Raw genomic sequence first — 576716 nt, 5'->3', positions numbered from 1 at the left:
TAACTTGAAAATTTTCGCGATGACCTATACATCTTAGGGTACCAAAAGTTGCGTATTTCAATTACAAAAATTTTGGTACCCTAATATGTATAGGTCATCGCTGAAATTTTCAAGTTATCGCAGTTTTAGTGAAAAACGTCGATTTTTTCCAGTTTTCATCATATTCCCATTTTTTGCGTGGCGCGTCGAAAAACCCAGTTTTTATTTTCAAAAAATCGTATCTCAGAGTATTGAAAACATAACTTCACCATTTTTTGATATATTATGTGACATTTTCTGAGGAATCCGATAAAAATATTTTCAGCCATAGGCCCTTTGGTCCCGAGACCTTCAAAACAGCATTTTAAGTTTTCATACGAACTTTTCAAATGTTAAGCTAGATTTTTGAAACTTTTTACTATTTTCCCCAAATAGCCAAACTAATCACCTTTTTTTGCGTCTAGGACAGCTAAAATCGGATGAAACGGCACGGAGATATATTTTTTTTTTGAAAAAGTGGTTTTTGCGAAAAACGACGAAAATTGCTATTTTTCGGACCACCCTAACATGGCGTAGGTCACCCTAATGGCCAAACAAAAAAATACGGGTCGAATTATTTCGGCCAAGGAACCCCCAGCCTTTCAATTCATATCTGTATTTTTTGCTTAAAATAACTGAATATAAATAATGGTTTTACTCAAGCTTAACTGTCTCAAATCAATACAAGTACTCAAAAAAACAGGAAACTTCAATTTGCTATTCAAAACAGTAAATATAACAGAGAAAACAGCAAAAATCAAGTTCATATTTTCTATAATTTTAAAAATTTTCTCAAATCAATTTTCCAGCGAGAAACATTGCAATTTTACGAACTGGTCATCATTTTTAAGAATATAAATTATTTCAATGCGTAACACTTGAACAAAGTTTTCGTATACCAAGCTTTTACAATTCAGTTTTATTTGACAATGTAGGTACTATAAACATAGGCAATCTTTCTTTAAAAAAAAAATGTAGAATTGTAAGTTACTAGTTCTTCCCAAATTTACTCATACCAGTCTCTATACAATTTGCATCTTTTGAAGGAATTTTATGATCGATTTGATTTCCTCGGCAAAATTTTAGGTATTGATGCAGAAAAAATAGGTAAACCAATAAAAATTATTTTTTATTAAAAGCAAAATTTTACAAAAATATATTCCTAGCTATTTTTTAAATTTTTTAAGGGAAAAAACACATTTCAAATAAAATTTTGAGCTATGTTTATCTTTTTATTTTGACTTAATTTTTTAAATGTATAATCGAATTAGCATTTGAAAAAAAACATTAAAATTTGTTATACTAAAATGCATAATTACCAAGCTATTATCATTTAATGCTAAATTATGGTAAAAATAGGAATATTTTTGATTTTTTTTTAAGTTGTGTGCAAAAATAATTATTCCGGATCAATAAGAAAATTCTCTATGAATAATCATTTTGGGCATTCAAAATCGGACAATTAGTTGCTAACATACGTCTTGCAAAGAATAAAAATTGACAAAATTAGTTTTTGCCAACTGTCATCCAATTAGAGTTTATTTTTTTAAAGAAAATAGGTTGGCAACCATTAGTCGGATATTCAAATTAAAAAATAAGAATCTCCTGCGAAGTTTTTCGATCTCTCCGAAAAAAATATTTTTCAAATTTGTATTATCCAACTCAAATATTGAAAAGGTTGAAAACTCCAACTTCAAACAAATCGCTCGATTTTATTAGAATTTCTCCAACTGAAAAAATCATCACCGGGATTATTCGGCGTGACATCGATTTCTCTACTACATTGACAGGTGTAATTCCACAGTCCACACGTCAAAAAATGAACTGTCACTGTTCGTAGATAAACAATGTTTGTAAACAAAACGAAATAAATTGATTTAAGTGGTGCTTACAATAAGAATCACAAAAAAATCTTCTACTGAGTGATTTTTTTGAAAAATTCGGGAGCTATTTTTTGCGTGTTTCGTCTGCAGTCTGTTTTGCGGGTGAAGAAAGTTCGCAAGCGAAAATGATTTTTTTTGCGATAATTCCATCCCTGCTAGAGTTTTATTTTCTCGTCTTTTCCAAAATTTGTACAGTTCAGACTCGATTATCCGAAGTTTGATTATCCGAAGGTTTGCATTGGACTTCGGATAATCGAATTATTCAATCTCTGTCAAAGTAGTTGGTTATCATAAGAACTATTAATAATTAAATAAGTTAACTCTCAACAGAATTTTAATTATTTTAAATGAGATTTTTATCACAAAAACTCAATTTTGAAAACCATCGTTCTGGGTGGCAAAATGAAATAAAATTATAAAAATTTTAAGCAGTTATTGGATATTTTTATCATTGAAATCTTTCGCATAGCATAAAAATGCATTCTTGTTCATCTCTGCTAAATGTTTTTTTATTGTATATAGCTATGAAAATTGTTTACAGTTTTCCTTTGTTTGATATTGCTGATTCAATTTGAGAAGTGACCTTAAAAAAAAACGACTCACGTTAGAAAAGTGCCCAATAATGAGACGAAAGGATAGTCATGATTTCAAAGTTTTCGAATTTTATTTTCAAAAGATAAGAAAAGAATTGGAATAAGAAAGTTAACCCTCTACTGCCCAAATTTTTTTTTCGGAATTTTTTTTCCCCGTGTTCAGGATGTCATTTTGAGCAACTTTTGTTCTACGAAAAACTTTACTTCTCTAGTTTTATGTTTTTCTTGTTTCATTTGTAATATTTTAATTTGCATTTATCTTGTTTAGTTTATGTTTCTTTTTGGTAGTTTTAGGCCTATTCTACCACCTCCTGTCATTACATTTTGCCTATCTAATTTTTTCCAGTTTTTACAGTCACTTTTTCATTTTTTTGCTTGTTTTTCACTTTTTCTGCTATAAAATGGCACCATTATCATTTAAGTTGTAAAAAAATGCGTAGAAGCATAGTCTGGAACAGTAGAAAAATTACTGCATACTTCTTTTTACTAAAAATAAAGAAAATGTTAGTAAAAAACACAGCCAAAGTTGACCCCTAAAAAAATACATTTTTTTAAACATTGGTTAAGTCACATAAAACAAGTAAAACCTCCAACCCATAAATTTTATAAAATTTTAAAAGTTCTTCTTTACAATGCTTTTTAAAGATCAAAAATGGGTTGAAAATTTGATTTTCAGCGATTTTTTAAATCGAAGCCCGTCTAAAGGCGGGGTTGGGTTGTAGAGGGTTAAAAACAGAAAATTGTTGAAATTTTTTAAGCTTCGCAGCATATTAAGTGCAAATCTCATGATTTTTGTAACCGCACCATAAATAATACCACTCTACCAGATGATCCAAAAATGTGGCATCCGTCTAGCAGAGGGCTTCGAGAAAATTCAACCACATGACGTAGTATTTCCAATTGGCGCGAAAAAACGGTCCCTGTCAACAAGTTTTGCCACTTCACGCCAACACACTGAACTCTCAGCGTGTCAAAAAAATCTTTTGCAAATTAAATGCGGAACTTTTGAGGACGATTTGAGCAGGGGCTTGATTTCGGTAGTTATTAATTTTAATTTGAAGGTTTATTGTTGATTATTGTATGAGCTTTAGAGCTTCAAAAACAAAACAAAACCGCAATCATCATATTCATTATGATTAAAATACCATGCAAACATTAGTCAACAACTTCTGATTTTTATTTAAAGTGTCGTCTGTTGAATGGAAAAATCAGCAAGAATAAATTGTCCTCCAAACCGACGACAAACACTCACTTATCTCCCAGCTGGGAACGCTACGAATGCACCGAGCTGGAAAAACTTTATCCCTGCGTTTTCTGTCACCATCGCCTGTTTTGGCCAAAAAAAAAACGCAACCCTCATCCAAATCCAAAACACGTTTCTCACACAAGTGGCAGGCAAAAGCCCTCTTTCACACTAATACCAGAGTGGTGTAACCGCGGAAAACCCTTCCCATTCGTTGGTCGCTTGAAAAAGGGAGCTTATCCAGAACAGTCCCATCTCGGCGAATGAGGGACGATGTTTCAATTTGAGATTTCTTTTTTATTTTTGTTTAAGAAAAGTACAGAAAAGTATTTTACAAGTATGTTCTTTCGAAATTTTTATTGAAATTTAATTTTAATATTTTTCGAAATTGTCTTTTGGAACACCGTCCCCCGCTGATGCAACAAAGCTCCGATCCGATACAAATGCGATGATATTTTTTTATGCACTTCACCTTGGAGATGGATGGGTCCGGAAAAAAACGCTGGGAAATTCTGCTCACGATGCAGAATTTTCACTTCTTTTTTTGTCGGTGGTGGTCTACTGCTGCAAATCTAACCAAATGCCAAATGTTCATCTTGTTGTCAACCGGAATGAAGTGGATTTGGCAAATATCGCAGCGGATGTGATAAAATATTGTGGCGTAGGAGGAAACTGCATCACCACAACATAAGTGACAAGTGCAGACTGAGTTGGTGGTGTCTTCGTGAGTGACACAATAAGGTTGTGTCACTGCAGTTATTTTTTAAATTTTGAAATATGTTCAAAATGGAATCTCTTTACTCTTTACTCTTTACACTTTACTCTTTACTCTTTACTCTTTGCTCTTTACTCTTTACTCTTTACTCTTTACTCTTTACTCTTTACTCTTTACTCTTTACTCTTTACTCTTTACTCTTTACTCTTTACTCTTTACTCTTTACTCTTTACTCTTTACTCTTTACTCTTTACTCTTTACTCTTTACTCTTTACTCTTTACTCTTTACTCTTTACTCTTTACTCTTTACTCTTTACTCTTTACTCTTTACTCTTTACTCTTTACTCTTTACTCTTTACTCTTTACTCTTTACTCTATACTCTTTACTCTTTACTCTTTACTCTTTACTCTTTACTCTTTACTCTTTACTCTTTACTCTTTACTCTTTACTCTTTACTCTTTACTCTTTACTCTTTACTCTTTACTCTTTACTCTTTACTCTTTACTCTTTACTCTTTACTCTTTACTCTTTACTCTTTACTCTTTACTCTTTACTCTTTACTCTTTACTCTTTACTCTTTACTCTTTACTCTTTACTCTTTACTCTTTACTCTTTACTCTTTACTCTTTACTCTTTACTCTTTACTCTTTACTCTTTACTCTTTACTCTTTACTCTTTACTCTTTACTCTTTACTCTTTACTCTTTACTCTTTACTCTTTACTCTTTACTCTTTACTCTTTACTCTTTACTCTTTACTCTTTACTCTTTATTCTTTACTCTTTACTCTTTACTCCTTTTGTTTTTTGTTTTTTGTTTTTTGTTTTTTGTTTTTTGTTTTTTGTTTTTTGTTTTTTGTTTTTTGTTTTTTGTTTTTTGTTTTTTGTTTTTTGTTTTTTGTTTTTTGTTTTTTGTTTTTTGTTTTTTGTTTTTTGTTTTTTGTTTTTTGTTTTTTGTTTTTTGTTTTTTGTTTTTTGTTTTTCGTTTTTTGTTTTTTGTTTTTTGTTTTTCGTTTTTTGGTTTTTATTTACACTTCCGTGTGGAATTGAAGACGACTTTCGAGCCTCATCAAAAAAGTGTAATTTCATGAAAAGCTCGACTTGTCCTTCTGTTATGGACCGAACCTCATTTGAAAAGCTATCTAACTCTAACTCTCGAGCCAATCTGAGCACTTGAACATTTCCAGGGAAATTTCAAAAAGTCAATTCTTGAGCAAAAAATTTGCTCAAAATAGCAAAATGTTGATCATCAAAGGGTTAATTGACATCTGGCCATCACCGTCATTTGGACTTACAAGCCCCAAAAACAGAGTGCGAGTAGGCGAAAGTAATTTTACCACTTCAGTCAGGAATCTCTAATGATGGGCTAAACAACTAGAGCCAACCCAGGAGACTCCAATTTGCAAAGGAAGCATGGTTCAGCTACCGAAAGCCTGTGAATTCAGGCATGAAATAAGAGCTTTTCCGGGAAGGTACCTTTTTGCAGCGCCTAAGTGTGTTGTGTAACAGGTGAATCCTTCAAAGAATGCATTTCAATTGGTGCTAATGAAGTTTAAACCTGAGGAACTTATTTTTGTCCAGCTATTTACGTAGAATCACTTTGTTGATGAGCTTTTTAAGAGAAGTTGACAAAGTTATTGTTTAACTGGCTTTCCAGAAAAAAATCAATGTAAATTTTAAGTATTATTCGTAATATTGAAACAGATCAATTTGAATACAAAACGTAAATAATTATTTTTATTAATTTACATTCTCAAGAAAACTATAATCCATCGCTCTTTAAACGAAACCTTCCCTCAATTATGACGTCACCATTTCACTCTGCACCAGCAAAATCTTCTTCCAACCTTGCTCAAATTGCATCACTCCTCGAAAGCTCAACATCGGTTTTGCCTGTATTGGTGCTGGAAACGCTTTTCACCCTGCTTCGCGTCTTCACTTGAAGGGGAAATTCGGCTTTCCAAATGGGAGGGGAAAGCATTTCCCCTACACAGCACGACGCTAAACCATGTGATTTTGACGTTTCTCTTTGCCGATTTTCCCATCTTTATTGATTTTCCTCTCAGCGATGAAAGCGCCACGGTGGAAAATTGTGGGAAACGAGGGAACTAATTTTGAAGTTTTGCCACGAGTTCATCCGTTGTCTGCTTTTTTGAGTGGTTGACGTTTGTGCTGCCGAGATACAAAAGAATGAATCAGTTGCTCGGTGACTGCAGTGGAAAACGTTTCGAGAGCTTGATCGTTTGATTTTTGCCGTAAGAATTGGACAATGCTTGCCGATTTTGTGAGACGCTAAGCAATATTTGTGGAAATTCTAACACTCTTTTCAGACGTAAATCCTCCAATTTCTGGGTTTTCCAGGTGTGCAAGTTCTGATCCATTTCAGAAAAGATTTTTTTTTTCAAAAAAAGCATTGTCAAGGCAAGGTAAAGTGTATCAGAAAAACAGGGTTTTTTGTCTTTCTGTGCATTGTAAGCTATGTCAGTCCAAGCTACAGAATGTCCAGAATGTTGGTTAATGTGGGACGTATTTAAACGCACAGGACACTAAACGCCTTTTGATTTAAATTGCATTGGCCAGAAATTATCTCAAAATTTGTTTTATGAGCAAATCAGAGTGAAATTTATCAGAAAATATAGTTTTTGCGTTTTGCCTTTCTTACTTTACTGAGGCTATAAAATCACTCGAAAAATGAACTTCTTAATTTTCTCTCGTAGACCCACCTTCACGTATACATATCGCCTCAGAATCATGTTTTGAGGAAATGGCTAATTCTCGGGTGAGTTTTCAAAAAGCCGTAAGAGCCACCGTGGCCTCCGGCATTAATTCTAATTTTTCTCTTAATCGGAACAAAATTTCATTTATTTTTTATTTATTGCTACTGGAGGACATGTAGATGAACAACCTCAAACATTTTTGAAATTGATGTTTTGTAAATAGGTCGAATACCGATGCAAAAAGAGCTTTGTTTACCAATGGATCTTTCGTCCTTTTGAAAACTAATCCGAGAATTGTGGGTAGGGATGATAATCGAAAAATTGTCACTCGACTATCTCCGTACTCGCTGAACGGATTTTGTTCGTGATGGGGTCTCATTCGATCCGTCTTGGGGTCCCATAAGTCTCTATCTAAAAAATCATGATATTTAGTTAAGTAATTCAAATGTTATGCTGAAAAACACCTTTTGTAAAAAAGATCCAAAGCAAAGTAATCCTTTTTAACGACCCGATAGAAGGCCAGGAGGATAAGGCAGGAATCGAACCCGCGCCCCATAGCTACTTAGGGATCGGCAGCCGAAGCTGCTAACCACCGCGCTACGAGGCCCTTCGTAAAAAAAAAGATTCATAATGTTATATATTTAAAAAAAGGTTTTATAAAACTTTCTAACGAGCCCAAAAGATTCATGATCTAATAACCCTATCAAAAGTTATGAGCACTTAAGTGATATTTTAGTACTTTTCAGATGCCGAATCTCAGATTTTTTTGAAAACGTTGTTTTAGCTTGCAACCCATCATTAGATAGGTAATCAAAAGACCTTTTGATAGCATAGCATAAAAAATGAAGATCTGACAACCCTGTCACAAAAAAAAATTAATAATGAGGCTTAATTTGTCAAACATGTTAAGAGGAAATGATGCTTCTTTGACTGAATGTACTTACTTTATTTGTGAAAAAAGCACAAACCACCTAAAGGTGGATTAAGAAACGTTTTTCAGCGAAAGTTTAAACCAAACAAACGACGATTTTTGTTTTCGGATTAGACTCACTAGGCAAAGTTAGAATTATTCAAAATGCAACTTCAAAACTCAAACATAAGACAAAAATGCGGTCTATATTTTATGATTAGGGTTGCACTTTAGTTCATGGTTATTGCACTTTTGCAGAATCATCATCAAAAAATACACTAAAATAAAAATGTTGATATTTTAATACTGGCTTTATTTCGTAATTGCGAACATGAAATGAACTTTTCTTTATAGAGTTGATTAAGTAGAAAAAAATACATTTCAAATTTCAAGCAATGCTTTTAAATGTTGAGAAAAAGCTTCATATCTAATATTCTAAAAACAACAAAAGGCAGAAATGTAAAAAATAAGAAAATAACTATTATCAATTTATTTTTTGTTGATTGGTGATGTTCTTTAAGGAAAAATCGAAGACATTCGAATTGTGATTATAAAGCTGGTACACAATTTATTGCAAGTTTTTGTCCCTAAGATCTAGTCATACAATATAAAAACCCGATTTAATCCCACCTGGGGTGAGATAGAGCCTTTCATACTAAAGATTATACCAGTGGTAGAACTTTTTTCAATTCATAACATCGACTTTGTTTATTTATAACGTCAGCACAAATGGAAGTCTTATGATGAAAGCAATGTATTATAAATGATATGATTTCCAAAAGAAATAAAAAAACGCAATTTTCACCAAAAGAATATTTTCAATCGTACAATATGTTTGTACGTTTGTAATCAAACAAGCGTTTATGACAAACGCGATCATAGCAAGCTTCCCATGCGCCAGTGACAACGCACACCATGGTTTTGGTTTTTTAGCTTCGGTACGAGCCCTTTTGTGTTGTTTCAGCGTTCCAGAGCACCAAGCCAAGCAAAACCGAGGTACAAGTGAACAGCGTGTGCCGCACGATGCAGGGAAGCTAGCCATTCAGCTTCTACGAAAGTGACAGAGTCAGAGATAGCTATTTTTAACAACCGCACCACTACACACTCAATCGCGAGAACCTTAGGTGGCGTCGCCAGCATTGAAAACTTTGAAAACGATATAAACGATGAAAAGCTTAGAAAGCTCCTATTGGAATCCAATGCACCCTGTTAAATAAACTTACAAAAATGAAGTCTACATTTAGGCGATTTTAGGAGCGCACGGGAAACAAATTGATTGTTGCCGGATGACTGTCCTATGTCACAAAAGTTTATGCATAAACATTGGACAGTTATGCAAAAACGGACAGGGCAAAAGAAACCGAAAAGCTACGATATCTTACATGTTGTAGGAAACATCGGTAGACAAGCTACTACAAAACGAGTATAAGTCGAGCCACAAAATTTATGAGCAATTCTCGCTGAAACCGTCCCACTAGATGCACATGTTCTCAAATCGTTACGGCAATGTTCTCATTCGATTCAGCGCACCAAAAAACCATAAAAACAACCTTCGAACCAATGAAAATGTCAGCCGTTAGCCGCCTGTAAATAAAAACTTGTTTTGAACAATGGATTTTTTCGAAAAAATGCAAAAAATTGAAGAAATGATATCTCCCAAAATACAATACCAAACATGAAAAACTTATATATCGTTAGAAAGGTAATCGCGAGGGCTTTCTATCGCACTTTGATAAACATTTTAAAAATTATTTTTTCTAGGGTAATTTTCAGGATTTTTGAGAAACTTACTCTTAATTTTGAGTTTTGACCGTGTTCGCAACCACTTATCGTTACGTAACCATTTTCATTCGAAAGATTGGACGATTTTGCATAAAATTAACTTGAGAAAAGTAGTGTAATGAAATAGTTTTCGCATAGTTATTAGCGGATGAAAGAAATTGGTAAAATTTCAGTTAAAAATTACCAAAGCTGAGACTTCAGAAATCAGCCTTATTTACAGTCGAAACAAAGCAGGATTGTATTTGAGCCGAATGTACAGTCATCTGAGGCAAATATGGACATATAGGATGAATAGGGACAGTTATTTCAACTATGCTTTCACTCATTAGATCATATTTTTAATTTGTTTATGTAAAAGCATACATAAACAAACAAGTTTCTAAATTTTAAGCTTTTAAGTACTCTGAAAACTAATGTCCTTACTTAGACTGTAATCTAGATTCGCCACATTTCACTGAAGTAATATTTTATGTACAGAGTTTATTTTAGGAAGGTCTGCTTTATTTGTAATCGTGCACATAAAAGTGCAAAGTTGAAATCAATATTTTTCAATCAAGTTAAAATTTGGTGGGACTGTTTATACCATTATCTTTGCAATGAATTTTTTTTCGAAAAAATCCATTGTTTAAAACAAGTTTTTATTTACAGGTGGCTAACGGCTGACATTTTCATTGGTTCGAAGGTTGTTTTTATGGTTTTTTGGTGCGCTGAATCGAATGAGAACATTGCCGTAACGATTTGAGAACATGTGCATCTAGTGGGAGGGTTTCAGCGAGAATTGCTCATATGCGCCAGCATTCTCGCGCCAGTATTCGAAGCTCAACTTGACAACTTGTCGACTTGGTGACGAAGCGTCGAATATCGATGCAGTGTGATTTTTTGACGATTTTTCCGATTAAAATTCATGCTGAATCGACATATTTACGAAGATGGAAATGACGTCCAGCCTTAAAGTAAAACCTATACCTTTCTTTAGTTAGAAAGGCAACAAAACCTAAATTTCAAATTTCATGCCTGATTTCCGAAATTTTTGATCTGGCGTAAAAAAAAACGCAAAATATCAATATTTTTAAGTATTCCTTTTTTGTTGCGTTATGTAATGATTGGTGAGCTTTAAATTTAAAATTTGTTAAAAGATTAAAATGTCTTTATTTGATTCAAAATTATATTCTGAATTGGTAACAGTTGATTTCACAAGTTTTTCAACGATAATTTAATTTTCAGTTATTTTTTGTGCCCTTATTTACTACGGTGACTATGAAACATGCCATAAATTTTACAATGGCTTGATTGATCCGAATGAATGGTTAATAGTTTTTAAATTCAATAAATTAAATGAAACATGATTTAAAAAACTTCAAGGCTTTAGTTTTTGAAAAAAGGTTGTCATAGGGCTTACAACTTTAAAAGTCAACCCATAGAAAATTAAAGTTCAGTGTTTTAATTTTAAGGTGAATTTTTCAAAATTGTGGTCCCAAAAAACAACAAATCTAAGATCATATTTTTTTATCAAGAAAAGCCATAAAATTTATTTAGATTAAGTTTTCTGAGCCATTTTAAGTGATTTTATATCAAGATGAAATGCAGTATGTTTTGAAATCAAGTATATTTATTAAGTTGTTTAGAAAACTACGGGAGCTATCCATATAATTGTTGATTCAACCCTTATGAACCGATAAAAAAATATGTACAGCAAAGTTCGACGTTATTTAAATGAGATTGTTGCTGATTTGGGATAATAGTTTTATGGATGTCGTGCACCTTTTGAATCAAAATCGATGTTTTGTGAATTTGTGAAAAGTTAGAATACTGACGAAAAACACTTACCTACAAAAATTGACAAAATGACTGCACATGCTCAACTTGAGGGGAAGCATAAACTTTGGAGGCCCCAGAAACATGTGCACTTAGAAATTTTCAAAAATATTTAGTCAGGGCGGAATGGTTTTTCTCCAAAGTTTGTATGGAGAATTAGAGCGGTTCGTCGCTCTTGCATACAATCCAGAAATTGCATGCAATATGTGGGAGTAGCGAACTCTCCATACAAGCTTTGGAGAAAAACCTTTTGGCCCTGACTATTTTTTTTTAATTCAAAATGCACGTGTTTCTGGGGACCTTAAAGTTCATGCTTCCCCTCGAGTTGAGCCTGCGTAGAAATTTTGTTGGCCGGTGAAATTTGTTTCATGAAATTTTATTTTCTATGTGCGTAATTTTGAAATGTTCTGCAATATTTTAAGCATGTTGTTTCTTATTTCACCCTAAGAACTTGCATGATTTTTAGTTTGTCAGTATGATTTTTTTTCAATATTTTGGAAGCAATTTTAATTTAAAGGAGCATAAGCTTTTTGTTGACGGCAAGCTTCGAACCGTTGTGTACCGTTTAATAATTAAACCATTTAATAAACATAATTAAAAGTCACCTTTTCCCACGTCGATTCCAAACACTTTTCCTAACGAACCAGCTCTAATGAAAGCCCTTCTGAAAAATAATACACGCAAATGGCTTGTTTCACAAGTATACACGACACGGGTATTGTCAATATATTCCACTTAATCGACTTTACCAGGAGAGCCACCTTCTGCCCTCTTTTTGCATATGATCAAAACATGCTTTTAATTTTCATCACACAACATACGAGGAAAATGAACCACCCTCTTCCCCCTCGTTCTAATGTCACCTATCGCCAATTCAAAATCTCAAAGTCATTTAATTTCATACCAGCACCATACTTCGACATTTACCTGGAACCGCAGATTAAATTTCGACGAAACCGGCAGTTCTGAAAAGGACCTCCGCTTCCCCTTTTCCGATTGGAGGTTCCTCTATTTGGGATAATTCAAATATTACGTGACGCAAAATTTTACAGGAAAGAGACATTATTTCTTTGCTATTTTTATTTTCTTTTTTCGAAGTAAATCCGATTGTTTCGAACCGTAACGTAATACTTGAAAGATCCCTTCCATGCATGCAGCCAAGGTACATGTTGTTGACTCTATAATTATCCGCTCAACAGCGAACAACGTGCTCGCCTGGCAGCTCATTTCAATATCGAGTAGTGTCCCCTTTTACCCCATTAAACCTTGCCCCCTCCCCCTCCGTTTGTCTAGATTTCCCCGCCATTTTAATGGAAAACTTTGTCGAACAAGTCCCTGGTCCCTGAGTGGAAGGAAAATCTTAGCAACAGCGCTTTTGTACTTGTTAAAACACTTATTAACACGAAAATAACAGATGCTTGCCTAACCTCCACCTCTCGTTTTAAAACCCCTTACACTATACTAGTAAAACTCGAGTTAGTTGGGCCCACGCACGTAAACCAACATTAACTTTTCCCGAAGGATTTTGTGTACAGGGAAAATCACGAAAGGCTGTGGTTCGGAGAAAGTTGAACAAGCCTCGGTTGCCTCGGTAGAAGTGTGGTGGTGCCACATAATAGTCATATTAACTGCCCTGTAAAGTGCCGACGTTTTGAAGCACTTTTCGACCGTGAATGGCCAACCCTCGACACGCTTCACCGGGCAGGAGCAAGCGGAGGTTCAAATTGAACCTTTTCTTTGCGCTAACTATTCTTGTTTAGTTTTTGTTTTTATTGTTTCTGTTTATTTCAAATATCTTCGCTTGTGCTATCTTGTGAAATCGACCGTTTTGGTAAAAAACGAGTTGATTTGTGAAAATTTGTGACACGTCACAGAAAAATGTTCTGCGAAAATATTTTTCTAGCCACTGGCCACTCCGGAACCGGTTCCGGATTTCACCCCAGGTAACCTATAAAGTGGCCAATATCATATCAGAGCAAAACCCATCAATATGGGTATCAAAATTCTTCATTTTGTCAGAAAATTTCAAAAATGGTCATCCAAAATATGTTTCTGGCCACTGGCCACTCCGGGACCTGTTCCGGATTCCCCCCCGGGGAAATCTTTGAAGTGGCCAATATCATATCCAGAGCAAGATCGTAAAAGTTGATGAATAACAATCATTTCAAACCAGATTGCAAAAAAAAAACGTCTTCTTTAAATCGCCTATAACTCGGATACTTATGCAGTCTTCGAAAAAGTTGTTTGTCATACAATTTTACATAAGCATCTCATACATAATCCAATGATTTAACGTCACCTTTTACTGGAATATTGAATTTTAGGAGAACTTTAAGAGAATTTAAAAAAAATAATAAACCTTAAAAGGATTTAAAAAGAAAATAAAAAGAATTTTCAAAGAATTTTTCAAAGAATTTTAAAAAAATTTAAAAGAATTTAAAAAGAAAATAAAAAGAATTTTAAAAGAATTTTAAAAGAATTTTAAAAGAATTTTAAAAGAATTTTAAAAGAATTTTAAAAGAATTTTAAAAGAATTTTAAAAGAATTTTAAAAGAATTTTAAAAGAATTTTAAAAGAATTTTAAAAGAATTTTAAAAGAATTTTACAAGAATTTAAAAGAATTTTAAAAGAATTTTAAAAGAATTTTAGAAGAATTTTAAAAGAATTTTAAAAGAATTTTAAAAGAATTTTAAAAGAATTTTTAAAGAATTTTAAAAGAATTTTAAAAGAATTTTAAAAGAATTTTAAAAGAATTTTAAAAGAATTTTAAAAGAATTTTTAAAGAATTTTAAAAGAATTTTAAAAGAATTTTAAAAGAATTTTAAAAGAATTTTAAAAGAATTTTAAAAGAATTTTAAAAGAATTTTAAAAGAATTTTAAAAGAATTTTAAAAGAATTTTAAAAGAATTTTAAAGAATTTTAAAAGAATTTTAAAAGAATTTTAAAAGAATTTTAAAAGAATTTTAAAAGAATTTTAAAAGAATTTTAAAAGAATTTTAAAATAATTTTAAAAGAATTTTAAAAGAATTTTAAAAGAATTTTAAAAGAATTTTAAAAGAATTTTAAAATAATTTTAAAAGAATTTTAAAAGTATTTCAAAGAATTTTAAAAGAATTTTAAAAGAATTTTAAAAGAATTTTAAAAGAATTTTAAAAGAATTTTAAAAGAATTTTAAAAGAATTTTAAAAGAATTTTAAAAGAATTTTACAAGAATTTAAAAGAATTTTAAAAGAATTTTAAAAGAATTTTAGAAGAATTTTAAAAGAATTTTAAAAGAATTTTAAAAGAATTTTAAAAGAATTTTAAAAGAATTTTAAAAGAATTTTAAAAGAATTTTAAAAGAATTTTAAAAGAATTTTAAAGAATTTTAAAAGAATTTTAAAAGAATTTTAAAAGAATTTTAAAAGAATTTTAAAAGAATTTTAAAAGAATTTTAAAAGAATTTTAAAAGAATTTTAAAAGAATTTTAAAAGAATTTTAAAAGAATTTTAAAAGAATTTTAAAAGAATTTTAAAAGAATTTTAAAAGAATTTTAAAAGAATTTTAAAAGAATTTTAAAAGAATTTTAAAAGAATTTTAAAAGAATTTTAAAAGAATTTTAAAAGAATTTTAAAAGAATTTTAAAAGAATTTTAAAAGAATTTTAAAAGAATTTTAAAAGAATTTTAAAAGAATTTTAAAAGAATTTTAAAAGAATTTTAAAAGAATTTTAAAAGAATTTTAAAAGAATTTTAAAAGAATTTTAAAAGAATTTTAAAAGAATTTTAAAAGAATTTTAAAAGAATTTTAAAAGAATTTTAAAAGAATTTTAAAAGAATTTTAAAAGAATTTTAAAAGAATTTTAAAAGAATTTTAAAAGAATTTTAAAAGAATTTTAAAAGAATTTTAAAAGAATTTTAAAAGAATTTTAAAAGAATTTTAAAAGAATTTTAAAAGATTTTTAAAGAATTTTAAAAGAATTTTAAAAGAATTTTAAAAGAATTTTAAAAGAATTTTAAAAGAATTTTAAAAGAATTTTAAAAGAATTTTAAAAGAATTTTAAAAGAATTTTAAAAAAAATTTAAAAGAATTTTAAATGAATTTTAAATGAATTTTAAAAGAATTTTAAAAGAATTTTAAAAGGATTTTAAAAGGATTTTAAAAGAATTTTAAAAGAATTTTAAAAGAATTTTAAAAGAATTTTAAAAGAATTTTAAAAGAATTTTAAAAGAATTTTAAAAGAATTTTAAAAGAATTTTAAAAGAATTTTAAAAGAATTTTAAAAGAATTTTAAAAGAATTTTAAAAGAATTTTAAAAGAATTTTAAAAGAATTTTAAAAGAATTTTAAAAGAATTTTAAAAGAATTTTAAAAGAATTTTAAAAGAATTTTAAAATAATTTTAAAAGAATTTTAAAAGAATTTTAAAAGAATTTTAAAAGAATTTTAAAAGAATTTTAAAATAATTTTAAAAGAATTTTAAAAGTATTTCAAAGAATTTTAAAAGAATTTTAAAAGAATTTTAAAAGAATTTTAAAAGAATTTTAAAAGAATTTTAAAAGAATTTTAAAAGAATTTTAAAAGAATTTTAAAAGAATTTTAAAAGAATTTTAAAAGAATTTTAAAAGAATTTTAAAAGAATTTTAAAAGAATTTTAAAAGAATTTTAAAAGAATTTCAAAGAATTTTAAAAGAATTTTAAAAGAATTTTAAAAGAATTTTAAAAGAATTTTAAAAGAATTTTAAAAGAATTTTAAAAGAATTTTAAAAGAATTTTAAAAGAATTTTAAAAGAATTTTAAAAGAATTTTAAAAGAATTTTAAAAGAATTTTAAAAGAATTTTAAAAGAATTTTAAAAGAATTTTAAAAGAATTTTAAAATAATTTTAAAAGAATTTTAAAAGAATTTTAAAAGAATTTTAAAAGAATTTTAAAAGAATTTTAAAATAATTTTAAAAGAATTTTAAAAGTATTTCAAAGAATTTTAAAAGAATTTTAAAAGAATTTTAAAAGAATTTTAAAAGAATTTTAAAAGAATTTTAAAAGAATTTTAAAAGAATTTTAAAAGAATTTTACAAGAATTTAAAAGAATTTTAAAAGAATTTTAAAAGAATTTTAGAAGAATTTTAAAAGAATTTTAAAAGAATTTTAAAAGAATTTTAAAAGAATTTTAAAAGAATTTTAAAAGAATTTTAAAAGAATTTTAAAAGAATTTTAAAAGAATTTTAAAAGAATTTTTAAAGAATTTTAAAAGAATTTTAAAAGAATTTTAAAAGAATTTTAAAAGAATTTTAAAAGAATTTTAAAAGAATTTTAAAAGAATTTTAAAAGAATTTTAAAAGAATTTTAAAAGAATTTTAAAAGAATTTTAAAAGAATTTTAAAAGAATTTTAAAAGAATTTTAAAAGAATTTTAAAGAATTTTAAAAGAATTTTAAAAGAATTTTAAAGAATTTTAACAGAATTTTAAAAGAATTTTAAAAGAATTTTAAAAGAATTTTAAAAGAATTTTAAAAGAATTTTAAAAGAATTTTAAAAGAATTTTAAAAGAATTTTAAAAGAATTTTAAAAGAATTTTAAAAGAATTTTAAAAGAATTTTAAAAGAATTATAAAAGAATTTTAAAAGAATTTTAAAAGAATTTTAAAAGAATTTTAAAAGAATTTTAAAAGAATTTTAAAAGAATTTTAAAAGAATTTTAAAAGAATTTTAAAAGAATTTTAAAAGAATTTTAAAAGAATTTTAAAAGAATTTTAAAAGAATTTTAAAAGAATTTTAAAAGAATTTTAAAAGAATTTTAAAAGAATTTTAAAAGAATTTTAAAAGAATTTTAAAAGAATTTTAAAAGAATTTTAAAAGAATTTTAAAAGAATTTTAAAAGAATTTTAAAAGAATTTTAAAAAAAATTTAAAAGAATTTTAAATGAATTTTAAATGAATTTTAAAAGAATTTTAAAAGAATTTTAAAAGGATTTTAAAAGGATTTTAAAAGAATTTTAAAAGAATTTTAAAAGAATTTTAAAAGAATTTTAAAAGAATTTTAAAAGAATTTTAAAAGAATTTTAAAAGAATTTTAAAAGAATTTTAAAAGAATTTTAAAAGAATTTTAAAAGAATTTTAAAAGAATTTTAAAAGAATTTTAAAAGAATTTTAAAAGAATTTTAAAAGAATTTTAAAAGAATTTTAATAGAATTAAAAAAGAATTTTCAAAGAATTTTTCAAAGAATTTTAAAAAAATTTAAAAGAATTTAAAAAGAAAATAAAAAGAATTTAAAAAGAATTTTCAAAGAATTTTTCAAAGAATTTTAAAAAAATTTAAAAGAATTTAAAAGAATTTTAAAAGAATTTTAAAAGAATTTTAAAAGAATTTTAAAAGAATTTTAAAAGAATTTTAAAAGAATTTTAAAAGAATTTTAAAAGAATTTTAAAAGAATTTTAAAAGAATTTTAAAAGAATTTTAAAAGAATTTTAAAAGAATTTTACAAGAATTTAAAAGAATTTTAAAAGAATTTTAAAAGAATTTTAAAAGAATTTTAAAAGAATTTTAAAAGAATTTTAAAAGAATTTAAAAGAATTTTAAAAGAATTTTAAAAGAATTTTAAAAGAATTTTAAAAGAATTTCAAAAGAATTTTAAAAGAATTTTAAAAGAATTTTAAAAGAATTTTAAAAGAATTTTAAAAGAATTTTAAAAGAATTTTAAAGGAATTTTAAAAAAATTTTAAAAGAATTTTAAAAGAATTTTAATAGAATTTTAAAAGAATTTTAAAAGAATTTTAAAAGAATTTTAAAAGAATTTTAAAAGAATTTTAAAAGAATTTTAAAAGAATTTTAAAAGAATTTTAAAAGAATTTTAAAAGAATTTTAAAAGAATTTTAAAAGAATTTTAAAAGAATTTTAAAAGAATTTTAAAAGAATTTTAAAAGAATTTTAAAAGAATTTTAAAAGAATTTTAAAAGAATTTTAAAAGAATTTTAAAAGAATTTTAAAAGAATTTTAAAAGAATTTTTAAAGAATTTTAAAAGAATTTTAAAAGAATTTTAAAAGAATTTTAAAAGAATTTTAAAAGAATTTTAAAAGAATTTTAAAAGAATTTTAAAAGAATTTTAAAAGAATTTTAAAAGAATTTTAAAAGAATTTTAAAAGAATTTTAAAAGAATTTTAAAAGAATTTTAAAAGAATTTTAAAAGAATTTTAAAAGAATTTTAAAAGAATTTCAAAAGAATTTTAAAAGAATTTTAAAAGAATTTTAAAGGAATTTTAAAAAAAATTTAAAAGAATTTTAAAAAAATTTTAAAAGAATTTTAAAAGAATTTTAATAGAATTTTAAAAGAATTTTAAAAGAATTTTAAAAGAATTTTAAAAGAATTTTAAAAGAATTTTAAAAGAATTTTAAAAGAATTTTAAAAGAATTTTAAAAGAATTTTAAAAGAATTTTAAAAGAATTTTAAAAGAATTTTAAAAGAATTTTAAAAGAATTTTAAAAGAATTTTAAAAGAATTTTAAAAGAATTTTAAAAGAATTTTAAAAGAATTTTAAAAGAATTTTAAAAGAATTTTAAAGAATTTTAAAAGAATTTTAAAAGAATTTTAAAAGAATTTTAAAAGAATTTTAAAAGAATTTTAAAAGAATTTTAAAAGAATTTTAAAAGAATTTTAAAAGAATTTTAAAAGAATTTTAAAAGAATTTTAAAAGAATTTTAAAAGAATTTTAAAAGAATTTTAAAAGAATTTTAAAAGAATTTTAAAAGAATTTAAAAAGAATTTGAAAAGAATTTTAAAAGAATTTTAAAAGAATTTTAAAAGAATTTTAAAAGAATTTTAAAAGAATTTTAAAAGAATTTTAAAAGAATTTTAAAAGAATTTTAAAAGAATTTCAAAGAATTTTAAAAGAATTTTAAAAGAATTTTAAAAGAATTTTAAAAGAATTTTAAAAGAATTTTAAAAGAATTTTAAAAGAATTTTAAAAGAATTTTAAAAGAATTTTAAAAGAATTTTAAAAGAATTTTAAAAGAATTTTAAAAGAATTTTAAAAGAATTTTAAAATAATTTTAAAAGAATTTTAAAAGAATTTTAAAAGAATTTTAAAAGAATTTTAAAAGAATTTTAAAAGAATTTTAAAAGAATTTTAATAGAATTTTAAAAGAATTTTAAAAGAATTTTAAAAGAATTTTAAAAGAATTTTAAAAGAATTTTAAAAGAATTTTAAAAGAATTTTAAAAGAATTTTAAAAGAATTTTAAAAGAATTTTAAAAGAATTTTAAAAGAATTTTAAAAGAATTTTAAAAGAATTTTAAAAGAATTTTAAAAGAATTTTAAAAGAATTTTAAAAGAATTTTAAAAGAATTTTAAAAGAATTTTAAAAGAATTTAAAAAGAATTTTAAAAGAATTTTAAAAGAATTTTAAAAGAATTTAAAAAGAATTTGAAAAGAATTTAAAAAGAATTTTAAAAGAATTTTAAAAGAATTTTAAAAGAATTTTAAAAGAATTTTAAAAGAATTTTAAAAGAATTTTAAAAGAATTTTAAAAGAATTTTAAAAGAATTTTAAAAGAACTTTAAAAGAATTTTAAAAGAATTTTAAAAGAATTTTAAAAGAATTTTAAAAGAATTTTAAAAGAATTTTAAAAGAATTTTAAAAGAATTTTAATAGAATTTTAAAAGAATTTTAAAAGAATTTTAAAAGAATTTTAAAAGAATTTTAAAAGAATCAATTCTTTTAAAATTCTTTTAAAATTCTTTTAAATTTCTTTTAAAATTCTTTTGAAATTCTTTTAAAATTCTTTTAAAATTCTTTTAAAATTCTTTTAAAATTCTTTTAAAATTCTTTTAAAATTCTTTTAAAATTCTTTTCAAATTCTTTTCAAATTCTTTTCAAATTCTTTTCAAATTCTTTTCAAATTCTTTTAAAATTCTTTTAAAATTCTTTTAAAATTCTTTTAAAATTCTTTTAAAATTCTTTTAAAATTCTTTTAAAATTCTTTTAAAATTCTTTTAAAATTCTTTTAAAATTCTTTTAAAATTCTTTTAAAATTCTTTTAAAATTCTTTTAAAATTCTTATAAAATTCTTTTAAAATTCTTTTAAAATTCTTTTAAAATTCTTTTAAAATTCTTTTAAAAAACTTTTAAAATTCTCTTAAAATTCTTTTAAAATTCTTTTAAAATTCTTTTAAAATTCTTTTAAAATTCTTTAAAAATTCTTTTAAAATTCTTTTAAAATTCTTTTAAAATTCTTTTAAAATCCTTTTAAAATTCTTTTAAAATTCTTTAAAAATTCTCTTAAAATATTTTTAAAATTCTTTTAAAATTCCTTTAAAATTCTTTTAAAATTCTTTTAAAATTCTTTTAAAATTCTTTTAAAATTCTTTTAAAATTCTTTTAAAATTCTTTTAAAATTCTTTTAAAATTCTTTTAAAATTCTTTTAAAACTTTTTTAAAATTCCTTTAAAATTCTATAAAAAAAATCATTTAAAATTGCTATAAAATTTCTTTTAATCTTCTCTCATAATGCTTTTAAAATTCATTTAAATTCTTTAAAATTCAAGCAAAGAGCCTAAACAGTATAAAAATGTGATAATTTGGAATGTGTTAAATTGTAAGATTTATTATTATCTGGCTTTTTTATCTCGCGCACGAATTATTGGTACAAGAAATCTTTTAAAAAAGATCATTACAAAGTGGAACCGAAGGTATTAAAAAATAGTCAAATTCTTAGAGTGTTGATTTTACATGAAAGTTATTATCCCATAACTTTCGTTGAAATTAAACGTCAAAAGCGGCAGTAAACTATTTCAAAGCTCACGATATCACTTAACCATTCCATGTATTATTCATCACAGCTAAATAGTCCATTCTGTGCCCGCTATCGTGCACCGGTAGAAGAAGCCCAAGGCTAACCGTGCCCAGCTAAGGACCCCATTATCTTGGCCAGTTTGGTCCTCTTCAGTGTCCGTGGAAAACGGGTTGGCAACGGAGCTTATCTGCTCAACTTTGTTCACTTTTCACCACCACACACCGCTTCGGGTCCAAGCTCAAGCCCACCACCAGCAACCATATGCTTTTCATTCTATTCTAGGAAAATCTTGCGGCGAAAATGGTGTGAAAGGGGTTTTTCCCCGAGCCAGGGTCGTGTATCGGTGCTCGAGCTGGCGTGTGACCATAAGTAAGGCTGAATCTTGGCCAGAAGTTGAGAGGTGAAATTGAAAAAGAAAGCAAGTATTTATAGCTGTCGCACTTTGTTGCATCCCCACCACCAATGCTACTACGGCTATGGGTTTGGAGGGAGGAAAAAATGATGCTGGCAAGCCAAGACCAACCGCCGAGAAAGGTGACCCATAAAAAGGATCAAAAGGATACCTCGAAGGAGTTACTTTTTTTGTGACTGAAAGTGTTGATTTTTTTACCGGGGCACAGTTACAGGTGACTTTAAAAGGTTGCCAAAGAAATTAAGTTCTGAAAATTTATTGATGGAATGATACAAAGTTAAAACCAATTTCTTTGTTTCTTTGTTTCTTTGTTTCTTTGTTTCTTTGTTTCTTTGTTTCTTTGTTTCTTTGTTTCTTTGTTTCTTTGTTTCTTTGTTTCTTTGTTTCTTTGTTTCTTTGTTTCTTTGTTTCTTTGTTTCTTTGTTTCTTTGTTTCTTTGTTTCTTTGTTTCTTTGTTTCTTTGTTTCTTTGTTTCTTTGTTTCTTTGTTTCTTTGTTTCTTTGTTTCTTTGTTTCTTTGTTTCTTTGTTTCTTTGTTTCTTTGTTTTTTTTTGTTTTTTTTTCGCAGTCGTCGCTTGAAATTTTAATACCAAACAATTTCAGCTAAGTCGGTTACTTTTACTTGACAAATAACTAGAAATTAGACGATTTCTCTGCTCAAATTGATTCATACAATTAAAACATAACCATTCAAGAACGAAGTCCTCTCCCCGGAAACCATTCATTAACCAGCAAACCCTTTATCACTGATTAAGTTGTTAGCAGGTAACGGTACCGGCTCATATAAATCCCGAAACAGAATCCTCAATAAACAGCGACCCGAGTCAACATCATTCGAGCTTCCAGCAGCCTGACTGCTTCCATCATCCTGCAATACAAATAGCAATTATTCCAGCCATTGTACCGCGCGCGCGAGAGACCTACCAGGCAAAGTTTGCCATCGTCGTCGTTTCCGAATATCATCATCGTCCTTTTCATGTTGCTCATCATTGACTCATTGCGCTGAGGACTTCCTCATCCTCCGACGACGATGTCAACCTTTGATTCCGAGCGCCAAAAGGATGGCCGCGCGCGGCTTTCGTCAGGACATGATGGTGATGGCAAGGACGATTACGATGATGACGACGGCGACGTAATTCAAAGATTCCAGATTTAATTTCAGATAGTGCGCCGTGATGGGAAGGAAGTTCAACGACATGCTGGCCCCGGTTGGAGGTCCCGCGCTGTCAAAGGGGAATGTTAGGAGGGATCATTTCTGTAATATTTTTTCTGTTTCTCAATGTTCACAGTTCATTGTTCAATGTTCAATTTTCAATGTTCACAGTTTTATGTTCAATGTTCAATGTTCAATGTTCAATGTTGAATGTTGAATGTTGAATGTTCAATGTTCAATGTTCAATGTTCAATGTTCAATGTTCAATGTTCAATGTTCAATGTTCAATGTTCAATGTTCTTACTACTCTTATCTCGTGTCTTTATTTTTTCTATTCTTTCAAATTTTCATATAATTTCCATAATTTCTTAATCTTAATCTTGATCCACTCTAACTTGTTTTACCGAGGAAAACTTGCTGATGATTGTTGCTTTCAAAAGAAGAAAAGTGGTCTAACATTTTCCCACCACCACCAACAGTACAGAGAGGGGCCTGTTTCGCCAAATGTTTTCCCACCAAAGTGGAACGGGAAGGAAGTACGGCTGAGCACATTCAACTGGCGATGAATGAGCGGAGGAAGTTGTTTAGATCAAACGGTTTCGCGAGGAAAATTGCAGGAGACCTCTCTGTTGGAGAATTTAATGTGAAGTTTGTGTGTTTATGTCAAGAAATTGTCTACATTTTGTTGAACAATTAATGCAAAGTCGTTCAGGATTTGGAAACATAATCTTTGCGATTAATTAAGCTAAGAGTAAAGAGTAAAGAGTAAAGAGTAAAGAGTAAAGAGTAAAGAGTAAAGAGTAAAGAGTAAAGAGTAAAGAGTAAAGAGTAAAGAGTAAAGAGTAAAGAGTAAAGAGTAAAGAGTAAAGAGTAAAGAGTAAAGAGTAAAGAGTAAAGAGTAAAGAGTAAAGAGTAAAGAGTAAAGAGTAAAGAGTAAAGAGTAAAGAGTAAAGAGTAAAGAGTAAAGAGTAAAGAGTAAAGAGTAAAGAGTAAAGAGTAAAGAGTAAAGAGTAAAGAGTAAAGAGTAAAGAGTAAAGAGTAAAGAGTAAAGAGTAAAGAGTAAAGAGTAAAGAGTAAAGAGTAAAGAGTAAAGAGTAAAGAGTAAAGAGTAAAGAGTAAAGAGTAAAGAGTAAAGAGTAAAGAGTAAAGAGTAAAGAGTAAAGAGTAAAGAGTAAAGAGTAAAGAGTAAAGAGTAAAGAGTAAAGAGTAAAGAGTAAAGAGTAAAGAGTAAAGAGTAAAGAGTAAAGAGTAAAGAGTAAAGAGTAAAGAGTAAAGAGTAAAGAGTAAAGAGTAAAGAGTAAAGAGTAAAGAGTAAAGAGTAAAGAGTAAAGAGTAAAGAGTAAAGAGTAAAGAGTAAAGAGTAAAGAGTAAAGAGTAAAGAGTAAAGAGTAAAGAGTAAAGAGTAAAGAGTAAAGAGTAAAGAGTAAAGAGTAAAGAGTAAAGAGTAAAGAGTAAAGAGTAAAGAGTAAAGAGTAAAGAGTAAAGAGTAAAGAGTAAAGAGTAAAGAGTAAAGAGTAAAGAGTAAAGAGTAAAGAGTAAAGAGTAAAGAGTAAAGAGTGAAGAGCAACAAGGTTACAATATAACAAGTTTGTTGCAAAAATTACAAATTTCCGCCCAAAGCAGGTTCACACAACATGTTTTCGTCTACAGACTCTCGTTTCAAGGGTGTTTAATCCCAAATGACCGTAAAACATAAATAATAACGATAAAATCTTTCATCTTGCTCGCTTCTTTTGATGGTCCCATATCAGACGTCATACTTGGGAGTTACTGGTTGGCCAAACGGCTATGTTTACTCGAGTATTTATGTCCACAGAGATGTATCTGCTGGGCGGCCTCGAATGAGGGTGAGTCGTCGTATATGGGCCGTGAAATGGTTTACTCCCCTCCCTGGAGACCAAGAGTCCTGGGTGACTTCCAGGAAGCTTTCTTGATGTGTTTGGACAAACCTTAAAGCAGGTGAGTTTTCCCTGAAGGTCATTCCCGATAACGCCAATCAAACGTCACCGATGCTGACTCGGGTTGGGAGATGATGATGGTGACATAGAAAGTTGACAAGATGTCTCCCATTAAGTTAATGGGTCCTGTGGCCTTCCAGAAAACAAACTGAACCGTTCAAACGTAATGCGACAGTTCGGTGAACCGTGTCGAAACGCGTTAATTACTTAGAAGATAGTTTGAGCAAACTCTCCGATACGAGCAAGAAACTGAAGGTTGTCTTGTTGAGCACAGATTTTCACGAATCTTAAGCAAATTGTAATCATTTAACCATTTTATTTACTAATACATTTCAATGTTAACCTTGATTTTGTTTTCTGCTGCGTGAGTTTGATCTCTATGACTGAAGTTATTTATCATCATAAGATTGTTAAAACAAGTTTAACAATTTAACCATTCTGAAACCCTTTTTTCCTTCCTCACTATAGTAAGGCTACAATTCTACTCTAAAAATGAACTTTTTATTAAAAGCTCGTAGACCCACCTTCATGTATACAGCAATTCCCCACGAAAACAGCATGGTTCGAAAAAAAAGTTCTCCGATCGGGCTCAAAATTTTTCTGGGGTTTCCTTGGCCGAAATAATTAGACCTTTATTTTTTCGTTTGGCCATTAGGGTGACCTACGCCGTGTTAGGGTGGTCCGAAAAATGGCAATTTTCGTCGATTTTCGCAAAAACCACTTTTAAAAAAAAAATATATCTCCGCGCCATTTCATCCGATTTTAGCTCTCTTAGATGCAAAAGAAAGGTGATTAGTTTGACTATTTAAGAAAAATAGTAAGAAGTTTCAAAAATCTAGCTTAACATATGAAAAGGTCGTATGAAAACTTAAAATGCTGTTTTGAAGGTCTCGGGACCAAAGAGCCTATGTCTGAAAATATTTTTATCGGATTCCTCGGAAAATTTCACATAACATATCAAAAAATAGTGAAGTTATGTTTTCGATACTCTGAGATATGATTTTTTGAAAATAAAAACTGAGTTTTTCGACGCGGCACGCGCAAAAATGGAAAATGACGAAAACGGGAAAAAATCGACTTTTTTTACTAAAACTGCGATAACTTGAAAATTTTTAGCGATGACCGTATTTCAATCACAAAAATTTTGGTATCCTAACATGTATAGGTCATCGCTGAAATTTTTAAGTTATCGCCGTTTTAGTGAAAAAAGTCGATTTTTTCCCGTTTTCGTCATTTTCCCATTTTTGCGCGTGGCGCGTCGAAAAACCAGTTTTTATCTTCAAAAAATCGTATCTCAGAGTATCGAAAACATTACTTTACGACTTTTTGATATGTTATGTGAAATTTTCCGAGGAATCCGATAGAAATATTTTCAGACATAGGCTCTTTGGTCCCGAGACCTTCAAAACAGCATATTAAGTTTTCATACGACCTTTTCAAATGTTAAGCTAGATTTTTGAAACTTCTAACTATTTTTCCTAAATAGTCTAACTAATCACCTTTCTTTTGCATCTAAGAGAGCTAAAATCGGATGAAATGGCGCGGAGATATATATTTTTTTAAAAGTGGTTTTTGCGAAAATCGACAAAAATTGCCATTTGTCGGATGACCCTAACACGGCGTAGGTCGCCCTAATGGTCAAACAAAAAAATACGGGTCTAATTATTTTGGCCAAGGAACCCCTAGAAAAATTTTGAGCCCGATCGGAGAACTTTTTTTTCGAATCATGCTGTTTTCGTGGGGAATTGTTGTATACATCGACTCAGAATCGAAAACTGAACAAATGTCTGTGTGTGTGTATGTGTGTATATATGTGTGTGTAAGTATGTATGTGACCAAAATTCTCACTGCGTTTTCTCAGCACTGGCTGAAGCGATTTTGACCAAACCAGTTGCAATCGACTTGGTTTAGGGTCCCATACATCGCTATTGTTTTTTTTTAAGTTTCGATAACTAGTTCAAAAGTTATGTATACAAATGTGTTTTCACATATATCCGGATCTCAATTATATGCATGTAAACGATGTCCAGATCCATCATTCGACCCATCGTTTGTTAGGTAATCGAAAAACCTTACCAACGAGTCCACAATATTGAAAATCTGGCAACCCTGTCTCGAGTTATGACCACTTAAATGATATTTAGTGATAAATATTTTTGAAGCCGGATCTCGATTAAATGTATGCAAACGATGTCCGGATCCATCATCCGACCCATCGTTGATTAGGTAATCGAAAACCCTTTCCAAAGAGTCCACAACATTGATAATCTGGCAACCCTGTCTCGAGTTACTTAAGTTATATCTGTGTACTTATTTTTCTGGATCTAAAAAAATAGCTGAAATATGTTTCCAAACCACTCATATTACCCATTGTTGGTAAAAAATGAGGAAGGTATCAACCACATAGGTGGATTCAGTTAGTTTTTTCAATCAATTTGATGTTTTTGGCAAATTTTAGTGTGAGAACTTAAATGATCTATGCACTCTATAAATTCAAATTTTAATATAAATTCAAAATTCGCCCGTGTTGATCAATCGAACCGCGCACTGGACTCACAATCCAGAGGTTGCTGGTTCGAATCCCGCGGCGGGCGCTCTAAAATTTGCCGTCGCTCCGTGCCGTACTCAAACACTTAGGAGCCCAGGGCGGCGAAGTCCTTGTAGTTAAAAGGAAGACACTAGTGGTTGGTACTAGCAATGGTGGCCGACAGCTATAAAGTCAACTTCGTTTTCGTTTCGTAAAATTTTAAGATAAATTCAAATTTTAAGATAAATTCAAATTTTAAGATAAATTCAAATTTTAAGATAAATTCAAAGTTTAAGATAAATTCAAATTTTAAGATAAATTCAAATTTTAAGATTAATTCAAATTTTAAGATAAATTCAAATTTTATTTAAAGTTATTGTAATGCCTGAACTTTTCAAAATTTGCTCCAAAACTCAGGGGGGCAAAATATACCGTTTCTCTAAAATAGAAAAAAAAATCAGTAACAAAACTGTTGTAATGTTAAATCATTTTGTGATACTTTAAGTTTCATAACTTCATAACGGCAATAAAAATATAAAAAAAATATAAAAATTTAAATAACAAGCCATGGTCTGAACATTTGTGAAAATGAAAAAAAGTGTTTTAAAGTGCTTTTTGCACCTGCTCAAGTGTTTTGCAATCAATAGTTTTCAAAATATCCAAGTATCGAAGAGATTTCTTTTTCCACCGAAAAAAAAAACTTTTTGCGGTTCTGGACATTGGAATTCAACAAACGCAGGAAAATGCATTTTTAATTGTTTTCAGTTGATTAGACTTCTATTTCCTTTAAAAATTTTAAGTTTTTAGAACAAATTTTTTTTTGCCCGTGATCTTTCCAATTTTTTTATTGAAAAAAAAATAGCAATTGAAAGTAGTTGACATAAAATTCATGAAAAAATCGAAACCTTACAAAAAAATCGAACCTTTTCCATATGTCAAAACGAAATTGTAATCGTAGTACTTGGTATAACTTACAAAAAAAAACACTGTTCTTAAGATACAGCCACTTAATTTTGAAGAAAACTGACCGATAATCTCTGATAATATTTATTCTGAAGCTGAAATTCTAATTTTGTCTATGAATCAGTGAAGACTAGTCGTTGAGTTCCTGAGTTAATGTTTATGTTTTTTTTTCCAATTAACACTGACAAATGCTGATGAACTTTCATTCATAAATTTATTGATATTTTACAAATTTTTAATAGAAGTATAATTGTATTGATTTATAAACCATTGTATGTTACTATTTGTTTCGAAATTGTGAAAATTAGGTTTGGAATTCAGTTTTTTTTTTAATTTTTTTTCGTTCTTCCCTCTCGACCACGACCAGAACTGAGAGACAAAAACTATAAATATAAAATATACCAGCCTTATCCTAATCGTTAACCCAACTGAAAATATTCAATAGGATAACCTTGCCTGTTTTTCCTAAGGTTACGCCCTATTGAAAAAATAACATGTAAATTAAACAAACTTTGTTTAAGATTCTTTGTTAAATAAATTTAATAATTGTTCGGGATTTTTTTTTCAAATTTTCTGGTTACAATTTAAGAATCTACGACTCTGTCCAACCTTAAAGGTATAAAATTCTCTAAAAGAACCTAAAAACCTCCTTCGAAAGAATGTCACACTTTATGCGCAACACTCTAGCTGCGAGTCCTACTGACCTTTCGTTGTCTTTTTCAGTTGTCCTACAATGTTTGGACATCTAGTTCCTTTCCCGTACAGTTAGAAAAAAGCAAAAATGTGCTCTCAAAAAGCACTATAACTTCCATACAAATATAAAAAAAAATTAAAAAAAATCGTTATCGTAAGTATTATTATAGATTTGAAAACAAATTTTACAAAAAACAACTAGTTTTGTTAATTTTTATTGGTATATTTAAAAAAAAATACATTTTTTTCTGTGTACTCCAAGCCTTTCACCGCCGACATGAGTTTCGAGAACAATCTGCGGAGACATTTATTCCGATGGCTTGTACTGATGTTCATTGCCATGTTTCGTCCCATTTCGTATAATGTGCATTGCATATGTTTGTTTGGTCGTCAGCAAACCTTATTTTTCTCCCCGACCCCTTCAGTGCTGCCGTCTGAAACTGATTCGAGGACTCTTCAAAAGAAAACGTTCCTTGAATCCTTCCTCAGGACTTTCTCTCTTCTGAACGAAATCAACAGTTTTTTTCTGGTGGGTTGTCGCCTGTTCGAGATGGAAATGAGTGGGAGGACGGCAGAGTGAAATGTTGAGGGTACCCATCAGTGAGAGGTCCATCCCCTTCTAGATACACACACAGAAGAAACGTAGTGCGATGATGTTCTGACTCTCTGGGAAACGTTTTTCCACCCCCAAAAAGCTCGGGAGAATGACACACGTAAGACGCAATTTACCAAATTGAACAAGCTATAAGAAACATCAACAGAGTCAAATGGGGGAGGCAGGCAGAAGCAACAATCGACTAGAGAAGGGTTGTGAGGACTACATAGAGTTTTTGAAATTTGCTCGGAAAACAGTTATTAATTTTCAAACAATTTAAAATTCAATTCACGAATGAAACAGAACCTGTCCTAAAAGCTTCGAAAAGCCTCCTTAAACAATCCCAGTTCAATCCTGATTAAGAGTCCTCGAAAGTAAAAGCTCTTCGGCGTCATATTTTACGATCCTATAATCATAAATAACGTGCGTACAATAATGTAAGAGTGTTTGTGCGTCTGCGGTATAAATTTTATATTACTTGCTTGATTAAGTGTCCAAGTGGGCTTCGTTGGGTTTATTATTTTTCAAGGGCATGGTTTTATTTTCGTTTGAAATTTCACTTCCGTCGTCGTCGTTAACGTGTGCTGTCCACGATGTGAGGACATAAAAATGGAACAACGGCTGAGCATGTCCCGGTGTTTTGCACAGGTTGGAGGATATTGTTTTATTGAGGCTCTCGGCATTGAGCAAAGGTGATTTAGTGGAAAGCATTTCCTGGACTATGGAAGCGGGCAATCAATTTTACTTGACAAATGGCTTTCATTAATGAGTGGCGAGGTACCCGCTGGATGGTTTATGGGTGTTTTGAGAAAAATATTTAAAATTGAAGTATAGAAACTTCAACGTATAAATTCAAATTAAATGTCAAAATAGAAAGTTTAACAATACCAAAATGAATGTTAGGTGTATTACATGATACGTTTGTTTTTTTTTTCAGAATGATAACCAAAACATTTGGAAAACCAATGTTTAAACATTTAATAAATTTATTTCCTAGAATTTGCTAAGTATGGCCAAAAAATCCAGTCTACTTTTGATGACAGAATTTTTGTGTTAGAAAAACCGTTGCTCTCGCAATTGTATTTGCACAGTAAGTCCAGATCGCAAAATTAAGTAGAAAATGGATTTTCCGAAAAAATGTTAAGTTTTGGAGCTTTGATGTCCTTAGAAGAGTTGTTGCAAATAAGGAGAGGCAACTTTTGGTTTAATTGAAAATAAGGGTGGTTCACTATCAGGGTGATTTCGAAAATCTAACTATAAAGCAACTTTGTCGAAGACACCATATTTTTATCTCGTAATCTACGCCTTCTACGACCAAATTTAGAGAAAGCATCCAAGCAAACCTTCAAAAATTAGTTTTTGATCGTAGCAATTCAAGGTTATGTATTAGAGGAAAGTGACATTAGGAGAACTTTTAAACACCCAAAATTCAGAGTCGAGATAATCGTTCTCTCAAAATTTATTGAGGGCTCAGTGCCAAAATCGATAGAATAATGGTACCAACTCACACCATCATAACAAATGAGTTCATTCGTTAGTTGAATCAATAAATCTCCAACAAGTGTCATACATCGACTTCTGACTTTTCCTTGGTCACCAAGCTGTGGTGGCCGAGGCAGCTAAGTCATTGGATTGGTTTGTCAAAGGTCTCTGGTTCGATTCCCGTTGTCGACACTTTTGGTTTTTTGTTTGACGGATGAACTTTTTTTGCAAATGAACCTCGAGAGAATAGTTCTATCGCCCATCTCGAGCTGTGTTCTCTGCGTCCGTGAATGGTACCACTATTCTCTCGACTCGAGACCATCATTCTCTCGGACTAGCGCTGCCAGTTTTGGGTGAAGCTTTGGGAAACGAACATTTTTATTTTTTGACAAGTCAATTTGGACTTAAGGTGGTAGATGGTGTCTTTCACTTTTGAATTCAGGGTCCAGCAATAGTAAATTGGAATGAAAAAAATAAAAAAATCACTATGTAAAATGCTTAGAAAACATTCTTGAAACATTCTAAATCAAGATTTGAATGTTTTTCTAAAACAAACATGCACAGTAAAAAATAATGTAAATTCGGAAGCTGTCATTTTGGAAGGTTAAATATTGCCACTTTTATGATGTAATTTTACCTCAATTTAGACTGAAAAAGTGACATTACACCAGAAAATTGGTAAAATTACACATTTCCAGAAGTAAAATTACACATTTTTTCTGACATAAAAGATGTACCCCTTCCCAGATGTAATATTACCATGATTTTTTTTTCTGTGTGGCCGCCAAATGGCCGATTGGGAATAATGCCTTTAAGAGCCTTAAGAGTCAAAAGTTATTAGATCTAGGGTTTTTTCTCAAAATTTATTTTCCTAAAAGAGCACTCAGCTAGCAAAATCTAAACTTAGAAACATGTACCCTCCCTGTAAAGGCTTTTGAATTGATCTCAGTTGAAAGGTTCTCCAAATCTCTGAATTGCAAATGTAACATCCTGGAGCAGAACTGTATAATTCTAATAAACACTAATTGAATTGAATTCAGTCAAAAGTTACAGCCATTTTAAGGTCAAAAAGATGCAAATTTAAAACAAAAATTTCGCTCCGGGGTGTTTTTCTGTAAACTCGAGATATCATCGAGATAATCGGTTAAACAATGGTGAAGATAGAAACAGTTTATATTTGAAGATGAGTAGCTCCCTATTCGCTATTTTTTCAAAAACTTGGCAAAAGTGAACATAACACCCCCCCCCCCCCCCCTCTTCAAAATCGACCTGAATAATCAGGGAGGGATTTTTTTTTTTTGAAAAACTTCAAATGTTAATGAAAATTAAAGTTTAATCAATCGAAAACCAGTAAATATATGCATTTTTCTGCGTTTATAATCATATTAAGCATGTTTGAACTCCTTTGAAGACATTTTTAATTTTCATGAACCAATGTACAGTTCCACGACAAGCTTTTTTTCGCGAAAAAACAAAATCCGTCGATACATCAATATTTTGAAAACTAATGATTGGAAAGCAACTGGACGCGTGTTAAATGCATTTTAAAACACTTTTCTTATCCAAATGTTGAAACCAAGGGATTTTTTTTATTTTCAATCGAATTTGCAGCAAAAAGTACATTTATTTGATGAAAAGTACCGCTCTTAAGCCATAATCACTTTTGGGTACTTTTCTCATTGTTTTTCGTTTACCTATATAAATAAAAAATTTCGACGGTTTTGTTCGAACGCGAATCAATTCAACACGGAACGTCGGATCGAGGTGCTCTTTGTTGCGTTGGGTTCGTATAAGTCCATGGAAGGTTTATACGCTAACTAATTGACACTTTGGCCACTCTGGAACCGATTCCGGAGCATCGACAAATTGTATGGAGAAAGTTACGTAAAATCTAATTTTGATCACAGGAGGCTGAATAAGCAAAAAAAGCAAAAAAACGTCAACAAACGAAAAAAAAAAGACAGAAAAAAGTTTGTCGGGCAAGGCTTGTTTGTATTAAAAAATACTCCTTGAAAGAAAAACATACTCCCCCCCCCCCCTTTCAGCAAAGTCGACAGTTCGGTTTGGGCGCGATGGACGGTGTGAAATATGAAATATTTAAATATGGAAAGAATGAAAATATAACAAAAAAAACAAAAATTGGAGTATACAGAACTATAAGGAATTAAAGAAAATACAATTCAAATGTTAAAAAAGTCCGAAAACCACAAATTCTGAAATTCATAAATTCTTCAAGTCTAAAATTTTTAAATTCTATTATTAAAATTTTGAACAAAAAAACATATTATTTTTATTAAATAATTTTTCAAATCCTAAGATTTTACAATTTCTTTTTTCTTAGATTTTCAAATTAGGAAATTCTAAACATTCTGAATTCAAGAAGACTTGAATTCCGAAATTCCTTAATTATTAAATTATTACATTTTGAAATTATTTCATCACAACATATTTAAATTGTTAAATTCTTAAATGACAGAAACTCAGACATTTTTAGAGTCATATTAAGGTTAGACACAAATTCGCTGATTTTCATGAATTCGTCGCTTGTGTGCTATCTACACGTCCAATCTTTTTACTGCCAACATGTCACAAGATAGCACACAAGCGATGAAATACCAATGTACTGTCCCCCGAAAAAGTATTTTTTTCGAGAAAAAAGAAATTCCCTCGATACATGGATATTTTGAATACCTATGATTGGAAAACAACTGGACTGTTGTAAATTGCATTTTTGAACACTTTTTTCAATTCAAATCTTGAAACTTTGGTTTGAAATGTCAATTTTTATATCTTGTTTTAATGCATTGATTTATTGATAATTTAATAAATTATAATTTCTTTTTGGTGTTTTGAATTTTCCACTTTTTCAATTTTTAAATGCTTAAATTTTGAAATTTTAAATTTCTGTGTTTCAAAATTTTGTTTAGTTTTTTTTAAATCTCAATATTTGAGATGATTAATTTAATTGATCGATTAATTTCATTACTATATTTTTTAAATGGGTAATTCTCTACCAACTCACACGAAATCGGGAAAAGTTGCCCCGACCCCTCTTCGATTTGCGTGAAACTTTGTCCTAAGGGGTAACTTTTGTCCCTGATCACGAATCCGAGGTCCATTTTTTTATATCTCGTGACGGAGGGGCGGTACGACCCCTTCCATTTTTGAACATGCGAAAAAAGAGGTGTTTTTCAATAATTTGTAGCCTGATACGGTGATGAGATAGAAATTTTGTGTCAAAGGGACTTTTATGTAAAATTAGACGCCCGATTTGATGGCGTACTCAGAATTCCGAAAAAACGTATTTTTCATCGAAAAAAACACTAAAAAAGTTTCAAAAATTCTCCCATTTTCCGTTACTCGACTGTAAAAATTTTTGGAACATGTCATTTTATGGGAAATTTAATGTACTTTTCGAATATACATTGACCCAGAAGGGTCATTTTTCATTTAGAACAAAAATTTTCAATTTAAAATTTCGTGTTTTTTCTAACTTTGCAGGGTTATTTTTTAGAGTGTAACAATGCTCTACAAAGTTGTAGAGCAGACAATTACAAAAATTTTGATATATAGACATAAGTGGTTTGCTTATAAACATCACGAGTTATCGCGATTTTACGAAAAAAAGTTTTGAAAAAGTTACTTTTTGCATTTCTCTTTGTTTCGTCGTCCGTGTCTGTCGCGGGTGACGATGAACGGCCATGATCGATGACGACCAACTTTTTCAAAACTACAACAACTTTGTAAAACATTGTTACACTCTAAAAAATAACCCTGCAAAGTTAGAAAAAACACGAAACTTTAAAATGAAAAATTTTGTTTAAATGAAAAAATGACCCTTCTGGGTCAATGTATATTCGAAAAGTACATTATATTTCCCATAAAATGACATGTTCCAAAAAATTTTACAGTCGTTTAACAGAAAATGGGAGAATTTTGAAAACTTTTTTAGTGATTTTTTCGATGAAAAATACGTTTTTTCGTAATTCTGAGTACGCCATCAAATCGGGCGTCTAATTTTACATAAAAGTCCCTTTGACACCAAATTTCTATCTCATCACCGTTTCAGGCTGCAAATTATTGAAAAACACCTCTTTTTTCGCATGTTCAAAAATGGAAGGGGTCGTACCGCCCCTCCGTCACGAGATATCAAAAAACGGACCTCGGATTCGTGATCAGGGACAAAAGTTACCCCTAAGGACAAAGTTTCACGCAAATTGAAGAGGGGTCGGGGCAACTGCTGTGTGAGTTGGCGGAGAATTACCCAAATATTTTTTGAATTTTAGATCTGTTGAATGTTCCAAGTTTTGAATTTATTGATTTCCAGACTCGATTATCCGAAGCCTCGATTATCCGAAGTTCGTTTATCCGGAGGTTTGCATGAGACTTCGGATAATCGAATCACGTATTCAAGAACAAAGTCTCCTCTCCCCGGAAACCTTTCATTAACCAGCAAACCCTTTATCACTGATTAAGTTGTTAGCAGGTAACGGTACCAGCTCATATAAATCCCGAAACAGAATCCTCAATAAACAGCGACCCGAGTCAACATCATTCGAGCTTCCAGCAGCCTGACTGCTTCCATCATCCTGCAATACAAATAGCAATTATTCCAGCCATTGTACAGAGCGCGCGCGAGACCTACCAGGCAAAGTTTGCCATCGTCGTCGTTTCCGAATATCATCATCGTCCTTTTCATGTTGCTCATCATTGACTCATTGCGCTGAGGACTTCCTTATCCTCCGAAGACGATGTCAACCTTTGATTTCGAGTCCCTAAAGGATGGCCGCGCGCGACGACGTTAGTCAGGACATGATGGTGATGGCAAGGACGATTACGATGATGACGACGGCGACGTAATTCAAAGATTCCAGATTCAATTTCAGATAGTGCGCCGTGATGGCAACGAGCGCGAATCTCCAAGGAAGTTCAACGACATGCTGGTCCCGGTTGGAGTTCCCGCGCTGTCAAAGGGGAATGTTAGGAGGGATCAATTGTGAAATATTTTTTTTTTCTGTTTTCAATGTTCACAGTTTATTGTTCAATGTTCAATTTTCAATGTTCACAGTTTTATGTTCAATGTTCAATGTTCAATGTTCAATGTTGAATGTTGAATGTTGAATGTTCAATGTTCAATGTTCAATGTTCAATGTTCAATGTTCAATGTTCAATGTTCAATGTTCAATGTTCAATGTTCTTACTACTCTTATCTCGTGTCTTTATTTTTTCTATTCTTTCAAATTTTCATATAATTTCCATAATTTCTTAATCTTAATCTTGATCCACTCTAACTTGTTTTACCGAGGAAAACTTGCTGATGATTGTTGCTTTCAAAAGAAGAAAAGTGGTCTAACATTTTCCCACCACCACCAACAGTACAGAGAGGGGCCTGTTTCGCCAAATGTTTTCCCACCAAAGTGGAACGGGAAGGAAGTACGGCTGAGCACATTCAACTGGCGATGAATGAGCGGAGGAAGTTGTTTAGATCAAACGGTTTCGCGAGGAAAATTGCAGGAGACCTCTCTGTTGGAGAATTTAATGTGAAGTTTGTGTGTTTATGTCAAGAAATTGTCTACATTTTGTTGAACAATTAATGCAAAGTCGTTCAGGATTTGGAAACATAATCTTTGCGATTAATTAAGCTAAGAGTAAAGAGTAAAGAGTAAAGAGTAAAGAGTAAAGAGTAAAGAGTAAAGAGTAAAGAGTAAAGAGTAAAGAGTAAAGAGTAAAGAGTAAAGAGTAAAGAGTAAAGAGTAAAGAGTAAAGAGTAAAGAGTAAAGAGTAAAGAGTAAAGAGTAAAGAGTAAAGAGTAAAGAGTAAAGAGTAAAGAGTAAAGAGTAAAGAGTAAAGAGTAAAGAGTAAAGAGTAAAGAGTAAAGAGTAAAGAGTAAAGAGTAAAGAGTAAAGAGTAAAGAGTAAAGAGTAAAGAGTAAAGAGTAAAGAGTAAAGAGTAAAGAGTAAAGAGTAAAGAGTAAAGAGTAAAGAGTAAAGAGTAAAGAGTAAAGAGTAAAGAGTAAAGAGTAAAGAGTAAAGAGTAAAGAGTAAAGAGTAAAGAGTAAAGAGTAAAGAGTAAAGAGTAAAGAGTAAAGAGTAAAGAGTAAAGAGTAAAGAGTAAAGAGTAAAGAGTAAAGAGTAAAGAGTAAAGAGTAAAGAGTAAAGAGTAAAGAGTAAAGAGTAAAGAGTAAAGAGTAAAGAGTAAAGAGTAAAGAGTAAAGAGTAAAGAGTAAAGAGTAAAGAGTAAAGAGTAAAGAGTAAAGAGTAAAGAGTAAAGAGTAAAGAGTAAAGAGTAAAGAGTAAAGAGTAAAGAGTAAAGAGTAAAGAGTAAAGAGTAAAGAGTAAAGAGTAAAGAGTAAAGAGTAAAGAGTAAAGAGTAAAGAGTAAAGAGTAAAGAGTAAAGAGTAAAGAGTAAAGAGTAAAGAGTAAAGAGTAAAGAGTAAAGAGTAAAGAGTAAAGAGTGAAGAGCAACAAGGTTACAATATAACAAGTTTGTTGCAAAAATTACAAATTTCCGCCCAAAGCAGGTTCACACAACATGTTTTCGTCTACAGACTCTCGTTTCAAGGGTGTTTAATCCCAAATGACCGTAAAACATAAATAATAACGATAAAATCTTTCATCTTGCTCGCTTCTTTTGATGGTCCCATATCAGACGTCATACTTGGGAGTTACTGGTTGGCCAAACGGCTATGTTTACTCGAGTATTTATGTCCACAGAGATGTATCTGCTGGGCGGCCTCGAATGAGGGTGAGTCGTCGTATATGGGCCGTGAAATGGTTTACTCCCCTCCCTGGAGACCAAGAGTCCTGGGTGACTTCCAGGAAGCTTTCTTGATGTGTTTGGACAAACCTTAAAGCAGGTGAGTTTTCCCTGAAGGTCATTCCCGATAACGCCAATCAAACGTCACCGATGCTGACTCGGGTTGGGAGATGATGATGGTGACATAGAAAGTTGACAAGATGTCTCCCATTAAGTTAATGGGTCCTGTGGCCTTCCAGAAAACAAACTGAACCGTTCAAACGTAATGCGACAGTTCGGTGAACCGTGTCGAAACGCGTTAATTACTTAGAAGATAGTTTGAGCAAACTCTCCGATACGAGCAAGAAACTGAAGGTTGTCTTGTTGAGCACAGATTTTCACGAATCTTAAGCAAATTGTAATCATTTAACCATTTTATTTACTAATACATTTCAATGTTAACCTTGATTTTGTTTTCTGCTGCGTGAGTTTGATCTCTATGACTGAAGTTATTTATCATCATAAGATTGTTAAAACAAGTTTAACAATTTAACCATTCTGAAACCCTTTTTTCCTTCCTCACTATAGTAAGGCTACAATTCTACTCTAAAAATGAACTTTTTATTAAAAGCTCGTAGACCCACCTTCATGTATACAGCAATTCCCCACGAAAACAGCATGGTTCGAAAAAAAAGTTCTCCGATCGGGCTCAAAATTTTTCTGGGGTTTCCTTGGCCGAAATAATTAGACCTTTATTTTTTCGTTTGGCCATTAGGGTGACCTACGCCGTGTTAGGGTGGTCCGAAAAATGGCAATTTTCGTCGATTTTCGCAAAAACCACTTTTAAAAAAAAAATATATCTCCGCGCCATTTCATCCGATTTTAGCTCTCTTAGATGCAAAAGAAAGGTGATTAGTTTGACTATTTAAGAAAAATAGTAAGAAGTTTCAAAAATCTAGCTTAACATATGAAAAGGTCGTATGAAAACTTAAAATGCTGTTTTGAAGGTCTCGGGACCAAAGAGCCTATGTCTGAAAATATTTTTATCGGATTCCTCGGAAAATTTCACATAACATATCAAAAAATAGTGAAGTTATGTTTTCGATACTCTGAGATATGATTTTTTGAAAATAAAAACTGAGTTTTTCGACGCGGCACGCGCAAAAATGGAAAATGACGAAAACGGGAAAAAATCGACTTTTTTTACTAAAACTGCGATAACTTGAAAATTTTTAGCGATGACCGTATTTCAATCACAAAAATTTTGGTATCCTAACATGTATAGGTCATCGCTGAAATTTTTAAGTTATCGCCGTTTTAGTGAAAAAAGTCGATTTTTTCCCGTTTTCGTCATTTTCCCATTTTTGCGCGTGGCGCGTCGAAAAACCAGTTTTTATCTTCAAAAAATCGTATCTCAGAGTATCGAAAACATTACTTTACGACTTTTTGATATGTTATGTGAAATTTTCCGAGGAATCCGATAGAAATATTTTCAGACATAGGCTCTTTGGTCCCGAGACCTTCAAAACAGCATATTAAGTTTTCATACGACCTTTTCAAATGTTAAGCTAGATTTTTGAAACTTCTAACTATTTTTCCTAAATAGTCTAACTAATCACCTTTCTTTTGCATCTAAGAGAGCTAAAATCGGATGAAATGGCGCGGAGATATATATTTTTTTAAAAGTGGTTTTTGCGAAAATCGACAAAAATTGCCATTTGTCGGATGACCCTAACACGGCGTAGGTCGCCCTAATGGTCAAACAAAAAAATACGGGTCTAATTATTTTGGCCAAGGAACCCCTAGAAAAATTTTGAGCCCGATCGGAGAACTTTTTTTTCGAATCATGCTGTTTTCGTGGGGAATTGTTGTATACATCGACTCAGAATCGAAAACTGAACAAATGTCTGTGTGTGTGTATGTGTGTATATATGTGTGTGTAAGTATGTATGTGACCAAAATTCTCACTGCGTTTTCTCAGCACTGGCTGAAGCGATTTTGACCAAACCAGTTGCAATCGACTTGGTTTAGGGTCCCATACATCGCTATTGTTTTTTTTTAAGTTTCGATAACTAGTTCAAAAGTTATGTATACAAATGTGTTTTCACATATATCCGGATCTCAATTATATGCATGTAAACGATGTCCAGATCCATCATTCGACCCATCGTTTGTTAGGTAATCGAAAAACCTTACCAACGAGTCCACAATATTGAAAATCTGGCAACCCTGTCTCGAGTTATGACCACTTAAATGATATTTAGTGATAAATATTTTTGAAGCCGGATCTCGATTAAATGTATGCAAACGATGTCCGGATCCATCATCCGACCCATCGTTGATTAGGTAATCGAAAACCCTTTCCAAAGAGTCCACAACATTGATAATCTGGCAACCCTGTCTCGAGTTACTTAAGTTATATCTGTGTACTTATTTTTCTGGATCTAAAAAAATAGCTGAAATATGTTTCCAAACCACTCATATTACCCATTGTTGGTAAAAAATGAGGAAGGTATCAACCACATAGGTGGATTCAGTTAGTTTTTTCAATCAATTTGATGTTTTTGGCAAATTTTAGTGTGAGAACTTAAATGATCTATGCACTCTATAAATTCAAATTTTAATATAAATTCAAAATTCGCCCGTGTTGATCAATCGAACCGCGCACTGGACTCACAATCCAGAGGTTGCTGGTTCGAATCCCGCGGCGGGCGCTCTAAAATTTGCCGTCGCTCCGTGCCGTACTCAAACACTTAGGAGCCCAGGGCGGCGAAGTCCTTGTAGTTAAAAGGAAGACACTAGTGGTTGGTACTAGCAATGGTGGCCGACAGCTATAAAGTCAACTTCGTTTTCGTTTCGTAAAATTTTAAGATAAATTCAAATTTTAAGATAAATTCAAATTTTAAGATAAATTCAAATTTTAAGATAAATTCAAAGTTTAAGATAAATTCAAATTTTAAGATAAATTCAAATTTTAAGATTAATTCAAATTTTAAGATAAATTCAAATTTTATTTAAAGTTATTGTAATGCCTGAACTTTTCAAAATTTGCTCCAAAACTCAGGGGGGCAAAATATACCGTTTCTCTAAAATAGAAAAAAAAATCAGTAACAAAACTGTTGTAATGTTAAATCATTTTGTGATACTTTAAGTTTCATAACTTCATAACGGCAATAAAAATATAAAAAAAATATAAAAATTTAAATAACAAGCCATGGTCTGAACATTTGTGAAAATGAAAAAAAGTGTTTTAAAGTGCTTTTTGCACCTGCTCAAGTGTTTTGCAATCAATAGTTTTCAAAATATCCAAGTATCGAAGAGATTTCTTTTTCCACCGAAAAAAAAAACTTTTTGCGGTTCTGGACATTGGAATTCAACAAACGCAGGAAAATGCATTTTTAATTGTTTTCAGTTGATTAGACTTCTATTTCCTTTAAAAATTTTAAGTTTTTAGAACAAATTTTTTTTTGCCCGTGATCTTTCCAATTTTTTTATTGAAAAAAAAATAGCAATTGAAAGTAGTTGACATAAAATTCATGAAAAAATCGAAACCTTACAAAAAAATCGAACCTTTTCCATATGTCAAAACGAAATTGTAATCGTAGTACTTGGTATAACTTACAAAAAAAAACACTGTTCTTAAGATACAGCCACTTAATTTTGAAGAAAACTGACCGATAATCTCTGATAATATTTATTCTGAAGCTGAAATTCTAATTTTGTCTATGAATCAGTGAAGACTAGTCGTTGAGTTCCTGAGTTAATGTTTATGTTTTTTTTTCCAATTAACACTGACAAATGCTGATGAACTTTCATTCATAAATTTATTGATATTTTACAAATTTTTAATAGAAGTATAATTGTATTGATTTATAAACCATTGTATGTTACTATTTGTTTCGAAATTGTGAAAATTAGGTTTGGAATTCAGTTTTTTTTTTAATTTTTTTTCGTTCTTCCCTCTCGACCACGACCAGAACTGAGAGACAAAAACTATAAATATAAAATATACCAGCCTTATCCTAATCGTTAACCCAACTGAAAATATTCAATAGGATAACCTTGCCTGTTTTTCCTAAGGTTACGCCCTATTGAAAAAATAACATGTAAATTAAACAAACTTTGTTTAAGATTCTTTGTTAAATAAATTTAATAATTGTTCGGGATTTTTTTTTCAAATTTTCTGGTTACAATTTAAGAATCTACGACTCTGTCCAACCTTAAAGGTATAAAATTCTCTAAAAGAACCTAAAAACCTCCTTCGAAAGAATGTCACACTTTATGCGCAACACTCTAGCTGCGAGTCCTACTGACCTTTCGTTGTCTTTTTCAGTTGTCCTACAATGTTTGGACATCTAGTTCCTTTCCCGTACAGTTAGAAAAAAGCAAAAATGTGCTCTCAAAAAGCACTATAACTTCCATACAAATATAAAAAAAAATTAAAAAAAATCGTTATCGTAAGTATTATTATAGATTTGAAAACAAATTTTACAAAAAACAACTAGTTTTGTTAATTTTTATTGGTATATTTAAAAAAAAATACATTTTTTTCTGTGTACTCCAAGCCTTTCACCGCCGACATGAGTTTCGAGAACAATCTGCGGAGACATTTATTCCGATGGCTTGTACTGATGTTCATTGCCATGTTTCGTCCCATTTCGTATAATGTGCATTGCATATGTTTGTTTGGTCGTCAGCAAACCTTATTTTTCTCCCCGACCCCTTCAGTGCTGCCGTCTGAAACTGATTCGAGGACTCTTCAAAAGAAAACGTTCCTTGAATCCTTCCTCAGGACTTTCTCTCTTCTGAACGAAATCAACAGTTTTTTTCTGGTGGGTTGTCGCCTGTTCGAGATGGAAATGAGTGGGAGGACGGCAGAGTGAAATGTTGAGGGTACCCATCAGTGAGAGGTCCATCCCCTTCTAGATACACACACAGAAGAAACGTAGTGCGATGATGTTCTGACTCTCTGGGAAACGTTTTTCCACCCCCAAAAAGCTCGGGAGAATGACACACGTAAGACGCAATTTACCAAATTGAACAAGCTATAAGAAACATCAACAGAGTCAAATGGGGGAGGCAGGCAGAAGCAACAATCGACTAGAGAAGGGTTGTGAGGACTACATAGAGTTTTTGAAATTTGCTCGGAAAACAGTTATTAATTTTCAAACAATTTAAAATTCAATTCACGAATGAAACAAAACCTGTCTTAAAAGCTTCGAAAAGCCTTCTCAAACAATCCCAGTTCAATCCTGATTAAGAGTCCTCGAAAGTAAAAGCTCTTCGGCGTCATATTTTACGATCCTATAATCATAAATAACGTGCGTACAATAATGTAAGAGTGTTTGTGCGTCTGCGGTATAAATTTTATATTACTTGCTTGATTAAGTGTCCAAGTGGGCTTCGTTTGGATTATTATTTTTCAAGGGCATGGTTTTATTTTCGTTTGAAATTTCACTTCCGTCGTCGTCGTTATCGTGTGCTGTCCACGATGTGAGGACATAAAAATGGAACAACGGCTGAGCATGTTCCGGTGTTTTGCACAGGTTGGAGGATATTGTTTTATTGAGGCTCTCGGCATTGAGCAAAGGTGATTTAGTGGAAAGCATTTCCTGGACTATGGAAGCGGGCAATCAATTTTACTTGACAAATGGCTTTCATTAACGAGTGGCGTGGTGCCCGCTGGATGATTTATGGGTGTTTTGAGAAAAATATTTAAAATTGAAATATAGAAACTTCAACGTATAAATTCAAATTAAATGTCAAAATAGAAAGTTTAACAATACCAAAATGAATGTTAGGTGTATTACATGATACGTTTGTTTTTTTTTTCAGAATGATAACCAAAACATTTGGAAAACCAATGTTTAAACATTTAATAAATTTATTTCCTAGAATTTGCTAAGTATGGCCAAAAAATCCAGTCTACTTTTGATGACAGAATTTTTGTGTTAGAAAAACCGTTGCTCTCGCAATTGTATTTGCACAGTAAGTCCAGATCGCAAAATTAAGTAGAAAATGGATTTTCCGAAAAAATGTTAAGTTTTGGAGCTTTGATGTCCTTAGAAGAGTTGTTGCAAATAAGGAGAGGCAACTTTTGGTTTAATTGAAAATAAGGGTGGTTCACTATCAGGGTGATTTCGAAAATCTAACTATAAAGCAACTTTGTCGAAGACACCATATTTTTATCTCGTAATCTACGCCTTCTACGACCAAATTTAGAGAAAGCATCCAAGCAAACCTTCAAAAATTAGTTTTTGATCGTAGCAATTCAAGGTTATGTATTAGAGGAAAGTGACATTAGGAGAACTTTTAAACACCCAAAATTCAGAGTCGAGATAATCGTTCTCTCAAAATTTATTGAGGGCTCAGTGCCAAAATCGATAGAATAATGGTACCAACTCACACCATCATAACAAATGAGTTCATTCGTTAGTTGAATCAATAAATCTCCAACAAGTGTCATACATCGACTTCTGACTTTTCCTTGGTCACCAAGCTGTGGTGGCCGAGGCAGCTAAGTCATTGGATTGGTTTGTCAAAGGTCTCTGGTTCGATTCCCGTTGTCGACACTTTTGGTTTTTTGTTTGACGGATGAACTTTTTTTGCAAATGAACCTCGAGAGAATAGTTCTATCGCCCATCTCGAGCTGTGTTCTCTGCGTCCGTGAATGGTACCACTATTCTCTCGACTCGAGACCATCATTCTCTCGGACTAGCGCTGCCAGTTTTGGGTGAAGCTTTGGGAAACGAACATTTTTATTTTTTGACAAGTCAATTTGGACTTAAGGTGGTAGATGGTGTCTTTCACTTTTGAATTCAGGGTCCAGCAATAGTAAATTGGAATGAAAAAAATAAAAAAATCACTATGTAAAATGCTTAGAAAACATTCTTGAAACATTCTAAATCAAGATTTGAATGTTTTTCTAAAACAAACATGCACAGTAAAAAATAATGTAAATTCGGAAGCTGTCATTTTGGAAGGTTAAATATTGCCACTTTTATGATGTAATTTTACCTCAATTTAGACTGAAAAAGTGACATTACACCAGAAAATTGGTAAAATTACACATTTCCAGAAGTAAAATTACACATTTTTTCTGACATAAAAGATGTACCCCTTCCCAGATGTAATATTACCATGATTTTTTTTTCTGTGTGGCCGCCAAATGGCCGATTGGGAATAATGCCTTTAAGAGCCTTAAGAGTCAAAAGTTATTAGATCTAGGGTTTTTTCTCAAAATTTATTTTCCTAAAAGAGCACTCAGCTAGCAAAATCTAAACTTAGAAACATGTACCCTCCCTGTAAAGGCTTTTGAATTGATCTCAGTTGAAAGGTTCTCCAAATCTCTGAATTGCAAATGTAACATCCTGGAGCAGAACTGTATAATTCTAATAAACACTAATTGAATTGAATTCAGTCAAAAGTTACAGCCATTTTAAGGTCAAAAAGATGCAAATTTAAAACAAAAATTTCGCTCCGGGGTGTTTTTCTGTAAACTCGAGATATCATCGAGATAATCGGTTAAACAATGGTGAAGATAGAAACAGTTTATATTTGAAGATGAGTAGCTCCCTATTCGCTATTTTTTCAAAAACTTGGCAAAAGTGAACATAACACCCCCCCCCCCCCCCCTCTTCAAAATCGACCTGAATAATCAGGGAGGGATTTTTTTTTTTTGAAAAACTTCAAATGTTAATGAAAATTAAAGTTTAATCAATCGAAAACCAGTAAATATATGCATTTTTCTGCGTTTATAATCATATTAAGCATGTTTGAACTCCTTTGAAGACATTTTTAATTTTCATGAACCAATGTACAGTTCCACGACAAGCTTTTTTTCGCGAAAAAACAAAATCCGTCGATACATCAATATTTTGAAAACTAATGATTGGAAAGCAACTGGACGCGTGTTAAATGCATTTTAAAACACTTTTCTTATCCAAATGTTGAAACCAAGGGATTTTTTTTATTTTCAATCGAATTTGCAGCAAAAAGTACATTTATTTGATGAAAAGTACCGCTCTTAAGCCATAATCACTTTTGGGTACTTTTCTCATTGTTTTTCGTTTACCTATATAAATAAAAAATTTCGACGGTTTTGTTCGAACGCGAATCAATTCAACACGGAACGTCGGATCGAGGTGCTCTTTGTTGCGTTGGGTTCGTATAAGTCCATGGAAGGTTTATACGCTAACTAATTGACACTTTGGCCACTCTGGAACCGATTCCGGAGCATCGACAAATTGTATGGAGAAAGTTACGTAAAATCTAATTTTGATCACAGGAGGCTGAATAAGCAAAAAAAGCAAAAAAACGTCAACAAACGAAAAAAAAAAGACAGAAAAAAGTTTGTCGGGCAAGGCTTGTTTGTATTAAAAAATACTCCTTGAAAGAAAAACATACTCCCCCCCCCCCCTTTCAGCAAAGTCGACAGTTCGGTTTGGGCGCGATGGACGGTGTGAAATATGAAATATTTAAATATGGAAAGAATGAAAATATAACAAAAAAAACAAAAATTGGAGTATACAGAACTATAAGGAATTAAAGAAAATACAATTCAAATGTTAAAAAAGTCCGAAAACCACAAATTCTGAAATTCATAAATTCTTCAAGTCTAAAATTTTTAAATTCTATTATTAAAATTTTGAACAAAAAAACATATTATTTTTATTAAATAATTTTTCAAATCCTAAGATTTTACAATTTCTTTTTTCTTAGATTTTCAAATTAGGAAATTCTAAACATTCTGAATTCAAGAAGACTTGAATTCCGAAATTCCTTAATTATTAAATTATTACATTTTGAAATTATTTCATCACAACATATTTAAATTGTTAAATTCTTAAATGACAGAAACTCAGACATTTTTAGAGTCATATTAAGGTTAGACACAAATTCGCTGATTTTCATGAATTCGTCGCTTGTGTGCTATCTACACGTCCAATCTTTTTACTGCCAACATGTCACAAGATAGCACACAAGCGATGAAATACCAATGTACTGTCCCCCGAAAAAGTATTTTTTTCGAGAAAAAAGAAATTCCCTCGATACATGGATATTTTGAATACCTATGATTGGAAAACAACTGGACTGTTGTAAATTGCATTTTTGAACACTTTTTTCAATTCAAATCTTGAAACTTTGGTTTGAAATGTCAATTTTTATATCTTGTTTTAATGCATTGATTTATTGATAATTTAATAAATTATAATTTCTTTTTGGTGTTTTGAATTTTCCACTTTTTCAATTTTTAAATGCTTAAATTTTGAAATTTTAAATTTCTGTGTTTCAAAATTTTGTTTAGTTTTTTTTAAATCTCAATATTTGAGATGATTAATTTAATTGATCGATTAATTTCATTACTATATTTTTTAAATGGGTAATTCTCTACCAACTCACACGAAATCGGGAAAAGTTGCCCCGACCCCTCTTCGATTTGCGTGAAACTTTGTCCTAAGGGGTAACTTTTGTCCCTGATCACGAATCCGAGGTCCATTTTTTTATATCTCGTGACGGAGGGGCGGTACGACCCCTTCCATTTTTGAACATGCGAAAAAAGAGGTGTTTTTCAATAATTTGTAGCCTGATACGGTGATGAGATAGAAATTTTGTGTCAAAGGGACTTTTATGTAAAATTAGACGCCCGATTTGATGGCGTACTCAGAATTCCGAAAAAACGTATTTTTCATCGAAAAAAACACTAAAAAAGTTTCAAAAATTCTCCCATTTTCCGTTACTCGACTGTAAAAATTTTTGGAACATGTCATTTTATGGGAAATTTAATGTACTTTTCGAATATACATTGACCCAGAAGGGTCATTTTTCATTTAGAACAAAAATTTTCAATTTAAAATTTCGTGTTTTTTCTAACTTTGCAGGGTTATTTTTTAGAGTGTAACAATGCTCTACAAAGTTGTAGAGCAGACAATTACAAAAATTTTGATATATAGACATAAGTGGTTTGCTTATAAACATCACGAGTTATCGCGATTTTACGAAAAAAAGTTTTGAAAAAGTTACTTTTTGCATTTCTCTTTGTTTCGTCGTCCGTGTCTGTCGCGGGTGACGATGAACGGCCATGATCGATGACGACCAACTTTTTCAAAACTACAACAACTTTGTAAAACATTGTTACACTCTAAAAAATAACCCTGCAAAGTTAGAAAAAACACGAAACTTTAAAATGAAAAATTTTGTTTAAATGAAAAAATGACCCTTCTGGGTCAATGTATATTCGAAAAGTACATTATATTTCCCATAAAATGACATGTTCCAAAAAATTTTACAGTCGTTTAACAGAAAATGGGAGAATTTTGAAAACTTTTTTAGTGATTTTTTCGATGAAAAATACGTTTTTTCGTAATTCTGAGTACGCCATCAAATCGGGCGTCTAATTTTACATAAAAGTCCCTTTGACACCAAATTTCTATCTCATCACCGTTTCAGGCTGCAAATTATTGAAAAACACCTCTTTTTTCGCATGTTCAAAAATGGAAGGGGTCGTACCGCCCCTCCGTCACGAGATATCAAAAAACGGACCTCGGATTCGTGATCAGGGACAAAAGTTACCCCTAAGGACAAAGTTTCACGCAAATTGAAGAGGGGTCGGGGCAACTGCTGTGTGAGTTGGCGGAGAATTACCCAAATATTTTTTGAATTTTAGATCTGTTGAATGTTCCAAGTTTTGAATTTATTGATTTCCAGACTCGATTATCCGAAGCCTCGATTATCCGAAGTTCGTTTATCCGGAGGTTTGCATGAGACTTCGGATAATCGAATCACGTACAAAACATTTTTTTGTATTTTTTTTATTTCTTTTAACATCAAATTAGAGTTCAGCGACACCATTTTAGTCAAATTTTAATGGTTGATTGTCTGTAAAATTGAAAAATGCATTTTTTGCATATTTTATCAACGCCATTTTGGCTGCCATCTTGGATTGGAAAATTCTAAATAACTTTAGAGTAGTTTAAGGGTCATACTAAAGCTCAACGATCAAAAATAAGACAACAAAAAAAAAATTCGTGATTCGATTAGGCCGATGCAAATATTTGAAAAAGTTTTTGTCCCTCGGCCCTGGCCGAGGTCAAGGGGGGGGGGGGGCAAAAAAAAATAAAAAATATAAAAATTTAAATAACAAGCCATAGTCTTCACATTTAAATGAAAAAAGTGTTTTAAAATGCATTTTACACTAGTTCAGTTGTTTTGCAATCATTAGTTTTCAAAAAATCAAAGATCTGACAAAAACAAAAATTGTATCGAAAAAAATATTTTGCATCGAAAATTTTCAAAAAATCATAAGATTTTTCAATAAACCCAAACATGCTAAAAATGATTTTGAACGCAGGAGAATGTATTTTAATTTGATTTCAGTTGGTTGCACTTGAATTTTCATTGAAATTTTGAAGTTTATTGTATAAATATTTTTTTTGCCCCCTGATTTTTCGGGCCAATTTTGAAGGGGGGGACAAAAACTTTTTAAAATATTTGTACCAGCCTTATCCGAAGTGAAATTTTGCCAAGGCCTTCGGATAATGGAGCTTGGACTGTATTAGTATTTGGGAAATTCTCCGCCAACTCACACGAAATTGGAAAAAGTTAACCCGACCCATCTTCGATTTGTATGAAGCTTTGTCCTAAGGGGTAATTTTTGTCCTGATTACAAATCCGAGCTCCATTTTTCGATATCTCGTTACAGAGAGGCGGTACGAGCCCTTCCGTTTTGAACATTCGAAAAAAGAAGTGTTTTTCAATATTTTTTAGCCTAAAATTGTGATGGTTAGGAAATTTGGTGTCAAAGGGACTTTTATGTAAAATTTTACACCCGATTTGAAGGCGAAAACAAATTTGTTCTAATTCAAAAAATGACCCTTCTGGGTTCATTTTTTGAGTACATTAAATTTCCCATAAAATAACATGTTTCAAAAAATTTCACAGTCTGGTATCGAAAGATGGCACAATTTTTCGATGAATTTTACATGAAGTCCCTTTGTCACAAAATGTCTATCTCATCACCATTTCCGACTGCTAATTATTGAAAAACATGTCTTTTTCGTATGTTTAAAAATGGATCAGGAACAAAAATTAAACCTTAGGACAAGTTTTCACGAAAATCGAAGAGGGGACGGGGCAACTGCTGTGTGAGTTGGTGGAGAATTGCCCACCTGAATAGGCAACACTTCGTTTTCAAGATGCTATTTTTTGTAATATTGTCAAAATGGTTAGGATCATGTATGTACGAACTGGATTTAAACTTGAAATTCTAAACAATCCAGGAAAACACAATTTCAACTATCAACTTCCAAAACACCAACAAGGAGACCTCCTCGTCTAACTCTACGCAGTGCTGGCAGCCCACATGATCTCAGCACGTTCCGGATGTGTGTGTGCGTGTGTGTCATACCAGCTAGAAATCATGGGAAGGAAGCAATCTTTGCCTACATGCGGAGACCAGATAGAAAATGCTCGTCACACAAACACACACACACACAACTCCGGATGGGAAAAAGTTGTTTTCCCCAACTCTGGGACGAGAGTCTCGTGCAGTTTTCTATTTGCTCAGCCCATTATTTCGAGCCACATCCCTCGGGTGCAATTTGTTTTGTTAAACAAATTAGACATTTTGTGATTACTTGTATTAGTTGTATCACTCTTTTGCCAGGGCTGCAAGGCTGCCGTTCTGTGTGTTCGGGTCGATCCTGTCGACTGACCCCCAGGTTGACACAGCCTGATGCCTGATGCTGGCTGTCTTGCTCTGGAGACCACACCAGCAAACGAGCAGGAGTTTGACACTGTTGTGCTTTCTATGAATATGGTTTAACAGTTTGTGGGTTTTATAAAAAAATATTATAATTTTGAAATACAAAACAGAAATTTTCAAAAAGGAATATTTTTTTCAAAAGTTTTGGCATTACGGAGTTTTTCCTCTCAAAACATTGCCTAAGATAGCACAACGGCAACAAAGTGTTGCATTTATGCATAGTTGGCAAACTGGGAAAGCCTATTCTTTTCCTGTGGTCCCACTCTGGTGACTTTTCCAATTGGGCGAAAAACTAGAATCCCCTCTCCTCTCCAGCCACAAAAAAAAAACTAGAGTTGTGTTCATACATCAGCCTTATTTATGGGGGTAATACGAAATTTCGTCCCGTGTCTGAGTGTTTGCACGTGTGGGCGTTGGGTTAAAGTGTCACCATAATAAAGACGACGCCCACTCCACATACGTGGTTCTACCGGCCATCAGGTCATACAAAGTACCTCATTAACCTGATTGTTATTCGGGCGATGTGTGAGACGGCGTTCGGTTTGGACCAGTTTTTGGGGATGCTGGGGGGCGAGTTTTAGCAGGAGTTTGGGGTAATTTGCCCCTCTCTCTAGGGAAAATGGGCCGTGAAATGGAATGAACAGTGTTTTGGCAGTAGAATTATTTGGGGTTTTAGTAGATTGACTGGCCGAAATTGACCGTGTAATAACGTTGTTGTTTTTGTTTCATCCTTTTGAGGGTTGGGAACAAATTAATTTCTATAAATTTAAGACAACAACATACTCAGTGATTACTCACTGTTACTATTTTTGGCTCATAACACCACCTTTTATAATGCCTACATTGATTTTTGCAGGAAATTTTCCAATATTAAAGCTGTTTAATACTTTTTTTTGCAGACTTTTGCAGACCAACGAGTTGGATAAATACGACGAGTGCTGAAAAAATCAAGTTTTGCAACGAGTTCCATACAACATTTATTGCAATTTCGAAAAACACCCATTGAGTGAAATTTTAAGTCGAATTTTCATGTATTTTGTCAATAAATCGTTTAAATCAAAAAAATGTTGAAAAAAGTTACTTTTCGAAACAAGTGCTGAAAAGTTCAACTTTTCAGCACCCATTTCAGTGCTGAAAAGTAGAACTTTTCAGCATTTATTTTGAAAAGTGTTGCTATTCGATTCTGTTATTTTTGGTACAGAAAAGTAGGCTATTTCGTCGTTCAAGAATGACAGGAAAAGTAAGTAGTTTCACGACGGAATTGCAAAAAAATATTTTTTCTTGTCAATACTTAGGTATTTTGGAAACTAATGATTGCAAAACAATTGGGTAGGTGTAAAATGCATTTTTATTTTTTAAAGATTGAGACATCTACGTTTATTTATGATTTAAAATTTTGAAAAAAAAAAATCAAATAAAAAAAAATGTCATCAAACACTGGCATGTGGGGCAAATCAGCACTAATGAAACGAATTGAGACGGCTTTTTAGCAGTTTTTTTGGATGATATTTTTAATAATTTACAATAATTTACATAATAATTTACAGAACACCGTTTTTTAAATTTATTGTTCTAAAATCTCTTTACCTATTCAGACTGTATTCATGTTTTTTCCTAGTTGGCGGTAGTAACTTTAAGAAAATTGTAAAATATGTTTTTTGCAAAAGTTTTTTTTTGTGAAAGTTGAACTTTTCAGCACTAGTATCAATATGTATTTTGTTTAATTTTTTACGGTGAATTTATTTAACACATGGGTAATTTTCCGCCAACTCACACAGCAGTTGCCCCGACCCCTCTTCGATTTGCGTGAAACTTTGTCCTAAGTGGTAACTTTTGTCCCTGATCACGAATCCGAGGTCCGTTTTTTGATATCTCGTGACGGAGGGGCGGTACGACCCCTTCCATTTTTGAACATGCGAAAAAAGAGGTGTTTTTCAATAATTTGTAGCCTGAAACGGTGATGAGATAGAAATTTGGTGTTAAAGGGACTTTTATGTAAAATTAGACGCCCGATTTGATGGCGTACTCAGAATTCCGAAAAAACGTATTTTCATCGAAAAAAACACTAAAAAAGTTTTAAAAATTCTCCCATTTTCCGTTACTCGACTGTAAAACATTTTGGAACATGTCATTTTATGGGAAATTTAATGTATTTTTCGAATCTACATTGACCCAGAAGGGTCATTTTTTCATTTAAAACAAAATTTTTCATTTTAAAATTTCGTGTTTTTTCTAACTTTGCAGGGTTATTTTTTAGAGTGTAACAATGTTCTACAAAGTTGTAGAGCAGACAATTACAAAAACTTTGATATATAGACATAAGGGGTTTGCTTATAAACATCACGAGTTATCGCGATTTTACGAAAAAAAGTTTTGAAAAAGTTACTTTTTGCGTTTCTCTTTGTTTCGTCGTCCGTGTCTGTCGCGGGTGACCATGAACGGCCATGATCGATGACGACCAACTTTTTCAAAACTTTTTTTCGTAAAATCGCGATAACTCGTGATGTTTATAAGCAAACCCCTTATGTCTATATATCAAAGTTTTTGTAATTGTCTGCTCTACAACTTTGTAGAACATTGTTACACTCTAAAAAATAACCCTGCAAAGTTAGAAAAAACACGAAATTTTAAAATGAAAAATTTTGTTTTAAATGAAAAAATGACCCTTCTGGGTCAATGTAGATTCGAAAAATACATTAAATTTCCCATAAAATGACATGTTCCAAAATGTTTTACAGTCAAGTAACGGAAAATGGGAGAATTTTTAAAACTTTTTTAGTGTTTTTTTCGATGAAAAATAAGTTTTGCCTTTCTTACTAAAGAAAGGTATAGGTTTTACTTTAAGGCTGGACGTCATTTTCATCTTCGTAAATATGTCGATTCAGCATGAATTTTAATCGGAAAATTCGTCAAAAAATCACACTGCATCGATATTCGACGCTTCGTCGCCAAGTTGTCAAGTTGAGCTTCAAACACTGGCGCAAGAATGCTGGCGCATCTATTTTGTGGCTCGACTTATACTCGTTTTGTAGTAGCTTGTCTACCGATGTTTCATACAACGTGTAAGATATCGTAGCTTTTCGTTTTCTTTTGCCCTATGCGTTTTTGCATAACTGTCCAATGTTTATGCAAAAACTTTTGTGACATAGGACATTCATCCGGCTACAATCAATTTGTTTCCCGTGCGCTCCTAAAATCGCCTAAATGTAGACTTCATTTGTCGTAAGTTTATTTAACAGGGTTCATTGGATTCCAATAGGAGCTTTCTAAGCTTTTCATCGTTTATATCGTTTTCAAAGTTTTCAATGCTGGTGACGCCAATGGCTTTCTACTTAAGGTAGTCGCGATTTAGTGTGTAGAAGCTGAATGGCGAGCTTCTCTGCACCGTGCGGCACACGCGGTTCACTTGTAGGGGAAATATACCCATTTTAATTACTCTAAGCCGTTCGACCAATTATCATCACTTTTGCCGTTTTCCGCTATTAAATCAACTTTTTCAAGTGTATCAACAATGGAGAGTTGTTTGCTCACTTTTATTTGAGCTATTTATTACTTTGGACCAGTCATGAGCAAAGTGCTGATAGGCCGATAATAGAAATAGGCTGAAAAAGGGTATAGTTCCCCTACCTCGGTTTTTCTTTACGCCTGCTTTGTTCGGTACGATGGTACGATGAACCAACATACCAACACACAAAAGGGCTCGACCGAAGCTAGAAAACCAAAACCGCGGTGTGCGTTGTCACTGACGCATGGGAAGTTTGCTATGCTCGCGTTTGTCATAAACTCTTGTTTGATTAAGAATATGTACGATTACAAATATTCTTTGCTTTCATCATTAGACTTTCTTTTTTTCTGACGTTATAAATAAACAAAGTCGTTGTTATGAATTTAAAGAAGAAGTTCTACTATTGTTATATTCTTTAGTAAGAAAGGCTCTATCTCACCCCAGGTGGGATTAAATCGGGTTTTTTCGAAATTCTGAGTACAAAAAACGGATTCGTTATCAGGGACAAAAGTTACCCCTTAGGACAAATTTTCACGCAAATCGAAGAGGGGTCGGGGCAACTTTTCCCGATTTCGTGTGAGTTGGTAGAGAATTACCCACATGGATGTTTGCAAAAATTCCATTCAAAAGGCCTTTATTCGGGATTGTATAAAATGTTGTACGCAACTTGCTGTAAAACTTGTTTTTTCAAAGCCCTTGCCGTATTTCTAGATTATTTAAAAAAAAAAAACCGATGCGCCAAGAGTTTCCTATGTACATAGGAAATTTTGAAAAAGTAATCGATAAATGTAAAAAAAATTTACCACTTGTTGAATAAATTATTATTATATAAAACATGAAATTCAAAACTTATTTAAAATTTTACATTTAAATACATGTGTCATTTTATATGTTGTCGCCTCTTGTACTTTATAAATATTTACAAGAAATTTTTCAAGCTTTCTGGTCACGTCATATTAAAAAGAAATATATTTTTTTTCATAAAATTATTTTTATTAGGTCCTTTTCGGTGCTGGGACCTGGTTAGGACCGAGTCGGCTTTTGTAATTACATTTTACTTAAAGCTAAGAGTAATTACAGAGGATCTTGTGTGTAAATGTTAGTGGGAGGGGAGCCGATTACCCGCGGCCTACTCGGGGTCAGTAGGGAAGGGATTGATGTTAAAAGACAAGGCGTGGGAAGGGAAGGGGGATTGTGTAGGGGTCTTGGTTGGCTCTGCTGGCCTTTGCTTTTGTCCTCAGCCGCAAGAAAAAGAAATATATTTATATAAATTTATTTAATTTGAATCACATTTAAGTTCATTTTAAATCCAAAGCACAACAAAAAGCAAAGAAAAAAACTTATTTTAATTTCATTTAAGCTATTTAAAAACTGTCGTCCTTGTTTAGATTGAAGTGTAGATTATCACCAATTAATATGATTGAGGTTATTCTATGATTTTACGCTTGAACAACACAACAAATATAATGAAAACATAGATTTAATGACTGTTTCAAAAAATTACCGGCATCCCGGGAATTCCCGGGATTCCACATAACTCGTGATGCAAACCCTTTATGTTTTTATATATAAAAAAAATGTCTCTACAACTGTGTAGAACATTGTAACACTCTAAAAAATAACCCTTGCAGGGTTACAAAAAATACAAAATTTTAAATTGATTTTCTTTTTCTAAATGAAAAATTGACCCTTCTCGATTAATGCAGATTTGAAAAGTACATTAAATTTCCTTCAAAATGACATGTTCCAAAAAAAAACTACAGTGTTTTTTTTTCGGTGTGTTTTTTTTCGGGTGTTTTTTTTGGTGTTTTTTTTTCGGGCGTCCAATTTTACATAAAAGTCTCTTTGACACCAAATTTCTATCTCATCACTGTTAAAGGCTGCAAATTATTGAAAAACACCTCTTTTTTCGCATGTTCCAAAATGGAATGAGTCGTACCGCCCCTCCGTCACGAGATATTAAAAAACGGACCTCGGATTCGTGATCAGGGACAAAAGTTATCCCTTAGGACAAAGTTTCACGCGAAGAGGGGTCGGGGCAACTTTTCCCGATTTTGTGTTAGTTGGTAGAGAATTACCCCATTAGGGTGTAATATCAAAATCGATTTTCCAGCACAGCATTTTTTCAGTTCCTTTTGGGGTCCTAAATAACTCCCCAAAGTTTGGGAACGATTGATTTAGTCCTCACTTTGCGCAAAGCGATTAAATTTTCCATATAAATTTGTACGGGAAAAATATTCTTTTTGAATTTTAATATTTTAAAAATCCAAGTTTCCCGCAGAACTAAAACCGGATTCATATTCGGATGCTCTGGAAGGTGCTCTACAACTTTCCCGAAGAGAGTATGGTGCTAACTTGCTCCTGAAAGAAGATACAGCGTCCTCAAAACTCGTCTAAAACGTGATTTTCGAGCAAAAAACACGTTTTAGACGAGTTTTGAACACGCTGTATCTTTTTATAGGAGCAAGTTAGCACCAAACTCTCTCCGGAAAAGTTGTAGAGCATCTTTCAGAGTATTGGAATATGAATCCGGTTTAAGTACAGCGTGATGCGTGAAATTTATAAATATCAAAATCCAAAAAAAATTGTTTTCCCCATACAAATTCCCATAGAAAATTGAATCGCTTTGCGCAAAGTGAGGACTAAACCAATCGTTCCCAAACTTTGGGGAGTTGTTTAGGACCCCAAAAGGAACTAAAAAGTTGCTGTGCTCATTAGACTTGGACAATTTTATTTTTTTTCATGCAACCATATTACACCCTTTTACCCCATACTAACTTCAACAATCAAAAGCGACCCCTAAACCTTAACCGATTTGGCTCAAAATTGGCACAGTTACTTGTTTTGGTATCCCTAATAACGTTTTTTTTTGTTTTCATCCTAAGGGACAATGGAGTACAAAAAAAAGCAATTCCAAGAATCCGCGACGCAGAGCTTTTTTTGAAAAGCATTACTCTTCCAGACAAATGCCATGACATTGAGACTCTCGGCCGTCTGCTCTTGATGTATAATTTTATGAAACAAACTCGGAGTTCTTTCGGTTTCAGGATAACATAACAAAATGAGCTAAACCTCTAAACAAAATCCCCTATGCTCGAACATTTTAAGTACCTGATGAGATCATCGATACAGCATTTATTACATATTTAGCGTTTTAAACACAACACCAGGCACAGCTCAACTGATAATTGCCCAAAGCAAACGCCTGGTTCGACAGTCAGTGCAGCAGACCAGGGCTCTAAAGGGCTATTCAGGGGTCGTTCGGTGGAAAATCAGCTACTGCAGGCCCTTTTTCCCGATGTAATTCCCGCCAACGTTAGTGCGTTGCCCGAAGGTCTGTTTTTGGCAATCGATGTTGGCCAGCTCTGAAACCAGTTGGCGGGGATTCGCAGGGGCCAACTTGGGGGATAATGTAATGAAATTAGTAATCCCGAGCCCATGCTGGCGCGAATGGCTGCTATTAATCAATATACGATGGGGTTTTTGGGGGCAGGGAAGGGCTTTCGCTTGCTGCAGGAAATGTGTGAAATAGCAGCAGCTTTCCCAGCGTTTTATTGGGGAATGAAATGGAAAATTGGATGGGCGGTAAAACCATTAGCAAATCATCTGGACTAAGAGGGGGATTTGGTGTTTATGATTACTGCAGTGTTCAACGCTTTTTGCAGTCCTTGGTATGGAGTTTTCAATCGATTAGCTATCTGATTTAGAAGCTGAATCATTTTTTGACTGACAAAAATGATCGTATTCCAAAGTTACGACCTCCTCTACGCAATTGTGATGAGCAGTACAAGACTGCGGCAGCTGCTGTTTGCCTTTCGGAAGTCAGTTTGATTACTAATTGACTTGTTGTTTGCTTTTGGGTTTACCTTCCGGTTGCCGAATTAGACCTACCCGGAACAACAAAAAAAAACGAAGTCTTTCCGAAACGCAAACGCGGGAAAAGCTAATTAGAGATTCACAGCCGGGTCTAAATTTCAAATTTTCCACCAAAATGAGCTTATTTTTATTCATAGAATGTTCACGGTACGTGAAAGCGCAAGATTTGCGAGAAGTCTACAACGGGCTTGAACGCAACTGTTGGGTTGGTCGGATTCTGAATAGAATCAGAATGTAATTAAAGTGGGCACGTAATTTTGGGTACCGTAATCTGGGGTGAATCGGGACTACAGTCTGAATAGGGACAGCAGATTTTAATGCACTTAAAGCTTTTAAATTTGGAAATGGATATACACATTTTGTTGGCCTGAGTCTGTTCTAACCGAAACCAACCAGAAAAATCAATATATTGTGCTCCAACATGGTTCAAACTGCTGTCCCAATTCGCCCCATGTGTCCCGATTGACCCCAGTTTACGGTACTTCTAGACCGGATGTTTGGTACTGCGGAGAGATTTATCATGTTTATGCTAGAACGAATTTTGCGAAGTTCGGTTTTGTTCCCTTGTTGGTGTAATTTTGACGATATTGGATCTACGAAAGAATCGGCTTTCAGTTTCAAAATCAATGAAAACAAAGGAAATCACTCAATTTCTTTGAAACTTTCCCCCAAAACATCTGCAACGATTAATCATTAGTTTGAAAAATTCCCGCCAGTCTACTAACGATCACAATCATCATCGCGGCACCATCGTCCAACCGTGGACCAGACCAGCAGCGGCAGCGCAGGAGGTGACTTTCCGAAGTGGGCACTTAATTTAATGTGTCCCAATGTCGCCGTTCCGGATTGACACGTTCTTGCAGGCCGCCCATTTTGGCCATCAACTCCACGTGGCGGCGAGCTTCGCAAACTTTGACTGCGACTTTTCTTCCACCACGCAATTTATGGCCGTTTTAAAGGAAATAAACTTTATTGGCACTTTTCTTTCGCGTTATGGCGACCACCAGAAAACTTGGAGTTGGAAAGTAATTGGAGGTTAACGGTTTTAATGCGATGAAAAGTGAATCGATTGAAACGTTTGAACCATGCTGGATTAAATTACGTTTCGAGTCTGGCACTGAAAGCTTTTCAAAGTTGCCTTCTATAGCCGCTGGTAATTGAATTCTTCCGACAAAGGATAAAATATGGGAAAATTCCTCAACACAATTTTCCTCCATCAGCAAGCCATCTCAACAATTGAGCTTAATCAAGCAAATACTGATCGCATGGCTTGGGAAACTTTAACTTTTTTGCATTGAAGGCCGGCCATGATGAAAAATTGCTCATCTAGTGGATACTCTTTTCCAGAAACATAATTTCCTTCCCCCTCAAACCCCTCGGAGGAGCTTTTACAGCGAACCACCAGAGGGCAACATATCGGCCTGCCAGTACACCACTCTCACAACACAACAGAAATTGATTTTTAATCCTTTTTGAAAACTCAATTAAACTTGGGCTTCCACGAGGGCCGTGTCCTGGCCGCAGTCAAGTCTTTTTTCTTCTGTTCAGCCACCCTCTTACTCCACCCTTTGAAGGATGTCAGTTTATTTAGATTAAACTTGCAAGTAGGTTAGCTCCGTGCTGTAATGGGTTTTGGCTTTAAGGAATTTAACATTTTGAAACTTTAACTTTGTTTGTGCATACTTTACTGTTTGTCACAAGCAGTCATATGTTGTTGAAAAGTTTTTCCAATCGAAAAATGCAGGCTTTGGTAAGATTTTTGAAAATCAATTACAGTCCAGACTCAATTGTTCGAAGGTCATGAAAAAAATATCACTTCGGATAACCAAATTCTCGAACAACGATTTTTATTTTCACTTTTATATTTCTGATTGTCGAGCTGAAGTGTAACCTCTTACCTGCTATAAATTATTTATAAAAATAGATCCAAGATGGTGGTGATTAAATGTTGAGAAAATTTATTTAAATTTGACTGTCACAAAATAAAAATTTGGATACTAAAAACTTCTGATAACCGATGCTTGAAATAAATTATGGCTGACCGAAAATATCAAACTAAACCAACAAAAAAAACCAACTTTTGAGATGTGGTGACATAGCACATGATGTAGCTATTACTTTAAGCAGAGACCTAGACTGCCTTTGTACAGCTGACAGCAGGGTTGCGAATGAGCGAGCGAGCCAGAAGCCGTGCTCGCTCATTCATGAGCATGAGGACTTAACAGGTAGCTCGTGCTCGCTCATGCTCATCGCATGCGCTCGCGCTCAATGAGCGCTCATCAGCAAATCAGGTAGATTTTTAGTATTGTTGATGAATCTGGCACAGGCCAATTGGATTGCCACTTTTGAAGATAATTTCATCGCGAAAAAGGGACATGAACTCATCAAAGTTGCATTGGTAATTTAATTTTGGTTAACCGCGGTAAATTTTCATGAAATCATTCGTTGGCGTCGAACTATCAAACATTGATCGCGGTGGATTGCGGGGGATACTTTTCTACCACAGTTTTTTGTGTGATCAATGTGGTAATGGTAAATGCTTTGGTGGATTTTTGTTAATTCGAAATATTTCAAGAAAATTTACCGCGGTTAACCAAAATCAAATTAACAATGAAACTTTAATGTTGTCAGCCTTTTCAGAGTTTGATAATTTAGAAAACTAGTTTTGATTAAATTCCCGATAAATGAAAAATGGCTGACTCGCAATTAAGGTGTCTTAATTTGCTAAGAATCCCAGACACTCTTTTTAGCTTATTTCACTTTCAAATTTAGAGTAAACTGTCAAGGAACGGAATTTTTAGGTCTTAAATAAGCTGTAAATAGGATGGTAATCGATTTTTTTTATATTAAAACATGTTTTTACTTGTGAGCACGCTCATTTCTCATTTATTTATTTGGATCGACTCCAGCATATAAATAAGATAATTGATGTGAAAATTATCTAAGACACAGATTTGACATTTATTATGCAAAATTATTTACAAATAATTGACTAAACAAGATTGACTAAACGTATTACCAAGAAAACATATTTGTGTTCCTTAAAAGATACTTTTCAGCTTTATTAAGTAGTTTACATTCACGTGTCACTCTATTATAAACTGTTTTTTTAATCGAATTATTTCTACACATTAAAAATGGGGTACATTTGGATGGTGTAATTTTGTAAGGTTGAATATTACCTCTTGAATGTTATAATTTTACCTCGATTTAGACTGAAAAAGTTGCATTACACAAGAAAAGTGGTAAAATTACACATTTTCAGAAGTAAAATTACGCATTTTTCTAACAAAAAAGACGTACTTCCAAGATGTAATATTTCTATGGTTTTTTACTGTGTACAGATCTTAATGTAACACCTTAGCCCCTTAACTCTGACTCTAAAACAAGTTTCAAAACAAAAAATATGACAAATAACTTCATCCAATATTATTAAGATTAGCCTATTCAAGCCTCCATTAAAAAAAAACAAACTTCGAAGCTCTGCTGAAAAAAAAAGTTATTATCGTTTACCCGTTACAGGTAAAAAAATACCGCTCATTTTGCTCAATGAGCAAAAACGAGCGCGAGTGCGAGCAATGAGCATTTGAGCTCATAAAATAAATGAACAAACACGAGCACGAGCAAACGTGAGCTAGCTCGCGTCGCGCTTCTCCTCATGCTCACGCTCAAATCGCAACACTGGCTGACAGATTCATAGTGGAAGAGATGGTTAGTACGTTATGGGACAAGTCAATCAACCGAAGGAATAAAGTTACATAATACCATTTAAAAAAGAATTGAATCTGAGATTTCGGAAAACGATTTTTTTATCATTTTTTATTTGGATGAAACTTTTTGTGTACTTTTTCTATGACCAGAGAAGTAGTTTGCAACATTAGTTCGTCCTAAAGGGTGACGAGCGGGAAATTGACATTTTTTTAGCCTCTCGATTCCCGGAACATTTGGTTGAGACTCCCGGGATTTTTTCCAATAATTGGAAATTCAATCAGCGATAAAAAAGAGTTAAATCCTCGGTTAAATCCCATTCATAAAAAAACAATCATGAAGCCATTTTTAAGTTCTATCTAGCATTCTTCTTTGATTTGCAAATTCAGCAAGTGTAAAATAAAACTTGTAAGGAAATCCCAAATTTTTTAACTGATAACCACAAAGTTGGTGATCTCAAATTTTCCCTTAAAAACTAGCAGTCTTAGTCCAGAAATTCAAAATCAAGGTAGTTAAAATAAGTAAACATCTTTTCTCAAAGGTTATATCCAAATTTGTAGGCATTTAATTTTGAGTTACAAAAAGGCACCAAAAATCAAACAAACTCAAATTCAGTTCAGTTCAAAAACTACTTTCAAATGTTGCTTAGGCTTCTTATTTGTCTTATAGCAAAAATCCCGATCTTGCAAATTAATATTAATACAATTGCTAAAATGCTACGTTTTGTAAAAAAATAAATCAAATGACAAGTTGATGTCTATCACCACCAACTACGACACAGAGAAATTCATTAAACTTAACCCTCTACAACCTAACCCCGCCTTTAGACGGGCTTCGATCTAAAAAATCGCCAAAAATCCATTTTCCAACCGATTTTTGATCTTTAAAAAGCATTGGAAAGAAGAACTCTTAAAATTTTAGAAAATTTCATGGTTGGAAGTTTAACTTGTTTTATGTGACTTTGCCAATGTTTTTAAAAATGTCATTTTTCTAGGGGTCAACTTTGGCTGTGTTTTTAACTAACATTTCCTATAATTTAAGTAAAAAGAACTATTCAGTAAGTTTTGTAGTGTCCCAGACTATGCCTATACGCATTTTTTTACAATTTAAATGATGATGGTGCCATTCTATAGCAGAAAATATAAAAAACTTGCAAAAAATTAAAAAAGTAACTGTAAAAACGTGAAAAAATTAGATAGGCAAAATGTAATTATATAAGGTGGTAGAATAGGCCAAATACTACCAAAAACAAACATAAAAGAAACAAGATAAATGCAAATTAAAATACTAAAAAATAAAACAAGAAAAACATAAAACAAGAGAAGTAAAGATTTTCATAGAACAAAATTTGCTCAAAATGACCTCCTGAACACGGGAAAAATAAATATTTTCGAAAAAAAAATTTGGGCAGCAGAGGGTTAAGAAAAATCGTTCAGTGAGAATTAAGAATAGAAAAAAAAATCGGTTTGGAATCGGTTAAGAAAAGAAAAAAAACAGTTTGAGTCCCAACAAACCATTGAATTGTACTTGTATTAGCAGATTTGTAAAGCTTTTCCAGACAGAATAAAGTATTCCACAAAGTAACTGAAATTTCGGTATTAAACTTAGATTGTGAAGAATAACCATGACTTAATGATATCAGGGTAATTCTCTACCAACTCACACGAAATCGGGAAAAGTTGCCCCGACCCCTCTTCGATTTGTGTGAAACTTTGTCCTAAGGGGTAACTTTTGTCTCTGATCACGAATCTGAGGTCCGTTTTTTGATATCTCGTGACGGAGGGGCGGTACGACCCCTTCAATTTTTGAACATGCAAAACAAGAGGTGTTTTTCAATAGAGCAATTCTCTACGAAATCGTTCTTTTTTTTAGAATTTTAATTGTTGTATTTTTTAATCCGACTGAAACTTTTTTGGTGCCTTCGGTATGCCCAAAGAAGCCATTTTGCATCATTAGTTTGTCCATGTCTTCGGCAAAGTTGTAGGTATGGATATGGACTACACTGAAAAAAAAATGATACACGGTAAAAAAAATTTGGTGATTTTTAATTTAACTTTTTGTCACTAAAACTTGATTTGCAAAAAAACACTATTTTTAATTTTTTTTATTCTTTGATATGTTTTAGAGGACATCAAATGCCAACTTTTCAGAAATTTCCAGGTTGTGCAAAAAATCTTTGACCGAGTTATGAATTCGAAAAAAAATCGAAATATTGGTCGCGTAATATTGAATGTTTGGCCCTTTTGAAATATCAGTCTTGATTAAATTTTTTTTTAAATATTTTTTTCGAAAAGATCGGAAAATTTCACGAATGTTTCATATTTTAACATTGTAAATCGGACCATTAGTTGCTGAGATATCGACATTAGAAAATGGTGGGTTGTTTGGGTGAGACTTAGAAAACATCAATTTTCCTATTTTTAAACCTTTGCATGGCAATATCTTAGCAACTATGGGTTGTATCAACAAAGTTCAAAAAAGTAAAATATAGAAAATTTTTTCAGCTTTTCAAAAATGTTTTTTTTTTAAAGTGGGCAAATATGTGCACTAATTTAAAAAAATGAAAAACTGTTACCAGGAAACGGTGCACTTTATCAAAATTTCACTAAAATACTTTTTGATTGCAAATTTGATTTTACATAGAAAAATGAAGTTGAAAAATTTTTGCGACCAATATTTAGATTTTTTGAAAAAATCAGTATTGATTAAAAAATTCATAACTCGGTCAAAGATTTTTTGCACAACCTGGAAATTTCTGAAAAGTTGGCATTTGATGTCCTCTAAAACATATCAAAAAATAAAAAAAATAAAAATAGTATTTGTTTGCAAATCAAGTTTAAGTGAAAAAAAGTTAAATAAAAAATCATCAAAATTTGTTTTACCGTGTATCTTTTTTTTCAGTGTAGTTCATATCCATACCTACAACTTTGCCGAAGACACCAAATCGCTCAAAAAATTCCTTCAAAAGATACAGATTTTTGAATTTTCATACATCATTTTTGTATGGACAGCTGCCAAATTTGTATGGAAAATTATATGGACAAACTAATGATGCAAAATGGCTTCTTTGGGCATACCGAAGGCACCAAAAAAGTTTCAGTCGGATTAAAAAATACAAAAAATAAAATTTAAGAAAAATGACCGATTTCGTAGAGAATTGCTCAAGTGTGTTTTGAAAGTAAAATTGTACTACGTGTCACAAGTGTGCACAGAATTCCCATACAAAATGAAATTAGCTCAAATCTATGGTTTAATCGACTTAATCAGTATATTTTCAAAAACTTTGTGACAACATGAAAAATTTTCAACATCTTCCATCAACTTGTATGACGTGTCACAAGTGTGCACGATCATTTTGATAATTAAATGGTCTATGTCACAAGTGTGTTTTGCGATATCCGGGAAACAGAAACGAATTTCCAAAATCGGAATAAAGCATCTTGTAGTGTTTGTTAAGCATAGCAAAACGTCATCATTAACTCATTTTCGACCAAAATAGTCGTTGTCACAAAATAGCACACAACAGACGATTTGTAGTCATGTAAAACAAAACTGAAAATGACAATATTCAAAAATGTATACAAATTCTAAAAAAGAAAGCCTTAATTTTACCATTTTGAATCCATCCGTTCAAACAGCCACTTCACAGCCCACTTCAAAAACCAACGATGATCCTACGCAAACTTGAAAGTGGCCAACTTTTAATGAGCCCTATTAGAGCGGAGCTGGCCCCGCATCATTTTGTGCGAAATCTGTTTAACCAAGGCACCTCCTAAAGTAGAAGCCCTCAAAACTAATCAGGTGGTGTGAGGATGGTGAAAAAGTCTGCCAAGTTTGATCGATATCGAACGAGTTGAAAGCAAAAGTGGGCCTGACATCAGCGACCAGCGAATGTCAAGGATCAATCGGACAGGCCGGCATCATGGCGTGGGTCGAAATCCATCGAGGTTTCAGCCTAATTAACGCGAGAGTTGTGAACCTGTAGCCGCGATGAAGGCTTTCGCGGGAAACCGCGTGAGTGGGTGATGAATTGAACTTGAATTATTAGGAAGGTTGTTTAAAGTTTTGCTGGAATTGATGCTGAAATTGTTCTACAGCTAACATAATTGTGATGGTTTTCATTGGAATTCTAACCCAATTCATTACCCAACCTCACGATGTCAAATAGTCAGTCCCACAGAGCGAAGGACTAAATTAAGGATTCCCACCCACTCCCACACGAAATCGACATATCGTCCAAACGTGCCCGATTATTGCCCGCGACCACCTTCGAGAACTCCAACATTCAGAAGCTTCTTTCCCGCCCAAGATCATCCAGGCCAGAGAATAAAAATAATCGTTAAATTTTACTCTTCGATGAACGAAAAATTGAATTTCTCCCCCCGTTTTACCCGCGGTGATCCTTGAAGAAAGGGCAGCTAAAAATCCAATAGCCAATAATGGGTCACATTTAAAAGCTTTACTTCTTGGGGGTGGCGTGGAAGTCCCCAGAACAAAGTCAAGATTTTTTTCTCTCTTTCCCACGGAGAAGAACCACTTCGGCACATAATATCACGTCCATTCAGAAGAAAAAGCAATAACACTGAGAATTTTCCCATCTTTTTCCGCGTCCAGATTGCTCCATGAACTGTGGGTGGGAAGTGTGTATTGATTTGCCATAACAAAAAGTATGTGTGTGTGTGGGAAAGCAGAGCTTTCATGTCGTCTTGTAGAAAGCTAGAAAAAGAAGAAGAAGTTTGCATTTTTATAGCTGCGAAATTGAATCTGGGATGCATCTGCATTACAAGTGGTCGTCCTCACCTTAAGAGGGGACATGAAAGTGCCGTGTACCAAGGCGCTATGGACAACATGAAAATGCACTCCGCACTTCTCTCGCAGGTGATGTTGGCTTTGATGGCTTCAAAGTCAATTGTCTTTGGCGGATGAGGGAAGTTGAACAAGGTGAAAATAAAATTATGCAAAAAGTTGACAATTTCATTCACTCTATAGTCTCTAGAGCAATTCTCTGAGATTTCGGTTATTCAATTTTTTTTTTGATTTTCTGATCGATTTGGTGTCTTCGGCAAAGTTGTAAGTATGGATTTGGACTACATTGGAAACAAAAAGAAAGACGGTTAAATTTTTTTGTGATTTTTAATTTCACTTTTTGTCACTATAACCTTCTTCGATTTGCGTGAAACTTTGTCCTAAGGGGTAACTAAGGTAATTAGGTCCGTTTTTTGATATCTCGTGACCGAGGGGCGGTACGACCCCTTCCATTTTTGAACATGCGAAAAAAGAGGTGTTTTTCAATAATTTGCAGCTTCAAACGGTGATGTGAACAGCATCATTGGTGCGCTGGAAGTGGGGACGCGAAATCGTGATTATTCAGGTTATTTTTTTTTGTGTGCTTTTGTGTCGCTGTTCGTATGGGGTGAGTGATTGTGGTAATCGAATAATAGCATGACTTACTGAATTATTTGTGTCTTGAGCGTAATTTTCGTTGAGTTATTGGTGTTTTTAATGATTTTTCTTTTGTGATCTTAATTAATTGTTTTGTGATTTTCAAAGCCCTTCCTATATCATTGTTGATTGGAAGGCACGGCGCCGGGTAAATTGTGTATATTTTTTTCGAATAAGGTTTTATTTTTTATGGTGAAAAAGCCATCATCTTCTGTACTTTAAGCGTCTCCATTCATAACCAAATATTGTTTTCAGCAGGGTATCCAGGTAATTTATAAAGCAACTCATTATAAATTGAATATAATTGAATAATTATGTATTACAAGCTCTTCCCGGCAAACTTCGTCGTGCCCTTTTTTGGTTTCCTGACGTTTCTTGCTTTTTTGCTATTTCAGCCTCCTGTGATCAAAATTTGATTTTACGCAGCTTTTCCCATACAATCTGCAGATTTTCCGGAATCGGTTCCAGAGTGGCCAAAGTTGTCACTTTTTGGCGTAAGAACCTTCCTTGGGCTTATACGAACCCAACGCAATAAAAAGCACCTCGATCCGACGCTCCGTATTGAACTGATTCGCGTTCGAACAAAACCGTCGAAATTTTTTATATATATAGATAACACTTAACACACCCTACACAACACCAATGCAATGATAAATCGGAGCGTTTGGTACGGTATGTCCACGCATCCTTTCTCCCCTGTAAATATGTGAAATGTGATCCGTTCTCAGAATCCTCTCTGCGGTAAACACAACGTAGTAGGGCTGGTCGCTTTAATTTTTGCAATTCATTTTCGGGTGTTCTTGGATGTACTGCAATTATTAATAATGACAAGAAAAGTGCTTGGGGCGCAATCTAATCACAAGACTTTCCAGCATGCTTCATCGGACTGGCTGCGTTTGTGTTAGATTAGATTAGAGATTAGATTAGACACGTTTTATCATACAATATTACATGCTTTTGCTCACAAAGGTGATGTGCATGCTTTTGCATGCAATTTTAAACAGATATTTTTTGCTGTGTAGAAATTTGGTGTCAAAGGGACGTTTATGAAAAATTAGACGCCCGATTTAATGACGTACTTAGAATACCGAAAAAAAACGTATTTTTCATCGAAAAAAACACTAAAAAAGTTTTAAAAAAGTTCCCATTTTCCATTACTCGACTGTAGTTTTTTTGGAACATGTATTTTTAAGGGAAATTTAATGTACTTTTCGAATCTAAACTGACCCAGAAGGGTCATTTTTTCATCTGGAACAAAAATTTTCATTTTAAAATTTCGTGTTTTTTCTAACTTTGCACGGTTAATTTTAAGAGTGTCATAATGTTCTACAAAGTTGTACAATTACAACAATTTTGATATATAAACATAAGGGATTTAAACATCACGAGTTATCGCGATTTTACGAAAAAAAGTTTTGAAAAAGTTGGTCGCCATCGATCATGGCCGTTAATGGTCACCGCAACAGACACGGACAACGAAACAAAGAGAAACGCAAAAAGTAACTTTTTCAAAACTTTTTTTCGTAAAATCGCGATAACTCGTGATGTTTAAAATATCGAAATTTTGTTTCTATATCATTTTTTTTTGTATTTATCTGCTCTACAACTTTGTTGAACATCATAACACTCTTAAAAATAACCGTGCGAAGTTAGAAAAAACACGAAATTTTAAAATTAAAAAATTGTTCTAAATGAAAAAAATACCCTTTTGGGTCAATGTAGATTCGAAAAGTACACTAAATTTCCCTTAAAATGACATGTTTCAAAAAAAATTACAGTGGAGTGACGGAAAATGGTAGAATTTTAAAAACTTTTTTAGTGTTTTTCTTCGATGAAAAATACGTTTTTTTTCGGAATTCTGAGTACGCCATCAAATTGGGCGTCTAATTTTACATAAAAGTCCCTTTGACACCAAATTTCTATCTCATCACCGTTTCAGGCTGCAAATTATTGAAAAACACCTCTTTTTTCGCATGTTTAAAAATGAAAGGGGTCGTACCGCCCCTCCGTCACGAGGTATCAAAAAACGGATTTCGGATTCGTGATCAGGGACAAAAGTTACCCCTTAGGACAAAGTTTCACGCAAATCGAAGAGGGGTCGGGGCAACTTTTCCCGATTTCGTGTGAGTTGGTAGAGAATTATCCTACTGCAAAAAAATACACTTTGATGCATTTTTGTAACAGCCTCAGCTCTCTTGGGTCACAAGCAAGGGATTTTTTTTTTGCACTGAGAGCTTATGGCACTAATGGAAATAACAGTGGAAGTTATTTTTTCAGAAATTGTCTCGATTTTTTGGTAGCAAATTATTACACCGTTAATTTTTGCCCTGTAGTTGATCAAGACACATATTTTGGTCTCAATTTTGTTATATGCAGAGAAATTTTCAAATTTTAGTTGGCATTTTTTTTAAATTTTGACTGCTATTTTAGAAAATCGATAAAAATGTGCCAGCAATATTGTATGGTTACTATCATAAAAAAAAAACTTATTATGCATGATGAGTCATTATAAATGACTTACTTTGACATATCAAAATTTGCGAAATTATGGAGGAAAAAAAACGATTAATTGTATAATTTCAAATAAATTACATGAAGGTCTAAACATTTAAAATTCTCTTTTTATACCAACTTGTAGTTCTAAATTGATCTTAATTGACTGATGGCATCAATATCAATTAGCTTGAAAACAAAATCCGCTTTTAGAATTCCTACCTTGTTTCCCTGCGCTTCAAAGATCACGCGGAATCGATTCCCCAATTCCAACGAGTTCGGTCCCTAATTGAGTTGACCTGCCTCCCGAGAACCGCAATTAATTCGACCTTTTCGGCCGTTCCGGACAAATTGGTTTTAAATTTCCCACTGTTTGTTACATAGACCACGTGTGGTTGGGGCTGCTTTTTTCGAAATTGGAGAAAAAGGTCCTTGACCCGCTCAGTTTCAAATAGAACCATCGCCTTTTGTAGGGGGAAACCTCCCGATAGCTGCGTGCAATAAAAGCCGGGATAATTGAGTTGTTCGTTTGCGGTTCGGAATCCCGGATGGGCACGCGTTATAGTCGGACCGCGACGGCCAGAATCTCATCAATCTGGAAACCTAAGAAAATACTTCCCAGGAACCGTGAGGGATCTAGAGAAATAAACGCACAAATTTCTTATCGGCCAATTTGGGTGCTTGAAGCCTCGCGGTACAGTCAAATGGTGTGAATTTGTTTTTTTGTGCTTTATTTACTTTGTTCAAAATGAACATAAAAGATAAGCAATAAAAATTGCCATTTTCTAGTTAAACTTAAATCAATGGTATCGCAGAAATTGCCAAAATAATGTTGAACAATTTCAATTTCTCTCATCAACACGTTGCCAATTTGTACCACAGCATTCAAACGGTTTCCTTCTTTTTTCGCCCGTCAAAAGACGATAACAGTTACAACAGGTAGCCCATCGGAGACTCTCCATACTAACCTTTGCCGGTTTTTAACTTCTTCACGGGTTTAGTGCCGAAAAAAAGGCAATTTTCTCCTCGAAAATCGACCACGCGCACATCCTCGGAAGATTATCGCAGTCCCACCGGGGGGGAAAAGGAAGCATTTCAAATTACATCATTATCCCTGTTCAAAAGGTAGGGCAGCAGAGCTTCGGTCAGAATTTGAGAGCCAAAATTGGGCAAGCTTCCTGAAGAGAACTTGAGATTCTTTCAACGCTCGAAAGCTTTTGTGGTGGGAATCTGGCGAGATGCTGCCACAAATTGGATTGTAGCTTTTCAAATTTTATTTGAGAATGCATAAAAAAGAACAGTAAATAAGATGGTTGCAAATTTGAACATTTTTATTTCTGTTTCTTGACTCTGCGGGCTGATTTTTTTTAAACTGCGTTAAACAAGAACAACAAAACAGCTGGCTGTGAAACACGTGAACAAATTTGTACTACCCAAATCTATGAACAAATTTTGGAAGACACAAGGTCGAATGGAGAAAAGGCCGAATGGATTAAAGGTCAATAGATGAAATTGTCGGGAATAGCCGGACCGAAACCCGTGGTGTAGGGGTAAGCGTGGTTGCCTTTCACCCAGTCGGCCTGGGTTTGATCCCAAAAGGTCCCGGTGGTATTTTTCGAGACGAGATTTGTCTGATCACGTCTTCCGTCGGACGGGAAGTAAATGTCGCTGGTAGGCAGTTGGATTCACAATCCAAAGGTCGTCAGTTCGAATCCCGGGTGGATGGAATCTACACGGAGAAAAAAGAGTTCTTAAAATCGTGAACAAGTGTTCATGAAAATGGGAACCACGAACAAAGCGTTCAAATCCCATGGTACGTTTTTAAAATCGTACCATGGGATTGTAACACATTGTTCGTGGTTCCCATTTTCATAAACGCTTGTTCACGATTTTGGGAACTCCTTTTTCTCCATATAAGGTATAAAAAGAGGTTTGCAATTGCCTCAACGATCAAGCCTTCGGACACCTAGTTTCGAGAAGAAATCTCGCAATTGCGAAAGCCAAGGCAATGCTGTATAGCGAATAATTTCATTTTTTTGATTTAGACAAAATTGTCTAATAGACAAAAGGTTAAAGATGATATTTTTTTCGGTTGAGCTTCAGATTCAGTTTAACTTCATGAACAATGGTTTTAAAACCATCAGCTAGTATGAAAGCGGCGCCGGTTAACAAATCTGGTTGTTTTTAAGAATTGCCAATTTTGTCATGTTTGAGAGAACTGATTAAATAAACATACAAAATTACAACCTTTTTAAAGTAAAAGACAATACTTCACGTTAATTTTAATTCATAAAACGTTACTTAATCCACCCTTAGGTGGTTGGTGCCTTCCTCACATTTAGACGGAAATGCTATCCAAAATAGATACAAAAGGGCGGACCATATAGTTGATTCTTTATTCACTTATGTGCTTACAACTTTTGATAGGGTTGTCAGATCTCCAATCTATTGAACTCGTTGGCAAGGTCTTTCAATAACCTATCCAACGACAGATCGCATGATAGATCCGGAAAACGTTTTTTGTCAAAATATCTGAGATCCGGCCTCTAAAAAGTGCATAAATAACACTTAAGTGCTTATAACTTTTGATAGGGTTGTCAGATCTTCAATCTTTTGAACTCGTTAGAAAGGTCTTTTGAATACCTTTCTAAAAATGTATAACATTCTTACAAAAACCACCCTTTTCACAATCTTCCGGCCTTTTGCTAAAACCATTTTTTTAGCATGGAATTTCGTTTTTCGAGTGATTTTATAGCCTTTCCTCAGTAAGGTGAGGAAGGCAAAAAGCAAAACAAACCACTTTAACGACCCCGGGTGTTTTGTGGTCTCTGTTGCAAGTTTCTGCTCATTTCTAGGCGTCTGAAGGTTATGTGTGGTGAGTCACCCAAAACCTCTTCTACGCAAATGGACCACCGTTTTACTTCCCCACCCAATAGAAGGTCAGGAGGATTAGGCGGGAATCGAACCCGCGCCACATAGCAACATAGGATCGGCAGCCGAAGCTCATTCATACTATTTCTGAAACAAATAATTGAAGAACTGCTAAATAATACGACCATCTCGGGATTTCCCGAGACTGAAATCATGGGAATTTTTACAAATTGGGAATTTTCACATTTTGTCAAATGCATTTTCGTGTACTATTGGACGCCCGCTTTGATGACATACTTAAAATAAAAAAAATAAAAACGGTTTTTACATCGAAAAAATAAATAAAAGAATAGTGTCGAAAATTCTTCCATTTTTCGTTATTCAACTATTTAAAAAAATGGCACGTGCAATTATATGGGAAATTTTATTTTCTTTCTGAATTCGTAATAACCCAGAAAGGTCTATTTTTCATTTAGAACAAACAATTTCATTTTGAATTACGTGTTTTTTAGAGTGTTATGATGTTCAACAAAGTTGTAGAGAAGACAATTACAGAATATTTTATGTATTAACATACGGGTTTTGCTTGTAACACGAATAATCCCGATTTGAAGAAAAAAAAGTTAAAAAAAAGTTGGTTGTGTGGTTCATGGCCATTTTAGTCCACCAGCAATAGATACAGATACTAAGACACGGAAAGGAGTTCCATCTAAAATTTAACAATTCAAATTAGCTGGCTTCAAATTGGTGAAACAGTGATTTTTTCGGTTGAATCAGCTAAACAAAGCAACGTCCTGTGTCGTGTTCGATCCTGTTTGAGCCGCTCAGTTCGCGAAGTTTTTTTTTGATGATTATGTGTGTTGTTTGAGTGCAAGTGCAAGTGCAAGTGCAAGTGCAAAAGGCGATAGAATGTGTTGTGTGAGTGAATAAATTAAAAGCCAGGAAGATTTTCTGCGGATCGGCACCTGAAGGAATGCTTCAGTTGATAAGGTGAGAAGATCTTTGTGTTGAGGGAAAGTGGTTAGAAGTTGAGCCTCTCGTTACTGTTTGGAGGATGCGTAGGTAAAAACATGTACTTAATATAAAGTGGGGGCATCCCTAAACCACGTGAACACTTTGGCAGGGGAAAGGTGAGACTGGCGATTGTCCACACTCTACTTTTTTGTATGGACATCTGTCCACCTGGAGGGGCGGCTGGTACAGAATGTCTAGACATAGATTGGCCGATGTTTGACAAATCCGAACAAATAGGGCACCTAACGCCTTTTAAGCACATCATAAAATAGTGTTAAATATTGTTAGAAATGAAGTTAAATGAAGTTCAATTAAGTTAAATTAAGTGAAATTAAGTTTAATCATTTTAAGTTTTATTAAATTAGTTAATATTAGTTAAATTAAGAAGAGTTTATAAAAATTAGTTAAATTAAGCAAAATTTAGTTGAATTCAGATAAATTTAGTTGAAAATAGTTACTTTTAGTGTAATTTAGTTGAATTTGCCCAAATTTAGTTAAATTAAGTTGTGTTAAGTTAAATTTAGTAAAATAAATAAAATTAAGCAAAAATAAGTAAAATTAAGCAAAATTAAGTAAAATTAAGCAAAATAAAGTAAATTTAAGCAAAATTATGTAAAATTAAGTGAAATTAACTAAAATTAAGTAAAATTAATTAAATTAAGTAAAATTAAGTAAAATTAAGAAAAATTAAGAAAAATTAAGTTTAATTTAGTTGAATTTGCCCAAATTTGGTTAAATTAAGTTGTGTTAAGCTAAATTTTGTAAAATAAAAAAAATTAAGTAAAATTAATAAATTAAAGTAAAATTAAGTAAAATTAAGTAAAATTAAGTAAAATTAAGTAAAATTAAGTAAAATTAAGTAAAATTAAGTAAAATTAAGTAAAATTAAGTAAAATTAAGTAAAATTAATTAAAATTAAGTAAAATTAAGTAAAATTAAGTAAAATTAAGTAAAATTAAGTAAAATTAAGTAAAATTAAGTAAAATTAAGTAAAATTAAGTAAAATTAAGTAAAATTAAGTAAAATTAAGTAAAATTAAGTAAAATTAAGTAAAATTGGGTTAAAATAAGTAAAATTAAGTAAAATTAAGTAAAATTAAGTAAAATTAAGTAAAATTAAGTAAAATTAAGTAAAATTAAGTAAAATTAAGTAAAATTAAGTAAAATTAAGTAAAATTAAGTAAAATTAAGTAAAATTAAGTAAAATTAAGTAAAATTAAGTAAAATTAAGTAAAATTAAGTAAAATTATGTAAAATTAAGTAAAATTAAGTAAAATTAGGTAAAATTTAGTAAAATTAAGTAAAATTAAGTAAAATTAAGTAAAATTAAATAAAATTAAGTAAAATTGAGTAAAATTAAGTAAAATTTAGTAAAATTTAGTAAAATTTAGTAAAATTTAGTAAAATTTAGTAAAATTAAGTAAAATTGAGTAAAATTAAGTAAAATTAAGTTAAATTCAGTAAAATTAATAAAAATTAAGTTAAATTAAGTAAAATTAAGTAAAATTAAGTAAAATTAAGTAAAATTAAGTAAAATTAAGTAAAATTAAGTAAAATTAAGTAAAATTAAGTAAAATTAAGTAAAATTAAGTAAAATTAAGTAAAATTAAGTAAAATTAAGTAAAATTGGGTTAAAATAAGTAAAATTAAGTAAAATTAAGTAAAATTAAGTAAAATTAAGTAAAATTAAGTAAAATTAAGTAAAATTAAGTAAAATTAAGTAAAATTAAGTAAAATTAAGTAAAATTAAGTAAAATTAAGTAAAATTAAGTAAAATTAAGTAAAATTAAGTAAAATTAAGTAAAATTAAGTAAAATTAAGTAAAATTATGTAAAATTAAGTAAAATTAAGTAAAATTAGGTAAAATTTAGTAAAATTAAGTAAAATTAAGTAAAATTAAGTAAAATTAAATAAAATTAAGTAAAATTGAGTAAAATTAAGTAAAATTTAGTAAAATTTAGTAAAATTTAGTAAAATTTAGTAAAATTTAGTAAAATTAAGTTAAAATTGAGTAAAATTAAGTAAAATTAAGTTAAATTCAGTAAAATTAATAAAAATTAAGTTAAATTAAGTAAAATTAAGTAAAATTAAGTAAAATTAAGAAAAATTTAGTAAAATTAAGTAGAATTAAGTTAAATTAAGTAAAATTAAGTAAAATTAAGTAAAATTTAGTAAAATTAAGAAAAATTAAGTAAAATTAAGTAAAATCAAGTAAAATTAAGTAAAATTTAGTAAAATTTAGTAAAATTAAGAAAAATTAAGTAAAATTAAGTAAAATCAAGTAAAATTAAGTAAAATTAAGTAAAATTAAGTGAAATCAAGCAAAATAAAGTGAAATCAAGTAAAATAAAGTTAAAAATGTGTAAAATTCAGTAAATATAAGAAAAAAAAGTAAAATTAAATTAAATAAGTTAAATTGAGCTTAAATTAGTTGAAAATGGTTATATTTAGAAAAATGTAGTTGAATTTAGGTAAATGTAGTTGAATATAGGTAATATGTACATTTATTTAAATGTTATTTCATTTGGTAGAATTCAGTTGAATTAAATGTAATTTGGTAGAATTTTGTTAAATTTAAAATTATTTGATAAAATTCAATTGAAATTAAGTTAAATTTAGTTAAATTAAGTTTAATTAGGTTAAATTAAGTTAAATTAAGTTTAATTAAGTTAAATTAAGTTAAATTAAGTTAAATTAAGTTAAATTAAGTTAAATTAAGTTAAGTTAAGTTATATTAAGTTAAATTAAGTTAAATTAAGTTAAATTAAGTTAAATTAAGTTAAATTAAGTTGAATAAAGTTAAATTAAGTTAAATTAAGTTAAATTAAGTTAAATTAAGTTAAATTAAGTTAAATAAAGTTAAATTAAGTTAAATTTAGTTAAATTAAGTTAAATTAAGTAAAATTTAGTTAAATTAATTTGAAATAAGTTAAATTAAGTTTAAATTAAAGTAATTTGATGTTATATTCAAACTTTGTTAAATGCAAAACGTAGTTTAAATATAACTTCAATTTACTATAATTTAACCAAAATATCTTTTTGTAATTTTTTTTTGTATTTTTATATTTTTGTATTTTTGTATTTTTGTATTTTTGTATATTTGTGTTTTTGTATTTTTGTATTTTTGTATTTTTGTATTTTTGTATTTTTGTATTTTTGTATTTTTGTATTTTTGTATTTTTGTATTTTTGTATTTTTGTATTTTTGTATTTTTGTATTTTTGTATTTTTGTATTTTTGTATTTTTGTATTTTTGTATTTTTGTATTTTTGTATTTTTGTATTTTTGTATTTTTGTATTTTTGTATTTTTGTATTTTTGTATTTTTGTATTTTTGTATTTTTGTATTTTTGTATTTTTGTATTTTTGTATTTTTGTATTTTTGTATTTTTGTATTTTTGTATTTTTGTATTTTTGTATTTTTGTATTTTTGTATTTTTGTATTTTTGTATTTTTGTATTTTTGTATTTTTGTATTTTTGTATTTTTGTATTTTTGTATTTTTGTATTTTTGTATTTTTGTATTTTTGTATTTTTGTATTTTTGTATTTTTGTATTTTTGTATTTTTGTATTTTTGTATTTTTGTATTTTTGTATTTTTGTATTTTTATACATACAATAGAATATCGCAACTAAGCCGTACAATTAGGATGATCAATTATAATATAGTTTAAAAAGCCTGGAAACTATTGAATCATCCAAGAATAGCGGAAAATCATGCTACACCAGCAAAAAGTCTTTTAGAAAATAAAAAACAACTTTAGGCAGTAAGGGATTTTTTTAAATGATTTCGAAATTACTAGTTAAAACAGTCGAAAAATTAGCTGGACTTACCGAAAAACGTAGCAAGAACAAAAAAGAAACGAGCTAAATCAGCCAAAAGGCTGGGTAAATAAAGCGTGCTTTGCAGGCAGCAATGGAGGCTTTCGAAAGAAAACTTGTAGAAATAGTGAAAAAAATTGCTATTTCAACCAAAACACCTACCAAGAATAGCGGAAAAGTTAGTTAAACTAGCTAAAAAGATGTGTGAAAATACCTGGCTTCGCAGCCATCAATGGAAAATTTTGAGAATGATTCCAAAAAAACTAGTTGAAACAGTCTAAAAACTCGCTGGGCTAACCATAAAACTTCCTAGAATACCACAAAAACTAGCTGAAATAGCTTTCAGACCTTCTGAAAACATACAGCTTTTGAGACTGACAGCATTTTTTCAGCTTGCAAATTAGTAAAATTTACTAAAAATTTAGCTGGATTTATCATTTTTAGGACCTGGATCCAGCTGTCAAATCCAGGATTTTTTTTAGGATTTCCAGCTAAAAAAAATCGTGGTTAGAAAAACAACCAATTTTTTTAGGGTTTTTAACCGAAATTTAGTAAGATTCACGATAAACCTTCTTTCCGTGGAGATACTTAGAGAAACAAAAAAAGTAACTTACCCGCTCAGCTCGTGTTTAAAAGACTGGAAAGACTTAAAAAAAATAATGAAAAGCAAACTTCTTCTTCCAATCGGTAGTTCCATAAACCAAAATCTGCTTATGATTATAATTAGAGCTAGTGATTTTTTGCGATTTCCTGGAAGCCGCGTAATCCGCTTACAGAAAGCGGTTCAGTTTACACATGGAATTTCACTTAGTGCACTGAGATAATCTATTTAATGCGAAAAATTGAACAGATCGCTTTGTTCCACTTTTATTTCTACAATTTTATTTTTTGAATGTTTCAGTTAAGTTAAAATAAAAGCAAATCAGCTTGTTTTTCAATAAGGCAAAATGCAAAATTTTATTTATAGTTTTTTTCTTTGCTGACTCTTCCTTCAATATCATTGGGGCAACAAAATGTTTTCAAAAAAATCAGGAAGAAAATTTTTACAATCGATTGTTAACCATAATGAACACATCTATTTAAATTATGTATTTCACATCTATTTAAATTTAGATTTAAAAAAAAATCACGAATTCATAACATTTTGCAAATTTTTGACAGTAGCATAACTGTGGTGATTTATGAAGCATTGCAATTGCGATACTTTTTGTTTCGAGATTGAAGCTTAAATTTTGATTTTTTTTAAATTTTTGAGCAACATTGTAAATTTAGGTTTTTCTGCTAAACTCAATCTAACAAAAGAGCTTTTGTAAAATTTTCTGTCTAGAATAATCTGTGTATATTGTTCCGAACCTTGAAGTACTATAACTTTACAAATAAGTGTTGAAATAATACATTTTTGGGTACTCAGAAAACTGTTTTAAGGGTGCCATGAAAGTGCTTTATTATTTCGATTTTTGTTTTGCCGTGAAAAATCACTAGCCCTTATTACAATGATAGAGAAAAAAACACCAATAAACGTTTCAAACTAAGTTCTTTATTAAACTTTGAACGAATGATTTAGCAATATTGGTTTTGTCCTCTGATTTTTCAGAAAATTTTGAAAGAGGGAGACAGATACTTGATATTAAATTTGCATTGCCTAATTATTTTGTTTATTTTGCAATTTGGTAAAGGGACCATCCACAAACCACGTGGCCACTTTTTTGGAAATCTCAACCCAACCGCCCTCCCCCTCGTGGACAATTGTCCATACCAAAAAAAACCTTTTTTATATGGAGCGTGGACAATCACCTTACCCCCCCCCCCCCACAGTGTCCACGTGGTTTATGAATGGTTAAAAAAAACTTACTATTCCGGCTAAAATTATCACCAAACCCAACATTTCTTAAAAGTTTTTTATAGCCCTCAACCCGACTGAAAAGTTGATCAAACTACAATTTCAATGTTTAATACAATCTAAAATCAAATTCCTCGTGAAAATTTGTGGAAGAAAACTAAACATTGAACATTATTAGTGTTCAAATCAGTGGGCTACTTTTGATCCTTTTCACAATAAGTGTATTTATTGTCAAACTCATAACTTGATATTACACCCAAATAAAGAACGTCCAAAAACAATTTGTACCGACAATCCGGTTGAATCGTGTTTGGCATTATTTTATTTTCCTTCCCTGTAAGCAGCACTTGTGAAAAAGGTGCCGAAGGTATCCTCCTGCCAAATGTCAAGTGGGTCAGCCTCCAGCTGGCGAAGCTGGAATTCTTCCGGAAGAAAGGTCTGACCGGTGGCCATAAAAAACATCTATCATGGCAGAGTGTGGAGCCACTATCTCCAACTTTGTACCGGGGTATTATTGTGTTTTTGGTCCCCTTCGCTTTTGGTGTAGTTTTTAGTTCGAAAGCAACATTCCAGATTTTCCGTATGTCCTTGTGAAATATCTTCTGAAATATGAAGAGGAAGCGATATGAATTTAGCTTTAGCAGCTGTTGTCTTTTCCTTGCACAGAGGAGTGAGAGAGGAAAAAATGAACTCGGAGGGGTTAAAGTTCAATTTTGAAGATGATTTATTTCGTGTGCCACTGCCTGGCAAACCCTTCTTTATGCTTGATGTTATCACGGTGGAATTCTCGGGAAAGAGTTGAGCTTCGACTCGTCAGGTCTCAAGTGGAGGCAATAAAAAAGGAAAGCTTAAGAGTGCCATGCGTTGGCTGACTGAATGAAAGGAACTTATTGAAATCATGACGGAATAAATTGCACTCCATAAGACGATGATGCATCAAAGGCATCTCTTGTAGTGAACTGGATTCTTGGGGCAATCAGTTGCGTGGTTCATTGAAAGGAGTCAATTTGTTGAGATGTCCCTATTTTCAAACGAATATCTTCAATTTGTTTGCATTTTGACTGAACAATCATCAAATCAAATTAAAATATTCCACTTATTTCAAATATCGAACGATTGTTTTCCATCAATCAGGACCTTCCCCAAAACTTATTGGCTTCCCCCGTCGAAACCACCGCCGTTTGATTTCATAAGGTTGCGTTTTCCAATTTTCCCACACATGGGTCTGCGAAAATAAGGCCAAACTTCCTGCTCCGTGTATGGACAACGACGATTGATTGAAATTGTTCGAGCATTTGACTCGCCACGATTGGCTTCCTGAAGTAAGGTCGATCCCAAAAAAAAAGGCAAGAACCAGGAAAAACCAAAAACTTTCTCCGGTTGCACTTTTCCTTCCTGGTAAGCACTTTTCGGCCCCCTTAAGGAAAATCCGATTTGCTTTGATGCCTACCGGCAGATTTCGAAACATTCCGGCAAAGGATGAGGAGCGCCAAGGTTTGGGGAAGGTCGGGGGAGAAACTTTAGTTAACATATTGGAAGCAGTCAAGTTGAATCGATATTCGATTTTCAAACGAATCGACCTTTTTTGGACACGCTAGAAATGTGGTACAACAAAAAAAACGGATCCGATTGGACCCGATTGGTCGAGAGGATGATGTGTATGGTGGCATCCTTTTGTCTCAAAACTGGTGCTTGTTCGGAAAGGCCCAGTGAGATTCACTGTCCTGTGGCAAATTGATAACGAATGTCCAATCTTAAGAGGATGGACTACAGGAATCGATCCGAATCAACGCCATTTCTGTTCATTGGCGCGTGGGAAGATGGTGAGATCTCCAGGAAACATCAAGGACGAATTGCAAATTTTTGAGGAAATGGAAATTGGAAATTTATGCTGATCAAGTTGAACGGGGCAACAATATGACGAACTTGTTTAAAATTGAATAATTTGCTTGGAAATTCTCCTCACACAAAACACTACTTCTGTCACAGTCCAATTTTCAGCCAAATTTGACAAACACATTTACCGCTTCAAACTAGACCCAAAAACTGCTGTTCCGGGGGGCAATATTTCACCCATTATCACCCCAATCCAATAATGGTGTAAAAAGGCCGAGCAAAACTTTTCTGCGCACCTTCACACCAATACCAGCAGCATCCACCCCTCATTAGCACTTGGGTGGGGGAGTAAAACAAGCAAAACTTTTATCCTTTTCTGACAGCATTAGCGTGTGTCCCCACACTAGTAGGAGACCGGAAAGTTTTTCTCTGCTGGCCTAATATGGGACTGTCCGCAGTCAGATCGGACCGGTATGGAGTTTTTCAAATTTGCATAGTTTGCAAATAGTTACCAGGGAAGACCAAGTGGGGTTTGCTAAACAATTGCGATGAAATTTGCTGTAAAGTATGATTTTTTTCTTCACAGCAAAAAAAAGTAGTACAGTCATCCCTCGTATTCCGAAAAGTTTCACTGAATCCGCTTTGTAAATGCCGGCCCCGATACTCTTCACGGGTGTTCCCATCAGGAACAGGGAAAGATTTACCTTTTTTTACAATGTTCAAAAAATCATAGCAAATCGATATGTGAACTTAATGATTCGCTTTTACCTTCATGTGAAAGCTTTTCTTGCGATCTTTCGAATGTTTTATCGAACATCTGCAAATTTTAACTTTTATATAAAGTTTTTGAAGAAAAACTTTGACCATTGAAATCCACAAATTCGGAACACTTTTTTCTTACGGATGAAAACAAACTTTGGTTCTCTCCATGAGTACAAGGGTCCTGATTGTTCAAAACCAACCACTCCATTCGCGAGCACAAATAGCAGGCGACGCGATACTGCCCTGATGAATTCCTACTGTTTGTCACTTTCTCACTATTCGCTCCCGAACACTCTCGCTTCTACTCTCCTTCTCTCTCTGATCGGCTCAGTCTCCGAACGGCTCAGGCAGGCCGAACGTCACCGATCACTCTGAACTGAAAACATTTTTTCTCTGATGCGCTGCGTTATACTCATTCATTTGGGTTGCCTAAAATCAATGTTATCAATTAAATTGTGCATTTATTTTGATTTCATAACATTATAGACACCATTCAAAGAAACTTCCACCAAGAAAAAATCAAATTGATGGCAAACTGAGGGCGTGAAGACAAAAAGACTGCCGCGCTGTTATTTTGTGAGAATGGCTCTTCGCTGAGCATGGTAGTGTGTGAGTGTCGTCGAGCGACGGAGTAGGCAAAAATTTTCACGATGTATTTGTTCGCTGAGTGAACAGTTCGGGCCACTCGCTGGCTGCTTGCGAGTATCATTCGCTCATGAATGCAAGCGGGTTAGAATAGGCGACGACTGGATAGGCGATGAGTGAGTGGTTTCTGTTCATTGAACCGAAAATCAGGACCCTTGCATGAGTACATAATTTTACAAAATAACGACTTCACGCACTGAAACCAACGAAACTCAATTATAGTTATGTTTTATTTGTTCTTATAACTTTTTTTTGTGAAAATATTAGTTAAATTTAGGTGTTCCACAATTGTGGGAGGCACAATAACATCCCACAATTATGGAACAGGCAATTTGGAGGCAGTGTTTTGCTGTTCTGAATTAAATTGTCTTGAAATGCATTTTTTTTTGTTTTAAAAGTACTACTTTTACTAGTAAAATTGCAAGAGAATGTCCAAAAAAAGGATCTAAAAATAGAAGGGTCGACCGAAAAGATGCATTTGGCATGCTATTGACAAATTATCACAAAAGTGTTCCGAATTTGTGGGTGTTCCGAAAATGTGGGATGACTGTATTACAGTTGCGCATAAAAGGTCTTGGTGTAAAAAATATTTTTTGCATTTCTTTATAAAATTCTATGTAATATTACACACTGAAATATGTCGCCCATCAGTATGGGAAAACTACTTGACCGAAATGTCAAGCTCACATTTGCGTTTATCATTTTCATGATGGCCGAGCGGGCTAAGGCGCCAGTCCTTCCTGTTGGTGCTGGGTTTAAATCCCGTCAGTTGCAACTTTTTTTTTGTCTACACAAATTTTACATGCAGTTTGTAATAATAAATGTCTTCTTTCACAAAGATGATGTGCATGATTTTGCATACGATTTTTCCATTGGATATTTTGTTGTGTTTTGTAGATGAGCAATTCTCTACGAAATCGGTCTTTTTTCTTCAATTTTAATTTTTGTATTTTTTAATCCGACTGAAACTTTTTTGGTGCCTTCGGTATGCCCAAAGAAGCCATTTTGCATCATTAGTTTGTCCATATAATTTTCCATACAAATTTGGCAGCTGTCCATACAAAAATGATATGTAAAAATTAAAAAATCTGTACCTTTTGAAGGAATTTTTTGATCGATTTGGTGTCTTCGGCAAAGTTGTAGGTATGGATATGGACTACACTGAAAAAAAATGATACACTGTAAAAAAAATTTGGTGATTTTTTTTTTAACTTTTTGTCACAAAAACTTGATTTGCAAAAAAACACTATTTTTAATTTTTTTTATTTTTTGATATGTTTTAGAGGACATAAAATGCCAACTTTTCAGAAGTTTCCAGAATGGGCAAAAAATCTTTGACCGAGTTATGAATTTTTGAATCAATACAGATTTTTTCAAAAAATCGAAATATTGTTTACAAAAATTTTTCAACTTCATTTTTCGATGTAAAATCGAATTTGCAATCAAAAAGTACTTTAGTGAAATTTTGATAAAATGCACCGTTTTCAAGTTATAACCATTATTAGGTAACTTTTTTAAAAATAGTCGCAGTTTTTAATTTTTTTAAATTAGTGCCCATGTTTGCCCACCTTTGAAAAAAATATTTTTGAAAAGCTGAGAAAATTCTCTATATTTTGCTTTATTGAACTTTGTTGATACGACCCATAGTTGCTGAGATATTGCCATGCAAAGGTTAAAAAACAGGAAAATTGATGTTTTCTAAGTCTCACCCAAACAACCCACCATTTTCTAATGTCGATATCTCAGCAACTACAAATCCGATTCAAAATGTTAAAATATGAAACATTCGTGAAATTTTCCGATCTTTTCGAAAAAAATACTTTCAAAAATTTAAAATCAAGACTAACATTTCAAACGGGCCAAACATTCAATATTACGCCCGTTTGAAATGTTAGTCTTGATTTTAAATTTTTGAAAATATTTTTTTCGAAAAGATCGGAAAATTTCACGAATGTTTCATGTTTTAACATTGTGAATCGGATTTATAGTTGCTGAGATATCGACATTAGAAAATGGTGGGTTGTTTAGGTAAGACTTAGAAAACATCAATTTTCCTGTTTTTTAACCTTTGCATGGCAATATCTCAGCAACTATGGGTCGTATCAACAAAGTTCAATAAAGCAAAATATAGAGAATTTTCTCAGCTTTTCAAAAATATTTTTTTCAAAGGTGGGCAAACATGGGCACTAATTTAAAAAAATGAAAAACTGCGACTATTTTTAAAAAAGTTACCTAAAAATGGTTATAACTTGAAAACGGTGCATTTTATCAAAATTTCACTAAAGTACTTTTTGATTGCAAATTCGATTTTACATCGAAAAATGAAGTTGAAAAATTTTTGCGACCAATATTTCGATTTTTCGAAAAAATCTGTATTGATTCAAAAAATCATAACTCGGTCAAAGATTTTTGCCCATTCTGGAAACTTCTGAAAAGTTGGCATTTTATGTCCTCTAAAACATATCAAAAAATAAAAAAAATTAAAAATAGTGTTTTTTTGCAAATCAAGTTTTTGTGACAAAAAGTTAATTAAAAAATCACCAAAAAATTTTTTACCGTGTATCATTTTTTTTCAGTGTAGTCCATATCCATACCTACAACTTTGCCGAAGACACCAAATCGATCAAAAAATTCCTTCAAAAGATACAGATTTTTGAATTTTCACATATCATTTTTGTATGGACAGCTGCCAAATTTGTATGGAAAATTATATGGACAAACTAATGATGCAAAATGGCTTCTTTGGGCATACCGAAGGCACCAAAAAAATTTCAGCCGGATTAAAAAATACAAAAAAAATCGAATGACCGAAATCTCAGAGAACTGCTCAGATTAAAAATAACTTGGTTTGGGTAGGTTTTTATATATATACTTTTTTCGAAAGGTGTTGACATTTAATTTTTTTCAAATTTGAATAGATAGTGATACTAACATTTTAAAAATATTTGCGTATATCTCAGAAGACATAATTTTTCAACACTTTTTTTTCTTTTAGTGGCTGTTTTTTAAAAAAATGGGCCAGCCTTTATTCTTAAAAAAAAATCGGATCTTCACGACAGGCAAGTTTTAGGAGTACATTCGCCTCGATTCCTGAAATGGATTTTATTTTTATTTTTTTATTTGTTTCAAACATTTTGGAGACCTTTCATATGACTAAAGAAGCCATTTTATCATTATTGGTTCTCCCAAACAAGTCTCCAAACAATTTTGGCAGCTGTCCATACAAAAATAGTACGTAAATTTTCCATTATCTGATTCTTTTCAAAGAATTTTGTGATCGATTTGGTGTCTGCGACAAAATTGGGGACTATTAATAAAAAAATAGGTGCAAGGAAAATTTAAACAAATTTTTTTTTTTTAATTTCACATAATATCCATTTCCAATTATCTTTATTATTGAATTTTTGATTTTTTTAAATATATTTTAGGGGACAATATTTTGCCGACGAGTTGTAATTTTTTCTTCAGTTTTTCTTTGGAAAAATAGAAATCCTGCCCAGACATATTTTTTAGTTTAAAATCAAATTTGCAATCGAAAATTACTTTTTTGCAATTCCGTCGTGAAACTACTTACTTTTCCTGTCATTCTTGAATGACGAAATAGCCTACTTTTCTGTACCAAAAATAACAGAATCGAATAGCAACACTTTTCAAAATAAATGCTGAAAAGTTCTACTTTTCAGCACTGAAATGGGTGCTGAAAAGTTGAACTTTTCAGCACTTGTTTCGAAAAGTAACACTTTTCAACATTTTTTTTGATTTAAACGATTTATTGACAAAACATATATATATATATATAAATATATATATATATATATATATATATATATATATATATATATATATATATATATATATATATATATATATATATATATATATATATATATATATATATATATATATATATATATATATATATATATATATATATTTATGTATAATTTTAAGTCAAATATATATATATATATATATATATATATATATATATATATATATATATATATGAATATATATATATATATATATATATATATATATATATATATGTATATATATATATATATATATATATATATATATATATATATATATATATATATATATATATATATAATATATATATATATATATATATATATATATAATATATATATATATATATATATATATATATATATATATATATATATATATATATATATATATATATATATATATATATAAAAATATATATAAAAATATATATATAAATATATATATATAAAAATATATATATAAGTTACGGCCTGGCTCCTCTAGCCGTATTGCACCAACACTTGCAGACTTGTCATACGAAGCATTCTTTCTGAAATAATAAATCAGTCAGTCAAGTTTCATCCTTCAACCAGTGCAGTGCTGAAGTTAATCGTCCGAACCTCCCCACGGGCCGGGAAGCAGCCAACATGGCCCGCTTCCCGGGAACCCCGTACATAACTGGCGCAGTCGGTCGTCTCGGTGGATTACCGAGACTTAAGGTAAGTAATTATTAAGTTTTAGTACAATAAATGTAGGGCAAAAAGTCTGGTTCACCAGCAATTTCCTGTGTCGATATTGCGAAATCGTAGTCGACACAGGCTATAAGTGTTTAGCATAGGGCAAAATTAGATTTTGCAATAAATTTAGGACAAAAAGTCTGGTTAACCAGCAATTTCCTGTGCCGATATTGCGAAATCGTAGTCGACACAGGCTATAAGGTTTTAGTATAGGGCAAAATTAGATTTTGCCGTAAATTTAAGTGAAGAAAAAAAAACCCCCCGCGTATGAACGAAGACGATATGTGGATGATACGATGGTCAGCAGAAAATGCTTTGAAACGGTCGTCACCGCGTAGGAAAGAAGACGATATTTGAACGATACGATGGTCAGCAGAAAATGCTTTGACATGGTCGTCGCGCTGACGCGATTGCAACGAAATATCCAAAACCAAAAGAGTTCTATAAAAATTAAAAATTAAAAATTAAAAATTAAAAATTAAAAATTAAAAATTAAAAATTAAAAATTAAAAATTAAAAATTAAAAATTAAAAATTAAAAATTAAAAATTAAAAATTAAAAATTAAAAATTAAAAATTAAAAATTAAAAATTAAAAATTAAAAATTAAAAATTAAAAATTAAAAATTAAAAATTAAAAATTAAAAATTAAAAATTAAAAATTAAAAATTAAAAATTAAAAATTAAAAATTAAAAATTAAAAATTAAAAATTAAAAATTAAAAATTAAAAATTAAAAATTAAAAATTAAAAATTAAAAATTAAAAATTAAAAATTAAAAATTAAAAATTAAAAATTAAAAATTAAAAATTAAAAATTAAAAATTAAAAATTAAAAATTAAAAATTAAAAATTAAAAATTAAAAATTAAAAATTAAAAATTAAAAATTAAAAATTAAAAATTAAAAATTAAAAATTAAAAATTAAAAATTAAAAATTAAAAAATTAAAAATTAAAAATTAAAAATTAAAAATTAAAAATTAAAAATTAAAAATTAAAAATTAAAAATTAAAAATTAAAAATTAAAAATTAAAAATTAAAAATTAAAAATTAAAAATTAAAAATTAAAAATTAAAAATTAAAAATTAAAAATTAAAAATTAAAAATTAAAAATTAAAAATTAAAAATTAAAAATTAAAAATTAAAAATTAAAAATTAAAAATTAAAAATTAAAAATTAAAAATTAAAAATTAAAAATTAAAAATTAAAAATTAAAAATTAAAAATTAAAAATTAAAAATTAAAAATTAAAAATTAAAAATTAAAAATTAAAAATTAAAAATTAAAAATTAAAAATTAAAAATTAAAAATTAAAAATTTAAAATTAATAATTAAAATTTAAAATTAAAAATAAAAATTAAATATTAAAAATTAAAAATTAAAAATTAAAAATTAAAAATTAAAAATTAAAAATTAAAAATTAAAAATTAAAAATTAAAAATTAAAAATTAAAAATTAAAAATTAAAAATTAAAAATTAAAAATTAAAAATTAAAAATTAAAAATTAAAAATTAAAAATTAAAAATTAAAAATTAAAAATTAAAAATTAAAAATTAAAAATTAAAAATTAAAAATTAAAAATTAAAAATTAAAAATTAAAAATTAAAAATTAAAAATTAAAAATTAAAAATTAAAAATTAAAAATTAAAAATTAAAAATTAAAAATTAAAAATTAAAAATTAAAAATTAAAAATTAAAAATTAAAAATTAAAAATTAAAAATTAAAAATTAAAAATTAAAAATTAAAAATTAAAAATTAAAAATTAAAAATTAAAAATTAAAAATTAAAAATTAAAAATTAAAAATTAAAAATTAAAAATTAAAAATTAAAATTAAAAATTAAAAATTAAAAATTAAAAATTAAAAATTAAAAATTAAAAATTAAAAATTAAAAATTAAAAATTAAAAATTAAAAATTAAAAATTAAAAATTAAAAATTAAAAATTAAAAATTAAAAATTAAAAATTAAAAATTAAAAATTAAAAATTAAAAATTAAAAATTAAAAATTAAAAATTAAAAATTAAAAATTAAAAATTAAAAATTAAAAATTAAAAATTAAAAATTAAAAATTAAAAATTAAAAATTAAAAATTAAAAATTAAAAATTAAAAATTAAAAATTAAAAATTAAAAATTAAAAATTAAAAATTAAAAATTAAAAATTAAAAATTAAAAATTAAAAATTAAAAATTAAAAATTAAAAATTAAAAATTAAAAATTAAAAATTAAAAATTAAAAATTAAAAATTAAAAATTAAAAATTAAAAATTAAAAATTAAAAATTAAAAATTAAAAATTAAAAATTAAAAATTAAATTTTAAAAACTTTAAAAATTGAGACGTTGTGTAATTTTATTGTAGTCCATTATTACATGGAAATACAAAGGGTACAAGTGAATTGTAATCGAGGATTACGTAATCTTAGATTACATGCAATATAAATATATTTTTTTTTTCATGTTTGTAATTCAGTATTACAAACTTGGAAATTTGTAATTTGAAATTACGAACTAGCTTAACAATTTTTCACCATTGTGTTTTCACATTACTTTTAAAATTCCCTAACCCAAAAAAAAAAGAAAAAAAAAATGGACGGGCAATTGTTACAAAGCATGATGTATTTTTTTTCCTGAAATTAATTCTGTTTTCATCAAATTATCCGAGGTCGATTCGCACAATATTATCATATGGTCGTGTTGCTCAATTGGAGCCCCAATTTGAAGATTTTCATTGGCATTTTTGTTAAACATTTTATTTACTAAATGTAAGCTATTTACTTTACTTTCATCCGCCTTTTACTTTTACAATAAGTATCAAATACACAAAAACAGCATCATGACTACCATAACGCTGAAAGAGAAAATGCACCTTTGTTTGACGATGGAGGAGTCGTTGTATTGGCATTTTCTGTGTAACATTTTGTGTACTTGTTGTAAGTTGTCTATCTCTACTGTTATCTGTCTTTTACTTTCACTATAAACATCGAATATTAATCACGAGCCGAAACCGAGGACTGGCAGGCAAACAGCATCGAAAAAAAAAAAATCAATAGCATCTTCATTTTTTCTTTTATTTGATATTTCTAACGCTTTTTACTTTTAGACTTCCACCATATTCACTCAACACCCGCTTGGTAACCACGTCTAGGGAAAGCAGCAGACGTGCAAAACAACCAGGCTAATTTCTCCCCAATGAACCTAACCAGCGTTGGAGAGGTAGTAATGGATATGAAGAATGAGTTGTAATTGTAAAATTCGTAATCATTGTGGCGTTAACGAAAAGAACAAAAAAAAAAAAGGGTTTTATGCGTGATTGAGGAGAGAGCAGACATAGCTCAACCTCAACCCAAGTGCTTTTGTCCCTTCCAAAAGCCTTAGCCTGCAAAAATTCTGATGGATGCTACTAAGAAACTGTACACCGAATATCGCTGTTAGAATTAAGTTTGGTAGGACAAGTTAGCAAGAAATCGTTTAAATCAAACCAGAAAATTCTCATAATTCTTATGAGCCTGAGCCGCATCAACCAAATGCTAGGAATGTGATATCCTTGATACGTCAGGAATCCTTCCTGTTGCCATCCCGGGGCTCCAGACAACTAGATTTGTGAGGCCCTCGACACGTCAGGACTCCGTCTAGCCTGGAACAGTCATTGGGAATGTGATGTCCTCGATACGTCAGGCATCCGCCCTTGGACGAACTCCGCAGCAACTCGAGCACATCAGTGGAACTCAGAGAAAAAAAAAAAACTAAAACAGTTTTTTAAAGTCGAATCGAGACGATTCGAGTCTAACGATGGGGTAGTTACGGCCTGGCTCCTCTAGCCGTATTGCACCAACACTTGCAGACTTGTCATACGAAGCATTCTTTCTGAAATAATAAATCAGTCAGTCAAGTTTCATCCTTCAACCAGTGCAGTGCTGAAGTTAATCGTCCGAACCTCCCCACGGGCCGGGAAGCAGCCAACATGGCCCGCTTCCCGGGAACCCCGTACATAACTTATATATATATATATATATATATATATATATATATATATATATATATATATATATATATATATATATATATATATATATATATATATATATATATATATATATATATTATATATATATATATATATATATATATATATATATATATATATATATATATATATATATATATTTGACTTAAAATTTCACTCAATGGGTGTTTTTCGGAATTGCAAAAAATGTTGTATGGAACTCGTTGCAAAACTTGATTTTTTCAGCACTCTTCGTATTTATCCAACTCGGTGAACCTCGTTGGATAAATGTACGACTCGTGCTGAAAAAATCCTCTTTTGCAACTTGTTGCATAAACTACTATTACAGACAATTTGATGAAGTACAACGGTTTCGAGATATGGTCACTAAAGTTTTGATTTTAACTAAAAATTTGAAGTTATTTTTTAAAAGTGTCGATTAGTGAGCATTTCAATTTTTTTTAAGAGTTCAGAAAATTTCAAAAAATTGTCAATGAAACATACAAAATTGTACCTCTGAATACTGAGAGATACAGCGGATAAAAGAAAAAAAAGCAGGAATATTGAAGTTTTTAAGTCTCACCCAAATGCCAATATGTTAAAAAATGAAAGATTTGTGAAATTTTCACATCTATTCGAAAAAACATTTTGAAAATTTTGAGATCAAGACTAACATTTCAATGGGCCAAATATTAAATATAACGTCAAATCATGAAAACGGTGCACTTTATTAAAATGTGTTTAAAGTACTATTCGATTTTACATTTGAAACCGTGATGAAAAATTTTTTGGTTTGATTTTAATATTGCATCTAAAAACTGTGTGTCAGAAAAAAATTGAGTATTTTCTTTAAAAATTTGTCCAAACTCACCTTTTTATGTGAATTGCATCTTTTCTCTTAAATTTGTGCTTGAATGCTTGTTATTCAATCACCAAAATTTAAACCTCCCAATATTATTTTTTAAGTCAGGCTTCAAAGTAAAAACAAATTTAAACTGAATAGTAGGGCGTCCAATTTTCCCGGGTTTTGAATTTCCCGGAAAACGGGAAAAATATTTTTGAAATCCCGGGAATTCCCGGGATCCGGGAATTTTTTGAAGCAAACATAAAATGTATGTTTTCATAATATTTGATATGTTTTCAAGCTCAATAATAATAATTGGTGACAATCTACACTTCAATCTAAACAAGGACGACAGTTTTTAAATAACTTAAAAGAAATTAAAATTGTTTTTTTTTATTTAAAAAAAGTTCAAATTTAAATTTTCAATGTCATTCAAATTAAATAAGTGTTTTATAAATAAATTTCTTCTATATATTTTAATATATGCCATAACTAGAAAAGCTAGACAAATTTCTTTGAAAATATCTACAAAAACGAGAAGCGACAACAAAACAAGAGTTTTTTTTTAAAAAAAAGGTCCTATAAGCTATTGTCCTTCATATTTAAAAAAAACAGTCAATGCAAAATTTTAGATAACTTTTGAATGTTTTATTTTATATAAAACATATTTTAATAATTCTCTTTAAGTTACTACCGCCAACTAGGGAAAATCAGGAATACAGGCTGAAAAGGTACAGGAGATTTCAGAGCAATACATTTGGAAATCGGAGTACTAAAATTTTTTTTGTTCCTGTTTTAACCGAAGTTATTCAAAACACGATGCAATTTTTTTTTTCTTAAATAGCTGTCTTATTTCGTCACTTGCCCCAAAATCCGGAGTTTGATGAAAAGTAATTTAAGATGATAATTTTCAATTTTAATATCATAAATATAAATATGATAAATAGTCTTCAAAAATACGTAAAATTAAATAGAAAATATTTAAAGCGCCAGGCATTTTGCAGATCTATGACTAAATTTTAATCAATTTTCCCTTATCAGTCAAATTAAAGCTGATATATTCCGAATACAAATTTTAATGCTTTAAAGTTCGTATCGATTACTATGTATTTTACTGTTCATCTATTTCTACAACAAAATTTGAATTTTCAGACCCAAATTTGTTTTTTTTTTCAATTTCTGGAATTCCCGGGACAAATTATGAAAATTCCCGGGATTCGGGAATTCCCGGTTTTGGAAAAATCCCGGGATTTTTGTCCCGGGAATTCCCGGGATGGACGCACTATTGAATAGTTAGCCCGTTGCAATAATTTTTCGAAGTTTATGTCCCTCGACTATGACAAAAGTTGAGGGGGGGTTAAATAGCAAAAAAAAAAATATAAAAAATGAAATTGCGAGGCATTTGTTACAACATTTGAATGAAAAAGGTGTTTAAAATGCATTTTACAGCAGTGTTGTTTTTATTGCAATCACCAGTATTTAAAATTTCTAAGCATTGACAATTTTTTTCTTCGGAGTTTCACAAAAATTCTGTGCAAATATTTTCAAACAAGCCACAAAAACATGCTAAATATGCAAACAAAAATTCTTCGAAAATGGTAGGAGGTAAAAATGCTGATTTTTGATTTAAACTTTGTTGCTATGGTTTGAATTCCCAATTTTTTTTATTGAGTATTTTTTTGTTTTAAATTATCTAAAAAGGCATCATTTGTTCTAGAGTTTAAGATGTTGCAAAATCATATTATGATTTGATAAAAAAAGGGTTTTGATTTTTCATGCATTGCAGTTGATGCATTTTTAAGGTCAAAATTTTCAACAAATCTGGAACAACATTGAATCTTTAAAAAAAACTTGAAGCTTATTGCTTAGATTCATTTGAGCCATTCTCCAAAATTGTATTTCTTCGATTTGGCTTGTTAAAAAATTCATTTTTCAATAACTTTTTGAAACCAAAAAATGAATTTTCAAAATTCGTATTTTCTTTATTTTCAAAATTTTTATATAAACTGTTTACTTTCTCAAAAGTGCTTCAACAAGCTAGCTAAATCTAAACTTAGATGTATGTATCCTCCCTGCATATACTTATGAATTGATCTCAGTTGAAGGTTTTTCCAAATCTTTGATTTGAAAATGCAATTCATAAGAACGAATCATTTCTAATAAAACATAAATTAAACTGATTTATTTTTTAAATGTTTCAGTGGATCAAAACATATCAAACCGTCATATTTTGAGCCGTAGCGATGTGTGGGCAATAAAATTGTTAATAATACGATTTTTAAATTCAAAAATCAAACACGCCTGAAATTTTATGAACGTTTTCAAAAAATATTAATTATTAGGTTTTTAAAATCAAGACTACCATTAGTAAAAGGCCAAAAATTCCGCATTACATCCGTTTGAGTTGCTTGTTTTGAATTTAAAGAATTGATCAGAAAACTTCACGCAAAATTCATTTGTTGACTTTAAAAACTGGACTGTTAGTTTCTGAAATATTGGCATTTTAAAATCGAGTGCTGCTTGAGTGACATCTTTAAAACTTCATTTAATTGTTTCTTTATATTAAGGTAGATGTATCGCAGGAACGAAAAGAACATCTTTAATGTTTCTGAGACAATTTTTTTCAGAAAATTTTGTAAGATTTTTGAAAATGACCACAAAAAAATCGAAAGCAATGATTTTTCTTAATAATTTTGAAAACGCATTGAGTCAGAAGTGTTCATAAACACCCAAAAAGAAAAAAATGAAAATTCTGTTGATTGAACGTTTAAAAAAAATCAAAATGATCTTTGAGACATATTTCGAAAGTATCGCAGAGAACCCCTACATTCCCAATTTAATCCTCATCCGGGTGGGTACAAAACTAAGCGCAACTAAGGCAACGCGTTTGTTAAATAACTATTTGATGATCCGGCCAACCCGCCTGATGGTGACCGGCGACAGATATCTACAACCCGGGGAAAAGCTGCTGTTTTTCACACTTCCTGCCACCTTTTCCCGCCGACTTTCCAGAAAGGGGTTAAAATCCGTAAGCAAACACACTTGTTCGCACGGGTGTGTGTGTGTGTTAGTGTGTCCTTAATTTATTTAGAGAGAACACACTGGCCTGAGCCCTTATCAGTTAAGGAACAAGTTGCAGGACAGAGACCAATCCATAGGGGTTTAAATATGGTCAAAACTTTGGCATTTGGGTATCCGGGTTATGTTTGAGTTGAGAGAAAACTAATGTGTTAGCATTGTTTCTAGAGCGGAATTGGTTACGAGTCTATTAATCTTCAGATAACATGACTTCACCAATAAAGTCAAAATCTTTGATTAATCAATTTAAATATACTTTAACAATCTAATTAACAATAAATCACACTCATTAAATTTTGTCACTATCAAAGAATGCATTTATTCAATTAATATTTCATAAACGGCACGCTCCAGCACAAACAGGACTAAATGAAATTGTTTTCAAATCAAATCGAATTAATTATATCGTCACAATAGCACTTTTTTCCAGCACGCCACCCATTATACCGCAATGAGGGAGGAAAAAGGCGCGGAAAATTGCCTTTCACCGGAAGCGCAGTCAATGGTGCAGGGGTGTCTGGAAAATATTCCACCAGCGCTAATTATTTATTCAGGAACGTACTGCCACACGGCCCATACTTAAGCGGTCTATAAATATTAAATTTATTCCGATACAGTTTTGAAGTGGGTTGGGTGCGTTTCTAGTTTTGAAAAAGTGCGAGCAATTGATTCAAGCCTTTCATAATGATAACCTTACTGTGAATGGGAGGGGAAATAAAAACTGTGAACACAGCAAAATATAATTTGCACTTATAGTTCTGTTGTTGACACTAATTGGTTGAATGCATTTCAGCTATAAATTATAGTGCCGTGCTATTATTGCTCTCTTACTTCAATTGGCCACTCATGAATGGTAATTGGGAAACTCATTACTGTCAATGCAGCAGGCTACTTAATTTACTTTGATCTTTTGTTATGTGGGCCGATTAAAGTGCCACAATTGGATACTTTTAGGAGTCTTGTCATAGGGAAAATAAGGAAATAAAAAAATATTTACGATCTTTCAGTGTTTTTTATCGGATTTTCTGTGATTTTATTTTTAACTTTAAAAAATGTATCCAAATGTAAATATTGGCTGATTTTTGCTTCACGTACAGTGCTTTCCCGTTTTTGGCAACACGACACTTCGATACACTTCCTTTCACCAAAAATGTTAGACTAACGGGCAGGCTTCACTGGACACCAAGATTTGGTGCGCCGTGGTGCGGTTTTCGTGTCACTCTAGAACCCAAACCGAGCTGTTTATTGTCACACCATAGCAACTGTACCGAAAGCACCTTGGTACACCACCGGTGCACCCAACTGTATACCAAGATGCAACTCAACAGAATGGTTGATCCAAGTAAACCGGAGGCGACATTGTTTTGATTGAGGTTTGTCAGCCATCATTCACATCTTCGGGGTGGCCTGGCGGTTGTTATCTCCGTCTTAAAATCACGAGGTTCCTGGTTCAATCCTGACTAAAATATTTTTGAGGTTTTTTTTTCAATTTTTATTATCAAAATTAGTGATTATATATACATAAAAAAAAACTTCTTCGAACCTGCGACGCTCTAGTCAAAGGGTTAAAAAATTGAATGGATTTTTGTACACTAAAAAAAATGAGTTCGCGTAAACGTGAACAGAGTTCATGCCAACGGGAACCAGGAAGAAAACTGTTCACTTTCATGGTGCAATGCACTATACAAGTTGAACAGTTTTCTTCCTGGTTCCCGGTGGCATGAACTCTGTTCACGTTTACGCGAACTCATTTTTTTGAGTGTAGTGGAATAGAGAAAACGTTCTGTATTATGCAGGCAGGTAAATGAAAATGCCTATTTCAGGATTATATGCACTAGAAGTTAGAGTTTATATTTCATGACACTACGAAATTCTATTCCTAAAGAATTATTCTGAACAAATAAAAAACATTCAAAAAAATAAAATAATAACTGTCGAGATTCGAACCAAGAACCTTTAAAATACTAATGCAGTGCCTTTGACAACCACACCATTAAGCCAGCTGGCTTGCTAGGCATCAAGAGTTCTAAACTTCTCCCGTGTGGTAGGCGCAGAAACCATGTCAGTTTTGTGTACCCGATCCACACCGCCGCCACACCAAACTTTGGGTTCGGTGCACCGATCAAGCTACCGAGCTGTGTCGGGTTTTTTTCGTGACGAAAAATGGTGCGCATAGAAAAACCGGTATCATAGCAAACCGTTGTCGCACCCGTCAAAAGGTAAGTCTGCTAACGGGACTAACTTGATTTTCCAAAAATCTGTATCTTGGGAAGAAATTTTGAAAGAAAATAAATAATTTTGATGCAGGAAAAAAATCTATTTTTTTAATTATTTTTATGTAAAATCAAATTTGCAAACGGAAAGTACTTAGCATTGCCACTTTATGGCCAATTTTGTGAATTTTTCGATATTTTGTGCTCATTTCTGAAAATGATTTATTTTCGAAAAGCTGACAAAATTTCCTAAAAAATTGTCTCAATAATATTAACAGGACCTCCGTGTACGCACGAGTGCAAGCAGCAGTCAAGTGCTCAGTGCTCCATCGTTTTTCGAAATTTTTCGCCGTAATTTACCGTGATTAGCCGCGAGTTTGCTCCAACAGCATGCCAAGGGCCGTCCGTGGCCGTGGCAGTTCGAGTACGGCCTCGAAAACCCCGCGAAGTTCGTCTACCGGCCGTGTGCAAAAAGGTAAACAAACCAACGCCGCGTCGACCGCCATCGCGCCGGGGAGTGTGTGCGCCAAAGGATTCGACCCCAAGTTATTACACCCTAATTACCGTGTCCAGGGCCGCAGCCCTATAAGGCTCCGTTCAGCTACTTCCGGCAATCTGTCGACCGATGGCGCATCAACATCCGCCAACATTCCCACCAGTAACAAGTTCGCGAGACTGAGTGACGAGGAAAGCAGCTACAACAACACCGACGGTAGCACTACCGACGACGACGACGACCATGGTTGTGCACGGAAGAAAGTGATTTCGCCAAAAAAAGTAATTACTCCAAAGGAACGACGACCACCACCAATTTTCGTTTTGGACACGTTGGCGGACGATGTTGACGAGCAGCTGGAAGGCCTCGTGTACTGCCTCAAAATAGGTAAATCGTCAGTGCAAGTGTTCACGTTTGACCAAAAGAACTTCGACCTGGTTGTGGAGAAATTGAAGCGTGAAAGCTTCAAGTTCTACACATTCGACCCCGTGCAGAAGACAGCTGTTAAGGTCGTCTTGCAGGGGTATCAAGACCGCCCGATCTCCGTCCTCAAGGAGCACCTCTCGGGTGTCGGAATAACGCCGCGAGACATAAAAGTCCTCTCGCGGAAGACAACAGTCACAGGTACACACACACTATACCTGTTGTACTTCAACCGCGGCACCGTCAAAATTCAAGACCTGCGGCGGACTAAGGCGTCCAACGGACGCAGCGCAATGCCACCGTTGCCAGAAATTCGGCCACGGCTCGCGGAACTGCAACCTCCCGCCCCGCTGCGTGAAGTGCGGTGAGTCATACCTCTCGGAGGTGTGCGCACTACCACGAAAGGCGGACTTGGGGGAAAACGCAGAACAAACCAAGCCGCGCGTAAAGTGCGCGAACTGCGGCGGTAACCATACCGGTAATTACCGCGGATGCGTCGCCCGCAAGTCCTACCTCGAGGAGCTGGAAAAGAGGAAGAAGAAAGCAGCAGCGTCCCATCCTCCTCAGCGAAGTACGAGCGCAGCCGTTCCTGCAGCTGGCCAGCTTACGGTTCCAGCGGACAACAAAGCGTTCCCTCCTGGATGGGGACGGTCGTTTGCAAGCGTGGTCGCTGCCGGTAGCGGGGATGCGACCCAGCAAGGAGTCACCGGGGAAGATCTCTTCACTCTGCCGGAGTTCTTTGCTCTCGCGGGGGAGATGACGACGCGGTTTCGGAGCTGCCGTAACAAGGCGGAGCAATTTCTAGCCCTCGGGGAATTAATGATTAAGCACATCTATAAAGGATAAAAAACTGTTATCTAGTTTTAAGCTTTCTCTATTTCTATCCCCTTTTCCTAGCAAGTTTAGTAAGTTTTTTTCTTAATTTTCTTACTCTTGGCAACACCTTTATTTACAAGCAATAACTGTTCCAAAATGGATTATGATGTAACACACAGCTGAAAGGAACTCCAAAACTCTGTTTTGTACCTCAAAAGAACTTATTGTATCTGATTATTCACCAATAAAACCGAATTTGAATTTGAAATTTGAATAATATTAACAAAAAATCTTTTCGTTCCTGAGATAAATCTATTTTAATATAAAGTAACAATAAAATGAAGTTTTTAAGGTTTCACTCAAGCAGCACTCGATTTTAAAATGCCAATATTTCAGAAACTATTAGTCCAATTTTCAAAGTCAAAAAATGAATTATGCGTGAAATGTTATGATCACATTTTTAAATTCAAGACTAGCAACTCAAAAGGATGTAATATTGATTTCAGGGGCCTTTTGGAATGTTAGTCTTTATTTAATATAAAACTCCTTTTTTTTGAAGCGTTCAGAAAATTTCAGGCTTGAATAATTGTTTGACTTTGAAAATCGGACTGGCATAAAATATGACGGCCTCGTCCACTAAAACAAATGAAAAAAATATTCCAGTTTAATTTATGTAAAATGTATTTGGGTCATTCTCCGCCAACTAACACAGCAGTTGCCCCGATCCCTCTTCAATTTGCGTGAAACTTTGTCCTAAGGGGTAACTTTTTCCTGATCACGAATCCGAGGTCCGTTTTTTGATATCTCGTGACGGAAGGGCGGTACGACCCCTTCCATTTTTGAACAGGCGAAAAAAGAAGTGTTTTTCAATAATTTGCAGCCTGAAACGGTGATGAGATAGAAATTTGGTGAAAAAGGGATTTTTGTATATAATTGGACGCCCGATTTGATGGCATATTCAAAATAACGAAAACAAAATGTATTTCATTGAAAAAAAAACACTAAAAACACTCTGCCATTTTCCGTGACTCAACTGTAATTTTTTTTGGAACATGTCATTTTAAGGAAAATTTAATGTACTTTTCGAATCTACATTAACCCAGAAGGTTCATTGTTTTCATAACGAACGAAGTTTTTCATTCTAAAATTTCGTGTTTTTTCTAAATTTTCAGGGTTATGTTTTAGAGTGTAACAATATTCTACAAAGTTGTAGAGCAGACAATTTCAAAATTTTTGGTATGCAGCAATTCCATTTGAAAAGAGTCTAAACCGAAAAAAAAGTTCTCCGATCGGGCTCAAAATTTGTCTGGGGGTTCCTTGGCCAAAATAATTAGACCCGTATTTTTTTGTTTGACCATTAGGGTGACTTACATCGTGCTAGAGTGGTTAAAAATAATGGCAATTTTCGTCATTTTTCGCAAAAACCACTTTTTTCAAAAAATCATATCATCGCACCATTTCATCCGATTTTAGCTGTCTTAGACGCAAAAGAAAGGTGATAAGTTTGGCTTTTTGAGAAAAATAAAAAGTAGTTTAAAAAATCTAGCTTTACATTTGAAAAAGTCGTATGAAAACATAAAATGGCGTTTTGACCGTGTCTAGACCAAAGAGCCTATGCCTGAAAATATTTTTATCGGATTCTTCGGAAAATTTCACATTACTTTTCAAAAAATTGGTGACGTTTCCAAGATATGATTTTTTGAAAATTTAAAACTGAGTTTTTCGACGCGCCATGCTCAAAAACAGGAAAATGACGAAACCGGCATAATTGGGTCCTAAAATGAAGTTTAAATTTGTGATTTTATGGCTCATAACCAATGCTTGAAAAGGGATCTATCACTGAACGGGACTGCTCGATATTCGATAGAACTTTCTGTCAGCGATCATTTCCCAAAACGATATTTGATCGCTGACACACAACGCCTATCATGACCGTCATTGCTTGGCGACGGTCGATGAACGTAAGCACGAAGACAAAACGAACGAAAAATGAGCACCACTCAAGCAGCCGCCCGAACGAGACAACGATCTCTTTCTCTTTCTCTCGTTTTTGTCTCTCTCTTCCTAGTGTATGCTGCGTGGTGACAGGAGTCATATGATTGCTATCATTGGAGAGATGATCGGAATACCGGTAGAATGTCAAACGATCGCTCTCTCAGCGATTTTTCTCCTGGAGGGAAGTCAATGATTGTGTGAGTGTCTTTGCGTAGCACTCATTCCTTTGTGTGTGGAACGAACGAAAGCAGAATTTAAAAATCAGGTTGTCGGGGTGAACGCGATTGGAGTGTTCTGTCAGCTATCACAAAGAATGTCGAAATTTCGCAAGCCCTGCTCATAACGATAAAGCTTATTTTTCTGAGTACAATGACCCTTTAAACGACCACAAAGGATTTAAAATGGATTTTTAATTGAATTTTAAAAAATTTACTTCATGGTCCTTCTTGACAGAAAAGGTCCTACTTGACAGCTCGTTCCAAGGGAACATAGTTTATCAATCGAAAAAATGTTGTCTTGTCAATTTTTTTTGCATTTAAATAAAAAAATTAATTAGAAATGGTTTTTAATCGTGTTTTTTACCGTTGTACATAAAAAATTTACATAGGGCTATAGTACCCAATTTTTAAATGTTCAACTATACATGTTAGGGTATCAAAATTTCCGTAATTAGAAGACACAACTTTTGGTACCCAAACATGTATAGGTCATCGCTGAATTTTGAAGTTATCGCAGTTTTAGTGAAAAAGGTTGATTTTTTGCCAATTTCGTCATTTTCTTGTTGTTGCGCGTGGCGCGTCGAAAAACTTAATTTTTATTTTGAAAAAATCATATCTCGGAAACGAACGGTTCGACATTGCCATTTTTTATATACTATGTGAAATTTTCCGAGGAATCCGATAAAAATATTTTCAGGCATAGGCTCTTCGGTCCATTTTAAGTTTTCATACGACTTTTTCAAATGTTAAGCTAGATTTTTAAAACTTCTCACTATTTTTTTCAAATAGCTAAACTCATCACCTTTCTGTTGCGTCTAAGACAGCTAAAATCGAATGAAATGGCGCGAAGGTATGATTTTTTGAAAAAAGTGTTTTTTTCGAAAAATGACGAAAATTGCCATTTTTCGAAACACCCTAGCACGATGTGGGTCGCCATAACGGTCAAACAAAAAATACGGGTCTAATTAGTTTAGGCTCTTTGCAAATGGTATTGCCGTATATCAATTTTTTTGAAATTGTTTGCTCTACTACTTTGTAGAATATTGTTACACTTAAAACATAACCCTGCAAAGTTAGAAAAAACACCAAATTTTAAAATGAAAAATTTTGTTCTAAATGAAAAAATGACCCTTCTGGGTTAATGTAGATTCGAAAAGAACATTAAATTGTTTAAATAATAAAAAAAAAATATTTTTTTAAGTATTATAAATAAAATATCTGAATAAATTAAAAAAAGTGGAAAAATACATAACTTGAAACCAAGTTTATTATTTAATAAAATACAGATTTGATCATGTCCAGTGCAATTTGTGGACAAAACAAACATAACTTTGGACTTCATCGACATTTCGCTGGAAAAGGAAACACCAAATTCGGAGTAGTTGTTAGTACCTTAATGCATGATGCGCATCAAGTTATAATATCAACATAGCCCGTCTCTTCCTTAATGGCAAAGTTGTGTTTGCAGTAGTTGCTGCCGGAAGGGAAATGCGCTGATTTATCTCCGTTTGACAAATTATTCACTTTTCCTGAATAGCTTGAATCGAAACAGAGAAACTTTCATCATTGCGAAAGGCTTCTCTAGTCTAGAGCTATAGAAAATAAAATTTGTTTTAAAAGTTTGCTTGTACAATTAGATTGCTATGATTTGGCACATTAGCAATTGTCCTCTCTTTGAACAAAATATCTAGAGTTTTTTTTTTGATCCTATAAACTATTGTCTTTCATTTGTTTTTAGGACCTTTTTTAAAAAAACAACTCTAGATCTGTTGTATTAAACCGTTTTGGTTTTCATTACACCCACTTGAACGCTCCAACCCAGAGTCAATTTCCGCATGTGGGGGCACCAATCGCAGCTCACGCAATTTCCTCAACCAAGCAACAAAAAAGCTTCTACGCACCCGGCTCTTGTGCTTGAAAATTGCAAAAGTTTCACAATCGAAAACAAAAGTGCGTATGTGTGTGCGAGTGGAAGTGAAGTGAAACCGCAACCCACTTCTCTACACCACCACTCGCTGATTAGCATTGCAAAATTGGCTCTGCTTCTGCACCTGATCTTGAGCGAGCCCGGAGTGTGTGTGTGTGCTAGGAAAAGCGGAAAATCGGGTGGAAAATCAAGTGCTCCTCTCTAAACTGGGTGGAAGTGGGAGAATGCTTCTTTTTTCGTTTTTTTCGAAACTTTTCGAGCTGATTGAGATTTTTGCATTTTTGTGTTTTTTTTTTTCTCCTCTTCTCAAGTATTGAATATCCGGCTCACTTTTGGTTATCATCATTGGTTCTGTTGGTGGAGTGTTGGAGGAGAAAAAGTTTAGGAGGTGCTGAAAAGAGCTTTGGAGAGCTTAAAATTTAAATACAAAACGTGTGGAAAATGGATCTCGTCCAATCGAGAGCTTGCAGTAAGAGTGATAGAAGAGATTGCATGTTGATTCGAAGCAGCTGATGAGTTGATACTGATTGGATGTTTTGACTGAGGAATAAGAGATTAATTTGGAATTTGGCTCTTTTATAATGTTTGGACAAATAATGTGATGCTAAATATAAAGATTCAGTTGCAAAACCAAAAGAAAAATATATTTTGTGTGACTTTCTTTCCTTGTTCCCGAAACATATTTTTCAAACTTGTTAAAGTTTATTCTTATTCCAGCTCGCCAGTAATAAAATACCTCGCAAAGTGCTCGTTGCATTGAAAATTTATCACAATAATCGTCTTAGCGAATTTTCTTCAAGCTTAAGCAAACTGCCATCCTCATCCCGGAGAAAGTTCCCGAGTCAAAGCAATGTGCAGAGCAGCGTGTGTAGGTTATCCCACGACTAGGAGAAGCAGAAGTTTAAAAATCACACTGGCCAAAGCTGAAAAGTGCCAAAGTCCAGCGAAAACGAAGAGAAAAAAGTAAAAAGAGGCCAACTTTCCGTCGGAATTCATGCTTTCATTTTTCCACCGGACTTTTCAACTCCCATCGCTTCGGTAAAATGGCCATAGTAAAACTTTTTCGGGTGACCAAGTTTTCTTGCAAAAGTTGCACGGCTTTCCGCCCTTGCATTTCTGGCACACACACACAGCTTCCTTCCGGTTCCGGCGGCCAGCCAGCGAGTGCCAAGCGGCTTTTATATATGGGTGAGAACATTTTCAACTTGCACAATCTCGCTCTAAATTCGAACTGGGATTGCTTTTCTGGGAAATTTTCGAGCATATTGCAGCAGCATGAAGTGGTTCTAAGGACGGGATAACACTAAGTTTTGATTTTTTTTACTTCAGTTACTTCCTGAAAAGTGGAGTACTTGAAGGCACTCTGGAGTGGATTCCGTCATAAATCATAAATCATAAATCATAAATCATAAATCATAAATCATAAATCATAAATCATAAATCATAAATCATAAATCATAAATCATAAATCATAAATCATAAATCATAAATCATAAATCATAAATCATAAATCATAAATCATAAATCATAAATCATAAATCATAAATCATAAATCATAAATCATAAATCATAAATCATAAATCATAAATCATAAATCATAAATCATAAATCATAAATCATAAATCATAAATCATAAATCATAAATCATAAATCATAAATCATAAATCATAAATCATAAATCATAAATCATAAATCATAAATCATAAATCATAAATCATAAATCATAAATCATAAATAATAAATCATAAATCATAAATCATAAATCATAAATCATAAATCATAAATCATAAATCATAAATCATAAATCATAAATCATAAATCATAAATCATAAATCATAAATCATAATCATAAATCATAAATCATAAATCATAAATCATAAATCATAAATCATAAATCATAAATCATAAATCATAAATCATAAATCATAAATCATAAATCATAAATCATAAATCATAAATCATAAATCATAAATCATAAAATCATAAATCATAAATCATAAATCATAAATCATAAATCATAAATCATAAATCATAAATCATAAATCATAAATCATAAATCATAAATCATAAATCATAAATCATAAATCATAAATCATAAATCATAAATCATAAATCATAAATCATAAATCATAAATCATAAATCATAAATCATAAATCATAAATCATAAATCATAAATCATAAATCATAATCATAAATCATAAATCATAAATCATAAATCATAAATCATAAATCATAAATCATAAATCATAAATCATAAATCATAAATCATAAATCATAAATCATAAATCATAAATCATAAATCATAAATCATAAATCATAAATCATAAAATCATAAATCATAAATCATAAATCATAAATCATAAATCATAAATCATAAATCATAAATCATAAATCATAAATCATAAATCATAAATCATAAATCATAAATCATAAATCATAAAACATAAATCATAAATCATAAATCATAAATCATAAATCATAAATCATAAATCATAAATCATAAATCATAAATCATAAATCATAAATCATAAATCATAAATCATAAATCATAAATCATAAATCATAAATCATAAATCATAAATCATAAATCATAAATCATAAATCATAAATCATAAATCATAAATCATAAATCATAAATCATAAATCATAAATCATAAATCATAAATCATAAATCATAAATCATAAATCATAAATCATAAATCATAAATCATAAATCATAAATCATAAATCATAAATCATAAATCATAAATCATAAATCATAAATCATAAATCATAAATCATAAATCATAAATCATTAATCATAAATGGGTAATTCTCTACCAATTCACCCGAAATAGGGAAAAGTTGCCCCGACCCCTCTTCGATTTGCGTGAAACTTTGTCCTAAGGGCTAACTTTTGTCCCTGATCACGAATCCGAGGTCCGTTTTTTTATATCTCGTGACGGAGGGACGGTACGACCTCTTCCATTTTTGAACAGGCGAAAAAAGTGGTGTTTTTCAATAATTTGCAGCCTGAAACGGTGATGAGATAGAAATTTGGTGTCAAAGGGACTTTTATGTTAAATTAGACGCTCGATGTAATGGCGTTCTCAGAATTCCGAAAAAAACGTATTTTTCATAGAAAAAAACACTAAAAAAGTTTTAAAAATTCTCCCATTTTCCGTTACACGACTGTAAAAAATTTTGGAACATGTCATTTTAAGGGAAATTTAATGTGTTTTTCGAATCTACATTGACCCAGAAGGATCATTTTTTCATTTAGAACAACATTATTCTTTTTTAAATTTCATGTTTTTTCTAACTGTGCAGGGTCATTTTTAGAGTGTAACAATGTTCTACAAAATTGTAGAGCGGACAATAACAAAAATTTTGATATGTAAACATAAGGGGTTTGCTTAAAAACATTACGAGTTATCACAATTTTACGAAAAAAAGTTTTGAAAATGTTGGTCGTCGTCGATCATGCCGTTCATCGTCACCCGCGACAGTCACGGGCGACGAAACAAAGAGAAACGCAAAAATTAACTTTGCAAACTTTTTTTTCGTAAAATCGCGATAACTCGTCATGGTTATAAGCAAACCCCTCATGTATATTTATCATTTTTTTTAAATTGTCTGCTCTACAACTTTGTAGAACATTATTACACTCTAAAAAATAACCCAGCAAAGTTAGAAAAAAAAACGAAATTTTAAAATGAAAATTTTTGTTCTGAATGAAAAAATGACCCTTCTGGGTCAATGTAGATTCGTAAAATACATTAAATTTCCCATAAAATGACATGTTCCAAAATTGTTTACAGTCCAGTAACAGAAAATGGGAGATTTTTTAAAAATTTTTAGTGTTTTTTTTTCGAGTAAAAATACGTTTTTTCGGAATTCTGAGTTTGCCATTAAATCGGGCGTCTAATTTTACATAAAAGTCCCTTTGACACCAAATTTCTATCTCATTATCGTTTCAGGCTGCAAATTATTGAAAAACACCACTTTTTTCGAATGTTGTATTTTTGTATTTTTGTATTTTTGTATTTTTGTATTTTTGTATTTTTGTATTTTTGTATTTTTGTATTTTTGTATTTTTGTATTTTTGTATTTTTGTATTTTTGTATTTTTGTATTTTTGTATTTTTGTATTTTTGTATTTTTGTATTTTTGTATTTTTGTATTTTTGTATTTTTGTATTTTTGTATTTTTGTATTTTTGTATTTTTGTATTTTTGTATTTTTGTATTTTTGTATTTTTGTATTTTTGTATTTTTGTATTTTTGTATTTTTGTATTTTTGTATTTTTGTATTTTTGTATTTTTGTATTTTTGTATTTTTGTATTTTTGTATTTTTGTATTTTTGTATTTTTGTATTTTTGTATTTTTGTATTTTTGTATTTTTTTATTTTTGTATTTTTGTATTTTTGTATTTTTGTATTTTTGTATTTTTGTATTTTTGTATTTTTGTATTTTTGTATTTTTGTATTTTTGTATTTTTGTATTTTTGTATTTTTGTATACTTTTCTATTTCCGAGCTGCTAATCTTTTCTGAGTGTATTCAAAAAGTGCAAAAAAGACCTGCCCAACTTTTCTGCTTATTCAATATTCATTTCAAAATTCTCGCACGTTTCTATCATTCAATATCTTCACTGCTTTGGCATTAAACAAACTATCCAACTTTCAGCTCTCACCCCCACTATCCCTCCCAAAGCGCATAACTTTTCGTCAGTTCCTTCCGAGCAGAAAAAAGCAGGAGAAAATGAAGAAAAGCTTAAGCGGGAGAGAAAAAAGGGCCCCGAGATAAGATGATTGGAGGTGGTGCGCTGCCCAAAGTGGAGCTGCACAAAAGTTTCGGGTGGCTAATTTTCCTGTCGTTAGCTGACAAACTGACCGTGAGGAAGGATTTTCGGTCCCCGGAAGCGAGTACGAAGCTTATTCGGCATGACTTCATGCTGGGTTAAGTACGTGACCTAATGGAATGGAAAAGTTTGGTTGGATTTTCGTGCTGTTTTCCGGTGAAAACTTTGCAAAAACCAAATTGAGTTGCGTGAAACTGTTTTATATTTCTTGGAAATATTGTACGGCATGAATTAAAATTTAGAATTCTTAGAAAATCTTGCATGTTACCTCTTTAAAGATTATTCCCCATTAAAATAAACAAAAATAGAAATCGATTCACGTGTGGGCTTATCCTTAACCGTCACCTTGACAGCTTAACCAACACGACAGGTATGAATTTTTGGTTTCATGTTTATTTTTATAAATTTTCTTCCTTTGGCCTTACCCCATTTAAATTCAACCCACACTCACAGTAGGTACATGTCCTTAAACCTCTTTGGAAGCCGCATTCGGGGAATGTGCCACGTAATACTTCCAGGAAGTGGTACAGTGGCTCGCAACCGCAAAAAGGACGCATGCATGCGTGTCGGGCTGGATGTCAGACGACGAAGACGTTAAGGGGGAAATAAAATAAACATGGCTGCTCGCACACATGTACAAATATGGAGAAAAAAAAGGATCGGCCTAGACGTCGCGACGGCATGCTCAAGAAGGATATACCCTTTAAATGGAACCATATAAAGAAAGTAAAGTCAAGGCTGCGTTGTTGATTCTTTTGAAAGGTGTCGGCTAGAAATTGGAGAGTAATTTAAATAAAGTAAAAATGACGCAAATTATCTTTAAAAAATGTGATTAAACTTTTAATTCAAACGTTGACATTATGCATAAAAAATATAAATTACAAATAAATTAAAATAAGTCATATAGTTTTCAGTTCGTAAAAAAACTAATAATTTTCTTAACAACTTGATCATTACCGCAAGACTCCAACTCGATTAATCATATTTTGTCATAGGAAAAGTTATGCTTGGGTTATGTCGATGACCAAGGCTACAAACTGTACGAGTTGTTAACCCTTTGTGAGAAATTTAATACGGATATTTTAAACACGATAAGGATTTGTACAAAATTTTAAATGAAAACAAATAATATGAAAGGAAAAAATATGTGTTAAAATATGCAGAGCGGGTTTGTTAGTGAAATTTATGTAGTAATTTATTGACGTTGAACTTCACAAGAAATTTTTAACAAAAATCAAGCAGGAAATGTATAACAAAAATCCGTTATGTTTTAATTTGTATCAATTAACCTAGGTCAAAACAATGTTTTTTTGTCAATTTACATCATGAACTATGTGAAAAAAATGATGATTATATTACATCTGCGAATAGTGACAGATTTTTTGTTAAAATAAATGTGTAACTTTACATTCCTGGGCTTTGTCATAATGAGTATCATAGGTTTGATGCTTGTTTGGCAAGGAGTATGATTTGATCCAATGTGGAATTAAAATCGAAGTTTTCAGTAGGATGCGGGTTTTTTTTTTAATTAGTTTTTGTAGAATTTAGGATTAAACTATAAATATCAACTTTTTATACTTTGCATTTAGTTATTTAGGGACAAAATTAGGAATGGTGAATTTAGTAATTCTTTCAAAATCGGTAATTTTCATTCAAGTAGCATAAAAACCATACTGATTTGCAAACTTTCCATAGAGTCTCGATCAATCAAAAGTGAAAGGATATCGGACTAAATTCGTTGATCTGTTGAACTAACGGTTGTCGGATTATGATTGTATCGACCATTGTTGCGAATCGAGGATCTACTGGAATTCTGACGATCAAATGGTCGTCTCTTTTTCAATTAGCGACTTGTAAAATATGAACTGTTAATCTATTTTTTTTGTTTTTTAAAGAAGCCAGACAGGTTTTAAAAGAAACGTACAGGAATTTTTGACTATTAATTAAAATTTCGGGGATTTGAGATAAGAGTAGCTTTCGGACAGGTTACTTTAAATCTTGCATTCAATTCAAGTTTGGTAGTTATCCGCAAAGGAATATTTGGACTTATATGAATAACAAGCATTTCCCGGCAAACTTCGTCCTGCCATTTTTTGGTTTCCTGACATTTCTTGCTTGTTTGCTTATTCAGCCTCCTGTGATCAAAATTTGATTTTACGCAGCTTTTCCCATACAATCTGCAGATATTCCGGAATCGGTTCCAGAGTGGCCAAAGTTGTAACTTTTTGGCGTAAGAACCTTCCTTGGGCTTATACGAACCCAACGCAACAAATAGCTCCTCGATCCGACGCTCCGTATTGAACTGATTCGCGTTCGAACGAAACCATCGAAATTTTTTATACATATAGAAGATTGAAAATATTGGATTATTGAATAACACACAACTGTGCATTTATTCTAGAGTCAGATCCATACAGCGTCAGTGTTTATTCGGTCGAAGTGTACTAATTCATTGGCAGATCTGATTCTAGTTGTAATGCACGACAAGACAACTGACGGACGTGACAGGACGAGGGTTTAAGGTTTCGACATCAACGATGTGCGGCTGGATTACCCTACCAAAAAAAGAAGTGTAACTTTACATCAGAAACTGGTCATGTTTTCATCAGTTTCTGATGAATTTCTTATTTTTGCACATTGTTTAGGTAAAACAACTCAAAATTAGGACTTAAATTGAAATTTTTGAAGATATTTTAAACAAAGAAAGTAAAAAATTCTTGATTCTTTTGTGTTACTGGTTTCGTCTCAGCAAAAAATCCGATGATAAAATCGCATGCAAAAGCATGCACATTACACTTATAATACACACTGTATGTAAATGTATGAAAAAATATATCCGATTTTCAGTTCTTAGCAATGTAATTAAGCTCTGTATCCCCATACTTCCACTTGAAATGAAGTCAAAATTAAACTTATGAGAATTGGACGAGCTTTACGCTAAAAGATAAGAATGGACAAATCCCCATTTTTCAACATTTTTATTTATAAAACCGCTGTATCTTCTCAAGGATTGGAATTAGAACAATTATCGATATTGATACTTTTCTGTAATATTGTCTGGAAAATCGATTCCCACAATCAGTTTAAAAAAATAAGTTTCGACCACATTAAAATAAATGATTTTTCTATTTTTTCAGGAAAGACGTGATATCGGAGTGGGTCGAGTAAAAAGTACCTGAAAATGTCATGTTTAGAGTGGACTTGCTCTAAATTCAAACTTATCTTTTTCCACGATTTTCAAAAATCATAATTTAAAAAAAAATGGCAGCACTTCCAAATGAATTTTGACCAACTCATGAAATGGTTTAAAAGATGTCATTTTTTGTCATCTAAAACATATCCAAAATTGAGATTTCCAGATTCAAGATTGAGATTGTTGTTTTGCGCAATCATTTTTTTTTTTTGGTAAAAAATTGAATTACAAAAACTTACAAAAATCACCCTTTTTACAATCTTCCGAAGTTTAGCTAAAATCGATTTTTTAGAATAACTTTTGAAGTACTTTTCTAAACTTCATAATATTAACTAGGGTCTTACGAGACCCCAAGACGAATCAAATGAGATCAAACCGGTCCAAATCGGTTCAGCCAGTCTGGAGATAATCGAGTGCATTTTTTTGGGTGCACGGACTCACATCCAGACACACGCACAGACATTTGTTCAGAATTTGATTCCAAGTCGATAGGTATACGTGAAGGTGGGTCTACGAGGTCGAATAAAGATGTTCATTTTTCAAGTGATTTTATAGCCTTTCCTCATAGAGATGAGGAAGGCAAAAACAGTTGTCCCAAAGATCAGCGAATTGCTTTATAAACTTTTAAAACTTATCTTTGTCATGAAACCGTCACTAGAAAAAAAACTGTTATAAACCGAAAAACCTTTAAATTTAATACATTCCCTCCTTCAATCCAGTTTTTGCCTTCCTCACAGAGGTTGTGTGTATAAGTACTGTTTGTGTATGTATGAGAGAAACCAATAAACTCAATCAATTTTCTCACTTCTATTTTGTTTAACTCGTTAAGGATCCCATGGATCAAGTTTTAAACTGTTGCCAGTCATGATATTTTTTTTTTAATATTTGATATAGAAATCTGTTTTCCCTTTTATTTGGATGTCAGATAAATTGCCAGAAATCGACTCAAATAGCAATTGAAAGACATTTTCAAAGGTAAAAAAAAATGAAGATATGGCAACTCTGTCTCAATATGAACACTTAAGTGATATTTATGTTCTTTTTTGAAGTCATTATTTCTATGAAAACTAAGTCTGGATCCATCTTCATACAAATCGTTGGACAGATAGTCGAAATCCCTCTCAAGCTAGACTAGATGTTTGACAATCTGGCAACACAGTCTCCACTTATGACTACTTGAAATTTATGTACATTTTGAGGTCGGATTTTATTTGGACTGAGTTTGTTCCATTTCAAAAACCGTTTTTGTTGTGTACCAGATCTTTGTGACATCAATTTTGTTAAGTAGTGGGAAAGTCAAAAACCACATAGGTGGATTTAGTTAGTTGTTTTTCAAATTGTTTTTTTTTTTCAAGTTATAATACTAAATACAAAATGAACAAATTTTCCATTGCCAGTTATAAACCCCCATTATTTCTAATTTTAAACATTTCCAATAACTAATCCCTCTCATGCCTCACAAGGTGAAAAACTGTTCCCCCTTTCCAAAGCTCCGCAATCGTTAAGATTAAATCACTCCAATTAATCCCATCGAACAAAAGGTTTTGTCGGCCAACCTGTCCTGTGCCAAAGGAGACCCCTTCCCACACACAGCTGATCCCAACCTACAGCCAGGCGCGGCAGTGGCCAAATCACACACCACAAACAACAACAACAACAACATGGATAAAAAAAGGCGGCGCAAAACATGGTCCAAAACAGAAAAAACGAGCAGCAGCTCCATGTAAAATTACAGCCTTTTACTCGAGTCTACCCGTTCGCAATAAAAAGAGCGAGTTTCAGGTGGAGTAACTTTTGGAAAGGGTGTAGTGGCACTTGTTTTACTTTTAAAGCAAATTAACTGTAAATTTAAAAAAAATGTATTTTCGAGCTAGGGGCCAAATATTGCCTAAAACTGTGAGTTATGTAAAATCTGTAGTCACATTTAAATGGGCGTAACATCTGCTTTAAATTTTGTAAATTTCAAAATTCAACCTAGTTACTATAAGTTCAATTCAAATTTGAATACGTCTTACTCACAGTTTATACCTGAAACTACACCATCTTGAAATGTAAACAAAACAATCAAGTATCAAAATTCACCTTATCCCTTCCAAAATGTTGCATCCCACTTTCCCGACGAGGACCTCCGTATAGGCACGGACGGGCAGGCCAGGAAGCAGGAAAAAGCTTCGCTTGTAATAAATCAATATAAACGAGCTATTTTTCACCCGGCTCTGACATGGTCCTGTGTGCGGAAGTTTTTGCCTACGGTCCGTTCCGTCGCCAGGCACAGGACAAAGGGTAATGACATTCCCAAGGGGGGAGGACGAACGGGGTATACCGTGTGAATTTTTTCCCAAAAATAGAAGCGACACATTTTCAATTTTCCCGCTAGAGGCGCTGCCATGACACAGTGGCACTCACGCCTGAAGATGGACTTCCCAGTGCGCAGGTTCGTGATCCAGGGGTTCATTCCGCATAACGGAACCGAAGCCGGCTCGAAGTACACGAGGACGTCGAAAGTCGCGGGTCAGTCGCGTGCTACCCCGGCAACCGGACGGACCGTGCTCATGGCCTGCTGCTGCTGCGACTACTCGTGGCCGTCGTGACCTGCATCAAGCGGAAAGTTCTTCTTCGTCGCAGCCCCAAGGAATGACAGCTGGGGGCCGACACAGTGAACCAGAGCGTGGCGAAGCGGTTTTTCCGACGCTCGGAAGGGAAAGCCGGAAGGTCGTTTGTGAGTTTGTGTGTGTTTTGGCTGGGATGGTAGGGCCACTGTCAAGGACTGTGGGTGGCAACTGGTACTGGGAGGTATTGAGCTGTGGGAAAAATTGTGCGCTTGAACGAGAAGAAATCGAAAGATGGAAAAGGGACGAGAGTTTTCCTTGTGGGAAATGTTGTCGGTTTGTTTTCCGGTGCGTTGGCTGTGTGTGGGTGTGTGTGTGTGTTTTGTGTGGTTTTGTGGGAAAAGGAAAAGTTTTTCGAGAGGTGCAATCGATGATGGAGAGTGGTGTCACGTAGAATGACTGTTTCAATGGAGACTTCGTACAATACCAATTATGATAAATATTAAGAAAACATATACAGTCGTTAGTTAAATTATTGCGGCTACCTTGAAAAAATAGGACTTTGCCGGTGGAATATTTCAATTTTTTATCATTAACTACTTTTTTTCAAATACTCAAAACATTAAAAAATTGTGCCGCCCCTCCGTCACTAGATATCGAAAAAAGTAAAAGAGGGATCGGGGCATCTGCTGTGTGAGTGGCCCAGTTATCATTTCCAAACTTGTTCAACAATTCAGGATGCAAATGAGAATTTATTGTTTATTCGTCAAGCTTATGTAGACTATTTACAATTTTCTTACATACTAGATGAAGAAACTTATTTCAGACATATATTTTATTTGCTATTTCGTTGTTAAACTTATTACCATTCCTGGCATTCTCGAATGACGAAAATGCCTACTTTTCTCTAAATAAAATAAAACAATCGAAAAGTAAAACTTATTGATACAAGTGCTGAAAAGTTCTGCTTTTCAGCACTGAAATGAGTGTTGAAAAGTATTAATTTTTAGCACTTGTATCGAAAAGTTATACTTTTCAAAATTGTTATGATTTTATCGGTGAATTGACTATTCACACAGGCAATCGACTTAAAATTTCATTCAATAGGTGTTTTTTGGAATTGCAATTTTTTGTTGTATTCAGCACTCGTCGTATTTATTCAACTTGGTCATCCTCGATCTTGCTGAACAAACTTCTTTTTAGAAATTGCTGCAAAAGCTACTATTTAGAAGATAAAATCCTGAGCTGCTTTTCACCGATTTGATGACGTTTTGAAACGTGATCTTACTTGGTTAAAGTTTCAGGGAAAATCATCACTTGTTAGAGTTGCAGGGAATTTCTGTGATACTTTTTATTTAGGAGAGAGTGGGGAGACTTGATCCCAAGCCTGTATCTCGTCAGCATGTGGGTTTAAAAATTAGCTTTGTTTTATAAAGTTGTGCGAAATTGACTAAAACTCATTGTAGAAAATAAAGAAAAAAATTACAAAAGTGTTTAGATTGTGTTACATATATTAATTATCAATTTTTTTTATTCACGAATTATTTGACAAACTTATCAACTACAAAACCCTCACGTATTTGACGTTAAATTTGTCGTCATATTATTTTAACAATCAATTTTTTAAAATAATGCGTTTGGGGAGAATAGATCCCTGCATTTTTACAGTCACTGGAATCAGCCTCAAACATAATTAATTGGGCTGGGTTTTCGCACATAGTTTCATTTAGTGTAGTTGTACATAACTTACTGCAGTTTGAACCATTTTTCAAATGTTTTGTAAACAAAAGTTACCAGCTTTTGTTAACATGAATATTTTTAGTTTTAAATATTTAACATACTAAACCTGTTATATTTTGAACACAAACGTACAGGTTTTTTACGTGAAATTGATGTGACTTATAGAAATGAAAAGTTTGGATGCATAAGAAACATTTTGCTTAAGATTTCTTAAAAATATTGCAAGGGGGATCAAGTTACCCCTAACATTTTGAAAATGCCGGTTTAAAATATTTTTTTAAAACACTTGGCATGATTCGAAGAGTTCATCTGATGAAATACCCTTATCAGTCAAACATAGTTGAATGTTTATGCTTTCAATTCATGCAAAAAGTTCATAGTTTTGTGAGAAATTGACAGAGTTATGTGCGATACAAAACATGGGGATCAAATCTCCCCACTCTCCCCTAAATATTTTAGAATTTAAATTGAATTTATTTTCACACTGTTTGCCAGCATTTTAAAAAACAACATTATTTTTTACCGGCGTTCAAGCATATATGAGATTGTACAAAAATTAATCAAATTTAACAAAATTTTAAACGAAATGAGTATGCAGTGCCATTCTGTTTTTTGGCAAAACACGATTTTGGCAACAATTTTTTTTAAATTCACGATTCTGGCAACACTCAAATTAATTTGATGTGTTTGGTCTCGTTATACTTTCAAAATATAACTACACCATATTCTTTTTTTAAGTCACTTTTTTTAAACGATTCTCGATTTACACAACTCTTTTTTAAGTCATGACTTAAAATGAGAATAAACATGACTTAAATTGAGAATATGACTTAAATCAAGAATCTTTGGGTAATTTGTCGGAGTATTTTCAAAACCTATCAATTGTATTTTGTTTAGTTATGTTATTAAAACATTTTAGCATGGTTTTGGAACACCTGGGATGTTCTAGTCCATCCGTCCGTTTTGTGCAACTAGCTTGCCAAAGAACCAAGTCGAAACTTCAAAATTTTGACAACGGTTCCTACCCAGACTACTTCAGTGAGTGAGGTAGGCTACAGTACATTGTTGTAACAACTTATTGGGATGTTCTGGGACATCCAAGGACTCCCTGGAGTTAAGATCTGTGGGTCTACCGCCGTAACATTGGTCGGCGATTTTTGACCTCGGAACATATCCGCATAGCTTCAGTGAGTATGGTAGACTAGTTTGCTGATGTTTTGGGATGTTTCGGGACGTCTAAGGACTCCCTGGAGTTAAGATCTGCAAGTCTAGAACCGTAACAAGCAAGAGGTCGACGGTTTATGACCCCGGAACATATCCGCATAACTTCAGTGAGTATGGTAGACTACTTACCAGTTAAGATCTGCAGGTCTACCGCCGTAGCAAGCCAGAAGTCGACGGTTTTTGACCCCGGAACATACCCGCATAGCTTCAGTGAGTATGGTAGACTACTTTCCAGATGTGTTTGGATGACCTGGGTCATCCAAGAACTCCCTGGAGTTAAGATCTGCAGGTCTAGAACCGTAACAAGCAAGAGGTCTACGACTTTTAACCCTGTGACAGCGCAACTAGCGCTGCCCCTCTCTGACGTAATGTCGAAAGACAGTTCCGGGGAGGCTTGAAGGCTTACCGTGATATTAGTGGCGTTTTTTTAGTGAGTCGGATGCAACTCTAACCTCACACTATGTCTGCAGGCAGATTTTTCGTCCTATTGAAACAAGAAAAAAATACCCGCATAGCTTAAGTGTGTATTGTAGACTTCATTCCTTGTATCTTGGGACAAAACACCAAAACCATCCAAAACACATCTGGTAAGTAGTCTACCATACTCACTGAAGCTATGCTGGTATGTTCCGGGGTCAAAAACCGTCGACCTCTGGCGTTGGTAAACATACAGGTCATAACTCCTTGGATGCCCCAGATCATCCCAATAAATTGTAACAACAATGTACTTTAGCCTACCTCACTCACTGAAGTAGTCTGGGTAGGATCTGCTGTGAAAATTTTGAAGTTTCGACTTGTTTCTTTGGCAAACCAGTTTCGCAAAATTTCCGGAAGTTTCGGAATGACTAGAACATCCCAGGTGTTCCAAAACCATGCTAGAATGTTTTAATAACATAACTAAACAATATTTAATCGATACATTTTGAAAATTCTCCGACAAATTACGAAATCCCAAAGATTCTTGATTTAAGTCAGATTCTCAATTTAAGTCATGGACATTCTTTTTTTAAACGATTCTCGATTTAAACACCCCCATTTCGTTGTGTAAATCAAGAATATGGTGTATTTTTGAAGCACCCATTATTACAAAGGGTTAACGATGTTTATTGATGTTTCTCACACAAATATTGTTTCTTTTTTCAAACGAACAAGTGAACAATTCAAGAGAACTAAAATTTGTTCAGTTTGAGCCAAAATAGCCAAATCTGGGGCATGGACGTAAAATTTGAAAAGCCTGAAACTTTTAGGGGTTGCTTGGACATGAACATATAAAACTAGAATTTGAACCAAATTTGAGCACTCTAGGTAAATGGGACAAATAGGAACAAAATGCTTGAAAGTTAAAAAACGTCAAAAGGCTGTAATTAGGGAAACTTTCAATTAAATTTCAAAATCAATAATGCATCTGAAATGGCTTAAAAATGCAACAAAATGAAGGGTTAAATATCCCAATTGGTTGAATCTAAAGGAATTTATTAAAACTTTTGTGAAAAAATTAGCCCAATTTTCAAGCTCAAATAAAGCAGTGCTCCATGCAGATATCAACTGGATTCTACCAGCAGCTTTTAGGGGACATGTGGAACAACCATCTGAGATCCTTTTTTTTTTTTTTTCTTTTTGTTGCCCAATGGGCATTGGGTTAAGTTCACTGCGACCACCTGAGAAGGCTATCTTTTGTGATGTACCCTGGTTACTGTCCATACTACAAATTACTCGTATCCATTGGATCGGAAGACGAGGGGTTATTTTGCAGACATGGTTTATCCCAATTCGGCGCAATACAGTCGATGAACTGTATGACCTTCTTGGGATGGGTGTGGTGCCATACATCGTACGGCGTAAGAAGGTGCGATCCAAAGAACCGCAGCCTTCGAGACACAAGTGCTCCGCAGAAGCAGAGTAAATGCGCCGAGCTTTCCAGCTCAGTTAAACAAAAACGACAGAGGTTGTTAGGCCACCTGCCGATTTTGTGCAGGTGATATCTGGCAGGACAATGTCCTGTTAGAAGCCCTGCGAGTATTCGTAGTTCCCTACGGTTTAAGCCAAGAAGTTTCCTGGCAATTGAAGGACTTGGAGTGATAAAAGTTTTAGCTTGTCTCAATCCTCGCATCTCGCCCCAGATTGAAGCGATTTGCAATTGTCCCCAATTAGTTATTTCTTGCTTCACGGCACTTTTTGAGATTCCAAGGAACGGCTCGGGACCCACGAAGATGTTTGATGAGCCTTGTCTAGCAAGTTCATCAGCCATTTCGTTGCCTTCAATGCCGCAGTGCCCTGGGACCCAAAACAACATGACTCTGTTATGCCGAGAAGCAAGTTCCCTGAGGGAAGCGACGCACTCCCAAACAAGTTTGGATTCGCATTTAGAGGATTTTAATGCCAATAGTGCAGCTTGGCTATCCGAGAAAATACCGATTTTTGCGTGTCTATAATTTCTCATAATACACGTCCTCGCACAGATGTGTATGGCATACACTTCTGCTTGAAAAACGGTAGGCCACTTTCCCATAGATATGGTTTCCCTGGTTCGAGGACCGAAGACTCCAGCTCCAGTAGAAGTGCCCATTTTTGAACCATCCGTAAAGAAACGAATAGTTCCTTCTGGAAGTGTAGGTCCTCCATTACTCCACATTTGGCGATTTGTTTCAATCACCTCATATGGAATGTCCATGTTGGGCCTTACCTCCATGCAGTCCGAGACTGAAGTTGCAAGGGGGGAAATGTTAAAAGCCTTCACGATCCGCGAGTGACCCGTTCCATCTCCTTCCACCCAGTTGTTACACCGTTGTAGTCGTAGAGCGCCAAGCGCAGCCTCCTGCTTCACATGTAAATGTAAAGGCAGAATGCATAGCATGGCTTCCATGGCCGCGGTGGGGGTTGTTTTCATTGCACTCGTTACAGAGAGACATGCCAGTCGTTGGAGCTTGGTCAGCTTCGACTGACATGTCTTCTGTTCAGTCTTCAGCCACCAAACGGTCGACGCATAGGTTACCCTAGGTCGGGCGATGGTGGTGTAAGACCAGAATGCAAGTTTCGGTTTAAGGCCCCAGGTTTTGCCGAGCATTTTGTTGCACGCCCAGATAGCAGTAGTTGCCTTCTTTACCGCATAGTCCAGATGTGCATTCCAGTTCAGCTTTTTGTCAAGGATTACTCCTAAATATTTGACCTCAGAACTGAAGGTCAGTTGGGTTCCTTTCAAGGTAGGCGGCCTAAGGTCGTGTTTCCTCCTGTTAGTAAACGGGATTATCACGGTTTTGTTGGGGTTTATTGTCAGCCCTTCCTGCTCACACCACGACATGGTGCAGTTTAGAGCTGACTGTAGACGGTCCGATAACGTTCCGTCGTACTTCCCCCGGATGATTAAGACTACGTCGTCAGCATATCCAATGACTTCGTAGCCGAGTAGTGTAAGTTTTCTTAGAAGACTATCTACCACCAGCAGCCAAAGCAAAGGAGAGAGTACTCCCCCTTGCGGACAGCCTTTGGCTGCTGTTATTGTGATAGATGTGTCTCCTAGCGATGCTGAAATCTCTCTGCTCGTAAGCATAGCATGAATCCAGCTCGCAGTTGTTCCATCGACGTTCCTCGACCGGAGCGCTTCATTGATGGCTGTGTACGAAGTGTTATCGAAGGCACCCTGAATATCAAGAAAAGCACAAAGTGCAGATTCTTTATATTTCAGTGCGTTCTCGATACGTGACACTAACGCGTGTAGGGCAGTTTCGGTCGATTTGCCCGCTTGGTATGCATATTGGTGTTTATGCAAAGGGAAGTCCTTCAAGAACTCCGCCCGGATGTGGTTATCCGTGATTTTCTCCATAAGCTTGAGCAGCGTCACTGTCAGACTTATGGGTCTGAAGGCTTTTGGCATCGTGGGGTCACTTCTGCCGGCCTTAGGTATGAAGATCACCTTAACTTTGCGCCAGCTTCGAGGGATGTAGCCCAGGGTGAAGCTGGCTCGAAGTAAGTTGATCAACTCAGCCATTATGGTGTCGGCTGCTTTTTGGAGAAAGATTGGAAGGATGCCGTCGGGTCCTGCAGCCTTCAGTGGTTCAAATGTGCCGAGGGCCCATCTGATTGAAGACTGGTTGAACATTCGACGGGCTAGGTGGACTGACTCTCTTGATGGTCGACACCATACGCCATCTGCAGTCCGGGTACTAGCTGCATCCTCCTCTCTTTCAGTTGATTCTGGAAAGTGCGTACTCATGAGTACTTGCAGTGTTTCCTTGTTTGTGACAGTGAGAGTGCCTTGCTCGTCTCTCACCTGTCCTAGACCGTTGGAATGGTCTTTTGACAACGCCTTTTGGAGTCGGGTTGCTTCAGACATCGAGCTTATGTCCTCACAGAAATTAGCCAGGCTAGTTTTTTTGGCTCTCCTCAACTCCGCGTTATACTTCGTTAGGGCTGCTTTGTAGGCATCCCATTCGGAAGTGAGCTTAGCTCTGTTGAAAAGCCTTCTAGCCTCCTTGCGGAGACTGCTCAGGCTTTCGCTCCACCACGGTACGTCCCGACAGATTTCCCTCACCTTCTTAGGGCAGCTTGCCTGGTAGGCTGCCGTGATCCTGCGTTGAAGAGTATTCGCTGCAGTATCCAATTCTTCGGGGGTTCGTATTCGTGAAGGAGCGTCTTGTTTGGACCGGCAAAGGTGACCTCGAAAGGCGTTCCAGTCCGTGTCATTTGGGTCACGAAACGTTTCCCTTTTCAGTTGACTGGCTTCAATGTCAAAGACAATCTGTCTGTGATCAGATAGACTAGCTTCTTCAGAGACATGCCAGTTTTTTATTTTGTCTGCAAAAGCAGCACTACACAGAGTGAGGTCCAAGACCTCCTGTCTTGCGACAGTAACAAAAGTAGGTTCATTGCCCTTATTGCATACATTGACGTTGTTAGACGTCAAGTATTCAAGAAGGCGCTCACCTCTATCGTTAACATCCGTGCTTCCCCATATCGTATGGTGGGCGTTCGCGTCACAACCGATGAGGAACGGTTTATTGACAGCCCTACAGTATCGCACAAGTGCGGCCACTTCTGGCGGTGGAACATCGTCCTGGTCACCAGGAAAGTAAGCAGATGCAACAACCATCTCCTGCTTTCCCTTGGTGGTCGGGACGGTCACCATTGCTGCAACGATGTCTCGTTGGACGAATTCCGTGATTGGAGTACACTTGATGTTTCCGCTCAGCAGAATCGCCGTTCTTGGTGTTGCCTGCGTATTGCTGTAGATCAATCTACTGCTTTGACAGGACAGTCCAAGGATTTTGTTGTGGTTCACCCACGGTTCTTGAACGAGAGCAATCCCCAATTGCTCTTTAGTGAACCTCCGACTAAGGATACTGGAAGCACCCTTAGCATGATGGAGGTTAACCTGGATGCAACGGATATTGTTCATTGTTCAGTTGAACCTGCCGTTTTCTCCAAGATGTTTTGATGATCCGGGAACAGGATGGCAGTGTCCTGCAGCTTGGTCGCTGATGTGTGTTGAGGATGCGGGTTCCTCTTGTATAGTACATGAAGTACTGGAAGGCCACATGAGGTCGGTTTTGGATTGTATATCTGTACCTGAGAGTTTTCTGAGATGCTGTGTTGACGAGTGGTAAAATACCGTGCTCATCGTAGCGGGGGTGCTCAAGCGGTGAGGTTGTTGCGTGAATTTTCAGAATGTTCAGCTGTACCGGTGCTATATTCGCAAAAAAGCGAAAATATGCATGTGGTTGCCTAGTTTTCGTCAAAGACTGTTGCGTAACCTTACCATCTCTCGCAGAATTGCTCCGAAGAACAACAGAAGGTTCTCGTTTGGTACTGGATAACTCTCCTACTTCCTTCCACATGTGAACCTTCCTGTGCATGTCTCTCATGCGTTCCGACACCGCAAACTGCACTCTACAGTTTTCCGCCGACTCTTCTCTTCTAGTGGTGTCCTCTCTTCCGGCGGATTTCATGCTTCTTCTTCCTTCCTTCCGCGTTGGTTCCAGCTGAGGGAAGCAGCTGGCACTTGGGTATTGGTTTTGATCAGTTTCCATGTTGATAAACCTTGTTTTCAGGACTCCTACAAACTTCAACTGTGACTCGGGCCTGCAAAGACACAGAGGAGACTACATACTGCGTGGGGCGTCTTGGTACCACGCAGGCTCCGTTCAGACCTGGATACTTCTTGCTCCCCTCCAGACATACATCCCTTGGCACGGGTCGCTTGACACTGTAGATTGGGGATTGGGATTTGGGAAAGGGATTGGGGATGGGGAATGGGACGTGGTTCTCTGTATGGCTTTTTGCGAGATGAGAGCAGAGGACAACAATCATCTCAACGTTTCCACTTTATCCGGGCTAACGACCGGCAGTTCCAGTTCACGATGATTTCCCTTTATATGTTAAAAAAACCACTTATGATTTTGGCACATATTCCGTTTGTCAGCGTTTCCTGTCATTACTGGCGGGAAAAATCTACGTGGAATCAGCTGTGCAGACCTCATGTGTGACAGGAATGCAGATTGAGCGACTCCCTTAGATCTCATTTTCTGTCGTGTCCCTGAGTAAATTTCACAATACACTAAAACCCCGGCTTACACTCAGGCGTTACGCTTTTCATTTGATTTCTCGAAAACAGTGTAATGATTTTACATTCTTTCGGAAGCAATTTGTAGATCTGCGAAAGAACTATACATTGTTTTAAAAAGATTGCAAAAATGTTGCGTTGTTCACCAGAAACTGATTAAATGAAAAGCGTAACGCCTGAGCGTAAACCGGGGTTTTAGTGTTCAAACATGCTTAAAAATGTATATTTCCACCCATTTACACCCTTTAAAAAAATTTAAAGTTGACCTTCGGGAAGTCGCGTGTTTTCGCCTTTCTTACAAGTGCCCTTACAAACTGTGTACAAATTACACGTACGTGACTGCCGGTGGGTAGAAAAATAAGAAAAAATATTTGAATATTTTTATCATAAATTATGTATTATGTGTTTAACTATGACTAAAATAAACTTATGCTCTAAAAAGCCAAAATATCAGTCAGCAAACAACAAATATGCTCCCAACCCGGGCCCGAACTTTCAAGCTCGAGTGTCCTCCACCAAGTTCAAGAGACGAGCAAACCGTTCGATAGTTTAGTTTTCGATTACCGTGACGAGAGAAAACTCTCGAGCACCGTTGCCTTTTGCCTTGGCACACGCGATTGGTGAACATCCTTCCGAGTGCCTATCAACCGTCAGCCGTCTGGAAGCCAGAACCCGTTGAATTCGGCCGAGTTGAGGCTGTTGAAAGTATCATCGGATTTCGTGCTCACTGAGCTCGCTGGATTGGCATACAGCTTGGCGTGTTCTGTGGTGAAACGGTGCGATTCACTCGATACAAAGCGTGTTGCACAAAGTTGGAATCCATCGGCCGCGGCGTGTTGGTGGAAAATGTGGAAAATGTTTTCCACCTGCAGAGCATTTTACGCGTACTTCACCAGAGAACCGTTAAGCGGCCAAGAATTTTTCTTTTTATAAAATTTATAATTAAAATAAATTTCTTCAAAAAAACATTACAAAAATTCAAATTCAGATTTGGTTGCATCAAAATTGACCTTGAAAAGCTTATAAATCACAAACAACTTGGTCAGTAAAGGGCCATTTCGCAAACCAGAAGCCAATTCCGATAGGCATGACCAACAGTTATTCGAGCCACGCCAGAGTCATTGATGCAACGTTGTAAAAGGATACGCCAATTGAATGACTGGAAACAAAAAAAGAGAACCACGTGATGTCCGCGTGTACAAGCGTGCTGAATGGAAGTGGTTCTCATTCACCGTTTCAGTCGAGAACCATCAGCAGCATTGTTTGACGGAAAAAATGGTCAATTGAATGCTTTCAACTCGTTCCACACTGACTGGGTGTTAAACCTGACTTGTAGTTGAGTGATTTTTGAAATTTCAAAAACCTAGTCAACCATCTGCTGCCAAAATTTTAATTTTGTATTTAAAAAAATTAAATCCAAATTTGATGAATGAAGATGAATAAAATGCTAACCTTGATAAACTAATAAAAAAGCTTCAACTAAAAGCCTTGGAGCCAATTGACAACGATCCTTAGGTAAGATTACGTTTAAAGATTTATTTTTCCCAAATCACTTAAAATACCAACCATATGCTTTTTTGAAATCAATAATCAATTATAAAAATACCTGAGATCCGGCTACGCCTTTGATTTAATTAACGCTTAAGTGATTATAACTTTTGACAGGGTTGTCAGATCTCCATTCTTTTGGATGCATCGGAAAGTTCTTTTGATTTTGCATCTAATAATAAGTCGCATGATTAATCCGGACACAATTTTCATCATGATATATGAGACCAGCATCACAAAGGCATGTAATTAACACTTAAGTGCACAAATTCCAAAATTAATGAACTGCCATATTCCCAATTTTCCTAATTAACAATTCCCATATTCTCAAGTTCTCAAATTCACAGATTCTCATAATCACAAACTCCCAAATTCTCAAAACCCAAAATCCTTTTTTACCAAAGTCCCTGGTTAAAAAATTTCTAATTCTGAAAATCCTAGCTTCCTGAAGTTTCAAATTCCCAAATTTACAGCAGGCTAAATTATTTTAAATTCCATGATTCCCAAAATTTCAGAATACTTTCGTTGATTCTTAGATTCGAAAAATCTCAAATACCAAAGTTTTTAAAATCTCAAATTCCCAAAATCTCATTTTTCCAAATTCCCGGATTCCCAAAATTCCAGTTATCTTGATCCGAAAATTTCCATATTTAAAATAATTCTAAATTTTCAAATTCTTGGTTTGTAGTGTTGTTTGTCTTAATAGCAGGGAGACGGCTCCCACGCCTGGAATGACTTAACGGCCTAACAACAACCGAGGCCGGACCGACATTTTACTTCCCCATCCGATGGAAGGTTGGAGCAGATGGGAATCGAACCCATGATCATCCGCTTACAAAGCGGACAGCGTAACCATTCGGCTAAGCCTGCTACTTTCTTCAAATTCACAAATTCCCAAATTCTAAGATTCTCACATTCCCAAAATCTGAAATTCCGATGTTCCCGAAATTCCCTAATTCACAAATTTCCAGATTCAAAAAATCCCAAAATCCCTCAATTTCAAATTTTCAAATTCCAAAAATCCAAAATACTTGAATCCGAAATCCCAGACCCTCAAATTCCCAGATTATCAAAATCACAAACTTCCAAATTCCCAGATTTCAAAAATTCGAAATCCCAAAATGACAGATTTAAAAACCTTGGTTTCGAAATTACCAACTTCCATAAATCCCACATTTCCAAAAATCTCTACTGCCCAAATTTTTTTTTCGAAAATATTTATTTTTCCCGTGTTCAGGGGTCATTTTGAGCAACTTTTGTTCTACGAAAAACTTTACTTCTCTTGTTTTATGTTTTTCTTGCTTTAATTCTACTATTTCAATTTGCATTTATCTTGTTTAGTTTATGTTTGTTTTTGGTAGTATTTGGCCTATTCTACCACCTAATATAATAACATTTTGCCTATCTAATTTTTTACAGTCACTTTTTCAATTTTTTGCATTTTTTCACATTTTCTGCTATAGAATGGCACCATCATCATTTAAATTGCAAAAAAAAATGCGTAGAGGCATAGTCTGGGACACTACAAAAATTACTGCATACTTCTTTTTACTGAAAATATTGGAAATGTTAGTAAAAAACACAGCCAAAGTTGACCCCTAACAAAATGACATTTTTAAAAACATTGGCAAAGTCACATAAAACAAGTTAAACTTCCAACCCTGAAATTTTCTAATAATTTAAGAGTTCTTCTTTCCAATGCTTTTTAAAGATCAAAAATCGGTTGGAAAATTGATTTTTGGCGATTTTTTAGATCGAAGACCGTCTAAAGGCGGGGTTAGGTTGTAGAGGGTTAAATTCCAGAGTTGCCTGCTCCCAGATTCCAAATTTCCAAACTCCAAAGTCCCTAAAATCTTGAATTATTAAATTCCTTGATTTTAAGATACCCAAATTCTCACAATCTTAGATTCCCGAATACCCAAATTTCCTGATTAGCAGAATATAAAATTCTCAGGTTCTCAAGTTCCCCGATTCTCAGATATCCAAACTACTCGATTACTACATTCCTAAAATCCCAAATTCGACAAATCCTAAATTTCTTTATTTTCAAATTTCCCAATTCCAAAATTCCCTGATTCAAAGGTTGCGAAATTACCAGAATCCCAAATTTCCTAATCAAATTCACACATTCTTATTTACCCCGATTCACAAATTCCAGATTTCCCAAATTTCAAAATTTCCTGATTTCCAAATGCACATATTTCCAAAAATACAAATTCCCAGATTCCAAAAACCACTGATTTACAAGTTCGTGACACAAATTCCCAAATTTCCGATTTTTTTATTCCCAAAATCTCAATTTCTTAAATCCCGAACTCCCAAAGTCTTAAAATCTCAAATTCTGTCATCCCCAAATTACCTAATTTCTCGATTTCCAAATTTCCAAATCTAATTCACAAATTCGCAAATCAAAAATTCCTAAAATTCAAGATTTTCTTAATTCCCAAATTCCAAAAGACTTGAAATCTCAAATTCATCACTTCCCAAATTTGAATTAATGATGTATTTTTTGCTTCAATACAAAAAAAAACGAATAAACTTGAATACTTCAAAAGAACAATGCTTATACTGAACAAAAGATAGGACTGTATTTTGAAAACATGTCCTTTAAACTATTTCTTACATTATAATTATAATCCACATTCACGACCCCTATGTCTTTTGTGGTATCTATTGCTAGAATTTAGGCAAAAGGATTTTAAAATATTTATTTGAAAACTTATGGAGAAATCAGTATTTTTTTTGTAAACTCCGCCATCATCAACAATACAGGCTTGTCCCAGATGATAACCTTCTCTTGGCGTTTAAATAGGGATCAATGTTTTGACTAAGATAACAAAAACATTGTTAAACACACATATTGACACAGGAAGAAAGCAAACCACTGATAAAAGGAAAGTATATGGAAAAACTCAACAAACACCAACACACAAATCCAAACATATCAAAATGCAAACCCCTCTCACACACACGTACTCAGTCTCGAGCACCAAAACCGCACACAATTCCGGATTATTTTGTAATCTTTTTCAACCCGAGAAAATGTTGTGCTGTTTTTAGAGACAAGATTTATTCCCGTCACAGAATCACGGCCACACGGAAAGCACCACCACTTAAATTTTTGTGATTTTTTAATTATTTTTAACAAAAAGTAGTTTATTTTATTGAATGATTTTTTTTTTCAAATATATTTTAACCTTGGGTTTTGTGATATTTTCTTTAATTTAACATTCATCAATTTAAATTTTCATGAAATTTTTATTGGAAAGCTTCAACCAATAAAAATTTCAAAATTTTCTGAAAGGAAATACTGTAAATTACATTTTCCAGGAAAAAAACAAATGCATCCTCCGATTTTTCCGTCACCTTTTGGTATGACCCTTCAGGATTAGTTCAAGTCTGAGCAGTGGAGGTGGTGAAGCTAATTGTTATTCGTGGCGGCCACGTGGACGTGTGGGTGGGGGGGAGCAAGCACACCGTCCACACCGGCCCTTAAGCGCTGGAAAAATTGCGATTCCACAACGCCAACGCCGCCACCGAGATTGGGCACATCTGGACCAGGAAAAAGATGGATATGAATATTAATGGTATTAGCTTTCCCCCTGGTCTGACCTCGGTTGGACGTCACCATCGCCGTCGTCGTTTGTGCTGAATTGGTTTTATTTGTCACGGTTGGATTATCCCGGAAACGGTTAGGAAAGCTTCTTTGACGGACGAATTGTTTTTCCCTCGTTCTTCACTTTCTCTCTCTGTCTCTTAGCTGGGATGGAGGATTATTTGTTGATCGAACGGAAGTTGTTGCAAATTGAGCGGATTAAGTTTGTAATTGTTTATGTCGCGAGATGGTATTAAACGTGGTTTTCATTTTTAAGGTTTGATTCGATCCTGGAGCATTCAATTTAACGAATATTTAAGACGCATGTACTGAGTTAATCATTGCAGTTAATGATGCAGTCAACAAAAACAACAAGAAGTTAGTAATACGTTCTTGAAACTTTGATAAAACTCCATCTACCAGAGGGAGGAAACAATAGGCTTGGGGTGACATTGGGCCAATGTTTTTTTCTTCAAAGTTTTGTCAGTATCTTAAAATACACACAGTAAGAATATCATGATAACAGAGGAAGTTGTGGAGGTACCAAAACTTCTTATCATGGTGCTGTCCAGACGCTTCGTCCTCCCCTGTAGATCTAGAATTGTGTTGTTGTTTGAACACTCTGTGCTCAATCTTAACTCACTTCAATGAATCATCTATGCGTTAAATTTTACGCAGTAGGCCTTGCCGCCGTATCGTTTGTGATGTTTCAATGCATTATATTGTGAGCAAAGTAAATAAATTAAAATTTTGGGCAGATTTCGCAGCTCTTTGAAAAAAAATCAAACATTTACACTATTATTGAAAAAAAAATCTCTCGCCGAAAAAAAACTCATCTCTAAACCATTACAAAGTAACTATTATGTTAGTTGACTTCTTTTGATTTCGGCCATTGTTTTTACTGGTCCAGCCATTTTTAATGCGAACACCAGTTATTTTTTGGTTTTTTAAACGATTGGTATTTAAGACAGGTTATCAAAAAGGGCATAGTTTAGTGACATTTTTTGTAAATTTTGGTGATTTTGCATAAAATCTTATTTACAAATTTACTTTAGTTAAATTGTATACACCATCAAACTATGTTTTGAAATCGTTAGACTGAAATGTTAATTTTTTTTTGGTGCTTCATATCACCATGTATGAACGATACTAAAAGTATAGTGTGTATTTCGAAGGTTATTTTGAGACTTTTTCCATAATTTGATTTTCTCGATTCATTAGGCTCCCATAAACTCTGTTCCCAACTTTGAACTTAGCAGCTGTTGTAAGCTGGTCCAAATCTAAGCTAAAGATAGTAACTGTAGAAGGCTTATGTTTAAACAATGAGTTTTTGAATGGCGGGCCAAATTTGAAGCCTTCATGAGCTTGCGGGCCAAACAAATTTTTTTTTTCAAAAAATATTAAAATATATTAAAATATTATTTTATTGCAATTTTTATGTCTCAACAAACATTGAAATCAGGTTAGACCGCTGCAAATATTTTTGGAACAAGTTCATATACCATGGATTGGTCAAAGTCGAGAGGAACATTTTTTGGCTGAAGACAATCGTGATTTCACAAATATAATGAAATTTAAAGGCTATTCAATTTAATGCACTTGTATTTTCATTTAAATTCTAATTATTATTTGCAAAACATATTTCAAAAGGGGTGACACAAACTTTGAAAAATTGTGTAAAAGGATTTTTCAACAGTCATTCCTCCAATTTCAATACAAATTTATTACATTTTGGTCTGCCAGAATCAGATGTTTGTCGATTAGATTCATAATCCAAATTTCATGAGTTCAAAATCCGATGGGGAAGGTTTCTAAGTGCCTCATAAATTTGAGGCCCAGCCTGTAAGTAAATAGTGAATTATAACTTTTAAACCTCAATTTTAAACTGTCAAAGTGGAACCAATTTACTGTTCGCCAAAAGTAGAGAGTTTTGTGATCAATCATTAAAAATTGTTTTTTATTTATTTATTTATTTTTTGCAAGAATGAAAAATGTGTGGCTTTTGAAGTTGAAGTCAAGAAACTTTAAGAAAGTTGAAGGCGAGATCGTATTTTTTATAATTATGAATGGAAGTTGTTTATGGAGTCAATGCGGTTGTATCCATCCAGAAGCTGTCTTTATTGTTTGATTCCATTTGAAAAACTGGTTTAGTGAAAATCCTGTCTGCTTGTTTGTATCAGCTTCGCTAGAATTAGCGATGTTTTTTTGCTGGATCAGGATGAGCTGCCGGATTCCAAAATCAGCCAGGGATTTTATCTGAAACATCGCAGAATTACACTCTCATCGCAGTTCTTCGTCACCCGTTAAAAAAGAAAAATCTCTTCTAACCGATCGAAACGCGACAATTTTCCAGCATAAAATGTAAAAAGCTAGACAAAATAAAACACATACTACTGATTATAAAACAGCTCATTTACCAGTAAGAAAAAAGTCATGCTTGTGCTTGAACAGCCTCCTACTTTGTAGATTCGCAATTCGCAATTTTCAGTGTAAGAACGGGCCTTGACCGATCTTATGCACCAGGTTCCCGACGAACACGCACTGCCCTTACACCTACATCTCACCCTTGCTCTGAGTCAGTACGAGCAGCATGCTAGAACACGCTTTGAGTGTTCGTGCCAGGCATGCACACCTTCTTTTCCGGTTACGCATTTTAACTCGGCCGGGGGTGGTACATTACGTAGGGTTTGATGTAAGTATAAGCGCGTAACCATTTATAGTGTGCCTATCAACTTTCATTTAAGCAAAAACTGTTTTATTTTTAGTTTGAATTCAGAAACTAATTGTTATTTACTGTATATTGTTTTAGCATTAGCATTAGCATTAGCATTTTAGGACGCCCTATCCACGGATGGCTCCACAACGCTTATCCCTCTGTTTGGTCTGGTTGTGTTAGACCCTCATCCGGAACAATAATCCAACACGGGAGATACCATGTCTTCATCTTTTGATGAGTGTGTAATACAGCCCAGGGCATAAGGGGGTCCTCGCCGGGTCCAAGCTATCCTTTGGGGAACGGAAGGAATGTTAGTAAACACCTATCTAAAGTGCGCAAGGATCCCTGCGTCACCTTAGTGGTATAGATGTTTGTAGGGTGGTTTTGGACTCAATGTTAGTAGGAGAGGTAGAACCCTAGGATATACCCCGAAAGGTATTGCGGGCGAATCAAGTAGAGTTAGTTTTTTTATTGTTAAACATATACTTGTGACTGTATAGTGTAAAAGATGCATGATTTATATTTTTCATATTTTAAACCACGGCAGAAACAACGCGACGAAGCCGTGCACGATTAAATCGACTGTAGTATTACTAAACCAACCATTTTCTCTGGTGAAAGCAATGCTGATCAAACACAGTTTTAACTTGTCTGCTGTTAAACTCAAGCTACCGACTGTAAGAGTAAAGAGAAGTTTATATGTTCTTTTAAATTTTGATATGTTTAAACGAAATACGAGGTTATAAATGATTTATCACATCATTTCAATCTTGATTTTAAACTCTTACAGCGATGCGGAGTAGATCTTGATTATTTATTTGTTTTATTTAAATGTAAGAGTTAGAAGTTAATTTAAACGACCGATTGAAAAAGCATAATTAGTTAACATTTAATTTATTTTGTGTCATGGGATTAATCAGCATATTTATATTTTCAAAAAAATAAATAAATAAATAAAGCAATTTTAATCGAAAGTCCTCACCAAGGATTTTAGCTTCAGCAGTACAGTAAAAACAACCCCCTACTCCATGTGCATTATTTGGGTCGACCACCAAACCCCGAAGCAAATTAAAATCTACGCTTGAAGATTAGAAATAAATTAGAAAGTTAACCGCCGTACAAAAATCCGCGGAGGTAAAATTTTAATAACTACAAACACTTTTAATTCCAAAAAGTCTGCAGCAGTGACCGTATGGCAACCCTTCTGTGGAAATTTCCGGATCCACCTGATCCACAAACGTCATACACTGCAGAAGCTTCTGTCATTCATCCCAATCTCACTCACACACGCGCAAAGCAACCAACATGAAACGAACTCACCAAATTCGGCTTCGGTTGATCTCAGCAGGCAAACGCATCCAGCATTCTGGCCTCCTAGTGGCAACAGATCTCTCGGTGTCCCTTTTTGATTTCCGCCTCTCTGACATAATTTTCACTTTAAAGCGGGCCAGCTACGAGGTCCCACGCACACGCACACAAGTCATCCTTGAACCAAAGCTACGAGCAATTCGCGACGTGCCGGATCCGGTCGCGCGTCACCGCACCACCACCAAAGCAAGCGCGCTGTATGCTGAACCGCACCACAAACAACATCCTGGACTTGCCCGAACTGTGTTTAAAAAACAAATTCTCATTACGATCCATTACATGGAATCATGAGCATGAGCATGAGCATGAGCATGAGCATGGTTGACTGCCAATGAGCTGCTACTCCGTTATTGACGGATCAGCTGAAGTTACACAATGAACCAACAGATGAATAGTGGGAGCTAATCATCCTCACTGTATAACCCCTGAAGATCTCTGCTTTAAGTCAATACCGGCGCCCCCCCAAGGAGATGCAGTTCAACAAAGGTAGGAATGTTAGTCCGATATTTGAAGTTGCAGACTCATCAGACACAGAGTTTGTCACTCTATACCTGTTGACACCGCATGAGACCGTTGAATCCACAGCATCTCCTTCAGGCATCACGGGAAGTGGGGAATTGTGTTAGTAGGGGAAGGAAAGGGAAGGTCAGGATTCATCTTGGTAGATGATATGACCAGAAAGTGAAACAATCGTTGCCTTCCGAGCTACGACGCTATGAGAAGGACTTATCAATCGCGTATTTTTTACTTCTTACCGCCGAGCACCGATGCTATGGGATGGGCTTTCAGAATGAAATGTGAATATAAAACGCGGCGACGCAAATCTCTTTTTCAATGATTTCGAGAATTTTCTACCACTTTCCCGCGGGTTCTCGCGCGCCGATTTACACTCCGATCGATCCAACGAACACCACACGACTGATGGCAAACTTCTCTGGCCACGCCGCGACCCCTTTTTAAATGATTTCGTTTCCACAGGCCACCAGCTAGGTTACACCTTGTCATCATGATGACTAAACCAAGCCAACGTGGAGGTAAGAAAATAGGACACTTGCAAGGAACCAGAGCCATGCTGTTTTGTCCAAACTGCACTACGGATGTAGTTGGGCTCTTTCCGGGATGTTCCTCGCCTAGGTGTGTCAACCGACGAGTATCATCAGTATCATGCACCCTTGGCCTGCAACATCCTCCTACTTTGTAGATGTAAACAAAGTGAGATAATTTGAAAATCACGCTACGCATTCTCTCTATTCATTACCTAGCTTTAAAATAAGTAATGGATACCTATATTATCGCCTATCGCCATTTTTACAATTTTATACTTTAGTCAAATTTGAACGTTTTATTACTTATTTCTAAAAATGTTTGATGAAAATTTAGACGCAATTAAATTATTTCATATTTAAGTTTCAATTGGATAGATTTATCAACAAAATATTCAGGATCGAAACATGGATAAAACATAAGATTTATTACTTTTATAACATAAATTTTGATTTTTTTTAAATCACTTTTGGGTGGTCAAAGGGCCATTTTACATGATATTTCAAAATGGGTCCGCGGGCCACTAAAAATCACCTCGCGAGCCACGTTTGGCCCGCGGGCCATACTTTGGTCACCCCTGATTTATGCCAATGCACACTGTTCGGAATTGCAAAATTAAGTGGAATAAATTGATAACTCCTTTATTTGACGTTCTAGCTAAATGGTGTCTTCGGAAGAGTTGATGTACTTGCTAAGGGCTATCTTTTGAAGTTATTGACATACAGGGTGACGAACTTCCAAGGTGTCAACCAAAAACTAACTTTGTTGGATGACGTTGTAGGGCTTTGGTGTCTTGGGCAAAGTTGTAGAGGAGAAAATTTCATGAAAGTTTGTCGAAGGCGTCAAATTTGTAGCTCTTAATCTACTCGAGATATACGCCATTTTTGCAAAAATGGTCCAAAAAAGCACTTTTTTGGTGATAACTCAAAATGTAAAGCTGATGTAAAGTAAAGCTGAATGATTTTTTAAACAGAATAAAAAACTTTCTATTGCACGAATTTGAGTATTTCAAAACGCTTAAGAGTGCACAGCAAACGAAGGAAGTTGTTGTCTTCTTAAATTGTCTAACGTATGGACCCAATCCTCCAACAACGGAATTGTAAAATTAGTCAAACTTTGTTGTAAATTACTTTGTGGACAGTTTTGAAGATACTAAAAATATGTAACAAAAATATGGGTGCAAAAGCTCTGGTTGATGTGCACCGTTCTTGATAAATTTTGCCAAAAAAACTACAAAATAGACCGTGAGATCTTTGAAAAAAAATCAATCCCCTTGCCTGATTAAAAATTGACATTTATTTCATTAAATAAATCATAATATGAAATGAATATTTTCTGCTCAAAAATAATAAAAAAATCGCAATTCCGTAAAACTTTTAGCAATTATCTCCAAAATTCAAGTTTAAAGCGTCCAATTATTCCATCGTTAAGGTTTTCTAGCGATTCTTCTAGTTTTTTTTTCCAAATTATCTATGAAAGTCGAATTAAAAAAACAAAAGTCATACCATCAAAATTATAAAAAAGAGCAAAAAAACCGTTCAAAAGAACCGCTTATTTTAACGAGTGACCGAAAATAAGCGGCTACTAAAAAAAGCGGTTTTGCCCATCTCTAGTTCTAACCAGATTTTAAAAAAAATGAATAACATACAAAATTACAATTTTATTATATTTTAACACAGTCCAGACTCGATTCTTCCATGGTCGATTATCCGTTATTTTTTTTTAACATCAAATTCAAGTTCTGGAGCCCCATTTTAGTAAAATTCAAATAGTTGATTGCCTATTGAATTGAAAAATCATTTTTCAATATTTCATCACCACCATTTTGGCCGCCATCTTGTATTTTAAAAATCTGAATCACTTTAGAAAAGTCTAGGGGTCATAATAAAGCTCAACAATCAAAAATAAGAAAAGGAAAAAAAATCGTGATTCGATTATCCGAAGTGAATTTTTGCTAAGGCCTTCGGATAAGCGGTAGATCGGGGTTCAAATCCCGGCTCGGACCAACACATCTGATGATCTTTTCCCTTCTGGAATCGATTGCTTAGTAAAGGGAAGGTAGTGTATCGTCACAAACTGGACCTTATCACGACACCTTAGGGAGGCGACCTATGGAATGTTAACATTAATCTTAACATGTTAACATTAAGTTGAGAATGAAACTGCCACTGAATCCGCTTTGTAAATGCCGGCCCCGATACTCTTCAAGGGTGTTCCCCTCAGGAACTGGGAAAGATTTACTTTACTTACTTCGGATAATCGAGTCTGGACTGTAGTTGTGTTTGTACTCTAGATTTTCGGACAAAATAAACAGCAATAAGTCTTGATTATTTTTTCAGAATTTTTATTCATTTTGATTACAGATTCATCGATTTTACATTGCCATTGTTTTGCGTTGTGTTTCTTCAGGATGCTACTCTCAACCAGCGACAGGTGTAAAACCTAGGGATGATTAATAGCTAATTCTGCCTTGTATCCACTATACATTTGTTTTACACACGCTGGGAAATCAACACGCGCAAAATTCAAATGGGATATAGTAAAGTAAATCAAAAGCTAAGTAAAATACAACTACTAAATAGTATACAATCGCTGCTTGTTAAGCTTTTTCGAAAAAGGATTGAATTAAAAAGAAACGGGAAAAAACGGGGTGTTTAAATACCTACTTAAAGGGAAAACTATCTCTACAATACTCAAAACAAAGCAATTTTTGGGGACATTCACAAATCGGGGTGTGGAAATTGGTTCACAATAAATAGTTTTATGATTTTGTTTTAACTAATCTCTAATTGGGGGGCTAAAACATTGGGTTTCTAAGCGCAAATAACATCTTTTTTAAGGTTTCTTCATTCGATTTTGAGTTTCTACATTGCCGACAAGTATGAAAAATGATTGAAAGAAGTGAATTGATTTTGCAATAAGTTAAATAAATTTAGGAGATTTCAATACTAAAATGATGATGTTTAAATTTTGGCAAACTTTCTGGGCATAATTTATATCCAAAAGTACCACAGTTCGTTCAAAGAATCGCCTGTGGGTATGCAACCCTCAGTCTTCTCTCATGAACTGTGACAATTCAACGTTCTTTCTTCTCATCTTCAAATTTCTCTACGGCTAATCCAGAGACATTTTTCACACTCTAATTTTTCAATTTTTCACTCATCATCCTTAGTTTTCTTCTTACAATTAACTACAGCTCTAACTACACAACTACTATCGGCGCTCCAAAGCTAACTAAAAACAAGTTTTGCCGGCGGACACGGCACTACGTTCGCGTCATCATTCCGTTGATCATGATGTTGGCCAGCGCGTTCCGCCGCTTCCGCCAGGTGCCCATGCCCTGGGAGTGGTACTGGAGCTGGCTGTACCACTGCTTCGTCTTGGTGCCATCCTCGGCCTTGAAATAAGAGGAAGTAAAAGGAAGAAAAATGAATATTTTGATAGTAATTTAAAAGTTCTGCTTGCAAACGACAATTGCTCCCACCACACTCACCTTGAAGATGAACGACTCCTTCGAGAGAATCTCCTGCAGCTCAAAGTAGTCCTCCCAGTCGTTCTCGGTGCACACGATGCACCGGTCCAGGTAGAGCGGCTCCCGCAGCAGCGTGTAGCGGCCGTTTTTCTCGCGCACCAGCAGCAGCGACGCCTCGCGGATTCCGGTGTGGCGCGGGAAGTTCAACAGCTCCGTCGAGGCCCGGTCCGGCTTGTAGCTGGGACTTGGCTGGAAAACGAGAAGCGAAAAAGACCCGGTGCAATGCTTGAAATTTTTAGGTTAGGGTTGAGGGGGTCTTACCTTTCCATTGGTCACCAGCAGGGCGTTGATCGAGGTCAGCTTGATGGTGCGGCTCTTCTTCCAGTTTCCGTCGTTGGGTTGCGTGAAGAGGAGACGGCCCTCGATGGCGAACCGGACCTCCTCGGTGTTCCACTCGAGCACGTCGATGGCCATCTTGCGCAGCTTGATGTTGATCATGTCCAGCTCGCAGGAGAGACGCCGACCGGCGGGGCTGCCGGAGGAGATCCGGCGCCACAGCTTGGTGGGCACGTCTTTGGCCTCGCGGTTCATGTGGTTCAGGTGTAGTTCGATCTTTTCTTGGGCTTGTTTGAGTAGCTCGCGACCTTCCAGGTGGGCGGGGGTTACCTTGAAGAGTCGGGCAAGCAGCAGCGGGTACTTGGTGACGCGTTGTACGGGAACCTGTCGGGGGAGATGATTTGGTTAGATTGTGTAGAAGGACTGTTGATTTTGTTATACTTACCATCAAAAACGAGTTCAAGTTCATCCGCCTCAGCACGGCATTCTCCATCTGCGACACGCGCAGGAAGATCCTCAGCAGTTCCTTCTCCTTCTCCAGGTTCGCCAGCAGCAAGCTGGCCGCGCCCTGCCGCACGCAGTAGCTCTCGAACGCGTGCAGCATCGGTGCCGCCTCCAGGAAGATCCGGCCGGCACTGACCGTCAGCAGATCCTCGTCGCCCTGTTCGTTCGCAATGTCCAGCGCGTCCCGCATCCGCTCCGCTAGGAACTGGTTGTTCTCGAGCAATTCTTCCACGTTCAAAAAGATTGCGGAGAGTTGATCCTGGCTCAGCAGACCGGCCACCAGCATGGGTTGGTAGAACTCTTCGAGGATGATCTGCAGGTCGCGGCCGTACTTTTCCTCCGTTTCGACGATTTCGGTTATGATCTCCTTGCGCTCGGCTCGTTTCTTGCCACACTTGCGGCAGACGAGCGGGGCGTACATGACGCCGGACTCGGTGATTTGGGTTTCGACCGGGCCGTCGCAGTCCTCGCACAGGTGGATGGGACTGATCTTGTCCAGGAGGGAGGAGGTCACGGATGGGTTTTGCCACTTGGAGCGGGAGGTTTTGCTCGTCTCCGATCCGACACCGGAGTCGTTCCGTTCGATCTCGGACGCCTTTCGCTGGGCGATGAGCGAAGAAGTGTCCTCGCTAGAGTCGCTGATGTTGGAGATGTGCGACAGGCGACTGCTGATGTCGGAGATTTGTCGCTGGTGGTGTCGCAGGTCGGTGATGTTTTCGTCTTCTTCCTCCTCCAGGATGATGTCGCTGGCGTTGCCAAACTGAAAGTTGTACGCTTCCTCTTGGGCGATCCCGCGTTCCTTTGCGTCCACCAGGTAGGACAGGATGTCGTACTTGGAGGCGCCTTCGAAGATCGATCGTGCGTTTCGCTTTTCCCGGTCAAGATCGTCCACGATCGGCGGAGCTGTAAGCGGGAGCGGTGGTGGAATGTCACTAATCTCTTCGTAGATCGGATCAGCGTTCAACCGGATCGACTCATAGTGATGATCGTCGTCGTTCGCCGTGCTGATTTCGATCTCCGACAGCGTCGCATCCACCAGCATCTGGTAGAACTTGCTCCGTGAACTGTTCGCGTTCTGCTCCTCATCCACCGTCAGATCACTCGAGCAGCTTTGATAGCAATCGCTCAGCTCTCCACTCGCGTCAAACTCCATCAGTTCGTACGCCGCCGAGCCGTAGCTGTTGCCCGAGCTGATACTGCTCCTATTGCTATCCTTCTCACCCCCCTTCTTCCCCTCCAGCTTCTGTCGCTCCTCCTGGATCTTCACCAGCGATTCCTCAATCATCCGCGACACCGCGTCCTCGTCTTTGGTTCCACTCATGTCCAGCTGGGTGCGACTTTCCTTCAACCGCATCAGCGAGTTCTCGATCAGCTTTGCCACCAGCTCGTAGTCCAGCCCCTCCGCCAAATGACCCAGCATCGGGTCCTCCAGCAGCTTCGCGATGAAGCTGTTCCGCTTACTGACGTCTTTGTCCAGCTTCGGACGCCTCACGACAACCGCGTCCGTCGACGCTTCCGCCCGTGCCGCTGCCAACTTGCCGCAAATGTGCGGCACCAGATTTCGCTTGACCGCTTCCACCGGATTGCGCAGAATTACGTCCACGCTCTCATCTTTGGATTGCTTCGCTGCTTCTACGTGTTCGCCACCACTAGGAACTATCGAAATCGGCGCGTCATCGTCGTCGACGCTTGCTTCCGGCTCTTCATCGACGGAAGTCTCCGGAGTGGCGGCAGTAGGCGACTCGTGCAAGCTCGCCGTCACCCGGTCAAAGTCCAGACTGATAAAGGTCTTGCCGGTTGAGGGTGATTTCGGGACAGCTGCCGCTTGCGGTTCGGGTTCGGCCGTAGGAGTTGTTACTGTTACCGAAGTGGTTCCGCCGATCGGGATGATGGACGTTGCACTGTTCAGAAAGTTGTTCTTCTGCTCGTCAAAGTTGGGCGTCGAATCGGCTTTGTGCCGTGGATGTTGCAACGTTGAGGTTGGCGAGTTGACGCTGATCGTTACGGTGTTGAACGAGGTTTGGTGGATTCCGGGCGAGCAAACGACGTCGTCGTTGACGACCACCGAAGACTGGTACAGCGGCGTTTCGTTGTCGTCGTCCACGTTGACCGTCGAGTAGCAATCGTCACCGGTGATCATAATCGAGGTCTTCTTCTGACCCATCGACTCGTAGCTGCTGTCTTCATCCTCGTGGCGAATCTCCAGCCGATGGACGGCCGCGACTTCTTTGCTGAAAGTCGCCGTTGGAGTCGACGCCACCTGAACGACGGTTCGCGAAGCGGTCGAGCTACGCCCGCTGCTTCGCTCCGACCCCGAACTCAAATCGAAGCAAAAATCCTCGTAGATGTTGCTCTCTTCAGGGTCGTTCAACTTCCCCGCCATCATCTCATTCTCATACTTCTTACATCCAACTTCCCCACCCTCCACGGTGCTCGCACTCGTGATCGACTGCTGATCCGGTGAGGACGACCCGGTTGAACTTGCCGGCGGAGGCGGAGGTGGTGGAGGAACTCGTGGTCGCATCTTACCCCCACCGAGCAGCGTTCCACAGCTGGACGAAGACGACGAGGACGTTTCTTCGTCAAACACCGCCCTGGAATCTCGGCGAGCCTGTTTGCCACGCAGCGCCATCGTGTCGATGAAGCGAGGAGTCGGGTGGTGATGCTGGGTTGACGATGGTTGCTGCCCGTTGAACGAGGTCACCCGCGGAGGGGACGAACGCTCGCTGGAGCTGCGACGGACCGGTGGTCCGGAGCGGCGCCGGATGCTCCACGGCGGGGAGTTGTCTGGAAAGAAACGAAATCAAAGTTATTTTAACGTGTCAAATTTGAAACTCGCCACTAAATTTGCTCAATCCACCATGTCTCAATTAGCCCAAGTGCTGACCGGTGCCCTATGGCACCCTTCGCGTCACGTTCGCCGCCAGAATGCACACATTACGCAACGCCAATCCATTCATATCGGCTGCAATTAGGGGCCTTACAAGAGGGCGAGAAGAACGACCGTACGAAAATGACCTGCCATTTGCAACCTGCCAATCAACCTGGCCGCTGGTACGAGTGTACGAACGCCTATCCATCAAAAAGCTCTCCCCAGCAGCTTTGGGGCTCAAACCAACGACGCCGCTACCCGTCTTGTCTCCGAGTGGCGCAATAGGTCATAGCCGTAGAATTTGTTCTTTGCAGAGTGTATTGAGAATTGATTGACAGGTGAAATTACCGGCTAATTGTCACCTGATTTCTTTTTTGCCCGGCTAATTGAACAGAGATTTGTGAGGTAGAGCAAACAAACTAACTGAAGTAGTACTAACCGAGTAATGGCCTATCTACAATAATTTATCTTAGAATAGTTACGTTGTATCGAATAGATGAGTTGCTTAAAAAAATACGTGACTTACTATGGCTATGCAGATGTGGAAGGTCAACTTAACGTAAAGTTTTTTAAATATTCAAAATTTTAAGTCAGATCAAATTTTGTATTTGGAGCAAACTCCATAATTTTGCAAATCGACTTTTATTGTATTTTTTATTTGTATGAAACTTTGTTCATCGATTCTTTATATCCGAATAAGCCATTTTGCACCATTAGTTTTTTTTATACAGGTCTCCACACACATTTGGCGACTGTTTATAAAAAACAGCTATGAAAACATCTGTATTTCGAGAAAGAATTGTCGCATCGATTTGATGTCTTCGGCAATGCTGTAGGTTATTAATAGAAATATTCAGAAAAAAAAACATTTACACTCTATGAAAAATTTACGCATTTAAACCAATCTGTTGACAAACTATACAGTAGAGTGTAACAAAAATGACTTTTTGGCGGGCATTCAAGGGTTTGTTCCGGTGGGCATACTAAGCTCAAATCCAAAATATGAGCTTGATTGGACGTAACAGGAGCTGGCGCTCCGACCTTCAATTTTAAATGGGATTTAACCCGTAAAAAAAGATTTTTTCAAAAATGTCACTTTTTGAGGCATTTTGGCCACTGAAGCGTTTATTTTCAACATCATTGGCGTATAGGCCAGATCCTTGCGCATCTTTTGGTATATATAACATTGAAATTTGGAGCACCCTGGAGCTCGGTACAGACCTTCAAAGTTTGGCATTTTTTCGAAAAATCGGCCCCGGCAAAAAAGATATGCGTCGCGCCTCGCGACGCCCTAGACGCCATTTGATTTTGCTGGGGTCAATTTTTCGAAAAAATGACAAACTTTGAAGGTCTGTACCGAGCTCCAGGGTGCTCCAAATTTCAATGTTATATATACCAAAAGATGCGCAAGGATCTGGCCTATACGCCAATGATGTTGAAAATAAACGCTTCAGTGGCCAAAATGCCTCAAAAAGTGACTTTTTTGAAAAAATCTTTTTTTACGGGTTAAATCCCATTTAAAATTGAAGGGCGGAGCGCCAGCTCCTGTTACGTCCAATCAAGCTCATATTTTGGATTTGAGCTTAGTATGCCCACCGGAACAAACCCTTGAATGCCCGCTAAAAAGTCATTTTTGTTACATCCTACTATACAGCCTTCGATCTCTTTTGATATGTTTTATTACACGGTGTATTTTTCGAGAACATTAAGATAAAAAAATCGGCATGTCTGATATTTGGCACCATAAAACAAGGGCTCTTACCCAACATTTAGCAGGGCGCATTGAAATATTTCATCCGGGGTCTAGAACAACTTTGTTTCAAAGATTTTTCTTTGATTTTATAGGATATTTTTTCAGGAAAGTCGCTATAAATCGATTTAATCATCAACATTATCAAAAAATTATATCGATATTGATTTCACGAAATTTCGCTTATTTCAACTTCTATTGAACAAAATCTGATTTTTTTTTTAAATTTGCAAACTGATTTTTACAATGTGACTTCTTTGATAATGCCATAGTGTAATCGACCCAGAGGATTTAAAAATAAAATTTGGATATCTCATGAAGTATTTAATAGTTTGCTAATTTTACAATTTAAATGTATTTTGTGTTCATTTATGCGCAAAAATTGTTTTTATTTTTAGTTTGGTTTCTAATGTACCGTAAAACGGGTGACTTTGACAAATTAAATACGTACGGAATGCTATGGAATATATGGAGTATTCTAACCATGGTAGAGAAGAGTTCAAAGTACTTTAAGAAGAAGTTTCCATGAAGTTTTGAAATGTTTAAAAAGTCAGTTAACTATTATTAAAAAAATGTTGCTGAGCACCATTATTTCAATATTCTCAAAGGGTCATGATTTTCTCAATGAACATGATTTCGAATCGAAAAACGGAATGCATTTTCGGATTCTTTGGACAATTTTCCATAAGGAGAAGGTAAAATAAGTTTGTTAATAAAAAAATGATGTGCTTTTAAAATATAATTAAAAAAAAATAGGCATTTTCAGTGAAACAAATTTCACTTAAATGTGAAAACTTTTGATTCGTGCTTAGAGGGTGACGATTCTCGAGATTTTCAATTTCCCGGGAATCGAGAGTTGAATTTGGCCATTTCCCGGGAATTCCCGGGACCCGGGAGTTTTTTATACTATGTCAATAGCGGCAAATTTTAAAAAGGAAAGTAATAAATTTGTTTCTTTTCAATGAATTTAGTAACAACGAATTATTTTGAGGAACTTTATAGTTAACTATAGTAGTTTAAATGGTTTACGAATCATAAGTTGCACTGAGTGATTTTTCAAATGTTGCACAAACTTGTTGCATGAACTTCTTATTAGATATTTGTAAAGTAAAATCATAGCTAATATATAATTTCCCAGTATCGAGATTTTTGCAATATGATGGATAAAAACAACAATTTAAGCTTCTCTTATCCTTTTTAAGGTCAACTGTTCACAATTGGCGGATTGCCACTGCCAGAGTTTGTTTTCCAAAATATAAGTTAATATTGAGGTTGACTTGAAACGAAAAATGATTTATTAACATCAAAAAAAGAAATTACCTTTAATCAGCGAAATTAACTAAGGTACTGAGGATTAAAAAAAAAATAAAGATTGCGAGAGAGGATATGGACATTGAACTTATCTTGAAAATGCTTATCCCTCTTAGAAATAATAAATTAAAAATAATGTGAAAAAACTTTAGATTACATATTTGGGGTGTAACAACTACACAGAAAAAAAAAATGATGGTAATATTCATCAGGAAATGGTGACAGATTTTGTGGCAAAATAAATGATAAATTTTACCCCAGAAAATGATAAATTTTCATCAGTTTTTGATGAATATTCATCAGGTTCACATTTTTACACATTTTTTATGTAATATTACACAAATAAAGAGGTAATATTCAACCTACCAAATTTTCAACATTCCAAAATTCAACTTTTTTTTTCTGTGTAAGTATGCCTTAAGGTAATTTTTTTTTCGGCTTCTCTCAATTATAGTTATTGCATTTTTTACAAGTTAAAATTTACAGTTTCTGAATAGGAAGATTAGAGAAGCATTGTTTTATTTGAACTTGAACATTGAACATCCAATGTTCCAAACAATTTTGAATTTTTCAAATAATTTTCTGGTTAATTTAAAAGTTTAAAATTTCCCGGGAGTCTCGACAAAGTTTCCCGGGAATTCCCGCTCGTCACCCTTTATTCGAGCTTCAAATTCAGTATAAAATGCAATAAAAATCAATAATTTTGTATACAAAACTAATTTTAACGAATTTTTGGCAAAATTGCGATTTTTTTAGCATTTTACCTGAATTTTTTACGTGTTTTGTTAAGCTTATAAAGTTAGTTAACTAAATATAAACAATTTTTTTCTTAAAATTTATTTATATTACCATTCTTTGCGATGGTAAATTTGACGTAGAAATAAAATGTGAACACCTTATATATAATTTTAACAAGAAAAACTTTGACTATCAAAGTCACCCGAAATTGAACAGAAGAATTTTCATTTGATCTTTTTTACAAAGCACTATTGAAAAAACTTTTTTTCAAAGATAGTGCACGGACCTAGTGTGGCATACCCCAGTACATGTTTTATTCCAAAAATAAACTAAAACCATATTAATGTCACTCCGGTTTACTAGTACTCTTTGCTTGGTGTCAAAAGTTATTAAAAAGAAGTAAACTGCGGATTTATTGTAATTTTTTTAAACTGCGAGATGATTTTTTATTTCTCATCATGATTATTTTATTGGAGGTTTTTGGCTCCCCCTGCTCCCCAAATCAGGCCGCAAGAAAAAGTTTTGCTTATTTGCTATATTTTTGTTGAAATAACTTGTACGACTTATTTAGTGTAAACATTTGCATTTCCTTCCTCTTTTTTTTTTGTTGGAAAAATTGTTAAATTTGAAAATATTCAATTATTTATTAATAATATAACATTTTTTGGATAGAGAAAACTGGATGGGAAACTTTATCGAAAGAAAAAAAAACTTATTCAACTACATATCGGGGTGGTTTCAATTAAAACATTTCACTATTAAGTTTGCATTTTTGAAGTTGATTATTCATAAATTGAACGAGAATTTATCGTTAAACGGTTTGGTTTACAAATGCGCTTGGGACCTTTTGAAAACGGATTAAATCACTTCCAGAGTGAATCTTGCATCTCACCAGATCCAAGTCGATTTTTGTTCATATTCTATGTTTAGAACAAAAGTCCAATGGAACCGACCGGGATTCAAGCCACGGAGCCGGTCTCCATTTTTTAGGCATAAAGTAACACAAAATGCTCAGCACATAAAAAAATACAAAATAAAAATGAATTTGTGATAGTATTGACTGATGTGGTCCTTAAATTCTCCAAAATATACAGGAAACTCATATAGATGGTGGATCATGGTACTCAGAATCTTATTAATGGATATTCACCATTTTTGGATATGTAACTTAAAACATCCTGAAAACTCATTGACAAATATTTTCTAATGATCCCACAAATCTGCAAACACAGTTTTTGTTTGATCTGTAAGTGTGTTCAGCTATGTACATATGTATGTATTAGTAATATTTACTGAAAACACGTCTAACCACCGTTCTTTTAAAACGTGGCGAGCCAAATTTAGCTAAGACATTCCGGAGATACGACTTTTTTGGAAAAATGTGGTTTTTGCGAATTCGTTCAAAAACGTACCCTTTTTTGGATTGAAACACCCTGATCGCCAAACAAAAAAAAAATGGTTCGAATTATTGTGACCAAAGAACTTCCATGCTAAATTTGAGCCAAATCGGAACATTTTTGATCTGGATCCTGCTGATTTGACACAAGTTAATTTAAACAATTTCAAAATTATTTAAATGTGTTTTTATATAAAGAGCAATGCATGATTCATTGTGATAACGAAGAAATATCGGATTATATTAGAAATTATGATCGTTATATTGAAAATAAGTTTCATTTTCACAAAACAAACAACATTAAGACCCTTGAAATTCCACTCTTAACAAAACTCAAAAGGAAACAATTAATTACCTCCCCTGTTCACAATTATTTTGTTCTGCACGCTAGATTTGCAAACATTATTATCTTTCCAACCCAAAAATGTGAATAAAAAAATAGAAATAATTGATTGCATCGCAAAACAAACCACTTCCCAATTGCTCACTTTGTAGCGTGACTCAATTTTGAAACTCTAGTTTAGAAAATTTTAATTTCCCAACCATAAAGCTTAGTGCTTTTCGCGGGAGAAGCGGGTTGGGGATGGGGACTGGAAAAGTCAACCACCCAATTAGAGGGTTGTGCTTTTCCCGCGAGCCTTGCGAGAGCCCGCGATTGGCCGCGACATAATCACTGTCAATCACGGCTGATTTAGTGGCTTCTGACGGTTTAATTGGAAAAAGTTTGTTGGTGGGGTTGGGGGAGGGAGATTTCCCCGTTTCCCCCGCGCTCTAAAAAGTTTAAAATAATCGTTTAGCGCGCTGATCGCGTGGAAAATTTGTTCCGTTTTTTTTTCGACAAACACTTTAAAGTTGAAACTTGAACAATTCAGAAAGGGCAACAAAAAAACGATTTCTGCGGAATGCTAAAAATTTTCGCAGTTTCCGAGCTCCCCGAGCTCACGAATGAAATCATAATCTTTACGGCAGCCACCGAGTCGAGTTTGGCCCGGGCCCGAGATTCGATTATTTTATAGACTTTATTACGAGAGTCGCTTGTTTGCTGTCCCACTTTGCAGTGACAGTACTTTTTTTCCTTTTCAGGAGAGTGTGGGTGGTTGTCCCAGAATCGCGCAATCGCCAGCCAGTAATCTAATCGGAAAGTTTTGATTCGAATTTCTTCTTCAATTCTTTGCTCGTTTTTATTCAATTTATTTTCCTATTGTATCAGACCTGGAGGTCCGGAGGGCACCTGAGGTTGGACACAAAATCGATGTTGCGGATTTTGCTGCTACTGCTGATGCGCACTTTTGGTGACACACCTGAAGGAGTCAGAATAAAAAGCAAAAATCATCCTGTTACTGGGAGTTACAAACTGGTCGATCAATTTGAAGGTGAGATTACGAGGTTAATTTGGAGGGGAATGCAATTGCTCTGAGATTCGATTTGATCTCTTTTCCCTTCTGTTTTGATTCTATGTTTTTTGTTTTTCTGTTTTTCTGTTTTTCTGTTTTTCTGTTTTTCTGTTTTTCTGTTTTTATGTTTTTCTGTTTTTCTGTTTTTTTGTTTTTCTGTTTTTCTGTTTTTCTGTTTTTCTGTTTTTCTGTTTTTCTGTTTTTCTGTTTTTCTGTTTTTCTGTTTTTCTGTTTTTCTGTTTTTCTGTTTTTCTTTTTTTCTGTTTTTCTGTTTTTTTGTTTTTCTGTTTTTCTGTTTTTCTGTTTTTCTGTTTTTCTGTTTTTCTGTTTTTCTGTTTTTCTGTTTTTCTGTTTTTCTGTTTTTCTGTTTTTCTGTTTTTCTGTTACAGCTCTAACAATACCAATCGAAAGGATTCCTTCCACTGAAAACAATAAATTCCAGCAATCTCTCTTCTTCTAAAATGCAATATCAATCCGTATCGTCCGAGCAATTCCTTCAACAGATATTGCGAGGAATCCCCGTAGAAAGCTATTTCCACCAATGCACACGTGTACCAGGTACCAACGCAACAGGGCATTAAATTGATTGATTTATTATGATGTAAAACGGTTCTCTATCGTTTTCCGTTGGCTTCAACTATTCCACAGCAATTCCGCATCGCACACCCGCCCCGCTGAGACGAAACAAGACACAGGACCCATCCGGTTCCGGGGTCCGGAACCTTTACGTCCAATACAACCGGTCGGCTCTCTCCGGGGTGCGATTCGATATGTCTCAATTTTCAAATTCTAGGTACAATATGGTCCCGAATCATCCCACCTTCTGCACACCGGAAGGGTACGATCCGGATGAAATGGGAAGCCATTGTCGGGAAAACAAGAATTCGGGAGCGCCTGAAGAAGGATGGCAGGACGGATGGACAGACGGATGGAACCTGACAAGATCTCTGCTGGGGATGGTCTTGGGCTGTAGCACCGTCTTCGTGGAAATTGAGAGCAAGATTGCTGGGGGGAAAGCTGATGTTGTGAACGGAAAAGACAATCCTTTAGTGGACGGTGAATGAGCAGGGATTCCCTGTTTTAAAGAATATATAAGAATCGAAAGAACTTTAGATTATTAAATATCAATGTCAAAATTTATTTTTTAACAAGCCTTACCCGAAAAACTTCGTCATGTCATTTTTTCGCTTCTTGATGTTTTTAGCTTGTTTGCTTATTCAGCCTCTTATGATCAAAATTTGATTTTACGCAACTTTTCCCATACAAACTGCAGATCTTCTGGAATCGGTTCCAGATTGGCCAAAGTTGTAACTCTTTAGCGTAAGAACCTTCCTTGGGCTTATACGAACCCAACGCAGCAAAGAGCGCTCCGATCCGACTTTCCGTTATCAACTGATGCGCGTTCGAACAAAACCGTAGAATTTTTTTATATATATAGAAGATTGTCTTCCGGATATGGATTTAAATTTCCACAGTATTTACGTTCACGTGTATTTTTCGAGTATATACCATGAAATAAAAAAAAGCTTATTAAATGCTAAATCGAAATACTTCGTCAAGGGATGAAGAGCAACATTTTTTGAAGATTTTTAATCAATGTCGTAGGATATTTCTTTGAAAAAGTCACTGTAAATTGATTGAAATTCGTTAAAATTCTCATAAATTTGTCAAAAGTAAAACACCATATAATGTTTCAAAACCCAAATAAATTATTATTTTTTAACTTTTTGTTTATTTCACAATAAATTATGCAAATACTCAATAAACCAATTTTTTTAGTGCATACGGCACTTTGTTTAATTATCAGCCTTATTACATAATATGGAGTTGCTTTGGAGAATTTGAACGGTTCGCGTCGCGGTAAACAAGCCGGATTTTCGTTGCCGTTTCCGTCTATGTTTCCCCCCCGATTGTGTGTGTATTTCGACCCGGGTGATTTCGGGATGTTTGACAGTTGCTTTGGAGAATTTGAACGGTGCGCGTCGCGGTCATCTCGCAGGATTTTCGATGCCGTTTCCGTCTTTGTTGTCCCCCCGATTGTGTGTGTATTTCGGTCCGGGTGGTTTCGCGTTTTCGCATTTTAGTTGGTTTTATCTTTCCACAGTCGGCTGTCTAAGATTGAATCATTTATGCTAAACTCAACACCAAATAACCGGGAATAGTCTCATCCACATCCTCCGACTGTTTGCCTTGAGAATGCATAATACATCACATCATTAAACAAAATTTATTGATTATTGGGTCGCATCATCATCTTTTATGATGAATCCTGGCCATTACCCTTTCCCACTAACAAAATCCCAAGTAGAAGTAGTTTTCCGGCACACGTGGGGGTGTGGATATCGTATAGAACCCACCCTTTGTAGCAGCCTGTGCTAACTGACATGGCGGGCGCCGTTGGTGGCCAACGACTGTTACCTATCTACAGCAGCTCTAGTTTTGATGATCTTGATGTTTTATCTTTTCAGCGCATTCATGCATGCTGTTGATAAGGGAAACATCACTAGATCGTTGAAGCGTATGATCGCTTGTGCTGATAGGATATTACGGTCCTGTTCAGCAACGGAGAAGGACAACCATGGGTGGTCTCTCATGCTCATGCTCATGCTCATGCTCTTATTAGCCTTATTACATAATATGCTGTGATCATAATCCATTGTATAATATGCATTTTTTAAACATTTTTTTTTGCGTACCTAATAACATCTATAATCTATTAATTTAATCCGGCGCTTAATACACTTTGTATTACTTCAGCTGTTTCAGTCGAGTAATTGATTTCCAGGATTTTTGAGCTCATAATTTAAGCTGGTTGTTAGATATTTTCCGTTGTAATTAGCGATTTTAAATAAAGTCATCATTTCGCACAGCAAAATACCCAAAAATCACAATTTTCAAACAATTTGTATCTTAGTCCTCAAACAACCATCCTGAAAATGTTTTCCCCTGTTCTCTAAAAACATGCTTCCAAAATACCAAAATTGCCATAAAGTATTCAAAAAAGTAATGGAATATTAACAGTTTTTAAGCCTGGTTGATTAGGTAAATCAAAAGAAATATTTTAACTTTTGCTGGCGTTAAAAAATTGGAAAATATAATATTAGGAGTTTCGAGGCGTAATACGTTCACTATTCGACCAAATTTTAGTTTCTTTTCTAAATAAGTATCCATAAGAATCTAGAAAAATGTCTTTTGCAATTATTTAATTTTCATATAATATAGGCTGAAAAGTTAAACGGATGTAACTTTACATATTATATCCATAAAAAAGCTGTTTGGTGCAAATTGTCAAAAATGTTAAATTAAAAAAGAATAAAAATTCAGAAAAATGCGTTTTGTAAAAACAATGGCTATAGAAATAAAAAAACATCAATTTTGTAAAATTGCAAAACATGGCTTATGAAAAATTAAAGGCAATCCAAGATTTGGATTTCTGTCGATTCCTTTAAGCAAAAAATTAAAACATTTGCTGACGTAGTTTTCGAGATGCAGCCATTTTAAGATGTTATTTCAAACTTTTTCTAAGAAAAACAATAAAATCCATTACTAATATGATAAATAGAGCAATTAAAAAAAACATCATAAATATATAAGAAGCAAATTCCGGCATCATATTGGAATTCATATTTTTTGAAATGATAAATTTGCATTGATTTTATTGATTAAGAATAAGACGCAAATAATATTTTGAAACGGCTGTATCGTTTGTACATCAACAAAACTTCTAAACCCTGCCCCAGAGATACTTGACAGTCATATGAAGCAGAATTTATAATTATCCCGAAATGCATTTTCTTAAAAATGCTTGAATTGTATAGATTTTATAAATTTTCGTACAACATTACAACTTTCATAAAATGAGGCATAGCATAGCATTGGTGTCTACCCGTAGTTGCTACTCTGTTATTGACCAGAACCTCCAAAAATTGCTCCGTGGACCACAGATGAAGAGTAGGAACCAAACCAAATGTCCCTATCATGCTAGTCAATCACAGCGCCGGCCACGACCAGTTGTAAGACACGGGGAAGTGGATGGGAATTTTAGTCCGATACTTCAGTGATGAAGACCGCTAAATCGGCTGCGTCTTCGACAAAGTATCACATGAGGTTTAAAAGTGTTAGTAAGATGGGTGTGAAGCCAAGATTCACGTTGGTAAGTGATGTGACCGGTCAAAGTTATTTATAGTCCTTAATTCTTCGTATGTTCTTAGATTGAAAGCTTTCCAATTCGGTTCACCAAGCTTTTTGTGGTGAATTCTGGTCGTGTTGAAAGTTCAATATTCGCCTAACGAGTATGCAACCAGTAAAGTTCTTGAATTCAACTTTGCCTTCAATATTGTCCTGTTCTTAGGTTCACAGATTCCAATCAACTTTCTTAGATTCTTGTAGCATTCTTAATCCTTCTAGTCAACAAAACCTCGATGGTCTGATGGTTAGCATTTTTGTCTGCTGATCCAAAGGACGTGGGATCGAACCCCGCCACGAGCTAATGAATTTTTCGTTCATATTCAAGTGTTCAGAATTCCTTCTTTCCATAATTTCTCGATAGGAGCCGATGGGAATCGAACCCAGAACCTTCCGCTTGCAAAACGAACAGCGTAACCATTCAGCCACGCCTACCCCTTACAACTTTCATAAAAATGAGGTTTTTTTTTTTTTTTTTTTTTTTTTTTTTTTTTTTTTTTTTTTTTTTTTTTTTTTTTTTTTTTTTTTTTTTGGGTTTTAAAAAACGTTTATTGTTACGGTCATTTTGGTCAAACAATACAGTTTACAGTTTACAATATTTTACTTTCCTAACTCTCTCGTCCTACATCCCTAACCTTAGCAAATGTGTTCCAAAAACTTTATTGAAAATTAATCTGTTATTCCATCTCATTTCACGTATTTCCTTTTTGAAAACAAACAAGCTAGGTCCAGGGTAGCACTTCAAATTAAAAGAAATCGCTAGAATACATAACCACAAAGCGGCTATTTCTGATTTTTTGTTCTCATCGATCTCAAATGACAGAATATCTTCTAGATTCACTAATTTTATCCCACTTATCTTTTCTACTTTATTCTTTGTCCAATTTGAAATAATCCTGGATTGAGGGCATTCCATTATTCTGTGTCCGTTATTATCAATTCCATTACAAATATCACATAAATTATTAGACAATCTTCCGATGTTGTAGGCCATTAGTTTTTCCTTGTTTGGTATTAAATTATTTAAAAAAGCAAAAAGCCTTGACTTTTCATCAGATCCAATGAAATTAAAATTTAAATTTTTCCAAATTATTGTCCATTGAAATTGTGGAAAATCAACTTTAACTTTTGGAATGAAGTTTTCCTGATTCAAAAAATGTTTATAAAAAGCCTTCGAACTGTCCAATAAAGAATCGTTTTTGCAAAGTCTAGCAACTTCGATCCACTGCCTAAAACACAAGGGCAGTTGGTGTTGTTTTGAATATACTAAAATGTAATTTTCAGAAACATTTCCTCCAGGGTAAAGAATGTTTCTTATGAACAAAGCTTTCATTTTAAACTCCGCATTAACCAACCTTATACCTCCTGCATCATAATCTAAATAAAGTTGATCGCGAGCTGTTTTAAAAATAAACCCATTCCACAAAAACTGCCCTACTAGTGAATTTATAATATCAATATGTTTTTTGTACGGTGGGAATATCTGCGCAAGATACCAAAACTTTGATAAGATAAAAGCATTTAATAACCACCCTCGTTCCACTAAATTTAATTTTCTAACACCATGGAGATGGAGCGTATGCTTAACATTTAAAATCACTTTATCATAATTTAAATTAATTGATTCTGATATACTATTTGAAAAATAAATTCCTAAAATTTTAAAACTATTTACTTCCCTGATCATTTGTGGACCAAAGATTGCACGGTTTATTCTCAAGTAAACTGACTTATTAAAATTCATCTTAATTTTTCCAAATGATTCGAAGGAATTAAGAATTTGGATTAACAAATCAAATTCCTCATCATTCCTTATAAAAATATTTATGTCGTCAGCGTAAGCAATGGTTTTTATGAACTTATCATAAATAAGTACACCTGCGATGCCGTCACTAATTTTTCTCAAAAGTGGCTCGATGTACAATACAAACAAAATCATGCTAAGTGGGCACCCTTGCCGCACCGACGATTCAATCTTAATATTATTAGTCAAAAAACCATTAAACAGAACCTTTGACGTTGCAGAATCATATAAATTTCGAATACAACTAATCAAACTATCTGGAAAATTAAATTTTTCCAAAACTTTCCACAAATATGTATGATCTACTTTATCGAAAGCTTTTTGAAGATCAATACTAACTAATGCTCCTTTAAAACGTTTTGAATCATTTGCACGAAGCATAATTCGTCTGATATCTTTTAAATTGTCCGAGCAAGATCGATTTGATTTACATGCAGACTGTTCACAGCCTAGTAAATCATCAAGATGTAACTTTATGCGCATTGCTATAATTTTAGTGAATAATTTATAATCACAGTTAAGTAAACTAATTGGTCTATAATTATTTAAATCATTCTTATCATTACCTTTATGTATAAGAGTAATAATACCAGCAGTAAAATCTCTAGGAGGTTTTTTTGTTCCTGATAAATATTCGTTAAACAATACTACCAAATCATCCTTAATTAAATCAAAATGTTTTAAATAAAATTCGTAATTCAAACCATCAGGCCCTGGTGATTTTTTATGTGCACATAATTTTAAAACGGTAAACATTTCATCAACTGTAATCGGTCTTGTGAGCTCTCTTTGCTGTTCATCTGATAAGCGACTGGTTACACTTTCTAAAGGATCAGTGATCCCATCTAGTGCATTATCCGGAGATTTTTTGAACTGTTCAGAAAAATGATCAAAAATAATTTGTTTCATAATCGAGCAGTCCCCTGTTATCACATTACCATCCTTTAATTTGAGATTGTTTGACGTACTGAATTTCTTAATTTGAGCAGAAACTTGAAAAATATTCATAACCTCCCCTTGTAACAATGAGAAATTATTCAATTTATTACTATAATGTTTAAGTCTATCTAATTCAATTTCCATTAAACGTGACTTAACTAAAAACATATCTTTGGATACCTCTTCACCAAGACATCTTCTACGATGTAAATCGTTTAAAACTCCATGAAAATAACTTTTACGATCTAAAATATATTTATTAATTGCCCAGCTCTCCCCTTTAAAAAATTGTTTGAATTTAACTTTAGCTATCGAGTTCCACCACTGATTTTTATCATTGAAATAAGATGATCTGTTACAGATTGATTGATATTCAACACTAAGTTTATGTGAAATATTTTCATCAAAAAGAAGACTGTTATTAATTTTCCAATAGCCCCTTCCTTTCAAACAAAATGAGTTTGAATCTGTTTTAATTTTTAACACAATAGCACAATGATCAGAAAAAGGAACTGATATTGTTTTAGCTTCTAGAATCAAATCTACAAAACGCGACGGTCCATAAATTCTATCAAGTCGCGAAGCGACTCCAGATCGAAAAAAGGTGAATTCATTTTGCTTCATTTCTGCAAAAATATCTTTCCATTGAAGTGATTCTACGAGTCGTTTGAGGCCCGCAGACACATTTTTAGTTGCCCCTGTAGCATCGGAAGAGTTTAAAATACAATTGAAATCCCCGGCCAGAACGGAATATTCAATACCGGATTTACTCAAATGGACAGTTAAATTGTTCAAAAATAGCTCATCTCTTTCTTTCTTTTTGTTAGTTCCCGAAAACGCGTAAATATTAATATAATTGATGCCATTGATAACTAAAGAAGATATTCTACCATTCGGATCAAGAACAACGTTGTTGAATTCGAACGATTTCCGCAACAGAATGCCAGTTCCCATACCATTTTGATTTAAATTAATAATCGCAAAATGAGAAGGAATAAAAGAAAAATTTTGATAGCAAAGCTCCTGAACAAAAACTAAATCTATATCCTGATTCCAAATAAAATCTCTTAATAAATTTTGATTGATAGTAGTTGTTGTACTGTTTAAATTGACAGACGCTATTTTAAGTGTAAAGTTCATTGTATAAAATTAAAAGAACAAAATAAATCTAACTAATCCTACCATAAAGCTAACCTATTCTAAATTGAATGTAAAATATAGCTACTTATATGACCAAAATCCGAAACAAACCCATAGTGACTAACTCGATTTTCAAAGATTCTCCTCCAGATTGGCATCAACCCCTTCCCCCTCCCCATTCCCCCCCAATTTATCCTTCCCCTTTACATCCCCCTTTCCCCGTGTATCCCCCTTCCCCTTTACATCCCCCTTTCCCCGTGTATCCCCCTTCCCCTCTGTATCCCTGTCCCTCAAACTACGTGATCGGCTTCTCTCTTTGTTGTCCTCTTTCTTCTTTGAACGACCCCGCGTCTCCATGCTCTGCGCTGCACTCAAGTTAGACGGTGGGATAAAAATCATACCTGATCCGGGCTTTGCTGGAGCGTCAGCTGAAAGCGATCGCATTTCCTCCTTCCTCTTTTTCTTACGACCTTGCACTAGCTGGAACTCTTCTTCACCCTGCGCCTCCTTCACCGCACCATCCGTCACGATCGGCACTGCCAACGACGATACGCCGCCGCCGGTAAGAACTCCTTCGGCTGTTGTTGTCTCCTTCATTTCTGCGTCCGGCTCACTCATTGGGAGAACGATCTGCTCAACACTGCTCGAGCCGACTCCGGCCTGAACGATCGGCTTTACAGCCGACGGTACCTCGGGCAACTTCGGCGGCACCAACAAACTCGGTTTCGCCGGCCCGAAAAAATTGTTCAGCACGACCATCTGCCCTTCTCCTCCACTCTCTCCTGCCTTGTGCGTCGATCCTCGACCCAACCAGAGCGGTGGTTTCGCAGTCACCGCACTGTACGACAAGCTTCCGTTTTGTTCCATCCGTTGGTTGACCTTCGACTTCTTTGGGCAGTTGACCTTGACGTGATCTTTGCTGCCGCAAATGAAACACTTGTTCTGAAGTCCATCGTAGTACACACGCGCTTGGAAGTTTCGCACGTGTATGGTGGCCGGAATGTCCTGCTTGATTTCCATATGAACTCCCCGGACTGAGGACCAGATTGGGAAGCCAGTCTCAGGGGCGTACCTTTCCCTGACCATCCGCTGAATGACGCCGAACTTAGACATCACAGTCGAAATCTCCTGGTCGCTGATCTCCGGTGGCAGGTTGAAAATTCGGACATACTTAAAAACCGTCGATGCCGATGAGAAGGTCACCTTTGTCGACTCGTACTTGTTGTACTCGAAGTCCATCGATTCCGGCAGGTCCAGCAAGGTGTTCGTCAGCATTTCCTCCGTCTTGAACTTAATGTACACGCAGTTCTCCTTCGATTCCTTGTACATCGACAAGAGTGAATTTGGGTTCAATCTCATCTTCTGCTTCATGAAATTGAAAATTCCATGATCCAGCGGTTCCTTCTTCCCAGGGCCAAAGTAGATCCTCAACGAGTTGGCACGTGCTTCCTCAAAAGTCGCCATTTTCTGCACTGTTCCGATTTGAAAACTAAAAACTATTGTTCTCGAAGAACAAAACACCCGGGCAGAGTAGCCTGAGCTACAACAAAACGTTGTCTCAACTATTAGACCGCAAAAGACAATATCGACCGTTCGGCTTGAAGTCTGGCCGTCAACTATGAGGTTTTAAAAACTCAATGATTGACATTATTTTTAAATTTAAATTTTAAACGTAAGTTACACATAACATTCAAAAAGGTTTGGCTCATTGGAAAAGTCTTTCAGAAACCCATCAATGGTGAGGCACATGATGATCTGGCCTCAAAAAAGTACATAAATGTCACTTCAGTGGTCATAACTTGAGACAGGGTTGCCAGATCTTCAGTGTTTTGGACTCGTTGGAAAGGTCTTACGATTATCTAACCACCGGTCGGATGATGGATCCGGACAAAGTTTACATACTTTTAAGTGAGATCCGGAGATATGTGAAAACACATTTTTATGCATAACTTTTGAACTGCTTATCAAAACTTTAAAAAAAAGTTAAACTTGATCTATGGGACCTTTAACCGCGTTGAATACGACCAATTTGGCTTAAATCGGTTTATCCATCCAGAACTGGGCATCGGCATACGAGAGGATAAAGAGCACGATTCGGTAGTAAAATGGTACTGTGTGCGGACGGAGAGGATACATCCCGAAATTACCGAGAGTACTTTACTCATGAGTTCATTTTCCAAAAATGTTCACCAATAAAAAAAAAGACCGGTACCAAGACTCGAACCCAAGACCTTCGGCACATTGAACCGCGCCTTTGCCGTTTGGGCCACCATGGTTCGGTGACTAAGTGGCGTTCATTTGTCCATATAAGCCACTCAATAGGATGAACTGTTCCAATGAACGAATGAACACACGAGAGGACTATACTCTCGCAAAATAGCACTTTCTCACGTTTATTTTCGTGAGGACTATCCCATTGTTTTTAACTTTGGGTGCAGTGCTGAGATAATTGAGTGAGTTTATTGGTCACATACATACATACACACACACATACATTTGTTCAGTTTATGATTCTGAGCCGATATGTATACATATAGATGAAAGTGGGTCTTCGAGCTTTTCAATAAGAATTTCATTTTTAGGGCAGGATTATAACATTACCTCAGTGAGGAAGGCAAAAAATAGATTGATGCTCGATGATATTTTTGATAACGCTATGAAATAGTCATGCTTTCTAAATCATTGGGATGCATTCTGCAATTTTTGTATTACAAAACTAAGACTGGAAATAACAATTCAAAGGTATTTTCATTTTTGATAATATTGCGAAAACTAACTAATAAAATTTTATGAAATTCTGAAGACTTCACAGAAGTAAACCTAGAATCCCTGCCCTCACCGATGGCCAACGGGCCAACTTTCCAATACCCAGCTACTCAGCATATAGTTGGCATCCGGAATGTCCCGAGATTCGGAGGTCCTTTCCATGGAAAGGGTCCACCCCAAAATGGACAGACACCGACAAAAGAGAGAGAGAGCGGGTTCGGAGCATTGAAATAAATGATGTTGTTTCAGTTGGTTGCTTTATATTTCTGTTACGGATTTTCCGCTCCGAATCACTTGGCGCTGCTGCGTTGATCCGACGTTGTTAAAATGAGATAGTGCGCCAACCCCCGAAGACGACCGAAAGAGGGTGAAGGGTTGAACCGTTTTGCTATTGGTTTAGTTCCGGTGCTTCAAATGTAGTCTGAATAATTGAAAAAAGTTTTCCGATGTTTGAATTTGCACAAAAGTTGAACGATTTTGACCGGTGTGGATGGGGAGTTGAACCCTGATGTTCTGCCTGGGACTATATTTTTTTTGCTTGTTGAAGGATTGCTCAAGCTGAACAGTCCCAGATTTCTGATGCCTGCTCGCTCCTTTCCAAGACAAATGTTTATTTAGAATATTTCTTATCGCTATCCTTTCGCTTCGTTTGGCCGTATCGAAGTGGGGCGATGTGGAAAGAAAAACTACGTTCTGGTTGTGCTCTATTGGCGTATGAGTAATTTTGAAGCTTTTTTTTTTAATTTTGCAACATTGTATAAGCTTGGAAGTTAATCTAATGTTAAAATATTGATTCTTAAAAAAATGCAATTATGACAAAATAGAAAAACAGTGATAACAAGCAAAAAACCAACAGAAACAGGATAATCAAACAGTTCGAATGTAAATAAGGATTCCTCGACAGTGTCCAGATTGCACCGTATGACGCAACTGTTCCAAAAGCTCTCTGTATCGGGAGGAGTGTTGAAATACTTTTTTTTCCTCATCTCAACGGTAGAGAGAGGTACGTTTCAATTGTTAACGGGAAAATGATGAAGGTGCGCCCCGGATGGCAGATGATTTGATAGGTCTCCTCGAGAGCACATTTTCTGCCTCAATGGGTCACACATTCTAGGGGACTCAGGATTTTTTTTTGCTCTCGATGAAATTTCGATGAGACGGCTGCCGGTCAAGAGGAAAATGGCTTTTTTTTCTTCCCTAGGCAGAAGCAGGAGGTTTACCTTCGTTATGCTGAATTAAGTTCGCTTGGAAAAGGTTTACGAGCAATGCAGTATCGGACCTTCTTTGAATAACTTTATTGGATATCGGATGTGGGACGTGGGTGAGGTACAGATGAATAAATTTCAATTTAGCAGCAAAGTTTATCTCTGATTTTATGAAATTTGCATATTGGAATTGGATTTGTGCATTGAGCAGATTGGAGATTTAAATAAAGACATTGATTTGTGAATGCATCGATGTCTTATAACATACAAACAAAAGGTGTGTAGAATGTTATTGTTTAAATTTTGTTTAAATATTCCATGAGCAATTCTCTACAAAAACTGGAAATGAATTTTATATTTTTTAATTTGGCTAAAACATTGTGCGGGCCTTCCCTATGACCAAAGAAGCTATGTTGGGACATTGGTTCACCCATACAAGTCTCCATACAATTTTGGCAGCTGTCCATACAAAAATGGTACGTAAATATTCAAACAGCTGTAACTTTTGATTGAATTTTCTGATCAATGGTGTCTTCGGCAATGTTGTAGATATTGTGAAGGACTATTGAAAAAAAAAAATTAGATAAACGGAAAAAAACTGACGATTTTTTTTCCTTTTTTTCACAAAAACTCAATTTCCAAAAATAAGTATTTTTTTATATTCGAGATTTTTTCATATGTTTTAGGGGACCAGTGGCACATCAACATCCGCCAACATCCCCATCAGGAACGAGTTCCAGATGCTGAGCGACGACGAAGAAAACAACAACAACAACACCGACGGTAGCAGCACTACCGACGATGACGACGAAGACGATGGTCGTGCACGGAAAAAAGTGCTGACATCAAAAAAGAACAATTCTCCTACGGAACGAAGACCACCTCCAATTTTTGTTTTGGACACGCTGGCGGACGATGTTGACGAGTTGCTGGAAGGCCTCGGATATTGTCTGAAAATCGGTAAGTCGGCAGTGCAAGTGATCACACTGACCAAAAAGAATTTCGACCTGGTGTTTGAAGAATTGAAGCGTAGCAACTTCAACTTCTACACATTCAACCCCGAGAAGCCCCCTGTTAAGGTCGTCTTACAGGGTTACCAAGACCGTCCAGTTTCTGACCTGAAGAAGCACCTTTCGGACGCCGGAATAAAACCGCGAGAGATAAAAGTGCTCTCGCGCAAGACAACGGTAACAGGTACTCACACACTGTACCTGTTGTACTTCGATCGCGGCACCGTCAAGATCCAAGACCTGCGGCGGACTAAGACGTTGGACGGTTTTTGGGTAAACTGGCGGTTTTACACCAAGAACCCGACGGACGTAGCGCAATGCCACCGTTGCCAGAAATTCGGCCACGGCTCGCGGAACTGCAATCTCCGGCCCCGCTGCGTGAAGTGCGGTGAGTCACACCTCTCAGAGGCGTGCGCAATGCCACGAAAGGCGGACTTGGGGGACAAGGCAGAACAAACCAAGCCGCGCGTAAAGTGCGCGAACTTTGACGGCAACCATACCGGCAATTACCGCGGATGCGTCGCGCGCAAGGCCTACCTCGAGGAGCAGGAAAAGAGGAAGAAGAAAGCAGCAGCGTCCCACCCTCCTCAGCGATGTACGAGCGCAGCCGTTCCTGCAGCTGGACAGCTTACGGTTCCAGCGGAAAACTCAGCGTTCTCTCCTGGATGGGGGCGTTCGTTCGCCAGCGTGGTCGCTGCCGGTAGCGGCAGTACGGCCCAGCAAGAAGTCACCGGGGAAGATCTCTCACCCTGCCGGAGTTCTTTGCTCTCGCGGGGGAGATGATGACGCGGTTTCGGAGCTGTCGGAACAAGGCGGAACAATTCCTGGCCCTTGGGGAACTGATGATCAAACACATCTACAAAGGATAAATAACCTGTGATCTAGATATAAGCTTTCTCTTCCTCTATCCCCTTTCCTTTGCAATTTCTGTAAGTTTTTTTTTAATTTTTTCTTACTCTTGCTAGTGCCTTAGTTAAAGAAAAAATTGTTCCAAAATAAATTATAATGCAACACACAGCTGAAAGGAACTCCAAAACTCTGTTATGCACTTCAAAATAACTCATTGTATCTTGATTATTCACCAATAAAACCGAATTGCATTGAATTGAATTGAATTTTAGGGGACCAAAACCCGCAACTTTTCGGCCATGGAGAAGTATGGTCAAAAATTCTGCCATCAAGTTATAAATTTTTGAAAAAAAAAAGATTTTTGGGAAAAATCGAAATTTTATGCAATTTTTTTTTATGTTAACTTGAAATTGCAATCGAACAGTCCTTTACAGATTTTTTGATATAGGGCCTAGATATAGTTACCAAATGTTTAATTTTAGCAAAATATTTGCAGTTTATCGGTTTTCTAAATTAGTGACCATGAGTGACTATTTCTGAAAATATTTTTAAAAAGTTTAGAAAATTTGTTATAAAACTGTCTAAGAGACATTTGAAGATTGGATCTCTGTTGCTGAGATACAGCGTCTTAAAGAAAAAGAAACACGAAAATTGATGTTTTCTAAGTCTCACCCAAACCAACCCTCCATTTTCTAATGTCAATATCTTAGCAACTAATGGTCCGATTTGCAATGTTAAAAAACTGAAACATTCGTGAAATTTTTCGATCTTTTCGAAAACAATATTTTCATTTATTTTTGAATCAATACTAACATTTTAAAAGGGCCAAACATTCGATATTACGCTCTTTTGAAATGTTAGACCTGATTAAAAAGAATCTAAATATTTTTCTAGTTTTCAAAAAGATCGGAAAATTTTACAAAGGTTACCTATTTTAAAATTGAAAATCGGACCATTATTTGCTAAGATATCGAAATTTGAAAATAATGGGTTGTTTGGGTGAGACAATTTTCCTGTTTTTTTTCTATAATAGGAATGGACAATTATGGATACTAAAGGAAATATGCCCATTTTAAGCCTAATAAGCAGACGTATTTGAATGATGCTGGATAATCTGGATTGTTCCTTGAAATTCACTTAAACCAAATACACCAGCGAGTAGAGCAACTTTTTGTGAGCATTTCTGTTTATTTTCACTTTTATTAAAAGTTATGCTATTCCTTTTACAAGCATTTAAAAAAATATTTCAAAAACGCATTCTAATCAGTCGTGTGCATTGGGCCACGCCCATTTTTCAATTTTCAGCTTAGTTCTTTTTTTCTTCCAGCGCTCTTTTGGGTCTGCTTAGTGCTGCCAAAATTGATGAAATTTTAAGCGAACACTCACGAAAAGTAGCATTTATAGAGAAAGTTTCCTGGCAGCACTTGCTCACTCCAACAGGCGCTGCACCAGCATGTTGGTGGTGTTGGTGGCCACCCTTTGTTCTTTATTTGCCGTCGCTCGGTTTTCTTCAGCCTTCGATTGGAATGGGTGGTCAAAATTGAAACGTCAAAAGACTTAGCGCGTTTGTTTTTTTTATGGCGCTTGCTAATTATTTACATGTTTCGGGATTATTTTTCAAGTGAGTGACTAACTAATGTGCAAAAGAACATGTTGCCGGTAGTTGGAAGCAATTTTATATCTTAAGCGCTTTGAAATCGTTAGCGCAAGTGAAAAGATATTGTAGATGTGTATGCCACCAAAATGATGAGAAATGATCTCGGAAAATCGTAATTATGATCAAAAGTGCATTAAATTTGATCTTTTTGGCCAGTAAATGGCATAAATTTGCGTGCTTACCCGAGGCGGTGCTGTTGTTGGTACGTTTATAGCCTAAATAGTATTTTTGGAGCTTTAATCGAGCATCAAACTCTCCATATGACGAAGATAGGTGTTGATTAGAAAGGGTATTTTTCCCCTATTTTAAAAAGTAAAAATTTTACGTTGAATGGCAACAATTTGACCTTCTATCGGATATGGAAGTAAAACGTCGGTTAATTTGCGTAAAAGAGGTTTTGGGTGACTCACCACACATAACCTTCGGACGCCTAGAAATGAGCAGAAACTTGCAACAGAGACCACAAAAGACCCGGGGGTCGTTAAAGTGGATTGCTTTGCTTTTTTTGGCTATAATTTGAAAACGGCGCACCTAATCAAAAAAATTTAAAGAACTTTTCGATTGCAAATTCAATTTTAATACAAATGAGGTCAGAAAGTACAAGCATTAATTTTTTTACAAAAATAACAAATTTAAAAAAAAATTATAACTCGTCGGCAAAATTTTGGTCAATGCATCTTAATGGCTTAAAAGATGTGGGGTTTTTGTCCCTTAAAACACAAAAAAAAAATTAAAAGACACGGATTTAAGGAAATTTAATTTTTGTGAAAAAAAGTTAACAAATTTTTTTTTTTTTCCGTGTACCTATTTTTTATGAATAGTCCTCATCAATACCTTGAACTTTGCCGAAGACACCAAATCAATCATTTTTTTTGGAAAAGTTACAGATTTTCGCATATTTACGAAGGTACCATTTTTGTATGAACAGTTGCCAAAATTGTATGGAGATTTGTATGGGTGATAGTGATAGGGAAGGGACCATCCATAAACCACGTGGACACCTTAGGGGGGGGGGGGTTGCGATTGTCCACGCTCCATTCAAAAAAGATTTGTTTTGTATGTAAATTGTCCACGAGGGGAGGAGGTGGGGGGTCTGAGATTTCAAAAAAGTGATCACGTGGTTTATGGATGGTTCCGAAGGGCCCCACATTGTTTGATCCATATAAAAAGTACAAGAAATAAAAATGGTCGAAATCGGCCGATATCGTAGAGAATTGACAAAATTTTAATTCACTATCATAACTCAATTCCCCCCATAAAGGCCCTTAGCATTCAGAGGTCCAATGTTAAAGTTCCTTCGATTTTTTTAATTCCTGAGCAGACGGAAATAACTTAGGAATAACATTTTTTGATATTTGATACTTGGCCAAAAACATTTTAAGTTATTTATAGCAGAATTTGTTATTCGTCTTTATAATTTTTTGTTATTGGATTGTTATTGTAATAACAGACTAATAACATTTTTAGTCATTCTTTCAACAAATCTTTGTTATTATTTTTTGTTATTTTAACAACTAATCCGATCATCCTAATTACAGTTGCCAGTATTCTTCCATAACAAAAAATGTTATTCCAAAGTTGTTTTGGCTCTCCAATAACCAATAACAAATTTTGTTATGATAACATAAACTGTTATTAAACTATTATGCAAAAATGGTGTTTTCAAGAATATTCCACATTACTTTTTGTTATTTTAACAGTATTTGTTATTGAAATGGCATGAATTTTGTTATTACCGTCTGCCCGGGTTTCCAGAAAATTTCGAAAAAATATTTATAGACTTGCAAGCAATGTAAAAAAAGACTCAAAATTTCACAATTGTCTCAACAATCTAATTAAAAGTGGATTTATCTCAAAATTAAAAAAAAAATAATAATGGTCATATATTTAATTCTAAGAAGGAACATGAGTTTAAGGGCAATGTTTAAATTAAATTCTGAATGTTTAACAAAAATTTATGAAGCACAGGTAATTTATGGACACATGCCAAAATGTGCTCTAATTCAACATCCGACAACTAAACTAGACAAGGTCAACAATCGCCTTCCACGTGACTCCAAACTAGTCCGTTTAGAACCCCCTCATTATAATGAGCTTCCTAACTATAGCACATAGCTCCCGAGGGTCGAAAATCGGGATTTCCACTGATCGGACAAAGCTGAAACCTGCCACCCTTCAGCGAATTAATCTGCTTAGTTCTAGCTAGCAGCAGTGTAACATGAGCTGCCCTTTGGCCGGCATTTGGTTCGAAACTATCGCTAGCCCTTAACCCCATTCATCAATGGTCCAGGGGATTTGATGTTTTGCCGGGTAAGCACCAGCCATTAATTTCGTTTGAATTTATGCAAATTTCGACTCTCTAATTAAAATGATTTACTACTTTTGGGGTTCGTTTCAGGGATTGAACTATGGTGTAGGTCAAAGTTTGCCCAATACTTGTTAAGCTTGTTTCACGATTCTTTTTTCCATCTTTAATTATTTATGAACTTCCAAAACGCTCGTTCATACTCGTTAAACACCTGGAATTCCACCATCTTTGTTCGCAAATGTTGCCCCAACATTGTTTCAAAATTTCAACAAGTAGACACATTGTCACAGAGGCTTTTCTTCTTTTTCCAAAACAATCCCCGGAAACCCCATTCACCAAAAGTCCACCCAAATGTCACTGCTGCTGCTGGTGCTGGCATGCAACAATGACGGGTTTGCTCCTATTTTTTCACCGTACAATCCCGGGATTATTAATTTTTAACCAGCTTAAGCGCTGACCACAACCGAACCTGGAGGTTTTCCACCAAGCCTGAACCAGCCCCCATCCCGCAAAACTGCTGTGAAATATTTTCACGGTGAACATTGTGTGGAATAGTGGGTGTGTGTGTGTTCGTGAGCGCGATTCACAATTAATTTTATAGAGCAAAATAAATCTCATTAGGCCTGGCGCAGACTGGCCGTCAACTCTCTCTCCGTTGAGCATTATTCAAAATATTTGCGGTTTCCTGTTTCCCGGGTGGTTTTGGGGGGAAAATTTACGTGGAATGCGGTACCGTACGGTGAGGAATCACAAATCTTTTGTAATTTGAAAAGGGAAAGAAGCAACAATTCTGATTAAATCTTGGAAGCCTAAATTTTTACAAATTAAAGGAAAGCTTTGAAAACTAATCCAAATTTTATTTAATGTTTTTGTCTCCTGGACAAGGTCGAAAAATATAAAAAATGAGCGAATTAAATGTATTCTGATTAGACTCGAATGTGGCATTACAGTTCTTTAGCCATAATTATAAGACCTGTATTTATTTTGCAATTGGTTCTATCCGAAGTTGGTCGATCCACGAAATTTATTGAATATGGATTTGAAATCGGATTTCTGTTCATTGTTAATCGAACTTAAAATACCATGCTTCTCCACAGAAATGAGTTCCCAGTACATTTTGCCAGAGACGAATGGTGCTTTAATTTTTCGCATTCGCATTCGCATGGAGTTGCCAGAGACGAATGGTGCTTTAATGTACTCAAACAGAACATATTTTAGAAAATAATCATATCTCATAATATGATTTCTTTCTGGATTTGTTAGGAGAAACATTTTTAAAAATCATGAATTTACCCAAAGTCAAAATGGGAATTTTGTTTGCTTTATTTGCTTAGTATTCAACAATGTTTTTGTCTTCCTCACCTCAATAAAAAAATATAAAATCACTAGAAAAATGAACATCTTTATTTGACCTCGTAGACCCACCATCATGTATACCTATCGACTCAGAATCAAATTCTGAACAAATGTCTGTGCGTGTGTATGTCTGTAAGTCCGTGCACCGAAAAATATGCACACGATTATCTCCGACCTGGCTGTACCGATTTGGACCGTTTTGGTCTCATTCGATCCGTCTTGGGGTCGCACAAGACCCTAGTGAATATTATGAAGTTTAGAAAAGCACTTCAAAAGTTATGCTAAAAATCGATTTTGACTTAAGTCCGAAAGATTTCAAAAAGGGTGTTTTTCGTAAGAAACCCCGTCATTTTATACATTTTTAGAAAGGTATTGAAAAGACCTTTCTAACGAGTCCAAAACATTGAAGATCTGACAACCCTATCAAAAGTTATAAGCACTTAAGTGTTATTTATACACTTTTCAGAGGCCGGATCTCAGATATTTTGATGAAAATGTTGTCCGGATCTGTCATGCGATCCATCGTTTGATGGGTAATCAAAAGACCTTTTTAATGAGTCCTAAAGATTGAAGGTCTGACAACCCTATCAAAAGTTATGAGCACTTAAATGTTCATTATACACTTTTTTGAAGCCGAATTTCAGATAATTTGATAAAAATAAGTGTTATTTATACATGTTTTTGAGGCTGTGCAGTGTATTCACTTTTTAAATGTGAGGAAGGCACCAACCACCTAAAGGTGAATTTAGTAACGTTTTTTTATGTTTTCGTATTTTCTATTAATAGCCTTAACAGTTTTCTTTTGCAAAACAGCTTGATAAAAAACGCAGATTTTAAACCAACCCATTCCAAATAGGACCACACTAATCGCTGAACAGATACAGGTCTGATTATTTTAGAAAATGATCTTTCTTGCCAAATTTGACCCAAATCGGAAAACTTTTGTTTTGGATTTTGCTGGATTGACGCGAAATCGCTATAATGTTTATTTAATACAATTGAATTGAAAATTGATATTTCAAAATAAACTTTCAAAATAAATTGAATAAGTTTAACGAAAATTTCTGAAAAATATTTGACTTTAACCTTCTACAACCCAAACCTGGCTTCGATCTTAAAAAATCGCAAAAAATCAATTTTTCAACCAATTTTTGACTTGAAAAAAAAAGCATTGGAAAGAATCACTTTTAAAATTTTAGTAAATTTTATGGTTGGAAGTTGGACTTGTTTTATGTGACTTTGCCAATGCTTTAGGGGACGAATTTGGTTGTATTTTTTACTTACATTTCGAATATTTTTAGTAAAAAGAAATATGCAGTAATGTTCGTAGTGGCCCAGGCTATGCCTCTACGCATTTTTTTTTTTTTTTTTTTACTATTTAAATAATAATGATGCCATTCTATAGCAGAAAATGTGAAAAACAAGCAGAAATTGAAAAAGTGACTTTTAAAACATGAAAAAATAATATAGGCAAAATGTAATAATAGGAGTTGGCAGAATAGGCCAAATACTACTTAATACTAGAAATATTTAGATTTTCGAAAATAATGGGTTCTATCACTTCTTAAACTTTCATGATTTGAGCGAGCTGCAGAAGATTCACAACACTAAATGGACGACATCACAATTATTTGCAGTTTTTCAATAAACTTTATGATATCGTGGAACTTGATGTTTAATCTGTTCAGTTAATTATTTTAATATCGCATTTCACTAGAGGGTGACGTGCGGGATTTCCCGAGAAAAAATCCCGGGAAATTGGCCATCCTGGGAAATTTGGTCTAGACTCCCGGGAATTTTGATACTTATAAATATGGACGCAAAAAAATTAAAAATTCATTCAGTAAAACAGAAAAGTAAAATTCCATACACAAAAAACTAACATAAAGGGCACCAAGGCAGAAAAATCATTCATTGTTTAAGTTGAGTTATTTTTTATAATGTTTAAAAAAGCCTGTTTGTCATATTCGGTTCAGTTTTCCTTGTAACTATAAATGTTTCTTTACTGCAAATTGACAAAACAACTTTGAAATTTAGCTTAAGATTTTTGTTTGTCTTATAGCAAAAATCCCGATCTTGCAGATTAATAACTATTGTTTAAGTTTTGTAAAAAAAAAAACAAATAACAAGTTGAAGTCTAAATCATTCAGTGAGAGTTTAGAATCGAAAAAATGATTCGGTACAGTTTTGATCCCCAACAAAGCATTAAAATTAAATTGAACCAGAAGATTTGGATAGTTTTTTTAAAAAGAAGATAGTATTCCACAAAATAACTGAAATTTTGATATCAAACTTACATTGTGTTGACTGTTTGATAACTATCATTAAGTCAACATCATCAGTGTCTTGTGAACCTTCGTGGTGAACGGACACTAGAGCTGCGGTATTTTTTACTACCTAAGCTCAGAGTTATTTCAAACAAAATTCACAGTCTTTTTAAAGACTACCTGAGTTACTTTCCAAAATTCTAAACAGTCTTTTCAAGACTAACCCCACCTGAAATTTTGTTGTATTTTACAAACGAAGCCATCTTTTTAAGAGAACTTTGATTGCAAAATGCGTCAAAACAAAGGTAAACGCAAATCTTCTGAAGATTTGATCGTTACGTCGGTGAAGCGTTTGAACGCTAAACCGGCTAACGGAAACAGAAAAAGAAAACAGCCTCTTCTGAGGTCTGATTCTGATTCTGAAAGTGAGGTCAATCCTCCAATTCCATTGACAAACAGTTTCGGTGTTTTATCCGAAACTGTTGACAAGGATCCTTCTCCTCGTACTGAGCCTTCTGCCGTCGAGAAACGAGTAAAGGCTCCGCCAATTGTTGTGACTTCCGTCTCCGATTTGGCCAGCTTTCGAACGCAACTGAAAAATTGCAAAGAAACTTGCAATTTGAAGGTTTCGTTCCAGCTTGGTCGAAGAGGAGAATGTCGCTTGTTGACGGAATCTTTACAAGATCACCAAACTTTTGTTGGTTATTTGAAAAACCACAAACACAATTTCTACACGTATGAGACCAAGAATGCTCGTCCATTCAAGGCGGTCCTGAAAGGTTTCTCCAACGACTTGTCGGTGGATGAGATCAAAAATGAACTTAAGGTGTTGCTTGGCTTTACCCCATCCCAAGTAATACCAATGAAGAAAAAATCAAACGGGAATATTTCTCGCTTTGGTTTGACTTCACAATTTTATCTGATTCATTTCAACAGAAATGAAATCAACAATTTGAAACTTTTGGACAAGGTTCAGTTTTTGTTCCATGTACGGGTAAAGTGGGAGCATTTTAAGAAACATGGCGGTAATGGCCAGAATCTGACCCAGTGCCGGCGTTGCCAGGCATTCGGTCACGGTACTGATCATTGCGCCATGGTTCCAAAATGCATGGTTTGCGGGGATTCTTCTCACGACAAGGACAATTGTCCCGTGAAAGAAGTCACCCAATTTAAATGTGCAAATTGTGGTGGAAATCACAAATCAAATTTTTGGGATTGCCCCATCAGAAAAAAGGTTTTGGATTCTCGTGCTAAGCATCAGCCGAAATCCAAACCGAAATTTTCTCAAAGTCAGGTTGTACCTGCATCTTTAAATCAAACGTTCGTGCTGTCTCACTCGAACAATGCTAGAAATACCCCTACCGTGGAAAAGTTAGGTAACACTAATGATATTTCTTATGCCAACGTCGTTTCGGGTTCGGGTTCATCCACGAATTTTAAATCCTCTACCAATATTCCTGAAATTGGTCAGGTACCTCAAATCTCATTTGAAAATGTTTCTGCTGGCAACGCTATGGGATCTTCTGATCTCGGCGATGTTACGTTTGAAAAAATGACTTTTTTGCAAAACTCACTGTTTGGTTTGATTCAAACAATGAGTAATGCTACATCCATGATGGAAGCAATCCAGATTGGATTAAAATTTGCGAATGATGTTGTTCTTACCTTGAAGTTTAATCATGGATCTAAGTAATTCCATCAATATTATGAATTTTAATGCTCGCTCTTTAAAAGCGAAAGAAAATGAATTTTTCAACTTTTTACGAGTTCATAACGTGCATGTTGCTGTTATAACCGAAACATTTTTAAAAACTGGCACTTATTTGAAAAGTGATCCAGATTATAAAGTTATAACCAATAACAGAATGAATCGAAATGGCGGTGGAGTTGCAATAGTTATCCACCGTAGTATGACTTATAGCACTTTACGTGACTTTAAGTTGAAAGTTATTGAAAGTTTGGGCATTGAACTTGAAACTTCTTTTGGGAAAATTATGATTGCAGCTGCATATTTGCCATTCCAATGCACTGGGGAAAATAAAAATTATTTCAAAGGGGATTTGAATAAACTTACTCGGCATAGATCTCGATTTTTGATCATCGGTGATTTTAATGCCAAACACCAATCTTGGAATAATTCAAAAGTAAATTCCAATGGTAAAATTCTATTCAGAGATTGCACTTCTGGTCTTTATTCGGTTTTATACCCGAATGGGCCAACTTGCTTTTCTTCTGTTAGAAATCCATCAACAATTGATTTGGTTTTGACAAATCAAAGTCAGTATTGTGGTCCTTTAGTGACTCATGCTGATTTTGATTCTGATCATCTTCCAGTAACTTTTTCAATTTCTCATGAAGCAGTTACCAGACCCAATAGTTCTGTGTTTAATTACCACAAAGCTAATTGGGACAGGTATCAGCATCATATTGAGAATAATTTAAATCATGATTTTGTTTTAGAAACCAAAGCTGATATTGATTCAGCCTTGGAATCTTTAACTAATGCAATTTTGGATGCTAGGAATATTGCTATTCCTAAAGTCCAAGTCAAATTTGATTCTCCCATTATTGATGACGATCTTCAGCTTTTGATTCGTCTGAAAAATGTTCGCCGAAGACAGTATCAACGTTCTCGTGATCCTGCACTGAAGCGAATTCAAAAAGATTTGCAAAAGGTTATTGACCACAGATTCACTCTCCTCCGAAATGAAAAGTTCGCAAGAGATGTCGAACAAATTAAACCTTATTCCAAACCTTTTTGGAAACTTTCAAAGGTTCTTAAGAAACCTCAAAAACCAATCCCTTCTTTAAAAGATGGTGATAATATTCTATTAACAAATGGGGAGAAAGCTCAAAAACTTGCCCAGCAGTTTGAGAGTGCTCATAATTTCAACTTAAATGTTTTGAGTCCTATTGAAGATCAAATTTCAATAGAATTTCAGAATATAACTGAACAAGAATTTTCATCAGATGAAGTTTTTAATACGGATCTGAATGAAATAAAATCTATTATCAAAAAATTTAAAAATATGAAAGCCCCTGGTGAGGATGGCATTTTTTACATTTTAATTAAAAAATTACCTGAAGCAACTTTAAGTAGCTTGGTCAAAATTTGCAACAAATGTTTTGATTTGGCATATTTTCCCAGTAGTTGGAAAAATGCTAAAGTAGTTCCGATTTTGAAACCGGATAAAAATCCTGCTGAAGCCTCAAGCTATCGGCCCATTAGTTTGCTTTCATCTATTAGTAAATTATTCGAAAGAATAATTCTTAATAGAATGATGACGCACATTAATGAAAATTCAATTTTCGCTGATGAGCAGTTTGGATTTCGCCTTGGGCATTCAACTACTCATCAGCTGTTGAGAGTTTCAAATTTGATTCGAAGCAACAAATCTGAGGGCTATTCTACTGGCGCTGCTCTTCTAGACATAGAAAAAGCATTTGACAGTGTTTGGCATAAAGGTTTGATTGCGAAATTAAAAAGGTTTAATTTTCCGATTTATATCGTGAAAATTATCCAAAATTATTTGACGGATCGTACTCTGCAGGTATGTTATCAGAACAGCAAATCTGATCAACTACCTGTACGTGCCGGCGTCCCTCAAGGAAGCATTTTGGGTCCAATTTTATACAATATTTTTACTTCTGACTTGCCTGATTTGCCCCCAGGATGTCAGAAATCACTATTTGCTGATGATACAAGCATCTCCGCCAAAGGTAGAAGCCTTCGTGTCATCACAAGAAGATTACAAAAAAGCTTGGATATTTTCAATTCTTATTTGAAAGAATGGAAAATTACTCCAAATGCTGCAAAAACTCAACTTATTATTTTCCCTCACAAACCAAGGGCTGATTTTCTTAAACCAAAAAGTCATCACATTATAAAGATGAATGAGGTAAATTTAAAGTGGGAGGATAAAGTGAAATATCTTGGACTTGCTTTTGACAAAAACCTTACTTACAAGGATCACATTGAAAGTATCCAGGTTAAATGTAACAAATATATTAAATGTTTGTATCCACTTATAAACAGGAATTCTAGACTTTGTCTCAAGAATAAACTGTTAATTTATAAACAAATTTTCAGACCTGCCATGCTTTATGCTGTGCCGATCTGGACAAGCTGTTGCTTAACCAGGAAGAAAAAACTTCAGAGGATTCAGAACAAAATTCTGAAAATGATTCTGAAACTTCCTCCTTGGTTCAGCACCAGTGAACTTCATCAATTAGCCGAAGTTGACACTTTGGATGTTATGTCCAATAAGATAATTGATGCATTTCGACAAAAATCATTGCAGTCTTCAGCTGCATTGATCCGCTCTTTATATAGTTTATAAGTTAGTTTTAAGGTATCCCTTTTCCCTTTTGTACATGTAGGACCTCCTACATTTGAAATCACTGAATAGCGAAAGCTACAATATTTCATGAATAAATGAAAGTTGCTAGTATTTAAAATTGAGGTGAAAAGTCATCGATTGTGATTGGACACTCAATAATATTTTAACTGAATGAATGTACATGGAAGAGAAAATCTAAATAAATATAAATAAAAAAAAAAAAAAAAAAGTCAACATCATATTAAATTTATTCAAGTGTTATAAATTTGTTATAATTCTTCTAAATTTTTAATGATTTTGCAAAAAAAAATGCAACTCTCGATTCCCGGGAAATTTAAAATCTCGAGAATCGTCTCGCTCTACATTTCACCCTATTTAAATTTTTGGCAGTTGAAAATTAATATTTAACTGCCGTCAAAAAAGATTCTTAATACATTCAAATAGAAACTCATACTATCTCATAGAAATTGAAACAATTTTTCCTAAAGCTGACATTCACAATCTACGTGGAGAGTTTTAGGATACCCCCTCCACATTGGGAGTATAAAATGTTTGTCTTGACACTCAAAATTTTCAAAATATTTTTTTTTCGAGGAGATCAGACAATTTTAAAAATGTTTCATTTAAAATGTTTGTTTAACTAAGTTTACTCACTTTTAATAAAATGTATATTAATTTGAGATTGAGTAAACTAAAAGTTCCAGGCTTGATAAAATTCATTAGTCATTGATTTTTCCATAAAATAAAAACTTTGGAATCCACCAAAATCATTTATATACAACATTTTTGAATTATAATTTAATAACACATAAAACTTGTATTTAAAAAACTTATCTTAATTGTTCTAAAATTTTCAACAGAACCCGATAATGCGGTTCGTTTTCCGATATCAATTCATTTTCTTTGAGACAAATCATGACACTTTGAGCGTTGTGAAATTAGCTTACTTATCAATGTTTTCTAACTAACTATTGATAATTTCAAATTTGGTTGGAAACCACTTCATGGGGTACTTTGAGCACTTCTTTACGAAGCTCGGGATTGTTCCATACCATACCGTTTGTATTTAATTCGTAATTTTCATTTTGCTGAAAAATCTTCAACCTATCAATCTGACCCCAGCTATCAAAGTTACCACGGTTTCCCGAGCAGATGGAAAATAACTTGGGAATAACGTTTTTTTACATTTGAAAATACTAGGCCAATAACATTTTATGTTATTTATAACAAGATTTGTTATTCGTCGGTATGATTTTTTTTTATTATTGGATTGTTATTGTAATTACAGACTAATAACAATTACAGTTATTCTTCGAACAAATCTTTGTTATTATTTTTATTATTTTAACAACTAATCCGATCATCCCAATAACAGTTGGAGGTATTCTTCCATATCAACAAATGTTATTCCAAAGTTGTTTTGGCTGTTATTAAACTCTTATGCAAAAATGGATTTTTCAAGAAGATTCCATAACATTTTCTGTTATTTTAACAGTATTTGATATTGAAATGGCATGAATTGTGTTATCACCGTCTGCCCGGGTAGTCCGCAAAACAAATTTGTCCCGCCCATAAGGCTACGTGTTAGAATGTCAGAAAAAAGTGAAATTTGCTACGGTTTTCTGGAATAAACTACTAAATTTTATTGGTTTTTCTGATAGTTCACATGATTTTGAACCAAACTGCATCAATAACTCAAAATTGACGAAATTACATATGGGACGGACTTGATTTGAGCGGACAGAAGGCTCCCACATAGTTTGAGCCAAATAACAAAATATAAAAATATATAGCCGGCCGATTTTGTAGAGGATTGCTCTCTTAGATCTGCCTTGAATGTTGGGATTTTAGAAATCATTTGTTGTATTCCTTTTTGTGTTTTACAATATTCCTAACATAACTTGAGAACTCAAAACCTCTCCACCACACGGTAATCACAACTATGAAAAGGCGCCAATCGGGATCCCAAAACCACAACTCCTCTGATCCATCTCCCGCACAACTCCACCCCCATACTCCATATGCTCCCTCTCCCCAAACCCAACCGTCCCAAACAACAAAGCTTTTGCGAGCCAAACGAGATTAGCGGGACACACACAAGCTCGCTTCCGCGCAGAAAAGCTCCCAAACGCCGTGGCGCTGTCGAGGCCTCTTTATTGTTCCAACGAACGTTCGGCTTGGTTTGGAAAGCTTCCCCCGAGCGCGTGCGATGCTGGCTAATTATTTAGAATTAATGTGTATGCTAATCTTTGCTGCCGTCCACCATCGAGTGGGTGTGTGTGTATGTGAGGGGGTCGATCTCACCCCATCATTATGCGAATGACCCCTCCTACCCTTGAGCCTGGCGCTCCCGGGACGTACATGAATATGCGATTTTCGGAAAATGGCTTGTTCAAACCCTTATTGTTTTGCTCTGTTTAGTTGTTGCCTCCAACCTAACCCAATGGCGATTAATTTGGGATCCTTTGGTGGGATTATAATCGATAATTTCGTTGCTGCTGCTGCTGTGACATCATCCCCCCGCTTTTGGCGATTAAATACCAAGAGAACACGGGAGTTGCCAGCCGGGATTGGTACAACAAAAGGATTATTAGCGCCGACTTTGAAAGGACTGCGTTGTTGGTGGGCGACCTCTTGTTATTGCTTTGGCTTTTATGGTCATGGCCCGTACTTTGCACATTTATTGGAGCTTTTGATGGGTTGGGGAAAACTGTTGGAAGCGGGCTTTGAACTAGAAGTTTGTTCGTGTAAACTAAAACTTCTGTCGTTGAATAATGATGAGTTGAGTACGAAATTTGAGGAAATTTTTTTTTCGTGATTCAAAAGTGTTTTTATCTACCCATGAATGTTGATTCAGTTTTTCTTTAATAATGTTTTTGAATTTTACTGAAAAATATGCATGTAAAATACTGCTTCAACAAAATATGATTTTTTCAAGTTAGATAACATTGTTTTGGATGATTCATAGGCATATCACTTTATTTTTGGAAACATTTCAAATACAGTCCAGACTCGATTATCCGAAGGCCTCGCCAAATTTCACTACGGATAATCGTAACTCCGGATAATCGAATCACGAAAAAAAAAACTACCCTTAAACTACTCTAAAGTGATTTAGAATTATTAAATCCAAGATGGCGGCCAAAATGGTGAGGATGAAATATTGAAAAAAATGCATTTTGCAATTTTACAGACAATTAAACATTTAAATTTGACTAAAATGGGGTCGTCGAACTCGAATTTTAAGTTTAAAGTAAGAAAATAAAAAAAAAATACGAGAATTTTGTTTTTTTGTTCGTGATTCGATTATCTGAAGCCCCATAAAAACCTTCGGATAATCGAACTTTAGATATTAAAAACTTCAGATAATCGAGGCTTCGGATAATCGAGTCTGGACTGTACCGTAAAAAAGGATTAGATTGACACAATTTAATTTATATTTCAAATATTATTAAACGGTAAGACGTGTTTCAAGATTAATTCTTTTAAATCATCAAAATTTGGGAGCGTTTGGTTGCGTCCACACTTTGCACATTGCATTTCAATTTTGTATGGGAATTTGTATAGAAAAACCTTTTTTTACATTTAGATTTTTATCATTTTTATTTTGCACTAAATTTTTCAAACCAATATCGTTAAAATTGAGAAAATTCTCTAAAATTTTCCCCAAGAAAGTATTGTGCTATCTTGCCTCTGTCAATAGATACAGCGTGCTAAAAGCTGGTCTAAAACGTGATTTCCGAGCAAAAAAAACAGTTTTGAGGACGCTGTATCTTTTGACAGGAGCAAGATAGCACAATACTTTCTTCGGGAAAATTTTAGAGAATTTTGTCAGGTTTAACGCTATTGTGTTGGTTTGAAAAAATTAGTGAAAAAATAAAATGATAAAAATCATAATGTAAAAAAGAAGGTTTTTGCATACAAATTCCCATACAAAATTGAAATGCAATGGGCAAGGTGTTGACGCTCCCAAATTTCTGAAGGTTGTTTTGAGACCCAAAAGGCATCCACAAAACTTTGTTCTGTTTTGGTTTGATCATTTTTTAAATTTTCCATAAAACGTTTTTTTAATAGTTTTTTTTTTTCAAAGGTGCTTTAAAAATTCGTTTAATAAAAAGTTGTAATTTAAAATCCAGGGTGACTTTGAAAGTCACTGTGTTTCATACATTTCTTTTTCCTAAGAGAATGCAAATTGAATTGTTTAAGTCAAATCGTTTAGTGAGGATACACAGTAAAAATTCAGAAAATTTGGAAGGTGAAATTTTAAAGGTTGAATATTAACTAAGTTCATAACAATTCAAAAATAAATAAGCCCTAAGTTTTATCAAAACTCATCAGAAAATTAAACAGGCTACACAAATAAATAAAATAAATCAAAATTTTCTCAGAACATGTTATACTAAAATGCCATAACATCTAAACACATTTTTGAATTATGATTCAGTAACAGTTAAAACTTGTAACTAAGAAACCAATTTTAACAGTTGTAAGTGTAATGTACTGTCCAAAGAATTTGTTCATGCAGTCCGTTTTCTGATTTGAATTTATACATTAATAGAGGAAAAAATTACACTTTAAGAGTATTCAAATAAAACTAATTGTCAATGTTTTCGTATTTATAGTTAGCTAACTATCAAACCTATCCAAATTTCTTGAAAAATACTGCTTGCGGTACTTTGATAAGCTTGGTGTTGTTCCAAACCATTTCGTTTTTATTCAATTCGTATATTTATTTGGCATAATAAAAATATCAAAATATCATTGTCGCCCCGGTATTTTTGAAATAATCAATTACAAAAAAGGACTTTAAAAATATTTAAATTCCAGAGTTGAAATGTCAACGGAAGTAAACTCATTTATATCTACATTATCAAATGAAAAACTTGAAATACCGTTTTCAATTAAAAAATTACAGAAAATTTCACAATATTCCCATTTGCGACATTGAAAATAGAACCAGTGCATTTCGACGCTTTCGTGCTATCTTGTCGTACCCGCCATTTTGACGTTCCGAAAAAACGCGTTGTCATGTTTACCCTTATGAATGAAAAAAAAAAGAACACGCAATGCAAACAATAATAAACACGTTTCACATTCTGTGCATTGTCCCAAAGTTTGGTTGAATTTGGTTGCTGAAGCCCCGTGTTATAATTACAAATGTTTAAGGTAGTCGGACTTGCACGTGTGTCAAACGCGCTCTGACCTGAAATCCTTTTGGATAGTTGTCGCACTTACATCAATTTTCAGGGTGTGGCAAGATAGCATGACAAGATTAAAACTTCTTTCTTATGAAAAGTGACAACAATGCTCGGAGTTTTTTTTACGGATTTTTTTATGGAATATCTCAGGATTGAAATCGAACTTTGGCGATCTGTGTTGCAAAAAGTGAGGCATTGTGAACTGCACAAAACGGCATTCTTAACTCAAATTGGCAAAAAAATGCACTTGCGACAAGATTGTACGATAGCGCCGATATGCATCTGGTACAACGCTTAAAAAATACAAAAAAAAAAACATGAAAATTGTCGCACGCGGACAAGTGCCTTTTAATCAGCGATCTTCACTGCTAATCTGCCAGAAGGCATGAAAAAACTTTCGCAATAAAATTACTTATGATAATAATGGCCCTACTGCCCTCTGTCAGAGCTGCCACTACTGTTTTTTCTTCTTTTCTTATTTTGGCAGAAAGAAAGCAACCAAAGCCAAAATTACCGAAGAAAGGAAGATGACCCCCTCTCGACTCAATAAAATAATGATAGGTTTCAGACTCTCTTCCCTCTTTCGGCATATTATTGCAGTTTTTATGCTTCCGAGACAGTCTCTCTCACACACACTTACGTGCGCGCCGAAATGTCCCGGGCTTCCGTCCGTGAAGCTACCGATAATGGCGCGGAGCTTCCGAATGACGGAACAAGTGGAAGAAGAGAAAAGGAACAAAAACAGTAAATATGGCAAAAAATTGGCGATGGCCATCTTGCCGGAGTTCCTTTGGTCGTAATAACGTGCGGCGTGAGGGATGATGACTGCTGGCGTGTGAGCATAAATTACGTAGTCTTTGAATGAAATATATTTTTTATTCAGTTTAATTTGCTAAGTTTGACAATTTGCATTGACGAATGAAAAAAAAAACAATGATACATAACTTATGAGCATCCCATTCTGGACTGGAAATGGAAAGCGAAACTCTGGTTAATAAAATGCCAATGAAGATGACAATAATAACGGCACTATACACTGTTATTGACAATGCTAATGAATTTTTCTGCGTTTATCTGGCTCCGGTTTGCCCCCTTCCCCACCGGATGATTGTGTGGCAAGAAGGACAGAGGCAGCTGTGGTATTGACCTGTCAGAGGATCAAAGGAAAATGTATTGTTTTGGGGAACTTGATGATTTTTGGTTCTGTTTGCCAGGTTCAGAAACGATATAAAATAAAACACTTATGAGAAGCTTCCTTGTTATAATAAATATGTTTATAACAGTATTTGGATAGCAAAAGCGATGGAAGATGGAATTCAATTGCACTAAATTAGCTTTCTTAATTGAAATCCTAAAAAAAAATCATTAAAATATTTAATCAATGTTCCTCGAAATCGGGATTCTCCATAAAACATTGGCAGATGAAAAAAAGAAAATAACGGAGGAAGGCTGTTAAAAATTTAACTAATTTTTTTCCAATCTTGGAAAATCTGTATCTCGATGAAATTCAAAATTATAACCAAAAATAACCTTTTTTGATATCTTCAAATCTTTCCATCATCAAATCTTATTGAACAGAAAAGTGTATCTGTATGGAGTTCATAACTTGAGCTGGTGATTTCTCATTACATTGCATTCTAAATGGGAATTTCCAATTTTACCGTGGTGTAGGGGTAAGCGTGATTGCCTCTCACCCAGTCGGCCTGGGTTCGATCCCAGACGGTCCCGGTGGCATTTTTCGAGACGAGATTTGTCTGATCACGCCTTCCGTCGGAAGGGAAGTAAATGTTGGCCCCGGTCTAACCTAGAGGTTAGGTCGTTAGCTCAGTCCAGGTGTAGGAGTCGTCTCCCTGGGTCCTGTCTCGGTGGAGTCGCTGGTAGGCAGTTGGACTAACAATCCAAAGGTCGTCAGTTCGAATCCCGGGGTGGATGGAAGCTAAGGTGTAAAAAGAGGTTTGCAATTGCCTCAACAATCAAGCCTTCGGACACATAGTTTCGAGTAGGAATCTCGCAATCGAGAACGCCAAGGCAATGCTGTAGAGCGAATAATTTGATTTTTTGAAAATATTTAATTTTCAGGGCAATTTCACGGCACTCTTAAAAACTGCCTAAAATCACCGCAAAAATGTGTTATTTGAGAATAATTGTGTAAAGGAAAGCTACTGAAAAAGTAAGCAATTGTTTAAGATACAAAATATAACTCCCTGAACTAAAATTTTCATGACAATATAAATAATGAGTCCGATTTTGAGATTTTTTGCTGAATTTTCAATTGCAAAATTCACGATTTAGCCATCCTATTTTCTTTAGATTTTATAAATTAAATTCAATGTTTCATTCTGGGGAAAAAATATTTTAGGTACACAGATAAAAATTGATGGTAATATGCATCAAGAAATGGTGACAGATTTTGTGTAAAAAAATACAAATCAGGTACATCAGGAATTGGAGAATTTTCATCAGTTTTTGATGAATTTTCATAAAGTTCACATTTTTAATCATTTTTAACCTTCCTTTGGTATCATAAAAAAAACACAAAAATTGTATTGGGGTCCTTTTCGACCCCAAACTTTAAAAAATTGTCAAAAATCCAGTTTTCAAGGCTCTAGCATGTTTATAGCAAAAGTTCTGGCAAATTTATTTTTCAAAAAGGCCGAAAATGACACCAATACCGTAGGAGGGTTAAGGTAAAATTACTCAAAAAATGTATTATTCAACCAAACAAACCTCTACCATAAAAAATTCAACACTTTTTTTCTGTGTAATGAGTAATTCCAACGATTTAAAAAAAATCCTAAGGAATTAAAAATTATAACACTGTGTCCAACACGATTTTTTTTTACACATTACCTCTCATCAAATGACTGATGAATGAGACTAACTTTATTTTTCTTTAAAAATTGTTGATCTCAAATCAATACAAAACTTCTTACAATTATGAATACACAAAAAAATGGTCATATTACATCAGAAAATATTCATCAGGTTCACATTTTTACACATGTTTTAGGTAATAGTACTAAAAAAAGAGGTAACATTCAACCTACCAAATTTTCAACATTCCAAAATTCAACTTTTTTTTCTGTTTAGTGTAAAAATTTACGTTGATTTTTGGCAAGCAAAAATGTTTCAAAAAAACGTGTTGCCAAAAATGTGATCAATTTGATTAGAAATCAAGTTTAAAATTTACGTTAAACAATGCATTCTGAATTGTTTACAATTTATGGTTAAAATTTTTTTCAATGCAAATTTAAATTTAAAGCAATTATGTATTATGCTTCTTGTCCTTTTATTTTTTTATGGAATGTAGAAGACTTTAAAAAAAAATCAAGAGAGGACAACAATTAAAATTATATTGGCATTGGTATTTGACATGTTGGAAAAAGCAAAGGAAAAATAAAGATGAATGTAACTATTTTTTTTAAATAAAGTTTTCAAGTAAGGCCGATGCAAATATTTTTCATAGTCCCTGAACTCTGTCCAAGGTCAAAGCGAAGGATGATTTGATGAATTTTTCTAAATTATATTTACGTAAGTTTATTTAAAAAAAAATTAGACAGCTGAAAAATTAAAATGTATGAAATTATACAGCTTAGTCACAGATTTTGACCAGATTATGAGAAGAATTTGTTCCACTTAATTCTGCTTGCGTATGAAATATAGAAATTTTAATATTGATTATTTTGAACGGCTACTTAGGAGATATGTTTGTCATAAATTTCTAAAATGAACAAATTATTGCACCTTTTGAAAAAATATCAGATCTCAAATTTATTGAAATAATCGCATTATTTCAATATTCTTCAAAGAAGGTGACGATTTCCTTAATTGCCCTAATTTTTTGTTTGACGATATAAATTTCGTTTTGTTTTACAGTATTTTCACTAAATTCCAACTAGTTTAAAAGTCTGCCCACTACTAGCAGGTGGCCAAAAATAGAAAATGTTCCATTTTCAAATATTTGTTTTGTTGATTTTAGTTGAAAGTAAACCTTTCAACTAAGAGATATTCAAAATTTCGAAGCTGTAGGTGAGCAGTTCTCTACGGAATCGGTCTTTTTTCTTTAATTTTAATTTTTGTATTTTTTAATCCGGCTGAAACTTTTTTGGTGCCTTCGGTATGCTCAAAGAAGCCATTTTGCATCATTAGTTTGTCCATATAATTTTCCATACAAATTTGGCAGCTGTCCATACAAAAATGATATGTGAAAATTCAAAAATCTGTATCTTTTGAAGGAATTTTTTGATCGATTTGGTGTCTTCGGCAAAGTTGTAGGTATGGATATGGACTACACTGAAAAAAAATGATACACGGTAAAAATTTTTTTGGTGATTTTTAATTTAACTTTTTGTCACTAAAACTTGATTTGCAAAAAAACACTATTTTTAATTTTTTTTATTTTTTGATATGTTTTAGAGGACATAAAATGCCAACTTTTCAGAAATTTCCAGAATGGGCAAAAAATCTTTGACCGAGTTATGATTTTTTGAATCAATACAGATTTTTTAAAAAAATCGAAATATTGGTCGCAAAAATTTTTCAACTTCATTTTTCGATGTAAAATCGAATTTGCAATCAAAAAGTACTTTAGTGAATTTTTGATAAAGTGCACCGTTTTCAAGTTATAACCATTTTTAGGAAACTTTTTTGAAAATAGTCGCAGTTATTCATTTTTTAAAAATAGTGCCCATGTTTGCCCACCTTTGAAAAAAATATTTTTGAAAAGCTGAGAATATTCTCTATATTTTGCTCTTTTGGACTTTGTTGATACGACCCTTAGTTGCTGAGATATTGCCATGCAAAGGTAAAAAAACAGGAAAATTGATGTTTTCTAAGTCTCACCCAAACAACCCACCATTTTCTAATGTCGATATCTCAGCAACTATAGGTCCGATTTACAATGTTAAAACATGAAACATTCGTGAAATTTTCCGATCTCTTCGAAAAAAATATTTTCAAAAATTTAAATTCAAGACTAACATTTCAAATGGCCGTAATATTGAATGTTTGGCCCGTTTGAAATGTTAGTCTTGATTTTAAATTTTTGAAAATATTTTTTTCGAAGAGATCGGAAAATTTCACGAATGTTTCATGTTTTAACATTGTAAATCCGACCTATAGTTGCTGAGATATCGACATTAGAAAATGGTGGGTTGTTTGGGTGAGACTTAGAAAACATCAATTTTCCTGTTTTTTTACCTTTGCATGGCAATATCTCAGCAACTAAGGGTCGTATCAACAAAGTCCAAAAAAGCAAAATATAGAGAATATTCTCAGCTTTTCAAAAATATTTTTTTCAAAGGTGGGCAAACATGGGCACTATTTTTAAAAAATGAATAACTGCGACTATTTTCAAAAAAGTTTCCTAAAAATGGTTATAACTTGAAAACGGTGCACTTTATCAAAAATTCACTAAAGTACTTTTTGATTGCAAATTCGATTTTACATCGAAAAATGAAGTTGAAAAATTTTTGCGACCAATATTTCGATTTTTTTAAAAAATCTGTATTGATTCAAAAAATCATAACTCGGTCAAAGATTTTTTGCCCATTCTGGAAATTTCTGAAAAGTTGGCATTTTATGTCCTCTAAAACATATCAAAAAATAAAAAAAATTAAAAATAGTGTTTTTTTGCAAATCAAGTTTTAGTGACAAAAAGTTAAATTAAAAATCACCAAAATTTTTTTTACCGTGTATCATTTTTTTTCAGTGTAGTCCATATCCATACCTACAACTTTGCCGAAGACACCAAATCGATCAAAAAATTCCTTCAAAAGATACAGATTTTTGAATTTTCACATATCATTTTTGTATGGACAGCTGCCAAATTTGTATGGAAAATTATTTGGACAAACTAATGATGCAAAATGGCTTCTTTGGGCATACCGAAGGCACCAAAAAAGTTTCAGCCAGATTAAAAAATACAAAAAAAATCGAATGACCGAAATCTCAGAGAATTGCTCAGGTGATATATCTTCACCGCATAATTTGGCACCAATAGTTTGACATTTTCATGAGTAAAATTTAATATACGTGTGACAACATACCACGCTCAAGAAAAAACTTGGAAGCCAAATTGAACTGATTGTAAAGAAAACATTTATTCTAAATTTGAATCGAGCTTGTAACGATTATTTCCAGCGAAAACTCATTGAACAACTTTTTCCTGACATTTCGAATCAGTTCAACGTAAACAAACCCAAATTTGTACCAAATTGATTACCATTTCAATCGGCAGCAAATTTCGTCTCCAAACAAATTGAACGCCCTTCAGCAAAAAACTCCTCAGCTCGCACCAAATCGTTCTACAAACTCGCAAAACCAATCCCACGAAATTCCTCAGAACAGGAATTCAACGGAAAGTTCTGTTATTGTTTCCTTGAAACATAATTTTCCACTCTTTCGTCACTCGCGCAAGCTTCTCAGAGTCCGCGCGAAAAGACGAAAAGTCTCAAAAAAGCAAACCACCAAAAATCACCTTGCGTAGATTTTCCCAGGATTTTCACCGCCCCACGTGAAAACAGAAGACTGCGGAAAACTGGCGCGCCGCCCCGTCAACGCGACAAAGACAAAGCCTACCTCGACTGTTTGCCTGGGGGGATGAAATAAAATGCGAGCTTAATATAAACTCAACCTGGGTGACAGGCGGATAGACAGACAGACGTGGAGAGATTTGGGTGTGCATTGCAGACAGGTTAGGTATACTGAGAGGTTGGCAGACGAAGGAATATTTATTTTCAGGTTAATGTTGGGGGAATTTTTTTTTCAAAGATTTGGGTTCAGTACGTGTTTCAGAAAGGTTGTATATTTTTTCACATTGTTAATTCAGTAAGTTAAATTCAAAATCAAGGATTACAACATAATTTAGTTTAATGTTTCATGTCCTTGTTGCAAAAATCTGTATTGAATCTGAAAGTTCTGCGTTAAAAAGACCTCACAGAACAAACCCACTTTAGCACACGTACTGCTGGTGACCCCTACTCAAGTTTCGAAACAATATCCAAAGAACAACTGTTTCTTACGACCTTCTTCATTATCCTTACTCCCAAAGGAATGGAAATTGGAGCACAAAAATCGATTCGTCCAGCTTCCCTCCATTTCCAGCCCATCGTACCCCTGCCCGGAACACCCGTGTTAACGAGGATCATAAAACTCTAATTTGCTACGCCGCGCGCGTCTAATGATGGGAAAAACGACCCTCTCGGGAAGCATCCCCTCGCCAGGCTGGCCAAAGTTGGACAAAAATGGCCCGCCCTTAAAACAAATCAATGCCTATTAGCAGTCCATCGGCAGTTGGTTGGTTCGGATGAGAAGCTTGTAGGAAGGAAGCGAAACTTGATATTCGTCTTCTTTCTGGTTATTTCTTTTACTCTCAAATCAATGTTTGTTTACGTTGAACTGTCACTTTTTCTAACCTACAACTTCGTTGATGAGAAACTGCTGATTTCGTCTGCTAGATTTTGTCTCTTCATGACTGGATCCCTAATCTAGAAATCCACCAGATGTCGACTGACCGTAGCTTCCGGACACGCCGAAAACTCATCATCGAAATTGGCAACCGTCCCATTTCCCGCGAACCCTAGACCAAACCCAACGCAAGATTCAGACGAGGCCAACGACAAAATAACTCTTTCCCCAAAATTGAGATTGATGTCCTGCGGCGGGACTAACTCACCTGCATCGTCGTCCTGCTCGTTGGCGGCATTCTCTTTGTCCTCGTTGACGTCGGCAGCAACAGCTGCCACTTTCGGAACTTCCTCCTGAATCTGGACTTTCTCCAGGCTAGACGGCAGCTGCTTCTCTTTGACCAGTCCCCGTTGCCGCTCCAGGTGGTTCACCAGGGTCGTAATCACAGATTCGTTGGAGGATTGTTTGGCGTTGCTGTCGTCGTCGGTGACCTCGACGATCGTGACCGTCGGCGGTTCGGCCGGCTTGACGAGCGATCGCGCGTTGGCTTCGGAGAGCAGCAGCTGGGCGAAGAACTTGTCGTCGTCGATGACTTCGTTGTGCTCGACCAGGAAGTGGACCTTCTTGCGGGCCGTCAGGGAAGACGGTCCGTTGAGGGGGCTCGGCAGGTAGAACTGCGTGCCCGAATTGCGCTTGCTGGAGTCCCGGTCCTTGTTGGAGGAGGAGGAGTTGGTGCCGTTGTACGACAGGGCTTTGATGTTGCGGGCCGAGACGGTTCCGGTGGATTTGGCAAAGACTCCCTCGTCCGAGGTGAGTTTGTTGAGGCGTTGGACGAGCGTTTGGTTGAGCCGGATCGTGTCGAAGCTGGGCTTGTCGCCGGTGGGTGCGCTGATCACGGAACTGCCGGGCCGTTTCAGGATCGACTTTATTGCACTTTGGGTCACTTCGGACGAGATCTGCGACGGAAGGGACTTGACGTCCTCGTCCCGCGCGGTAGCGGAGGAGCTGTCGTGTTTGTGTTTGGTCCGTGGAGGTCGCTCCGGGATGACCTCGATCCGGCTGGGTTCCTGTAGGTTGCCGGTGTCCGGCTGGACCTCCACCGGATCGTACACGTACTCGTCCACGTCGTCGTACACGGACGGTGCCGCCGACTCGCCGTCGAAGAGTTTGATTCTTTGGCCCGAGATTGCCGCAATGTTGGCCGTTGCCGCCGGGTTGTACCGATTGGCGTACAGCGTGTCCAGCAGGTTCTCGTACTTTTGCGAGTGCACCGACAGGTCGTAATCGTCGGTGCCGTTAGCCGCCGTTGGCGAGAACTCGTTGTTCAACCCGCTGCTCAGCGAGATCAGGTCGTACGGATTAATATCACAACGCAGGATGGACCTCCGGCCACCGGCCGTACTTCCCGGATCCGGATCGATCTGAACTTCCTCCGGTTCCACCCAGCAGTCTTTGAAGCCTTTGTTACTGGAACTGCTACGACTTGCGCTCAAACTTCGACTCCCACTGCTCTTGCTCCCCGTCGGCGACGGTGGCCGCTTGTCCACTCTACTCCGGCCCTTCGACGGACTCGAACTCTTCGCCCGTCCCCGCAACTTCTCCTTAATACTACTCTTCACAGACTGCTTCGCTTGCTCCGGTTGACTCAACCGCGACCTCCGCATAAAATCGTACGGATCTCCAGAACTCCCCAATATCGTAGGTCTATTCTTCTTCCCATACGTCGAAGCCAACTTCATCGTCCCCGCACTACTCCGCGCCGGAGGCGCCAAAAACGTAGTCCCCGACGTCAACCGCATCGTCCCGCCAATCGGCGCCAACGGAAGTCGTGATCCCTTGCACCTCTTGCACACACTCGCCTTCTTAACGTCCCGCTTCGTCCCGTTCAAATACTCCGGGCAGCAGCAGATAACCACCGCTACCTCGGCCTGAGGAGGTCCCGGCGGCATCGGGCAGAACATCGCCGGGTGCAGCAGCCCCGGATGGAGCTGGTGGTGATGCATCGGCGACATCCCGGCCGGCATTCCGCGCATCGTGCCGTACATCCAGGTGGTCGTCTCGGCATACTTCATCGAACCGGTTGCGGCGGAATTCAACAGAGACGGACCATTGGAGCGCTGTTGCAGGTGTTGAAGTTGGGCGTGGTGCTGCTGCTGGAGCGAGGAGTAGTCCAGCACTTCCAGCGTAACCGAGGGAGACGTCGAGGAGGAAGAGGTTGAAGAGGGTGGCTTGAAGGGGCTGCTGCCAGATGTGATGCTGCCGGAGCGTTCGGTGGTGGATTTGGTCAGCTTAAGGCGTTGGCCCCATGTTCGTTTGGATTTGTCCTGGAATGAGATAAAAGTAGAGTGAGAATTAGTCAAGTGACGAACATGAAGGAAAAATACAGGTATTTCCAGTAAAGCGCAGATATTGGTGAAAAACGTTCAGATATTCGTGAATTGCAATCTTCCCATCGCTAAACACTATCCACGATATATTATAGTGTTTTGGAATCGGGATGATGTCTGCTATAGATTGCACTTACAATTGCAAAAAAAAAATCACAAGAATACTTTTTTTTTCTGTAATTTGAAAATGCAATACTTCTCGAAAAAATACTCAAATTTATTTGTAATGCAATTTGGGTACCAAATGATCGGGATTTTTCATACATTTCGAATGTTTTTTTTTTGAAAGTACTCAACATTTTCACAAAATTACGTATTTTTTAAAAACAAACTATTTATTTTAGTTTTTTTTACAATATGGGTATCAAACGATCCGGATTTTTTCATACATTTCGAAAGCTATAAAATAATTTTTTGAAAATACTAAATTTTTTCTCAAAGCTAGGTATCATTGAAAAAATACTCAAAATTTCATTATTTCACAATATGGTTATCAAATGATCAGAAATTTTTTATACATTTCGAATGTATTTACAACATTTTTAGAAAATACTAAAAAAAATCACATAACTACGTATTTTCGAAAAATACTCAGCGTTTCTGATTTTTTTTTTGTAATATGGGTAACAAATGATTGGGATTATTTCGTATATTTCGAATATAGTTTCATTTTTTTAAACTATATATTTTTGACTACATATTCTCGAAAAAAAAAACACTCAAAATTTCTTTTTTTTACAATATGGATATAAAACGATCGAGATTTTTTTCATACATTTCGAAAGTTGTAACACATTTTTTTCAAAATACTCAAATTTTTCACAAAACTACGTGTTTTTCACAATATACAGTCAACTCTCTGGCTGTCGATCTTCTCGATATCAATAATTCTCCATCTATCGATGAATTCTTCAGTCCCTTCAATCTGCATACTTCAATTATCTTCATTCCTCGATATTTTCCCTTGCTTGAAGGATCTCTTCCTCGACGGTCCCTTGGATTCTGTTTGCATTAAAAATCTCTTCCGGTTGTCAATAATTTTACTTTCTTATGGCTTGCATAGACATTTTTCTTGGCGAAACGAAGCTTTGAAGGGTGTTTGACATTAGCTTGTTTTTATTTGATGAACGTTGCCATGATACTCTCCCATAGCTGGGTATCCAGCAAAAAATATTTTCAATCGAGTCTTCATTTTGCATCGTTCTATAAACTGATGATTCTCTTCCTCGACGGTCCCTTGGATATTGACAACCAGAAAGTCGACTGTAGTTATCAAATGGTTGAGATATTTGAATAAATTTCAAAAGCATTAACTTTTTTTCAAAATACTCAAAATTTTCACAAAACTACGTATTTTCTAAAAAATACTCCAAATTACAAAATTTATTTTATTCGAATTGTTTGTAAAAATTCCGATCATTTCGTCGCCATCGTGCTAACTTGTCGTACGTGCATTTTGGGCCAAATTGAGTTAAGAACGCCATTTTGTGCAGCTCACAATGCCTCACCTTTTGACCTTCACAGATCCCCAAAATTCGATTTCAATCCTGAGATATTCAACAAAACCCGAAAAAACTCCGTGCATTTTTGTCACTTTACATATGAAAGTAGTTTCAATCTTGTCGTGCTATCTTGTCACTCCATGAAAATTGATGTAAGTGCGACAAAAGGCCAAAGGGATTTCAGGCCAGGAAAGTCAGGATGCGTTTGTCGCACGTACAAGCTAGACTACCGTAAACATTTGTAATTACAACTCGGGACTCCAGCAACCAACTTCAACCAAACTTTGGGACAATGCACAGAATGGTGAGCCAAACAAAACGTGTTTGTTATTGTTTACATTGCGTGCTCTCGTTTTTGAATATTCAAGGTCAAACATTAAAACGCGTTTTTCTCGGAACGTCAAAATGGCGGGTGCGACAAGATAGCACGACGACGTCGATTTGTTACCCAACTGAAATTTTGAGTGTTTTTTTTTGTGAATTCGTAGTTTTGTGAAAATTTTGAGTATTTAAAAATGCTATTACATTCGAAATGTATGAAAATATCCAAACGTTAAAATATTGCAAAAAACTGAAATTTTGAATATTTTTTCGAAAAGACGTAGTTTTGTGAAAATTTTGAGTATTAAAAAAAATTGTATGACATTCGAAATCTATGACAAAAACACGATCATTTGATACGCATATGGCAATAACAAATATTTTGAGGTTTTTTTAGAGTAAAAAATTGTATTTTCAAAATACAGGAAAAATGCGTATCATTGTGAACATTTTCATGTTACTACAATTACAATGGATAGCTGCCATCATCCTGATTCCAAAACACTATAATTTTCAGATGTTAACATGATTTTTCATTTGATTATAGCCAATGTATCCCATTTAGCCAAAATCCCATAAGCTCTGTGCTTCAGTTATGCACGCTTCGGTTTTGCATCCCCCATATGCGGTGCTAAACTGAGGCATGACTGTATTATTTTTAAGTCGTCTTTTTAAGCGATTCTCGATTCATGCAACTTATTTTAAATGAGAGTAATCATGATTTAGATTGATAATGAATATTCGAGTTTCTATTGTATTTTGTATAGTTGTGTAATAAAACCGTGTAACCATGGTATTGTGACATCTGGGATGTTCAAGGTCATCCGAAACTTCTTGGAGCTTTGGATTACCAAAGAAACAAGTCATCTAGACTTTAACGACGGATCCAACCCAGACGGCTTCAGTGAGAATACACGGCTACAATGAATTGTTGTAACAACCTTATGGGATGTTCTGGGTCATCCAAGAACTCCCTGGAGTTGAGATCTGTGGGTCTACCGCCGTAACAAACAGGAGGTCAGTGATTTTTGACCATGGATCAAATCCACATAGCTTCAGCGAGTATGGTAGCCTACTTTGCCAGTGTGTTGGGTCATCCAAGGACTCCCCAGAGTTAAGATCTCTATGTCTACCGCCGTGACCAGTTATAGAAATGTAATAAGTCAAATAATTGTAGTTTAATCAGAGAAACCTCTTTGATCTGTAATATATATATCTAACCCACTTCCAGAACCAGCTGTTTTATTACCTTGATCTCTTAATCCAAGATGTTGCAATGTTTAGTCATGCGTACACATTACGATCTTGAACTTTAGTCATCACTCTCGAGCATTAGTCATTAGCTCTGCTGGCTGCCGTAATAGACCTGTTTTGTTCCATCTGATTGCGTTACTTCCTCATACCTCCCCCAAGTTTAGCTAGAACCAGCTGTGTTCCCGTGAGCCTCCAGCCTGATCCAGCTGCCGAGACTTACAAACTTTGAATCCCGGTGTCTTACCAAGACTGTCGTCGTCGTCACCGCGGGAAAGGTAATAAACAACACCTGAGTAATTTATGGCGTTGGCGTGACATAAAACTTTGTTTATGATTCTCGTCTCGTCCCGCGATTGTTGGACTGTGACTTTTTTTGTTTGCTGCTGCATGTTTTTTTATGCTTTTTATGATTTCCACTTTTTGGGGCTGCTACCGTTGTTCTAAACTGTCGCCGAATAAACTTTTCCGCGAGAGGCACACAAACTAATCATAAAACAATTTCGTGCTCAAAATACTTTATTATGACTTTTACTAAGTCTTGTTGTGTTTTTTATTCGTCATAATTAACGAGACCGGGAGAGCAGCGCCGAGATATGCAAAGGAGTGGGATTTGGTTTTTGGTTGGGGATATCACTCTGAAGCAGTTACGAAAAATGTAGCCAGTCACGATTTGCCCTGAGAGATAGTGGTGGGGTGGAGCCATTCCCCGTTGACGTTTGATAACGGGGTAGCATTTACTCAACGAAGGCAGCACGGATTTATGCCACAAGACTCAAACCGAAACACACGTTTTATTGCCAAATTCGTCGTTGTCGTGCTATCTCGTTGCACGTGCATTTTGGGTCAAATTGAGTGATCGCCACTTTGTGCAGCAACTCCTCACCTTTTGACCGTCACAGATCCCCAAAGTTCGATTTCCATCCTGAGGTATTCAATGAAAACCGAAAAAAAATCCGGGCATTATTGTCACTTTTCTTCATATAAAAGAAGATTCAATCTTGTCGTGCTATCTTGACACATCCTGAAAATTGATGTAAGTGCGACAACTGGCCAAAGGGAACTCAGGTCAGAACGCGTTTGACACACGTACATGTCCGAATAATGTAAACATTTGTAATTGCAACTTGGGACTTCTGCAACCAAATTCAACCAAACTTTGGGAAAATGCACAACCAAACAAAACGTGTTTGTTATTGTTTACATTTCGTGCTCTTGTTTTTGTTTATTCAAGGTCAAACATTAAAACGTGATTTTCTCGGAACGTCAAAAAGCGACGTGCGATTAGATAGCATGACAGCGTCGAACAAATCTTATCACAATTAAGCAATTGATAATCATTTCGCAGCAAAGAACAATCACGAAAAATTACTCGTTTTTCCTGCTCCGAATCATGTTCGCTTCATGAGAATAAAAAAAGTTTAGATTTGAAAATAAATTGGTTCTGCAAGTCCTAATCCTTCAAACAAACAACAAAGTCTTGAAAGCGATTTGATGTTAAATCTGCTCTGCTTTTATTTTTCATGTGCTCCTTCCCCCTCCTCTTTCTCCCAGAAACAGCTAACTTTATGTCATTTCACCACCACACCGCCACCGCCAGCCAATTTGGAAAGCAACATTTTACGTAATACAGATGGGCTTTCCTTCCTCTGGATTGTGCGTGCGTTTGTGCTCAAATTTCAAACGAAAACCTGTGCGCGCCACTTGGTGCGATAATTGGAGCCACCACACAAGCAAAACACACACACACACACATTAACACACACGTGGCTCACAAAGTTAGCTTGAATGACAAAATAAGACGAAAAACATCGCAAGAGGAACGAAGGAGCGGCGGCGCCTCCATTCAAATGAGAGGCAATAAAATTCACTTTCTTTCTCTCACTCATTTGAATATCTCGCGCGGTGATGATTGTGCGACGCGTGTGGCTGTCAGTGTCAAAGTCACTGTGTAAGTGCGTGTGGCGATGGGCACAAACAAAACGAGAGGGAAAAAAACTGCGAAGAAGAAAAATGGCTCAACATTAGCATAGCTCGCGAAATGACGAAGGCATTCTTTTCTTCTGGTAGTGAACGAAAAATCGCTAATGAAATTATTAAAAGATCATGGGCGGAGTAGGTAGGAAAAAAAACCGAAAAACTAAATTGATAGGTTGTTTTCGTAAATATTTATTTTATTAAACCATTGCTAATTTGGAACAAAATTGTTTTGCATATTTTTTTCTAAACAGAAAAAAAAATCATGGTAATATTACATCTGGGAAGGGGTACATCTTTTATGTGAGAAAAAAGGTGTAATTTTACCTCTGGAAATGTGTAGTTTGACCACTTTTCTGGTGTAATAACACTTTTTCAGTCTAAATTTGGGTAAAATAACATCATATACTTTTTTCTCAATAAAATAAAGACTTTTTAATCATTAAACAAATTTGCAACTTTTCGATCGATTTTGGGTTTTTTCCATGCTGTTTTCGTGGGTAATTGCTAGGGCTAGTGATTTTTCGCGATTTTGCAGAAGCCGCGTAATCCGTGAAATTCGCCTCTGGCCGTAAAATTTGGCAAATACCATGAAATGCCGCGAAATTTGAAATATTCAATTAATAAATCGCTACTCAGTGCAATTAAGCTTTATTTTTTAATTCAAACATTTTAAAAGATTTTTCAAAAGCATTTTAAATGCAGTTTACAAATAGATAAGTATTTCATATCAGATCTACAATTATTTGCTGAAGATTTTTTTTTTTCATAGAAGAACGTTTGGACCAATCGGATTCAAACGTTATTTAGAACTTCCGAACCCTTGTCAAATGGACAAGGACCTAGCGCGTATATAGATGATAGTAACAGTATTCCTAATTCCATCATAGCTCACCAAGTCGCGAAGGCATAGGGTTAGCATTTTTGCTTACCAATCCAAAGGACGGGGGATCGAACCCCGACTTTAGCGACTTTGATTTTTCGTTCATGTTTAGAGTTTCAAGATTTACTTTACTTTCTCGTTGGGAGCAGATGGGAATCGAACCCAGGATCATTCGCTTACAAAGCGAACACCGTGACCAGTAAGCCACGGCCGCTCCTTAATGCAGATGGTTTCTTTTTTCCACAAAATTCCAAAAAAGATTTTTAAAGAACATTAATCAACATTTCTTTAAAAGAAAACGCAGAAAATATCTTTTTCATTTTTAAATTTTTTTAAAATTTTGTTTTAATTAATCAACGATATTAAACAACGATGAACAAATTGTTTTTAAGTATTTTGAATAAAATTTATGTGTTTTAATTCAATTGATTAGTAAAATAATACATATTGATATCATTTATTTTTTCTTTAACTATCAATAAATGTAAAAACTGCATTTCTTTTAATGATTCTAGGATTGATGAATTAGAAGGCGTGCTAATTTTATAAAATCTCAATAAAATTAAAACAGCTGAATCATAAATTCTTGAACTTTTTTTATTAGGTCCAATAAACAAATGTTTGAGTGTATCCCTTTCACACCTTATGTAAATGTTTATTAGTATAAGCGGGATACACTCAATGTTTACATTTGTTTGTATGACCTAATACAAAAAGTCTAGAATTCAACTGACGGAAATTCTTCAAAATTTTCTAAGATTAATCCAATTCTCCTTTTTCAAATAAATAATTTGTGTCAGGGGGTTTTATTTTGTATATAGAAATACTGTAACTTTTAGGACACTTTTCCGTTAATAACTTTGCTAAAAGTACACATTTTAACGTTTATTTTGAGCAGTTTTTAGAGTACCGTGAAATTGCCGTGAAATTTTAATGTTTTGTAATTGGCATGCCGCGTAATTTTGATTTATTTGCCGTGAAAAATCAGTAGCCCTAGTAATTGCTGAAATACATTTTTTTTTCTTTCGGAATCCGATTAAAAATACATTATTTGAGAAACTGAGTATGATCGTAGGAGCTGTTTATTACAGGAATGAGTTAATTGGGTCCTAAAATGAAGCTTAGATTGCTGATATTATTGTTTACAGCGATAAAGCTTATTTTTCTGAGTACAATGGAGGGACCACAAAGAGTTTAAAATGGATTTTTAAATCAATTTTGAAAAATTAACCTCGCGGTCCTTCTTGACAGAAAAACTCCTACTTGACAGCTCGTTCCAAGGGGACCATAGTTGATCCATAGAAAAAATGTTGTCCTGTCAAACAAATTTTTTGCATTAAAATGAAAAAAAGTGATCAGAAATGGTTTTTAATCGTGTTTTTTACCGTTGTACATAAAAATTTACATAGGGCTTTAGTACCCAATTGATAAAGAATTTTGCAAATTGGCAACATTTTTCCCACTAAAATAATCAAAACTGTACTGAAAATGGAACAGCATACTTTTTTCTGCAAAACTGTTCTTCATACTGTATACAACAATGCCACAACATTAGTTTTTGCATTCAGACATGACAGTTTATTTTCCAGAGCAAATTTAAAATATTTTTAAAGAAATAACACTATTTTAAACCTCCCGATAACTCCGGAACTCAAATTATGGATCGATTTAAGGTGTGCTGTGTCAGGAATATGTTTTAAAAACTAAAAATTGATATCTTGATCAAAATTAACATCTTTGTCTTGAGTTAGACCGAGATATTGGACGTATTTTGTTTTTGCACCCAAAACTGGCAGCGCTAGTCCGAGAGAATGATGGTCTCGAGTCGAGAGAATAGTGGTACCATTCACGGACGCAGAGAACACAGCTCGAGATGGGCGATAGAACTATTCTCTCGAGGTTCATTTGCAAAAAAAGTTCATCCGTCAAACAAAAAACCAAAAGTGTCGATAACGGGAATCGAACCAGAGACCTTTGACAAACCAATCCAATGACTTAGCTGCCTCGGCCACCACAGCTTGGTGACCAAGGAGAAGTCAGAAGTCGATGTATGGCACTTGTTGGAGATTTATTGATTCAACTAACGAATGAACTCATTTGTTATGATGGTGTGAGTTGGTACCATTATTCTATCGATTTTGGCACTGAGCCTTCAATAAATTTTGAGAGAACGATTATCTCGATTCTGAATTTTGGGTGTGGTGATATATTATTTTTTTTAAACATTAAATCGAGATAAAATCAGTTTTCACCGACAGAATATTTCGGAAATCGTTTTTTTCTGGCTTAGATTTTTTTTTTGTTTGGTTGCCATGAGTCCACTGCGACCATTTATTTGATCTATTGTCGACCTGTTGATCTATTTTTAGATCTGCAGAGGCTGCCAATTTGCTGTTCTTGGGCATTTGGGGAACAAAGCACACGCGCTATTGTTGAGCAAGTGTGTTGATCTGTCCACACGCCGTAACATTTTTCCTTTCCTCTGTGCTGTTGTACTTTCCATATGTGTCGCTAGAACTGAAGTGCACTTTTTTATTACGCTACTTAGGATGTGTTCCCAGTGAAATCCCGAAAGCCCGGGACTCTTGCTAAGCAGTTTTTTTTGTCCCTCCTAGCACATTTTGCGGTTGGGCCCAGCGCACTCCGCAGATGCAAATATACAGAGCACAGCCGGTCCTCGAAACATGTGAAAAGTACGAGGAAAGGTGGTGCCAAGCCATGTGGGTTTAAAACCACGACCTTCCGTTTATCAAACGAAACCTGTAACCAATAGACCACAGGAGCTCGGCTGGCTTAGAATAGTCCCTCCATCAACCTCCAGGGGGAATTTCCGCGGTGCATGCAAGTCACATAATAATCCTCTTCTTACCCACCGTTTTAATGCAAATGTTTGATATTTGCATAACTGTTATTACGTAGAAATTATTTTGTGATTGAACTTTGACTTGAAATTTGAAAAACTCGAAATATTTGAAAAACTGTACCTTGAGAATTTCTAGTCGATTTTGTGTCATCGGCATTTGTTTCATTTCACTTGTAAGGCTGGTGTAAATATTTTACAAAGTTTTTGTCATCATCCTTTCGTTCTGGAACTCTGGAATTTGGTCAATAAGTTTCTGAGATACAGCATCACAAAGAATTCAAATCCATGAAAATGTTTGTTTAAGTGTCACCTCATTATCCAGTATTTTCCAAGATCATATTTCAGAAGCTATTGGCATAAATTTCTATGTTAAAAGTGAAACTTTTGCGCAAAGTGATTTGCAAAATCCTACCTGAGGAAAAAGTTCGAATATGAAAGATTTTTAACCTGCCCACCTTCCCTCCCCACCCTAAATCCATCGTCAGCTACATCGCCGGAAAGAAAGAAGAAGACCCACTCTTTTTCTCTCATCAAACATATGGGAAGTTGGGCCAATTTACATCCGAATCACTACTAATCCAGTTTGGGCTTTGGCACGATGCCAGCTTCGCGAGTGTGGGGCCCAGTTTTCGTTTTCGAAACACTCCAACGCCCCTAATTGACAGCTCTGTCATGTTGAAACGATTGGTTGAGATGGGATGCTTAAACTGGAGAAAGGAGAGATGAGTTAAGTGGATCACGTGAGGAAAATTATGCTACTTGAACAGCTGGTTGAAAGTGAATTTCATGTAAATAACTGTCGAAGAATTTTTTGCTGTATGCTAATTTAAAATTAAAAGTAGGTAAATTTTGAAGAAATCTTCGGTTTACTGCCTTCAAAATTAAAATAAATCTGCATCCATAAACTGACCTAATCCAGCCTAAACCAAAGAAAATAATCCCTTCTTTTCGCGCCAAAAAGATTCCTTATCCCCTGGGGAAGATGTAAATTCCTTCATTGAAATTCTTCAATCCCCTACTTCTTCTTTTTTATCCGTTTCAACCCTTGCAAAATATTTCCTCCGCAAAACAAAAAAAGAAAAAATCTCCAACGCCTTCAAAAGAATGCTAATATGCGTTTCGTGGGGCTCAACGTGGCGAAATAGTAGTTTATGCAACAAGTTGCAAAAAGAGGATTTTTTCAGCACGAGTCGTACATTTATCCAACGAGGTTCACCGAGTTGGATAAATACGACGAGTGCTGAAAAAATCAAGTTTTGCAACGAGTTCCATACAACATTTTTTGCAATTTCGAAAAACACCCATTGAGTGAAATTTTAAGTCGAATTTTCATGTATTTTGTCAATAAATCGTTTGAATCAAAAAAATGTTGAAAAGTGTTACTTTTCGAAACAAGTGCTGAAAAGTTTAACTTTTCAGCACCCATTTCAGTGCTGAAAAGTAGAACTTTTCAGCATTTATTTTGAAAAGTGTTGCTATTCGATTCTGTTATTTTTGGTACAGAAAAGTAGGCTATTTCGTCGTTCAAGAATGACAGGAAAAGTAAGTAGTTTCACGACGGAATTGCAAAAAAACCCTTCCCAAACCAACGATGAAAAAACAAAGGAGCTTTTCCGGTCCCAAAACAACAATCCACGGTATGGTTTCGGACAAAGAGAGGGCTTTTTTCTTGGACTGTCCATGCCACGAAGTTTGGGCCACCTTTTTTTTGGGGAACTGATCTAAAAGAAGTAGGAATTTCGGGGTTCGTGCACTTTTTACTGAAAGTAGAGATTCTTTCTTTGTTATTAGATTTTGAAATTAAATCCCCAGTGACATTTTTTTTAATCGTTTTCAATTTAATGCTATTATTTTTAAAAATTTGTTTCAAGTTTGCTATCAAAAGTGAAAATCTACCTCACGATTTGCTCAAAGATCCTTCATTATTCTCGTCCTTCCGGACGATTCTCTACAAAACTTCACCTGGTCCAGCGGGATACGAAGAAAAGCTCGAAAGACTTTTTTCAGGTGGGACAATCCCATTTAGTGCGTTTTACAAACAAGCCCGGAAAAGACCCGGGCAGAATCGGGGTTGGCTTTGTACTGTGCACTCCCTGTTGAACATCCGTTTGACGGTGGATTTGTTCTTTTTCATGACCAGGATAACTGGCCAAAAGTGTCCTGCTTGACGCATGAGTCCGGTTCCAAGCTTGGGCCGTAAGGATTTGAAGGCCATTTTCGAGACATAGAACCAGGTAGTTTTATCCTCAATATTTTTAAAATGAAACGTTGTTTTTATTAGAAAAAGCAACAATAGGAAATTTAAATTTAAAACAAAACTCAACAATAACATAGTAAAGTCCATTTATCTGTGAAGCAAAAACAAACCTACCAAAAGCAAATTCTCTAGTGGATGGCACTACTTTTTTTGTATCGCTTGCAACTGATTCGATTCTTTTCGAAACACAATACACAACGATTCGCACCTGGAGGGTTGCAGCCGCGTTGGAAATGCAGCTGGGAAAGTTTTTCCTCCTCTGCTTCTTTTTCGCTTCTGTTGCGCGCTGTACTGCGAGAATGAAAGCTTTTGCCGCTTGGAAGATAATGACTGGATGTGGATTCGATAGAGGGGAGTTGGTGCTGATTTTGTAATGTAAATTTTGTTTTAATTTTATTATGATTATTACATAAAAAGATCCCACATCCATTAGAAATATGAAGGGTATGGCCAGTGATTTTTCGCGAATCCGCGTAATTCATAAAATTAGTTAAATAGCATCAACTTTGACTATTTAATTCAAACACTAAACATGATTATGAAATGGCATTATGAAAGCTGTTGAGCAATTCTCTACTTAATCGGTCTTTTTTATTAATTTATTTTTAGTATTTTTCCCCGGCTGAAACTTTTTTTGTGCCTTCGGTATGCCCAAAGAAGCCATTTTGCATCATTAGTTTGTCCACATAATTTTCCATACAAATTTGGCAGCTGTCCATACAAAAATGATGTACGCAAATTCAAAAATCTGTATGATTTGAAGGAATTTTTTGATCGATTTGGTGTCTTCGGCAAAAATATAGGCATGAATAAGGACTACACTGAAAAAAATGATACATGGTTAAAAAAATTGATGATTTTTAATTTCACTTTTTGACACTAAACAACTTTTCAGAAATTTCCAGGTTGTGCAAAAAATCTTTGACCGAGTTATGGATTTTTGAGTCAGTACAGATTTTTTTTTCAAAAAATCGAAATATTGGTCGCAAAAATGATGTAACTTCATTTTTTGATGTAAAATCAATTTTAAAATAAAAAAATACTGTAGTATAATTTTGATAAAGTGCACCGTTTTCAAGTTAAAGCCATTTTTTAGAAACTTTTTTGAAAATAGTCACAGTTTTCAATTTTTTTTTAAATTAGTGCGCATGTCTGCCCATTTTTGAAAAAAATCTCTATATTTTGATTTTTTAATCTTTGTTGACTTTAGTTGCTCAGATATTGCCAAGCAAAGGTTTGAACACAGGAAAATTAATGTTTTCTAAGTCTTACCCAAACAACCCACCATTTTCTAACGTCGATATCTCAGAAATTAATGTTCCGATTTACAATGTTAAAATATGAATCATTAGTGAAATTTTCCGATCTTTCCTAAAACCAGAGCAGCGGAGTCGGGTCATATTTCAAGCGACTCCGAATCCGTCTCCGACTTCAGCCCCGACTTTCAGATCCAACCGACTCCGATTCCGACTCCAACTCCGGCCCACCAACTCTAGCCGACTCCCATTGTAATATTTCAATAGTTAGTTTACTATTATTTCGAAAACATTGATAAATAGGATTATTTAAAAACTCTGGATTTATTTACTTAACCTCAAATTTTCATTAAATTGATTTAAAGCTAAAATATTAAATTGATATTATTTTAATGATCATTAAAAGAAAGCAGGCCTTAATGATTGATTTAACATATCAATTGCATTTGCTCACTTTTATGTTAACATTTCTAAGAAGCACAGTGACTATCATAGTCACCTTGTATTTTTAAATAACAATTTTAAACGAAACTATTTTTAAAGCTCCATTGAAACTTTTAAGACGTACATGAACATCACGCCAAGGCTGAAGAAGTTTATTATTGCAAATCAATGTATCTAAAAAAATCTTCGTGGTAAGAACGCTTAAGGGGTCCTTTTCAAATATCCGTGACCTAGAACATATTTTACCTCTGAATTATTTTTATTTATTTGAATTTTTTATTTTTTATATATTTAAAAAGAGGCGCGCGATACTTTTTGCATCTTCACCTAAACGAAGCTTTATGAATGGTCATGCGCCTCCTTGAAATTCATGAAAAAACTTAGAATTGGATAAAAAACAAAAATCCATAGGATAAATATTTTCTACGTCAGGGATATTATTTATCTTGAAATCTTGTCCTATCCTCAAATCTTGAGATTTGTTCAACGATAATTTGCAACAATATCAAAATAGTTTGCCTAAGGATCAACATTCTCAGACACTTTTAATTTTTTGTACAAAGTTATAAACAAAATGCGTGATTATTATTTATATTTTTTGATGTACCTCGTAACTTTTTTCCAGAACAATGATTTACTTAAAACCACCAAGACATTTACTATCTTCACTATGATCTCAAAAAAAAAAATTAAAATGGCATCGCCGCGCACGCAACTTGGAAAAAAAATTAAAAATATAAGAAGGAAATCTGTTTTATAGCAAATACTAAAAAATAAAAAATAAACATATTTTTTGTTAAATTTAAGATAGCTCCGACTCCAACTTCAACTCCAAGTAATCAGAAATTTTCGGCTCTGCCTCTGACTCCGACTCCAGCTAATAATAGCCGACTCCGGCTCCGACTCCAACTCCAGCTGTTCGAGTTTTTACTACTCCGACTCTGACTCCGACTCTGACTCCGACTCTGACTCCGACTCCGACTCCGAGTCCAGCTATTCGAGTTTTGATGACTCTGACTCCGACTCCGACTCCAGGCTTCCTAAAAAGACCCGACCCCACCGACTCCGGCTCCGACTCCGACTCCAACTCCACAGCCCTGCCTAAAACAATATTTTCAAAACTTGTTTAAAGAAGTTTTATTTGAGCTATCGAAAAAAATCCTCCTGAGATTTTTACATCATCATAAAGAAGTCTGAAGCTTTCAAATGCAACAAACAGAATGTTATTTTCTTTCCACCAAAAAAAATACAAACATTTGAAAAAAGCTTATTTGAAGACGTAAAATTGCTCTTACTTTTGAACAAAGCAAGCAAGCAACTTCGTTTTGCCTTCCTCACTGAGGTAAGGCTATAATCCTGCTCTAAAAATGAACTTTGTATAAAAACGTCGTAGACCCACCTTCATGTATACATATCGACTCAGAATCGAAAACTGAACAAATGTCTGTGTGTATGTGTGTGTGTATGTGTGTGTGTATGTGTGTGTGTATGTATGTATGTGACCAACACCGATTTGACCCGAACTTGTTGCATTCGACTTGGTTTAGGGTCCCATAGATCGAGTTTTATACAAATTGAAGTTTCGATAAGTAGTTCAAAAGTTATGTATAAAAATGTGTTTTCACATATATCCGGATCTCGCTTAAATGTATGTAAACTATGTCCGGGTCCACCATCCGGCCCATCGTTGGGTAGGTTATCAAAAGACCTTTTCAACGAGTCCAAAACATTGAAGATCTGGCAACCCTGTCTCGAGATATGGCTACTTAAGTGATATTGATGTACTTTTTGAAAGCCGGATCTCACTTAAATGTATGTAAACTATGTCCGGATCCACCATACGACCCATTGTTGGTTAGGTTATCAAAAGACCTTTCCAACGAGTCCAAAACATTGAAGATCTGGCAACCCTGTCTCGAGATATGGCCACTTAAGTGATATTGATGTACTTTTTGAAAGCCGGATCTCACTTAAGTGTATGTAAACTATGTCCGAGTCCACCATCCGACCCATCGTTGGTTAGGTTATGAAAAGACCTTTCCAACGAGTCCAAAACATTGAAGATCTGGCAACCCTGTCTCGAGATATGGCCACTTAAGTGATATTGATGTACTTTTTGGATGCCGGATCTCACTTAAATGTATGTAAACTATAACCGGATCCACCATCCGACCCATCGTTGATTAGGTTATCAAAAGACCTTTCCAACGAGTCAAAAACATTGAAGATCTGGCAACCCTGTCTCGAGATATGGCCACTTAAGTGATATTGATGTACTTTTTGAAAGCCGGATCTCACTTAAGTGTATGTAAACTATGTCCGAGTCCACCATCCGACCCATCGTTGGTTAGGTTATCAAAAGACCTTCCAACGAGTCCAAAACATTGAAGATCTGGCAACCCTGTTTCGAGATATGGCCACTTAAGTGATATTGATGTACTTTTTGAAAGCCGGATCTCACTTAAGTGTATGTAAACTATGTCCGAGTCCACCATTCGACCCATCGTTGGTTAGGTTATCAAAAGACCTTTCCAACGAGTCCAAAACATTGAAGATCAGGCAACCCTGTCTCGAGATATGGCCACTTAAGTGATATTGATGTACTTTTTGAAAGCCGGATCACACTTAAGTGTATGTAAACTATGTCCGAGTCCACCATCCGACCCATCGTTGGTTAGGTTATGAAAAGACCTTCCAACGATTCCAAAACATTGAAGATCTGGCAACCCTGTCTCGAGATATGGCCACTTAAGTGATATTGATGTACTTTTTGAAAGCCGGATCTCACTTAAGTGTATGTAAACTATGTCCGAGTCCACCATCCGACCCATCGTTGGTTAGGTTATCAAAAGACCTTTTCAACGAGTCCAAAACATTGAAAATCTGGCAACCCTGTTTCGAGATATGGCCACTTAAGTGATATTGATTTACTTTTTGAAAGCCAGATCTCACTTAAGTGTATGTAAACTATGTCCGAGTCCACCATTCTACCCATCGTTGGTTAGGTTATCAAAAGACCTTTCCAACGAGTCCAAAACATTGAAGATCTGGCAACCCTGTCTCGAGATATGGCCACTTAAGTGATATTGATGTACTTTTTGAAAGCCGGATCTCACTTAAATGTATGTAAACTATGTCCGGATCCACCATTCGACCTATCGTTGGTTAGGTTATCAAAAGACCTTTCCAACGAGTCCAAAACATTGAAGATCTGGCAACCCTGTCTCGAGATATGGCCACTTAAGTGATATTGATGTACTTTTTGAAAGCCGGATCTCACTTAAATGTATGTAAACTATGTCCGAGTCCACCATTCTACCCATCGTTGGTTAGGTTATCAAAAGACCTTTCCAACGAGTCCAAAACAGTGAAGATCTGGCAACCCTGTCTCGAGATATGGCCACTTAAGTGATATTGATGTACTTTTGAAAGCCGGATCTCACTTAAATGTATGTAAACTATGTCCGGATCCACCATTCGACCCATCGTTGGTTAGGTTATCAAAAGACCTTTCCAACGAGTCCAAAACATTGAAGATCTGGCAACCCTGTCTCGAGATATGGCCACTTAAGTGATATTGATGTACTTTTTGAAAGCCGGATCTCACTTAAATGTATGTAAACTATGTCCGGATCCACCATCCGACCCGTCGTTGGTAAGGTTATCAAAAGACCTTTCCAACGAGTCCAAAACAGTGAAGATCTGGCAACCCTGTCTCGAGATATGGCCACTTAAGTGATATTGATGTACTTTTGAAAGCCGGATCTCACTTAAATGTATGTAAACTATGTCCGGATCCACCATCCGACCCATTGTTGGTTAGGTTATCAAAAGATCTTTCCAACGGGTCCAAACACATTGAAGATCTCTCAACCCGTTCTCGAGATATGGCCTCTTTAGTTATATTTATGTACTTTTTTTTGTACAACCCCATCATATCAGCCATTGTTGGTAATGAGTGAGGAAGGCTCCAACCACATAGGTGGATTAAGTTAGTTTTTTCATCAAAAGACGCGTTTTTTAGTCCTTCAAATATGTTAAGATGACACCAAAATTTCTAAAAATAATGCAAGAAAGTTATAGAACAAAAACTAACTTAATCCACCTATGTGGTTGGTGCCTTCCTCACTCTTTTCCAACAATGGGTGATATGTAATATAATGGATTTGGACACAAATTTGATCCAAAAAAACACATATATCACTCAAGGGCTCATAAGTGGTCAGAACTCCAGGCAGGGTTGCCAGATCTTCAATGTTGTGGACTCGTTGGAAAGGTATCTCGATTACCTAATCAACGATGGGTCGGATGATGAATCCGGACATAGTTTACATACATTAAAGTGAGATCCGGCTACAAAAAAAGTACATAAATATCACTTAAGTGGTCAGAACTCGAGACAGGGTTGCCAGATCTTCAATGTTTAGGACTCGTTGGAAAGGTCTTTCGATTACCTAACCAACCATGGGTCGGATGATGAATCCGGACATAGTTTACATACATTAAAGTGAGATCCGGCTACAAAAAAAGTACATAAATATCACTTAAGTGGTCAGAACTCGAGACAGGGTTGCCAGATCTTCAATGTTTAAGACTCGTTGGAAAGGTCTTTTAATTACCTAACCAACGATGGGTCGGATGATGGATCCGGACATTGTTTACATACCTTTAAGTATAATCCGGCTACAAAAAAAGTACATAAATATCACTTAAGTGGTCAGAACTCGAGACAGGGTTGCCAGATCTTCAATGTTTAGGACTCGTTGGAAAGGTCTTTAAATTACCTAACCAACGATGGGTCGGATGATGGATCCGGACATTGTTTACATACATTTAAGTGAGATCTGGCTACAAAAAAGTACATAAATATCACTTAAGTGGTCAGAACTCGAGACAGGGTTGCCAGATCTTAAATGTTTTGGACTCGTTGGAAAGGTCTTTCGATTACCTAACCAACGATGGGTCGGATGATGGATCCGGACATAGTTTACATACATTAAAGTGAGATCCGGCTACAAAAAAAGTACATAAATATCACTTAAGTGGTCAGCACTCGAGACAGGGTTGCCAGATCTTTAATGTTTAAGACTCGTTGGAAAGGTCTTTTGATTACTTAACCAACGATGGGTCGGATGATGGATCCGGACATTGTTTACATACATTTAAGTATGATCCGGCTACAAAAAAAAGTACATAAATATCACTTAAGTGGTCAGAACTCGAGACAGGGTTGCCAGATCTTCAATGTTTAGGACTCGTTGGAAAGGTCTTTTAATTACCTAACCAACGATGGGTCGGATGATGGATCCGGATATTGTTTACATACATTTAAGTGAGATCCGGCTACAAAAAAGTACATATATATCACTTAAGTGGTCATAACTCGAGACAGGGTTGCCAGATCTTCAATGTTGTGGACTCGTTGGAAAGGTCTTTCGATTACCTAACCAACGATGGGTCGGATGATGGATCCGGACATTGTTTACATACATTTAAGTGAGATCCGGCTACAAAAAAGTACATAAATATCACTTAAGTGGTCAGAACTCGAGACAGGGTTGCCAGATCTTCAATGTTTAAGACTCGTTGGAAAGGTCTTTTAATTACCTAACCAACGATGGGTCGGATGATGGATCCGGACATTGTTTACATACATTTAAGTGAGATCCGGCTACAAAAAAGTACATAAATATCACTTAAGTGGTCAGAACTCGAGACAGGGTTGCCAGATCTTAAATGTTTTGGACTCGTTGGAAAGGTCTTTCGATTACCTAACCAACGATGGGTCGGATGATGGATCCGGACATAGTTTACATACATTTAAGTGAGATCCGGCTTCTAAAAAGTACATAAATATCACTTAAGTGGTCAGAACTCGAGACAGGGTTGCCAGATCTTCAATGTTTTGGACTCGTTGGAAAGGTCTCTCAATTACCTAATCAACGATGGGTCGGATGATGGATACGGACATTGTTTACATACATTTAAATGAGATCCGGCTACAAAAAAAGTACATAAATATCACTTAAGTGGTTATAACTCGAGACAGATTCGTTGGAAAGGTCTTTTGATTACCTAACCAACGATGGGTCGGATGATGGATCCGGACATTGTTTACATACATTTAAATGAGATCCGGCTACAAAAAAGTACATAAATATCACTTAAGTTGTCATAACTCGAGACAGGGTTGCCAGATCTTCAATGTTGTGGACTCGTTGGAAAGGTCTTTCAATTACCTAAATAACGATGTATAACATGATGATGGTTCAGTTTACTGCCATTTATTCATCTTCCGAAAATATGCGAAAACACATTTTTATACATAACTTTTGAACTACTTATCGAAACTTCAAACAATTCAATAGCACCGTATGGGACCCTAAACCAAGTCGAATGCGACTGGTTTGGTCAAAATCGGTTCAGCCAGTGCTGAGAAAACTGAGTGACATTATTGGTCACATACACACACACATACACACACACATACCCACACACATACCCACACACATACACACACACATATACACACATTCACACACACATACACACAGACATTTGTTCAGTTTTCGATTCTGAGTCGATATGTATACATCAAGGTGGGTTTTCGAGCTTTTAATAAAAAGTTCAATTTTAGAGCAGGATTATAGCCTTACCTCAGTGAGGAAGGCAAAACACTATTTTGACGAGTAACCCTAACACTTTTCATATAAAATGCTGTAGAATAGAATAGAGATAGAAACTTTGTGTCTTCAGCAAAGTTGTTCAGAAAAGTCAAAACTGCCGAATATAGTGTGTCCCTATCTCATCAGGGTGTGGAGATAGATTTTGAAAAACTAAGAAAATTTTGTACCACCCTAGTATCGCCAAGACCAAAAGTCCAAGAATTTTGTACTGATCAAATGTTTCTTTGACACCAAAGCTCTAAAATGATTCCCCGAGGCAGCAATATTTTTTTCCTGCTAATTTCACTCCACTGTGCATTGGTTGCTGAGATATCGACTTTAGAAAATGGTGGGTTGTTTGGGTGATACTTGGAAAACATCAATTTTCCTGTTTTTAAACCTTTGCATGGTATTATCTCAGCAACTAAAGGCCGTGTCAACAAAGTTCAAAAAGCAAAATATAGAGAATTTTCTCAGCTTTTCAAAAATATTTTTTTTTTCAAAAATGGGCAGGCATGTGCACTAATTTAAAAAAATTAAAAACTGTGACTTATTTCAAAAAAAGTTTCCTAAAAATGGCTATAACTTGAAAACGGTGCACTTTATCAAAATTTCACTAAAGTACTTTTTGATTTCGAAATTGATTTTACATCGAAAAATGAAGTTGACAAACTTTTGCGAGTTTTTGAAAAAAACTGTATTGATTCAAAAATTTAAAACTCGGTCAAAGTTTCTTTGCACAACCTGGAAATTTTTAAAAGTTTGCATTTGATGCCCCCTTAAGCATATCAAATATAAAAAAAATAAATAGTGTTTTTTGCAAATCACGTTTTAATGAAATAAAAAATCACAATTTTTACCGTGTATCATTTTTTTCAGTGTAGTCCTTATCCAGACCTACAACTTTGCGCAAGACACCAAATCGATCAAAAAATTCGTTCAAATCATACAGATTTTTGAATTTTCATATTTCATGTTTGCCAAATTTGTAATAAAATTTATGTGAACAAACTAATGATGCAAAATGGTTTCTTTGGGCATACCGAAGGCTCCAAAAAAGTTTTAGCTGGATTAAAAAATACAAAAAAAAAATCGAAATGCCGGAATCTTAGAGAATTGCTCAGAAATGTTTTTCAAATTATCAGCCTTTAGTACAAAAAATCTTTTTTTTTTTCAAGATTTTGATGAAATTTGCTTTTTTATTAAAAAATATGCATATTCATGAATGCAAGTAATATTTTTCCATTTCATTTACATTTTCATTCTCTGGTTTAATAATGAATTCTTAAAAAAAAAACTACCAAAATATACTCACTTCTCCTTTCCCCACAGAGTCCCTTTGCCAATGTCCCATCAGTTTCAGGCTATCAGTTCCAGGACTTCGTTGTTCGAAATAATCTCCAACCACCACGGTGGTACCTGCTTCCGTGCCCACCGGAGAGTGTGTGTGTGTATCGCGGGATGTATTCCGTGGAAAACTTTGCCGAAACACGTTTCCTGCTCGAGATTCGTTTTCCATCGAACTAACCCAAAAAAAATACGGTAGGGAAAGCAAGAGATAATCGAACCATCCAGCAGCGCTTTTCCCAAGCGATTTTTTTTCAGCTCTTCATTTCCATTTGACATTAAGGATGTGCTTTGTGTGATGCAAAAGCAACAAAAAAAAACTGCATTTTTCAAAGAGGGAAATATGTGCAACGAGAAAGCGCAATTTTAATTGAAACATTTCGCACACTAACTGATTGCGTGGGCGGGTGCCATTCTCTATCATAATGAAATCACTTCTGTGTGTGTTCTGTCGAACAAAAGTGGAAACATCATGAATGGGAAAGTTTTCGCGCATTCTGTGAATGGAAACGTTTTTTTCCCCCTCTACCAGAACTTGGGGTAGTTTCTTGCGCTGACTTCCGCGTGAAGAACTTGCAATTGAGTTCACGGGAACATTTACCCACAACAAACGACACGTTGCGGGTTTTTAATTTGAAAAGTTGCAACAATGTGCAACTCGTTAGGGGGATTTCGGGAAATTTTTAGATAAGGTGGTGTATTTATATGCAACGTTTAGCATAACTATGATTTCTTCGCATATTAAGTAAGTCTTTTTTACAGAATTTATAGCTCATAATTTTTGACAAAGTGCTGATTTGATATTACAAATTTAGTTTTAAGGAATGTGAAAAATTCTTTCAAAAAAATGTAATTTTATTTCCTAAAAAAATAAACACGAGGAAGATTATTCGCAAAAGGTTAACAAATTTTAAGCAAACATGTACAGACCATGATTTTCTAAGAACATTTATAACAAAATCAAACACTGAAGCAAATCCACCCTCTTTGTTCCGAGCGAAAGCCAAAAATAATAAATAAGTTTTCAAACCACTGTTGAAAAACAATCCAGCGGTACACAGCTTGTTATCTCGACTTTTCCGTTCTAGCATATATTTTTTCCTCCTTTCCGAAAGTTGAGCAGAAAAATGAGCAACATCATTTTCCTTCTGGGTTTATTTTTTTGTTCCAAAAAGCCACACGTAGCCGCCTCAGCGAAGAGATTCTTCGAAATCTGTTGAGCCGATTTTTCAAAAAAAAAAAAAAAAATCCTCCTGCAGATCCAACCCAACCCATATCGCCTTTCCTTGTCGAGCTCAGAATTTCGATGAAATCGACTGAGCTGGGATGATGATGAGAGGGTGGTGCCGAGTGTGAGTGGAACTTCAATCGGGGTAACGTATGGTGGCATGCTTTGGTGGAATTTATCCTCCGTAATCACTGTAAACCAACCTGGTTGGAGTGATGCTTGCGGGGCCTAAGACTGGGGAACCCTTTCGGGGACAGTTCTGTGGCTGTCTGTATTATAAAGCATTTTTAATGTGTAAAAAAAACATTATTAGAGAATTTTATTTTTTTTATTGTTTTGCTAATCGGTATCTTGCTATTTTGTAAATTTCTCAATGAAGTTGACTTTATAGCTGCTTCATTGCTAGTATACCAACCACTAGTGTCTTCCTTTTATCTACAAGGAATTTTAGGGCGCCCACCGCGGGATTCGAACCGGTGACCTTTGGATTGTGAGTCCAGTGCGCTGTCTGATTGATCCACACGAGTGGGACATTTCTTATGTCTGATAATAAAAGATCAAAATTTTGCCTTTTATTCCACACTTAGGACAGTTTGATTAAAAATTGAACAATGTTATGTACGTGTAAATGTGGGAATGTTCATCTGAAATAGTGCTCTTGATTATTTTGGCACTGATGGTTAAGTACTTCGGGAACCGTGGTGTAGGGGTAAGCATGGTTGCCTCTCACCCAGTCGACCTGGGTTCGATCCCTGACGGTCCCGATGGCATTTTTCGAGACGAGACTTTTCTGATCGTGCCTTCCGTCGGACGGGGAAGTAAATGTTGGCCCCGGTCTAACCTAGACCGTTAGGTCGTTAGCCCAATTCAGGTGTAGGGGTCGTCTCTCTGGTTCCTGCCTCGGTGAAGTCGCTTGTAGGCCGTTGGACTAACAATCCAAAAGTCGTCAGTTCGAATCCCGGGGTGGATGGAAGCTAATGTGTAAAAAGAGGTTTGCAATTGCCTCAACAATCAAGCCTTTGGACACCTAATTTCGAGTAGGAATCTCGCAATTGAGAACGTCAAGGCAATGCTGTAGAGCGAATAATTTGTTTTTTTTTTGGTTAAGTACTTTATCAGTTACGCAGAAAATAAGTGTCACTTAAAAAGAACTGTTACTGAATGTTAAAATAAAAACACAAAAATGTGTTTTCTTTTTTTGTATGTTGTTTACAAATATTATTGGTGAATAAAAATTATAATGATAGTTCCCATAAATTTAAAGATTCAAAATTGTGTTCAACAAAAAAAATTGTGCAAAATAGTTCTGGTTAATGTGCACCGTTAAAGTGATTCTCCCATGAATGTGATTATTTTTTTTTTGTAGTTTTGTGGTTTGGTTGAAACAGCTTTCCAAATAAAAAAAAATTAATTTATTCAAAAATCTAAATCTTTAGAACGGAATTTCTAATCGATGTGGTGTCTTTAGTAAAGTTGTGAGAATTGCTTAGGACTTCTCAGTATACTTATCCATAATTAGTTGTTACCAACTGGCAGGTGTAAAATGCATTTTAAAACATTATTTTTTCATTGAAATATTAATACGATGCCTTGTAATTTCAATTTTCATATTTTTAAAATTACTCAGGCTTTTTAAGCCCTAGCTCCAAAACCACTAGCTAACAACAACAAACTCAAAAAATGGATCATTATTCAATAAAAAAAATCAGATAAGATTTAGATGACAAAAACATATGATTTTGAAGCTATGGCTTAAAAAACTTGAGTAATTTAAAAAAAAATAAAAATTGGAATTACAAGGCATGGTTTTAACATTTTAATGATTTTTTATTTATGAATGCATTTTACACCTGCAAGTTGGTAACAATATATTATGAATAAGAATAATTAAAATCACTTTTTAAACGTCTACAGTCTACATCATCCAAACTTTATAATTTTCAAGCCTTACCCGACAAACTTCGTTCTGCCTTTTTTTTCGTTTGTTGAGGTAAGAAGCTTCGTTGGGCTTATACGAACCCAACGCAACAAAAAGCACCTCGATCCGACGCTCCGTATTGAACTGATTCGCGTTCGAACAAAACCGTCGAAATTTTTATAAATATTTAGATTAGATATATGGGTAATTCTCTACCAACTCACACGAAATCGGGAAAAGTTGCCCCGACCCCTCTTCGATTTGCGTGAAACTTTGTCCTAAGGGGTAACTTTTGTCCCTGATCACGAATTCGAGGTCCGTTTTTTGATATCTCGTGACGGAGGGGCGGTACGACCCCTTCCATTTTTGAACATGCGAAAAAAGAGGTGTTTTTCAATAATTTGCAGCCTGAAACGGTGATGAAATAGAAATTTGGTGTCAAAGGGACTTTTATGTAAAATTAGACGCCCGATTTGATGGCGTACTCAGAATTCCGAAAAAACGTATTTTTCATCGAAAAAAACACTAAAAAAGTTTTAAAAATTCTCCCATTTTCCGTTACTCGACTGTAAAAAATTTTGGAACATGTCATTTTATGGGAAATTTAATGTACTTTTCGAATCTACATTGTCCCAGAAGGGTCATTTTTTCATTTAGAACAAAATTTTTTATTTTAAAATTTCGTGTTTTTTCTAACTTTGCAGGGTTGTTTTTTAGAGTGTAACAATGTTGTACAAAGTTGTAGAGCAGACAATTACAAAAATTTTGATATATAGACATAAGGGGTTTGCTTATAAACATCACAAGTTATCGCGATTTTACGAAAAAAAGTTTTGAAAAAGTTACTTTTTGCGTTTCTCTTTGTTTCGTCGTCCGTGTCTGTCGCGGGTGACCATGAACGGCCATGATCGATGACGACCAACTTTTTTAAAACTTTTTTTCGTAAAATCGTGATAACTTGTGATGTTCATAAGCAAACCCCTTATGTATATATATCAAAAATTTTGTAATTGTCTGCTCTACAACTTTGTAGAACATTGTTACACTCTAAAAATTAACCCTGCAAAGTTAGAAAAAACACGAAATTTTAAAATGAAAAATTTTGTTCTAAATGAAAAAATGACCCTTCTGGGACAATGTAGATTCAAAAAGTACATTAAATTTCCCATAAAATGACATGTTCCAAAATTTTTTACAGTCGAGTAACGGAAAATGGGAGAATTTTTAAAACTTTTTTAGTGTTTTTTTCGATGAAAAATACGTTTTTTCGGAATTCTGAGTACGCCATCAAATCGGGCGTCTAATTTTACATAAAAGTCCCTTTGACACCAAATTTCTATCTCATCACCGTTTCAGGCTGCAAATTATTGAAAAACACCTCTTTTTTCGCATGTTCAAAAATGGAAGGGGTCGTACCGCCCCTCCGTCACGAGATATCAAAAAACGGACCTCGGATTCGTGATCAGGGACAAAAGTTACCCCTTAGGACAAAGTTTCACGCAAATCGAAGAGGGGTCGGGGCAACTGCTGTGTGAGTTGGCGGAGAATTACCCATATATAAGATACTGTTTTGGAATCGAGATGAAGTCAGCTATCGATTGCATTTATAAATGTACGATTTTTTTTACAAAAATACGTTTTTTTTTGGTATTTTGAAAAAAATATGAGTATCAAATGATCAAGATTTTTTCATATATTTCAAAAGTTTTAGCACACATTTTTGAAAATACTAAAAAATTTCACAATTCTACGTATTTTCGGAAAAATACTCAAAATTTAAGTTTTTACAATATGGGTGTCGAATGATCCTTGATTTTTCGTACATTTCGATAGTAATGATATTTTTTGTTTAATACTCAAAAATTTCACAAGACTACGTATTTTCGAAAAATACTGAAAAGTTCAGTTTATTACAACATGGGCATCAAATGATCGAGATTTTTCACAATACATTTCGATAGTAATACAATTTTTGTTAAATATTCTAAATCTTCACAAAACTACGTATTCTAGGAAAAAAACATCATTTCAGATTTTTACAATATGGGTATCAAATGGTCGGAAATTTAGTAAACCAGTGAGAAAATTTTAAAACTTGATTTATTGGCAAAATACATGTAGCAATTGGAATTTGTATAGTTTAAAACCAACTTTTCCAAACATTCAAAGACTTCTGACGCAAGTGAAGTTTAATCCGAAGTATCGTGTTTTCAGGCACCTCAATCATCCAAAAACACCTCAAAACCATTTCCGGTAACCGGAAACATCTCCGGGGGTCAGAAACCATTTTTTTCAAAGCTGATCATATCCTGAAAAAAGGACAAATTTCGAATTCAACTGGATTGATCGATTGTGGTTAATTTTTCACAAAGATACTGCATTTCTGTCAAGTAACAACCACCGCCACAGTGGGCGAAATCGAACCCAAAATCCCGAAAAAATGGTTCCCTGCTATTAAAAATAGTGTCTCTTTTGAAAAAGAAATCCATTTTGTCCTAATTTCTCATTTTCAACCATTTTTTCATGAAAATCGCTCTGTATTTAGAGCGGAAGCTGTATGCGGCCATCCAAAATGCACTTATAAACGCTAGACTTAAAATCGTCTAAGGTCCAATTAACCCGATTTCCGCTATAAAAGCATTTTTGGCCGTTTCAAATGTTAAGTCAGATTAGAAAAATCTGAAAATATCGTTATCGTAAAGATCAGCCTATTTTACATAAGATTTATTATTTGCACTCGATAGTTTGAAAAATAGTGTGTGGTCTACTCGGTCTAGTGCAGGCCTGCCCAACGTCCGGCCCGTGAAGTCATTTCATCCGGCCCGCGATGGATTTTTAAAAATGTTCTATTACCGGCCCTTCACCTTCATGTTGATCATTACATTTTTAATAAATAAATTATGTGTCTAAATTACAAAAATAAGCTTCAAAAACTTTAAATTGATACATTTTATTTTTGCATTTTATTTTTAAGTGTTTTTTTTAATTCAAAAATGCTTGAATGTTTGAATTTTATTCATGTCATTTCTATATTAATAGTTGCAGAATCAATTTAAAAAAATGAGTCAAAATTACCCATGTCGTAAAAAATGTGAAATGAAAAAAAACTTGGATGCTGTCTATGCACAATATGACAATAAATTTTCTTACAGTTTTTACTGTGTTTACTCCAAATCAAAACTTTTCTTTTTTGAGGAACTTAATTAAATTTGATGTGAGTAAGTGAGCAAGCAAAAAATAATGTATTTTAGTACAATTTTGCAGTGAAAAAAAATATTTTAAACAGTAAATTAGTCGTACTAAAAATAAAGATCGCTGCAAATAATTTTAAAATTTAAAAAAAAAGCAAAATAAAAATAAATCAAATAAACAAATGAATCTTTTTTGCAACACTAATTTATTTATTTGTTGACTTTAAAAGAAATACTTTCATAAAAAGTAAATGTTTACTTTTTCAACTTTTATTAAACATTAGTTCTGGCCCGCCACTGCTTCAAAAACAATTAGATCTGGCCCGCAGGACCAAAAGGTTGGGCACCCCTGGTCTAGTGGGTCCCACAGCTTGGTATTTCAATATCGTAAAGTTTCATTTAGTTGTTTAAAAGTTTAAGGAGCGGCCGTGGCTGACTGGTTACGGTGTTCGCTTTGTAAGCGAATGGTTCTGGGTTCGATGCCCATCTGCTCCCAACGAGAAAGTTAAGAACACATAAATTTGAAATTGAACGAAAAATCAAAGTCGCTCGAGGCGGGGTTCGATCCCCCGTCCTTTGGATTGGTAAGCAAAAATGCTAACCACTAGGCTATGACGACTTGGTGAGCGTGGACTGGAATTAGGAATACTGTTACAGAGAGCGAGTTGTGGCGCTATAACCACGGCAGATAGAGTTCAGGGCATTCGTGGAAATACAATGTCCCATCCCAGAAGGTCCCGGAGTACCAAACCTTCTTAGCATGGTGCTCCCCACGCTTCTTCCTCCCCTGTCGATTCAGAATTGTGTTGTTGTTCGAACGCTCAGTGCTCAAACTCAACCCAATTACGAGTCATCTCTGCGATACGGCTTTACGCAGTAGGCCTGGCCGCTTTAACGCTTGTGATGTTTCAATGCATTCCGATGCAATGGCGCACTACAAATGTTAATAAATGACAAGAAGAGTGCTAGGCGTCATCTAACCTAAGGCACTCTCCAGGATCCCTTCGAAAGATTGGCTGCGCTAGGGTCTGATTAGATTAGATTAGATTAGATTTAGTTGTTTAAAAGTTTAGATTAAAAAACTATCCAGACGACTACAAGGTGATTTTTTACATCACCTCAAATGGCCCGAAAGAGCTGCGAATTATTCCAAAAGCGGTGACTGTATTTTCTTGACAAAAAGTGTGCGATTTTTTTAATCATCAAATTTCTGTTTCAATGAGAGAAGTTGTATTGTTAATTTGAGTTTGGTAAACCACGGTGGATTTTCTTGAAATAATTCTTTGGCGTCGAATTGTCACAAATTGATTGCAGTGGATACTTTTCTACCCCAGTTTTTTGTGTAATCAATGTGGTAGATGCTTTGGTGGATTTTTGACAGATCGAATTGTTTCATGACCATCCACCGTGGTTTACCGAAATCAAATTAACAACACAACTAGGAAGTCGCCATCCATCTAAAGATTAATTAAGCATGCAACATTTTATGTAGACAATGTAGAATTTTCTTGTTTAACATATTTTTTTTTGCGAAAAAACTGCATTTTTATTCTAAAATCTACTTCATTTATTTCATTAGTTTTTTTTTCTCTTTTTTAACAATTTCGACTGTCATACAAAATTGTAAGCTTTCACTTGAACTACCGCACCGATTCATCTCAAACTCATTACTGAACTGTGGATGCGCCAAAGGGTAAATTCTGTCTTTTCCCAAGAACTCTGGATCGAAAAAAAATATCGAAAACAAATTGCGATTTCGATAGGACACGTACCCCAAGTGCTGTTTTATCTGTTTGAAACAGACACGGGTTCAATATTTTTCCTCCAAATTTCCTCCCCAACCCTTATTCAGCAGTTGGCAGTAAACGTATCGATACCTCCCCACCCTCCTCCTTTTTTTTCGGCAATTTAAACTTTGCAACAAATCAGCGCCATCTCGCGAGAATTTATCGAGGCTCCTTTTTCCTCCTTCTCCGATCAAGGTGCGGAAAATGCGTTTCACGATGCGATGAAAATTCCAACCGAAATTACGTTCGTATTTTTCATAAATTTGGGATGAAATTTTCAGGTGGGTAATTTTTCCGATCGGCAAATTTGTCGGCATTCCAGCATAATAATTCAAAGGCGCTTACCCGTTGCTGTTGACTAGCGTTGGCCGGTGGGTAAAAGTTGATGGTGTCTACATTGGTCGAGCCCTGGGACTGCTGCTGGTTCTGTTGGTCCGTTGAAGTTCCTGTCGTCGTCGTCGTCGATGGGTAGCGCCTCATTGGAAGATGGCTAACTTTCGCCATCGGGTGGGTACATTCTGGAATTAAAGGAAGAAACTTAAATCATCGTTAGTCAGAATATTGAAAAATATTTCTGATGAATAACCAAATTGAATTGTTAAAACACGTTTTTTTTTTAATTGGTGGAAACTTCATGGATTTCTAGACAAGTGAATTTGTGGATATTTGAAAAAGTATATTACAAAACTCTCAAAGCAGCTTACAGAAAATAAGAGCAACCCAAATTCAAACAACACTAACTGTAGTCAAATAAATTAAATTTGTTGTATGAAATTTTCTCCTTCAAAAAATACAAGACCACATTTTCACATCCACTAAAAGCCATCCCAGGGCTCGGTCCCGAAATGACCAATCCCGTAATTGTAAGTATTCATTTAATTGGATTCGCTGCCCACCGCCACGTGCCTGGAGCATCCACGTTGGCCAAACTCACACATCATAATTAAAGTCCTGCGCCCTCGGCAAGTTGGCTCTGTCCTCATCTGGTCTAGGTGTGGACTCCAAAATGGACACTAGAAGCGACAAAAGTGCCCTATCTGGGCTCTGCAAGTGGCTGTTGCTGGTACGAGACGGAACATTAATTAAAATTCCGTGAAAATTTGTAAAATAATTATTATTATCTAATTAAAGCGACGTGGACGCTGTATGAAGGCACATTGTAGGCATGTTTTAGCTGGAATCACAACGAGATAATTGCCTCAGAAAAAGTTTTAAATTGTTGCATAATGCTTCAACTGCCTGTTGAAATTTGTTCAAGAATTGAATTTCATTTACAAATTAACACGTCCTAGCAATTTGGATCCAACGAACACATTCCGAACCTGGTTCATTATGGTGCTTTGCCATTAACAAACATCCTCATAATTATTGGATGCAAATTCCACACAGCCTCCCGTCCTACAACTAGCCTGTGGACAACCATTAATCAATCCGCCACCGCCACACCGTTTGCTGACTGCACTTCCGATCTCGTCCCGAGCAGTCCAGCCAAGTGTAAAGTAGCATCTCCTCAAATTGAATCCAAATTAATTACGATTACGCAACTTAATGGTCCATCCAAATTGTACGAGCTCGGCCAACCGATTTGCGCCTAGTGGCACACGCACACCCACATACACGTTTGTCCTGGGAACGAACCTGGATGTCCCGAGTAGAATGGAATGTTTGAAGACGTATTTATTTTGATGTCGTTTTTAGAATTTGTTGATCTCGTTGTTGTTCCCGAAAAAAAGGATTAAACGAAAACTAAATTATTATATTATTGTGCCTGTAAACATAAAACTTAACGATGGTTCTAAAAACGGTGCAAAATATTTCAAAAATTATTAGGGGAGTTTGAGGTAAACATGAACAGTTGGGAAAAAGGTGCACATTTATTTATAAAAAAATACTTTGAAAAGCACACGAATCAGTTTAAGGTATTAAAACGTTATAAAACTGGTTAAAAATGTTCAAAATCATCACTTTTAACAAAAAACATTTTCGTAAAACTTTTTTCGTCTCTTCTACAACTTTGTAAATACACTCTTAAAATAAACTCTGCAAAGTTCAGTAACAAGCAATCTAAAAATTAAAATTTTAGTTCAAAATGAAAAAAAAACAACTTTGTTATTTTAGATTTGAACAGAACAATAAATGTCGCGTTAAATGACATGTCACTCGATTTTTGACAGCGATTCTAAAATTAACCCACGTTTTTAAATACCTAGGCAAAAACGTTATTATGGTTTCGTTTGAGCAATCTGCCAAAAATGTATGGACTTTCGTAATTTTTGCTCTCGAGGATCAAACTTACTTTTTGCCCAGGTATTTAAAAACGTGGGTTTTATAGAAAACCTAGATGTATGGGTATCAAAAGATCGGAAATTTTATGCCCTTTCCGATGCCACATAGGTTGCCTTGTGAATTGTGGACCGGTTCGGATGCCAGCGGATTTTCCGACGACGTAATTCCGGGTTGGTACGAAATTCCAACGAAAAATCTATTCTATCGATACAAGACCCCCAAAACGGTATTATACCCACTCCAGAATGTTTATTTAGATTTTTTTTGGTAATATATTGACGTTTAGTTAAATTGAATGTTTGCAAAATTATGTTTAGATAAGTTTTGTATAGAATTTCCAGAGTTATATAAACTTTTATACTAAGTAATTAGTAAACTTTATATTCAATCCAAATTATCTTTTTAATCAGTCAAGGATGCCTATTTGGAGTTGGGAGGCTGGATTTATGGTGATTTGTCAACAAATAACTTTTTTTATGTAAATTTTTCGAAAGGTGTACAAACTTTTTTTGCACCTTTTTTGATTTCTGTAATAGTATTTGTTTTAGAACTTTTTATAGAAATCATCTTTTCATGAGCTTTTTGTAGCAAAATGTTCGGCATGAGTTTCTGAACAAAACGTAGTACTAGGTTTCTGTCAAACTTTAAATTGTTTACATGTTTCATCACAAAATGTGCATAGTGACCAAGGGGTGTAAATACTTTTTTTTACATACTGTATGTGAAGAATTTCAAGACAGGGTTGCCCGATCTTCAAATTTTAGTCTTCAACGGTATACCCATGCAAGGCTTAAATGCATGATAGTACCGAACATAATTTTTAACAAAATAACTTAAATTCGGCACCAGAAGCCAATCCTAATATCTGTGGCTATTTCTTAAGACAGGGTTGCCAAACAATTCAATATCAATCTGTTGGAAACCAAACCTGATTAAATATTTGTTTCATAGATTGTTTAAATATCTTTTTATGACACGAAAACAAAAAAACAGCATTTTTGTCGTTAAAAAAGTTGCCCGGCAGACGGTAATAACAAAATTCATGCCACTTCAATAACAAATATTGTTAAAATAACAGAAAGGCGTCATCCATAAAGTATGTCACGCTAAAATCGGCCAAAATAAACCCCCCCTCCCCCCTATGTCACACTTGGTCACACTTGCTCCGACCCCCCCTCGAAAAGTATGTCACGCTTTGTCGGACCCCCCCCCTTAACATTTTTTTTTGTTCAATTTTAGCATGATTATTTGGATTATTTTCAAATTCGAGGTTCAATCGAGAGAAAGTTTTGAGATTTTACAGGTGTATTTGGATTTTTTTTGAATGTTGTAGAAATCATTATCAATAGTTTTTTTTTTTTTAAATCTTTTGATTTAAGCATATTAAATCTATCATCAAAAACTCTGTTTCTTAATGCCTTGAATCGTGTTTTATTTATGAGTAAAGTACATCAAACATTAAAGTTTTTTTTATAACAATTTTTTAAGACTGAATTTATAGTATTCAAGAAATTGTCTAGCGTGACGTCACAGTTTCACGTACCCCCCCTCTCCCCCTTGTCACACTTTGTCACACTTGCGAAAACCCCCCCTCCCCCCCTAGAGCGTGACGTACTTTATGGATGACGCCAAAGTATTATGAAACCTTCTTGAAAAATCAATTTTTGCATAAGGGTTTAATCACAGTTTTTGTTACTATAACAGAATTTGTTATTGGTCTGATATTGGTTGAAAGCCAAAACAACTTTGGAATAACATTTTTTGTTATGGAAGAATACCTCCAACTGTTATTTGGATGATCGGATTAGTTGTTAAAATAACAAAAAATAATAACAAAAATTTGTTCGGAAAATAGATAAAAAAAATATTAGTGTGTTATTACAATAACAATCCAATAACAAAAAATCATAACGACGAATAACAAATCCTAGTATTTTCAAATATCAAAACATGTTTTTCCCAAGTTATTTCCGTCTGCTCGGGTGTAATTTTTGATGAAGAATAAGGGAGTTTTCAGAAAATTGCCTAGCCTAAGATCTATTATGAATCCCATTTATTTGTTCAAACGTTGAAGATTTTTTTTTCGAAATTGATTTTTCCTTGTATCCGATGAGCCAACAATTGTAATTATTTTAAATATTTTCAAAGGCCGACATTAAAAATCCATTGTAATTGTAATTGTAATTGTAATTGTAATTTTATTGAAACGATATCCTGTTAGTTTACACTGTATATCAGGGCAAGGAGGTAATGTGGATCTGAATTAAACTTTAGGAGCGAATAAAATTAGCAATCAGAGTAATCGCTAACACTAGTTTTCCCTAACTAACGCTTTCTTGAAAGCGTTGAATCGTCTCTCCTGCTTGATTGCTACTGGTAGTTCGTTCCAGCGGGAAACTCCGTAGACTAGCACACTTTTCCCACTGGAGGTTGTGTGCCTCGGGACGATGAAGCCGGCCGTTCGCTCCTGTCTGGCGCGTTGTAGGTGCTGTAGGATGTATCCGGGCGTGGCCTCCTCAAATGCTCGTTTCATGAAACAGCAAATTCGGAGTTTGTAATTGACCATCAGATCATGTCCAAGTATGGAGTTTCTGAAGGGAACGGTGGTGTCGCGACGTCTTAGCTTGTGTACAAACCGTACCGCTGACTTGAAACAGCGGTGGAGTTGTTCTCGTTGCGCAGCGCTCAGCCCGGGGTAATACACGATGTCGCAGTAGGTAAAGTACGGCATCACTACTGCCTGCACAAGCTTTCGACGTGTTGGCTCAGGAAGAATCGGTGCGAAGCGTCTGAAGGTCTTGAGTGTTCCGTAGACCTTCCTTACCACGTCGTTCACTTGAAGGTTCCAGTCCAGGTTGCAGTCCATGATCAGTCCGAGATTCGTGACACTTTTGCTCAGCGGGATCGCCGTCCCACTGAAGATGATCTCCTGCTGCGGTGCGACTGTACCTGCCTTGCAGAATACTATCGCTTGTGTTTTTTTGGGGTTGGGAAAAAGGCGGTTCTGCTTGGCCCAGCCAACGATTGATTCCAGATCTTCATTGATACGCCGCACGAGTTGGTCCACTTCCGCAACCGATCCAGAGAGATAAATTTGAAGGTCGTCTGCGTATAGTTGCCATTCGCACTTTAGGGTACTGGGCAGACTATTGATGTAGAGAGAAAAGAGTAGTGCACTTAGACACGACCCTTGGGGCGTGCCGTCTTGTACTCCTTTCACGGCAGATATGGTGCTTCCCATGCGTACGACTTGCGAGCGATCACTCAGGAACGACGAGATGAGTTCGCAGGCTTCGTTGGCAAACAGAAATTCGTCGAACAGCTTTCTTCTCAGAATCCGGTGGTCCACACAATTGAAGGCCAGGGAGAAATCCACCAGCACCATGACCGTGCACTGGTTGCCGTCGAAGTTGTTGTAGATGTCGTGGACCACCTTCGCTAAGGCGGTGGTGGTGCTGTACCCTCTTCGGTACCCGGACTGGTTGCTCGCTAGTAGTGGTGGATTCGCTTCGTTGAGGTGTTCAGTTATCTGCGCAAGAAGGATCTTTTCGAGGATCTTCGAAATCGCCGGAAGGACGCTAATCGGCCGGTAGTCCTTTGGCTGCATCGGGCTCGACGTTTTCGGGATCGGCGTGACAATTCCTTTCTTCCAGGTCGAAGGGAAAGTCTTAGCTTCAATGATCGCGTTGAACAGGTTCGTAAGTAGCGGGAGTATGAAAGGACACATCATCTTGACAAAGGAAATCGGGATGCCGTCCGATCCGGTCGCATTAGTTTGTATCTCCTGTATCTGCAGAGCGACTTCGTTGACACTAGTGTTGCGGAAGTTGAAACGAGCTGCATCTGGATCGGCTTCTGTTCTGTGTCTGGGCTCCGATGTCGCACTGTCTGCTTGTTCTGTGTGCAGCTGACGGTGTCCCTCCGCGAAGAAAGTATTCAGGTCGTCAGGGTTGATCTCGTTCGTCGATGTGTTCTTCTTGGAGGAGTTGTGAATGCCCTCACGCCTGAGATTGCACCACAATTTCTTTGCCGGCAGACTGGGATCAAGGTTGCGGTCAGCGAATCGCTTTTTGGCGTTGGAGATTAGCGTGCTGGCTTGATCACGTTTGCGTTTGAACTCAAGCCACTGATGATCACCTCTCGTCCTGTTCGGATTCCGCTGGTAAAGCTTAAACGCTAAATCTCTCACCTCCACAGCTCGTCGAATTTCTCTCGTCATCCACGGCGTTCTCTCGTCACGCACAGGGACGGTTCTCTCGGGAGCATGGACATCCAACAGGCGCTTTAGTTCAGATTCAAGTAGAGCGGTTTTCGTATCGACATCATTCGATCGATAGAACTGTTGGAAGTCACTGCCTTGGAGATCGGCTTGTAAGCGCAACACGTCGATATTCCGAAGATTCCTCACCGTGATAGACTGCTGCGCTGGCTTCTGCACCCTGATGTCCGCTAGAAGATAGACTACTTCATGGTCCGAGATGCTGTTCGCCGTGGCTGTTTTGGATTTCGTAATGGACAGAGGACAGTCGGTGATAAGCAGATCAATCGTGGATGAGGAAGTTTCGGTAATCCGGGTTGGGCCAGTTGGAAGCACCGTGAGATGGAATGCTGCGTTAATTTGTCGTAGAGCGAACAGATTTCCCGACGGTACACTGGCAGCAACATTTATGTTGAAATCTCCAACAATAAAGACTCGATCGAGCTTGAAATCGAGCAGCTCGATGAGTAGCTTCTCGTAGTTCTGGGCGAAGAGCTGGTTAGAACAGGATGGATTGTACAGAACAACCACGCCGATGTTCAGCTGGTTGAGTTGAACTTTGACTGCAAGGTACTCGACTCTTGAAGCGATCGGAACACCCTGGTCATAGCTTGATCTGCTAATCGGAGTTGCTTTGATGCCTTTCCTCACGTAGAGACCAACTCCGCCGCAGGCTCTCGATCCTCGACCCCGGGAAGCAGGCAGTGAGTGTCGCAGAAAGTTGTAGTTTGGAATTTTGACCGGTCCAACCGGCGAAGAGGACGTCATTTTTGTTTCAGTCACCGCAAAGATGTGGTACTGACACTTGTCGAGATCATTCAAAACCCATCAAGACTCAAGCGGCTTCGTTTTCTTCGGGTCACGCATGAGAATGCACGTGGCATCACATCATTCGTCCGTCCTCGGCCGGTGCGGTTGCACGCCAAGAATCTTCCTCCGTGGCCGTGCGTGCGTGTCTGCTTGCTAAATTCCATGGCTTGGAAGAATGAAGTTGTCCTGCTCTTTGTACACTGCGGGCAAACATTACACAGTGTACATGGATCCGGAAGGTATGTACATTTTCTCTCGTGGGATGACTTGAAAATGGGATTGAAAATTTAAGTATTTTTTTTTATTTTGAATCACATTTCATTACTTTTCTTTTACACATCAAAACATCTATCAATTTTTTTTTGAAATTGCTTGAAAAACTTTTGATTTTCAATTCGGTGATGATAAAGTTCCTTGATGTCATTGTCCTTAGCCAACGCATTTAATTATGCACCTTAGCAGCAATCTAACCAATCCCAGGTTGATGGGGTTTTGGTCGATGACAACGGAGTTGGTCAGACCGCATGGTCTCTGGTGATGATAACGATGGCCGGGCAGGACGAAGGATAACGGTAATCGTGAGGAGTGGCCCGTTGGTCGGTAATCAATTTAATCGTCCAGAGCAATAAATAAATCATCTGTGATAATTGCTGGCATACCGGCGAGGGTAAGATAACGTCTGTATCAGATCGCCGGGATTGACGTGATGAGTAGTTTTACGCAAACCGTGTGGCGTTTCTATGGGGAATCAACATTGTTTAACATGTTTTCTGGTATAACATTTAAGAGATAAAAACCTTTCTGAAAAAGACAAAAATTAAACTGTTGATTTGAAGATAAAAAAATTAATTTCCTGAGAATCAGTTGAATGCTCTACTTAGTTTCCCACGCACAAGACGTTAGACCATTAAGTTCAAGCAATTGGAAGATTGTAGTTATGGCTTAACACGTAAATACCACAGTGAGGCAAATAGATTACCAATTCCGTTGAAATGCTACAAATATCATGCTTAAAAAAATTCTAAAACACTTCAAATGCAATCTACTTCGTTCAAAATGACAGCACTCAACCGTCACAGCTGGACCAGTGCAATCCTGCAAAAGTCAACTGTCGGTCATTTTTCATCCCGAACCATCCCGTTGGACAGTGGTTGTCCGGCCATGGCATGGCGACATTTATGAACCGTGGACGCTGCAGCTCGAGCCCTTGATAGATGCTTCGCATCCAGACGGTGACATTCAAATTAAACTGCCATACTTCATGCTGGCGGATGGTGTTTTATCGTGATCTTTTTTTGTTGTTTCTCTTGTTTGTTTTTGTGTTTTTTGTTGTCAAATGGCATGTTATCATTGTGTTTTTTTTTATCTTATAATTTGTAATGTAACTGAGCAATTTTCTGCAATTTTGGTCATTCGATTTTTTTTTTTGTATTTTTTAATCCGGCTGAAACTTTTTTGGTGCCTTTAGTATGCCCAAAGATGCCATTTTGCATCATTAGTTTGTCCATATAATTTTCCATACAAATTTGGCAGCTGTCCATACAACAAATTTATATGAAATTCAAAAAAAAATTATCTCTTGAAGGCATTTTTTGATCGATATAGTGTCTTCGGCAAAATTGTAGGTATAAGGATAAGGATTAACTGAAAAAAATGATACAAGGTAAATTTTTTTTGGTAATTTTTAATTTTACTTTTTGTCACTAAAACTTGATTTGCAAAAAAACACTTTTTTTTTCATTTTCTGATATGTTTTAGGCGACATCAAATGACAACTTTTCAGAAATTGAAAAAAAAGGCACAAAATCTTTGACCGAGCTATGAACTTTTGAATCAATACTGATTAAAAACAAACGAAATATTGGTCGCAAAAAAATGAATTTGTAATCAAATGGTTCTTTAGTGTAATTTTGATAAAGTGCACCGTTTTCAAGTTATAGCAATTTTTATGTAACTTTTTTGAAAATAGTAGCAGTTTTTCAATTTTCAATAAGTGCCCCACTTTTAAAAAAAATATGTCTGAAAAGTTAAGAAAATTCTCTTTATTTTGCTTTTTTGAACATTGTTGATACGACCCTTAGTTGTTGACATATTACCAAACAAAGATTTAAAAACAGGAGGAGAGATTGAGGGATTGAGATTTTCTCAGTGTTGCCCAATATGCCCTCGTTTTTTGATAAACAATATCTCGGAAACTGTTGATCCGATTTGCAACTTTAAAAAATGAAACATTCGTGAAATTTTGTGATTTTTTCAATTTCAAAAAAGATTTCAAAAAAAGTGTCCACGTTGTTTGTGAATGGTCCCTAATTTAAAAAATGTATAACTGTGACTTTTTTCAAAAAAATAAAAAAAGGGCTATAAGGCTGGTACAAGTTTTATTTTAAGTATCGATTGCTTAGAGAATTGCTAATCTTATACATAAAACATAAGCTGATTTTTCCATTAAAACTCTATTCAGGAAAATGTTGAAAAAAAGGAATTACATGTAAATTGTTGTTATTTTTTTTTGTATCCCCTACTCAATGGTTTTCATACATAAAATACATTAAAAACTGAAAGTAGTCATAATAGAATAAGACGTTTTACGTCATTTTCACCCAATTTCAACTCAGCTCACTTTTACGTACACGAAGCTCAGCTTTCAGCGGGAGCAGACCATGTTCAAACTTTGGGATAATTTCCATCGCGTGTCAGCGGGCAATTTCAGCAAACTTTTTTGATGCCTCTGATAAAAGTGTGTTGAACGGTTTGGCCTGAACCCCTGAACCTTGGCTCCTGAGTTCTAACCTTGGCACCGACCGTCCAACAGAAGCGTGTGAATGTCGTGTTGTTCGTTCTCCTCACTAAATGATCACTTTTGCTGATGAATGTGTAAATAATGGTGTGCTTCGTCGTGGTTATAAAGCAAGACATCACACACCGGTAAACATTCGCTCAGAATTTCAAAAATGTATGCACATTCACAAATTTCTCACAATTCTAACCTCTAAAACGAGCAATTTCCTTAATGGCCACTGGCCATCGCCAGAAGCGAATCGTGCCCCCTCCTAAAAAACGATTCTCCTTCTTGCAGTGCAACCAAAGAGTTGCAATAAAACTAATTGTGGTGGACCTATTTTCGCCATACTAACACAAAGACACACACACACACACACGATGATTGTTTTGGACGTTTAGTTCACTCTTTCTCTTTTGAAAGGATGCGCTTCCATTTTGCTCATACTGTTGTGTGCGGTGGGAGTGCAATTTGCATAAATTCCGTTAATGCGTAATTTGGCGTCCATTATCTTTATGATCTGCAGCTGCAGCGTGGTCCTCTCTTCGGTGGGTTAGTGCTTGGTTTTTTTTTGTGACTAGAATGTAGTCGTAATTGGGACACGGCATAAGAGGACAGAAAAGATCAAATATTGTTTTTTTTTTACAATTTATTGAGAAATTTCTAAACAACTTAAGCACGAAATAGTAGTTTATGCAACAAGTTGCAAAAAGAAGATTGTTTCATCACTGACAGGGATTTTGAAAAGTACTTTAATTTTTAGTTAGAAAAAATAAGTCGTTTGGACACTCAAAAAAGAAATGAAAAATTATTAATTATACAACTGATTATCAAAAAGTTTAAAAATTAATTAAAGTGCTGTGTGGTTCACAACTTTTATTTGCTAAAGCAGATAAGTTTGAGTTGAAAACAAGTAATCAATTTCAATTATGTTACATCATTTGTATAACATTAAAAAATGCTGTTGTTTAGAAAGCAATAACTCGATCGTCTTTTGCAGTGCTTCCGCAAAATTCACGATGCTTGATAACCTTCTCTCCAATAACAGCATATCTCCGTGCAGTAGTGCGTCCATCCCGGGAATTCCCGGGACAAAAATCCCGGGATTTTTCCAAAACCGGGAATTCCCGAATCCCGGGATTTTTCATAATTTGTCCCGGGAATTCCCGAAATTGAAAAAAAAAATCAAATTTTGGTCTGGAAATTCTGATTTGGTTGTAGAAATAGATGAACAGTTTAATACATAGTAATCAATACAAATTTTAAATTTGGATTCGGATTATATCAGCTTTAATTTGACTTATTAGGGAAAATTGTTTAAAATTTAGTTCACAGATCCGCAAAATGCCTGACGCTTTAAACATTTTCTATTTAATTTTATGTTTTTTTTTAAAGACTGGGTATTAAATTTATATTTAGGATTTTAAATTTGAAAAAAAAATCTAACCTTAAAATATTTTTCATCAAACACCGGAATCTGGGGCAAGTAACGAATTAAGACTGCTATTTAAGAAAAAAAATGCATCGTGTTTTAAATAACTTCGGTTAAAACAGAAACAGAAAAAACAATTAGTACACCAATTTCCAAATCCAGTTTTTTTTTAAAGGTCCAATAAACTATTGTGTTTCATATGTTTAAAGGACCTAATAAAAAAAAGTCTAGAAATGTATTGCTCTGAAATCTCCTGTACCTTTCAGACTGTAGTCCTGATTTTCCCCAGTTGACGGTACTAACTTAAAGAGAATTAGTAAAATATGTTTTATTTAAAATAAGACATTGAAAACTTATCTAAAATTTTGCATTGACTGGTATCATTTTATTTTCTGATTTTTTTTAAAGGTCATATAAACATATGAAGAACAAAAGCTTATACGACCTTTTTTTTAAAAAAAAAATCTGGTTTTGTTGTCGCTTCTCGTTTTTGTAGATATTTGTAATGAAATTTTTCAAGCTTTTCTTGTTATGGCATTTATAAAAAAATATATAAGAAATATATTCATAAAACACTTATTTAATTTAAATGACATTGAAATTGATATTTGTACTTTTTTAAATATTTTTTTTTCGATTTCTTTTAAATTATTTCAAAACTGTCGTCCTTGTCTAGATTGAAGTGAAGATGGCACCAATTATTATTATTAAGCTTATTCAATGATTTTAAGCTTGAAAGCCTATCAAATATTATGAAAATATAGATTTTTTGACTGCTTCAAAAATTTCCCGGGATCCCGGGAATTCCCGGGATTTCAAAAATATTTTTCCCGTTTCCCGGGAAATTCTAAACCCGGGAAAATTGGACGCCCTACCGTGCAGTGTTCAAAGCTATCCCCATGGAGCAAAACTCAATTACTTCCATTCACGTGAAGCGCAATAATAGTTTATTCATCGACACCAGCGAGAAAAGAGGAATCTGGTTGCTTGCTTTTACCGTTTGTTGAGGTTACTTTATCTCACTTTGCTCAATTTGATATTTTGAGCAATTAGTTGATTCGATTGTCATTTTTCAATCCAATCCTATTTTCCAAAAAATAAGCAATTCTCTACGAAATCAGCTGATTTTTTTTGTGGGGCCTTCCCTTCGACAAGGTTTGGTTATTTTTCTAGCTCAAACATAAAAAAAATCACGAGGACCATAGTTTCAAAACGCTTAATTTAACGGAACGAGACTTTTTTTAAATAGCCTAGAAAAAGGTATGTTAATACTACAGATTTAATCTCCATTTGAATTTTGATTGTTCTCACAGACGTGATAACATTATTATTATTTTTTTCTTATCTTTGTTTTATAAAAAAATTCAGGCTTATTCATTTTTCACGCTCAAAAATTGTAACTGTAATTTTCTCCAGCAATATATAAGAAAATGCTTACCGAAAATCTTAAATATATTTCTGTGTTCTTTTTATTTACATAACAAGATTTTATCCACTGAATAGAGCTCATGCCAAGATTAAATTGACTTATAATAGGCATTGCAAAACTAGTTTGATCTTGCACATGAGCAATTCTCTGAGATTTCGGTCATTCGATTTTTTTGTATTTTTTAATCCGCCTGAAACTTTTTTGGTGCCTTCGGTATGCCCGAAGAAGCCGTAATGGGCGTAATATTGAATGTTTGGCCCGTTTAAAATGTTAGTCTTGATTTTAAATTTTTGAAAATATTTTTTTCGAAAAGATCGAAAAATTTTACGAATGTTTTATGTTTTGACATTGTAAATCAAACCTAAAGTTGCTGAGATATCGACATTAGAAAATGGTGGGTTGTTTGGTTGAGACTTAGAAAACATCAATTTTCCTGTTTTTTAACCTTTGCATGGCAATATCTCAGCAACTATGGGTCGTATCAACAAAGTTCAATAAAGCAAAATATAGAGAATTTTTCAGCTTTTCAAAAATATTTTTTTCAAAGGTGGGCAAACATGGGCACTAATTTTAAAAAAATGAAAAACTGCGACTATTTTCAAAAAAGGTACCTAAAAATGGTTATAACTTGAAAACGGTGCAGTTTATCAAAAATTCACTAATGTACTTTTTGATTGCAAATTCGATTTTACATCGAAAAATGAAGTTGAAATTTTTTTTGCGACCAATATTTCGATTTTTTGAAAAAATCAGCATTGATTCAAACAATCATAACTCGGTCAAAGATTTTTTGCCCATTCTGGAAATTTCTAAAAAGTTGGCATTTTATGTCCTCTAAAACATATAAAAAATTAAAAAAAATAAAAATAGTGTTTTTTTTGTAAATCAAGTTTTAGTGACAAAAAGTTAAAATAAAAATCACCAAATTTTTTTTACCGTGTATCATTTTTTTCAGTGTAGTCCATATCCATACCTTCAACTTTGCCGAAGACACCAAATCGATCAAAAAATTCCTTCAAAAGGCACAGATTTTTGAATTTTCACATATAATTTTTGTATGGACAGCTGCCAAATTTGTATGGAAAATTATATGAACGAACTAATGATGCAAAATGGCTTCTTTGGGCATACCAAACGCACCAAAAAAGTATCAGCCGAATTAAAAAATACAAAAATTAAAATTAAAGAAAAAAGACCGATTCCGTAGAGAACTGCTCACATGCTCTTCATGCTCTTTTCTAGTTTGTTTTTTTTTTATTTTTTTTTATTCAAGATATTCGATTCAGAGAACTGAAACATATTCTCTGATACGTTTTTATTGATCTATTTAACATTTAATTGAAATAGAAATCAAAACAAGGTAAATATCTTGTCGATTGAAAATGAATAATTTATTATTATTTTTTCTCCAATTTTTAAAAGACTTCATAAAACTTTTTGAATGGTTTTCATTTCTCTCATTCAAAAGTTTCTTCAAAAATCAAAAAGCAATACAAACAAACTGTAATTTTTAAAATTTTATACTTGATTTTCACTTTTAAATTTCTTATTTCTACGGGCCCATCAAACTTGACATACCATAAATGTTGAAAATCTATATTTCGAATATTCGAAACAATATTATAAAGCAAAATAAATTAAATCATAAATAAATCAAATTGCTTTTCAAATTCTACCTTTGAAATAAAATGTAGTCAAATTGTTATTATAGGGATGAAATATGTTTTGAAATTTCTAAAAAAGTGTCCACGTAGTTTATGGATGGTCCCTACCACAACATGTTTTTTTTCGCAAAAAAAAAGTGTTTCGTCAAAACTTAGATATTTTGAATATGATTGTAAAACAATTGTACTGATGTATAATGCATTTCACAACTCTTTTCTACTGAAAAGCCTCCCCAGTTCAGCCAGAGGCATGGAACATAAACTTTGAAAAATATTTGCAGCAGCCTTATTAAAACTAATTTATTCTATTGATAAAAAATCTAGGAAATCTTTTAGAAACGAATCACTATATATTTGTAAAGAAAATTTAAAAAAAGCTTTGGTTTGAAAACAAAAAAAAATCTTTACAAATGAGCAAATCCAGCCCAAAACAAAATTTTGTTAGGTACTTTTTTCTCGACCCTCTCCAATTTCAATGAAACTTTGTAGACATGTTATCCTACGCTTATATAAGCCATTGTTGTGTATATGGAGCCATTTTCACTCGATACTGACATTTGAAAAGGGCGTAAGTGTTTTAAATATTTTTGTATTTCGTAATTTTAATATTGCTGTATCTCGAAGCATCGTATCAAAAAGTGGTCAAAGACAAACTTGTAGGAAATTTAATGGGCTTTCCGAAAAAAAAATACACTGAAAGAAAAAAAAAACACTCCACTTGTTCGGGTTCAAAAATCTCGTATTATGTGTTACGTTACAGAACAATTCCAGCTCAAATCAGGAATTTTTCTGATACTTTTGTACCCGACCCTCTCCGACTTCAATGGAACTTTGTAGACATGTTATCCTAGGCCTAGAGAAGCCATTTGTTCTCGAAAATAACATTTGAGAAGGGCGTAAGCTATTTAAATATTTTTGTATGTTGTTATTAAAAAATTACTGTATCAAAAAGTGATCAAAGACAAACTTGTAGGAAATTGGACAAGCTTTCTGAGAAAAAAATACACTGAAATAAAAATACACGTCACTTCTTTGAGACTTTTTGATTTTTAAGTTAATAAGTTTAAATTTAAGGGCATATCACGATTTTCTTCGTTCAAAATTTTAGAGGAAATAGTCTAAGATGTTAAAAAACGACTTACAAAAAAAGCAAGATGGTATGACTCTCCAAAAAAATACAAATGAGCAATTCTCTACCAAAACCGGAAATGGATTTTATTTGTATTTTTTGATTTGGCTCAAACTTTGTGGGGGCCTTCCCTGTGACCAAATAAGCTATTTTGTGTCATTGGTTCACCCATACAAGTCTCCATACAATTTTGGCTGCTGTCCATACAAAAATGGTATGTAAATATTCAAACAGCTGTAACTTTTGAGTGAATTTTCTGATCAATTTGGTGTCTTCGGCAAAGTTGTAGGTATTGTTGAGGACAATTGAGAAAAAAATAGGTACACGGAAAAAAAAATTGCAGATTTTTTTATCAACTTTTTTTTCACTAAAACTCAATTTCCCAAAATACGTATTTTTTGATTTTCGAGATTTTTTGATATGTTTTAGGGGACAAAAATCCGCAACTTTTGAGCTATAGAGAAACATGGTCAAAAAATATGCCGCCAAGCTATGAATTTTTGAAAAATAGTGATTTTTGGAAAAAAATCCAAATTTCTTGCAAAAACAAATTTGAAGTTATTTTTTAATGCAAAATTGAATTAGCAATCGAAAACTACTGTACAATTTTTTTGATAAAGGGCTTCGTTTTCAAGATATAGCCACCGAAAGTTTGATTTTAGCGAAATATTTGCAGTTTTTCGATTTTTAAAAATAGTGACCATGAGTGACCATTTCTAAAAATATTTTTTTTTAAAGTTCAGAAAATTTGCTATAAAATTGTCTAAGAGACATTGAAGATTAGACCTCGGGTTGCTGAGATACAGCCGCTTTAAGAAAAAGAAACACGAAAATTGAAGTTTTCTAAGTCTCACCAAAACAACCCACCATTTTCTAATGACGATATCTCAGCAACTAATGGTCCGATTTTCAATGTTAATACATGAAACATTCGTGAAATTTTCCGAACCTTTCAAAAAAAATATTTTTAGAAATGGTCGCTCATGGTCACTATTTTTAAAAATCGAAAAACTGCAAATATTTTGCTAAAATCAAACTTTCGGTGGCTATATCTTGAAAACGAAGCCCTTTATCAACAAAATTGTACAGTAGTTTTCGATTGCTAATTCAATTTTGCATTAAAAAATAACTTCAAATTTGTTTTTGCATGAAATTTGGATTTTTTTCCAAAAATCACTATTTTTCAAAAATTCATAACTTGGCGGCAGATTTCTTGACCATGTTTCTCTATAGCTCAAAAGTTGCGGATTTTTGTCCCCTAAAACATATCAAAAAATCTCGAAAATCAAAAAATACGTATTTTGGGAAATTGAGTTTTAGTGAAAAAAAGTTGATAAAAAAATCTGCATTTTTTTTTCCTTGTACCTATTTTTTTCTCAATTGTTCTCAACAATACCTACAACTTTGCCGAAGACACCAAATTGATCAGAAAATTCACTCAAAAGTTACAGCTGTTTGAATATTTACATACCATTTTTGTATGGACAGCTGCCAAAATTGTATGGAGACTTGTATGGGTGAACCAATGACACAAAATAGCTTATTTGGTCATAGGGAAGGCCCCCACAAAGTTTGAGTCAAATAAAAAAATACAACAAATAAAAATGGTCGAAATCGGCCGATTTCGTAGAGAGTTGCTCAAATACCATTAACTAAAACTTTTTTTTAAAGTGGTTTAAACGTCAATTTTTTTAAAAATTGAAGGTGAGTATCGATTCCCCAGACAATTTTACATAAAGCCTCCATATTGACAATTGTCCTTTGTCCAACCCTTGTTAAGTTACAGCGGTTTTAAAAATAAAAATGTTGAAAAATAGAGTTTTTTTTTGGTTTTTGGCAATTCCTATATGACAAACTTGATTTTTTCGTCTCTTAAATATTTTTACTGGAAAGCTCGTCCAGTTTCCCATAAGTTTGTCTTTGACTACATTTTAATATGACTCTTTTTAATATTTACGTGAGCTTATTTACTATTATCTACCACACTGAAAAAAAAAACAACTGTTTCTAGTTATGGGCAATGCACTTTTGCTTATATCTGTAAGCCCATACATCCAATTGAAATGCTGTCAAAGACAAACTTATGGGAAATTGGACGAGCTTTCCGGAACTAGCGGTGAAAAAAAACTGGAAAATATGAAGTTGTTTAAGTCTCACCCAAATAGCCAATTTTTTTTATATGTTTTAATCTTATCAATTATTATCCAATTTTCAATTTAAAAAAAATTTACATTTGTAAAATTTTCTGATGTTTTGAAAAACATATTTTGAAAATTTTGGTATCAAGTCTAATTTTTTCATAGGGCTGAAGATGATATTGAATTGAATTTATTTGAGACATTTAAGGTAACACGAATATGTCATATTTACAGTTGACAATTCATTTTATTGAGTAGGTTATTTGATCGTAAGGCCATTTTAAGACGTTATATTCGATAAGAATATTTAATTAAATCTGTAAATTTACCAAAAATGCAATGATTTGTTTAAATGACTTCACAATATTTTGATTTTGATCATGTTAGGATTATTTTCGATAAAGTGACCCAATTCACAACATTCCACGGTACCTACTTTGTTTGTGCAATTGCACCACCAATGGCACCGGAACACGACCATCGATGGTCCTTTGGCCACACACCATCCACGGGTGGGCGCACCTCTCCGGTTTACGCCAGGAGTTAGGTGAGAATGCAATTTTCTATAAATATTTTTTGTCGTATGACCACTTTTGTTTTTCTCCCCCCACTCACGTGGCACTTTATAGCATAAGTGAATCGAGTGTCGAGCTTTATTTGAATCTCCCCTTACTCCCTTCTCTCTTTCTCTCTTTCTCGTGAGAGTGTGTTATTATTTATAAAGCAATATTTATGGCTGTTTACCTGCGGTGCATAACTTCAGGGGCAAACATCTCGTGTGTTGCATGTCGAACGCGCGCTCTATCTGTTGGCGGTGACCACAAAAAAAGCCCCACGAAAGGGCACGGAAGTTAAGTGAATTTGTTCCACGTACAAAGAACGCTCCCCCCGTGGCGTGGGTGCTGTTTATTAATATATTGGAGTGGAAATTTATTGCCAGCTGGCAGGACTTGCCAGGGGTAGGGTTTAGGAAAAATTAAGAAAAATCCTTACCCCCTAATGGAGCAGTCATTTGTTAGCTCTGGCTATCTCTAAATCTTTAAGAGCGAGTCCACGAGCAAAGCATACCCATCTCGCATCGACCTCACCAATCTGCCTGAAATTTTCAGGGGTTGTTTGTACATATAAAACTAGCATCTGGCCAAAATATGAGCACCCTAGGTCAACGGGAAGTGGGGCAAATAGGGACACAAAGTTTTAAGGTTCAAAAACGTCAAAAATCTTAAAAAGGCTATAACTCAGGCAAAATTCAATTTAATTTCAAAATTCAAAATGCATTTAAAAGGGCTTGAAAAATGTAACAAAATGCAGGGTAGAGCATCTCAATTGGTTATTTCTAAAGGGAGTTATTGGCATTTTAGTGAAAAAATAGCATAATTTTCAAACTCAAATAAAAAAGTGTTCCATCCAGATATCAACTCGGTTCGACCTGCAGCTTGTAGAGGACATCTGGGACTGCCATCTGAGACTGAGAACGCTTTGGGTTAGGCAGTTTAACATATTAAATAGGCACTTTTACTTTTAGTGAATTTTTTTGTTTTAAATTTTTGCTCGGGGGACCCCTTACATCCCATTTTTTGGTGATAATTTTATCATATTCGTGTTCCTGAGACAATTTCACAATAGAAACATGCATAAAAATGTTTATTTTCATCTATTTTAACCCTTTAAAAAATGAAATTAAAAAAAAAATCTTCGATTCACATTTATTGAAAATCAAGTTCGTTTCCAAGGATACTAGATGACACCAGAAAAAAGCAGCTTCTCAATTTTTTTTAACTTTCATTTTTAAAAGGGTTAAAATAGATGAAAATACACATTTTTATGCATGTTTCTATTGTGAAATTGTCTCAGGAACACGAATATGATAAAATTATCACCAAAAAATGGGATGTAAGGGGTCCCCCGAGCAAAAATTTAAAACAAAAAAATTCACTAAAAGTAAAAGTGCCTATTTAATATGTTAAACTGCCTAACCCAAAGCGTTCTCAGTCTCAGATGGCAGTCCCAGATGTCCTCTACAAGCTGCAGGTCGAACCGAGTTGATATCTGGATGGAACACTTTTTTATTTGAGTTTGAAAATTATGCTATTTTTTCACTAAAATGCCAATAACTCCCTTTAGAAATAACCAATTGAGATGCTCTACCCTGCATTTTGTTACATTTTTCAAGCCCTTTTAAATGCATTTTGAATTTTGAAATTAAATTGAATTTTGCCTGAGTTATAGCCTTTTTAAGATTTTTGACGTTTTTGAACCTTAAAACTTTGTGTCCCTATTTGCCCCACTTCCCGTTGACCTAGAGTGCTCATATTTTGGCCAGATGCTAATTTTATATGTACAAACAACCCCTGAAAATTTCAGGCAGATTGGTGAGGTCCAAACGACGTCCCATACAAAGGGGTATGCCCTGTTCGTGGACTCGCTCTTAAATGCTTAAAAAGTTTTTGTGACTTGCCCGGCAGGAGCACAATTTGCCACGAAAGCCACAAATGCCACCAAAGGAGGGGGGAAAGATCCCCTCCCGGGTGATAATGTCATTTTGAAATATGAATTTTAATTATGCTCGCTTAGCTGTACCATAAATTGTGATAGTCTAGTTTTGGCTCCAAAGTGCACAAAGGCTGCTGCTGCCAACAGTTAGAAGCTTAATTTTGGGAAAAATATGGCACTAGAAACGGAGTTGCAGTGGAGGCAAAGTACTTTGCCTTCAGGTGCTTGCTGCGCTCGGCAACAACAATTGGATAAATGATTGCAATTAGCGGGTGCCATAAACTACCCGAGGGGGATAAATAACTTTATTTCGAGTAAGGGTTCTTAATGAAAATCATTTGAACGAAAGAAGCTGCTAAAAAGCCTCTTAATTTAAGTTATTTTAGTCAATATTTTTTTCAAAGATGTTGTCTTTTGAATAAGGTTGGCGTTCTAATAATTAACAAATTCAAAAAAACTTTTTTTTCAAAATCGAAGCAATGTAGAAATTCGTATGATTACATCTCACTTTTTTCAGATGACGGCACTGACTCCACCACAAATTGCAACTTCCGCCTCTTCAAATTCCACATAATTACTCATTAGACCTAGCAAAAAAGACAACCTTTCCATCTAGGGGGAGAGGGGGTAATATGCACCCCCGGGGCAAAATGCACCCCCTGCTTTTCTCGGTGTCTGCAAGAATTTTCCGGGAAAAAATCATAGAAATTGGAAGCTTAACATTGCTAAACCATGCTGGAAAAATTTGTGCATCGTAGTATAAAAACAGCTTAAGTTATATGCAAAACTTTAAAATGTTGTGTTTTCATCTAACTTTCATTGAACTTTCATTATGATTTTTGGACAGTATAAAAAGAATTTATTGATATTGTAAGTGTTGAGGTACATAGTTTTTGCAATAATCTTCATTATTCTGTAGATAGATGAGTCCAAAAACATCAAAAAATGCATTTTTAATTAAATTTTCTGCAAAAAGCGTGGTCGGGGCAAAATGCACCGCTGTGAAGCTCATTTATAAAAACAGCGGTGTCATCTAGTGGTGACTAGTGCAAACTGCTTTTACCCGGTGCATTTTGCCCCATGTTGTGGTGCATTCTGCCCCGTTGTTGTAGTGCATATTGCCCCAATGTTGCGGTGCATATTACCCCGCATGGTTGTTTGAAATGAATCAAAAATGTTTTTAGAAATTGGATATTTTCGAACAATTTTGAGGTTTTTTAAGACTTTTTTCACATGGATGACGAAGAATAATAGTTGTTTTAGAACATCGAACAAAATACTTCCACGGTAATGCTGTAATGGTTGAGAAATCACAGTTTTCCCTTAGGGGGTGCATATTACCCCCTCTCCCCCTAATTTCAACCCCGCAAGAAACTTGACAACCGAAAAGTTTAGCAATGAACAAAAAAAAAAAGTTTGACAAAACTCTTACTTTCGTCACTCCCTTACATCAAGATCGCGGAGTGTGCCACACGATAATACAAAAAAAAAACAGAGTAACACGAAAAAATAGGGTTGACCACCAAAAGCCGCTAATTAAGCGTTTCCTGTCTCTTTCATTTTTTTTTCGTCTTCAAGACAGAGTGCGGTCTCTTGGGCCCCAAGACTCCGACTTAAGGGATAATTTTTACGGTTCGCACTCTTTTTTTGTTTTGTTGTCTTGCTCAACTCTTTTTTATTAGTTCCGTTGCTCCGGACCTACACCACACGGCAGCTTTTAATTAATTTCACTTTCCTTTCTAACACTTTGCATGATGGCCGTCCGCGTTTCCGCCCACGATCTCCGACGGCGGGGTTGCTTGTGTGTTTGTGTGTGATGTGGGAGTTGTGTAAATTTTGCTGCTTTGTGGACTTTTAAAGGTTTTTGTGATCTTTTTCAGTAATTTAACCTTGCAAAAGTATTATTTTCATCAAACAAAAAGAAAAAAACTAACTTAATCCACCTATGTGGTTGAAGCCTTCCTCACTCATTACCATCAATGGCTGTACACAAATTTCATCTATTTTTTAGATCTGTGGCCATATCTTGATACAGGGTTGCCCGAGCTTCAATGTTTTGGACTCGATGGAAAGGTCTTTTGATTACCTAACCAACGATGGGTCGGATGGTGGATCCGGACATAGTTTACATACATTTAAGTGAGATCCAGCTTCCAAAAAGTACATCAATATCACTTATGGGGCCATATCTCGAGACAGGGTTGCCAGATCTTCAATGTTTTGGACTCGATGGAAAGGTCTTTTGATAACCTAACCAAATATAGGTCGTATGGTGGATCCGGACATAGTTTACATACATTTAAGTGAGATCCGGCTTCCAAAAAGTACATCAATATCACTTATGGGGCCATATCTCGAGACAGGGTTGCCAGATCTTCAATGTTTCGGACTCGTTGGAAAGGTCTTTTGATAACCTAACAAACGATGGGTTGGATAGTGGATCCGGACATAGTCTACATACATTTAAGTGAGATCCGGCTTCTAAAAAGTACATCAATATCACTTAATTGGCCATATCTCGAGACAGGGTTGCCAGATCTTCAATGTTTTGGACTCGATGGAAAGGTCTTTTGATAACCTAACCAAATATAGGTCAAATGGTGGATCCGGACATAGTTTACATACATTTAAGTGAGATCCGGCTTCCAAAAAGTACATCAATATCACTTATGGGGCCATATCTCGAGACAGGGTTGCCAGATCTTCAATGTTTTGGACTCGTTGGAAAGGTCTTTTGATAACCTAACCAACGATGGGTTGGATAGTGGATCCGGACATAGTCTACATACATTTAAGTGAGATCCGGCTTCTAAAAAGTACATCAATATCACTTAATTGGCCATATCTCGAGACAGGGTTGCCAGATCTTCAATGTTTTGGACTCGATGGAAAGGTCTTTTGATAACCTAACCAAATATAGGTCGGATGGTGGATCCGGACATAGTTTACATACATTTAAGTGAGATCCGGATATATGTGAAAACACATTTTTATACATAACTTTTGAACTACTTATCGAAACTTCAATCTGTATAAAACTCGATCTATGGGACCCTAAACCAAGTCAAATGCAACAAGTTCGGGTCAAATCGGTTCAGCCAGTGCCGAGAAACATGAGCTAGTTTGTTGGTCACATACATACATACACACACACATACACACACACATACACACACACATACACACACACATACACACACATACACACAGACATTTGTTCAGTTTTCTATTCTGAGTCGATATGTATACATGTTAGCGGTATTAGTTCGGGCCAATCAAAGAAGCAGACTTAGTTCGTACTGTGGTTCAGCTCAAAGCTAAAAAGGGAGATTTATTAGTTGCTGTGTCTTCATGACGGTAAATTTCATTTTTACATTTAGTGCCCTTTTTAAGTTCGTCCACTAAACAGAAAGAACTCTTCGATTCGCGCAATCCTAGGTAGAATCTATAAATTCAATTTTAATTCTAATTAGCTAGTTCAAGAAAAATGCAAATAATTCATACCTTTAGATTAGTAATTCTACTGCTGTTTCGATTGCGTATGTGCGTTCGATTAGGTGAAATTGCACTGTGATAACAAACGACCCTGACAAGTCACACTGACGTTCTTCTCCCTACCAGAAACTAAAGCTCATGTATAGCCAGTGGCTCTAGCCCCAACGGGGGGTATCGTCAGCGCAGATTGGTACTAACATTCTCCCCCTCGTGTCGCCGGAAGTGTTCCTTCGGCGTCACCAACATTTCCTACATCCAGCAATGCCAATCTGGCGACTGCGCGACTTGGTAGAATCCCTTTAGCTGTTTGCACATCTACCCGTCGTACACGCCCGTCCTTGCCCGGATACGTCCGCAAAACTCGTCCTCTTTGCCAGCGATTTCGCGTTCCCTCATCTACGACGACCACAAGATCTCCTTCTCTGAGCGGCCGCGTTTCCTCGAACCATTTCGATCGTCTTGATAAAGTTGGCAAATATTCCCTTACCCACCGTCGCCAAAACTCATCTAAGGCGTGCTGGATCTGGTTCCAGCTGTTCCTCAAAGCCGCGCCTTCGCACATCGGATCCTTCACCGGCTGTTGAACCCCGCTCGAACTCATGAGTAAAAAATGATTCGGCGTGAGCGATTCCTGATCGGCGCCTTCTAAAGGGATAAACGTAAGTGGGCGGGAATTCACCATGTGCTCCGCCTCTGTTAACATGGTCACCATCGATTCCTCGTCCAATTTGCGCTCCAACGGTATCGCTCCTAGCGCAGCTTTTACGGAACGCACCATCCTCTCCCACGAGCCTCCCATGTGCGGTGCCGCGGGGGGATTGAAACGCCACTGAGTATGAGCATCGGTGAACGTACTGGCCAGCTCCTTGTTGATGCTCAAACTTATTTCCTTCGTTAACTCACTGCTAGCTCCTTGGAAGTTGGTTCCTCGGTCCGAATAAATTTCTTGTGGTGCCCCTCTACGCGCGATGAACCTCCGAACTGCCTTTTTGAACGACTCCGTCGAAAGGTTTGCAACGATCTCAAGATGGACAGCTCTGATCGTCAGGCAGGTGAAAAGCGCAACCCATCTTTTTGTAATACTGCGCCCCGTCTTGATCAGGTAGGGCCCAAAGTAGTCCACTCCGGTGAATGTAAACGGACGCAGGAATGGGGACAACCTAGCTCGCGGGAGTGGTGCCATCTGTGGTACAACTGGAGTAGACTTGTATACTTCGCACCACTTGCAGTTATTGGACACGAGCCTCACGAGCACCCGCAGCTTAGGAATGCTTAAATTCTGCCGAATTTCATTCACCACAGTTTCATTATTTGAGTGCTGGAACCGCCGATGGTAGTATTCCAGCAGTAAAGTCGTCACCGGGTGATCTCGTGGAAGAATTACTGGGTGTTTGGTTTCGTAGCCGACACATTCTGCAGCTTGTATGCGCCCACTTACGCGAAGTACTCCAGCATCGTCCAGCATGGGACAGAGTTTAACAATGTTGCTTGACCTTTCCAGGGATTCTCGCTGATCAGCTGGGACTCGTTGATTCTGATTCAAAGTGGCCACCTCGTCACGATACTCCTCAGACTGTGCAAGACGCCACAAACTCTGCTCAGCTTTCTGTAGCTCTTCTCGGGTCAGGTCGACTTGCCACGGCTTCTTCTCGCGGTTCAGCTTGCGAGCGATAAATCGCTGGACGTACGCCATGGTACGCAATAGTCGCTCCCACTTTGAAAACCTCTCCCATTTCACCGTTGGCTTCAGAACGAAATGAGCAAACACGAATGACGGTCTCAATTCTTCTGGTGCCAGCTCCACCATATCTTCGCACGGTTCCGGCCATTCCGATGGATTATCGTACACAAATTCCTGGCTCTGGTAAAAAGGACTGTTGATATCCAGAGGTGGACCTTGTTTTCCCCACTTGGTAGCGAGATCAGCAACGTTCAGACGGGACGGACAATACCCCCACTCCGCGACCGCTGACATGGACAGTATTTCGTTCATCCGGAAGGCCACGTACGGACGGTAGCGCCGAAGATCCTTGGACCTAATCCATTGAAGGACGGTCTTTGAGTCAGTCCAGAAACGAGTTCGTGTGATAGGTAGAGAATGACCGGTCACTATGGATTTACGCAAACGAACACCCAGCACACCCGCGTTTGCTTCGAGACGCGGTATGGATAGCGGGTCCAATGGCGCCACCTTGGTTTTGCTTGCCACGAAAGCACACCGCACGGACCCTCTGTCGACAAGTCGGAAGTGTGCCACAGCAGAATAGGCCAACTCACTCGCGTTGACGAAAACATGGAGTTCTAGTGACCTCAGGCTGTCCGGGTGGTAACCAGGGAAGTAGCAACGAGGGATTTTCAAGTCCTCGATCTTGGGAAGAAGCGCAATCCATTGTTTCCAGCGTTGGACTAGCTCATCTGGAATTTTGTTCTTCCAATCCACGCCTGACCTCCAAACGTCCTGGATTATAATCTTTCCGTGAATTATGAACGCTGCTAGGAACCCGGTTGGATCGTAAATGCTCATAACAACGCTCAGTAGCTGCTGCTTGGTGGGGATTTCTTCGCCGGACAGCAACAAATCGTGGTCTTCTCGGAAACTCAGGCGAAACGTAAACATGTCCTCCTCCGGCAACCACACCATACCCAGCAGGCGCTCAAAACCACAATCCTTGTCCATCACGAAACGCTTCACCGTTGTTGGATTGGCCGCTCCGATTCTCTGCAGTACCGCAGCGTTGTTGGAGACCCAGTTTCGGATGTGGAACCCGGCTCTAGAGTGAACTTCGGCAACCTCCAGCGCAATCTCTGCCGCCTCCTCTGCTGTGTCGACGCTATCCAGGTAGTCGTTGATAAATGCTTTGTCCGGATTGCATTTGCTGCCCTGGGGTAATCTATTTCGTACTGAGTGGCATTTAGATTTTTAACGTACTGGAAATGCGCGGGTGAACAGCTGGCACCGAAAATGGCAACGTCGGTTACCATTGTTTCCAACGGCTTTTCAGGGGAATCCCGCCAATAGAACAGCTGGGCACTTCGATCTGCTTCGCGTATCCGAACCTGGTGGAACATGGCCTCAATGTCACCGCCAATCGCTACCTGCCTTTCCCGGAACTTGAAGAGCACGGACAGCAGAGGTGAAAGCAAGTCGGGTCCCTTGAGCAGCATCGAATTAAGCGAAACTCCGTCGACCTTCGCCGCCGCATCCCAAATGAGGCGAACTTTCCCGGGTTTATTCGGGTTGATCACCAGACCAAGTGGCAGATACCAGGTTCGGCGTGGGTCAAAACGCTGCAGCTCCTCTGGTGTAGCTTTGTGAGCAAAACCCTTGTGCTGAAAATCTGCTATCTGCTTCTGAACGTTGTCGTACAGCACGGGGTCTCTCAGCAAACGTTTTTCTAGACACTTCATCCGTTTTTCAGCCATCGCTCTATTGTCAGGAAACTCGATGTAGTCGTGCCTCCAGAGAAGTCCTGTTTCAAACCGGCCGCTTGCCGTCCGCTTGGTGGTCTCTGTTAGCATTTTTATTGCTCGTTGCTCGTCGGGACCAACGGCACCAGGTGCAGCTATAACGCCTAGACTTTCGACAGCGAAGAAGCTTCGCACGTACTCGTGGAGTTCGTCGCCGGTCGGGCTTCCGTGGATGTGCATCTGCCGGTGTAGGAAGGGCGCCTCACGCCCCGGGATAGCTCCGTAAACTGCCCAGCCAAGACGGGTTTTCGTGGCGATTGGTTCGCCTTCTCTGCCTTCACGTAGCTTCAGGGGGGCCATCAGGTGTAAGTTGTTCAGCCCGATTAGTACACCAGGAACCGCGGACATCAGGTTTTGTACAGGAAGACTTCGCAAGTAATCGTACTTGGCCGCCATCGCCTCGAAATTCATCGACTGGTCTGGCAATCCCAATCCTTCGACGGTGTAAACTGCTTTCGCTTTAAGTCGATTGGTGTTGTTGACCCCGGAAATCTCCAGATCTACCAGTTGTGTGTTCGAGATGTTTTTCTTGATGCCACCGGTCCAGTGGATACAGAGAGAGGAATCTTCTCCTGCAATTCCCAGCTTGTTCGCAATCGATCTCTCCACAAGGGTCACCGAAGATCCGTCATCCAAGAAGGCAAACGTGTCAACCTGCCCCCGCGCTCCGTACAGCGTGACTGGCAAGATTCGGAACAGGGTCGTCGGATTTGGCTGGCGGTGAATCGTGACCGTGGCGTTCGTCGGCTCGGTACGTTGAGGTTCTACCGGTGGGTGATCGTAATGCAGAAGTCGATGGTGTCTTTTTTGACAACCGTTCACCCCGCAGGCTTCAGCGTTGCACGGCCAACGGGAGTGCGGAGTCAAACAACGTCGACAAAGCTTTTTCGCTTTAACCACCTTCCAGCGATCATCCAAACTCAGATCCTTGAATTGTATACAGTCCTTCGCAGAGTGACCTTCGACGCCGCAAGCCGGACACGCCTTATGGGTTTCGATCTTGTTGACAACGTTCAACCGCTCCTTTGGCTGGTCTCTACCTTCACCGTCGCTTGTCTCTTCTTGTTCAGCGTGCGCGTTGACAAATCCTTTTTCCTTAGATTTTTGACGCTCGTCCCGACCAGCTCTAGGGGCCGTAGACAGTACGGTAACTCCACTCGTAGCCGTCGCAATCTGAGACATGTAAGACCCAAAGGAATTCAGGTCTACCTCTTTCAGCTGGTGTTGATACAAAGCCCAGTTGAACTTCACGTTGGCGGGAAGCTTCTCCACCAGCTCGGATAACAGTGTCGGATTCGAAAGGTGCTTCTCCATTCCGATTGCCCTTAGGTGTCCGCACAGGTTACGCACTACCAATCCAAAGGTCACCAACGACTCCAATTTGTCTGCCTTTGGTGCTGGTGTGGCTCGCACTTTGGCGATCAGGTTGTGCACGATCTGCTCGGGTCTCCCGTAGAGAAGTTTCAGCGAGGACAGTAACTCCGGCACCGTGGATGGGTCGAGCAGTAGGCTGCTAACCATCTCCCTCGCGTGCCCTTTGATAGCTCGATCTAGACGTAGCAGATTTTCCGAATCAGTGTAGCCACACGCTTTTGTGGAGTGATTGTATCTACTGATGAACAGTGGCCATTCAGCAGGATCGCCAAAGAAGTCTGGCAGTTCCTTGGACACCACTTGCCGCGCAGCTATTTGGTGGGATGTAAGCGGGGGTGGATCCAGACACGATTTCGATGGTCGGGTATGAGAACCGGACGGAACGGGCCGTGGCGGAATAGTGGAGCAGCTTGAAACTTCTGGATCTTCCTGCGGCGGAATCGTAGGATGAGATGATTCCGTGCGTCCTCCGTACGGGCTCGGCAGGCTTCCGATTCCCTCCGAAATGGAAGGCAAACTAGAATGCACGCTGTGTGTTGGTGTGGGTTCGTTTCGTTTGAAGTTCAACTCTCGTGATCGCTGCAGCTGCTGCAGCTCCCGGTCATACCAGTTGTCCGAGGATTCAGGTCGGCTATTGGCGTTGTTCTGCTGCTGATTTAGCATCTCGTTGAACTGGTTGATCAAGTCCTCTTGAAATTCGTCAAATCGCTTCTGGTGGTTTTGGTTTTCGGCCAGGACACGATCCTTCTCTCTAATCAGCTCCAGTCTTTCCTGCTCTGCACGTTGCAGTTGATGTTTCAGCTTTTGTTCTTGTTCGCGTTGTAGGTTCTGGTCCTGTTTACGTTGATCTTCCAATCGTGCAAGCTTCTCAGCTAATGCTTTATCAGCCAGTTGACGGCCGACATCATCCGGCTTGTTAGCTGGTGGCTTCCGGTTTATTTGATCCAGCCAGTTTTCATACCGCGTAGTCGGTTTGAACAATTTCCCAACGGCTCCTTTCGAGAAAGGATTGTTCCGAGGTTTGTCCGGAACTTCGGGAATCGAATCGAGGTCCAGTTGGCCCGGAGGTTTGTTTGGATCAGGACCGCTGATTCCTCCAGCTGGAAGCTTTGCAAGTTGTGCCAGGTCGTCTACAGGTTTGCTCTCATTAACCGGTGTAGATGTGAGTCCCGCGTTGAGCCGGCCGACCGGATTACCGCTCAATAAGTTCACGGAATCGGCAGGGTCGGATTTACCGGCTTTTCCCTGTGTCTCGATCCAGTTGAGAACTCTATTTGGCGTCGTTCGGTTACTACGACCGCTGCTGCGTGACTTGACATCATCTCTTTGGCTCATAAGATCGTATCTTTTAGCAATCAACTTCTTCTTGCGTTCAAGCTGCTGGGAAATCTCCTCTTCCAGTTGTATCTCCTCCTCCACTCTTCGTAGTTCCAACGAAAGCTGTGAGCTACGTAAGCTCGAAGTTGTTCCAGAGCGTACTGAAGGGATTTTCTCTGGCGGCCCGAGAGGAATACAGGTCTTACAAATGAACGGCTGGAGATTAACGGTGGCGACGGTCACTCCCGCACACGAGAAGTGGTAGTAGAGGAAGCATCGCGAACATTGGACCATAAACGTCTCGGCATTATTGGGTCGAATGCAACTACCGCAGTCAACTTCTTCTCCTCCTTGAAGGTCTACCACAGAGGCTTCAAATTGTAGATCTGCACCCTCATCAACTACTTCCTCGGTTTGTAGGTTATGTCTCGCAAGCTCTTGGGCAGCTCTCGTCTGGGAACGAGTCTGCCGAGTAATCGGTGGCTTGCTCATGTTGTTGAACAGGTAAATCTTTGAGTTTTCTGTTAGCGGTGTTTGTTCGGGCCAATCAAAGAAGCAGACTTAGTTCGTACTGTGGTTCAGCTCAAAGCTAAAAAGGGAGATTTATTAGTTGCTGTGTCTTCATGACGGTAAATTTCATATTTACATTTAGTGCCCTTTTTAAGTTCGTCCACTAAACAGAAAGAACTCTTCGATTCGCGCAATCCTAGGTAGAATCTATAAATTCAATTTTAATTCTAATTAGCTAGTTCAAGAAAAATGCAAATAATTCATACCTTTAGATTAGTAATTCTACTGCTGTTTCGATTGCGTATGTGCGTTCGATTAGGTGAAATTGCACTGTGATAACAAACGACCCTGACAAGTCACACTGACGTTCTTCTCCCTACCAGAAACTAAAGCTCATGTATAGCCAGTGGCTCTAGCCCCAACGGGGGGTATCGTCAGCGCAGATTGGTACTAACAATACATGAAGGTGGGTCTACGACGTTTTCATACAAAGTTCATTTTTAGAGCAGGATTATAGCCTTACCTCAGTGAGGAAGGCAAAATATATATATCTTTTCTTTATATATTGGATTTTATGAATACGTATCATTTTAATTTTACGACTGTAGATTTAAGTTTATTAAAAAAAATCTTATGCAAATTATTAGTTTTTGTCTGAAATTTACGAAAAAAAGGTTAAAACAAACTAATATAAACTTTTATAAACAGCAAGCCAGCATAAACATGAACTTTAAAAAAGCACACCAAAATAATCGCTACAGTTTAGCCTGTGCAATTATGCTCTCTTCCACATTTAAACGATTGAAAAACGAACCTTGTGCTCCATGAAGTTACTGAATTGGTTAAAATTTGTGTTTTTGCCATCCATTTCTTTGCATGACGGGTCAACGAAAAGAGCAAATTAAAGAAAGAAATTATCTCTCGTAATATGACATTCTAATAAAAAAAAAACTACATGAACACAAAAAAAGTTTAATTTTGGTTGGTTGAATATTACCTCTTTTTATGACTAATTTGGCTGAAAAATGTAAACCAGATGAAAATTCATCAGAAACTTATGAAAATTCACCAATTTCTGATGTTATATTACACATTTTTTTACCACAAAATCTGTCACCATTTCCTGATGAATATTTCCATCATTTTTTTTCTGTGAATTCGAAAAAGGACTGTTTCCAAATCAATTATTTGGTATAAAAATTTAATATTGCAAATCCTGATATAAAAGATTTATGTGATAATAATATTACAGCAGACTCTCTAGTTGTCAATACTCGCTACCTCAAAATTTCTTAAACTATTGATAATTTTTTCAGGCTCTTTCAGTTTCGTACGTCTTACCCAAGGTCTTACCTATTGTAAAAGTAGGACCATCTACATTAGAAATCACAGAATAGCGAAAGTTAATTTATTTTATAAATAAAGTAAAAGTGCTAGTATTCAATATTAAGGTGAAAAATCACCGATTGTGATTGGACACTCAAAAATATTTTATCTGAATGTATATGGAAAAAATCTTAATAGATGAATAAAGTAAAAAAAAGTGCCACTTCTTAGAGTTTTTTTTAATTCAAAAATTTTCACAGACAACCGTATTTTTTCGAAAATACTCAAATTTTCAAAATATGCAATATGGGTAACGAACGAAGCAAAATTTTGCATGCTTTTCCACTTAAATAGAGTTTTTTGAATATTAAAATTTTCACAACTTACCGTTTTTTAAAACAAAAAAAAAATACCGATTGTTTTCGAAAGTACTCAAATTTTCAAAATATGCAATATGGGTATCAAACGAAGCGAAATTTTGTATGCTTTTTCACTTTATTGAAGCTTTTTTTTTTTGGAAAATATTAAAATTTTCACAAAATATCGTATATTTTTGAATACACTCATTTTTTTTAAATACACAAAAAAATAATAAAAAGTATAAAAATTCAAAAAACGAGCCATGGTTTCAACATTTTAATGAAGAAAGTGTTTTAAAATGCATTGTACACCTGTCCTGTTGTTTTGCAATCATTAGTTTCCAAAATATCTAAATATTGACAAAAAAAATATTTTTTGCTAAAAATAAATTTTTTGCGGTGCTGTACATTGCAATTTCATAAAAATTCAAAACATTTTTAAACAAGCCCAAACATGCTAAATATGATTATTATTGCAGAATAATGCATTTTAGATTGTTTTCAATTGATTAGACTTCTATTTTCATGGAAATTTTGATTTTTTTTGGAAAAATATTTTTTTTGCCCCCTGATTTTTCAGACCAATTTTGAAGGGGGGCAACATAAACTTTGAAAAATATTTGCAACGGTCTTACTCTTTATTTATAAATCAAATAAGATTATTCCAGAAAAGAAAAATACCGTCAGTGGGGGTGACATTGGGTCTGGGGGTTAAGATTGGGTCAAAGTGATTTTTGACGGATTTTTCCATTTCTCAGGTTCTTCTCAATGAAAATGAATTCTGTTGAAAGGGTTGTGTAGGGGACATCTTAAGATGACTTCGCTGAAAAAATCTCGTTCCTAGAAAAAATACTGTTATTTTGGCAGCTGTCTAAAGTTGGGGTACGTTTTTGGCCAAAAATAACCTCCCAAATCCAAATGTTTGAAAATTTCCACTTCAAACATTGTAGCGTGTCAATACGATTCCCTCGAACAAGAAACACTGTTGGATGACTTGTTTTTACCATATCGTTGTATTTGAGCATCATTTTAGTTTCATTTGACCTAATGTCACCCCCTCTAAGGGGTGAGATTGGGTCAATTTTCAAACAATAGGCATTTAAGGTAGTGTTCATCAAAATCCATCATATTTTGGGAAAATGTTAATAAATTATCTAAGAACATATCTACGTTGAAAGATTTTCGATGATGTTTAAATTGTTTTTGTTATTAAGAAAATACGAGAGGTGTATCGTTTTTTGACCCATAGTCAACCCCCACTGACGGTAGTCATTTATTGCTCTGCTTATTTATTCGTGAATGGCATAACTGTCAAATCGGAAATTATGATAAACATTTATTTTAATTTTTTGAATCCAGATTATATTCCGCAACAATAAGTCTTCATTCAATTGTCATTTCCATGTCCCACAGGATGGATCTTCGTTCATCCTTGAAATTATGGACGCCAATTCGTTCATCCGCCCGTATACTTTCATTTTTGAAAGGAGTCGTTGGAAGTCCTTCTTCAATCTTAAAATAATGTTGAGGCTCGACATACATTAAACGATTTTATTTAAAAATGCGTTTTAGAAGCTGTAATTTTGTCAAAGTGCTTTTTTGCCAAAATTAGGTAATTTTCCTAAAAAGTTGATAAACTCATTTTTACTTGCTCGTTTAGTATTATGTAAATCCTGAATTGCACATATGTCTGAACTACAAGTTTTAACAACATTTTGTTTGAAGCTGTCCATGCCAGATCTTATTTTCGACTTGATTGCATCAACAATTATTTTTCCTTCGTCCCTGATGTCTTGAATAATTTGTCTTGTTTCGTCCTTAATATTTTCAACGGCGATTTGAAATTCCTCTTCTTAATGTTTCTTGCTATATCTGGAAGTGGTCGTTTCAGGCCATCCCTCAATCTAAAAGTAACGAACAGAGTTGATGAAAAATAGAAAAGTATTTAGACCACTTTCAGTCTTACCACAACAGCTATTTAACCAAAATCTAGGAATTTGGAAAGAATTATGTTAGAGGTTGCAGCCAAGATTTGTTAAGTTGTTTTTGCAATTCCGTCGTGAAACTACTTACTTTTCCTGTCATTCTTGAACGACGAAATAGCCTACTTTTCTGTACCAAAAATAACAGAATCGAATAGCAACACTTTTCAAAATAAATGCTGAAAAGTTCTACTTTTCAGCACTGAAATGGGTGCTGAAAAGTTGAACTTTTCAGCACTTGTTTCGAAAAGTAACACTTTTCAACATTTTTTTGATTTAAACGATTTATTGACAAAATACATGAAAATTCGACTTAAAATTTCACTCAATGGGTGTTTTTCGAAATTGCAAAAAATGTTGTATGGAACTCGTTGCAAAACTTGATTTTTTCAGCACTCGTCGTATTTATCCAACTCGGTGAACCTCGTTGGATAAATGTACGACTCATGCTGAAAAAATCCTCTTTTTGCAACTTGTTGCATAAACTACTAGTTTGGACAGAACACTCTTGGGTATTCCTGTTTTGAAAGGTTTTTATTATGTTCAATCTAATAATTCCATCTAATTTGCAGTTTTCGTTACTTTCATGGAAAATTGCTTGCCAACGTGAAACTGAGCTATTTATTGCTCGATTTTAGTTGAAAACGCCTTTTAGAATCTGTCATTGAACGTCAAAGTGCTGATATACCATGCTATTGCTGTTCCCCTATATAAGCTTTGTTAATTTGGATTTGTTAATCTTGTGCACTATTGCCATACAACAACACTTTCTTAACTAGCTCATTTAGTGACTTAATGCATTGTAATCTGCAACTATGTCCGAACGGAAATTAATGGTAAGTAGTCGTTTTTTGAAGCGGTCCATGGCAGATCTAATTTTGGACTTTATTGCATCAGACATTAGTCCTACTTCGTCCTTGATGTCTTGAAGAATTTCTCTCGTTTCGTCCTTAATATTTTTAACGGCGATTCGAACTTCCTCTCTCAAACGTTTCCTGCCATATCTGGAAGTGGTCGTTGTGGGCCATCCCTCAACCTAAAAGATGAGCGATGAGAGTCGATGTTTCTTATAAAGAAAATTTCAAACATTTCGTGTACTACCACTACGGCTTCTTCCCAATTCTCTGTAACTAGTGGTGGAACTGTAATAGCACGATCAGTTATTGGCCAATGAGAGGAAGTTCTTGGTGGATCTTCATTTGTGGTGGTAGTTGAGGATACTTCTGTGAAATTATATTTTAAAATAATTTGTTTTTCAAACAATAATCTGACGTAACTCTACCTGCTACAAATACAACTTCAGTATTTAGATCTGTAAGAATGGTGGAACATCTTATTTCCTTAGATTTGATTATAATATATTTATTCAAATACCAGCTTCTGAATAGTCGTAGGCATCGTCAAATTCGTTCGATCTCTTGACTACGGGATTCCCACTTCCCAAAGCAACACACATTAAAAGTAAAGCAATCTTCATTGCAGCAACCAACTGAATCAACTGTTACTTCCTTGTATAATTCTTGCAAACTGAAAAAAAGCTTGGAAAAGAATCGGAGTAAATTCATTGCTACACAGTAAATTTGTATTATTAAAAACTGAAAAGCTAATGAAACATTGCAATTTAGTTATTATAACTGTGTATTGAAGATTGATCCCTGACATGACTTCACTTATACTTTTTTAAATTCCTTATCAACGAAGCTGAGTCTGTGGGAATCCCGCACTAATCTCCCCAAAGCGTTTCATTCGCAAACCCCTCACTTGAATCAGTCAAACATTGACACTTACTGTGATAAGCTGTGATGATGAAGTTCCTCTTAATTGAACTACTTTTTGTGTTATTCTGCGTGGCAGCTGTAAGAAATGCACCCTTGGAGGACTCAAGTGAGGAGGATATTCCAGTTCGAGGTAGGAATCCTTCGAAATGTTCAAGTCAAAATTGAAGAAACCATTATTTGTTTTATTTTTTACAGACTGGCCCTCGACGACGTACAAGTATGCCGATGTGATTGGAGCTTACACATATTCGCCCTTTGCACCGAAAACAACTCCCACGACTACGACAACAACGGTATTTGTGTTTGGTAAAATTTGACTTATTGTACATTCAAAAGATTTGTTTCAATTTTTAGACTCCAGCTCCGACTACGACGAAGAAGCCTTGGTGGAAAATATTTAGATGACCTGCTTGAATAAATTAATTATTAAAATGATTTGAATTTCATGGATTGTATTGCATTTTTCCGATCTATCTGTTATGAAGGGATCCTTATTCCTTCTCAAAATCATAACGAAACAGCCCTCAAAATTGTCTTGAAATAGGGTTATAAGGTGATAGAGTAAAGTTTCTTTAGTCTCTTTCCTTTCCTTTTATTAGAGAGTTTAACTTTCCAAAAAAAAACTAACTTAATCCACCTATGTGGTTGGAGCCTTCCTCACTCATTACCAACAATGGCTGTACACAAATTTCATCTATTTTTTAGATCCGGAATAAAAAAGTACACCAATATCACTTAAGGGGTCATATCTCGAGACAGGGTTGCCAGATCTTCATTGTTTTGGACTCGTTGGAAAGGTCTTTCAATAACCTAACCAACGATGGGTCGGATGGTGGATCCGGACATAGTTTACATACATTTAAGTGAGACCCGGCTTCCAAAAAGTACATCAATATCACTTAAGGGGCCATATCTCGAGACAGGGTTGCCAGATCTTCATTGTTTTGGACTCGTTGGAAAGGTCTTTCAATAACCTAACCAACGATGGGTCGGATGGTGGATCCGGACATAGTTTACATACATTTAAGTGAGACCCGGCTTCCAAAAAGTACATCAATATTACTTAAGGGGTCATATCTCGAGACAGGGTTGCCAGATCTTCATTGTTTTGGACTCGTTGGAAAGGTCTTTCAATAACCTAACCAACGATGGGTCGGATGGTGGATCCGGACATAGTTTACATACATTTAAGTGAGACCCGGCTTCCAAAAAGTACATCAATATCACTTCAGGGGCCATATCTCGAGACAGGGTTGCCAGATCTTCATTGTTTTGGACTCGTTGGAAAGGTCTTTTAATAACCTAGCCAACGATGGTTCGGATGATGGACCTGGACATAGTTTACATACATTTAAGTAAGATCCGGATATATGTGAAAACACATTTTTATACATAACTTTTGAACTACTTATCGAAACTTCAATCTGTATAAAACTCGATCTATGGGACCCTAAATCAAGTTGAATGCAACAGGTTCGGGTCAAATCGGTTCAGCCAGTGCCGAGAAACATGAGCTAGTTTGTTGGTCACATACATACATACACACACACATACACACACACATACACACAGACATTTGTTCAGTTTTAGATTCTGAGCCGATATGTATACATGAAGGTGGGTCTACGACGTTTTTTTACAAAGTTCATTTTTAGAGCAGGATTATAGCCTTACCTCAGTGAGGAAGGCAAAAAAGGGACAATTTTTAATTAATATTCAAATTGTTACCAAAAGGAGTGATTGGTGTTACGATTTGGAGTTGTGTTAAAATTTGGTGATTCCGGAAATTTACTTTGTTCTAAAACTTGAGATGATTTAATGAACTTAATTCCTGGGATTCACTGGAATTTTATGTCCAGATAAATTAAAAAAAGCCGACTTCATTAAATTATGTCTGTTACTACCACAACAGTCACTACTGAATAATATTTTTTCTACTCCCTCTTTCTCTGATCGGCTGGGTCTTCTGCAAAACAGATCTCTACCAAAATTTTGATCATGGTTCAGTGACTCAGTGACGTTCTTGGCACCCTTTGGAATCACTATTATATCTTTTAAAACCCGATTTAATCCCACCTGGGGTGAGAGTCCCGCCCGTGTGGATCAATCGGACCGCGCACTGGACTCCAATCCAGAGGTCGCCGGTTCGAATCCCGCGACGGGGCGCTCTAAAATTCTTTGTGTAAATACGGGTATTCGGCGCCGTCGCTCCGTGCCATACTTTCATACACTTAGGAGCCCAAGGCGGCGAAGTCCTTGTAGATAAAAAGGAAGACACTAGTTGGTACTAGCAATGGTGGCCGACAGCTAATAAAGTCAACTTCGTTTTTTTTGGGGTGAGATAGAGCCTTTCTTACTAAAGAATATAACAATGGTAGAACTTTTTTCAATTCATAACATCGACTTTTTGCCTTCCTCACTGAGGTAAGGCTATAATCCTACTCTAAAAATGAACTTTGTATAAAAACGTCGTAGACCCACCTTCATGTATACATATCGACTCAGAATCGAAAACTGAACAAATGTATGTGTGTATGTGTGTGTGTGTATGTGTGTGTGTATGTATGTATGTGACCAACAAACTAGCTCATGTTTCTCGGCACTGGCTGAACCGATTTGAACCAAACCTGTTGCATTCGACTTGGTTTAGGGTCCCATAGATCGAGTTTTATACAGATTCAAGTTTCGATAAGTAGTTCAAAAGTTATGTATAAAAATGTGTTTTCAAATATATCCGGATCTCACTTAAATGTATGTAAACTATGTCCGGGTCCATCATCCGACCCATCGTTGGTTAGGTTATCAAAAGACCTTTCCAACGAGCCTAAAACATTGAAGATCTGGCAACCCTGTCTCGAGATATGGCCACTTAAGTGACATTTATGTACTTTTTTGAAGCCGGATCTCACTTAAATGTATGTAAACTATGTCCGGATCCACCATCCGACCCATCGTTGATTAGGTTATCAAAAGACCTTTCCAACGAGTCCAAAACATTGATGATCTGGCAACCCTGTCTCGAGATATGGCCACTTAAGTGACATTTATGTACTTTTTGGAAGCCGGATCTCACTTAAATGTATGTAAACTATGTCCGGATCCACCATCCGATCCATCGTTGGTTAGGTTATCAAAAGACCTTTCCAACGAGTCCAAAACATTGAAGATCTGGCAACCCTGTCTCGAGATATGGCCACTTAAGTGACATTTATGTACTTTTTTGAAGCCGGATCTCACTTAAATGTATGTAAACTATGTCCGGATCCACCATCCGACCCATCGTTGATTAGGTTATCAAAAGACCTTTCCAACGAGTTCAAAACATTGAAGATCTGGCAACCCTGTCTCGAGATATGGCCACTTAAGTGACATTTATGTACTTTTTTGAAGCCGGATCTCACTTAAATGTATGTAAACTATGTCCGGATCCACCATCCGACCCATCGTTGATTAGGTTATCAAAAGACCTTTCCAACGAGTCCAAAACATTGAAGATCTGGCAACCCTGTCTCGAGATATGGCCACTTAAGTGACATTTATGTACTTTTTGGAAGCCGGATCTCACTTAAATGTATGTAAACTATGTCCGGATCCACCATCCGATCCATCGTTGGTTAGGTTATCAAAAGACCTTTCCAACGAGTCCAAAACATTGAAGATCTGGCAACCCTGTCTCGAGATATGGCCACTTAAGTGACATTTATGTACTTTTTTGAAGCCGGATCTCACTTAAATGTATGTAAACTATGTCCGGATCCACCATCCGACCCATCGTTGATTAGGTTATCAAAAGACCTTTCCAACGAGTTCAAAACATTGAAGATCTGGCAACCCTGTCTCGAGATATGCCCACTTAAGTGACATTTATGTACTTTTTTGAAGCCGGATCTCAATTAAATGTATGTAAACGATGTCCGGATCCACCATCCGACCCATCGTACTTTTTTATTCCGGATCTAAAAAATAGATGAAATTTTTGTACAATTCCATCATATCAGCCATTGTTGGTAATAAGTGAGGAAGGCTCCAACCACATAGGTGGATTAAGTTAGTTTTTTTTACAACGTCTTATGAAAGTCTTATGATGAAAGCAATGTATTATAAATGATATGATTTCCAAAAGAAATAAAAAACGCAATTTTCACCAAAATAATATTTTCAATCGTACAATATGTTTGTAAGTTTGTAATCAAACAAGCGTTTTTGACAAACGCGATCATAGCAAGCTTCCCATGCGCCAGTGACAACGCACACCGCGGTTTTGGTTTTTTAGCTTCGGTACGATCCCTTTTGTGTGTTGGTATTGTCCGTTTCTTTCAAAGGTACACGCCGCGCGGCATTTCAGAATGTGCCGCAAACACTGTTGCCATCGATTTTTTGCACTTTTGGTGCAATAAAAACATACCCGGCAACAATATCATGCAATTCGAAGAAGAAGATCAACAAAAACAAAACGCGCAGTCAGGGCTGAGCTGTACGATTTTGAACTAGTTAGTCGCTATTGGCGGGTTTAGGGCGCCAATGTTCTTGGCGAGGGCGCTTCTCCTCGTAGGGCGCCTATATTTGTACAAGGGGCGCCAAGTGATGAGCGGGGGGGGGGGGGGGGTGGAATATGCTGTTCGTTTTTTGATTACACAAAAAATAACAGCTACGTTAGCAAATGAAAAAGTGAGTTTCAGAAAGACACATTAATTTTATCCATTTGCCCTTTCCATTAGGTCCCTGCACTAATAATAAAATGTTGTTTGATTATCGGCAAACTGCAACAGATATTCAGCAACAGTACAAGTATGAATCCCCTATTCGGAAAGGTAATCAATTTTCATACAAACATATTTCATTTAAAATCAACATTATTCTATCTCAAAATTACATTGAAAACTTTATCAAGTTAACATTACTGTACCGTCAGTTTGTGTGACTATGGGTCAAAAAACGATTCACTTCTCATTACTTCTTACGAACAAATCTAATCTAATCTATCTAATCTAATCAAATTACTTCTAACGAACAAAAACAATTTAAATGATAGCGAAAAAGCGAAAGATTGATCTTAGATAGTTTACCAACATTTTCCAAAAATATGATGGAATTTGATGTTGTTGTTTATTTTATTAACGTGACTTTAACCTAGAGAGGTCATTCGTCACTCTGGAATTTGATGAATCGTTTAAAAATTGAAACTAAAATAATGCTCTAATACGAAGCAATGATCAAAACAAGTAACTCAGCAGTGTTACTCTTTCAAAGGAATCGACCCATTTCAAAGAACATATTAAGAGGTTGATTTTTTGAAAAATCATTTTTGGTGAAAACCGTACCCCACATATATAAAGCTGCCAAAATCGCGGGTTTTGTTCTTGGAATGTGACATTTTCAGCAAACGTTTTTTAGATGTATCCTACTCTACCCTTTTAACATAATTAAGTTTCATTGAAAAGACTGAGGAATTGCAAATTCCATAAAAAAAATCATTTTGACCCGATAGCACCCCAACTAAAGGTAATGTTATTAATGATTTGGCAAAAAACAGCCACTCCAGCCGCAATAAATTAAATCATCGCAGCGAATAAAAATGTATATTATAAACACAGATCAGACCCTGATATACCATAACACCGGTCATTGTATGCTAGCGATGCATAAAACGAACAGTGTGAACAGAGCGAACAGCAACGTAGCAGCATCTAGAAAAAGGAAAGAATCATCAAAACGGAACACGTTGAAGAGCACTGCTAGTTGATTCAAAACAAACGCGGCAGCGTTTCGCGGCGCAACTTGGCAACTTATGGTACGTTCGTTTGAAAAGCCGGTGCGGCACTGAGTGCCGCACTCGTCGAGTGCCAGTTTTGGTTCAAACGAACGGTTCAGTTTTGCTCTTAGTTTTTATGCTTGTGTGCGTGCGTGGTGTTTTGTTTTGGTTCAAAAAACGTCAGTCAAAATAAGATCGTTGCGAATTGAACGTACCTCCGCGAATATCAATGGCGTATGTCGTATCCTGTCTCAGGAACGGTCATTGGAACCCGGAAAACGTTTCTTTGCGCGTAACACGCAAGAGTTAAAGAACCTGGAGCTTACTTTTGGTTTAAGATGGCCTTTCTCTAATAAGCTTCAGGTTCTTTAGCAAGAGTCACTGATAGTGACCAACGAAATCGACGGAAACGTTGACCGAGATCAACCAAGCTCAACCTGCGTGGAACCAACAGCCGCGGCTAAACTCAACGACGTCTACCCTGACTGTGTACCAGACTTGACCAGATGTAAACAGCTCATCAATATGCCCAGACGTTCTAAGGCTTTGGCCCTGCTCCTAAAAAAATATTTAATTTATTAAATGCTAAAAACCATTTTAAAAAATACCAAAAAAATGCATAAATTTGTTTATTATCTTCTCTCTACTACTAAAAATCCTACTGTCAATATGTTAACTACATGAAATTTCAGTGATTTTATATTTTTCTGATTTTTTTAAAATATGAATTTCAGGAATATCTGGTGTTTCAGCATTTAAAGAATTTTAATTTAAACGATTTCAGTAAAGTAAAATTCCTTAAATTATGAAACCTTTTCATAAACTTTGATTTATTCTAATAATTGAACCAAGTTCAATAATTCATGAAATCATTTAAATTTAAAAACTCTTAAAATCCCAGAGAGTCCTGAATTTTTTTAAATTTTAATAATGCATTAGTTTATTAAATTCCAAAAATTTCTAAATTTTATAAAATCTCTAAAATTTCAAAAAATCTCAAAATACAAAAACATTTAGAAATTTATAAAATTAAAACTTCAGAAATTCCTAAAATTACTTTTATCACTGAATGTCCCAAAAATTCCAGAAATGTTAAAAATTTAAAAAAAAATCCCGATTTTATAAATTCTCAATTTCCACAAATTCCGAAATTTCTCAATATCCAAAAAACTTTCAAATTCCTTAAACTATTAAAGCTCCACAAAATAAAATAAAAATCCAATAATTTTTGAAATTCTTAAATTCCATAAACCTGAAGTGGATCTAATATTCTTAAAATAATAAAATTATAAAATAAGTAGTATAGAATTTTAAAATATATATATTTTTTTCAGTAATTGGTATTTTAAGGAAATATAGGTAATTTTTTTTTAGAATTTTAGGAATTTCTGTAACATTAGAATTTTATTGAATTTTAACAGTGGAAATTCATATTTTTTCAATAAAAATTACATTTTTTTGGGAATTTTTAAAATTTAGACTTTTTTTAATACTGGAATTTAAAAACCTAAGCGAAATCCGGGATTTTAGGATTTTAAAAATATTAGAAATTTCAAAATAGTTTCTAAATTTTGGATATTTTCAAAAATTCAAGAATTCATGGTATTTTAGGATTTTCTGAAATTCCTGGAACTTTTGAAATTTTGGAATATAAAGATTCCAGAAATAAAAAAAAAATCCAAAAATTACTAATAATATCAAATTTCAAAAATTTATAAAATTCTAAAAACAATCAATTTTTTCAAAAATTCCTTAAACTTTTAAAATTTATAAAAAATCTACAATTTCCAATAATTGAAGAAAATCCGAAATTCCTCTAATATCTTAATTCAAAATTCTTTAAAATCACAGATTTTTTTTTTAATTTAAAAATCCAAAATCTTTCGAAATTTCCAAAAGGTTAAAATTTCTGAAGATTTTAAAATTCTAAACATTCATAAAAACTTCAAACTTTTGAGGTAAAAACTTTACCTCAAAAAAAATCCAACAAATGCTTAAGTAAAATTCCTGAAATTCTTAAATTACAGACATTTCTTAAATTCCTGAATAACCTAAAATTACTGAATTCCCAACAAACAAAATCTATAAATTCCTAAAACTCTGAAAATTTAAAATTTTTGTTTAAAAATCTTAATTTCCTGATTTTTAGAATTTTTTAAAAATCTTTTAAATGTCATAGAATATCAAAACCCCACAAGATAAAAAATATCTATAAAATTCAGAAATTCTTTGATTCCAGAAATCCCTTAAATTCCATTATTACCAAAAACCCACAAAAAATAATTGCTTAACATTCCAAACTGATTTTCAAATATTAAAATATAAAATTACGCATTTTTTTATTTAAAGAATTTCAGGAGTTTTAAGAGTTTTTGTTATTTTATGGATTTCTGTAATTCTACAAATTTGGAATGGAGTGGAGGAGCTGGTCGAGTTCGGATCGTCGTCGCGCTTTCTTGTCTTTGAAATGTGTTTTTTTGTGATTTGATTCGGTCGGATCGCCTGCTGAAGTGTGTGTTAATCGGTTCTGGAACGTCCCGGGAACGTCGCGATTGTGTTGGATGTGCTAGTGGCCGGTTCTGGGACGCGGATTTAGCTTTTTTCAATCGGTTTAAATGAGCGATTTTGCCGTCATTTTTTCAACGCGTTGTGGCTTGCTTGGTGTGCCTTGTTGGTGTTAGTGGAAAGGAAACTTTTAGCACGCACACCAAGATATTTCTAAGTGGTGTTTGCTGTGAAAGTCGAAACACTGATGAGAGCGGGGAGAGTGAAAGAGGGGTTTTTTTTTCTTCGGAGAGTGAGCGAGAGCATGAAATAGAAGCGAAAAGAAATTTGAGAGGCTTCTTTGCCAGTGTTCATAGAGTGGGTGGTGTAACATGGGGTGGTGATTTTAAATCAGTAACGACAATTTTGTCAGCGTCGCTCTCCACGGAACAATGTGTGGCAGTGTTGGTAAACATGGTGTGCGTGAGAGAATCCGTGGAGATCTCTATGGGGTCGGCTAACAACAACAGGTTGTCTTGGCGGCGTATTTGCTAGGCCGTTGATGGAGTTGCGGGCAGCAGAACCGGGTGAGCCAGTTCCAATAGGAATTATTCTGAGAAATCAGAATGTGAAAGCGTGTATGGGGATGCGAGAGTGTATGTGAGAAAAAGATTGAGCCGGCACAACTGATCTAGACAACTTTTTTGTTGATCTTATTTGGACAGTGTTGCCAATGACTTGGATGTTTCAAACAAGACACTTTTTTATTAATTTCTTTTTGCACTTTTTCTATTAAAACATCTCTCTTAATTAGTATGCTAACAAGTAACATGTATTTCAACATTTGTAAAAAGGTTAACTAATTCAAAATTAGTTATTTTATTTTTTATCTGTTCTCAATATATACTATTCAATAGTCCTCCTTGTTCAATAGTCCTCCTTGCTCATTGAAGGATTGGTATGCCATAAAATCTTTCGGCATTATTTTAAATAATTTAACATTCAGTTTTCAGCTTAAAGTAGTTTGTTTGAGCATGTGAGTGCCACTCACTGAGCTTTGACAGCCACTTATCTGGAATTATAGATAATCTACTATTGCTGGAAATTCTACCCAATTTAGGGTACTTTGTTATTTTTAATTTTTGCATTACAGGCTGTTTTCATTATATTGATGCCTTTCAAAAATAATTTCAAGCCTAATTTAAAAATCTTACTCGCTGTAATGTTGAAGTCTAAAAATGTAAATTAGTTTATGTGTGTATGAGAGTGTGAATGAGTTTATTTGTTCTTTTTTATTATTTAGCCCAATAAATATAAAAAATCGCGTAAAATCTACAGAATCGGTCGATAAATCCAAATCAAATTTCATCGAAAATAATCGTTATATGGTCATTATTTAATAATTAAGTATACGCGTCTTGATCATTTTGCTTTCGTTAGTTTAGTTCGTTTGAGTTATTGTTTTAATTTCATTACAATCGGTTACGTGGTGGCCTGTTTTCTTTTCGTTTATATTCGTTGATCGTAATAATTTATTCCAACAGGCAGTATTAGTATTAACTCGGCAAACTATCGATTTTTTGAAGAGTAAAGCGTTTTTTATTTAGTTTTTTTGAAATTTGCTCGCGTGATCTAAATTGTACAAACAGTAAAAATATACTGATAAGTCCAGCCCATAGCACTACTGCTCGGTTGGCACGCGTTCGATTAAAAAACCTTTCTAAATAATCAATAATTTATCTTTCCGTAGCCGGCTGCCTAAGATTTAAAATTTTCAACCGATAAACAAAATGCTCATGGTCACATCACTGCCACTCGTGAATCCTGACCTCATACCCATCTACTAACCCCCTCAAAACTCATGTGATACTTTGTCGGAGAAGCAGTCGATTGGGCGGTCTCCATCACTCAAGTATCGGACTAACATTCCCATCCACTTCCCCGTGACTCTACCACTGGTCGTGGCCGGCGCCGGTATTGATCAGCATGATAGGGGCCTTTGAGAAGTTGCGAAGCGAGGAAAGATAGCACCCACTCATCTTCCACGGCTCGTGGATGTAACTTCTGGAGGTCCTGGTCAATAACGGAGTAGCAACTGCGGGTGGGCACCTATGCTTATGCTTTTATGGATTTCTGTAATTCTACAAATTTATGATTTTTTTTTGAAAAATTTCAAAGATTTTTGTGTTATTTGAGTATTTTTGGAATTATAGCATTTTTTTAAATTTTCTGGAATTTTAAAATTTTGAATATATCTGGAATATTATAAGGTTATAAAGTTAAGAGAAATTCAGGATTTTTTAGATCATGTTGAATGTTTGGATTTTTTGGGAATATTAAGAACCTATAAAATTAAAAGAAATTTTGTAGAGTTTGAGAATTTTAGGAATTTCTGGAATCTTAGAATTTTAGAAATTAATTGAATTTTTGAAATCCTAGAAATTTTAGAAAATCTAGACATTTTAGGAATTTGAAGAATTTCATTTATTTCCTATAACAGGAATTTTAATTGGCTTGGGAATTTGAATAATTTCGTAATAATTTCTGTTACTTCAGAATTTCACAAATTTCTTTGTTTTTAATTATTCAAGAAGTTCTAGGATTTATTAACAATCAGAAGCTTAAGTTTTTTTTTATTAAATTCAAGGAATTTTAAGAGTTTTAAGATATTGTAGGAATTTTAAGAACCTAAATAATTTAAGGATTTTTTTTGAATTTTGGAAATTATGGAATTTTAGGGATGTTACGAAGTTACAAATTTTGGAAATTTCTGTTGAATTGATTTTTTTAAACAATTTCTTAATTTTTGTTTGAATTATAAAAGTTTTATAATATATCATTAAAGAAATTTTAGAATTTTTTATAATAAAATTATTTTGAAAAAAATTCTCGATATCTTTAGAATTTGAGAAAGGTTAAGGGTTTTAGAACTTTCATAAATTTTATAAATATTGGAAATTTTAGAAAAATTTTATATTTCAGAGTTTGAACAATTCATTTTTTTGTTTTAAAAGTTTTAGGAAGTATAGGAATGTTTGGATTTTTTTGAGTGTGTAAATTTTGATTTTTTTTGCGTTTTTTTTAATTGGTTGGATTTTCTTAATTTTGTTTTGTGTATTGTAGTTTTTGAATTTCGGTATTGTATTTTTTTTTATTTGGAATTTCTGTAATGCTTAGCATTTTTGCCTGAATTTTAAAATTATAGATTTATTTGTAGCGACGCATGGTATTGACATCAGATACTACGGAAGACGGACTTGACGGAACACTTCGCTCAATTGGGTTAAGACAAGTTCATTCCGTTCATCCTACTGCTTTGTCCCGGGACCACGTTTGGCTGGTCCAACCCGGCGGGAAAGTCGACTTTCTTATCGCAAAATATTTCAAGTATCTACTTGATTTGTTTATTTTCATATTTTTTTAATGATCTCTAACATCACACAATATAGTTCACAAGATACACAAACAGTTTCTCTGATCTTATTGATTCACTGATTCGTTTGAATCGCCGCGAATGTCCATGATTATCATTTGATCTGGAACCTGGCGCGCCGCATGGTAATCGCAACCGGTGTCTGGAGCTCGCGATTCCGCACTAGGCCAGATCGGCAGCATGTTCGCCATCAGCTTACAGATCGGAGCATGGCAGGTTAGTACCAGCATCAGTTGCCCACCTTGCGTCTTGATTGGTTGTCGTCCGTCCGGATAGAATCCTTCCTCGAAACCTACTCGCTTGTACTCCTTCTTGTACATCGGTAGAAGTTGGTTCTATGGGATGGTTTCCGCTTCGTACAGAGAGCTCAGCCACCTGAAAATAATGATGAAAGTCTTAAAACGAATCAGAACTTTTATGAAGTAATGTAAAACTTACCCAAATACAGTTATTTTCCAAATTGTCCACCATTTAAACGCGAACAAATCGAAAACAACAACAAAATCCGCTTCTCGTATCATGTTTTGAACGAACAGCTGATTTTGATGTTTACAAACATCGTTTGTTGGTGTGCGAGAAACTCGCACGAAACTAGAAAAAAATCGAGTGCGGCACTCGCACTTTCAGTTCCAAGATGGCGGCAAAACTCGTGCCGCACCAGCGCTAGTTTCTTCAAACAAACACTTTGACAGCTCTGAGTGCGGCACTCAGTGCGGAACTAGCCCTCAAACGAACGTACCATTAGCAAATTTGCAAAATGCAAAGTTTCTCTTGGGCCCTGCTGAGGGCGCCAAATGGTTTAAGGAGGGCGACATTTTTGTTAAAGAACTTGTTAGTCGACGACTAACCTCGACTAACCTACAGCTCAGCCCTGATTTCCCTTAGGCTCTTTTTTTTTTAATTTGCAAAAATGGCATTTTGGGCGCCCTGGGGCTTCCTGAGGGGGCGCTTTATCTTTTTCAAAAAGGCGCAGCACAAATCGGCAACTTGGCAAATTTGCAAAATGCAAAGTTTCTCTTGGGCCCTGCTGAGGGCGCCAAATGGTTTAAGGAGGGCGACATTTTTGTTAAAGAACTTGTTAGTCGACGACTAACCTCGACTAACCTACAGCTCAGCCCTGATTTCCCTTAGGCTCTTTTTTTTTTTAATTTGCAAAAATGGCATTTTGGGCGCCCTGGGGCTTCCTGAGGGGGCGCTTTATCTTTTTCAAAAAGGCGCAGCACAAATCGGCAACTTGGCAAATTTGCAAAATGCAAAGTTTCTCTTGGGCCCTGTTGAGGGCGCCAAATGGTTTAAGGAGGGCGACATTTTTGTTAAAGAACTTGTTAGTCGACGACTAACCTCGACTAACCTACAGCTCAGCCCTGATCTCCCTTAGGCTCTTTTTTTTTTTAATTTGCAAAAATGGCATTTTGGGCGCCCTGGGGCTTCCTGAGGGGGCGCTTTATCTTTTTCAAAAAGGCGCAGCACAAATCGGCAACTTGGCAAATTTGCAAAATGCAAAGTTTTTCTTGGGCCCTGCTGAGGGCGCCAAATGGTTTAAGGAGGGCGACATTTTTGTTAAAGAACTTGTTAGTCGACGACTAACCTCGACTAACCTACAGCTCAGCCCTGATCTCCCTTAGGCTCTTTTTTTTTTTAATTTGCAAAAATGGCATTTTGGGCGCCCTGGGGCTTCCTGAGGGGGCGCTTTATCTTTTTCAAAAAGGCGCAGCACAAATCGGCAACTTGGCAAATTTGCAAAATGCAAAGTTTCTCTTGGGCCCTGTTGAGGGCGCCAAATGGTTTAAGGAGGGCGACATTTTTGTTAAAGAACTTGTTAGTCGACGACTAACCTCGACTAACCTACAGCTCAGCCCTGCGCGCAGTATGGGATTTGACAGCGCGCATTTGCCGAAAGTGCGGCGCGTCGTTTCGAGGCTGGTATGCCGCGTATCTTTTACGGGAATACGCGCAATATTTTGGTTCATCGTTTCAGCGCACCAAGCCAAGCAAAACCCAGGTACAAGTGAACCGCGTGTGCCGGACGGTGCAGGGAAGCTAGCCATTCAGCTTCTACGAAAGTGACAGAGTCAAAGATAGTTATTGGAAAGCCATTGGCGTCGCCAGCATTGAAAACTTTGAAAACGATATAAACGATGAAAAGCTTAGAAAGCTCCTATTGGAATCCAATGAACCCTGTTAAATAAACTTACGAAAATGAAGTCTACATTTAGGCGATTTTAAGAGCGCACGGGAAACAAATTGACTGTAGCCGGATGACTGTCCTATGTCACAAAAGTTTTTGCATAAACATTAGACAGTTATGCAAAAACGGACAGGGCAAAAGAAACCGAAAAGCTACGATATGTTGTAGGAAACATCGGTAGACAAGCTACTACAAAACGAGTATAAGTCGAGCCACAAAACATATGCGCCAGCATTCTCGCGCCAGTATTCAAAGCTCAACTTGACAACTTGTCGACTTGGCGACGAAGCGTCGAAAATCGATGCAGTGTGATTTTTTGACGATTTTTCCGATTAAAATTCATGCTGAATCGCCATATTTACGAAGATGGAAATGACGTCCAGCCTTAAAGTAAAACCTTTACCTTTCTTTAGTAAGAAAGGCAAAAAGTAAATCGTTCTAAAAATTGGTCGGGATTGCCGATAGCTGTCGAATTTGTTTCAGATGCTCACTCATGGTCTGTACTATGAATGTAGGAAGAAATTTCGAATAAAATCAGAAATGAAAAATGTTGGCGAAGGTCACCAGGTGGGCTTTTACCTTTTTTTAGGGATTTTTTTTCTTATGGTAGGTTAATCAAACGGCTCTAACTCCAGAACCATATTATGAATCTGGATGAAAATTTGGGAGGTTGTAGAGCTCGAATAATGCAATTTTTGAGATAAATAAAAGATATGAAAATGAAAAAAATTGACCATATTTTCATTAGAAAACTGTGTATTTTGTTGAAAAGTCTGGCCGCATCCGAAAACAGATGGATATTTCGAAATTTTCGCGGCAACTCGTCCAGGTTCAGCACACTAGCTTTCATCTGCATTTAGAAGAATCGAAATCGGATATATGGGAGCTGAGAACGGCGCGACACAAAATTTTGCAAAATTTTACCACATACGAACATCACTCGACCTCCACGGAATTAATTTTCTCAAAATTCGAGGATTGGAGATAGACGAGTTCTGTCAAGGTGAATCGATAGAGCGTCGAAAATCGATACAGTGTGATTTTTTGACGATTTTTCCGATTAAAATTCATGCTGAATCGACATAATTACGAAGATGGAAATGACGTCCAGCCTTAAAGTAAAACCTATACCTTTCTTTAGTAAGAAAGGCAAAACGTGCTGGAGTACAGATCTAGGAGTCTAGATTTCAACCATGGTTCATATTCTGTGATGTCCCCAGGTGTTGTTACGGTTTTGGTTTTGTTTTGAAAGATATTTACTGTAGATAATTTTTTACGAGAATTATAAAATTTTATATTATGACTTTTAAAACAGATTTTTGGTTCTTCACCAGAAGAAATTTAAAAGAAGGGTTATTTTTTACAAGTACAAATTAATAAAAAGAAGGGTTTTACGAGATCTTTGCAATTCATATACATTTTCCCTTCTTTTTAAGAGATTAAAAGACATACAAAATGCACTCTGGAGCTCGGTACAGACCAAAGTTTGGATTTTTTTTTTCGAAAAATCGGCCCCGGCAAAAACAAATGGCGTTTCGGGCGTCGCGAGGTGCGACGCATATCTTTTTTACCGGGGCCGATTTCTCGAAAAAAAAGTCAAACTTTGATAGTGGGTAGCAAGATCCAGAGCGCTCCAAATTTCAATGTTATATATACCAACAGATGCGCAAGGATCTTGCCTACACGCCAGTGATGTGGAAAATAAACGCTTCAGTGGCCAAAGCGCCTAAAAAATTTTACATTTTTGAAAAAATCTCTTTTTACGGGTTAAATCCCATTTAGAATTCAAATGTAAAGCGCCAGCTCCTGTTTCGTCCAATCAATCTCATGTTTGGGATTTGGGCTCAGTATGCCAACCGGAACATACCCCTGCATGTTCGCCAAAAAGTTTTGTTACATCCTATTATCCATCTTTTTATATGATATGAAGTTTTAATATAACAAAATTTAAGGATTTTAAGATCTGAAACCAAATGTAAGTTTTGATGTAAACCAAAAAATGAAGAAAACTGAATTTAAAAAAAAATAATAATCTGAGTAGGCTGGTACAAATTTTATTTAAAGTTATTGTCCCCCTTCAAAGTTGGCCTGAAAAATCAAGGGACAAAAAATTATTATTTTTCAAAAGACTTCAAAATTTTAATTGAAATTTATGTGCAATCAGCTGAAATCAATTTAATATGCATTTCCCTTAGTTAAGTATCATTTTTAGCATGTTTGGGTTGATTTAAGAGCGAGTTTTTCACCAATGTGTAACAGGTCGTATCGAGGTGCTCCGATTTGGATGAATCTTTCAGCGTTTGTTTGTCTATACATGAGATGAACTCATGCCAAATATGAGCCCTCTACGACAAAGGGAAGTGGGGTAAACGGGCTTTGAAGTTTGAGGTCAAAAAAACATGAAAAATCTTTAAATTGCTCGCGTTTGCGTAAAACTTCATCAATTCCCACTCTCTTAGATGCATTCGAAAGGTCTTTTGAAGCACTTCCAAATAAGCCATAGACATCCCGGATTGGTTTGACTTTTTCTCTTAGCTTTTGCAAATTACTGTCAAAAATGGATTTTTTTAAAACCTTAATATCTTTTTGCAACAGCCTCCAACACCCATACTCCCATAGGCCAAAAGATAGGTAATTTCATGCACTATAAGCCTACGGTAATAGCTTTTTGGCTAATCGCAGTTTTTCTCATAGTTTTTCGATTTTTCTATAACAAACATTTTACAACGTTAGTTTTTGCCCTGTAGGCCACCATAGCGGCAGCATTCGGAATCCTCGGACTATTTCACGTAAGTTAGAAGTATTGGAGTTGTAAATTTGATTGGAAAAATTGCCATTTAGAATGAATTAAAAGAATTTTTAACAATTTGTTGGATTAGGGGTAAAACAGGTTTTCGCCTACTTGATACAGCATTTGACGTATTGATCACAGGGTAAAAAAGATCTATTTCTTTTTTCAAAAATGTTTTATTAAATTATTTTTTTAATCAAAATTACAACTCCACTACTTCTAACTCACGTGAAATTGTCCGAGGATTCCGAATATGACAAAATTGAGACCAAAAAGTGCCATCTTCTTGGCCTACAAGGCAAAAACTAAAGTTGTAAAATGTTTGTTCTAGAAAAAATGAAAAACTATGAGAAAAACTGCGATTGGCCAAAAAGTTAATACCGTAGCCTTATAGTGCATGAAATTACCTATCTTTTGGCCTATGGGAGTATGGGTGTTGGAGGCTGTTGCAAAAAGATATTAAGGTTTAAAAAAAAAAACATTTTTGACAGTAATTTGCAAAAGCTAAGAGAAAAAGTCAAACCAATCCTGGATGTCTATGGCTTATTTTGAAGCGCTTCAAAAGACCTTTCGAATGCATCTAAGAGAGTTGGAATTGATGAAGTTTTACGCAAACGCGAGCAATTTAAAGATTTTTCATGTTTTTTGGACCTCAAACTTCAAAGCCCGTTTTACCCCACTTCCCTTTGTCGTAGAGGGCTCATATTTGGCATGAGTTCATCTCATGTATAGACAAACAAACGCTGAAAGTTTCATCCAAATCGGAGTCCCTCGATACGACCTCTAGAACAAACCGAGCAATATTTACAAATACTGCCTCTTAAAAATCACCTGAATTTTGGAAAATTTTCGATGTTGATTATCGCGAAATGTTTTTTTTCGTTAAAATTTTTGTTTACGTCAAAACATACATTTACTTACAACTGAACTAGTGTCAAATGCATTTTAAAACACTTTTTGCATTCAAATGTTGAGACTATGGCTTATTATTTATTTTTTTATATTTTTTATTTTTTTGCCAACCTTCCAAAATTACATCTTCAAAAATTACATTATTTTTTTCTGTGCACGAGAAAAAACTAGTTCTAAATATTTAGAGTAGAAATTCAGTAAATAGATTTAAAATGTATGGAGCCGAAGTCCTTAAACATCTGAAAAGAATTCAGTGAAAATCCCAATAGAGCAACACTAAATACAAAATCGTTCCAATTGCATAACCCCGTTTAAAATGACAAATTGTTACGCAACTTGTGGTCATCCTTTTCTGCATAATTTATTCGAACCGAAATTTAATATAAAGAAAAAAATGCTGCTTATTTTCAAAACCAGTTTCCATACATTTGCATAAATTTCGCTAAGCGTAACATTCACCATTTCACTATTATTTCATCCCAAAAACCAGGGTGAAAGAAGCAGGTCCTAAACTAGTTTTGCAGTCGAGACAGTATCGATATCAGTCATCGTGCTGGGGTTCAGCGCGCTTATTTTAAGGTTTGTTCGCAGAAGAAGCGTGCAGTCCGGCGAAGAAAGTGAGAGTTGTCCCCGCTCGGTGTTGAGTCACCTCCGTCTGCGGTCAACAGGTTTCAAGGTTTGGAGGAATCTCCTCGGTTGAGAGGGGGGCTGCGTTCCTAATATGGCATTCATAATTAATTTCATTATGAGCTGTGGAGATCACCGAGGGGAGTCGAACATTTGAGCAATTTGTCTATTCATGAAGATTTTGTAGCGGTTTTGTTTGGGGAGATTTGATAGCCCTCACATGGACTAGGTTGACTAATCCAGCTCATCTTGCTGAGCTTTTGAAGTCACCCAAAAATTGTAAAAAAGCGATTTCGTCACGATTACCTAATCTTGGTAAAATTAGCTCGCCAAATTTGGAGTAAAAAAACGCCAATAAAACTCTTTCCGCTCCATCTAACACCGAAAACCAGTCTTCCTCAACTCATCAAATTACGACCCGCGTGTGTGACAAAAGAGTTCCGATTTGCCCCCAGGACGGTGTCCAAAATACCCCGCGGTCACCTGTGTGCGCACTCCCTGTGTTTGGAGTAGCAGGTCAACAACCCGGCAGACCAGACGACGACGAGAGAGCGTTTTGCACCGCATGACCAAAATCAGAGACAAATCGTCAAAACAAATCGCGCCCCGGTGGACTAACTCGTTAGTTAGTTGCTGTAACTTTCTTCGCGGCATGCAGTGGAGGACTAACTAGCTTCCCTTCCTCTCACCTCCTTTTGGAGAGGAAGATATGACGTGAAACACGCACGTATAAAAAGTGTGTGTTTTGCGATCACACATGTGTGAGGAGGACTTGTTTTTTTGTTTTTGGAAATTTCACTTTCAGTAAGGTCGATTTTTCAGTTATAATTGGGTGTGAGTGTGTAGCATGAGATGCTTGTTTGGTTGCTTGTCTCGAATACTCAGGTTTAAGAATGAAATTAGATTCAAATATCCATGATTACAGTTTATCACCATTTTATTTTTGGAAATATTTTTTTCCCATATCATGATAAAATTCTTCTCTTTTTAATAAACTTTAGTTATGCCGGGACCCGTGGTGTAGGGGTAAGCGTGATTGCCTCTCACCCAGTCGGCCTGCGTTCGATCCCAGAAGGTCCCGGTGGCATTTTTCGAGACGAGATTTGTCTGATCACGCCTTCCGTCGGACGGGAAGTAAATGTTGGCCCCGGACTAACCTAGAGGTTAGGTCATTAGCTCAGTCCAGGTGTAGGAGTCGTCTCTCTGTCCCAGTGGAGTCGCTTGTAGGCAATTGGACTAACAATCCAAAGGTCGTCAGTTCGAATCCCGGGGTGGATGGAAGCTTAGGTGTAAAAAGAGGTTTGCAATTGCCTCAACAATCAAGCCTTCGGACACCTTGTTTCGAGTAGGAATCTCGCAATCGAGAACGCCAAGGCAATGCTGTAGAGCGAATAATTTGATTTTTTGATTTTTTATTGGAAAGCAATGAAAAGAAAAAAATGTTAAATTTTACAAAGATGACTCGTTTAAACTGAATATGCCTTGACCAACATTGGAGGGAACGTTCATCTATCGGTAGTTAATAGAAATACCAAGTTTGTGCCGATTGGACCATTCCTTTTTTTAAGCACCGCCCTCTTTGTTGACGATTTTCCAAAACTACTAGACCAGGCCTGCCCAACCTTTTCGGCTCGATTTTCACATTTTTGATCGTCAAAATTATTGCGCCTTGCAGCAATTTCTAGAGTTTTGTGTCAATCGTGCTAGGCCTAGATTTTTTCATCACACTGCTTTGCAGGACTGAGAACTGTCAACTTTGCGCACTATGCACCGCGCTAGAGTGCTGCGGGATAATTTTCATCACAGTTGGCAAACCGAATTTTCATCACACCATCAAAACAAAACAAGTGCTATATATCGACTTCTGACCACAATCTAGTCATCAAGCTGTGGTGGCCGAGGCAGTTAAGTCATTGAGATGGTCTGTTTAAGGTTCTTAGATCGATTCTTATAGTTGACGCTTTTGGATTTTTTTACGGGTATTTTTTTTTCTAATGAGCTCGAGAGCATAATTCTATCGGCCATCTCGAGCTGTGTTCAATGAGTCCGTAACGTAAGCGGTACCATTATGCTTGCGGCCCGAGGCCATGAATTGGCTGTAAATTCAACAGAGTTTTTGCTAAAAACCGATACACTGTAGACGAAAGAGGCCTTTTTATTATTTGTCAGTAAAAAACAGGACTAAACATTTTTTTTCGGAAGACTTTATTAGAAAAGGTTACATTTCCTAAATGATATTGGTAGATCGGACAAACTCCAGGGTAGCGAATGATAACAAATCGCCCTCTCCAACGATGAAACTTCGAGCATCCGTCCATCTCGGATTGATCTGCATGGGTAGCGTGAATGTCGGGCAGTTGCTTCCCACCGCCGCCGTCTGCCACATCCCCATATGAGGACCGTAGAGGACGATAACTACTTGCCTTCCTCGCCATGAAGGGACCCCTCTTAGCAGCGCCGGACTAGCTGGATGTTGTACCGATCCAACAAGTAGTGAAGACGCCTGCCCACAACGTAACCAGCAACGCCCACTGGTTGTCCACCATCCGTCCAGCAAAAAGACAAAGATCCACCGTAAGCCAAGATGGCGGCGCAACACCGCTGCATCCCGGAACCGAAGACCACGATTCCACAGTCGGAACGACTCGTTCCTTTAATCACTCAGCCGGTCCAAAAAACTTTATCTGGGCTGGACGAGCCATTTGTTTCTGAACTTCCAAAAGTTAATAAACAAACAGCCTGCCATAGCAACGGATATCTTCGTCATCACTGTGAAGAAAAATCACTGTGATGAAAAAACACTGTGATGAAAATAATTGCGCAAGACTCTAGTAAAGTGCAAAATGCGCAATTGTTGATTTTTTCATGGTTTCTTTGATGGAATCGGTTCTCAGATGTCCAGTGAACATAACTTTGATAAAAGTTTGGAAACATATTTTTGCAGGTGGTTTATATGTAAGTTTTAAGTGAAAAATTGATTCCGATTTTAAAACCGGATAAAAATCCTGCTGAAGCCTCAAGCTATCGGCCCATTAGTTTGCTTTCATCTATTAGTAAATTATTCGAAAGAATAATTCTTAATAGAATGATGACGCACATTAATGAAAATTCAATATTCGCTGATGAGCAGTTTGGATTTCGCCTTGGGCATTCAACTACTCATCAGTTGTTGAGAGTTTCAAATTTAATTCGAAGCAACAAATCTGAGGGCTATTCTACTGGCGCTGCTCTTCTAGACATAGAAAAAGCATTTGACAGTGTTTGGCATAAAGGTTTGATTGCGAAATTGAAAAGGTTTAATTTTCCGATTTACATCGTGAAAATTATTCAAAATTATTTGACGGATCGTACTCTGCAGGTATGTTATCAGAACAGCAAATCTGATCAACTACCTGTACGTGCTGGCGTCCCTCAAGGAAGCATTTTGGGTCCAATTTTATACAATATTTTTACTTCTGACTTGCCTGATTTGCCCCCAGGATGTCAAAAATCACTTTTTGCTGATGATACAAGCATCTCCGCCAAAGGTAGAAGCCTTCGTGTCATCACAAGAAGATTACAAAAAAGCTTGGATATTTTCAATTCTTATTTGAAAGAATGGAAAATTACTCCAAATGCTGCAAAAACTCAACTTATTATTTTCCCTCACAAACCAAGGGCTGATTTTCTTAAACCAAAAAGTCATCACATTATAAAGATGAATGAGGTAAATTTAAAGTGGGAGGATCAAGTGAAATATCTTGGACTTGCTTTTGACAAAAACCTTACTTACAAGGATCATATTGAAAGTATCCAGGTTAAATGTAACAAATATATTAAATGTTTGTATCCACTTATAAACAGGAATTCTAGACTTTGTCTCAAGAATAAACTGTTAATTTATAAACAAATTTTTAGACCTGCCATGCTTTATGCTGTGCCGATCTGGACAAGCTGTTGCTTAACCAGGAAGAAAAAACTTCAGAGGATTCAGAACAAAATTCTGAAAATGATTCTGAAACTTCCTCCCTGGTTCAGCACCAGTGAACTTCATCAATTAGCCGAAGTTGACACTTTGGATGTTATGTCCAATAAGATAATTGATGCATTTCGACAAAAATCATTGCAGTCTTCAGCTGCATTGATCCGCTCTTTATATAGTTTATAAGTTAGTTTTAAGGTATCCCTTTCCCATTTGTACATGTAGGACCTCCTACATTTGAAATCACTGAATAGCGAAAGCTACAATATTTCATGAATAAATAAAAGTTGCTAGTATTTAAAATTGAGGTGAAAAGTCATCGATTGTGATTGGACACTCAATAATATTTTAACTGAATGAATGTACATGGAAGAGAAAATCAAAATAAATATAAATTAAAAAAAAAAAAAAAAGTGAAAAATTGATTGATTTTTGACGTAAAATGTAGATAAAAACGACTTGCATAAATATTTTTTCAAACTTTTGGTAAAGTTATGTTCACTGGTCATCTAAGAACCGATTCCATCAAAGAAACCATGAAAAAATGAACAATTGTAATTTTCACGATCAAAAATGTGTAAATTGAGCCGAAAAGGTTGGGCAGGCCTGTACTAGACCAAAAGACTTTCTTCTGGCTGCATTTTATAGGAAATTGTCCAATGAATTCATTACAAATAAATGTCAACCCTCAAAAGCCTTCCAATATTGTTTCTTTGCAGTTTATGGTTTATAACGTGATTTTGACCCATTCCGTCCCGAGCATGGGTAAATAACAAGGGAAATGTGTATTAATACCTTTCTCTGGTATCAATACCAAATTTTGGTATTCCTGGACCCTTTAAAATTTGTCTTAAGGATTATGCAAGAGCAAAATTTGGTATCATACCAATTTAAGGTATTGTTTTGGTTTTGCAAAATTGCAGAATTTGTCAATGGTTGGACACTACATTTTTGTTTTCTCTTGGTATTACAGTTTTTTATCAAATTCCTTCGAAACTATGGAAAAATTATGACCAACTTTGACAAAATAATTAATTTTGCGCTAAATTGATGTCTCAAAGCGAATGCTTCATTGAAACCGGGAAAATTCAAACTTGATTTTAAACATTTTTGATATACCCCCTAAAGAAATGACTTGAAATTGTGGAAAGTTTTTTAAGTCAGGATGTGTGTTTCTGTTTTTGTTTTTTTTATTCCAGTACCGTAAACCGGGGTGACTTTGATAGGATTTAAATTTGTTTTTAGAATATTTTCCAACAGGTAAGGTTTTTCTCAAGATTATTATTTTTAAAACATGTACTGGGGTAGGTCACACAAAGTCCATGCACTATTTCGGAAAAAAAGTTTTTTCAAAAATGTTTAGAAAAATAGTTACGTTAAAAATTCTTAGTTTGAATTCCGGGGTGACTTTGATAGTCATAGTTTTTCATGTTAAAATCATATTTAAGATGTTCAAACTTCATTTGTACGTTAAATGTACCATCACTAAAGTAGCTGATATAGTATTTAAGAAAAAAAAAATCAATGTTTATATTTAGTTAACTAAGTGTATAAGCTTTTAAGCAAAATACATATAAATTTTAGGTAAAATTGTTAAAAAGTCGGAATTTTGCCTGAAATTTGTTAAAACTAGTTTTGTTTATAAAATTATCGATTTATATTGCATTTTATACTGAATTCGAAGCACGAATCACAAGTATTCACATTTTACATGAAAGTTGTTCAACTGAAATTGCCTATAAATTTAGAGAGTTTTTATAATTGTGTTTCAAAAACACATATTATTTATTTTTTACAAACTTTTTTAACCTTCTCCTAGTGGAAAATTGTCCAAAGAATCCGAAAATTCATTCCGTTTTCCGATTAAAAATCATGTTCATTGAGAAAATCATGACACTTTGAGAAGTTTAAAATAATGACTTTCATCAACATTTTCTTAACTATAGTTAACTAACTTTTTAAACTTGTCAAAATTTTATGAAAAGTTCTTCTTGAGGTACTTTGAACACTTCTCTACCATGGTCAGTATGTTTTTAAACCAAAGTCACCCCGTTTTACGGTATCAATAATTGAAAGAATTAATTTTAAAAATTTCACTTTCAACAAAAATTTTGGTATATAGACCACATTTTATGACCAAAATAATGTCCTTGACCAAATTGGTCAAAATTTTCCCATTGTTCTGGCCTTACTTAGCAAAACAAAAAAATAATAAAAAATTGGGTTATGGACACTTAGCAAATTTTTGAACAAATTGTTAATTTTCTCAGATGGTATGTCAATAATAAAAAAAATCAGCTCTCAAATTTTTCACTTTTAAAAAAGCTTTGGTAAAAAGACCGCATTTCATGGCCAAAATAATGTCCTTGACAAAGTTGATCAAAAATGCAGTTATTGATCAGCACGACTGAGTGCTTCTAGCAGATGTGGCGAGTGTAGCTGATGTAGGTAATCTCAAATACTCAAAACTTTAAAATTCGATATCTCTGGAACGAAACATATGCCTTTCTGTCGATAAGTGATTCTTATGTAAAATTGGCCGGGGAATACAATGGTGAGGTCAAATTAAAAAAATAAGTTGGGGTGTTTTGAGATACGGCCGTTGAAAGTTTTCTATTGCGTAATACAGGTAGAAAAAGTAAATTAATCAACATTTTGATCACGGAAATGGATTCTACGTCCAATTTCCTCTAAAATTGAGTCAAAGACCGACCCTCTATGATTTGTGGTTCCTGAGTTATCGTCGTTTGAAGATAGGGGTTTCGCTCAAAAATCGCCAAAAAGTCGATTTTTTGGGAGGTTACAAAAATGGAGGGGGTGTTCTGATTTGGATGAAATTCGGGATTTTTGCATGTTTTGATAGTCTGAACAGCTCTGCCAAATTTGAGCAGAATCGGATATGGTAATTTTCAAATGCTGTTCCGCTTGAGATGGAATAACCCATATTTATTCTTCGTTTGAACATTAAACCTGGCACTTATCGCATGACGTTCTTGCCAATTTTGGCATTTCAGTGACTCAAACCGGTTTGATGAGCAAATTTGGTGGAAGTAAAAGCAAACACTAATGTCGCTTATTAAGTCGAATTTCAGTTCAACGCAGATATTCAAGATGGGAAGATGGTTAAAACGAGTGAAATATTGGTGGCATTGTAAGTAATGTGATGAAATAAAAAAGAGGTAGCAGGTTATTTATATTTATTTTCCATCGATTAAAGAGCCCTTATTAAGCTAATTCGCTGCGGACATTTTGGAGTGTTCAACGTAACTATCAAATCGGATGATGATTTGCTCAACCTTCCATCGATCAACCAAGACAGTGTGCTGCTGCTGGACTCCGAAATATCGTTTCTTTCTTTGACAATTTTTCTCAAAATGCCATCAGTGATTAAACTGTTCATTTACGGTGGCTCAGTTCCAGTTGCTTCTGTTGGTGCGAATTTGCGCAAAATGGTGCTCTTCAAAGCGAATACTGAGAATTTGGTGATAGATTCAGCTGTCGAATACGATTTGCAAACCTTGATTGTGGCCTACGGAAAATTACGAGAAGTTCCACCAAATTTGAGTGCTCTAGCAAAACTGGAAAAGCTGGGACTAGTTGGTAACGAAATTGAAACGATCAATGCGAAACAATTTGAAGGATTAGTGAAGCTGAGAAATCTCTCCCTGTTTGGAAACAGAATCAAGCAAGTTTACTCGAGTTTCTCGGTACCAATCAGTTTACCCTCTCTGGAAGCGTTTGCAATTAACGACAATCAGTTGGATCAACTAAGTTTCACGCACTGGAAAGCTCCTTCACTGGAAATCATTCAGTTACACAACAATCGGCTGACGATTGTTGAAGCACTACCGGGAACGTTTCCCACGTTGAAAATGGTGTCCCTTCGTGGAAATCCCTTGAATTGTCAGTGAAAGGAATGGATTCTTAACGAATTTAGGAGGGACGGAGTTGACTTGTATGATTGGGAAATGCTGACTTGCGATGATGGAATTGAAAATATTAAAGTTGAGGAATCTTTCCAAAGGCTGAACATGAAGTTGGATCAAATACTTCAGGAAATTCAAAAGTTGCATCATGATTTGGAACAAGGAGATCATTTAGGAGAAAGTGAAGGAGATAGTGAAGATGAAGATGAATCAAAAACAAACGATGAACTGGTATTAAACCCAGAAATTTCATACTTTTGAGTGTTACAAAGTAAGTTTAATGAAAACAAAATAAATGCTTCAACTATTTCAAAAAATAACAAAGTGTTTTTGGTAAGCTAGGATGAAATCACTATCAAGTTATCATCTTTAAAGGAGACTCAATGCGTTACCTCATTCCAACTCGTAGCAAATTTCAGGTCTTTGGAACTCTTATCATTACAAATTACCATAAATTTAATCAACTATCATCATCTCAAATCAAATTAAACCTATTAAAAAGAGAGCATTCCAACCCCGATTGCATCTGGCCTGATCTTGTGTAACCATTCCATGCAACACAACTCCGCACCAACACCTGGACCCCTGGAGTGGCCCAGTTCCAAATCTGGCCAAGTCACGTTGGAGACTCCCCCCGCCTTGCCCTCCATAATCACTCCACCATAATCACCATAATTATCTAAATCGGAAGTGGGTAATTCTCCGCCAACTCACACAGCAGTTGCCCCGACCCCTCTTCGATTTGCGTGAAACTTTGTCCTAAGGGGTAACTTTTGTCCCTGATCACGAATCCGAGGTCCGTTTTTTGATATCTCGTGACGGAGGGGCGGTACGACCCCTTCCATTTTTGAACATGCGAAAAAAGAGGTGTTTTTCAATAATTTGCAGCCTGAAACGGTGATGAGATAGAAATTTGGTGTCAAAGGGACTTTTATGTAAAATTAGACGCCCGATTTGATGGCGTACTCAGAATTCCGAAAAAACGTATTTTTCATCGAAAAAAACACTAAAAAAGTTTTAAAAATTCTCCCATTTTCCGTTACTCGACTGTAAAAAATTTTGGAACATGTCATTTTATGGGAAATTTAATGTACTTTTCGAATCTACATTGTCCCAGAAGGGTCATTTTTTCATTTAGAACAAAATTTTTCATTTTAAAATTTCGTGTTTTTTCTAACTTTGCAGGGTTATTTTTTAGAGTGTAACAATGTTCTACAAAGTTGTAGAGCAGACAATTACAAAAATTTTAATATATATACATAAGGGTTTTGCTTATAAACATCACAAGTTATCACGATTTTACGAAAAAAAGTTTTAAAAAAGTTGGTCGTCATCGATCATGGCCGTTCATGGTCACCCGCGACAGACACGGACGACGAAACAAAGAGAAACGCAAAAAGTAACTTTTTCAAAACTTTTTTTCGTAAAATCGCGATAACTTGTGATGTTTATAAGCAAACCCCTTATGTCTATATATCAAATTTTTTGTAATTGTCTGCTCTACAACTTTGTAGAACATTGTTACACTCTAAAAAATAACCCTGCAAAGTTAGAAAAAACACGAAATTTTAAAATGAAAAATTTTGTTCTAAATGAAAAAATGACCCTTCTGGGACAATGTAGATTCGAAAAGTACATTAAATTTCCCATAAAATGACATGTTTCAAAATTTTTTACAGTCGAGTAACGGAAAATGGGAGAATTTTTAAAACTTTTTTAGTGTTTTTTTCGATGAAAAATACGTTTTTTCGGAATTCTGAGTACGCCATCAAATCGGGCGTCTAATTTTACATAAAAGTCCCTTTGACACCAAATTTCTATCTCATCACCGTTTCAGGCTGCAAATTATTGAAAAACACCTCTTTTTTCGCATGTTCAAAAATGGAAGGGGTCGTACCGCCCCTCCGTCACGAGATATCAAAAAACGGACCTCGGATTCGTGATCAGGGACAAAAGTTACCCCTTAGGACAAAGTTTCACGCAAATCGAAGAGGGGTCGGGGCAACTTTTCCCGATTTCGTGTGAGTTGGTAGAGAATTACCCAAGTCGAAGTCCATTTTCTCCGCGCGATGGCAGAATTGATTGAAGGCTTTTCTGGCGTTCGTTGATGGCTGTGCACTATCTCGTCGTCGTCGGGCACGTGATTAAAGTCACCCCCTCGCCCCCCCCTTCAACAACCCACCAACTGAGAGGGCTTTGTAAAGTTTGACACGGCCCAGGCTAATTTCGCTGCGCCTTTCTTCAAATTACCCTCGGTGCAACAAGGCGTTCAAGTTGTCTTGTGGCGTGTTTCACCCCCAAAGTGATCTGCTTTGTGAGGGTTTCGGAACACTGGTTGTGAGGTAATCGATTTAGGTTGAGCTTTTGATCTCGCGGAGCTTGGGGAATTATCGGCTCTTTAAAGGGAGTGCTGTTTAGGGAAAAGGGTAGGTAATTTGAGCAATACTGGTACAAAAGAGGTACAGTTTGGACTCGATTGTCCGAAACCCGCGGAAAAATTTGCATCGGATAATCGAATGACGATTTTTTTCTTCATCAGCTTATTTTTAATTGTTTATCAGTCCAAAACTAATCTAAAGGGATTTGGAAATTTTAAATCATAGATGCCAGAAATTGAAAATTGAGAAAATACATTTGGTTAAGAAACAAGTGTTCAACCACTTTAATTTGAATAAAATGGGACCGTTGAAATAGAATTTTATGATTAAGAAAATAAAAAAAAAATAAAAATGTCCATGATTCAAAAATCCGAAATTAAAGGAGATTCAAAAAAAAAAAAAAAGGAAATGTATGTAAAATTGAAAAAAAAGTTCGAATACATTCAAATAATTCTCCGCCAACTCACACAGCAGTTGCCCCGACCCCTCTTCGATTTGCGTGAAACTTTGTCCTAAGGGGTAACTTTTGTCCCTGATCACGAATCCGAGGTCCGTTTTTTGATAAAGAGGTGTTTTTCAATAATTTGCAGCCTGAAACGGTTATGAGATAGAAATTTGGTGTCAAAGGGACTTTTATGTAAAATTAGACGTCCGATTTGATGGCGTACTCAGAATTCCGAAAAAAAGTATTTTTCATCGAAAAAACCACTAAAAAAGTTTTAAAAATTGTCCCATTTTCCGTTACTCGACTGTAAAATTTTTTTTGAACATATCATTTTATGGGAAATTTAATATACTTTTCGAATCTACATTTACCCAGAAGGGTCATTTTTTCATTTAGAACAAAAAATTTCATTTTAAAATTTCGTGTTTTTTCTAACTTTACAGGGTTATTTTTTAGAGTGTAACAATGTTCTACAAAGTTGTAGAGCAGAAAATTACAAAAAATTTAATATATAAGGGGACATAAGGGGTTTGCTTACAAACATCACGAGTTATTACGATTTTACGAAAAAAAGTTTTGAAAAAGTTACTTTTTGTGTTTCTCTTTATGTCGTCGTTCGTGTCTGTCGCGGGTGACGATGAACGGCCATGATCGACGACGACCAACTTTTTCAAAAAAAAAATTTCGTAAAATCGCGATAACAACTTTGTAGAACATTGTTACTCTCTAAAAAATAACCCTGCAAAGTTAGAAAAAAACGAAATTTTAAAATGAAAAATTTTGTTCTAAATGAAAAATGACCCTTCTGGGTCAATGTAGATTCGAAAAGTACATTAAATTTCCCATAAAATGATATGTTCCAAAAAAAAATTATAGTCGATTAACGAAAAATGGGAGAAATTTAAAAAAAAAAAATTATTTTCGATGAAAAATACGTTTTTTCGGAATTCTGAGTACGCCATCAAATCGAGCGTCTAATTTTACATAAAAGTCCCTTTGACACCAAATTTCTATCTCATAACCGTTTCAGGCTGCAAATTATTGAAAAACACCTCTTTTTTCGCATGTTCAAAAATGGAAGGGGTCGTACCGCCCCTCCGTCACGAGATATCAAAAAACGGACCTCGGATTCGTGATCAGGGACAAAAGTTATCCCATAGGACAAAGTTTCAGGCAAATCGAAGAGGGGTCGGGGCAACTTTTCCCGATTTCGTGTGAGTTGGTAGAGAATAACCCATATATTTTGAGAGATTTTGAATCTGTTCGATTTTGAGAATGTTAGATGATTAAGCCCTTATTTTGAGAAAAAAAAATAATGATGATTTTTTTTATTGTTACTATTCATAAATATGTTTATGGAGGCAATTCCCATAAACGTCTTGATCTTGCGATTTTTTTGTTGACAAAATTTGTTCTACAAGTTGTTCAGCATAGTACCCAACCGTGTTGATGCTTTTTTGTGAAGATGCTCCTTTACCTTGTAAAGTTATAAAACTCGTGTTTAAATAATAGTTGCCATCCAGGAAGTCAGTCAGTATAATTGTGTCACACAATCTTGCTGATTCATTTTGATGCACCACTTTCATGTAAAACAAGATCTTTATATTACTTTAAAACCAAATTGTCTATGCCTAAATGTAACATTTACTGATTTGTATAAAAAAAATCAATATTGAAAAATTAAACTTAACTTTTAATTTAAAAATGGGAGCCAAATCTAAATAAATAGGTAACACAAATTTTAAGTGATTTCCTATTTTTAAAGGCAACAAAAATACGAAGTCAAAACTATGCAACAAATTTTTGAAACATAGTAAGATTGCCACAATACTATAACGATTAACTATGCCTTCATCTCAGATTAATTTTCGGCAACATTTTGCATAAGTTCACAAAGTCTGAATAATTTCTATCTAAGTATTGTTTCCAAGTGGATTTTGAAACTAAAGGCTGGGCGAAAAAAATAAATCGAGAAATCAACCCAGAGAAATTGCTAGCTGAATTTAATTTAAACTTTTTATCACTTTGCGGAGAAGCTTTTCGAGGCAAATCAAACAATCAATGGTTAAATTAATAATGGCTAATTCGTTGAGGCAGCTAAAAATTAAAATAGCTTACCAAAATTTTCACAAAACCATGTATTTTCGGAAAAATACTAAAAATTTCAGTTTTTTACAATATAGATATCAAATGATCAAGATTTTTTCATACATTCGAAAGTAAAAACACAAAAAAAATATAATAAAAATATAAAAAAGAAGGATAGATTTTTTTAATATTCAAAATTTGCACAAAACTACGTACTTTTGAAAAAATACTCAAAATTTCAGTTTTTTCATATGCCTTTTGCTTTTTGCTTGTAAAAAACTTATTTTTTTAAGTATTTTTTGAAAATACGTAGTTTTGTGAAAATTTCGAGTGTTTTCAATTTTTTTTGTTATTAGGCCGTTGCAAATATTTTTCAAAGTTTATGTCGCCCCACCTTGAAAGTTGGCCTGAATAATCAGGGGGCAAAAAAAAATTTTTTGCGAAAAACTTCAAAATTTTAATGAAAATTAAAGTTTAATCAACTGAAAACCAGTTAAAATGCATTTTCCCGCGTTTATAATCTTTTTTAGCATGTTTGAACTCCTTTTTCCCACAAAAAGTTTTTTTTTTGCGAAAAAAAAAATTCCGTCAATACCTCGACATTTTCAAAACTAATGATTGGAAAGCAACTGTATGCCTGTAAAATGCATTTTTATAACACTTTTTTCATCCAAATGTTGAAACCTAGGGTTGTACTTTCAATTTTTATATTTTTTTATTGTTTTGCCCCCCCCCTCGACTTTGATCTGAGCCGAGGGACATAAACTTCAAAAAATATTTGCAATGGCCTTACTTTTGGAACGATCATTTGATACCCATTGTATAAAAAAACTTACATTTTTATTTTTTATTTTAAAAATACGTGATTTTATGAAAATTTTGAGTATTTTCAAGAAGATGTGTAAAAAATTTCGAAAGGTATGAAAAATCACGATCATTTGACACCCATATTGTAAGAACATACATTTTTAGTGTTTTTTTTTCGAAAATACGTAGTTTTGTTGAACTTGTAGTATTTCACAAAAAATATTATTACTATCGAAATATACGAAAAAAAATCGCCATCATTTAATACCCATATTGTATAAAACTTAAATTTTGAGTTTTTTTTTTAAAAAAACGTAGTTTTGTAAAATTTTGTAAGTTTTTCACTAATATGTGTATCACTTTCAAAATATATAAACAAATCCCGATCATTTGATACTCATATTGTAGAAAACTGTAATTTTTAGTATTTTGCGAAAATACGTAGTTTTGTGAAAATTTTCAGTATTTTGAAAAATGTGTGTTATAACTCCTGAATTTATGGAAAAAATCCTGATCATAAAATACCCGTATTATAGCAGACACAATTATTTTTAGTATTTTTTCGAGAAACATTGCATTTTCAAAATACAGGAAAAAATAATCATGTAATTATAATTGCAAAGGATAGCTGAAATCATCCCGATGCTAAAATACTTTAGTTTGGATGATTTTTCATAGGATTATAACCAATGTCTCCCATATAGCCAAAATCCTATAAGCTGAACGGTCGGGATCAAAGTTGAAGTGGGGGTTCCTTGGCCGAAATAATTGGACGTTTTTTTTTTGTTTGGCCCTTAGAGTGACCTCCGTCGTATTAGGGTGGTCCACAAAAATGCTTTTATGTCGATTTTCGCAAAAACCACATTTAAAAAAACCTAACTCCGTGCCATTTCAATCGAATTTAGCTCTCTGTAACGCAAGTGAAAGGATTTTTTTTAATGTGGTTTTTGCGGAAATTGACGGAAATTGCCATTTTTTGGACCACCCTAACACGGCGTAGGGCTAAACAAACAAAAAACGGGTCTAATTATTTCGGCCAAGTCCAATTTAGAGCCAGATCGGACAACTTTTTTTGCGAATCATGATGTTTTCGTTATTACAGTGGACTCTCCTTGCGTCGATATTGAAGAGACCGTCGCGAGCGGGATATATTAAATAATGGAACGAAAAAAATCATAGCCTGCCTTCAAGGGACTTACAGAATAATTGACAGATGGAGCAATATGGATGGATATCGAGGAGAGTCAACTGTACCCAAAGTATTTTACTCAAAATAAAATAAACTCTCCTAGTCACAAGTAATCTCTAATACACAAATCTAAATCCCCACGATGATTACCCTAACATATATCACCAAAAATTACACATCACTCTCCCCAAAAAAACACACTCTTGCTAACCTGTTGGCTAGTCACAAAACATAAATCTACATCACCTGGGAGTTTCCATCCCCCTCCCCCTCCCAACAGTCTACTAACAACATTTCAACGACTAGTCGAACATCACAAACATCATCAGAGCTCGTGATAAAAAAATGCCCAATTGCGACACATCACGATAAAATCCCATAACTTCAATAAAAGCGGAAAAAACGGGCAGCAAAAAATAAAAACCCTCCGCTGAAAAATTTCTCCCAGAGACCAATTTGTCAACTCGAACCTCACACATTCCGGTCGAACATTTCCACAGCAGGTGCCCCGAGAGAGAGAGAGAGAGAAAAATCATAAACATAAACACGAGTCCCCGACGAATGGTTTGATGACCTAGACACTGCAACTAAGTTAGCCCCGGTGTGCCGAGTCGCTGTGTTAAATGTTTGAATTGGTTCCGCTCGTTGAAGCGAGAGGTTTTTTTTTCGAAAGTACCACCTTCCTGGCATGTCACTCCCAGCTTAGGGTGGAGGAAGGTGAAAAGTGGACACTTGGCACGAGATGTTCAAATATTTACGCTAATCGATTTGCTGGGTTGAGTCAAGGTTAGCCATGTTCAGTCATTGTTGACGCGTCTATCGGGCTGCAGCATCCAAGGCAAAGGGATTCAGGGAGATGTGCTCTTGGAGACGGCAGAAAGTGAAACTTGACGTGCTTGCACTTTCCCTGGATGGGCTTGTGGATTAACATAAGGGCGGCAAAGGTTATGAGCAAATATATTAAGTGTTTTCATAAGGCATTTCAACAGTATTCCACCAGTTTTGAAGATCGTTTTCAAAGTTGTGAAACAAAAAAAAATTTGATTATTTTTAAGAATTTTCTGTTAAAACGGTCTGATTTTACGATGACAAACCTTTTTCGATCCAGCATATCCAAATGGTGAATGGTTGTGATGAGTCTTACCTGAAAATAGAAAAATATTTAGTAGTAGTTTATTCTTATAAAGCAGACCAATTCTCTACGAAATCGGTCTTTTTGTTAATTTTAATTTTTGTATTTTTTAATCCGGCTGAAACTTTTTTGGTGCTTTCGGTATGCCCGAAGAAGCCATTTTGCATCATTAGTTTGTCCATATAATTTTCCATACAAATTTGGCAGCTGTCCATACAAAAATGATATATGGGTCATTCCACCTGAAGTGTGCAAGAAAAAATGCAAATTTGAAAATTACCATCTCCGATTCTGCTCAAATTTGGCAGAGCTGTTGAGACTATCCAAATTGGACCTCCCCCTCCAGTTGTGTACACTCCCAAAAAATCGACTTTTTGGCGATTTTTGAGCGAAACCCCTATCTTCAAACGACGATAACTCAGGAACCACAAATCTTAGAGAGTCGGTCTTAGACTCAATTTTGAAGGAAATTGGACGTAGAATCCATTTCCGTGATCAAAATTTGGATTAAAATATGTTTTCTACCTGTATTGCGCAATTGAAAACTTTAAATGGCCGTATCTCAAAACAGCCCTATTTATTTTTTGAATTTGACCTCACCATCGTATTCCCCGAACAATTTTACATAAGAATCAACTATTGACAGAAAGGAATATGTTCCGTTCCAGAGATATCGAATTTTAAAGTTTTAAGTATTTGAGATTACCTACACTCGCCGCATCTGCTAGAAGCACTCAGTCGTGCTGATCAATAACTGCTACCTGGTTATTTATTGAAATAAGATTTCATCCCAAATAATCATTAGCAAATTAGCCCACAGGACAGAGCAAGAACGACACGCAATACAGGGCATAATTTAATTCCCGCAGAGCTAGCAAGAAATTGCAATTGATCTTGTAAGTAACACTTAAGAAAAAGTGTACGATACATTATCGTGTTAAAAATTATGAATTAACATGAATAAAACTCTCGTGAAGCATGATTAAGGAGGAGGATTTCTGGAAAGTATAAAACTGAAAAATGTAAGAAAATCACAAAGATTAATCTGATTTATTACCTGATGAAGATCAAATTCAGTTGTGTTGATTTCGACACCGTCCGAACAATAATCTTTTTTTGTTTGTCAATCATTTCGAAATATTGGAAAACGATACAGTTGCTGTCCACATGTATCAGAAGTATTTGGTTTTGTTTTTGAAATTAAATGTACCAGAATTGAAAAAAATTATCATTTATTCAGATGAAACTGGCTCACAATATAAAAAATCGGTTTAATATGATCAATCTTTCAAACCGTAAGGCAGATTTTGGGGTTTTTGCTGAATGACACTATTTCGCTACCGCACATGGCAAAAGCTCTAGAACCCATAAGAATTATTTCATCTACTACAGCCATACATTTGTTCTCGCTTCAAATAAAAGAAAAAATAAAAGAAATAATTTGATAAAGTGGGAAGAAATGAGGAATTAGGATTTATATTTTTCCTAATATAATAATAGAAAAATAATAATAATTGTTTGAAAATTGTATTGTAAAAACTTTATAAAAAAGTAAATCTTTCCCAGTTCCTGAGGGAAACACCCTTGAAGAGTATCGGGGCCGGCATTTACAAAGCGGATTCGGTGGCAATTTCATTCTCAACTTAATGTTAACATTTTAAGGTTAATGTTAACATTCCATAGGTCGCCTCCCTAAGGTGACGTGATAAGGTCCAGTTTGTGACGATACACTACCTTCCGTTTACTAAGCAATCGAATCCAGAAGAGAAACGATCACCAGTTGTGTTGGTCCGAGCACGGATTTGAACCCCGATCTACCGCTTACTAGGTGGGAGCGTTACCATTAGGCTACGTGGCTCGGCAAAAAAATGAAAATTACCCAATAAATATTCCTAACACAAAAAATAGATTGTTCAAGGTATTGATTATCTCAAAATCGTATAAAATTATAAAAATAATTCATCTTACAGAACAAAAGATAGTAATTATCGAGCAGCACGACTGAGTGCTTCTAGCAGATGCGGCGAGTGTAGGTAATCTCAAATACTTTAAAATTCGATATCTCTGGAACGAAACATATTCCTTTCTGTCGATAAGTAATTCTTATGTAAAATTGGCCGAGGAATGCGATGGTGAGGTCAAATTTAAAAAAAATAAATAGAGCTGTTTTGAGATATGGCCATTTAAAGTTTTCAATTGTGCAATACAGGTAGAAAAAATATTTTAAACTAAATTTTGATTACGGAAATGGATTCTACGTCCAATTTCCTTCAAAATTGAGACTAAGACCGACCCTCTAAGATTTCTGGTTCCTGAGTTATCGTCGTTTGAAGATAGGGGTTTCGCTCAAAAATCGCCAAAAAATCGATTTTTTTGGAGGGTACAAAAATTGAGGGGATGGTCCGATTTGGATGAAATTCTGGATTTTTGCATGTTTTGATAGTCTCAATAGCTCTGCCAAATTTAAGCAGAATCGGAGATGGTAATTTTCAAATGCTGTTCCGCTTCAGATGGAATGACCCATATGAATAATCTAAAATGTGTATCTTTTGAAGGTTTTTTTTTTGATCGATTTGGTGTCCTCGGCAAAGTTGTAGGTATGGATAAGGACTACACTGAAAAAAAAATGATACGCGGTAAAACAAATTTTTGTGATTTTTATTTCACTTTTTGTATCGAAAATTTTATTTGCAAAAAACACTATTTTTATATTTCTTTTTTTATATGTTTCAGGGGACATCAAATGCCAACTTTTCAGAAATTTCCAGAATGTGCAAAAAATATTTGAACGTGTTATGAATTTTTGAATCAATACTATTTTTTTCAAAAAATCAAAATATTGTTCGCTAAAAATTTTCAACTGCATTTTTTCGATTTAAAGTCGAATTTGCATCAAAAAGTATTTTAGTGAAATTTTGATAAAGCACCGTTTCTAGGTTATAGTAATTTTTAGGTAACTTTTTTAAAAATAGTCGTAGTTATTATGTTATTATTTTTTTTAAATAAGTGCCCATGTTTGCACACTTTTTTTTATTTTTGGAATGCTGAGAAAAGTAAAAAAAAAGTGGTCTTGAATTAATATTGCCGTGATTTGTTCACTGTGTACAAATGTATTCCAATCGTTGTCTGGTTTGCAATTAAAAAAATATTTTATTATATTTTATATTATAAATGTTATTTACATTATTTGTCCCTTGACCTTTGTCGAAGTTTAAGGGAGAAAAATATTTTATTTCGTATTTTAATCATTCTTTATAAAATTTATCACAAAATGCCTTAAATTTTTTTCACGGTAATGCTACTGAGAAATTTCTACGTTTTCGCGAATTGACTTTTTTATAGTAGTGAAACCCTGTTCATCGATATCTTATGTTCAAATAAGTACATCATTGATTTATCCATACACCGATTTAGGGGTCTTCAAAACGAAATTGTTATAATATTTTTCAAGTTAAAACTTTAAAGAAGAGCTTTTTGTCTTTTAACAACATGGCGCTAAATCAATATTCTGAGACTTTGAAATTCTATAGTAAAAAAATAAGATCAATTTACAGTAACTTAAACGGAGCGCAATGTATATGATGAGTTACACTTCTACGTTAAACAAAAGAAGTCTTTCCAAAGCGTATTTCACGTATCCACTTCTTTTTGAATTTTCTTTCAAGTTTTTATTCATGAGTATTTTATTTTTATTGCTTTTCAAATCGTAAAAAGTTGGCCATGAAGAACAATTGCCAACTTTTGTCAGTTTTGGTAACGGAAACATCAAAATTACAAGTGTAAAATTGAAAGCAGAAAATCCCTATAAAAATACTCTTAAGATGTCCAACACCAATCCGATTCATTCAGTTCAGAACACTTTAGAACTATTTGCCGATCCCGTTCACTGTGAGATTGCCGAATAATTCTAAATTAACCTCTTTTAATTCAAATTCCTCCGTCTTCCTAGTCCCCATCACGATCGGCAACGACAACTTCATCCTCACCCAGCAGGACCAGCGGAACATCCTGGATCGGCGAACCTGGTACCTAACCCACATCCCGAACCAACTTCAACCCCCACCCCAGAACGACCTCCCCCAGCTGCTCCAACAACTCGTTACCATCCTGGGTCAACTCCAACCGGGAGACGGTGCCCAACCTTCGGACCCATTCTGGTTCCACTACGAAAAGCAAACCTCAACCGAAGATTTGGCCTATCATTTGCGCCGGATTGGCCTGCCGATGGAACCGACTACCCTGGTGAAGCACGTCCACTTTGTGGTGGATCGGACCTCCCGCGACAAGGGGACCGGCATGGTGGATGTTGCGACGTTGAGTCCGGACGAAAACCGGATGGTTTGTGAGTCGGACGAGGGAAATGCGGAAACTTCTAAAGGGAGTCGTGAAGCGGTTGGTGGTGCCCTGGATCGGATTAGGAGGGCGAAGGAAGCTGGTAGCGAGTTTTGGTGACTTTGAATAAAGCGTTTCTTAAAAAATTGTCAAAAAAAACACATTGTCCTCAAAACACACTTTTCGAAGCCGCAACTTTTTTGCAGTGAACCAGGGCAGACAACTTTCACTAACACAGAAAAAAAGCCATCCTTGGATGCAAATCCTGTGCAAACCCACATCCCAGACCCAGATGGCCGCAGCTGTTCTGATGACCGTCGTCGTCGTCGCCAGTGGCCGCAGAATTGCGTAAGCTCATGTGACATTTTGAGCGGCTGCCGAAGTTGCGTGGCATTTAATCAATATTTCAAAAGCCAGCACATATAAGCTTCATCATCAGTATGTTGTCGTGATCATGCTATGTTGTCACATGTGAATTTTGGGTTTAAAGGACGCATTTTTTTAAAACGATTTCTTGATGCGTTTACAGATATACGAAGCTCCAAATCTAAAATGTTGCCACATACCACAATTTTTTTAATGCATTTTTTTCGCGTGACAAAGAATCTTTAAGTCCCAATGTCTACAATTTGAACCACCCTTATGTGCAGTATGGTCAGCTTAACAAAACGTTTTTATCAATCTTTACAAAATAATTTAGAATTTCCAAACTAAAAGTCGAACATTAAAATGTATTTCATTATCATCGATCACATACGACGAGACGAAACGGCAGGTATATGCAAGGTGGAGCTTTTTGTAAGGGAGAGTGTGCAGCAAATAATGCAACACCATGTGCAACGTGTGGCATTCGAAGGTTATTCATAAAATAGATTTATTAACTGTTTACAGTCAAAATTTGCTTCCTTTACTGTAGTTTGAAAGCACATCCTTGCAAGTTTTTCGTCCTTCATGTTGATCCAACAACGATACATGGATGAGTGCTGGACATAATGTCATATTGGTAAGCAAAAATTTTAACCAGGTTGTGTTGCTTCTCAACTATTGATGCTTTTGATGCAATATATTTTTCCCGGCCAGAGATGAATCATTCATGCCCAAAATACACGTTTTATACACATTCCTTAAGTTATAATTTTGCGTTATTCAAGTTTGATTTGTTTTAGAATGATCTAAAACATGAACTAAACATGAACACAATTCCTCACGTGAAATTATGATAACCCTGAAAAAAAAACCATATATTGCTAAGTTCTTTGCCATAATGGTCATGCATAACATAACACCTTGCAGCTTCTTCAATCACCAATCCAAAATATCCAAAATACAAGATATCAGTGAAACTTAAAAAAACATTTTTATTATCGAATACAATTCTTTTCAAGCCCGATATTCAACGTCACAAAAATAAAATTGTGAAAAGTTTGCTCAAAAATTCAGAATACTTTCAGATGTCATCACCAAAATTTACATTGCTGAAATAGTAGTTTATGCAACAAGTTGCAAAAAGAAGACTTTTTCAGCACGAGTCGTACATTTATCCAAGGAGGTTTGCCGAGTTGGATAAAAACGACGATTGCTGAAAAATCAAGTTTTCCAACGAGTTGCTTACAACAATTTTTGCCATTTCGAAAAATGGTTCTAGAATGGAATTTTATGTCAAACATTAATGTATTTAGTAAATTCACCGTTTAAAACAGAAAAATATTGAAAAATGTAACTTTTCAGCACCAATTACAGTGCTAAAAAGTAGAACTTTTCAGCATTGGTATTGAAAGGTATTAATTTTCCATTCTATTATTTTTGGTAGGGAAAAGTAGGCCGTTTCGTTTCTCCAGAAGGACAGGAAAAGTTGAAAGTTTCACAGTGGAATTGCAAAAATTATAAATTATGCAGCAAGTTGCAAAGAGAAGGTTTTTACAGCGCTAGTTTAACATTGAGTAAAAATGCTAAAATATTCAAAAAGTTCATAAGCTTTTTAACAAAATACATATAAATTTCAAGTAAAATTGTTCGAAAGACTGATTTTTTGCTGAAATTCGTTAAAAATAGTTTTGTTGATAAAATTGTCGATTTATATTGAATTTTAAACTGAATTCGAAAATCAAAGTTACCCCATTTCACGGTAATTTTCGTTTCTGTTATTCTTGATAGAGAAAGGTTAGCTGTTTCGTCGGTCAAGAATGACAGGAAAAATACGCAATTTAACGACAGAATTGCAAATAGTTCATTATAGCACTCATATTAAAGATGAAATCTTCAACTTTTCAGCACTTCAGCATCAAACAGTAGTGCTTTTGGCTCTGTTTTGGTTTTTTAGTTGAGCAAACACATGAACGCCGAACTAAAACGGAGGAATGAACGTTTCTATGGAAAATCTAACTCAGTAATGCTTTTTTTTAAATTTGCAAAAAATCGCGTTGAAAACAGCTTAAATTTGCAGTTGCATCAACTTCTTTCTGTGAGAATTTAATCTGTGAAATTCTGGTGGCATCTTAAAATGAAGTTGGTATTTTTATTTCCAATTTTTTAATATTTTCCTTAAAAATGTATTTTCCTCCACTGAGTCAGTTTCAATTAATTTGTGGCTGTTAGAATTTCCAAAATTCTGCATTTTGTTATTAGTTAAGAAAATTGTACAACAAATAAACATAAATAATCATGAAAAAGCAAAACTAATGACCCACAATGGCTTCTTCTATAACAAAAAAGAAAGTTTTGATAATAAATTAAACAAAAAATGTACGAAAATGCGAATTCTACTATATAAATTATAAAATCACTCTATTTGACATAAAAAGAAAAAAAATTCTACCAGCTTTTAAGGAGATTTTGTGTTCGTAGGAAAGGGATTGCAAAGTTGTTTGCCGATTTCAATTCCCACACAAACAACCTTTTCATTCGAAACATCAAGAAATCATGAAACGCATCCCGGGCAGGCGGTAATAACAAAATTAATAATATTTCAATAACAAATCCTGTTAAAATAACAAAAAGTGTTATTATTTTATCCTGAACTTCAACTTCAAGAAGAAAAAATAATAACAGTTTCTGATAAAATAACAAGATTTGGTATTGAAGTGCTATTATACTGAAAATGTTTAATAACACGCTAATAAGAGGAAATGTTATACATTTCAAAAAATCTCCTAATAACAAGATTTGTTATTCCTTTGGTATTCTGACTTAGAAATAAAATTACCATAAATCGCACAAATGGAAAAGTTTTTAAGTGTCCATAACACAATTTGTTATTATTTTTTATTTTGTTTAATATGTTTAGATCTTTGGTATAATTTTGTCCAATTTCGTCGGGGTCATTATTTTGGCCATGAAATGGGGTCCTTAAGCTAAAATTATTCTAAAAAGTTGAAAATTTTAAAGTTGATTTTTTTAAATTATTTGACATACCCCCTAAGAGACTTTGCTAAAATTGACCATTTTCGTCGGGGTCATTATTTTGGCCATGAAATGGGGTCCTTAAGCTAAAATTATTCTAAAAAGTTGAAATTTTGAAGGTTGATTTTTTTTTAATTATTTGATATACCCCCTAAGGCACTTTGCTAATATTGGCTAGAACTATGGAATAATTTTGACCATTTTCGTCGGGATCATTATTTTAGCCACAAAATGGGGTCCTTAAGCTAAATTTATTCTAAAAAGTTGAAAATTTTAAAGTTGATTTTTTAAATTATTTGATATACCCCCAAAGAGACATTGCTAAAATTGGCTAGAACTATGGGATAATTTTGACCATTTTCGTCGGGGTCATTATTTTGGCCATGAAATGGGGTCCTTAAGCTAAAATTATTCTAAAAAGTTGAAATTTTGAAAGTTGATTTTTTTTAATTATTTGATATACCCCCTAAGGCACTTTGCTAATATTGGCTAGAACTATGGAATAATTTTGACCATTTTCGTCGGGATCATTATTTTAGCCACAAAATGGGGTCCTTAAGCTAAATTTATTCTAAAAAGTTGAAAATTTTAAAGTTGATTTTTTAAATTATTTGATATACCCCCAAAGAGACATTGCTAAAATTGGCTACAACTATGGGATAATTTTGATCATTTTCGTCGGGGTCATTATTTTGGCCATGAAATGGGGTCCTTAAGCTAAAATTATTCTAAAAAGTTGAAATTTTGAAAGTTGATTTTTTTTTAATTATTTGATATACCCCCTAAGGGACTTTGCTAATATTGGCTAGAACTATGGAATAATTTTGACCATTTTCGTCGGGGTCATTATTTTAGCCATAAAATGGGGTCCTTAAGCTAAAATTATTCTAAAAAGTTGAAGTTTTGAAAGTTGATTTTTTTAATTATTTGATATACCCCCTAAGGGACATTGCTAAAATTGACCATTTTCGTCGGGGTCATTATTTTGGCCATGAAATGGGGTCCTTAAGCTGAAATTATTCTAAAAAGTTGAAATTTTGAAGGTTGATTTTTTTTTAATTATTTGATATACCCCCTAAGGCACTTTGCTAATATTGGCTAGAACTATGGAATAATTTTGACCATTTTCGTCGGGATCATTATTTTAGCCACAGAATGGGGTCCTTAAGCTAAATTTATTCTAAAAAGTTGAAAATTTTAAAGTTGATTTTTTAAATTATTTGATATACCCCCAAAGAGACATTGCTAAAATTGGCTAGAACTATGGGATAATTTTGACCATTTTCGTCGGGGTCATTATTTTGGCCATGAAATGGGGTCCTTAAGCTAAAATTATTCTAAAAAGTTGAAATTTTGAAAGTTGATTTTTTTTAATTATTTGATATACCCCCTAAGGGACTTTGCTAATATTGGCTAGAACTATGGGATAATTTTGACCATTTTCGTCGGGGTCATTATTTTGGCCATGAAATGGGGTCCTTAAGCTAAAATTATTCTAAAAAGTTGAAATTTTGAAAGTTGATTTTTTTAATTATTTGATATACCCCCTAAGGGACTTTGCTAATATTGGCTAGAACTATGGAATAATTTTGACCATTTTCGTCGGGATCATTATTTTAGCCATAAAATGGGGTCCTTAAGCTAAAATTATTCTAAAAAGTTGAAGTTTTGAAAGTTGATTTTTTTAATTATTTGATATACCCCCTAAGGGACTTTGCTAAAATTGGCTAGAACTATGGGATAATTTTGACCATTTTCGTCGGGGTCATTATTTTGGCCATGAAATGGGGTCCTTAAGCTAAAATTAATCTGATAAAATTAACTTTTGAAAGTTGTTTTTTTTTAAGTTTGTTATACTCTCTAAGGGAATTGATTTATTTATTGAGAATTTTTGAAATGTGAATAACAAAAACTGTTATTATTTTCACAGAGCAAGAAAGTCGGAGCTGACGTTAAAGTTCGAGCTGGAGTGAGACCTCGGAGACGGCATCGGATTCAGCTAATTTTCAGCAACTTTCACTTGGAGTCGGAATCTGTGAAGTCGGGTATTTTTGGAGAGCTGAAGTCGGCGTTGAAGTCATATCCTGCATCCAGAGTTGGAGTTGTCTTCAAAGTATGGATTCAAAGTCGCTTGAAGGAACCCGACTCTGCAGCCCTGACTAGTACAGAAGAGTTATGGCAACTGCAGGTTTATTTGCAAATGGCAAATAAACCAAAACAATAACTTTTTTTGTTATGGAGACATACCAGTTCAATAACAATTTTTGTTATTATGCTGCTCCACCTCTCCGCACAAAATAACAAATCTTGTTATTCCTTCATGATTCCTTCTGTGTTATTGGTTTGTTATTGCAATAACAACATAATAACAGTTTAAGTTATTCTTCGAACAAATCTTTGTTATTGATTTTTGTTATTTTAACAACTAATCCGATCATCCCAATAACACATTTCGATCTTCTCACAATATCAAAAACTGACCTTCCCAAGTTATTTCCGTCTGCTCGGGATCACTTTTCGCAGTAAGCAAATATATTTTTCCATGAATGATAAATACACATAAAAGAAAAAAAAAACCTTCTTTCCACAATTCTCGGCAACAATTTATGTTTTCCTGGCTCGGTACAAATTTCCCCTCCATTGCTCTGGTCACTCGAAAAATCAACAATTCTGAACTCGATTCGGTTGACCCCGGCAGCGTAGTTTGCAGTTTTCAAATTTCGCATAACCGATTCAATATTGATGCACCAAATTTCGCGGATGGGGTGGGTGGTCAGCAGCAACGATTGCAAAACGAAAATTCATCCGAAATATTCCCGCCATAAATGTCAAACGTTTGTTTGTTATGCGAACGGGGGAAAGGCACTGTAGAAAATGCATTAATATTTTTTGATAAATTTTGAGCAAAGAATTTTTTTTTGAGAATTTTGAAATCCATCTTTTTTTTAATTTCTTGAAAAACTTTTGCAAATATCTTCAACTGTTTTTTTTTTGTTTGGTTCCTCCTCAATTTCATGCTGCACATCATCCATAAATGCAACTGGAGAAATCTGTCACACCAGCGCTAGGGGTTGGCCACCCTCTCCCTTTGGGGGGAGGACATCTCGCGGGGACCAGCGAACAATACTGTGACGAAAAATTAATGAGCTGTCGAAAAATAATATGCAAGCGTTTGCGAAAATGTATGCGTGGTGAAACATGGCTCCAGTATCAGAGAATAATGTCCACGTAACAGAATGTCAACAGTATCGAAACGCGCGATGTTGGACTGGGAAAAAATCATCCCCAAATTTGTTATTGATGGGCGGTTCCATTATTTTACGCGAGTTAGGAACTGCTGGTGACGTTTGTAATTTGCTGTGCTGTGTAACTATTCTGCTTATGATTATTGCAATTTTGGTCGAACCCCAAGTAACATTTTTTCCCAGGAGTTCTACAAGAGCTCTTCAAGATAGCTACAGCATAGCAGTTTGGACCGCGGTAGGATAAAATTCTATTCAAGTTCTCTTCCAAACTCCTGAAGAAGTTTTGAAGAGAATTTTATCCTACCGCGGTCCAAACTGCTATGCTGTAGCTATCTTGAAGAGCTCTTGTAGAACTCCTGGGAAAAAATGTTAGTTGGGACAAGTAGTGGCTATTCTGAAACAGCCTATCATTTATTGCTTTTGAATATGGCTCGTCTTAGTAGATCAATCAGATCACGCACTGGACTCACAATCCAGGGGTCACCGGTTTGAATCCCGCGGTTGGCACTCAAAACTCTAAGTGTAAATAGTGACCAATTTCCACAAAATTTCGATTTTAGCACTTCAAAATGTATATAAGCTATACCCTAAATCTGATTTGATAATGTTGACTTATCTTTTGTGACCCCTTACACTTATTATGAAAAATTTGCTGAACATAAACGGTTGTTTTAAACATTTTTTGGAAACATTAGCCTCACTGCCAAATGAAATTGACCAACTTATGCCAAAGCTCGAAAGATGGCATTTTCTGTCTTCTAAAACATATCATAATACAGGGTGTCTTTGGTAGGATTTCAAATTATGCTTGTAATATTTCCAACTGATAAATTTTGTCTAAAATTAATTATTTTTAATTTGTATAACATGTACTAAGGTAGATCACACAAGGTCCATGCACTTATTTTAAAAATGAGTTTTAAGAATAATTGCGTTGGATATTTTTTTGAACTCCAAGGTAACTTTATTGTGAAATTTTTTCTTGTTGAAATTTGATTTAAAGTGTGCACATTTTTTTACGTTTAATGAACCATTACTGAATTGCTGCTGTAATTTCTAAGAAAAATATTATTTACGTAACTAAGTATAATTTTTTTTTAACAATATGCATATAAACTTTAAGGAAAGTTGATAAAATTCACAATTTTTTTCCAATTTTTTAAAGCTGATTTTATAAATAAAAAAATCTATTTTAATTGCATTTTAAACCAAACAAGAAGCTCAAATCGGACGTTCTAGTTTTTAATGTTAAATAAGATCTACTGGAAATGGTTATAAATTTGGTGATTTTTTCGATTTTTTCTAATTTTACAAAATTAATTGTTTATAAACCTATTTCAGTCAAAAATAAAAAAATGCAGTCCATTTTTCGATTCGAACTCATTTTCATTGAGGTTCTCTACGTTTTCACAAATCGACTTTTCTTTGATTTTTTTTTATATGGTTGAAACTTTGTCCATACATTCCCTATGTCAAATGTAGCAAATTATCCATACTATTTTGACGGCTGATTTAACAAAATGAAATTTTGTATCTTGATAAAGGATTTTCTGATCGATTTGGTGTCTTGGGCAAAGTTATTGGTTATGAGTAGGACTTTTCAGAAAAAAATAGGTCAACAGAAAAAAAAATCTTTTTTTATTAAACTTTTTATCATTAAAAGTTAAATTCCTACAATATTTTTTTTATTTTACCAACATTTTTGATATGTTTCAGGTGACTTAAAAAGCAATTTTTGAGCCAAAGTCCGTATGGTGCAAAATCTTGTTAAACTAGGAGACAAGAATTTTTGAAAAATTATTGTTTTTTCGTTTGTTGAATTCAATTATAGTTCTTGAAAGAAAAGCAAAAACAAAATTGAAAAGCCTCAGAAAGCATTCGAATAAGTGATACCTCGGAAACTGTTGGTTCGATGTTAAATGGTAAAAATGAAACTTTTGTATTTTTTTTTGTTCTTTCCATAAAAATAATTAAAATATTTTTGAATCAATTTTTGCTTTTGAAAAAGTTTACAAATAGAAAATTTCCCTAATTTCATAGTTCAAACCAAATTTTTAAATATTTTTTTAGAAAAGATCAGAAAATTTAACAAAAGTTTTATTTTTGACATTGAAAATCGGACCAATAGTTTTCTAGATTTCGTCAGTTGAAAATTACGGGCTAATTAGGTGACACAATAAAAAAATATTTTTTCGATTCGAATTGTTTCTGAGGCTCTGTATACACGGTGGGTGAGAAGGGGATTATTATTCAACTTGCATGCACCTCGGGAATTCCTTCTGGAGGTTGTTGGGGGGACTATTCTGAGTCAGAAAAATCTATTTCCAAAATATTCTGTCGGTGAAAATTGATTTTATCTCGATTTGAAGTTAAAAAACCTAATATGTCGCCTAAAACCTCAAAATACGCCTAAAATCTCGATCTAACTCCGGACAAAGATGAACATTTTCATCAAGATATCAATTCTTAGATCCCAAAATATATTCCTGACATAGTACACCTTAAATCGATCCATTACTTGAGTCTCAGCGTCATCAAAAGGTGTAAATAGCGTTATTTAAAAACATATTTTAAATTTGCTCTGGTAAATAAATTGTCATGTCTGAACAGGGATGCCACATGATTTTTTAAAATGTCTGTGAAAAAGTCTATGTATGTCTGTGCCTTTGCCTAAAATTCAAATATATCAATTTACAGTCATAGAAATCCATTAAAAAAATTGTTTTTAAGCATTTGAAGACTAACGAAATAATTTTCGATTGATATTTTTACAAAATAACAAATTAATGAAGTTTTCAAAAAGTCTGTGCACCTCAAAAAATGTCTGACACGAGCTCAAATGTCTGTGAAACACAGACAAATCTGTGTATCTGGCATCCCTGTGTCTGAATTCAAAAACTAATGTTGTTTAGACGTATTTTTGAGGCGCTCCAATTTTTGGTGTTAAACATCAAACAAAAAACGGATAAATTATTTTAAAGAGTGAGTTTTGTGAATATTTTAATAGCCTTTTGATATGGACAACTGACAAAATTGCATGAAAAATTTTATGGATGAGCTAATTATAGAAAATGACATATTTGGCCATAGCACACAATGTTTTCATATCCAAATAAAAAATACAAAAAAATATTATTGTTTTAAGTCTCAGAAAATTGCCTTTTTGATTATTTGGAAGCATTCTCAACCACATCGAAGCCTCATGTCCCAATAAATTTATGCAATGCCATGATACACTGCCTGACCTCAACCAACTGACCCAATTTTTCGCCCGTTGGTCCGATCCGTGCAAAAGTTACATCATTTTCAGGTAATGTTCCCATCGTCATTGGCCATATCACTTACACCGATTATGCGCGGCGCATGTTGGCATCACCACAGAAAAAAAGTGTCGTCAATTAATATCCACCAGCCGGCCGTTACGTTTCGTTTTTGCTGCTTTCGATGGGTGACTCCGCGGATAGATGTCGCCACCGTAAGGGGGTGTACAGTGACAGCACAGCATTAAATTATTTTTTGATCTCCTTTATATGCAAAACATATTTGCTGCAGGTAAAGTCAGTGGCGTTGACCGGTTGTTGTTGCAACGGTTCGATTGCAGCAGCGGGAAAATGTCGCCGATAAAGTTATGCAATGCTGGTTTCGTAAGACATCTGGTGGAAACACTTATTTAACTTGCAATTTTGTTGACAAATGTTTAAAAAATCACACACACAAGAAATCTCGATCACCTTTCAATTCATCCAACCTGATCTGCCAAAAATTAGTTCACCTTGATCCGACGCGACGATCTTAGCGCTAATGGACCGTTACTTATTGGTCGACGTGGGAGAGTTGAAAAAGCCTCATCACGTGAGAAAAGCCTTGAGTTTGTGTGCGCAAAACTTTGGTGTGACCTAGAAACCCTGAACTAGATGATTCAATAGTGGCTCCGTTATTGGTCAATTTGAGAGAGGGGGTGAGACCGTGGACACTTTGGTCAATACCTAACGACACATCAGGCTAGCTTCAATTTCTCTCCGATGGCGGGGGATTCAATTGACGTGATTGTTTGAGTTCAAACTACACTTGAAAAGAGGCTTTTTAACTAGCCGAGCAAATGAAAACTAATTTCGATCATCGTTTGAATGACTTCTATTGTAGGACATAAGGTGATTTTTTTTAAATTTTCAATCATGAGCAAATAATAATCTTCACTTGCCAAGGTGAATTTGGCCTTCACGATCTCTTGATTTCTCTTAAACTGGATTTCAAGGTCTTAGCCATAATGTAAAGGTAAGTTTATTACTTTTATTTTTCTGAAAAGAAAAAGTTTATAAAATATGCTAATTTTATTCTATTGAAACGGCATTTAAAGACCACCTATAAAAGCTTGCATGTTTCTTAAAAAAAACTTTCTTAATTCGTAAACATGTTTTACAATACCTTTTCGAACGAATAGGGTATTTTTTCATAAATCTGACTACGCCTTGTATTCAAACACCTATTTTCGTCATATAAAGAGTTTGATGCTCGATTAAAGCTCCAAAATACTATTTAGGCTATAAACTCACCGCCTCGAGTAAGCACGCAAATGTATGCCACTTACTGGCCGAAAAATCAAATTTGATGCACATTTGATCATAATTTCTATTTTGCGAGACCATTTCTCATCATTTAGTTGGCACACACATCCACACGCAAGATCAGAGGTTAACTGCTTAACGAAAGTAGCCATCAATATCTTTTAACTTGCGCTAACGATTTCAAAGCGCTTAAGATATAAAATTGCTTCCAACTACCGGCAACATGTTCTTTTGCACATTAGTTAGTCACTCACTTGAAAAATAATCCCCAAACATGTAAATAATAAGCAAGCGCCATCAAAAAACAAACGCGCTAAGTCTTTTGACGCATGAATTTTGACGACCCATTCCAATCGAAGGCTGAAGAAAACCGAACGAGAAGCGAAGGCAAATAAAGAACAAAGGGTGGCCACCAACACCACCAACATGCTGGTGCAGCGCCTGTTGGAGTGAGCAATTGCTGCCAGGAAACTTTCGTTATAAATGCTACTTTTCGTGAGTGTTAGCTTAAAAATTTCATCAATTTTGGCAGCACTAAGCAGACCCAAAAGAGCGCTGGAAGAAAAAAGAACTAAGCTGAAAATAGAAAAATAGACGTAGCCCAATGCATTCTCTTCTGATAAGAATACATTTGGGAAATATTGTTTTTAAATGCTTGTAAAAGTAATAGAATAACTTTTGGTAAAAGTGAAAATAAACAGAAATGTTCACAAAAAGTTGCCCTACTCGTTGGTTTACATGGTTTTAGAAAATTTCAAGGAACACTCCAGATTATCCAGTATCATTCAAACACGACCGCTTAATAGGCTTAAAATGGGTATATTTTCCCTTCTGATCAGAAAAAGACAAACATTTATATTTGCTTTTTTTTTATATATTTTGGATTACTTTTCAGTAGATGAGCAATTCTCTACCAAAACCGGAAATGGATTTTATTTGTATTTTTTGATTTGGCTCAAACTTTGTGGGGGCCTTCCCTATGACCAAAGAAGCCATTTTGCATCATTAGTTTGTCCATATAAATTTCCATACAAATTTGGCAGCTGTTCATACAAAAATGGTACGTAAATATTCGAAAATCTGTAACTTTTGAAGGAATTTTTTGATCAATTTGGTGTCTTCGGCAAAGTTGTTGGTATTGTTAAGAACTATTTAGAAAAAATAGGTACACGGAAAAAAAAATTTCCCGATTTTTTTATTAACTTTTTTTTCACAAAAACTCAAATTCCCAAAATACGTATTTTTTGATTTTCGAGATTTTTTGATATGTTTTAGGGGACAAAAATCCGCAACTTTTGAGCTATAGAGAAACATGGTCAAAAAATCTGCCGCCGAGTTATGATTTTTTGAAAAACTGGTGATTTTTGGAAAAAATCGAAATTTCATACATAAAATTTTTTTGACCTCATTTTTTTATGCAAAATTGAATTTGCAATCGAAAATTACTCTACAGATTTTTTGATAAAGGGCCCCGTTTTCAAGATATAGCCACCGAAAGTTTGATTTCAGCGAAATATTTGCAGTTTTTAGATTTTTAAAAATAGTGACCATGAGTGACCATTTCTAATAATATTTTTTTTGAAAAGTTCAGAAAATTTGCTATAAAATTGTCTAAGAGACATTGAAGATTGAACCTCTGGTTGTTGAGATACAGCGGCTTAAAGAAAAAGAAACACGAAAATTGAAGTTTTCTAAGTCTCACCCAAACAGCCCACCATTTTCTAATGACGATATCTCAGCAATTGATGGTCCGATTTTCAATGTTAATACATGAAACATTCGTGAAATTTCCCGATCTTTTCGAAAAAAATATTTAGAAAAAAATTAAATGAAGAATAACATTTTAAAAGGGCCAAACATTGAATATTATGCCCATTAAAAATGCTAGTATTGATTTTATTTTTTTCAAAATATTTTTTTTTGAAAACATCGGAAAATTTCACGAATGTTTCATGTATTAACATTGAAAATCAGACCATTAATTGCTGAGATATCGTCATTAGAAAATGGTGGGCTGTTTGGGTGAGACTTAGAAAACTTCAATTTTCGTGTTTCTTTTTCTTTAAGCCGCTGTATCTCAACAACCAGAGGTCCAATCTTCAATGTCTCTTAGACAATTTTATAGCAAATTTTCTGAACTTTTCAAAAAAAATATTTTTAGAAATGGTCACTCATGGTCACTATTTTTAAAAATCTAAAAACTGCAAATATTTCGCTGAAATCAAACTTTCGGTGGCTATATCTTGAAAACGGAGCCCTTTATCAAAAAATCTGTAAAGTAATTTTCGATTGCAAATTCAATTTTGCATAAAAAAATGAGGTCAAAAAAATTTTATGTATGAAATTTCAATTTTTTCCAAAAATCACCAGTTTTTCAAAAAATCATAACTCGGCGGCAGATTTTTTGACCATGTTTCACTATAGCTCAAAAGTTGCGGATTTTTGTCCCCTAAAACATATCAAAAAATCTCGAAAATCAAAAAATACGTATTTTGGGAATTTGAGTTTTTGTGAAAAAAAAGTTAATAAAAAAATCGGGAAATTTTTTTTCCGTGTTCCTATTTTTTTCTAAATAGTCCTTAACAATACCAACAACTTTGCCGAAGACACCAAATTGATCAAGAAATTCCTTCAAAAGTTACAGATTTTCGAATATTTACGTACCATTTTTGTATGAACAGCTGCCAAATTTGTATGGAAATTTATATGGACAAACTAATGATGCAAAATGGCTTCTTTGGTCATAGGGAAGGCCCCCACAAAGTTTGAGCCAAATCAAAAAATACAAAAAATAAAAATGGTCGAAATCGGCCGGTTTTGTAGAGAATTGCTCAGATGCTTGATTGCAATACAGGGTTTTTTTTAAACAAATTTGCTTTTAAAATATTGAATTCAAGTTTTGAATCAGGTGAAAAAAAGTCTAAAGTAAGAATAGAATTAAGAAAACTATTTTTTATAGACGTCTTTTTTCAATTTGTCATCTAAATTCAATATTTTTTTCAAAAGTTCAAAATTGTCCTAAAATTGATAAAATAACATTTTTGTTTATCATTTTTCTAAATTATAGCAATGTGTAATAGCCTGATCATACTTTGCATTGCTGCATTTACACTAAAGTTAAAAAAAAACAATAAACAATTCTCTGAAATATTTGGACAACGATTTAATTTGATATGTTTCTTTTTAATGAACAAAGAAATCATTTTGCATCACTTGTTCGTTCATTCAAGTCTGCTTACCATTTTGGCAGCTGAACATATAAAAAGGCAATTAAAATATTTAAAAATCTTTACCTGAATTTGAATTTGAAAAAAAAAACATTTTTTTATAGAAAAATGCTAATTATTTTATTTGGAATCGAAATGTACTTTACATGAAACATGAAACATGAAACGTGACTTTTCATAAATCATAATTTTCTTTAAATTTGTTAAAAAGACATTGAAGATTATTTATAACGTTTTTTTTATTGGTTTGAAGTATTTTTTGATTGCAATTTTTTTTTACATTTTAAAAATAAAATCAAAATTGTTTTCAAAATTTTCATTCAGAATATGAAAAATATATGTTTTAGAAAAATTGACAACACTGCCAAATTAATTTTGACTTGCTTTGAAGATAGAATTTTGTCTCGAGTTGATTTGGCTCGATTGCTGAGATTATTTTCAATATTCATTTAAGTTTAATTCATACTTGGGAGAATTGCTCCAGTATAAAAACAACCATCTACCTATCCCCTAATAAAACAAAATTTGAGACTTTTATTTATACTAACACTTTCAAAATTATCTAATTGCCCTCAGGGCTGAACATTTTTGAGCACCCGTAATTTTGTAATAAGTGTAACAAGCTAAGGAAATGCTCGTTAAAACCCATTAAAAACGTTAAAACATCTGTCGGATTTTTTCATAATCATCTTATTTCAGGTCTTGACTAAGACTTTGATAGAACAAATTTAAAAAAAAATCCTGTTTTTTAATGTAAAAAACTGATTTTAATTTTTTTGATTTTTCGTACATTCTACTGAACAAGTGTGGCAAGACGAACAATGCATGAAACAACATGTTAATTTGCTAACAATTGAACTGCTATCACTTTGAAACATCAGATTAGAATGTATTTGAAACGTTTCTTTCATTTTTAGATTAAATAATAATATTTTACTAAAAATTTGATCGTTTTTACGAAAAAAAAAATACTTAGATGATTAATAGTAAATTTTCATAATATCACTTAATTTTGTATGGACATTTTTTTACAATTGTTTATCAGTTTTTAAGAACTTTTATGTATTTATTTCCCAATAAAATATGTTGTTGCAGCAATTTGTAACTTTTTCCATACTAAAAATCCATATGGTACACTTGCCCCACCTGAACAAGATTTTTTAAAAGCTCTCAACAAAAATAACCAAAAGTTAAATCATACTTTATAATAGGTGCAAATCATTGGTTGGGACACTACTGATCTAGGAAAAATAGCAGCTTGATAAAATGAGCCTTAAAACGAAACCTAAGCCTTATTTTATACTTTCGAAATATTATAAGAAAACAAAGGTTTAAAAATAAAAACTTCATAAAATCTTATGCCCCGTGGCGTTTACGTCGTTTTGGTGGTTATGTGGTAGTAGAATCAGCTAATTTCACTGCTAGCAACAATTCCTCATACTGGAAATAATCAAAATTGTAAAAATTACGGTCGTACGAGCGATTGTTCCTCTTGCCCCATATGGTCGTCTTGCCCCACCTTCTCCTACTCAATTTTGTTTTCGTTTTTAAAAATTAGCAAATACTGCTAAAACATCTTAAAACTATATCAATGAGTCAATTTGAATTTCCTTATTTCAGAAAGAAATAATTGTTTTGTTGTATGTAGCCTTTATAAGAAAGTAATTGGAAGCCACTCTTGAAACTAAAATATTTCTGTTATAGCAAGTTACAGGCCAATAATCAACTGCTTCAAACAACATATCACAATTTTACCAGGGAACTTCTGTATCACAAAAAGAATTAAATTTCAAGCCTGAACCAAGTAATTTGCTCAAAATCAAACACAAACTCAATTTGGCCCAAAAAGCACGTGCGATAAGAAAGAACGATAACGACGATATGTTGCTATCTTAAAAACATGAACTATAAACCTTAAGTTCTCTTAGTTAGAAAATCTTTTTTTCAATATAAAGATCATTTAAAGTTTCAAGTGAGACTGTGATATCCACTTAATCTCTTCATCGCATATTATGTTTTAACAAGAAAAATAACCACAAAAACTCTAGACTTGTGATAATTTCTCGTGAGCAGCTATCACGCGAATAAAATTGCGTTCAATGTGGCGGAAAAAAAGAGGTGGACAGGTTTTCTTCCGGGCGGATAATAAAACAAACTTTTCCCGCCGGACTTCCAAAGAACACTCACACACACCGGCTCACTCGGCATTCTCGATTTCCTCTGAATTGCTGCCGCGCTGTCTATCCTTTTGTGTATTCCTGACACGTGCCGGAAAAACTTGTCGTGTTCCTCCTTTTGTTAGTTTATGCGATTGTATTTTTTTGAGAGAATCGGAAAAAAAGCGTCGGGACGCAGGACTTGAAAGAAAGGAGACACTTTCTGGGCTGTCGTCTTTTCGGCTATTTTCACTTTTTGGCCACTTTGTACCAACGATGTCTAATTGTTGGACATGCCAGCTTCTCCCTCCCACGAGGCCCCAAAAGTGATTCGTTAATGTGAATTGCTAACGTCGTGATCGTGCCTTTGTCTCAACGTCCTCGTGGGGTTCATGAAGCAGACGGGTGTTGGGGTTCTGAACCGATGGAATTTTTCATCAAACAAATGTTGTATCGAAAAGTTCCATTTTGAGCACGCATATGGATACTACATCGTTACTTTCTCAGGTAACTCTGAATGACCATGATCGTTAAAAATATGATTTTATTAATTTGAAATTATATTCTGAAAGCTCCAAAATAAATGGGAAAAAATAATATCTATTTCTTAAAGAAATTTTTTTTAATTTTTTTAAAAATTAATTGATTAAATTTTTTTAATTAAAATTTTAAGAATAACTAAATCGGCTCCACCCTCTACCAATCAGGTACTAGTGCATACAGAACTGGGGGACGCCTGGGCCGCCGAAATAAAAACGCAATTCCGAACCAAACAAAAAAATCTGTCATCTACTTTCGTTGGAGTTTTCGTCGTTCGCTGCCGGCCTGCCGGCTTCCGGTGAATATCAAACGCAAGAAGTGATTTGTCAAGCTGCAGCTGAAAGCCGGAGCTGGGGTTGCCACCATCAGGACAAAGCCAAAGCCTTTCGTTTTGGTTTCGGAGGGTTTTCCAGCTTGGTTCCAGTTTTGGAGCACCACAAAAACCTTCCGAACTTGGAAGAAGTGACTGTCGGGTGGGATATGTGTGTGGGCGTTTTTTGTTCGATTTCTGTCGTCACTATGTGATTTATGGCGGTTTTTTGTTGGTTGGGAGGCACTTTTGAAAGACTTTAATCCGTCGAGGGTTGGAATTTTTCACACCATACTTTAAAACATAAACAAATAAACTTCCTGTAAAAAAATAATAATTTTACAAACAATTATTTCATTTTTTTTAGACCATCCCTACCTGACATCATGCCTGTACCATCAATCGTCATCATTGTGTCGATAATCGAATTAGCGTGCAAACGTCAAATTCTCACATTTGCTCACGACAGTTTTTTTTTCTACTCAAAGACCAAACAGTAGAAGAATGGATTCAACACATTTGAGTGACACTTCGCAATATTTCTGACAATTGTGCGCTCATCTCCGGACACCGTTCGAGATTTCCATTCGAAGAAAAATTGCTTTTCGCTTCCAAGTTCTTCCCAGTGGGATGTTAACAAAACGTTTCACCAAATAGCATTTGCACCAAAATGACTCAGAAAGGACTCCCACGGGAATGGTGACGGTCCTTGGCATCAATTATGGATGAGTGTTAATGTCGTTTTTTACGAAGGAAATGGTCTGGAAGCAATTCACTTCACGCGTTCTAAGGTGGGGTAAATGTAATAAATAAATTTTGTGTAGAATGTTTTAAGCCATTTTTTCACGAAACATCTAATGTTTCTCGGTTTAAAAATGTAAAAATTTTAACCCGATGTGAGCAAAGCAAAAAAAGACAAAAAATAATGGTGTAAGGTTGTAGAATAAGTCAAATAACAAAAAAAATAAACTTAAATTGAAAAAAGGAAAACAGAATGCAAGAAAAGTAAAGATTTTTGTAGAACAAAAGTTGCTTGAAATTACCTCCTGAGCACGGGAGAAATTAAAAAAAGTTGGTTAAAAGTAATTGATCAAATCATAATTTTATTAATTGAAATATGGTCTACGAGAATTTACCACATTTAATTTTTTTATGAGAAATTCTATTCGTTTGTCCATCGATTCCAAATTCCCAAAAAAAACCATTTTGCATCGATGGTTTTTTCATTCAAGTCTTCATGCGAATTTGGAGGCTGACAATAGAAAAGTGATACGCAAATATCTATATCTTATAATATATAAATATAATTTTATGATCGATTTGGCGTCTAGAGCAAAGTTGTAGGTTATGAAAAATAAGTAAATTAAAAAATTGCATAATATACAAACCTTAAATTTTTAAACTAAAAAAAGGTAAAATAAACAACAGTGGAATTTTCAAGTTTAACTTTTGAGAAGGTCAATAAATATAAAAAAATCCCAATTTCATACAATTAAAATATTTTTATTGAAAAAATCAGAAAATTTCACAAAATTTTCATTTTTTTACATTGAATTTTTGAAAATAACAGGCTAATGGGGCAACACTCAAATAAAATCATTTTCATCGATTCGATTTTTTCGTTAGAATGTATCTCAGAAACTAATCTACCGATTTCCAAATTATAGGAAATTTTCTCAGCCGCCCGAAAAAAATTTTTGTGGTGCTTTTCTTTCGAAAATAAATCGATATTTTGTATCCAGTAGCTTTTACTTTAAAACGGTATAATTTAAAAACAAAAATCATAATTTTTTTCGATTGCAATTTAGATTTTGCTTTCAAAAATGATTTTTTAATAATTTATTTGTCCAAGTTTTTTATATTTTCCAATAAATAAGATTTTTTCAAAAAATCATGTATTCTAAACCAGATTTTGCACCGTCACGCACTATTGCTTAAAATATATCTTTTTAGTATCCGAGCAATTCCATGTCAAATAGGGAATCGGTTGTACCCGACCCTCTCCGATTTCAACGAAACTTTGTAGACATGTTATCCTTGGCATATATAAGCCATTTTTGTGTATATGGAGCCAGTTACACTCGATAATATCATTTGAGAAGGGCGTAAGTGTTTTAAATATTTTTGTATTTCGTAATTTAAATATTGCTGCATCTCGAAGCCGTTGCATCGTATCAAAAAGTGGTCAAAGACAAACTTGTAGAAAATTTGACGGGCTTTCTGAAAAAAATACACGGAAAGAAAAAAAAAGCACTCCACTTTTATGAGATTTTTCAATTTTTAAGTTTAAAAGTCAAATTTGAAGGTGGGCCCACCATTTTTTTTCGTTCAAATTTTTTGTGAAAATAGCCTAAGATGTTACAAAAAGACTCACGAAAAATGCAGGATGGAGCAACTCACCTTCAGTCTCGAAAATATTTTTACCGGAAAGCTCGTCCAATTTCCCATAAGTTTGTCTTTGACCACATTTCAATTGGATGTATGAGCTTACAGATATAAGCTAATTACATAAGCAGTTCTCTAGATTTCGGTCATTCGATTTTTTTTTGTATTTTTTAATCCGACTGAAACTTTTTTGGTGCCTTCGGTATGCCCAAAGAAGCCATTTTGCATCATTAGTTTGTCCATATAATTTTCCATACAAATTTGGCAGCTGTCCATACAAAAATGATGCATGAAAATTCAAAAATCTGTATCTTTTGAAGGAACTTTTTGATCGATTTGGTGTCTTCGGCAAAGTTGTAGGTATGGATATGGACTACACTGGAAAAAAAGTGATACACAGTAAAAAAAAAATTGGTGATTTTTTATTTAACTTTTTATCACTAAAACTTGATTTGTAAAAATCACTATTTTTAATTTTTTTTTATTTTTTGATATGTTTTAGAGGACATAAAATGCCAACTTTTCAGAAATTTCCAGGTTGTGCAAAAAATCATTGAGCGAGTTATGAATTTTTGAATCAATACTGATTTTTTCAAAAAATCGAAATATTGGTCGCAAAAATTTTTCAACTTCATTTTTCGATGTAAAATCAAATTTGCAATCAAAAAGTACTTCAGTGAAATTTTGATGAAGTGCACCGTTTTCAAGTTAAATCCATATTTAGGTGACTTTTTTGAAAATAGTCGCAGTTTTTCATTTTTTTAAATTAGTGCACATGTTTGCACACTTTGAAAAAAAATATGTTTGAAAAGCTGCTTTTTCGGACTTTGTTGATACGACCTTTAGTTGCTGAGATATTGCAATGCAAAGGTTTAAAAACAGGAAAATTGATGTTTTCTAAGTCTCACCCAAACAACCCACCAGGGTTGTTAAAATATCAAAATATCAGCTCTCAGCAACTACAATTATTCCGCCTGAATATTCATGCCTCAAATACAACTGCTTTTCTCTCCTCATTGCCACGGGGTCCTGTTTTGGAAATAAAAAAATGTATTTTTAAATCATAGGCACTCTTCAAATAATTGACTTGATTTTTTTTATTATGAAAGATATTTTAGCAAGAGAAAGCTTTAATATTGGTATTAATTTATCAACGGGTTGTCAATTTGCAGAGGCCAAAATGGCGACCAACGAATTTCTAGAATCGTTGGTAAATTTCAAACAAAACAAATTGCCAGATTTAAAATGCAAATATTTTCCGAAGTTCCTTGAAACTGGCTAAAGCAAAGGGAAGTAACAAAAAATAAAATAAAAAAATACAAGTCAAAACTAAAACATTGTTGCTAAATGCATTATATTACAGAACATTTTTTTTTTTTTGCAATCATTAGTCCTCCATTATTCGAGGCTATACTGAAGGTAAAAATGACAAAAACAAAACAATTTGATGTTTTGGTTCCTCATGACTTCTTAAAGTTATCAAAAAAAAAAAACAACTACAAACGATTCATCTTATAAAATTTGGCACACTTTAAAAAAAACTGTGAAACTTGCAACGCGTTTTTTTCTGAATGATATTTTTTTTATTTATTTGATGTTGGCTGTTACTTTTTGTACTACATCGAATTTTCACAATTGAATCAAGTAGGTCAAAACGAAAAAAAATATCATACGATTAATTAAATATTTCATTTTCCACATTTTTATTGCACTACAAAAGAAAATAACACAATTGTCTCGTTGAAAATATCCACTTAACATACCTTTTTATGACCCAGCTTCCATTGATTACAGCCAGTTTTCCGCTTCAGCTGAAATAAAACAAGAACAAAAAAGGGCGAAAATAAATTAATCACTTAATTTTCCCAGGCTACTGCAGCAAAGTGTGAGTAATGTTCCAAATTCAATTTTCTCTCAAATGCATTTTCACACACGTGTAAATGGTCATCATTGCCCCACACATTGGCCAGATAATTCCCGCCCGGGTTTTCCAATTAAAATTCATCACGTTCGTCAGTTGGTGCATCATCGTCGAGAATGAGCATGGCACGAACGAAAAAAAAAAATGTTAAAAATTAATTTTCACCCTGACACAATGCTGACCACCACCACCCGAGAGCGAGAGTCAGAGGAAAAAAACAATTTACTCGGAAAGTTAATAAACCATTTATAAAACCATTTTCCCCAAACCGGACAAACATTATTTTAAACGACCTACCCCAAAGGGGCTGGAAAAGTGGGGGGGAGGGGGGCGTTGCAACGATGATGGAACTCAAAACTGTTTTATATTCATTGCGGCTTAAGCTTTATTTTCATAGCAATTTTCCTCTAACTATCCCCTTTCTATAGCAATTTTGTAGGTTTTTTTTTTCTTGAACTTTTTCCTACTTGTGATTAGCCTTTAGAATAACCAATTGTGTCGAAAGACAAATTTATCAACACATAGCTGAAAGGACCTCCAAATCTCTATTAGGTTTAGTTGCAAAGAAAATTGTGAATTGATTATTTACTTAATAAAAACTGAATTGAATTGAATTTTCATAGCAACGATTTTTTTTCTCGATCGTTGTCCTGAAATGTGTTCTGCCCCCCTCCGCTCTCACCACTCAAAATTTCATTAAACTGATGATTTATTCCCGTGACGTCCGTGAAAATGGGTGATTCTTTGGTAGGAAAGGGGGAGGAGGGGATTGAGTGGAAGAGTTTGATAATATTTGGGGAAGGAGGACCATTCGTGCGAAATAATGTGATGGCACACATTTATCCCAGGATGCCAATCGGTAAAGTGGTTTTGGGCTGACTGGTTTGCTCCGTGGTGTGGCCAGGTAGAAATGAAATAAAAATCTGTTTTGTTTTTTCCCCTTGATTTTTATGTTGCAATTAATTCCTATAAGTATCATAGAGCGATTCCATTTGAATAGAGCATAAACCAAAAAAAAAGCTCTCCGATCGGGCTCAACATTTTTCTGGGGGTTCCTTGGCCAACATAATAAGAGCCGTATTTTTTATTTGTTTGGCCATAAGGGTAACCTACATCGTGTTAGGGTGGTCATAAATGGCGATTTTCGTCATTTTCGCAAAAGCCACATTTAAAAAAAATCTCAGCTTCGCTCCATTTTAACCGATTTTAGCTGTCTTGGGCGCAAATAAAAGGTGATTTGTTGGCCTTAAAAAACAAAATAATAATAATAATTTGAAAACTGAAAAACGTCATGACTCGAATTCCCGGACGCTTCGAAACCTGGACACCCATTTTGTTTTATCAATTATTTGGATATAAGTTCACATTATGAATGTCAAAACTGTGTTATATGATGAATGCTAAAACAATTATATACAATAATGAAAAAACAATTATATACAATAAAATTATAAGTTTGCCAAACATGTGAAACATTTCACTGAAATATTTCATAGGCGTCCGATGCAACGGGATAGGCAAAGCAGAAATTTATGGTTTTGATTTCCTTAAATTCTACCAAATTTTTATATAAACTATCGATTGTTTTGATGTTAACAGCTAATTTCAGACCTAAAGAACGCCATTCACTAACATTCCCGTCCAAATTTGTGTGCTTAATAAGCAAAATCGAGTGTCCGGAATTCGAAGCAAAAGTGTCCGGATTTCAAATCAGCTTTTATCAGTGTCCGGGATTCGAAGCACAACAAGTCATTTTAATTTTAAAATTCTGATGAAAAATTGTTAGAAAAGACATATTTTGCATGCATTCTCTTAAAACTGACTGTTTATACTACATCCTGATTTTAAACTTGTTACATGATTTTTACCAGCTATAACAAAAATGATATGCTACTATTTGTCCGGATTTCAAATCTTGACGTTAGTCTAGCCTTACATTTTTAAAAGGTCAAATGACACTTTAATATGCCGTTTCGACGGTGTCTGGTCCAAAGGGCTTTGTCGAGAAAATTTATTTGTATGAAGCATTTTTAAAACATCTTGCAATTTATTTCTTTTTATCGACAGTTGAGTAAAATTCCTCTTTTATCTTAATAAATCAAAAACAATCTTTAATACAACAAACCAAAAAATTGTGCAAAACAATCATAAACAAATATTTCTAAATTTTTTTTGAGTAGGTCTTATAAACATATGAAACACAATAGGTTATATGAGCTCTTAAAAAAATCTGGATTTAAATTTCATCAAAGCAGTTTGGTCGAAACATTGTTTGGCAATTCTTTACACTTTTGCAAGTTCACTTTTCATTGTATTTTTAGATTAAGGTGATACTTTGTCTATCGATTCCTTTTGTCCAAATAAGTCATTTTTCATAATTGAGCAATTCTCTAAGATTTCGTTCATTCGATTTTTTGGTAATTTTTAATCCGGCTGGAACTTTTTTGGTGCCTTCGGTATGCCCAAAGAAGCCATTTTGCATCATTAGTTTTTCCATATAATTTTCCATACAAATTTGGCAGCTGTCCATACAAAAATGGTATATGAAAATTCTAAAATGTGTATCTTTTGAAGGAATTTTTTGATCGATTTGGTGTCTTCGGCAAAGTTGTAGGTATGGATAAGGACTACACTGAAAAAAAAAATATTCACGTTTTTTTTTTGCGGTAATTTTTAATTTAACTTTTATTTTTATTTTTTTCTGATATGTTTTAGGGCACTTCAAATGTCAACTTTTCAGAAATTTCCAGAGCGAGCAAAAAATCTTTGACCGAGTTATGAATTTTTAAATTAATGCTGATCTAAAAAAAACTGTCGCACAAATTTTACAAATTCATTTTTCGATGTGAAATTGAATTTGCAATTAAATAGTACTGTAGTGAAATTTTGATAAAGTGTACCGTTATTAAGTTATGGCCATTTTGTGGTAACTTTTTTGAAAGCAATTTTTGAAAAGCTGAGAAAATTTTCTTTATTTTACTTTTTTAATTTTGTTGATACGACTCTGAGATATTGCCATGCAAAGATTTAAAAACAGGAAAATTGATGTTTTCTTGTTCTCACCCAAACAACCCACCATTTTCTTATATTTTCCGATCTTTTCGAACACAAAGATAAAAAAAATCCAATGAATTGCAAGGCAAAACAAAATATTGCATTAATTTTGTAAATTTCAATAAATTTTGAAAAATACAAGCAAATATTGGTCTGACGTTATTAGTTTTAGGAAAAGCTTATCACGCTCCGAGAACCAAACAGTCTTTTAATAAATCAACAAACCAACAAAAGAAGCCATCGTTTCGTGAATAACAAGGACGACTCCGGTGGATAGGATGATGACGACGAAACCTCCTCCGTGAGGGATCATGATGAGATTTGCTCGCTGGTGGCCATTATCAGTGGTACCGGTAGAAGTGAGGAGTGAGGCAGGCAGGAAGCGAACTTCAATTGGATTTGCCTAATCCAACATCAACAACCAGCAGCAGCAGCACAGACAGCGCAGTCACTCTAGACTGGATCTCTGGAGAGGTCCGTTGTTGTGATGTTGTTTTGTTCTGGATGAGCACATAAAGAGAGGAACAGATCCTGGTGGCTGATGTTCAGATGCTGCAAATGCTGCTGTTGCCTTCCGGTGAGGGTGGTAAGCAACTTGATTAATTTGAATTAAGTCAAGGTTATTGCAGGGTTTTAATAAAGGTAATTCATCTTGAAAACTTCAAAGTTTTAGAAAGAAGACAAAATATCTGAAAAGCAAATGAATACCAACCTACCCGCAAGACCCCCTTCCTCTGACCGTGGAATCAACCGCGAATATGATGCATTCAAGCAAATCCAATCAGCGGAGAGCAAAGTGCTTCTCAGCAGCAGCAGCACAAGCTCCAAACGGCGAGCATCCTTCCGGTTCGTGTTGGCTTCCGTTTCATAGCTCGCTGGCCATCAACAGGAGCTAGACTGCTGGCTGCTTTTAATGAAATCTGCGCGCCTAACCAACTGACAAGGACTGATTATGGCTCTGCGCGTTGCTAAACTATACCTCAGCCACAATAAAACGGCTGGTTGGGAATAGTTTTGGCTTTTTGAGGTTTTCTTGTATGGTAAGGGTTAATTGGATTAATTTTACCGTACAGAATATTTCGTTTAAAATAAACAAAATAAGATAGACCAATTCTCTACAAAATCGGTCTTTTTATGAATTTTAATTTTTGTATTTTTTAATCCGGCTGAAACTTTTTTGATGCCTTCGGTATGCCCAAAGAAGCCATTTTACATCATTAGTTTGTCCATATAATTTCCCTTACAAATTTGGCAGCTGTCCATACAAAAATGATATGTGAAAATTCAAAAATCTGTATCTTTTGAGAGAATTTTTTGATCGATTTGGTGTCTTCGGCAAAGTTGTAGGTATGGATATGGACGACACTGAAAAAAATGATCACGTTAAAAATAATTTGGTGATTTTTAATTAAACTTTTTGTTACTAAAACTTGATTTGCAAAAAAAAACGCTATTTTTTTTTATATGTTTAAGGATACATAAAATGCAAACTTTTCAGAACTTTCCAGGTGTGGTCGCAAGACGTTTCAAAAGGGTTAAACAATTAATATTACGCCCTTTTAAAATGCTAGTATTGATTTAAAAATTTTGAAAATATTGTTTTCGAAAAGATCAGAAAATTTCACGAATGTTTGATATTTAAACATTGTAAATCGGACCATTAGTTGCTCAGATTTCGACGTTAGAAAATTGTGGGTTGTTTTAGTGAGACTTACAAAACATATTTTTTTTTGGTTTTAAACCTTTGCATGGCAATATCTCAGCAACTAAGGGTCGTATCAACAAAGTCCAAAAAGGAAAAATGTATAGAATTTTCTCAGCTTTTCAAAAATATGGTTTTCAGTGGGCAAACATGTGCACTAATTTAAAAAAAATTAAAAACTGGGAATATTTTCAAAAAAGTTACCTTAAAATGGCTATAACTTGAAAACGGTACACTTTATCAAAATTTTACAAAAATACTTTTTGATTGCAAATTTAATTTAACATCGAAAAATGAAGTAAAAAAATTATGGCGACCAATATTTCGATTTTTTTGAAAAAAATCAGTATTGATTCAAAAATTCATGACTCGGTCAAAGATTTTTTGCACAATTTGGAAATTTCTGAAAAGTTGGCATTTTATGTCTCCTAAAATATATCAAAAAATTAAAAAAATATAAAAATAATGTTTTTTGCAAATCAAGTTTTAGTGACAAAAAGTTAAATAAAAAATCACCAGTTTTTTTACCATGTTTTATTTTTTTTCAGTGTAGTCCATATCCAAACCTACAACATTGCCGAAGACACCAAATCGATCAAAAAATTCATTCAGCTGCCAAATTTGTATGGAAAGTTATATGGACAAACTAATGATGCAAAATGGCTTCTTTGGGCATACCGAAGGCACAAAAAAAAAAAATCAGCCGGATTTATAAATACAAAAAAAATCGAATGACCGAAATCTGAGAGAACTGCTCAATAGTTCGTCGTTGTTATCACTCTTCATATGAAAGAAGTTTCAATCTTGTCGTGCTATCTTGACACATCCTGAAAATTGATGTAAGTGTGACAAAAAACCAAAGGGAATTTAGTCAGAACGCGTTTGACACACGTACATGCCCGACTTCTGTAAACATTTTTAGTTATAACCAGGGACTCCAGCAACCAATTTCAACCAAATTTCGTAACAATGCACAGAATGGTCAGCCAAACAAAACGTGTTTGTTATTGTTTATATTGCGTGCTCTCGTTTTTTGTTTAAGGTCAAACATTAATACGCGTTTTTTCTCGAAATGTCAACAGCGTCAAAATGGCATTCTCAACACTATCACGAAAAACTATTGTCAAATTTAGCATTTTTATTATTTTGACTAATTAAATGATACAAACACAATACACTTTTCATCAAAATGTAATAATCACCTTGGTGGGCTATTCAACCCCACACAGTTTTCCCACAGAGTATGATGGTTCCACCCAAAAAAAAACCCACCCCAACCCATGCCGGTCGGCAAACCCATATGGAGTGGTCAAGGTCCAACCAAGCCACGGTGGAAATTTGATGAGTTTCATCCGAAATTCCACCGCCGCCCCGTGTTCCTGTGGTCAGCCCCAAATTGTGGCTTCAAGCAGCTGTCGTTTGACGGTGGTTCCTCGTCGCACACGTGTCCCTGACAGAGCGTCCACAATTATTTGCAAACAATTTTGGGCCTCATCCCACCCCGCTACCTGAGAGGGTGAACGAATTTTAACGACACACAATTTGATGATTTGATGTTTTCCGATCGATTCGCGGGAAAATGTGAATTGTTTCCGGGCCAACTTTTCCATTTTCCACAAAGTTCCGGAAAAACAAAAACAAACAGTGCGAGGGAGCACAATTGAACCCCTTTTTCCGGCGGGTTGCCGCCGGGGTGACGAAAATGATGCGAAAACTTCTATTGTTTACAGATTGTGTTCAACCTCCCCGTTAAATATTGACCAACCCTCGGTGTGGCGGGCAAATAGAGTGAACTGTTTGGATGAATCGTCTTAAAAGTATTTTTAGACTTTTCTGATATTTTATTAAGATTCGTACAGCAGTTTTTATTAAAGTTGTTTGAAAAGGTTAAAAAATAAGAGTTGAAAGTTTATTAATCATTTCATTACCTTTCTTAAAAATATTCCACTCAAAAAAAGGTTCATATTCGCTTTGGGAACATGTTTCCGGTTGCACTCGAAGCCAAACAGTGTTTAATTTATTTGCTTTTAAATTTCGTTATTTTTTGCTGTTGTAGCCCCCGAGTACCATTTTCCCGGATGCGAATAACTCGTTTTGGCGTTTTTATTAATGTTTGCACTAGAGCATCGTGCGGTGCAAAAATCAACATTGTACCGCAGCTGTTCTTTTTTTCAGGCTGTGCCCGATTTTGAACATTGTTTAAGTGCAGTTCATTTGTAGAGTGTCAAATTTGCCTGGATTGGTGAAGGGTATTCAATGTTTGAGAAAAAAATATGTACTTATGATTTAATACGAGTTTAATACAGGAGTAAATTAATGTCTTGTGAACAAATACGGACATGGAAAAAGATTCTGTTTATCAATAATAAAAATAGAAAATAAGACTCAATAAAAGCATTAAAAATACAATATGAATAAAATACCAATGTGCAAAAAAGTGTGAATCGAAAAGAATTATCAGAAGCATTAAGAGCGAGTCCACGAGCAAAGCATACCCATCTCGCATCGACCTCACCAATCTGCCTGAAATTTTCAGAGGTTGTTTGTACATATAAAACTAACATCTGGCCAAAATATGAGCACTCTAGGTCAACGGGAAGTGGGGTAAATCGGGACACAAAGTTTGAAGGTTCAAAAACGTCAAAAATCTTAAAAAGGCTGTAACTTGGGCAAAATTCAATTTAATTTCAAAATTCAAAATGCATCTGAAAGGGCTTAAAAAATGCAACAAAATGCAGGGAGAAGCATCCCAATTGGTTAAATTTAAAGGGAGTTATTGGCATTTTAGTGAAAAAATAGCATAATTTGCAGGGGACATCTGGGACTTCCATCTGAGACTGAGAACGCTTTGGGTAAGGCAGTTTAACATATTAAATAGACACTTTTACTTTTAGTGATATTTTTGGTTGTAAATTTATGCTCGGGGGACCCCTTAGATCCCATTTTCTGGCAATAATTTTATCATATTCGTGTTCCTGAGACAATTTCACAATAGAAACATGCATAAAAATGTTTATTTTCATTCATTTTACCCCTTTAAAAATTAAAGTTTAAAAAAAATTAAGAAGCTGTTTTTTTCTGGTGTCATTTAGTATCCTTGGAAACAAACTTGATTTTCATTAAATGTGAATCGAAGATTTTTTTTAACTTTCAATTTTTAAAATATGAATATAATTTTCAAATATTCAATGCTATGTTTTTGATTAGGAGTAAGGAAGGCAACAACCACATAGGTGGATTAAGTTAGTTTTTCAATTTTATATTGTTATGAGTCCAAGTAGACATTGTCTACGGTGCAAATCTCATCATTTCTAATAGGAAACGAAATCATTTTTCCTTAAGCATGCGAATTGATTGGAATTAAGGGAAAAAAGTTATAAAGGTATTATTGGAAACCTCCTTTCCCAAAAACCCCAATGTTTTTGATATTGAAATCATGTTTTAATTAATTCTCCTTTGAGAAATGTTTATGAGCCAATTGAGTGTACACATCACTACAGAAAAGTGTAGTTGGTAAGTTTCATGTAAGTAAATTTGTCCCTGTTCCTGAGGGTAACACCCGTGAAGAGTATCGGGGCCGGCATTTACAAGGCGGATTCAGTGACAGTTTATTAATAAACTTAATGTTAACATGTTAAGGTTAATGTTAACATTCCACAGGTTGTCTTCCTAAGGTGTCTTGATAAGGTCCAGTTTGTGACGATACACTACCTTCCCTTTACTAAGCAATCGAATCCAGAAGGGAAAAGATCACCAGTTGTGTTGGTCCGAGCCGAGATTTGAACCACGATCTACTGCTTACGAGACGGGAGCGTTACCACTGGGCTACGTGGCTCGGTCAACGACGTTTCATGCTCAACTGTAATTCATTTTTGTTAATTTTGGATTTTAACTGAAGCAAATTTTTTTTTTGTTTTTGGGTATCAAATGCACATTTTCATGATATTTTCGCATATTTGTCCCCGCATCAGTTCTGAACAGATTCGCGTTTCAGAATATCCATAACAACATATGGTTCTGCTCGGGTCAAACTACAAGTGCCGCTTTACACGTCCAGGATTTCACGCATCACCAGTAGGATATCAGCACGGATTGTTCCTCCATATGGGAAAATGATCCTGTCTGGTGGTAGCATATTTTGTGTATAGAATTTTGTGACATTGTTTCGCGTTTCCCGGGCTATTATCAGCGGGGGGTAAACACTTGCATCCTCTAAAGCTTGCAAAACTGTCAAGTGGAGCCCATGCGTGCACCTGCATTTCACAGATCATGGATTTTCATGGTGAATGGAAACCGTGGAGTTCGATACGTGGTGAGCACCTAGGGATACGATTGGAACCTGCTGCCTGTAGGGACGTTGAATTCTGCGAAAGGCAGAAGCTGAAAGCTCGATGAAAAATGTTAAGCTGTCGAGTTTTTAGTTTTTATTTTTGTTTAATCTGAGATTTAACTCTTGTGGGATTTAGGTATTCTAATATTCCTGACGATTCACAATGAATAAATATTGTTTGTGAATTATTTTTCAGAGTTTTATTTCAAATTTACAAAAAAAAAAAGCATCTGAACAAAAAAACCGTTTTGCTTTTTCCGCTTAAAAGCGGGGGTCTTTCCATTTCACGGTCGATGACAGGCCAACTGTCAAAGATCACAGGCCACACGGCACACGGTCGGTGTGGAAGCGAAAAAGTCAAGCCTTTTCAAAGGCTCGGAGGAAAAAGCAACCTTCTCTGAATAGAGAAACAGTTTGACCAAAGCTTTTCCTCCCTCGCTTTTGGTTTTTCCTCACTTTGTCAACGATTTTTTTTTGCATGCTGTGCGGTAATACTCCCTCACAAATGACGGAAAGAAGGACAAAAAGGACTCTCGATTTTTTTTTCTCGTGAAATTGTGTGTGTGAGCGAGTTTGCGGAAAATGTGTCACCTTTTCAGTGAGTCCTTAATAAAAATTTTAATTTTTAATTTATCGCTTTGGCGTCGAGTAGAGAGAACGCAAAAAAAGCCGCTCAAAGTAGTACAGGGTGCAGGGATTAGTCGCGAAAAGGTCGAATGAAATGGTTGGGGATGAACCCACGGTGTGTCGACTTCAAGTTGGCGCCAGCACAGCATCGCGCTGGGGTTAATGAGAAATGTTTATGAAGCTGAGGATTAACTGTGGTGGTGGGTTCGGTGAAAATGCTCCCCATTCTGGGATTTTCCAACTTTTTCCTCCCCCCACGCCGGTGGGAGTGGCGTGGTGAAAGAAAAATATTGTGCCAACAAGTTTATTTTGCCTTTTGAGTGGTGGTGACTGATGGGTGGGGTGTTCACACAAAGAGCTAGATGAAAATGAAGAGAACAAAAAATGCGGAAAAGCCACACTTGGGACGGTAAAAAAAGGGAAAAATTGTATTGACGGTGAAAGCACTCGGCAGTGCGCTTTAAAGGGACCGGAAGTGCTAATTAGTGACTGTTCGTGGCAGTAGAGTTTTGTAAGAATGTCTCAAAAAGATGACTTGAAGTTGTAATGAATGTGGTCAGTTTGTTTTTGAATTATAAAGCTTAAATTACGTACTTATCTCAAACAATCTTCGTGTTGAAGCTAATTCAAACAAACCTGAAACGAAAGAAAGTAATGTAAATTTTGTTAATAATTTGCTTTATTTTAATAAATGGGAATATTAATTCGAATCTAGATTATTAATGTAAACCGTTCTAGTACTCACAAGTCAACAATATCAAGAAAGACGAGTAATGTACAATAAAAAACATTATTTTTAAGTTAAAAAATCTGATAACCTCAAACTGAATTGAGTTGCTAAAATGTAATTTTTTATGTCAACAATTAAGAATTAGTCAAATAGAAAAATCGAATACACGAGTCATAAACTGTCGAGTTAGATTGAAACGACGAGTGCTGCAATTTTAGTTTATGCAACAAGTTGCAAAAAGAAGATTTTTGCAGCCCCAATCGTACATTTTTCCAATGAGATTTACCGAGTTAGATAAATACGACGAGTGCTGGAAAAATCAAATTTTGCATCGAAAAAAGCTTTTTGAGTGCTGAAAATTATAATTTTTCATCACTTATCTTGGGATTTTTTTCGTCTGGTAAAAAGTTGTTAGGCTCATCAATTCAAGCAACTCTGTCCAAGACACCAAAATTTTATCTTGCAATCTACGCCTTCTACGACTAAATTTATAGAAAGCATCTGAGCAAACCTTAAAAATCAAATTTTTGAACGTAGCAATTCAGGGTTGAGTTTAGAGAAAAGTGATTTTGGAGACACTTTAAGAACTTTAAAAACCAAACAATTTTATTTTTTGACAAGTCAATTTGAACTTAAGGAAAGATACAACCATTTTCAGGTAAAAAAAAATGCAAATTTAAAACTCAAATATCTCAAAAAGTCGCAGGCCAAATGTAGAGCGCCAAGTTGCATTCGAAAGAGGAGATCTAGCACTATACACGGGGGCATTTTTCTTTAACCCTTTCAGGCCTGAATTTTCGAAAAAATATTTTTTTAGTCAATGATGGGGAAATGATTCTTATGACCATACGAAAATTATAGGCTAGTTTTGGAAATTTTGATATTTGGGTCATATATGACCCATCAGGCTCGAAAGGGTTAAACTAGAGATATCTTCATTTGAAAATGTCTAATTTTTAAGGGAAAAGTGTATATGACCACGCTAACGAAATACGAAAATTGATTAACTATACCCGAGCAGGGGTAAATAACACGGGAATAACAGGGACCAAAATGTGCCCTTGGTTGCCCAGTAATAGATGGTAAAATACCATAAAATCAGACCAAAGTCTTTTATGTGGAAGGGCACAACTATACCAAACCATGTTATTCCAAGAGTAAAATAATACCTCAAAATAAAACCATTTCAATACTAAGTTGAGGTCTTCTGGATTTTTGAACATTGCTTGAATACCAAAACTTGGTATTGCCATGGTTTTATTTTTAGGTATTCCCGCGCCCTTGGAAAATCAGGTTTTGGTATTCCTGTGGTTTTCCACATACATGATTTTGGTATGATTTCATGGAATTTCACCATCTATTATTGGGCAACCAAAGGCACATTTTGGTCGCTGGTTTTTGCATAAGTAATGCTAAAATTTGGTATTTTCATACCATTTTTTAGTGCACCAGTAGTTAGTGAAAAAACGGAAATGATCCATATGCAACAGCCAAATCTACTCACCTGATGATTCCATGTTGTTCTTAGTGATATTCTTCACCACATCGAATGCATTTGTCATTGATGAACGGCCTGTGCTTGAAGTTCTTGAAGCTGCTGAAAAATAACAAGATTGAAAAATAGGTGTTATTAAAATGAAACTGGATTGAAATTCACCAAAATTCAATAATCTGTCGATTGACTCGTTTTTCAAAGTATTTGGTTATCCCGACTTAGAGAAATTTCAACGATTTAAAAAAAAACTTTGTGGGTAAATAAAAAAAATGAAAATCAGCTTTAACATTTTTGAGTTTCAAGTAATTTTAGCGCAAAATTAATTATCTCGTCAAAGTTTATAAAAAAATTCACATAGTTTCAGAGGAATTTGATGAAACACTTCGATACCAAAATAATACCAAAATGTGCCATCCTGACTTAGAAAATTTTCCACAATTTCATGTCTTTTCTTTAGGAGGTATATCAAAAATGTTTAAAACCAAGGTTGAAATTTCCCTTTTTCAATGAAAGCATTCGCTTTCAGACATCATTTTAGCGCAAAATTAATTATTTTGTAAAAATTGATCAAAATTTTCCCATAGTTTCAGAGGAATTTGATAAAATACTGTAATACCAAAAGAATACCAAAATGTGGTGTTCGACCATTGACAAATTCTGCAATTTTGCAATATCAAAACAATACCTTAATACCACATTTTGCTCTTGCATAATCCTTAAGACAAATTTTAAAGGGTCCAGAAATACCAAAATTTTGTATTGATACCAGAGAAAGGTATTATTAGAGCAATTCTCTGAGATTTCGGTCATTCGATTTTTTTTGTATTTTTTAATCCGGCTGAAACTTTTTTGGTGCCTTCGGTATGCCCAAAGAAGCCATTTTGCATCATAAGTTTGTCCATATAATTTTCCATACAAATTTGGCAGCTGTCCATACAAAAACGATATGTGAAAATTCAAAAATCTGTATCTTTTGAAGGAATTTTTTGATCGATTTGGTGTCTTCGGCAAAGTTGTAGGTATGGATATGGACTACACTGAAAAAAAATTATACACGGTAAAAAAAATTTTGGTGATTTTTAATTTAACTTTTTGTCACTAAAACTTGATTTACAAAAAAACACTATTTTTAATTTTTTTTATTTTTTGATATGTTTTAGAGGACATAAAATGCCAACTTTTCCGAAATTTCCAGAATGGGCAAAAAATCTTTGACCGAGTTATGATTTTTTGAATCAATACAGATTTTTCCAAAAAATCGCAATATTGGTCGCAAAAATTTTTCAACTTCATTTTTCGATGTAAAATCGAATTTGCAATCAAAAAACACTTTAGTGAATTTTTGATAAAGTGCACCGTTTTCAAGTTATAACCATTTTTAGGTAACTTTTTTGAAAATAGTCGCAGTTTTTCATTTTTTTTAAATAGTGCCCATGTTTACCTACTATTGAAAAAAATATTTTTGAAAAGCTGAGAAAATTCTCTATATTTTGCTTTTTCGGACTTTGTTGATACGACCCTTAGTTGCTGAGATATTGCCATGCAAAGGTTAAAAAACATGAAAATTGATGTTTTCTGAGTCTCACCCAAAAAACCCACCATTTTCTAATGTCGATATCTCAGCAACTAATGGTCCGATTTACAATGTTAAAATATGAAACATTCGTGAAATTTTCCGATCTTTTCGAAAAAAATATTTTCAAAAATTTTAAATCAAGACTAACATTTCAAACGGGCCAAACATTCAATATTACGCCCATTTGAAATGTTAGTCTTGATTTTAAATTTTTGAAAATATTTTTTTCGAAAAGATCGGAAAATTTCACGAATGTTTCATATTTTAACATTGTAAATCGGACCATTAGTTGCTGAGATATCGACATTAGAAAATGGTGGGTTGTTTGGGTGAGACTTAGAAAACATCAATTTTCCTGTTTTTAAACCTTTGCATGGCAATATCTCAGCAACTAAGGGTCGTATCAACAAAGTCCGAAAAAGCAAAATATAGAGAATTTTCTCAGCTTTTCAAAAATATTTTTTTCAAAAGTGGGCAAACATGGGCACTATTTTAAAAAAATGAAAAACTGCGACTATTTTCAAAAAAGTTACCTAAAAATGGTTATAACTTGAAAACGGTGCACTTTATCAAAAATTCACTGGAGTACTTTTTGATTGCAAATTTAATTTTAAATCGAAAAATGAAGTTGAAAAATTTTTGCGACCAATATTTCGATTTTTTGGAAAAATCTGTATTGATTCAAAAAATCATAACTCGGTCAAAGATTTTTTGCCCATTCTGGAAATTTCGGAAAAGTTGGCATTTTATGTCCTCTAAAACATATAAAAAAATAAAAAAAAATAAAAATAGTGTTTTTTTGCAAATCAAGTTTTAGTGACAAAAAGTTAAATTAAAAATCACCAAAATTTTTTTTACCGTGTATAATTTTTTTTCAGTGTAGTCCATATCCATACCTACAACTTTGCCGAAGACACCAAATCGATCAAAAAATTCCTTCAAAAGATACAGATTTTTGAATTTTCACATATCATTTTTGTATGGACAGCTGCCAAATTTCTATGAAAAATTATATGGACAAACTAATGATGCAAAATGGCTTCTTTGGGCATACCGAAGGCACCAAAAAAGTTTCAGCCGGATTAAAAAATACAAAAATTAAAATTAAAGAAAAAAGACCGATTCCGTAGAGAACTGCTCATTACGCATTTCCTTTGTTATTTACCCATGCTCGGGTATATATGTTTTTCCTTGTAATTTTGCCCACTAAATCAGAATTTGCCCTCAGAATTGAGCCAAAGTGTCGAAAAACGTGTTTTTTGTTATATTTTGGGAATACATGAAAAACTAATATAAAAACCCAAAATACGTAGCATTGAATGTTTGGCTCTTAATTAAAAAAAATTAAAATATTGTTTTCGTAGAGATCGAAAACTTTCACGACTGTATCATATTTTTATATTGAAAATTATAATATATATTAATATATAACATATAATGATATAAATAAAAAATGAATAACTGCAACTACTTTCAAAAAAGTTACCTAAAAATTGCTATAAGCTGAAAACGGTTCACTTTATCAAATTTTTTCATTGCAAATTCAATTTAACATCGAAAATGAAGTTGACAAATTTTTGAGACGAAAATTCAAATTTCACCACTTGTTCAAAGATTTTTTGCACATTCGGGAAATTTCTGAATAGTTGGCATTTGATGTCCCCTGACACATATCAGAGAATAAAAAAATAGTGTTTTTTGCAAATCAAGTCTTAGTTATAAAAAGTGAAATTAAAAATCACCAATTTTTTTAACCGTGTATCGTTTTTTCCAGTGTAGTCCTTATCCAAACCTACAACTTTGCTGAATACACCAAATCAATTAAAAAAATCCTTCAAAAGATACAGATTTTTGAATTTTTATATATCATTTTTGTATGGACAACTACCAAATTTGTATGGAAAATTATATGGAAAAACTAATAATGCAAAATGGCTTCTTTGGGCATACCAAAGGCACAAAAAAGTTTCAGCCGGAATAAAAAAATACAAAAAAATGAATGACTGACATCTCAGAAAGCTGCTGATTTGTTGACGAAAAACATCTGTTATGTAAATGTTCATAAAAATTTCACTGTTAACAAAAAAAAATTTTTTTTTATTAATTTATTTCAGCTGATTGCGCTTTTATTTTTACCCGGGCAGACGGTAATAACAACATTTATGCCATTTCAATAACAAATACTGTTAAAATAACAAAATGTGTTATGGAATATTCTTCAGAAATCCATTTTTGCATAAGAGTTTAATAACAGTTTATGTTATCATAACAAAATTTGTTATTGGTCTGATATTGGTTGAAAGCCAAAACAACTTCAGATTAACATTTTTTGTTATGGAAGAATACCTCCAACTGTTATTAATATGATCGGATTAGTTATTAAAATAACAAAAAAATATAACAAAGATTTGTTTGAAAAATAACTAAAAGTGTTATATTCCAATAACAAAACAATCATAACGACGAATAACAAATCTTGTTATAAATAACATAAAATGTTATTGGCCTAGTATTTTCAAATATCAAAAAATGTTATTCCCAAGTTATATCCGTCTGCTCGGGTATACAAATTGTGTTTTTACTTAAAACAAAATGTGTTGTACTTTTACTTGATTGAACCTAAAAAAATTTATATCAAATCGTCGCTTGTGTGCTATCTTGTGACACGTCTGCTATATAAAGATAGGTCATGTCACAAGATAGCACACAGGCGACGAAATCTTATTGCTTCACAATAATGTACAGTCAATCAAAGCTTTTAGTTTCAACATTAATGGCCACAAAAACAAAAGTTTTAATGACAGCTCCAACAGCATTTATAATCTCAACAACAACAAAAAATCACCCAACTGACAGACTACCGCCAACGAGAACAACCCGCTCGAAACAAGGAAAAATCGTGGTCTTGTGGAAGGTCCAGATTGTAAGCCCGTTAGCCTGAAACCGATCACAATCTGGCGTACGATCAAATCAGACGTTGTCCTATCTCTTTGCTGCCGATCGGGGGAGGTTGTACTCGTGTGGCGGCCAATATGGGTCTTTTCATGTTTTTGGATCGGTTACAGAGTCACCTGAAAAGGTTGAACGCGACAGTTCTCAACGGCCTCCGTGGGAGAACGCGGGCGGTCCCCCGTAAGGACACGGAGGGAAAAAATCATTGTTTTTGTTTTGATTTCCAACTTTTGTTTTCAGTTTTTACATAGTCAAAGCTTTTAAAAATGACTCTGGTCAATTCAACCACAATTTTCCCTCCGTGTCCAACCTCGGTGGATATTATCTCCCTCACTAATGGCATTCGAAGGGGGGTGGTGTAGCTTATGAGAAACATATTTTTTTCGTTGTTGCTGCTGCTGCTACCTTCAAAGCACATAGTTTTGCCCGAGAGTTGCTCAACATTAGTCGACTCGAAGAGCCGATCCCTTTCAATTTCACGACACCACGCGGAGTTGGCAAATCGAACAGATTTTTCGAACCGATCAGGCTCAAATCGTTGATTTCCGTAAAAGTTGCTTCACGTTGATCGGAAAGTGAATTCCCCACTCTCCTGTGACGCGAAAAGTGTGGGTTGACCTTCAATCAGGCGGCCTCTAACCTTTAAGCTAAAGTGCCTCGTAAAAGCGTCCACCTTCACCTGTAAGAGAGAAGATATGCCATTTCCTGGCACGTCTTATCGGCAGCTTGGGTCCATTCTCATTACCGGTGGCAGTTTTCGATGGTGTTGGCGATGGTAGGCATGGTATCATTTACCCTCATCCTTTCACTTTTTTTTCTTATTCAGAGTCCCATCAAGTTTTATAAGCGCCACCACCGCCATTAGCAATGCCGTTATGACGTCGACGAAACTGGAGAAGCTGTCTTGCTTTTGGTGTTTTCAACAGGCTGGCTTGAAGACCGTTAAGTACCGAAGGTCGTCAACGCAGTGAATTTAAAAATTAAAATTACCAACAATTATAAAAGTTTTCTGGAAATATGGACATCGGGAAAGAAGTGAACAATTGTTTAGGAATACGATAACTAAAACCAAAACTGTACCTTAACATTCTGCTGCCAATTTTTTTTTAGAAAAAAATTATTTCCCGTGTTCAGGAGGTCATTTTGAGCAACTTTTGTTCTACGAAAAACTTTAATTCTCTTGTTTATGTTTTTCTTAATTTATTTTCAGTATTTGATTCTCATTTATCTTGTTTAGTTTATGTTTGATTTTGGTAGTAGTTTGTCTATTCTACCACCATCTATCATTACATTTTGCCTATCCAATTTTTCATGTTAAAACAGTCATCTTTTTAACTTTTTTTGCATGTTTTTTCACATTTTATGCTATAGAATTAAACTTCCAACCCAGAAAATTTCGAAAATTTTAAGAGTTTTTTTTTCAATGCTTTTTAAAAATTAAAAATTGGGTGAAATAGTAGTTTATGCAACAAGTTGCAAAAAGAGGATTTTTTCAGCACGAGGCGTTCATTTATCCAACGAGGTTCACCGAGTTGGATAAATACGTCGAGTGCTGAAAAAATCAAGTTTTGCAACGAGTTCCATACAACATTTTTTGCAGATCCGAAAAACACCCATTGAGTGAAATTTTAAGTCAAATTTTCTTGTATTTTGTCAATAAATCGTTTAAATCAAAAAAAAAAATGCAAAGTGTTACTTTTCGAAACAAGTGCTGAAAAGTTCAACTTTTCAGCACCCATTTCAGTGCTGAAAAGTAGAACTTTTCAGCATTTATTTTGAAAAGTGTTGCTATTCGTTTCTTTTATTTTTGGTACAGAAAAGTAGGCTATTTCGTCGTTCAAGAATGACAGGAAAAGTAAGTAGTTTCACGACGGAATTGCAAAAAAATGATTTTCGGCAAATTTTTAGATCGAAGCCATTCTAGAGGGAGGGGTTGGGTTTTAGAGGGTTAATACCTCGATATTATGAATGCCAAATAAAGACGAAACAAAGTACTTTTCATCGTCAGAAAAAAAAACAGTTATGAAAAAACTTTTTGCAATTCCGTCGTAAAATCACTTACTTTTCCTGTCATTCTCGGGCGACGAAACGGCCTATTTTTCTCTACCAATAATAACAAAATGGAAAATTAATACCTTTCAATACCAGTAGCCATTGAAAAGTAGAACTTTTCAGCACTGAAATGGTTGCTGAAAAGTTGAGCTTTTTAGCACTAGTATCGAAAAGTAACATTTTTCAATTTTTTGTTGTTTTAAATTGTGAGTTTACTTAACAAATGGATGTTTGACTTAAAATTCCATTCAAAAGCGTTTTTTGGAATTAAAAAAAATGTTGTAAGCAACTCGTAGCAAAACATGATTTTTTCGCACTCATCGACTCGTGCTGAAAAAAATCTTCTTTTTGCAACTTGTTGCAAAATAGCAGTTTATGCAACAAGTTGCAAAAACAAGATTTAACGGGCTGGTCATACAAAATGGGCAAGGGCATGAAATTTTCAAATATCTGTATCTAGACAAGGAATTTTCTGACCGGGGCAAAGTTGTAGGTATGGATTAGGCAAATTTTATCAAGTTTTCAAGTCTCCCCCATTCAAATCCCGAGCAGACGGAAATAACTTGGGAAGGTCAGTTTTTGATATTGTGAGAAGATCGAAATATGTTATTGGGATGATCGGATTAGTTGTTAAAATAACAAAAATCAATAACAAAGATTTGTTCGAAGAATAACTTAAACTGTTATTATGTTGTTATTGCAATAACAAACCAATAACACAGAAGGAATCATGCAGGAATAACAATATTTGTTATTTTGTACGACGAGGTGGAGCAGCATAATAACAACAATTGTTATTGAACTTGTATGTCTCCATAACAAGAAAAGTTATTGCAGTTGCCATAACTCTTCTGTACTGTTCAGGGCTGCAGAGTCAGGTTACTTCAAGCGACTTTGAATCCATACTTTGAAGACAACTCCGACTCTGGATGCAGGATATGACGTCAACGCCGACTTCAGCTCTTCAAAAATACCCGACTTCACAGATTCCGACGCCAAGTGAAAGTTGCTGAAAATTAGCTGAATCCGATGCCATCTCTGAGGTTTCACTCCAGCTCGAACTTCAACGTCAGCTCCGACTTCCTCGCTCTGTGAAAATAATAACAGTTTTTGTTATTCACATTTCAAAAATTCTCAATAAATAAATCAATAAATAGAGAATATAACAAACTTAAAAAAAACAACTTTCAAAAGGTAATTTTATCAGATTAATTTAAGCTTAAGGACCCCATTTCATGGTCAAATAAATAACCACGAGTAAATTGGTCAAAATTATTCCATAGTTCTAGCCAATTTTAGTAAAGTCCCTTAGGGGGTATATCAAATAATTAAAAAAAATCAACTTTCAAATTTTCAACTTTTTAGAATAATTTTAGCTTAAGGACCCCATTTCATGGCCAAAATAATGACCCCGACGAAATTGGACAAAATTATACCAAAGATCTAAACATATTTAACAAAAGAAAAAATAATAACAGATTGTGTTATGGACACTGAAAAACTTTTCCATTTGTGCGATTTATGGTACAGTTAAACCTCGTATAAGAGCGCCTCGCATATGCAACTTTGCATATACGAGTCATTCCACCTGATTCGGTTTTGTCGCAAGAGTTGCATATGCGAGGTACAGGGCTTATGGGATTTTGGCTATATGGGAGACATGGGCTATATTTTTATAAAAAATCAACTAAACTATACAAATTTATAGTGTTTTGGAATCGTTATGAAGTCAGCTACACAGCTACCAAATTTACATGGTTTACGATGTTCTAGATCATCCGAAACTTCGTCAAGTTAAGGCCTATGTGTTCAACGCCGTACAAGTATGAGGTAGGCGATTTGACTGTGGTTTTTGACCATAGATCATATCCGGATAGCCTCAGGGAGGTTCAGGGACTAGTCTACAGGTATGTGGTGATGTTCTGGGTCTTCTGTAGAGTCCCGGGAGGTACGACCGATGGGTCTACCGCCGTAACACGGCAGAGGTCGGTGTTTTTTGACCTCAGATCATATCCAGATAGCCTCAGGGAGGTTCAGGAACTAGTCTACCGATATGTGGAAATGTTCTGGGTCTTCTGTGGAGTCCCGAGAGCTACGCCTGAAGGGTCTACCACCGTAATAAGGCAGAGGTCGATGGGTTTTGGCCTTAGATTATATCCAGATAGACTCAGGGAGGTTCAGGGACTAGTCTACCGATATGTGGAGATGTTCTGGGTCTTCTATAGAGTCCCGGGAGTTACGACCGACGGGTCTACCGCCGTAACAAAGCAGAGGTCGATGGTTTTTGACCTTAGATAATATCCAGATAGCCTCAGGGAAGTTCAGGGACTAGTCTACCGATATGTGGAAATGTTCTGGGTCTTCTGTGGAGTCCCGAGAGCTACGCCTGAAGGGTCTACCGCCGTAATAAGGCAGAGGTCGATGGTTTTTGGCCTTAGATTATATCCAGATAGCCTCAGCGAGGTTCAGGGACTAGTCTACCGATATGTGGTGATGTTCTGGGTCTTCTGTAGAGTCCCGGGAGGTACGTCCGATGGGTCTACCGCCGTAACACGGCAGAGGTCGGTAGTTTTAGACCTCAGAACATATCCGGATAGCCTCAGGGAGATTCAGGGACTAGTCTACAGGTATGTGGTGATGTTCTGGGTCTTCTGTAGAGTCCCGGGAGGTACGACCGATGGGTCTACCGCCGTAACACGGCAGAGGTCGGTGTTTTTTGACCTCAGATCATATCCAGATAGCCTCAGGGAGGTTCAGGAACTAGTCTACCGATATGTGGAAATGTTCTGGGTCTTCTGTGGAGTCCCGAGAGCTACGCCTGAAGGGTCTACCACCGTAATAAGGCAGAGGTCGATGGGTTTTGGCCTTAGATTATATCCAGATAGACTCAGGGAGGTTCAGGGACTAGTCTACCGGTATGTGGTGATGTTCTGGGTCTTCTGTAGAGTCCCGGGAGGTACGACCGATGGGTCTACCGCCGTAACACGGCAGAGGTCGGTGTTTTTTGACCTCAGATCATATCCAGATAGCCTCAGGGAAGTTCAGGGACTAGTCTACCGATATGTGGAAATGTTCTGGGTCTTCTGTGGAGTCCCGAGAGCTACGCCTGAAGGGTCTACCGCCGTAATAAGGCAGAGGTCGATGGTTTTTGGCCTTAGATTATATCCAGATAGCCTCAGCGAGGTTCAGGGACTAGTCTACCGATATGTGGTGATGTTTTGGGTCTCCTGTAAAGTCCCGGGAGTTACGGCCGATGGGTCTACCACCGTAACAAGATAGAGGTCGGAAGTTTTCGACCTCAGATCATATTCAGATAGCCTCAGGGTGGTTCAGGGACTAGTCTACCGATGTGTGGTAATATTCTGGGTCTTCTGTAGAGTCCCGGGAGTAACGGTCAATGGGTCTACAGCCGTAACTAGTCTACCGATATGTGGTGATGTTCTGGGTGTTTTGTAAGATTTCGGGAGCTACGGCCGTTGGGTCTACCACCGTAACAAGATAGAAGTCGGAGGTTTTTGACCTCAGATCATATCCGGATAGCCTCAGGGAGGTTGTGGGGCTAGTCTACCGATGTGATAGGTCTTTTGTAAGATCCCGGGAGTTACGGCCGATGGGTCTACCGCCGTAACAAGATATAGGTCTGTGGTTTTTGATCTCAGATCATATCCGAATAGCCTCAGGGCCGTTACTTCCAGGACTCTACAGAAGACCCAAAAGATCATAACACATCGGTAGACTAGTCCCTGAACCGTCCTGAGGCTATCCGGATATGATCTAAGATCAAATTCAGTGACCTCTGCCTTATTTCGGTGGTAGACCCATGGACCGTAACTCCTGGGACTCTAAAGAAGACCCAGAACATCACCACACATCGGTAGACTAGTCCCTTAATCTCCCTGAGGCTATCTGGATATTATCTTAGGTCAAATTCCACCGACCTCTGCCATGCTACGGCGGTAGACCCATTGACCGTAACTCCCGGGACTCTACAGAAGACCCAGAGCATCACCACATATCGGTAGACTAGTCCATGAACCTTCCTGAGGCTATCCGGATATGATCTGAGGTCAAAATCCACCGACTTCTACCTTGTTACGGCGGTAGACCCATTGACCGTAGCTCCCGGGACTTTACAGAAGACCCAGCACATTACCAGAAGTCGGTAGACTAGTCCCTGAACCTCCCTGAGGCTATCTGGATATGATCTGAGGTCAAAAAACACCGACCTCTGCCGTGTTACGGCGGTAGACCCTTCAGGCGTAGCTCTCGGGACTCCACAGAAGACCCAGAACATTTCCACATATCGGTAGACTAGTCCCTGAACCTCCCTGAGGCTATCTGGATATGATCTGAGGTCAAATTCCACCGACCTCTGCCATGCTACGGCGGTAGACCCATTGACCGTAACTCCCGGGACTCTACAGAAGACCCAGAACATCACCACATACCGGTAGACTAGTCCCTGAACCTCCCTGAGGCTATCCGGATATGATCTGAGGTCAAAAAACTACCGACCTCTGCCGTGTTACGGCGGTAGACCCATCGGACGTACCTCCCGGGACTCTACAGAAGACCCAGAACATCACCACATATCGGTAGACTAGTCTCTGAACCTCCCTGAGGCTATCCGGATATGATCTGTGGTCAAAAACCACAGTCAAATCGCCTGCCTCATACTTGTACGGCGTTGAACACATAGGCCTTAACTTGACGAAGTTTCGGATGATCTAGAACATCGTAAACCATGTAAATTTGGTGTAGCTGTGTAGCTGACTTCATAACGATTCCAAAACACTATAAATTTGTATAGTTAAGTTGATTTTTTATAAAAATATAGCCCATGTCTCCCATATAGCCAAAATCCCATAAGCCCTGTACCTCGCATATGCGTGCTTCGCATAAGAAACCCCCATATGAGGTGCATATGCGAGGTTTAACTGTAATTTTATTTCTAAGTCAGATTACCAAACGAATAACAAATTTTGTTATTAGGAGAGTTTTTGAAATGTATAGGAGCGGCCGTGGCTGACTGGTCACGGTGTTCGCTTTGTAAGCGAATGGTCCTGGGTTCGATTCCCATCTGCTCCCAACGAGAAAGTATAGGAATTATAAATCTTGAACTCTGAACATGAACGAAAAATCAAACTCGCCCGAGTCGGGGTTCGATCCCCCGTCCTTTGAAATGGTAAGCAAAAATGCTAACCACTAGGCCATCACGGCTTGGTGAGCTATGGATGGAATTAGGAATACTGTTACTATCAACTATACACGCGCTGGGTCCTTGTCCATTTGACAAGGGTTCGGAAGTTCTAAATAACGTTTGAACCCGATTGGTGCAAACGTTCTTCAGGGCGGGGCTTGTCGATAAAGCTGAAGTACCTCGCGCTCGGCTAGCCAGCGTAGAAATGGGTCACCGAAGCTCGGCAGAGCTAACACCTTCCAAATGCCTATGCGAGTTATTTGCATGTATAGAATGTAGATCTAAAAATACATGGAAACAACTCAATTTGTAAGAAGTGACCGCGTGGTCCCGTTTGGTTGGTTGCATACACATACACATACACATACACATAGGAGAGTTTTTGAAATGTATAACACTTCCTCTTATTAGCGTGTTATTAAACGTTTTCAGTATAATATCAGTTCAATACCAAATCTTGTTATTTATCAGTAACAGTTACTGTTATTATTTTTTCTTCTTGAAGTTGAAGTTCAGGATAAAATAATAACGCTTTTTGTTATTTTAACAGGATTTGTTATTGAAATATTATTAATTTTGTTATTACCGTCTGCCCGGGATGCTATTTAAAAAAAAATCAACTAAAATTTTAATTTGCATAAAAAACTTTTTAATTTGATTGTTAATTATTCCGAATAGCCTGTAAAACGCATTTTTGGGCATTTTCATTAAAAAATACTTTTAATATTTTAGCAAATTTTTGATATTTTGCACTGTCGTTTTATAGTAGCATTACTTTTATGTTGTACTAAGCATTTTGTGATACTTTTTGCTTCGAAATTTTAAATGTCATGCTCAAAATTTGAAAATTTGTTTTTTTTTTTCATTCAATTGTAATCGAAAATTACTTCACACATTTTTTTTGTCATTGTCCCGTTTTTATTTTATAGTTTTAAGATGATTTTTCAAAAGTCCCCTAGAAATATATTCTCGATTATTAAAAGTTTGTTCAAGATATTGAAAGTGCGGATTTTTTTTACGAAAAAAGCATAACATTTAATTCATTTTTTTAATTTTTTAACATTGAACTACCTGGATTTCTTTTTGCAAAAAATAATACTAAAAATCTTTTGCAGCCAATTTAAAAAAAAATATGTAAAAACCGTTAAATTGAATAAAACGAAAAAAAAAAAAACTTATCCCCCTTAAAGGTTTAGTGTCTGTGTGAGTGGTTCAATAAAATACCTACTGGCAGGAACTTAAATAATATTTTGAAATAATTTTCAACAAAAATAAGTTTTTAACCCCACCTCGACAGTTCTCAATGACCTGCTTCTCACTTTCCGTAGTAATTGGATCTTCCGGAGGCCCACATTCAAGCCTCTTCCTTTAAGGTAAATTCCGTTAAAGGCCTTCCGTTTTTTCCCCCGTCTCATCATGGCTCAATTGCAACAGCACCTTTTTATCCGTAATCTGCCCCGCTCATCTCTTCTCACTTTCAAAGGTGCAGAAGCCATCAGCAGGCAGACACTTTTTCACGCTCACTTGGGTCACAAAAGTGACACACTTGGGGGGCTTAACTGTTATTAATATTTCCATAAATCCCGACTCTACGAGCCGGTCGTCCTCTTTCATAGTGGCCTGTTGGAGCGCAACGATCTATTGTAATGCGAAAGCTATTACCAGGGGGGTCACATAGCGGACAATCGGATCATCGCCGATGATCCGTGACTTGCTGCTGTGACATTGCAAAAGCCTGATGGATGAAGTTGAAAGGTGAGAAATGTGACACACTTTAATGACTGTCATAAGCTGGGCGAACTCTGCTTAATTTTAGATTTTCAAGCTGTTTTCTAGACTTTTTGCGGGTTAACGTTCTCGAACACTCCCGGAACTAGAAACTCAAAACTCGGTACACAATGGCCCAATTAAGCGCCACCCAGCATTTGCGGAACTGGGCCCGATCCTGCTGCGTATCATCAATCACTGCGGTCTAACCGTCAAAGTCGGGCTATAGCCACACCGCAACCGCGTTGACCGTTGGGAACCGTCAAACCTCATTGTATTGAGATTTATCCTCGCGTGTGTCCACATCGGAGAACAAACCACGGCAAAAATCCGCCCTCAAAAGCTGAGCTAGAAGTCGTCGTCGTCTAGTTGACGGCCACAAATCAGCCCGGCTAATTCGGCATATATTACGCCGTCGGAGCTTAGGCCAAAATGGTTCCCTTCACCTGAGCCAAGGGAGTGTTCTTAAATTACATAACGGTCCTGCAAACCACAAAAAAATACATAAAATAAACTTCATGGCGAGAAATATAATCATTAACCCTTTTAACTCAAAAACGTTACGTTGTCGAAGAATGGCCCCGCATTAAAAAATAGAATAACATAAATCGCCACAGAGTGGTTTCTAATAACACACTTCCTCGAGAAGATCGGGCGCACCATAAATTCAAACGAACAGGCCTCCACCCCCGTGTTTGCAAGGTCCAAATGGGGGACCATCTTTAAAGTACGTAATTGGTTTTAAAAGGTCACTCATAGGAAGATGACATTCAACTTTGTATTTTTTAGCAATTAAAATCCTTAAAAAGAAGTCGTGGTTTATGGATGACCCCCCTTGAGGCTAGGGGTCTCGAATGGGGTGACATTGAGAGGCGTCCGATGATGATGAATGACTTCATCCCCGGGCGCGCCACATTATGGCGCATAGTTGAGTGCAAGGTTGCGCGGTGGATGATTGGAACGAAAAAGTGCCGTGTTCTGAATAAGGATCTTGTTTGATTGAAGAGTAATTACTACGTTTTCGCAAATTGACTTCTTTATACTTTTTTGTTTTGGAAGAAACTTTGTCCTGGCATTTCTTTTGTCAAGAGAAGCCGTTATGCATATTTAGTAAATCTTAATATTTTCAAGCGAGCCCAATCTTGCTAAATATGATTATAAACTCAGGAAAGTGTATTTCAAAATGTTTTCAGTTGATTAGACCTTATAAAAATTGTGTGTTTTTGAAACATAATTAAATTAAATTTCCAAATTTGAAGACATTTTGAAGATAAAATTTATACAAAAAGTGAAAACTTTTGACTCGAGCTTCAAATTCAGTTTAAAATGAAATTTTAATCGATAATTTCATAAACAAAACTATTTTTGAGCAATTCCAGGTCAAATCAGGAATTTTTCTGGTACTTTTGTACCCGACCCTCTCCGATTTCAATGAAACTTTGTAGACATGTTATCCTAGGCCTATATAAGCCATTTTTGTGTAAAAGGAGCCAATAGCACTCGAAAATAACATTTGAGAAAGGCGTAAGTTATTTAAATATTTTTGTATTTTGTAATTTAAAAATTACTGTATCTCGAAGCCGTTGCGTCGTATCAAAAAGTGGTCAAACACAAACTTGTAGGAAATTGGACGGGCTTTCTGAAAAAATACACTGAAAAACAAAATACACGCCACATCTATGAGATTTTTTGGTTTTTAAGTCTAAAACTTAAATTTAAAGGTGATGTCACGATTTTTTTTTTCGTTCAAAATTTTTGAGGAAATAGCCTAAAATGTTACCAAAAGACTGACGAAAAATGCAGGATGGTATGTCTCTCCTAAAAAAATACAAACATCATTTACTAAAACTGTTTTTTTTTTCAAAGTGGTCTAAACGTCAAAATTTTTAAAAACCAGTAGTGGGAATCGATTTTCCAGACAATTTTACATTAAAGTCTCCATATTGACCATTGTCCTATGTCCAATCCTTGGGAAGATACAGCGGTTTTAAAAATAAAAATGTTGAAAAAACGGGTTTTTTGTGGTTTTTGGCAATTTCTATATGACAGACTTGGTTTTTCAGTCTCGTAAATATTTTTACCGGAAAGCTCGTCCAATTTCCCATAAGTTTGCCTTTGACAGCATTTCAATTGGATGTAAGGGCTTACAGATATAAGCTTAATTGCATTGCTAATAACTGAAAATAGAATATTTTTTTCAGTGTGGTAGAAACTAGGATAGTAAATTTGCTTACGTAAATATAAAAACGATATAAATCAAAAAGCTGTCAAAGACAAACTTATGGGAAATTGGACGAGCTTTCCGGTAAAAATATTTACGAGACTGAAAAACCAAGTCTGTCATATAGAAATTGCCAAAAACCACAAAAAAAACCCGTTTTTTCAACATTTTTATTTTTAAAACCGCTGTATCTTCCCAAGGATTGGACATAGGGCAATGGTCAATATGGAGACTTTTATGTAAAATTGTCTGAAAAATCGATTCCCACTACGGGTTTTTAAAAATTTTGACGTTCAGACCACTTTAAAAAAAAAAAAACAGTTTTAGTAAATGATTTTTGTATTTTTTTAGGAGAGACATACCATCCTGCATTTTTCGTCAGTCTTTATGTTACATTTTAGGCTATTTCTTCAACAATTTTGAACGAAAAAAAATCGTGACATCACCTTTAAATTTAAGTTTTAGACTTAAAAATCAAAAAATCTCATAGATGTGGCGTGTATTTTTGTTTCAGTGTATTTTTTTTAGAAAGCCCGTCCAATTTCCTACAAGTTTGTCTTTGACCACTTTTTGATACGACGCAACGGCTTCGAGATACAATAATTTTTAAATTACAAAATACAAAAATATTTAAATACCTAACGCCCTCCTCAAATGTTATTTTCGAGTACTATTGGCTCCATATACACAAAAATGGCTTATATAGGCCTAGGATAACATGTCTACAAAGTTTCATTGAAATCGGAGAGGGTCGGGTACAAAAGTACCAGAAAAATTCCTGATTTGAGCTGGAATTGCTCCATGAAGACCGCCAAGACCTATGGTTTCAAGGACATCTTCTCGTTTTCAGTTTTAATTTTTTTTATCAAACATTTTGTAAAAGTCCAATTTGAAATAACTTAAAAATCACAAGATTATATAAAAAAAAACCCTTTATCCAAATTTGGAATAAAGCGAAAGAGCCGATCAAAAGAACGGCTCTTTTTTATGAGCGAACGAAGATGAGTGGCTCTCAAAAAAGAGCGGTTCTGCCCACCTCTAAGTTAACTAAATATAAACATTGATTTGTTAAAAACTATATCAGCAACCTTAGCGATGGTACATTGGACGTAGAAATAAAATTTGAAGACCTTTATCCTAATTTTAACAACAAAAACTATGACCATCAAAGTCACCCCGGTATTTAAAATAAGAATTTTTTACATATCTATTTTTTTCAACACTATTGAAAAAACTTTTTTTTTCAAAAATAGTGCATGGACCTTGTGTGGTCTACCCTATTACATGTTTAAAAAATAATAGTCTTAAGAAAACCTTTACCAGTTGGAAAATATTTCAAAAATAAATTAAAATCCTATAAAGGTCACCCCGGTTTACGGTACTTCAAGAGGACAGCTTTAAAACATTAAAGTTTAATTTCTGAATTTACGTAACAAGAAAAATTGATTCTTTTTTGTTTCCCGAAATCTTTATGAAGAAAAATGCATTTGATCAGAATAACTACAATATGACAATCAGTCACATGAGAAAATTTTGCTTTTAAGAGCATAAGATTTTTGTTCGAATTCTTTTATTTGATCAAAGATTGTTGACTTTAGAGTAATTTCCTGAAAATAATTAGGACCACGATTAATACAATACAGTTGCTAAATTACTGCCACATATTTTTAGCAGCATTTTATACAAAGGGCAAATTAGACATTCAGAAATCTGTATCTTGAGAATGGATTGTCTGAACAATTGGGTATCTCCGGGAAAGTAGTATATATTGCTTCCCTCTGAGATAAAAAAAAACCCTGATCAGTTTGATCGTTGAATAGAATCTATGACATTTCCCCGAAACCCATATTACCGAAGGGACATTTCCCCGAATGCCACTTCCCCGAAAATTTTCCTTTCCTTTAATTGTCCTTTCCTTTCCTTTCCTCTAATTGTCATTTCCCCGAATTCCATTTACCCGAATTTCCCATTTCCCCTAATCGTCCACATCCCCGAATGCCATTTTCCCGAATGGGCCACAATCCCGAATGCCACTTACCCGATTAGTCATATCCCGGGCATTTTCGCTTGACCGCGTTCGGGGAAATAGCATTTTATAAGAAAAATATGGACGGCAATTTTTATCACATCAAACTACATATAATATTTCTTGAAAGGTTCGTATTGGCCTTGAATGATCAACTTTCTTTTTGGCTTCACTCAGAACAGACCTAGCATTTTAGGGAAGAAGGGGTATTGAAAGGTTTGGTACTATTCATTCAAATACAATGAATATTGTTACAGGCTTTTTTTTATATATTTTTTTATGATTCAAAAAACATACCGTGCGATTTTCGTAGTACCCCGTATCAGTAGAACCCCGTTCACACAGAGCATTTTATTCACATTGCTGGTTTGGGATTTGGCGAAAAGTATTATCAACAAAAACTTCATATAAAATTTGTACCAGCCTTATGTACCTATTTATTCGATTTTTGCGTTCTTGAACAAAATTCTAGAAAAGACAAATTTCCTTGCAAATTTCTCAAAAACAACATCTAATCATGCGGTTGAATACAAATGTAAATTGAACAACAAAAAATCTAGTAATTGGGTCCTAAAATTAAACTTAAATTTGTGATATTATTGTTCACAAGAAAAATAAACTCTACTAAGTATACTAAGTGAATTTTAAAAAATTGAATTAAAAATCCATTTTAAATCCTTTGCGGTCGTTCAAAGAGTAAGTATTACTTACTCTTTGAACGACCGCAAAGGATTTAAAATGGATTTTTAATTCAATTTTTTAAAATTCACTTCACGGCCCTTCTTGGCAGAAAAGCTTCTACTAGACAGCTCGTTCCAGGGGGACCATAGTTGATCCATCGAAAAAATGATGTCTTGTCAAGAAATGTTTTTTTGCATAAAAATGAAAAAAAAAGTTATCAGAAATGGTTTTTAATCGTGTTTCTTACAGTTGTTCATAAAATTGACAAAGGGCTTTACTACCCATTTTACAACATTTAATCAACAGCATACCCGAAAAAGCTGTTTGTTCGGTAAAATTGAGAAAGAAAATAACTGTTAGTCATGGAAAAAGGTTTTAGCGAAAATGATGATTAGGGGATACGCAAATTCGGGTAACTAAAGCCCTATGTCAATTTTTATGTACAACGGTTAAATACACGATTAAAAACCATTTCTGATCACTTTTTTTCATTTTAATGCAAAAAATTTGTTTGACAAGACAACATTTTTTCGATGGATCAACTATGGTCCACTTGGAACAAGCTGTCAAGTAGGAGCTTTTCTGTCAAGGACCGCGAGGTTAATTTTTCAAAATTGATTTAAAAATCCATTTTAAACTCTTTGTGGTCGTACAAAGGGTCATTGTACTCAGAAAAATAAGCTTTATCGCTGTAAACAATAATATCAGCAATCTATGCTTCATTTTAGGACCCAATTTAAATAAACGGCAATTGGCGAAAGTGTCACTTCGGGGAAATGGCATTCGGGGAAATGGCCGATTAGGGGAAATGGCATTCGGGGATGTGACCAATCAGAGGAAATGATTTTCGGGGAAATGTCATTCGGGGAAATGAGCTAGACCCCGTTGAATAAAATCAGGATAAAAAAGTCCTATCACTCTGTTTTTTTTTTTCAAACAAAATATTAATTTGCGTGATAAAAAAAATATGTTTACGATAACCAAAAATGTGTTGAGCTATGGTGCAAATTGGTAAAAACTCATTTGGCAGTGCCAATCTTGCGATTTTTTAAGATGTAAAATTTAAATTTGCAATAAAAAGTACTTTACTTAAATTTGATATCGTGCCAAGTTATAGCTTGCAGTAGCTCTAGCCTCTGAAAATGGACCTAAAATTTAGAGGAAAAAAAATATTGAATAAAATAAAATGATAATCGATATGTAATTAATTTTTTTTTGCGTTAATTCTCATATAAAGCATGCTTGGGCTCGTTTAAAATATTATGATATACAGCTCGTTTATTTTAAACTCTTACCGAAATGTAAGCTTGAACTCGTAATCCAGATCTCGTTAGTTTGAAGACAGATTTCAAATGGGTTCACAACGTTTATTTCAATGTATACAATAAATAAACATGCTGTAGAAAAAAAGGAAACTAAAAAATACTTTATTGAACAAGATAGTCGCTTTCATCGCTTAGCAGAATAATTCAAGAAATGCGCACATTTTGTGCAATTTTTAATTTTGATTTTTTTTTTCTATCGGAAGCAGTTCAAAAATATTTTATATGAGAAACTGAGTATGATCAAAGTAGCTGTTCATAACAGAAATGAGTTAAATATCAAAGATTTTTGAAAATTTGCTACATTTTTCCCACTAAAATAGACATAACTGTACTGAAAATGGATCAAACAGCATTCTTTTTTTCTGCAAAATTATTCTTCATATTGTTTGCAACAATGCCACAACATTAGTTTTTGCATTCAGACATGATAGTTTATTTTCAAATTAAAAATATTTTTTAAGAAATAACACCAAGGTGTAAACCTTCCGAAGACTCTGGGACTCAAGTTATGGATCGATTTAAGGTGTGCTGTGTCTGGCATATATTTTGTGAACTAAAAATTGATATCTTGATGAAAATTAACATCTCTGTCTTGAGTTAGACCGAGATATTGGACGTATTTTAGAGGTTTTAATGATAATAATCCCCTTCTTACCCACGGTGTGATTTTGTGTACCTACAAATACCCTATGTTCTAGAAATTAAACCTAACCGGTTGAATAATATTTCAAAAAAAAAAATAATAATTCTGTCAATGTCATTCTGTTCAACGGGAATAAGTATTACCTTACACTTAAATATTATAAATAAGTGAGTTGTACCTTAACTCTGGAAGAATAAAAATAAAATCAAATAATTCAAAGCAGGTTTTAGAAAATAATCAATGATCCTACAGTACGGAAATATTGGAAAATACCGACCAAACAAATCGAGAAATTTCAAAGACATTATGTCTCACCTCAATCGCACCCATCTGACACCTCAAAGACAAAAAGTGGGCCAAAATCGTGCCTTCGATTGTCAGCGTCTGACGAGTCCACACGAGCGGTCCAGATCGAACATGCGGTGGACAGCCAGCAAATGGATGGATGGCTTGTCACCACAGCAGACCCTCTCTCGGTACCCGCCACAAATTACCCTACGTCCTTGGTTTCTCGTCATTCCAGACGCGCGCGCTCTAGTACCAGTGACTAGACTGTCTTCTACGGGGAGCTTACTCTTTTTTTTGCTGTTACCAATTTCGTTCAGATATTCAGATGAGCCGGGGGCAATTTGGGGTGAAATGGAGCTTTTGTTTTTTTTTATTCAGGAAATATTTTTCATGCATTTAAAAAATAATTTTAAAAATTTATACATATTTAAGATGTTAAGGTAAACAAAAAAAACATTCGATGTCCATTTCACCCCACGTTTAAAGCAGATACTACACCATGTATGAATAACGTTAGAAGGCCAGACAGACAGACCCGTTCCAGCGATTGAGTCAGAAACTCCAGCCGCGAGGACATGCCATTCACAGCCCAGCCACACTAATGGGTTTCAGCTGTCATGCATTTATTAGGTTAATTTGAATTCATGCTGGCTGCCAAAGTATTGAGAGCTCCCCGGTTTCGTCGTCCCTTACCCCGAACTCAATGAAGCTAAGGAAAAAGGAATAAAGTGCATTTGAATGTCGGTACGAAAGTGAAACATACGTGCGATCGAGATTATGATGTAAGATTATTAAGGTGGTGGCACTGTGGCAACTGAAAGTGTCTTTGTGTGTAAGGGAGCTTTTTGATGTGTAGATAATGAGTAATCCTTGATGAAAAGGGGGAAAATCTGAGGTCTTTGAAAGCGCTAATCTCCCGCTTTCCGCGATAACGGTTGAGGTTATGTAAGCTTGTTGCGTTAATGTTATGTTTTGAAGATTTATCGCTCAGATAATATTACGATGAAACAAGTTTGCTCTGCGATGAAAACATGTAGATACTTTAATTCCTGTTACAGCTATTTATCGGTGCATTGGGAAATTCTTCACCAACTAACACGAAATCGGGAAAAGTTGCCCCTCTTCGATTTGCGTGAAACTTTGTTGAATTTGAGGTCCGTTTTTTGATATCTTGAGACGGAGGGGCGGTACGACCCCTTAAATTTCGAAACATTCGAAAAAAAACATGTTTATCAATAATTTGCAGCTGAAATGGTGATTAGATGGAAATTTGGTGTCAAAAGGACTTAAATGTAAAATTGGACGCCTGATTTGATGGCGTACTACAAAATTTCAAAAAAACCTATTTTTCATCGAAAAAAACAGGTAAAAAGATTTTAAAACTCTGCCATTTTCCGTTTCTCAGTTGAAAATAAAAATTGGAACATGCCATTTCAAGGGAAATTTCATGTACTTTTCAAATCTACATTTACCCAGAAAAGTATTTTTTTTTTTCATTTACAACAAAGTTTTTTATTTTAAAATTTCGTGTTTTTTTCTAACTTTGCAGGGCAATTGTTTAGAGTGTAATAATGGTCTACAAAGTCGTAGAACAGACAATTGCAAAAAAAAAGATACATAAACATAACGGGCTTGATTGTAGTCATCACGAGTTATCACGATATTGCGTAAAAAAGTTTTGAAAAAGTTGGTTGTGTCGATCACGGCCGTTCACCGTAACGACTGACACAAACGAAACGCAAACAGTAACTTTTTCAAAACATGTTTTTCGTAAAATCGCGATAACTCGTGATGATTACAAGTAGTGCGTCCATCCCGGGAATTCCCGGGACAATATTCCTGGGATTTTTTCCAAAACCAGGAATTCCCGAAATTGAAAACAAATCAAATGTTGGTCTATAAATTCACATTTGGATGTGGAAATAAATCAACAGTTGAATACTTAGTAATCGATAAGAATTTTGAAGCATTTAAATTTTTATTTGGCATATATCAGCATTAATTTGGCTTATTACGGAAAATTGTTAAAATTTTAGTTTACTGATCCGCAAAAAGATTGCGCAAAAAGCCATTATAAAATTCTGTTAAATTTTATTTATTAAAAAAAGTCCAAGTTTTATATTCACGTATAAATGTCTTTAAACTTGAAAAATATTTAACTTATCATCAAAAACCGGCATCTGTAGCAAATCGGGACAAAAGTGACGAATTAAGACAGCTTTTTAAGCTAATTATTTTTGAATAATGTTCTGATTGTTTTGATTGATTTCGGTTACAACAGGAAAAGAACAAAACAATTAGTACGCTGATTTCCAAATTTATTACTCTAAAATCTCTGTAACTATTCAGACTGCAATCCCGTTCTCACCAGTTGGCGGTAGTGACTTAAAGTTAATTTTTAAATTATGTTTTAAATATAAAACATAAATCTCTATCTTTATCCAAAGTGTTACATTGTCTGGTTTATTTTTATTTCTGGTTGTTTAGACAGTTTCAATGGAAATGTTTAAGCTTTTGTAGTCATGTTATATAAATAAATAAATAAAAGAAATATTTAAAAAATCTGGCTCATTTAAATTTCAAAACACAACAAAAAACACATTTTTTAAATGTGTTTTAAACTTTCTAAAGACTGCTGTCCATCTTCAGATTGAAGTGTAGCTTATCACCAATTAACAGTTTTGAGCTGATTCTAGAAAAAAAACATAACAAATATAATGAAAACATAGATTTTATGACTGCTTCGAAAAATTCCCGGGAATTCCCGGGATTCAAAAAATAAAAATAAAACCCGGGAAAATCGGAAGCCTTAACGTGAAGACTTCCATCATTGCCATGATTTTTCACTCAAAGATATAAATTTTGCGTCACCATCAAAATTTTGAAAAAAATCCTCCTACAAGTTGTTTAGAATAGTGCCCTACACATGCTGATACTTTTTGGTAACGATTATCCCATTCCTTGCTAAGTTATGGAAATCGTCATTAACCAATGATTGCCAACGAGGGCGTCAATGATTGCTCCACAAAGTTATATAAATTTTGAAGCACAATTGATTTGGATCAAAAATTCTTTCAGTGGCTTCAAGAAGGCAACATCCGGCACATGCTGATTCATTTTGGTGCAGAAATTCGTTAAATTGAATTCAATACAGAGAATTTTAGAGTGATGATCAATTTGCTTCGAAAATTATCAACAGCTTTACCTTAATTACAAGCAAACCCCTTTTGTTTCAATATTAAAATTTATGTGAAAGTCTGCTCTACAACTTTGTAGCACAATATTACACTCTAAAAAATAACCCTGCAAATTTAGAAAAAAAACATGAAATATTAAAGTGATTTTTTTCGTTCTGAATGAAAAAATGACCCTTCTGGGTTGATGTAGATTCGAAAGGTACATTAAATTTCCCTAAAATTTACAGTTAAGTAACGAGAATTTGCAGAGTTTTAAATCTTTTCAAGTGTTTTTTTTTTTTCGTTGAAAAATACGTTATTTCGGAATTCCAATTTTACATAAAAGTTCCTTTGACATCAAATTTCCATCTCATCAGGCTGCAAATGATTGAAAAACATGTAATTTTTCGCATGTTCAAAAATGGAAGGGGTAAAATAAAGTCAAGGGCCAAATGATTCCATTCATTTTCAATTTAGCAGCACATGTTCTCCTGCATCTAATGTCAAACAATTTGCAATCTTTTCTGCCCATTGCAGAGGTCACTTTTTACGGTCTTTAAAGTTTTTAGTAGCTTTTAAAGGTAACAAAAAAATGCATATCTTAATCCACTGGCACTGAGCGCAAAACAAAGTTTTACAGAAGCGACACATATCGCAACCCCGCTTGGTTTTGCTAGATTTGCTTCCAAGATAAAAATTAACTTTTTATTATTATTTCGGAGCTATTTAGATGATTTAGCGATAAAAAGAGGTGACCACAGTTAAACGTTTGACGCCATCACGTGGGGTGCCTTTTGGGGAGCAACTGGGGCCAACTCACGGTCAGGTGCCGTTTTTTACCCCCTCGAGGGAAAATCTCGCTCTCTGAATGGAATTGGTGGACCCTCTTGGTGCAGTTTAAATGTCAATTACGACGTCGCACGGGGGTACTTTAAAGCAGATCGTTGGAATGTCGGGGTTAAACATCGCCGGTGGCCACACATTTCTAATTTGGACTGTTTGGGGAGAAAGTTTGACCATTATTGGGAGGGGTTTTGCGAGACAATTACTTTGAAGTTTTGAATGACGTTTCTTTTTGTTATCTTGGTATCATTACATTGCATTTTATTCGACGCTTCAGTTTTTGCTATCATTATAAAATGCTTCAAATGACTTAAAACCATTTTTTCCCAGAAAAAAAAAAACAGAAATACGAGATGTGCAAATTTTACGAAGAATGCTTTCACATAAATTAAAAATGTTCTGCCCCTGTTGAGGCAAACGGCACTAGCGGCCAACAACTGGTGTAAATTGTTACAATTGTTTGTTTGAAATTCATAAATTTTAACACAGTCTTTCCTGGCAAGTTCTAGCCCGGTTACCTGCTGCTGCTGCTGCTGTGTCCATCCATGTTCCGCCACGTGTTGGGTCAGTAAATTCTTACCCTGCAGCAAAGTTGCAATAATGAATTACCATCCTTCTTGCCCGCGTGTGTATGTGTTTGCCGTTTATTCTCACAACTTTATTGTTCAAAATTTGTATACGAATGCGGACTCCACTGCTGAAAGGTGCTGAATGGCTTTGCAGTTTACTTGGAAAATTGCTCAAAGAGCTTCCCGCGCTCATCCGCAAGTTACACCATTTGCGAGCATAAAACTAGTAGTAGCTTTGCTCGAAACAAAAGATGATGATAAACCGGTTTCTGGGATGATGCAGCGCAACAGTAGCAGTTATGCTCTGCACACCCACCCACGAGCATCCTACCAACCAGTTGTTGTTGGGTTATGACGAGAAGGCTCGGGAGATGGCTTTTTAGGCTGTTTCAGTGATTTTTGAAAGAAAATATGGAAAATGTGTCTTTGAGCTGAATTATCACGATTGTGATTAGACATAAACACTCAATACTATTTTGAATATCTGAATAATGGGACCATCCATAAACCACGTGGACAGCTTAGGGGGGGGGGGGGGGGGTGGTTATGGCGATTGTCCACGACCCATACAAAAAAGTTTTTTTTTGTATGGACAATTGTCCCCGAGGGGGGGGGGGGTAACAGATTCCCAAAAAAGTGTCCACGTGGTTTATGGATGGTCCCTTAACGAAAAAATATAAAAAAACGAGTGGGAAATGTTTCAAAAGCACAATGTTATTTTCTTTCTAACTCGCGATGAATTGAAGTTAACCCGTTATATGTGCAAATAAAAGAATGTTTTGTCTGCTTTTCAACTTTATAGCTCTTAAAAATTATCTCTAAACTTAAACTTAAAAATATGGGTCATTCTCCGCCAACTTACAAAGCAGTTAACCCGACCCCTCTTCGATTTCTTTGAAACATTGCTCTAAGAGGTTATTTTAGTCCCTGATTTCAAATCCGAGGTTCATTTTTCTATATCTCGTGACGGAGGGCTTTCTTGATTTTAATTCGGATTTCAGAGATTTTGTGACAATCACGAAGGTTGTAAAAGGTTCTCCAACAGAGTGCACAGCTCAAACTACAGCAGAAAAGAAAAACTATCTAAGACACACTCCCTTGGTTGAAACTGTTCTAAATTATTCGAACTCATCAAAGCTCAGTTGCCACTCGCACCACTTTAGGCGAGCTGGGGGAGAACGAGTATGCTTTTCCGTGTGCAAATATTTTGTGCGAAGTTTACAGTACTAAAACACGTTTTCAGTGATTTGTAGCTCGAAACCGTGGTAGAAATTTGGTGTCAAAGAGACTTTTGTGTAAAATTGGACAATTTGATGACTTACTCAAAATTCCGAAAAAAAAAACAATTTTTTATCCAAAAAAGTCAGAAATTATTTTTAAACTCACTGCCATTTCCCAACTGTAAAAAATCGTGAGACATGTAATTTTATAAGAAATATATTTTACTCTTTGAATTAGCAACAACTCAGAGAGGTACTCGGCGTGGCTGGAACAAAATATTATAAACCAAGATACCCGATCGTAGACGTAGAATTTTGTGTTTTACCGGCCTAAATCAGAATTTATAAATAGGAAAATATTCTTTCTTTGAAAATTGAGTTTTTTCGAAATGTTAAGGTTTTTGATTTTTGGTACGTGTTTTCAACTGATCTGGCCTTATAGGTGGATCGATCTTAAACAAATATTTTTTATAACAAATTTGTAGAGAAATCTCATGCCTTAAAAACGCTCTTTGGGGTTTGTAAATCCGTTTGTTCGATCCACCTATAAGACCAAATCAATTAAAAATCCGTACCAAAAATCAAAAATCTAAACAAATTTAAAAACGAAATTTTCACCGATAGAATATTTACATATTTATAGATTTTGATTCAGGCCGGTAAAACAGAACTTTCTACTTATATATTTTTGATGGGGTATCTCGGTTTGTAATAATTTGCTCCAGCCACGCCGTGAGGTTTTTTTTTTCATTTAAGGGTGCACAGCAATCAAGGAAGTTGTTGTCTTCTTATTCCAAATTTGTCAAACTTACGAACCCAATCCTGCAAGAATCTGATCGTAAAAAAATTCAAACTTTGTTGTAAATAACTTTGAAGCCAGTAATTTAAGGGATGAATAAAAAACCATATCGATAGTTCCCGTATTTTTGAAGTTACTAAAATGTCTGTAACAAAAACCTGAGTGCAAAAGCTCTGGTTGATGTGTACCATTAAAACAACATTCGAGCATCCCCGAGTTGTATTCCACTCATTAAAGTGGCCAGGCCTACTGCGTTGCATTAACCGCAGAGAGGATTCTGTGAACGGATCACATTTCACAGAATCTACAGGGGAGGAAGGATGCGTGGACATACCGTACCAAACGTTCCGAATCAGTTTGATGTGGTTTGTGTTTTGTGTGTGTAGTTTTTGTATGTGTCGTGAGTATTTGCAATTTAAATATTGCCGCTCACCATAAACATATTTTTTTCAGAAAAAAAACTTCCTTTTCCCAGCAATGCATGAGCCACAGCAAACGTCAAAAGAGTCTTTCTTTTGCCAAATTTGCTTAACATTCCGAATCAAAATACTTTCAAAAGCACTTAAATGAGTTTTAGGGTTCAAAGCTTCGAAAAACTGGTTAATTTTTTTTTACAATGACACTGTGTCTTAAAATTCAGATTACTCGTGAAAAATAGGAACCATCCATAAACCAAGTGAACATTTTTTTTTGGGAATCTGTTACCCCCCTCCTCCCCCCTCGTGGACAATTGTCCATACAAAAAAAAACTTTTTTGTATGGATCGTGGACAATCGCCATACCAAGTGTTCACGTGGTTTATGGATGATCCCATACACCCCTTATATTTATATACATTTTTTGTTGTTTTTGTCTGACTTTGTAAAACACTGAAACATTCTAAAAAGTAACCCTGCAAAATTACAAAAAACACGTAATTTTAAAATGATTTTTTTTTTGTTCCAAATGAAAAAACTACCTCTCTGTGTAATTGCAGATATGATAAGTACAGTAACTTTCCCATAAAATGACATTTCTCATGATTTTTGAATGTTGTATAAACGGGAAATGGCAGCGAATTTAAAATTTATTTGTTACTTTTTCTTGATAAAAAAAATGTTTTTTTCGGAATTTAGAATACGCAAATGATTAAAAAAATTTGAAATAGAATAAATGTTGAGAGCTTTATGCAAAGTTCTTTGTCATGTTGGTCATGTGTAACATAAACACCTGCGCATTGTTTCTGAACAGATCAAAGTAAACGTTGCTTAAATTGTATGGAGACTTGTATGGACAGTTTAATAATGCAAAAATGTCTGAAATAAGAAAAAAATTAATTGAAAGAATTTAATATAAATTTCCTAAAATCAATTTATGAACTGATCATGTGACTAGAAAAAATACCAAAACATGAAATATTAAGTTTAAGTGAATATTAAATTCTTCAAAATATTTTTGGGGTTTCATTTTTTTTTAAGAATGGAAAAAATGACAGATATATTGCATAAACAAGAAAAAAATATATTAAAATTATGAATTTACTAAAAATATCATTCCTTATGGATTTTATAATCAAAAAACTTTATAAGGAAAAGCTAAGACTTACAAACAATTCAATCATTTTGAAATAAAAATGAAAAATGTTTGTATGCAGAATGTCCAACAGATCGATCTGAACATTTAGTGGTCAACTTTATATGCTAAAATTGGCAAAATTTGAGCCAAATTCATTCATGTTATTAACTTTTTGGCCAATCGCAGTTTTTCTCATAGGTTTACGATTATTCTATAACAAACATTTTATAACGTTAACTTTTGCCCTGTAGGCTAACAAGACAGAGATTTTTGGTCTCATTCGGAATCTTCGGAAAATTCCATGTTAGATTGAAGTGTTGGAGTCATAAATTTGATCAAAAATTAATAAAAATCAAAATAATTAATAAAAATATTTTTGAAAAAAAAGTTCGATTTAGTTTACCCCGTCAAATGCTGTATCAAGTAGGGGAATACCTGTTTTACCTCTAATTCGACAAAATGTTAAAAAATATTTCAATTCATTCTAAATTACATTTTTTCCACTCAAATTGACGACTCCAACTCCAACTAATGTGGAATTTCCCAAGGATTCCGAATATTTAAAAATTGAGACCAGAAAGTGTCGTCTTGTTGGCCTACAGGGTTTGTAAAATGTTTGTTATAGAAAAATCATAAAACTATGTTTCATCCAAATCGGAGCACCTTGATAAGACCTCTAGAAAAAACTGAGGAAAATCTACAAAAACTGCCTCTTAAACACAATTCCTTCATAAAATTTAAGTCAGAGTTTCTATCCAAATCTTATTAAGCGTTAAGTCGCATCTTGAACCAGCCTAATGTTCCCATCATGCAGCATTGTTCTTGCGGTTAGGAGGCCCTCTTGTTTTCACAAGAAAAACCAACTAACTAGCTACCTGCATTTGCATAAAACAGTAACAAGCTGGGATGTTTTTGAACAGTTCGTTGAGCGAAATGTGAGCGAATGCTGGGGCCTGTTGGTTGTGTTGTGTATCCCTTAGTAACACAGTCGTGAGATGAGTTGCTACACTAATGATGATGGAGCCTGGTTTTGGTCTACAGGGGAAGAAAACACTTTGCCGAGTCTTTCTGACAGGAGATAAATTGAAGTTAAACGCCAATTGGTTGCAGTTGTAGCGGAAATGGTTACCAGAACAATTAAATTTTGAAGCTGTCAAGAGTTAAAGTTTGCAGTGTAGGTTTGACTCAGCTTCACTATGACTCATTTAATATCATAAAATAAAAGGTACCAAACTCTGCTCTATTCCTGAAACCGTAAACATCTCCCAATCAAAAGGTCTTCGCAATCAACGGTCAATGTCTGCCAGATGGCTATCTGACCGCATCGCGGTGTAGTTTCACGCGGGGCCATGTCATTCAGCATTTCCGTACTGCCTTTCAGAAGAACGACGACTGTTTGCCGAAAAAGGTCCGCTCCACGCGAAGATCACCACCCCAAAAACCGATCTTGATCAATGGCAATTTTACGACCCCATCGTAGCGGTGGTCAGCTCCAAAACGGTGGTGGTGAGCTACCTTCAATTAAACGTAAAGAAGAAGCTTATCGGTCGACAACATCATTCCGTCCTCGATTTGGTTTGGAGTGGTTCAAAAACCAATTGGAACCTTCACCTTCACCAAAAAAGAGAGGGTTTAAAGAGTTTGACCACTTTGTTTATAAATGGTCCATGAGTTCTTAAAAAAAAATTAAGGTTGTTTTCCAAAACTCTGACCACGTCCGGAGTCGTTGGCGGCCAAGTTCGCCAAAGCCCATACCAAGTTCCGACTATTAATTTTAATTATCTTGAAGTAGTAATTTTTGTGCGGCGCTGGTAAGGCTCGGCCGTTTCACACTTTGTGCACCAAAGTTGCAAACAGTTTTAAGCTCACCGCGCACGCTATCACTTCGAGCATTAGAGCCGTTGAGAGGTTCAAAGCCTTTGGGCTCGAAGCCCTGCTTCGTAAATCAAGTTTATGAGTTAATTTTCGCGCGCGCTCGCTGAACTTTATTGGAAATTGAGGGGCCACTTTTCACGTGGCCAAGGTGGGGGATGCTGGGCCGGTAGACCTTGACGGTGATAATTACGTGGCGCGCAGATTTATTGACCTGTTCTGGCCGCGTGGCCGCGTCGACGGGTGCAGGTTGTAAAAGATTGTTTGCAGCGAGAAAAAAGCTTAGGGAAACGGTTGAAAATTTCAGTGCCAATATCAATTACTCAAGATCGAAATTGCTGTTGGTGTTGAGGTTGTGGAACGTTGTTTATATGGTGTGAAAATTTATTAGTATTTGCAGTGAGAAGACTTCCACGTACACATATAATGCACATAATAAAAAATAATTTGGAGACATAATATCTTCATTTTTTTTTGTAATTTTTTGAAACTGAAATTCTGATAGCTTAAAGTCTAGCCGTATTTGAACCAGAATATCCGGTATAATTTTTTTCTTAAAAAAATTAGATTTCACTGAATTCTCAGTTAACTGACATTAGTCACTTTGACAGATAGTTTACTGAAATTTCAGTAAACTGGTTATCAAGACAACTGGAATTTCAGGAAAAGAAACGTCAAATTATTTTGCTGATAATTCTGAAATTTTCTTGTGTCAGTTTTACAAATCATTTGCTGCAGATTAAGCAAACCTTGCTGGTTTTTCCGTTACGAAATTAGATTTTGTTTGCCATTAAAAATGTTTCCAGTACTATTATTTACAATAAAAAAAATGAGTTCGTGTAAACGTGAACAGAGTTCATGCCACCGGGAACCAGGAAGAAAACTGTTCAACTTTTATAGTGCATTGCACCATGAAAGTGAACAGTTTTCTTCCTGGTTCCCGTTGGCATGAACTCTGTTCACGTTTACGCGAACTCATTTTTTTGAGTGTACATTATATATTTATTTCATCAATCCTCCAAACCTAAAAAATAGGTTGTTAGCATTGAGGCATTTTTTATTAAAATTTTTTGTTACCTTTATTTCAAAAGATGACAATTCAAAATTAAAAAAACACAACACATTTAAAAGAGGATTTTCTCTCGGCATTATCCAAACAATGAGTCATACAGTATGTAAAAAAAGTATTTACACCCCTTGGGCACTATGCATATTTTATGATGAAACATGTAAACAATTTAAAGATTGACAGAAACCTAGTACTACGTTTTGTTCAGAAACTCATGCCGAACATTTTGCTATAAAAAGCTAATGAAAAGATGATTTCTATAAAAAGTTATGTAACAAATAATATTACAAAAATAAAAAAGGTGCAAAAAAAGTTTGTACACCCTTCGAAAAATTGACATAAATAAAGTTATTTGTTGACAAATCACCATAAATCCAGTCTCCCAACTCTAAATAGGCATCCTTTATTGATTCAAAAAATAATTTGGATTGAATATAAAGTTTACTAACTACTTAGTATAAAAGTTTATATAACTCTGGAAATTATGTATAAAACTTATCTAAACCTAATTTTGCAAACTTTTAATTCAACTAAATGTCAATTTATTACCATAGAATTGCTAAATAAACATTTTGAGGTGGGTATAATACCGTTTTGGGGGTCTTTGTGTCGATAGAATAGATTTTTCGTTGGAATATCGTACCAACCCGGAATTACGTCGTCGGAAAATCCGCCGGCATCCGAACCGGTCCACAATTCACAAGTCAACCTATGTGGCATCGGAAAGGGCATAAAATTTCCGATCTTTTGATACCCATACATCTAGGTTTTCTATAAAACCCACGTTTTTAAATACCTAGGCAAAAACGTTGTTATGGTTTCGTTTGAGCAATCTGCCAAAAATGTATGGACTTTTGTAATTTTTGTTCTCGTGGATCAAATTTACTTTTTGCCCAGGTATTTAAAAGCGTGGGTTTTATAGAAAACCTAGATGTATGGGTATCAAAAGATTGGAAATTTTATGCCCTTTCCGATGCCACATAGGTTGACTTGTGAATCGTGGTCAGGTTCGGATGCCGGCGGATTTTCCGACGACGTAATTCCGGGTTGGTACGAAATTTCAACGAAAAATCTATTCTATCGACACAAAGACCCCCAAAACGGCGTTATACCCACTCCAAAATGTTTATTGAGCAATTCTATGGTAATATATTGACATTTAGTTGAATTAAAAGTTTGCAAAATTAAGTTTAGATAAGTTTTATACATAATTTCCAGAGTTATATAAACTTTTATACTAAGTAGTTAGTAAACTTTATATTCAATCCAAATTATTATTTGAATCAATAAAGGATGCCTATTTAGAGTTGGGAGACTGGATTTATGGTGATTTGTCAACAAATAACTTTATTTATGTTAATTTATCGAAAGGTGTACAAACTTTTTTTGCACCTTTTATATTTCTGTAATAGTATTTGTTACATAACTATTTATAGCAATCATCTTTTCATGAGCTTTTTGTAGCAAAATGTTCGGCATGAGTTTCTGAACAAAACGTAGTACTAGGTTTCATCACAAAATGTGCATAGTGCCCAAGAGGTGTAAATACTTTTTTTTACATACTGTAAGTGACATTTCAGTTTGACAGATATGCAGTTACTGATTTTTCAGCAATGTTTTTGTTCAATGCCGAATTTAAGCAAAAGTACCGTAAACTGGGGTCAATCGGGACACTTGGGGCGAATTGGGACAGCAGTTTTAACCATGTTGGAGCACAATATTTTGATTTTTCTGGTTGGTTTCGGTTAGAACAGACTCAGGCCAACAAAATGTGTACATCCATTTCCAAATTTAAAAGCTTTAAGTGCTCTAAAAACTGCTGTCCCTATTCAGACTGTAGTCCCGATTCACCCCAGATTACGGTAATGATTACTGAATCGCATTCATGCAGTTATTAATTTTACTGAAAGAAAAAATTAATTAATTTAATTTTACTGAAATGGCAATCAATAAATTGCTGTGTAAAAACTGAAGTAAAAAAAAAAAATGTTTTTATCATAATTCGACGGAATTTTTTTTTGTTCATACACACTTAGATTTTTTACCGAATTCAGTAATTTTTAACAAATTTTCAACTGCTGAATAGTTCGGTAAACTGAACATGAAGTTAATTATTGATCATCGTTCAACCGAAATTCGGTAAAATGTGAACCAATAACAAAAAAAAAAAAGCTTTCTTTCCCAAAAAGTTTGAGCCAAATTTAAAAATACAAAAAAATGCACGAAATCGGCCGATATTGAAGAGAATTGCACAGCTTGTAATCTGATTTAAATATGTTTCATTTGCCATTTTTTATTATTGAAATAATACAAATTCGATAGGAAAAGCCCAACATTTTTGATCAAACAAAACTGCCTGCAATTAAATGTTATCGAGAAAAAAGTAAAATTCATCGAGCAGAAGCAGTTAAAAATAACAAAAATAAAAAAAAATGTTATGAAAAGAGAAAAACCTTAAATTTTTCGTGATTTCACGGAAAGAAACGTTCCGTGAAATCATGAAAACTCACGAGCTTTCCTTTGACCCGAGAAGGCATTTTTTTTCATTCCTTTCCTAGTCCTTATAAAAATTCATAATTTTGTTTAGCAGCTGTCTTTACAAAAATGTTATATACATTTTCGGAATTTTGTATCTGATTGATCAATTTGGAGAAAATATAAAAACTTTTTTTTTCCTTTTTTATGAATAAATTTACAAAAAAAAAAGTCTAATTCTTCATTTCTGTTATTTTTTTTCGATTTTTTGAGGACCATAAAAAGTTCATAAAAAATGACATTCAAAAGAAATAGAGGAAATCATCAATTCAAGAGCGGTGATAAAATAAACCTATTTAAAGTTATATGCATTTGATGGTAAATTTAAGGCTTTTAGTGATTTTTATCAAATTTTCAAGATGGTTCATGTATGACCATTTTATCCTTGGACTATCAAAATTGGACAAATTTGCCAACAAACTTATTGCAAAAAATTAACCTGAAGAATAAAAAAAACCAGCTGGTTCACAATCATTTTTGAAGTCAAAATTTTTTGTTAAAAACATTTAAACAAAAACAAATATTATACACATATACGACACCATAAATTTAAACAGAAGCTATATTACACATTTGTTTCTGTCACATTTTCAATCAAGATTTCTCGATGAAATATCACCATGATTTTTTAAGTTCCGTAAACTGGGGTGACTTTGATAGGATTTAAATTTATTTTTGGAATATTTCCCAACTGGAAAGGTTTTTCTCAAGATTATTATTTTTAAAACATGTAGGGGAGAGTGGGGAGACTTGATCCCAAGCCTGTATCTCGTCAGCATGTGGGTAAAACAATAAGCTTTGTTCTAGAAAGTTGTGCGAAATTGACTAAAACTCATTGTAGAAAACAAAGAAAAAAAATTAAAAAAATGTTTAGATTGAGTTACACACATTTTTCTAAGAAGTGCTGCAAAAAACTTCCAAGAGATCTTTTTTCTTTGTTTCGATAAGTATAGAAAACACTCAAAAATTATTTAAAAAAATATTTTTTATACATGAATTGTTTGATAAACATATCAACTCCAAAACCCTTACGCATTTGATGTTAAATTTATCGTCATACTATTTTTACAATCAATTGTTTAAAAAAGTGCGTTTATGGAGACTTGATCCCTGCATTTTTACAGTCACTGGAATCAGCCTCAAGATTAAATAATTGGGCTGGGTTTTCGTACATAGTTTCCTTTAGTATAGTTGTACATAACTTGCTGCAGTTTGAACCATTTTTCAAAAGTTTTGTAAACAAAAATTACCAGCTTTTGTAAACATGCTCAAGTTTGGTCTAAAAAAGAAAATTTTAAGTTTTAAATATTATACATGCTAAACTTGTTATATTTTGCACACAAACGTACAGGTTTAATGTGAAATTGCTGTATCTTATAGAAAATTAAAAGTTTGGATGAATAAGAAACATTTTGCTTAAGATTTCTTCAAAATGTTGAAAGGGGGATCAAATTACCCCCAACATTTTGAAAATGCCGGTTTAAAATATTTTTTAAAAACGCTTGGCATTATTCTAAGAGTTTATCTGATGAAATACCCTTATCAGTCAAACATAGTTGAATGTTTAAGCTTTTAATTCATGCAAAAAGATCATAGTTTTGTGAGAAATTGACAGAGATATGTGCGATACAAAAAAAAGGGATCAAGTCTCCCCACTCTCCCCTACTGGGGTAGGCCACACAAAGTTCATGCACTATTTCTGGAAAAAGTTATTTTTCTATAATGTTCAGAAAATTGTTACGTTAAAAATTCTCATTTTACTCATTTTAAATTCCTGGGTGACTTTGATAGTCATATTTTTTCTTGTTAAAATCAGATTATAGGTGTTCAAACTTCATTTTTACGTTAAATGAACCATCATTAAGGTTGATGATATAGTTTTCAAGAAAAAAAATCAATGTTTATATAAAGTTAACTAAGTTTTAAGGCTTTTTAACAAAATACTTATAAATTTTAGGTAAAGTTGTTAAAAAGTCGGAATTTTGCCTGAAATTCAGTAAATCTAGTATTGTTCATAAAATTATCGATTTATATTACATTTTAAACTGATTTCGAAGCACGAATCACAAGTTTTCACATTTCATATGAAATTTGTTCAACTGAAATTGCCTATAAATTTGGAGATTTTTTTAAATTATGTTTCAAAAACACATATTATTGAATATTTACAAAATTAGTATACCTTCTCCTAGTGGAAAATTGTCCAAAGAATCCGAACATGTATTCCATATTCCGATTCAAAATCATGTTCATTGAGAAAATCATGACACTTTGAAATAATGCCTTTCTTCAAAATTTTCTTAATAGTCAAATTTCTATCTCATCACCGTTTCAGGCTGCAAATTATTGAAAAACAACTCTTTTTTATCATGTTCAAAAATGAAAGGGATCATACCGACCCTCCGTCACAACATATAACAAAATGGATCTCGGATTCGTGATCAGGGACAAAAGTTACCCCTTAGGACAAAGTTTCACGCAAATTGAAGTTGGTCGGGGCAACTGCTGTGTGAATTGACGGAGAATTACCCATAAGTTATAAATTGTGTTAATTTCGAGTCTCTTCACATCCTACGGCAAAACCGGGCACTGGAACACAAACTATACCTTGTGATGAAATTTTTGAAAAAAAATAAAAAAATATTAAAGGCAGAGCTGCTAAGGGTTTATCTTCTAAAAAGAATACGGCTTCTGAAGATTAAACGACTCCGACTTTGACCTCGGGTTTCTCAGAATTAGCCAACTCCGACTTCGACTTTGACCCTGGTAAAATGACTTAAAAATGCCAAAAATCATAATTAGCATCGATTTACGGGTAAAATGCCGTAATTGAACATTCGAGCACAGTACACCTAGGGGATCATGCCCTGAAATGTCTGCAAAATTGACTCGTTTTGATGCATCTCAATCTATATTGTGTTTCAGGTGAAATCAGCCTAACAAAAATGTTGGCGTAGGAATAAGATTTACTCGAAGGTACAAAGGGTTTCGTTCGCAATTTTCACGTTTCTTTTTGAATTTGGGTACTATGGGACCGACATTAAGACATTTGAGTCCCGTCAAAATTAACAAAGTCGGTCGCCATTCCGGTTATGTCTGTGACATAACTACTATGAGGAATGTGAAATATTTGAAATATACTGGCTGTATGGAAATCAAAAGTAAAGATTTGACTGCTAGGTGATTTCTGCTTCTTCTACCCTCAGTTTCTGCAAATTTATTAAGAATTTGGTCTTTATTCGTTACGAACGTTTTTTTTTTCGCAGCGCAGCTTGCCCCTTACAAACTGTCTAATGCTAATTAATTTTCCATACTTCTAAACAAGCTTATCGTCATCTGGTCACAACCGGCAATCTTTCAAACTTGAACTGCACCTGAATCTGTGTGGCTCCATGTAGCAGCTACTCATGTACGCTGGAATGCCGGTGCAAGTCAGACTTTCGGCGTCAGCTAGACTCAGCTGATAACCGACTCCAGTGTGTTGTTAATTCTGGCTGTGTACCAGCTTGTCCCCAGTTCACGGCCAGTCGGTTTCGTTCGGGGGGTATCGAATGCCAACGCCGGTATGAGTTACCTCTATAATTATGGTTTTATGTAAATCTAATTAAAATGATTCGAACACGTGTGCGTTGTGCTGATTGGCTCATGTGTGCGGTGATGAATCTCGGAAATTTGTACAATAATTTTACAATTTTGCAACGTGCCTGTCCTTCCCTGACCTGCATCCTGTGCATGGTAGTGGTGTTGGTACTTCAACCTGTCAGTCTGGAGCTGACGTCTGTCTAGTTCTGGGACGACGTGTTAATTAAACCGACAGAAAGTGTCATGCTAATTATCGCTGCTCGCAGTTCCCAGAAGCCAGCCCGGAGTCATGCCAAGGTTTCGAGAAGACTTTCTGTCGAAGCCCCATCAAACGCAGATTCGACCTTGCGGCGAAATTTGAGCTAGTCTTTGATCATCATCATCGTCTGGAGCCGGAGCCTGGCTTTGAGCCAGTTTGCTCGAAAGTTCAATTTTGAAATGTTTGCTAAATCAGCGCAAATTATGAGCTTACCAATTGCCGTTTAACGTGTATCGATTGCGAATTTCAATTACCTGCAAATAGAAAGAGAGAGAGTGGAAAATTTGATCAATATAGAAATCATTATCACAGAATCAACATTTACATTGTAAAACATAATTAAACTATTCACAAAATGGCACTGCCAATAACCGCAGTCCGTAACTAACAATTTCCTATAAATATGCGGGTTTTGCGAGGCACGAACTCAATCATTTGTCCGAAAAATCGATTAGGCAAATTTCCACCCTTTTAGATAATTTCAGCTCAAACTCAAATGTACACAAACACTTTCAAAGTGAACCTCATAACCGCACAACTATACGCAACACAAATCTAATTCGCGAGTACCTAAATCTGACGGAGTCTTTTTTTCCTGGTTTGCCACAGTGAAAAGTACTGCACTAGCTGGTATGGTATGATGTGGCTGGGAGTGTGGCATTTGGGGAAACTAATTACGCATATTAATCAACTAGCAGCAACTCCGCGGTGGGTATGCTTTTATTGAGCAAATTTTGCAGCGAATTTATTAGTGCTGCAAATAGCAAATCATCTGCAGGGCCTGGTAGACTGAACCAGTTTTTGTATGATGAAAAATGCTTGACTTTGTTTTGAAAACTTGAAATTTTATTACAATTTTCTTTGTTATAAATAAAGCATATTGTTCTATAGCGTCGGTTCTTAACCTGGGGAACCTAGGATAGATTCTTAGAAAGTGTTTAAGTGTTGTTTTTTATGTAAGAATTTGAATCTTTAATCGTCTTTCTTTAATTAATGTAAAAGTGTGTTATTAAATTGATGCATAAACATTTTGCCAGTTCTATCATACTTTTGCATAAAAACTTCAAAGGTCATGTTTCTCGAATCTTACCAAAGACCAGGGAGGGGAGACAACATATAAAAACAATATTTAAATTGAAATGACAATTACAAGCTTTAGCAATAACATTAAATTAATTTAAAAATTAACGAAAGAAAGCTTTCTGCATACAAAAAAGAGTATCAGCGCAGAAAAATGCATTTAGAATCGTTTTCAGTTGATTATACTTCTATTACCACAGGTTTTTTCAAACTTTTAAAGAGTAATTAGCGTGCGTGTGTTTGACTCAATAAAAGCCAAAACGGTAACAGAAAAAATTTTGATGTATTTTTTTTTTGTTATTTGAATAATCAAAAGTATCAAAATTAATGTTCAAAATGTACAATAATTCATCGCAGATTTTTTTACGACATTTGACGCACAAAACAATGTAAAACACATCAGCAAACAGTAGTGTAGATTTGGAAGGTGTTAAATTTCTCTTTTATGATTTAATTTTACCTCAATTTCGACTGATAAAGTGGCATTACAACGAAAAACAGGTAAAATTACACATTTTTAGAGGTAAAATTACCCATTTTTTTCTGACGTTAACAGATGTACTCATTCTCAGATGTAATATTGCCATGATTTGTTTACTGTGTAGATTCTTGTTAGGCAATTTTTCTTTCTAGAATAGAAATGAAAAAAGAAAGAAAAAAGTCTTACTTTAACCCTCTAACGCCCAGAGCTGTTTGCTTATCGTAAAAATAGTAAATGGCTAAATTTTGGTACAATAATGCAGGAAATACTTTACTTTGACCCACAAACATCAAATTGGTGCAAAAAAGTTGAATTTGAAGTGGTGCACCATCAGGAAGATGAGCAACTTTTTTTAAAATCACAAAATCTATTTTTCTTCAAATCTATTGGTTCAATTGTTTGAAAATGCTTCGAAATGTGTTAAAAACTACTTATTTTTTGCTGTAAGACCATATTTCTGAAGTATGAATTACAAATTTTAAAATCTCTGCATTTTCAGGTTTCTTTGATGGCTCATTCAAAACCCACAAACAACAATTTTCATGAAAAATTAGGAAAATAATAAAGCAATCGGTTCAAAAACAATGTTTTGTCTTGTTTATGAATAGTCAAAACGTTTATAAACTTTTGTTTTGATAAAAATAAGCTTTTTCTGTAATTTAGAAAAAAGTTCTCCTGAATATTTAGTTGCTCATATGCCTAGGCGGTGCTCTGGTGCACCAAATGAAAAAGGTTGAAAAACACTCAAAACCGGTCCAAACTCACAATGTTATTCACAGGGGTTATTGTCCAAGGTTCAAATGATAGCAAAACATTTTATCTTTCATAAAATTTTATGCGTGGTAATTTTTACGGGCTTTCGAAAACAGGTCTTATTTATTTCCCTAAATTTGGCCCATTTTTGTTTACATTTCGCACTGTAACTTTGCTTGTGCTTAACCAAATTTGATGAAATTTGGGGAGATGTTAGTATACGTTCTACAGGAGCACCTACAACTTAAAGCACCATGAAAAGTTGTGTCAGTTCCGAGATATTTGAGTTTAAAGTTTTGGTGCTCTGGAGTAACCATGGGCGGGAGAGGGTTAACTAAATTTTCATAAAAATTTGAACTAAGTGGCAGCTACGGGTAGACACCAATGCTATGCTATGCTATGCTATTTTCATAAAAAAAAATTCGAACTTTCCTGCAACCTTTATTCTGTTTTGAAGAAAATAACAATTTCTCTGATTTATTCAAGTTTTTATATTGTTTATATTGTTCAAAAATTTTTGATTAATATTTAAAAAAAAACTGTACTGATACTTTTTGCATCAGTTTACTGCCAAAATATTTCACTCTTTAACCTTCTACTGCCCAATTTTTTTTTTCGTTTTTTTCCCATGTTTAAGAGGTCATTTTGAACAAGTTTTGTTCTACAAAAAACTTCGTTTCTCTTGTTTTTGGGTTTTCTTGTTTTATTTTAAGTATTTTTATTTGCTTTTATCATGTTAAGTTTATGTATATTTTTGATAGTATTTGGCTTATTCTTCCACCTCCTATCATTATTTTTAACCTTTCTAGTTTTTTCATGTCTTCAAAACACTTTTTAATTTTTTTGCTTGGTTTTCACATTTTCTGCTATAGAAACGATACCATTGTCATTTAAATGGTAAAAAAATGCGTAGAAGCCTAGCCTGGGACATTACAAAAATTACTACATACTTTTTTTTTACAAAACATATAGGAAATGTTAGTTTTTTACTAACACTAACACACAGCCAAAGTTGACGTCAGAAAAAAATGACATTGAAAGATGGAAAATGGCGATTTTTTTAGATCGAAGCCCACCTAGAGGCGGGGTTGGGTTGTTAAGGGTTAATTTAGTTTTCTTGCACATAAATTATGCCAAATATTTTATGTTTTTGTTTTTTTTCCGTAATTTTTCATAAATATAGAATTTTTTCTTAGACAGATAATTTGAAAATCGTTTGTAAATTATTCAAAAATGCTTAAAAAAAAAGCTTGTTCTGCTATTTAGAATCAAAGGAACTCGATTTTTTTTATAGTTTGTATATAAAAAAAAATCCCTTTAAAGTAGCATAACCCTTCTCATCTTGATGCACTTACTGATACTTTTTGCTTCAACAAATTAGTAAAAAGCTTGAAATGAGTTATTTTTCGCTCCTTCTGACTTTTTAATATTAATTGGGATTGTTCTAATTCGGCGTTAATTACATAGAAATGGATCTAGTCAGGAAAATTCAGTAAAATAATGTTACCTAATATTTATAACAATTATTATTATACTGTAAGAAAATTAAACAACTAAGTGAGTTTATTGGTTTTTTAGAAAACAAAATAATTGCCTGATAGAAAAATGTTTTACATACGCTTTCTTTAAAAATATACCAGAATAAAAAAAAATCACAATTTCAACCTAGGGAAACTACCAGCTAAAGTAAGCTAAGCTAACGAGCTATGAGGTTGAAAACCGCCGTTCCATTGCTAAGTACATAAAACATTCTTGAAGTTTGCTTTATAAGAAGATAAGGTTTTTTTATGTTAAAAGATTGTCTATACTTATTCATTGTTCAAAAATAAGCAATAACAATTGTATACTTATCATTTTTTTTATAATATTGAGACAGGAAAAGATCCACTATTATATTCATGTTAACTTTCAAACATTCTTTGTTATAAAACATAATTAGGATAATAAAATTGAACAGAAATATGCATACAGTTTTTGTAGTTATTTTCTTTTTAATTACAAATAAATATATTTGAATTCACTATTTAAAACATTTTGTTTTTTTTGTTTGTCAGAAAGTATTTTTTAAAATTGTGCAATAATAATTTGAACAATTAAGTGTTAAGTGTTTTCTGCAAACAATGCATCACAAAAAGTCAACTTTTACCTAACTTCCTTTTTTTCTTTTTCTTTTTGTATGTTAAGGTGGATAAAATTGCCAGCATTTGAAATTTCAAGAAATTAGTTGTAAATTTGAACAAGAAATTGTAAAGAAGTTTTGTAAAATTTCGAGGTTCGAAAATGGAGGGGTTGGTCCAATTTGGATGATTTGAATTCGGGATTCTTGCATGTTTTGATACTATCCACAGCCCTGCCAAATTTTGGCAGGATTGGAGAGGGTAACTTTTCAAAGATGTTCTTTTTCTATCACACTTTAGATGGAAAAACATGTCTACAAGGTCATTGATATCTGAGAGGATCAAGTAGAAAAGTACCTAAAAAATTCTTGTCTTGTTCTGGAATTGCCCTAGGTAAAACTTGAACCAACCTAACGCATACCACCCGCAGTGGATCGAACTCCAAGTCGAAAGTTGCATAAGTGGCTCAAAGGTACCCCTCTAAACCACGTGCGCCTAATTTGCCATAGATGCGCTCCCCCATTTTGCCCGTTGATGCTGGCTGGCTCGCAATTGCAAATAAATGCCCACACCAACATCGTTTCATTTTGGGGGGGTTCAATTTCGAGAAAAGAAAACTCACCAACAGAGTTCGAAAAAAGTGCAATGTAATTTTATTACACGCTGCTCACTTCATTACCCGCCGCCACCATTTTTACGAGCAGGAGGCTTCCTCATCGAAATTTTATCTCTTTTCGACCACCAGCCAATGAGAGTACAGTAGCCAAAAGTGAAGAGAAAATGAGGTTATTTGGTTTTATCGGTGGGCTATTTTGGGTTTTCGAGGGTGTGCGATTTGGGCGTGTGCGAGCATTAATTTGTTGCCCACCACAAAGGGCTAATTGAGTGGGGAGCTATACGATTTTAACTTCTTTTATTTTGCCTTTATAAAATTATTGTTTAGGCAAGCAAATTCGCCTTGGTTGGCGCTTCAATCGTTATGGAAATTGTGCAATCCAATTTGTTACAAATGATGGGTTCGTCAAAGTGGTTTGTTGTTTAAGTTACAATTGTGCAACGATGGGGTACAAATGAGGCTTGAAGCCATTTGAATATTGTGTAACTGTAGTTACTTAGGGCTAAAATTTTAATGCCAAATTGGAGCTGAAATATTAAATGCCATTTGGAGGAAAAAAACGTATTAGCTTAAAATTCCACAAGATTTTTCACAAAAAAAATCCTAATGAAAATCGACATCCTTCAGATGCAATGTAATGAAAATCGATGATCATTCTAAACTGGATAGATTACTCACTTCCACACTTCAACTAGCAGTCTATCACTCCTTCCAACGAATACGGTTGAATCTTTAATCAAATTTCCTTGCCAAAAAACGGCACTCTGCATCATTCCCGAACTCAGAACCAATTACGTATGCAAATGGTTCTTCCCACTCGAAGCTTCACCCAAAAAAGGGCCATTCATGTTCCACCACCTTCTCGCAGATTGTAGAAGCTGGCGTCAATTTCGGGAAAGTCAATGAAAAATTAAAACTCCCCACCCACTCCTCGCTGCTGCTGTCCGGAAATTAATTTAAAAACAAAATGGAGCGTGGATGTTGTCTACTTTTTCCACTCCACGAGGCTCCCCCAATTCTCCAGGAAAAATCATCACTCGTGAAAGGGTTCACACGGGGCCCCGGGAAATTGACCTGTCCACTTTGATTAAAGATTCAATCAATTATGAACGTGAGTGGAAAAATGATACTGCTTGGGACGGCTGGGAAAAGGAGGGACCTTCTTGCGAATTGATTTTTACAGAAATTCTTGAGAAGAGGGTTGAGTTCGATTCGGTGGATGTCACAGCAATGTAGCTGTTCAAAGGAGTTGATTGAACGTTTGACATTTGCGTGCAAATGAGTCGAGCACGACGTGGCACAGACTTGCACGGACGCGCGTGCGAGTTCATTAGCTGTTGAACATTGCAGAGATTTATGGACAAGTTTCGATGGATGTTGATGAAAAATTCTCATAAAGATCAGCAAAAATTTACAAATACTTGGATTATTGCAATATCATCACTGAAATATATTGAATATGCTTGAAAGAAAGAAAAACATTATTTTTTTACAATGTATAGTTTATTTATAAAATTTATGAATGCAATTCTAGCTCAAATCAGGATTTTTTCTGGTACAACAATATTTAAATAACTTATGCCATTCGAAAATGTAATTTTCGAGTACAACAGACTTCATATACACAAAAATGGCTTATATAAGCCTAGAATAACATGTACTCAAACATTCATTGCATTCAGAGAGGGTCGGGTACAAAAGTACCAGATAAATTCCCGATTTGAGCTGGAATTGCTCATGATAACTCATTTGATTTTTTTTTCCACAATTGACATAATTCAATCATATAATACTTGCAATGCTTTCATAATGAATATATTTTTGATAATGTAGTAAGGCCGTTGCAAATGTTTTTCCAAGGTTTTGTCATCCCTCCTTCAAAATTGGTCCGAAAAATAGGGGGGTAGATAACAAAATTTTTCGAAAAATAAAAACTCTAAAATTTCAATTAAATTATAAGTCTTATCAACTGAAAACAATCTGAAATGCATTTTTGTGCATTGCTTATCACGTTTAGCATGTTTGGGCTCTTTCAAAAATGTTTTGAATTTTTATGAAATTCCAATGTACAACACTTCAAAACTTTTTTTCAGCTACTTTTTTTTGTCAATACTTAGATATTTTGGAAACTCATTATTTTTTAACTATTTTTTTTTGCCCGAATCCCCTCGAAGGTCAAAGTCAAGGGACATAAACTTTTTAAATACAAATTTTTGAATGCACTTTTGTTTTATCAATCTTTATGAAAAAAAATATTTTTTTTATAAAATATCGTTCTTTTTGCAAAAATACTTATATTTCAAAATTTATATAATTTGCAATAAGGGGACAATCCATAAACCAAGTAAACACTGTTTAAAAAAATCAGATTCGTATGGAGCGTGGACAATCCACGTGGTTTTATGGATGGTCCCAAGGGTATCAAACGAAGCGAAAATTGCATGTCTTTTTTCACTTAATTATAGTTTTGTTTCACTTTGCTAAAGCTTTTTTTTTTGTAAAATGGTAAAATTTTCACAAATAGTTTTATTTCATTTTTTTTAGATAACGGATTTTTAAAAAAATATTTTATTTTTTATAAAATACAATTACTTAAAACAAATTAACTTTAAGTATTTTGTGAAAATTTTACCATTTTACAAAAAAAAAAACGTTAACAACATTCGTTTCGTTTGCTACAGAATAAATTCGGTATTTTGTAAAAAAATAGTTTAAAAAAAATGTATTAAGTGAAAATACATACAAAATTTCGATTGTGATATGGCATATAATAAAAATTTGAGTATTTTTGAAAAAAATACAATATTTTGAAAAAAATATAATATTTTACTGAAAAATATTGAATGAACTGAAATTTAATTCGAAATTTCGCTTCGTTTGATATCCATATTTCAAATAAAAAAAACTGGAGTATTCTATATAACATACGATATTTAGTGAAAACTTCAGTATTTAACAAAAAAAAAACTCTTAAAAAGTTAAAAATCATGCAAAATTTTGCTTCGTTAATACCCTTTTTGCAATTTATGAAAATCTGAGATTGTTTGAAAAAACGGTTTTAAAAAAAATTACAAAAGAAAAACTAACTTAATTCACCTATGTGGTTAATGCCTTCCTTACTAATTCCTCAAAATTGATCCGGAATTATTTTTCATCGAATTATTATTTTTTAGGAAAGTACGTCATAACTTAAACAGGGTTGCCAGATTCAGACTCGTTTGGAAGGTCTCTCGATTACCTTTCCAACAAAAGGTCGGTTGATGGAAATTGTTTCCGATCCGGCTTTAAAAAAGTGCATAAATATAACTTTAGTGGTCATAATTTGAAACAGGTATGCCAAATCTTCATTGTTTTGTACTCGTTGAAAAGGTCTTTCGATTACCTGACCAACGATGTGTAACATGATGGTATTTGAAAAATATAAGAAAATACATTTTTATGCATAACTTTTGAACTACTTATCGAAACATCAATTTGCATAAAACTTGATCTATGGGACCCTAAACCAAGTCGAATGCAACCGGTTTGGGTCAAATCGGTTCAGCCACTGCCGAGAAACATGAGCTAGTTTGTTGGTCACATACATACATACACACACACACACACACACACACACACACACACACACACACACACACACACACACACACACACGCATGCACACAGACATTTGTTCAGTTTTCGATTCTGAGTCGATATGTATACATGAAGGTGGGTCTACGAACTTCTTATGAAAAGCTCATTTTCGAGCAGGATAACAGCCTTACCTTCCTGAGGAAGGAAAAACTCTAATAAAGTGAAAATGTATACACAATTTTGCTTTGTTTGGCATCCATTTTATGAATTATGAAAATTTCAGTATTTTCGAAAATAATACGAAAATAATATTATAAAAAAATATATTTCTAGTTAATGTTTGAAAATTTAACGTGATTTACACCCAACCGGCGGTCGCATGATTGTGATAGATGGCGGCATGAAAGTATAGCAGAATCTGCAACATTTTTGCCCGTTACCGACAATTATCGACATTACCGACAGCTTTTTGATTGTATTTCACAAAAAAAACCTTAACAGAACGAGGATAGAACCACCAACTTCTTAGTTATTGATCCGACAAGCTACCACCGCGCCATGGACGCTTGATGAAATGAGATTGAAAGAGCACCAACATAATCTTCTCTCTGAAGTGTTGTGGGCCAGCATTATATGTGTTGGTGAGAACTGCAGATCGCAGAAATGTTTACACGCGGGCAAAAATGATTTACGGGCTTGCTGCAAAAAAATGTTATAAAATGTGACATTTTCTGCAGCAAATCCACTGATGCAGATTTTGAGATATATTTTTCCTTTGGGTGTAGTTGGATTATGTTTATTTTTGAAAAATTCAAAAAATAAGTTATCGCCAATAGAATTATCAAAATTACGATAACGATATTTCATCGTTTTCGTCCAGCCGATAACGATACAACTATCGTTGTCATACCTCGATAATTTTATCGTAAACAACCTTACAGAGTACACAGCTAAAAAAGTAGTAATCCAGCTACGTGTAAAAGGCCTGGGTGTAAAATAAATATTGCATTATTTTATGCAATTTTATGTGATTTAACACTCTGAAATATGCCCATCAGTATGGGAAACTTACTTGACCGAAATGTCAAGCTCATATATCCCAAGTAACATTTTTTTCCAGGAGTTCTACAAGAGCTCTTCAAGATAGCTACAGCATAGCAGTTTGGACCGCGGTAGGATAATATTCTCTTCAAAACTTCTTCAGGAGTTTGGAAGAGTACTTGAAGAGAGTTTTATCCTACCGCGGTCCAAACTGCTATGCTGTAGCTATCTTGAAGAGCTCTTGTAGAACTCCTGGAAAAAAATGTTACTTGGGATGTGTTTATCCCTACAGCTTTACATCGGTCTGATGGCCGAGTGGGCTAAGGCGCCAGTCCTTACTGTTGGTGCTGGGTTTGAATCCCGTCGGTTGCAACTTTTTTTTGTGTTTGTAAAAAATGTACATGCAGTGTGTAATATTGAGTGTTTTATTTTGACCAAGGTGATGTGCATGCTTTTGCATGCGATTTTACCATCGGATTTTTTGCTGTGTACGTAGTACAACACTTAATTATGAATGTTAAACCAAATAAAGATTTTAAAACTTTTTACTAATTTTGAATGTTGGTACATAACTACAAAATTAAGAAAAAAAAATCATATTTAAATTCACTGATGTTTTGCTGGTGTTCAAAAGTAACATAATGGTAACAATGAATTCTGTGATACTGTTTGTTTCAAAGCTTTGAATATTAGGCCTAGAATTTGAAATTCGTTTTATTTTTATTCTAGACCTACTTCACATAAACAAAGAAGTTGAAAATTTGTATGTAATTCTGCTGATCATTTTTTTTTAATAGATCCAAATTTTCTGTAATTCTAATGAATAATATTATTAGGTGGTCTTAATTTGATAAATATTTCTGTATTAAAGCGTTTATAAAAAAAGTTTTTATGCCTTTTGATTGTGTTAACAATTATTTGAATTTCAATATAAACTCTGAATCATAAAAAAGATATTCTTTGAAAAAAATAATATTTTTAGCGACCATTAAGATGAGCAGTTCTTTAAAGATTTGCAATGAATTGAAAGTTTTCAATTGAGAATTATTATACAGCACCGAGCGATGCAAGTTCAGCTGAATGACATCAAGTATGCAAATCTCAAAAGCATTGCTAAGAATACATTTATCGAAATCATTGACCCGTAATAACACACACACACATAAAGTTTAAGATCAAATGCAGATTAGTCTGTACATTAGAACAAAGCTGGTAAACTAAATTCCAATCCTGGACTCCATGCTCCATCAATAGCAATTATCATTCCGGTAAGGATCATATTCACAATAATAGTCATCATCACCATCATCATCAAACCATTAAGCGTCACACTTCGTTCCACGTGCACTCATTGCATGGACAACCCCTCCCCCCCTTTCCACTCATTTGATGTTGTAATTCAAGAAGTTCTCGTGTGTTCAAGGCTTATCATCCCAGTCTTGCTCTTTTTCCCCGATATGAAGAGGGCTCATAATCGTGTCTTCATAATCGTTATAGAAAAGAGCAGCAAGAAGAAGAAAAAAAACATAGAGAAGTCTTCCCCGGGCCTGGCAGTTGAAGTGGAGTAATTAATTTTTCTCGCCTCATGAAGCGCAAGGGAATAGAGGAAGGAAGATGGGGATGTTCAGATCTCTCCGAACTGACTGCTGGTTCCATCCCAGTGGGCTGCGATGCGCCAACTAGAACCCACTGGAGCGTGCTATTACCATACTGACTGCTGGCCTCACGTCATGACCACAGAACCAGACGAGCGAGATGGGATATGATACCGGGCTCGATATTGGCTGTCGCAGAAAATGATTTGTCCGATGTAATAACTGGTGATCGGGGATGAAAAGCTTTGAACTATATTTTCTTTTTTGCACTGAAAGTAGTGGATTAAAAAAAGCCTTGAGAATCTTTTCAAATCCCTTAGAACTATTTATGAAAAAAGTATGACATTGCATGCTATTCAGAGAAAAATAACGCTTCTGTTTCAAAATGAAGTTCGCGAGACTAGGGCTACAAAATAGTAATTTACGCAATCAGTTTGATAGACCCTTGACGACGTTGTGAAAAGTTCAACTTTTCTGTATTGTTTCTGCGCTTGATGAAATTGTGAAAAGACGAACTTTTTGCAACTTAAATGCGTTGCATATTCAACATTTCAGCATTTTTCGGGGCGATGAAATTCAAGCCATTTTGTCACTTCAGAAGGACAGGAAAAGTAAAAAGTTAAGGTGTCTTTGACTTTTGGGGCAATGACTGTCAATGATGGTTCTGAATTCGGGGTCCAGAAATAGTAAATTGAAATGAAAAATAATCACTATATGTAAAATGCTTCTACAAACAACACAAATAAATCCATTTTTTGACTGAAACATTTTGAATCAAGATTTGAATGTTTTTCTAAAACAAACATGGCTGCCAAATGGCCTATCGGGAATGATGCCTTCCAGAGCCTTAACGCTGTCCCATATATGTATTTTCATCACTTTTGAGTTATTGATGCAGTTTGTTTTAAAATCGTGTGCTCTTTCAGAAAAACCAAACAAAAACAGTTCTTTGTTCTAGAATTCTGGAGAAAATTCATTTTTTTTAAGACTTAACTCATAAGCTTATGTGTTGGACAAACTAGCATTGCGTTTTTCTCAGTTTGCTGTTTTTGCATTTGGGACATTTATGCGAACATGGCAAAATAGTAGTTTAAAAGTAGTAGCACAAGTCGAAAATTAATCCAGCTCTGCCAATCAAACATTCATGTCTCATAGTAAATTCACCGTTCATATCAAAATGATAATGAAGAGTAATACTTTTAATACAAGTTGAATTTATAAGCAGTAATTTGAGTGATGAAAAGTAGAATTTTTGAGCCCTTGTATCGAAAAGTATCACTTTTTGATTATGTTATTTTTTGTTAAGAAAAGCAGGCCGTTTCTTAATTCAAGAACGACACGAAAGGTTTCACAATAGAACATGATTTAAAAAAATGTGTTCAAACTTGTTAAACAAACGCATTGTATACACTCAATTGTAGTTGTTCACTAAAAACATATCGAATCCTTTTCATAATCTTTTTATTCAGGTTTGGTCATTTGTTCTGATCTACAGCTCTTTAATTAATATTATATTTACAATCAAAAGAAACATTCAAGATTTTTTTTTGTAAACAAAAAAAATAGCAGAGATTTGGACAAAAAATTATATTAAATTTATTTTACATTCCCTTTTTGAAATGATGATTAAATTGATATTCTACTTAGAAATAAAATAAATCATATTTAGTTGAAAAGACAAAGTTTCCATTAAAAGTTGAAATAAAAATCTTTCCAAATTCAGTAAAACTAAGTCCTTTTATTTGCTTAAATATCTAATAATATTTAATTTTATTTTTTTAAATGAATAAGTTTAAAAATACTTCCCGCCCGTGTGGATCAATCGGATCGCGCACTGGACTCACAATCCAGAGGTCACCGGTTCGAATCCCGCGGCGGGCGCTCTAAAATTCTTTGTGTAAATTTGGGGTTTCGGCGCCGTCGCTCCGTGCCATACTTTCATACACTTAGGAGCCCAGGGCGGCGAAGTCCTTGTAGATAAAAAGGAAGACACTAGTGGTTGGTACTAGCCAATGGTGGCCGACAGCTATAAAGTCAACTTCGTTTTTTTAAATACTTTGGATAATCTCAAACCTTTCAACTTTAAGGTTGATTACGTTACGATTGAAATCATTCTGAAAGTTAATTATTAACCGCGAAACTTAAAATCGGATAAAATAAAACAGAACAGATAAACATTCAAATTTCAAATGAGTGTTTCTGGAAATTTGGGAAAAAAATGAATGATGAAATTTTCAATGACAAGTTGTTTTAAGACACAAGAAATGTATTAATTATGTTGTTTATCGATCGTACTTTTTTAACATTTTGTAATTTATTTTTGAAAGCCAAAAATAATAAAAATTATGCAAATATTGTGCAAATGCAATACTGTGTACCTGTTGTGGAATCTTTTCAATAAAATGTGTAAATAACCTGAAAAAGGTACATTGAAACATGTAAATGAACCAAAAAAAAACTAAACTACTTTATGTCATCCATTGTAATATGGGTATCCTATGCTGATAGGACCTCCAGTACCATTTCTGCAAGAAAATTTTGTTTTTGCCAAACATCGAAATTCAGCCTCTTTTATTTTAACCTTAATTGTGTCTGAAAAATGTGCAATTACGCTTGAGCAATAAAGGAAGTATTTACTTAACATATTTTATACTAAAAAAATAAAACCGAATTTTTAGGAACTATAAATTTGCTATCGAAATTTCCTGTTCTTAAAACTTATAGCCTATTAGGGTCAATTACACGTTAAAAAAACTTTTTTTTTACTGGCGTCCAGGTATGTTCAGCACAAAACACAATTTCTTCCAAAGAAGCTGAGAAAACTTTCCACCATTTTTTTATTTTTGAACTATTCTACAACATTTAAATTGAGCAAAAAATATTTTTTTCTTATACTTCTCCCAAAACTGTTACTTTTTAAATTAATTTTGAGAGGTTGAAAATTCAATGGTTGAATTTCTCTCTTGTTAGTGTATTTTTAACTAAAATAATGAGTGAAAAAGTTAAAAACAAAAACCGATGAAAAGATTTACTTGATGTGAAATTAAAAAAAAATTAAAAGCAATAAAATGCAATGAAATATGTCATTTTATTTATTTATTTTTTTCAAACATTCTCTTGGACACATTTTTTCAAAAAAGGGGGAACATTTGGGTTCCCAGATAAAATGACTCTCTGCTTCACAAGCAGAAAAATGTGTTTTGGGTTATTTTAAGCATCTGTGTAAATTTGTTGTAGAGCATTAAATTTACAATGAGAATCTCACTTTTGAGAATATTTGGATGGAAGTAGCGCACCGTACAGAGCAAACCGTGAGAAAATTGGGTTTTTCATACATTACATACATACAAACTTAACCTTTGGGTATCAATGGGTAAATGTTGACCGATTTTACTCAAATTTGGCCAAGAGTCCTAAAATAGCTCAAGGAACAATATTCAGCTTGTGGAGCGAGGTTTTGAAAAAAAGTCCCATATTCTGGGCACCCTAATGGACAGTTCCTGCAACAATATTCCACCAAAATTCCAATCTTTTAAAATTAAATTTGTTTTACTGTATACTTTGAATTTCTTGTTTTATAAATTCTCTATAATGCATTAACTCAAAAATGCAAAATGCATATGATTAATTTATTCAAGCATGGACAGTACAGTGTTAATAAGCTCAAGAGGCAAAATCAACTTTTCAGCACTTCCCGGGCAGACGTTAATAGCAAAATTAATAATATTTCAATAACAAATTCTGTTAAAATAACAAAAAGAGTTATTATTTTATCCTGAACTTAAAATTCAAGAAGAAAAAAAAATAACAGTTTCTGATAAAATAACAAGATTTGGTATAGAAGTGATATTATACTGAAAATGTTTAATAACACGCTAATAAGAGGAATTGTTGTACATTTCAAAAACTCTCCTAATAACAAGAGTTGTTATTCTTATGGTATTCTGACTTAGAAATAAAATTACCATAAATCGCACAAATGGGAAAGTCAAGGAAAAGTTTTTAAGTGTCCATAACACAATCTGTTATTATTTTTTCTTTTGTTAAATATGTTTAGATCTTTGGTATAATTTTGTCCAATTTCGTCGGGGTCATTATTTTTGCCATGAAATGGGGTCCTTAAGCTAAAATTATTCCTAAAAGTAGAAATTTTGAAAGCTGATTTTTTTAATAATTTGATATACCCATATTGGACGCCATCTTGATGTGTGTGTGTGCAACCAACCAAACGGGACCACGCGGTCGCCTCTTACAAATTGAGTTGTTTCCATGAAATTTTGATTTTTTTTTAAATCTATACATGCAAATAACTCGCATAGGCATTTGGAAGGTGTTAGCTCTGCCGAGCTTCGGTGACCCATTTCTACGCTGGCTAGCCGAGCGCGAGGTACCTCAGCTTGAATCGACAAGCCCCGCCCTGAAGAACGTTTGCATCAATCGGATTCAAACGTTATTTAGAACTTCCGAACCCTTGCCAAGTGGACAAAGGCTCAGCGCGTATTTAGTTGGTAGAAATAGTATTCCTAATTCCAGTTTTAGCTCACCAAGCCGCGATGGCCTAGTGGTTAGCATTTTTGCTTACCCATTAAAAGGACGGGGGATCGAACCCCGGCTCAAGCTATTTTGATTTTTCATTCTTATTCAGAGTTTCAAAAATTTATAATTCCTTCACTTTCTCGTTGGAAGCAGATGGGAATCGAACCCAGGACAATTCGCATAGCGAACACCGTAACCAGTCAGCCACGGCTGCTCCTTGGGAACGCCCTACCGGCGTTGTCTTGAATGATGTGTGTGCATGTCAGAATAAATGAAAGAATGGTTGTTTTATAAAAAGAACGAGCTCACCAGTGAACATTTGTTCAAAACAAGCTTCTCTTCAATCGTCGTCGTCTTCGTCAAACGAAGGCGGGTTCCATGCCAGTTCCGCAACCAACCCGAAACAGGCCACGTTCTCCATTGAACCGTCCTCCTCCAGCACCACCACCACCGCGATCCATCCAGATTAACCCATTTTTCCGCCGAACACTCGTTTAAAAACTTAACTTTCCAAGTAATTTTCACAATCTTTCATGAAATATTATTGGAGCCCGAGAAAAATTGTGACAGCGAAAAGTTTTCGCGTCCGCACACCCCGATTGCTACGATCGATCCTCAGAAACCCCCATATTGGACGCCATCTTGATATACCCATATTGGACGCCATCTTGGATTACACGCTCCTGGATCGCCGTGACCGATTTTCATGGACATATTCGGGCGACCCTAAATTAGTTAAATTTGATCGGTCACAAGCCTGTTACATGTTGTTTAAAAATACTTGAAGATTCACTATTCGCCATATTGGACGCCATCTTGGATTACACGCTACTGGGTCGCCGTGACCGATTTTCATGGTCGTATTCGGGTTCGGCGACCCCAAATTAGTTAAATTTGATCGGTCACAAGCCTGTTACATCTTGTTTAAAAATACTTGAAGATTCTCTCTTCGCCATATTGGACACCATCTTGGATTACACGCTACTGGGTCGCCGTGACCGAATTTCATGGTCGTATTCGAGTTCAGCGACCCCAAATTAGTTAAATTTGATCGGTCACAAGCCTGTTACATGTTGTTTAAAAATACTTGAAGATTCACTATTCGCCATATTCGACGCTATCTTGGATTACACGCTGCTGGATCGCCGTGACCGATTTTCATGGTCGTATTCGGGTTCAGCGACCCCAAATTAGTTAAAATTGATCGGTCACAAGCCTGTTACATGTTGTTTAAAAATACTTGAAGATTCATTATTCGCCATATTGGACGCCATCTTGGATTACACGCTCCTGGATCGCCGTGACCGATTTTCATGGACATATTCGGGTTCAGCGACCCCAAATTAGTTAAATTTGATCGGTCACAAGCCTGTTACATGTTGTTTAAAAATACTTGAAGATTCACTATTCGCCATATTGGACGCCATCTTGGATTACACGCTACTGGGTCGCCGTGACCGATTTTCATGGTCGTATTCGGGTTCGGCGACCCCAAATTAGTTAAATTTGATCGGTCACAAGCCTGTTACATCTTGTTTAAAAATACTTGAAGATTCTCTCTTCGCCATATTGGACACCATCTTGGATTACACGCTACTGGGTCGCCGTGACCGAATTTCATGGTCGTATTCGGGTTCAGCGACCCCAAATTAGTTAAATTTGATCGGTCACAAGCCTGTTACATCTTGTTTAAAAAAAATTGAAGATTCTCTCTTCGCCATATTGGACGCCATCTTGGATTACATGCTACTGGGTCGCCGTGACCGAATTTCATGGTCGTATTCGGGTTCGGCGACCCCAAATTAGTTAAATTTGATCGGTCACAAGCCTGTTACATCTTGTTTAAAAATACTTGAAGATTCTCTCTTCGCCATATTGGACACCATCTTGGATTACACGCTACTGGGTCGCCGTGACCGATTTTCATGGTCATATTCGGGTTCAGCGACCCCAAATTAGTTAAATTTGATCGGTCACAAGCCTGTTACATCTTGTTTAAAAATACTTGAAGATTCTTTCTTCGCCATATTGGACGCAATCTTGGATAACACGCTACTGGGTCGCCGTGACCAATTTGCATGGTCATATTCGAGTTCAGCGACCCCAAATTAGTTAAATTTGATCGGTCACAAGCCTGTTACATCTTGTTTAAAAATACTTGAAGATTCTCTCTTCGCCATATTGGACGCCATCTTGGATTACACGCTCCTGGGTCGCCGTGACCGATTTTCATGGTCATATTCGAGTTTAGCGACCCCAAATTAGTTAAATTTGATCGGTCACAAGCCTGTTACATGGTGTTTAAAAACACTTGAAAATTCACTTTTCGCCATATTGGACGCCATCTTGGATTACACGCTCCTGGATCGCCGTGACCGATTTTCATGGTCATATTCGGGTTCAGCGACCCGAAATTAGTTAAAATCGACACGTCGACAACCTTCATACTGTGATATTGTTGACTTCTCTGTATAGCCGCCATATTGGTCGCCATCTTGAATATCTCGCTTTCCTTAAGGAATTCGGCTTCGTGACCGCGATTTTCGGACTCAGTGGGGTCGATTTAGTCTAGATCCATCAAAACCTGGCCTGTTACATGATTTGCCGTTAGACACACGAAAATGAGCCCTTTTTCGATTTCGTGCCTTGACTACTAAGGGACTATACTACAATTGGCTAGAACTATGGAATAATTTTGACCAATTTAATCGTGGTCATTTATTTGACCATGAAATGGGGTCCTTAAGCTTAAATTAATCTGATAAAATTAACTTTTGAAAGTTTTTTTTTTAATTGTGTTGTATTCCCTAATGGAATTGATTTATCTATTGAAAATTTTTGAAATGTGAATAACAAAAACTGTTATTATTTTCACAGAGTGAGGAAGTCGGAGCTAACGTTGAAGTTCGAGCTGGAGTGAGACCTCGGAGACGGCATCGGATTCAGCTAATTTTCAGCAACTTTTACTTGGAGTCGGAATCTGTGAAGTCGGGTATTTTTGGAGAGCTGAAGTCGGCGTTGACGTCATATCCTGCATCCAGAGTCGGAGTTGTCTTCAAAGTATGGATTCAAAGTCGCTTGAAGATACTTGACTCTGCAGACCTGACTAGTACAGAAGAGTTTTGGCAACTGCAGGTTTATTGGCAAATGGCAAATAAACCAAAACAATAACTTTTTTTGCTATGGAGACATACCAGTTCAATAACAATTTTTGTTATTATCCTGCTCCTCCTCTCCGCAAATCAAATCTTGATATTCCTTCATGATTCCTTCTGTGTTATTGGTTTGTTATTGCAATAACAACATAATAACAGTTTAAGTTATTCTTCAAACAAATCTTTGTTTTTGATTTTTGTTATTTTAACAACTAATCCATATTTATTTCGATCTTCTCACAATATCAAAAACTGACCTTGCCAAGTTATTTCCGTCTGCTCGGGTTGTACTGAAAAGTATTAATTTTCGATTCTGTTTTGGAGTTTGTCACTAATTTTGATTTTGACTTTTGATTCTCAATTTAGGGTTATTTAATGCCAATTCTAAAAGAGAAAACTTTCCGTGCCAGCTCCCCTTTATTAATAAAGGCCGAATCGTTTTTCGATTATCCTCAGCTCATCAATCGGAAGTAAGTGGAAACCGCTCGCTGGAACACCGGAAACGGACTAGACAGAATCGACTACTCCGCCTAGACCGTGGAGCGACCATCCAAGTGGAACGGATCGAAAAACTGCCAAGAACTGAATGTTTTCTTCTCTGGCCAGGGTGAAAGAAGAGGGGGTCCCCAAATTGGATTTTTTCTCTCACTGTCGATGAAAATTTTCTGGAAAAAAAGAACAACCTCAGCGCAGCCAAGAAGCACACCTTAATTACACACTTTGCACCCTTGGAAGGAGGGCAATATTTGTGGCTTTGCTGGTTGGCTGGTTTAGTTCTTAACTTGCTTTTGTTACTACTGCGTTGGGACCTTCTTTGGGGTTGGAAATTGGTGCAGTTTTTAAGAATAAAGTTTGGGTTATTTTTTTGTTAAGTTGAGTGCTCTCAGTTCCATAGTCAAAGTTAATGTGTAATTTAAGAAAGATATTTTGAGTAAATATTATCTCAAAATAATCATTTTCTTTTCTAAAAACTTTTTACGATTTAACACTCTCAATTTCCACCGCATCAATTTTTCTTCTCACCTTTTTCCGCAAATACCATCACTAAATCACCGAAAAGGTGTCGATTCGTTTCGGAATCCACCCTCGCCTCAGAGCGGTTCGATTCCGAAATTGCTATAATTTAAACTAGCGTACGTGAGTGTGAATGTGTGTCCGCTGGCAACGTTGGCCAGCAGCAGTGTTGCCAATGGCCGGGCCCAGACGTCTCTCCATTAGACAGCAGGTGGAAAGCGAAATTGCTGTTAAAATTTAAATCAAATTATACGGTGTGGCATTTTTTTCTTCTGCTCTCTTTTTTTCGGGCAATCTGCTAAAAGAGACAGAAGTGGTGGAGCAAAATCGATGGGTGAGGTAGAGGATTGTAATTTTGGCAAGGTGAAAAAAAGTTTTGTCAAATATTATAAACAATTTGAAGAAACTTCAATTTATAAGTTTGTTCAAAATTACGTCACCTTACCCTAGCTGCAGGTATATCCAACGAAAAAAAAGTGAGTCTTCCAAAAGTGGACACTGAAATCGAATCTTACTTTTTCAGCGCTGCCCGCTTCGGGGGTCATTAGTTGTCCGACTGAATTCATGTTTTTTTTTTTCTGCTCAACTCTAGTTTTTCTCACTTTCAATGATATTCTTTCGGGGCTTTTTTCATTGATTTTGTTGTGGGGGAGTTTGCCGCAAACTTGGCACGAGTTGGGAGGGGGAGAAGGGGACGCGGTCAATCAATCGATAGAAAGCGTGAACATTAAGTAATTTCGAGGAATTTTGATTTCATTTCGAGCGCGTTAATTAGCGCAAGTGATTGCGCGATGTGGGGGCAGACAAGTCTGGCCAATTTGGTTTTCTAGATTGGAAATTAGATGAATTTTGAGTTGAAATTTATACTTTATCGTGATGACAGATCAAATAGAGTTTTTTTCAAAAAAGAAAATAATTAATGAAAAAATAATAGAAGAAATCGAAAAGCTTTTTATTGATATTTGTTGGTTGAATTGTTATTGAATGACAATAATTAAAAATCTAAGCCATATTTGTATCCCGATATATTAATATCAGTTCATTTAAATTTATAGACTAAAAATGAAGATCAAAAAAAAATATTCAGAAAATAATAGGTTTCTAAATCTCTGTCCTTCAGAATTTGTTTAAGAATTTCAAAACTGTTTTATTTTTTTTTTAATTGAAAGATATTTATCTTTGATGATATTGCAAAATATTCCTAGAGTTTTTTTTTATATTTTTGAATTCAAGTTAAGTAAAAAGTCAAGTCAATAGCCAAAATAAAGAAAAATGTTTTATAAAAATCCAGATTTGATTAGAAAAATATTGGAAATTCAATGCATGAAATTCCTTATTTTTATGTATGTGATAAAAAAAATGTGGGTAGTACCTTCGAAGATTATTGAGTATTTATTCAAAGTACCTATTTAAAAAAAAATATACATTTGAGCAATTCTCTCAGATCTCTGTCATTCGATTTTTTTTTTTGTATTTTATGATCCGACTGGTGCCTTCGGTATGTCTAAAGAAAAATTAAAATTAAATTAAAAATCACCATTTTTTTTAACCGTGTATCATTTTTTTCAGTGTAGTTCTTATCCGTACCTACAACTTTGCCGAAGACACCAAATCGATCAAAAAATTCCTTTAAAAGATACAGAATTTTTGAATTTTCATGTATCATTTTTGCATGGACAGCTGCCAAATTTAAATGGAAAATTATATGAACAAACTATTGATGCGAAATGGCTTCTTTGGGCATACCAAAAGCACCATAAAAGTTTCAGCTGGATTAAAAAAATACAAAAGCTAAAATAAAAAAAATACCGATTTCGTAGGAAATTGCTCATTTAGCTTTTTCGAAGCTGCAAATTAAAATTCAAAAAATATTTCAAGGTCGCGAATAGATAAAAAAAAAGCAGTTGGACCTAAAAGTATATTTAAACTCAAATAAATAATTTATGCAATTTAACCTAGAAGCTTGTCTAAAACTAAACATCCCAGCATTGATTGAACTTATAACACAATATGTTGGTTTCTCAAAGACCTCATATTTGAAAACTAAACAATCATAAAAAAAATCAATTTAATATTTTACTTATAATTTTCCTTTATTCAACTAAACAAGATCATCAAACAAGAATCCTTTTAAAACACATTTTTCAATTATAATTAAAAAAAAGCTTTTGCATAATTAAATTTTTATTAATTTTTTTTATTTAATGTAATGTTTAATTCCTTATTTATTCTCTGATTTAGTCTTCCAAAAACCTGCCATGAAAATTGTTTTTAAAATGAAAATTTTCTGCAGGGTTCAAAATTTGCTGGCAATCCTTTAGATATTTTTGGAACCAATTTCAATTGATTTAAGAAAAGATCATAACGGTTGTGATTTTGAATTGGAAATGCGTTTTAGTATTTGATATATTTGTTTTGTGAGCAATTCCAGCTCAAATCAGGATTTTTTCTGGTACTTTTGTACACGACCCTCTCCGACTTCAATGAAACTTTTTAGACATGTTATTCTAGGCCTATATAAGCCATTTTTGTGTATATGGAGCTAATAGTACTCGAAAATAACATTTGAGAAGGGCGTAAGGTATTTAAATATTTTTGTATTTTGCAATTTTAAATTTACTGTATCTCGAAGCCGTTGCATCGTATCAAAAAGTGGTCAAAGACAAACTTGTAGGAAATTAGACGGGCTTTCTGAAAAAAATACACTTAAAGAAAAATACAGGCCACTTTCATGAAAATTTTAAATTTTTAAGTTTAAAAGTTAAATTTGGAGGTGATGTCACGATTTGTTTTTGTTCAAAGATTTTGAGGAAATAGCCTAAAATGATACAAAAAACTCACGAAAAATGCAGGATGGTATGTCTCTCCTTGAAAAAATACAAAAATCATTCACTAAAACTGTTTTTTTTTTTGGAAAGTGGTCTAAATGTCAAAATTTTTAAAAACCGATAGTGGAAATCGATTCCTCAGACAATTTTACATAAAAGTCTCCATATTGACCACTGTCCTATGTCCAATCCTTGTGAAGATACAGCGGTTTTAAAAATAAAAATGTTGAAAAAAAAGGTTTTTTGATGTTTTTTTTTAAATTTCTAAATGATAGACTTGATTTTTCAGTCTCGAAAATATTTTTACCGGAAAGCTCGTCCAATTTCCCATAAGTTTGTCTTTGGCAGCATTTCAATTGGATGTATGGGCTTGCAGATATGACCTTAATTACCTGCTCATAACTGCCCAAGTAACATTTTTTTCCAGGAGTTCTACAAGAGCTCTTCAAGATAGCTACAGCATAGCAGTTTGGACCGCGGTAGGATAAAACTCTCTTCAAGTACTCTTCCAAACTCCTGAAGAAGTTTTGAAGAGAATTTTATCCTACCGCAGTCCAAACTGCTATGCTGTAGCTATCTTGAAGAGCTCTTGTAGAACTCCTGGAAAAAAATGTTACTTGGGCTGAGAATAGTATATTTTTTTTCAGTGTAGTAGAAACATGGATACAAAATAAGCTTACGTAAATATTAAAACGAGTCAAATTAAAAAGCTGCCAAAGACAAACTTATAGAAATTGCAAAAAACCATTTTTTCAACATTTTTGCCTTCCTCACTGAGGTAAGGCTTTAATCCTGCTCTAAAAATGAACTTTTTATTAAAAGCTCAAAGACCCACCTTCATGTATACATATCGACTCAGAATCGAAAACTGAACAAATGTCTGTGTGTGTGTATGTGTGTGTGTATGTGTGTGTGTATGTGTGTGTGTATGTGTGTGTATGTATGTATGTGACCAAAATTCTCACTGAGTTTTCTCAGCACTGGCTGAACCGATTTTGACCAAACCAGTTGCATTCGACTTGGTTTAGGGTCCCATACATCGCTATTGAATTGTTTGAAGTTTCGATAACTAGTTCAAAAGTTATGTATAAAAATGTGTTTTCACATTTATCTGGATCTCATTTATATGCATGTAAACGATGTCCGGATCCATCATCCGACACATCGTTGGTTAGGTAATTGAAAGACCTTTCCAACGAGTTCACAACATTGAGGATCTGGCAACCCTGTCTCGATTTATGACCCCTTAAGTGATATATATGTACTTTTTTGATGCCGGATCTCACTTAAATGTATGTAAACGATGTCCAGATCCATCATCTGACCCATCGTTGGTTAGGTAATTGAAAGACCTTTCCAACGAGTTCACAACATTGAGGATCTGGCAACCCTGTCTCGATTTATGACCACTTAAGTGATATATATGTACTTTTTTGATGCCGGATCTCACTTAAATGTATGTAAACGATGTCCAGATCCATCATCTGACCCATCGTTGGTTAGATAATTGAAAGACCTTTCCAACGAGTTCACTACATTGAGGATCTGGCAACCCTGTCTCGAGTTATGACCACTTAAGTGATATATTTGTACTTTTTTGATGCCGGATCTCACTTAAATGTATGGAAACGATGTCCAGATCCATCATCTGACCCATCGTTGGTTAGGTAATTGAAAGACCTTTCCAACGAGTTCACAACATTGAGGATCTGGCAACCCTGTCTCGATTTATGACCACTTAAGTGATATATATGTACTTTTTTGATGCCGGATCTCACTTAAATGTATGTAAACGATGTCCGGATCCATCATCTGACCCATCGTTGGTTAGATAATTGAAAGACCTTTCCAACGAGTTCACAACATTGAGGATCTGGCAACCCTGTCTCAATTTATGACCCCTTAAGTGATATATATGTACTTTTTTGATGCCGGATCTCACTTAAATGTATGTAAACGATGTCCAGATCCATCATCTGACCCTTCGTTGGTTAGGTAATTGAAAGACCTTTCCAACGAGTTCACAACATTGAGGATCTGGCAACCCTGTCTCGATTTATGACCCCTTAAGTGATATATATGTACTTTTTTGATGCCGGATCTCACTTAAATGTATGTAAACGATGTCCAGATCCATCATCTGACCCATCGTTGGTTAGATAATTGAAAGACCTTTCCAACGAGTTCACAACATTGAGGATCTGGCAACCCTGTCTCGATTTATGACCCCTTAAGTGATATATATGTACTTTTTTGATGCCGGATCTCACTTAAATGTATGTAAACGATGTCCAGATCCATCATCTGACCCATCGTTGGTTAGGTAATTGAAAGACCTTTCCAACGAGTTCACAACATTGAGGATCTGGCAACCCTGTCTCGATTTATGACCACTTAAGTGATATATATGTACTTTTTTGATGCCGGATCTCACTTAAATGTATGTAAACGATGTCCGGATCCATCATCTGACCCATCGTTGGTTAGATAATTGAAAGACCTTTCCAACGAGTTCACAACATTGAGGATCTGGCAACCCTGTCTCGATTTATGACCCCTTAAGTGATATATATGTACTTTTTTGATGCCGGATCTCACTTAAATGTATGTAAACGATGTCCAGATCCATCATCTGACCCATCGTTGGTTAGGTAATTGAAAGACCTTTCCAACGAGTTCACAACATTGAGGATCTGGCAACCCTGTCTCGATTTATGACCCCTTAAGTGATATATATGTACTTTTTTGATGCCGGATCTCACTTAAATGTATGTAAACGATGTCCGGATCCATCATCTGACCCATCGTTGGTTAGATAATTGAAAGACCTTTCCAACGAGTTCACAACATTGAGGATCTGGCAACCCTGTCTCGATTTATGACCCCTTAAGTGATATATATGTACTTTTTTGATGCCGGATCTCACTTAAATGTATGTAAACGATGTCCAGATCCATCATCTGACCCATCGTTGGTTAGGTAATTGAAAGACCTTTCCAACGAGTTCACAACATTGAGGATCTGGCAACCCTGTCTCGATTTATGACCACTTAAGTGATATATATGTACTTTTTTGATGCCGGATCTCACTTAAATGTATGTAAACGATGTCCGGATCCATCATCTGACCCATCGTTGGTTAGATAATTGAAAGACCTTTCCAACGAGTTCACAACATTGAGGATCTGGCAACCCTGTCTCGATTTATGACCCCTTAAGTGATATATATGTACTTTTTTGATGCCGGATCTCACTTAAATGTATGTAAACGATGTCCAGATCCATCATCTGACCCATCGTTGGTTAGGTAATTGAAAGACCTTTCCAACGAGTTCACAACATTGAGGATCTGGCAACCCTGTCTCGATTTATGACCACTTAAGTGATATATATGTACTTTTTTGATGCCGGATCTCACTTAAATGTATGGAAACGATGTCCAGATCCATCATTTGACCCATCGTTGGTTAGGTAATTGAAAGACCTTTCCAACGAGTTCACAACATTGAGGATCTGGCAACCCTGTCTCGATTTATGACCCCTTAAGTGATATATATGTACTTTTTTGATGCCGGATCTCACTTAAATGTATGTAAACGATGTCCGGATCCATCATCTGACCCATCGTTAGTTAGATAATTGAAAGACCTTTCCAACGAGTTCACAACATTGAGGATCTGGCAACCCTGTCTCGATTTATGACCCCTTAAGTGATATATATGTACTTTTTTGATGCCGGATCTCACTTAAATGTATGTAAACGATGTCCAGATCCATCATCTGACCCATCGTTGGTTAGGTAATTGAAAGACCTTTCCAACGAGTTCACAACATTGAGGATCTGGCAACCCTGTCTCGATTTATGACCCCTTAAGTGATATATATGTACTTTTTTGATGCCGGATCTCACTTAAATGTATGTAAACGATGTCCGGATCCATCATCTGACCCATCGTTGGTTAGGTAATTGAAAGACCTTTCCAACGAGTTCACAACATTGAGGATCTGGCAACCCTGTCTCGATTTATGACCCCTTAAGTGATATATATGTACTTTTTTGATGCCGGATCTCACTTAAATGTATGTAAACGATGTCCAGATCCATCATCTGACCCATCGTTGGTTAGGTAATTGAAAGACCTTTCCAACGAGTTCACAACATTGAGGATCTGGCAACCCTGTCTCGATTTATGACCCCTTAAGTGATATAAATGTACTTTTTTGATGCCGGATCTCACTTAAATGTATGTAAACGATGTCCGGATCCATCATCTGACCCATCGTTAGTTAGATAATTGAAAGACCTTTCCAACGAGTTCACAACATTGAGGATCTGGCAACCCTGTCTCGATTTATGACCCCTTAAGTGATATATATGTACTTTTTTGATGCCGGATCTCACTTAAATGTATGTAAACGATGTCCAGATCCATCATCTGACCCATCGTTGGTTAGGTAATTGAAAGACCTTTCCAACGAGTTCACAACATTGAGGATCTGGCAACCCTGTCTCGATTTATGACCCCTTAAGTGATATATATGTACTTTTTTGATGCCGGATCTCACTTAAATGTATGTAAACGATGTCCAGATCCATCATCTGACCCATCGTTGGTTAGGTAATTGAAAGACCTTTCCAACGAGTTCACAACATTGAGGATCTGGCAACCCTGTCTCGATTTATGACCACTTAAGTGATATATATGTACTTTTTTGATGCCGGATCTCACTTAAATGTATGGAAACGATGTCCAGATCCATCATCTGACCCATCGTTGGTTAGGTAATTGAAAGACCTTTCCAACGAGTTCACAACATTGAGGATCTGGCAACCCTGTCTCGATTTATGACCACTTAAGTGATATATATGTACTTTTTTGATGCCGGATCTCACTTAAATGTATGTAAACGATGTCCGGATCCATCATCTGACCCATCGTTGGTTAGATAATTGAAAGACCTTTCCAACGAGTTCACAACATTGAGGATCTGGCAACCCTGTCTCGATTTATGACCCCTTAAGTGATATATATGTACTTTTTTGATGCCGGATCTCACTTAAATGTATGTAAACGATGTCCAGATCCATCATCTGACCCATCGTTGGTTAGGTAATTGAAAGACCTTTCCAACGAGTTCACAACATTGAGGATCTGGCAACCCTGTCTCGATTTATGACCCCTTAAGTGATATATATGTACTTTTTTGATGCCGGATCTCACTTAAATGTATGTAAACGATGTCCGGATCCATCATCTGACCCATCGTTGGTTAGATAATTGAAAGACCTTTCCAACGAGTTCACAACATTGAGGATCTGGCAACCCTGTCTCGATTTATGACCCCTTAAGTGATATATATGTACTTTTTTGATGCCGGATCTCACTTAAATGTATGTAAACGATGTCCAGATCCATCATCTGACCCATCGTTGGTTAGGTAATTGAAAGACCTTTCCAACGAGTTCACAACATTGAGGATCTGGCAACCCTGTCTCGATTTATGACCACTTAAGTGATATATATGTACTTTTTTGATGCCGGATCTCACTTAAATGTATGTAAACGATGTCCAGATCCACCATCCGACCCATCGTTGGTTAGGTAATTGAAAGACCTTTCCAACGAGTCCAAAACATTGAAGAACTGGCAACCCTGTATCGAGTTATTACCACTTAAGTTATATCTATGTACTCATTTTTCTGGATCTAAAAAAATAGCTGAAGTATGTGTCCAAACCACTCATATTACCCATTGTTGGTAAAAAGTGAGGAAGGCACCAACCACATAGGTGGATTAAGTTAGTTTTATTTTTAAAACCGCTGTATCTTCACAAGGATTGGACATAGGACAGTGGTCAATATGGAGAATTTTATGTAACATTGTCTGAGGAATCGATTCCCACTATCGGTTTTTGAAAATTTTGACGTTTAGACCACTTTTCAAAAAAACAGTTTTAGTAAATGATTTTTGTATTACCATCCTGCATTTTTCGTGAGTTTTTTGTATCATTTTAGGCTATTTCCTCAAAATCTTTGAACGAAAACAAATCGTGACATCACCTTCAAATTTTACTTTTAAACTTAAAAACTAACTTAATCCACCTATGTGGTTGATGCCTTCCTCATTTTTAATATAAGTGGTTTGCTAGCTATTTTTTAGATCCAGAAAAATAAGTACACAGATATAACTTAAGTGGTCATAACTCGAGACAGTGTTGCCAGATCATCAATGTTGTAGATTCGTTGGAAAGGGTTTTCAATTACCTAAACCAACGATATGTCGAAGATGGATCCGGACATCGTTTACATACATTTAAGTGAGATCCGGCTTCGAAAATGTATATAATTATCACTTAATTGATCATAACTCGAGACAGGGTTGCCAGATCTTCAATGTTGTTGACTCGTTGGAAAGGTATCTCAATTACCTAACCAACGATGGGTCGGATGATGGATCCGGACATCGTTTACATACATTTAAGTGAGATCCGGCTTCAAAAAAGTACATAAAAATTACTTAATTGAGCATAACTCGAGACAGGGTTGCCAGATTTTCAATGTTGTTGACTCGTTGGAAAGGTCTCTCAATTACCTAACCAACGATGGGTCGGATGATGGATCCGGACATCGTTTACATACATTTAAGTGAGATCCGGCTTCAAAAAAGTACATACTTATCACTCAAGTGGTCATAACTCGAGACAGGGTTGCCAGATCTTCAATGTTGTGGACTCGTTGGAAAGGTCTCTCGATTATCTAACCAACGATGGGTCGGATGATGGATCCGGACATCGTTTACATACATTTAAGTGAGATCTGGCTTCAAAAAAGTACATAAACATCACTTAAGTGGTCATAACTCGAGACAGGGTTGCCAGATCTTCAATGTTGTGGACTCGTTGGAAAGGTCTTTCGATTATCTAACCAACGATGGGTCGGTTGATAGATCCGGACATCGTTTACATACATTTAAGTGAGATCCGGCTTCGAAAATGTATATAATTATCACTTAAGTGGTCATAACTTGAGACAGGGTCGCCAGATCTTCAACGTTGTGGACTCGTTGGAAAGGTCTCTCAATTACCTAACCAACGATGGGTCGGATGATGGATCCGGACATCGTTTACATACATTTAAGTGAGATCCGGCTTCAAAAAAGTACATACTTATCACTTAAGTGGTCATAACTCGAGACAGGTTTGCCAGATCCTCAATATTGTGAACTCGTTGGAAAGGTCTCTCGATTATCTAACCAACGATGGGTCGGATGATGGATCCGGACATCGTTTACATACATTTAAGAGAGATCTGGCTTCAAAAAAGTACATAAATATCACTTAAGTGGTCATAACTTGAGACAGGGTTGCCAGATCTTCAATGTTGTGGACTCGTTGGAAAGGTCTCTCAATTATCTAACCAACGATGGGTCGGATGATGGATCCGGACATCGTTTACATACATTTAAGTGAGATCCGGCTTAAAAAAAGTACATAAAAATCACTTAAGTGGTCATAACTCGAGACAGGGTTGCCAGATCTTTAATGTTAAGGACTCGTTGGAAAGGTCTCTCAATTACCTAACCAACGATGGGTCGGATGATGGATCCGGACATCGTTTACATACATTTAAGTGAGATCCGGCTTCAAAAAAGTACATAAATATCACTTAAGTGGTCATAACTCGAGACAGGGTTGCCAGATCTTCAATGTTGTGGACTCGTTGGAAAGGTCTCTCGATTACCTAACCAACGATGGGTTGGATGATGGATCCGGACATCGTTTACATACATTTAAGTGAGATCCGGCTTCAAAAAGTTCATAAATTGCACTTAAGTGGTCATAACTCGAGACAGGGTTGCCAGATCTTCAATGTTGTGGACTCATTGGAAAGGTCTCTCGATTACCTAACCAACGATGGGTTGGATGATGGATCCGGACATCGTTTACATGCATATAAATGAGATCCGGATATATGTGAAAACACATTTTTATACATAACTTTTGAACTAGTTATCGAAACTTCAAACAATTCAATAGCGATGTATGGGACCCTAAACCAAGTCGAATGCAACTGGTTTGGTCAAAATCGGTTCAGCCAGTGCTGAGAAAACTCAGTGAGAATTTTGGTCACATACATACATACACACACATACACACACACATACACACACACAGACATTTGTTCAGTTTTCGATTCTGAGTCGATATGTATACATGAAGGTGGGTCTTCGAGCTTTTAATAAAAAGTTCATTTTTAGAGCAGGATTATAGCCTTACCTCAGTGAGGAAGGCAAAATTGAAAAATCTCATGAAAGTGGCGTGTTTTTTTCTTTCAGTGTATTGTTTCAGAAAGCCCGTCCAGTTGCCTACAAGTTAGTCTTTTACCACTTTTTGATACGATGCAACGGCTTTGAGTTACAGTAATTTTTAAATTACAAGATACACACATATTTAAATTACTTACGCCCTTCTCAAATGTCAGTTTCGAGTACAATTGGCTCCATATACACAAAAAGGGCTTATATAGGCCTAGAATTACATGTCTAAAAAGTTTCATTGAAGTCGGAGAGGGTCGGGTACAAAAGTACCAGAAAAATTCCTGATTTGAGCTGGAATTGCTCTTGTATAAAAAAAATCGTTTTGAAATCTTATTGTCTGCGTTGACATTTCGATTTAATCGATACATTTTAATTCAGTCAGAGAAACTAGTCCAAGTCATTTTTTTCAACTTACTCTAGGCCTTTTACAATTAAGAAAAAGATTCTAGAATTTTGCACAACTGGACATTTTTGAAGTTGATATAAGTATAAGTTGAAGTATAAGTTGAATTGAATTTTAGTAAATTTTCTGTTAAATCTGTTACGTTTTCTTTCAAATATGAATACCATGGCTTTTGATTTCAATTTGTATATTTTTTTGCCTTCAAATTGAATTTAAAAAAAATGTTTTTTCAATATAAATGATTCATTATGGGTGAACTCTGGATTTTTTCAAGCGTCATTTTAAAATTCTGGGATATTTACTTGAATTTTTTTTTTGTGTTTCCTTTTTTCAAACATTTAAGAACTTTTAAAAATATTTGGAACGGCCTTTTTTAATATAAGTTATCGAATCATCCAAATAAAGTTTTAAAAAATGCTTCAATGTCAGCAAAAATTGTTCAAGTATGATCAATTTATCCAAAAAGACATCATTTTAATGGAATTACAAGCCACAAATTAAACATTCACAGCCACATTTCCCCCTCTAGGAGCACCTCCCAGCGCGCATTTGTAATTATCGGTTAAATTAAAGTTCCAGCAGAACACCAGAACCAGAGAAATATACATGTTTTTTTTTACTTATCAGTGAGTGTGTTTGTGCATGCAGCGTGTTGTTCGATAATTTAATAACATTTTACACGAAGTCGCACCACGGGAGGTGCACACATTTCGCACAAAGGAAAGTAAATAAAGTTGAAAAAACAGCGAATCGAGTGCGCAAAAGTAAAAAAAAAGACGTGTCAATAATTATAAAATTCAATCCAATTGAAGTGGATGTTAAAAATGGATGCGTCGCCCACCCACACCCAACACTGGTGAAATTTTAATGAACTCATTTGCAAATATTGATGAATTTTCGAGCGGAGCGTTTGAAAATGCTGCAGATGAATTTCAATTAACCACAAATGGCCACCAAAGATCGCGCCGTCGTTTGATGGTGTACGCGTTTGAACGCGTCACATTTTTCTGGCTTATTTTCACGTGAATTTTGGTTGGATAATCGCCTTAATTCGGCATAAATTAAACTGTACCTTTTATCCCATTAGCAGCAGTGTTGCTGGATGTAACCTATAAAGAGAGAGAAAAAAGGGCGAAAAAATGCATGTTAATATTTTTACATTGATCGGTACGGAGGATTAAAGGATGGGGTGCGGTGAGGAGTTAAGCTATCATTAACCTTCGAGGGAAAAGTGGAATAAAACCACAAAACCGTTCGGCATTGAGCTACGATTACCAAATTGGATTAAATGGTAATTTATGTTCATCCCGAGAGCAGCTCGTAACAGTGACCTATTAATTTGAATTTCAACATCCCTCAAACAACCTTCAACAACTTCTCGACATCATTACGCAACTCACCTCTGCCCATCAGGTGAGCCTATGCCACTAATTACCCACTTTTAGTTGCCAACCTCAGACGTCATTCTACTTCTTGGAGGTTTTGCAACTACACAACAGACTGTGTGCAGAACGCGTCATCCTCCTAATTTACCTGTTTTTTCTTACATACTTCTCTTCCCTAATGGGCGGTTAATTACACGAAGAATTACACGGTAGTACGAGGCTTCCTTTTTGTCCCCATTAAAGTGCCATTTTCGTGCAGAGGCCTCCGATGACACGATGACACCGGGGGTCAGCTTTCCGGATGGGAATGACTTGATGTTTTGTGAAAAAGTTGTTGAAACAAAATGCATTTGAGTAAAAGGTTTTGCAATTTATATTTGCAGGATTTATTCGGTTTGGTTAAAATAATGAAAAATCATCTTCAATTTATCACAAATTTATCACAAATTTATCACAAATTTATCACAAATTTATCACAAATTTATCACAAATTTATCACAAATTTATCACAAATTTATCACAAATTTATCACAAATTTATCACAAATTTATCACAAATTTATCACAAATTTATCAAATTTATCAAATTTATCAAATTAATCAAATTTATCAAATTTATCAAATTTATCAAATTTATCAAATTTATCAAATTTATCAAATTTATCAAATTTATCAAAATTATCAAATTTATCAAATTTATCAAATTTATCAAATTTATCAAATTTATCAAATTTATCAAATTTATCAAATTTATCAAATTTATCAAATTTATCAAATTTATCAAATTTATCAAATTTATCAAATTTATCAAATTTATCAAATTTATCAAATTTATCAAATTTATCAAATTTATCAAATTTATCAAATTTATCAAATTTATCAAATTTATCAAATTCAAACTTTGTGGGTTCCTGATGTTGGCAGATACCATAAAAAAAATGCACGTAAATATTCGAAAATCTGAAACATATAAAGGAAATTTCTGATCGATTTGGTGTCTTCAGCAAAGTTTTAGGTATTGATAAGGACTATTCAGAAACACGGTTTTTGCCGATTTTTTACTAGCTTTTAACTTTTAAGCCATGGACAAGTAGGGACAAAAAATTTGCCGCCAGGTTATAACTTTTTGAAAGATTGTGTTTTTTTGAAAAAAAAAAAATGAAATTTTGTCGAATTTTGGTTTACTTCAGTTTAAATGGTAAAACAAATTTGCAAGTACTTTACAGATTTTTTGATTAAGTGCACTTTATTAAAGATATAGCCGCTTTATGTTTAATTTTTACTAAAAATAGAAGTTTATGAAACAAGTTGCAAAACGAAGATTTTTTTCAGCACGAGTCGTACATTTATCAAACGAGATTTACAGAGTTGGATAAACACGACGAGTGCTGAAAAAAGCAAAATTTGCAACGAGTTCCATACGACACTTTTTGCAATTCAGAAAAACACCCTTTGAATCGAATTTTAAGTTAACAATATTGACAAGTGTAACTTATCGATACAACTGCTGAAAAGTTTAACTTTTCAGCACTCATTTCACAACGGAATTGCAAAAATATCTTTTTAATAATATTTCATTTCGATTGTGCCAGCAAAGTATTTTTTTTTCAATGAAATTTCGATCTTAAATTAATGTTTTTATCTCCATTCCCTTATAACTAAAAAGAACAGAAGAAAAAATATATAACTTTTTTTGAAAACTAAAAAATCATTTGAGCTTAAATAAAAACATTCTTTATTAGTTACAAAAAAATTAACAAACTAAATAAATGTCTCAAGAAGGGCCTGAAGGGCATATCATTCAAAAATTCCTAAAAAGGCGTTGCGTTCCGGATGAAATAACTTAGCAGGTCAATTAGTTTATAATCAATTAGTCAATTCATCAATATAAAATTTAAATTTATTTATGGAATCTTGCTTAAAAGAAGCAATCATGCTAGAAGAAATAGATTAAATTAACATTGAAGCCAATTCTAGCCTTTTTTCTCTCGGAAACTGTCTGCAAGTGAACTTTTACCAAGAACCAAACCAGTTTTCAAGCTCGGTTGTAGGAGGGGTTGGAAAACGGAAAATATGTTTCTCAAACCAGTTATGAGAAAATAGTTTGCAAACTGCCATGCATGACAAATTATCAAATCAAAGTTTGAAATCTGTTAAGTTTAAATTGAAATTTCAAGAATTTCATGAAAGTCAAGCTGTAGCAAGCATGAAATCAATTCAATAACCAGAATATATTTTGACCGAATGCACTTCCCACTTCCTCATTAGTCGTCCAACTATCGAGAAACAAAACACACAAGGCACAACGATCTTGAAAGGGCGCCTCATTCCAACGCTTTAATGAGGCTTGATTTGGTTTCGAATTACCCCGGGTAGACGACGACGGAGGCAACGAACTGAATCGAGGCGACAAAAATTCCACCAAAATGTCAATGCAATGTGTTGACATTTCGCGACATTAAGGTGATGCTCGGCAGTGTTTTCCAGATGAGTGACGGTATGATGTTACACGATGTTTGTTTATAAGGAATGTGCAAGTATTGAGTGATTTGGAGTGGTTGTTTTCGATTCGAATTTTGTTGGCATTTGCATTTATTTATGATATCTAAATACAATAAATTTGTCTGAGCTGAAGAAAAAAGTTCAAGTTAACAAAAAAAAAAAAAGATTAAGCAATCAAAGTTGAACTAAACCACTGTGAATCTCTCAAATCACACAACACCCGATGACCTCTGCTCTTTCCTTCCGTTACCGAACTACCGGTTGTTTCCGTTCGCGCGAAATTGCCTGTAAAATTACGCTGGAAAAGTTCATTAACCATCGACCGACAACTCCACCCCATTTTCGCCTAGCAGCTAAACTAGCCGAAAAAGAGGTTTCGCACGCGCCCGTGACTTTTTACGAGTCTAATAACCCGAAATTGAGTTCAATGCTAAATCCATAAATTAAACTTTTTCGTGGTTTCGTGGAGCCACAGCGGTGGACGGCGCTGCATTTCGTGAAAAACGGCCATCGTGAACCGGCGCGTTGAGTAGCTCAATTCTGTGAGATGGCCTCCAAGGTCTTGACTGACTGACTGACTGGCGGAAACGGAGCTCACTGTTTTGATGCGCGTATTACAGTTTTAATTAAGCTTCAAATTGTGTTTCAGCGGTTGAGGTGAGAACCGTTTTGAGGTGGCGAAATTAGTTACGAAAAAATGGTTTGCTGGTTTGCAATTACCATACATCAACTCCTGGAGATTCCTTCCCGGCACAATCTCTTTCAAAGCGTCTTGTCACGAACCTTCCTCAATCTTGTTCCACTCCAAACTAAACGCCACACTTACATCACCTTCCTCAATAAAGTTGGGATTGGCCGGTAAGAGCACCAACTGACTGCGGGGGTGACCCCCATTAGAGCGGTGACCATTTTAATCTCCAACGTCTCCGTCATCGCGATCGTCATCCGAGGTCCATTAAGTGTATAGCACAGTTGTCGTGCCCCCGTGGCACTCGCGATCTGACCCAGTATCGTGGAGCTCTGTTTTGGTTGAAAGAAGGCTTGCCATGCGTGAGATGAGTCAACGTACGACCCCGCATGCGATCTTGGAGCATTCCAGATTAACATTTCGAAAGTTAAACAAATGAAAAATCAACATTTCCACAAATTTAATTATTGCATATGGCTGATGAGTTTCAAATTTTCCAACTGTTTGACCATCACTTTCCCCCCCTTTTCCAATTATCGTAAACGTCAATAAATGTTCGCCAGATGCACCTTCTGACGAGAGGGTCACAGCATTTAATTTCAAAAATTAATTGCACTTTTTAACCTTGTCGATTTGTAGAACAGCATTTTCAACCGAGGAAAAACACACACACAAACATTCATACATGTAATTGCAACCTCCCCCTCCCCAGTAGTCGTCGGTGTAATCAGAGCTCATCAATTATCCAATTTGCTCACAACAACAATATGTTTCTGATTAATTGTAACGAGCAGCAAATTGGTCCACATTTCTCCATCATGCACTTTTGCATCTTCCGCCACGCTCCCACCAGGCAGACAGTAGTGTGCAGTCATTACAGGGAAACACACACTCGCACATACTGATTTTTAAAGGCATGATGTTGTTATTTTTTCGCTGGTGAACACCGTCATTATAAACAACAATAATGAAATGCTCACTCGTGACATTTTAATTACAGAAATTAATAGAACGAAAATAAACTCGGAAATATGATTGCAATGAAGGAGGCGGGAAGGAGAAAGGTTTAAAACATGTGAAAGGCAAATTGCTGCACAAAATAATAAACGAAATTACAGAACTGATAAAGTTTGTTTTAAGGGGTTACACAATGTAGAAAATCACAAAATTTCATATCAGCGAAAATTTATTAAATCCACAAAAAAATATGATTTTTTATCACTCCTGAAAGTTTTATGAAGATATTTCATGATTAAACTGAGTTACAGACGATTCATGCTGAAATTTTTGCCATGCGCAAAGCGAACTGTCAAACTTTGTGAACGTTTTTCTCTACACACTGAGTTCATTTACGGGTACCACCATATATCGAGATGGGATGGACCAAATTGGCTGAAATATGAGGAGACTCTCAAGACATATTCCGTGTGCATGACGAAGCCTAATTTCGAAATTTTGCATTTTTTTAAAATACAAAAATCAAAAACTTACGATTTTTTATTTGAAAAACATAAAAATATTTTTATCATTTTCTAAAATTACAGTTTTGAAAATCGGCCTTCGTCATGCACACAGGACCGGTTTAACGAGTCTTCACCAAAATTTTGAGTCGATTTGATCAAAGCAGTGTTGAGATATCGTGGCACCCGTTTTTTGAAACTGCTAACTTAAAATAGCTATATCTCGGCAGTGGTACATCCAAATGTCTTCAAATTTACTTTGTTAATAGATGAAAATGTATGTTTAATGCCCTGCAAAAAGATTTAAAAAAAATTAAATGTGTGTTCATACCAACCTCTGACATTTTTGACGATTTACATGTATGTAACCCCTTAAATAAACGTCGCAAACTTTCCTCAAAAAAAAAAAAAAATGGTCCAATTTTGGTACAATGAGCAAAATGATCAAATAAAATAATTCAATTATTCAAATGTTTTGTTAAAAAAATCAAATAAGGCTTGAATTTGTGATTTGAAACATTTGGATTTTTAATCTATTGGTATATTGTGGATTTAGCTGGTAGCTGGATTTTCTGACATCTTCTCACGGTCATTGGAAACGGTCGAGGATAGACCTAGGGGTTCCCAATTGGAATGAAAAGGTTCAATTTATAGAAAAATTATGGATTAAAATTTTGATCACTTCTCCGACATCAGGAATAATTGTTTGAACATGCTCGCAATTTTTTTATAAAGTCGGAAAAATATTATTTTTCTTGAAAAAAGTTTCATTTTTAACCACATGATAACCCCTAATTCTGGCTCGTGCCGCCATCATGCGACCGCATGCTCCGTTTGTTTGTCAACAAAGCTGCAGCTGGTAGGTGAGACGAAGTGAGGGGGGGGGGGGGAGAGGTTTTGATATTTTTATGCCCGAATCTGGCCCGCCGCCTATTTCGTCGGTCGTTGAGCCGACGGTCGTTTCCAACGACCGAGTCCAGTTAGGAACTGATCGCAATAATTTTGAAAAGGGCGCATAAGCATAGTCCCGCCCGTGTGGATCAATCGGACCGCGCACTGGACTCACAATCCAGAGGTCGCCGGTTCGAATCCCGCGGCGGGCGCTCTAAAATTCTTTGTGTAAATATGGGTATTCGGCGCCGTCGCTCCATGCCATACTTTCATACACTTAGGAGCCCAGGGCGGCGAAGTCCTTGCAGATAAAAAGGAAGACACTAGTGGTTGGTACTAGCAATGGTGGCCGACAGCTATATAGTCAACTTCGTCGCATAAGCATTTTGACAGTAGGATTTTTTTGCAAATTTCAAGACAAACGGAACAAAACCCGCAGGGTTAACATGTGTGTTGTCTGTGTTGTCTTAGAATTTGCAAAATAGTTCCAGCTGTCGCCGTCGTGCTAACTTATCGTACGTGCATTTTGTGCCAAATTGAGTTAAGAAAGCCATTTTGTGCAGCTCACAATGCCTCACCTTTTGACCTTCACAGATCCCCAAAATTCGATTTCAATCCTGAGATATTAAATGAAAACCAAAAAAGCTCCGAAAATTTTTGTCACTCTACATATGAAAGAAGTTTCAATCTTGTCGTGCTACCTTGTCACTCCCTGAAAATTTATGTAAGTGCGACAATTAGCCAAAGGGATTTCAGGTCAGAATGCGTTTGACGCACGTACAAGTTAGACTACCGTAAATATTTGTAATTATAACTCGGGACTCCAGCAACCAACTTCAACCAAACTTCGGGACAATGTACAGAATGGTCAGCCAAACAAAACGTGTTTGTTATTGTTTACATAGCGTGCTTTCGTTTTTGTTTATTCAAGGTCAAACATTAAAACGCGTTTTTCTCGGAACGTCAAAATGGCGGGTGCGACATGATAGCACGACGACGTCGAAATGCTTAGTTTCTGGCTGAACCAACACAATCCAACATGTCGCAGAGTGTCCATCGTGGTCCACTGAAGCTACCTGAAGCTATACCGATGGTTAATATAGCCATTCAGACCCCCGTTGATCTAGTAGATAGCCAGGCCATAACTTCCTGGAGTTCTTGGATTACCTTGTACATTCCAACAGATCACAAAGTAAACATCGTAGGTCACGGAAGCTACCTAAAATTATCACGATGGTGAATACACCGATACAGACCCTTGTTGAACAGGCAGATATTCAGTTCATAACTTCCGGAAGTTCTCGGTTAACACAGATCATCTCAACCTGCTGCAGAGCATCTAGCCTAGGTCACCGAAGCCCCCAATATCCTGCCTGTTAATAGAAAATGACAATTCTTTATAAAAATCAAAAATGTTGAAAACTCTTTTCACGCGATTTTTTTTACGCAAGAACCAAAATTCTCGTAAAAAGAGGTTTGATTATATAGGAATTGTTTGCAAATATTTTCAATGTGTTTTCTCTAAGGATCAAAATTGAATTACTTCAACACAATCTCAAGCTTTGAACTGTACAATGCTTTCAATTCACATTGTTGAGGCAGCATAAATCTTCCAAAATGTATATTTCAATGTACAGCAACTAAAACAACTATCAACATCCAACGGCATCGGCCGCGCCATCAACCCTGAATGCAACATGAAGCTTATCCCTCTCCCATTAAAATCGCAACTATTTTGCACGACAGCGACAACGACCAACAAACAACAAAACCAGTGAAAAGCGACGCGCAGAGCCGCAGGAAAAACAATGATAAATACCTTGTTCGCGGCGTTTTTCCAGTCTCCGTCCCCACCCCCATTTTAAGGGATGGACCACACAAAAGCCTCCCAATCGCTGTTGTTGGAAACATGTGTAAACACGGTGGTATTTGTGTTCGTCGTCGTGGTGATGTGTGTGTGAGTTGTATTGAAAATTTTGCGCTCTGTTTCCGGTGCCAGGGCGGAAGTGCAAGGCTGCATGGGTGGGTGGTGCGGTTTCGATGGTAAAACTAGGGTAATACAATTAATCGGATAAGTGCTGGCAGGAAAAGAGGGTCAGTTTTCGGGAGGGTTGGAGGCTTAAATTGTTTCAAAGTGATTGTCATTGGAGTTATAGGATCGCAAAAACATGCTAACATGCTTGCCAATTTTTGGCTTGGGGGATTTGAATAGGTTGAAGGAAAATAGTTATAGTGTTTTTGAATGGCCATTTTGAAAATGGAAATAACAGTGTGTGTGTTTGGTTATTTATCGAACTGATATGACCAGTTAACATTTAAAATGTAGTTCATAACTCATATTAGCAAAATATTGACCAATAAGGGACATACATATTTTTTCAATGTAATTTAATAAAAAAGAAGAGTGATTCATCATGTTTTCCTAATTCATTTTCTGAGCGAAACTTTTTTGATGCACTTCTTGTACTAAAGATGCATTTTTTCCACATTTCAGTTCTTTAAATGCTTAAACTCCAATGGTTCAAAATATTACCTTATTTCACCCCTAAAAAGTGTGACAAAACATAAACTATTCTCCAACACTGAAACATAGTCATAATCTTATTATGTACGTTGTAATGTTTTGATTATTAGAAGGGAGTTTCTGGTCAAAAACAAAATTATATTTACACAACTGTCAAAGGAACATTTTTCTGCAAAGTTAGAATAAATTGTAGTTTTTTTTTAATTTTCTTTTTTTGATTTAATCATTAAGCAAATTTTACAAAGATTTGTCTGAATTTTGCTTTGAATGAAAATGTAATATATATTTTTGTTAATTTAAGGATAAAGTTAAATCACAGAGTAACCTAGAGTAACCCGTCCGAAGAAAAGTCATTTAATTTTTTGGTTCCAAAAGATTTGCTGATAGCAGGCGTGCGATGTACCTGCGATGTACCACAAAGTTGAACCTAAAATCAGGAGGCAGTGTTAACTCTCTCTTACTCTGTGGTTAAATCCTCAGCTAGCTGGACCTCACAGGTCGTTTTGATAATTTGTTAAGTTTTAATAGTCAGAAAGCTGAATATTAATGAACTTCATTTTTGACAATTTTTCCTTTTGATTTTTAAATGTAATTGAAAGCTTTACAAATTTATAAATTTCCTTCAAATGATACCTCCTGCGCAAAAAAAAAAAATTATGCGATGCTTGTATTCTTCTGAGTATACACTTAACAAATAGGATTGAAATGAACTCTTTTTAGATTGAAACATTTTGCTACTCTTTCCGAGGTTATTTAATCAATTGGAATGATTTTAGAAACGAACATTTTCAGAATTCATTTTCAGAAAAACACACACGATTTCAATTTCAATTCCAATAACATCAAAGAATTTTTTGTGTGCTAAATAATGAAAATTTTGGTATTTTGAAATAAGGCTGGTACAAATTTTATTTAAAGTTTTTGTCTCCCCCCCTTCCAAGTTGGCTCGAAAAATCAGGAGGCAAAAAGAATATTTTTTTCTAAAAACTTCAAAATTTCAATGGGATTTGAAATGCAATCAGCTGAAATCAATTTAAAATACATTCCCTGCGTTTAGAATCATTTTTAGCATGTTTGGATTGATTTAAGAGCGATTCCACGGGCAAAGCATATCCATCTCGCATCGACCTCACCAATCTGCCTGAAATTTTCAGGGGTTGTTAGTAAATATAAAACTAGCATCTGGCCAAAATATGAGCACTCTAGGTCAACGGGAAGTGGGGCAAATCGGGACACAAATTTTTATGGTTCAAACACGTCAGAAAACCTTAAACAGGCTTTAACTTGGGCAAAACTCAATTAAATTTAAAAATTCAAACGGAATCGACGTAACACCTTATAATGTGGCCCTCTTAAACCTTGCGGTTTCGTCAACGGATCCACAGGCGTGTATCGTTCTTTTTGCGACAAGACTCCGCCTCCCGGGTCTCCTAAGTGTGAAGGTATGGCACGGGAAGAGGGCACCGAATACCTATAATAACACATAGAATTTTTGCGTCTGCCTCGGGATTCGAACCGGCGACCTCTGGATTGTGAGTCCAGTGCGCGGTCCGATTGATCCACACAGGCAGACACGAGAAAAATTCAAAGTGCATCTTAAATGGCTTGAAAAATGCAACAAAATGCAGGGTAGATCATCGCAATTGGTTAAATCTAAAGCGAGCTATTGGCATTTTAGTAAAAAATAGCACAATTTTCAAACTAAAATAAAAAAGTGTTCCATCCAGATATCAACTCGGTTCGACCTGCAGCTTGTAGGGGACATCTGGGACTACCATCTGATACTGATAACGCTTTGAGTAAGGCAGTTTAACATATTAAATAGACACTTTTACTTTAAGTGAATTTTATGGTTGTAAATTTTTGCTCGGGGACCCCTTAGATCCCATTTTCTTGTGAAAATTTTATCATATTCGTGTCCCTGAGACAATTTCACATACGAAACATGCATAAAAATGTTTATATTGATCCATTTTAACCATTTTAAAAATGAAAGTTAAATAAAAATCTTCTGTTCACATTTATTGAAAATCTAGTTCGTTTCCAAGGATACTAGATGACACCACAAAAAAGCAGCTTCTTATTTTTTTTAAACTTTTATTTTTTAAAGGGTTAAAACGGATCAATATAAACATTTTTATGCATGTTTCTATTGTGAAATTGTCTCAGAAACACGAATATGATAAAATTATCACCGAAAATTTTTATCTATCGGGGGACCCGAGCAAAAATTTACAACCAAAAAAATCACTTAAAGAAAAAATGTCTATTTAATATGTTAAACTGCCTCACCCAAAGCGTTCTCAGTCTCAGATGGTAGTCCCAGATGTCCCCTACAAGCTGCAGGTCGAACCGAGTTGATATCTGGATGGAACACTTTTTTATTTGAGTTTGAAAATTGTGCTATTTTTTCACTAAAATGCCAATAACTTCCTTTAGATTTAACCAATTGGGATGATCTACCCTGCATTTTGTTGCATTTTTTAAGTCCTTTCAGATGCATTTTGAATTTTTAAATTTAATTGCATTTTGCCAAAGTTGTAGCCTTTTAAAGATTTTTGACGTTTTTGAACCTTTGAGCTTTGTGTCCCGATTTGCCCCACTTCCCGTTGATCTAGAGTGCTCATATTTTGGCCAGATGCTAGTTTTATAAGTACAAACAACCCCTGAAAATTTTAGGCAGATTGGTGAGGTCCAAACGACGTCCCATACAAAGAGGTATGCCCAGTTCATGGACTCGCTCTTAATTTTAAAACATTCAATTTGAAAGCATAAGCAAAATTAAACGCAATATTGCAATCTTACCAAAAACAGCGACAACAGAATTAAATGTATTCATACCTGAAAAGAAATAATGAAAGAAAGAAAATATGGATATTTTTTTTTTTTCTAAATATTTCATAAAAGGCTATTTTTTGCAATATACACAGAAAAAAAAAGTTGAATTTTGGAATGTTGAAAATTTGGTAGGTTGAATATTACCTCTTTTTATGATTAATATAACATAAAAAATATGTAAAAATGTGAACCTGATGAATATTCATCAAAAACTGATGAAAATTCATCATTTTCTGGGGTAAATTTTATCATTTTTTTGCCACAAAATCTGTCACCATTTCCTGATGAATATTACCATCATTTTTTTTTCTGTGTACCGAAAGTTGTACATTAAGGTGTTTAAATCGCAAATTTAACTTCGGAGTTCAAGTGTTATATAAATCGTTAAGTTAGAATTTAAGAAAATTTTAAATATGACAACTTTGAACAACATGCTACAAAGTTTGTTAAAATTTGTTAAAAAGTGAACCGGCACTTAACACTATGATATTCCAAATATGAAAATATTCCACTCCCTTCTGGAAAAAAGGCTCCTAAATCCACCAAAAAAGCTGGAATGAACACAACAAATTCTGTTTAATTATCAATCATGTTATTTCGATGGGATATGCCCAAGTTTTTTAGGCCACTCAAAGTGGGTCAACTCATTTTAAATGCAGTTTTGAGCTCATGATTGAGATAAGGGTTGGCGAGGGGTGGTGGAAATTTACATTTGTTCAAAGCTCAATTAATTAAAACATTTTATTACGTTTCCACTTTCAAATTGTCAACCCCCCAACAAAAAGTACCTCATGAACTCAGGCCAGGCATTTAAATCACAATTCGATTATTGGGGGATTGTTTGTCACTGAAGAACAATAAAAAATAAACAACAATTTACTGTTCGTGGAATCATTAGCACAGCTCAGTTGATTTATTTCCCGACCCGACTGTGCGTGCGTGCGTTCGCGGGGGTGGACACTTTTTAATCAACCATTCTGGCCACGACGCCAAGGGCCGCCGTGATTCCGGGCTGTAGGCTCGAAAGTCGACGGCGTGCCCAATTAAATCGGGACGTGATCGAAGGGAAATTAGAGCAATCAAGCTAAAAAGCGTCGACGCTGCTCTCAGTTTCAAAGAAAGAGGAAAATCGCTCACTTTGAAAAGAAGAGGAAAAAAACGCCGCGCACAATCAAGTGCTAATTGAGGGCGATTTCGCTCTCTCTTTCAAACTTAAAAGTCCCAGGTAATTGCAGAGGGCCAGGTTTGGTCAACCGAGCGCAAACTGGCCCGGGAAGAAAGTGGCCGCACCAGGGTTTGTAATCAGACAACGTAGTTGTCGTCGCAGCCAGCTAAAGAGGGAGAGAGTGGGGGGCGAAGGCTTATCTGACCAAGCCAGGAAAAGCCGGTCCTTGCGGAGTTGTTTGAACCGAGGTTCGCTCAAGTCCTGAGATGGCTGATGGTGTAACGCTGGATTGAAATAGGGGAGCGGGGGCAATAGTGGTCATTTGTACTAACTCTAGCAATTTTAAAATCACAAAATTTACAATGTATAAACTGGAAATTTCAGCAGATATTGTTTACTAAAATTTTACAACAAAAAAACAATATTCCCCTACATCAATCCATGCAGCACCTCGGAATGGAAATTGAGGTCATTGCAGCGATGACGGGGTCCAGCAAACCGTGGGTGGAGGGTCAGCCGGTAACGAACGAACGAGAAGTTTGATGGCGAACCAGAATTTCTGGCGGCTGAGTCAACACTTCTTGCGTTGCTCCGGCAAACTGCACCGAAGTTAGTCACTAGATGAGTCAGAGTTGACTGGGAAAGGAAGGAAGTTTGAGCGAGCGAGCGAACGGAATTTGAAGGTAAAGTTTGTAACCGCAGAAAGTTATATCAGACCCAGAGTGATGATGTGTCCTTCGATGGATTTAGCTGGATAGGAAGACAGAGAGGGCCATCTGTTGGTTTGCAAAGTTTATTGAATAATGAAGCTTAAGTAATTGGAAACATTTCGGCTTACACAGGGGAGTTGGAAGTTCATTCTGGGAGATTTACGGATTTGTGGGGTCATTTTCGCATGGATGGATTATTTTAAGGTTGAAAGCATTTATGATTAGTTGAGTTGTTGAGTTGTTGACAATCATTTATCAGTAATCATTTATTTACAATCAACAATCAACAATCAACAATCAACAATCAACAATCAACAATCAACAATCAACAATCAACAATCAACAATCAACAATCAACAATCAACAATCAACAATCAACAATCAACAATCAACAATCAACAATCAACAATCAACAATCAAAACAATCAACAATCAACAATCAACAATCAACAATCAACAATCAACAATCAACAATCAACAATCAACAATCAACAATCAACAATCAACAATCAACAATCAACAATCAACAATCAACAATCAACAATCAACAATCAACAATCAACAATCAACGATCAACAATCAACAATCAACAATCAACAATCAACAATCAACAATCAACAATCAACAATCAACAATCAACAATCAACAATCAACAATCAACAATCAACAATCAACAATCAACAATCAACAATCAACAATCAACAATCAACAATCAACAATCAACAATCAACAATCAACAATCAACAATCAGCAATCAACAATCAACAATCAGCAATCAACAATCAACAATCAACAATCAACAATCAACAATCAACAATCAACAATCAACAATCAACAATCAACAATCAACAATCAACAATCAACAATCAACAATCAACAATCAACAATCAACAATCAACAATCAACAATCAACAATCAACAATCAACAATCAACAATCAACAATCAACAATCAACAATCAACAATCAGCAATCAACAATCAACAATCAGCAATCAACAATCAACAATCAACAATCAACAATCAACAATCAACAATCAACAATCAACAATCAACAATCAACAATCAATAATCAACAATCAACAATCAACAATCAACAATCAACAATCAACAATCAACAATCATAAATCAACAATCAACAAGCAACAATCAACAATCAAAAATTAACAATCAACAATCAACAATCAACAATCAACAATCAACAATCAACAATCAACAATCAACAATCAACAATCAACAATCAACAATCAACAATCAACAATCAACAATCAACAATCAACAATCAACAATCAACAATCAACAATCAACAATTAACAATCAACAATCAACAATCAACAATCAACAATCAACAATCAACAATCGACAATCAACAATCAACAATCAACAATCAACAATCAACAATCAACAATCAACAATCAACAATCAACAATCAACAATCAACAATCAACAATCAACAATCAACAATCAACAATCAACAATCAACAATCAACAATCAACAATCAACAATCAACAATCAACAATCAACAATCAACAATCAACAATCAACAATCAACAATCAACAATCAACAATCAACAATCAACAATCAACAATCAACAATCAACAATCAACAATCAACAATCAACAATCAACAATCAACAATCAACAATCAACATTCAACAATCAACAATCAACAATCAACAATCAACAATCAACAATTAACAATTAACAAAAAAACGAAATTGGGTTATGAAAATTCTCCGAAAAATACGCAAATTACAGCTGTGTGCTGAATTTCTCACAACAATTAAAATTTTCCGACCCAAAACCACTGTTTCCCAATTAATTAACAGACCGTTAAATTCCCGTATCGCACAACACGATAACAACTTTAGACCACCGATAAGATAAGCTCATCGTGTCGGACAATTAGCTAAAATGGCTCTCCCTCTATGGTTGACCGTTTTGAGCGGCCCCAAAGGCAAAGTAAGTGCCCATTCGGGGTCTTTCTCAATTTCCAGTTAATTTTATTTTTATTTCCCTGCCCAATTTTGGACAACCAAACCGCGCACGTCTTAATTACTTGGCGTGGTTCCTCCTTCTGTGTGTTATCGTATCTCAGATTTTGTTCGTTCCAGAAAAAAAGTAAGCCACAAAATGGCAAATGACCATTACTGTGGTCTTGCCTCGTTGCATAACCGAAAATCGATTTTGATCTTCGATGCTGAGCATAAATATAATATAGCCATTCAGCTTCGCCACGATTGGCTGGTGGCCTCAACAGAAGGAGAGAAGAAAAAACTCCACCGAAAAATAACAATAATGTCCAGATGGTAATGGCTTGGCCGGTAATAGCTGGACCAATTAGCCCAGAGACACCGAAGTCAACGCCATGTGGACAGGCCCCGCTTCCCCCTCGAGTAGCTGAGCTGATCACTTAGGTCATGCCAACCCCCAAAATATAATCGGTTTCAAGCTCGTGGTGAGTTCACTGTCTCGTGTGGTGAGACTGTTCAAAGGCTTTCAGCCTTGTCGATTGGCGCTGGCATTGGCGCTCAAGAAAAAAATTGAACTGTCTTTGAAGACCGTGTCATTCTCAAAAGACCATAAACTGTAACATTGCAGTGAGTTTGAACTGAATAAAAAAAGTAACTTTCAATCTAATTTTTGTTGATTTGTTGAGCTTATAGTTGATTGTTGATTGTTGGTTGAATCAAGAAGTTAACAACCCAACAACCCAACATCTCAACATCTCAACAAATCAAAAACTCAACAACACAACAACTCAAGAACTCAACAACTCAACAACTCAACAACTCAACAACTCAACAACTCAACAACTCAACAACTCAACAACTCAACAACTCAACAAATCAACAACTCAACAACCCAACTCAGCAACTCAACAAATCAACAAATCAACAAATCAACAAATCAACAAATCAACAAATCAACAAATCAACAAATCAACAAATCAACAAATCAACAAATCAACAAATCAACAAATCAACAAATCAACAAATCAACAAATCAACAAATCAACAAATCAACAAATCAACAAATCAACAAATCAACAAATCAACAAATCAACAAATCAACAAATCAACAAATCAACAAATCAACAAATCAACAAATCAACAAATCAACAAATCAACAAATCAACAAATCAACAAATCAACAAATCAACAAATCAACAAATCAACAAATCAACAAATCAACAAATCAACAAATCAACAAATCAACAAATCAACAAATCAACAAATCAACAAATCAACAAATCAACAAATCAACAAATCAACAAATCAACAAATCAACAAATCAACAAATCAACAGATCAACAAATCAACAAATCAACAAATCAACAAATCAACAAATCAACAAATCAACAAATCAACAAATCAACAAATCAACAAATCAACAAATCAACAAATCAACAAATCAACAAATCAACAAATCAACAAATCAACAAATCAACAAATCAACAAATCAACAAATCAACAAATCAACAAATCAACAAATCAACAAATCAACAAATCAACAAATCAACAAATCAACAAATCAACAAATCAACAAATTAACAAATTAACAAATCAACAAATCAACAACTCAACAACCCAACTCAGCAACTCAACAAATCAACAAATCAACAAATCAACAAATCAACAAATCAACAAATCAACAAATTAACAAATCAACAAATCAATAAATCAACAAATCAACAAATCAACAAATCAACAAATCAACAAATCAACAAATCAACAAATCAACAAATCAACAAATCAACAAATCAACAAATCAACAAATCAACAAATCAACAAATCAACAAATCAACAAATCAACAAATCAACAAATCAACAAATCAACAAATCAACAAATCAACAAATCAACAAATCAACAAATCAACAAATCAACAAATCAACAAATCAACAAATCAACAAATCAACAAATCAATAAATCAACAAATCAACAACTCGACCATTCAACAATTTAGCAAAATCGTGACTACAGGTGACTCTTGAAGAATTTCAAGAATTCGCCCTGCAGCAAAATCCCATCCAAATTCACACTGCATGCCAGCTTTGCCACAACAACACCGAACCCAGAAAGTCTATTTGCAAATCACGTGACAATCTCCTTATAGGTGAAATCGCCTTCATCGACTTTCGGAACAATTTCCGAACTTCCGTCGTCGCCGTTCGCGCTCGACTGCATGCCAAATCAGCCCAGCCCGATACCTTAAGCCGATTTGTCGATTTGTTGACGAGTGCAAATTTTCGCTCCACCTGATCGGCTTTGACCCAGTGTACTGCACACAGTGTTTGTTTGCTCTCTCGCAGCCAGGTTCGTCGTTGGAACGTGCCCGAAACTTGGTTGAAGACCATGCGATTCGGGTCCACCCAACGGAACGTGCGACGGATACGCTAATGAAGTGTGTGTACGCGACTTCTAACGAATCGATTCGAGAGTTGGGGAGGCTTGTCGCTAACTTTCCTTCAATTATGGTGAAAATCCAAAGTTCAGCTGATTTGATGGAAAGTAAATACGATTGGGGAATTTCCAATTTTTGTGGTTGTCGATTTGAAATTTAAAAAGAAAACTATGTGTAAAACAACTCCAAAATTTGATTGTTGATTGTTGATTGTTGATTGTTGATTGTTAATTGTTGATTGTTGATTTCTGATTTTCGATAGTTGATTGTTGATTGTTAATTGTTGATTGTTGATTGTTGATTGTTGATTGTTGATTGTTGTTTGTTGTTTGTTGATTGTTGATTGTTGATTGTTGATTGTTGATTGTTGATTGTTGATTGTTGATTGTTGATTGTTGATTGTTGATTGTTGATTGTTGATTGTTGATTGTTGATTGTTGATTGTTGATTGTTGATTGTTGATTGTTGATTGTTGATTGTTGATTGTTGATTGTTGATTGTTGATTGTTGATTGTTGATTGTTGATTGTTGATTGTTGATTGTTGATTGTTGATTGTTGGTTGTTGATTGTTGATTGTTGATTGTTGATTGTTGATTTTTGATTGTTGATTGTTGATTGTTGATTGTTGATTGTTGATTGTTGATTGTTGATTTTTGAATGTTGTTTGTTGATTTTTGATTGTTAATCATTGATTGTTGATTTGATCAACGACAACGACCAAAAAGAACCATGACAGCATAAAATCCTAACCTCAGCGGCAAAGGTGATGGCAACAGGCCAAGAAACGAAATCATACCAGAATAACTTCACGTTTAGCCTGTTTACATAGCTAATGCTGGTGCCGACTTCTCTACTACTACTACCGATGACGGTGAAGGTGGCTGGGCTGGACGGAGCACATGACTCGCGGTCGTGAGGCCCACCCTGAAATTGGGACTCCACGATGGCTCACATGCTGCGGTACGTCACGATTCACCTTCGAAGGTGCAGTTTGGAATGTAGGAGGGTGGGATTTGTTGAGATATTAAGAATTTGGGTTTGAGGTTGTATTGGATTGTTTACATATGTACCATGCTAGACAGAAAAAAAGAAGACTCCAAACATCCCAAAAATGCTTCTGAACAGTGATAACTACACAAAAATCAATACTGATTCAGAAACTGACAACCAATTCCAAAATTGCATCCACTGCTACTCAATTAGAGTGATGGCAATGCATCAATATTGTCCGATTGAGTGCCTTTTCAAACAAACAATGCCCCGAAAGTGATTGAGGTGTCTATTGTCGGTATACACACTCAATTACATTCCATCCGATTGAGTTCCAAAATCAACCTGGTGGTGCCAAAATCCAATTTATCCAAAATTCGACACCAATCTGCCAGGCTTAATGCACACAACAGCGGCAAATCCATCCCAACAAATAAACAACAACAAACGGCAAAATATTGATTTTTAATTTCCATCCCAATTCAGCCCGACGAAATCGGATCTTGACACGATGCAGTTTTGTGGACCAGTCAGGTCGGGGTGGTAGCTGGATCACTTTCAATCAATTTGAATGCTGGACAAAATGTGCGGTTTGTTGGGCAAGACTGTGGGGGAAGGGGACCATTCTGTCCGGACCATTTCCCTCATCGAATTATCGGGCAGATCCGATTCAATTATTCGCTCCACATCCGACAGTAAGCCGGCAGCTGGTAGAGTTGGGGAAGCTGTTTTAGGAAGTTTATCATCAAACAAAAAACGACCTTCCCAATCATTTCAAGATCTACACTGCAACGTGGCCAGCGCCGTTGATGACCAAAAAAGGTTCCAAAGCTTCAACCAGCTACCCTACCCAAGAAATGTTGACTACACACAAGAACCGACTGCATATGAGTTCCACCCCTTCTGGGGGCAGCCTGTCAGTTCGATGATCGAAACTGATAGAATATTCCAATTAAAAATGAAATGCTTCTGCTTTCGTTTGCTTCCTTCGAAGCCAGAGTTTCAATGCTGCTGGACTCGGATCGTTCGTGTCCCCGGAGGGAATACCCCAACAGTTCCAGCAGGTTGGAACGTAATCAGAGAGAGAGCTGCCTTTTTGTGGGAGTGAAAGACAGTCATATGGTTTCGATACTTGCTGAGGTAAAATGTGTCGCAGTTCGTGCAACGTTTAATTGTAAATTGTTGAGAAAAGTAGATTTACATGCTATCATCATAAGGTATGAGATTATCTCATTTTTTTCGTTGGTGAGCATTTCTAACTAGTGAAAGTGAAATGTAGTGGATAAAAGGCTGGATGTCATGTTCATATGCTGTCATAACAACTTCAATAAGTTTCATAAATCCTTCTCAAGTTTTCACTACTTGAGACTCGGTTGCCAGAACTTCATAGTTTATGACAATCGAAATTGTCTTCGAAGATGAGTATAGAATCATTATCATTTAAGTGTGCACAGCAACCAAGGAAGTTGTTGTACCGTAAACCGGGGTGACTTTGATAGGATTTCAATTTGTTTTTGGAATATTTTCCAACTGTTAAGGTTTTTCTCAAGATTATTATTTTTAAAACATGTACTGGGGTATGCCACACAAAGTCCATGTACTATTTTTGAAAAAAAGTGTTTTCATTAGTAATTGGAAAAATAGTTACGTTTAAAATTCTTAGTTTAAATTCCGGGGTGACTTTGATAGTCGTAGTTTTTCTTGTTAAAATCAGATTTGAGGTGTTCAAACTTTATTTTTACGTCAAATGTACCATCACTAAGGTTGCTGAAACAGTTTTAAAGAAAGAAAATCAATGTTTATATTTAGTTAACTAAGTTTATGTTCTTTTTAACAAAATACATATTAATTTCAGGTAAAATAGTTAAAATGTTGGAATTTTTCCCTAAATTCGTGAAAATTAGTTTTGTTTACAAAATTATCAATTTATATTGCATTTTATACTGAATTTGAGGCACGAATCACAAGTTTTCACATTTTACATGAAATTTGTTCAACTGAAATTGCCTTTAAATTTGGAGATTTTATTGAAATGTGTTTTAAAAACACATATAATTTATTATTTACAAACTTTTTTTACCATCTCTTAGTGGAAAGTGTCCAAAGAATCCGAAAATGCATTCCGTTTTCCGATTCAAAATCATGTTCATTGATAAAATCATGACACTTTGAGAAGTTTTAAATAAAGCCTTTCATCAACATTTTCTTAGTTATAGTTAACTAACTATTTAAACTTTTCAAAATTTTATGAAAAGTTCTTCTTTAGGTACTTTGAACACTTCTCTACCCCGGTCAGTATGATTACAAACCATTCCGTATGTAATTTATTTGTACTCTTCATTTTGCGGAAAAATCTCAAACCTATCAAAGTCACCCCGGCTATCAAAGTCACCCCGTTTTACGGTATTCCAAAATTGAGCAATTCCAGCTCAAATCAGGAATTTTTCAGGTACTTTTGTACCCGACCCTCTCCGATTTCAATGAAACTTTGTAGACATGTCCTATGCCTTTATAAGCCATTTTTGTGTATATGGAGCCAATTTTACTCAAAAATCACATTTGAGAAGGGTGTTAGTAATTTAAATATTCTTGTATTTTTTAATTTAAAAATAACTGTATCTCAAAAAAGACCGGCCCGTGGCTTAATGGCTACGGCTCTCGCCTCATAAGCGGAAGGTTCAGGGTTCGATTCCCGACCGGTCTCCTTGTAATTTTTCGACTGTAATTGAACTTTGAATATGAACAAAAAACGCATAGAATCAGGTGGGATTCGAACTCACACCTTTGGATTGGAAGTCGGATGCTCTAGCCATTCGGCCACCAAGGGATTAATACTCCTTGAGTGAATTAATCCGTAGTGGTGAAATAATGTCACAAGGTCATTTACTATATAATACAACAATCCCTTCCCCAACGATTCCCCTACACACCACACACCATTATAATCTATAAATAACTCGAACCGGTTGGTACGGTATGTCCCCGGCTTCTTCTTCTTCCCCTGATGGTTCTATGAAATGTGGGATCCGTTCATAGAATCTGTCTCATGCGGTTAATGCAACGCAGTAGGCCGGCCCGCTTTAATGAGTGTAATACACTTCGGGGGTTCTCGAAAGTACTGCAATCATTAATAATGACAAGAAGGAACTTGAGGCGTAATCTAACCATAAGTTCTTCCCGGATGCTTTCTTCGGACTGGCTGCGCTTGTGTTCGATTAGATTAGATTAGATTAGATTAAAAATAACTGTATCTCAAAGCCGTTGCATCATACCAAAAAATGGTCAAAGACAAACTTGTAGGAAATTAGACGGACTTTCATATAGAAATTGCCAAAAACAACAAAAAACGTATTTTTCAACATTTGTATTTTTAAAATCGCTGTATCTTATCAAGGATTGTACATAGGACAATGGTCAATATGAAGCCTATTATGTAAATTTTGACGTTTAGACCACTTAAAAAAAACAGTTTTAGTAAATGATTTTTGTAATTTTTTTTAGGAGAGACATACCATCCTGTATTTTTCGTGAGTTATTTTGTGACCTCTAAGGCTATTTCCTCAATATTTTTTTTCAGTGTATTTTTCCAGAAAGCCCGTCCAATTTCCTACAAGTTTGTCTTTGACCTTTTTTTGATACGATGCAACGGCTTTGAGATACAGTTATTTTTAAATTAAAAAATACAAAAATATTTAAATGACCAAAGCCCTTTTCTAATGTCATTTTTGAGTAAAACTGGCTCCATATACACAAAAATGGCTTACATAGGCCTAAGATAACATGTCTAAAAAGATTCATTGAAATCGGAGAGGGTCGGGGTGAGCTTAATTGAGAAGTATTGGAATATCTTAGGAAGCAGTTTGGTGCAAATTATGAACAGTTTTAAAAGTAAGTGAACTGTAATTACAAAAACGTTAATAAGAAATAACCATTTCATAACTTTGATAGTGTTTATGTTTTTCATTGGAAATGGCGTTGAATCAGAAAATGAACGACATTTTTGGATTCTTTAGCCAATTTTCCACTAAGAGCAGATAAAATAAGTTTTCAAACTACAGAATTAAGGTGTTATTAAAATAGAATAGAAACATATACAGTATGTAAAAAAAGTATTTACACCCCTTGGGCACTATGCACATTTTGTGATGAAACATGTAAAAAATAAAAAGTTTGACAGGAACCTAGTACTACGTTTTGTTCAGAAACTCATGCCAAACATTTTGCTACAAAAAGCTCATGAAAAGATGATTTCTATAAAAAGTTATATAACAAATACTATTACGAAAATAAAAAAGGTGCAAAAAAAGTTTGTACACCTTTCGAAAAATTAACATAAATAATGTTATTTGTTGACAAATCACCATAAATCCAGTCTCCCAACTCCAAATGGGCATCCTTGACTGATTAAAAAAATAATTAGGATTGAATATAAAGTTTACTAACTACTTAGTATAAAAGTTTATATAAATCTGGAAATTCTATATAAAACTTATCGAAACATAATTTTGCAAACTTTTAATTCAACTAAATGTCAATATATTACCATAGAAATGCTAAATAAACATTTTGGAGTGGGTATAACACCGTTTTGGGGGTATTAGTATCGAAAGAATAGATTTTTCGTTGGAATTTCGTACCAACCCGGAATTACGTCGTAGGAAAATCCGCCGGCATCCGAACCGGTCCACGATTCACAAGTCAACCTATGTGGAATCGGAAAGGGCATAAAATTTCCGATCTTTTGATACCCAAACAACTAGGTTTTCTTTAAAACCTACGTTTTTAAATACCTGGGCAAAAAGTAAGTTTGATCCACAAGAACAAAAATTACGAAATTCCATACATTTTTGGCAGGTTGCTCAAACGAAACCATAACAACGTTTTTGCTTAAGTATTTAAAAACGTGGGTTTTATAGAAAACCTGGATGTATGGGTATCAAAAGATCGGAAATTTTATGCCCTTTCTGATGCCACATAGGTTGACTTGTAAATTGCGGACCGGTTCAGATGCCGGCGGATTTTCCGACGACGTAATTCCGGGTTGGTACGAAATTCCAACGAAAAATCTATTCTATCGATACAAATACCCCCAAAACGGTGTTATACCCACTCCAAAATGTTTATTTAGCAATTTTATGGTAATATATTGACATTTAGTTGAATTAAAAGTTTGCAAAATTAAGTTTAGATAAGTTTTAAATAGAATTTCCAGAGTTATATAAACTTTTATACTAAGTAGTTAGTAAACTTTATATTCAATCCAAATTATTTTTTAATCATTCAAGGATGCCTATTTGGAGTTGGGAGACTGGATTTATGATGATTTGTCAACAAATAACATTATTTATGTTAATTTTTCGAAAGGTGTACAAACTTTTTTTGCACCTTTTTTATTTTCGTAATAGTATTTGTTATATAACTTTTTATAGAAATCATCTTTTCATGAGCTTTTTGTAGCAAAATGTTTGGCATGAGTTTCTAAACAAAACGTAGTACTAGGTTTCTGTCAACATTAAATTGTTTAGATGTTTCATCACAATATGTGCATAGTGCCCAAGGGGTGTAAATACTTTTTTTACATACTGTATGTAAATAAGACAAAGCGAAAGGCTGAGCGAAATTGCTTTTGATGGCAACAATAGTTATTTTTTCTATGAAAAAATATTAAACCAGAGTTCTAGATTTTTATTAAATAAAATTGAGGCTATGATTATATTTTTATTAAATTTAATTAACTTGAAAAATGTGTTAATGTCAATAGACAAATGTCAAACTCTATGTTGTAAAATGACGCTGAGGAATTTTTCTCAAGAATGAGTAAATTTGTTGGAAATTTATTTTTTTGTATATTTTTAATATTTCTTCTTTGTTCTTTTTCTATGACCAAAAATACATTTTACAAATTTAAAAATGAAAAATATAAGAATAAATTTTCAAAATATAATGGTACAGTATATTTATTTTTTCCACAGTATTCTCAAATTACGATTATTTAGAGAAACTGGTTCCAGTTTCTCATAAGTTTGCATTTTTTGTCTTTAAAACACATTAAAAAATAATTTTCAAAATATAATTATTTTGCACAACAAAGTGTTAAATTTTCTTTAATGTCGAATACCATTTTTTTGTTGGATTTTAACTTTTTTGTCTAAGGATTCCTAAGCAATTTCTACAGCACAAAATCAGACACAAAATCGATCAGAAAATCCTTTCTCAAAATACAGATTTTTGAATATTTTAATAGCCTTTTTGTATGGACATCAGAGTGTAACAAAAGTAACTTTTTTACGGGCATTCAGGGGCCCCAAATATGAGCTTGATTGGACGTAACTGGAGCTGGTGTTTTACATTTGAATTTGAAATGGGATTTTACCCGTAAAACGTTTTTTTTTTAAGATGTCAATTTTTGATGCACTTTGGCCACTAAAGCTTTTTTTTCTCCTTCCTTGCGCAAATTCTCATGATTTTCTTAATCACTAATGATTTTATGAGTAGATCACGCAGACCACCCACGCACGCAAATCAATCCCGAAACCCTCATCATTATCGGTGCGGTCATGCACTTCAAAAGCCCTTCATCGGTACCATCAGATTACGGAAGTCCAACCGAACATCCCAAAGTGGGGCAGCTTTTTCCGGCTCGCATCATGTGCATTTCTTACAGAACCCTCGTCTGTACAAAGTTTCGTGTTTATCTCTCGATGCCCTCCCCCACCTTAACATTAAGGGGTTCGATGTGCAACAGTGCAAAAACTCGTCGGCGAGGGAATTGAAAATTAAATAGATAAATAGGATCGGAGTGAAGCAGCGAGCGAATGCAACACGTCCCAAGGTAGAAACTCAGCAAGAGCCTTTCATCAAGATCGAAACTTCCGATTGGTCGGTCGGTAGTGGTGGTTTGTGGTTTAACATCACGTAACACGGGCGCGTAACGAACTTGGCCACGGGGCAGCATAGCAGCGAGGAAAGGTTCTACCAGGTAGTACCGAGAAATTGAATCGACACGACCACGGAATCTACTTCGGATCTCTTGCCAGGTGCACCCGTTCCGAACCATGGTCCGTACTGAACCGAAGGCTAGTGAAAGCACAGAGTTGGAGCTCTTCCTGATTCTTACGCTTTTTATAAGGGAAAAGTATCAAATTTGTTTCAAAATTGAGAAATTTAAATCCATTGGTAGGTCTTTCAAGCTGCGCGACTAACCCAAAAATATTAAGTAAAAAAGCTCTCTCAACTCTTCAAGCAGTATTAATCCCCTTTCTTGGTCGAAAAAACCAAGCCGGAAAAATACGTCCTTTGATTCCTGCTGGAAGGCTTCACACGTGCCAGCAGGAGCGTCCCAATCGAAGCTCTACGATCTCGTTCCGTCTTTACGGGATGCAACCAAATACGGGGCTTGGAGGGAAGCAAAGTTCTAATTAAAAACTAAATTCAATCGACATGTGCAATGCACACCAACCAACCGATGGAGGCTGATTACCGAATTACCAAATGGCGAGAAGGTGTTGATGCGGAAAATGTAATTTGTGGTTTGTGGTGTGGATGCGATTGGTATTGGAGGTTGGGCGTTTGAAGCTCTCGTCACGGGTCAGTCACGTTTAATATTCTCAATAATAAGATTTTTTTTAAGATTTCACGATTTCCTGTTTGCCTCTTAAGATTTCATCGAAATTTTTAAAAATAATTAAAAAAAAGTTATTGCAGTTTTAGTGAAAAGGTTGTTTTTCCCCGTTTTGTCATTTTCCCATTTCTGCGCGTGGCGCGCAGAAAAACCCAGATTTTATGTAAATGTTAATGAACCTTGTCCATTTTGAGTATGTTACGTGAAATTTTTCGAGGAATCCATTTAAAGATATGACTATTTCAAATGTTCTAGAAAGGCTAGATTTTTCTAACTCCAACTACAACTAATCAAAAAAGGTTGAAATGGAGCGAAAATTCTAAGTGTAAAATATAGGTATTCGGTGCCCTCTCCCCGTGCCCATACCTTCACACTTAGGAGACCCGGGAGGCGGAGTCTTGTCGCAAAAAGAACGATACACGCCTGTGGATCCGTTGACGAAACCGCAAGGTTTAAGAGGGCCACATTATAAGGTGTTACGTCGATTCCGTTTTTTTTTTTTGAAATGGAGCGAAAATTGACCAAAATGGCCATATTTCGGACCACCCTAACACGGCTGTAGGTCACCCTAATGGCCAAACAAAAAAAAATACGAGTCTAATTATTTGCTGCATACTTAACAAAAATAACAAGTTAAGTTTCCCTAAAAATGGCTGAAAAAAGGGTAATTAATAATTTTTTCACCAAACTTTCGTTAAATATGATAAACCAATAAAACAATGTATTTTTAACAAAAAATAAATAAAACGAAATAATCAAATAACGCAGAAAAACGTCATACCATCCAACAACAATGTCTAAATTACTAGTTAAAATTACTTGATAGCTGGTTGAAACAATTAAATTTTTGAACAACACAGTAAAAAATCATGGTAATATTACATCTGGGAAGTGCATTTTTTGTGTCAGAAAAAAATACCTCTGAAAATGTGTAATTTTACAACTTTTCTGGTGTAATGTCACTTTTTCGGTCTAAATTGAGGTAAAATTACATCATAAAAGAGTTGATATTCAACCTTCCAAAATGTCGCCTTCCAAATTTACACATTTTTTTACTGTGAAGCAGTCGTTGCCGATTGGAATGTTAGTAAATTTATTATTTTTGGGCTGAAATAACTAGATTAACGAGCTTACTTCTCTGAAATAGCAATTCAATCGATAAAATGTACTCTTTGTGATTCTTTAAGGTAAAACTTCTGTTGTACTAAAATCAATTTCTGAACTCGAAAGATTGCTTGCTATCTTTATATTTATTGTCTGCAACAATCAGAAATTATTTAAGTTACTTAAGTCTTGGTATCAATATGGCTTTCTCAAATCTGATCGGGTGAGGGTTATGAACAGATATCGTGCGGTTTCAAGTGTGATTTACCTTTGTTCTCGTCTCTCAACAATATAAAAATAACATTATTGATTATACCTGAAAAAAGAAGAAAAAAGCAAATTATTTTAAGAAGTTATAAGAATTTAAAGGATAATGTCACACATGCGGAGAAAAATTGTAAGCATAAAATAAGGAAAATTGTAAAAAAGCAATTCCGTTTTGATTCTTCTTGATTTTCCTGCTCAAAGCACAAAATGGTCTTCTTTTCATCTAAAAAAACAGTAGGTGAGCAACTCTCTACGAAATCAGCCGATTTCGACCCTTATTATTTTTTGCTCAAACTTTGTGGGGGCCTTCCCTATGACCAAATAAGCTATTTTGTGTCATTGGTTCACCCATGCAAGTCTCCATACAATTTTGGTAACTTTTGAGTGAATTTTCTGTTCAATTTGGTGTCTTCGGCAAAGTTGTAGGTATTGTTGAGGACTATTGAGAAAAAATAGGTACGCGGAAAAAAAATGCAGATTTTTTTATCAACATTTTTTTCATCAACATTTTTTTCACAAAAACTCAATTTCCTCAACTTCAATTTTCGTGTTTCTTTTTCTTAAAGCGGCTGTATCTCAGCTACCCGAGGTCCAATCTTCAATGTCTTCAATTTTCTGAACTTTAAAATTTTTTTTTTTTAAATGGTCACTCATGGTCACTTTTTTTTAAATCGAAAAACTGCAAATATTTCGCTAAAATCAAACTTTCGGTGGCTATATCTTGAAAACAGAGTCCTTTATCAATCAATCTGTAAGGTACTTTTGGATTGGAAATTCAATTTTACATTAAAAAAAAAACTACGTCAAATCTGTTTTTGCATAAAATTTTGATTTTTTCCAAAAATAACTATTTTTTCAAAAATTCATAACTCGGCGGCAGATTTTTTGACCATGTGCCTTGTGATTTTTTGACCATGGCTCAAAAGTTGCGGGTTTTTGTCCTCTAAAACATATAAAAAAATCTCGAAAATCAAAAAATACGTATTTTGGGAAATTGAGTTTTTGTGAGAAAAATATTGATTAAAAAATCTGCATTTTTGTTCGGTATACCTATTTTTTTCTCAATAGTCCTCAACAATACCTACAACTTTGCCCAAGACACCAAATTGATCAGAAAATTCACACAAAAGTTAGCTGTTTGAATATGTACGTTCCATTTTTGTATGGACAGCAGCCAAAATTGTATGGAGACTTGTATGGGTGAACCAATGACACAAAATAGCTTATTTGGTCATAGGGAAGGCCCCCACAAAGTTTGAGCCTAATCAAAAAATACAAATAAAATCCATTTCCGGTTTTGGTAGAGAATTGCTCTGGTACTGAAAAGTACTTTTTGCAATTCCGTCCTTAAATTACTTTCTTTTCCTGTCATCCTCGAGCTACGAAATTGCCTACTTGTTTTCTACTAAAAATAAAAAAATGGAAAATTAATACCTTTCAATAAAAGTGCTTAAAAATTTCTACTTTTTAGCACTGAAATGTGTAACATTTCAGCACTAGTTTCGAAAAGTAACATTTTTCAATATATTATTATTATTATTATTATTATTATTACCACCATTGCTAGTACCAACCACTAGTGTCTTCCTTTTAATCTACAAGGACTTCGCCGCCCTGGGCTCCTAAGTGTATGAAAGTATGACACGGAGCGACGGCGCCGAATACCCATATTAACGCAAAGAATTTTAGAGCACCCGCCGCGGGATTCAAACCGGCGACCTCTGGATTAAGAGTCCAGTGCGCGGTCCGATTGATCCACACGGGCGGGACATCTGGAAATGGATGTTTGACTTAAAATGCCATTCAAAAAGCGATTTTCGGAGTTGCAAAAAATGTTGTAAGCAACTCGTAGCATAACGTAATTTTTCCGCACTTATCGTGTTTATCCAACTCGGTAAACCACGTTCACTTTTTAAACACTTGTATCGAAATGAAATACTTTTCGATACTGCTTCTAGAAGAAAAAAAGATGCACTAAAAAGCCAATTCAATTGGTGTTTTTTCAGATTTGATAAATATTTCGTATATAACTCGTTGACAACTTGAATTTCTGTAATTAATGCTTGAAAGGCATCAACAATCAAGTGTTGTCTATAAAGCATGCACTTCAACGGGTATTTAATAAAATTTTGATTTTATTTTACATTTTAAAATTAAAAAAAAAACTTGCTTTGGAATCACATGCTGGAAATAGATATTTCAATTTTAGGCAGTAGAACTGTAGTCATGCCTTATGCAATTTTGAAACTTACTCTTATTTTTTGTGCTATTTATCACAATTTATTTTTCACAATTACAATGTAAAGGTTTTTTGTTGATTCACATTACGATAAATAAGAATATGAAATTCATTTCCAAACAAAACAGCGAACGCCAAATTTTCCCAAATCAACTTTATTTGATTGGCCCAGTTTCAAACTTAATTTTTGTTTCCAGCTCTACAAACCCTCCAACACAAAGTTCAACCACCAGCCAGTTTGCGTCGTGTTTACCTCTCACACAAGTCATCATCAAAAGCTCACGAAAATCAACTTCAATTCAGAAGGTAAATTCAAACTATTACCCAAAGTGGTTCCTCCCCTGCCCCTCCAGACGCGGAGAACAGACTCTTCGTTACGGGGGAATGTGTGCGCCGGCAGGTGAGAGACTCTAAAATGCAACCCTCCACACTAACCGTAAATCAATGTTCCACAAACTATAATTTAGTTAGTCTTACGAGCTTTTGCTACGGTTGGGGCGAGCGCTCGCGCGCCGTCATCGTTGGATCTTGCTGGCAACTTCTACTGGAAAACGATAACGATAAAGTTGCACCTTTTTATCGCTGCAAATGATGATGAAGATGATGCTGTTGACGGAGGAACGCTGGCAACACTGTTTGGAGTTTGAATGGTTGAATTTCAAGTAAGTTTGAAGAAAATTTTCAACAGTGCCAAAGTTCAAAGTTTCCCGAAAGTTTCGCCCGATCACGATGTTGCTGATTGCGCGGAACGGAACACGTCCTAAATTCCTGAGTTGTGAGTGTGGTTCTGGCTACTTGGGCAACTGATTCCGAAAACTGCATTAGAGGCCGCCCGGGGCACTCTTGCTGATGTGGCGAAAGGTGGTGGGGACAGGGATGCCAGAACCGGATCAAGTAAAGAGTAAAGAGTAAAGAGTAAAGAGTAAAGAGTAAAGAGTAAAGAGTAAAGAGTAAAGAGTAAAGAGTAAAGAGTAAAGAGTAAAGAGTAAAGAGTAAAGAGTAAAGAGTAAAGAGTAAAGAGTAAAGAGTAAAGAGTAAAGAGTAAAGAGTAAAGAGTAAAGAGTAAAGAGTAAAGAGTAAAGAGTAAAGAGTAAAGAGTAAAGAGTAAAGAGTAAAGAGTAAAGAGTAAAGAGTAAAGAGTAAAGAGTAAAGAGTAAAGAGTAAAGAGTAAAGAGTAAAGAGTAAAGAGTAAAGAGTAAAGAGTAAAGAGTAAAGAGTAAAGAGTAAAGAGTAAAGAGTAAAGAGTAAAGAGTAAAGAGTAAAGAGTAAAGTGTAAAGAGTAAAGAGTAAAGAGTAAAGAGTAAAGAGTAAAGAGTAAAGAGTAAAGAGTAAAGAGTAAAGAGTAAAGAGTAAAGAGTAAAGAGTAAAGAGTAAAGAGTAAAGAGTAAAGAGTAAAGAGTAAAGAGTAAAGAGTAAAGAGTAAAGAGTAAAGAGTAAAGAGTAAAGAGTAAAGAGTAAATATTAAAGAGTAAAGAGTAAAGAGTAAAGAGTAAAGAGTAAAGAGTAAAGAGTAAAGAGTAAAGAGTAAAGAGTAAAGAGTAAAGAGTAAAGAGTAAAGAGTAAAGAGTAAAGACTTACTTTCGCGTATTGCAAACCCTATCAGTCCAGAACTTCGTTTACAGAACGTAACCCAAGTCGGCTCCCAGAGGTGTGAAACTCTCGGCTCCCGCGTGTAGTTTATTAGCAAACTTGTCGATTACTCAAAGAGGGAAGCATTCAAAAGCGCGCCGGCAGCCCAACTTAGGTGCAAATTGACTCCAACCGAGAAGATGTTGACGGCGCCCAAGATGGAAACGGTGATGCGGTGGCCGAGTTAATTGAAACTTGCCCGGGAAGTTGTTCCTTCTCAAGGTGGAGCGAAATTTTCGATCCCGCTTTGGATGTGGTCAATAAATTTGATTTATTTCGCTGGAGATTTAAACCCAACTTTGTAGTCTGTTTGGAAAAAAAGGTAGGGGGCGTGCGGGACTGTTTGATAAAGTTTTGCATGGGCTTTAATGTCATGGGCGGGCGCGCGCGCGTCGTAATCGATTTATGTTTTATGCAAATGCCTCGCCTCGTTAATGAGCGATGATTTATTGCTGTAATGTAATCTTCGAAAAGCAGAACGGTAAATGTTGAGACAGCGAGAGAAGAATATTTCTATACTCTTATTTAGATCAGTGAGTCATGACTACTATACAGTTGTGGTTTGGTTGAGCGTTTTAGCAGAATGCATTACTGTGAATACAAAGAGACGAGTTGTTCCTTTTTAATTCCGCTATATATTTTTAATATCTTGACAGATACGTATTTCGTCTACTACTTGCAGACTTCATCAGTGTTCTGTTCTCGGCTGAAGGTTCATCGCTGGTGTATCCATATTTGTAGTTACTGTAGGTACTACCTCCTCGTTCTTCTTTTGTGCCTGTATAGGTAACAGCTTAAACAGCCACGTCGAGCCGTTACCTGAATCCTTGTTGAGTAAACGTTTGTTGCCTGCCTTGAAGATTTCCAAACTTTCGGCGACAGCCAGCTTCGATGGGTTTGTGATGTGTCTTAAGATGACCGCGTCGCTAGTTGTGATATTATGTTTTTCCTCGATGATGTGTTCGGTTACTGCTGACTTGAAATGGGGGACAAATCCTTTCCGTATTTCCTCCTTGGCAATTCTGACATATGTGTTTATATGCTCATCCAACCTGGTTTGCAGCAATCTCTTAGTTTGTCCAATGTATACAGTGCTGATTCATGTTGAAATGGAAGAACAGATGTTAAATATAAATTATAGCTTTTGAAAAAAGCTAATTAGGCTGGTACAAATATTTTTAAGAGTTTTTGTCACCCCTCTTTCTCCCCTCTTCAAAATAGACTTGAAGCATCAGGGGACAAAAAAACATATTTTTCAAAAAAACTTCAATATTTCGATGGAAATTTAAGTGCAATCGGCTGAAATCTATTCAAAATGCATTCCCCTGCGTGAGAACCATTTCTCGACTTTTTTTTATTACAGTCCAGACTCGATTATCCGAAGACCTCGGAAAAATTCTACTTCGGATAATCGAAACTTCGGATAATCGAATCAGGAAAAAAAATGTGTTTCCTTGTCTAATTTTTGATTGTCGAGTTTAGGTATGACCCCTATACTACACTAAAATGATTTAGAAATTTTTAAATTCAAGATGGCGACCAAAAAAGCGGTGATGCAATATTGGAAAAATGCATTATATTTAATAATAGGCAATCAACAACTCAAATTTGACTAAAATGGGGTCGTAGAACTCAAATTTTACGTCAAAACCAAGAAAATGAAAAAAACGAAAAGTTTTTTTTTGTTCGTGATTCGATTATCCGAAGTCCCATAAAAACCTTCAGATAATCGAATTTCGGATAATCGAGGTTTCGGATAATCTAGTCAGGACTGTATGTACTTTAAACAAATGTAAACATTGAGTGTATCCCTTTTCGCACCTTATATCAATGCCCAACAGAGTAAGCGGGATACACTCAATGTTTAGATTTGTTTATAGGACCTAATAAAAAAGTCTAGATTTTCAGCATGTTTGTTCAGAAGTTCTTTGAATTTAAAAAAAGTTTTTTTTCAAAATTTTTGTTGTCGTCAAATTATACATTTTTAGAACACTAATGATTCAGTTGACTAGTGTAAAATGCATTTTAAAACACTTTTTTCATTCAAATGATGAAACTGTGGCTTGCTATTTGAATTTTTTTTCGACATGAGCCGAGGGACAAAACTTTGAAAAATATTTGTATTGACCTTATCATAAATATCTTACAGAATAAAAGAAAACATTTTCAATGATCTTTTTCTATTTTTCAATATATGTTCACGTGGACACTTTTTTGGAAATCTCAAACCCCCCCCCCCCCTCCCCTCATGGAAAATTGTCCATACAAAAAAAAATCTTTTTTGTATGGAGCGTGGACAATCGCCATACCCCCCCCCCCTAAAGTGTCCACGGGGTTTATGGATGGTCCCTTATCGTGTCATTGCATTGATCAAATGTAATATATTAAATGAACAAAAAAGAACCCGCATCAACCCGCATTCTAAATTTCTAAAATTCAATCTAATCAAAAAATCTGTGACAAATACTTTTTAAATTGAACTTGGGCAAGCTTTCAATCAAATTTAATTAATCGCGTAGTTTTAAACAAAGATTTTATGCAAAAGTTCTACTTTGTCCACTAGAAATTAGTACATTTTAATCCTTATCCGCAAATTTTTTGAATTTGTTTGTAGATGAAAAAACTCAATGAACATTTGTTTATAAATTTATTTGTCTGTTTACAAACAGATTTTAAACACTCCAGATGGCAAAGCCAACACTACCCTGTTGGGTTCATAATTGATTTTGAGACAATTGCGAAATGTTAAAGTGAAACGAAAAATGACAACGCTTTTTGATTTTTGCTCAGAAAACAAATTTAATGTTACTATTTCGATGCGACTGGATTGCTGAAATCTTAATAGTGATTCTAAGAATTTTCATTAATCACAAAAAAAACAAAAATTGGGTCCAAAATAGGTACAAGGTCCAAAATAGGTACTAAGAACCAAATAGGGACATTTTCTTTTTTTTATTAATGTTTCCAAAGTTGTATAACTCCGTTAGGCCGTTGCAAATGTTTTTTCATAGTTTATGTCCCTTGACTCTGACCAAAGTCGAGAGGAATTAAGGGGGGCAAAACATGAAAAAATGAAAAATTGAAATTACAAGACATGGTTTTAGAATTTCAATGTCAAAGTTTTGGTAAGTACAGTTGTTTTCTAATCATCAGCTAACAATTTTTTTTTTTTTTTTGAAAAAAATGAACTCTGGTTCGAACCTGCAGGAAACGGAATTTTAAATAGTTTTCAGTGGATTGCAAGACTATTTTCATTGAAATTTTGAAGCTTTGTGAATTTTTGTGTGCCTCTTAATTTTTGAGCCAGTATTGATGGGGCGACATGAACTTGGTAAAATATTTGCAACGGCATTATCAGATTTTGTACCATCTAAAAAGTGCAATAGATGCAGTTTATAGTCCCCTTGTACATATCGAAAAAAAAATAAAAAAATGAAAAAGTTCAAATTATAGCTAACAACTTTACCGAATATACCAAATCGTAAACCGCAAACCTTTGTCATCAAACTATTAACAATTTTTTTTTTTAAATTAGAGAATTTTCCATTCTCAATCAGAATTAGGCGAAAAAAAAAATGTTTAAAGCCCTATAGAAAGGTATGTCGTTATATTAAAATGTCTCAAAGATTTGTTTTTTTTAAACATTGTACATTAGATCAAAAGTTTCCAAGGTATTGTTTCCTGAAAATTTAAATCTTGCTATTTAGCAACTTGAAAAATAAACACATAGGCCTTATTCTCAGTTACCAAGAGTCGGATCGACAAAGTCAAAACAATTTTTTTATGAAAATTCTCTTCTTTACAGAGATGGACAAAGGCGGACAAAAAAATCAAAAGTTACATTTATTTCGATAATTTTTAAATTAAAATGGTTATAACATCTAAACTGTGCACTTAATGAAAAATTATAAAATAGTAGTATATGCAACAAGTTGCAAAAAGAAGGGGTTTTCAGCACGAGTAGTACATTTACTACCGTTGGATTCACCGAGTTGGATAAAAACAACGTGTGTTGAAAAAATCAAATTTTGCAGCGAGAGCAATTCTCTACGAAATCGGTCTTTTTTCTTCAATTTTAATTTTTGTATTTTTTTTATCCGACTGAAACTTTTTTGGTGCCTTTGGTATGCCCAAAGAAGCCATTTTGCATCATTAGTTTGTCCATATAATTTTCAATACAAATTTGGCAGCTGTCCATACAAAAATGATGAATGAAAATTCAAAAATATGTATCTTTTCAAGGAATTTTTTGATCGATTTGGTGTCTTCGGCAAAAATGTAGGTATGGATATGGACTACACTGCAAAAAAAAGATACAGGGTAAACAAAATTTGGTGATTTTTTTTTTATTTTTTATGACTAAAAATTTATTTGCAAAAAAAACACTATTTTAATTTTTTTTTATTTTTTGATATGTTTTAGAGGACATAAAATGCCAATTTTTCAGAAATTTCCAGATTGTGCAAAAAATCATTAAGAGCGATTTATGAATTTTTGAAATAATACTGATTTTTTCAAAAAAATCGAAATATCGGACGCAAAAATTTTCAACTTCATTTTTCGATGTAAAATCAAATTTGCAATCAAAAAGTACTTTAGTGAAATTGTGATAAAGTGCACCGTTTTCAAGTTAAATCCATATTAAGGTGACTTTTTTGAAAATAGTCGCAGTCTTTCATTTTTTTTAAATTAGTGCACATGTTTGCCCACTTTTGAAAAAAATATTTTTTAAGATCTGAGAAAATTCTCAATATTTTGCTTTTTTGAACTTTGTTGATACGACCATTAGTTGCTGAGATATTGCAATGCAAAGTTTAAAAACAGGAAAATTGATGTTTTCTAAGCCTCACCCAAATAGCCCACAATTTTTCAATGTCGATATCTCAACAACTAATGGTCCGATTTTCAATGTTAAAATATGAAACATTTGTGAAATTTTCCGATCTTTTCGAAAACAATATTTTCAAAATTGTCAAATAAAGACTGAGATATCGACATTGAAAAATGGTGAGCTGTTTGGGTGAGACAAAGAAAACATAAATTTTCCTGTTTTTAAATATTTGCATTGCAATATCTCAGCAACTAAAGATCGTATTAAGTCCAAAGAAGCAAAATATAGAGAATTTTCTCAGCTTTTCAAAAATATTTTTTTCAAAAGTGGGCAAACATGTGCACTAATTTAAAAAAAATGAAAAACTGCGACTATTTTCAAAAAAGTCACCTAAATATGGATTTAACATGAAAACGGTGCACTTTTTCAAAATTTCACTGAAGTAATTTTTGATTGCAAATTTGATTTTACATCAAAAAATGAAGTTGAAAAATTTTTGCGACCAATATTTCGATTTTTTGAAAAAATCAGTAATGATTCAAAAATTCATAACTCGCTCAATGATTTTTTGCACAACCTGGAAATCTCTGAAAAGTTGGCATTTTTTGGCCTCTAAAACATATCAAAAAATTAAAAAAAATTAAAAATAGTGTTTTTTTTTGCAAATCAAGTTTTAGTGATAAAAAGTTTAAATAAAAAAATCACCATTTTTTTTACCGTGTATCATTTTTTTCCAGTGTAGTCCGTATCCATACCTACAACTTTGCCGAAGACACCAAATCGATCAAAAAATTCCTTCAAAAGATACAGATTTTTGTATTTTGATCCTTGATTTACCCATTGATACACGGAGGTGAAGTTTGTTTGGGAAAAATCGAAAAAATGTATGGAAAACCTAAGTTTCTTACGGTTTGATCTGCACGGTGCGCTACTTCTATCCAAATATTCCCAAAAGCGAGATTATTATTGAAAATTTAATGCTCTACAACTTTGTAGAACATACCAAAGTTGTATACCTCGATCCTCAAAAGTTATTAGCGATTTAAAAAAGTTATTTTTGTATGAAAAACTATCCTTTTCACCAACTTTAGGCTCGGGTATCAATGGGTAATCGACACCAATTTCGCTCAAATTTTGCACAGATGCTTAAAATAATCCAAAAAACCGTTTTCCGCTTGTGAAGCAGGGGGTCATTTTTTCTGGGCACCCTAAAGGAGACAAATTTGGACATGAGGAACTGAAGGACAAAGCTCAACCAAATTAATCATTTAATGAAGAGTTATGTTTGTAAGATCTCTAATAAAAATCATATTTTCGACTTTAACATTCTAAATGCGTCGTAACTGGAAAAATTAAACATTTATACAGGAAAACCCAACCACATCTCCCACGCACAATCATCACCGCGTGATCAACAAAGTCTTGCTCGGCAGCGAAGCAAAAAAAAATAACGCAACCCAAATGCAAAGCAAGCCCAAGTTCAGCACCAACCACTGGTTTTCCCCGATTGCTGAAACCAACCTTTCCCCGCGTGCAAAACTTGAAATATGACGACGCCGACGAGGGCGTCGAGAGCTGCTGCGCTGCACCAGAAGAACTGCAGCCGAAGGTGAACCAGAAACCGTTCACCAAGCTCACACGCCGACGAGGCGATCAACTCCACCGCGGTCGAGGGTTACCGTGAAGTGGTGCTGAGAATTAAAAAGTAACCATGTTTTGGTGTAAAAAGAGATGGAAATTCTCAATTCAAAGTGGAGTAGCTTTACGGTAACGCAAATGCAACCCGATTTTTGTTGTAGATATTCCAAGCTATTTTCAGGTAAGGACCGCTCGATTCGCGTTGCAAAAATGGTGCACAAATTTTATTTATTCGCCACAAAACGTGGCGTGCAAAAATGGTGGCATTAGCATAAATCAGCTTGAAATGAGAAGTTGCTGGCCCTCTCTCTCGTTCGGGAACTAGGGTGGTTCAGATTGTTGGATGCTGCAAGACGCAGGGGCGTGGGAGGAGGTGGAGTAGATTTGCGCTAATGCAGTGTTTAGCGGTCTGGTGAACAAAGTGCCAGCAGTGCTAAGTGCTGTGGCTAAGTTCATGAAACGGATATGGTCGTTTAGTAGGAACACTTGACGCGGGGAAATCTGTGACAGGTTGGCGGCAAATGTGGAAAAACGGGAGTTGTGCTCTAGGAAGTGCTACTGGAAGTTTTCAGCTGATCTTGAAAGTTAATCTTGTTTTTTTTTTATTTGAAGAGAGTAAATAGTAAAGTAGAACTTCTTAACAGTCATCCCAAGAAAATGCATTCCCTACAATATTACATTATTGATTCAGCATACCTACAATTGCCTGCATCCACCACAACTCCACAATCGCCAGAACATGTGATTTCGCGCGATAAACCAACAATCATTCTGATCAAACTGCCCCATTAGCAGTGCCCCTATCGTGTGCTACAAGAAGCCCGCTCAAACTAGTAAATGGCGTAGCATAGCACCGCACGGAACCGCCCAGGAAAGCAGTTTATTTTTATCTCTTCCTGCCGTTGAACGATACTTATCAACCTGCTGCTGCTGTGGCTTCTGCTGAAACACAACGGTTAATCGGTTCGTTTGTCTCGAAAGATAGAGCGAGAGTAAAAAAAAGTGAGGTTAAAGTTGTACAAAGCAGACGATGTCGATGGTGAGAGGACACGTGGAAGAAGGAAACCTTGCTGGAAAATGGTTGGGATTGCAGTTGAATGGAACAAAGACAGTGTTGTAATTTGAACAATCTTTGATTCAAACGCCAAATGTAAAATTTCTTGAATCTTATTGGAAATTAAAAAAAAAGAGATCCCAATAAAACATAATGGTTTAAAATTTAAAACATTCAAACAAAAGCTCTAGTATCAAACAGCGCTAGACCACCTTTTTAAAATTCCAATATCTCAGCAACTAATGGTATATTTTTTTATGAAACACTTGTAACCAGCCATGTCAGATATACAGATAAATTTGTATTTTACAGATTTTTCGATTCCTGAAATCACAAAAATCTGTGTATACAGATTTTTAAAAATTGACTGCATTTAAAAATTTCAACAATTAAGTAATTGAATTATGCTTTAATATGATTAAAAAGCTTAAATCTGCTGTAAAAAATTTAAAAATGGCTTCGAATTTTACATAATACAGATATAATACAGGTTTATTTTTAAGAAAATATAAATCTCCCATGAAATAACCTGGCATTGTTGCTTGTAACCTCCTCAAAACATTTTTTTTAGAAGATTATGAAATCAAGACAATTTTTTCAAGAGGACCAAATATTCAATAACATTTATTTAAAAATCGCCAGAAAAAAAAGTGTGCCCAGCATTTTGAAGTTCTCATCAATACCTACAGCTTTGCCGAAGACACCAAATTGATCAGAAAATTCTTCCAAAAGCCACAGGTATATAACCGTATCATTTTTGTATGGACATCTGCCAAAATTGAAACTAACATTGTATAAGTGAACATTGTATAAGTGAACCAATTCTTAAAAAATGGTTTATCTTAAATAATTTAACGCAGTTTTAGGTTATCTAGATATTAAAATTAGATACCTTTTTTGACTGTTTTAAAAATATTTAGTGGATTATCATCATTTCATCAGATCAGATTTTTTTCTTTATCAAAATTCAAGGTAAATATAATTGCCTTATTGTTTTATAAAATTGTATACTTTCTATAATTATTTTTTAAGGTTGAGTGAGTAAATTTATTTTTTTCATTTTTTTTAAACTAAGGGACCATCCATAAACCACGTGGACACTGTTACGCTTCCCCCTCCCCCTCGTGGACAATTGTCCATGCAAAAAAAAACTTTTTGTATGGATCGTGGACAATCACCCCCCTCCCCCCCCCCCTTAAAGTGTCCACGTGGTTTACGGATGGTCCCTAATCAAGAGTAATGGAGTCGGCTACTATTTGAAATTGTTTCAGCCGATCCGGAAACATGATTTTTTCAATTGTAGTTTCTACGAAAATCGTCCAAAAACGTAATTTTTGTACTACCCTAATTCGGATAGGCGGCCTTAACCATCAAACATAAAATTATGGGTCCATATATTTTGGCTATGGAATCCCATGCAAAAATTTAACCCAATCGGAGCACTTTTGTTCTGGATCCTGCTGGTTTGACGTGGAATCGCTGGAAATGAGGAGCCAGGTGATTTTTTTTTTCAAAGAATAACCCTATTTCAATTGTGATCTGTTAGAATTTGCACTTTGCAAACATTTTTCTCAACATTCATGTAGATTCAACACAAAACATTAAATTTTCTTTAAAATGGCATGTTCCAAAATTTTTTACAGTTGAGTAACGGACAATGTCAGAGTTTTTGAAACTTTTTAATTGTTTTTTCTATGAAAAATACGTTTTTTATATTGAGTACGCCATCAAATTGTGCGTCCAATTTTATTTAAAAGTGCCTTTGGCACCAAATTTCTATCTCATCACCGTTTCAGGCTACAAATCATTGAAAAAAAAACACAAATAAAAGGGGTCGTACCACCCCTCCGTCACAAGATATCAAAAAACGGACCTTGGATTCGTGATCAGGGCCAAAAGTTACCCCTTAGGATAAAGTTTCACGCAAATCGAAAAGGGGCCAGGACAACTGCGGTGTGAGTTGGCGGAGAATTACTCTTAGGAAAATTTTTGGAAGGAGAATCTCGTTTTATCAGATTCCGTTAGAATTTGCATATTTTAAAATCATGACCAAATCAGCAAGTGTACTCAGCTATGATTTTATAATGTCTCACTATTTTTCAATAAAAGATCAAATAATCACTATTCTTTTAAAACGTCGCGAGCTCATATTGGTTCAGCCGTTCCGGAGACATGATTTTTTTGAAATGTAGTTTTAACGTAAATCGTCAAAAAACGTTTTTTTTTTATCACCCTATTTCGGCCTTAATTACCAAACACGAGTCTAAATATTTTGACCAAGGAACTCGCTTACCAAATTATTGCCAAATCGGAGCACTTTTGTTCTGGATCCTGCTGGTTTGACGTGGAATTGCTAGCAAATGAACAGCTATGTGTTTTTTTAAAGAACAATTCTTTTTTAATTATAGTCTGTAAGAATTTGCACTTTTCAAACATTTTTAGCAACCATATTAGTCATTAGTTTTCTTGTGTTTTTCAGTATATTCAGATTCAAATTTCTGTAGGTTTTATATTCAGCCAGACAAAAGAAGTTTTCTGAAGGTCTTTGAAAACTTTTTTGAAGGAAAAACGATTTTTAATAAAAAAAAAATCATAAATTATTTAAAAAACGTATTTACCCGCTTGGGCACAATGTACATTTTGAGATGAAACATATAAACAATTTAAAGTTTGATAGATACCTAGTACTACGTTTTGATCAAAAACACATGCAGAACATTCTGCCATAAAAAGCTCATGAAAAGATGATTTCCATAAAAAGTTATATAACAAATAGGGGAACAGCATCTAATTCCAGCGTGCCTCTAATGTTGGCAGGTCAGAACTTTGACATTCAATTAGAGCTAATTAAAAGCGTTTTCAACTGAACTCGAGTGATAAATAGCTCAATAAGAAGTGAGCAAGCAAGTTTCTATCAAAAGTTTTGCAAAATTAGTTGTTTAAATAGTGAAAATCAGCAAATTGGATGGAGTTAGGAGCGAAAGCTTAACCTGCCAAACATACGAGAATTTACCCTACTATTACAAAATCAAAAAAGGTGCAAAAAAAATTTAGTCCATCTTTCAAAAAATTGACATAAATATAGTTATTTGTTGACAAATCACCATAAATCCAGTATCCCAACTCCAAATAGGCATCATTGACTGATTAAAAAATAATTTTGATTGAATATAAAGTTTACTAACTACTTAGTATAAAAGTTTATTTAATTCTGGAAATTCTATATAAAACTTATCTAAACTTAATTTTTCAATTTTTAATTTAACTGAATGTCAATATATTACCATAGAATGGCTAAACAAGCATTTTGGAGTGAGTATAACACCGTTTTTAGGGTCTTTGTATCGATAGAATAAATTTTTCGTTGGAATTTCGTACCAACCCGGAAATATGTCGTTGAAAAATCCGCCGGCATCCGAACCGGTACACGATTTACAAGTCAACCTATGAGGCATACCCAACATTAACTTACTCAATTGTGCAACAGTTAAAAATACGAAGTGCACCCATTTAACTTTAGCAAAGATGCTCGCACAATGGTTTCTGAGCCACACAAAAAAAAAAAACATTTCATTCAACTAAAAGCAAACAATACTTTAATCAGTTCCTGCTTCCTCCAATTAATGCAAATTTCTCCCATTACCTGACAGGTTGCAATAATTTCAAAAATGTGTCCAATAATCTGCACTGGCTTAAGCCATGTTTATGTACGCAAACGCTCAATTAAAACTACACAAAACATACTTCAACATGTGTTTAACTGTGTGTACATGGCAGCCTCAATGGCATTCACATAATTGTTCGCTTGTATCGTTTTTTTCTCTCTTCGATTGTTCCTACTCCCACGATTTATCTAATCATTTGCTCTTCTCCATTTCCGACACCAGCGGGAAATGGCTCACACATCACCAACAGATAACACTTTTTAGAATTAGTTGCAATCAAATTCCTCCACCATTTTTATTTCCTCTCACTTTCAATCTTTGTTTTGTGGCCCCCATTTTGCTTACTTGTTTCTTGCAAACACACTCACACAACACCGAACGAGAGTGAAAATATTTGGAGCATAAAAAATAACTTTGGCTGTGCGATAGTTTTGTGGTACTTTTACTTTTTCTTGCCTTGAAGATCGCCCTCTGGTGGGAAAATCTGCTGTCAGAAAATAAAAAAACAAAATAAAAGCATATAAACAACACACTAAAGCAAAGCACCTGAATCGCATGCCTACACAAGAGCAAAGAGCTTTGCCAGGAAGCCATCATAAAAGCTCATCATAATGTTGTCCCCCCACAACAGAAAAGTTTTTTTTCTCGGTTGCCTTGAATCGTGAGGGTGAATATGAGGATGGCGCGCCGGCCCCGAAATAATGACAGCCGGCATCGTATTTATTTCACTTTATCGCGACTCATTTATCGCGTTGTTTTTGGTTGTCTCGTGTTGGAGTTTGTGGTGGTGCTGGGAAAGACCTCCTAAGTTATGTGGCCTATTGTGTCTTGCTCATGAAGGGTTGTTGCTTTGCTGGGTTGTCGTTTGTGTTTGGGAGGAGACGTTTGTTGTGTTTTGTTTTTACGCAATTTCCGGGTAATTAAGATTTAAATGCGGGCTTTTCGTGGCACGAACATACGACAGTTTTAGGGCTTACTTGAAAGTTTTGTCTTTTTGTCTTTTTATCTTTTTATCCTTTTGTCTTTTTGTCTTTTTGTCTTTTTGTCTTTTTGTCTTTTTGTCTTTTTGTCTTTTTGTCTTTTTGTCTTTTTGTCTTTTTGTCTTTTTGTCTTTTTGTCTTTTTGTCTTTTTGTCTTTTTGTCTTTTTGTCTTTTTGTCTTGTTGTCTTTTTGTCTTTTTGTCTTTTTGTCTTTTTGTCTTTTTGTCTTTTTGTCTTTTTGTCTTTTTGTCTTTTTGTCTTTTTGTCTTTTTGTCTTTTTGTCTTTTTGTCCTTTTGTCTTTTTGTCTTTTTGTCTTTTTGTCTTTTTGTCTTTTTGTCTTTTTGTCTTTTTGTCTTTTTGTCTTTTTGTCTTTTTGTCTTTTTGTCTTTTTGTCTTTTTGTCTTTTTGTCTTTTTGTCTTTTTGTCTTTTTGTCTTTTTGTCTTTTTGTCTTTTTGTCTTTTTGTCTTTTTGTCTTTTTGTCTTTTTGTCTTTTTGTCTTTTTGTCTTTTTGTCTTTTTGTCTTTTTGTCTTTTTGTCTTTTTGTCTTTTTGTCTTTTTGTCTTTTTGTCTTTTTGTCTTTTTGTCTTTTTGTCTTTTTGTCTTTTTGTCTTTTTGTCTTTTTGTCTTTTTGTCTTTTTGTCTTTTTGTCTTTTTGTCTTTTTGTCTTTTTGTCTTTTTGTCTTTTTGTCTTTTTGTCTTTTTGTCTTTTTGTCTTTTTGTCTTTTTGTCTTTTTGTCTGTTTTTTTTATTTTAGTTTTTTTTAATTCAAATTTTTCTTTAGATACAATATTGTGAGATTGCTATTTAAAATTGTATTGTCTTTTCAAATACAGATTTGTTATAAAATATTTTCCTTTTATTGTTGAAAGGCTTAAATTTAAAAAAAAGTTCAAATTGCATAATGTCATGTAACAATCCCCCCCTCATCATTTGTAAAACTTCCTTATTTACATCAACAATCAGTGCGGATCACCAAGAAAACATCTCTCAAATTAGGCAAATCTCCTCAAACTTCAAATCTGATTACAATTTGAATAATATTACCCTGCCTTCGCTCAATCACACTGCAGAACGGCCCAAAACCGTGCGCAACAGATCGATCCCCGGCCAATCCAACGGGGGAGCAAATAAAAAAAACAAACCACCTTTGGGGCAGCCAACGAAAAATTTGACTATTTTGATAGCGGAGCCAACGGAAACCCTTCTCGCTACCACCCTCTCCAGCTCGTTGTCGTAGGTTTCGAAATCAGAAAGCAATAAAAGTGCTACAAAATCTGATAGCAAAATAGAGTCTGGGGTGAATTGGCAATTTTGTTTTTTTTTTTTTTATTCTAAATTTCAAAAAAAAATCTTCAATTAGGTTGTCAAATCCGGCGTTTGGACGCAGCTCAAAATTTTCTTTAGGGTTCGAACAAAAAAAAAAGTTCCTATGCAACAATTGTCAATCTTCCCCCAAGGAAGCATAAGTCCCCGGAACCTTCCATAGGCTCTTACCGATTCCGAGTGCCCTCCAGGGAGGGGCAAGAGAGTTTGATGAAACACCAAAGAATCATTGTCGTTGGTTGTCTACACCGTATCGTTGCCAGAAGGCATTACGTATTCGACGGGAATTCGAGTTCGCATGCTGTATCGATGATAAATAGCTTTTCGAAAGAGAAGTAGAGTGAGGAAGATGGGGAGCTTTTCCTGTGGGAAGGTATCCGAACCAGAAGGCAAAGAACCATATCAAAGCTTTCGGCGGAGCAGGTCCATAAATAAGTTTAGCATTGTTTTTATTTGCATTCCGGTTCGTCTCACTTCCTTCCCCCAAGGCTTTCGTTCAAGATGTTCGCTTATTGCCTCTTTCTGCAAGCAACTGGAAGCGAAAAGAAGCTTACCCCAGAAGGGGGGCTAATCTTTCCGGTGGTTCGTTGAGGGACTGGAGTAGCTTCGAGGAAGTCGTTTGATTCTGGGCAATGAAGAACTTTGAGCATAACTATTTCCAGATCATTAATTTTGTTATAGTGGTTCAAGGAAGGGATTTTCACCAGAATAACATTTTTTGTGATTGAGCACTCAAGTTTTCTGTATCAAGTTAATCAAGTTAAATTACATACAATCAAAAAACCTAAGATAAATCTGTATTTAAACGTAGAATTACATTATTCAAACAGTTTTGTTTACATCGTTGAACTGCTACTGTAGATTGCTAGTAACATTGTGCAAAAAGATCACAAAAGAAACAATGTTACAAACTTATGAGAACACTACCGCACCGCGCTTGTCTAAATACCACTCATTCCGAACGGTTACCTATTCAGCAAAACAAAACCGTGGTCTAATAGTGCTCTTGTGTATGTGTGTATGTTCACAGAGACTCATTTTCCTGTGTACACATACACACACACACCCACATACACAAACTCATTTCGCGCCATTCTCTTACGAAAGCAGAAGCACACTACATTTTCTTCCCTCGCAAGTTATTCAACCTTATTCTTCTTGGCTCTTCATAAACTTCTTCTACTTCTTCTTCTTCTCCGGTTTTTGCATAATAATGTTTCGCGATGACGAACCAAAATACGCCAACGTGCTTGATAAAGTGTGTGTGTGTGTGTAGTTTGTTGTGAAGCATCATCGTTTTGTAACCGAAACCGCTACAAATTCACACACACACACACGCGTTTCAGTTGTTCTCTCGGCGTACCTTCAAAAAGTGTTCGCCGTCGTTCATTCACACATGTTGGGGATGATGGCTGGTCCGGGTGTGGCGTTTGTACTGGTTATTAGAGTGGATCAGCTGATGGAATCTGGATAATGGAATTTGCTTCAAGATTCGGGTGAAAAAATAGGGTATTTTTCCAGAGATCTTTTTAATGTTTTTTAAGTTCTTAGAGATAACATCTTTTGGAGTATTTTACTATTTATACATTATTCTTTCACAAAAGTTTTGTATTATTAATATCCCTTAAGAACTTTTGCTTTTTTTAAATGAAGACTCATTGTACACAATGTACGTACATATTGTAAATGCTTTTCAATTTTCACAATTTTCGTTATTGTTGTATCGGTTATGAATTTAACACACACTCAACATTTAGAGTAAAGTTATCAAAATATTAAAAATATAACAAGTATCGAAACTCGCAAAAAAACTATATTTTTTCATTAAATAACTAACTCAAAGCAAGTTTACCGGTAGAAAAACTAATGCTTTCTAGGGTGACAATAAACAAAATGGACGTCAGGGATAACCCCAGATTCGATTCCTTAGGCAAAAATAAGTAACTGTGAAAATGTTGAGCGAAATCTTTCCATACAAAAACGTCTTCTTTAATTCGTTAATAACTCGTGAAGGATCGTTTTGCAATCTTCGACAAAATTGTTTGTCATAAAATTTTACATAAGAATCTTACACTAGAATGATAGATTTGAATGTCAGGAACAATGTTTTCATACAACATTCTTCATTCCCAAAAATGGCAACTCGCGCTCGAAGCTTGAATGAAAAAAGTGCTTTTTTCGAGTATTTTTCAGGAATGCGCGTAACAATCATACTAAAGTCATTCAAATTTGGTCGCCTTGGGCTTCAAGTTATAGTTTAATGCCCCCTGAACAAATTCATGTACAGACATAGTCCATAAAAGCTTGTGTTTGGGCATGGCAGGATGTTTTGGAAAGAAAAAATTGAATTTTTTATCCAAAAAATTTCAAAAATCACTCCCCAAAACAAGCCAAAAATTTTTGCAGCCAAAACTAATGCATTCAGCTTATAGGAAATTTTACGGAGATCATTTTGCATTTTTGAACATCCAATTTATGTCCACGCAAAGCCGAGATATTTGCATTTTAGTGAACAAAAAGTGACGAATTTTCTTGGTATATAAGCGTTTTTAGCATAAAACTTTGGCTACTATGATTACAAATTATATTCTGAATATATTTATTTTGTTCGCTCAAAAACGATACTTGTTAATCACATTTCATGAAAAAACAATGTGACGTAAACGACAAATAATCATTAATCAAAATTAATTTTATTAAAGTTCATATCTCCAAGCTGTGAACGTGATTTTTTTATGTATGTACATTCGAATAAAACAAATTCATTTATAAAAAAACTTATTTTTTCAAAAAAAGTTACTCATTAGAGCTATATTTGTTCATATCGAGAAGAGCTCAGAGCAGTACTTATAATTATGTGGTTTACGTCACACTGTGAGAAAATCTCATGTTTTTTATGAAATGTTATTAACAAGCATCGTTTTTGAGCGAACAAGATAAAAATATCCAAAATATATGCCTTCCCGTTTGTAATTATAGGAGCCAATGGTTTATGCTAAAAACGCTTATATACCAAGAATTTTGAAAATTCGTCACTTTTTGTTCACTAAAATGCAAATATCTCGGCTTTGCGTGGACATAAATTGCAAGTTAAAAAAGCAAAATGATCTCCGTAAAATTTCTTACAAGCTGAATGCATTAGTTTTGGCTGCAAAATTTTTTGTCTCGTTTTGGGGAGTGATTTTTGAATTTTTTTGGCTAAAAAATACAATTTTTTCTTCCTAAAATGCCCTGCCATGTCCATCACAAGCTTTTATGGACTATGTATGTACAGGAATTTGTTCAAGGGACATTAAACTATAACTTGAAGCCTAAGGCGACCAAATTTGAATGACTTTATTATGATTGTTACGCGCATTCCTGAAAATGCACCTTTTTCATTCAAGTTCCGCGCGCGAGTTGTAAACCATTTTTGGGAATTTTTTGTTGTATGAAAACATTGTTCCTGACATCTTTTCATTTTTTTGGGACGGCCTAATCTTACACTTGTCATTAATACGATTCATTTAACGCCACCTATTGGCGGAGTTTTTTTTTAATTTTTTGTTTATCCTTTGATATTAATCTAACGTTATGATTTTGGCTCGTTATTTGGATCAAAATTGTTACAGTTACTTATTTTCCTAAAGAATATAGCCAGCTGTATCTCTTGAGATTTTCCTAGATGTTCAATTTTGATATGTTGTTCTTGATAAGAGCTATCTTTTGAAGTTATTGACATACAGGTTGACGACCATCCAGGGTGTTACCCAAGTAACCACAAGCACTAAATTGAAGTATTAATTCAGTACTAAATCAGCACTCGAATGTTTTGAAGTAGTAAATAAGCTTTGCGAATGCCTCATAGTACCAAAACTTTGCAGCATTACAACTGGCATTAAATAACCATTTACGACCTTGAAAATGTGCTTCAAAGCATTTGATGTTTATCAACAAAGTAACCCATCGATACGGGAAACATTTCAGCCAGACACGCTCTTATTGACTTTGATCCTCCTACCGTCATACCGTTCTAATAAGCGAGCGGACTAAGGCGCAGTTCTCCCAGTGTGCATAAGTTTTATTTTTGCGTGAACTGGGTTCAATTCCCGCCGATTGAAGTGTTTTTTTTTGTGGAAAACTGCAGCCTGTAATTGAGCCAAATTTTTCAAAACATATGTCCAAAGGACAAAGGACATTATCAAAAGTTCTCTGGTAAATTGAATGACTTTTCTTACAAGCAATAAGCGGCTTTCCGGAAGTCTGATACACATTGTGAAATTTTTCCAACCGTGGACCAAGCACTCCTCGGGAAACTAGTTTACGTTAGCCGTTAGCCAGTACTTGTCCCTATTAACCCCAAGCCTTCCGTAATTGATTGTACTGTACTTGACTGGATGGCCGCAATTTGCTGAGTGATTCGTCAATAATTTTCGTCCAACGCAATGACAACGGGTTTTTTTCATGAACCAGAAACTCGAAACAACAGAAAGAAAGTCTTCCTTAATGTTCAACGATGAATGCATCAACCACATCGATTAAAACTTTCAAAACAAACACTCATTTCAGAATACATCAGTTGGCTGGCGCGCATCCTGGAGATGGACGAGAAAATGCAAGAATAACATCAAAGTGTCACACTCACACATGACACGCAACAGGAGAAAAAAAACAAAGGAGGCCCACCACCAAGTGTGTGGAGCAGCTAGCTGTCCTTTTTTCCCCCCCAGCCTTGACGTCGATAAAGCAGTTTTTTTTTGTTCGAGCTTTCGGTGAGGCATTAAATCGGCATCACTGTGCGCCACTTGAAATATTTCTCAAGGGAAAAGTGCTGATTTAATGTTTTGAAGCATTATTTGCTGGTATTAAATGCCAATATAATGCTGATTTAATGCCGCTATTTAGTGCCTCGCGGTTACTTGGGTAACCAAAATCTACCTTTGTTTGATGATGTTTTAGAGCTTTAGTGTCTTCGGCAAAGTTGCAAAGGAGAAATTTCATGAAAAATTGTTGAAGATGCAAAATTTCTAGAGATAAAATGGTCGAAATCTACAATTTTTTTATGCTAACTCAAAGTGTTGGTATTTTAGCGGCCCAGTATGTTTTGAGGGCTAGTTTTTAACATAAGATTACACAGTTTTGCCTAAGACAGAAAATTATTATTTATTCCAATATGGCATCTTTGGAGCAATATCAAACATAGCATCTGAAAGGACACATTTTCAACTTAATTTTCTGAAAATTTCTTCGTGTCTTTCGGTGTCTGTTTTTAGATATCTTTATATGAATTTGACGGTTTTTAATCGAATTATTTACCAATTTCACACAAAATGACAATGAAATCCGTAATTTAATCGGTATTTTTCATCTACCGTAAACCGTGGTGACATTGATAGGATTTCAGTTTATTTTTTGAATATTTTTTAACTGATTAGGTTTTCTCAAGATCATCACTTTTAAAACATGTACTGGGATAGGCCACACAAAGTCCATGAACTTTTTTTGAAAAAAAGTTTTTTTAACAGTGTTTAAAAAAAGTTACGTTGAAAATTAGTTTGATTTGTTTTACTTTGATAGTCATAGTTTTTCTTGCTAAAATAAGATTTAAGGTGTTCTAACTTCATTTTTCGTAAACTGCAACAATAACAAAGGTTGCTGATATAGTTTATAGGAACTCAATGTTTAATATTTAGGTAACTAAGTTCATGAGCATTTTAACAAAATATATATAAAAAATAGGTTAATTTGTTACACAGTCAAAATTTTGCCAGAAATTTGTTTAAAACTAGTTTGGTTTATAAAATTATCGATTTATATTGGTTTTTAAACTGAATTCGAAGCACGAATCGAAAGTTTTCACACATGTTTCAAAAACACATATTTTTTATTAACCAATAAACCTGAAAATGCATTCCGTTTTCCGATTCAAAACCATGTTCATTGAGAAAATCATGACACTATTCATCAACATTTTCTTAATTATAATTGCCTATTTTTTAAACTTTTCAAAATTTTATGAAAAGTTCCTATTGAGGTACTTTGAACACTTCTCTACCCCAGTCAATATGACTCCATATCATTCATTATAGTTTTTTTAACGTTCACGTTCAAATATTAGTCTAGTACAGTGGAAGTGAGCGTGCCGCGAAAGCCGTTACGAAAAAAAAAATTCCCATGCAAATTTCGAGTTGCGTATTTAATGGGCGGACTCCGACAAGGCCCACTGGCCATCTGTCGATGAATACGCGCAACTCACGAATGCTGTCATCTTAGGATCCGGCTGGTTGTAACAGACATGCTAGCGAGTAATTCTTTGAGACTGTGAACAAAGATTTTTTTTGTAATTTTGACTTGGACGAATTTTTGTTTGTAATTTTTCTATGACCTACAAATCTCTACAAATCTATGATTACAAATCTCCATACACTTTCAGCAGCAGTCCATACAAATATTGTATTAAAATATTTTAAGAATCTGTACCATGAGATCTGTACCATCTGATCGATGTTGTTTCTTGGGCAAAGTTTTAGGTATTGCTGGTACTTCTTATGAAAAAAGTCGCAATCTTATTTTTGAACTTGACTTTTACACCGAAAATGGATCGCGCAATATTAACATTTAAAAAATATCGTGCTATCGCAAAATTAGAATTTTTAAAAACTATTGGCAAATTATGTACAAGTTTGAAAAATTGCTTTTGGCTGTGTAGCCAATTTTGGGAAAAAAAAATAGTTTTGAGAATTGTGGACTTTATTTTCAATGGTAAAATAACTTTTTAAATCGTAAAAGTAATTTAACAGAAGTTTTCAAATTTGTCGATAATGAGACATATTTTAGTTGTAGAAAAAAGGAAAGAACCAAGCTTAAACACCTCTGATTAAATTTTATTTTATTCGAATAGATCAAAAAATAACACATTGTGTAAATGTGTAAATTCACCACTTTTTGAGTGTTTTCCACTTTTTTAGTCTGAGTTTAGGTAGGTAATATAACCTTTTCTGTTACACATTTTTTTTTGCTAGGCAGGAAGCAAATCCCACTGAAAGAGAGTAAATAGTATAAAAAAGTGCCTTCTTGATTTGCTTATCTTAAAAAAACTCCCTACTTCTTATCGAATCAAAACATTCCCACTTCCCTCTCAAGCACCTCTCTTCTTAACCATTCATTACCCCCAATTGGAATGCTGCTTCAAAGTTCGATACTTTTTTTTCCGCACATCATCCTCATCTATTTTGGTTTGCTAAATCAAAGCCCCTCTTTTTGGCGGCATCTCAATGAGCTGTGAGAATTCCGTCGATATTGCATGATTTTGATAAACGATCGTGTTGCTCAAAATTTTATTTTCCCTCCATGCCAGATCCCTCAGTTGTACTTGGCACAACTTTGGTAACGGTTTTTCTGCGCGCCTTGATAGCCCACTTTTTCTCCCGCGGCCTGGACTCAGTGACTTGGCCGGTTTTCTTGGGCCAGCTGTTTGAATGGCAATCGGCGGCGGCGGCTTGACTTTCGCGCGATGATGCTTCTTTCATGACTAAGCGAATGCGGTGGTGAGCTTGTTGATTGTGTGGTTGGCTTCATTTTTTCGAGAAGAAATTTTTCGCTGGAAAACCGTACATTTGAGGGAATGTGGACCATCTAGTTAAAGTTGTCAGCAGCTCATCAATTTAATCTGAACTAATAAAACAAATGTTCGAAATTGAAGGAAAATTCAGAAAAAGAGTTAAAAAAAAGTTAATATGATTCAACCCCCACTTAAGGTACCTACATCCCAGAGCCCCCAGAAACCGTCCAACGCACAAGCTGGAAGCTGGTTTCGCTGCATAAAATCGAAATGGGTCACATTTAGTGCCGGTCCCGAGTCTCCTCTGGGGCCGTTGGCGGCCTGGAACCGTGGCATGCTCATTGCTTATTTTTATTAGCACTAATTTGTTTTCCAGGTATAATAATGCGTTTGAATAATAGAGAATTTAGCGCGAGTGCGCGGTTTGACCTGGGAGTCAAAGCTGGCTCACGTACGCGTAGTCGTGGTAATGAGGACACTTAGACTTCGCTCCAGGGGTTGCAGTAGCTGCAGTGCGTAGAAAGTGGCCAATCGTTAGTTGGTCGGTTGTAAATTGTTATTTTTAAATTTTTATGAAATGATTGATGGTTATGCTGCACATTAGTGCCCTTCGTGAATTTAAATTGGAATGGTCATAAGCTCCCGTGGAACTTGATTAATTGTTTGCTGATGGTTGGAAAGTTGAAAAGGGAGTCCTACGATTTATGATGACTAAATGGATCAAATTAGAGCAGCGATTCTCAACCTTTTTCTAGGCCGGTACCCCCTGCCATGTAAATCAAGTAGGCCCGGTACCCCCGTTGAGAATCGCTGAATTAGAGCAAATCCAGCCCAAAACAGGAATTTTTTAGGTACTTTTTTCTCGACCCTCTCCGATTTCAATGAAACTTTGTGGACATGTTATCCTCCGCTTATATAAGCCATTTTTGTGTATATGGAGCCAGTTACACTTGATAATGACATTTGAGAAGGGCGTAAGTGTTTTCAATATTTTTGTACTTCGTAATTTAAATATTGCTGTATCTCGAAGCCGTTGCATCGTATCAAAAAGTGGTCAAAGACAAACTTGTAGGAAATTTGACGGGCTTTCCGAAAAAAATACACTGAAAGAAAAAAACACTCCACTTGTATGAGATTTTTTGATTTTTAAGTTTAAAAGTCAAATTTGAAGGTGAGCCCACGATTTTTTTTCGTTCAAAATTTTTGTGGAAATAGCCTAAGATGTTACAAAAAGACTTACGAAAAATGCAGGATGGAGCAACTCACCTAAAAAAATACAAAAATCATTTACTGAAACTGTTTTTTTCAAAAGTGCTCTAAACATCAAAATTTGCAAAAACCGAAAATGGGAATCGATTCTCCAGACAATTTTATATAAAAGTCTCCATATTGACCATTGTCCTAAGTCCAATCCTTGTGAAGTTACAGCGGTTTTTAAAATAAAAATGTTGAAAAAATAGGTTTTTGATGGTTTTTGGCAATTTCTATAAAACAGACTTGATTTTTCAGTCTCGAAAATATTTTTACCGGAAAGCTCGTCAAATTTCCCATAGGTTTGCCTTTGACCACATTTCAATTGGATGTATGGGCTTACAGATATAAGCTTATTACATTACTCATAATTGAAAACATAATATTTTTTCAGTGTAGTATAGTATCCTGGAGTCCCAATAACCAATTTCTAAGATTTTAAAAGCATTGAAGAAAAAATCTGTTTGGGAATTTCAATTACAAAAAAAGCATCAAATGAAAATCAGAACACTAAAAAATTAAGAAAAATATACAAAAAAACTTTTCCACGATTGTGTCACGTTCCTTAGAAAACCATTCCCCCGAATGTACCATTTCCCAGAAAACTATTCCCCAGAATGTACCATTCCCCAGAAAAGATTCTTTCTCGAAAAATCAAAGTAGTTTCAAATATTAGTTTGTTTGAAATTTCTTAGAAAATATAAAAATTAGAAAAGGTGATTTTATCCATGCCAAGAAATTTTCCTTTTTTTGACAACAATTCTTGAAAAAATAACAGAAAATGTTGATTCGGCTTATGACTCGTTCTATTATTCTAAGAAATTTTCCCTTCTTTTTTAGTCATGTTAAATTTGTTATACAAATGCCGAATAAATTGCAGTTTCTTTTTATTTCTTGTTTTCCGTGAATGCTATTTTTATTTTGCAAAGAAGAAAAATGTTGCTTTAAATTTTTCCCTTCCTTAAAGAAGGGAAAACTCTCCTCCTCCCTTTTAAAGGTAAAATTCAGCTTGTATCAGTCAGTAAAGTTTTCCTTTTTTTAAAGAAGGGAAAACTTTCTAGCCTTGTAATAACTGCTGAAACAAGTTAACGTGGTGATTATTGCTCTCGAGCGTAATATTTCAATCTTTATTTCTCGCATCACGTTCGAGATTTTTCGATCTAAATATTATGATCATAATTTGTCAATGGTAAGTCAAAAAGTCAAATTAAAAACATTTTCAAAATTCTCAAAAAAAAAATCAAAAAGTTTGGAATTCAAAAATCAAAATTATAGAGAAAAGAAATTTCAAAATTTAAAAAAAAGATTACGAATTTTAATTTTTTTTAATTTGAAAATTTGAAATTATGTAAATATTGATTTTTTTTTAATTTTTTGGAAATTTTGAAAATTTTAGAAAATTTGGAAACTTTAAAAATTTTGAAAATTTTGGTAATTTTGAAAATTTTATAAATTTTAAAAAATTTGTTAATTTTATCAATTTTAAAATTTTTGTAAATTTTAAAATTTTTAGAAAATTTGAAAATTTTGGAAATTTTGGAAATTGTGGAAATTTTGTGAATTTCGGAAAATTTGGAAAATTTGGAAATTTCGGAAATTTTGGAAATATTGGAAATTTTGGAATTTTGGAAATTTTGGAAATATCGGAAATTTTAGAAATTTTGGAAATTTTGGAAATTGTGGAAATTTTGGAAATTTTGGAAATTTTGGAAATTTTGGAAATTTTGGAAATTTTGGAAATTTTGGAAATTTTGGAAATTTTGGAAATTTTGGAAATTTTGGAAATTTTGGAAATTTTGGAAATTTTGGAAATTTTGGAAATTTTGGAAATTTTGGAAATTTTGGAAATTTTGGAAATTTTGAAAATTTTGGAAATTTTGGAAATTTTGGAAATTTTGGAAATTTTGGAAATTTTGGAAATTTTGGAAATTTTGAAAATTTTGGAAATTTTGGAAATTTTGGAAATTTTGGAAATTTTGGAAATTTTGGAAATTTTGGAAATTTTGGAAATTTTGGAAATTTTGGAAATTTTGGAAATTTTGGAAATTTTGGAAATTTTGGAAATTTTGGAAATTTTGGAAATTTTGAAAATTTTGGAAATTTTGAAAATTTTGGAAATTTTGGAAATTTTGGAAATTTTGGAAATTTTGAAAATTTTGAAAATTTTGAAAATTTTGGAAATTTTGAAAATTTTGGAAATTTTGAAAATTTTGGAAATTTTGGAAATTTTGGAAATTTTGGAAATTTTGAAAATTTTGGAAATTTTGGAAATATTGGAAATTTTGGAAATTTTGGAAAAATGGAAAATTTTGAAAACATTTAGAAATTTTGAAAATTTTGGTTTTTTTTAATTTTGGAAATAATTATAATTACCACGATAAATATTTCTGGGGAACGGTACATTCTGGGGAATGGTTTTCTGGGGAACGGTTCATTCTGGGGGATTGATTTCTGGGGAATGGTTTTCTGGGAAACGTGACACAATCCTTTTCCACAACAAAAAAGCGTGGAATATCCGTGAAAGCACTTCAAGTCTGCTTCCACGTGGGGTGACGTCGTTGCAATACTCTACATGTGGCATTGTTCCACCGGTATGCAAATGACATTTTCACTCCACCATCGTAACAGAGAGCTTTTTTCCGGCAGCATGGCCACAACGGTGAAGTGTTGCGATTGCAAAATCGCGATGAAAAACGATATGCAATGCACTCCCAAGGAGATCCAATCAGTTTCACACAAATTTGCATATTATGAGACGTCTGACTGGGTTAACCTTTTCCTCGTTTTTCCCCTTTGAGGGTGGCGTAATCTTCACAAAGCTGGTGGGGGGCGAAAGCTCCCGGAAAATCACACCTTTAAACAATCACTAACAGGGTGGTGGGATTCGGGCGGTTAGTCACTGCAATTTATGGCATATCAAAAATCATATCAAGCAAAACGGCATGCAATGATGAAACTGCAAAGGAGAGGAGCAAAGACCGCGGACAGATGATGGACGAGCAATTCAATTACCCTGCCGGTAATTTGTGTGAAAATGATTTAATGCGATGAGATTTGGTGTAAATTATCTTCTGCCACTGCTGCTGCTGCTTTCCCAACCAAGTGTGAATATTGCTGGATTAGTGTTGAGTTGCCACATTTGAATAATTACAAAAAAAAATGTTTTCAAATAATATGCTCAATTTAGATTTAGTGGACTTAACTTTATTTCGACCTTTGAACATTTAAAATTTTAAAATTTCAAAATGCTAATTCTGTCAACAGAGCACAACCGTTCAACAATATGAGTGCATTGCTCAGCAACTTGAGTTTCAGCTCTTCAGCAGCAGCACCAATTGAAGCGAATCCTTGACGTTGATATGACGAATTGCTGCTGCGGTCCGTTGGTTGGGAGGTTGGGTTTGGCAAACACTTTTGGAACAGTGAGAGATGCATGGTAGCGTGAACATATTTCTTGGCTCGCTGCATGCTCAATGGGGCGGTTTAGGGGTGCTGAGTGGGTGGGAAGGAGGTAGAGGGTGGTTAGGGTACTTTAAATCAGGTGGCCACTTGGTGATTATGCAAGAAAGGGTTTATATTAAGTGATGTTGTCAGAAATTTCAAGCTCTCCTTAGGTTGAAATTGAGTTATTCACCTCGATTGAAACATTCAGCTTTCTTGTTTGTTTTGTTCAGATAGGCTTATTATGATGATGTTCGTAATTGAAGAACAATAAAATCGAATAGCAACAATATTGATCTATACACTGTAATTTGTACTATATGCAAGCACTTTTTTCTCGAGTTTTTACATGCAGAGTTTTAAATTCCAGGAAAAGCAGAAAAAAAACAATGATTAAAACAAACATCCCATTTCCAATATAATTCGAATAATATTTCTTCAAGCCACAAGATTCAAGGTTGAATATTACTTCTTTTATGATGTAATTTTACCTCAATTAAGACTGAGAAAGTGTCATTACACCAGAAAAGTGGTAAAATTATACGTTTTCAGAGGCATTACACATTTTTTCTGACATAAAAAATATACCATTTTCCAGATGTAATTTAACCATGATTTTTTTACTGTGCAGTTTATCTATATTTTACCAAAATTAGGTGGAACTCTACCTTACAGGGTATGACATCGGGTCAAGTGAAACTAAAATGATGTTCAAATGCAAAGATATACATATATAGGGGTCATAACAAGTCATCCAACAGATCTACTTGTTCGAGGGAATCGCATTGACGTGCTACAATGTTGGAAGTGGAGATTTTTAATGATTTATGCGCTTTTCGAGCAAAAAATATATTTGTAGATTGATTTAAAAACGTTACTCAACTTCAGATAGCTTCCAAAATGACTGGATCTCTTCCAGGAACGCGATTTATTATCTGTCTTATCTGCAAGAATTTTAAACTAAAGTCCTAATAATCGAGTATTTCGCATAGCACAGCATTGGTGTGCAATGTCCCTATCATGCTAGCCAATCACAGCGCCGGCCACGACCAGTGGTAAGACACGGGGAAGTGGATAGGAATTTCAGTCCGATACTTGAGTGATGAAGACCGCTAAATCGGCTGCGTCTTCGACAAAGTATCACGTGAGATTTGAGGGGGTTAGTAAGATGGGTGTGAAGCCAGGATTCACCGTGGTAAGTGATGTGGCTGGTTATAGTTATTTATAGTCCTTAATTCTTCGTACGTTCTTGGATTCATTTTGGTGGAAGCTTTACAAATTCGGTTCACCAAGCTTTTGTGGTGAATTCTGGTCGTGTTGAAAGTTCAATATTCGCCTAACAATTATGCAACCAGTAAGTGTCCTTGAATTTAACTTTGCATTCAATATTGCATTGTCGTCCTGTTCTTAGGTTCACAGATTCCAATTGAGTTTCTTGGATTCTTATAGCATTCTAGTGGTTAGCATTTTTGTCTGCCGACCCAAAGGACGGGCGATAGAGCTCCGCCGTGAGCTAATGAATTTTTCGTTCATATTCAAGTGTTCAGAATTCCTTCTTTCCAAAATTTCTCGATAGGAGCAGATGGGAATCGAACCCAGAACCTTCCACTTACAAAGCGAACAGCGTAACCATTCAGCCACGCCTACCCCACATTTCAGTATTTCTATAAAATCTTGCAATGTTTTTTCAAGATTTAAAAGAAGCGATTTTTCATCATAAGTTTTGATAAACATTTGCAACGGTCTTACAAGTAGAAAATTACTTTCTTTATAAGACTTTATTGGTTGAACAGCTAAAGTTTTGATATTTAGCAAAATGAGCATTTATCAGTGTCACCGAATTATTTTTCATTTTTTCCAAAGAAACCTTGGCACTGTTTGTTTGATTTAAAAAAAAAATCAAAATCAAATCAATTTCAAATATCAACGAATTTAACTTGTTTTTTTTTTCATTTAAAATAGTTCATATTATTTTGCCATTTTAGTATATTTTTCATATTTTTGCTAACCCTTAGTTTTCCCTTGGTCAGCTGAAAAAAACTTCCAAAACTCTGTTCCTTACTAGAAAAGAATTTTGTAACTTTATTTATATCAACCCCAGATTATGAAAATGTCCTAATGTTGTGGTTAATTCTTTTTGCTTAAATTTATGAAAATATTTTTACTGGAGGGAGCAAAAAATTTTACTTTGGTTCAATTTTTACATTGAAAGCAGGTTTTGCGTGAGACATAGCGCTTATAGAAATGCTAGCAACGAATTTACCCAATCTCGATTTGTACCCTATTCTTAAGATTTGTTTACTTCGAATACCTCAAAAGCTCGACGCCACCGACAAAATGAATTATGGATCGATTACAATACTTGCCACTTCTTGGTATCATTTTGCGAACAGTAAATTGGTTCCGCTTTGACAGTTCTAAATTGAGGCCGCTTTGCGAACCACTGTTCTTCACCTAGTGAAAGACAATTCTGTAACAACTTTTCAATAGGGCGAAAGCCTCAGATGTAAACAAACTGAGTTTTTGTCAGAATCATATAAAGCGAACAAAACTGATTCTAAAACACCCTCCATCATCACAAAATTCCGAAAATACGTAGTTTTACAAGCAAAAAACAAAAGGGCTAATCAACAACATCAATCAAAACAAACCAAATTGAGTTTCCGCCCTTGTGTTTTCATCCAATCACGAGGGGCGAATGTAGTGTTTTCTGCAAGTTCCGACGTATATTTAGAAACACTAAATTTTCGTTATAATTTAGTGAATTTTAACCTGACAATCCTCAAAATGGATCAAACTGTATGTTTTTGATGTCTCTGACCACAATTCCACAACAAACACAGATTTGTATGATCCTAAATACATAACTTTTTAATTTCAATCATTGTAGTATCGGATCTGGTCTGGATTCACAATCTAGATATGAAGGTCCATAATTTACCGGTTCTTGGGACATCCGGGGATTCTGGGTCGAGCAGTTGCAGGACAAAAAGTTAGTGTAGGGAGGTTTAGGAGGAATGCCGTACAAAATCATCGCCTCCGTAACCATCGAAGCTATGCAAAGATTGAGAAGGCAGGATGGTGTTTCCCACTTCCAGCGGGGACACCCCAAAGAACGTCACTTCAATATAGACCACATCGTCAAACCAACTTGCTACTTACGGTGTATCCTAGCTCAACGAGTCTTGGCCTGAATCGGACTCCTTATGAAGGCTTTCTAGACCAATTTTTTATCACTGAGGTTGCAAATATCACTGTATTATCACTGACTGTAACGTTTCACAATGATAAAATAGTTGTTTCACCACTTTTTTCTTTAAAAACCTGAAAAATGAACAAAAAACAAAAGGGCGAATCTGTTGTTTACTTTTGCTTTGTGTTGTAACCTGACGGGCTAAACCATTGTTTTGGTTGAGTGGGTGGCGAATACGGTGGGGCGAAAATGGAGGCACGCTCTTCAAAAAGGCGTAATTTGTTTTTCTCAATTTTTAATAGCAAAAACACCTTAATTAATTTCAAATTACTCTCTATGATGAATTATTGCTATTTTCTATTACGTTTTGAAAAAAATGATGGTTTTCATGCTTTTTTGTGAAAATAGGAATTGATTGGAATTGCAAAATTTTGAATGTTGATTTTCTCGAAACGGCAGGATCGTAGGTTTCGCCCTTTTGAAATGTTGTTACTGAATTGAAAGACATCATCAAAAAGTCAAAGAAGTTATGTCACAGACATAACCAGAATGGGGTAGACTACGTAAAGTTTTGATATAAGGACTTAGAGTTTTCCATAGCATAATTTTGAAGAATTAGCTAGATACTTGAAATACATTAACGGAATAAGATTGTGAATGGGAATTGCTTGCAAAATCTCTGCATTTTGAAAACATTTTAAAACATTGAATTGTTTCAATAGAGCAGTTCTCTACGAAATCGGTCTTTTTTCTTTAATTTTAGTTTTTGTATTTTTTAATCCGACTGAAACTTTTTTGGTGCCTTCGGTATGCCTAAAGAAGCCATTTTGCATCATTAGTTTGTCCATAAAATTTTCCATGCAAATTTGGCAGCTGTCCATACAAAAATGATATGTGAAAATTCAAAAATCTGTATCTTTTGAAGGAATTTTTTGATCGATTTGGTGTCTTCGGCAAAGTTGTAGGTATGGATGTAGTCTGTATCCAAAGGTTTAAAAACAGGAAAATTGATGTTTTCTAAGTCTCACCCAAACAACCCACCATTTTTTATTGTCAATATCTCAGCAAGTAATGGTCCGATTTTCAATGTTAATATCTGAAACATTTGTGAAATTTTCCGATCTTTTCGAAAACAATATTTTCAAAATTTTCAAATCAAGACTAACATTTCAATAGGGCCAAACATTCAATATTACGCCCTTTTAAAATGTTAGTCTTGGTTTAAAAATTTTGAAAAAAAAATGTTTTCGAAAAGATCGGAAAATTTCACAAATGTTTCATATATTAACATTGAAAATCAGACCATTACTTGCTGAGATATCGACAATAAAAAATGGTGGGTTGTTTGGGTGAGACTTAGAAAACATCAATTTTCCTGTTTTTAAACCTTTGCATTGCAATATCTCAGCAACTAAAGGTCGTTTCAACAAAGTCCGAATAAGCCAAATATAGAGAATTTTCTCAGTTTTTCAAAAATATTTTTTCCAAAAGTGTGCAAACATGTGCACTATTTAAAAAAAATGAAAAACTGCGACTATTTTCAAAAAAGTTACCTAAAAATGGCTATAACTTGAAAACGGTGCACTTTATCAAAATTTCACTAAAGTACTTTTTGATTGCAAATTTGATTTTACATCGAAAAATGAAGTTGAAATTTTTTTGCGACCAATATTTCGATTTTTTGAAAAAATCAGTATTGATTAAAAAAATTCATAACTCGGTCAAAGATTTTTTGCACAACCTGGAAATTTCTAAAAAGTTGGCATTTTATGTCCTCTAAAACACATCAAAAAATAAAAAAAAATAAAAATAGCGTTTTTTGCAAATCAAGTTTTAGTGATAAAAAGTTAAATAAAAAAATCACCAAATTTTTTTACAGTGTATCATTTTTTCAGTGTATTCTGTATCCATACCTACAACTTTGTCCAAGACACCAAATCGATCAAAAAATTCCTTCAAAAGATACAGATTTTTGAATTTTCATACATCATTTTTGTATGGACAGCTGCCAAATTTGTATGGAAAATTTTATGGACAAACTAATGATGCAAAATTGCTTCTTTAGGCATACCGAAGGCACCAAAAAAGTTTCAGTCGGATTAAAAAATACAAAAAAAAATCTAATGACCGAAATCCTAGAGAACTGCTCATAGTTAAACTATTTTCCCAGCATTGGAAATTAAATAGCAAATTGCTGAATAATTTTCGAATCGAATGGAACCAAAATCGTGCCAATTCGATTTGAGGGAAGGAAGTTATAAGCGTTTGACGAATGACGCAGTTTTCCAGGGACTTCGGCCTGGTTTTTTTTTTGGAATGGCACCCCACACACTACGAAAAATTCGTGTAATTTTCCGTCAAATAAGATGCACATAACTGGAGCATCAAATAAGACGCAAAGTTACGTCATGTGTTAAATTACACTTTTAAAAAACCGATCGAGGTCGTGTAAAATTACACGGAACCCAATGCTGGTGAGAAAATAATCCTATTGGAATTGATACACACTTATTGCATGAAATAAAACATTGTTGTTTCGAATTATTGTGATGGTTTTTATTGCACGTCATTATTCATTCGCACTAACAACATTGTGTACATTGATTTTCAGTTTGAATCCACTTTGTCACCAGATTTTGCCTCGTAAACTTAGGTTAGGTCGCCGTGGCTGAAGAGGACCCGCTGATTAAAAAAAAAACTTCCTAGCAATTTTAACACTGTTTTGATTCACTACACGAATTTTCACCTCTTGAAAGCACTGATGATTTATTCCTACGGAACAATGTTCCCACTTTGAGAGCCGCAGATTACCGCAGAAAGGCCCCGGCATCGGAATCGGGTTTTCGGTCCGCTGCTTTCCGGAACAAGGAGAAACGTGCCGCCTGCAAAGAAACCCCGAAGAACTATTAATTTATTTGATTTCAACTCAAACACATTATATTTACCGTTTCTTACATCTGATAAATGTCCTCGTTCATCAAGAGATGCAGGTTCTGACAAAATTGTGGAAAAATTTGAGAAGAAAAAATCCAGTCAGTGCAACTTTCACTCTTGTTAACATGGCTGACATTTGTTTGCTTGTCACATTTTTTCAATCGTGTAGCTAACAAAGAGCGTGAAATTCTGTTTTATTTGATGTAAGATTACATCATAAAACACGCTCCAGTTATGTGCATCAAATAAGATGTAATATTAGGTTATGTTTGATGTTTTATTAGATTTCGCATGTTATGTTTTTTTGCAGAGGCTTGCTAGGGCAAATTTTGTCTGATTGTGTCAAAACAAAGGTAATTTTACATCAAATTTTCTTGTACATTATAAATCATTACATCAGATTGGCGATTCCGATGAATGTAATATTCCAAATTTTTTAGTGTGCAGTACCTTCGGGGAAGACGTCAAAAATAAGTACTAATATGGTGACACTGAAAAAAAGATCATTTTTTAAAAAAATTAAGATTCAGGAGGCTGTATCTCAGCAATCAGCGGACCAATCGTTGTACTTACTAGAGAATTTATATTATTTTTCTCTTTAGAGCTTTAAATATAATACATAAGCTGAGCAGTTTTCTACGGAATCGGTCTTTTGCTTCCTCACTGAGGTAAGGCTATAATCCTGCTCTGAAAATGAACTTTTTATAAAAAGCTCCTAGACCCACCTTCATGTATACATATCGACTCAGAATCGAAAACTGAACAAATGTCTGTGTGTGTGTATGTGTGTGTGTATGTGTGTGTATGTATGTATGTGACCAAAATTCTCACTGAGTTTTCTCAGCACTGGCTGAACCGATTTTGATCGAACCAGTTGCATTCGACTTGGTTTAAGGTCCCATACATCGCTATTGAATTATTTGAAGTTTCGATAAGTAGTTTAAAAGTTATGTATAAAAACGTGTTTCCGCAAATATCCGGATCTCAATTATATGCACGTAAACGATGTCCGGATCCATCATCCGACCCATCGTTGGTTAGGTAATTGAAAGGCCTTTCCAATGAGTCCACAACATTGAAGATCTGGCAACCCTGTCTCGAGTTATGACCACTTAAGTGATATTTATATACTTTTTTGAAGCCGGATCTCACTTAAATGTATGCAAACTATGTCCGGATTCATCATCCGACCCATTGTTGGTTAGGTAATTGAAAGGCTTTTCGAGTTATGACCACTTAAGTGATATTTATATACTTTATTGAAGCCGGATCTCACTTAAATGTATGCAAACTATGTCCGGATTCATCATCCGACCCATCGTTGGTTAGGTAATTGAAAGGCCTTTCCAATGAGTCCAAAACATTGAAGATCTGGCAACCCTGTCTCGAGTTATGACCACTTAAGTGATATTTATGTACTTTTTTTAAGCCGGATCTCACATAAATGTATGTAAACTATGTCCGGATCCATCATCCGACCCATCGTTGATTAGGTAATTAAAAGGCCTTTCCAATGAGTCCAAAATATAGAAGATCTGGCAACCCTGTCTCTAGTTATGACCACTTAAGTGATATTTATGTACTTTTTTGAAGCCGGATCTCACTTAAATGTACGTAAACTATGTCCGGATCCATCATCCGACCCATCGTTGGTTAGGCAATTGAGAGGCCTTTCCAATAAGTCCAAAACATTGAAGATCTGGCAACCCTGTCTCGAGTTAAAACCACTTAAGTGATATTTATGTACTTTTTTAAAGTCGGATCTCACCTTAAATGTATGTAAGCTATGTCCGGATCCATCATCCGACCCATCGTTGGTTAGGCAATTGAAAGGCCTTTCCAAAGAGTCCAAAACATTGATGATCTGGCAACCCTGTTTCGAGTTATTACCACATAAGTTATATCTGTGTTTTTTTCTGGAACTGAAAGCTGAAATGTGTGTCCAAACCACTCATATTACCCATTTTTGGTAAAAAGTGAAGAAGGCATCAACCACATAGGTGGATTAGGTTAGTTTTTTCTTAACTTTTATAGTTTTATAGTCCATCCGAATCTTTTTTGGTGCCTTCGGTATGCCCAAAGAAGCCATTTTGCATCATTAGTTTGTCCATATAATTTTACATACAAATTTGGCAGCTGTCCAAACAAAAATGATATATGAAAATTCGGATACAGGAAGAAACGCTTTTAAGCTCCATTATAAATATGACACATTACTTTTCCGCAAAATAAAAGCTTCCACCTCATTAGCATTCTTTCCCACGTACGTACGGTAATGTACATGAACGTCAAACAAAAACTAGTTACGCCCATTCAATGCTCCTTGAAACCACACCATCATCATCATCGCCGAGGTGGTGAAGTGTGAAAACGGGGAAAAATCTCCCCGACCGCCACCACAATCAATTTCCCAAGCCCATTCCATCGTTACAGCATAATCACACCTCGGTCACCACTCCGTGGCGTAATCTTGCCCCATTCGTCAAGAACATTGAAGCTCTTGGCAATTAACATAACTGTTCTCCTCTGCTCTCTATAGTTGCAGTTTTCACGCTCGGATTATGCTAATCGTTGCTTCCTTTTCCAGAACTAGTTCTTTTATTGTGCTGGAAGAGTCGTCAGCGGGGTATTGTTAGCGAAGTGACGAACCAACCACAAGAAGCAGGTTTGAAAATTGTCCATTTCGGGGGAGGAACTCCGAATAACCCCTAGGGTGGAAGCGCTGGAGAAGCTCATTTCACTCGTTGGACGTTGCTTTTGTTACGCGGTAGATTTAAAAAAATCATTTTTCCTGGGATTTAACCTTTAAAAATCCTAAGAATAAAAATCAATATGTATGTCTCCAGCAATTTAGGAAAAAAACTTATTCTTAAAAAGTGCATGAATAAATTTAAGAAGTTCTTCTTTTGACCAACCGTTCCCCCTCTCAAATCCACTTAAAATTCGCCATAAAAGTCCCCTCCATTCATCATACTTCACCCAGTAGCAGTCGGTAGCTCGTTTCGGGCAAAATTAAAGAAACAGGAAAAATAGGGTGAGCTTCCAGCAGCAACTCATTTCGGCCAAAACGTGAAGCTTCCACCGAGGGAGCAGCGTGGAATGAGAAATGACGAGCAGATCTTGGTCGCGTAGAATTGTATAAATATGACCAAAAAAAGACCCCCACGACCACGTCCGACGGTCCCCAGCAGCTTCTCAACGTCTTCCTCGCCAGCAGCAGCAGCAGCACCAGATTGAAGTGTAGCGAATTTGAATAACAATGGAAATTGAGTTATAAGTTAGCCCTCTTACGATTCTGTGAAAGGTGGGTGGTGGGAGGGGAGGGGTGTGATGAATTCTAACATGGTCTTTATTTTATGCTCTCGAGTCGTGGGGAGAAGATGACGAAACAGTTAGAGGAGGGAAAACCCCCCACTGAGGGGTTGCGCGTTCTTCGCCTAAAAAGATCATCAACCTAACTTCTCAACTTCGCCAGGTGGCGGTGCGATTCTGGAATTAAGATTCTGATTAGCAGGGCTGAAAGCCCAAGAATGAGAACCAATCAACGACGGCGGATTCTTCAATTGAGTGTCGATCGTTCCGATTTGATTGGGCAGTTTACTGTTATGTGCAAGCGAGAGATTTGAAGAACGGTGGTAGGGTCGATGAATTGAGATGCAAAGATTTGTTTGAAGCTGAAATTTATTTAAATTTTTGTTATGGTCAGGCCGTTCATAATATTTTTCAAAGCATGAAAAGAAATTATTTATAGTATACTTTTTTTTAACTCACTTGTGAATTACACCTACGCTGGATTTGGAATTTTATAAAATTCTTAAAAACATTTTTGATTACAATTTATTTAATTCAGACTTATACTCATATTTTTTCCATTTTAGTTATTTTCCTTATTTTCGCGCGGTGCGTCAAAAACCCCAGTTCTAAGTATCAAAAAATCGAATCTCAGAATATTGAAAACATAACTTTACAATTTGTTGATATGATATGAAAATTTTCCGAGAAATCTGCTGAAAATATTTTCAGACATAGAGCATTTTAAGTTTTCATTTGACCTTTTCAAATGTTAAGCTAGATATTTGAAACTTTTAACTATTTTTCCTTAAAATACCCTTTTGTTTGCACTCAAGACAGCTAAAATCGGTTGAAATTGTGCAGGATTATGATTTTTTTAAAAAATGTGATTTTTGCGAAAATCGACGAAAATGGCAATTTTTAGGACCACCCTACACGGCGTAGGTCAACCATAAAAATACGGGTCTAATTATTTCGGCCAAGGATCCCCCAGAATAATCTTGAGCCCGATCGGAGAACTTTTTTTTCGAATCATACTGTTTTCGTGGGGAATTTTTGCATAAAAAATGTTTAAAAAAAAACTGTTCATGTCGCAAAAATAGATAAACCTACGGATTACGTAAATGTTGGCAGTATTGTTAAATTTATTGAATTATTTTAGAACAAGCTAAGATTTTTTAGAAGAATAAGAAACAAAAAAAACAACATTTAAAGACATATTGAAATATGTTCAATCTTAGTTTTTTTTTTCTTATAAATGTTTTCAAAGAACTGCTTTCAATTGATTTTTATTTATCTAACTGAAATGTAACAGAAAAACCCGATTTAATCCAACCTGGGGTGAGATAGAGCCTTTCTTACTAAAGAATATAACAATAGTTGAACTTCTTCTTTAAATTCATCACAACGACTTTGTTTATTTATAACGTCAGCACAAAAGAAAGTCTAATGATGAAAGCAAAGTATTATAAATGATATGCTTTCCAAAAGAAATAAAAAAACGCAATTTTCACCAAAAGAATATTTTTGATCGTACACCCAAAGTTAAAGAACGAGGGGATAGTCATCACGAAAAGAAACGTGAGCAAAGTGCTATTTTGCGAGAGTATAGTCCTCTCGCGTGTTCATTCGTTCATTGGAACAATTCATCCTATTGAGTGGCTTATATGGTCAAATGACCGCCACTTAGTCACCGAACCATGGTGGCCTATACGGCAAAGGCACGGTTCAATATGCCGAAGGTCTTGGGTTCGATTCTCGGTACCAGTACTTTTTTTTTTGATAGATGAACTTTTTTTGAAAATGAACCCATGAGTAAAGTACTATCGGTAATTTCGAGATTTATCCTCTCCGTCCGCACACAGTATCATTTTACTACCGAATCGTGCTCTTTATCCTCTCGTATGGCGATGTCCAGTTCTGGGTGTACATATTCTTAATCAAACAAGAGTTTATGACAAACGCGAGCATATCAAGCTTCCCATGCGTCAGTGACAACGCACACCGCGGCATTAAATTTCGAAAACGATATAAACGATGAAAAGCTTAGAAAGCTCCTATTGGAATCCAATGAACCCTGTTAAATAAACTTACGAAATCGCGAAAAAGTGAAGTCTACTTTTAGGCGATTTAAGGAGCACACGGGAAACAAATTGATTGTAGCCGGATGAATGCACTATGTCACAAAAGTTTTTGCATAAACATTGGACAGTTATAAAAAAACGGACAGGGCAAAAGAAACCGAAAAGCTACGATATCTTACATGTTGTAGGAAACATCGGTAGACAAGCTACTACAAAACGAGTATAAGTCGAGCCACAAAATATATGCGCCAGCATTTCCGCGCCAGTATTCGAAGCTCAACTTGACAACTTGTCGACTTGGCGACGAGGCGTCGAAAATCGATGCAGTGTGATTTTTTGACGATTTTTCCGATGAAAATTCATGCTGAATCTTAATATTTACAAAGATGAAAATAACGTCCAGCCATTAAGTAAAACCTATACCTTTCTTTAGTAAGAAAGGCAAAAAGTAAATCGCTCTAAAAATTGATCCGGATTGCCGATAGATGTCAAATATGTTTCAGATGCTCACTCATGGTCTGTACTATGAATGAAGAAAGAAATTTCGGATAAAAGCGGAAATGAAAAGTGTTGGCGAAGGTCACCAGGTGAGCTTTTACCTTTTTTTAGGGTTTTTTTTTCTTTTGGTAGGTTAATCAAACGGCTCTAACTCCAGAACCAAATTATGGATCTTGATGAAAATTTGGGAGGTTGTAGAGCTCGAAAAATGCAATTTTTGAGAGAAATGAAAGATATGAAAATGAAAATTTTTTACCATATTTTCATTTGAAAACTGTGTATTTTGTTGAAAATTCTGGCCGCATCCGAAAACAGATAGATATTTCGAAATTCGGACTCAAAATGACCCTTGTTCAGCACACCAGCTTTCAAATGCACTTGGAACAATCAAAATCGAAAATAGGGGAGCCGAGGACTACGCGACACAAAATTTTGCAAAATTTTACCACACACGGACGTCACTCGAATTCCACGGAATTTATTTTCTCAAAATTCGAGGGTTGGAGATAGACGAGTTCTGTCAAGGTGAATCGATAGAGCGTCGAAAATCGATGCAGTGTGATTTTTTGACGATTTTTCCGATGAAAATTCATGCTGAATCGTAATATTTACGAAGATGAAAATGACGTCCAGCCATAAAGTAAAACCTATACCTTTCTTTAGTAAGAAAAGCAAAAACATTTTTTTAAAAGAATATACAATTCTGGGCAGTGTTCATCGTTTGAATGGGAATCAAATCTAGATATTTTGGAAAAAAGTCACTTTTTATTTTATGAAATTTGGTATATTTCGGTTTATATTGAATCAAAATTGATACGTTTTTATGGAAATTGTTCAAAAAACTATTCCCAACAATGTGATGGATTCGCAGATGTTTTAAAATATCATAGTATTACATGGCAGAGGATTGAAAAAATAATTTTGGAATCCTAAATAGCTTTTAAAGGCAATACTCTAAGTTTAGCAGTGTTTTATGCTAAAATTTGTTTCCAGGCAGTCTGTTGCTATTTTTTCATGACAAATTGTTCAAAGAAAAAATATTTCAAAGAAAGCAAGAAATCTGATAAAATTTGGTTAAGAAACTTTTTATTTAAGGCCAAATATTGGTCAGATTTATCATTTAGAGTCTCTTGAGACATATTCATAAGAAATTTGATGAATATGAACATGATCCCATCGATTTTCTTCGATTTTTCTGAAGAAAAGTCCTATAAAATCGAAAAAACCTTAAAAAAAAGTTGCTCTAGACCCCCGACGAAATAATTCGCTGGACCCCGCAAAATGTCGGTAAAGCGCCCTTCTTTCATGGTACCAAATATCAGACCTGCCGAATTTTTATCTTAATTTTATTCTAGGAAACCCACTTTTATACCTCTTGGAAAAAATTGAATATCAGAACATCGATTGGAAAGACTTAAATTAAGGACAAACATAAAACTACATGAATTTATTTGCAAATTTTCGGTAGTAGAATTACTCCAATGATACGCTTTGCGATATTTTTTTCCAAAATTTAAAAAGTTGGGCTTGACATTTGAAATCAGTTTTTCGTGTAAAATAGATACTAATAATTAATATATATTTAAACGTCTCAAACATTCATATTTCACCCAGACGGCCATACCAATCGATTATATTTATAAATCTCGAATGGGTATTATTATTTTAAGTTAACATTGTTTTAAATTGTTTATTGTTTATTCGTCAAGCTTATGTAGACGACTTACAATTTTCTTACATTCTAGATATTATTTCTATTGTACAGATTTTTTCGTAGTTCCGGTTTATACATGTCGAAATGTATGTACTGTGAATTTTCATTATAAAAGCGCATCATTTGATTTAATGGTGAATTTTTTAAAATAATTTGTCGTGTATGCAGATATTCTAAAAAATGGTGAATGTCTAAGAGTTTTGGACACAGTGATATTATTTTGTGTTGCTCTACAGATCACAATTCACTGATTTCAGGATCCTTGTTATACTATTCTCTTAATGAAATGGCTTACCATATTTTAAAAGATTTTAGTTTGGGTTACCTGAAAAGAAAAAAAAGAATTATTAGCCAAACTTAAGGCAAGAAGAGAACTTTAGTAAAGATGAGATTTAAAAATAAATATGCTTCAAATAAAAAACATCATATCAAAATTTGTAAAATCACTTGTTTACTTTTAGGCATTTATGGTACATTTTTTTGTATATTGTTTTGTTTTGTATTTCTATTCAAAAAGTCACTTTTGAACTCTTTATAAATTTATTAATAAAAACAACTGTGAAACATGATTTTGAATTTGATTTTTTCTATTTATTCACACCACGAATTTTTTTAAAATAATTTGTATTTTAAGTTTCAAACAACGACAAAAATTAAATTAATATTCACAAAATCATGAAATCAAAGATTTACTCTTCACAAAAAAGCATTGAAAAGATTTGTCGTTTAAAATCCTTATTGCCATCGCTGAGGAAAGGCTATAAAATCACTCGAAAAATTGAACTTCCTAAATACACCTCTTAGATATACCTTCACGAATACATATCGACTCAGAATCATTTTCTGAGCAAATGTCTGTGGGGATGTGCGCAGACATGAATTTCTTTCCACACGATTATCTCGAAACTGGCTGAACCGCTATGGGGTCCACTAAGACCCTATTCAAAAAAATAGGTTTAGTGAAGTATTTTAAAAGTTATGCTATGAAATAGTTTTGTGTAGATACAAAAAAGGGTAATTTTTTGCATAACCTCAAAAGTCTGGATCTTTTTGTTTACGTGCGAGGGTCGCGTCAGATGCAAAACTCCCAGCAGCCACATTGCTTCAAATGAGAGTCCGATGTTTTCTGGAAAAGTCTGTATCAGTTATTTTTTTTTATTCATAAACTTATTTTTATCAGGTTCTTTTCGGTGTTGGAACCTGGTTTGAATCGAGTCGCCTGAATAAGCCGTACCAACTATCTGATGGTGGATTAAGAAACGTTTTAGTTGCTATTTTTGTTAGTTTGACTTTTTTTCATGAGACTGTTCCAATGTTATAAAAAGTTTCCTTTCTAGAACCATTCTTTCCGTGGATGGATTATCCGAAGTTGTATGTTTGCGAAGACTTCGTTTAATCGAGTCTGGACTGTAAAACAATGTGGCATCGTCTTCAACTCAAATCCATTCTTTGAAACCACGTGGTCCATCCATCCACCAACCAAGTTAGTGCGCAGCGTTTCAGCCAGATCTCTCCAACTTGCGCAAAATTGTACCGCCACCGTCGTCGCACTTTCAAACAATGCATGCATGTGAACTACTTTTCCTTCAAAGCTTGAACCCCGCCAGCCGACATAAAAGCATAGCCAAAGCTGCGGCCCGATCTTTGAAGTCCCACGAGGTGGCGGTGGCACATTATTGATCTCATTACGACGGTCGGCGGGGGTATGGAAAGATGGTCCGCCACAGACCGCCACCACCATTGACCAAAGCCATGGAGGTTGAAAGTTTTCTGCGCGAGCGTGGTGAAACGATTTGAGGCTATAGATTACAGTAATGCACCTATCCATGCGGGTTCGCAGTGGTGCCAGACATTCTTTTTTATGTTTATTTTAATTAATTTTGGTTAAAAATATTTCAAATGAATAAACCTGAATAATTTCGAAGAAAAATCGAAATTAGTTCGAATCTGGCAACACTGGTTAAGGTTAACCACCATGAACCGCGAACCGGCAGCTTTTCCACAGAGTTCGACCGCGTTCGCCAAATATCTGCTGGAGCAGAAGGGTTTTGGTCCAACCTGGTTTTAAAGGGTGAGCTGTTGATTTAATTACTACCCGTGGTGTGCACACACGACGGTTCAGGAGTTTCAACTGCAGTTGACCAGCGCTGTCCAACAGATGCTCTAATTTGCATAATGGAAAGCTTCTGGGGCAGAACTACGCGGTGAGGATGGTTGGTAGATAGTTTTGTACCTCTTTCGCCGGGAAAAACGTGTGGTGAACCATTTTTGGCATTACGAATGTTGTACATCACAGAGCTATAAACACCGGGGAGAGCAAATTGGACTGGAAAGTTAGTTTGGTACGATGAAATTTCAAGCTACATTTTCATTAGAATTATTTTGGGTGTTTTCAGGACAACAGCATGTTTTTTCGGTGTTATTCTGGATCGAGCAAGATTGTTGTTCCAGGAACTGGAAATTGTACAAACAAATGCAGATTATCTGGGAGTCAACCAAATCGAGTCGAGGGGTCCACCAATCCAAATCACTCTGATGCAATGCTTTCTTTTCCCTCAAGTCATGGTCCGCAACCGGTTTTCAAGTCTTCTTCCTCCGTCATCGAATAAACAACTCAAGAGATCTCAATCAATTTGAATCGAATTTTGATAAACATCGGCTTCGACGGAGCACAACCCACGGACCCCTCCGAAAAGGGCGGAAACATTGGGTAATTTGCCATTTTGAAACCCACCCGGTAGGCATTCCAGCCGCTTAGGTGCATCTCTTCGCTCAGTTATTGACGCTTGCTGGGAGTTTCACCTTTATGATGACCCCCGTGCCATAAGGAGCGGCAGGTTCGTCGCCTTGAAGCCGTTCAAGTCTCTTCACCGACTTTCGTCATTTCTCGCGAGAAATGATTAGCAAAATTAGCAGGAAATTAGCTCAATTAGCGCAGCCCAGTTACGCCAACCTCCGTTCTGACTCATTGTGGAGTGAAATAATGTTGAGAATCTCCACACGGTTCCATTTTTTTCGACGATTCTCCGAGAGCATTACTCATCACATTATTGGCACACTTCAATAAAACTTTGTTCGCGGCTTTTTTTCTGTTTCGCGTTTCTTGCAGTGTGGAAAGCCGCTAATTAAAAGGAGACCCCATTTTTTCCGCCGAGAATCCAGCGCCAATTTGCCGTTTAAAAGACTTTTTTCTGTGCGTTGAAGTTGCGCCAAGTACAGTACGCACTTCTCATGAAAAAACACAAAAAAGACTGCAATAATTGCAAGGTTTGGAACGCGTCTCTTTTTCCACAGCACTTCTTGGCGGGTGACTGTAATTTGGCGTGTAATTGCATGGAAATTACAAGCCCCCCGTGCCCATATCAGGGCAGTAGCGGTAATTTCCCTTTGAGAAGTCGTCGTTGGATGCGTAAATGAATTGTCTCGGAATCGGTCTACACAATCAGAGAGGGAGCCCCCGAGATGGCAGCGCCTTTTGTCAGACTTGAAAGATGTTTTAAAAATGGTGCCGCCAATTACAGAGCTTTGGTAAAGTTGGAGCGATTTCACTTTGGTTCGAATTGCAGTAAGACTTGCTTTACATGAATTTTGATAAGATTATTTCAAATTCTTTTCTGACAACCCTGAATGCAATGCCGCTACTCAGGTGAAAACTGTTGAAACTACGACCTTTAGTAAGTTCAAACCTAAATTTAAATTGATACATAAGTGTTTGAAAGACTTGTTCTGTTTAACAACATCCATTATCCAGAAACAGAAACCGACTCAAACCACGATGTTTACGTGTCTACCCTAATCAGCTGATCTCGAATAAAGTTGTCCAGTCAAAGAAAAAAACCGCTCGAATTTCGTCAGCTTCAAAGTTAAACGTTTGGAATGTCTGACTGAGACCATATCACTCGGAAATCTCTCCTCTCCGGTGGTTTTTGCTGTTGTGTCCGAGCGCAGACCATTTTCTCAGAAAGCAGTCCTCTTACAGTCAGTCCGCAGATGCATCAAGATGAATGAATGGTAATAGCATTCAAATCCACTTTCGCTGCGGCAGCCTCCCTCCGCCGCCACTTTAGGTCGTCACCAGCGGTGAAAAACAACAACATCAATTTGGAGCTTTTATGCAATCAACTTTTTTTTTTCTTTCTCTAAGTTTGAATTTTGCCCCAGGAACAAATTTATTGGACTATAGCAAAACTAACCGTAAAATAATAAATATATATATTTAATATGGTCTGAAATTCATATCAGCTAACTTTATTGCTTTTGTTCTTGTCATTTGTAATTACTGTAAAAACTGTTAAAACTGTAAAAACTCTAAAAACTGTAAAAACTGTAAAAACTGTAAAAACTGTAAAAACTGTAAGAAATGTAAGAACTGTAAAAACTGTAAAAAATGTAAGAACTGTATAAAACTGTAAAAACTGTAAAAACTGTAAAAAATGTAAAAACTGGGTAATTCTCCGCCAACTCACACAGCAGTTGTCCCGACCCCTCTTCGATTTGCGTGAAACTTTGTCCTAAGGGGTAACTTTTGTCCCTGATCACGAATCCGAGGTCCGTTTTTTGATATCTCGTGACGGAGGGGCGGTACGACCTCTTCAATTTTTGAACATGCGAAAAAAGAGGTATTTTTCAATAATTTGCAGCCTGAAACGGTGATGAGATAGAAATTTGGTGACAAAGGGACTTTTATGTAAAATTAGACACCCGATTTGATGGCTTACTCAGAATTCCGAAAAAACGTAATTTTCATCGAAAAAAACACTGAAAACATTTTAAAAATTCTCCCATTTTCCGTTGCTCGACTGTAAACAATTTTGGAACATGTCATTTTATGGGAAATGTAATGTACTTTTCGAATCTACATTGACCCAGAAGCGTCATTTTTTCATTTAGAACAAAAATTTTCATTTTAAAATTTCGTGTTTTTTCTAACATTGCAGGGTTATTTTTTAGAGTGTCACAATGTAGTAAAAAATTGTAGAGCAGACAATTACAAAAATTTTCATAAATAGACATAAGGGGTTTGCTTATAAACATCACGAGTTATCGTGATTTTACGAAAAAAAGTTTTGAAAAAGTTGGTCGTCATCGATCATGGCCGTTCATGGTCACCCGCGACAGACACGGACGACGAAACAAAGAGAAACTCATAAAGTAACTTTTTCAAAAAAAAAAATCGCGATAACTCGTGATGTTTATAAGCAAACCCCTTATGTTTATATATCAAAATTTTTGTAATTGTCTGCTCTACAACTTTGTAGAACATTGCTACACTTAAAATTGAAAAATTTTGTTTTAATAAAAAATTACCCTTCTGGGTCAATGTAGATTCGAAAAGTACATTAAATTTCCCATAAAATGACATGTTCCAAAAGTTTTTACAGTCGAATAACGGAAAATGGGAGAATTTTTAAAACGTTTTTAGTGTTTTTTTCGATGAAAATTACGTTTTTTCGGAATTCTGAGTACGCCATCAAATTGAGTGTCTAATTTTACATAAAAGTCCCTTTGACACCAAATTTCTATCTCATCACCGTTTCAGGCTGCAAATAATTAAAAAACACCTCTTTTTTCGCATGTTCAAAAATGGAAGGGGTCGTACCGCCCCTCCGTCACGAGATATCAAAAAACGGACCTCGGATTCGTGATCAGGAACAAAAGTTACCCCTTAGGACAAAGTTTCACGCAAATCGAAGAGGGGTCGGGGCAACTTTTCCCGATTTCGTGTGAGTTGGTAGAGAATTACCCAACTATAAAAACTGTCAAAACTAAAAAAAAACTAAAAAAAACTAAAAAAAAACTGTAAAAACCGTAAGAACTGTTAAAACTGTAAAAACTATAAAAAACTGTAAGAACTGTTAAAACTGTTAAAACTGTTAAAACTGTTAAAACTGTTAAAACTGTTAAAACTGTTAAAACTGTTAAAACTGTTAAAACTGTTAAAACTGTTAAAACTGTTAAAACTGTTAAAACTGTTAAAACTGTTAAAACTGTTTAAAACTGTTAAAACTGTTAAAACTGTTAAAACTGTTAAAACTGTTAAAACTGTTAAAACTGTTAAAACTGTTAAAACTGTTAAAACTGTTAAAACTGTTAAAACTGTTAAAATTGTAAAAACTGTAAAAACTGTTAAATCTGTAAAAAATGTAAAAACTGTTAAATCTGTAAAAACTTTAAAAACTATAAAAACTTTTAAAACTGTAAAAACTGTAAAAATTGTAAGAACTGTAAAACTTTAAGAACTGTAAAAACTGTAAAAACTGTAATTTTTACAGTCAAAACTGTTAAAACTAAAAAAACTAAACAAAAACTAAAAAAAACTGTAAAAATCGCAAGAACTGTTAAAACTGTTTAAACTGTTTAAACTATTAAAACTGTAAAAACTGTAAAAACTGTAAAAACTGTTAAAACTGTTAAAACTGTAAAAACTGTAAAAACTGTAAAAACTGTAAAAACTGTAAAAACTGTAAAAAATGTAAAAACTGTAAAAACTGTAAAAACTGTAAAAACTGTAAAAACTGTAAAAACTGTAAAAACTGTAAAAACTGTAAAAACTGTAAAACTGTAAAAACTGTAAAAACTGTAAAAACTGTAAAAACTGTAAAAACTGTAAAAACTGTAAAAACTGTAAAAAATGTAAAAACTGTAAAAACTGTTAAACTGTAAAAAGTTTGAAAACTGTAAAAACTTTAAAAACCTTAAAAATTTAAAAACTGTAAAAATTGAAAGAACTGTAAAAATCGTAAAACTGTTAGAACTATAAAAAAAATAAAAAAAAAAACTGTTAAAACTGCAAAAACTGTTAAAAATGTAAAAACCGTAAAAACTGTTAAAACTGTAAAAACTATAAAAAACTGTAAGAACTGTTAAAACTGTTAAAACTGTTAAAACTGTTAAAACTGTTAAAACTGTTAAAACTGTTAAAACTGTTAAAACTGTTAAAACTGTTAAAACTGTTAAAACTGTTAAAACTGTTAAAACTGTTAAAACTGTTAAAACTGTTAAAACTGTTAAAACTGTTAAAACTGTAAAAAAATGTAAAAACTGTTAAATCTGTAAAAACTTTAAAAACTATAAAAACTTTTAAAACTGTAAAAACTGTAAAAATTGTAAGAACTGTAAAAACTGTAAAAACTTTAAGAACTGTAAAAACTGTAAAAACTGTAAGAACTGTAATTTTTACAGTCAAAACTGTTAAAACTAAAAAAACTAAACAAAAACTAAAAAAAAACTGTAAAAATCGTAAGAACTGTTAAAACTGTTAAAACTATTAAAACTTTAAAAACTGTAAAAACTGTAAAAACTGTAAAAACTGTAAAAACTGTAAAAACTGTAAAAACTGTAAAAACTGTAAAAACTGTAAAAACTGTAAAAACTGTAAAAACTGTAAAAACTGTAAAAACTGTAAAAACTGTAAAAACTGTAAAAACTGTAAAAACTGTAAAAACTGATTTTTTGTGTTTTTTTTTGTTCTTTTGTTTTTTTGTTTAAGTTTTTGTTTTTTTTTTGTTTTTTTGTTTTTTATTTGTTTCTTGTTTTCAATTTTCTCGAGAATTTTCACTGTTCCGTGCTGTTTGCTAGTCGATTTGTGGTCCGCTTAAAATTCCCTTCAGTTTCTTCTAACGCCAAAGAAAGGTTGCAGCAACTGTTGGTACTGTTACGGAGCGGGAAAAACAACTAACCAACTCTTTGCAACTCGACTTGGCGATAACTTTCAATTGTTTTGCCTCTTGGGTTTATCTTGTAAACTGATCTGTTTTTCACTTGAAAGCTCTGGCCGGCAGAAAACCATTCCCCAGCGGGGGGAGATTTTTGCACTTAAAAGTAAAACAATCGTTCAACATTCCACGAGCAAACTGTGGGAGGAGGGTGGGGGTAGGTTCATTTGAATTGGATTCAAATCAAGCTTGCGGAAAGTGGAGAAAAACTTTACACTTTGTTTTTTGCCGGGGTCTGTTTTTTTTCGTGATGTGGTAAGCAATAGTTGGCGAAACTCTGCCGAAACGGTTTGGCGGAGATAAACTGGCTGGACTGCTGGGCAGAGAGGGTGAACAGTTGGGTCACTTCCTTGGAGGGTTTTTGTGACTCAACAGTGTTTATGTTGGAGTTTTTGTAACGGGAGATTTGGCAATACTTTGTTTCAGTTACTTCGAAAATGACAAAAAAGACTGCTGAATTTCGCCGTTGTTTTATAACACTGACATTTTTAAGTCTTCTTAGAAATTTGACACAAGTTAGAAAAAATGAAGTCAAAGAATTTTCTAAAATCTCCAAATTTAAACTTAATTAACTACAAAAACGTGCCTGTCCCGCTCTTCAAACCTCGTAGAAGAGCCACTTGGATACTTTTTCACCAAACGCTCCAAAGACTCCCAATTCTCGTCAGTGTCACAGGAAACCGTCGCTCCAGACCGCTTGAAGCCACCGGATGGTGCTAATTTAAATGACCGCACGCGGCTGCTAGAGGTGATTATTGTCCATCGCGAAGAACTGCCACTGGCTGGTCACGATACTATACAATATTCAAAATAGTTTTTTTTTCTTGCTTTGCCTCTTGACATGTCTGACGTTCCAATGTTTTTCGAATGCCTTCCTTCCACTTGGTGATGGCCAACGTCACGTTTTCGTCACACTTCTTGGCATTTTTTAAATTCAGTTTGAAATCAACCCTTAGGCTTCACCCATAAAGTACGTCACGCTAAAATCAGCCAAAAACACAAAAATATTTAAACTAATTTACTATTTTTACAATCATATTTTTGTAGGTCCGTAAGTTTGACAGTTTTGGAATAAGATGTCAATAACTTCCTTGTTTGCTGTGCACCCTTAAAGTGTCTTCCAAATAATTCTAATCATCTATGGTATAAATATTTGCTAAAAAAAATTTCAAATATCATTTGTTTTATCACAAGAGTTTCACCTTAAGCTGAGATAGCAATTTAAAAAAAAATAAAAATTTTAGTTTAAATGTAACATTGAAAAAAATCATGAAAGAGTAAAATTATAAGTAAGTTTTTTAAAAGGTCTTGTTAGCCTTCATTTTGAGCGATTCCCACAATATTAAGCAATTTTTTAGAAAATTTAGTCAATGTTTATTTTTTTATTTGTATGAAACTTTCTTTATACTTTTTCTTTGACCGAAGAAGTCGTTTGGCGTCACACACACAAAATGACAAAAAAGACATTTTTTGGAAATTTTCAAGATCTGGAACTTGACAGCAACTAGATTACTACAGTTTAGCTCTGATTGTTGAGTACTTTGAACCAAAAATCAACTACCACACTTAAATGAAAACGGCTGTCAAACTATCAGGATTTTACTGTGACGGAAAAATACCTGCTTGCACGTCTTTCGCCAATTATGAAGTGGGATTCTTTCATTTGTGGGAAAGAGGAGATGGCATTTCAAAAGTGAATAATTGGGTCCTAAAATGAAGCTTAGATTGCAGATATTATTGTTTACAGCGATAAAGCTTATTTTTCTGAGTACAATGACCCTTTGTACGACCACAAAGAGTTTAAAATGGATTTTTAAACCAATTTTGAAAAATTAACCTCGCGGTCCTTCTTGACAGAAAAGTTCCTACTTGACAGCTCGTTCCAAGGGGACCATAGTTGATCCATCGAAAAAATGTTGCCTTATCAAAAAAAAAATTGCATTAAAATAAAAAAAAGTGATCAGAAATTGTTTTTAATCGTGTTTTTTATCGTTGTACATAAAAATTGACATAGGGCTTTAGTACCCAATTATACCAACATCGTCTTAACCGAGCGAGCACAATAGACTTTCGAACACGGAAAGAAATTTGGTCACTAATTCGATGAAATAATGAGTTCTTATCTAAGAAAAGGCTATTTTTTGTAAATTTCGTCAAAAATGCATGTTAATTTTGAATCACTTGGCAATGATAACAAACTTTAACTTCGGAAACCTGACAAAATTTTCAAATTCAAAACTTATTGTTTTTTTGCGTGTATCAAACATCTTCCACGGTCTAACCCAGGGGGATGCTAAACACCGCCATCTTGGGTGATTGAGATTGATAACGCGCGCAAACTGCGCACAGTGAAAACAAAATTATTTCTTTTTTTAATAATTCAATTTTTGTTATAAGAATTACTGTAGTAAAAGTCAAATTACACAGAAGTTAAGATAAACGTTTAATGTGATAAAAGTACAACTTTAAATAAGGTCATCGGCCCGATGTGTGCTTAATAATCCCAACTTTAGTAGTTTATCTTGCAAATAAATTGATAAAAATCACTTCACAAACATGCACTAACTTTTAAACGTATATTGCGATAAAATTTAACATAAAAACAATAATTACTTTATTTCCATTTAATGCCTTTAGTTTTTGTACTTTTGTACAGTGCGCAGTTGCTTTGTTCTGGTTCCGTAACGAACAGCTGTTCTTTTGTGCTGGAGCCGAAGTTGACATTTCCCTTTTGTTCTGGTGCCGAAGTTGACAGCTTGTGTTGGCTACGGGCGAGCTGCCTGTAGTGAGATATAGATGTCGCCCCCCTGGTCTAACCAGAATTGAGTCTTCTTCATTGCATCATCTTCCAACATGGGCGAATGTGTCGAGTGAAATTATGCTCGTGTTAAGCCAACTTAGCTAGTTGGGGAAATATGCCCATTTTAAGCCTAATAAGCGGTCGTGTTTGAATGATGCTAGATAATCTGGATTGTTCCTTGAAATTCACTAAAACCAAGTTCACCAACGAGTAGAGCAACTTTTTGTGAACATTTTTGTTTATTTTCACTTTTATTAAAAGTTATGCTATTCCTTTTACAAGCATTTAAAAAAAATATTTTAAAAATGCATTTTAATCAGTCGAGTGCATATTGCCACGTCCATTTTTCTATTTTCAGCTTAGTCCTTTTTTATCCAGCGCTCTTTTGGGTCTGCTAAGTGCTGCCAAAATTGATGAAATTTTAAGCGAACGAAAAGTAGCATTTATAGCGAAAGTTTCCTGGCAGCACTTGCTCACTCCAACAGGCGCTGCACCAGCATGTTGGTGGTGTTGGTGGCCACCCTTTGTTCTTTATTTGCCTTCGCTCCTCGCTCGGTTTTCTTCAGCCTTCGATTAGAATCGAAAAAAATTGAAACGTCAAAAGACTTAGCGCGTTTGTTTTTTTGTTGGTGTTTGCTAATTATTTACTTTTTTCGGGATTATTTTTCAAGTGAGTGACTAAGTAATGGTCAAAAGAACATGTTGCTGGTAGTTGGAAGCAATTTAATATCTTAAGCGCTTTGAAATCGTTAGCGCAAGTAAGAAGATATTGATGGCGACTTTCGTTAAGCAGTTAACCTCTGATCTTGCGTGTGGATGTGTGTGCCACCAAAATGATGAGAAATGGTCTCGCAAAATAGAAATTATGATCAAAAGTGCATTAAATTTGATCTTTTTGGCTAGTAAATGGCATAAATTTGCGTGCTTACTCGAGGCGGTGCTGTTGCTGGTAAGTTTATAGCCTAAATAGTATTTTTGGAGCTTTAATCGAGCATCAAACTCTTCATACGACGAAGATAGGTGTTTGATTAGAAAGGGTATATTACCCCTAGATTCAACCTTCCTTTGACCGAAGAAGTCGTTTTGCGTCATTAGTTCGTCCATACAAGTCTCCACACAATGTTGACATTCGCCCACACAAAAATCTTTAGATTGAGAACGGATGTGATTGGACTTTTCACACACACACATAAATTGACAAACAAACATTTTTTGGAAATTTTTATTGTTGGATACTTTTAAGACAAAAAATGTCATCTTTTGAGCTATGGCACAAAGTTGGTCAAAATTCATCTGGCAGTGTTGTCGATTTACCTGTAGAAGTCATGCCCAAGCTTGATCATCACTTTACGATTTTCAAATGAAGATATCTTCAAAATTTTCGAAAATAAAATGCGTTTCTGAAGTCTCAGAGAAATACTCTAGAAAACTATATTTAAATTTCGGAAAACATAAACATAAATGTTTGCATTTATCATTTTTTTATTGCAGCAAACATAAATATTTGTTTAAATTCCTCATAAAGGAAATCGCAGAGATAACAAAGTTACACCATTATTATTATCACCCCTTGGAGCTCCACTTAAGTCATGTTCCGTGGTCACGACCTACGACCAGTTGGGTTGAAAAAGCCGGAACAGGGCCGTAAGAAAACTGTGACTGACCAAACAGGAGAAAGCTCTCAATAGTCCTGAAAAGAAGAAGATTACAAACTCATACTTAAGTTTATTTTCCCAAAATTATTTTCTTCCTTCCGATAAAACTAGATGAATCAGTTGCAAAAGTGTTATAAATATCAAAAATTCTGCAATTTGTCATTTCCAACCACTCAGGGTGAGGAAAAGAGTGTCAATCAATGCTGCCATTTCCGAGGGGAAAACAATCTCAACAAAATTCCACGTGAACCACTGAAGGGCAAACAAAGTCTAGGAAACGAGAGAGGAAAAATCGTGGAACTCATCGCAATTCACCAAGCATCCACATCTCAACCCGCTGCTCATTATGCTGTGCTGTTTTAAACATTGGTTTGACGATGCCGAAACGGTCTAGCCCGCTGGTGGTGATGGCATTTGAAGTGCAAATGATGGAAAATTATTTCGAAAAATGTGCATCCATTATTCGTGCTGCTTTTTCGCTTCCATCAATCGTGTCCACTGAAGTAGGGACGATGCACTTTTCTTGTATTTTTTGTAGGTATTTTGTAAGATTAATTTTCAATCAATTATGACTTAATCCAACTGTCAGCACCAAACTTGACCAAAGTCATCTTCCAACTCCACAATAGAGAAACACGTGGCAATCCAGTGTCTAAACAACTTGAACAACTGATGCCACCACTCTCACTCGGCTCAGCACGACAGCCGGTAATCCTTCAATTATCCTGCCAGAGCCACAAGACACAAATCCTGCCATCCTGCCATGGATGACTGAGTCACAGGCTTTGTTGCTGTTGAAGTTCAGTTCAGAGGCCCAGGCAAGTTGGGGGTGCTTTGCTGTAATGGTTTACAGTTTTGTTAAAAGCTTCACTTTTTGTTGGGGTGGTGAGCTTTTGTCACATTTGTTTGTTGGGGTTAGTCAAGTTTGACAAATTAAACTCTTCCAATCTGGAAGAATTTTGTTGAACTGGCAACCCTGACTAAAGTAATGTGAGTTGAAGTGAAATTAATATTAATCAATAGTAAAGTAATTAAAAACTTTTCGAACGTATATAAAAGTTAAAAAAAACTAGCATCCCTTATTATTTTATCGAATTTTTGTTAATGTTGATTCTGGCGTAAATGATTCGTTAACACCGGAAACTTAAAATTACATAGTGACAAACTAGCACAACAGTGACAATCCGACAGCTTGACTAGCATTTAGTCTAATAACAAGATGATACCCCTGGAATCGTTTTCTCGATTAGACCACACACACACACACAGTGGCACAATTGGTGCGACTGGCAGTCGGTTGATAAACCCGAGAATCTATTCTTCGACCAACAATAACACACACACTCGGACAGTTGTTTTGATCCAAGTTGACGGACGGACAGGCAGACAGTTGCCTTCGGGTTGAGGAGATTCTCCGACGAAGAAAGGCGTTTAAGCGCTATTGACAGTCTCCCGGTACAATTGAAAACGAAGAGTAAACAACACCAACCCGTTAGCTGCTGACATGGGCTGTTGGTCGGGTATAGGATTACAGTGATAGTGACAAGGGATGTGCTAGGTCCTAGAATCTAGAATTAATGACGGAAGGGGCCTTAGCATGTTGTAGACAAATGAAGTATTTGATGGACTAGGTAAGCTAAACAAGATCTTGAAATTAACATCAACTAGATTACTACAGTTTACTCCTGCTTGTTCAGCACTTTGAACCAAAAATCAACTACCACACCTAACAGACAACTTCTGTCAAACTATCGGGGGTGTACTGTTACGGAAAAATACCTGTCTTCACATATATTACCAATTATGAAGCAAGATTCTTTCATTTCTGGGACAGAGGAGATGATATTTCAAAAGTGATTAATTAGGCCAGCATCGTCATAACCGAGCGTGCAGAATAGACTTTTGAACACGGAAAGAAATGTTGTCACTAGTTCGATCAATAAATGATGCTGAATTTAAGAGAAGGTTGTTTTTTGTCATTTTTTTGTCAAAAATTAATGTTAATTTTAAATCACTTGGAAATGACAACAATCTTCATTTTGGAAACATTGACATTATTACTAAATTATTTAGCGATTCTCTCCGTGCATCAAACAGAAATCATCCTTCTCTTCCACGGTCTAACCAGAATTGAGTCTTCTTCAAAGCGCTAACAACAACTAACAAACCCATTTGCAACATCTTCCAACATGTGCAAATGTGTCGAGTGAAATTATGCTTGTGTTAAACCAACTTAGCTAGTAGCTTCAACTAATCAAACACGCACGAAACGCACGGGGACGGACGGACGGCGGTGTTTTATTTGTTTGCTGTGCGAAAACAAAAGGTCGTCATCACAATTGGAAGTGAAGCGGCCGTGGATTCTCAACCCATAGAACATCGGTTTGATGGGCTCTGGTGCGGTATCTCGGCTTGTAACGGAACCTTGTCGGGTCTTCCTGTCCTCGCCACTATCAGTCGGCTGGTGGCTGGTAGAACTTGGACGGAACGAGACGAGGTTGTCGACCCTTGTCTTTCCCTTGGGGAGAACGATGGTATGTGTTGCAGTAGGTTCCAGCGGTGACAGTGGCGTAGTTTGTTGAGTTCCTTTTTCTAAATGTAAATTTTTTCAAGACTAAATGTAAACAATAACAAAAAGTTTATGTTTTATCGCCGGTGTCCCGAGTTATAACAACAATTTTTTTTACGGTAGTTGGGCATGTACGTGTGTCGAACACGTTCTGACCCAAAATCCCTTTGGCCAGTTGTCGCACTTATATCAAATTTTCGGGGTGTGTCAAGATAGCACGACAAGATTGAAACTTCTTCCATATGAATAGTGACAGCAATGCACGGAATGTTTTCGGTTTTTATTTAATATCTCAGGATTGTAAAAAAAAAATGTGGCGATCTGGGTCAAATGGTAAGGCATTCAGAGCAACACAAAATGGCGTTGTTTAGTCAATTTGGACCAAAATGCAAGTGCAACAAGATAGAACGAAAACGACGAAGTGTTAAACTTTGGAATAAATCTATAGTAGGGTACGTTATCCATTAGTGGACCCCTTTCCTATAGTGGACCCTCTGAAGTGTTTTTGATGAAAAAATCAATGAAATCACAATTTCAAGCGTGTTTTTGTCTACAAATCTTTAATTTGGCATGTTCAGCATAATTTAAAACAATGTTGGCTGACACTGACGTGTCCTTTCAGCCAAAATAAGTGTTTTGAGTTCGACATCTGAAATCAGCCATGGCCACTAGCATTTTCACAACAAAACTGCATTTATATTTAATGATTGAATTAACTATCCAATCATTTTTTGACTGATTATTCAACTTCAGCAGGTCGAAATAATGTAAGTTTAAGAAACTTTACTAAAATAAAGCGAAGAACTGCTCATTTTCGAGCAAAAATTAGGGGGGTCCAATATAGGACAACGAAAATCTAAACTTTTCCAAAAGTGGACCCCTGTTTATTTAACTTACAAAAATAAAGGAGGTCATTTTTTGTCATTTTTTTTTTGTCAAAAATTAATGTTAATTTTAAATTACTTGGCAATGACAACAATCTTCATTTTGAAAACATTGACATTATAACTAAATTATTTAGCGATTCTCTCCGTGCAACAAACAGAAATTATCCTTCTCTTCCACGGTCTAACCAGAATTGAGTCTTCTTCAAAGCGCTAACAACAACTAACAAACCCATTTGCAACATCTTCCAACATGCGAATGTGTCGAGTGAAATTATGCTGTGTATTTAAACTGTGTATTTAAGCAAAAGTTTCTCTAAAACGTACAATAAATGCTTGTTGTAATCAACCTAAACGCATATTTTTTTCAATTATGAGTATAAATATAGATGTTTTCATGTTAAAAGTACCAAATATGCTGAAACCGAAAGAATTTATAATTAATCAAAACTTTAGTTAATGGTACTTAACTGAAGCATCATAGTTGCAGTTTGAAATGATATTTTATAATAATAAATCAATTACAAAACATTTTTTTTTTAAATAAACATGCGTGGTTTTATCAGCAACTGTAAACAAATCTATTGTTTAGTTTTGGTCAACCATTTATGTATTTAATATGAAAAAATGTGCATCAAAATTACTTTTTTTAAATTATTTTATGTTTACAGTGGTTTTTGAAACGTTTTCTCTGATCTTTTTCGGAAATAAATGTGTTTAAATGTCTTTTTGGTTTTTTTGTTGTTTAAAGCCAAATTTGTTAACAAAACATATTTTTTCATGATGAAAAGTGAGCAAAATCCATCTTTTATTCATTATATCTATCATTAGTCCTACACAATGCATCAAAACATCAAATATCGGTTAACTTGGGTATAAAAATAACAGTTTGCCTATAGTGGACCCGGGTCCATAATTGGATTATGGACCCGGGTCCACTAGAGGAAAAGGGGGTCCATAACAGGCAAAAAAAAACTTTTTTTCAAATGGCTATTTTTCTGCTCAAAAACAAAAAACTGATGAAACAAATACTCAAAATTGTTCAAAACACTCCAGATTCCATTATTTTGTTCAAAGGGTTATAAAAAAGTGCTTAAAATATTGAAAATTTGTGAAAAATGTGCTTCGGCTCTACTAGGGGGTCCACTAATGGTTAAAATACCCTTTAGAGTAAAAACTTAAGATATGCTTGATGAAATATGTAGTAGCTACTATAAATACAAAGAGACGACGTTAACACGCTCAACCAAACCACAATGTAGTAGTTTTTAACTAAAGTGTGCGACGGAAAATTAGAGGACCTTGTCTTTGCTCAATAACTGTATCTACACTATTTCACCATCGAATGCTTGAAGAACCAAGAAGGATTGATTTGTTTAAAATTAGAGATCGCGAAATAACTGAAAGCGTTTGAAAAGAATCTAGTGTTATAAAAGTTCCACGCGAAGGTATTTTCTTTATAACTGTAAAAAAAATTTAACGGATTGTTTTGAATGTTTTGAAAATTGATAAAGAGGAAAAATTTCGAACTGGCAATGGCATTGATTAAAAGTGAAATAAATTATACAAAAGTAATTTTTTACGGCAACTTCAGGCGGTATTTGATAAGCTTTGAGTCATAATTCATTTTTATTCGTTATGCCAAAACATTCTCTTTAAGCAAAATATTACAACAAAAATCAACTTATTTATGATAAAAACAACATTTTTTCCAAAATCCATTAAACTTTTGAGATTTTTGAAAAGTTTTCTTTCAATCTCACTGTAAAATGGGCAAATTAATGAATATTCACAATTTTTGAGCCGAATCGTAGGACTTTTTATCTGGATCCTACTGGTTTGGCGTAAAATCGATGAATTTATATTTTAAGCATTATTCAATATTTTGCTAACATATTTTATGAGAGAATATTGAAGGGAAGGGGAAATAAAAACATGTTTAACTTTTTATTGTTTTTATCATCGAATTCGAGTTCTGCCACCACCATATTGGCCGCCATCTTAAAACATTCTAAAGCACTTAAGCTTAGTTTAGGTGTCATACTTGAACTCAAAAAAAAAAAAAAATAAGACAGTAAACTTTTTTTTTGCGAGGCCTTCGGATTATCAAGTCTGGACTGTAAATGGGTAATTCTCTACCAACTCACACGAAATCGGGAAAAGTTGCCCCGACCCCTCTTCGATTTGCGTGAAACTTTGTCCTAAGGGGTAACTTTTGTCCCTGATCACGAATCCGAGGTCCGTTTTTTGATATCTCGTGACGGAGGGGCGGTACGACCCCTTCCATTTTTGAACATGCGAAAAAAGAGGTGTTTTTCAATAATTTGCAGCCTAAAACGGTGATGAGATAGAAATTTGGTGTCAAAGGGACTTTTATGTAAAATTAGACGCCCGATTTGATGGCGTACTCAGAATTCCGAAAAAACGTATTTTTCATCGAAAAAAACACTAAAAAAGTTTTAAAAATCCTCCAGTTTTCCGTTACTCGACTGTAAAAAATTTTGGAACATGTCATTTTATGGGAAATTTAATGTACTTTTCGAATCTACATTGTCCCAGAAGGGTCATTTTTTCATTTAGAACAAAATTTTTCATTTTAAAATTTCGTGTTTTTTCTAACTTTGCAGGGTTATTTTTTAGAGTGTAACAATGTTCTACAAAGTTGTAGAGCAGACAATTACAAAAATTTTGATATATAGACATAAGGGGTTTGCTTATAAACATCACAAGTTATCGCGATTTTACGAAAAAAAGTTTTGAAAAAGTTACTTTTTGCGTTTCTCTTTGTTTCGTCGTCCGTGTCTGTCGCGGGTGACCATGAACGGCCATGATCGATGACGACCAACTTTTTCAAAACTTTTTTTCGTAAAATCGCGATAACTCGTGATTTTTATAAGCAAACCCCTTATGTCTATATATCAAAATTTTTGTAATTGTCTGCTCTACAACTTTGTAGAACATTGTTACACTCTAAAAAATAACCCTGCAAAGTTAGAAAAAACACGAAATTTTAAAATGAAAAATTTTGTTCTAAATGAAAAAATGACCCTTCTGGGACAATGTAGATTCGAAAAGTACATTAAATTTCCCATAAAATGACATGTTCCAAAATTTTTTACAGTCGAGTAACGGAAAATGGGAGGATTTTTAAAACTTTTTTAGTGTTTTTTTCGATGAAAAATACGTTTTTTCGGAATTCTGAGTACGCCATCAAATCGGGCGTCTAATTTTACATAAAAGTCCCTTTGACACCAAATTTCTATCTCATCACCGTTTTAGGCTGCAAATTATTGAAAAACACCTCTTTTTTCGCATGTTCAAAAATGGAAGGGGTCGTACCGCCCCTCCGTCACGAGATATCAAAAAACGGACCTCGGATTCGTGATCAGGGACAAAAGTTACCCCTTAGGACAAAGTTTCACGCAAATCGAAGAGGGGTCGGGGCAACTGCTGTGTGAGTTGGCGGAGAATTACCCAAATGTAATTATCGGAAATTTCGAGCTCATTGGACGTTTTTTGAAATGCTTATCTTTTTGAAAATAAAGTTTGAAAAAAATATTTACAGGACATAAAAATCACAAATTTAGCACATTCAAACCAATTGTAGGAAAATTTACAAATGTTTATCTTAAATCTGTATAACACATAACAATAAAAATAGTAAGTCGTTTTCCAAATTGTAAGCTTTTAAATGTTTAAAATATTACTGTCCCTATTCAGACTGTAGTCCCAATTCACCCCAGATGACGGTATTTAAAAAAATAGGTAAGTTACTCGAAATCATTTTAGATTCAAACATTGAAAATTAGTCTAATAGTTTCTAATGTCACGAGTTTTCTTAAGTTGTATTTAATTTCCTATACAATTTTTTTAAAGATAATTTAATGCCAATTTTCCATAACGTAAATAAATTTAGTAGATCAGTTTTAATTGAAATTTCATTTAAAACATATACAATAGATTTGATAGCATGCTCTCAATGTTGTTGAGCTCATTTATTCGATTTTTCTTTCATGATATAATGACGATATTAAATTCATGATATTTTGGATATAATTTTATTACCCAAAAAATCGAAACATTTCGGCATTATTATTTATTAACACAATTTCAAAATAATTTTTTTTGTAGGCCTGTGACGCCCCTGTCAATCTTTCTTTTATTCTTTTCTCAACATTTATGCACTGGTAATCATCTCTAGTGCATAATCAGTGATAAGTGCAGTCGACACCGACCCACCAGCCACCGTTGCAGATCTCGTCTGCGATCTTTCTCCGCGCGTGTTTTATGTGTGTGTTATCCCGAGCAGACGGAAATAACTTGGGAAGGTCAGTTTTTGATATTGTGAGAAGATCGAAATATGTTATTGGGATGATCGGATTAGTTGTTAAAATAACAAAAATCAATAACAAAGATTTGTTCGAAGAATAACTTAAACTGTTATTATGTTGTTATTGCAATAACAAACCAATAACACAGAAGGAATCATGAAGGAATAACAAGATTTGTTATTTTGTGCGGAGAGGTGGAGCAGCATTATAACAAAAAATGTTATTGAACTGGTATGTCTCCATAACAAAAAAAGTTATTGTTTTGGTTTATTTGTAATTTGCAAATAAACCTGCAGTTGCCATAACTCCTCTGTACTAGCCAGGGCTGCAGAGTCGGGTACCTCCAAGCGACTTTGAATCCATACTTTGAAGACAACTCCGACTCTTGATGCAGGATATGTCGTCAACGACGACTTTAGCTCTCCAAAACTACCCGACTTCACAGATTCCGACTCCAAGTAAAAGTTGCTGAAAATTAGATGAATCCGATGCAGTCTCCGAGGTCACACTCCAGCTCGAACTTCAACGTCAGCTCCGACTTCCTGGCTCTGTGAAAATAATAACAGTTTTTGTTATTCACACTTCCAAAATTCTCAATAAATAAATCAATTCCGTTAGGGAATATAACAAAATAAAAAAAAAGAACTCTCAAAAGTTAATTTATCGGATTAATTTTAGCTTGAAACCCCATTTCATGGTGAAATAATGACCCCGATGAAATCCCTTAGGGGGTATATCAAATAATTAAAAAAATCAACTTTCAAAATTTCAACTTTTTAGAATAATTTTAGCTTAAGGACCCCATTTCATGGCCAAAATAATGACCCTGACGAAATTGGTCAAAATTATCCCATAGTTCTAACCATTTTAAACAAAGTCCTTTAGGGGGTATATCAAATAATTAAAAAAATCAACTTTCAAAATTTCAACTTTTTAGAATAATTTTAGCTTAAGGACCCCATTTCATGGCCAAAATAATGACCCTGACGAAATTGTTCAAAATTATCCCATAGTTCTAACCATTTTAAACTAAGTCCTTTAGGGGGTATATCAAATAATTAAAAAAATCAACTTTCAAAATTTCAACTTTTTAGAATAATTTTAGCTTAAGGACCCCATTTCATGGCCAAAATAATGACCCTGACGAAATTGGTCAAAATTATCCCATAGTTCTAACCATTTTAAACTAAGTCCTTTAGGGGGTATATCAAATAATTAAAAAAATCAAATTTCAAAATTTCAACTTTTTAGAATAATTTTAGCTTAAGGACCCCATTTCATGACCAAAATAATGATCCCGACGAAATTGGTAAAAATTATCCCATAGTTCTAGCCAATTTTAACAAAGTCCCTTAGGGGGTATTATATCAAATAATTAAAAAAATCAACTTTCAAAATTTCAACTTTTAAGAATAATTTTAGCTTAAGGACCCCATTTCATGGCCAAAATAATGACCCCGACGAAATTGGTCAAAATTATCCCATAGTTCTAGCCAATTTTAACAAAGTCCCTTAGGGGGTATATCAAATAATAAAAAAAATCAACTTTCAAAATTTTTAACTTTTTAGAATAATTTTAGCTTAAGGACCCCATTTCATGACCAAAATAATGACCCCGACGAAATTGGTCAAAATTATCCCATAGTTTTAGCCAATTTTAACAAAGTCCCTTAGGGGGTATATCAAATAATTAAAAAAATCAACTTTCAAAATTTCAACTTTTTAGAATAATTTTAGCTTAAGGACCCCATTTCATGGCCAAAATAATGACCCCGACGAAATTGGTCAAAATTATCCCATAGTTCTAGCCAATTTTAGCAAAGTCCTTTAGGGGGTATATCAAATAATTTAAAAAATCAACTTCCAAAATTTCAACTTTTTAGAATAATTTTAGCTTAAGGACCCCATTTCATGGCCAAAATAATGACCCTGACGAAATTGGTCAAAATTATCCCATAGTTCTAGCCAATTTTAACAAAGTCCCTTAGGGGGTATATCAAATAATTAAAAAAATCAACATTCAAAATTTCAACTTTTTCGAATAATTTAAGCTTAAGGACCCCATTTCATGGCCAAAATAATGACCCTGACGAAATTGGTCAAAATTATCCCATAGTTCTAACCATTTTAAACAAAGTCCTTTAGGGAGTATATCAAATAATTAAAAAAATCAAATTTCAAAATTTCAACTTTTTAGAATAATTTAGCTTAAGGACCCCATTTCATGACCAAAATAATGATCCCGACGAAATTGGTAAAAATTATCCCATAGTTCTAGCCAATTTTAACAAAGTCCCTTAGGGGGTATATCAAATAATTAAAAAAATCAACTTTCAAAATTTCAACTTTTTAGAATAATTTTAGCTTAATGACCCCGACGAAATTGGTCAAAATTATCCCATAGTTCTAGCCAATTTTAACAAAGTCCCTTAGGGGGTATATCAAATAATTAAAAAAATCAACTTTCAAAATTTCAACTTTTTAGAATAATTTTAGCTTAAGGACCCCATTTCATGGCCAAAATAATGACCCCGACGAAATTGGTCAAAATTATCCCATAGTTCTAGCCAATTTTAGCAAAGTCTCTTAGGGGGTATATCAAATAATTTAAAAAATCAACTTCCAAAATTTCAACTTTTTAGAATAATTTTAGCTTAAGGACCCCATTTCATGGCCAAAATAATGACCCTGACGAAATTGGTCAAAATTATCCCATAGTTCTAACCATTTTAAACTAAGTCCTTTAGGGGGTATATCAAATAATTAAAAAAATCAACTTCCAAAATTTCAACTTTTTAGAATAATTTAAGCTTAAGGACCCCATTTCATGGCCAAAATAATGACCCTGACGAAATTGGTCAAAATTATCCCATAGTTCTAACCATTTTAAACTAAGTCCTTTAGGGAGTATATCAAATAATTAAAAAAATCAAATTTCAAAATTTCAACTTTTTAGAATAATTTAGCTTAAGGACCCCATTTCATGACCAAAATAATGATCCCGACGAAATTGGTAAAAATTATCCCATAGTTCTAGCCAATTTTAACAAAGTCCCTTAGGGGGTATATCAAATAATTAAAAAAAATCAACTTTCAAAATTTCAACTTTTTAGAATAATTTTAGCTTAAGAACCCCATTTCATGACCAAAATAATGACCCCGACGAAATTGGTAAAAATTATCCCATAGTTCTAGCCAATTTTAACAAAGTCCCTTAGGGGGTATATCAAATAATTAAAAAAATCAACTTTCAAAATTTCAACTTTTTAGAATAATTTTAGCTTAAGGACCCCATTTCATGGCCAAAATAATGACCCCGACGAAATTGGTCAAAATTATCCCATAGTTCTAGCCAATTTTAGCAAAGTCTCTTAGGGGGTATATCAAATAATTAAAAAAATCAACTTCCAAAATTTCAACTTTTTAGAATAATTTTAGCTTAAGGACCCCATTTCATGGCCAAAATATTGACCCCGACGAAATTAGACAAAATTATCCCAAAGATCTAAACATATTTAACAAAAGAAAAAATAATAACAGATTGTGTTATGGACACTTAGAAACTTTACCATTTGTGCGATTTGTTGTAATTTTATTTCTAAGTCAGTATACCGAACGAATAACAAATTTTGTTATTAGGAGAGTTTTTGAAATGTATCACATTTCCTCTAATTGGCGTGTTATTAAACATTTTCAATATAATATCACTTCAATACCAAATTTTGTTATTTTATCAGAAACTGTTATTATTTTTTCTTCTTGAAGTTGAACTTCAGGTTAAAATAATAACACTTTTTGTTATTTTAACAGGATTTGTTATTGAAATATTATTAATTTTGTTATTACCGTCTGCCCGGGATGGCTGTAATTGTAATGTAGGACAACTACACAGACGTTCCGTCTCCGGTAAGGTGGTGTGAGCGTCATTGTTTATGCACGCTGAACAAACTCAAACAATTCTTGGAGAATGTTCTTTTTCAAGTGTGCATTATGTTTGCATTATTAATGGAAGTTTGAATGAATGTTCGGAGAAGTTGAGTGCACTTTGAAGTTTTTCGTGAGTAATCCTCTTGAAAGTTTTTATAGTTGTTTGCCAACTTTTCTTCTTGTTTCATTACACTGACCTACAAAAATTGATTAAAATTGCAATATATGGGAGTAGCGAACAGAACCAATTCTCCTTAAATTTTGTTGGTCGGTGTTATTAGAAATGGCTTAACCAATTCAACGCAAAGCAACTCAACCAATCTACTACACTAAGTGCAACAAATTGGTAACAAGACAAAAACAAACCGTTTCGATTCGACTATTTTATGGCAACACAAGTTTGCGGCCAAACGGTGAGTTCCTTTTAGCGCAGGTTCCATCAATCAATCAAAGCCAGAATTGCACTCCTCGCAAACCTATGAGGCAGTTTTTTTTTATTTCAAGTTTTTGCCTCGGGCTATAAAGTGATGGTCAACAGCCAGAAAACAAATTCGTTCGCCCATAGGCAACAAAACACTGCGGGACAATAACAAGTGAACAAAATTGAACGAAAGAAAAATGCGAAGAAAGGCACACCAACTCACACGATTCCTAAACCGGAAATTATAGCACGGAGGAAGGAAAATTATTTTTATTATAATGGTGGAGAGTCGCGCAGTGTGAGCAGTTTGAGTCACGTTTAGGTCAATCTTTTTTTTTTTTTTGCTTATTTTGCTGGTGTTGTTGTGTCATGGCGCTTCCCATTGCGGTTATTGTTAGGTTTTTTGATGTTGTTGTAATTTGTAGTAGCTTCAGATGGTGCACATCATGGTGCAATTGTTTTTTTTTTTTTGTAAAATTTTATTATTGTGCTGGTTCATGACTGCAATGCATCATTCGAACATGCAATTAAATAAAACATGTTTGAACATTTTTAAATTATTCAAAAATCACGAGCTTTTATCTAAGCTCTAAGAGTTTAGTGTAGAGTGTAAAGTGCAATTCTCCATTTCAACCCACTTTCACATCAAACTAGTCCTAGAACGGTGCCCTTTCATCACGGTAGGATAAAGAACAGCAAACAACATTTGCGCAAATTGAAACCTTTCAAGCTTGCCAACCAGCCTGGCCGTAGATCCTCTTACCAAGAACCTCCCTCGGCCGGGCTTGCAAGCATGTAACACTCATTACAATATCATCGGGATCAGCAGCAGCAGGCGTAGAGAACTTCAGGTAATGCATTCAACCCCATGGCAAAAGGCAAAGTGCTAGCTCATTACCTCCCTCTCTCCCTCACTCTGTTTGATGCTTCGACGAACCAAGTTGGAAACTATAACTCGAGAGATGCAAGGCTTATCGTAGTTTCTTCGGGCCAAGAAGGCAAACATTCGCTCACCATGCCAATGCCACCTGATGGAAGGAACGAACCAACCAAGAGCAACAAAAAAAACATTCAGCTGCTCTACTTTGCATACAATAACTTGGGGCAAGAGGGTGGAAACGTGGGCATCAGGTGTGGAAAGGAAATAGTGTCTTAACCCTTGAAGATGACGTTTTGGAATTGGAAATTCATCTGATATTTTCAAACCAAAATATCTACAAAGTTTAGCAAATCTTGCAAAATTTGCAACGCTATTTTGAACTCTTCAATATTTTTGAATCCCAGTAATAAAAAAATGCCATTTGACAAATTCAAATCTTCAAATCTTCAAATCTTCAAATCTTCAAATCTTCAAATCTTCAAATCTTCAAATCTTCAAATCTTCAAATCTTCAAATCTTCAAATCTTTAAATCTTCAAATCTTCAAATCTTCAAATCTTCAAATCTTCAAATCTTCAAATCTTCAAATCTTCAAATCTTCAAATCTTTAAATCTTTAAATCTTCAAATCTTCAAATCTTCAAATCTTCAAATCTTCAAATCTTCAAATCTTCTAATCTTCAAATCTTCAAATCTTCAAATCTTCAAATCCTCAAATCTTCCAATCTTCCATTCTTCAAATCTTCAAATCTTCAAATCTTCAAATCTTCAAATCTTCAAATCTTCAAATCTTCAAATCTTCAAATCTTCAAATCTTCAAATCTTCAAATCTTCAAATCTTCAAATCTTCAATTCTTCAAATCTTCAAATCTTCAAATCTTCAAATCTTCAAATCTTCAAATCTTCAAATCTTCAGATCTTCAAATCTTCAAATCTTCAAATCTTCAAATCTTCAAATCTTCAAATCTTCAAATCTTCAAATCTTCAAATCTTCAAATCTTCAAATCTTCAAATCTTCAAATCTTCAAATCTTCGAATCTTCAAATCATTAAATTTCCAAAACTTCAAACCTTTAAATTAGCTACACTTATAAAAAGAGTGGTTTTTTCTGGAAATAGGTTTTCTGTGGAATGAGATTTATCCTAAAATGGTAGAAAATGTTTAAAAATGAAAATACTTTTAACACGAGTTTTACATATTTTTTATTAATTTGTAAAATCGTCATATAAACCCAAAATTTACATATAAATCTAAAATATGACCAAAAATCGTTTTTTGACACATTGGCTCAATTCTGAAGGCAGATTCAGATTATGTGTGCAAAATTACATGGAAAAACATATGGTTGGACAATTTTCGAAATTCGTTAGGGTGGTCCCATACAATTTTCCCTTGGAAATTAGACATTTTCAAATGTAGATATCTCGAGTTTGAAGAAAAATATCCCCGGGAATTTTTCAGCGTTTACAGTGCCAGATCTCCTTTTTTGAATGCAACCTAGCGCTTGAAAATTGACCAGCGCTTTTCCGAGATATTTAAGTTTAAAATTTGCATTTTTTTGTACCATAAAATGGCTGTAACTTTCGTCTCTTAAGTCCACATTGACTTGCCAAAATAAAAATGTTTGTTTTATAAAGTTCTAACAGTGCCCAGAACATCACTTTTTCCTAAACATTAACCCTGAATTGCTACGTACAATAAACTGAACAGTTAGATAAAAATATTCCTGAAAAGTTATTAGATTTTCAAAATAATCCTAATCGTGAACCATCCTAATTTTCAATCAAACCAAAATTTGCCTAGCTCCTAGTAACCAAAGCTCCAAAACTACAGCATTTTTCGGAAAATCCATTTTCCACTTAATTTGAAGATCTGGACCACTGTGCATTAGGGTGCCCGGAATATGGGACTTTTTCTCAAAACCTCGCTCCACAAGATGACTATTGTTCCTTGAGTTATTTTATGACTCTGGGCCAAATATGAGCAAAATCGGTAAACATTTACCCATTGATACTCGGAGGTGAAGTTTGTATGGGAAAAATCGAAAAAAATGTATGGAAAACCCATTTTTCTTACGGTTTGGTCCCAAAAGTGAGACTTCCATTGAAAATTTAATGCTCTACAACTTTGTAGAACATACCAAAGCTTAAAAAAAACACGTTCCTGAAATGTTATTAGCGGTTTAAAAAAAAAATTATGAAAAACATATTTTTCATCAACTTTAGGCTTGGGTATCGATGGGTTAATCTGAACCAATTCCGCTCAAAATTTGCACAGATGCTTAAAATAACCCAAAAAACCGTTTTAGGCTTGTAATTTTTCCTGGGCACCCTATTGTGCATTGGTTTTTTGAAATAACTAAATACTGACGAAAATTGATTTTTCTCCATAAAAAAAAACTTTTTGCGGTATTCTACATTGACTGCTTATTGAATTTTGGAAAAACATCATATTTTTAAACGAGCTCAGTCATGCTAAAAAAAAAATGTTTTGCCCATTGATTTCTCGAGCCGATTAAAGAGCAAGAAGGAGTGACAAAAACTTATCAAACTAAACTTAGATAAACAAATATTTAAATGAAACAGTGAAAGAAACCAACCAATGCACTAAATGAGCACCAAATTTTAGCATGAAAACATATTCAAAATGGTGACATGTTTAATCTGACTTTTGAACTTCGTATGGAGATTTATATGGAAACTACAAGGGCACTATGTGTGAGCGATAGGGCACTAAATAGCACGAAATGAGCGAAAAAATTTAGCACGGAAAAATATTCAAAATGACGACATGTGTAAGCTGGCTTGTATTTCAAACTTTGTAAGGCAATTTGTATGGAAACCATAAAAGCACTAAATCTGAGGTATAGGGCACTAAATTACACCAAATGAGCACTCAATTTTAGCATGAAAACATATTTAAAATGGGTGAAGGCACTATAAGGGCACTAAATTTGAGTAATAGGGCACTAAATAGCACTAAATGAGCTCTAAATTTTAGCACAAAAAAAAATGAAAGTGACGACATGTATTTCAAACTTTGTATGGCAATTGGTATGGAAACTATATGAGCTTTAAATGTGAGATAAAGGGGACTAAATGAGCACTTAATTTTAGTCCAAAAATACATCTACAAATTGCCTCATGTGTAATCTGGCTTTTATAGATCATAATGTAAAGCGAACAATTTGATTTTTGAAGAACATGGTTTTGAATAAAAATAAAGTAAATAAAATAGGTCACTCGAAGGTTGAAACAAAAAGCTATTTTTCGATTCATTCCATTCGTCTTCATATTTTTTCCCCCTCTTTATTTTTCTTCTCTTTCAGCATTCCCAGCCTGTGTGAAATCGAAAGTGTAGATGTTTCTCCGACGCGTCGGCTTCACCAGCAAATGCACTTTAAGCCGGCCGAGCTGCCGGATGGGACCTGTGCCAATCTGCAGACAGAAACACGCACCGCTGAAGATGATGGTTTTTGCGTAAAATGAAGAAAAAATGTGCCTTCCAAGGTAAGCTGAAAAACTCCCTCGCAGCACCAACGCCACCAATCAGAATTGAGATGTGGATGCCAAGATAAATCAATCTTGGGCCGAAGAGAAGAAGAAAAAGAAGAAGCACCAAAGCCCCAAACAATGGAAGGCTTCTTTCATGCAATCTTACGCCATTTTTGCTACTTTATGTGGTATGAAAGGAAGTGTAGCAATCAATGGTTCGAATCCGAAGAAACATCACTGTGTGGGTGGGGGGAGAGTGCAGCAAGAGATGAGAAAAAACATGAGTAAAGATCTATGAGGCAACCTTTGGTTGTGATGAATGAAGTGAAATAAGCTAGAGAGAATGGTGGCAGCGAGTTGAAAAGGTGCAAATCCTAGAGCAATGGGTAAGATCAGAAGAAGGAGAAAAATGAATGAAAAATATGAGACTTGCAAAGTGCTAAGTGCACCGACGAAAGAGCAAGTGAAGGATAATTTGAAGCTTTGCAAAATCTTGTTTTCTTGAAGCGAATCGTTGGTTCGTCCATGAACTTTCCTAGAACATTGTGAGAGGTCGTTTTGGGTTTTGAGATTATTTAGAATTTCAATTACATCGGTCTAGTTGTAGATAAAAAAATCACTTGTTTTAAAATAATTGATCTTTAGAAAAGTTTGATGAACAAAACAACTAGAAAAAATAATTTTTTCATATTGGATTCTGAAAATCTGAAGTTGTTCGATACGGTAAGCTTAGTAACCTGAGAGATTTTAGATCGATGTTCCTTGTAGAAAAACTGAGTATTACAATTTTAGATTATCAATAATGAAAATCCGACTCTGCTTTATAATGTTTTTCGCATCAGCTAATATGTACAAGATTTTTATATTGAATTTGAGATTGTGTCACGTTCCCCAGAATGTACTGTTCCCAGAAATATTTATCATGATGATTATTATTATTTCCAAAATAAAAAAATCCAAATTTTCTTCAGTAATTTCTTAAAAATTTCAAAAATTAACAATTTTTGCAAAACTTACATAATTTACAAAAATCTTTAAAAAAGCAAAACTTTAGATTGTTTTAAATTTATAAATTTTTAAAATTTCTTATCTCTTCAATTTTTATTTTACCATCTCAAATTCTTTTATGTTCAGATTTTTTTTCAATTTTGATATGTTTTGAGATTTTTTTGTGTCAGCAGATATTACAAGGCTAGAAAGATGTATCACATTTAAAGAAGGGAAAACTCTCCTGACTGACACAAGTTGAATTTTACATTTAAAAATGAGGAGGAGAGTTTTCCCTTATTTCAATTTTTCAAAATTTCCAAAAGTCGCAATTTTACCAAAATTTTTTAAAATTTCCAATGATTTTAAAATTTCCAATTTTTTTAAATTTTGTTCAAACTTTCCAAAATTTCCAATTATCTCAAAATTTTCAAAATTTCCGAAAAATAACAAAATTTACAAAAACCTTTCAAAAACATCATGATTGTGATTATTTTTGAAGAATATTCAAATTTTAATAATTTGTTGTTTTTTGTTTTATTTTTTTATTTTTACATTATTTGAGAATTTTTTAAATGTTTTAAATTGATGAAATTTTTGTGGCAGCAGTTATTACAAGGCTAGAAAGATTCACCTTCTTTAAAGAAAAGAAAACTCTCCTGACCGACACAAACTGAATTTTACCTTTAAAAAGGAGGGGGAGAGTTTTCCCTTGTTTAAAATTTCAAAAAATGACAAATGCAACAATTTTTTTTTTAATTTCCAAAAATTTCAAAAACTTTTAAGTTTTTTTTTCAAAATTTCCAAAATTTAATAAAATTCTGAAATTTCTAAAATAAAACAAAAAACTGAATTTTAAAATTTGAAAACTTCTATTTTTTTATTTCTTGTTTTTTTTTTGTTCTTTTACATTACATTATTTGAGAATTTAAAACATAATTTATGAAATTTTAGTATCAGCAGCTATTACATGGCTAGGGACACTAAAGGGGGGGGGGGTTGAGATTTCCAAAAAAGTTTCCACGTGGTTTGTGGATCGTCCTCTAGAAAGTTTTCATTCTTTGAAGAAGGTAAAACTGTCCTGACTGACACAAGTTGAATTTTACCTTTTAAATAAAAAAAAAAAAAACTTCCGGAATTTTCAACTTTTTAAAAAATTTAAATTTTCAAAAATCTCAAATGTATTAAAAATTGCATAGTATCCAAAACTTCAAAAAGAATTAAATTTCCAAAAAAATTCAAAATTAAAAAAAATACAAAATATTCAGTAGTTCCCAAATTTCCTAAATTTTCAATATTTCTAAAATTTACAAAAGCTGCAAAAAATATTTTTTAATTTTTTTTATTGAGGAATTTTAAAATTTAAATAATTTACTATCTCTTACATTTTGATTTTTATTTTTTTTCTTGATGTTTTTTTATTTTAACATTTTTTGAGAATTTTATAATGTTTTTAATTTATGATTTTTTTCTGTCAGCAGTTATTACAAGGCAAGAAAGTTTTTCCTTCTTTAAAGAAGGTTAAAAAACTCCCTTAAAAAAAGGAAAACTTTATAGCATTGTGATTACTGCTGACACGAGTTTAAATTTCCCTTTCCCTAAATTTGTTATCACCCGCAAGAATTTTTTTTTTCTTTTTGGAAAAAAGGGAAAAAAACTTTAAAGTGAAAATTCATCTTTTGTTAGCAGTTATCACTACAGTTTTCCCTTCCTTAGAGTAGATGAAATTCAACTTGTATCAGGAGACCTTCTTAAAAGAAGGAAAAAAATAGTCAGTTATTGTAGAGAGTTTTCCTCTCAATAAAGAAGGAAAATTAATTTTTTTTTCACCTTAAAATAAATTTAGAAAGTCTTCTTTCAAGCGAAAAAAACGAAACTATTGGCACTACGCCCCCCGGGGCATGGCCTTCCTCTAACGTGGGATTTCTGCTCCAGCACCTCTGACGAGACAGGAAAAACCGGGACCGACGTTTTACTTCACCATCCGATAGAAGCTCAGTGGATAAGGCGGGAATCGAACCCGTGTCTCATAGCATCATCGGGATCGGCAGCCGAAGCCGCTACCCCTGCGCCACGAGACCCACAAGCGATTCCAATAATATTTATTGTTGAATATTTAAATCATCATGCAAAATGAGCATTATACCAAAGGTCCAATATGTCAAATGGAATTATACCAAATGACACCCATAATCCAATTTTATTTTTAATTCTAATTTTCCAATTTGTTTGGCATTTGTAAAACATATTTAACATTACTGAAAAAAAAGAAGGCAAAATTCTTAGAATAATAGAACTAGTCATAGGTCATAGGAATTTACACATTCAATTATTTTCTGAATAATTGTTGTCAAAAAAGTAAAATTTCTTAACATGGATAAAAATACTTTGTCCAATTTTATTTTTCCTAAGATATTCTAGAAAATCTAATGCTTGAAATTCCTTTGTAATTTGATGTTTTCCTAAATCAAGCCTCTCTGAAACAGATTTCGATTCAGGTTTCCTAATTTTAAATGCATCATCTTAAATCCAACCAAGCAAATTTAAAATTACACCGTTCTGACCTAAAACCTATTACCAAGTAAGCAAGGTGCATGGCATAGTTTTGCACACACACACATGACGTTTCGCCCAGGTCAAGAGTGCTGCTGCTGCGAATCGAGAACGAGAGTGAACGTCAACGTCGTCGTCGTCATCATTGCCACCCAAAAGGACCTTGTACTTCATGAATAAATTTCATGTTCCACCTTTAGCCCAGGTACACACGTTACAAGTGGCTGCTGGGAAACTAAAAGCAAAACCGGAGCGCATTCACCGTTCAAGTGCTCCTTTTCCTCTGCGAACCAAGTTTCAGCGGTGGTGGCTGAAAACACCTTTTCTTCTGAACGACTCTGAACGACTTTGACTTGGCTGTGTTGCCGAGGCGAACGCAAATTGCTCAACGGGATATGCTTCGCTGAGGTGCACACTCATAGATCGAACCGTACGGAGGGGGAGCATTTGGACTTTTGCACTAAGTTGTTATACCATAGACTATTACACCAAAGTGGCCCCAATCCACGGCGAACGACAAGCTGTTCAACGTCGAGAACGTCTCGTACAGAGTTGGGGCGGCGAAACTCGCTGATAAAGAGGTCTTGTCACGACATAGACCCTCACCATTATAGGTTCTGAGCGCAGCTCAGCGGCAATGTATCGAAGGTTACAAGGTCTTTGACAAGTTCTACACCGGCGAGATTCTGGGGCACCCCCAGCCTGAAAAGGTGCCAGATTCTGTCCAACTTCAAGTCCAAAGTATGAGCACACGGACACGAGGTGGTCCAGAAAATTTTCGAAAGTTTTCAGCACCAACGACTCCTCGTGACTTGTAGGCCTGGTGCAGCATGGTAAGTGAGTGGTGCGAGGTCAACCGGGTTGGTGGCCCCAAGAAGGACCACCGCGTATTGTGTTGCTGGGCTAAATCCGGGATACACTTGGCGAGATATTTTGCTGTATTGGGAATTTCAGGAGTGTGTGTAGTGAATCAAAAAATATTGCTACATACCAAATCTGTTGAATGGCACAGTTTCACATTTACCTGAAAAGATTGAGAAGGATATTAGAATCTGCCGTTATTGTATTTACTAAAAGTAATATTTTTAAAAGCAATCGCTTTTTGGCGTTCCGAGAGAAACGCGTTTTAATGTTTGACCTTGAAAAAACAAAAACAAAAGCACGTAATGTCAACAATAATAAACACGATTTTGACTGACCATTCTGTGCATTATCCCGAAGTTTGGTTGTCATAGTCCCTAGTTATGATTACACATGTTTACCAAAGCCAGTCATGTACGTGTGTCAAACGCGCGTTCTGACCTCAAATCCCTTTTGCCAGTTGTCGCACTTACAGCATTTTCAGGACGTGACGCGACAAGATAGAAAACTTATTCCATATAAAGAGTGCTTCAATGCACGGAGTTTTTTCGGTTTTGGTCAACCAAGATCATTTATCATTTCATTCATAAATTTAATTAAACATATACTCTTTTTTCTCAATTTGAATGAGTTTCAATTGGAAAACGAATTGTGGATTCTTGGGACAACTTTACTTTAAGAATCTAACTTTTTCTGCAATTATTTAAGACATTTTTCTACAATTCTATTGGTGGTGGTTTGTGGTGCTTTACATTATCATATCAGCTTGGCAGCTGATTGTTTAAGATTATATCAGAAAATTTGAAAATACAAAAACGAAAACGAAAAAATTACTGGAAAATAATGAATAAAAAGCATATATGTAGGATATATATAGGGTAATGATACTTGGGGATGGCAGCTTTTACCTAAAACCTAAAAACTGCCAGTATAAACATAGCTTAGGGACCATCCATAAACCACGTGGACACTTCAGTGGGGGGGGGGGGGGGTTGCGATTGTCCACGCTCCATACAAAAAAGATTTTTTTGTATGGACAATTGTCCACGAGGGGGGGGGGGGTTCGAGATTACCAAAAAAGTGTCCACGTGGTTTATGGATGGTCCCTTAACAAGATAAGTGCAAATTATACGACTAAAACGCATGAAGAAAAATATGAAATTCAATAAAAGTTAAGTTTTTACTAAAACTAAATTTGTTCAGCAGCAGACATGGCCGAACGGTTACGCTGTTACCTACGACTTTGTCAAAGTCTTTAAAAAAGCACAAGTATTTTGTTTATAGATATGGTTTTTCGATTATAAACATACCATTTTTGAAAGGAATATTACTAAAATTCTATGGATACTTGTATAGACAAACCAATAACACAGTCCAACAAGATTTTGTCTCTGAGACGAGTATATGTGTTCCTAGTAGAATTTTGCCTGCTGAGTCCGAATCTGGGTCCAGAATTGCTCCAAATGGTCCCAATTTTGAGATACACCCGTTTGAAATGTTATTTTAGGCCAAAATTAGCTACTTTGTCGATTATTTTACAAAAGAACTATTGAATAAACAACTAAACCAATACATGTATCTTATAGTTTGAAAATTATATTTTCAGTTTTTCCAACTTGCATGCAAGTCAAATTATGCTGGGATATCAATAATAAAAATCAAAAATGCTTTGCAGAACGTTAAATAAGTTTGTCTCGGTAATCTAATTGATCATATTTCACGTAATTTTGTCTGCTGAATCCATTCCTATCATTAGATTTTTTCAAAAAGGTCAAAGTAAAAATTGAAAAAAAAAGGTTTTGAGTAAAAATTGAATTTTCGATGATTTTTTCAAAATAAAAAATATAATTTTAAAATGGCTATAAATATGCGTAGAAACAATCAAATTTTAAAAACCAGGGGTGTTTCAGAAAGCGGAAAACGTGTACTATAAGATACATGTATTGGTTTAGTTGTTTATTCAATAGTTCTTTTGTAAAATAGTCAACAAAGTAGCTAATTTAGGCCTAAACTAACATTTCAAACGGATGTATCTCAAAATTGGGACCATTTGAAGCAATTCTGGACCTGGATTCGGACTCAGCAGGCAAAATTCTACTAGGAACACATATACTCGTCTCAGAGACAAGAAACATTTATTTGTTGTTGAACTGTGTAACTGTGGGCTTTGATTCATTGCGAAGCCCTCTATAAAGTTTAAGCTTAACCAAAATGTATGAAAATAAAATATTTCAATCATCAATTTCTAAGAGTTTTGATTTTTTAAGTGGTATTTAAAGGCTTCTCATATTTTTTTTTGAAATAATTAAAAATCCGTGTGAGATTAACTTTTCTGAAATCTTTTTAAATGAAAAAATAATGTATGAATCAATTTTAATAAAAGTTTTTGTTTAAATTCTCGTTCTGGTTTTGCGCTCACAGCACCTCTAGATCCTTGGCTGGTTGACAGGGCATGCTTGCTTCAAGGCTCAAGTGCTCCGTGCCAGGATAAAAATGTAGCTAATATTGTTTGCATCCTGCATCCCTTCACCTCCAGGACAAAATCTGTCGCCAGGGCATGCACACTGTTTTTATTTGTCCTCAAACATAACGACAAAACCCGCTAGATTTATGACGCCTTTTTGTAGCAAACTTTACAAGGGTAATTTGGACGATTTGTTGTCACTTTAGCGTTGGAAAATGTTCTGCCCTGTAATCCTTTCAAAATTAATTCCGCACAAGCCTTCTCAAGTGCTCTCCACCACCACAGCCCCCTAATGCGCTCATAAAACTGAGCTTATGCAAATGAATCCCGGAAGACGTTGTCACGCGGGCTCTCCAGGTCGTAACGCTTCAACATCACAATTTAGTGTACTCTTTGGCTTGTCTTTCCGCCGTCTCTCTCTCTCTCTCTAGGTGATGTTGCGGATGTTGAAGATGATGTCGCGTTGCTCTCAATCATGAATGCATAACGACGTGCTTGCCGTACGCGCACTCTCTCTATCTTTTTGTGGCATTGTGCACTGTTGTCTCAGGAAGAGTATTGACGTTTCAAAACAAACAATAAAACTGCATGACGAGTGCCAAGATGCATCAGTGACAAGTTCTTTTTCAAATATTCAATTTTGTATGAAGTGTGGCAAACTAGCACCAATTTGTGCTTGACTCAAATTGATCTCAAAGACCAAACTGAACTAAGATAGCACAATGGCAACGCATTTTTGGGATAAGAGACAAGTGTTTGCGGAAGGCTGTGTGATGGCTCGAGAGTGCAGCATCATGGTGATGCATTCGCGTTACGTGTTGTATGAGATCGGGGTTGCAGTTGAGATTGCATAGACTGCGTGCTGCTGGAGGGAGGTCGGCTAAACGATGCACAATGATGGTGATGGAGGGGCATGGGTTTGAGGTGGAAGTGATGGCACTGGAATGACAATATGATGGGGGACCTTAGAGCGTGGTTTGGCACGAGAGTGGCATTTGAGGGCTCAAAATTAAATTAAAGAATGTCCTTGGGGTGGATCGCTTTCAGAATAATGTTAGGTACTTTATGGAGATGGCAAGGATATTTTTTCAAGTTGTTCAGAAACTGTAAAAATATTTCACTTTGATTGCACTTTCTAACCATTTGCTAAACGGGAATCGTCAAGATGTGCGACCCCGAGCAGACGGAAATAACTTGGGAAAGTCAGTTTTTGATATTGTGAGAAGATCGGAATATGGTATTGGGATGATCGGATTAGTTGTTAAAATAACAAAAATCAATAACAAAGATTTGTTCGAAGACTTACTTAAACTAGTATTATGTTGTTATTGCAATAACAAACCAATAACACAGAAGGAATCATGAAGGAATAACAAGATTTGTTATTTTGTGCGGAGAGGTGGAGCAGCATAATACCAGAAAATGTTATTGAGCTGGTATGTCTCCATAACAAAAAAAGTTATTGTTTTGGTTTATTTGTAATTTGCAAATAAACCTGCAGTTGCCATAACTCCTTTGTACTAGTCAGGGCTGCAGAGTCGGGTACCTCCAAGCGGCTTTGAATCCATGCTTTGAAGACAACCCCGACTCTGGATGCAGGATATGACGTCAACGACGACTTCAGCTCTCCAAAAATACCCGACTTCACAGATTCTGACTCCAAGTAAAAGTTGCTGAAAATTTGCTGAATCCGATGCAGTCTCCGAGGTTTCACTCCAGCTCGAACTTCAACGTCAGCTCCGACTTCCTGGCTCTGTGAAAATAATAACAGTTTTTATTATTCACACTTCAAAAATTCTCAATAAATAAATCTATTCCGTTAGGGAACATAACAAAATTAAAAAAAAAAATGAACTCTAAAAAGTTAATTTTATCGGACTAATTTTAGCTTGAAACCCCATTTCATGGGGGTATATCAAATAATTAAAAAAATCAACTTTCAAAATTTAAACTTTTCAGAATAATTTTGGCTTAAGGACCCCATTTCATGGCCAAAATAATGTCCCCGACGAAATTGGTCAAAATTATCCCATAGTTCTAGCCAATTTTAGCAATGTCCCTTAGGGGGTATATCAAATAATTTAAAAAATCAACTTTCAAAATTTCAACTTTTTAGAATAATTTTAGCTTAAGGACCCCATTTCATGGCCAAAATAATGATCCGGCTGAAATTGGTCAAAATTATCCCATAGTTCTAGCCAATTTTAGCAAAGTCCCTAAGGGGGTATATCCAATAATTAAAAAAAATCAACTTTCAAAATTTCAACTTTTCAGAAAAATATCAGCTTAAGGAACCCATTTCATGGCCAAAATAATGATCCCGACGAAATTGGTAAAAATTATCCCATAGTTCTAGCCAATTTTACCAAAGTCCCTTAGAGGGTGTATCAAATAATTAAAAAAGTCAACTTTCAAAATTTCAACTTTTCAGAATAATTTTGGCTTAAGGACCCCATTTCATGGCCAAAATAATGACCCCGACGAAATTGGTCAAAATTATCCCAAAGATCTGAACATATTTAACAAAAGAAAAAGTAATAACAGATTGTGTTGTGGACACTTAGAAACTTTTCCATTTGTGCGATTTATGGTAATTTTATTTCTAAGTCAGTATACCGAACGAATAACAAATTTTGTTATTAGGAGAGTTTTTGAAATGTGTAACATTTCCTCTTATCAGCGTGTTATTAAACATTTTCAATATAATATCACTTCAATACCAAATTTTGTTATTTTATCAGAAACTGTTATTATTTTTTCTTCTTGAAGTTGAACTTCAGGATAAAATAATAACAATTTTTGTTATTTCAACAGGATTTGCCATTGAAATATTATTTATTTTGTTATAACCGTCTGCCCGGGACAAGATAGCGCAATAATGACAATGTCTATTTTTTTGCTAAAGTTGCCAAAATATTTCGATATGTTTCCACTTATTTTATTGATTTTTTTTTGAAGAAATATGCTTTGAAAAAAATCAATACAGTCATTCTAAATATTCCGTACAGTTCACAGAACAGCCAATATTCAAAAAAAAAACATAGAAAACTCATAATGGCAAATAATTATTCGCTTTTGCTCTCGTTTGGAAGCTTTTCTTGTGATCTTTTGATTGATGTATCAACCGATCGTCATTTTTAACTTTATCAATCAAGTTTTTGAAGAAAAACTCTGATCCTTGAAATCCACAAATTCGGAACACTAGTTTCTTACAGATGTTAACACAATTTGGTTCTCTCCAGGAGTGCATATTTTTTTACAAAAGGATGAGGTCAAGCGCTGAAACCAATGAAACTTAAGCTTTAGGATGCTTTTATTAATTGTGTGATAGTTTTTCTGTGAAATTTGCAGTTAAATTCAGGTTTTCATAATCATCGGATGTATAATAACATCCCACAATTCGACGCCCCCCGTATCCCGCATTCTCTTGAAGTTTGGTTGAATTTTGTTGTCGGAGTCCCAAAATCGTCTCCATCGTGCTAACTTGTCGTACGTGCATTTTGGGCCAAATTTAGTTAAGTAAGCTATTTTGTGCAGCTTGCAATGCCCCATTTTTTGACCTTCACAGATCCCCAAAATTCGATTTAAATCCTGAGATATTCAACGAAATTCGAAAAAACTACGTGCATTTTTGTCACTTTCATTATGAAAGTAGTTTCAATCTGATGAAAGTGCGACAACTGGCCAAAGGGATTTCAGGTCAGAACGCGTTTGACGTACGTACAAGTTAAACTACCGTAAACATTTTCATTCATAACTCGGGACTCCAGCAATCAACTTCAACCAAACTTCGAGACAATGCACATAATGATCAGCCAAATAAAACGTGTTTGGTTTTGTTTACAATGCGTGCTTTCGTTTTTGTTTATTCTAGGTCAAAAATTTAAACGCGTTTTTCTCGGAACGTCCAAATGGCGCGTGCGACAAGCACGACGACGTTGAAATATAAGTGAAAATGTTTACGGTAGTCGAGCTGTGTCAAACGCGTTCTGACCTGAAATCCCTTTGGCAAATTGTCATCAATTTCCAGGTTGTGTCAAGATAGCACGACAAGATTGAAACTTCTATCATATGGAAAGTGTCAAAAATGCACGGAACTTTTTTGGTTTTTATTGAATATCTCAGGATTGAAATCGAATTTTGGGAATCTGTGAAGGTCAAAAGCTGAGGCATTGTGAGCAGCACAAAATGGCGTTCTTAACTCAATTTGGCCCAAAATGCTCGTATAACAAGTTAGCACGACGGCGACGAATTATGGAACAGTCAATTTGGGGACAGTGTTTTACTGTTCTTGCTGGAAGAGTCTTGAAATTATGTATTTTGTTTAAAAGAACTAATTTTACTGATGAAATATCAAGACAATGTCGTGAACAAAGTTCTAAAAGTAGTAGGGTCGACAGAAAAGTTGCAACTAATTTGATTACACAAGTTTTGAATATTTTTCAACTCGAATACCACCTTTAAATAGATTTTAAGTAAAAACTATATTCCTCTAGAGCGTTTGCACTTGCTGCATTCTTAGCACATTACATCGTCGCAAAAAACTGAAAAAAAACGCAGGACCAAAGAGACAACTTTGAGAAGATGACGGTACGGTATAATGCTGTTATTATGGTATGACATGGATGCCAGCCAGCCACCAGCCTCTTAAGGGAGAAGAGGAGAAAGGGGATCCGCTAGTAAGATTCTCCTTGCAACACGATGGTGGGAGGAGTTGAGGTGTAATTGAAAGGCGGAGAAGATATTATCAAAAGTGTCTCTTGGTGGGATGTGATGCACTTGAACGATCCCGGTGGGAACAATGATGGCGGCGGTGACACTGTCGTACCGTCAGGATATCATACCTGCAAAGTAAATGGGATAATGAACTTGTTGATTGTGCAGCAAAGTTAGTGAAGGAAAAGTTGCAAGGGGAACTTTCAACTATGCTGAACACCTGCAGCAGAAATTCAAAGTTTTTTTTAAATATTTTCAGTTGCTTGGATGAAAGTGTTCAAATCAACACCAGTATTTTTTTTTTGTTTTTGAATGAAATTATTCTTTTCAGTAAATAACATTGCATGACAATCGTGTCCAGGTTGTGTTTGCGGAGATTCACGTTTGACATCTTTGTTAGCTAATGGTATGTTTACTCAAAATTAACACCTTCATCAAACTGTCGCTTGCGTTTGCTTTTTTTATCAGCTGTTGAGCTTTTCAAAATTGCTTTAAATGAAAAAAGTATTTTTGAAAGCAACCAAAACTTCAATACCAACTAATGGGTCCACGTGTTTGCACTTCCATTAGTGCGAGGGAAGATGTCCGAACTACATTGTACATACTGCTCTGGGGGGTAACCTAGTTACATGCTGATGACGATAGCAACCGCGCCGCCCAGGTGATTAAAATGTGTAACATGTACCAAAATGTGTATTCGCTCTCTCTCTCTCTCTCTATTCAGGACCAGCTTGATCTGGTCAAGTATCGAAACGCAGGAATTTGAGTTTTCCCTTCGAGGTCTATTGAAAACATGGTTTGTATTCGATCCTTGCACTGAAAGAAATCTTTTGAATGGTTTCGATAAAATATGCTAATGAAAAATATTTGTTTGACAATTTATTTAATTATTTAATTAAACTGTTCTTACAATTTTAATAATTATGTAATTTGTTTTTGAAACAATTCTTCAACATTCAGATTCATTAAGAGATGTTTGTCATTTAATCTACACAATTTCTTTCCGTGTACTCCCGCTACTGTCCAGTCAATCGTGGGCACAGTAACGACCGGCGTCCTACATGTCGATTCTGGCCACTTTACGCCAGCTCTGGTCAAGCTGTTAAAGCAGGTGCCCATTTCAGCGAAACCGTTCGACCTGAATCGAGAAATCGTGGGGCCTATACACTTTGAAGCTTAGCTGTCGATTTCGATGACAACCAGCGCGTGGCGTCCCGGCTTGATAGCACGTATTAGGCCACTTCATGGCTGTCGACACCGTAGTGCTTTGTTGTCACAAAACTTCAAGCACTTTTATGAGTTGTATTTTTTGAATATCGATGAAATTTAAAAAAATCAATTTATATGACGAATGTGACAAGCTAGCACAACCGCAACGACCTGTCGACACCTGAATCGCACTCGTCAAATTACTCTGGCAGTCAATCCCCCACGTCGTCGTCGTCGTCGTCGGGGTGATTTTGCGCGAATCCACGCGGAAAATTTGAAACTATCCGTGGGTGCGTTTTGAAGTGCGATAGTGATCCACCGAGGCCGTTTGACTTGGAAGTCTGGTTAGATGAGCATCAAGGTGCGAATTTGACGGCCCGGCGAAATGTGCAATAGTGACTGCAGCAGTGACACCTCGGCGAGATGAATGACGTTCTTTGGTAGGATTGGGTGGGAAATTTGGGATTTTCGATTTCTGACTGGTGTTAAGTATTGGTTTTGAAGGGAGTCGAATGAAATTACAAAGGCAGCAAAATTTAAGGCAACTTGAAGAAGTCTCCTGGGTCTCCTTTTGTGTTTCTTGTGTTTCTTGTGTTTCTTGTGTTTCTTGTGTTTCTTGTGTTTCTTGTGTTTCTTGTGTTTCTTGTGTTTCTTGTGTTTCTTGTGTTTCTTGTGTTTCTTGTGTTTCTTGTGTTTCTTGTGTTTCTTGTGTTTCTTGTGTTTCTTGTGTTTCTTGTGTTTCTTGTGTTTCTTGTGTTTCTTGTGTTTCTTGTGTTTCTTGTGTTTCTTGTGTTTCTTGTGTTTCTTGTGTTTCTTGTGTTTCTTGTGTTTCTTGTGTTTCTTGTGTTTCTTGTGTTTCTTGTGTTTCTTGTGTTTCTTGTGTTTCTTGTGTTTCTTGTGTTTCTTGTGTTTCTTGTGTTTCTTGTGTTTCTTGTGTTTCTTGTGTTTCTTGTGTTTCTTGTGTTTCTTGTGTTTCTTGTGTTTCTTGTGTTTCTTGTGTTTCTTGTGTTTCTTGTGTTTCTTGTGTTTCTTGTGTTTCTTGTGTTTCTTGTGTTTCTTGTGTTTCTTGTGTTTCTTGTGTTTCTTGTGTTTCTTGTGTTTCTTGTGTTTCTTGTGTTTCTTGTGTTTCTTGTGTTTCTTGTGTTTCTTGTTTCTTGTTTCTTGTTTCTTGTTTCTTGTTTCTTGTTTCTTGTTTCTTGTTTCTTGTTTCTTGTTTCTTGTTTCTTGTTTCTTGTGTTTCTTGTGTTTCTTGTGTTTCTTGTGTTTCTTGTGTTTCTTGTGTTTCTTGTGTTTCTTGTGTTTCTTGTGTTTCTTGTGTTTCTTGTGTTTCTTGTGTTTCTTGTGTTTCTTGTGTTTCTTGTGTTTCTTGTGTTTCTTGTGTTTCTTGTGTTTCTTGTGTTTCTTGTGTTTCTTGTGTTTCTTGTGTTTCTTGTGTTTCTTGTGTTTCTTGTGTTTCTTGTGTTTCTTGTGTTTCTTGTGTTTCTTGTGTTTCTTGTGTTTCTTGTGTTTCTTGTGTTTCTTGTGTTTCTTGTGTTTCTTGTGTTTCTTGTGTTTCTTGTGTTTCTTGTGTTTCTTGTGTTTCTTGTGTTTCTTGTGTTTCTTGTGTTTCTTGTGTTTCGTGTTTTTTTTGTATTTCTTGTGTTTCTTGTGTTTCTTGTGTTTCTTGTGTTTCTTGTGTTTCTTGTGTTTCTTGTGTTTCTTGTGTTTCTTGTGTTTCTTGTGTTTCTTGTGTTTCTTGTGTTTCTTGTGTTTCTTGTGTTTCTTGTGTTTCTTGTGTTTCTTGTGTTTCTTGTGTTTCTTGTGTTTCTTGTGTTTCTTGTGTTTCTTGTGTTTCTTGTGTTTCTTGTGTTTCTTGTGTTTCTTGTGTTTCTTGTGTTTCTTGTGTTTCTTGTGTTTCTTGTGTTTCTTGTGTTTCTTGTGTTTCTTGTGTTTCTTGTGTTTCTTGTGTTTCTTGTGTTTCTTGTGTTTCTTGTGTTTCTTGTGTTTCTTGTGTTTCTTGTGTTTCTTGTGTTTCTTGTGTTTCTTGTGTTTCTTGTGTTTCTTGTGTTTCTTGTGTTTCTTGTTTCTTGTTTCTTGTTTCTTGTTTCTTGTTTCTTGTTTCTTGTTTCTTGTTTCTTGTTTCTTGTTTCTTGTTTCTTGTTTCTTGTTTCTTGTTTCTTGTTTCTTGTTTCTTGTTTCTTGTTTCTTGTTTCTTGTTTCTTGTTTCTTGTTTCTTGTTTCTTGTTTCTTGTTGTGTCGTGACTTAAAGTTCATTTTTTGATCATTTTTGTCCTTTTAAAATCCCCACCTAACCCACCGTTATTAGTTAGCGTACCACTCAAGTGGAAAGCATGAAAAATGAGCCCGGTGGTGGCGGCGCGGTGCCACTGATTGGACAAGTTATTTGCAGCTACTAACCACACACTACTTGGCTGCCTCCCAAAGCTGCTATCTAATCAGACGATTGAAGATTCACAAGGAAGGTGCGCGCGCACACCTCGACTAAAAAGCTCCCCCCTGATGGGATAATTTGAAACTAACAAACACACTCATCCCCACGTGTGTGTGCATGTTTGGTGAGAGTTTTCCACTTTTAGTTTCGCGTTTTGAAATTGGCCATTTTTATACACTTTTTATTTTCATTCATCACAAAAGTGGGAAGCGGAAGCGGGGAGGTTGCGGTGAGGTGGTGATTGGCCGAAAACTACCCCCCCCCCCCCCCTTCCCCACACCTGCGGTGTCCAAAGACTATTTAATGACGCCAACTAGCCGGCGAACAAGTTGAAACCGGAGACTTGGACCAAACTAGCAAAACAACGCTTGTTTTCGCTTTCAATGGGGGGATGTTGTGTGCGGTTCGTGTCTTCATATCGACAGATGTGAAAATGAGCAGCAATTCAATTGAGATCTCTCGCACGAGCAGCACAATGTTGATTTAATGCTGTGTTTGTTACCCACAGACAAACAGACAGGACATGGAACATTGAAACAAGGGTGTCATGAAGAGGGGAGGCATGCGGTGAGGGGAATTATTTGCTCGTTTGTACAGCGATTGGTTGTGTAGTTGATTCAATTAGCTGTCTTGTTTTAATTAGATTGGTGCAAGGTGGTTGGTTTCAATTTCCATCACTTGAGGTAAGATTATGGGGATGTTTTTTCTTGTATTTTCAATAAATATTCCCAGCATTTTCTTTTTTTGAAATTCGGATAAAGTAAGTTGCTTATGTTTTTATGAAATATTCGTTGTAATTTTAGGTTTTTCTCTTCAATTTGATTGTTGTTAAGGTTTTTATTTATTTAATTACTGTAGGTAATCTAATTAAATGGGAAAGTACACTAAAATTTTAAACAAAGCGTTTAAAAACCTATTTTAGAGGGAAATGTGTAATAATACACAGAACAGCCAAGATCTCCACTTAATTTTATTAAATCAAACAAAAATCATTTTTGAAATCTGAAAATTGTTTAAAATTAAGTTGAAATCTTTTGAATTCGACAAAAAACATATGGAATCCTAAATTGTTTGCAATGTAACATGCTACACGTGATGATTTTTTTTTAAGTTTTATTCGAAATATCAATCTTAGCATTGTAGCATTCAGTTTCATAGAGTTTTGTTAAACAACGTTTTAGTTGAAGTATAACATGATTTAATTTTAAGCGGACTTAAAGTTTCGTGAGGCTGTTGCAAATATAATTCAAAAATTATGTCACCTCCCTTTTTAAAAATTGGGCTGAAAAAAACGTGGTGAGAAATTATTTTTTTTTTATAATTTTTATTTTTTTACAACTGAAAACAATTTGAATTGCATTTTAGAACATTTGGGCTCCATTACAAATATCTAGATTTTTCGTTTTTTTTAATTTCGCTGTTGTTTTTGAGGCTGAGGCTGCTATTTCCATTAAAACAAGGCCGATGCAAATATTTTTAAAAGTTTTTGTCCCTAGGCTCTGGCCGGGGTCGAGGGGGGGGGGGAGGTCAAAAAAATAAAAAAAAAATAAATATAGAAATAACAAGCCATAGTTTCAACATTTGTAAGGAAAGGCGTTTTGAAATGCATTTCACTCTTGTACAGTTGATTTGCAATCATTAGTTTTCAAAAAAAAGATTTGACGAAAACACAGAACTTTTTGCGTTAACAAACATCGAATGTTTTCAAAAAATTACTTAGATTTTTAAACTTATCCAATTATGCTAAAAATGGTTCTAAACGCAGGGGAATGCAATTCAATTTAAATTGATTTCAGCTGATTTCACTAAGTTTCTTACAAAATACATATTTTTGACCCCTAAATTTTAAACAGATTTGAAAGGGGTCCTGCTAATGTTTTGGTATTTTTTTCTGACAAACTATTTCTTTTGCCTTGTTTTATTTAAGATTCAATTACCAGTCATTATTTTGAACAAAAAAAGATAAAAATGAGAAAAAAACAGATCTAGACTTTTTTAGTAGGTCCTAAAACAAATTAAACAAAATAGTTTATTGGACCATTTAATAAAAAACTCAAGAGATGAACGTTAAATGTTTCAAATTCATAAAATATGATATAGTTTTTACTAAATTTTAACTGTTATTTTTCTAAATAAAATTGAAGCCCAAATAGAACAAACATGCCCAAAAAGAAAAGGTTAAAGTAAATGCTTAAGATGATAGCGCCAAACAAATAATATTCAATTTAATAAAACACAGTGTTTTGCAACATTATGGAGTAAATCGACCTTCCCAAAAAAAACATTAAAACTCATTGAAACAAAAAATATTTTTTTTCTACTTTTTCTTACTAAAAGTTTATTTCCCAAAAACCGTAGTTTAAGATTTTTAAGCCACTGAGAAAAAAGGGTTTGAATTTTCTGTCGAGTTATATTATTTTGAAAAAAAATAAAAAAAACCCTAAATTATTTATGTGAAATCAAATTGTCAATAAAAACAACTTTACAGTTGGACCGTTTTATGGTTGTAACGATTTTTAATTTCATTTTGTGAAATAACATCAGTTTCACAATTAGTGCTTATTATTGAAAATATATTTTTCCAAAAGATTTCAAACGGTGCTTTTCGTTCCTGTGATTCCCCGGGCAGAAAGTGAGTTGGTTGCGACAACTTCGAACTATCTTGGCTTGTTTATTTGCATCTTGTTGTAAACTCCTCGAGTTATGACGACTTTTGAAACCGACTGCGTATCATGGAAAGTATATTCCATGATCATACTGCATTATCTACAGTTGATATTGAGCTGTTGTGGTAGTTTTTTTAGACTTAGCAAAAATTTCGAAAATTATTTTTTTTTCAAAAATTCTACCCGAACATCATGAAATGATTATTTTGACTTTGTTTCAAATTTATGCTGGACTTAGCAAAATTTGCAGTCACTGACTGAAGTTTCAATTTCCGATACTTAGAATAATTTTCATGAGCTGATATTTTAAAGTTTGATTTTATTTATGCTGGACTTTGAAATTTTTGCGTATATTTTTTAATTCTTTACTTTTTACAGAAAAAGCATTTTTTTGAGACTTAGAAAATTTTCGGGAGTTTGGAAACATGATAAATTATTTTGATATTTATTTTTGCTTTGAACCAAAATTTCGGAAAAATCGACGCAATTACAGGAAATTTTTGTCCGATTTTTACAAAAACATCAGTTTGTTCCTAAAATAATGTCCCTAACAAAACTTCTTCATTGAAATTTTGAAATTCGAAAGTTGGTTTTTAATAATTATTGATATACCCCCTACAAAAATCGTTCCGGCACTTAGAAAATTTACGGGATCCGTATCACGACAAGATTTTCGGTAGAATTTATTTGATTTTTTGGACTTAGCAAAATTTTGGCTTTTAGCCAGTAAAATTTCGGAAAAATCGTCGAAATTACAGGAAATTTTCGTCCGATTTTTACAAAAACATCAGTTTGTTCCTAAAATAATGTCCCTAACAAAACTTCTTCATTGAAATTTTGAAATTCGAAAGTTGGTTTTTAATAATTATTGATATACCCCCTACAAAAATCGTTCCGGCACTTAGAAAATTTACGGGATCCGTATCACGACAAGATTTTCGGTAGAATTTATTTGATTTTTTGGACTTAGCAAAATTTTGGCTTTTAGCCAGTAAAATTTCGGAAAAATCGTCGAAATTACAGGAAATTTTCGTCCGATTTTTACAAAAACATCAGTTTGTTCCTAAAATGATGTCCCTAACAAAACGTCTTCATTGAAATTTTGAAATTCGAAAGTTGGTTTTTAATAATTATTGATATACCCCCTACAAAAATCGTTCCGGCACTTAGAAAATTTACGGGATCCGTATCACGACAAGATTTTCGGTAGAATTTATTTGATTTTTTGGACATTGCGAAATTTTTGCTCACAGCCAGTTGAATATTTTTCAACATTTTGAAAAATTATTTTGATAAGAAACATTACCAGGCTTTTTGGAATTTTACTGTTGATTTTTGGACTTATGCAATTTTAGGAATATTTTCATAAACTGTTATTTTTATTTTAAAAAAAATGAATATAGAGACTTTGGATTTTTTGTGATTTGGAAAATTATTATAACATTTTGGCAATTCAACGCTTTCTCCACAATTTTTTAATGAGTTTTTAAAGTAAAATAATTTTTCAACTTTGAAAAATCTTGTTTTGATGTATGTGCGTATATTCCTGCAATATTTCTCATATTTGTGAAGAGGAAGAAGGGGGGAGGGGGGGGGTCTGAATTGTGGCGGGGTGCATTAAAAACCAATAAAATTATTTTTGGGATCAAAATCTACTTTATGAACTTGATATGATTTTTGGAAGATTTCAGTTGTTTGCTACTATAAACTCAACTTGATGTGGCATTGTTGGTCAAATAAACTCAACAAGATTTTTCGCAGATACGCCTCGAACAATTTATGTTCGTGGCCATGTTCGGTTATCTCTTAACCATACCCTGGGGTGAACTTGACTTGTTCGTGTTTTTACGAACATGGGTAGATTTTTCCAAGATGCAACTTTCTGCCCGGGTCGGCTACTGAAATATGAAGAAACAATCAATATGTCTTTTTAGTGTTACCCTAAGAGCACTCAATTTCAAAAGCTGATATCTAACGGTTCTATAAAATTAGTCACATGAGCAACTCTCTACGAAATCGGCCGATTTCGACCATTTTTATTTTTTGTATTTTTTGATTTGGTCCAAACTTTGTGGGGGCCTTCCCTGAGACCAAATAAGCTATTTTGTGTCATTGGTTCACCCATATAAGTCTCCATACAATTTTGGCTGCTGTCCATACAAAAATGGTATGTAAATATTCAAACAGCTGTAACTTTTGAGTGAATTTTCTGATAAATTTGGTGTCTTCGGCAAAGTTGTAGGTATTGTTGAGGACTTTTGAGAAAAAAAAATAGGTACACGGAAAAAAAATTGCAGATTTTTTAATCAACTTTTTTTTCACTAAAACTCAATTTCCCAAAATACGTATTTTTTGATTTTCGAGCCGCCGAGTTATGAATATTTGAAAAAATAGTGATTTTGCAAAAACAAATTTGATGTTATTTTTTAATGCAAAATTGAATTTGCAATCGAAAAGTACTTTACAGATTTTTTGATAAAGAGCTCCGTTTTCAAGATATAACCACCGAAAGTTTGATTTTAGCGAAATATTTGCACTTTTTCGATTTTTAAAAATAGTGACCATGAATGACCATTTCTAAAACAATTTTATTTGAAAAGTTCAGAAAATTTGCTATAAAATTGTCTAAGAGACATTGAAGATTGGACCTTGGGTTGCTGAGATAGAGCCGCTTTAAGAAAAAGAAACACGAAAATTTAAGTTTTCTAAGTCTTACCAAAACAACCCACCATTTTCTAATGTCGATATCTCAGCAACTAATGGTCCGATTTTCAATGTTAATATATGGAACATTCGTGAATTTTTCCAATCTTTTCGAAAAAAATATTTTGAAATTTTTTAAATCAAGACTAGCATTTTAAATGGTCGTAATATTCAATGTTTGGCCCTTTTAAAAAGCTAGTCTTGATTTAAAATACCTAATCGCAATGCGCAATAATATTATTGTCCAGAAGATTCCTAATATGGTGAAAATATGGTTTTTGAGAATTCAGCTTAAAGTCATAAAAATTTAATAAAAAAAATGGGTTATTGAGGGTGTAACTTTTTTTCTGAATAGCCCTTACCAATACGCACAACTTTGCAAAATAAACCATTTCGATCTGAAGATTTATTTCCAAAATATAGATTAACGAATATTTCAACGCCATTTTTGTAAAGCTGCCAAAATTATAAGAATTTTTGTATGGGCAAACCAAAAAAAAGCAAAAACTATTACCAATATTATTTTTTCTCTTTGCGCCTTCACAAATATTTCCAACACTTCTTAACAAAAAAACTACCACAAGTGTGTAGAGGCTACTGCCCCACGTGAGGGTACAAAATTGCATCGAAAAGGAAAATAGAAACATATCATTATTTATTGTTATGTTTCCCCTCCACAAATTTTCACGCCATTGCAACAATCCCCCGCTGTGTCTGTGCGGTGGTGTGCATCTTTTCAAACGTTGAGGAAAAAGCTTTTTTTTATTTCTGCAGCCGCTGCTGATTTGAGGCAATAATAAGCCATAATGATGGACGCCACTGTCTCTGGCACCACTGAGAAATTCATCGCAAAATATTTGGCTACATTTTTTGCCGTAGATGGATGCCGCTCGTATTTAAAAACTGCAATTTGACAACGCATCGGTGAGTATTTTGACTTTCGCCACGTTCAAAAAATTGGACTGATATTACACTATGTTGAAAATTTCTCTATTTATTATTTTAATGTGAAAGTCTTGTTCTTACTAAATAATGAAATACTTTCATTGTTTTGTATTTATTTCACTGCAGTTTTGTCATGTTTGTTTATATTTTATGGATTTCTGTCCAAAGTAACTCCATAAGACATTCCAAATCCAAACTTTTATGCTCATTTCTGGAGTTTTTTTAAAGGTCTTCCAAATAATATTTTCATTCTTAGCCAAACGGATATTTTTGAAAGATCCTTGAGTCAGAGGTATTGAAAAAGCAAAAAAGAAATAAAAAATTTCTTCTTAAGCTGCATAAAAGTCAACCAATCAAAGCTGATAAGCTGGCATGATAACACTTTGATTGCAACTTTTTCAACCGTAATTGAGCCTCCGCTGCAACCATCATCATCATCACAATTGTATATGCTCAAATCTAGGTGCAAAGTGGCTTTTGCTGCAATTTGAGCCGAAAAGCAGCAACAACAAAAGTATGTTAATAAGGCCACGATTTCGATTGTTTCTCTCTCGTCATTTGCCAATAATGCACACACACACACCGATGGTTTCCAAAGTGCACAACAGTTTGAAAATCTACCTCAGACAGACTGACAGTCGGATAGGTTACGTTATCGACAGACGAGACCTCACCTCACGTCGAAACGTCAGGTTTTTTTTTCGCTCTCGAAGAGCTTGTGCAAGACACCATCTCGTGCATGTGCCTTCTCGATTGATCTCGTTTTCATGAGAGTCGGCGATGGGTGGTGGTGGTGAGGAGGGAGGAAAAACATTCAATTGAAAACAGAAAGTGCTGCTGCTCTCTCAGACTTTGCCGCACATTGGATTAGGAAAAAGCATCTTGTTGTAAGTTTGTAAGAAGGTGGTTTTCTGCTAGGGGTGTGAGCTACAGATTTTTTTTCTGACCGTGCAGTTTTGCTGTTTTTGGTTACGTAAACAGAAGAAATTGATAGCTTCGTGAGAATCTAAGCGAGTTACCGACGGTGGGATAAGTTTGTTGAAAGGAACATGGCGATATTATTTCGCAAATTGTGAGAGAACAAGTTTTGCTCGATCTCCTTCGAGTGTTATGAAACGTAAATTGAAAGGATATTGAATTATAAAAATCTCGTTTCAAACAATCAAAATAAAACAATAAAAATTGTTGAAAAAATATAAAAATAAAAACAATAAAAAATCTGGCGGGCTTCGATCTAAAACAGACCTGCCCGACAATTTTGGCTCAATTTTCACATTTTTGATCGTCAAAATAACAATTGTTCATTATTTCATGGTTTATTTGATGGAATTGGTCCTCAGATGACCAGTAAATTTAACTTTGCCAAAAGTTTGGTTAAAAATGTTTATACAGTTGTTTTTATCTACATTTTACGTAAAAAATCAATCCGGCCCGCGGGCCGGACCAGTTTTTACTTCAAACTTACAAACTCACTTCAAACTTACAACAACTTTTGTCAAAGTTATGTTCACTGGTCATCTGAAAACCGGATCCAGCAAATAAACAATGAAAAATAGGCAATTGTTATTTTGACGATCACAAAAACTCTCGAAAAAAATGGGTATTAAAGGGTTAAAAGAACAGCTCAATTTTTTGCCTATTTCAAAATCGAAAAAAAAAATCAAATCAAATTATTCGCTCTACAGCATTGCCTTGGAGCAGTTCTCTAGGATTTCGGTCATTCGATTTTTTTTGTATTTTTTAATCCGACTGAAACTTTTTTGGTGCCTTCGGTATGCCCAAAGAAGCCATTTTGCATCATTAGTTTGTCCATATAATTTTCCATACAAATTCGGCAGCTGTCCATACAAAAATGATGTATGAAAATTCAAAAATCTGTATCTTTTGAAGGAATTTTTTGATCGATTTGGTGTCTTCGGCAAAGTTGTAGGTATGGATACGGACTACACTGGAAAAAAAATAATACACGGTAAAAAAAATTTGGTGATTTTTTTATTTAACTTTTTATCACTAAAACTTGATTTACAAAAAAACACTATTTTTAATTTTTTTTATTTTTTGATATGTTTTAGAAGGCATAAAATGCCAACTTTTCAGAAATTTCCAGGTTGTGCAAAAAATCACTGACCGAGTTATGAATTTTTTAATCAATACTGATTTTTTCAAAAAATCGAAATTTTGGTCGTAAAAATTTTTCAACTTCATTTTTCGATGTAAAATCAAATTTGCAATCAAAAAGTACTTTACTGAAATTTTGATAAAGTGCACCGTTTTCAAGTTATAGCCATATTTAAGTGACTTTTTTGAAAATAGTCGCAGTTTTTCATTTTTTTAAATTAGTGCACATGTTTGCCCAGTTTTGAAAAAAATATTTTTGAAAAGCTGAGAAAATTCTCTATATTTTGCTTATTTGGACTTTGTTGATACGACCTTTAGTTGCTGAGATATTGCAATGCAAAGGTTTAAAAACAGGAAAATTGATGTTTTCTAAGTTTCACCCAAACAACCCACCATTTTCTATCGTCAATATCTCAGCAACTAATGGTCCGATTTTCAATGTTAATATATGAAACATTTGTGAAATTTTCCGATCTCTTCGAAAAAAATATTTTTGGAATTTTCAAATCAAGACTAACATTTCACAAAGGCCAAACATTCAATATTACGCCCTTTTAAAATGTTTGTCTTGATTTGAAAATTCCAAAAATATTTTTTTCGAAAAGATCGGAAAATTTCACAATTGTTTCATATATTAACATTGAAAATCGGACCATTAGTTGCTGAGATATTGACGATAGACAATGGTGGGTTGTTTGGGTGAAACTTAGAAAACATCAATTTTCCTGTTTTTAAACCTTTGCATTGCAATATCTCAGCAACTAAAGGTCGTATCAACAAAGTCCGAATAAGCAAAATATAGAGAATTTTCTCAGCTTTTCAAAAATATTTTTTTCAAAACTGGGCAAACATGTGCACTAATTTTAAAAAATGAAAAACTGCGACTATTTTCAAAAAAGTCACTTAAATATGGCTATAACTTGAAAACGGTGCACTTTATCAAAATTTTAGTAAAGTACTTTTTGATTGCAAATTTGATTTTACATCGAAAAATGAAGTTGAAAAATTTTTACGACCAAAATTTCGATTTTTTGAAAAAATCAGTATTGATTAAAAAATTCATAACTCGGTCAGTGATTTTTTGCACAACCTGGAAATTTCTGAAAAGTTGGCATTTTATGTCTTCTAAAACATATCAAAAAATAAAAAAAATTAAAAATAGTGTTTTTTTGTAAATCAAGTTTTAGTGATAAAAAGTTAAATAAAAATATCACCAAATTTTTTTTTACCGTGTATTATTTTTTCCAGTGTAGTCCGTATCCATACCTACAACTTTGCCGAAGACACCAAATCGATCAAAAAATTCCTTCAAAAGATACAGATTTTTGAATTTTCATACATCATTTTTGTATGGACAGCTGCCGAATTTGTATGGAAAATTATATGGACAAACTAATGATGCAAAATGGCTTCTTTGGGCATACCGAAGGCACCAAAAAAGTTTCAGCCGGATTAAAAAATACAAAAATTAAAATTGAAGAAAAAAGACCGATTTCGTAGAGAATTGCTCCTTGGCGTTCTCGATTGCGAGATTCCTACTCGAAACTAAGTGTCCGAAGGCTTGATTGTTGAGGCAATTGCAAACCTCTTTTTACACCTTAGCTTCCATCCACCCCGGGATTCAAACTGACGACCTTTGGATTGTTAGTCCAACTGCCTACCAGCGACTCCACCGAGGCAGGACCCAGGGAGACGACTCCTACACCTGGACTGAGCTAACGACCTAACCTTTTGGTTAGTCCGGGGCCAACATTTACTTCCCGTCCGACGGAAGGCGTGATCAGACAAATCTCGTCTCGAAAAATGCCACCGGGACCGTCTGAGATCGAACCCAGGCCGACTGGGTGAGAGGCAATCACGCTTACCCCTACACCACGGTTCCCGGCATTTCAAAATCGAATTGTTTTCCAAAAACATTACTTACACAAAATCATTATTTTGTTTGAGCTAGTACATCATGCCATCTTTTGAGCTATGGAACAATTTGGTCAAAAAGAATGCTGCAAATTTTACAAAAATCATAATTGAAAAATGCCAAGTGAAGAAACATAGTGTTTCTCAAACTTGTGTATTTTATTTATATTAAACAAAACTGATGGTGATCTCAAAATTATATATAATTCTAGAGTTTTTTTTTTATTTTAAAAGGACCTATAAACATATGATACACAATAAGATATAGGACCTTTTTAAAAAAAATCCAGCATTTTTTCAATAATCTCGTTGTAGATCCCAAGATGCTAAAAGCCTCTATCATTGACATAATTCGTTGTCGTAAAAGAACACTCGCTTTTTCTAAAATCGCAACCAAAAGTGTCTATGGATCATTTGAGCAATTCTCCACCAAACCTGGAAATGAATTTGGAAATGGATATTTATATTTTTTTTTATATTGGCTCAAACTTTTTGAGAGCCTTTCCTATAAAAACGAAGCCATTTTGTGCCATTAGATTCACCCAAACAAGGATCCATACAATTTTGGCAGCTGTCCATACAAAAATTGTACGTAAATACTCGGAAATCTGTATCTTTTGAAAGAATGTTCTGATCAGTTTGGTGTCTTTGCTTAAGTTGTAAGAATTGATACAGATTATTAAAAAAAAATAGATGCGCGGAAAAATATTTCCCGATTTTTTAATGCATTTTTTTTACAAAAATTAAACAATTTCTCAAACCAATTTTTTGTTGTGGATCGGATGCACTGAAATAAAAAAAAATACCAAATTCCTAAATTTTAGGAATTTTGCCTCCTTTTCTTATTTAGTAATCCAAAAAACCCAATAACTAAATAACAGGGCTGTGGAGTCGGAGTCGGAGTCGGAGCCGGAGTCGGTGGAGTCGGGTCTTTTTGGGGACCTGGAGTCGGAGTCGGAGTCGGAGTCGTCAAAACTCGAACAGCTGGAGTCGGAGTCGGAGTCGGAGCCGAAGATTTCTGATAACCCGGAGTCGGAGTCGGAGCCGGAGTTATCTTAAATTCAACAAAAAATATGTTTTTTTTATTGTTCAGTATTTCCTATACCGTCATGATTCGAAATCCGGACACTTAGTACCATATTATTTTTGTTATAGCTGGCAAAAAACCATGTAATAAGTTGGAAATGTAGAAATATCATCAGGATTTAGTATAAACAGTCAGTTTTAAGAGAATGCATGCAAAATATGTTTTTTCTAACAATTTTTCATCAGAATTTTAAAATTAAAATGGCTTGTTGTGCTTCGAATCCCGGACACTGATAAAAGCTGATTCGAAATCCGGACACTTTTGCTTCGAATTCCGGACACTCGATTTTACTTATGAATCGCACAAATTTGGACTGAAATTTTAGTGAATGGCATTATTCAGGTCTCAAATAAGCTGATAACATCAAAACAATCGATAGTTTATATAAAAATTTGCTAGAATTTAAGGAAATCAAAAACATAAATTTCTGGTTTGCCTTCCCGGTGCTTCGGACGCCTATGAAATATTTCACGTGAAATGTTTCGCATTTTTGTTAAACTTATAATTTTATTTTGTTTAATTGTTTTGGCATTAACTACAGCGTTCAAACAAACTTTAAATGAAAGTTAATGTTAGAACTCATCAACTCAGAACTCATTTTACACTAAATCGATTACGAATGCACGAACGTGTATTTGTAAACAATCGTTGTGAAGTACTTTTGTTCTACGTAAACATTTTACAGTTTTTTAACCTTGTGTTTGGCGTCGTTCACCAAGTCCGGGTCGCTTAAGTCGTTCGTTGGTCGCTAATTCCTTACGGTGTTGTGGAGTACTCGCGAATTGATAGACGGTTCCGGAACCTTGACCGCGATAATTCGGTCGAATTCCGCCAGCTCACCGCACGGTAGCACCAGCCTCTTACGGCAAAACCGGGTCTAGGTCCCACTAATACTGCGGGCAATTCACTTGTCAACATACAGCTACATTGCCCAAGCGAACCACCACTCTGACACCGCTCTTTGCACACCACCCAATCTAGGGTCGCGCCAACTGGGGCCGCATTTAAGAACTTTTTTGGTTCTTTTGGCTGCGAAAATGGGCTGCAAACAGTGCCAGAAGAGAGTCAATGACTCCGAGCGGATCGTGTGCCAGGGATTCTGCGGGGCCAGTTTCCACATGATTTGTGCTAAGATGGATGTCCCGCTGAAGAATGCATTAGGACTGCGCCCGAATAATGCGTTCTGGATGTGTGATGACTGCGCGAAATTATTTCTAAACGGCCACTTTCGTCAAATGGCAATGGGCCACGACGAGGGCAACTCGGAGATCGCCGAAGCGGTGAAGACGATGCAGAGCGACATCGCCAACTTGTCTTCCGCGGTTACCGCGTTTGCTGAAAAGGCCGTAGCTCAAACAGCGCCTGTCTGGCCAAACAAGCGACCCAGGGAATCTGGCAGTGAAACGCCTACCAAAGTTAGCATCCCCACTGCCTCCCGCGGGACGAGGGCCATGACCACTGTACCTGTCATTGCCAAAACCACAGAGTCGGATGATTTGTGGTACATCTGGCTGTCGAGCTTTCCGCCAAGCGTTTCCGAAGACGACATCCGCTTGATGGTCAAGGAGTGCCTGTCTGTCGACGAAGACGATCCCATAGCGGTGAAGATGTTGGTGAAAAAGGGTGTCGACATTTCCACCCTAACATCAATCACCTTCAAAGTCGGCGTCAGTCGGGATTATCGTGATTCATCTTTGGACCCGGACAACTGGCCAGAGGGTTTGGCCTTCCGCGAATTCGTGGATATGAACAAAGGACCTGCACCAAGCGTTACCCCGTCGGGGTTCTCGAGGCGCCGGCTGGAGTAGTTCATCCACTTCGCTGTCGTTACACCACCTTTACGTCTCATCCATTATCTTCTACCGCCGAGTCATCACCGGGACGCCTGCCACAAAGCACTAGGGAAGCCCCCAATCGCACCGCCACAGTCGCGTTCCCAGCCAGCGACCAGCTCAGCCGTCCCGGACCTGTGCGCGGTTGCCGGGAGGGGGTCTTCCAAGTCCGATCCACAGGCGAGTACCATTTTCCATCAGTCCGTCCACTTCCTGAAAATCTTCCGGATTTCAGCCGCGTACCTATTCAGAGGTCACCAGACGACAGCTCCAGCATCTACCCTGCAACATGTGCCGTTACGCTGCCACCACCTGGACGCCTGCCACACAGCAACATGGAAGCCCCCGACCGATCCGACGCAGTCGCGCTCCCAGCCAGCGGCCAGCTCAGTCGTCCAGGCCCTGCGTTCGGAATCCGGGAAGGGGTCTTCCAAGTCCGATCTACAGGCGAGTACCATTTCACATCAGCCCGTCCATGTCCTGAAAATCTTCCGGATTTCAGCCCCGTGCCTAGCCTGAGTTTACCAGTCGACATCACCAGCTTCAGCCCTGCAACATGTGTCTGTACGCTGCCAACACCGGGACGCCTGTCACACAGCAACATGGAAGCCCCTGACCGATCCGACGCAGTCGCGCTCCCAGCCAGCGGCCAGCTCAGTCGTCCCGGCCCTGTGTTCGGAATACGGGAGGGGGTCTTCCAATCCCACACCCCAGGCCAGTATTCAATAACCACATCTGTAACATCTACTCGCACTGAAAATTCTTCGGCTTGCAGCTACCGGTCAGCTCCTAGCCGTAGAGCTCGTTGCCCAGGTCGCACCAGACTTGTTCCCGTGCACCTAAACATCTATTATGAAAACTCAGGAGGGCTAAATACCTACGTCAACGACTACCTGCTGGCCTGCGCAGACACCCTCTACGACGTTATCGTCATCACGGAAACCTGGCTAGATGATCGAACACTGTCGAGTCAAGTCTTTGGTCCGGGATACGAAGTCTTTCGTTGCGACCGATCTCCCCGCACCAGCAGCAAGTCAACAGGAGGAGGAGTTGCAATTGCAGTGGCGCGCCGTCTCGGAATTGAAGTCGTTCACATTACGAACCAGAACTGGGGCTGTGTGGAGCAGGTGTGGCTAGCACTGAACTTCGGCGATCACAAGTTGTACGTCTGCGCGGTCTACTTGCCACCTGATCGGTACCGTGACACTGTCTTGTTTCAAGCGCATGTTGACTCTGTCAACACCGTCACTTCTGACGCTCGACCCGGAGATGACATCCTGGTAATCGGCGACATGAACTTTGACAAGCTTCGGTGGCTGCACTCTCACGATGGATTCCTGTATCCTGATCCACGCCTCCAGGCCAAGTCCGTTAACATCACCGATCTGTTGGACGTCTACAGTACCGCCACGCTGGAGCAGATAAATAGCTTCCCAAACGAGAACAACAATACGCTCGACCTCTGCTTCGTCAGCCGGCAGGACGTTGCGCCTCCAATATATGTCGCCCCAGCTCCTCTAGTTAAGACCGTTCCCCATCACCAGCCCCTGATCTTGTCCCTTGACGTACTCCGCTATCCCGCACGCACTGTGACATTCGAACCGATCCGGTACGATTACCGCAAGGCTGACATTAACGGAATCGCTGAGATATTAACGAGCATTGACTGGACTAATACGCTAGACCCAGACGATGTTAATGTGGCGGTGCAGACCTTTTCTAACATTCTCTCGTACGCAATTGACCGTCACGTACCCAAAAAAGCAATCCTGCCCCCCGATCGCATCCCGTGGCAGACCAACGAGTTGAAGAAGCTGAAATCCAAAAAACGAGCCGCTCTCAAAAAGTTTTCCCGAAGGCGCACACTACCACTCAGAGACCACTACCTTCGACTGAACCAACGGTACAAGACTATGAACAATCACTGTTACAACCGCTATCGATACCGGATCCAACAAAAACTGAAATCTAATCCGAAGGCCTTCTGGAAACACTTCAATGACCAGAGGAAAGAAAGTGGTTTGCCTTCCTCTATGTTCCTTGACAACGAGACCGCTTCAAATCCCGATACCATCTGTCAACTGTTTGCAGAGAAATTTTCCAGAATGTTCATCAATGAAACCCTTTCACCGCACGAGGTCGCAGCCGCCACTGAAAATGTGCCACCCTGCGGCAACGTTCTGGACCGACTCGTACTCGACGACCAACGAATCATGAACGCAGCTGCCAAATTGAAATCAACCTCATCAGTAGGACCTGACGGAATCCCCTCCAGTATCCTGAAAAAGTGCATCCAATGCCTGCTGTCCCCACTACGATTACTGTTCCAGCACTCTCTCGACAAAGGGGTTTTTCCGGACCTGTGGAAAACTGCTTTCATGTTTCCAGTCTATAAAAAGGGAAACAAACGTGACATCGACAACTACCGGGGGATCTCGGCGCTTTGCGCTGTCTCCAAACTGTTCGAGCTCGCTGTGCTCGACCTGGTGTTTTTTCACTGCAAGCAACAGATCTGCGCTGAGCAACATGGCTTCATGCCGGGACGTTCGACTACATCGAACTTGCTGACCTTCACCACCTACCTGACCAAGGGGCTAGCTAGTCGAAGCCAAACCGACGTAATCTATACTGATCTCTCCGCAGCCTTCGACAGGCTCAACCATGACATCGCGATCGCTAAGCTCGAAAAACTAGGGTTTAGTGGCAGTTTGCTCGGTTGGTTTCAGTCCTATCTTTCCAGACGAACAATCAGTGTGAAGATCGGTGAATGCGTCTCGCTGCTATTCCTCGCCTACTCCGGTGTAGCGCAAGGAAGTCACTTGGGGCCTCTTATATTCTTGCTCTACTTTAACGACAGCAATTTTGTACTGGATGGACCAAGACTCGCTTATGCCGACGACTTGAAGATCTTCCGGTACGTGAACTCAACGGATGACGCTGAACTACTTCAACAGCAGCTGGATCAATTCGCCGACTGGTGTGCCACAAACCGCATGACCTTAAATCCTCAGAAGTGTTCCGTTATATCGTTCACCAGGAAGCTCAGGCCGATCACGCACAACTACACGCTCCTCGGAACAACCGTCCCGCGGGTCGAATGCATAAACGATCTCGGAGTGCTGCTAGACGCGAAGCTCACGTACAAGAATCACGTCGCATACATCGTTGCAAAAGCCTCAAGACTGCTTGGTTTCATATTTCGTGCGACCAAAAAGTTTACCGACGTCTACTGCCTGAAGTCATTGTACTGCGGCCTTGTTCGGTCAACCCTGGAATACAGTTCCGTGGTGTGGAATCCCTGGTACCAGAATAGCTCGGAGAGGATCGAGAGCGTGCAGCGACGATTCATTCGTTTCGCACTCCGCTTGCTTCCATGGAGTGACCCCCACCGTCTCCCAAGCTACGAAAGCAGATGTCAGCTAATCCATCTGGACTCTTTGGCTGTTCGTCGCAACGCCGCACGTGTAACCGCTGTTGCCGACCTGCTCACATCAAGGATTGATTGCCCCTCCCTACTCGGTGAGCTGAATCTGCAAGCTAGATCTCGTGTGCTGCGCGGAGGTGCCTTCTTCCGAATCCCACTAGAAGCTGCCAACTACAGTGCACATGGCTCCATCATCGGACTTCAACGGACCTTCAATCGAGTAGCCTCAATTTTCGATTTTAATGTGTCACGTGATGTTTTGAAAAAGCAATTTCTAGAGTTTTTTAGATGTAATTAAAGTATTATTGTGTAACATAGTCACAGTATCATTGGGGCCGTTGGTGGCCTGTTGATACTTAATAAACAAACAAACAAACAAACAAACAAACAAAAAAAAAAAAAAAAAAAAAAATAACACAGTTTTGACATTAATAATGCGAACTTATATCCAAATAATTTATAAAAAAAAGTTGAAGTGTCCGGGTTTCGAAGCGTCCGGGAATTCGAATCATGACGTTATAACAGCCTAATTTACAAAACAACTTATATTTTTAATTGACTTATTTGAATTATTTGAAGCTTTTTATTGTGATTGAAAAGCTCTAATTGTGTTATTACACTATAATCACTAAATGATAACCTCTTACCCAAGTATGTAATATCATAATTCAAAAAATAATAAAAAAATATTGGTTATGTAGTCAGACTATATTTATGTGCCCTTTCAATTCAAATTTGATCAAATTTCATCCAGTTGTTTCTGAAAAAAGTACACACAAAGTCACCTTTTACCCCGATAGCGAATGTCTTAGAGGTTTTAAGTTAAATCATTTTTCAGGAAAAAATACGAGGTACATAAAAAGATTATAAATATTAATCACCGCTTTTGCAGTTCGAAAAAGAGTCACTGACAGTTTAACTTTTGTAACAAATAATCAACGATAATAACAATCTCTTACATGGAACTCAACATGCGCATTTTGTTTATAACTGAGTTCAAGAAAATCAAAGTGTTGCATTTAAAATAATTTAAACTAACAAAAAATGTCAAAAGAAGTTGCAACAAGTTGATTTTAGGTAAACTATTTTGATATCGTTGCAAATTATCGTTGAACAAATCTCAAGAGTTCAGTACAAAAATGAATTATTAAAAAATGTATAGAATAAAATAGAGGAATTTAATTTATTTTTTAAATATTATAAATAAAAAACACAGAATCAAAATATTATCAACTGGTACGAATTTTCTCATACTGTATGTCTTACGCCAATATGACGGAAGGTGAAAATCATTGCAAATCAATGTACCTTAAAAAAAATGACCTAGAAAATATTTTACTTTTGGATATTTGTTTTTTATTATATTTTAAGTTTTTTCATATATTTTGATGGAGGCGCAAGATCATCCATAAAGCTTTGTTTTAGGTGAAGATTCACGAAGTATCCTGCACCCCTTTTTAAAGTATATAAAATTTTAAAATTAAAATAAATGAAAAATTTCCAGGTTAACATATTTTTCATGTCACAGATATTTGAAAAGGACATCTAAAGCGTCCTTTCCACGAAGAAATTGTTTAGTTACATTGATTTGCAATAATAATCTCCTTCAGCCATGGCGTGACGTCCATGTACATCTTAAAAAAAACAAAAAAAAAGTTTCGTTTAAAATTGTCATTTAAAAAACAAGGTGCCTGTCACTGTGCTTCTTACAAATGTCAGCCTGAAAGTGAGCAAATTGAATTTTAATGTTCAATAGATCATTAAGGCCAGATTTCTTTTAGTTATTCATTCAAAAATAACAATTTGATATTTAAATTTATTAGCTTTGAAAAAAATATGTTCAACTTTGAGGTTAGGCAAGTAAATCCAAATTTACTTACAAAACTGTTCTTCTCAAAATGCCTCTAAAACTGAAGATATTTTTTGATTTTGTTAACAAACTTTTGAGACATTTAAAAACATGTGGAGTCGGAGTCGGAGTCGGAGTCGGAGCCAACCATTTGTTCAAAGCCGGAGTCGGAGTCAGCTAATCTAAGAAAGCCGGAGTCGGAGTCGGAGTCGGAGTCGTTTGAAATATGACCCGACTCCGCAGCCCTGCTAAATAAGGAATTTCAGTGTAGTTTTTAGGGGACAATACCCTGCTACTTTTGAGCCATATAAAAGTATGGATAAAAATGTTGCTGGCTAGTTACGATTTTCCAATCTTCAATATCTCTAGGACAATTTTAATGGAAATTTTCCTAACTTTTTGAAAACAAATTCAAAAATGGACAATCATGGTCAGTTTTAAAAAAAATGCATTTTACCAAAAAAAATGTGTAAAGTACTTGTCGATTGTAAATTTGGTTTTACTTTAAAACTAAATTTTTGTCCATACTTTTCTATACCTAACTCAAAGGTTGCAGTTTTTTGCCCCATTAATTATATCAAAATATTTCAAAAATAAAAAATAACAGAATTTTTGTAAAAAAAAGTTCAATAAAAACCTGACAATATTCTTTCGGCGAACCATTTTTTGTGAATAGTCCTCATCACCTACAACTTTGCCGAAGACACCGAACCGATCAAAAAAATCATTCAATAGCCTTGTAAGGGTGAATCAATGACACAAAATGGCTTCTTTGGTAATAGAGATGGCCCCTAAATAGTTTAGTTTTTTCCAAAACATCACAAAACTGCTAAATTACTTAAATAAAAAAAGAAAGTTGAATTTGAAAAATCGTTTGTTAAGGTTCTTGTGAATCTTTTTATTCTAATTTTTTTATGAAAATGTGTCAAAACAAAATGTTCAGGACCTAGTTAGTTTATTTTTTTTTGTAAACATTAAAGAAAATATCAATAAAAACTACCTTTTATGCGTTATGTAGCTCAACAAACCTGAAATGAAAAAAAATAAACATGTTAGATGAAATTATTCAAAGAGAAAGTACCAAAAAAACATGGTAAAAATAACTATAAATTAACCTAGGCATTCAATTTCAAAGAGTAACAAGTACACAGAAAAAAATAATGTAAATTTGGAAGCTTTAATTTTGGAAGGTTGAATATTACCTCTTTTATGATGTAATTTTACCTCAATTAAGACTGAAAAAGTGACATTACACCAGAAAAGTGGTAAAATTACACATTTCCAGAGGTAAAATTACACCGTTTTTCTGACATAAAAGATGTACCCCTTCCCAGATGTAATATTACCATGATTTTTTTTTCTGTGTAATTCTGTTGCATTTCTAGTGCATTTCCCCAAACGTATGTTCCTTTCTGTGAATATCTTCATGGTGTCGAAATCGTACGAGTTCACAAACAAACAAAAGCTGACTCCACATCGGTCACGTCAGTGTGCCCAAAGAAGGAAGTGCGCCAGAACCGGGCTGTCGAGACTCTTGGCAGACCAAACCGAGCAAACACAAAATTGAAGAAGAAGAAAACCCACAAACAAGAAAGAAAAAAAAGCTATAATAATAATTTATGCAACGCATGATGCACGTACGTTCGCTCCTCACGTATGTGATATAAGAGACTCACGAGTGAGAGGGAGATAGAAAGACGTGCGAGAAAAATGGGAAGACTTATGGGGCATAACTGAAAAGTTACCCCGAAAAAAACGTAACTTTTCAAGAAGAAGAAGCTTTTGAGGTTTGCGGTCTTTGGGATGAAATTAAATAAGAGCAAAATGCAATGCATAAAAAGGGAGGGCACTGAGCATTAAAAGTGCAGGCAACGATAACAAAAAAAAAGCTTAAATAATAAAAAATCAGAAAGAGTAATAATAAAGGAAGAGCCCCCAGAAGCATACAAAAACAATAACGATAATAGCATAGTGGTGGTGGCTTTCTGACTTTAGGGTCGAAGTGCGTTATTTTGACTTGCTTAAAATTTTGGCATACTTTTGACGGAAGAGCCCAAACCATAGGCTTTTCCCCTATTTTTCATATTCTCCTGAACCGAACCGATTTGCATCATTCACCGACGAAACGACACAGCTCCGAGTGTTCTACTAAGGATTCGTCTGGCTTGATGGATGATGGTTACGAGGTCACGGTTTAATGTTTCCCACGGAAGAGAAAGGCACGAAACTTTAATTCCAGAAAGATTGTTGCAATTTGGGTTGATGGAAAAGTGCATCTTGGGCAAGAATCTTGGATAGTAGTGATCTTTATTTAAATGATTAATTAAAGTACAATTTAAATATCAGTGAAATTAAATTTCAACAGATTTCGTAACAGAGAAATCAGCAATAAAAAATATGATTTTTTTACTAAACACTAAAAAAATCATTAATTCAAACATTTAACTCGTACAAAAATCTACTAACCCAGAAAGCCAACCCCAAACAGGTCTGATTAAGAAGATCATCGAAACCAATCGTAAAATGTTGACCTCCTTCTGGCTGATTGCAACACCAAGTCTTGATCGTCGCCGGACGGTTATGATGTGTGGGTGTTTTGGCGAATGCATAATAATCAGATTCAACCAGTCGATTCAACCCCCCCGAAAAATTCCACCAGACCGTTTCTCCTTGGTTCAAGCAACTGCACACACTAACCAGTCTTCAACAGGTTTCCCCCCGACGAAACAGCTTGTTTATTTTCGCAAATTGATATTCTCGTCGAAAATTGCTATCGAGAGAAGCTGGAAAATGACTAGTTTATTGGCAGAAGCTAAACAAATTCAGAAAAGCAGCTTCGAGACGGTTATTGAAATGCAGCTCAGTCGTCTGGTCTGGTCGTCGTTCGCCAACTCGGGGTTGAGATTAAATATCAAACTTTAAAGTTCAACCAGTCAATATCGTTGTCGTCGTCGAGGTTGGAGGCTGCGGTTGAGTAACAGGCAAACCTGTGGCTTTCGGATATGGGTTTGTTGCCACCGACGAAAACCAACTGCAAAGAACAGTTAGAATATCTGCTGCTGCAGTCAACCCAGCCAGCCAGCATGTGTGCATAAACTAATCATCACCATCGAGCTGGATATTGGCTGGGGCAGCTGCCATGTCTGCAGCTTCTGCAAATGCTGCTGCTTTGAAATTCGATAATTTATTCAAAACGGTCGTCTTCTTCCCATCTTCCTGCCATTCCAGGGAGGGTTTCGTTTGTTCAAGTGCCAAGTTTGTGAGTCAGCAGATATCGCCGGCAAGATATGAGGCGAACACAGTGCTTGTGTTGACTGCTAAGGGATGTGCCAATTTCTGCTGATATGTGCAGGGGGAAACCCTCAGTGGAATGTTTAAAGTTTAAATAATTTTGCATTTCGCAAAATAACATTTAAAAAATTATATTGAATCTTTGACTAATGGAATCACGAGCATTTTTATTCGTTGCCTAATTTTGATCTCAAATTTGATGATTTCGATTTCCAATTTAAATTTGAAGTGTAGAATAAGCAAACAAGAAAAAACGAAAATATTTTTTAATTATGATTCGATTGTCTATTTTTTTGTTTAATCCTCCGATAATCGAGTCTGAGATGTACATTTAAAAACTGCAAAAAACTACCTCTCAATTATGCGAAGTTTCGATTATCCGAAGGTTTGTATGGGACTTCGGATAATCGAAATAAAAATTTTCCTACTTTTAACATCAAAATAGAACTCTACCATCCCATTTAAATAAAATTTGAATGGTTGATTGTCATTAAAATAAAAAAAAAATGCATTTTTTCTATATTTCATCATTGCTATTGTAGCCGCCATCTTTTTTTTAAATTCAAAATCAATTTAGAGTAGCTTAAGGGTCATATGATTCGATTATCCGAAGTTGAATTCTGCGAAGACCTTCGGATAATCGGTCTGGACTGTATAACATCTGAGAATGATGACAGATTTTGTATCAAAAAATGTGCAATTAACATCAGAAACTGGTGAAATTTCCTTCAGTTTCTGTTGAAATTCACAATTGTTAGGTAAAATTACTCTAACAACCAAATTTAAAATTTTCCAGAATGCAACTTTTTTTACTGTGTAGGCATTTCAGATTTGGACAAAATTGGTAAAAATTTTAAGTGAAGACTTCAAAGATGTCGTGTGAGCAATTCTCTACCAAAACCGGAAATGGATTTTATTTGTATTTTTTGATTTGGCTCAAACTTTGTGGGGGCCTTCCCTATGACCAAAGAAGCCATTTTGCATCATTAGTTTGTCCATATAAATTTCCATACAAATTTGGCAGCTGTTCATACAAAAACTAACTAAATCCACCTTTGTGGTTGATGCCTTCCTCACTTTTTACCAACAATGGGTAACATTGGACACATATATCAGCTATTTTTTTAGATCCAGAAAAATAAGTACACATATATAACTTAAGTGGTCATAATTCGGGACAGGGTTGCCAGATCTTCAATGTTGTGGACTCGTTGGAAAGGTCTCTTGATTACCTAACCAACGATGGGTCGGATGATGGATCCGGACATCGTTTACATACATTTAAGTGAGATCCGGCTTCAAAAAAGCACATAAATATTACTTAAGTGGTCATAACTCGAGACAGGGTTTCCAGATCTTCAATGATGTGGACTTGTTGGAAAGGTCTCTTGATTACCTAACCAACGATGGGTCGGATGATGGATCCGGACATCGTTTACATACATTTAAGTGAGATCCGGCTTCAAAAAAGCACATAAATATCACTTAAGTGGTCATAACTCGAGACAGGGTTGCCAGATCTTCAATGTTGTGGGCTTGTTGGAAAGGTCTTTTGATTACCTAACTAACGATGGGTCGGATGAAGGATCCGGACATCGTTTACATACATTTAAGTGAGATCCGGCCTCAAAAAAGCACATAAATATCACTAAAGTGGTCTTAACTCGAGACAGGGTTGCCAGATCTTCAATGTTGTGGACTTGTTGGAAAGGTCTCTTGATTACCTAACCAACGATGGGTCGGATGATGGATCCGGACATCGTTTACATACATTTAAGTGAGATCCGGCTTCAAAAAAGCACATAAATATCACTTAAGTGGTCATAACTCGAGACAGGGTTGCCAGATCTTCAATGTTGTGGACTTGTTGGAAAGGTCTCTTGATTACCTAACCAACGATGGGTCGGATGATGGATCCGGACATCATTTACATGCATATAAATGAGATCCGGATATATGTGAATACACATTTTTATACATAACTTTTGAACTACTTATCGAAACTTCAAACAATTCAATAGCGATGTATGGGACCCTAAACCAAGTCGAATGCAACTGGTTTGGTCAAAATTGGTTCAGCCAGTGCTGAGAAAACTCAGTGAGAATTTTGGTCACATACATACATACACACACATACACACACACATACACACACACATACACACACACATACACACACACAGACATTTGTTCAGTTTTCGATTCTGAGTCGATATGTATACATGAAGGTGGGTCTTTGAGCTTTTAATGAAAAGTTCATTTTTAGAGCAGGATTATAGCCTTACCTCAGTGAGGAAGGCAAAATGGTACGTATATATTCGAAAATCTGTAACTTTTGAAGGAATTTTTTGAACAATTTGGTGTCTTCGGCAAAGTTGTAGGTATTGTTAAGGACTATTTAGAAAAAAATAGGTACACGGAAAAAAAAATTTCCCGATTTTTTTATTAACTTTTTTTTCACAAAAACTCAAATTCCCAAAATACGTATTTTTTGATTTTCGAGATTTTTTGATATGGTTTAGGGGACAAAAATCCGCATCTTTTGAGCTATAGAGAAACATGGTCAAAAAATCTGCCGCCGAGTTATGATTTTTTGAAAAACTGGTGATTTTTGGAAAAAATCGAAATTTCATACATAAAATTTTTTTGACCTCATTTTTTAATGCAAAATTGAATTTGCAATCGACAGGGCTCCGTTTTCAAGATATAGCCACCGAAAGTTTGATTTCAGCGAAATATTTGCAGTTTTTCGATTTTTAAAAATAGTGACCATGAGTGACCATTTCTTAAAATATTTTTTTTGAAAAATTCAAAAAATTTGCTATAAAATTGTCTAAGAGACATTGAAGATTGGACCAATACTAGCATTTTTAATGGGCATAATATTCAAAGTTTGGCCCTTTTAAAATGTTAGTCTTGATTTAATTTTTGTCAAAATATTTTTTTCGAAGAGATCGGAAAATTTCACAAATGTTTCATGTATTAACATTGAAAATCGGACCATTAATTGCTGAGATATCGTCATTAGAAAATGGTGGGCTGTTTGGGTGAGACTTAGAAAACTTCAATTTTCGTGTTTCTTTTTCTTTAAGCCGCTGTATCTCAGCAACCAGAGGTCCAATCTTCAATGTCTTTTAGACAATTTTATAGCAAATTTTCTGAACTTTTCAAAAAAAAATATTTTTAGAAATGGTCACTCATGGTCACTATTTTTAAAAATTGAAAAACTACAAATATTTCGCTAAAATCAAACTTTCGGTGGCTATATCTTGAAAACGGAGCCCTTTATCAAAAAATCTGTAAAGTACTTTTCGATTGCAAATTCAATTTTGCATTAAAAAATGAGGTCAAAAAAAATTTGATGTATGAAATTTCGATTTTTTCCAAAAATCACCAGTTTTTCAAAAAATCATAGCTCGGCGGCAGATTTTTTGACCATGTTTCTCTATAGCTCAAAAGTTGCGGATTTTTGTCCCCTAAAACATATCAAAAAATCTCGAAAATCAAAAAATACGTATTTTGGGAATTTGAGTTTTTGTGAAAAAAAAGTTAATAAAAAAATCGGGAAATTTTTTTTTCCGTGTGCCTATTTTTTTCTAAATAGTCCTTAACAATACCTACAACTTTGCCGAAGACACCAAATTGATCAAAAAATTCCTTCAAAAGTTACAGATTTTCGAATATTTACGTACCATTTTTGTATTTTTGTAACAGCTGCCAAATTTGTATGGAAATTTATATGGACAAACTAATGATGCAAAATGGCTTGTTTGGTCATAGGGAAGGCCCCCACAAAGTTTGAGCCAAATCAAAAAATACAAAAAATAAAAATGGTCGAAATCGGCCGGTTTTGTAGAGAATTGCTCGTGTGGTGTCGTGTGTCTGTCACATTGAGATTTTGAAATTTCACTTTAAAAATTTAAGAACTCAAGTAATAAAGTTTCTTCCAGATTTTTAACATGAAATTTTATAAAAGTAGCAGGAAAAATGTTTGATGCATCACATATTTTACAAATCAGTGTTTTCAACAAAGCTTGAATAGAAATCTTGTTTTTTTATCCATAAACTTTTTTGATAAAATTTAATTTAAATTATTTCTATATTTTGATGCTTAAAATCATGTTCAGGCCTGCAAAATGTTTCCAACCCAGCGTACACATGAAGCAAACCAAAATGTCAGTTCACTGCTAGCATCTGACTGTAAGCCTACTGTGTCCGTTCAACCACTGCCGCCTGACTCGTGCCGGTCGGCTGCTAGAGAATGAGAGACGTGAAAAAATGAGCTACACTCACTCAATTCGTGTCGTATGACTGACTCGTAAAATCCTCTCTAAACACTATTTTGACTATTTTTAAACAATTGAATGGTTCTAGACTTTGCAAAACACTTAAAACAACCATAACTTATATTCAAAATTACATTTCCACGCATAAATACCAACTTTTGGTGTAAAAACTTGTTTCTTTATGTGTGTGCGTACAACGTCGAAAGAGCGTTGGTCGACTACTGTCTCGCATTGCAGCTGTTCAGTGAACTAGGGCACTCACGACTGAGTCGGGTTTGTTTATGTCACGGTTTTGCGGTTCAGTGAATGGATCTGAAAAAATCGTGTATGCGTCGCCGATTTTCGCGTCAGGACCCCTGACATTTTCAGCTCTGATCATGTTTAGAATCATTTTTTTTCTCGATAATATTCCTAACACACACGAGCATATTACAAATTAATTGTGTTAAAATTCTTACTTATATTCTCATAAAATCTTTTTAAAGAACTGTTTGTGTAATATATCTTCAAAAATAGGCTAGTTTGAAAGAATGGTGATACTCAAAAAAATGAATTCTGAAGCAAAAATATCTAAGGTTTTTTTTTGAGGCCCTATAAGCCAAAGGTGCCCAACCTTTTGGTCCAGATTTGATTTTTCTGAAGCAGTGGTGGCCTGGAACTAATGTTTGATAAAGGTTGAAAAAGCAAGCTATTTTTTATTTAAAAAAAGGTTGTTTTATAATTAACAAATAAATGAACCAGTGTTGCAAATAAGATGCAATTATCTTGATTTGCGGAAAGAAAACTAAGAAAACTGTTGAAAATGTGTTAATTTCATTTATTTTGTTTTTATTTGTATTGTTATTGTTTTGTCGATTGCTATTAAATACCCAGATAACATTACCCGAACAGACGGTAATAACTAAATTCATGCCATTTCAATAACAAATACTGTTAAAATAACAGAAAACGTTATGGAATATTCTTGCAAAACCCATTTTAGCATAAGAGTTGAATAACAGTTTATGTTATCATAACAAAATTTGTTATTGGTCTGATATTGATTGAAAGCAAAAACAACTTGGGAATAACATTTTTTGTTATGGAAGAATACCGCCAACTGTTATTGGGATGATCGGATTAGTTGTTAAAATAACAAAAAATAATAACAAAAATTTGTTCGAAAAATCACTTAAAATGTTATTAGTCTGTTATTACAATAACAATCCAATAACAAAAAAATCATAACGGCGAATAACAAATCTTGTTATAAATAACACAAAATGTTATTGGCCTAGTATTTTCAAGTATCAAAAAATGTTATTCCCACGTTATTTCCGTCTGCTCGGGTAGGTTCAAAAAAAGTTCAAATTTCTTTGGTTGATGCAAATTTTTTTAAAGCTTAACTTATTTTACAAAACTTTTTATTTAAATAAAATCAATGATACTAATACCTATACTAATGAATGAAAATTTATTGAAACGAAATTTGGATAAAATCTTCATAACAAAAAACAACATTTTTAGCATAGTTATGCACTTTTACTCAGATATTATACAGAATATTTGAAATAATTTTAAACATTCAAAAAAATTTGAAGTGCACAACAATATATAACTTTTGAAGTTTCTAAAAAAAAAATATTTTTTATTTCCTGGTTTCTCAATTTGAGAAACATTATTATTTAAAAAAAATATTTGCTTCTATCTTTATTTTCAGTTTGAATAATTGGCTTTTAATAAGCTTTTTTTAAACAAAATTTTATGACTGAAAAGCTGATAGAAAAAAAAAGTTTTTTTTTTGCTTGGTGATTTATCAAAAACTCAATTTCAATCAAGTTACTCAAAAAAAAAACTTCACAGTAAAAGCTGAAATTAATATAAATTTTGTGTCTTTTTGTGCAGTTTTAGACTAAAATCCAAGTTCTACTTTTCATCACTAAAATGGGTGCTGAAAAATTAAACTTTTCAGCACTTCTTTTGAAAAGTAAAACATTTCAAAAAAAAATATTCAAATGATTTATTGACAAAATACACGAACATTTGACTTATAATTTCACTCAATGGGTGTTTTTCAGAAATGCAAAAAATATTGTATGGAACTCGTTGAAAAACTTGATTTTTCAGCATTTGTCCTATTTATCCACCTCGGTGAACCTCGTTGGATAAATGTACGAAAAACTCTTGAAATACTATATCTAAATTCTGGAAAATGTCCTAGAAATACTACAGAATAAAAACACAAAAAAATATTTGAGGCATGTTCAAATTCAGACTATTCATGATAACACTTTTTAGAGAACTGTTCGAATAGGAAAAAATAAAAAAAAAACAAAGAAAATATCTACTGAAACAAGAATAAATTATTTTAAAAGAATGGATAAACGGGCGTAAAGAAATGAGAATAAACTTAACTAAAAGTATATTAAATTCTTTTAAATACGTTCAAAATCAATCCTTTCTCATAAAACTTTTTGACAAACTGTTCATGTTTGAAAGAATGGAAAAACCCACATTAAGATTGCATAAACATATATAAATTATTTTGACTATTTTTTTCTTTATTATTGCGTGATTTTTTTATTTTGTAATGCTGTTTGGTTTGGTCTTATCATTAGGCTGGTACAAATTTTATTTAAAGTTATTGTTTTTGAAAATTTCTTCATAGCGCTCATTTTTTGATACTGTTTTGAAACAAACACTCATCTTGACATGCATTTAAAATCACTTCTTGTTGCACTGATATTATCAGGCGATTGTGGATATTTTGTTTCACATATCTCTTTCTTAATTATATTTGTTATATGTTTTCATTTATCAAATCAAACCATTAAATTATACAATTTACAATGTTTTCAATGTCTGATTTATTTCAATTGAAGGTTGTACCATTATAAATACTTGAGTTTTTCTACATCTTTCATTTAAATTTCTCGTACGCAGTACAAGGATAAGTGATAAGTGGAATAATAAATTCTTTTTGACTATTCAAATTGAAATGGTTTTTCCAATTTTAACTGATTTAGTCCAATAAACAAGCTCAGCAATTAATTTTTGATTTTTTTTGTTGATCAAATCAAAATAGCAAATCAATGTTTATATAGAGTTGTAGAAATGTTCGTACGTCCAGTTAACTAAAAAAATGTAATTTTTGCATCAATAGATAATTCAACTATTTTTAAATATTTCATTTCCAATGCAATTCCAACATCACTCAAACTAGGTCATCGCAGGGTTCGCAGACATGGCGTGCATCCGATAAAGGCGACCCCAAACCAGTCCGAATCCGAGCAGCAGCAGCTACCAACAGGAGCGAGGGGGAAAGCTTAGAACTGCTCATTTGCACACCACTGACACACAAAAGCCAACTTCTTGGGGCAGGGCTCAAGAGGGCGCCGGACGCTGTCGGTGTGAGAAGAGGAACGGGGATGAAGCCGTTTCGACGAAAGTTCCCCAACAGTCTGAAAGTGTTCGAATGCAGAAATTCCTCTCCCCTCCTATTTGGGGTCTTCCCTGCTCAAGCTCATCAGACGGTGGTGGCTGTCAAACGCACCTACCACTTTTTGAGGGGTCGTGCGTAAATTACGCGACTTGTTCTTTTTTCCTATATTTGTGACATAAGTTTTTTTTCAAAAACATAAATGATAAATGATATTTCTTCATTAAACTCCTGAAAATATTTAGGATGGCCCCAAAAATGATTGCTGCATTCGTTTAAGATTAAAGGGAGACGAGGTTGGGGGCTAGCTTCTGGAGTCTGCAGCAGCACCAATTCAAGAAAATGATAGAATCTGGTTTTTGAACATTCATAGACGGAATCAACGAAAACACACACACGCTCACATACGCGATTATAAGGAGAAGTGAATATAAAATCCCAAAGAAAACGGCCAAGTAGAAGCCCCAAGATGATGCATGATGAATGTGTATGGTTCAATTTGCATTTCAGAAAAAAAACCAAGAAAAATGAAAAACCGGATTTCATCGCCAGTCTGCCGACGTTCTCATTCGCGTAAATCCGTCGATTCAGCAGACGAGAGCAGGCAAAATAGTGCCAGTCCACACAGCCAGCCAGAAGTCAGACCAAAGAGAGCAAAATGCTGTCTCACGTGATGGATTTATTTGATCATTTTGGGTGAGATTATGAATGGCGGGCGCAGCTTCATTTGTGCCTTTCACCGTTATAGAAGCGCAGTTTTGGGTTATTTTTTTCAGAATGATATATTATTTGAATAATTTGTTAAGTTGTTATGTCAGTTTGGCAGTTCCTTGCTTATTTTATTTGTTCTTTGAATTTTTTTAAAGTTAAGTTTTACTATTGCTTTCCATTTATTGGTTTTTAGCGTAGATATTATCTATCAAATGCAATAAAAATTATTGGAATCGGTTATAAAAGCCAATTTACTGATGTTTGGTGTATGATTTGTCAATATTAGAAACACTGTATTTTTTGAAGGAAAGGAATTTTCTGATCGGTTGGTGTCTTAGACAAAGTTGTAGGTATTGAGAGGACTATTCAGAAGAAAAAAATTGTACACGGAAACAAATTGTTCCGATATTTTTTATAAACTATTTTTCACATTTTTTTTGCTATGTTTTAGGAAAAAAAACCGCAAATTTCAAGCCATAGAAAAGCATAGTCAAAAATGTTGCCGACGAGTTATGATTTTTTGAAAAATAGAAATTTTACTCGATTTTTTTTATTTCACTTTCAAATTTAAATCAACTTTGCAGTTGAAAAGTACAAAACAATTTTTTGATAAAGTGCACCGTTTTCAACTTAAAGTTCAATTTTAAGTGAAAAAATCTTTTCTTTTCGCAAATTTGAGTAAATTTTCAATCAAACTGTCAAAGAGACATTGAAGATTGGACTTTTGATTGGTGAAAAACAGCGAATAAATAAAAACAAGAAAATTGCAGTCTCAACAACAATAAAACCTAACCAAACAGCCTTTTATTTTCCAGTACCAATATCGAAGTAACTAATAGTCCTATTTTCAATGTTAAAAAAGAATCACATGTGAAATTTTTCGATCTCTTCGAAAAAAATATTTATGAAATTTTGTTATCAACTCTTAAAACGTTAGAGTTAGAGGGAATTTTTGATTGTTATAAAATGCTGATCCAGATAAGCGTCAAACCCCTATACACGGAAAAAAATCAATTCTCGAAATCGTGAATCAAATTCATCAATGCGAGAACCACGAAGGAATATACGATTACGAGAATTGATTTTTTTCCGTGTACAGTATCAAAAAGTACCGTCATCTGGGGCGAAACGGGACACATGGGGCAAATAGAAACAGCTGTTTTAGCCTTGTTACTACATACACATAAAAAAATAATGTAAATTTGGAAGCTGTAATTTTGGACCTCAATTTAGACTGAAAAAGTGACATTACACCAGAAAAGTGCTAAAATAACATATTTTCAGAGGAAAAATTACACATTTTTACTGACATAAAAGATGTACCCCTTTCCAGATGTAATATTACCATGATTTTTTTTTCTGTGTAGTTATTTCGACTCGTTTTGGATACTACAGATAAAGAACAATTTAAAATAGTGCATTATAAAATGTATTCGACCCAGTGGACAGTACTATTTTTATGGGTCATTCCAGGTCAACTGGGTACACTTTCCCGAGCATGGGTAAATAACAAGGGAAATGCGTAATAATACCTTTCTCTGGTATCAATACCAAATTTTGGTATTCCTGGACCCTTTAAAATTTGTCTTAAGGATTATGCAAGAGCAAAATGTGGTATCATACCAATTTAAGGTATTGTTTTGATATTGCAAAATTGCAGAATTTGTCAATGATCGAACACCACATTTTGGTATTATTTTGGTATTAAAGTGTTTTATCAAATTCCTCTGAAACTATGGGAAAATTTTGACCAATTTTGACAAAATAATTAATTTTGCGCTAAAATGATGTCTCAAAGCGAATGCTTTCATTCAAAACCGGAAATTTCAAACTTGATTTTAAACATTTTTGATATACCCCCACAGAAATGACATGAAATTGTGGAAAATTTTCTAAGTCAGGATGGCACATTTTGGTATTATTTTGGTATTAAAGTGTTTTATCAAATTCCTCTGAAACTATGGAAAATTTTTGACCAATTTTGACAAAATAATTAATTTTGCGCTAAAATGATGTCTCAAAGCGAATGCTTTCATTCAAAACCAGAAATTTCAAACTTGATTTTAAACATTTTTGATATACCCCCTACAGAAATGACTTGAAATTGTGGAAAATTTTGTAAGTCATGATGGCACATTTTGGTATTATTTGAATATTGAAAGGTTTCATCAATTTTCTCTGAAACTATGGGAAATTTATAAAAAAAAAATTACGAGTTAATTAATTTTGCGCTTAAATAACTTGAAACCCAAAAATGTTGAAGATGATTTTAAAAATTAGTGTGATATACCCACTAATATTTTTTTCAAAAACGTTGAATATATAAGTCGGGATAACCAAATACTTTGAAAAACGAGTCAATCGACAGATCAATGAATTTTGGTGAATTTCAATTCAGTTTCATTTTAATAATACTTATTTTTCAATCTTGTTATTTTCAGAAGCTTCAAAAACTTCAAGCACCGTTCATCAATGACAAATGCATTCGGTGTGGTGATGAATATCACTAATAACAACATGGAATCATCAGGTGAGTAGATTTTTGCTGTTGCATATGAATTATTTCCGTTTTTTCACTAACTGCAACCGCTGCACTAAAAATGGTATGAAAATATCAAATTTTGGTATTACTTGTTCAAATACCAGCGACCATAATGTGCTCTTGGTTGCCCAGTAATAGATGGTAAAATACCATGAAATCATACCAAAATCATGTATGTGAAAGACCACAGAAATACTAAAATATGATTTTCCAAGGGCGCGAGAATACCTAAAAATAAAACCATGGCAATAACAAGTTTTGGTATTCAAGCAATGTTCAAAAATCCAGAAGACCTCAACTTGGTATTGAAATGGTTTTATTTTGAGGTATTATTTTACCCTTGGAATAACATGGTTTGGTATTGTTGTGCCCTTCCACATGCAAGACTTTGGTATGATTTCATGGTATTTTACCATCTATTACTGGGCAACCAAGGGCACATTTTGGTCGCTGTTATTTGCCCAAGTAATACCAAAATTTGGTATTCCCGTGTTATTTACCCCTGCTCGGGTTTGGACTCGACCTTCACCGATTTGGACCAAACTTGGAGGGAACGTTCATCTATCGATAGTCAACAGAAATCCCAAGTTTGGTGCTGATTGGACCAACTCTCTATTTTGGGCAAGAGGTAATATTCAACCTTCCAATATTACACCTTCCAAATTTAAATTATTTTTTCTGTGCAAGAAATGGCCAAACCCCCTGTTTTTTCAACAATTTTATTTATAAAATCGCTGTATCTTTACAAGAATTGGCCTAAGAACCATGGTCAAAATGAAAAATTTTATATAAAATTGTCAGTTTTTAGTAAGACATACCATCCTGCATTTTTCATGAGTCTTTTTGTAACATTTTAGGTTATTTCCTTAAAATTTTTGAACGAATACAAATTGTGACATCACCTTAAACTTTAAAACTTAAAATTCACAAAAAAAAACATAGGTCTTGCGTGTGTTTTTTTCAGTGCATTTTTTCAGAAAGTCTAACCCAAACATGCCAAACATTATTCTAAACGCAGTCAGTCAATTGCACTTAAATTTCAGTTTAAAATTAGTACTTTTTTGAAAAATAAAAAAAATTGGAGAGGGGAAGGAAGACAAACACTTCAAATAAAATTTGTACTAGCCTGAAACAAGATGGTGCCGAAAGTTAAAGAGCCTTGAATAAGTTCACGAATTCCACTAGCATACAGATGTTTAATGACAGTGTTGCCAGTTTTTTTTTAAATACTGTTGGTTACTGACAAATAAATCAAATAATATTTCGTCAAATTTAAATAAAATTTTAGGTTTATTGCATCTTCATTCATAAGATAACCTTGAAATGTAATGTCTAATGTAATGTAATAAATTAAACGAAATTCCACCAAACATTGAAAATTTTACCAGGGTTACCAGATATATGATTTGAAAACAACTTTAAAGTGATTTTTAATTTAAAATTGTGGAATTGTTGTTGGTGATTAAGGTAAGTTTATCCTGCATCCTACAATTAAAATAAACCAGAGAATAAACCTGGATTAGGGTGTGATAAAGGAACAGTTTGGACAACCTTTTTATAAAATTATTCTAATGTGAAGAAGGTATTTTTTTATAATTATCAGTTTATCATTTTAATACCATTCAAACTATTTCAATATTTGAGTGAATGTAATTCAAAGCATGACGTTGTTGATATTTTCTAAGATTCCGATGGTAAATTTGTTGAAAGCACCTTTATCAAGATAAACAAACAGAACCGTGGGTCACCACCAAAAACTCAAACAAAAACAAAACCACCAAAATTCTGCGCGGAAATGACCAAAGTATTGCCCTGGCTATTACAAAAGTTTGCGTCAGCTTCAAAGCCAGCAGCGGTGAGCTAGCCGTGCGGAAAGTGGAGCAACACGGCATTAGAGCCCATCCCGGAGGTGATAATTTACTCGACCAGCAAAGTTTTATTGACACTATCTCGGACGGGCCGTTTGTTTGCACGTCTCAACGTGGATTCCACTCCGAGCGATGTCAAGATCATTCCGTTGACAAAATCTCTGAACTTTCATTTAATCACGGATCGAATTATTTTTTTATGTTTCTTCAAAGTGCAAGCGAGTGTGAAAACTCTTTTCACTTGTCACATCTCGTGCTCTGATAAGGCTCTCTAAATGTCGCCTTGTCTTGGATCGTTGTCATTCCAGTCCATGAGCTAGGGCCGGGTCACCGTTGTGGTATCTTGTACGAGTGAACATTTGTGTGACGTTTGAAACGAGTTTTGCTGGACGTTTCAGGGCTAAATTTAAAATGTTAATATTTTATGGAGAATTTTGTGATTCTGAAAAGATGCGTCAAGATGGCACCCCAGCGACGATCTGGCTGCAGCACTTTCCATTCGCCAGAGTCGACGGCCTACACGAAAACGGTAATCTGTGCCACATTCCTTGAAATTGAAGTCTCTGGTCCGGTGCTGTGTGTACTCGATCTCTAAGCGCACTTGCAACGATCCAGCGTTGGGTCTTTCACCGCGGTCGAGGTCCCGGCATCTGACGCGTTTGGATACCAGACGTGGTTAGCTCGTTAACGGAGTCTCGCTCTCCCGTATCGAGGAGGTTGATGCAGCCTTTTCTGGTTGCATAAGGGGTATGATACCTTTCAAGAGAAGGGGTAGAGAAACTGGTGGAAGATCTTGAACGGATCTCGCTGAACTTGGCGATTTCAATGGAACCAAATCACAAATTCCATAGTTTAGTAACCGGATGAGTTCCGGACACTCAATATCATTCCAATTTACGCCCCCAACTTATCCGAAAGTCAACTCCAAGTTCGTATCCGCAAAGTCACTGAAAAACAGCTTAAAACGTAAGACAAAATCAACTATTCCACCGTCGCTGACACATATCCCAGCGAGCTTACGTCGTCCAGGTCGTGCCGTGGAGGCAGTGCCCAACCTCGGCAGTCCGGGACAACTTTTACTTCCAGCGCCGATCCAGTTTTTAGCCAAGCGCGTGTACCTTTTCCCTCTGATCTTATGGAACAGAAAAGATTGAGCTGGATTGGCTCACTTGCCTGTCGTTGGAGAGTGTTTTCGTCTGGCTGAACTTTGCTCAACTATATCGATAGTCGCGAAGACTGTCGTAATCGTGGTGACAGATTTCAAAAACAAAAAATAGTTTTGAAATAAATTTCATTAAAGCTCGAACTCAGCTACTCATCCCCCCTCAAAAACTTCTATTGACTGCGTGTCACCAGTGCAACATCCAACTCAACGGACTGTTTGAGCTGCGGCACCATTTCCCGAAACCACGTGCCACCAGCATGCCAAAAGGGCCCTGGACACCAAACGCAGCGAGGCCACGCCATGTCCAGCTAAGCAAACAAAAACAACCTGAATCGGAACGGGGACTCACCACTCAACGCGACCCGGTATTAGCCACAATCCCGAAACCAAAAACGTGACCAGTGTTAGATACGGACTGCTTTTTCGGTGACCATCGACACCGGGGAGTTGGCGCGATTTTCGGGGGTTGATGTTTGCAAATAGACTCTCGGAACACTATCCGGATCCGGATATCGCGGCAGATGCCGACGTGGTGGCGAGATAGCACTGCAATACCTGACCTGGCCAAGCTCGTTGACGCGTATTTTTAGCACTTCAAACATGAACTTTCGCAGGGTAAACGTTGAGTGTTTGTAGTTTGAGGGTTTAAGGTTGTGATGCCATGAATAGCGTTGAGATATTTGGCCTTTTTGTAGCTAAGATCTTATGAACGCTTCTAGACTTGTTGCATTCCGTCAAACTGTTATTTTTTCCCCCCAAAGTACCCACCAATGTCCTCAATTTCCCCCCTCACGCTCCTATTAGGAAAAAAAGAGACCCGCAATTATTAGGGACCCCTCGCTGGGGCAATTCCCCCATGCAAGTTACCCATAGCCAGCAAATCAGGTGCGGCTGGCGGGCAAGTTTGGACGTCGTCCGACCGGTGAGTAAAGAAGCAAAAAAAACGAGCTTTCTTTTTGCTTATTTATTGCTTTCCCACTCGCACACGCGGCGGCGGCACCTTAAGCCATGCCAGCCCCATACCGTGGTGGTGGCATGGCTAAGAAAGTAGCTGGCCACTTGGCCGCGGCAGGAGAATGTGGCAATGTGAGGCAATGACCAGCGGCGTGCCGAGATTTCTTCGCGCCAGGGTGGGCTGGTGGCTGGATTTGTTTTTTTCTTTTTAATTGAAGACGCAAACTTGAGAAGTCAAATCCTAATCCTGGATGTCTATGGCTCATTTTGAAGTGCTTCAAAAGACCTTTCGAATGCATCTAAGAGAATTGGAAATGATGAGGTTTTACTGAAATGTGAGCAATTTTAAGATTGTTTTATGTTTTTTTGACCTCAAACTTTAATGCCCGTTTTGCCCCACTTCCCTTTGTCGTAGAGGGCTCAAATTTGGCATCAGTCCATCTCATGTATAGACAAACAAACGCTGCCAAATGATTTCCGATGATATCCTATGTGACCTCGATCCCACCAAATTTGCATCCTGGGAAGTGTCGAAAATTCGATATTTAGTCATATTTTCGGTTTCCATGTAAAATAATCATTAAAACCCAAAATATTACCAAAAAATGTTTTTATGACAACTTGTCTAAATTTTGAGCGAAGATTCAGATTCAGCGGGCAAAATAACATCGAAAAACATATATTTGGACAATTTTCGAATTTCGTTCGGGTGGTCTAATATGGTTTTCCCTTGAAAATTAGACTTTTTCGAATGAAGATATCTCGAATTTAAAGAAAACACCCCTCAGACTTTTTCAGCGTTTGTAGTGCTAGATCTCCTCTTTCAAATGCAACCTGGCGCTTAAAATTTGTTTTAAATTTACATCTTTTTTACCTTAACATGGCTGAAACTTTTGACCCTGAAGTCCAAATTGACGTGTAAAAAAATAAAAAAAAATGTTTGTTTTTAATGCTCTAAAAGTGCCTCGAATAATACTTTTCTCTAAAATTTAACCCTGAATTGCCACGTACAAAAAACTGATTTTTGAAGGTTTGCTCAGATGCTTTCTGTAAATTTGGTCGTAGAAGGCGTAGATTACGAGATAAAAATTTGTTGTCTTCTATTAAGTTGCTTGAATTGGCAAGCATAACAACTTGCCAGAAGACAAAAAATCCTAGAAATATTCCTAAAAAGTTAGATTTTCAAAATCACCGCAATTGTGAATCACCTCAATTTTCAACCAAACCAAAAGTTGCCCCTTTTCACTTGCAACAACTCTTGTCAAGACAACAAAGCTCCAAAACTCCACCATTTTTCAAAAAATCCATTTTCCACTTAATTTTGTGATCTGGACCACTGTGCAGTGTGAACACGATATGCGTAATTAAGAGTCGAACCTCAGTTAGACAAATTTGGCTTCATTCCGATTTGGATGAAACTTTGCCTAATAAGCCATTCTGCATCGTTGGTTTTCCCATACAAATTTGGAAGCTGTTCATACAAAAGTGCAGTAACCTCAATCTTGAGAAGGCATTTTCTAATCGAAATAAAAAAAAAATCTGAAACATATGATGTAAGAAAATTTCACAAAGGTTTAATTTGCGATGCCCACCCGTGTGGATCAATCGGACCGCGCACTGGACTCACAATCCAGAGGTCACCGGTTCGAATCCTGCGGCGGGCGCTCTAAAATTCTTTGTGTAAATATGGGTATTCGGCGCTCCGTGCCATACTTTCATACACTTAGGAGCCCAGGGCGGCGAAGTCCTTGTAGATAAAAGGAAGACACTAGTGGTTGGTACTAGCAATGGTGGCCGACAGCTATAAAGTCAACTTCGTTTTTTTTAATTTGCGATCATTGAAAATCGGATTAATAGTATACAAATCAGAGTATATTTATTTAAAAATGAGGACTTAATGCAAAGCACTAAGGCAAACTTTTTTTTACTCTAATATTCATTCCTTTAAAGGCTTTTTATGAACAACATCAAAGAAAAAGGTGCAGAGAATTTCATGAAAATATATTTCAAAAATCTTCAAAAATTCAATGGAAATAGACCTGCAAATACTGAAAACAATTTGAAACGATTTTTTCTGCAGTTTGAAAACTAACTAGTTCAAAAATTGTTTGAAATCAATAAAGACCGTTGCAAATATTTTTCAAAGATCTATGTTAGTCAAAAACATTAAAGAGCGAAAATTTTTTTTTTCAAAAAACTTATAAATTTCAATTGTAATAGAAGTTCAATCAACTGAACACAATCTAATGCATTTATACGCTTTGATAATAAAAATCATATCTAGCATGTTTGGGCTCGTTTAAACAAATCATTTTTTTATTACATTCCGATGTGCAGTACCGCAATAACTAGATATTTTGTAAATTAAGGATTGCATAACAAATAAACTATTCACCTCTTTTTTTTTGTTTTGTAATCATTAATTTCCAAAATATCAGCGTTTAGACGCACAATTTTTTGCGAGGATATTCAATTTAATCCATTCATTAAAAATTATTATTAACTTTTTCACTGATTTGCCTTTCCCTCGACTTTGGTCTGAGTCGTGGGACATAAACTTTAAAAATTATTTACAACGGCTTAAACTACTTTAAAAATATTAAATTAAATTATATGTTTATGTGAAATTCCAAATTATAGCAGTGCAAAAAGTTACTTTTTCGCCAAAAAATATTCATTTATGAAAAGTTGTGAAAACTGATGATTTAAAAATAAGTGTAGTGTTGTGCAATGCATTTTACAGTTTTTTTTTTAAGTTATTTTAAATAAATCTTCAACTCAGTGCAACCAAAGTATGGCCTGTGGGCTAAATGTGGGCCGCGAGGTGTTTTTGTGGCCAGGAGACCCATTTTGAATAGTCATATTAAAAAGACCATCGATCTTTTAATTAATTTTTTAAGAATAATAAAATCTGTTAATGATTATTAAAAGATTTTATTATTCTTAAAAAATAAATTTTAGCTTATTTTTTCAACTTTTTAGTTTTTGTTAGCAGTTAACTAAGGATTTATCTATAGTTTCACGCAGAAAAAAGTTTAGTAGAATCAGCCTGTACGAGGTCTGAATCAACAAAAATTTTGTTGAATATAATCAACGCCGATTGAAACAAACCTTGATTTCATCGATTCCACAAAAGTCTTTTGTTGTTTTGAAAAAGATGCTACGACGTTTAGCGTTGATTCAACAAAACTTGAGCTGTTGATACTGTCAAAACATGCAAAAATCCCGAATTTCATCCAAATCGGACCACCCTCTCCATTTTTGTACCTCGCCAAAAAATCGACTTTTTGGCGATTTTTGACCAAACCTCCTAGTTTCAAACGACGATAGCTCAGGAACCACAAATCTTAGAAGGTCGGTCTTAGACTCAATTCTAATTATACGAAACAAATATTTTGTTAAAAGATTAAAAATCTCATTGGAACAACTAAAAAGCAAAGCAATCCACTGGACCGACGTTTTACTTCTCCATCCGATAGAAGCCCAAGAGGATAAGGCGGGAATCGAACCCACGCCCCATAGCAACTAAGAAATCGGCAGCCGAAGCCGCTAACCACCGCGCCACGAAGCCCTCAACTTGTGAAGTTTGAATAGAGTTAATTTCATTTAATTTTCAATGAACGTTTTGGGAAATAAGTTCAAATTTAATTTGACGTTAAGAACACTTTTCAAAAAATCAGTTTTAATAAATGGTTTTTGTATTGCTCCATCCTGCATTTTTAGTGAGGCTTATAACAACACTTCCTTGCACTTCCATCTCCTCCTTCACCATCTGTTGATGCGTTAAACTATGAATACTAGCTTCAGTTTTATTGTCCTCTTCGTTTGCGTTGCATGAAATATTAATTTACTGTCAAGGAATTATTTAGATAAATTTGGAATTTATTACTGAACAATATAAAATTTTGTCGTTTTCACAGCTTACAAATTTCACAACGGTATCAGAGTGCTTATGACTTGGACGTTTAAAAATATTCACAAAAATAAACCGTGATTTGCTGAAACAAATCTTTTTAGTCTTCCATTTTTTGTTAAAGCTTTAAAAGTTAACGAAAGGTCAAGCTTGCTTTTTACGAATAATATCGTTCTCAGTGTGTTCACGAAAACATTTGTAATTCAAATGCTCACAGGTTTTCACAAGATTTAGAAAGCCTTTTAATCTTTTATTGGATAAATATTTTTCATTACATTTCATTCATTGGATTGTTTTGGCAAAACCATCAGTGCAGTAATTAACCTAAGCAGAAATATGGGGTACCTTTCAACAGCTGACTAATTCAAACGGTGTAAGAGTTTACTGGTACACGTGATAACAAATTGAGCAAGGGAAAGAAAAAAGTTACAAATAACCTTCGAAATTGCTTATAGATGGGGATTGGATAAACATGTTTTGTAAGGAGTTTGAAAAGAACAATGATTGACTTTGAATAAAAATGTCAAATTGACAAATAAAACAAGCAATTCAATTAAAGAAAAATGTATAAAAATCCGGACAAAAATTCTGGCCTGTTGAAATCCGCGAAGAGCGTCGAAAATCCGTAGGATAAGAAATAATCCGTATAGTTGGTAGCCTTACATGTCCACAAAGTTGCATTGATATCGAAGAAAGACGGGTACAACCAATTCCCTTTTTGGCATGGAATTGCCCTGCTTAAAAAAATGTATTTAAAAAATCAATTGCATTCAATTAAATACCGTTTTATAAATTTGTGAAACTAAGATTATTTTCAGCCACAAAACGTTCAACATCCCCTCGACCTTCAGCAGACCATGGTTTATGAACTTCTTACATAATATCGGGGAACTTGATTTCCATGTTTGTTGAGGTTGTAATGAAAAGTTTTATTTTTTATTTTCTTGATTTATAATAAAGTTGAAACAATTGATTTTTTGTTTAAATACTTCATTATAATTATTCAATTAAACAATTTTTCACAGTTGACCCGCAAACTCTAGTGAGCTTTAAATTTAGCCCACAATTCAAAAACATTGGGCATCCCTGCTTGAACTAACAAACAAAAAAATTGTTAGACCAATGTGTAAATTTAATCAACGCCCCACAACCATAAAATTGCTTTAACACGCTTCAGTGACCAGTTTGAGATGAATGCGATTGAAATGGAATGTAATGATATTTTTCATAGCAAATAACATTCAAAGAACAAGTCTCACTGGTTTCAGCTATGCAAATTTACCTTCCAAATCAAACTGATTGTGGGGACTCATTGCCAGGGGAGAAAGGAAGACACATAGGAGAGAGGAAGGAAGAAGAAAGTTCCTTCTGAGCAATTCTCTACGAAATCGGTCTTTTTTCTTCAATTTTATTTTTTGTATTTTTTAATCCGACTGAAACTTTTTTGGTGGCTTCGGTATGCCCAAAGAAGCCATTTTGCATCATTAGTTTGTCCATATAATTTTCCATACAAATTTGGCAGCTGTCCATACAAAAATGATGTATGAAAATTCAAAAATCTGTATCTTTTGAAGGAATTTTTTGATCGATTTGGTGTCTTCGGCAAAGTTGTAGGTATGGATATGGACTACACTGGAAAAAAATGATACACGGTAAAAAAAATTTGGTGATTTTTTTATTTAACTTTTTATCACTAAAACTTGATTTGCAAAAAAACACTATTTTTAATTTTTTTATTTTTTGATATGTTTTAGAGGACATTAAATGCCAACTTTTCAGAAATTTTCTGGTTGTGCAAAAAATCTTTGAGCGAGTTATGAATTTTTTAATCAATACTGATTTTTTCAAAAAATCGAAATATTGGTCGCAAAAATTTTTCAACTTCATTTTTCGATGTAAAATCAAATTTGCAATCGAAAAGTACTTCAGTAAAATTATGATAAAGTGCACCGTTTTCAAGTTAAATCCATTTTTGGGTGACTTTTTTGAAAATAGTCGCAGTTTTTTATTTTTTTAAATTAGTGCACATGTTTGCATTCTTTTGGAAAAAATATTTTTGAAAAGCTGAGAAAATTCTCTATATTTTGCTTCTTCGGACTTTGTTGATACGACCTTTAGTTGCTGAGATATTGCAATGCAAAGGTTTAAAAACAGGAAAATTGATGTTTTCTAAGTCTCACCCAAACAACCCACAATTTTCTAATGTCGATATCTCAGCAACTAATGGCCCGATTTTCAATGTTCATATATGAAACATTTGTAAAATTTTCCGATCTTTTCGAAAACAATATTTTCAAAATTTTCAATTCAAGACTAACATTTTACAAGGGCGTAATATTGAATGTTTGGCCCTTTTGAAATGTTAGTCTTGATTTGAAATTTTTGAAAATATTTTTTTCGAAAAGATCGGAAAATTTCACAAATGTTTCATATATTAACATTGAAAATCGGACCATTAGTTGCTGAGATATCGACATTAGAAAATTGTGGGTTGTTTGGGTGAGACTTAGAAAACATCAATTTTCCTGTTTTTAAACCTTTGCATTGCAATATCTCAGCAACTAAAGGACGTATCAACAAAGTCCGAAGAAGCAAAATATAGAGAATTTTCTCAGCTTTTCAAAAATATTTTTTCCAAAAGAATGCAAACATGTGCACTAATTTAAAAAAATAAAAAACTGCGACTATTTTCAAAAAAGTCACCCAAAAATGGATTTAACTTGAAAACGGTGCACTTTATCAAAATTTCACTAAAGTACTTTTCGATTGCAAATTTGATTTTACATCGAAAAATGAAGTTGAAAAATTTTTGCGACCAATATTTCGATTTTTTGAAAAAATCAGTATTGATTAAAAAATTCATAACTCGCTCAAAGATTTTTTGCACAACCAGAAAATTTCTGAAAAGTTGGCATTTAATGTCCTCTAAAACATATCAAAAAATAAAAAAATTAAAAATAGTGTTTTTTTGCAAATCAAGTTTTAGTGATAAAAAGTTAAATAAAAAAAAATCACCAAATTTTTTTTACCGTGTATCATTTTTTTCCAGTGTAGTCCATATCCATACCTACAACTTTGCCGAAGACACCAAATCGATCAAAAAATTCCTTCAAAAGATACAGATTTTTGAATTTTCATACATCATTTTTGTATGGACAGCTGCCAAATTTGTATGGAAAATTATATGGACAAACTAATGATGCAAAATGGCTTCTTTGGGCATACCGAAGCCACCAAAAAAGTTTCAGTCGGATTAAAAAATACAAAAAAAAATGAATGACCGAAATCCTAGAGAACTGCTCTTCTTTAAGCCAACCTTGCGATGAAATTTTCAGAAGGGTGGATTCGTTCAATAACAGTTTTATCAAATTCCGTCTTTCTTTCATATTTTTACTTTAAAAAAATCAAAGCATTAGTTCCAACAAGTTTACAAAATGTATACTTCCACTTGAAATTCTGCAATTGTTTGCCGGGAATTTCTTCAATTTCTTGAGAAACGGGAAATCCTGAATTCCCAGGATGAAAAATTACTAGGCCTAGACATAACAAATCAATGGTCAAAGTTTCACCCAAATCAAAAATCTCGGAGCCAAAATGGTTATGCAGGAGATACACAAAAAGGCCGGCATACTCAAAAATCAAAATCAAAAATCAAATTTTTCGCTCTACAGCATTGTCTTGGCGTTCTCGATGGCGAGATTCCTACTCGAAACTAAGTGTCCGAAGGCTTGATTGTTGAGGCAATTGCAAACCTCTTTTTACACCTTAGCTTCCATCCACCCCGGGATTCGATCTGACGACCTTTGGATTGTTAGTCCAACTGCCTACCAGCGACTCCATCAGGACAGGACCCAGGGAGACGACTCCTACACCTGGACTGAGCTAACGACCTAACCTTTTTAGGTTAGCCCGGGGCCAACATTTACTTCCCCGTCCGACGGAAGGCGTGATCAGACAAATCTCGTCTCAAAATTTGCCACCGGGACCTTCTGGGATCGAACCCAGGCCCTGACTGGGTGAGAGGCAATCACGCTTACCCCTACACCACGGTCCCGGCATACTCAACTTACCCTTATTTCAAAGTAAGTTATCTAGGCTAATGTCCCCAAACACCTCCTACACCGAGGTGTCATTTACCCACAGTGAAAGTCTCTTTAACCATTGTCACACCATTGAACTCAGTGTGTCTTGTCAAACCCCCAAATCACGCGCAAATTGATCCGCTTAGCACGTGGCGCAGCTGATGCCTTACTATTAAGAGCTGCACACTTTCACTACGCCGTACCTGACTCTTCGAAGACTGCTAGCGCCCTGGCAGGTTCATTAATACCCGCGTTGTACTAGATCGCTTTTTTATTCCCTCTCTAATAACTGTTTCAAGCTCTAGAGTCACTTCCTCCGCTCGGTACTTTCGGGACGCAAATCTGCCCCAGATCTTTGCGCCGATCGGCTTAGTGCAACTTTTCCTCCAAGCTCCATCAATGTTTAATCATTTCACTCTCCGCTTCCGCTGGTTGGCCGAGGAAGGAAAAGTGGATTGGCTAAAATTGAACCAGGACTTGCTAACTTTATGCAGTGTGGAGCCTGTGTGGGAGGTTGTGCTTCTGGTGCGGATTGATCGAGTTTGGAAAGTGCCCTCTCCTAGAAATTGAGTTCCATTACTCAGGGCGACGGTGGGTGGGTTTTGCATTTTGCTGACAGTTGCTGGCAGTTTGGTATTGGACGGGGGCGATGAATAAAGACACTTGTTTAGTAAGTAGGATTACAATTTTCGCTTACGATTTCCCCACTTCTGTGCTTGAATTTTGATAACGTTTCGTTGATTTGGCACAAGCATCATTGTAAAGCAGGCACTTTTTGACAGTTTGCCGCAAACAATTTTGCGAGTTTGGCAAACTTTCAACAAAAAAAAAGTGCGAGATCATTTGCTTGTTTTTTGCCGTAGTCTAATACCAGCTTAAGACAGTTTTTAATCTTTTATTTTTTCGCAAAATCATGTAGAATTGAAACTTTTTTTGAGTTTTAGTTTTTCTCATGTCCATCTCCAAATTGGACTGCCCGAAAAATGAAAAAGCTCATCAAAACGTGCACTTTTTCAAGTAAATCCAAGAAGGAAACTCTCAACTTGTTCTTCAATCCCTCAACAAGCCCACGTCCAACTTGAGGCAAATGAATATGTGCGTGCATTTTCTTCAACCGAATTACGGCAATCCCGAGCAGACGGAAATAACTTGGGAAGGTCAGTTTTTGATATTGTGAGAAGATCGAAATATGTTTTTGGGATGATCGGTTTAGTTGCTAAATTACAAAAATCAATAGGTAAATCTCTACCAACTCACGCGAAATCGGGAAAAGTTGCCCCGACCCCTCTTCGATTTGCGTGAAACTTTGTCATAAGGGGTAACTTTTGTCCCTGATCACGAATCCGAGGTCCGTTTTTTGATATCTCGTGACGGAGGGGCGGTACGACCCCTTCCATTTTTGAACATGCCAAAAAAGAGGTGTTTTTCAATAATTTGCAGCCTGAAACGGTTATGAGAAAGAAATTTGGTGTCAAAGGGACTTTTATATAAAATAAGACGCCCGATTTAATGGCGTACTCAGAATTCCGAAAAAACGTTTTTTTCATCGATAAAAACACTAAAAAAGTTTTAAAAATTCTCCAATTTTCCGTTACTTGACTGTAAAAAATTTGAAAAATGTCATTTTATGGGAAATTTAATGTACTTTTCGAATTGACATTGACCCACAAGGGTCATTTTTTCATTTACAGCAAAAAATTTCATTTTAAAATTTCGTGTTTTTTCTAACGTTGCAGAGTTATTTTTTAGAGTGTAACAATGTTCTACAAAATTGTAAAGCAGACAATTACAAAAATTTTGATATATAGACATAAGGGGTTTGCTTGTAAACATCACGAGTAATTGCGATTTAACGAAAAAAAGATTTGAAAAAGTAACATTTTGCAATTCCGTCGTGAAACTATTTACTTTTCCTGTCATTCTTGAACGACGAAATAGCCTACTTTTCTGTACCAAAAATAACAGAATCGAATAGCAACACTTTTCAAAATAAATGCTGAAAAGTTCTACTTTTCAGCACTCAAATGGGTGCTGAAAAGTTGAACTTTTCAGCACTTTTTTCGAAAAGTTACACTTTTCAACATTTTTTTGATTTAAACGATTTATTGACAAAATACTTGAAAATTTGATATAAAATTTCACTCAGTGTGTGTTTTTTGGAATTGCAAAAAATGTTGTATGGAACTCGTTGCAAAACTTGATTTTTTCAGCAATCTTCGTATTTCTCGTGCTGAAAAAATCCTCTTTTTGCAACTTGTTGCATAAACTACTATTTTGCGTTTCTCTTTGTTTCGTCATCCCTGTCTGTCGCGGGTGACCATGAATGGCCATGATTAACGGCGACCAACTTCAATTCCAAATCTTGTTGTTTTATCAGAAATTGTTATTATTTTTTCTTCTTGAAGTTGATGTTCAGGATAAGATTATAACACTTTTTGTTATTTTAACAGGATTTGTTATTAACACATTATTAATTTTGTTATTACCGTCTGCCCGGGAAGGCAAACAATTTCCAGAGGGAACTCTCCGCTGCTACTTTTCCTGCCGTAACCGGTCCCGGAATGGCCAACGGCTCTTCTACTCCGGGGGGAAATCGACGAACCCCCCGCTGCTGTTGAGGCAAGGGAGAAAAAGTTTTCTCTTTCTCTCCCGAAAAGAGTTAGCACAGAAACCCACATGTTCCGTAAATGGGAAGCTTTCCAGCTGTGGAAACTGGCCCCGAGTGGGGGATCGCAGGCGGAAAAACACATTGGCCAAGTCCAATAAATGCATTAGGAAAATATGACTTTCAATTAAACTTTTAGCAAACCGGTTCCTGTTACATATCAGGTCAAACAAGTGGAGGGGGAACGCTGGGGTTGGACTTGGAGAGGAACTAGGGCCTTAAGTTACAGCCAGGGATAAGTTGAAACAAAACTTGGAAAGTCTTGAGAGTGATGGGTGGAAGAATACTAACCAGGCACTTTGTAATTCTTGGAATTGGAAAAAGTTGATCATTTGATACACGTTTTAGATAAGAAAATTGACCGTTCAGCTCTTCCAACAATCACTTCTTCAAGACGCAAAAAGGGCAAGAATTTTCACCCTTAAGAAATACCACTAACGCACAAAGGTCACCCTGATGTAGCCAAATACCAACCCAATCCGTCTTGCCGATTCCCAAAGTTTTAGACCCAACATTTTCCAACAACAACCCAACCTTCCCACTCAGGAAGTCCTCGTCGCAGGGAAACAATTTCCCGATTGTTGAAAAGTTCCCCGAACATCAGGCTTTTATCATCCGGTGATTTGGCGGTGCATGCCAGCTTTGAAGACCCTGTTCTTCCTGGCCTTTCCCGGGGTGCACAAAGTGAAAACTTTTTCAATTTCGTGTTCCGAATTGTTTATTGAATCAGAGAGCAAAAGTTCGATTTCGTGTGTGGGGGCCACACGTAATACGGACACGGAATTTGAGGGTCGGACGAGGCCAGCCGCCCCCTTCGGAGATTGATGATGATAACTCTAAACTGTATGATTTCGTTTTGTGGATTGCAGCCCGGGGTTGCATTAACGCTTGGAAGGCTTGGAATTTATTTATTTTTTTACTGGCTTCGGTTCACTTCCTGTCTTACACAGAGTTGGGGTGCGTACCTTGGCAGGATTGGTCCAAAACTTGTAATTTTTTTTTAATGGCACAAAAATACTCTAAATTTTTATAACAAACATATTATTTGATTTAGATCCGATCCAACACAAAGTAAGCAAATATTAAATTATTTTGAAGAGCCAAGGGTTAGAGGGGAAACCTTGGAAATTGGAGCGACGGTGGTGCCAGAGAGCGCAAATTTTATTAGCTGCAATCAAATCTGCTGACCTTAGGCTCCGTATAGTTATGATGCTGCAATCTTGAACTAAATTGAACTGAACTGAATTCGGAATCGGAGAGCACATTGGTCACGTGCATCCGAGATATGCTTCGTGCGGAGTTTTCGGTGCAAATCAGCAGTCGATTGGTTTCCAGTGCCAGAAGTTGGTCGAATGACAGTGCAAGTTTTTGTGTGTTATTAGAATTGATTTGAGCTTGAAAGCAGAAGATTTGCTTGCATCCTTAAAAAAACGCATAAAAAGTCTGATCAACGTGAGTGCAAAATTTCATCACTTTTTCGCACTAAATCTTCCCATAAACAACCATTTCCCAACACCCCAAAACCATCCCAAAAAAAAGCACACACCACCTCACCGGCGGCCACTTACTAGGCAGGGCACTTGAAATTCCACCAATTAAACCGCCAAACCAAGCTCCTTAGGCCCAAACTAAGCACACACACTAGTTCAGCAACCTCCTCGTTAGAGGAGCCGCTCTCTAATTGCAGTACAGAGTTGCGTGTGGTGGCGGTTCCTTACAGAAAGAACGAACCGAATGCCGCACCGCCGACGACGACGACTTTCCAAAGGTAAACACCAACCGGTCCCCGGCCCTGCCACCAAACAAGCCGCGCCACGATGGTGGCACATTCTTCTAAACGACCCACGTGAGCAATTGCGCTGGGGTGGGGGAGGGACAGTGTTACGTGGTTAACCCTTGAGGGGAGGGTGGAGAAATGAGGACATGCATGGTTGGGCCATTGGAATTGTCACATTATTTTTAGTTTTAACTCTCAGCTTGTCGTTTTTGTTTTAATTCTCCTTTTTATTATTGTTAAGCTTATTATGATGTCATAACAAGGGGCCTTTTCTATGGCCAAAGAAACCAATTTGCGCATTTTTGGTTCGTCCATGCATGCTGTCCGCACAAAAATTATGCCTAAATATACAAGAATCTGCACCAAAAGAACGGAAGTTCTGATCGATGGCAAAATTTAAGGTATAGGTCAGAACAATTTGTGAATAATACAGCAATTCCCCACGAAAACAGCATGGAAAAAAACAAGTGCTCGGATCGGGCTCAAAATTTTTCTGGGGGTTCCCCCGAAATTATTAGACCCGTATTTTTTTGTTTGGCTATTAGGGTGACCTACGCCGTATTAGAGTGGTCTAAAAAATGGTCATTTTCGTCGATTTTCGGTAAAACCACTTTTTTCGAAAAATCATAGCTCCTCGCCATTTTAACCGATTTCAATTGTCTTATACGCAAATGAAAGGTGATAAGTTGGCCTTTCAAAGAAAAAAAGTAAGAAGTTTAAAAAATATAGCCTAACATATGAAAAGGGCGAATGAAACTTTGATATGCCGTTTTGACGGTGTCTGGACCAAAGAGCCTATGTCTGGAAATATTTTTATCGGATCCCCGGACATTTTTACATAACTTTCTAAAAAATGGGAGGAGTTCATGAACAGGATTCCGGCCAAACAAAAAAATACGGGTCTAATTATTTCGGCCAGGGAACCCCCAGAAAAAATTTGAGCCCGATCCGAGCACTTTTGTTTTTTTCCATGCTGTTTTGGTGGGGAATTGCTGAATATATACACTCAAAAAAAACTTTCACTTTTAAACACAAAAATTAATTTTGCAAAAGTACAAGAACAAGACTCGAAAACTTTTGAGTTATGACCCAGCAAAGACAAAATTATTGAGCAGTATTACCTAATTGCATTAAAGAGTTTCAGTCACTCCTGAAAGTTCCATAAAGATATTTCCTGACTAAACTTAATAAAAGACGATTGAGGCTCAACGTTTTGCCATGTACAAAGCGACCTGTCAAACTTTGTGTGCTTTTTTCTCTTAACACCGAGTTAATTAACGAGTGCCACGATAGTTCGACGATTGTTCTGGTTGGTTTCGGTTAAAACAGATTCAGACCAACAAAATGTGTACATCCATTTCCAAATTTAAAAGCTTTAAGTGCTCTGAACACTGCTGTCCCTATTCAAACTGAAGTCCAGATTCGCCCCAGATTACGGTAATCAATAAAATTATAGGTTTATCTGGGGACCTTCTTTTTTATGCTTCCTATTGAGATTAGAATTTGGAGTCACTTTTATCATAATTTGATTACTGATTTTTTTATAAGTTACAATTTTTATTGTTTTATTAAATATTTTTTTACAGCAACATCCTGAAAATATTAAATAGGACACGAACTATATATAAAATGTCAAGTCAAATTTTGAATTTTTTGGAACAAAAAGTATCACAAATTGCTTTATACATTGTATCAGTCATGCTACTGTAAAAAATGTCAAAATATTAATATATTCATAAAATATTGGTATTCCTATAATGTTGCGCCTATTTTGATGTAGTCCCAGAATATGAAATTATTAAAAAATTAAAGAAAATACGAAAAAACGCTGTATAATGTGTGATAAATATCGTCCGTGGGGTGACTATAGGTCAAAAAACGATACACCTCTCGTAATTTCTTAATAACAAAAACAATTAAAACCACACCCCCCCCCCCTTCCTTCAAAATTGGCCTAAATAATCAGGTGGCAAAAAAATATTTTTTCAAAAACTTCAAAATTTGAATGAAAATTAAAATTTAGAGAAAATATTATGTGAACTTTTTTCTACATTCTGATAGAATCGATAAAGTCTATAAATGCTTAAGTTTAATCGGACAAAATCTCTAAACTATTCAGGAGATTTTTGGTAATATTTTACAAATTATGCAATTTGATGTGGTCAAATTTGTATTCCAGTAATACTATAATGTACAATCAGTTCTACAATGAAAAGTTTTATCATTTTCTTTAGAAAATCATTTACTTTTGAGATTAATTTTTATAAACATCAAAATAATTTAAATTGCATTTACACTTCTCAAAAACAAACACAAACTACATTTTTTTGTAAATTTAATTAATTATATTTATAACAAAAATCATGCCATCTTGAAACGGTTCCTTCAAAACACCGGAGTTTATAAAAGAACCGCAGTTAGTTTTATGTGAGCCACGGTTCGTTCGCTCTTTTCAGCGAACCGGATCATTGAGCAGTTCACTCTTTTTTTTCCTCCTCTAGTCAATACCTCGATTTTTTGAAAACTATTGATTGAAAAACAACTGGACGTGTGTAAAATGCATTTTAAAATACTTTTTCCATGCAAATGTTGAAACCTAGGCTTGTAATTTCAATTTTTATTTTTTTTAAATAAAATTTAAGCTTAATTTCAAATTTTACGGAATGTCACGGAAATTTCCAAATTTCAATATCCCTCCTCATAAATTAATCAAGAACTGTATTTAAGGAACGTTATTTTTAAAATCTTGTTGCAATATTATTGGAAAACATTATGAATTCAAAAAACATTCGAACAAAATCTGCCAATATCTTTACAGGATCGATTCTTAGCGCTTTGCTATATTCTATAAAGTTGTTCTCTGGATTAAAACCAATTATCTATCTTAAAATCACATGATTTAGTTGAGTTTAACGATTTTTCCCTAACAGGATGTAAAAAGTGCTTCTGTAACTAGTTCAAAATCCTACACAAATGTCAAATCAAAACTGGAACTTTAATAAAAGATGATCAAATGTCCATGATAGCTTCAATTTGTTTTACTAAAAAATAAAAACATTCGTCGCATTCATTTATTGTCTTAGTGATAAACTCTGCACGTTAGAAAATTAAAGATTTTTTTACAATTTTGTGAGAATGTATATTTTGTTTCATATGCTGGTTAAATTCATTTATTTCGTGAAATATTATTAAACACACGTGTTATTTGAAATAGTTAATAATAATTAAATATATACTCAAATAAAAAATTACAATTTTAGTCAATTTTTATATAAATTAGAAACAAACACCATTTAATTATTTTTAAAGAAAATGACTATACCAGCAGAGTTTAGTAAAATGAAGCAACACCAGAAAAATAAATTTCCTCAAAATTTTGGATGCTTTTGAAACGCACTCAACAAAGGTAATATCGGATGAAAATTGATAAAACGGAATTATCCTTCTAAAATCTACCTAAATCACTTGAATTAAACCTATTTCAAAGATTCATTAGACACATAACCTTCAGTTCACTAACTAGATCATTCAAGTACCCGAAAACTCTGTTAACAACTTTAGATAAACCAGCTGATGAAAGGTAGTCCATGTTTCCGCTTACGATAGTAATGGTAGTAAAATAATATAAGAACTTATTAAAAACCGTGACCAAGTAAATAGGCTAGAAAAATGAGAAATACACAAAAAAGGCATGGTGATTAGAGGGTATAGAAAAGGCAAAAAACTTTCAATTATAACAAAAAATGAACAAGATAGAAATGCATAATAAAACCAAACAAAACATTGTAAATAGGCCAATATGGATTTTTGAACAAGCGATCTATGCAATGCTTACATTTAATATGAGCAGGATAGACAGATTGTTTACATTTTCACATTCGTCTATCAACATTGTTTTAATTGAAATATTAAAATGTATAAAGATAAGTATTTGTAAAACGACAGACAGACAGACAATTTTTGCGGTATAAGGTTGAGCTAAACAAACACATTTAAAAAAAAATATCCAAATCTGGAATACAGATCGTCAAGATGTTTCGTGTTACTATAAGATATAATCAACAAACGTCTTAAAACAAGGTACAATCATAACCACCCAAGGGTTAACCCCTGCCCTAAAGCTTCCACCATTGCTCATGCAACAAGGTGCTAACTAGCACCTTAAGCAATGTTGTTAAACTCGGCGTTCTTCATTTCCCCCTCTTAGTTTCGAGGTGCCACAGTCCGATTGCATGTACAATTTCACTTACTCTTACCTTTTATTTTTTTTTTTTTGCTGTTGTTGTTTTTGTTGGTCGTTTGTATTCCGTTTGGTCGGTTGACGGTTAGTTCTTCTTGTTTTATTATTGTTTGGTGAGTTTCCCAAAAGTGACACCAACCAGACGATTACGAAGTTGTTCCTTGTAAGTAAGTTTAATCCAAAACACACTCTGAAGGCTTCACAGGGGTGACACACAAACTCGCACTGGATGGCACTCTCACTCTGTTTATTGCCCTTTTTGTTGTTGATTCACTTGAATTTATTTTTTTTCTCACATTTAGAAACTTTATTGCTCCTCACTTGTTAAAGTGTAATCACTTGTTGTTTTCTTTTCTTCAAATTCCTTCTTTTTTTTTGGTCAGCACGAAAATTCACTATGCCCAGCTTTTTTTTCCCTCAAGAAACTTTCCAACAATTTATTCAAACTTTTTTCACTTCGTTTTCCCACTTGGTCACACTGCACTTTTCCAATTTCGGGTTTTCCCTCTCTTTCACTTTGTTGTTGTTTGCTCTTAACTTTGCCTCTCTTCTTCAAAGTGGTTCGTTACTGTTGGTGTTGCCGCGAAGGGTAGAATTTTCCGCTCCAAATTCCGGTTTTGCCTTAATCCGTGATTTCGCCGCCACTTAACCTGGTTGGTTTTTCTCTCATTTGCTTCGCAAAGCCCAACACTTGGCCCCCCTCGCGTTCGGATTAGTGCCGGAATCGGGAACTAGGTTATGTCAACCCACCGTCGGAGGTTGGTCCGTTAGCTGCAGTTCCGCCGATTTGCGCCGGATATTGGTTGGACTCCCCGCAAGGGTGTCTCTTCGAACGACACCGGAGAACCGTTAGAATTCCACTTTCAGCTCGAATTACACGAGCTTGAACTCGATAGCTTAAACTAGAACTGCCTTCACGATCACACTACCTGAATCCCAAGTGGGGAGAGGTTTCACCTTCATCCAAAATTCACACTCCGTACACGGGCTCCCGAAAATCTATGCTAATTGCAGAACCCCCTCGAAAAGAAGCTCACTGAAGCGTAAACATCGCTAAAGCAACACACCGCCGCCGACGACGACCAACACCAAGAAGAACACCACAAAGTCGAGGTAAAAGTCACACTCGAAAGCACTCCGCCGAAGGCGAAAAGAAATTTCCAAAAGAAACGACGATGACAAAAAAAAACTGAACGGGAACTTGAACGCCGCGAACCCGGCGAACAAGCGACGAACCCGGTGGTGAACTCTAGCGTTGAGGTCTCTTTCGGGTTTTCTTCACGCACACACGAACGACCGCACAGTTGAGGGTTCCCCCCGCTTCCCGTCCGTATTGCTTCTAGTCCGGATGTTCGGGACGCGATCACGACTGCACACCAACACAAACGCGCGATCGACGGCGAACCGACGTAAGATCTGACCACGGCGACGGCCAACGAACGAATGGTGGTGAAAGGCTTCGAAGTGGAGGCGCCCCCGAAGATCGGCGGTGATCTCTCGCTCTCTCTCGTGCTCTGCGGGTTCTCTGCGCTCACCGGAGGCTTCGAAAGTTGTGCAAGTGACTTGGAGTGCAGGCGAGGAACCTCCCGGTTGGGGGATGGAGTTGGGGAGTAAGGCAAGTGAGTCAAGCTCTCTCTCTGTGTTTCTTGAACTGGGGAGACGTGGTGAGAAGGTAGGTAATGATCGTGTGTTGGTCGTGTGATCGCGTGATCGTGGGGTTAGGGAGGGTGAGTGAGGAATGGGGAGCTTTGGAAGGTAGGGTGCATGTGAGGGTAATTTTTTGAAAAAAATGTATAGAACATTGACAAAAAAATCGAAGTTGCCCTTAGCTGTAGGATCACAAATGTACTCGATTTTTCTTTGCTTTTTAAACAAATCATCAGTTAACTTTTTTATTTCTCGAGTACAAATAACAAACTAATGCAAAGATTTGTAGGATTATAAAACAACAAACTAACAAACTAACAAACTAACAAACTAACAAACTAACAAACTAACAAACTAACAAACTAACAAACTAACAAACTAACAAACTAACAAACTAACAAACTAACAAACTAACAAACTAACAAACTAACAAACTAACAAACTAACAAACTAACAAACTAACAAACTAACAAACTAACAAACTAACAAACTAACAAACTAACAAACTAACAAACTAACAAACTAACAAACTAACAAACTAACAAACTAACAAACTAACAAACTAACAAACTAACAAACTAACAAACTAACAAACTAACAAACTAACAAACTAACAAACTAACAAACTAACAAACTAACAAACTAACAAACTAACAAACTAACAAACTAACAAACTAACAAACTAACAAACTAACAAACTAACAAACTAACAAACTAACAAACTAACAAACTAACAAACTAACAAACTAACAAACTAACAAACTAACAAACTAACAAACTAACAAACTAACAAACTAACAAACTAACAAACTAACAAACTAACAAACTAACAAACTAAGACAAAAAGACAAAAAGACAAAAAGACAAAAAGACAAAAAGACAAAAAGACAAAAAGACAAAAAGACAAAAAGACAAAAAGACAAAAAGACAAAAAGACAAAAAGACAAAAAGACAAAAAGACAAAAAGACAAAAAGACAAAAAGACAAAAAGACAAAAAGACAAAAAGACAAAAAGACAAAAAGACAAAAAGACAAAAAGACAAAAAGACAAAAAGACAAAAAGACAAAAAGACAAAAAGACAAAAAGACAAAAAGACAAAAAGACAAAAAGACAAAAAGACAAAAAGACAAAAAGACAAAAAGACAAAAAGACAAAAAGACAAAAAGACAAAAATAGCATTGCAAAAGTGATTAAAATTTAATAACGGAAAGTAAAACAATCAAAATTTTACAACCATTATAGATCCACCCCACTTTTGATCGTCGGAACCATGCAGAGCCGCTGACGTATGTTCCCGGACCAACAGCCACAGCAGCAGCCCGATAGCGCCCCGTATAATGCATAACAACAATAACAAAACATTATTCAGGTTTCAAGGGGGGCTTGCTGGCTCAAGTCTTGGAACCACAGAAGGAAACCATCTCGCGTTGGCAGGCCGAGATCGGTCGATCTACCACAAACCAAGAGAGAGAGACTTCAACGTGCTCTCAGATGGGTTAAACAAGAGACGAACCTCCAACGATCTCTCCGCTCGGTTGAAGTCTCCATCTCTCCCGCTCAGACGGGGGTCCCACTTTCATCGATTCGCCACAACTTCGTGGGGAACCTCGCTCCGCGTCACGAGTTGTTGTCGGCAGACCCAAAGAAGAGAGTTTCGGGGAGCTGCGCAAGAAGACAGGTCGGAAACGAGCAAATAGAGTTGCGTTTTCTCAGCTTAGGAAGAGACTATGCTTTCGTTGCATATTTTTGCCCCGTTCGTTCCTCCCGCGTGGTTTCTTCAGCGATGATGAATGTCCCCTTCAACGCTGGCCGACAACGGCGGCACCAACACCAGCGGACTGCCCGTGGATTCCGGTCACCACGTCAGAGTGAGAGTTCCCGAGCGGTTGGGAATTTTGGAGTAAGTCTAGGGTTTTTGTTTTGTTTGATTTTTCTTTAAATAAGTATTTTGAAAAAGTTATAAGATAATTTGCTTGTTTTTTTTTAAATTGTTTAAAAACACTTTTTTACAATTTCAAATGTTTGCCGTAAATAGTTAAAATTTCTTATGTCTATCTGCTCGGGATCCATTCTTCAAGGTGTAAATTTCCAAACAAACCCTCCAAAGCTGGGAACAACCTCCAAACCGGGATCATCTTGCGGGATTATTAGTTCAAACAGACGCGTTTATGATGAAGGGACGCTAGCTCCTCCCCAGAACCATTAAAACATTAAAACTATTATTAAGATAGATGCGCCACGACCTCGACGTGTGCATTTCCGCCTCCCTCCCTCTTCTTTTGTTTTGGTCAGTTGGAATTATTTATGACGGGCGCTGCCCATTTCTCTCGCGGACCACCGTTAAGCATGAATAATTTAGAAGCATTCAATTAAATCGCCTAAACAGAGCAATTATTTAAAGCATCTGACAGATTAGAGCCCAGGGTTTATGTGAGCTGTGTGTGAGAGTGGAAGTGTATTTAAAACAAAAAAAAGTTAAGCTGAGTGTAAAAGGGGTGGATAATTCGAGCCAATTAGTTGGGAGTGGAAACCCTTGGGTGGAATTTAAATCTAATAAATTCATTTGCACAATGAAGTAGCTGAATTGTTTGAAATAAAATTAAAACAGAGCCATGTATCAAAATTAAAACGAGTCTAATTGCAGTGATAGTAAAACTATGATACACAGATCTGCTAGACAAATCAAGCTAGAACAGCAGATTTATCAACGATTTAACCCAAATTTGTCTTGAATGTTGTTGAAATCATCAAACTAGAAAACGAGAATCAAAATCTGTGTTTTTATTATTTTTCACTAAAAATTTTAATTTATCTTTACGAAACAATTGCACCCAAAGTTAAAGAACGAGGGGATAGTCCTGACGAGAAGAAACGTGAGGAAAGTGCTATTTTGTGAGAGTATTGTCCTCTCGCGTGTTCATTTGTTCATTGGAACAGTTCATCCTATTGAGGTGCTTATATGGACATATGACTGCCACTTAGTCACCGAACCATGGTGGCCCATACGGCCATGCCGAAGGTCTTGGGTTCGAGTCTCGGTACCGGTATTTTTTTTTTTTTTGATAGATGAACGTTTTTTGAAGATGAACCCATGAGTAAAGTACTCTCGTTAATTTCGGGATCCATCCTCTCAGTCCGCACACAGTACCATTTTACTACCGAATCGTGCTCTAGTATGCCGATGTCCAGTTCTGGGTGTGTAGTTAAACTATTTTTTAAAAAATTTCAAGCTTTAAGAGGTTTCTCAAAAATTAGCAATTCGATCAACAAATTTCTCCAAAATATTGATTGCAACGGATTTTTTTAATTCATAAAGTACTTTAAATTCCCAAAAAAAACGTAACATTTTGTCAAAAAAAATATGTTGAAATGTCTACAACTTTAAAACGATGCACCTGATCAAAAATTTTGGAAAATTCAATTTTGGATCTTAAGGCCGTTACAAATATTTATTGATTTGGTCCCTCGACTCTGACCAATGATGAAGAGGACGAAAGAGGAGGGGGTGGCAAAAATAGTTGAAATGACAATAGCACAGCACAGCACATGAAGCAGTTTGAGCAATTTTATGTTTGAATCTCTGTTAAATTCATAGAAATAACGATGAAAATTATAAAAAAAAATTTGATGACATTTCGCTGAAACAGTTTTACCGCATTTTGCAATGTATTCTGAATTTCATATCGATAAGAATGTTAAAAACGGCTATAAATGGAATTTGGCTTAAACTCTTGGTCAATATATTGCTAAGATGTGCTTCGTTTTGGCATTATTTTAGCAAATACTTTTATTAAATCTGAGTAAAATTGAGATAGTTGAATCTCAAATTTCGCAGAAAATAATTCTGTAAACTTTCACAAAATTCAGCTCAGAAATTGGCTTTTTATGCAATAATATTTTGTGTCAACAGGTTGTATGTGGTATCTTGACTTTTTCAGTAATTTTCCTGAGCACAAATATTTCTTTATTTTAAACAGATTTTTGATTATCGTGAAGTTGCCGAGAATTTTTAATGATTTAAAATAGGATCTAGGCCAATTTGCTGAAATCATTAAATTGTTCAGAAAATTCCTTTTCAAGAAACATATTTTCGAAAATTCACACGCGCATTTTGACAAGCGTATTTCAAAATAAAATTGTTTAAATGTTTGTAAGCATGCAACCTTTTTGTTAATTTTTTGCTTTTTTGATTTTTGAGATACAGTCCAGACTCGATTCTCCGAAGGCCTTGGAAAAATTTCACTTCGAATAATCAAAACTTCGGATAATCGAATCACCAGAAAAAATATTTCATTTTCGCTGTCTTATTTTTTGTGATTTACATTTTTTAATCCAAGATTGCGGCCAATATGGCGGTGACGAAATATTGAAAAGTGAATTTTATAATTTTTATCAAATAATAAAATTCACTTCAACTATTGAAATTTGACTAAAATGGGGTCGCAAAACTCGAATTTGATGTTTAAAACACAAAAAAGAAAAAAACGAAAAAAAAAATTTTTTTTGGTTCCTGGTTCGATTATCCGAAGTCGGATAATCGAACTTCGGATAATTAAAACTTCGGATAATCGAGGCTTTGGATAATTGAGTCTGGACTGTACCATAAAAACAAGGTTTCTTTGATTGGTTTGAGATTTTTCGGCACAATGAAGAATACAAATTAAATACGTACGAAATGGTATGGAATCATACTGACCGTGGTTGAGAAGTGTTCAAAGTACCTCAAAAAGGATTTTTCATAAAATTTTGAAAAGTTCAAAAAGTTAGCTAGGCAGTTGCAATTATTTTTTTTGAAGTTTAAAAATTGTGATTACAAGCCTAGGTTTCAACATTTGGATGAAAAAAGTGTTTTAAAATGCATTTTACACGTGTCCAGTTGCTTTCCTATCATTAGTTTTCAAAATATCGATGTATTAATCATGCTAAATATGATTATAAACGCAGAAAAATGCATATTAAGTGGTTTTCGGTTGATTAAACTTTAATTTTTATTAAAATCTTGAAGTTTAAAAAAATGTGTTTGCCCCCTGATTAATCAGGCCGACTTTGAAGGGGGGGGGCGACATAAACTTTGAAAAGTATTTGCAACGGCCTTAAAAATAATTCAGAAAATGTAGAAGAATAGCATTGAAAACGGAATGCATTATCGGATTCTTTTGACAATTTTCCATTTGGAGAAAATAAAATAAGTTTGTTAATAATATATTTGTGTTTTTGGAACATATAAAAAAACAAGATTTACAGGCCATTTCAGTAGAACAAATTTGAATCGTGCTTCAAAATCAGTTTGAAATGCAAGAATAATCTAAAATATTTTAAACAAAACTAGTTTTAAAGAATTTTAGTCAAAAGTCGGAATTTTTAACAATTTTACCTAAAATTAATTTGAAATTTGTTAAAAAGCTTAAAAACTTAGTTAACTAAATATAATCATTTTTCTTTCTTGAAACTTTATTAGAAACCTCAGTTATGATACATTTGAAGTAAATATAAAGTTTGTATACCTTAAATCTGATTTAAACAACTAAAACTATGACTATGAAAGATACCCCTAAATTAAAACTAAGAATTTTTAACGTAATTAGTTTTTATAAACACCTTTGCAAAAAAAACTTACAAAATGTGCATGAACCTTGTGTGGCCTACCCCAGTACTTGTTTTGAAAATAATAATCTTGATAAAAACCTTACCAGTTGAAAAATATTTCAAAAATAAATTGAATTCCTATCAATGTCAGCCCGGTCTACGGCAATACAAATTGTTTGAGTCTATTTTTCCAATACTAAATATTTTGTCAAAACTAGCTGGTCAACTTCAAAAACAATTTCTGTCTCGTGAGAAATTGACCTTAAAGTATTGCCCTTTCAAACGCTCATTTCCTGTCAAATCACACTTGGTGGGCCAAACTCATCTCGGCTTTCTCAGCCAGCATGAGCATCAAGCCAAGGTGCTGGACTGTCCAAAAGCACACGCACCCATCAAAACATAAACAAAAATGCAACCCAATCCCACACGCACATCTCATTGCACATCAGCCATCATAACTCGCGCGTCACACAGCCACAGAAAGGTCGACGAGCTCGTCTTCCTGCTATAAAGCTTTTCTTTTTCGTGAAGAGGCGCAGAGTGTGGCCGCGAACGTTGCAACATATTTTGGACTTCAGATTTTTGATTGGGCACCGTTTCGTACATAAAATAAGCTTGAATGATGAACAAACTTGATTTTTATAGAATGTTTTTTTTGTTCAGATAAATTTCATGATAATTGTGTCAACATTTTGTGTCAGACTTACTGTTTGCAAATGTAAACTTTCGAAAATATCATCAAATTCAATACTTTTTACATAATTATGTTAACACCCAAAGCAACAATTGAGCCGTTTCCAAACTATTTCATATGTTGTGAGAGGCTGCAGAGTGTATAAACGGTTCCTGATTGTCGGCTCACTCTGTAGCAGTTGAAGCTTGTCGTAACGATTGGGAGAGAATGTTAAGTAGGAGCTTTGTCCACCATTTACCAACGACATGGTCTGTTTTCAATTCATGTTATCTCAGGCATCTTTCTGGACTTAAAAAATATTGCGTTTAAAATTTCTTTAAACTGTTTCACGAAAATAAATAAAAACACTTGAAAACTACTGCATTTTGTTATAAAATGCTAAACAAAATATTTCTCAAATCCTTCTAGATTTGTACCCAACTGGCACCATGGTAGGAGAATCGAAAAAGAATGAGGGTGTACGATGCCATTCACGAATGTTGCCTCCGGTTAGACCAAGTAGCAATAAAAATACACCAACATAATAAAAGGTGAAGGAGTTTAGTGGTTTAAGCAAGTGGAATGAAAAATCGTTTACGAGTTCGGCACTATAAGAGTTTTAAAAATTATAAATCATCATGATTATACAGAAAATTTCAAAATACTGTGTAAACATTCCATACAAACAAATTATTTTTGACCACAACTTTATCAATTTTCTCTCACCATGCGTGCACACGATGGATCGTTTTTCATTCCACCCATATTTGTTTCGCGTGCTCTTCCACTTCCAATCACGAAGAGCAAAATTGTTACACGATAGTTGTTGAACTTTTCGCGCTCAACCGCCGCCATTCACCAACAACAACCTTTCCTGCTACTCCCCCACAAACCACCCCCTTTTCCACCCAACCCTCTTCAGATTAGACCAATTTATGTTGCTGCGCTTAAATGCTCTCGCTACATCCACGACCAGCACACACACACTCAAACACACATACAAGTTATTTTATTTATGTTTCAAATTAGCAAACTGCAACGAAGCGCCATGCAACATCGGAAAATACACACTAACATACACTAACACACACTCGCAAACACACTTGAACGGGATGGTACTCTGCCATTCCCCGTGTTTTGATCGACCACCCCATCCAGCAGTGTGCGGAGCTCACTCAACACCACCCCATCGAGGTAACATACTTCAGCATCGCAGGAGCGGTTCGGTTAGGGTGATGCTAGCATATTTTATGGATTTAGATATCAAAAATATGGTTAATTCTCTACCAACCCACACAAAATCTGGAAAAGTTACCCCGACCCACAGTGTAAAAAATTACGAGGAATCGAAAGGCGGCAAATGACGGGAAGTGGTCCATTTTACCTATTTTTTACCTTTTTTTAGAGTGTTTTTATCGAATATCTTCAACTACCGTAGTTTGCCGCAATTCTAAAGTATCTTATTTATGTAAAAAATCACAAGAAATCGATTGGTGACACTCTCGATAGCGGCTAATGACGGCAAGGGCCCATTTTGCCCCATTTACCCCTTATTTATGTGTTTTTCAATAATATCTTGAATAACTGTAGTCACCTACAGTTTTAAAGCATGTTATTTTATGAAGAAAATTGCGAGGAATCGATTTGTGACATTTTCATTGACGGCAAAAGATGACGAGCGGGAATTCCCGGGAAATCGGCCATTTTCGAACCTCTCGATTCCCGGGAAAATTGGTCGAGACTCCCGGGAAATTTTATTCTTATAAATATCGAACCAAAATTAAAAAAAAAAACATTTGGAAAATTGAAATTGTTTAGAACATTGGATGTTCAATGTTCGATTTCCAAGTTTGAATAAACCAACGCTTCTATAATCTTCTTATTCTAATAGTGTAAATTTTAACTTTTCAAAAATTTCAATAACTTTAATTGAGAGTAACCAAAAAAATGTACCATAAAATTAACCATGAAACATTCTTAGCAGTTACACACCAGGAATGAAATATTTATTATTTCTAAGAGAAAAAACCTTTTCAAGATAAGTTCAATTTCCATATCCCCTCTCAATCATAGCAAAACTCATAATCTTATTTTTTTTAATTATAAGTAAGTCAATTTTGCTGTATCGAGGTAATTTCCTATTTTGATGAGGCATTCTTTGAAAAGGTAGTGTCCGCTAATTGTGGACATTTACAGTTGACCAAAAATCAACTTAAAGTTTTTGTTTTGTGTCGTTATTTATCATATTGCAAAAATGCCATATTGCATAAATGGAAAATTATATGGGTAATTCTCTACCAACTCATACGAAATCGGGAAAAGTTGCCCCGACCCCTCTTCGATTTGCGTGAAACTTTGTCCTAAGGGGTAACTTTTGTCCCTGATCACGAATCCGAGGTCCGTTTTTTGATATCTCGTGACGGAGGGGTGGTACGACCTCTTCCATTTTTGAACATGCGAAAAAAACGGTGTTTTTCAATAATTTGCAGCCTGAAACGGTGATGATATAGAAATTTGGTGTCAAAGGGACTTTTATGTAAAATTAGACGCCCGATTTGATGGCGTACTCAGCATTCCGAAAAAACGTATTTTTCATCGAAAAAAACACTAATAAAGTTTTAAAAATTCTCCCATTTTTCGTTACTCAACTGTAAAAAAATGTAGAACATGTCATTTTAAGGGAAATTTAATATTCTTTTCGAATCTACCTTGACGCAGAAGGGTCATTTTTTCATTTGGAACAAAATGTTTCATTTTAAAATTTCATGTTTTTTCTAACTTTGCAGGGTCATTTTTTAGAGTGTAACAATGTTCTACAAAGTTATAGAGCGGAAAATTACAAAAATTTTAATATATAGACATAAGAGGTTTGCTTGGAAACATCACGAGTTATCGCGATTTAACAAAAAAAGTTTTGAAAAAGTTACTTTGTGCGTTTCTTTTTGTTTCGTCGTCCGTGTCTGACGCGGGTGACCATGAACGGCCATGATCAACGACGATCAACTTTTTCAAAACTTTTTTTCGTAAAATCGCGATAACTTGTGATGTTTATGAGCAAACCCCTTATGTCTATATATTAAATTTGTTGTAATTGCCTGTTCTACAACTTTGTAGAACATTGTTACACTCTAAAAAATAACCCTGCAAAGTTAGAAAAAACACGAAATTCAAAAATGAATTTTTTTGCTCTAAATGAAAAAATGACCTGTCTGGGTCAATGTAGATTCGAAAAGAATATTCAATTTCCCATAAAATGACATGTTCCAATTTTTTTCACAGTCGAGTAACGGACAACGAGAGAATTTTTAAAACTTTTTTAGTGTTTTTTTTTTCGATGAAAAATACGTTTTTTCGGAATGCTGAGTACGCCATCGAATCGGGCGTCTAATTTTACATAAAAGTCTCTTTGACACCAAATTTCTATCTCATCACCGCTGCAAATTATTCAAAAACACCTCTTTTTTCGCATGTTCAAAAATGGAAGGGGTCGTACCGCCCCTCCGTCACGAGATATCAAAAAACGGACCTCGGACAGGGACAACAGTTACCCCTTAGGACAAAGTTTCTTGCAAACCGAAGAGGGGTCGGGGCAACTGCTGTGTGAGTTGGCAGAGAATTACCCATATGTTAGTTATTTTATTTTATTTTTTTTTCAAAAATATGATAGCAAGTTCAACAGCAAGTTTGTGTATCTTTTAAAAAATCACTCAGGGCAAATGAATATTCGTAAACATTTTAAACTGCAATTTCGAGTCCCAAAAAGGCTCAAGGATTTTATTTTTGTAGATTGAGGGAAAAAATCGAAATGAAGAAATAGTTCCTCAAAATAATAAGGTTACTTAAATTGACGTTTCATTGGATAAGTACGAATTTGTTATATCTGAATACATCAAAATAAACTTTGTTTTTTTTTACTTTTCTTTTCAAGTTGTTGACACTATTGGCTACTTAAAATAAATCCCGGGTCCCGAGAATTCCCGGGAAATGGCAAAACGCAACTCTCGATTCCCGGTAAATTGAAAATTTCGACACGGTGTATTTTTTCGAGACCTTAATAATAAAAAATTTCAGTATATCTGATATTTAGCACCGTGAAAGAAGGGCTCTTTCCCTACATTATGCGGGATCTACCGAAATATTTGGTCGGGGGGTCTAGAGCAACATTTTTTTTTGGATTCATATTGATAATACTAAAATTTCTTATGAATATATTTTGCAAACTCTAACCAAGTATATTTGGTCAATATTTGACTTCCACTAAAAAAATCGAGCCAAATTTACCAGATTTCTAGCTTTATTTGAAATTACCCCAAAATCCAAGCTGGAAACCCGATACAACCGAAAATAAATATTTTCTTTGTACAATTTGTCATGAAAATTCAGCGGCACATTGCCCGGATACGAACTTGAGCAATAAACAATGCAAAACATGGATCATTTAATTAATAAGCTGTTTATTACCAAATGGGCTCTGCAATTTTTTTTTAATCCTCTGCCACATTACACCACAACATTTAAAAACATTTTAGAATCATTGCTGTAGAGAACAGTTTTCTGAACAGATTCCATAAAAAAAGTATCAGTTTTGGTTCAATATTAGCAGAGGTATGCCCAATTTCCTAAAATAGATAGTGACTTTCTCCAAAATTTCTTGATTTAATTCCCTTTCAAATGATCGGCACCGCCGATTTGTTTTACAAAAAACACCGTGGCAGTTCTACAAAGTTTTGAAAAAGTTACTTTTTGCGTTTCTGTTTGCTTCGTTGTTCAGATTAGTGCGCTGACCACGGGGACGCGTTGCCTTGTTT

The 576716-nt window shown here is 35.1% G+C and overlaps 5 protein-coding genes and 1 long non-coding RNA gene across 6 annotated transcripts; 2 read left to right on the top strand and 4 right to left on the bottom strand.

The window, feature by feature from the left end:
- Positions 1-86868: 86868 nt before the first annotated feature.
- Positions 86869-90773, top strand: LOC120414209 (uncharacterized). The gene is made up of 2 exons (XR_005605056.2): positions 86869-87042; positions 90155-90773. It is a non-coding gene; the product is annotated as an uncharacterized LOC120414209 (long non-coding RNA).
- Positions 90774-135767: 44994 nt separating this feature from the next.
- Positions 135768-395921, bottom strand: LOC120414196 (uncharacterized). The gene is made up of 8 exons (XM_039575277.2): positions 395874-395921; positions 312984-313031; positions 217267-217439; positions 185913-187968; positions 137694-140539; positions 137234-137632; positions 136934-137161; positions 135768-136837 (listed from the first exon to the last, which is right to left on the bottom strand). Exons 3-8 carry the CDS (start codon positions 217423-217425, stop codon positions 136706-136708), a joined length of 5820 nt encoding a protein of 1939 aa, XP_039431211.1. The 5' UTR covers positions 217426-217439; positions 312984-313031; positions 395874-395921; the 3' UTR covers positions 135768-136705.
- On the bottom strand, positions 240604-243651 carry LOC120414198 (uncharacterized). The gene is made up of 3 exons (XM_039575280.1): positions 240844-243651; positions 240714-240784; positions 240604-240656 (listed from the first exon to the last, which is right to left on the bottom strand). Exon 1 carries the CDS (start codon positions 243509-243511, stop codon positions 241028-241030), a length of 2484 nt encoding a protein of 827 aa, XP_039431214.1. The 5' UTR covers positions 243512-243651; the 3' UTR covers positions 240604-240656; positions 240714-240784; positions 240844-241027.
- On the bottom strand, positions 243523-247954 carry LOC120414197 (uncharacterized). The gene is made up of 3 exons (XM_039575278.2): positions 247770-247954; positions 247640-247710; positions 243523-247582 (listed from the first exon to the last, which is right to left on the bottom strand). Exon 3 carries the CDS (start codon positions 247483-247485, stop codon positions 243523-243525), a length of 3963 nt encoding a protein of 1320 aa, XP_039431212.1. The 5' UTR covers positions 247486-247582; positions 247640-247710; positions 247770-247954.
- On the bottom strand, positions 250500-252703 carry LOC120414199 (uncharacterized). The gene is made up of 4 exons (XM_039575282.2): positions 252545-252703; positions 252453-252482; positions 252272-252393; positions 250500-252206 (listed from the first exon to the last, which is right to left on the bottom strand). The coding sequence occupies exons 1-4, from the start codon at positions 252645-252647 to the stop codon at positions 251955-251957; spliced, it is 507 nt and encodes a 168-aa protein (XP_039431216.1). The 5' UTR covers positions 252648-252703; the 3' UTR covers positions 250500-251954.
- LOC128093269 (uncharacterized) lies at positions 290771-291532 on the top strand. Its single transcript, XM_052709425.1, has 2 exons — positions 290771-290949; positions 291011-291532. Exons 1-2 carry the CDS (start codon positions 290883-290885, stop codon positions 291511-291513), a joined length of 570 nt encoding a protein of 189 aa, XP_052565385.1. The 5' UTR covers positions 290771-290882; the 3' UTR covers positions 291514-291532.
- Positions 395922-576716: the final 180795 nt, after the last annotated feature.

Source organism: Culex pipiens, chromosome 3 (genome assembly GCF_016801865.2).
Source record: "Culex pipiens pallens isolate TS chromosome 3, TS_CPP_V2, whole genome shotgun sequence".
In the NCBI taxonomy this organism is placed as follows: domain Eukaryota; kingdom Metazoa; phylum Arthropoda; class Insecta; order Diptera; family Culicidae; genus Culex; species Culex pipiens.
The sequence above is the reverse complement of the archived record's forward strand: the minus strand, read 5'-3'. Positions and strand labels throughout refer to the sequence as shown.

Excerpts from the sequence above, each read along its gene's own strand:
- LOC128093269 (XM_052709425.1), top strand. The coding sequence starts at position 290,883 with ATGTCCAACACCAATCCGATTCATTCAGTTCAGAACACTTTAGAACTA. Across the intron at positions 290,950-291,010 it reads ATTTGCCGATCCCGTTCACT|TCCCCATCACGATCGGCAAC; the intron begins GTGAGATTGCCG and ends CCGTCTTCCTAG.
- LOC120414199 (XM_039575282.2), bottom strand. The coding sequence starts at position 252,647 with ATGAAGATTGCTTTACTTTTAATGTGTGTTGCTTTGGGAAGTGGGAAT. Across the intron at positions 252,483-252,544 it reads CTACGACTATTCAGAAGCTG|ATCTAAATACTGAAGTTGTA; the intron begins GTATTTGAATAA and ends CCATTCTTACAG. Across the intron at positions 252,394-252,452 it reads TGAAGTTGTATTTGTAGCAG|AAGTATCCTCAACTACCACC; the intron begins GTAGAGTTACGT and ends ATAATTTCACAG.
- LOC120414196 (XM_039575277.2), bottom strand. The coding sequence starts at position 217,425 with ATGGCGAAAGTTAGCCATCTTCCAATGAGGCGCTACCCATCGACGACG. Across the intron at positions 137,162-137,233 it reads TGCTGGTGACCAATGGAAAG|CCAAGTCCCAGCTACAAGCC; the intron begins GTAAGACCCCCT and ends CTCGTTTTCCAG. Across the intron at positions 136,838-136,933 it reads AGGAGTCGTTCATCTTCAAG|GCCGAGGATGGCACCAAGAC; the intron begins GTGAGTGTGGTG and ends TCTTATTTCAAG.
- LOC120414197 (XM_039575278.2), bottom strand. The coding sequence starts at position 247,485 with ATGAGCAAGCCACCGATTACTCGGCAGACTCGTTCCCAGACGAGAGCT.
- LOC120414198 (XM_039575280.1), bottom strand. The coding sequence starts at position 243,511 with ATGGACAAGGATTGTGGTTTTGAGCGCCTGCTGGGTATGGTGTGGTTG.